Source organism: Prinia subflava, chromosome 11 (assembly GCF_021018805.1).
Source record: "Prinia subflava isolate CZ2003 ecotype Zambia chromosome 11, Cam_Psub_1.2, whole genome shotgun sequence".
In the NCBI taxonomy this organism is placed as follows: Eukaryota; Metazoa; Chordata; class Aves; order Passeriformes; family Cisticolidae; genus Prinia; species Prinia subflava.
This window is the reverse complement of record NC_086257.1, coordinates 23,121,363-23,698,078: the sequence shown is the minus strand read 5'-3', so window position 1 is coordinate 23,698,078 and position 576,716 is coordinate 23,121,363.

Below are 576,716 nucleotides of genomic sequence, written 5' to 3'. Positions count from 1 at the left end.
TCCCACGTGGAGTTTTATGGTTGGTCATTACCAACCTGCTTCATTCCTTGATGGGGCTTTTTGTATTGGGATAATTCTGGTAAAAACCAGGGTTGTGGGAGTGTGAGTCAAAAATTCTGTCCCTGTTTAAAACTGCTGGAGCTCTTCTGTGATTCAGGATCACTGCTATGGGTTGTGACCCAGAATTTCTGAGAAAATAAATAAATAATAATAAAACCTGGAAGAGGCTGTCCAGGGAAGTGATGGATTCACTGTCCTTGGAAGAATTCAAAAAACTGTGCAGATGTGGCACTTGGGGACGTGGTTTGGGGGTGGCCTTGGCAGTGCTGGGGAATGGTTGGATTGATGATCTTGGAGGACTTTTCCAGCCTTTGTGATTCTGTGGCAGTGGGGGATCTTGGAAAGGGCTTTTGGTCCTGTTGGAATTCTTGTGCTTTTTCCAGGAATAACATTAAATATTCTGAGTGCCCCTTGGTGCTGCCTGAGCTCATTATCCCACTCTGCATCTCATCCCCTTCCTTGGAGAGAACAAAATTCCCAAACTCATCTGTCCAGCTCGTGGCATCCCCCATGGTGACCTCTCTGCTTGTTTTTGGGTAATCCTTTGTTTTTTCCAGCATCTTCATCACCTTTCATCACTATTTGCAGGGCAGGACATGGGTTCTGCACTGAGCAGGATTGAAGATGTTGTGGGATTTGGTTGTGAAACCAAATGGTGGTGGGACCTTCATGATGGGCTCCCTCCAGAAAAAAAAAAAAGAGAATTCCTGATGGAAATCAGGCTGTGGGAAAGGTTCAGAGATGGTGCCATGAGCCAGCAGAAAGCTGGGATGCTGCAGGGAGTCTGAAATCCAAGTGATTTTGGCACAGCTTGCTCTTTTTTTGAACTTGTTTAATAATGGAGTGTCATCACCGTGCCTGTGAGCATGTTAACACAGCTGCAGCCATTGTGTTCTCGGGAGGGAGCAGATCTTGTATCCCTGCCCAAAGAAATCTTATGGGAAATTTTCCAGGAGCTCATTAACAGCAGAGCCTAAATGTCCCTTCCACTCCAAGAACGAGCACTCTGGGCTGTGCTTCATTGTTCTGGCAATTAATTTGGTATAAGAGCACTTCCAAACGAGCAGGTGGGTGAAGGCTGTGGGGAGGTGAGGTCCTATCAGCCTCTGGCCACTTTCTGCCCTCATCCCACCCAAAATTATCCGTACAAACCTGCTGGAGAAGAGCCAGAAGATCTTCTGGCTCTGCACAACTCCCTGATGGGGGGGATTTGGGATCTGCTCCCAGGGAACAGGGACAGGAGGAGAGGGAACAGCCTCAGGGCAGGCTCAGGTTGGAATCAGGAGGAATTTCCCCGTGGAAAGGGTGCCCAGGAATTGGCAGGGGCTGCCCAGGGAGGTTTGGAGTGCCCAAGGAATTCCTCAGTGCTCTGGGCTGGGACACGGTGGGGATCTGGCACAGTTTGGACTCTGATCCTTGAGGGTTTTTCCAGCCTCAGTGATCCTGGGATTGTTCACCCAGCTGAGCATTCCCTGCCCTTCCTCACCCCAGGGTCCTGCCCACCCTATCCCAGTGCTGTGCCAGGATTATTTATAATTTATTATGTATAATACTATTCATAATTTATTGCAACAGCAGAAGCAAAAATTCCTTCCTGAGGTGTTAACGTGAAACAGCAGCAGGACAAACACCTCCCACTCTGCAGGGCGGGGGATGCAGGTCAGGACTCTCTGAGGTAAATCTGTGTTTTCCTGCTGCAGGAGCAGCCCAGCTCTGTAAAAACAGAGCTGCAGTGATTTGGAACCTCCCACTTTACCTAAGCCCTCATATCTTGTTTTCCTTAGCATTTTCTTAACCTTCAAAGAGGAATGGATTAACTTGTTAAGTAGGAATGTGCTGGCAACTATCAGGACTTGTATTTACCGCTCAGAAAAAAAAGCTTGCCAGGAGAATAACTTTAGAAGAGGAGGGAAGGATTCCTTGCTTAATTATACATTTAAAAATGGTAAATTTATTCCTGCAGATTATTTCAAACGAATTATTCTGTCACCCTTAGGGAGCACTGTGAAATTGGGAATGCTTGGGTTCCTCTGCTGGAACAGAATCCTCCTCTCCTGGTTTATGGGGTGAGAGTTTGAACTGGGACCAGACCAGGAAAACTGGGAATAGGTGAGGAGCAAAGGGTCACATCTCACCTGCAGGGAGTTTGCTGCTCCTGTGCTTATCTCACATCAATTAGATCAAGTTTCCCCTTAATTAAGCTTTGTGTGACAGTGGAAGTCCCCAGAGTGCCCCCATCTGTTGTGGGGGAGAGCAGAGCGGGGATAAAACACCCTCTGTGCAAAGTTTAGGAATGATCCCAGTGCTATTTGTGATGGTAAATCACAATGATGGTAAATCAGGCCTTTTGTGCACCTGGAGATTCACCTCTCGCACTGGCGGTTCCTCTGCCTTGAATTTGGGAAAATTGGGGATGTGGTGCAAGTCTGGGAATCCTCTTGGATGCTTCCAGCAGCTTCCTGGCCAAGGTGGGCAGAGCCTGAGGGGCTCTGCTGCCTCTTTCTGGGGAAAAAAAGCTTTCCCCATCCCGGGGTGAACTTTGGCTTTTATGTCTTGTGTCCAGTAGCTCCATTTGCATCATCAAACCTCTGCAGTAAGAAATGGGGTTGTCGATTTGGGGAGAAAAAGCTTTGGTTAAATTCCATGGGGGAGGGTGGCCTGGATGTGGGGGGTGAGCAGGAATTCCTGCAATAAAATTTGGGATTCTCAATTTCGGGAGAAAAGGCTTTGGTTAAACTCCATGGGGGAAGGTGGCCTGGATGTGGGGGCTGAGCAGGAATTCCTGCAATAAAATTTGGGATTCTCAATTTTGGGAGAAAAGGCTTTGGCTAAATTCCATGGGGAAGGTGGCCTGGATGTGGGGGGTGAACAGGAATTCCTGAATTTATGGACTGGTGGCAGAGAAGTTGGCTGAGGGCAGAGTGGAGATTTTGTCCCTGGTTCTTTTCTGGTGGTGAGGGATCCCTTCACAATTCCCTGCTTTGTCAATCCCTCTGGAAGGAGGCTCAGTTTTGGGTTTTTTTCACGTTTAATCTGGAATCTCTTTGCTCCTTGTCTGGATGTTCCCATAGGAGACAGCTCTGAGATTGCCATCAAGATGTGAGAGGAGAAAACAGCCAAATTTGAAGTGCTAAACATTCATCCAGACAAAATTTTCAGGGTAAGCAGCTAAAAACATTTGTTTTTTGATGTTGTTTTTGAGTTTTAGGAAGCCAAGTAGAACCTGGGATGGGTGCTTTGTGTAGGAAATGTTCTCATGCCACATTTTCTAGAAAACATGGCATCTATAAAAATAATAAAGTGATTTTTTTCTGTGTAATAAAATATTTCTGCCATCTTTAAGCCCAGTTCCCAGGGGGGAAAGTATGGAAATTGTTCTCCAATAATAAGTTTGCCATTTTGTTTTATTTGAGGGATGACAACGCTGAGTAATCACAGAACATTATTTACAAAATTAAACCAACAGCAGTGCCTGCAATTCAAAGAATTAATATATCCACACACTCAAAAAAAGCCCCCAAACAAATCAGAGGGAATTCATTTGTTTGACAGCCATGCAAACAGAATAATAAAATGGGAAAAAAGTGAGTTTGAGTTATTTGACTGGGAATAATTTGAGATAGGAAGAGAGAATGTTGGGGGAGGAAGAGGAAAGGAAAACCTCCCAGAATTTTAAATTAAATCACAGCTTAAATCAGTGTATTCCTGCAGGATGAACTGCATGAGGTGACAGGTGTGTGGTTTTTTAATTCTTGGCAGTGGTTCCCTGCTAATCCTTTCCATCACCTCTGAGTTTTAGGCAGAATGGCGATGAAGGGTTTTTCTTCTGGGTGGGATCTGGAATTTGTGTTCTGCATTTTTGGTGTTCCTTGGCAGAGGGAAAGGGGGAGCAGTCAGGGATGAGCTGCACCCCTGGAACTCTGAGGAGGTTTTGGTTGCTCCCTGTTTTGAGGTGAACAAGTGGAAATTGGGTGATTTGGTAAAGCTTTCTGCTATAGAATGTGTTAAATTCTGTGTATTTTGGTGAGGAGTGGGAGTTGTGACCTCTGTGAAAAGTCAGGACGCTGCACACCCTGAGGTTTTAGTGCAGGATTCTCTGTGTGCCTGATTTTTACATCTTCCCGCTAATAAATGCGGATATCTGGAATTTTATTCTCATTCAGGCTTAGTAAGGGAGGCATTAACACGACTGGAACCACACACAGCAATAATCCCATCGAGATTATTGCTCCCAGTTTTCCAGGAGTGTTTTTATCTGCTTGCATTTCATGAAGTTAAAACCCCCTGGAGACTGGGCCAGCATCAGCCACACCTTCCAGAGGCTCCTGATGAGGAATTGCTTTAGAACTTCGCCTGAAAACTCAGGAATTTCTCACAATCGGAGCTTTTATTTCTCACTTCTTTTATTTTGCCTTTTATTTTTGCCATTTGCTGTATTTAAAACTGGCATAACTCAACATTTTCCTCGAGTTTTTTTGCTGACCACGGACACGGAGATTTAAAATGTCACCTGACCTAAAGGCAGAATTATTTCACTCTTGACTGTTTTGGTGTTGGCATGCAACAACTCAGCGAGCAGGACTAAAATCCTGCCAGCTCCTCTTTAGGAAAGCCTGGGAGTGTTGCAGTCTGAGGTTAACTGGAGTAGCTTTTCTCTCTTTTCCTGATTTTAATCAATGCCTCAGGGCATTGCATTGGGTTCAATCAGGCAGCAGACAAAATGCAATGCTCTGCTAACCTCCCGAGTCTGAGCACAAAGTTTCTTCATGAAATATGCATGCAGAACACAGAGCTGTAATGATAATGATCCTCTCTAGGTTATTCCATTAAAAATTCAGCGGTTTAGGGTCTGTAGGCTTTGATTTTGATTTTTTTTTTTTGGTAAGGAGTTCCAAGGATTTTCCTTTTGTATTTGTTTATTTTTAATGAACTTTCCATTAGCATATGAAAGTCATATTAACATCCACTGTGCTGAGCACTCACTTTAGGTTTGTTTCTACTGCTGGAATTTATTTAGCTGGGAAAAATGTGTAACAAAGGCCTGCAGATGGCATTCTTGGTCAGCCTTTAAACTCAGTCCTGGCTGCACAAGCAGCCTCCCTTTTTTTTTTTGTGCTGATGTGGGAGATAAATTGGAATTTGGGATGCTGCCTTTCCCCGTGCATGTGATGGGTGGAATCCTTCTGGGGCCCTGGCGTTTCTGCAGAGCCTGGGGATGATAAGAAGTGCAGGGAGCTCTCCTGATAACTCCTGAATTCATTTCTGCTGCTGCTGTGTCTGACACCGACAGGATCTGCAGTTAAATACGCGCTCCCTGCCACAGCCGGGGCACCGAGGCAGAGGTGCTGCTCCAGGTCCTTCTTTTTCTTTGTCCTGGAGAATGTTTTATTTTTTTTTCAGGTAGCAGAAGGGTTATTTACAGGAATTCTTCATGGCTTTTTTCTGTTTGCACTCCCAAATTTGCAGCAGTTTCTAAACAGAGTGAGGCTGGGAAAACCCTTGGGAATGAGGTGCAGGGCAGCTGGGGATGCAGCAGCCGTGGGATCATTTTGGTTGGAAAAGTCCCCCAGAAGTCCAACCTTTGACCAAATACCACAATTCCCACCAAAGCAAATCACAAAATACCCCTGCGAGAGCCCATTCCCGGGGATTTTCCCCAAAATGCTCAATCTATGGACAGTGCTCTGTGGGATTGGTACTTGGGGAGGATTTAAGGGAACAAACTGGGAAGTCAATGGTTTTCCCAAACATTTGAAACTTCTTTCTGGCAAAAAAGGAGATATTTTAGCCTGACACTTGCCATAGTTCAGCAGCTTTCAGGGAACATCCCTGCCATGTTTATTTTCCAGTGATGAAAATATTTAATTTCTCTTCCCAAACTCTCAGATTAGTGGATTCAGCTTTATAATGACAATCAAATTCCCAGTTGTCCATAAATTGATTTCTGTGTGGTAGGAACTATTTGTGTGTGCATTTGGGGGGCTGGCTCCTAATTCTCTTGAATATTCCCTCTGTCCTGCTCTTTGATCCACTTTTCCTGTGCATTTCATATTTCTCAAACCCAAGTGAGCTCTTTTTATCACACATGGGTCTTTTCTACTTTTCCCATGAAAGAACTGAGAGCTGACTGTTGACCAGGATCTTACTTTTGGATAAAGAGTTAAAAATCCCAGCAATTAACACATTCTTGGCCTGGACACAGCAAATGGGACCAGGGATGGAATTATGGAATTATAGAATGATTGGGGTTGGAAGGAATTTGAAGGATCAGCCCATGCCACCCCCAGCCATGGCCACTTTCCCTGTCCCAGGGTGTTCCAAGCCCATCCAGCCTGGCCTTGGGCACTGCCAGGGATCCAGGGACAGCCACAGCTGCTCTGGGCACCTCAGGGCATCCCCACCTCCCAGGGAGGAATTTCTTCACAATATCCCACCTATCCCTACCCTCTGTCCAAATTAATCCATTCCCCCTGTCCTGGCACTCCATCTCTGTCTCTCTCCATCTTTCCTGCAGCTCCTTCAGCAAGGCCACAGTTGGCTCACCCCAACTTTTCTCATCTCCAGGCTGATTTGGGGTGCCCCAGCAGGAGATGCAGTGCAGAGGTTCTGCTCCCCACACCCCCACCCTGCCTTTTTCTGGAGGTTTCCTTTGCAAGGAGCCTCTGAAAGTGTAATTTTCATATAAAACACTCAAAATTGTGGCTGGGCCAGCTGGTGCCAGGTGAACAGCAAACCCCATGTGTGGAAATAAAAACAACACATCCACAGAGGTAACCCTGAGGAGGGGAGAAGAGATAGGAAATATTCCTTTATTAGCTGAAGTCACAGGCAGAGCGAAATGTCCTTAATGGACAGACACAGCAGGATGAGATTGGGTGAGGATGAGCTGCAGTTTGAATAATTTTCTTGGATATGATTGACTTTCTTTGAGGGTTCCTTTCGTGGCTTCTCTTCAGGAGCCCTTGTTTTGAATTGTCAGATGAGCAGAGCAGCAGTGGGGAGGTGGTGAGGCAAGGTCACCGTGGGCTGTGCTGGGAGACAAAGCAGGAAAAGCCACAAAATAGAGGCAGTTTTTGTTGTTGAGACAGACACGACAGAGTGACACAGTACAATCTTCAGCAGGCTCCCTTTATCATGGCAGAATTCTGTCTTTTATACAGTTTTTACAGATTTTTGTGCAGCTTTAATTGATTCATAGCTTTCTTGCTAATTACTCTATTGGTTAGTAAAAGGTGATCTACTTGTCCATCAAATCTCTGTATTCTTGGATCGTTTACAGATTCTCTTTACTGATTCTCATGGGATAAACCCATTGTTACTGCAGGTACATTTGTTAATCACTCTCAGAATAGATTGCTGTGTTGAAGGTACTTCTCGTTCTCAAAATAACTTCATGTGGGAACCTGCAAATTGTTTGTTAGCTGCACTGGAAAGAAGTGACAGGACAGCTTTGGCCCCTTCCACAGGTTTAGTCCTGGGCTGTGTCTGGCATTGAGCTCTGGGACAAAACCTCAGGAAGAGAGGAGAAGGAGAAGGAGAAGGAGAAGGAGAAGGAGAAGGAGAAGGAGAAGGAGAAGGAGAAGGAGAAGGAGAAGGAGAAGGAGAAGGAGAAGGAGAAGGAGAAGGAGAGGAGAGTCTGGAAGGACCCTAAATCCCATCCAATCCCACCCCTGCCATGGCAGGGACACCTCCCACTGTCCCAGGCTGCTCCAAGCCCTGTCCAGCCTGGCCTTGGGCACTGCCAGGGATCCAGGGACAGCCACAGCTGCTCTGGGAATTCTATTCCAGGGCCTCCCCCCGCTCCCAGTAAATTAATATAAATATAGGGACGTGAATTTCCTACTCTTTGTTCTGTGGATGTTTCATCAGGTTTATAGAAGAATTTGGTTTCTGTGCTCTTGGGATTGTGAGGAAATGATGGAGCTGGGGTGGAGGTGGAGTTTTCTGTTCAAACAGGGTGATTTTGGGAGCCCAAGGCAGAGAGATTTCTCTGGGTGTAGAAGGCATTGAAGGCATCCTCAGGGATGAGCTGCTGCACTCCCCTAAGAGGTAAGGAGAGGATAAGAGAGAAGAAAAAATATCTATTCCCAAATTTATCTAAATTACATCCATTTTCCTGAAGGAGCATATTTTTCAACCAGCCCTGGAAGATTAAGCTGAGACCATTTTTCCTGACTTTTTCATCCTTTTCTGGCTTGTGATCTGTATTCTGGGAATATCAGAGCCACGCAGCCGAGATCACAAGACGGAATGTTTGGGATATCAGGGCAGGAATGATAATGCAATGCCTTTTAACTTTTGATTTTCATCTTGGATCCAGCTCTGTGTCACATTAAAGAGGGGCTCCTTGCTCTGATAGCTGTGCTGGGACGTTGCTGTCCTTCCCAAGGTTACAGACCAGGGCTGGAAGACAAAGAGAAGCAAAATTGTTTAACAAGAGGAAAGAAGTTTCACTTTCCTTGGGCTTGTTTTCCACACAGTCCTGTCACTGGTTCATCAGGAACAAAATATATTCCAGACACATGCTGGAATGAACAGCACACAGGGCTCACTCTGATGGATGCTCAATACGGAGCTGTCGGAGCTGGAGGAGTTTACACTTTATTTATTTAATTTTTTTGCCTATTCAAATGCAGAGACCAAGAGTCAGGGACGTCGTGGAGACTTGTGACATTCAGTGGCAGACTTAATGAATTAAAAAAAAAAAAATAAACCACCCCAAAATGTGTTGGTTTCACTCATACAGTGACTCCTGCAGTCATTCCTTACCTCTGGCAGATTGAATATTCTGGGCAGACAAACTGTAATAAATATTCTGATAGTTAATAATCATTTTGGGGCAAAAGCCATGTTCAGCTCATATTGAATCTTATCAGACGGTTCTTGTTGACTCCGTGGCAGCGCTGAGACCTCAGTGACTGCTCAGACTAATCCAATCTGATTATTAATTCTTTGGAGAACGACGATTTAATTTTTTTTAGCAGCCCTGATTGAGTAAAAGCTCCTTGTGCAGTGAGGAGAGAGGGGCTGGGAGTCCCTGCACAAACGGTGTTCTGTGGCACAGGGCAGGGGCTGGAACTGGGGGGGTTTAGGGTCCCTTCCACCCCAAATCACTCTGGGATTCAGAGCTGCCTTTGCCCCGGAGTGTTTTAATTCACAGTTTTCATCCTGCTGGGACAGAGCTCTCTGGACTCGCTGCTGTTGTGGCTGAATCGTTTTGGGAGAAAAACAACTTTTCAGGCAGCTGTTGCAGTCCTGTGGGATTTCTGGGATCCACGGAGGGAAATGAGGATGGCTCCAGAACGTGGCCATGGGGGTACAAGGTTGAGAAATCCATTAAGGAGAGAACCCTGGGCTGTGCTGGGTAAATGCAGTGAGAGCTGTCTGTGCTCATCTGGGGTTTGTGCAGCTAAAGGAATCCCTGGAGCCATTCCCGTGTTTCAGAAAGGTGTGAAATCCACTTTTCCTGCTGTTAACACGGGTGTGGTGGTTCCTGGGAGCAGTTCCTACCTGTGCAAACAGCACATTCCACACAGGAGAACATTCCTCCTTTCACTGGTGACATTTTAAACTCACTTTATGTAACTACTCCGAGCTCTACAACTTAAGAAATATAAAATAATTTACTAAACAAGCCTGGTATTCCACATGTTAATGGAACATTTTCATGGAAGCTCCTGGGGGAAAGCCTTGAAGGGCTGTATTTAATGAAGTTTAAATAAAACATAAATTAGGAAGAGGGTGTGGAAATTCTGGAAAAATACCTGTGGGATGCTGACCAGCCAACACATTTCGGAGTAGCTGTGCCAGGAGTTTTATGCCCCAGACAGTGCTGGAGATATAAAACCCCATCAAGGAAGAAAAAAGATGATGAATTTTAAAAAGTCTGGGTACTAAGTCTCATATTATTATCAACTTAATTGTGTACTAAAAGGAAGGAGCAAATTCGGGTCAAAACTTACAGCCATCGTTTAAGCTGATAGGTATATAAAAACTTTAAAGAGCGCTGGGATCAGAAGAACAAAGCTGACAAAAGGAATTTCTGGGTTATTTCTCTGCTTTGAAACCTTCCTGAGGTCAGCAAGGGTTTTGTCAAAGCTTTCAGCTGCAAAGGAAGGGGCTCCAAACTGCAGGACGATGTCTCAATGCACCTGAATGAGAATCATTTCAGGTTTGCTGTTTATTCCCAGGCCTTTGGATGGTGTTGGGAACAGACAAAACCAAACTTCTCACAGACAGCTAATGAGAATTGATTTTCTAACAGCTCTGGAAGTGCCTCTGTCTGTTGAGGGAGGTGTTTGCAACCGAGGGCTGAGGTCACTCCAGAGCCTTGGAGTCCCCGTGGAGGACACAAACCTGGGGGGATTCGTGAGCTCTGTAGGAATCATAAAAACCTTGGATTAAAAGGGACATTAAAGCCCATCCAGTGCCACCCCTGCCATGGCAGGGACACCTTCCACTGTCCCAGGCTGCTCCAAGCTCTGTCCAACCTGGCCTGGGACACTTCCAGGGATGGAGCATCCTCAGCTTTCTGAGCAATCTCTTCCAGATCCTCTCTTCTGTCTGAGTAAAGAAAGTAGAATTCTTTTAATTACAGGAATTTTACAGTATTCCACCCCCCCTTGCAAAAAAATATTAGGTATGAGGAGTTGCAGAGAAGCCCTTTCTCCAGGTGGTTATTCCAAAGGTACATTTCTGAGATGACAATATTTTAGTACAAGCCTTAAAAATAATTAGGGAAGTACAATTTTATAACAAAAGTATTGCTAAAGAATCCCCAAACTCCTGCTAACAGAGCACCTCTTTTGCATTATCTTCTCCTGAGGACATGGTGAAGGATTGCTGCATGCAGGATCTGCTGAACAAGAAAAACTCCTTGATTTCTGAATTTTTCTGGATCTCATCCTGACACATTTCAAATCTGTGGGTTCTGTGCTGGCTCCTGTGCTTCAAAGAGACTTTCTGGACTTTCCTTCCCTTTCCCCTGAATTTGGCACCTTGTGTTAGTAATTAGTGATACTGGATACCACAGGAAATCACTTTGTGGGCTATAATCCCACATTATTCCTGCATTTATATGAAGTCTGAATTCTCTTCCCACATGAGAGTGGGATTAATTTACAATTTTTAATGCTTGACAGAGCAGGTAAGAAATGTAACTCTGCGTTGCCTTGAAGGGCATGTGCTGCTTCTCTCAGACCGTGTGTCCTGTCTGTAACATTCCACAGTTTTCTGTGGAAAATCCCATTTTCCTGGTGCTGTCACACCCCTGTTTTTTGTCACTGTGCAGCCCCGAGCTGCTCCTGTTAATGGCACTGGAGGTTTTTGGCAACCCAAGGATACCTGAGCCTATGAGGGCTAAATTTCCTCATGAGCATTGCATAGTAAAAATAGGATTATTTTACTATTTCACCGAATCCAGGGCTGGTGAAATCCATCCCAATGTTTCCTGTGCTGGCAGCACCAAGGCCACAAGCAGAGGATCCAGCATTTTCCAACAGGCCACAACACCAACCCTCCCTCAGGCAGCTCCTTCCCCCCTAAAAACTGCAGCAAACTCCGAATTCTGCATTAAACCAGCGATGTGTAAAACAAGCTGGGGGAGATTTATCATTCTGCTGCTGCTTGTTGACCTTAGCTCTGTTTTGCTTATCTTTAATAGAAGAGTGATTTTGTATTCCCAGGGTTATTTCCGCGACTGTTGACTCCGGGCCGCGGCAAACAAAACAAGCTGTGCACAGGAGTATTTTAAATATTTTCCTCCCTTTCAGGTGGCATTTGGAGCTGCCAGGGTGGATAATGGCAGCCTGTGACACGTGTCAGCCCTCGGTGACAGGCAGCGGGAGGAATAGATTTGGGATGGAGAGGAAATAAATGCGGGAATCGATGGCTTCTGCCGGCTGCGCTGAACTGTGCAGGCCCCGGCGCTTTCATGTTTTATGCAAAAGTGCAAACTCTCCTGGAATGTGTTAAGGAGTCTGTGCTCAGAAGCGTTTACAGAAAGAGTGGAAGGAAATGTGGAGAGAACAGAGCGGTGAGCAAAGCCCGGGTGGCTGCTTTGAGGAGCTGCTCACAACTTCCGTGAGCTTCTTAAAGCTCGATATTGTCGCGCTGAAAACATCATTTGGTGCAGTTGTGGGGTGATTATAATATCCCTCTTTAAGGGTATTTAAAGATTATGGTGTTGTTCCATTAGCAGTGAGTGAAAAGGGATTTTTGTCCTTAATTTTTTTCTTAGGAAAATGAAGAAAATGTGGTAAAAATGGCCTTTCTTGGTTGGCCTCCTCCTGAATTGTAATTTATGTGATTGCCTCTCTTGCAGCCCACTCTGGTCCTACTGAGAGCTCGGACCCTGCTGCTCTCCCTGGCTTTAAAAAGCCATTTTTGTCAGCCTGCATTTCAGTTTTTGCTATGAACATCTGAAATGTGATATTCTATGAAAAGAGAGCCCCAATTTTACAGTTGCAAATAACTGGGTGTGAATTTGCTGAGTTGTTGTATTGCTTTGAAATGTTTGGTATCTGAAATCTGGGAGTTAAATATTTGTAATGTACTTATGGATTTATTGGTCATTAGAGGCTGAATTGAGTTAATTTTTATTATTTTTTTTAAATGAGGCTGGGCCAGGGTTAGCTTGATTACCTGAATTATCTGTCTTTGTCTACAAACATAAAACTTAAAAAAATTATGAGTAATCCCTAAAGCCATGAGCTAGAAGGGTGAGATGATTAAAATTCATGTGGAGTCCACCCTTCTTGCCCTTTTGTATTTTGGCCCTCTGAGTTCTTCTCTATTACTGTCAAAGATAAGAATAAAACTTTCTTAGGTCAAAGTGAAATTAATTTTGAAATTTCTTCAGTTGGATAAATTAAAAGCCCATGAATCTGCAGGTTGCTGACACTTGTAAAGAAAAATATCTGCATGATACAAAAGAGTTCTGAGAACTGGTACTGAATCTTGGATTCAAAAAGGGGCCTTTTATTGATTAAATTTGCAGTTTATTTAAAGAAAAATAATTATTTCAGCTCTGACTTTGTACTCAGTGTGAAGATGCCAAAATATCTGCCCACTAAAGTAAATTATTTTCTATATTTTTGCCGGTGCATTTCAGGGTATGAGACTGCAAAGGAATTTTGTTGGTTTTTTTCCCTCGAGATATTTGTATTCAGGTAACCATCCATTAACGAGGGTTTAATTCTAACATATGCAAATCAGGAGTGCAAAGAATTTGGGTTTTATGCATGAACATTTTTGTTCTGAAAGTTTTTAGGCATTTGCTCAGGAATTAGCCCTGCCTGGCATGAAAATGAGTCTCATTCCTGTTAGAAAAGGAGAAAAATCTGTCTGTGCTTCAAGGATTTCATAATGCAAACAGAAGGAGAAGGTCAGAACCTGATGTTGGAGTGTTTTTTGGTTTTTTTTTTGCTACTAACATTTCACAGATTTCTAAATAATCACCAGCATCAGCACCTGACAAATAATTAACTCCTCCAGGTAAAGGTGAATTAAGCAGCTGAAAGATTTGTTTCAAAACCTGGCAGTGGCAGAAATGGCTTTTTTCTTCTCCTCTTCTTCTTATTTTTTTTTTCTGGTGGAATCATATTTTATTTAGATTTGGAATTTTTTTACTTTTAAATGAAGCAATAAAACCTTTAAATGTTTTCTCCTGCATCCCTGTTCCTCCTGCGCTGCTGCTCTGAGTGATGGAGCCAAGCCCGAGCCTCACACTTTGAATAATGCATTAATTTCTCTGCAAGATGTGCAAGGCTGGAGACTCATTTTTGTCAGGATCCTGCTTCTGGTTACTTTGAGCAGAAACTTTTTTGTCCAGCTGAATGTCGGGGGGAAATTCTTGGATATTCCTGTGCAATGCACAATTTATCCAGTGGAAAGGGTGCTCCACTGGAGCTTCCCACCTGGAATTTATGGTTTGGGCTTGTTGTTGTTGGGATTTCTCATTTTTCTGGAATTCTTGTCCATCCCTCAGACTGGCAAAATGCTCTGTGAGCAGTGAAATTGAGGGGAGTGATAACAAAACCTCTCCTTTGCTGTTTGTTCCTTTTTAATGCAATGAAAATGTTCCTTAAACGGGGCTAAGTGGCAAAGGCAAAGGGCCAGCACTTCAAAATGGGTTTTAAAAGGATTTCTCTAGCTTGGATATGAAGTTTTTCTGCAGTTTGAAAGCTGAAGTGGCACCATCTCCCTGAAATGAGATATTTTCCTTGCTTCATGGAAAGGAAAATTGAAGTCCCCAAAGGTGTTGGGATGCTCTGGAAAGGCTCTCACAGAAATGTCTCAGACAGAGAATAAATCCCAGCTTAAATCTTCATTAGAAAAGTGGGGGTTTGGGCAAGGGTTAAACATTTTGTCTCTTGGGCCAAATGTGCATTTGATAAATCCTGCAGCCCTGAAAGGGAGAGGTGCAGGGCAAATGAACAAACACTGCTGGCTTTAATTTGAGCAGTGTCACTGCTTTGACAGATCCCTTTTCCTTCCCCCCTGTGACTGAGAAGTGTCCCTGGGGCTGGGGGAGCTGCGGGAAGGGCAGGGCTGAAGGTCAGCCCATCTCAGGAGTTTTATTTTCCTGCCTCTTCTGCCTGCCAGGGTCAAGGCTCTTCTCCTTGCTCCTAGAAAATGTAGGAAGCAATTAAGATTGATTCGTGCCATGAGCTATTTGACTTATTTTGGGTTTGATTGTCTGGGTTCCTTCCAGCAGGAGGAAAAAAAAAACCCAAATATTCTCCTGCTCAACCTCATCACTTGGTCTGGAAAGATTTCCAACATGCTGGACAAGTCTTTAGAAGAGTTGATTTTTTTTTTTTTTTGGTCTCTCAGTCTTGGACTAAAAAGCATTTATTGGAGGTATGTAGTGCTATTCAGGCAAATCATTGAATAAATAATTAGCCCCTCAGCCAGTGGATATGTGAGAAAGCTGTTAAAATATTCCTGAAAGATGGCAAAGTATTGGTCTATCACCTCCCAAGCTGCCCGTGTGGGGAGCTCCGTGTGTTCCGTGGAAATCCCTGTTAAACCATCAAAGCCAGGCTTAAGTCGAGCTCAAGCCTGCGGGTAAACCTCGCCCCCGATGCTCATTTTGGGAAGGAAGCTGTTTAAACTGGGAAACACGAGGTTTAACCGGGGTGTAAACAGCGATCCATTGCTCAGGTGTGTAACTCGGGACTCAAATCCATCCTTTAGCGCCTCAGCAGGGATTTTATGGGCCTGGAGAGGGCTGGGACAGCGGCTGAGCAGTTTTCTCTAATAATTTATTGAAAATTTAATGATCAAACTGGGCTTGATTGTGCCTCACAGTGGGGAGGGCACATCCAGCCGGGCTTGCTGATCCCACTTTTACTGAAAACTTAGCAAATACAAGAACAATTAACAGGCAGGAGAGGGGAGGAAAGGAGAAAGGCCAAAAGGTGAATTAGCCTCGGGTTGAGGCAGCCTCAGCCACTCTGGAGGCTCTCGAGGTCCTGAGCCCCTCTGGGGTCTCCTGTGACCTCCCAGCTTCTCCCAGCTAAAGGTTTCCAAACCTTCTTTCCTGGCTGTTTTTCAGCAACTCATCTATTCCATCCAACCTTTCTCCTAAGATTAATTTCCCAGCCTTTCTGTTAAAAATTTGAGGGAATTATTCATCATAACACCGAGACTCTTCACCGATTAATGGGTTTATTAGCTGTTATTAATCAAGGGTTGTTTACTGCGCTCTTTATAAATGCCATTTTATATTTTTACCAGTTCTTCACACCCAGCTTGTTGTATCCCCAATTGCTTTTATATTTAATGGAAAGAGATTCACAAGCAAAATAATCTCTGGATTTTTTTTTTTTTTAATACAAGTGCTGTTCCTTTAAATGGAAAATTCTTAAAGGTGTTAATGGGGATTTAATGAAAATGCAGGATTTTGGGACAGAGTGAATTTTTCCCCCTTTGCTCACAGTTTCCATGGAATTGCAGAGCAAACATGGCAAAATGAGGAGATTTTAAGCACAGCCCAAGGTGTTTTACAGCCTCACCCTATCTCAAGGCACAGCATCTTTCCCTGGTCCCTTGGGAATGGCACCACCAACATCCCACATTCCCCACTCTGCATCCCACCGGGGAAAACCAGATCCCAGGGAAGGGCCGAGGAGCTGGGAGAGCAGCACCTGCTCTGAACTCAGACTCCTCTGCTCATTGCATTCCTGAGAATATTCTTAAAGCACCTTCTGCTGTTCCTCACCCATGAAATTACTTCTGCATACCAGCTCTGACTGTCCAGTATCCATCTTTTCTCCAATGGCATCCTTGGAATGACAAGAGCCTCTTATTGCTGCTGTGTCAGCCAGCAGCAAAAAATGCACCCTGTGCCTGCACAGGGAAGATCTTTGCTGGGGACGTGGAGAGCCACCTGTGCATATTAAACAGTTGATATTGGTTATTAAATTGCAGGGGAAAATGAGATTTGGTTGAGGAGAGGCTTTGCCTTCCCCCTCTCCTGGTTTGGCAGGTGAGATGTGGCCCTGGACACCTCAAGGAGACAGTGCTGAGCGTGTCACAGAGTTCTGAAGCTGCGTTTGCTGTGATCACTGATAAATTAATTAGGCTTCTTTTAAAAGCGATGGAAACGGCCTATTTATAGCTGAGAGCGTATTTACCATCCTCAGAGGCAAACTGCAATTACATTTTCAGTTTCAAAGTGTCATTGTCTGTGCTGACCTTTCCTTGCTTCCTCCTGCCCTTCAAAGCAGAGCGGGTTCCCGGGAAGTGCCGGGCTGGAAACTCGAGGAGTTTGTTGTCAGTCTGGAGGGCAGAGGCTCTGCCAGCACTGAGACAGCTCCCCCAGAGAGCTCTGGGAGTGCTGCTGCTCCTTCCAAACCCATCCCTGCAGGATTTGGGAAAAGCACAGAAGCATCCCATGGTTCACACTGGGATGGAGAAGCCGTAGGAGCCAGCCAGGATGGGGAGAAGGTGCAGGGGCCCTCAAATCCTGGGAATCCTCTTCATCTCCCTGTGCCGTGGGGTGAGTTGGGAATTTCTGGAATTTCTGGTGGTGAAGGCCTCTCCTGCTGGCGTGGGAAGAGCCCCCCTGCAAGCAACAGATTCCAGAGGCAACCACAGAATCCTGGGGCTGGAAGAGACCTTGAAGATTCCAGGGACACCTCCCACTGTCCCAGGCTGCTCCAAGCCCCATCCAGCCTGGCCTTGGGCACTGCCAGGGATCCAGGGGCAGCCACAGCTGCTCGGGGCACCCTGTGCCACTGGATGAGCCAGAACATCTTTAATTCCTTAATGAAAGGATATTTTTCTTATCCTACGTGCTCCAATTCCATTTTACTCATCCCCCACTGTCCTGTGCAGCTCCTGGAACTGATATACATTTACTTTTAAATGTGATGTGGTGTTTGTTTTTTTTTTTTCCCTGACAGGGAGCAGGAATTACAGGTGATGCCCTTTTTAATGAAAGATCCTTCGTATTTTTTTTTTTTTACAGAAGTTCCTTTGATTTTGTTTTTTTAACTGAGATTCCTCAAAATTCCTGCTGCCCATTCATACTTCAGAGGACGAGCAATGCAGATTCTTTAGGTCTGTAACAACAAACGCTGTTCCAAAGCAGTTTAAAAATCCTCTTGAGGAAAAACATCTCCCAGTTCCAGATGGCTCCTGCATTTACTGTCATCACAGTGGCATTTGCTACAGGAGAACGAGTTTCCTCTGGGGGATGAAACCCCACACAGATGCCTGGAACTCTGAACAGGACATTTACCCACTGGACAGAAGCTCCATGTGATGCCTTCAGTTTTATTTTTCATGTGTCCCAGCCCCTGCACTGCCCAGGGTGCAGCTGTGAGCTCACACTCAGGCTCACTCAGCTCTGCACACAGCAGGGACACAAAACAAATCCTTCTCCTGCTGCACACCAAGGACAGCTGGGACAAGGGTTCAGCCCCAAAGCACAAACAAGGGGGGCTGAGGGAGGAACAAGAAGGATGGGACTGCATCACCTGGGGCTGCAATGGGACAGTGAAACCCCAAAATGCAAATGGACCCAAACTTATCCAAGTGTGAGACCTGGTGACCCTTGGTCCATTTTGTGCCCATTTTGGGTCCATTTTGTGCCCATTTTGGGTCCCCCTTGGGTGCAGCCCTGGCCAGGCTCTTGTCCTGCCCAAGGTGTGTCCTAAAGGCCTTTCAATAAATCTCTGCTTTATTCTCCAGCTCTGCCCAGTCTCTGTTCCAGCTCAGCCTTCCCAAGGCACCCCATGGCCTCGTGTGCAGCCTGTGGACAAGGAATGATGGACGTGTCTGCCCAGACCTTCCCCAACAACCCCTGGTGACACGAGGGAAGGGATGTGTGGGATTTGTCAGCCCGAAATATCAGCAGGCAGGTGATGTCTGCTCCAAACAGAGAACCAAACCCCACCCAGCCTCTCCTCGCTGCCTGATGCACGTGGAAATAAAAACAATAGCAGTCCACAAGGAGAAATCAGTGATATTTAAATGATTATCAATAATAATTAGATTTTAAGCCATGCCTTAATGAGGTTTGTGTGAGGGCAGGGAGAAGGAGCGATGCCTGGCCTGGCAAGGCGCTGTCACCTCTGAGCTGGTGCCACTTCAGATGTCAAATTTCAAAGCAGAGGAAGGAAAATTGGACGTGATGAAAGGTGAAAGACAGCGACTGCAGAGCACTTCTCTGCTTCCCCTTTTCCCTGCCGTGCCTGGTTGTGCTGTGCTCTGCTGCTTTCCCATCACTCCCTAGACAGAAATGGGATTTTGTGGAGTTGTTACTCCAGAGGAAGCTGCTTTTGCCCTTTCAAACTCTGAACTTCAAGGAAAAAACACACAGCTTGGTGGATGTTTTGATAAAGAATTTAGAATTCTTTTCTTTTTTAAGAATAATAATTTAATTTTCCCAGTTCTATTTATTTCAGGATTCTGTCACCTTCTGGAGGTTCCTGCTTCTCCAAGGTTGTTAATCCACCTGACTTCTCCGGGCTTTGCCACCTCTTTTACAGGCTCTAATTGAGTTTAGCACTTTATTGTCACCTGTGATAATCCCTTTAATGACCCTGCAAGAAACAGCTCAGAGGGGGAAGTTTTTCTTCCCACGTTCAAATCTTAATTTCGAGGTATTTCAGGTCCTGAAATGACATCAGAGAATCCACTCCTCTCTCAGCTGATGGATTTGGTGGAAATCTGCACCTCTTTATTTCAGTGCACCTCCTGAGTGTGACACAGAGTCTGCAGTTGTGTCGTCACTTTGAGCTCATAAACCTTCCCTCCACCAAAATTTTCTATTTCTGGTCATGGAAGATGCTGCTGAGTGTGTTCTAAACATCTCAACTTTCCAAATTCTGCTGTTTGGGACGTAGGTGGACAATGAGCACTTCTCTCTCCTTGTGCTCTTGATTTTCTTGAGCAATCCTGATCTGGTTTCTCTCCTGTGCAGTGATGAACACAAAATGTTCTGGTGGAGTTTGACACCAAAATAAGACTTTTTAAAGTCTTCTAGAAAGGCTTGATAGTTACAGAAAAGTGACTGTTAAAAATTAATTTGTAGCTGGGCAAAAAAGGGTTTTAGTGGTAGAGGGAGTAGAAAATAAATAGCAAAGGAAATTCCACCAGAGGGGAGAAATAAGAAATTAATCTGCTTGATTATTTTAAACGTTGTGTCCTGTGTGCATCCATTATCCACCCTCACAGCTTTCAGTCTGCCTCCACCCTTTTTAAAGTACTCCCAGCATCCAGACAATTCTTTGGAAATTATGATTTGCCTTCTATTATGAGAAAAATATTGTGAATTTATGTCAACAGAAATGTGCTGTGATAATATTTGAATTAACACTGAATTGAAAATCTCAGTTGGGTCTTATTTTACTGAAGCCTTTTGGATTAGGAATTATTACTGATTTATTCAAGTGTTTGTTATTTTTTCCTTTGAATTTTGTCCACTGGTTAATTAATACTTACTACAAGTTTGGTGGAATTATATATGTCATAGCTGATTTCATTAAGCAGAACGATAAAAGGAGCTTTTCCTTATGAAGGCATTGTGATGAACCTTATGGCAAGTTGGAGGTTTCATTTCTTCAAGAACCTTTCCTGAGGCAAAAAATTCCCAAATTAATCCTGTCAGCTTGCAAAATCTAAACACTGGCAGGGCAGAATCCAGATTGCTTTACATTTCTCCCGGTGCTGACGAGAAAATCAGATTTTTGTCTGAATAAACACAAAATCAGGGCTGTGTGTAAGCAGGTTCTGAGTGCTGAGCCACCTTTCCAGCTGAAACAGCTGCGAAATTCTGCATCTCCTTTTGTGCTACTTGAAGAGATTTTGCAACCCCGAATTTATGAACATATGGCTGAGGTTTGAAGTGCTTTTGAAGCACAATTTTGTAGTTAATGTCACTCTCCAGTGACAATGGGGAGTTTTTCTGATGGTTGCATCTCTACTAAAAGTTGGAAATTTGGGAGAGAGGCTGTTGGCAATGAGCATCTCTGCCTGCTCCAAAGGGGAATATTGGAGCTGTTTCCAAGGGAAGGAAAACAGGGATTCAGGGAGAAAGAAATCCAGGGACAAAGTGAAAATTCAGCAGTAAAAGAAATGATTCTTCTCAGAGGCTCAGTTTGGTTTCCCCTGCCCTTAAATTGTGGTTAAAGGTAAAATTTACTCTTCTGTCAGTAGGTGTTGAATTTCTGAACTCATATTCTGTGATCACACACCAGAATGTATCAAATAAATCCTTTTTATTTAGGGTAGAAGAAACCCAGATTTTGCAGACTTTGGTATTGTGTGTTTTCAGAATGAGAGTGGTTTGCCAGTCACATCTGGCATAAAGAATCTTGTGTTGATTCTTCCAGGGATTCCTCTGAGGGACCAGAAAATGGGAATTTCGTGTTTGGGATAGAAAAGGGGGGTGGGAAGGCCCAGCTTTATTCCATAAAGTGTGGTCAGTTCCTTCCAGATGTGGGCTGAAATTCCAGATGTGGCCTTAGAATCCAGGGGTTAGGACTGGGATGGCTGATAGCCACACCTCCAGCGAGGAATAATCCATGTTATAATGGATAATCCAATAATCCAATAATCCAGCAGAATGTTTGAGGAATCATGGACTGGTTTGAGATGGAAGGGACCCTAAAGCTGAACCAGTTCTGTCACAGCACTCCATTCATTTAAGTAAAATATCCTCCAGCAAGGAATAACCCAGCGAAATGTTTGAGGAATGGTGGAATCATGGACTGGTTTGGGATGGAAGGGACCCTAAAGCTGAACCAGTTCCATCCCAGGCTGCTCCAAGCCCCGTCCAACCTGGCCTTGGACACTTCCAGGGATGCAGGGACAGCTGATCTGGGCAGTGATGGTGAGAGATTGCTAAACAGAATTTTTTAAAGGGATTGAATTGGAGAAAGATCCCAAAGGAAGTGTTGGTTTTATTTTAGTTGACTTAAAAATATTTTGATGTGAGACCTAAACCCCTCTCGAAGAAAGGAGCTGGTTGGGTTCTCCTTTGTGGTGGTTGAATGTTAAATTCCACCTTTCTTTCACACACATTATGCTAAAATGATAAACAGAAAGATTTTATTGAATCTACATGAACAAACAGAATTTTTCAAAACAATTTTTGAATGAGGCCTGACATCCAAAGCGGCTCCTCTAAAATATTTCATATTATTTTGGTGTTCTGACTGAAATTCTTGCAAAGCAACGTTTTTGTGGCTGCGCTTTCTGAACAGTAACTAATTATGTTGAAAGGATTACTGCTGTCATTTTAAGAGCAGCAAAATGATGATAAAGTACAAAAACGGGGAGAGAGTTCGTGATTTGCAGTCTCAGAAGAGCAAATGGAATTAACTTGAAATAACTCTTTACATTGCTACAGTCAAGAACGGGCAGGATGTGCTATTTCCACTGAAGCTGCAGACTTTATTTGGTTTGTTGCTTGATTTGCTCTCGCTCTGATTAAATTTGAATGTGGCTGTGCCTCTTACAGGAGCAAATATTGCTCAGCACAAGACCCACGGATGGTGGTCCCGTGTTAAAGGCTGGAAGATGTCGCTGTGTGGGTCTCAGGAAGGTTTCTAAGGGAAATAGAAGGGGATTTTTAAGGGATTTGAGGTGTTTTTCCTGCTCAGTTTGAATTCCTTTGTCAGCTCTTTGCTCATGGGAGCCTCGTGTGTGGTTTGAATGCTCTGCAGTGCCAAGTCCTTTGTGGGCCTGGGCTCTTCCCAATCCCAGTCCTTGCTGTTGTATTCCTCACTCTTTCCTGAGGAAAATCAGGTGGTGCTTTTGGACATGGAGCCTGCCCTGGCTTGGTTCTGACGATGATTTTTGGTGGGGCAGGAATTAGAGACTCTTTCCATGGCAGGGAGCAGATGGATTCAGGATTGAGGCACTTGACACCCTTGAGTTGTGACCCCCAACCTTCTCAAGAGGGGGATGTTTGCTGTGAACAGAAAAGAGGGATTTTGTCTTCCAAAAACCTCCACAATTAAAGTTAGAGGAATTCTCCAGCAGTGCTGGACTTGTGTATGATGGATTTGGGGGTGTGTATCTGGTGGATTTGGATTTGGGGATTTGGGGGCTGCAGATGGATTTGGAGGCAGACTCAGAAGTGAATTTGAGGGTTATTCCAGCAGGTGTGGCAACGTGCAACCTGCTTACCTGGAGGCTTTGATTTTAATTCACACCTTCTGAACAAAAGTGAGCTCAAAGAAGTGAACAGATCCCATCAGCTTTTGAAGAAAGACCTTGAGAGCTTGTGAGGAGAATTAGGAGAAGATGAAAGAGGCAGCGTGGGGGGTGTTGAGATGGAGATGAACTGCAGGGCACTTCTCTAATTAGTTTAAGGATTTAATATTTTTTCCTATTTGGGAACTTTTAATATAAATCTGTGGCAATATCTGAGGGTCTTTATGGAATTTTCAGCTTCCTCCCCACCCTCCTTATATATTTTAGGTCAAAAGGGCACTTTTGCTCTATTTGGGACAATGGCTTGGTGTTAGAATAAAAAGGGATAATCAGAATAATAAACACCTTGCTTAAAACCTGCTCAGAGAGATCCTTCCCAGCATTTCTCAGGATCTTAGAGCTTGAATTGCCAACTCTCCTCTGGAATATTGTTCTGTGGTCAAACTACCCTGAAGGACAATGAATTTTTCATTGGGTTCTAAATGTTGGGTTTTTCTCTAGTTTGAAACCATGCCTGATCCCCAAACTGTGCATCTTGTTGGACTGATTCATGCATAAAAATGCATTTTTAGCTGCATTTGCTTTACTAAATGCATTTCCTTCCTCTCTTGCCAAAAGCTGATGCAGACCTGTGCTAAATGTTTTTCCAGGCAATAGAAACTGTGTGATTATGCATAATTGTGATTAAAAACTGCTATGTTAATATAATGGGTGTAAAGCATTTATTTGCTTCGATTTGAGGAACCTGAGGGGGAAAAAATCCATTTCAAAGAATTGTGGCAGAGCTTGTTTGTGTGCAAGAACCTCATCAAAAAATATTGCAGCTAATTACACCCTGTTCTGTGAGACTCGTACACTGGAGTTGTTAAACTGCACCCTGGGCTGCACTGGGGTGGTTTTGTCGTGTGTTTGTCATGCTTGTGGAAAAATTGTGCATTTTGGTTTTTTCAAATGGATCAGATTGTCCCTGCTCAGGTAATGCCCTTGTCATGGGGTGACGGCCCAGCTCAGGATGCTGTGAGGGAAAGCTGGGACATTTATCAGGAATGAGCATCCAGACACGTTTATTTCCAAAGCCAGGACGCTTTTATCCTGTCCAAACTGTCTGCAGGATTTTTTTTTCTGTATTTTTCTTTCTTTACCTGCATCTACACCAAGTGAGTGATGGGCAGGATTCTGACATTTTGCTTTAACGGTGCTGCTTTAAGGTTTTTGTGGTGCTGAAAAGCTGTGCCCTGCTTGGATCCAATAACAGATTCACCTTTTAGGAATGGAAAATGAAACCATTTGTTGAGAAATCTGGGAGCCACAGCAAGATCCTGGCTTGTGAGCAAGGGGTACTCCGTTTTCTGTGCAGGGGAAGCACAGAGAGAGGGCAGGGTTGGATGGGATTTTGGGAAGGAATTCCTCCCTGGGCAGGGCTGGGATGGAATTCCCAGAGGAGCTGTGGATACTCCTGGATCCCTTGAATTGTCAAACCAGGTTGTACAGGGCTTGGATCAGTCTGGGATAAAGCTGTCCCTGCCCAAGGCAAATCTTCCAAGATTTATTCCACTGGTGATGGAGCCCTGAGAGTGGACCTAAAAAAAAACAAAAACCAAAACCCAAACCCCAAAAACAAAGTAAAAAAAACCAAAAAAACCCAAAAAAACCCAAAAAAACAAAAAACAAAACAAAACAAAAAAACCCACAAAAAACCCCAAAAAAACCCCCCAAAAAAACCACAAAAAAACCCCAAACAAAAACCCCGACACTCCCCCCCTCAAAAAAAACCAACACCACCAAAAAAACCCAAACAACAACAAAAAAACCAGCAATGAGAGGCACTTGAACACGAAATCTGAGCGAGGTGAGCTCCAGCAGAGCTCCTGCTGCTGCAGCAGCCCTGGAGGGAGGGGGCACCTCAAGGCCTGGCCCTGCTCCTTGTCAGGGGGTCCCCAGGAGCTGCTGAGGTTTCACTGATGCTGGGATGCCCCAGGAGCTGCTTGAGGTCAGCTCGAGGATCACAGCTTGTTCCGGAGGGGTTGGATCAGACCCCAGCAGCTGAGAGGGTTTTGTTCTCTCTGCTTGAAATGCATCTGCCAAGAGTGGTGCAATAACGGGAAGAGGCTCCGTGACCCCAAACTCTGCTGCTGGCAACATCCTTGGGGGGAGAGGGGGGAGAAATTTGCATTTACATGAGGTTTCCTTATTCCTGAATGCATTACCCAGCAATTCTGGGCAGAGGAGTGGTGGTGAGTGTTTTTCTGGCCAGTGTACACAGCGAGAAGTTACAGAGATTGCTGCTGGAAGGAAAAATGAGTGTAGGGAAAACACAGGAATTTGGGATGTGTGAGCTGTGCTGCCTTTGGGAATAATTTTCAGCTCATCTGCTGCCCAGTCTGGGGAACATTGCCTGATGAACATTGCCCCAAACCCACTCCCATTGCTCCAAGTGGAAATAAAGTGAATCCAAGGTTTAATCTGGGGGAGAGCTGTGGGCAGGGTGGCACTGGCGGGGCTCACCTGGAACCTTGGGAAGAGTTTTGGGCACTGCGGGAGAAGAAAGAATTAAAACTGTGAGGGAGTGTCCAGAGGAGGTCAGGGAGGATGGTGAAGGGTCTGGAGGGGAGGCAGGATGAGGAGCAGCTGAGGGCACCTGGAATGTTCAGCTGGAGAGGAGGGGACTGAGGTGTGAAAAAGGCATATTGTGTGTGTGGCTCTACACAGATATTTACTATATGTAATATGCTAGGTAGAAAATTTATGCAATATTAACAATTTAAATAATATAGTAAATGTAGTTTTTAACATTGAATCTAAGTAAGAATTGTGTGTAAGGTATTGTCCTTAGCTCAAGAGCAAAGAGAAGATAACCCGGAGGTTTCTGCACAGAGAGAACAATTACAACAAGCCAGACTAAAACCCCTCTTGGATGTTTCAGAGGGAAAGATGCAGATCTCCTTGAATCCACAAAAGCCACCTGGTTAAGCCAGACTCCAGGACGCCAGGGGTTTTGCAAAAGGCTCTTGGCAAACGGGCTTTTCTTAGATAAAGTATGCATAATCATTAAAGTTTGTCCTCAAAAATAGAGAGGCTTCTCCCTAACGGGGCCCTTCTCCTTCGCAGCCTTTGTCTGAGAGGAGAGGGGACGGTGGTCCCGGGCTACCTTTCTTTGCTCTTATTGTCTCATTATTTGTCCTGTCTCTGAAAACTTTTTAAACTTTTATTATTGTATTAATTTTTTTGTAACCAATTTTTATTCTTTATTAAATTTTCATAAATTTCAAAAAGCGAGTGATTGGCGTTTATCACAGAGGGAATCTCCTTGGGCTCTGCAGCTTCCTCAAGAGGGGAAGAGCAGCGACAGACACGGATTTCTCTTCTGGAATGACTGGAGCTGTGCCAGGGGAGGTTTAGGTTGGAAATCAGGGAAAGATTCTGCCCCCAGAGGGTGTTCAGGCACTGAACAGGGAAGGAAAAAGATAATTTTAATAATTGATTATTGATGGTTCCCACCTCAGAGCAACGTGGGCGCAGCATCACACAAAACCTGCTTTGTCCTCCTCCAAGCCTGCACAAGCTGCAGAAATGGATTTTGTTTTCTCATCAATGAAATATTAATTGCGTGTTTATTTTTTGGTGTGGCCTAAAGTGAATATTAAAGTGCCCATAAATAAAACATTGCCAACTTTAATACAGGATGGGGTTTTCTCACATTTGTCTTAAATGAGCTCATTACAGTGGAGAAGGTAATAAATATTTGATTTCAGGGCATGTTAATGAGGTGCTTGCTCGTGAATTCAAAGTGTTTAGCAGAGTTTTCTCTCCCCTTCAAACATGTTATATAGTGCAAACATTTTGAATTATTTAATCAGGAGGATCTTTAAGCACTCCAGTGCTGTGTTTAAAAACCTAAACCCACAAAGCCACAGGAGCAATTAATGGCTGCAGCTTCCCAAACAGACGATAATTTGGTGAATAATATTGTTTGTTTTCACTTCAGGGTTTCCACGGAGGGCTTCCCTGCCTCTGGAGCTCTCCCTGCACACAGGGTGGCACAGCTCAGCCCGTGTGGGCACACTTTTAACAGCTTTTATTGGCATTTTAACCCACTGGGTTGTGCCATCCAGACTGTTTTAACCCAGATGTGAAAGGTGGGATTTAAGTTTGGCAGTTAAATCCATATTTCTCACCAGTCACCCCCAGGATCTGATGGAAATGCTGCAAGTGTTGGAGAGCAGAAGTGCAGATGGGAGGCTCCAGCCTGGTGGAATTTGGTTTCTCTTCTTGCAGTTCTTCTCTCTGCCTGGCCTGGTATGAAATGTGTATATTGTCATACTCTGCGCTGGACTGGGTCTGTCTAGATTGTTGTAATTACACAAATAATTATGATTATATCTGTATTATGGAGGGAATTCCTCCCTGGGAGGGTGGGAGGGGCTGGGATGGGATTCCAGAGCAGCTGTGGCTGCCCCTGGATCCCTGGCAGTGCCCAGGGCCAGGCTGGAGCAGCCTGGGACAGTGGGAGGTGTCCCTGCCATGGAGGGATGGGATGGGATGGGATTTAAGGTCCTTTCCCACCCAAACCACTCCATGGTTCTATAAGGATGTGACACCCACCAAAAGTGGCAATCCCAACTATTTCTCCTCACAGTTTTATTTGCCACTACATTAACGACACACTTTTTTCTCATTTCTTCTTTCTACTTTGCATCTCTGACAGTGAACTTCGAAGTCCTTCTGGTTTTTTGCACTTCCACCAAAGCTTCTCCAGTGGATGCAGAGGTGGGAGCAGCTCTGGAGGTGGTGGTGGTGGTGCCACACTCAAGGCGAGGGCTCAGCAAGGAGCAGCTTCCTTTGGGAGTGGTTTGTGGCTCCTTGTGGGTGTTGAGAGGGACAGAAGGACTGCAGGAACTTCAGCAGATAATTAAAAGCTAAAGCTGTGTTTTCTAAAGCTGTGTTTTTCTTCTCTGCATGTCTAACTAAAACTGTCTCCTCAGAAAAGATGGGATCAAAAACTCTGCAGGCTCGACAAAACAGAGCTGCTGTGAATTCCTTTTTTTTATTTATTTATTATTCCTGCTTTATTTGTTTTAGGAGGAATTGATGCCTTGGGAAGGCTGAGCTGGAACAGAGACTGGACAGAGCTAGAGAATAAAGCAGAGATTTATTAAAATACCTTTAGGGTTCACCTTGGGCAGAACAAGAGCTGAGGTCTGGGTCAAAATTCCGGAGTCTTTTCATCCAGGAGTTGGGATTGGCCCTGATTTAGGAAATATTCAGGGTTCATCCCAGGAAAACAAGGCCCTGAGTTGCTAAAATTTAAGTATACTAGGCTTAGTCTGGAATGTTTATCAGAACAATGACCAAAAAAACCCAAACAAACCCAACTAAACCCAAAAGATACTGCAGTGATGAATGGTTTTAATTAGAAGTAGGTAAAGACCACATTAAAAAAGAAATAATTTCAAGCAGTTTCTGTACTTTAGTGCTCCTGGAAGGCAGAGAGTATTAATTCCTGGAGCAAGAATTGGAGAAGTAATTTGGCCTGGCTTTAATTTAGTAATGATACAATCTAGCTATAATTAAATGGGAGGAAAAAAAATCTGGAGAACAAATTCAGTTAATTTAGGCCCAAACTTGGTTTGTTCCTCTGTAGTTAATTTGCTCTTTAAATTGAGAAGCATCACCATCCTCAGGTAAATAGAAGTGCAATCAACAACCCATAAATTCCACAACCTTATTTAAGCAGTTTGTGAGGGACAAAAAGTGGTAGGAAAATCCTTAAATTAAGCTTGTCCTGGATCATAAACTTTTCTCTCTTTGAGAGGCCGAATCGTGACAAAAATCAAACCATGTGATTGATGTTTTTGACTTAGAGATTTGATTCTGTTCTTTTTTTAAATCACTGTTACTAGATTTTTGTAAATTTGACTTTTTTGATTTCCCAGCCCATGAAGATTGTTGATCCATTCAGAAACACAAGATCAAATTTCAAAATAATTCCCTAAATCTTCCACAATATCCTTGAAAATAAAATTTTAAAGCCACATTAAAATTCCTTTCTTTCTGAAGTTACAGACTCCCATCCACAGCAGACATTTGGTAATGAGGAATTAGATTTTGAAAGTTTTAAAATTTATCTCCAGGAGCAGCAAATGAGTCTCTGCATGCATCTGGATAATTTGGCTCTGTCAATATTGATCCCTGCTTTTTCTGCAGTTGTTCTTAATCCCTCTGGGAAATGGATTCTGTCCATAATATTCCCTGGGCAGATGTTGGTTGCTGATTCTGCAGTTTTATTCCTGCTACTTTCATTTTCCTGAGAAGAAGGACAAACCTCCTTAATCCCAGGCAGAGACAGAAAAATAAGTGACAGCTAAAAATAAAAATAAATTAATTAAAAAATCGGCATTTCCTGCCCTTCTGCAGCTTTTGGAATGCTCCTGGTGTTGAGGAGGGAGGATAAGCAGGACTGCCTGTGTCTCTTTGAAGTGCTTTATCAGTGCTCTTCAAAAATATCAAAGCAGAAACTTATCCCATGGAAAACCAGTTCTGATTGCAGCCTCTTGGGCTGGATCTGATACAGCTCCCGTGCCCCCATGAGGTGACTTCCTGAATATTCGGTGGAAAAAATAACATTTTCTGGGATGAAATTTTTTCCTGAGGCCATTTTTAACTTCTGCCACCATTTTTCAGTTTTGTTTTAATTTTGTTCAGAGGGCCACGGGCTCCTCTTTGGCTCCTGGGCTGATCACAGTGTTAAACCCCAGTTTTAGTGGTTTGAATTCTACATTTTCATTGAACAAAGCTTCATTTTGCAGTGGCTGTGAGCGCCTGGAGTTCCAGGGGTTTGAGGCCATACCTCACAAATTGGCAGATTTTTTGTTTGATGAAATATTCAGCCCTGCTCGTCCTCCTCTGACTTACCCACTGTTATCTCCTTGGGTGAGTTTGCTCCTTCTGGATGTCCTCTGGCATTATCTCTTTTGTTTAAAATGAGGGAAGAACAGGATCCTATTTCACCTGAACAGGTTTCTTAATTATTGAGAGAAAGGAATTTATTCAATTCTATTTTCAGATCCCTCCTCCTGGTCATTTTTAAATTACTTTACAGTTGGTGTAGAAATACATTTTCTGGAAAGAAATCCTCTTTTGTGTCCGTCTTAATTACTGGCTTATCTCTTATTTTTATTTTACTGCTCTTTCTATTTCATTCCCAACCCTCCATCCATCAAAAATCTTTCTAAATAGCTAAATAAAAAGTGCAATTTTTTTCCTCCTGTTTAATGCAAGCCCAGGCTGTGATGGCTGTGACATCTCTTACTAAGAGAGAACAAAGAAACCACTCAACTCCAAATAATCCAAGTCTGGCTTGTCAGAGTTGGGGTATGGGGCCTATTAAAGCTTTATTGCAAAAGCAGTGGTGCTTAAACAAACTTACAGACCTTTATGGGCCTGGTTCTGCGTTGGCAGAAATAAAAAAGAAAATCTTATATAAAAATCTTTATGCTTTACAAAACGTTTCAGTGCAGCCTCTGAGCTGCTATGGAATAAAGCTGCAGCAGTTACCCGTGATCATTTCAAGGAAATCCAGCAATAATTTAGGATAAACTGACAGACTTGATCTTGTTAAAATCAAATTTCATTGAAAGATAGCAGAGCTGTCTCCAATAAGACTCTAATATGGCATAAAATTAGTGAAGGAGTTTTTTTTTCCTTTTTACAAGTTAGAAATGTTTTATTCCATGTTCTGGGGTTTGTTTCTGGGAAGGGGCTGAGGGGGCTGATCCAGGTGGGTAAATCCTGATGGGAGGGAGGACAGAGCTGCCAGGAGAGGTGTGTGCAGCTGAGAGAGTCACTGAGCTGAGGGTGAGGGAAATTCAGGGGGACAAATCCAACAGTTTTCCTTCTGCTCTGGTTAGAAACAGGAGCTCATGGCTTTTGGGGGTAGATATGGGTAATTTTTGGTAGAAAAGTGAGTTATTTTTGAGTTCTGGAGGATTTTACAGTGAGGCTTTGCCTATGAACAGCTTTGTCACCCCACTCTTTCCTCAGCCAGGGGCTTTTCCTTCCCTTTGACAGATGCTCAGGGCAGGGATTCACAGAATCACAGAATCACTTGGAAAAGACCTCCAGGATCATCAGGTCCAACCCAACCCTAACCTCAACTAAACCTCAGCACCAGTGCCACATCCATTCTTTTCTTAAACACATCCAGGGATGCACTTTCCACTACTTTTCCAGACCATTCCAATACTTTATTACCTTTTCTGCAAAAAACTTTTTCCTGATATCCAGCCTGTATTTCCCTGGGCACAGCTTGAGGCTGTGTCCTCTCCAAGAGCTCCTGACTGATTTTTTGGGATCCTGAGCCAAGCCTGCACAACACCATTAACATCTTAGGCTGCCCTCAAAGCGCCAGGGAAGGACCCAAAGAGATTTGCAAAAATGTGTTTTATTTTGCATATCCAAAAGGGAATTTGGGAATGGGGACATGGAAGTTGAAACCTCAGCCTGGAAGGACGGATCATTAATAATCAGGTTTGCAGCGGGGTTTTATTCCTGATGTTTTAGTGCAGATCTGAGTTATGGGGTTTATTATTCCTCTTTAAGGGATGATGTGTCTGCATCCAAACCCAGCAGGTGCTTTGGGAGCTCAAAAGGAGGAAAGGGAAAATTTTTCCTTTTGGGAAGCCCAATTAGGGGGATAAATGGCACAGGTGACTTTAGTAATTTATGTTCCCTGTGATTTCTGGGATGAAGCAGAGCTCACAGGCTGCTCCTCGGGGCTTTGGGAATTTTACTGTTTGTGCCTGTAAAAACACAACAGGGAATACCTGAACATATGCTGGAGCTAAATGGGAGCTGGGAAACATCAAATGCCTCCTCCTGAAGTGTTGGTGTGCAGAAAAAGGAGCTCTCACTCTGATTTCCAAACCCTGTTGGAACACGCTTTTGGAAAACACTTCACCAGAGGTGCTGCCTCTTAAACACCTAAATTATCCCAAAAATTATCCTGCAAAATCTCTTCTTGTTCATTAAAACAACTTCCCCCTTGAAGGGTTCATCTGTCAGGGCATGGCTGCGCTGTCCCCAGGGTTCCTTGGTTATTTAACATTTCCTTCAATATTCAAGGAGGAAAATGAGAAAAAAGGGATGTGATTCCATAACCCTTGCAGCTCTCATCTAATAAAATGTTATCCTGTAAAATATTGAAGTGTTAGCACTCAAGGAGCTCTGGATGAGGCTGGGCTGAGCACCTGAAGTGGATCCTGCTGGGCTGAGCTGCTCCAGCCCAAATCCAGCGTCCCTGGGATCTGGGATGTGCCCCTCAGGAATTCTCTCCCTGAATCCCTCTGAACAAAATGCTATTTAAAATATGATCCTAACAGGGGATCCACACAGTGAGGGCTCCTGTGCTAAGCTGCACTAAAATCTTCAAATATTTTGGTTAAAAGGAGGCAGGTTCTGGGATTTATGGAAAATAGTGGGTTCCTTTGGGATGTTGGTCAGGTGAGAAAGAGAAGCTTGCCTGAAATGACTGAAACTCCTTTTCCTTTTACTAAAAGATGGAAATCTCAGAATTAATCTGACTCACAGAGAATTTCCAGAGTGAATTTTCGCTTTACTCATTCAAGACATTTAGGGTAAGTTTTATTTTGAAATAATATCTGGATAAATAGTTTGAAGTTCATCCATTTTCCTGGCTTTGCTGTTTCATTTTCATTTAAATGGATTTAACGATAAGAAATCTTTAAAAAATTATCTCAAGGTGTCTTTTAAGGACTCATTAATTAATTCCTTTGGCTTTTGAGCTATGACAGCCTTATTTTTGTGTTTTCCTTGCTGCTGTGATATTCTAGGAACGCTAAAACTAAATTACATCTCACTTTGCTCGCTTGACATTGGCTCAATTGCTTTTACCAGCCAGCAGATGACACTTACAGGTCATTTGTCCTCATTGGGATTCTGAAGTGGCTGAGTCATTTTTTATTCATTCTGAAAGTATTTATTTTAATGATATTTTTGCCTGTTTTACTGCGGTTTTCAGTGAAGGGCCAGGTAGGTATTAAAACTACCAGACTGTTCCTAGCTAGTGACCAGTGCAATATTTATGGAACCATCTGTGCCACTAAAGTTTCTCATTTGGTGGATGCAAAGTTTCTTCCATCAGTAGAACCCATCAAGATTCTGATGGAAAATACCAAGTTTGTAAATTCAGCTGCAGCTTAGGGGGTAAGATGAACATATTTTGGCAGTAGCTGAGCTCTGAAGAATTCCTGTTTATCTGATGAAGGAAATAATGAGTTTTCATGGAATCCCAGACTGGTTTGGGTGGGAAGGGACTTTAAAGATTTCATTCCAAGCCCCTTCCAGGTTGAGCTGATGGATCTGGGAGTGAGGAATGTTGGTTCAATCCAACTCAGCCATGAAGATTTTGAGTTGGGAGGGACCTCTGGAGATGCTCTGCTCCAACCCCCCTGCATCCAGAGCACCTCACACAGGAGCACATCCAGGTGGGATTGGAGTAACCTCAGAGAGGGAATTTCCAATAGAAAAACCACAGAGAGCAAACAGCAAAACCTCACTGGCACCAAGCTGCTCCTGCATGTGGCCAAATTTTTGCTCTAACAGAGTTCTGTTGGAGAGGTTGGGCAAAACCTGATTTTTATTTATATTTTTTTCCCAGATATTTACTTTGGAAACCCTTCCCAGCCTGCAAATGGGAGCACTTCCCAGAGCTCTAGGAATGGGGCAGTCAGTTCAATTTCCCTGGGAGACCAAATGGATGAATTTTGACTTTGAAGCTGCGGGAGGAAAAGCAAAAGGATTCTTGTCAGGCACCTGTAGCTCAAACCCACTTCACATGGCCTGGCTCTGCCTGAATCATCCTCATTTGCAATTCAGCACTCGGATAAGGAGTTTCCCTCCATTCAGGATCCACAGGGGGTTCTCAGGAGAGGCTGGAGTCAGCTCAGAGGATCACTCGAGTTAATGCAGAAATGAGGCCGAGGTGTTAATGGAGCTACAGGACACGGCTTTCGAGATGGAAAGGAAGGAGCCCAAAATCAGATTTAAAGGATATTTATTGGGAGGAATCGGGCTTTTGTTAAAGACCTGCATTTCCAGATCACACAGTGATCACAGGTGCTTTTTGAAGGGGCATTGAACAACTAAGATTAGAGAGATTTGGGGAGGTTTGGGGTGGGTTTTTTGCTTGTTGAAAGGATCATGGAATCACAGAATGATTTGGGGCAGGAAGGGACCTTAAAGCCCGTCCCATTCCACCCCTCCATGGCAGGGACACCTCCCACTGTCCCAGGCTGCTCCAAGCCCCAGTGTCCAACCTGGCCTTGGGCACTGCCAGGGGTCCAGGGGCAGCCACAGCTGCTCTGGGAATTCCATCCCAGCCTCTCCCCACCCTTGCAGGCAGGAATTCCATCCCAATATCCACCATAAATCTGTGGATTTTAAATCTGTGGATTTGGAGTTTAAAGCCCTTCATGTGGGCACAGTGGGAATCTCCACATCCAGAGATCCCCTCTCTGCTCCACAGCAGCTTCAGAGGCACAGGTGAAGTTTCCCACTGGGAATTTCCAGGAGTTTTCCAGGATAACGGGGCAGCATGGAAGAAACAACAACAAAAATGTCAGCACAGAACGTCATGGCAAACAATACAAAACCTCGCTCTGAGCAAACATCAGAGAGGTTGAGGAGCCCCAGAGAGGTTGAGGAACCCCAAAGAAGTTGAGGAACCTCAAAGAAGTTGAGGAGCCTGAGAGAGGTTGAGGAGCCTGAGAGAGGTTGAGGAACCCCAAAGAGGTTGAGAAACCTCAAAGAAGTTGAGGAACCCCAAAGAGGTTGAGGAGCCTCCGAGAGGTTGAGGAACCCCAAAGAGGTTGAGGAACATCAAAGAAGTTGAGAAGCCTCAGAGAGGTTGAGGAGCCTCAGAGAGGTTGAGGAACCTCAAAGAAGTTGAGGAACCCCAAAGAGGTTGAGGAACATCAAAGAAGTTGAGGAACCTCAAAGAAGTTGAGGAGCCTCCGAGAGGTTGAGGAACCTCAGAGATGTTGAGGAGCAGAACAGTTTGGGTTAGAAAAGCCCTCTGAGACTGAGGATTAACCCAGCCAAGGCCACGGCTGACCCATGTCCCATGGGAGCAGGAGAGCACAGGGACACGCCAGGCTCTGGATCCCCACCCTGCTGCTTCTCCTCCCCACACACCATGCCCAGCGTGGAGTTTCCCCAGGAATGACATGTCCATGTCCCAGTCCTGGAGGGCAGGAATGGCGCAGGGCTTGCCTCCATCACCTGCAGCCCCATTTTTGGGCTGAAACCCAAAAAACTTTTCTTAAACCCCTTTGGATTCTTTGTGAAATAGTTTGGAGCTGTGCTGGAGCTCGGCCTCCTGCGCTCACGGGAGCCTTTAAGGTACCAGGGCATTAAAAGAGGCTTGGGTTGGAGCCTGTCAAGGGGAAATAATAACCTGCAATTGCTCAGCTTCCTGATTAAAAAACCCACAACAGCGGCTGAGCGAGAGCAATGTTTTCTCAAGCATTAGTGATACTTTAATTCAACACTGCAACAACAACAAAAAAATGGATTTTATTGCTCTCTATTTTATGGATCATGAATTTAACTGAGCTAAATAGCCAAAGTCCAGGTGAATAATGCTGCTTTAGTGAGCTGCTGACCACATTTCCTCCTGCATTTCACTACTTGTTTTTTGTTCTGCTTACTCAGCTTTTCACATTTTGAACTCCAAAGAACTGCAAAGAAACCGAGGTTGTGTTTGCTTTGTGCACCTTCCCTGGTGGGTTTTTTCTCTTCCGAATGGATTTCAGTCAAACTTTGAAGAATATTTGTTTTTATGGCCCAGTTTGGCAGCTCTGTCAAATGAATTTGTTTCTCATGGTCTTTTTCCTTTTTCCTTTTTCCTTTTTCCTTTTTCCTTTTCCCTTTCCCCTTTCCTCTTTTCCCTTTTCCCTTTCCCCTTTTCCCCTTTTCCCCTTTCCCTCCCCACTTTTTGGCAGCTCTGGATGCTGGATCCCAGGATTTTGCCTTTTAGGTGGCACAATATAAACAGCAAAAGGTCTTAAAGTGGCTTCTTTGATGAAATGTCACCTCTGATTCCCACCCCTAAATTTAAGAAATAGTAAAACATAAAAAATTAATGAATGTAAAGCCAGTGCCTGACTGAGTTTTTGGAATTTGGCTGCTTTTGCATCCCTGCTGTCCCTGCTCTGGAGCTGGGATGTTTTAGCGACTGATTCATGGCTCCATTACTGCCTTTATTCCTTTAAGAGCACCTGCAGGGACAATGTTTCAACATTACCTTAAAGAGCTGAGCTGCTTTTTTGCATAGTTCCAAATCTCCCATTTAATTCCACTTTAATTTAAGCGTTTCCCGTTTACTTTCTGCATTCTTTTTTTTGGCTTAAAAGAAGTTACTTTGTTTTTTTTTTACCCTCCAAACTTCACTGGGGGGATGTGAAATTGGGTCAATCTCCAGTTTTATTTTGTTCTGCTGCAACTTTTTATTCCTGATATGGAATTATAGAGGAGGTGCCAGTGGTAAATTCAACTCGATGTTTCAGCTGGAAAAGGTGGCACATTCCCGGTGTGCAAAATTTCCTGCTCCCACTTTTCCTGAGCAGTTCCCCAGAGGTGGAAACAGCCTGAGGGGGTGGTGAAAATAATTAAGGCAAAGTTTGTGTTGGATTAAAATATTTCAGTTTGGAGGGATCAGCTCCTTTAACGACATTTGGAGTAAACATCCCCAAAACCCCTCAAATTCTGTTCTTTGCTGAGTCCCACAAGGAGATTTTGGGGTTTTCTGGGAAGGGAAGAGGGATGGGATGAGGTTGGTGGCTCTGTGTGCTGCTCACTGCTCAGCTGTTCCACATCCCCCAAATATTTGGGAGTATCAAACCTCAGAGGGTAAGACAATTGGATGAACTGCTCCCAGCTGTATTGTGTGCCTGGCTCCACTAAAATCAAAACCATTCAGCCCCAAACTTTGGGAAATGGATCTGTTGTTGCTAAAATTGTAAAGGGTGTTCAGTGATGTGTGAGGTTCCAATAGGAGCTCTCATAAAGGGGGAGAAAAGCCATGAAAAACCTGCATAATTTTGTAATAAACACACAGGATCTGAAACAAATCTAACAATTTAAAACCAATATTTCATGGAAGAGCAGGAGAAAAGTTTCCTACAAAATTGCAGTTAATAATCTCAATTTAAAATTTTTGATTTTGAGCGTTTTGGAAAACTTTCTGCACATTTATGTGCTCAAACCATTTCTGTCTTTTCACATAAACGTTGGGCTGCTCTGGGAGGAAAGGGAAGAGGGAAGGGTGTGAGAACCCTGAAGCAGGGATGCAGCAGAACATCCTTTGGAGCCCTCAGGACACCTCCAGGGGGATTTTGTGGAGCAAACAAACCCTGTGGGATCTTGTCCGTGGAATATTTGGCATTTTCCAGGAGTTTGCCTCCCATTCTGGGTATTCCTGTATCAGCCACAGCCAGGATTGCTCTGGGCCAGGGGATGAGGCTTGAGCTGCAAGGAAAACACAGAGAAAATGTGTGGAAAATCCCAGTGCCAGGGGTTTGTTCCTGGCTGGATTGAGATAAAGAGGAGCAGCAGCACTGACCAGACAGCCCTCGGGACATTTTTGAGGTTTTTTTTCCATTTCTTGAAATCTCTTTGCTTTACCATCATTATTTTATTATTTTTTTCATGAAGGACTAATGGCATTTAAAAATATTTTAAATGGAGAAATGCAAGAATCGTTGTAGGAGAGACAAGAAAGAGGTAAAAGAGTTGATAAAACTTCTAAAAAAGTGAATATTTCTAATGATTTTGCTGATATTATTGTTGCATTACTGGATGCACTGAGTGGAGTAATTAGTACAAGCTGCAAACTGGTGCAAAATAATAATGCTGAAATCTGGTTTTAATTGCTTTCATCTTCTATTAAAATGATTTTTCCAGCATATTCCCTGATTTCCCTCTGATAAATACTGAATATATTTTTTTAGTTGCCTTGTAAATCTGAATTAACAGAAACTGCAATTCACAGAGTGCCAGAATGGTTTGGGATTAAAGATCTTTGTTCCCTGAGCATTCAGGATTTTCCCAATGTTTCCTGCAGGTTGGGAATGTTAAATGGATGGGAAGGTCCATTGGATGGTGTAACTTTAAAAAATTTTAAATTATTAATTCCTATTTTGTGGGACACTCTTTCTTCTTGCTCTTTCAAAAAATATTAGCTTTAAAAGATTAAATTTGTTTAATATCCTGCATGTTAATTAGAAAATGATGAAGATTTTCCAGGCACAAGCATAAATTTTAGAAGTGGTGCTGAAGTCCTGCCCACAGATAATAAATCCCAGTTATATCACCAATAATTGTGTTATTAAAATTGATACTTTCAGTCACTAATGAAGAAATCAATTTGGCACTGAGGCTGAAATAAGAACAACACTTCCTTCTTTTTCTATTTCATAGGAGTTTAATGAAATATTTGCATGGTGAGCTTTAAGTGCAGTAATCCCATAAATCAGGTGGGGTTAGGAGAACAGAGGGCAGATTTTAAGGCTAAATAGGAATTTATTCCCCCCTGGAAAATGGGATTTGGGGTCACCTGAGGGGTTCAGGAGGGTCTGTGCCCTGCTGAGGGTAAGGACAGGCAGGTGCCAACTCCAACGTGATTTCCATGAGGAAATGGGAATTTTTGGAGGTTTTTTAATGGAAATATTTGAAGAACGAGTCCAGTGGAGGCTGGACCAGCTCTGCTGGGAGGGAAGGCTGGGAGAGCTGGGATTGTCCAGCCTGGAGAGGAGAAGCTTTGGGGTGAGCTCAGGGTGGCCTGGAGGAGCTGCAGGGAAGATGGACAGAGACTTTGGAGGAGGGATGGAGGGACAGGACACTGGGAATGGCTTCAAATGGACAGAGGGCAGGGCTGGATGGGATTTTGGGAAGGAATTCCTGGTTGTAAGGATGTTGAGGGGCTGGAATGGATTTTCCAGAGCAGCTGTGGCTGCCCCTGGATCCCTGGCAGTGCCCAAGGCCAGGCTGGAGCAGCCTGGGACAGTGGGAGGTGTCCCTGCCATGGCAGGGGTGGCACTGGATGGGATTTAAGGTCCCTCCAACCCAAACCATTCCATGATTCTCTGATAAGAAGAATTCCCACCTGCCAGGCTCCAGTTTCACCAGTGCTTAACCACGTTCAATCGTATTTTGGTTTAAGAGTTGTTTAAATGAATAAAACTTGAAAGCAACTGAGCCAAAGTTGTGAGTGTTAAATAGGGAGGTTTAAATGCAGTAAACATTCCTGGAGCTCCTAAATTCCCGATTCTTTTGTTTCCCGTCCCTTTGTTTGCTGTCCTTTTGTTTCCAGGCTTTTAGGAACAGCGACTGTCACGTTGGTAATTACAGCACTGCAGATTTTCCAAATGCTGGGGTTTTTTTTGTCCTTTAGCACTCGAGCACAGCCCTCATCCCTTCTCCTCCGGGCTGTTACAACATGAGAAAATTGTCTCAAAGATTGCTGTGTTTTAAGGCACTGTCTGAAGCGCCTCTAGTTTAAAAAAAATCATTTTGTGGGAATGACAGCTTGACGTTCTATGAATATCCCTGCTCCCAGTCCCATCGTGGCAGCCTCGAGTTTATTTACTGCACATTCCCAAGGATTTGGGATTTTGCAGCCTGCAAGGTCGGACACTCTGGTGGAAGCCAAGCTGGGATGCAGCACCCTCCTTTTTCCTTGAAGTCTGGGAGAGCAAAGTTGTTGTTTTGGATTTTTTTTTTTGTTTTTGTTTTTGTTTTTGTTTTTTTTTTTTTTTGTGTGTTTTTGGTTTTTTTTTGTGTGTGTGTGTGTTTTTGGTTTTTTTTGTTTGTTTTTGTTTTTGTTTGTTTTTGTTTTTGTTTGTTTCGTGGAGTCACAGAGTTCTTTAGGTTGGATCTCTGGGATCATTGAAGAGCCCTAAAGTGCCACATCCACAGGGATTTTAAATCCCTGCAGGGATTGGGGATCCCACCACTGCCCTGGGTACTGTGCCAGGGCTGGACACCCATTCCTGTGGAGAAATTTTCCATAAAATCCAACCTAAACCTCCCCTGGCACAACCTGAGGTCATTTCCTCTTGTCCTGTCGTTGATTCCTGGAGAAGAACTGACCCCAATCTCCCTTCAGGTGATTGTAGAGAGAAATAAAATCACTTCTGAGCCTCCTTTTCTCTTGGGATGCAGAGTTTGTGCTTCCTTCAGGCTCTTCCAGGTTCCTTCAGGTTTTTCCAGGTTCCTTCAGTTTTTTTCCAGGTTCCTTCAGGCTTTCCCAGGTTCCTTCAGGTTCTTCCAGGTTCCTTCAGGTTTTTCTAGGGTCCTTTAGGTTTTTCTGGGGTCCTTTAGGTTTTTCCAGGCCCCCTTTTAGGTTTTTCCAGGCCCCCTTTTAGGTTTTTCCAGGTTCCTTCAGTTTTTTTTCCAGGTTCCTTCAGGTTCTTCCAGGTTCCTTCACGTTTTTCCACGTTCCTTTAGGTTTTTCCAGGTTCCTTTAGGTTTTTCTGGGGTCCTTTAGGTTTTTCCAGGCCCCCTTTTAGGCTTTTCCATGTTCCTTCAGGCTCTTCCAGATTCCTTTAGGTTTTTCCAGGCTCCTTTAAGTTTTTCCAGGTTCCTTCAGCCTTCCCCAGGTTGGGATGCAAAGGCAGAACTCTCTGAGGATGAATTTATTCAGCATAAATCGTGCTGGAGGTCCGTGGTTGCAGAGCTGCTGGCTTGACCCAACAGTCTCTTACACATCATGTGAAAAATCAAATAGAAAAGTGTGCTAGCTCAGGTTAACCAAAAGGTTGAAATTTCCCTTAAAAAATAAATTAGGAAGCGGATCCAGAATGGGTTTGGCTGTGTCCATCCCTCAGAGGGAGGTGCCTGATCCTGCCTGATCTGGAATCCGGGAACATAAAGGGATCTCATTTGCTGCTTCTGAAAACAAAGCTGTGATTAATTCTAGTGAAGCTACTTCAAAATATTTGTTAAAAAAAATTAAAAAACCCTCCAAAACCACTAAACTTCATTGTTGTACTGGGAAAAATGTCACTGAGAAAGAATTAATGGTTGAGATTTAATGGTCTCGTGGATTGGTCAAATTTCCCTCCATGAGGGACATTCCCAGGGTGGTTGGCCCAGCCCTGAAGATCTCAAATGGGACATGAATGATTCAATATTCGGCAAGATTCATTATTTAATATTTAATGTGTCTTGAAATTGTCTTGTTTGTAATTTAAGAAGATGTAACATTGTTTTATTTCTCATTTTTTACCCTTCAGGTTGTGCACTGGGAGATAAACTCTGCTCAGGTCTCAGCAGAACAGCTTGGAATGGCTGGGTTGGTGTAATTAAAATCTGTGCTAAATGAACCTCATTAGCAGCTCCCTTAGACTCTTCCCATATTTCTCCTTCCTATTATTAAGAGGTTAAATTTCCAGCAGATTACATTGGATTATCACGAGCAGAGCATTTAAAAAACTGCTTTGTTCTCTGTAAATTCTTTTTTCCCACTTTTTTTCTGGTTATTTAACCACCAGTTCTTTTTCTCCACTTTTTTTCCTGGTTATTCAACCACCCTAAAAATGAGAATTGAACACACAAGAAATGAAACCATGCATAAAGCAAGATTTTTGTTGCTATAGGACTCCTATCCTGTTGGATTAATTCCTCCTTTTTGTTAGAACTTGTGTTTCTAAAACATTGCAGGCTCACAGGTAAATATTTAAATTTGCTTGAATGAAGGAGGATTTTATACATTTACATTTTTAAAACAAAATCAATTCCTAGCACAAGTGAAGAGCCAATTTTGTCCAGGATTTCTTGCACATGCAGCATCCAAAATAGCTGCACGAGGATGGAGCAAAGTTTAAATGCTTTTTTTCCCCCCTCTGCTTCTTCACAGTTATATTTTTGAGCTCTCTGCTCTCTCTCTCTGCTGGAAAACGTTTGGGAAATGGAGGAGGGTAAAAAGTGATGAATTCCAGGTCGGGAGGGCACTGAGTTAAATACAGCAGCGAGTTCTTCCTGAAATATTCTCGTTTTCCAAACAGATTGGTTATGAGGTGAGCCCAAGCACTCGAGGGGTTTAGCAAGAAAATAGGGATGCTTGAGAATTCCCAGATATTCAACCAGGAATTCTGAGTTTTTATTGCATTTCCATGGCTTCCTCCCCTGGAAGGTGAGGACCAAAGAGCTGAGTCTGCACCCCACAGCCTGCAGGAATTATTTATCCTCTGGAACGGGGTCAGAATTCCGCAGCCATTCCCGGGGTTTTGCCTTGGAGGTTCTGTAATTATCCTGAATTGATATCGCCCCATTCAGGCACTAATGGCGTTAAGCAGCAGATGAAGTACAACCATTAATGGTAAACAAGCAAGTTGGGGGAAAAAGGGATTTATTCAATGCCCAGCATCCCAGTTTATCCATTCCTGGATAATTCCCTGCTTCCACAGCCAGCAGAAAGGAGGAAATCATTTGACTTATTAATATAATGAAGATCAATGCGATCTGTGAACACAAGGTTGAGGGAACAACATAATTACCCCTCATTTGTTGATGCAAGGAGCAGAGTGGCTTCAATTAGTGCCTTAAATTGGGAAAGAGCTGGAAGGAAATCGGGAGCTTTGCTTGGAGCTGGAATTTGTTCTGTGGGATTCTTCTGTGGGATTCTTTTCCTCCTTTAGTGATTCTTTTGTGGGATTCTTCTCCTCCTTTAATGAGTAATGACGACGTGTCAGTGCTTGTGTTGAGCTTCATCAGGAAAATAGAGGAAAAATATACAGTGGGAACATTTGGATCCCCTCAAACATGAAAACTTTTTTTTTTTTTTCCTGGATGCCTTCAGGAGAAAATTCTGGGCTTTTGAAGGGGGGGAAAAGCGAGCAGTGGCCTGGTCTTGAGCTGAAGGTGCCAAAAAAGCAACACTTTGCCAGCAGAAACCTCATTAATTTCTTCTTTTCTCTGGCCAAAGTGTCCTGTCCCTGCTGATGATCCAGGGAATGGCTGAGCCAGGCAGGTGGGGCTCTGGATCTGCCCCTTTTCCAACCTCCCTCTTCTTTTCTTGTGGAGAGCTCAGCTGAAGGGGAGAACTTGGAGCAGAAAGCCAGGAAAGAGACTTCCATCATTTCCTGGGGCTCTTCATTTGCCTTTCGATGATTCTGTTGAGAAAAATGAGCTCCCATCTCTCTTCCCCATCAATAACTGGTATTTTTGGGATTTTTCCATTAGGTTGGACATCCACACTTGCCCAATTCCATGCCCATTTTTTTTGCCAGGAAGTTTTCCTAATTAAATTCTCCTGAGGATGGCAGATCCCTATCTCAGCCCTTTAGGATATCTAGAAAAATCTGAATTTTTGCATTTCGGGGATGCTGCCTCAGCCTGTAATGCTTATCATGGAGACTGCGTGGAGGAGCTTTCATTTCCTTTCATGCTTTATTTCCTTTCCTTGTTTTCCTTGCAGGAACCAGGAAAATCCAGGTGAAAGCAGCTGAAGTGGAAGAGCAGCTCTGACTCACTGGAACTGCCCAGGACAGGGTAGAAGGCAACACCTTTCCAAGTGTGGTCATTTCCAGCTCTCCTTCCAGGATTTTTAAAGAAATATGAAGATTCAGCAAGGCTTTGGCAATGAAAAACAGGATTGAAGCTCACCCAGGCTTTTGTATCCCAATATTCCCCAAACTGTGAGTGTTGGTTATATTCCTAAATGTTTCTGTCTCTGTGATTTCTCTCCCCAGAAGAAGGGAGTGCTCCGGGGTTTTTCACAACAATTCTCTGATGTGTTTTGAGCTGTTAAAGTTTGGTTTTTCTCGGGGATTTTGCTGGTGTGGGGATGAACATTGAGCACTGACCTCACTGTTCCCACCCACTGCAAATCTCTACATTTACCAAGAGCCACAAAATTAATGCTGTTGGTTTTTATAACCCTGCCTTCATCTACGTGTTGTTAATTACCCTGATTATCTTGTCTCTTCCTGCTTAATTGTTGGTAACTGAAAGGCCATTTCAGCCTCTCTCAGGCTTTCCTAACTCATCCTCAGTGGCTGGGGAGAAGTTTTGAATTATTTTGGGGCAATCTGGGCAATTTTTTGGTCTGAGTTTCACGTTAGAGTAGTTTAGAATTCCTCGGATCAGAAGGAAATCATAAGGAAGATGGAGGGGAACTGGAGAGACAGGACAAGGAGGGTTGGATTCAAACTGACCGAAAGGAAATTGAGGTTAATATGGAAGAAATTCTTCTCTGTGAGGGTGAGGAGGGATGGGATGGGATGGGATGGGATGGGATGGGATGGGATGGGATGGGATGGGATGGGATGGGATGGGATGGGATGGGATGGGATGGGATGGGATGGGATGGGATGGGCTGGGATGGGATGGGATTCCCAGAGCAGCTGTGGCTGTCCCTGTCCCCTGGCAGTGCCCAAGGCCAGGCTGGAGCAGCCTGGGACAGTGGGAGGGGTCCCTGGCCATGGATGTGGATGGAATGAAAGGATTTTAAGGTCCCTTCCTGCCCCAAATCATTCTGGGATTCAGTGATGCTTTTAACATGCAAAAAACCCACCCAGAAATCCCAAATCCCTCTAATCTTCATTGTTCAGTGTCCACTGATCACTCTGTGATCTGGAAATGCAGGTCATTAACAAAGGCCCTAAATCCAAAAATAATTTACAGTAAACTTTCTTTTGGCAGAACATTCCTACAACACACAGAGCAATAATTTTCCTTAATCCCACATTGGAAGGGCTCCCTGCCTTTGGGATTCCTCCTGTGGGACAACGCTCTTCCTCTTGAAAAAGCTGATTTTGTTGAATTTTTTTTTTCCCCGTAGCCTGATCAAAACAACTTTTCCATGTTTTCTTGCTGCATTAACAGGCTGAAATTGCTACTAGAAGTATCAGCCAATTAGCAACTCTTTAATCTCCTGCATTGTTTGTCACCACGGTGTGACAAAGTGACAGCCTGCCACGCTAATTAGCTGCCTTCTGCGAGGGGAAAATTGCTCTTGTTTGACAAATAATTCAAGTTAAAGAAGGACGAGGAAGTCTGAAAACAAAGTTATTCATGCAAAGACACATCAGAGAGCACCCAGGGGCTCAGGTAATTGGTGAGGGGAGGGAGGACCTCTCACCTTTCTGTAATAAATCAGAAAATTATTGAGTGGAAGGGATGAGGTGATTTTTAACAGCTTGAAATGAGCACAGGGTTCAAAGTGTTGTTTCAGGAACTTCACTCTGTGCTGGGAAAAGTTGGGTTTCCAGAGGTTGTTGGTGTTTATTCAGCTTGAAAAGCATCTAAGCTGCTCCTGACCTCCCTTGTGAGCCTTTTCAAGGTGACTTTTCACCTCAAAATTCAGCGTTCCATGGAAAACTCCAGGCCTGGAAAGAAGAAAGATTCAGGAGCCTCAAAAAGACCGAGGGGAGCTCCAGAGCTTCCCTCCAGAAATGTTTTTAAAGCTTCAGATGAGCCTAGATCAGTTTGTGTCCGTGAGAAAACTGCTTTGGATCTGGTCACAGCCTGGATGAGGAGCCCTTGGAGCATTTGTTTTGGTGAAATGGGAAGTTCAAGGAGCTGAGCAAAAATATTCAACAGGAATCAGAAGGCAAATCATGATTTTTGTTGTTTGTATGACAATCAAACTAATTTGTAATTTTTTTTGAGATAAAATGCAACCAATTCAATGAAGTTTGGTGCTTCCAGCTTTTTTTCCAAACCTGAACTCCCTGCAAAAAAAAATTTAGAAATGAATTGCAAAGAAAATAATCCCTAAACATCTGCAAAGCTGATTCAGTGATTTTCAGACTTTAGGTGCTGAAATTTGAACTAAGAAAGAGGCAAACAAAATAATTCTGATTTTGGATACTTGGTAAAAGAGGAGGAATTCATTTTTCTGGAATTTGTTTTTCTGGACCGAGCTCCTGTGGGGGTGCTGCATTCTCAGCTGAGCACTCCAGTCTGGAAAGATTTGGGAAAAGCAGGAAGGCATTCCCAGAACAGCAACAAAAATGATGAAAGGACTAAAGAGATTGATGACTTGATGGACGAAGATTTATTAGGGGAGCTAAATCTGAATTGCTTGCCCATGTAAATGATGGATCCCAAACATTCCAGGAGCTTTCCCGAGTCAGTGATGGATTGGGAGGAATGAAGGAGGAGGATGGAAAGAATGATGATCTGCTGGGGGAGCAGGGACAGGGATTTTGGGTTGGATCAGCAGGATGGGAACAGCAGCAGCCTCTCTCTGGCAGCTGATGCTCACTAAAAAAGCAGGGCACAGAAATCTCCGTTGGATAATCATGGATTTATCTGTCTGAGGAGAGGAGTTTATAGGTTTAAGTCTATGGATGGGAAGGTGGAAAGTGATTAGGACAAAAGTAACTTTTGTAAAAGGTTTGATAGTTTGTCTGGCTGCAGAATCCTTGGTTAATTCACCAGATCTAACTGGGAATTTCGGGAATTTCAGGGCTTTGGTGTCCAGCTCTGACAGATTCGGGAGAGCAGCTGCTGGAATTTTGCTGTAAACCATTGCAGTACACACAGGATTGCCAGTGGAACCACAGCCTCTTTGGGGTTTGCACCAGAACGGATTTTGGCGGCCAGAATTTCAGTTCCTCTGCAGGCTGGCTCTGGATTGTGACATTTGGATCCCTAGAACAAAACATCAAAACTCCCAATACACCACTGAGGGCTGTATTCCCTGAAAAATAATGGGAATTTGCCCAAGTGGAAACAGAGTAGAAACTCAGGAAGGAGCTCAAGGATTTTTCCTGCCAGCTGTGAGAATTTGACAGAAGGTGTTGGGGACAAATCTCCTTGAGCTCAGAGACAAAAACCTCTGGCGTATTTATGATTTTTTAATTATTTAATGAGTTCTGCTACAGTTCTCACCCTCTTTTCTGATGAGCCCTGTAGGGTCAAGGCCTCCTGGTCCTGCTGGAGAAATACCTGGAGATGCTGGAATTTCATCCACCGCCAACCCCAAATCCTGTTAATTGGATTAATTACTGGAAGAATCCACGACCATCTCCAGTTTTAGCTGGAGCCACACTAAAAGAAATTGTTTTCTTTCCTATTTTCCTTTCCCTGCGGGCAATCTGCGGGTGCATAATGAGAAATATGAGCAGGAACTGCTCCTCAGAGTTATTCAGGATTCTTTTCCAGCCTCTGCTCCCAATTTTCAGTCAATGACAGACCATAATAGGCTATTTGTCACCACGGATATCTGTATACATAAAAGATAAGTAGGTGCTGAATATCTGCTTTTACCAATGTTCCCAGCACTGTGATATTTTATTTTCTCTTATCTCCTCTGTGTATCTCTGTAGCAGGGGAGTGTCACTGGGTGTATCCCAGTGAAACAGGGTGGATTTTAATCAACTGCTGGGAAAATGAGATATTACACGAGGATGAGAATGGCTGCTTGATAAAAACACCTCTTTAAATGTAAAATTCCGCAGCGTGCTGGGGTTTGGCGCCGGTGTCAAGCGCTGAATAAAAATGACATTAAAATGACGTTAAAAAAAAAAAAAAATCGAGCTTGAGGTATTTTTCTCAGGGTAGAAAAAGCAGGATCCATTCCAGCCGAAAAGAGGCTTCTTGGGACATCCAAGGTGAAAATAGGAATGAATTCTCAGAAAGTGCTCTAAGTTAAAAATGAGTGTGAGAAAAACCTGTGTGATGATGCTTAAGAAAATGAGGTTTTATGAAAAAAAAAAATGCTCTTTGTAAAAGCTGTGTTTGAGGGAAATATTTTTGCTTCCATTCTCCTTAGGGAATCTGCTCTGGAGCTGGAAGGCTTCCAGTGCTTTCTAGAAAAAAACTACCCACAAATTTAAATAATGACGATTTGTTATTAGCGTTTGGGGTTCAAAAGAAATGGGTGAATCCAGGAATGGAGCCGTTTTCAAGGTCTCTTTCCCGAATCCATGAAAACCTCTTTCCTTCAGGCTTTTGCAGAGATCGCTGGTGAAATGAGGCTGTTGCTACCAAAGGTAAAAAGCAGATTTCCTTCTGTGTTTTTGAGCATTCAGAAGAGTGATGAGTGTACTCGGGGCTCTGCTGGTGTTCTGAATTCACCCCGACACAAAGGGAAAACAGGGAAAACCAGAGTTGAATCCTTCAGCTGGATCCGAGCTGGAGCTCTGCTCTTTATTTCCCATTTGGGTGAGGAGAAGAGGTTTTTGTCTGACAGAGGAGCAGGGGATGGGCTCAGGGAGGGCTCTCCCGGTGGAGTTTGGACACTTCCCTGGCTCTGGAATCCTCCAGGAGAGGCTTCAACTCCATCCCCCCATGGTGCAGAGAGAAGGACAAAAGCTCTGGGAGGTAATGTTGGATTTTGTTCCCTTTGTGAGAGGCTCCCGGTGGTTCTGTTTGCTCCTGATAAGTCTGGGCAGTTGGAGCTGGGTGAGCCCAAAATCCTGGCTCTGGATGCAGAGGGAGGGGCTGTTTTACCCAAGGATAATGCACATTTTGCACGTGGGGATGCTGAAAATGCTGTTTTGGAGGTGGGGATTCCAGCTGTGGAAGAGCCCAGGTTAAATTCAAGGAAATGAGTTTCTGCTTTGGGCCTGCTTTAAAATTCAGCATTTGGTCTGCACAACTTGTTAAAATTATGAATATTTTTCATACCCAGATGTTTTTAACAACATCCCCGAGCTGTTTTGCTCTTCTTTCCAACTGTCCAACACTTCCAGGTGCCTCTGGCTGTAGGAGGAAACTTTTCCTTTTTAATTAAATCACTGAGATGGTAACTGAGGGCTACGAGCTCAGAAGGGATTTGTTCTCCTGGCAGTCGAGATTGTGGCAAGTCTGACAAAAGTTAAAGCAGGTTTTTAGGGATGCAATCCTTGTTTTTCTCATTTCCAGGAAGCTGAGTGAGTTCTTTTCGGGAGGTGGGTGCTTTCTGTGCTGTTTTTTGGGTCTGTCCTCCATCCTGTGTGTGTTGAGCACACAAGATTATTCCTATTTAGCTTGGGAAGTTTACAGGCAAATCCATGGGTGGGTTGGGCAGATGTTTGCTAAACTCAGTCAGTGGGGCCTGAGGGTTCAAAAATAGCTCAGCTCCAGTAAAACCAATTTATTGGTAAAGGAGGCCCTGACTCTGACAGGTGTCCTCACACAGGGCACCACTGTGTTGAGTTTTTTCTTCTTTTTTTTTGCCAGAGTCAGGATTAAATGCACCAGAATTAAATGTTTATTAATTCTTGTTTGTATTGCAGTCTCACAAGCTACAGCACTTCTAGCTAACAAAGTAAAAAAGGACCCATTTCTTTTTCTCTACAAGGCCTTTTAAGAACAAAGTTTCCAATTAAGGAATGATACCTAAATTACTTTTACTTTTAACCCAATAAACAACCACCCATGGCCTGCAGTGCAGACTTTTCTACCCAATTACAAAATCCCACCCAGACCCGTGAAGAAGAAGGTGAAAAAGAAGGACTCTGCCCTAAAACCTCCATCTTCCTTTATATATATTAATATATTCTAAACCTTTAAACTCTAAGTTTTCCACTATGTGATTGTGGGAACTCCAGATGCTGAGAATTTTGGACTCTTTGCTGACAGGCACAGAAATTCAGGGCAGCACTGAGTTTGACCTGAGGCCTTAAAACAAGCTCCCAAAAATGAGTGAGGTACTGGGATCATGGGGATGGAGTTTGGATGGTATTGTGAGATCTCACAGGGTGAAAAACTTAGATTTGGGATTTTGGTGTGTGGTGATGTATGGGAGCCAAGATGGAGAGCTTTGGGTGTGGATTCGTTGTCTTTTTGCACCTCCTTCTTCCTTTTTCTTCTCCAGCTTGGTTGTTTTTCTGTAACTGGGTGAAAGAAGTCCACACTGTGGATTTTGGGTGATCATTATTGGGCTAGAAGTATAAATAATATAGATGTCAACTGTTTATTGGATGATTTAGACTTAAATAGCCTTGAATAGACCCCATTTTAGCTCACGTTCTCAACATGTTAGAGAGAGCTCACATCTCGTGAGTTTGTAATAGATAAAGATAATAAATTTCAGAGTGAGGTGACTTCAAAAACATCTCCTGAGTTTTATCCACCCTGACCTTGGAGCAGGAAAGAGCCAGGAATTCCCACATGTGCTATCACACACTTCTATCCAAACTCCACACCACAATCCCAGCGCTGTCACTAAATTTTGGGAGCCTTCTCCAAGCCCTCAGGTCAGTGCAGAGTTTCCTTGGGGGTCAGTGCCTGGCAGCACAGAGAGCCTGGAATTCTCAGTGCCCGGGGTCCCAACAGGGTGAGGAATGAACTGTGAGGGGAAGTGTTGACCAGGTTTTTTGGAGTTTTTTTAAAACCTTCTACTTGTTCATAACGTGGAGTCAGATCTTTAGTTTCTGTGCAATATTAAGGGTCAGTTTTTCACTTTCTCACACTTTGGAACATAAACAACCTTTCTTGTTTTTGTTCACTGTCCTTTGCTTACATATTTCCAGCCTGAAAATAATGTTGGTTGACAGCTGGTGTGGGCAGTGGGGTGAAGGGGTAGCAACCCCAGAAGCCAATCCATAACCAGACCCGCAAATGCATAAAAATGAAAGAATTAAACAAGCTCGGCCTCTTTTTGGGGAGCAGCCTTTCACTGCAGACCTCCTGCCTGTGTTTTGTTGTTTTGTGTGCCATTCCCACAGGGAAGCACCGTGCTGGACACCCCGGCTCGACGGCTTCACCCCCAGCAGCTCCTTGCCCTGGCTCCCCCCAGCCAGGTGACACCAGGTGACACCAGGTGACATCACTTTGAGCCAAACTCGAGCCCCAGCTGTGACTGCAGCCAGAAAAGTCCTGCCAGGTCTGTGGGAGCCCAAACTCCTCAGCACTGAAGGTGAGGAACAGCAGCAGCCCTCATTTCACCCTTCACAGAGTCCATCATTCCCTGCAGCGCTCCCTCAGCAGGACACGACAGCAGCCAGAAGGAAAAGAATTGTTTCTCCTTGTGCAGGAACGCTCTGAGAAAAAGGCCCCTGGGACTACTCTGAGCAAGTCCAATTTTTCCAGCCGTATCTGGGAAGGGTTTTACCATCTGCTTTTAGCACATCATTTATCCAACGCTTAAGGCAGAGACGCAGGAATAAAAACCTGCTGGGGAAAGGTGCCTCTTAAAGAGGATTGGTGACCCCACTGGTCCAATTTGGGCTGGAATTATTGCTTGGATATTGGAAATTCTCTGTGCAGGAAGCAAAGTGGAACGGCAACAGGAGCAGAAGTTGTTTTTCCTTCAGTTGTTGCTTTTTCTCCCCACTTTATCTAAAAGATTTGTTATTTAATAGAGGGTATAAATGACATATGTAAGTAAATTAAATTGAAGCTAGGTTTTGTGACTTGGGATAACAGTGTAATGGTTTTTATTATATTTTATATGTTTAAGGGTACTTTTGAAATAATAACTGACTTTATTTTGACATGTACAGACCCTTTAACAGACAGCAAAATCCAGGCTGCTGGGCAAGAGACAGAAGTGTCACATTTGAATTGATTGGCTACAAAAATGAAGAGAAAAAGGATCAGGAAAGTGAGAGGAGGCAGAGAAGGGATTTAGACAGCACGTGATGGGTGGAAAGTGTTTTGTCAGAGCTCAGCCCTCAAACATTCCCACTTCCCATCCATGTTTCAGGAATGCACAGGAAGATTTGCCCACAAAGGTGCAGCTGCAGCTCAGCATTTCTGTGACAAAGGATTTGTGTGCCAGGAGCTGCACCCGGGTGTTTTCCTGGAGTTTTGTGGTTCAGGGTGAGAAAAGCGAGGCCCGAAAGGCAGCGGCAAAGTCACGGGGGCTGCTAAAGCTGGGTGGGAATTGGGGCCAAGGGGAGGGTTGGGATTTTGGCAGTGACAGCCACGAGGTTACAGCAGCTCTGAAAAAACCTGGCATTCGAGGGAAAGGGGATGTGGAGAAGGAGAACGTGGTGGTCACGAGAGGTAAAATGAAATATCCAGTCAAAATAATTCCAGATGATAAGGTTTGCATTTCCAGAGTTTCCTTGCCTCTTTTCTCCCCTTCCCATAAACAACACAAGCCTGAGTTCAGCATATTAAAAAGTGTCCACTCAGATAATTACCCTTAATTATTAATTCTTTCCCATGATCAGCTTGGGTGGCAATGGTGCAGAAAAAGCCAAGCTTTGGGTATTTGCAATCTGCTGCAGTTTGGCACCTTCTGTGTTTACCCAAGACTGCAAAAAATGACAAAACAGCTGGTTTTTTTTAAATAGTTTATTTTCTTCCAACTTTTCCAGTCACTTCTTGTAGTGCACACTCAGGCTTGAGATGCCCTGGAGTTGCCAGGCTCTCAACAGCCCACATGGGCTGATGCAGCTGAATTTTACTGAATTTTTATTTTTATTTGAAGCTTTACCAGCCCAACAACTTCAGGAGCTTTCTGAAACTCTCAGAAAGAAACTGCAGATTGGTTTTTAACAAACGAGTCTCCACTGCCTGGTGTAGAACAGCTCAGCAGCAGTGAATTTGCACTGAGATTATAATTAAGCTAATTGAAATGCTTGGGAGAAGATCTTTCCCTCAGATACAGGTGGGACTTGGGGCCTTCTCTTTGCCAAAGGTCTGATTTTTTTTATCCTTTTGGGATTTTGATGTTTGGAGCTGCTCCTTGCTGGGCTTTGACACCACAATCAGCTCAGGGTTGTTTGTTTGGGGGTTTTATTCCTTGCAGATCCCTGCAGGACCTGGAATGTGCAGTGGGAATTGTTGCTCTTGGGTGGAATGTGAATTTAAGTAAAGGTTTAGGAAGCTCCAGGCTCGGGGAGGAATGAAATATGAACTAGGAGGAGCTGAGAATTTTCTCTGCGTGGCTGCAAATTTGAGCCTGTCAGTGCTGAGCAGCCTCGTAATTTTTGTGTGTTATCAAAGATGCTCATCCCAGCTTTTTGAAGTCACTTAAACTGATAAACTCCGCTTCTTACTCAGAGCACAAAACTGCCAACATCAATTCTGGGCACCAGGGGAAGGAGGGAGTTGGAGTTTCGCTGGGGAAAAAATATTCTGTGCTGAAGATATCTCACATGCCAAGTTCTGGCTTAAAGCAAATGCTCAGGCCACTTGTGACCCTGTGGAAAATGTCCCTTAAAATGCTCTTTAAAGCACCAGTGTTTACAGAGTGACTTTGAGAAGGACTCGGGAGAAGCCCTGGGTGTTTGACCACTGAAGGATTTAGGTCAGAGCCCATCTGGAGCCCAGTGGTTCCTGCATGGATTGAAAAAGTGGCTGCAGTGGGGCTGTTTCTACAGGATCTTCAAAAATATTGAAAGTATTTCACATAAAACAAGCTCTAATTGAGAGGGCGTTAAAAAAAAAAAAAAAAGTGCTGTGGTTAATAAACGATTACCAGAAAAATCAAGAGGTTTGAAACGATTCAAAGCAATTTTGCTTGAGAGACATTTCCATGTGAATTGGTGTTATAAAATAAATGCTATGAAATCTGTGGCAGATAAATTGTGCTAACTTAGGGCACAGCATTTTTTGATTCTCTAAGTACCATAAAAGCATCAGAAGTCCAAATAGGATTATAATTTTCCTGGATCATTCTTGATGTTTGGATAATCTAAGTGGGCCCAGCTCTGTGAGAGCAGCACACCCAGGAATTTCTGCTTTTTGTGGCTTTTCCAGGTTGTTTTGCTGTCTGAATAATTAAATTTAACACAGGTTATTCCTGTGTTTCCTGGCAGCTGGAATCTACACTGATCCCAGCGTGTCCCAGTGTGGAACCAGAACTGAAACAGCCCTGATGGGAGGATGCTCAGGAAAGGAAAACTTCTGTTAACACAGTTCTGCACTTCTCTCACAGAGGCAGCAAAATCCTGCACTGAGGGGACCTCCAGATCCACGGCAAAAATAAGGAATTTAAGCTTAGTCTCCGCATTTTGGAGGTGTTTATTTTCCCCCAAAGCCGTGTTAAAAGCAGGAGAGTGATAACACAGTGTTCCAGGCAGAATTGCCACAGAACATTTGGAATGCTAATTACTGCAAAACTTATTTATATCCAGGTTTAACTTCCAAGGCTTGGCCCTTAACTCTGGAAAAGTAGCTGGGTTTGCTGCTTGGACACATCTGAATCCATCAGTTGGAATTGCAGCAGGTTTTTTCTGCATTTAATAAATCAGAATTTCCCCAGCTGAAGGAATTTATGGAACTCGTGCACCTGAAGCTGCTCCTGAATTCTCTGTATCCCACCAACAGCAGTAATTGTCAGTGTAATGAAAGGAAAAGGGGGATCAATCAATCCACATTCTTTACTTAATAAAATTTGTCAGTAATAATACTTTTGTCAATAATTATTACTTTTGTCAGTAATTATTGTCAGTAATAATACTTTTCCCAAGAGTTCTGGAAGAGGTTTGGCCCAAACAGGACCCAAAATGTTGTTTCACATTTCTGGGTGGCACCAGGTGAGTTTGTCAGTGTCCCAAACCCCAGGAGGGGGTGTAAAGCATCCCACAGATCTGGGGGAAAGCAGGAATCAGGAATAGCATTGGGGCCAAATAAATAAATCAAACTAGAGCTGGAGGGAGTCTCCCCAGGAGCTGTGGGGGGAGATGAAATGTCAGGGAAGAGAAGGAAGCAAACACCCTTTTCCAGCTTCAAAGACACTGGAACTAATGTTGCAGGGACATTAATTACATGGAAAAAAACATTTAAAAGGCTCAAAATGCACTTGACAGAATCCCTTTAAACTAATACAGAGTTAGAGCCTGCTAATGGCTTCTGGCTGTGAGAAGTTTCCATGATTTTCTCTTTATTTAAGTCTTAAACTCCTCAAATTAAATGCAATTGGAAAATCAGTTATTGTGCTTTGCTTTATGCTCTTGCTATCTCAGCAGCATTCCCTGATCTTGTTTTCCAGCCTCCAAGTTTTCCCTCTCCGTCACTGCCACAAAGTTTTGTTGGGGCAGAGCTGGGAGAATGATCCCTGGATTAAAGGGGGGTTTAATTTCAGAATAATCTCACTTTCAACTGCTGGGGCTGTTTTATCCTCAGCTCTGAATCCATATCAGGATACGAATCAAGAGAGATCCTGAGAAGCACTTGGAGATATGTGGATAGAAAAATCTAGTATGTTTATTTTATATACATATCTATATATAAATATATAAATAATAAACATATAAATAACAAGTAATATATAATTAAATAATATCATATATCATAATAATACCTAATAATATGTTATAATAAGATAAAATTTATAAATGCATAAAAATATAATATAAAAATATATATTCTGTATTCTATATAATGATATTTATAAAAAAAGATTCCCTCTCTTTCCAGCTTTGCTGTTGGAAAAATATGTTTTTGCTGTTAAAAAATATGGGCTGGGAAAGGTTGATTTGATATATACTATAATATATAAATTTAATTATATAATATATGATAGTGTATATTATATAAAAATAAAAGATTATATATATACCATATAAATAATATATATTTTAATATATATTTATATATATAATGAAAATCTGTTTGTTTCTGCTGCCAGGTGGAGTTCCCAGGGATGGGAGAAGCCCAGACCACGTGGCTGCCACAGAAAGGAATTTGGGAGGCAAATATTTATTTTCAGTTCTTCTCTTCTCTCTGCAAGCGCCAAAGTTTGTTGGGAGATTTTTGCCTTCGTTTTGGAGTCTGAGCAGAGCAATTTTTGCTGAGCTCCGACCTGAAAAGGTTCCACTCGAGCTGATCCCCTGAAGAAAAGGCACATTTAATCGGGATTCTCTCTCCCGGGAGAGGATTTGACTGGGATTGTCTCTCCTGGGAGCTCTCCCTCAGCAGGGCAGGGGAGATCTCTCTCTCTCCTTTGCAGATGTTTCTGCTGCAGCCCAAAGCTGGGGCACAGGAGCTGGGGAATCCCTGGGAAAGCCCTGCCTGCAGGACAGGTCCCAGGGATTGCTCTGTCTGATTAAAGCAGATCTTTCTCCCCAGCTCATGGGATGAGGAACAATATCCCCATAAATTCTGTGGGGAACAGCAGAGCCGCCCTAGGGGGTGGTTTTTGAGCTGATCTTTGGCTTTAAAAGGCGATTTTGGGGATTTTTTCCCTTTTCCAGAAGAAGCCACGCAGCCCAGTGCAGCAGCCTGGAACTGCTGGGAATTTTATCTGCAGGGTTTGCTGGGTGAAGGGCTCTGTGCTGGCCCTTGGGAATTGTCCTCACTGATGTCTCACATCCTCTCACACCTCTTGTGGCTGCCCCTGCATCCCTGGCAGTGTCCAGGGCCAGGCTGGACAGGACTTGGAGCAACCCGGGGTAGTGGAGGGTGTCCCCAAAGCTGGGGGTGGCACTGGGGGACCCCTGAAGTCCCTCTCCACTCAATCCAGTCTGGAATTCCATGGCTGTGTCTGCGTGGCAAACAAGGCTGGGGAGCTGCCACCAGCTGTCCCCTGCAGGGAAAAAGCCACAGAAAAATTAAAATGCTGCTGTTTTTGTGGGCATTTCATCTGGAAACAGAACTGGGGAAGGAAGGAGCAGCTGGAATGAAGTGAAATATTTGTTTTTGGGGTGAGAGCAGTTAAGGAGAAGTTACAGCTCTTCCTAACGAGGGAAAAAGCAATTTCTGAGGCCTGAACTTTGCAACAGTGAAATGGGAAGCTCTGGTGGGAATCGCTCCTGTAGCCAAGGGCCATCTGCTGCTGCAGGACCAGAATGGCCTGGGAAATCTCCAGAGGAATTCATGGAAACGCTGGGAATGGTTCTGCACTTTTAGAGGCTGTGGAGCATCTCAGAGTTACCCGGAATGAGCCGCAACATCTCCAGCCATAAACCCATTTTTATTTGCAGGGAAAGTAGAAATGCTTTAACTCACAAAAAGCAGAGGAAAAAAAAAACCCCAAAACAGCCAAGCTGAAGTCAAATTAAATTTTATGTTTGTGGGAGCAACATCGTGGAATGTGTTAAAAAAAAAAGAGCTTTGCAGAGCAGCCTCTGGAAAACCTGGATTAAAATAAGAGTATCACCATTCCCAAATATTCTTTTTTACATCAGGCTGGAGAGTACTTAGGGCTGTTTCTTGTGTATTCACTCTAATGGGGCTGCTAAGGAGGATGGAGCAGAATAATTAGAGATAAGGCACTTTTCAATTAACTGCTACCTGCTGCTACCCAACAGTGGACATCAATTCCTGGCAGAGAATTTTATCCTCGTGCTCCTTGAGAACCTTTGGACGTTGTGCGCTTGACCTAAATTTTTAATGACATTATGAAGCCCTAGTTAAATATAAAAATAACAGTTTTGGAGCTTGGCTCTTTATTCCAGGTCCTTGGGCTGTGTTTTTCCTGCGTGCAGCTCAGCATGGGAATGTGTTTGTGTCCTGCTTTGGCTACAGAAATTCGCTTTTAAACTCAGGCGTGGACTGGTTGATGTGACCCATTGGAAGCTGCTTTGGAGAATGGGTGTAACCCGATTTTCTGTGTTTTTGACAAAAGATTAACAAGGGTAACACATCCAGAGGGATGAATTCTGGAGGGTGATGGAGGACAGGGCTGGTTTGGAGCAGAATCCTTGGGAACACCTCCCGCAGCCTCTCCAAACCCACATTTCCACCACTGCAAACAAAGGATTCCCACCAGGTGATGGAAGAGCAGGGAAAAATAAAAATGGTGGAGAATTGGCCTGAACTTTTCCATTTCCTCAACTTTTCATGAAGTTTTAAGACTCTTTATGTGATTTTTTTTTGCTGTGTGAGGTAAAGCAGGCCCCAGGCAAGTCGGAGTTGCAGGAGCAGCACTCACCGACCTTGGCAGGAGCACAAAGGTCGGGTTTAACTTTTCATCCAGCAGAGACTGAACAAGGACTGCAATGTTCGAGGAATAACAAGGATGTTCTTTGCCATCTCTGGTGAGGATTTCTTCTTTTCATCCATTTTTTCCCCTCAGAGGGAATATGCTGATTTCCCAGGGAGCAGCTTCCCTCCACAAGGGCGCTGATTCCTGGTCACTCCTCAGGGTGAAGCAGGAGTTTAAATGTGAATTTTGTGGGAAAAAAAGACACAAAAAGCAGCAGATAAAGAGGAAATGTGCTCTAAATGCCGGTGCCACGATATCCTGAACCTCTGCCTGCATCCTGAGCTCCAGGAATGGGAATCTCTGTGAGACATTGGCACTTTTGGGCTGTTCCTGCAGAGACATGGAATGGCTGGGGCTTCATTAGGGCTGTGCAGGAACAGCTCTAATTCACTTTTCTCTTATTTTCAAGGAGGAGTTTTTGTTATCTGCTGCCTTCCCCTTTGATTTACAGTGCAAACAGCGTTGTTTATTGCTTTTGATAACAACTGAGCTGACAGTGGGAGGTGTCCCTGCCATGGGCCTCAAGGTCCCTTCCAATCCCACCCCACAAGGTTTCTCTGAGCTCCTGGAAGGAGTTATTACCTTTTAATCAGCATTTTCTGCACACAAACAAGCACTTAAATGCAGTGGCAGTAGATGCTAAGCCACAGCTTTGTGCTGAAGTGGCTAATTTTTTTTTTTAACCACATTTTAACCTGCAGGAGGGTGTAGGGTTTAGATTGCTGAGCACAATAAACCCCAACCTCACAATAAACCACAAACAATAAACCCCAAACCCCAAACTCACAATAAACCTCAAACCTCACAATAAACCACAAACAATAAACCCCAACCTCACAATAAACCCCAAACTCACAATAAACCCCAACCTCACAATAAACCACAAACAATAAACCCCAAACCCCAAACTCACAATAAACCTCAAACCTCACAATAAGCCCCAACCTCACAATGAACCCCAACCTCACAATAAACCACAAACTCACAATAAACCCCAAACCTCACAACAAACCCCAAACCTCACAATAAACCACAAACAATAAACCCCAACCTCACAATAAACCCCAAACTCACAATAAACCCCAACCTCACAATAAACCACAAACAATAAACCCCAACCTCACAATAAACCCCAAACTCACAATAAACCCCAAACCTCACAATAAACCACAAACTCACAATAAACCACAAACTCACAATAAACCACAAACTCACAATAAACCCCAAACCTCACAATAAACCACAAACAATAAACCCCAACCTCACAATAAACCCCAAACTGACAATAAACCCCAATCTCACAATAAACCCCAACCTCACAATAAACCCCAAACCTCACAACAAACCCCAAACCTCACAATAAACCCCAAATTCACAATAAACCCCAATTACTGTTGGGGTTACTGCTCATCCTGACACAGAATTTTGTAGAACTGTAGCATACCTGTGGTGGATTGTTTTCAATTTGGGCTGGATTAATCAATCAAATTGGATTAATTAATTTTTTTTTTCAGTCTGGAATGTTCTGATCTTGATCCCCCTCCATGGAAATCGTGACTGACTGCACATCCTAACTCCCAAATATTCCATGTGGTCACAACTCGGATTTAGTTTTCTGTTTGTTTCCTTCTAAAACGTAGCTCCATTATTAAATATTGAAACCTTTATCTTAAAACTTTATAAATATAGCAAGATGAGCCCTTCAGCTTTTCCACCTTCTTAAATTGATCTCAGCTGTGACTTTGTAGAAAACCCAAATTTAAGTTTGGATTTAAATTAATTTAATTTAAGTTTTTGGATTTAATTTAAACCCCCATAATTTTTCTGCAAACCTATAACTCCCTGCTCCTGATTTCTGCTAATAAAAATGAAATAAAATAAAACAAAATTTCGGGTAAAATAAAAATTTCGAGCAACTCTAACTCCCCTCCAATTCATCCTGTTGGCAGAGGGATGGGGAGGGTGATGGCACAGCCACCCCTGCCTCCCACTGGAAGTGGATTTTACAGTAAACTCCAAGAACTCATTGTGCAAACAGCTCGTATTTATAAATCTCCAGCTTTATTTATTATTTTGAAATGGCTTTGCTGATGTTTCAGTTTGTCAATAATTGAATTATACAAAATTGAATGATACAAACACCTCTCCGAACATTTCCATGGGGAGCAGGAGCTGCGGATTTTGAGGAATTTAAATTCCTGAAATGCAGTGTGTGAACACGAGGTGGCACTTGGATCCCAAGGACCGGGACATTCTCCACCCAACAGCAGCACTTTATTTATATTTATTTTGTGAAAAAGCAGGAGAAACTGTCTGAAAACTTGTCCGAGTTGAAGGATTTAATATAAAACTACAAAACTTGTGTGAGCTGGGAACCAAAACTGCTTGGAAGGGGAAATGCAGCTCCAGAATATTTTTTAAAGGTAAATTTGAAATCTTTCCGCTTGAAAATAAACAAAGCCAAACTCTGGGAAGTTAAAACAAAAGAACCAAAATTTCCTGCAAAATGTAAGAAAAAAGGGCAAATATTCATCTCTGCCCACTTGAAGTGCCAGGATTTGAATAATAAAGGAATAATTCCATCTCAAGCAAAAATTTAACTCCCAAAAAAGAGGAAAAGTGAATGGTGGGGTTTTCACAGCAGCACTGAGTTATGCCACACTCACCCATTGCAGTAAAAATACTGGAAAGGATGGGAAATGGAAAAAAATGGAAAAAGGGGAAAAAAGGAAAAAGGGTGAAAGGAGAAAAAAAGGGAAAAGAAAGAGAAAAAAGATGGAAAAAAGAAAATAAAAAGGGAAGAAAAAAGTGGGGAGAGGGGAAAACAAGGTGAAAAAAGAAGGAAAAGGGTGGGGAAAATGGGGGAAAGGGGGAAAAGGGAAGGGAAAAAAGGGGAAAATAAGGGGAAAAAAGAAATAAGAAAGAGAATAGAAAAAGAAAAAAGGGAGAAAGAGGGAGAAAGGGGGCAAAAAGTAAAAAGGAATACTCTGTACTACAAAAGCTCTTCTTGTCAGGGTAAAAATCTGATGTGAAATTATGATTATATATAATTATATTATGCAATATACTCTATATATGTATACTTATATATATCTCATGTACTATATTATTATATTATGCAATGTGTTCTATATATTTATATTATATAATATGTTATATATGTATAAAATTGTATTCAATCATCAGCACCCCCACAAAAATTCAAATCCCAGGTCTATTAATTCTTTCCCATAATTGTTACAAATCTCAGCACTCATTTTATAATTCCTGGGTGGCAAAATTAAAATGAATGAGATGTAAAAAACAGGCAAAAAATTGGGATTTTTTTTTTCCTGGAGGCAGAATGTTGACCATAAATCCCATTAATTCTGCATTAAATCTTACCTTGATATTCAGTCAGACTTAAATATGCATTTACAGTGATAAAATTTAGTGAATTGGGGAAAAGGGGAAGAAAAATTTCCTTTCCCCTTTCCCCTTTCCCCTTTCCCCTTTCCCCTTTCCCCTTTCCCCTTTCCCCTTTCCCCTTTCCCCTTTCCCCTTTCCCCTTTCCCCTTTCCCCTTTCCCCTTTCCCCTTTCCCCTTTCCCCTTTCCCCTTTCCCCTTTCCCCTTTCCCCTTTCCCCTTTCCTATTTAAAAATAAAAAAGTCCCATGTTTTAAATGGGCCCTTGAATTGAAACCCAAACATTTGGCTTTAATAAAAATGGTGTTTTGAAAGAGAAGGACTCAAAACAAATAAAGACTCATGGAATGATTTTCTTGTAGAATATGGAATTTTTTAAGTCTTAGGATGACTTAAAGAAAAGAAAGACAAGTCCTGGGGGAATCAGGGAGGGAATTTTTAATGGTTTTTCCTGTTCCTCCATTCCCAGAGGATGATTGAATCCCGTTCTCATCTGCACTTCCAAGGAAATCCCACGGCAGGATGGGCAGTGGGAACAAAGCCCAGATGTGGTTCTGCTGTGACACGGGGCTGAGGATGAGAAATCACCCCCGGTGTTTCCCTGGAGCAGCAGGGACGGCACAGCCTCCGTTTGGGGTGATTCCCATAAAGAGAGGGAGCTCTTGATTAAACACAACATCTGTATGGATTATTTTCAGCTCGGAGAAGTTTCCTTCTATCATTTTCTATCAATTTTTCTTCTTTTTTTAAAAATTCCCTTGGGATTTGTACACACTGCAGCTGCTGGCACAGAGAAGGGCAAACCCAGGAGCTGCCACCATTTCCCTCTCCAGCTTTTTACTCTCTTCTCCTCACCAGCTTTATGCTCATTGGGATGTGTCATTATTATGTGGAATCAAGGAATAATTTGGGTTGGAAAGGGCCTTAAAGAATTCCACTTCCATGGGTAGGAACCTTCCACTATCCCAGGCTGCTCCAAGCTCTTCCAACCTTGCCTTGGACACTTCAACAATAACATAACATAATATAATAGAGTAAAACATAATAATTATATACTTGTAATTATATTATATTATATTATATTATATTATATTATATTATATTATATTATATTATATTATATTATATTATATTATATTATATTGCATTAAATTACATTATATTGCATTATATTATATTTATTATATTATATTTATTATATTGCATTAAATTACATTATATTGCATTATATTGTGTTATGTTGCTATGTTAATTATACTATATTATACTATCTTATATTTTCCCCCAAACAACAAAATTATTTAAAATAAAAAATACTGTATTACCCTAAATAACAAAGGTCCCAGCTCAAAGTGAGCTCCCAGCTCATCTCCCTTGGGTGTTTCCATGGAGCTGCGGGTGGTGGTGGTTGGGAAGGGCTGGATCCAGGCAGATTCCTGTAGGAATTCCCGGGAACAGGGCAGGTTGTGCCCCCTGGACTCCGGGAGAGGGGAATGCTGGAGGGCCTGGGATTGTGCTGGGTTATTTCTGGCCCTGCTCAGAATTCCTTTTGTCTGAGGCAGGCAAAGCTCCTGCTGGAGACAATGGGAATTCCTGGCAGCAGGGAATGCTGAGCGGGGTGAACTGCAGCGCTTTTATTCCTCTGTTCCAGCCCCGAGCTGGATGCCACCGATACCATCAGGAACATAAAGGGCTGTTCTTTCAATTACAGGCTGGATGTAAAACCCCAAATTCAGCTGGAATATCAGCACATTTCCCTCTCGCTGCCACAGGTACCCCTGGCAGATTGGGAGTCCCAGGGGGGCTGAGTCCCCAGCCCTCCTCCCAGGCCTGCTGAAGTCATTCCTGGGAGCAGGAATGACTCCTCGTGGAGATTTGCTGCCAAACCTTTCCAGCCTAATCCTCCATGATCCAAGCCCGGTCAAGAGCCCTCTTCACATGAAATATTTGCTGCTCCAGATGGCAAAGCCTGAGCCCGAGCCAATAGCAGGGTAAAAATACATTTATTTCCGTGCCCAGCCCTCCGCCAGCCCAGCTCCCTCTGTTTGTCATGGACAAGAGGTTTCCTCCACAGTGCTCCAAATTCATGAAAGGAGCACGTGGATAAAAATGCCCTGATTTATTCCAATGCCCCAACCAGGCAGCACAATCCATGCTGGAGCTCAGGGAATGGGGACCAAGCTGGGGCTGGCCTCTCAGCTGGTTCCATCTGCGCCTCTCCATCCTCAGATGTTGTGGTAATTCAATATCTTTTCCTTCCTCTGGCTGAAAAATTCCAGATTTGGATTTGCTTATCCCCCCTTTCAAGTCTGTTTTAGAAAATGATCATTCCCTTGGTGCTGCTGCTCCTTCCCAGGAAATGAAGGAGTGTGAGGGTGTGGGGACCGAGGGCAGAGCTCCTGCCCAGTGCCACCTTCCCTGACTGCAAAACAACCTGGAATTCCCTCTGCAGGCCCTGGAGACGGCGGATCCGAGCCGGAATGGCACGGAGGGAGCAGCATCCCCATCTCTGGGGAGCCCAGAGGAACAATTAGAGCTGCAAACTGACTTTTAACAGAGTGAACGCAGTGATGAGGAAGCACTTCTGCATAATTAGGAGAACACCAGCAGATTTTCTTCCTGACACCACATTTTCCATCACTCCAGTCGTTGGGATGAGCAGGAGCTTTTTCTGCTTAGCAAATGCCTTCAGCCTTCTGTGGAATAAACATTTTCTGGGGGAGAGGAGGGAAAAGGGATTCTCCTCCGAGAGAAATTTTACAGGACTTCTCTTGTGTGGAATTATGGAGGAGGAGTAAGGAGCTGATATTGGTAACAGGAAAACCCAGCCCTGCAATCAGCCCAGGCTTCTCTTTCTGGCTTTACCATTCTACCTTCAAATCTGCAATGTCAATAAAAAGAACATTTCACTTCACGTGTGTGGATTGCAGGGATGTCCCTTAAAAACACCAAATCCAGGTGGGAGGGGGATGCTGTGCTGGGATATCTGATGTTACAATTTAAATGGGATCAGAGCAAGGAAAAGACAAGGGTCATGGGATCCCAGAAGGGTCTGGGCTGGAAGGGACCTCAGAGCTCATCCAGTTCCACGGGCAGGGACAATCCACCATCCCAGGCTGCTCCAAACCCTCCAACCCAGCCTTGGGCACTTCCAGGGATGTGGAAATCCCTGAGTTTCCCTGAGGTTGGAGGGTGGTGTGGATGGAATTCCTCTTTCAGTGGTTCCATTCAGACTCTGGGCATGTTTTTGCTGACTGTGACATTTTCTTTGGCACGTGATGTGCCTGGGAATCTGCAAAGCTCCCAATTTTAGGTCATTCTCAATGTCTTGCAAAACTGGAGCCTTTAAATTTGAATTTTTTCCCAATCCCCCTGCCCAGACAAGGATTGATTTTCCCATCCCATGGCGATGCCCTCACAATTTCCCTGTGCTGCTTTGTCAAAACCCCTTTCACTTCCAGAAGTGAAATACCTGATAACCACACTTATCAAAATATTCTCCAGGTTTGCTTTTTTTTTTTCTTTCCCCCCCTAAAAATGTTATTTCCACTGTCTATCCCTTTTTAATGAAAAGTAGCAAGCAGCTGTTGGAATGTAATAACATCCCAAACCACTGCTTTCATGCATCACTGTGTGCAGGCATAGGGAGAGCTTTAATGGAATCAAAAATATTCCTAGGAAATGGACTCTCAGGCTTCAGTTATGAGAAAATTTAAAATTGCATCCGCATTTTAACAAGAAAAAATAACTTTTTCCTCTCCTTATCTTTGTGATGGTTGTTCTTAATGCCATGGGAAGTTGTATTTCTTTATGTTCCAGGAAGTAGTTTGGGTCAGGAGCCATCCATGTGCTCTGATAAATCAAAATAATCATCAGATTTCTTATTATGTTGGTTTCTACCAGGGCAGGTTCATACTTTCTCCAATATTTCTACATTTTATGGAATGGTTTGGGTTGGAAGGGACCTTAAATTCCATCCCACCCCAGCCATGGCAGGGACATCTCCCACTGTCCCAGGCTGCTCCAGCCACAGCTGCTCTGGGAATTCCAGCCCAGCCCCTCCTCACTCTCCCAGCCAGGAATTCCTTCCCAAGATCCAATTTAAATCTGGGTTTGATAATCTCCCATTGCAAAGATTTCTCTTCCTTGGAGCTGCAATAATTTTCTTTGGAAGTGTAACAGTTGAAAAGAAACAAACAACAAAAAAAAAAACCCTCCAGCTTTTCAAATGATCAGGACAAATTCTCTGATTAACCTCATCATGCTTATCCTCCCTGCATATTTAATTAATGATTTTCTGAGATTGGTTTAAATTCATCATCAGAAATGAGATATTTCCCTGAAACAAGAAAACCACTCAGATTTCTGAAAGTTTGAGCCCCTTTAATTTGCTCTGTGCTTCCCAGGAGCTGAGGAAGCCCCTGAGTGGTGACGCTTCACATCCCAGGAATAAGAGCAAGATTCCCAGACAAATCCAGGGAAACTGTGCTGCTCTCCTGCAGTCACCACTCTGTCATGGGAAGCACAATTTGGCCCCTAATTAGCTGAAATTAATCTGGTGCTAATGTCCCTGCGCTGATTCAGCCAATAAATGCAACTCCTCAGTGATCACTCACCATTAATGCAACAAAACTGGGATTTAATGCAAGGCAAGAAGGGCTCTGCATTTTCAGCTGCCTGCAATTGTGCCCTAATTAAATTTCTTTAATGCAGCCAGAAATTACGAGGAAGTCTCATTAGTGGCTTTTGAGGTGAGGAGGAGTTTGAGGTAAAGGCAGGAGGAGTTTTGTGTTTCCAGCCCCACTCCCAGTTGGTGTTTTAGGGTTAAGAAGTGGCAGAGGTGTGAAAAGTGGAAGGATTCTTTCACTTGGAGAAACGTGAGCTTTCAGCCTGGTCCAGGAGGGTGAGTTGTGATCATTTCCCAGCACTTTTGGAATATTCCCTGATGAGCTTGGTTAATGTCTGTACTTTATTAGCATTTCTCAAGTGGTGCTGCTGTGTTGCTGTAGCAGTTCAGTGCTGGTTTCAGTGGATTTATTTATTCTTCAGCTCTTATTTAAATGTGCCATTTGAAAACGTTGTGGTTGTACAATCCAGCCTATCCCATGTGAAACACAACTTTAATCCTTATATCCCAAATTTGGTGCCTTATTCACACACGAGTTCTGCTCTGAGGATAATGGCTTTTGTGGAAAGGCCACAAAATTGGGGTTTTACTCTGGACCTCGCTTAGAAAGGAACCTGGAACCTTCTATAAAAACATACAAAGTTTTTCACAGATTTTTCATGAGTGGGGTTTTCCTTGGAACCAGAAATTGTGATTGACTACACTTAATCACCTGTAAGGCGCTTTCCTTAATTAAAATACGATTGTAAACAGATTTTGCATGTTAGTTTTTAGTTTGGAGCTCAGTTATTGACCTGAACCAGAGTAACCAATGTGGGAAACCAAGCAGGAAATGTCCCTTTGATTTCCTGGTTACTGGCAATACCCTGCACAATTACCATGGAAAATGGGATGTTTCATTATTTTTGTCCTAAAGCAAAAGGCCCAAAGTTCAGATAATAATTATAAGCCTCAATTAAGCTAAAAAAATTTGGGGTGTTGCCCTCCCAATACACAATTTAGGTTTATTCAGGGTTCTGACTCATCTCCTGCATTTGATGCTTCATATTTTGCTTTTTCAAGTGCAGTCCTTCCATATTTCCTTCTCACATCTGACCTTTTACGTTTTTATTGTATTTTAATAACACTTGGAGTGTTGCAGTAGAAACTTTAATAAGGGGATGGTAGGAATTCTTTTCCTCTTCTCTTTCTCATTCTGTTTAATTTCTTTAATACTATGAGGGGAAAGTCTTAAGAAATACAGTAATTTATTATTGAGTGAGCAATGAGCGGTTTCATTTAGGGCTCAAGGAGATGGTGTGGTTGGGATGGACTCTGCAACCCCTGGAATTACTTTTCTATAATAATTTTAAGGAATTATTTGTAATTTCTGGAGGGATTCATGGCACAGCCAAAATATCCTGAGCATTCAGTGACATTTTTCTTTGGGAAGGTGTGGATCTTTAAAAGATTAATTAAAGAAAAATACAGTGGATATTTTCAGGGGAACAGAAGAATCTCCCTGGAAGCATTTGGAAAAATTTGGGTTGTTCAGGGTGCAGATTTCCTGCTGGTTTTAAGTCTCAAGTCTCAAATTTTGGTGAAAAGTATAGAAAATGTGTAGAAATATCAGATTCTTTGCTGGGCAGAGAGAAAGGGACGGGAGGAGAGCAGCAAGGTCCTTTCCTTGGGGAGGGTTAAAAGCTGTGGATCCCCTTTTCCCACTTGTCCCAGTAAATCTTTGCTCAGTTACAAACAGTTAAGGCCACTATGGAGAATTGCTTGGATAATCCCAATTAATATCTGAAATGAGCACTGCAGGATTTCACAGGCTACAAACACAAAAAAATTATTCTCCTTATGTTTAAAGCAGAGCCCAGCTCTATGGAATATTCACTCCCAAAACACTTCAGGCCCACTAAAATGATATTATAGTTAATCAGCATTATTTGCAATTATTTCCATTAAATCTGTGCCTTCCTGGGGTAATTTTTGAGGGAGGAAAAAAGGCAGGTTGGAGACAATTGCAACAAAACTTTCCTGATGCGTCCCCAGCCAGCAAGAGGCTCTCCAGGTACGGCATAATGAGATATCTGAATCTTCTGGAATTAATAAATGCTCCTGGAGCAGCCTTCCTGGAAGGACAGAGATGGCTCTCCAGATATCCAGGAGGGAAGATTGATGGGCTATGCAGATGCTGGTGCCATTAAAAAGACCTTCAGAAAGAAGCAAGCAGGATTGCTCAAAGTGTTGTTTTAAATTAATGCCTGACTTTGAAAACAAATTGATGCCCCCCTGAGATAATTGGAAAAGTTAGAAAACAATCAGGGAAGAACAAATTGAGACTTTGGGATGGACAAAAACCCCAGATAAAGGAAGTCTCTAAATTCTGCTTCCAGAGCATGAAAGACATTTTCCTGTCTGAGGGTGTTGTTTTGTTTGTTCTTCAGTTTCCTTGATTTATTTTTTTTCCTTCAGGGGACAAGTCTTGCCTTTGGCATGGGTGGGACAGAAAGGAAGGTTCTGGATGAGGATTGAAGAGGGAGGTGGGGCAGGACCTTTCCCAGGCACCCACACCAGGAACTTTGTGTGGTACAAATCCGTGGTACAAGGACAGGGAAGTTGGGAAAGTCGTGGCTTAGGACAAAGGGGAATTGCTTGAAAAGTGACCAACTACAATGTGATTTCCATGAGGAAATGGGACTTTCTGGAATTTTTTAATGGAAATATTTGAAGAATGAGTCCAGAGGAGGCAGCAGGATGAGCAGAGGATGGAGCAGCTCTGCTGGGAGGGAAGGCTGGGAGAGCTGGGATTGTCCAGCCTGGAGAGGAGAAGCTTTGGGGTGAGCTCAGGGCGGCCTGGAGGAGCTGCAGGAAAGATGGAGAGAGACTTTGGAGGAGGGATGGAGGGACAGGACACTGGGAATGGCTTCAAATGGACAGAGGGGGGGCTTAGATGGGATATTGGGAAGGAATTCCTGGTTATAAGGATGGTGAGGGGCTGGAATGGATTTTCCAGAGCAGCTGTGTCTGCCCCTGGATCCCTGGCAGTGCCCAAGGCCAGGCTGGACAGGGCTTGGAGCAGCCTGGGACAGTGGGAGGTGTCCCTGCCATGGCAGGGGTGGGATTGATGCCTTTGGGGCTACCTGAAAACAGAGACCAGACAAAAATAGAAGAATAAAAAGCAGTTCTATTTATGGAAGGGCTCCAGGTACATTTGGGGCAGACAAAGCCCCCCAGGGGCTGCACCCAAAATGGGCCCCGGCTCACCCCGGGGTTTCACACTTTGGTCACTTTGGTCCATTTGCACATCGGGGTTCATCTCCCAATTACAGCTCCAGCTAATGAAGTCATTTACCCCAGGTTTCCCCCAGCTCCCTTCTGTTCCCATCTCTCAGGCCTGGGGCAGGGAGGTGTCCGTGACTGCCAGGCCTGCAGAGGAATTGCTGTGTGTGCCCAAATGGGAAAGCAGCAGCTGAGCCTGGGAGTGGAGTTTGGAGCCACAGCCTAAAGAACTGCAGGAGTGCACACGGATGGGAAATGGAAAAGATCAGATCCTGAGGGGTCAGGGTGGAAATTCAGGTCCTTCCAACCCAAACCCTCCTGGGATTTGTCTTTGGGATGTGGGGCCCTGCTCTGGGGCCACATTCCAGCTGTCCCCAGCTCCTTCCCACCCTCCTGGCTCAGCCCCATTTTCCTTCAATCCTGATTCCCATGGCACTGCCTGGACAGATGAACCACCCCACCAAGCAACTTCTGCAATAATCAGGGCCACTTGTGCACACCGTGGTTCCACTGCTCTTCCATCAGCATAAAATGCCAGCCCGATGCTATTGTCTCTTCAGGTTTTATAATTAATGATTAATGACTGATATTCTCCTGTTCATAAAGCTGAATTTTCCCTGTTAACTATTGCAGCTGAGAGTGCACAGTTGAGATAGACTCTTGTCTAATCTAATATCAAAATGATATGGAAAAAACCCCAAACCCAACCCTGCTCCACAGCCTTGTAATTTTGCAATTTTTTGATAAATCTCTCTCTGTTGCTGACAGCTGGGGTATGATTAGCTTAATCCTGATATTTTATGACAATAAAATTCCCATTTAATTTTTCTGTGTCAATACAAGCTCTCATCACCACCAAAATTTGCTCCTGGGCAAATCCTTTCATGCAATAAATAAACTCACGGGGTGAACTCGTGAGCTGTTTTATCATGACTGCCAATAATCATTATGGAATCAAATATTTACGTGCCAGGCTGGCATTTAAATAAATGGAGTATTTGTAAAATATCACTTCATTCCAGCAGGAAGGGAAGGATTAGAAACCTTCCAGAGGAATTGTGAGTTCTTTCCACTTCTTGAATTCCCATTTCTTGTCACTTTTGTGGGATGAGAATTTGGGGCATTCCCAGTATCCCACGGGCTCTGCAGGCCCTGTCCTTTCCTGACTGCAACTTTAACATTTTCCAGGTTTTATTTCCTTGCAAAAGGAAATGTTTGTCTCAGCTCAGGCTGAGATTTGAGAGCATCAGCACTTTTCTGAAAGTCTGAGGGTTACCCGAGGCAGGGCCTGATGGAAAGGGAATATCTTCATTTATACCCTACAATAACAGCGAATTTCATTTCTGTGTTAATTTAAAACCCAAAAAAAGGAGGGAGCACAGCCTTTAACCTGGCCTTCAGCACTTGGAAAGCCCTGCTGTGGTTTTTAGGGATTTACAATGGAAGAAAACCAATTTTCCAGGCTGAGCAGGCCCTTGGAAGGGAGAGCTGGGAGCGTGCTGGAGGCACTAAGGCAGCTTAAACTCAGGATGCTTCAGGAAATATCCCAAAAAACGTGTCAGGGGACTGCTAAGGAGATGTGCTGAGTAATCCCCACAAAAGCAGCACGAGCCACTGGTGTGCTGATTTCTGAAAGCATTTCCTGCCTCCACCCCACCACCTTGGGGGAGCAGTTTAATTTCCTATTTAATTCCAGGCGCTGCAAACGCCTGGAGGTTGTTGTGAATTATGGATAGGACTGGAAGTTGGGGTTTTTATTCTGTTTCTATTTATTTCACTGAATGAAAGGTGCTGGAAATTCCCAGCTCAGCAGGGCTGGGGCTGGCTCAGAGAGGGGGGAAGGTTTTGTGTCCCACTGCGGAGTCAGTGTGAAACAGCTCCTGGGGAATTCCTGCTTCTTTGGGGGGAATTCAGACAGAATTTGGGCTCAAAGTTCTACCTCTGGGCTTGTACAGGTGATGTTTTCAGGAGTTTGCTGCTTTTCTGTAGCCAGTACTAATATTAATGCTTATATTCTGATTATAACCCCGAATTCTGAACCTCTCAGCCTCAGAAATACAATATATTGCATTATACACAATAATTCCTCTGTCTTTTGATGGATTTAGGGTAATTGTAGTTTTTACTGCAGCCTTGACTTTGTGTCAAGACATTGAAACTGAAAATTTGCCTCTCTTCAAGATTTTTTTCCTTCTACAAACTTTTTTTGGGTTTTTTGGATATGATGTGAGGAGGATGAAATCAGGGTGGGCTTCTCATGTGGGAATGAAAACATGAACTGACACCTGGGCAGGCAGAGCTTAGAAATCCCAGTGAAGCTGCCATGTGAGTAAACACTTCAATTGCTTAAAAAGTTCTGGCTGTCTGTTTTTCCGAAAGAAAATATAATTTTTAAATATCTGAAATGCAGTATCAGAGAGTTTTCTTAGCTCTTTGTTAAGGGAGCAGCACAAAACTCCTTTTATTTCCCCTTCTTGCATTCCTCTGTTATGAAATGTTAGAATGAGCTCAGTGACAAAATAAGAGGGAGCTGCTCTTGCAAAAAAAAAAAAATCAGCTTGAAATATTTTCATCAGCCAGGAAGGCAAAATAAATGGCAGCATCCTGATGCCTCCATTAGGTAAAAAATCTGATTTTTGTCACTGCCAGCGCAGGTTTGTGACTCTCTTTAACACTTAGGTCAGTGGAGAATCTCTCTGGGGTCAAGAAAAGCTTTTTCTTCCACATTTTTTGTGGCAGCCTCGTGCTCCTGAGGGCTCCAGGGCAGCAGGAAATGGAGATGTTGTGAGCAAATGCTGGAGCAGAAATCCTCTGGAAACAGAAGTGGCTGCAGTGACACCACTTTGGAAGACACGAGACAGCCACAAGCATTTTAAAAGTTGGAAAAAATCCATCTCTAGAAACCAGGGGAAAGCTGGGAGAGCCAATTTCTCTGGATAAATCCTTAATAGCAGGAGATGGGATCTTCCTTGGGCCCTGTCAGGGCTGCAAACAGCATTTCCTGACCCACGGCGTGCCCCAAAGTGACAATTTTATTGTGTGCTCTGGATTAATGAGTCCTCTCAGGCTGTTTAAATAACCAGATGCTGTCTGCTAGGGTGGCCAGGAGCATTTGTTAGTGGTAAATGATTTAAAATCCATCCTTCCCATGGAATAGCTCCTTGGAATGTGCTCGGGGATGGAAATATTCCTGGCAATAAGGACCAGCAACAGGAGCAGCTCGAATGGGAGGGGGAAGAGAGGAAATACAATTAGTGTTTAATGATTTATTAATGGTTTATGAATCCCTAAACAAGATTGTTAGGCTTGTATCCAGGAGTGTGGATTTGGAGTAATGCTGGGAGCTGCTTCCAGGATCCCAGGGGATCCCAGGGCTGGGACTGGGGAGCAGAAACTCCTCCAGAAGTGTTTCATGGTGTGGTGTGTCCTGCAGGAATCAAAGAATTGTTTGCCAGAATTCCTGTTAGACTTCAGCATTTTATTGTTGTCATAAATTTGAGCAACTGAGAGCTGAGTGAGTCAGCAGCTGCTGTTGGGGAGGGAAAAAAAAAATAACAACCCTCAGAGAGAATTCCCTTTGAACACCGGCTTGGATCACAATTTTTAAAAAATATATCAGAATTAATTCTGGTCATTTTTCCATATGGAATAAATCTAAAGCATGAGGCAATTTTTGGTTTTATTTTGGCAAAACTCTTGATCTGGTCTGAGGAATGTGTGGAAAGAGTGGATATTGTTCTGCTGGATGCAAATCCAGCTGCTTGCACTGAGGAATTCTCCACTGATGCCAGCAGACAGTGGATATATCCCAGGGAAAAAGGTCCTGCAGCAGAATTTAGGGAGTGATGAGCTGTTCACACCCCTTGGTGCTGCAGGAGTTCCAGTGGGATAAATCCATGTGATTTGTCTGGAGGAATAAGCAGGGCTGGTTCAAACCTCCCTGACAAAGTGGCCTCTGAAGGTAAAATAATCCCATTGATTACCAGGGACGAAGGAAAAATTGATTTTTAAATATCTCAGGTGTGATTTGGAAAGATTGACTTTGGAGAACTCGTATTAAACATAAAAATGGAGAGGATAAATAAGAAACCTCTTTAGATCAATTACCCAGGCTCCATTTTTGGCCTGTTATAAATTCCCGATGACTCCTAAGGAAAAATACATTTTATGGAACTGTAATAGATGAATAAGGCTGGATAAAAAAAACCTGTCCTGCACCTTCTCTGGGCTGGGAGGCTGAAGAAAATTCAGCTCATTCTGGGTGCATTTCCATTTGAAAAATAGACGTGCCCTGAGGAGAGGCTGCCTGGATGTGTTGCTGTGGTTATCATGGAATGTGTCCGACTGAAATATTCCTGTATTTCTGCCTAATTGCTGGAGCTAACTTTTGATGGGAATCTGGGCTAAAGCTGCCATGAGATATCCACAGAAAATGCCTTGGAGGGCAAAAAACCTAAGCACAGCTTTTAGAAATTTGACTTGGTTGGTTGGGGTTTTTTTTTTTGTTTGTTTGTTTTTGTGAGGAATCAACAATTTCTGAAGTTCTTTCATTTTTATAATTTGGTTTTCTGAAATTTTGAAGGAATGGGGATGAAAGCCATGCTCTATCCAGCTCTAATATCATGAAGGCTGTAAAATACAACTATTTTTGAAGGAAACTCTTCATTTTTTACACAGAGCGGGTTGGTTTTGAGCACGGCAACACCTTGATCCTCTCATGGGCAAAATTGTTGTCAGAACACTCAAGGCAGGCAAAGCTGGCCCTGCTCATTTCCAGGCAGCCCTGAAAGGTCGAGGGCTGAATCTACAGCTAAAAAAAATAGATAAATAACAAATATTTAGTGTGTGTGTGTCCCGGGGAGTGTGACACGAGCTCGTGGCTGGATCGTGGCGGAGCTGCGGTGTCAGATCAGGTTGGCCCGTCAGGCTGTGCCGTGTCACATCCCGTGATGTGACGTGACAGCCCTGCCACGCGTGTCACGGCGCGGGGACGCTCCCGCGGCGGCTGCCAACGCCGCGGTCCAACAAAGTTTGGGAAGGGAGGGGGAAAGGAAACCCAAGAAATGGTGTTGGACTCGAGTTTAAATAGCAGAGGTGAAGTTTTGAGGTTTAAATTGTTTCCGTGGTTTGGATTGGGTTAGAACTTCCTGACTTGGACTTGAGATCTGTAAGGACAGAGACTGAACACTGAAGGTGGGTCATGAGAGGAGAGGAAGGCAGGGTTGGCCAACAATTGGTGAATGGAAGGAAATTTGGGAGGATTCTTTGTAAATCTGGAGTGGGTTTGTGGTGGGATTAAAGAATGGAAACTTCCAGAGCCTCAGTTTGAACTTTTTTGGGTTTTCATCCCCTTTCACATCGCTCTGAGATGTTTCATTTCTCCTCTACTGAGCCTCCAGTGCATCACTTGGACTCTAACGTTGAGGAAAATGCCCCAAATGCTCCTGCTCACGTAGAATTACAATAAATACATGGATGGAGCTGGAAGTTTGATTTTCTTTCTGTTTCTTTGGATTTTATAACTCATTAAACTCCAGCCCGACGTCCTTCACTTACATCAATTTTACTGCAGTCTTGACTGAGCTTGCCTTTATTGATTCCAGTGGAGTTCAACAGACATTAAAAATGAAACTAAAAGGAGAATCAATTCCACATTAATTAGCCAGCATGCATGATTTTATGCTGCTTAATGACTCTTGTAATCATCTACAACTGTACCAAAGCGAGCAGCAGTCGGAGCCAGGCACGGCTGGACGGGAACAAAACTCTCCAGCAGTGAATTCCCACAATTTGGACCCTTTGGAGAGTGCAGTCTTTTCCATAAAATCAGACCTAGATTGGAAATTGTGACAGGGAAGGAGAGATTGGAATCTAAATGAGCTCAGACTGGTTTGTTGTTTTTTTTTTCCTCAGTAAAAAAAATCCTATGGAAAAACCCATCCAGCCCCTTCCCGAGTTCCTCAGTTTGGGAAGGATGAAACTCTTGGGCCCTCACCTAAAGAAGAAGAAAGGAAAAGATGATTTACAGCCCATTTTAGTGACTCCTTTGCTTGTTTATTTATTTATATTTTACTTTCCAAACCAGTGCAACACTGTGGAAGGTTCTGCACTGCAGAAGGAGCCTCAGGGCTCTCACCCAGGGGCACTGAGGTAGGGTTGAAACTGTGGTGTGTAAAAAGCTTTGGACCTGGGTCTGTAACCAAATCAGTGCTTTTTATATTAAATTTATGGCAGAGGGAGGCTTCTGCCTTCATCTCTTGGATGGCATTTTCCCCACCCTGCTCATTTATGCCCTGATGATTATTTTGAGGACTGGCTTTCAGTATTTTCCCACTTTATCATTCTAAAATTACTCTTTACATCAGTCATTCCTCATTCCCTTAGTGCTGTAGGACTCACTCAACCCTAGGCTTGGCTTCTGGATTAATAAATAGACAACAAACGTCTTCCAAGCATTTTCCTTGTGTTCAGAGCACCCCTGGAATCCTCAGCTGAGGATGCTGTTTCACTGTGTTGGTCACACTCCCATCTAAGGGCTCCTGCTCTGGGATCTTTGAGTGGGAATTATCCAGGATTGTTGCCTGCAGGGCTGTTTAATTTCTGGCTGCAGAGTAGGTGGGATTCAGTATCAAACAGAATTTGCCTTTTAATCCATTCCCGTGTCTGTAGACTTGAGCAGAAATACAGTGAGTGACTGGATTTGGCTCTGGAATGGACATCCCCGAATGCCTGTAAAACCACAATCCTTCTTCTGTTCAATATTTACCTCTCCTTTTATCCCAGGAACACAATGGAAGTGATTGCTTGGATACAGATGACATTATGGTCTGTCTTTGCTGTACTTTCCCCCTTTAACTGTGCATTTACACATGAATGGGCCATTGGTTCTAAATGGTAAGGAGATCAGAGTGAATTATATTCACTTTGGTGATACAGTGTCAAATTCAATCTAGGGGAAAATTCCACATCCTTTCAGATGGAGGGAACCATTTTAATCTGTATCAGCAGCTGAACTTTCCCTTTCAGATTTCCACTGGTGGCACAAGAGGATGGGGCTGGGAGCTTCAGACACCAAGTCTGAATCAGACTTCTCCGAGAGCCAGGGTTAGTCTGGGGAGAAATAATAAAATAGAATCTGCTTTTCGTTATCAAAAATTAAAATAGAAAGGAAACTGATGTGCTTGATTGCAGGAAAAAACGAGAAAGTTGTTGCTCAGAGAATTTATCAGCAGGACAAATTGAGAGAATTGTTGCTGGAAGTATTTCTGTGCTGGATAAAAGCAGTTGTCTCATCCCAGCGCTGCCCTAGCTCTGATTATTTATGTGTGGCTGAGCATCTCAAGGCATCAGGTACAGATAAATATCGTGTTCATGTGGGTGTAGCAGAGCTCCTGTTTGTCCTGGAGCCTTTCACATCCCTTCTGCAAGGACTGAATGTCTGATTATTCAACACCTGGCTGACCTCATGGAAAGGAACGGGCTCCTTTGCACTTAGGGGAAATTTATTTGTGGGCTTTGCTGGAACAGGGTTTTTAGCTGTGAGGTGGATAAGGATAAGAAATAAATGTACATCCAGGTGAAGTTTATTTTGTCATGGCAGAAGCAGTTGGGTGATGCTGTCAGGGGTTACCCTTGCTGGCTGCAGCCTGTGCCAGTCCCCATCACCCTCCCAGGCAGGGATTCCTTCCCAAAATACCCTCCCAGGCCGGGATTCCTTCCCAAAATACCCTCCCAGGCCGGGATTCCTTCCCCAAATACCCTGCCAGGCCAGAATTCCTTCCCCAAATACCCTGCCAGGCAGGGATTCCTTCCCCAAATACCCTGCCAGGCAGGGATTCCTTCCCAAAATACCCTCCCAGGCCGGAATTCCTTCCCAAAATACCCTCCCAGGTCGGAATTCCTTCCCAAAATCCCATCTAACCCTGCCCTCTGGTAGTTTAAAGCCATTCCCCTTGTCGTGTCCCTCCAGACCCCTGTGGAGTGGAACTGTGAGGGAGAAGGGACTGAGTGGGGAACTCCAGGGAAGGGAACTGGGAAAGGATGGAGCTGGGAGATGTGGAAAACCAGGAGAAAGAGCCCTGTGGCAATCAGAGCTATAAAATAGGGAAATAAATGATTATTTTTCTGGAAATTCAGTCAGGAAAAGGGATTTGCCCCCACTTTACAGTCCTGTGCTGCTCTGCTCAGGTTCAGAGGTGAAGATTTAATTTTTAAATTCTTTCTGTGGTTGAAATTGGGTTAGAACTCCTCCCTGCAGGGCTCTGGTGCAGGCAATGAGAGGTGTTCTGCAGAGGGATGGGAAGCAGGATGATAAGCCAGGCTGGGACAGAGATTTCCATGCCCCTGGAGCAGCAGTTAAGCAGAGAGGCTTTTACAAACCACCCTGGGTGGGGCTGGGAGCGTCCCACACTGCCCTCACCCCATGGGCAGCGGGCTGAATGTCCTTCCCTACAATTTTTGGGAGATAAAATGAATCCCCACACATGTGTCCTCCTTGATTCCAGGACTCCACAGCCCTGCCAAAAGCAAGAGGAGAAGAAAACCCCCAAGTTTAAGGTGTTGTGTGACCGATTCTGTTGTTTCAATTCCCATTTTTCCCAGCGGTTTCGGGGATGTGTCACTCCAGTGGCTCCTCACAGAAGGGAGCAGACACTTTTCCTGTGCCATGGATTGTTAGGAAGGTTTGTGGTGTGGAGAGCTGGGCTGTGGCACTGTTCCAGGCCTCCACCCATTGATTCTGGCTGCTCTGGCTCGAAGCAGCTCCGTGGAGGAGCTGGTTTCATTTTCATTCCTGTTTTTGGGAATTGATTTAACATCAGACAGCAAAACCCCAACTTCATTTTATCTGGATTGCTGGGATCTGAAAAGTAACTGCAGCACTCATTAAAAGTGTCCTAACCCCAAATACTCACACTTTTTGTGCCCTAATTCTGATGTTTTTTCAATTTATCACATTTCTCTATTTTCAGAGTAACCTACAGCCTAATGGCTGTGGGGTGAAGGAGAAAATCACTTTTCCATTTTAATAGAATTATTGATCTTCGTGCTGTTGCTATAAATCCATTTATCCACTGCAACAACATATTCATAAAGACTTCTTAATTTTAAGCCTCTTCTTTTTGCCTTCATTTAAATGTCACGACCGAGTGATTTATCAGGGAGGAATTTTAGCAGCCAAATTAGACTGTGGTACCACCTCAAGGAACAATACATCAAAGACAACCAGCACACATTTTTTTTTCCATCCCTGCAACTTCATTATCTGTCAAAATCCATTAGGAGTTTGTTTTCTCCTTATAGCTAAGGAGTAACAAGTAAGAACTAAAAGATTTTTATCTTTTCCACAATTGAGAACGTCTATTTATCATTATCTTCACGACATTCTGGACAAGACATCTAAAAATGTCTCCTGATATTTGTCTGAGCTCATTGTTGGGAGGCATTAATGTCATTTCACTAATAGGAAAAAATATTGCTAATTAACAGTGTTATTACAAGACCATTACATTTCCTATGCATTAATAATTTTTGTAAAGAAATACAAATAAAAGTTGTTTTTGTGCTCAAAACCTCAGCCAAATAAACACCAGGTGAACTAAGAACACCAGGAATGTTGGCAGTGCCCGACTCAGTGAGTGGGGTGTGATGATCCTCACGGATAGCAGGAAAATAGAGACAAAATTGGGAAATAAGAACATTTTGGGTACCTCTGAATGTGGTTTTGCTACATGCACACATTTCTGTGAGTCACCAAGGTGATTTCTCCCCAGATTTGCCATTTTTCTGTGGCCTTCTAAACTTTCAGTAGACTCGGTGTTCTTCATAACCATAATTATCTGAATTTCTGCCTGAAATTTTAAATCCTCCGTGTGAGGGGATAATTCTACAGCACAGCATTGAATGATCTTGAAAATTTCTGCTTTAGCCTCTGGCTGCTGTTGATTTTGTCCCTTGTTTTCCTTCACTGTGGTATCATCACTGTGGGGCTATCACTGCAATTTTAGGAAAGGCTTCTATTTCTGAACTTGAGGGGGAAGAAAAAAAGAGAAAATAGGTTTTTAAATTTGGGTTTTGAGGACCTGGAATGCTCTAGTAGCCAATTGTGAATTTAGGAGAAATATTGTTGTGTTGGGTACAGTTCAGCACTGTTAGGGGAGTCCAAATTTATCATAATGTGTGTTTAGGATGATTTAAGACTGCGGGAATCCTAAACAGTGATGGATTTGGGTGTCATGGAATTTTCTACCAGGATTGGTCTCTAACTCTGAAGGCACCACAGGAAAAGGGATGATTTAGGGGCAGAGCTCTTGGATTTGGCCTTTTTCAGCCTTTCCATGCTTTATTCCAGAAAATGAAGCAAACGTTTCTGTTTCTCATTTATTCATTGCAGAGGATTTGATCAGCTTTGTGTTATTCAGTGAATCTTGATTTAGGCTTCTTTGAAAGCCTACACAGAAGATTTTGTGTAGTTTAAGGCAGAGACTGAAATATTCTGTGATGGAAAACTCAGTTTAAGAGTTGTTAGATCCAGGATAAGGGGAATGACCCCTAAGAAGAGCACTTTGGTGTTGTTGATTATTTCTGTTCCTGAAAGGCAGCAGGAAGAGAGAAGTTTAATAGAAATATTTTATATTTTAAATTCTGATCCATGTCCTGGATGTGACCTTTCTCAGCAGGTTGGTTAAGAATGAACATAATTCATGGAAAGCCAATCTCTTCTGCTGAACATGGAATTTTTGGCAGCCAGTTCCGTGTCTGTGTGGTCATGACTTTTCCTGCCTAAATTCCCACACCATCCCCAGCTGATGAACCAAAACCACTAAACTCATTAAAAAAGGTGCAATTATGCAAGAAATCTCGATCAATGATGCATGAGGATAAATACATTAAATGAAAGCACTTTGGATGAGCTGTGAGCCAGTTGAGGACGTGTTTGGTGCCGGTGTTGGAGATCTACATCCATGACAAACAGTGCAATCTGCCACATTGGGAGTGGATGGATTTGCATTCCATTATCACTTTCTGTTGAAGAGTCAATCTCATTTGCTGCTGTTTGAGGAACTCTGGGGTGTGATGTGTAAACAGGGTGAAATTTAATCAGATGGCATTAGGTTTGTAGGAGTAAACAAAGCTCGGCAATAATCGTGGGGTATTATGGATTTCTGATTATTCCCATCATTTAAATTTAGTCTGATGCTGTGGAGCTCATTGCTGAAGAGAAATTGGTGATTTATTCCATGAGAGGTTATCCAAGCTTGGGATAAACCCCTGATCCATCCTAGAGAGGATCTGGGGAGGAGGTCAGGACAAGCTGGACGTGTTCCTGGTAGGCACAAAGTGCAGGACTCGAGTAACCTGGAATTGGTGCCAACTTCCAGAGAACGTCATGGATTGATTGGATCTGACACTCACACACCTTGCTCTGCTCCTCTCCAAACACTGGCAGGAGATGGGGCTGCGAGAGAGGCTTTTCTCCTGCCCAGGTTTATAAATGAGATGCAATAATTGTCTTCTATGATTAGAGAATTTTTCCCAACTCTGTTCAGTGTTTGCTCCTGGGGTAAATGTAGGTGGCCACTGAAGCTGAGGAATAATGAAGAAAAAAATGAATAGAAAGAGATTATTTTTTGATTTTACTGTTCAATTACATATCCAGGCACAATATTAAGAGTTTTGAAGTACCTACAGGGGAATTTAAAGTTTATTCCAAGTGCAGGAAGGGGAAAGAGCTGGAAAGGGACTGGGGACAAAGGACAGGACACAGGGAATGGCTCCCACTGCCAGAGGGCAGGGATGGATGGGAGACTGGGGAGGAATTCCTGGGCTGGAATTCCCAGGGAAGCTGTGGCTGTCCCTGGACCCCTGGCAGTGCCCAAGGCCAGGCTGGATGAGCTTGGAGCAGCCTGGGGCAGTGGGAGGTGTCATCATGGCAGGGGTGGCACTGGATGGGCTTTAAGGTCCCTTCCCTCCCAAACCCTTCTGTGATTCCAGGAAGGGAGAAAAGCCCCTCGATGGCTCAATTCCATATTCTGAAATGTTTTTATTGTGACATTCCACAGAGCAGAAGGGAGCTGCTTCCAAAGGAATATTTTGGTTTTTCTGCAAGGAGGAACAGGGGAATGAGGATAAAATAAACAGCACTAGAACAGAAATGCATGGATTGATTTTTTTCATTGTGGCACAGAAAAACCTCCAGATTCTGAGTTGCTGCAAAAACTTTGCAGCTTAAGGCACTGCAAGGGAACTGTTCTTGCTCCAGTTTCACTGGTTTGTGTGTTTTAGCTGAAGTTGTGTGTGGTACTTTTGAGAAAGGAACAGGGCTTGTGCCTCTGTAATGCAAAAGAGAAGTAGGCTGTTCATCATTATCCTCAGAAGAAATTTATTTTAATGCTAGGTTGATTTTTCTGCATGTTATATAAAGTCCCCTTTTTTTATTTTCAAGAACTACCAGTGTGAAAATATTCCATGAAGTGAGAGACTGAAATATTTAACCCATCTTTAGAGAACAAAGTAAAACTTGAAGAAAATCCATTAAGTATTGGAAGAAAATGAATTCATGCCTCTGATTCAAAGATGCAATTTTAATGTAACCTTTGATTTTTGGAAACTGAAGCATGGAGGAGTTTTGAATGATAAAATATTTGTTGTTAAAGACAACATGATGGTGTTTAACTGCTGAGTACTGGTGGAGGTACTATGGTACACAAAAGGTTGTTTTCTGAAGTTGGGGCAGGAATTTGAGCTGGAATTGAAATAATTTATCCAAATGATCCCAGGAGGCTGCTGGGAGCCAAAGGAGGCAGCTTTCCATGGGATCACTGCAGGGCACGGGGATGTGGCGCTGCCCAGTGCATTTGTCCCCATGTGATGTCTTTTCATCAGAAGGTGGCAGCAAAATCTTATGAACTGCATCTCTGGCTGTGCTCACACGTTTCCTTCCAGGGGCTGTGGGTGCTGAGGGTCAGCTCTGACCCCATTTCTGTCCCCAGCCACCCCAGACAGAGCCTGGTGAGGTGGATCAGGTGCAGTGGGCTGGATCCTCTCCCTTCCTTCATTTCCCAGGGAAAGGTGCTCCCACATCCACCCTCTTTGTGAAAAGCAGATCCCAAAACTGTCCTGGAGCCAGGCTCTGCTCCGTGGGACCCAGCAAAGGGAGCACAAGGAATTCCAGCAGAACTCCAGGGAAAACTTCTTTACTGTGGGGTGACTGGCACAGAAGACCCAATAATGACCACCCAAAGCCCACAGTGCTGACCTTCTTCACCCAGCTAGAAAAAAACCCCAAAACCACGAAGAAGGTGAAGAAGAAGGACTTAGACAATGCCCCAAATCCTCCATCTTGCCCCATAAATTTATCTACACTAAAACCCCAAATCTAAGCTTTTCCCCCTGTGAGGTCACACACTCCTGTTCAAACTCCACACCACAACCCCAGTGCCATCACTCGATTTCGGAAGCCTGTTCCACGTCCTCAAGTCAAATGTGGTCCTTGCTTGAGGGCCAGTGTTTTTTAGAACAGAAAGCCTGAAATTCTCAGCCCCCAGGGTTCCAGCAGTGCTGTATTTTGTATTTTAGTGTCAGTCCCCTCTGGTTTTGGGTGCTGCAGAGGCCCTGCTGGGAGCTGGGGTTCAGCTGCAGCCAGCACCAAGCGTTTGCTGGTTGTTTTAGTCTCTTTAATCTTCCCTTGGCTCCCAGTTGCTTTTTGGGAGCTGAGTGCTCCTGTTGGAGCCGAGGCTTTTCCTGCAGGGCTTTGGCTGCTCGCTGATGTCTGTCTTTCTATAGAAAGAACATTTCCAGAGGCACCTCTCTGTTCTCTTCCCACGGAAAACGCACGGCTCTTCTGGCTGCTGCTGCCACACAGAAGTGACATATGTTTTTAGATATTTTAATAAGAAGTAATATTTGTGTACAATAATGCCTAGCAGCATCTCAAATGTTATCATATGTAATTCACACAGGAGGCATGATTTCAGCCCAAAATATCTTATTTTCTTTTTTTTTTAAAACCAAATATGGTCTTAGTTTAACTTCAAAACAGGCATTGAATTTCTCGATGGCATTCTGAGTACTTTCTTGCTAAAAAAGTGTCTGTAATTTCTGATCTGTAATTAGAACCCAATTAAATAATTACATGTCCTGCAAGGAAATGTTTCTTGAGTGGGGCTTTGTTCTTATGCAGCTGCTGGGAGCACAAAGATGGGGATTATAAGAAATGGTTCAGATGAAACCAAACTAGTGAGGGCAAAGCACCTTCAGAAGTGATCAGAGCTGCTGAAGGATGAGTGGACTTATCAAATCCATTTTTTATCATATATAGTGTGGAGATGTACATCTCATAAGCGTGCATGGCATAAATCACTCTGGATGCAGAAAGATTAATTTTTGCGAGTGCTAATGACAAATTTTTATTTGAAATTTAGCAGATCAAAGGCACTGTTTGAATGGCTTGTCTTTCCTCTGGGAAATTTCCTCGCAAAAAAAGCTAAACTAAAAATTCCACAGGAGTTTTTTCAGGGTTTCCTTCCACAAAAACCTTTATCAAGCACATTATTAACTTAAGGCTATTTCAGAATCATTTTCGCCTTAAACATGAATAATTTCAGACTGACCTGATGACAGGTTGAAATTCTTTCCTAAACTATGAAGCTTAGCTTAAGGATCATATACTCATTTCATTAACTTCTTCTTCCAGGCACTATTGTACCTTGGAAATGACTTAATTAGTTGAAACTCATGGCAAAGGTATTTTGGAAAGCTGCCTGGACCAGGAGATGTGTGTAATACAGATCTGTGTTTCTAGTTTGTGCTGGATGAATTGATCATATTAAAAGGTTTATTTCTTGGGAAGATCTTCAGGGAATGCTGAGAAGTTTAAAATCTATGGAAATGGCAATTTCCATAACTGTTGGAGACGATTGCAGAGCTGGTTCTGGGTCTCCCTGCAAGCTTTCCTCTCCTGCTGTGCTATAGTGTTGATAAAGGGGGACGGCTTTGGGCTCAGGTGATTGGGAGAGGGCAAATAATTTCCATTAAGAAATCCATCTGGTTTAATTTTTTAGCTTAATTATAGAGTCATTAAGGTTGGAAAAGCCTTCCAAGACCATCGAATCCAAGCTGTGCCAGATCCCCACCTTGTCCCCAGCCCGGAGCAGTGACACCTCCAGGGATGGGCACTCCAAACCTCCCTGGGCAGCCCCTGCCAAGGCCTGAGCCCCTTTTCCATGGGGAAATTCCTGCTGATCTCCATCCTGGCACAGCTCTGTCCCCTCGTGCTGTCACACTCTCAGTGTCCTTCCTCGTCAGACTGGTGACAGATGTGTCCTCACAGCTGGCCAGGCAGGTGGCAGAGCCCCAGGCAGATGTTTGCAGCTGTGGAGCACAGCTGGACACAGCCCCACATTCAGCAGAGGTTTCCAGGTGTGCAGAGAAGCGCGCTGGAAACGCTCTTGAAGGACTTGTGCTTCAATGTGGTCTGAAATATTAATGCCACCTCCTCTCAGGCCGGGGGACGTTCTCCAGCACATCCATATGTTGGAGTCCCTGGGGACACCACGAGGCTCAGGCTGGGTCTGGATGAACACGACAATGTCGAGAGGTTTGACCTCCAGCACTGAGGCGAGTCCAGGCTCTGGCAGTTTCCTCCTCTGTCGTTTCTTCCTCAGCTTTTCCAGAAGGAGATGTGAACAAAGCCAGGTTTGCTTTTTTCTCTCCTGTCTTGGGCTGAGGAGTCAAACCCCAACGATTATTTCTTTTCGGCTGCTAAAAAGTATCTGTTCCTACTCTTAAAAATTAAATTGAGCATGCTTGAAATGAAAAGCAACAGCCCAAGCTGATAAATCCAAAAGGATGTTCCTGTGTCCTCATCGTTAGAGATGGATGTGCTCAGCCTGAATCTCCCTGCAATGGGAATTGTTATTGGGCCTCTGCTTGGAATTCCAGGGGTTGTGGACTCAGGGAATGTTGTCAATCCAGGTCTTCCTGCAGAGATTAAATTTCAGAGACACACCCACCACCTCCAGCCTTTTTGGGCTTTTCCTGCTGTTTTCCTTGGCAAGGTGCTGGGCGGGCCTGGTGCAGGGGATCACCCACAGAACTCGGGATCTCGGCAAAAAGGGGTGGCTGGTGTGACTTTATTGGGGTGTCCGTGGTGTCTTCTGCAGGCCTGGCCTTGGAGAACCCACTGTGACATTTGGGGCTGCTCTTGGTAAGGATTAAACCCACCCAGCCCTTCCTTGTCCAAATAAATTCAGTCTGAAGTGCTTTAGCTGTAGTTGGTCACCTCCAGTGCGGTTTTTGAAGCAAATTTGGTTTAGTTGGAGCCACCTTGGGAGAATTCCAGCCATTTCCCAGTCCCAAAACAGAGTTGCAGATGGGTTGTGAGGACAAGAATTTGTCACATCAGGCACCTGCAACAGCAGCACGGGGCGACATTTTCCTGGCACTGCAGGAGAATCCCGAGGGATTCGGAGGAGGAATCTCCTCCTCCCTGCTGGCAGCCAAATTGCAGAGTGCCGTGGATAATTGCACACTCCAGGTGTCTCCAACACCGCAATTCCATGTAAAAAATCGCCATCCTTGCCCCGGGAACCTGACAAAGCTGTGCTCAGCAGCCGAGGTATTTTATACCTCTCACTGAACAAAAAGAGCTTCTTGTCCCCAAAAAGATGATGAATTTGGAGTGTTTTGGTCCTGTGAGAAGATTGATGGATTTGGGCAATGCTGGGGTTTTTTTCTCCCTCTACAACCAAGTTCTATTCAAAACCCTCCCATTCAGCACCTTCTGAAAATTGCCTGAGCTGCTTTCTGTGCCTTGGAGTCATTTGCATCTTTTAGCCTCCCCTTTCTAAAACCATTTAAAAACCCAGTCACTCTGGGAATCACAACATCCAAAGGCTGGGAAACCACCAGGTAAACACTCTGGAGTTATTTCCATGGGAGTATTTCATTTTATTGCAATTGAGCAAGAATTAGGATAATTTTTAATAGTGACATACGGCAATTACCACTGAAAACGTTTCTGAGAGACTTCTGAGTTGTTTATACCATTGCTGGAAGTGTTGTACAAACAATGTGAAATTCTTTGGGAATTGGACTATTTGGTTCTATCCAGGGGATAATTTCCTACAGCAGAAGTGAATTATTAAATTAATCACGCCATATTTAAAGGGCAGCATTTGCATTGGTCTGACCAATGAATCATAACCAACAATTTCCTTTTCATAGCTGAAAGGAGAGGACAACACACAAAATATTAGGAAATGATCCATAAACAGCTCTCTCCTACAAGTGACAGCTGTACATTGGAAATTTTCACTCAGGAGAACGAAAACCAAATCCCAGTTTGGTGGAGGCCCCTGGAAAAGTCCTGGCCCTTGCTCCCTTTTGTGAGTAACTGCAGATTTTTAGGGATGGAAAGTGGCTGGTGTGGTGTCCCAAACTGTGGCTTGGGTCTTGGTGGGTTTTTCGTGGCATTTAAGTTGTTTTTAACAAATTCAGCACTGGTGTCTTTTAGGGAAATCCGGTTATTTTAGCATTAAAAAGAATTAATTTGTGGAGTTCTTTCCCAAGCAGTCACGTGAGGATGGCTATGAACAACAGCCACATCAATTACAGCTTAGTCCAATGGGCTCAGACCACAAACTCCTCAAATTCTGCCATAAATTCTGAGGCTGCTGTGAATTATTGCTGCTATTTCCATCAGCTGGTGTTGGCAGCAAGGTGAGAGCTGTTCTGGCTCTCCCAGTGACTCACTCCTGGCCTCAAGCAAAGCACTTAAAGTGTCCATGGCTCACCTGGAAAAGGGACAGCAGCGCTTTTCTGTGAGGTGGAACTGGTGCCAGCCCCTCTGAATTAATGTCTGAGAGGTGCCCGAAGTTCCCAAAATAAAAGATGCCTTCAACAATTCAGCATTGCCAGGGAAAATCATAATTCCTTGCAGTCGATGCAAAAGGAGTTTGAGGTACTGCAGTCACCTTCTGTTAAGAAGAGAATTCCCAGGTTTCCTAAAAAATTGAAGGGGTAATTGATTATATATATATTTTTTTAGTTAATGCTGGAATCAAAGGGAGCTGACAGCCTGGATTTGTTCTGTTAGAGACAGATCCCAGCTCTGAAGTGCCTCGGTGTCACCTTTGGGAGCCTGGGAGAAATGAAGGCTGTTAGTGACAAATCTTTGCGTGTTCCTGGTCATGGAAGCGCTGCTTGTGGGGAGCACAGCTGCCCAAACCTCCTCTCCAAAGCTCCTGAGGCTTGCTTGTCCCCTCTGAAGGTGACAGTGGCTCTGGGGAAGGTCCCCAAGTGTTCCAAGGGGGGTTGGATGCAGCAGCAGGCAGGGAATTCCCAATGGGATGGAGGGAATGGTGCAGGGACTGTGCCAAGGAGGAGTTTTGCTGCACAGAGCCACCAATCCCCCTCCTGTTCCTGCCTGGTTCCTTTGGCAGAAAACAGGAGTGTTTGGAGTTCAGATAATTCAGATTTTGGCCGTCTCCTGGCTGGCTGCTTCCACAGGGATGTGGCGTTGGGGCAGCTCTTCAGCTCTCACTGAAGGTGTCCAAGCCTTTTGTCCAAATTTCCCAAATCAGTGCTGTGCAGCTTTGTACCAGCTCCTAAACAACATTTAGAATCCAGATTTCAATATTCTGCTTTTTGATTGTTTCTGTCTATTTGGTGTTGTTTTTTTGTTCTGTGCACCTCCCGGGGAAGGTGAAGGGCGATCATGGCACAACCAGATTGACTCTGGTGGCACCGCAAACCAGCTCAATGCTCAGCTTCCCCACTTAAAAAAAATAATCTGAAAAACCAGGCTAAGATTTTCTATGGGCAATCTCCAGCATCAGTTAAAGGACTGAATTTTAAAAAGCAGAATACAGAAAGAATAATAAAATCCTCTTTTTGCTAAGTGAGTTGAGATAATCAGAATTATTGAGTGGTTTGGGTTGGGAGAGACCTTCAAGACCATCTCATTCCCTGGACACCTTCTCCTATGCCAGGCTGCTCCAAGCCTTATCCAGCCTGGCCTTGGGCACTGCCAGGGATCCAGGGGCAGCCACAGCTGCTCTGGGAATTCCATCCCAGCCCTTCCCACCCTCCCAGGGAACAATTCCTTCCCAAAATCCCACCCCTCTGCTGTTCAAAGCCATTCCCTGTGTCCTGTCCCTCCATCCCTTGTCCCCAGTCCCTCTCCAGCTCTCCTGGAGCCCCTTCAGGTCCTGGCAGGGCTCTGAGCTCTCCCTGGAGCCTTTTCTCCTGCAGGCTGATCAATCCCAGCTCTCCAGAGGTGAGGTCCTGTCACTGCTCATTCCCAACAGGGCACCAAGGTCTGTTCCACCACAGGCACCACCACGTCCATCCCAATATTCTTCTCCATCTATTGGTTTTTTATAGTTTACCCGTTTCTAGGGATTTTTTATAACCCTTTGAAAGGGTACAGGCATATTGCACCTCTCCACAGAAAAGCAGGAAAGACCAAGAGCTACGGGCTGCAGTGCACTGAGCAGCATTTCCAGCAGTGCTGCTTTCCATTCCAGTTTATCTGAGGGAGCTTTCCCAGCTCCAGGCAGGCCAGAGAGGCTCTCCCAGGCAGGAGAGCTGAGAGTCCTCACTGGAAATTCCTGCTCGGCGTTAACTGAGCACATAAACATAACATAAACCCACCCCAGACTCTGGTAAATCCCTGCCTTGGGATAGGAGCAGCCACCTGATTCCAAGAACCCTTGCTCGGGATCATCTGCACCCACAGAGTGTCTGAGGAGGAAAATGGTGTTATTGGTAAAACTGGAATTTAAAAAAATTAGAATATAGAGCACTGCATTTCCCCCTCCACCCCCTCCCTGATTTATATTTTTGAATTGTTTTGCTTTCATCCTCCTTACCTTTCCTTCCAACTTTCTGAAATCCTTTTGGCTTTTTAATTATGCTCCTAATCCTTCCAACTGCGTTGGGGAAAAAAAAAAAAAATAAAAGTGGCCTTTGGTGTTTGCCTCTTGTGGAGCTGGGGAGAAGCCAGAATCTGCCACTTGTGGAAGTAACACTTCTGGCAGAGCTTAAGACAGAATCCTGAAATATTGAATAATTGACGTTCTTGGTTGCAAGTGGAGCTTTTCTGTCGATAGGAGGTGGCTGCTCTGTTTGAAGGCTGCGGAGTGTCTGAACAGGGAACAAATCCATGGCTGGGGCCCTGCTGGAGAGGCTGGCACAGATGGAAGGTGGGATGCACACCTGGAAGGCAACAAAGGGGAGAGGGAGAGCAAAATTTGGCTGAAATTTAAAATTGGAGCATTATTTGAATGTCCTCATAGATATAAAATTGGTTTAGTGGATAAAAACATTGTGGGAAGCAAAGCAAAGGGACAGTGAGAGCTGAAAGATGAGCACAGGAGGGATTAAAAGGGATAAAACAGCACTGGTGGTGGGTGGATATTTGTAATAGAAATGGTTTAAATTTGGATTAATTACATTAATTTTGGATAAAATATATCTCAGCCTGCAAAGCAAACATTGTTCATATAGAAATCCGAATGTCATTTGTCTGGAAATTCTGATAAATTTTTTGGTCCAACCCCATTTCTCTACAAAGAACTAATTTGGATTCTCAATCCATATTTTTCACTGTTTAATTTCATATATCATAGGAAAAGCTATGTTTATTGCAGATGGCTTCCTGTATTTGGATTCTTTTAGTTTAAGAATATATTTTAATATTTCAGGTGTTGATCAAACACACCCCAGTCCTGAGCAGAAAAGCAGAATTTAAAAGGAATTTTCAGGTGATTTTTGCCTACTTAGAGAATGCATGGAGCTATTTAACTGGGAGTCAAATAGATGAGCTGAATAATTAATAAAGTCAGTTTTTCCTGGCCAGCTTTCTCAAGAAACTGCCTGCAAAACTTTGCCTTTGAGGGCTGACTTTGTCTTTCAGGGAGAAGTGGTTTATTGAGCCCTTTTCTGTGCCTTTGACACAAACGGGGCTGGATTGATCCTGGGTGCCCAGGCCTGATCCAAATTCACCTGAGACCCCCCTGAATGAACAGAATATCCACGTTGTGACACCAAATTCCAATAGTAAAGCTGGAATTGCCTCTGGATTTTGTCAGCCCCATAAAAAGGCACCAAGATTGGCTGGGTGGGAGCTCGGGGGACTCCGTCACTGCTGGTTGAAATTATTGGCAGAGCTTTGGTGCAAACCCTGCCCCTCCCAAACACTACAAATTACTTATTTTTTTAAAAAAGGATTCCTAATTTATATATTTTTAGCATTCCCTCAGTGTATGGCAAAGGACTGGAGGTCCAAAATGATTGGAATTCATTCCTCCCCTTGCAGAACAGACTCTCCCTCCCAGCATCCCTAAAATCCCACAGATTTGGGATGATGGGACACCGAGTGTCCTGGAGTGGCTGGATGTGACTGAAAAGCAAACATCAGCTTAAACAGCAGCTCTGAGCAATAAATTGATTTCCAAAGGGACAAACCAGATCCTTTTATACAATCCCAGGCTCCTTGTTTTGTATTTAAACCCATTTTTCAATAATTGAAAAATCAAATTGCGGGGATTCACTCTCGTGTGCTCAGGAGGTTTCACACAGCCCGGCTGGCCTGGGCTCATTCCTGGGCTCCAGATCGTGCCCCAGCTGGGGAGGAAATCCTTCCCAATCCTTTCTGATCGTCAAAGTCCTGACAGAGAAGCTCAGGGAAAACAGCAGCAGTGCAGCTCAAACGGGGGGACAAAGCTGGAGAGGCAGCACAGGGGCAGAGCAGAGTCTCTTACAGGAGCGTAAACCAAAAATATTCAGTGCACCCCACACTCCTGAAGGCTTGAGAAGCTTTGGCAGGGAAGTAGGAGCAGATTTGGTCAAAAGTCTGAAAGGTGAAAAGTGGCAAAAGCCAGACTAGGAAACCACAGGATGATTTTGGTTGGAAAAGCCGTCCAGGATCATCAAATCCAACCTGTGCCCCAACCTTGTCACCCTGCCCTGTCCAGGGATGGGAGCTCCAAACCTCTCTAGGCAGTCCTTGAAGGGGAAAAAAACCCCAATTAAAACAATTTAGGAAACATCAAACCCCCTTGAAGTGTGAAAGTGAGCACTTGGCATTAATTCCTGGTGTCCTGTCCTTTCTGCAGGGAACCTTTCTCACCTGAGACCCCTTCACGGTGTCCTCAATTTTCTGTCTCCTGTCCCCTCCAAATCTGCTGTAGAGGCCCCTAATTTCAGCTTTTTCCTTATGTAGCGAACCGAAAAGGCAGAGAACAGGCAGGGGAAGCTCTGAATTGATCTGTAAACACACACAGGAACATTTCCAGAGGGGAGCTCACCTCCCAAATTCCGTGTGTTAATTCCCCGCTCCTGCTTTTCCTCTTCAATTCACAAACCCCATTTCCCGTCAGCCACAAATCTCTTTGGGAAATCTTTGGAACGGGCAGAGAAAAGCCTCTTTTCCCTGTTTGCTCCCAAACCAAGGCCCTTTGGAGGAGGCAGAAGGGGACTCAATTTAGCCAACTCAGCTCGTGCAGCAGATGTCAAAGCACGGCGCTTGTTTGTCATCAGCCGGCGCGGGGGAAAGTTTCCTCTCGAAAAGCACTGAAGAAAACAACCTTGCTTGTATAACAAGCCTCGCTGGCTGCTGGATTTTCAAGCAGATGCCTCCTTTCCTCAGATCAAATGGTTGAAATATCATCCCTGGCCAGGTAAAGGGAAAAAACTTCATTGTCTGCATCTTTTTCAAACACAGCTGAAAAGCGCTTTGGGTTCTGTGCGGGCTTTTTTTCCTCCTGCCTTTTCAGATCACTGCCTGTGCTGTTCTGGCACTCCCAGGATCAATGATAACAAGCAGGTCTAGATAAGACATCCAAATTTCTTTTTTGCTGCGAGTTATGACTTGGTAGAGCTGCAGTGCTCCCAGGATGTTCGCTGGTATATATTTATTTATGGAGCATTTTTATTTATTTATTTGCCTTAATGAAAAAATGGAAGGTGTTTATTAAAAAAAGAGGAGTTTTCTGGGAGTATTTCTAAAAAATAACCCAGTTTTGTGGCTTTTGCAGTGATTTGGCAGTTTTAGACTGCTGTGTTTACACAGTTGATTCATGACCTTTCACGAGGTTGGATTTGATGAGTTCCGAGGTCTTTTCCAACCCAAAGAATTCTGTAATTTTGTGATCTGTGGGGCTCTTGGCTGAGTAAAGGAACTCCAGCTCTTAAATCCCATCCTTCATTTCCTGTGCTTTAATTACCTGTGACCTGGAGTGATTCGGTGTCACTTAGGAGACAAAAGGTGCTTTTATTTATAAATAATTTTCCTCCCAAGAGTCCCAAAACATTGGTTTCACATCCTGTCATCAGCACAGGGTCGTGCTGTCCAAAGGAGTTTTAAGGCACCCTGAATTCTGTGTGTTGTTATCATAAAGATCATGAAGTGCAGCTCTTTCAGCTAATACTGTTTGCAGAGGGTCACTGCAGTGAATTATTGGGGAATAATTTCCTTTGAAGCTGAGGTCAAACACAACCCAAGGAGGTTTAATTTGTCTCAGTAAGGGCTGTTGGAAGGCGTTATCTCCACAGGTTTTGTTGGAAAAGCAGGAGTGTTGGAGCTGGAGGATGGTGGCTGTTGGGCTGAACTCTGGATTTGGGAATAGTCAGACAGGTAAAGAAAGTGAAGCTAAAGCAAGGAGTGTGGACATGAAGAAAATCCAGCCCTCAAGGAATGAGTTATCAGCATGGGTGGAGGTTTTTGTTGCTAAAAGCCAAACCAGTTCTTAATATTTTCATCCTCAAATAATTAATTTTTTCCAATATTAAAATTCAACAAACCAAATGCTCTGGTGTGACCCATAACATTTAAAATAACGAGGAGTGTAGACACAGATGAAGATTAATTGGGCTGCTGGTTTGGGAGGTCCAGATCCCACCTGAGCTCCAACACGTCTGGAGGAACCCACCCGGCTCTGGCTCGTGGGAGAGGCATCCCAAATGTGGAAAAATTTGCATCCAAGAAAATTAACTGCAGGCTGTGGCATTACTGAGCTCCCCCTGCGAGGCTCAGCAAGCCCTGGGCTGTGGGAATTCAGTGAGAAGCCCTGGGAGAATTTTCTCTGCTGGGGAAAACGTGAACCCAACAAACACCAGGGGCTCTTGGAAATCTTTCTCCCTGGGCTTGTCTCACTTAAATGCAGTTGGAAGGTAAAAACAAACTTCAAAATGTCCAAATAATCCAAAGAGCTTCTTATTGCAGAGCCCCCAAAGTCCTTATATAAAAATTATATAAATTATAATTTATAATTATATTTATAATTATAATTATATAAAATTATATACATCCAAATTTATATTGGATGTCAACGCCCAGGAACTGATGGTTGCATTAAATCCAGGGCAGTCCTGGAACAAAAAATCCCAAAATCCAAGGAACAGACACTTTCTGCAGGCTGCAATTGCAAGGATTTTCTCCCTCTGTCCTTTTGGAAGTAAAATGGATCTTGGAGATAATTTTCCAAATGTTTCCAAAATTAATTTTTCCCTTGTGCAAGTTAATTTTAAACTTACCCATGTTAATTATTACACATGGAAAATCTTGACACCTTCCACCACACCAGGCTGCTCAGATAAGTTGGATAATGACATTTTTAAGTGTTTTTAACATGTAGCATCGTAGTCAGCAATTACTGAGTGGCTTTGTTGTGGTCAAGCACCACAAACTGGTACCACAAACAAAAATTCCCTAAATTCCTCCACAAATACATTGTCCTAAAAAAGTAGGCTAGAGCCCAAGGCCATTTGTACATGAGAAGGTTCCCTACCAGAGCTGCTAGATCACTATTAATTTATTTGACAGCTTTTAGGCTGAGTTCAGATATTAGAGCTGTCATTGTAAAATACTTCCATTTTTCCTTCCATGCTGCTTTGAGATGCTGCTGCTTTGAAGCTGTGTCAAAGTAGCTCTGAATCAGGAGAAACTTTCCATTTTTATTTTTTTTTTTTTGTAAGTTGAAAGTCTGAAGAGCCTCAATATGCTGTATAAAATTGTTCTGAGGATCGAACCTCCTCCTATGGTACCCTGGAGCATTCAGTCACTTTCAATAAATCTCTTTTAATAATTTCTCACTTGTCCTTATTATTACTAACAGCCAGAGCATCTCAAGGCAATGTCAGTGTAAAGGCTTTGGCTGGATGCAGGAGGAAGGCTTATTTGAAAGTTAACATGAAGGAAAAGTAATCCAAATGTGAACTTTTTTGGGGAAAGTGCCTGGTTGTTTTTTTTTTTTTTGCATGAATTTACAGATGGTGTCGATTCTGTCAAAAAAGTCTCAGTTTCTTTGATTTAAGAAGTTGTGTTGCAGGGTAAGGCTGTTGAGAATGGAGTTTGGGAGGTCTGTTTTTCTCGTTTTTAAAGCTTAGCTTTGATTAGTTTTCTTTCATTGTCTCTGGAAGGGCTGTGTTCAGCATCTGCTGGGAATATCTGCCATTAAATAATTCCTGAGATATGGATTTGGGCTACTTGGCTGTCTCCCTGTCCTTTAACAAAAATACTCAACCACAACTTTCCATTAAAAGCGTCCTGTGAGTTTGGGGAAGGCTTTTTATCCACTTGATCTTTAATTGCAACTCCCTTTATTGATCCCCACGATGTGGATGAAGAATTCCAACTGGGCAGTGCTCCCTTGTCTTCAGCTGGATGTCAGACTGATTTCCAATGTATTTATCCTGGGAGTCATTAAAAAAATAAAACAACAAATTCCAAGCAATTATCTGAAGAAAGAAATGCAATTCCCCACGTGGAGTGAGCTGGATCAAAGCAGAACCTTGGCCAACAGATCCTTCAGCACCTCCTGTGCTGCTCCCAAGGTTTCTCCTCTCAGCAGCCTCATTCCTGTGGTTCTGTGATCCAAACTGCATTCCCTGCCCTAAAATTGATTTCCTCGGGAGCTTTTTGTTTTTAAAAACGTGGCAGCTGAAGAGACTCCTCCCCTCCCAAGGCACTGCCTCACCCTTGAGCCAGCGTGAGAGGATTTAATCCCAGGACTACCCCACTGCTGAATGTGCATTTCTTTCCCTGAAAGCGTTCCCAACCCCACGTGCAGGAGGGGATGCTCCTTGTAGCACAGTGCTTGACAGGGAAGGACAAAATCAGGAAGAAAATGTTCATTTCTTTGTGGTTTTGTGCTTTTCTGTTGTTGTTGTTGTTGTAGGACTGCCAGGAAGAGTTTTCAAACAAGGCTTGGGGAGAGCGAGCGAGGCCAATTCTCTCTTTATGGTCGCTTTTTTCCCCTCATAAACCAACCCTCAGCTTTGCTACCAGTCTATCATGGAGGAGATTTAATCTCTATAAAGCTCTCGACAACTGCAGTGATAATTTCAGCCTCTCAGTTTATGAGATTATAAAAGGCACTTTTCCCTCACCAGCGTGAAGGGCTGGGTTCAGCCAAGCTGCAGTCGATGATTCAGACCGTTCATTTTGTGCCTGAGAGAGGGGCTGAATCCTGGCAGGGCCTTGTGACCAACTTATGTGGTGTGGTTTGGAAAAAGAACCAATTTTAGAGGAATCATCGGTCCTGTAACCCAATGAAAAGGATTTTTTTCAAAGTGTAGCTCTCAAAATACACCAATGTAACCGTGCTGGTGGTTATAGGGTGACAGGAGCACGGGCAGAGTAATCCCTAGGCTGCATTTAATATAAAATAATGGAGTTTATAAGATATTGGGACAGAAAAGAGCAGTTTTTTACCTGCAATGAGCATTTTAATGGAGCACAGTGGAATTTGGGGATCAACCTCTTTTCCCAGGTGATAGGACAAGGGCAGACAGCCTCAAGGGGAGGTTCAGGCTGGATTTCAGGGAAAATTTCTGCACTGAGTGAGTGATTAAGCATTTTCAAGGGGATATGGTGGAATCACCAATCCTGGAAGTGTCCAACAACGAGCAGAGGTGGCCCTTGGTGGTGTGGATTGATTGACAAGGCGGTGTTTGGCCAAATCTGGACTTGACCTTGGAGACCTTTTCCAACCTCAGCCATTCCATGAGTTCACAGAGCCCGGAGCTTTGAAGAACAGAGGATTCCCCAAAGGGCAGTGCAGGCAGGGCCAGGGAGGATGGACAGGGAACATTCCGGAACAGGGGCAGGTATCAGGGAAGGCAGACAGCCCAGGCTAAACCCCCACCCTGGGATGGGGAAAAAGAATAAACCACGGGGTATTAAACCACAAAATTACGGATTGCAGCAGCCGTGCCCGGGCTGTGTGTGAGGAGAGTGTGCCAGCATTCCCAGCAGACATTCCCGGGAGCAGGAGAGGAGCAGCAGTGCTGGGGAGGTAATGGAGCAGAACCTGTTCTTCACTGCTCCTGTCAGCCCTTGGTGCCACCCGGGGGAACAGAGCTGGGAAACAGCAGAGCCTTGGTTTGGCTTCGAGCCGTGGTTTGGCTTCCCCTCCTGGGGTTGTGGGTGAGGCTCTTGGATCTTCTGGGTTTTTATTCAGGGGTCTGAGAAGTAAAAGCAGGAATCCCATTTTGAGGGGGGCATCAGTGCACAGCCCTTTCCTGTGCCCATACAGAAACCCGGAGGAGAGAAATTGCGTTTGCTGGTTGGTCCAATTGCGCTGAATCTGGCGGACGGCTCCAAAGGGAAGAGGAGAGTGCTGGAGGGAGGCAGGGAATATCCGTGGGACTGCCTGCATCTCAATTTCTCAGCAATCGGGGTAAAAAAGCACCAGCTCTTCCCTCAGGGTATCGATTTCTGGAGGGGAAGGTGCAGTCTCAGGTCTGGATCCTCTCCTGAGCAGTCAAACTCCGCGGTGAAACCAGCACAGGAGGCTGGGAAGGCTCCCAGAGGGTCCAGAGGTGCAATTGCAGTCCTGACAGCGCTGCAGATGCTCCAGAAACACGACAATAGGAGCAGATAAATCTTTTAATTAAATATTTCGCCTATCAGTCATAATTACTTCCAATTAGCGCTAATGAAGTAAGGACGGAGCAAACAAGCAATATAATCTGGTGATAAGCATTTTTAAATTAATATGAATGGCATGGATAGCACTAATTGACTCAGTTTGGGTTTGATTTTTGTTTAAATACTTTGGTGTTGAAAGAGTCTTTTTTTTTTTTTTTTTTTTTTTTGAGCTCCTTTTCTTTTCTCTCTCCCTTTTCCTTCCTCCACTGTAGCATTTTTTGCTACTTGGAATTAAAATATTTTGAGTATCCCAAGCTCAGTTTTATCCAAGAATGGTTATTGTCTCACATTTATATTTTTTATATTTATTTTATATATTTTATATATTTTATATATTTTATATATTTTATATATTTTATATATTTTATATATTTTATATATTTCATGTATTTCATGTATTTCATGTATTTTATGTATTTTATGTATTTTATACATTCCACATTTTTTATATATTTTTATATATTTTTATATATTTTTATATATTTTTATATATTTTTATATATTTTATATAGTGATGAAATTAAATCCTTGTCTCATCTCCATCACTGCACTTCCCTTTATTAACAGTACCACTGAAAATTGAAAGTTTGTGAGGCATTTTCCAAAAGCAAATGCACCATGCAGGAAGGAGGTAAGTTCAAATGCCAAACACACCAAACCAAATTTGAAATCTCCTCATGCTCTCAAATATTGACATTCTTTATCAACATTTAAGATTCTTTTTAGGAATCCCAGGCACAGAATTTTTGGTAGCTTATTCCGATGAGGAATCCAATATATAATTGTCTGCAAAAGGTGCCAGGATGAATAAAGCCTTCACAGTGATCATGAATCACACCCAGAAGATATCTGGGGATGGTTTTCCCTGTTTTCTCTGGCTCAGGGTCTTGAGACCCAGTTCAGGCCTGCAAATTCTAAAATTCTATTATTTTACTTTTCTTCCAACTCCTGATCTTGTGTCAATCCAACTCTTCGGTAAAGATTTGTTGCGGAAAGAAATTAAAATAAAGTCTAAGATTTTTACAGGCCCATTTTTCCCTAAAAATGCTGACAGGAATTTGATGCAGGGAACTCATCCACCTTTTGCAGATCAGTGCAGTAACTAGGAATTTTTTGGGAACAAATAACCACCTCTAGAATTAGCTCACAGAGTTTTAGGGGTGGGAGCACAAATAGAAACCCACTCCTGCTGGTCACAGTCCTCTCCCTGCTTTTGGTAGCTTATTTTACAATCGGAGGGTCAGTCTTTTCCTTTGATTTAATTTAATCAAATGGATTAAATGTGGATTTTAATAACTCCTGGAGATCCAGGAAGAGCTGCCAGAGTTGGTGTCTTTATTCCCTTCCTTATCGGTACAAAAAGTGTGAACTGCTGCATTAAAGACAAACATTGATTAAAATGATTGTAATTTTTGTGCTGCAGCCTCATTTAGTCCTTTAAAAACCATCAGAGAGGACAATTCCATCATGCCCAGGATCCAGGGCTGATCCTTAATTCCCTTTGCTCCCTCTGGAACCTGTGACCACCAAGCACATTTCAATATCAGCCCTTGCAGGGGAGGCCGTAACTCTTTCCACTCCTAAAATTACATATTTTGAAGACACATTAGGAGACAGTGCTTAAAGAGAGGAAAAAATAAATGAAAGCATAAAAATGAATAACAATTATTTTCCCTGCCCGTTCGAGGTGAGCAGCGAGCAGCCACTGTCCTCATAAATCACCAAGTGCCCAATTTTGGGAGCAACAATTCACAAATTTCAGCCAGCAGAATGAACTAGGAGAGAGCAGCGGTTTTATTCAACATTTCCAAGACAGATTGGGTGGTTAACTGGCAAACTGGGGAGTCTATAAATAAAATATGGAAGGAGCAGCCAACTACGAGCTCCTTGTTTTACACACAGCTTGTCCCCATCAGTAAATCTGGTTTAAAAGCTGCTGGGTGGTTGATAAGAGTTGTATTTTCTCTTTGAAGTGATATTGTGTCATCCCAGCCCCAAAGCTCCTTGTGCCGGCCTCGTTACGGGGTGATTTGTTATAATAAATGTATTTGCTGCTCACTTTATGCTGGTAAGGACACATTTTCCTCCTGGTGGAGGTAATTAGACCTAAAATTCTCTCACTGAGTGACAGCTTCTCCACAGCTCAGGAAGTGCTGAGGTGCCACTAAGGATGAATTTCATCTTGTCATAAAAAATTGCTAAAAGTACTTTATTTTGCAGGATCCCATGTACCTAAAGGAAACTGGGCTGGAGAAGAGGTGGAAAATTACTTGGAATTTGTGAATTTATTTTTTTTTAAATACTATAAAACTTTTTGTTGGTTTTCCCTCATGGGTTTGATTAAGATTTGCTGAGAAACTTAATGAGGGAACTCAGCCCTTTTTTTTTTTTTTTTAATTTTCTTTTTCTTTTCTTTTCTTTTTTTTTTTTTTTCTTTTTTTCTGGAAGGGTTCAAAATTTTAAATGCTATTAAAGCTGAGTTTGTTTGTTGCTGGTCTTTAATATAGGCAAGAAAAAAAGCTGCAAAACCCAGAAAAAAAAAAAAAAAAAAAAAAGAAAAAAAAAAAAAGAGAGAGAGAGAATTAGCAACAAAAATCAGATTTAGGCAGAACAGGAGATCTTGGACAACCTGCCCAGTTAAAATTACATTTACAGAAATCCCTTCATGCTGAGAGAATGGGGACTTTGCATTACAAAACAACCCAGCTCATCGAGAAGAACACAAAGCTGTAAAATTAGGGATCAATCCAAACTGGGACAGGGTTTTCCAAATCCTTCTCTCTTCACTGCTAGAGCCCATTTCGGATTTCAGTCCTGCAGATCTCCCTCCCACCAGTGGATAACCCTGGCCTGAACCTGGCCACAGTGACCAGCAGGAGCAGCATTTATTGCTGTTAATTCCGTGCTCTGGGGGTGGTTCCAGGATCCCAGTTCAGCTCAGCAGAGCCAGGAATTGGATTTCCATTTGTGGTTTGTGGCACAGCTCAGCCCTGTCAATGAGGATGGAGGTGAGGAACTGCCCAGAGCCGGCCCAAACTGGGAATTAAAGGGTCCTCAAGAGCTTCTGTGGTTTTTTAAGATGTTAATTAATTAGAAGTGTGTACTTATCACACCCAAACAGGAGGTTTTGGGAACGTGATCCCGGGATAAAAGGTGGATTCCCAACATTTTTAGGCAGGAAAACTTCAGAAATCTGACAGGCTGAACTGGGGTCGAGTTCTAGGTGGAGAAACTAAAAGCCTTAACAAAGAGAGAAATTTGAAGCCTTAAGAGGAAATGGAGAAGCTCTGCTGGTCTCTCACATCCCAGGACGCTTGGCTGAATTTTAGCAACACAGCTTCAGTAGAAAATGATTCATTAAAGAGGAAATGCAATAAAAAAGGTGAAATGCGTGAAAACTCTCAGCTTTCACTTTCCTCTTTCCTCTTTTGCTCTAGTATGACCATTGACTATATTTTTCCCTATTAACAGGGTTTTTTTATTAATTTTAGGTCAAATTGAGTGAAAACCTCAAATTATTTATTAGTAGAAAATGATTCATTAAAAAGGAGATGCAATAAAAAAGGTGAAATATGTGAAAGCTCCCAGGTATTTTTACTTTCCTCTCTAATGACTGTTCTAACATGGACCACTGTATCTTTATTTTTTTTCCCTATTAACAGGGTTTTTTTTATTAATTTTAGGTCAAATTGAGTGAAAAACCCCAATATTATTTATTAGTGGAAAATGATTCATTAAAGAGGAGATGCAATAAAAAGGTAAAATATGTGAAAGCTCTCAGGTATTTTTACTTTCCCCTTTAATGACTGTTCTAACATGACCACTGTCTCTTTATTTTTTTCCCTGTTAACAGCGTTTTTTATTAATTTTAGGTCATTCACTAAAGTTAAAATTGATGGGATGAGACTTGAACACCATAAAGGAGACTCAAAAATTTAAAATATTAATGTTGTTCACACTGCACTTTTTAATTGTTTTGTTTCATTATTTGGGTTATTACAAAAGGAGAAAAATTCTGTTTTTAAAGGCATCTTCTTTTGCCAGCCAACATTTCACCCTCAGTGGTCCCGCAGTGAATGAATTATTGGGGATTTATGAACATATTAATCATCTCCATGGAAACAGTTTGCAATTTCACAGTGCAGGCATTTGACTTCTCTGCACGACAATGAAAAAAAGGAAGGATCTCAAAAAGAGGAAGCTGAGGAGAGATGAAACCCCCTCCAAATTTAGACCCAAATTTAACAATAACTACTCCTGCTCTGGGAGAGGAATCAGCATTTCCAGTGACCCCAAGACCTTTGGAATTTGCAGCCAATTCAGGTCATGGATCCTTCAAAAGACTCAACCTGCCCTCCATGAAGGGCTTTGTATAGGGAATTAATTTATTTTTTCCCCTGCAATGGTGTTATTTCAGGAATCAGCTCTCTGGGATGTGTTTGGCAATGGTTTGAGACTGGAGACCTGAACAAACCACAGAGATTTTCCACTGAGAGAGAAGTGTTGGGTGTGAGGCTGAGCAGAAGTGTGCACCAACAACACAAATATCAAACAAAGGGGCAAGGCAGAGAAATGAAATAATGACATTTTAAAGCCATTCTGTAATACAGCAAAACTCAGAGAGAGAGGAAAAACAAGAACACAAAAAGAGAATTTTTTAAACTGTGATCTACTGGAAAATTGGAACATGGTTGGAACACTGGTGGCTTCTTCCAACAGGTCCATGAGCCCGCTGTGGGAACCCAGAGCAGGACACAGCCCCTGGTCCTGCTAAACCTCCTGAGATCCCAGGAATTTCCTGGAATTCCACCTAGATCCAAGCCTTTCCTCTTAAATACACCCTGCAGAGCATCAGGAGGGGCTCTCAGCACCTGGTCCTGCTAAACCTCCTGAAATCCCACGGAATTTCCTGGAATTCCACCTAGATCCAAGCCTTTCCTCTTAAATACACCCTGCAGAGTGTCAGGAGGGGCTCTCTGCCCTTCCAGGAGGGCTGTGGGTGCCTGGAATTCCCAGATCTGTAGGAATTCCCTCTATTCCCCTCCCAGCTGTGGGGATCTGTGGTGCAGAGCAGGAACAGCTGCTGCCCCTGGGGAAGGAGGGGCTGTGGGAAGGGAATTTAGCAGGGAAGGAAGGGAGGAAGGAGGGAAAGAGGAAGCAGAGTTGTTTATTGGGGGTGTGGGATCCATGGAATCCATGGATTGATGGCTGCAGAAGGATTGGATATTCCTGCTGGCCTGCTCCTGGGAATGGGACAACTGCTGCTCCCGAGGTAAAGAGCTTGGTTTATTTTTTGGTTTTTCTTTTTCTGGAAAAAAAAAAAATCTTTCTGTGAGCAGGAGACTGAGGATGTATTCCCTCCCCTGGGATTTTAGTGTCTGGTGGCTGCCAGGGCTGCCCAGCTCAGTTATTCCAGTGGCTCTCAGCATTCCCAGGCTCTGTGCCCGTCCCAGGAGGTCCTGGACCCTCCTGGCTCTCTGTGGGAGCCTCGAGCTGGTGCCAGGCAGGAGCTGGGTGCTGCCTTCTCCTCTGCTGGAGGAAGGAGCTTTCCCTTTTGTGCCTCTGGATGCTTCCCCACCCGAATTTTTCCTTTTCTGGGTGGAAGGAGACTGGAGGAGTGGAGCAGTGGTTGGTGACAAAAGGCGTTACCTGTAAGTGCAGTGCTCTTGTCACTTGTGATGAGGCAATGGAAGGGAAATGAGGGAAAAAAACCATGACCAGGATGTGGAAAAAGCTCCCTGTGGACACAGTAAGGTGGAGAGCAGTCTCTTGCTGGGTTCTTTTTCATGGAAAAATTCCTAAAACAGCAAAACCACTGCTTTTATTTTGCTTCTGCTCTCATTCCCCAGCTGGGAGTTTTCAGGCACTGCACATGTAGTGAAAATTAGAAGAATCAACTCCTTCCCAATCCCACTTCCTTCCTTTAGGTCCCCAAAATTGTAAAATGAGGCTCCTCAAGTCCTGGTGGAGCAGCCTTTGAGCTTTGGAGGCTTCAAAGGCGAAGTTCAGCTTGGGCAGGGCTGCTGGGCCCAGGGGAGTTTTCCTGGCTGAACATGACAGCATCCAACTGCTCCCTCTGATGTTTAAACATTCGCTCTTCCTGGTTTAATGGGACTGGACCATCTGGTGGAATCACAGAAATCATCTCTGCCCTAGAAGAATTCCTGATAAATGGAGAGCTCTTCTGTAGAGGAGGAGAGGGGACAGACATGAAGTGTTCTGGTCAGAGGAGGGCTGACTTCCCTCGGCCTCTCAGCTGCTCTTTGCAGCCTGGAGGATCAGGCTCCTGCCCTCATCCAGGAAAAACTGGCTAATTATAAACTATGTAGGAACTGTGGAAAAAAAATAGTGCATTAGTGTTATTCAGTGTTTTGAATTTTTGAGGGATGTTTGGGGACTTATTCAAGGCTCTTGGCTCAATGTTTGAAAAGCCACTGGCAACTTGTGGCATCTTGCTGCCATTGATATTTGGGAGTCTATTTTTTGGGAGTAAGCTGCTAAAATCTCTTCCCTATGAACCTATTTCAGTAGAGTGGATATCTTTATACCACCTTTAATATATTTCTTCAAGCTGTCCAGTAACTGGATGTGTCGTGATGCTTTCCTCTGTGAGTGGTGATGGAGAAATATTTGTGTGGAAATCCTCCTGATTCCACCTTTTGCTTATGCAGCTGGTTTACCTCAGTTCAGGCTGGGGGAGGTAATCTGTGATACTCTACCTGCCAGCTTTGTGTGGCACTTTCTGGATTTCTTTGGAGGTTTCTATGTTGTGTTTTCAGTGTTTTGGCACGAGGAAATGAACACGAAGTTGGGAGGAACTGGTCTGTACAGGCAGAGCAGCTGCTGATGGAAGGCAGGCAGAAATGAGAGGGGAGTTTGCTGAGGTGCATGGTTAATGTGCTCTTGTGATAAAAAGGGGCTGATTTATGCTGCATTAATATTTTGTACCACCGCTGTCTGCTGAAATGTTTAATCTCTCTGCTGAGAGCACTGAGAGCCCTTTTTAGCACAGTGGTTTTTGCTGTGCTGGGAGGGACAGGACAGGTTTTCCTGAGCCTGGAGAACTCAGTGAGAGCTCTGGGGCTGGGATTTGGCTCCCTGTGTGCAGCCCTGCCTCGTCCCAGCTCCTCAGCACCATGAGCAGCTCGTGGGGTTGTGCAGGGGGGCAGGAGCAAGGCTCACACTGGATCCTAAATTAATCATGGACTTGGGTTTTGCTGCCCTGCTTGCTCATGTGCAAGGGTGGCCTCTGCTCTGTGAGTGCTGGGAGAGAGGGAAAGGTCCTTGGACCCCAGTGCTGCAGCTCAGGGAGCAGGAGGGTGCTGGGATGTGCTGGATCTGCAGGGTTTGGGCTGAAATCCCAGTTTTAGCTGCAGGGTTGTTGGGGTCCCTTCTGCTCCTTGTGTTGAAATCCCAGTTCTGAACCTGCAAGGTTGTTTGGATCCTTGCTGCTCCTCATGCTGAAATCCCAGCCCTGTCCCTGCAGGGTTTTTGGGATCCTTTCTGCTCCTCATGCTGAAATCCCAGCCCTGTCCCTGCAGGGTTTTTGGGATCCTTTCTGCTCCTCATGCTGAAATCCCAGCCCTGTCCCTGCAGGGTTTTTAGGCTCTTTTCTCCTCCTCATGCTGAAATCCCAGCCCTGTTCCTGCAGGGTTTTTGGGATCACTTCTGCCCAGCTCTCTCAGTGCTGGGGCAGAGTGGCTGGAGCAGCCCAGTGGCCAAGGACCTGCTGTGCTGGTTGACAGCAGCTGAACGTGAGCCCAGGTGAGCCCAGGTGGCCAAAAAGGCCTTTGGCCACTGGCCTGGATCAATCCAGGGCAGGCAGCAGGAGCAGGGGATGTTTGTCCCCCTGTGCTCAGCACTGGTGTGACCCCACCTCAACTCCTGCATCCAGTTCTGGGCTCATCACTGCAAGGAGGACTTGGAGGGGCTGGGGGATGTCCAGGGAAGGGTCTGGAGCCCCAGGAGGGGCTGAGGGAGCTGGGAAGGTTCTGGAGCCCCAGGAGGGGCTGAGGGAGCTGGGAAGGGTCTGGAGCCCCAGGAGGGGCTGAGGGAGCTGGGAAGGGTCTGGAGCACCAGGAGGGGCTGAGGGAGCTGGGAAGGGGCTCAGCCTGGAGAAAAGGAGGCTCAGGGGGCCCTTGTGGCTCTGCACAGCTCCTGACAGGAGGGGACAGCCGGGGGGGATTTGGGATCTGCTCCCAGGAACAGGGACAGGAGGAGAGGGAACGGCCTCAGGCTGGGCCAGGGGAGGCTCAGGATGGACACTAGCAGGAATTTCCCCATGGAAAGGGTGGTTAAACACTGGAACTCTGTCCAGGGAGGCCTGGAGTGCCCATTCCTGGAGGTGCCCAAGGAGGGGCTGGTGACAAGGTGGGGGTCAGTCACAGCTCAGGCTGGTGGTGGAAAGGTCACCACTGTGTAGTTTTCCTTGGAGTGACACCCTTCTTTCACACTTTCATTACTCTGATTGTAGTTTCCCCAAATATTTACATTTTAATCAAATCTCCCCTCTATTTTTGGCTTCCACTTCAGAGCTCTGTGGCTGGTTAGGTTTTGTGAAGTGCCTGTAATGATTTGGTTACTGATAATCCTCACAGAATGAGATCAATCGTGCAGAAACGTTCAGTGACAGAAATCCCTCTCCTTTCATCACTGCCTGATTGTGTTTCCAGGGCTGCTTCTCCTCTGTATTTCCCTATTTTGACAGGACTGGGCAAAAATTCGTGTCTTGAAGAACATTTAGTAAATTTACAATCGATACAAACTTATCTTTTTTAAGAGACTTTCCTTTTCCCTTGCTTGAACTGTAATAAACTCTGCACATTTACCTGTATTGAACCTCAGTGTCTGCTTCCCTTGCCAGAGGGACTTTGCATTCCTTGACAGAGCTCAAATATTTGTTCTTTAGGAATTAGGTGGGCTTCATTTGGACTTGCCATTTAGTTTGTAATACCAAGAGAACTTGATTTTAAAGACTCATCAGGCAGGTGTGTGTTCAGTTCTACCTTGGTGCTTCAGCTGTTTGGCACTGATGGTGGAAAATAGGGAAAAAAACCCCCCAGTTCTTTTTTCTGGGGTCTTGAATCTGTAAAAAACCCCCATTTCTTGGGTGTATTAGCATGGTTGCTTTTAGGAACTAGGAATAAGGAAAAGCCACCACAAAACAGAGAGGAATTGGAAAAGCTTGTCAAGAGGGTCGTTTCTCCTTTATATTTTTTCCAAGCCTTCCAAGCTGGATTTAAGGTGGCATCTGAAACAGTGCTGCTTTTATAATGTGATTAAAAAGCAGTTTGTACTTGGTATTTAAAAAAAAAAAAAAAAAAAAAAAAAAAAAAGAAAGGAGCTTGGGATTGAAAAAAAGTGAGATAAGGGAGCAAGAAACCCAGGAATAACCACGTGTATGGGGCTGCTGTTACAGCAAATGCCAGGATGGGTCAGGCTGGAAGGGCCCACAGTGATCCCCTGGTCCCTCCTGGCACAGGGTTGTGTCCAGAGGGCTGTGGAATACCCCAGTGAGGGAGATTCTGTGAGCTGGAGTCTGAAAGGAGCTGACAGAACTCCAAACCAGAGCAAACCCAGCTGGGCTGGAGGCAGGGGATCTTTGACATGCCTTGGGAAGACTGAGCTGGAGCAGAGACTGGGCAGAGCTGGAGAATAAAGCAGAGATTTATTGAAAGGTCTTTAGGACACACCTTGGGCAGGACGAGAGCCTGGCCAGGGCTGCACCCAAGGGGGACCCAAAATGGGCACAAAATGGACCCAAAATGGACCCAAAATGGGCACAAAATGGGCACAAAATGGACAAAGGGTCACCAGGTCTCACACTTGGATCAGTTTTGGTCCATTTGCATTTTGGGGTTTCACTGTCCCATTGCAGCCCCAGGTGATGCAGTCCCATCCTTCTTGTTCCTCCCTCAGCCCCCCTTGTTTGTGCTTTGGGGCTGAACCCTTGTCCCAGCTGTCCTTGGTGTGCAGCAGGAGAAGGATTTGTTTTGTGTCCCTGCTGTGTGCAGAGCTGAGTGAGCCTGAGTGTGAGCTCACAGCTGCCCTGGGCAACACAGGGGCTGAAATACATGAAAAATAAAACTTGAGGCATCATCTTTAGGGTGTCCTGCAAATCTGGGAGTTCAGAGTGTCCCAATTCTCCCCTCCAGACCTGCCAGAATCACAGACAATAAGGCTGATCAGCCCAGAAACCTTTAAGTTTCTTCAGAGGAGGGTGATGAGAGCCTTCAGCCTTGCTGTGATTTGAGCTGTGTGCTCTTTGTGGAGAGCGAGCTGCTTCTGAATGTCTGCTCAAGGCGAGAGGGGTGAAGTCGTTGGGTATTTTTAGCTCCTTTCCATGCCTGTGGTTTTTATATGCTAATCTGTTTTGTTTCTTTCCAGCCTTTGGAATATTCATTCCACAACATCTAAAATTTGACACCTGCTGTAGCTTGTATTATCACTTTCACCCTTAGAAACCCAGAAATTATTAAGGTGGAGTAATTGCTATCCTATTATATAATAACTACTTTAATCCAGCAATCATAACATGATTTGAAATGAACCCCTTTGTGCCATTGATTTTGGAATAATTACTGTTATATTGTACTTCTGCAAGAGTTATTCTCAGTTAACCACTTGAAAATAATACGCTCTACTTATTGAAAAAAATAAATCTGATTATCCCCCAAAGCTCGATGTTCTTTCTACATCTGTGCCTCAATTGTCTGCTGGTGACCTGAGATGCTCAAGCAGCTCCTTTCTGCAGCTACTCCAGGAAATATCCGTGAGCCAAATGCCTCCTTTTTTGTGGGGGTTTTTCCCTCAGAACCAGGGATGTGGTCACTGTTCAGCCCTGGTGGGCCTGACATCTGTTTAATCAGGGAAGAGTCATAAGGACTCAAGGAAAATGCAGGATTTTTTTTCCTCTTTCTGTCTCCAAAATCTGTTTTTCATTTGTCTCTCTGTACGCATAAAAATTTCTAATAAAACTGTCAAATTTGGTCAAATGAGGTTTTGTCCCTTGAAGCAGGGAAGGAGGTTTTGGAGGGAGGTGATCTGGAAGGAGATGTTGTCCATATTTAAATATATGGAGAAAAAGATCCTGTGGTCGTTGGTTATCCATGGGAGCATTCCCATTTTCAGTGTTTTGTCCCTCTGAACTTCTAAATTCTTGCTGGGAGAGGTTTTTTTCCAATAGGGAAATCATGGTAAATTTGTACATTTTCATCTTTTTCTGATTTCAGGGAAGCTCTGGCGTGGCCTCTTCCCTCCTGTGCTGCAGAATGGAGAGGAGGGAAGATGTTTGGCCATTTATTTCCTTTGTATCCTTCCTTGCAGCGATGAGTTTGGCTCCTTTAGTTATCAACAAACCTTTGCTGAAGAGATCAGAGGTGTGGCACTCTCTGTCTGAAAGCTGATGAAACTTTGATAAATTAAAAAAATCGGAGCAGAAACAATGTCAAAACTCTAATATTTTCCTGAAACATGCATTTATTTGTGGCTGACACCCAGAATGAGTGAACAGCTTTGTGTCATGGAAGATCCAAAATGAAATCCCAGCTGTTCTTTATATCACATTTGCAGCAGCTGCAGGAGAGATTTGTTAAAAACCAGATCTCACTTTTCCAGATTTGATTCTACATGGACAAGATTGTCACATCTTTTCAAGGCTGCTCTTTTCAGTGAGCCCCAGAATATGGGTCAGCAATCTTGAGAGCACATGAGCAGGCTGATAAAACAGAAGTGAAAGACTCACTAATGTGTCAAGTATTGATGTTGCTGCAAGCTTTCCCTTGTCTCCCGCTCCGCCAGTAAATAATTCACCAAACTCCTGTTAGTCCTCGTGGTGATACTGAAGGGTTTTTCATTAATTTATGAATTTCATCTGGGAGGAGCTTTTGGTGGTTTCAGAGCTGTGGTGTGGGGTGTGTGCTCCTTGGGTCTGCCCAGTTTGCCATGAGTGGTTTCCCTCACTTCTTCGAGGTGTGCAAATCAGGCTCTTACAGAAAGGTCAGGCTGGAAATTCCAGTGACTGAGCAAAATACAGCAGATTTTAAGGTAAAATATAGCAAGTTTTAATGTAAAATACAGCATATTTCAAAGTACAGCTCCAACTGTTATTGAAATTGGAGGCGAGTCCTGATTGAAAGTGCAAGGGAAATGCAGATGGACTCAGGAATCCTCTCACTTTTACTTTCCCTCCTGTGTGCAATTTAAAAAAGGGATGTTAATCTCACCCAAGCCCGTAATTCTTTTGCAGACCTACACCTTCCCCCTTATTGCTGTGGTGCTGGGCTGATGTTTTTGGGACAGGTTCTCCCATTCCGTTCCCCCATTAATTTGGGATCCATGGAATGTTGACGTTCCAGTCCATGGGAGGTTCACGGTGGCTGCTCCTGCTCCGTGTGCTGCTGGCTCTGTCTCTCTGGAATGTGGTCAGTGGCACGGGGGGAGCTCCAAAACCTTTCCCTGTTTGTCCTGCTTATCCCTGCGTGGCCCAGGTCGCTGCCAGAGGCAGGCAGGGTATTTATAGCTGGAATATTTGATGTTCGTGTCGCCTTCCCCAGGCCATGTCTGATTCCTTCGGGTTCAGCGGGCTCCATGAGACTTCTCCTGGTTGTTGTGCCCCAGGCACAGCTCCCTGAGCCAGTGCCAGCCTTCCCTTGGCGTTTGCAGGGGATTTTCCTTTAAAATATGCATTGCCCTTCGGATTTTGTGTGGGATCAGCACCTTCTGCGTCTGGCGCCCTGAGGAGCTTTGAGGAATGGCTCGTTTGGGGTCATCATTCCCTCCTTTCCTTCCCAAAGCCCTTCCGTTGAATTAACCATGGAATTATTTATAGCAGCCCCTTCTGAGCCAGCTCGCAGTGCTCAGGAATTGCTGCAGAGCTGCTGGGAATGTGTGTGGTGGGAATTCTGTGGAACTGGGAGAGGTGGGAAGCACAGAGGGGTCTCTGTCCTCCAGTGCTGCCCTGGAGCCAAACCCTGGCGTGGGGACAGCCCCTCCCTGGCGTGGGGACAGCCCCTCCCTGGCGTGGGGACAACCCCTCCCTGGCGTGGGGACAACCCCTCCCTGGCGTGGGGACAACCCCTCCCTGGCATGTCCTCCCTGAGCCTTTCCTGCTGGATCTTCTGCTTTTCCAAAGGAAAGAGCTGCAAACTGCCCCATGGAAATTTCTTGGGTTTTAGGTTTGGGTTTTTTTCCCCTAAAAAAATACATCCATGAAGGGAAAGTGTCTGGGCCAGAGGGGTTTATTTGTGTTCAGGATTTAATTTAAAATCATTGTTCAGCCTTCATGTGAAGACAACGAATTCAAGTTTCAATGCACTCCGGAAGCCAAGCTTTACATCCTGTTTTCTTTTTGTCCCTGCGTATTCCCCACTAATTTCTTTGACTTTTATCACCACTTCAGTCCTTTCCTTGGGTTTTATCTCGCTTGTTAGGAAAAGGAGAAAACCAGCTTCCCATTATTCTGTTGATCCCTGAAAATGGTGGGAAATGGGGAGTAAAGAGGCTTTAGGATAAGTAGTTTGTTCATTTTTCCATAGATAAATAGGGAGCTGTTGATGTGTTTGGGTTTTCACTCTTCTTTTTTGCTTTATTTTCTTTTTGACTTCATCCTTCATCCTTTGCTTCCTTTCCCTTTACCTGCCAGAACTTTGGAGTTTCTTGTGTTAGTACCAACATATTTAGGCTCAAGTTTAACAAAAATTAAATGTTAATTTGGTAATGGGGACAAAGACCCACCCAAGCCCAACCTTGATGAAAGATGTTGGTCACCAGGGAGGATCAGGGCCCTCAGGGCAGTGGGAATTGATGATTTTTGGCCAAGACAGGTTCTACCAAGCCATCTCCACCTTTGAAATGCACTGGGCTGCTCATCCCAAATCCTGGAATTACATTCATCAGCCTCCTGTACCTTGCCAATTTTTTTTTTCTCCAGAGGCATCTGTGGAATAATCACGTTCAAAATTCATTGCTTTGTATTTCTAAATTCAACCCTAAAATGCTGAGACAGCTCCATGTGTCCAGAGCCACTCTCTGAATCCCAATCATTCCAGCATCTGACCCATGACTTGCTCAGCATTTATCCCTCCAATGTTTTTGCAGGGAAAAGTTGTCTCTAACACCATTCTAGGCAAGGTTTACAAGGTTTCGTGATTAAAAATGCATTTTTATGCTGTTTCCAAAACACCACTTTCATTTTATTGCTAAAGTGGTGTAAATTCCACGGTGAGCACTCTATGAAATGCTATTTATAGAAGAAATAAATGTAGCTGCAGCCCTGTGCTGGGGTTTGCTGGCTCAGGACGAGCTGTATTTTATACCTGGCAATTACTCACAGAAAAGCAAAAGGGAAAAAAAAAAAAAAAAAAAAGCTGTTTGAGATGACTGTGGGGTTTGTGTGGCCCGTGGAACGTGAAACAGCGGCTGGTGAGACCCGCCAGGGTGATCTGAATGGAAAAATCAGCGTGGCAGTAACAAATTGTCCTTTCCTGCTGCCTCTGCAGCTCAGTGAGCCTCTGCTGCTGGAGTGGGGATTCCAGAGGATGCAGCAGCCGCAGCCTTTGCTGGGAACGGGGTCTGGAGAGATTCCTGGGGTGATTCAGGGGCTGAACTCTGGGTCAAGCAGAGGAGTTTCTGTGCTGAGAGCCTGGGGAGAGCCCCATTCCCACCCTGCCCTGTCTCCTGAGCACGTGGAAGCACCCGAGGAGGGGCAGCAGCCTCAGGGTGCACCAGATTGGGTTGGACAGATGAAATAAATCTGTGGGTGCCAACTGAAATAAATCCCCCTGTAGCCCCTCAGATGATCCTAGGCTAGCCCAAGCCTTAGAGAGCTTAGGAGGAACATTTCCTGGACAGGAGAAAGGATTCCAGAAGAGGCTCTGACCCCCAGCTGCAGTTCAAGATGTTTATTCCAAGGGCTGTCCAGAGGAGAAAGAAAATGTGTGCAGAGGAGGAGAGTCTTTTCTAGCTTCTGCCAGGGAGACACAGCCAATAAAGTCAGAAAAGGGAAAAGGGGTTAAACTACATAGTTACAAGCTCTAGAGGTCCCTGAGGGGAGAGAAACCATTCCCCAGGGGAAAAAATTCCTCTTGTCCAGCCTGGCACAGCTGCCCAGGTGGAATCCCCATCCCTGGAGGGGTTGGAAAGCCACCAGGATGTGGCACTTGGGGACAGGGGGCTGTGTTTGGGCTATGTGATCGTGGGGGGCTTTCCCCACCCCAAGGAATCCACGATTCCCTCAGCAAACCAGGATTTTGCTCTGAGGAACACCAATTCCAGCTGGATTATTCTCAGGAGATGTGCAGGGCAGTGGATAAAACATTTCTGTCACATGGAGATATTTTATTTCCTTCCGTCTTAGGTTCAGGATTTGGTGCTCTACCAAAGCATTTGGCACTTGGTGACAATTTCCTGTCATAATTTAAAGGATTTTCTGTAGATATGGAAACAAATCCATCTTTTCCATGTCTTCAGTGAAACCCCACAACATCCAGAGCACTGGGGAGCAATTTAAAGTGAGTAGGTTTGGGAGTTATGGTTTAACAAAGGTTAGGAAAGGTTAGGAAAGAAAGGAGAGGTTAGGAAAGAAAAGAACTTAATTTTGGGTGATTTCTTGCAACTCTTGAAAGGATAATTTGAATAAGCTAAGGAAAACAATGTCTGCCTCTTTCTGATCAGTTTTTATATCTATCTGTGTTTATATAAAATATATCAATATATTAAAAAAACTAAGACTCAGAGATAAAAGTAATATGACTAATATAAATAAACTGCTGTAAACCCATTTAATCTGAGGTTATTCATGATTAAACTCAAAACTTTGAAAGAATATCCCACTGCAGCCTTGGAAATGAGCTTGTCTCGACAAAGCTGTTATGGGATATTTTTTTTCTGCCAGAAAAAACCAATGGGAATGAGGCATTTTAGGCATTTTCCTGCTGGTGAGGAAGGAAATTCCTCACTTTGTGCTGTCCCAGGGGTGTTGGTGCTGAGTGAGGACTCTGGGTCCCTTTGCTGGCCCAGGGGCCTGATTTTGTCACTTAGTTAAGCTTTAATTTAATGGTGTTCGTTGGGTTTGTGCTGATTTTCGAGAAATTAATGGTCATAGCACAGGTGTGTAAATAAACTGCAGGCAGCACTTTGCACCTCATCCTCAATTTAAAATAAAAATGGCAAAAACCCACCCAAAAAAATCCCTTAACATAAAATAAAAATGGGAAAAACCCACCAAAAAAATATCCCTTAACATACCCAAGGAACAAGACCCTAATTGAAACACTGATTCTTAATCTAAAATTGATTTTCCTATTTTTTCTCACTTACTTAGTATGGTTTTTATGATGAGACTGTAGAACCTCTGCTGCCCTTGGGAAATCAAAGAAAAACAGGGTTTAGGAATGTGGGGAGCCAGGCCTGTCCCAAGAACAGCACCCACCTCTCTGAGAAGTTTCAGGTTTTATTTTAAGGTGCAAAATGTGACATTGTGAGTGCAGGGAGGTTCTAAAAGCAAATGAAATGATGGCAGCTGCTTTTATAGTCACTAAATGCACAAGGTAACTATTTTTGCATGTCTCGTTGAAGGGAAAGAATCCATTAAAATACAATTTTCTCCCTTTTTTTCCTAAAAAAATCTCTAATCCAATGGCAGATTTGTAGCCAAAAAAGGAAAAGCTGTGCTCTAAAGAGAGCCTCTGTTCCTGGGACTGGGGGTCAGGAAAATCCCTCTGGAGAGGAGGGGTGAGAAACTTCCCTGGCAGTCAGGTGGCAACACCTCCAGGCCAATAAATTCCCTGTTCAGCTCCCCAGCCTCGCCTGTCAAAGCCTTGAAGTTAATTTTTTGAACGCATGTTTAATGCAAAAATAAATCTCTCTTCAGAGAGTAGCAAACTTGCCAGACTGACTTAGACACACACAGCTGGGCCAGACTGGTTGAATATTTAATAAGCTGGCACCAGATTTTTGGTCTTGTTTGAATTTTTTTTTTTTTAATTTTATTTTTTCTTGCTATAAAAAAAAACCCCAAGCCCCCATCCTCTTGTCTGAGGAAGGAGGAGAATTGAGGAGCGAGGACTTTGCAAAGCTTTATCTTTACCTCAGTGCCTTAAATGTCTTTTTGGATTGCTGAAAAGAAATTTGAGGTCAGAAATTATTTGTCAAAACTTCTCTCAGCTGCTCAAAACAGGAGTAATCTTTGATAAAATTTTGAAGAACATCTGTTCTTTGGTCGCTGACAAAACCTTTTTTTTTTTTTTTTTTTTAATTTAAACTGATGTTCTTTGGGATCCTGATGAAGCACAAATTATCCTGCCTGGGAATTGATCCATTTCAGTGCAAAAATAAAGCCCATTAGAGGGGAATGCAGCCACAGGGACTGATGGTGGTAAAATGGAGATTTTGGAAGGGCAGCCTGGGCCTTTTGGGAGTGGGATAAATGCAGTGGCAGCATCCAGGGGAGCAGCCAAGGGTTCTTTACTGCTGCCCTGGATTTATCCGAGGTGTTTTCCTGTGAATTGGGCTGGAGACTTGTGCTGCTTTTAAAGAGCCCCCAGGGCGTTTGGGATGTGGAGAAAATCAGCAGGATGATCAAATTAAAAGTGAAGCTGTGACATAAAGTGAATAAATGTTAGGATTGGGTGACACAGCCATAAATAAGTGCTGGTAATTCCTCCTGACACGATCCATACAGATATTTTACCCAGCTCTGCTGAGAAGCAGTTACAAGTTCCCTGGGGTGTGGTTCAGAGCAGGCTCTGAACAAGTTTCCTTTTTTATTTGGCTATTTCTATTTTTTCTGGATTTCTGATTTTAAACAGAAGAGGGAAAACCACACGAAACACTTGTTTTGGAAAGGCTGCTGAGGTGCAGAGGGAAGAACCTTTGATCAGGGGGTTGGGTGTGAGTTTTCCTCACCAAAAGTGGTGTCAAACCTTGGCCCAGCTGCCCAGGGCAGGGCTGTGCCCATCCCTGGGGGGATCCAAAAGCCACCAGGACAGGGGACACGGGGCAGGGGTGGCCTTGGCAGCTCTGGCAATGGTTGGATTTGATGGTCTGGGAGGTTTTTCCCAACTTTTCTAACTGATTTTGCTCCGTGTCCCTTCCTCAGGGACAGCTGGCTGCACCTCGGGGGAAAAAGAAATAATTATTATTTTTGTGCAGTTATGGTGGTGATGAACATTTATTTCATAAATTCCAGCCTGTGGCCAAGCTTCATGCAAGGAATAGGATTAAAAAAAAAGGAGTAATTACGTTCTCTAATGGCTGAAGTCTTCTCTGGGGCCTTCTCTATGATAACTTCTGAAATTGGGATTTTCTTCCTAAATTCTTAGTGTAGAAATTTGAATTGGTGCGGAATCTTGGATTGGGAGCTGAACTTATCTTTTGGAAATGCTCCAATTATTCAGGTCAAGTCTCCAATTATTCAGGAAGAGAAGGAAACACCAGAACCTCCTGATTTTTTCTGGAGTTTTTGTGGCATGAATTAATCATCATCTAAAAATTCTCTCATGATTTATCTATTTTTTTTTTGGTGGATTGAAGCTTGTATGTGTGTTTTTGCAGGTGACAGATGTTGAAATAAATTTTTGAAGACGTGAAAATACAAAATATCTTGGCCTAATTTCCCAAACTGGTCAGCTTGGTGTGAATTTTTCTGCTTTTTTGGCCCTCTGTGGTAAATGTCTATTTCTGGGCTCTAATGTGTTGTGGAGAGAAGGGCAGAATGCGCAGAGAAATTCAAACTATATTGCAAATCTTATCTGGATGGGACTGAATTATTCACCCTGACACAGCAGAAAATGCAGGGATATCACCTCAGGATGTGTGATTAAGCTGAGGTATTTTTCATCACCATATCTTGTTTTTTGATGGAGTACAAGCAATCAGAAATTGCTCTGTATTTTGTAAACAGCTGCATTTCCTATTCCACACTTCTGTTGTGCAGTGTTTTTAAGATCACAGACTTTTTACAATACAGAAAACTAAGAAGAGTTGGTGGGGTTTTTTTGTGGTTTTATTTTTTTTTCCCCTTGTGTTTGTGAGACTTCTCTCCTCTCAAAACCACAAAACTCAATTTTCTATCAGAAGCATTTAAGTCACAAATGAAGACTGATCCTCTCTCTGAACTCCCCTTCTGGGGAGCCACGGCGTGGGGCTGGCACAATCTGTTCCTCAAGCAGGGAAAAGCTGGAGAACAAAGCTGGGTTTGATGCAAAATCCAGCAGGATGCGACCGTGGATCGCTGGAATAGTTTTAATTTAGTGACGCTAATGAATCTTCTCCCTCGTCCTGGGCTCTGTTTGGTGGGAGAGTTGGAAATTAAGGGAAGCAGATACTGGAATCACCAGGCTTCATAATCACCACTCAGCAGAGGATTTTATTTCAGCAGTGAACAGGAAATATTCAGGACAGTGCCATTAATATTTTTGCTTTGAGACAGGTTCCAATTAACCAATAATAGGCATATAGTAAAGTGAAAATCACAGAGCATTTGCCCAGATGATGAATTCAAAGCTCAAGGTAGGATTCCTACAGATATTTAGGCTCTTTCCATCTGAAAACTTCTGGAATTGGGAACTTAAAGTGGGTTTTTGTTGTTGTGTACATCTTGCAAGAATTTTTTCATGTTCTCGAGTGGAAGAAAACTTTGTGAGCCCACATGATGTGAGTAAAACAAAAAACTTCTAGGGACAGCAAAAGGGCAGCTTAAATCAGAGCCCACATCTGCTGCTGGAAGTGTCACTGGCGTGGGGTTTGGTTGGTGTGATAAATATGGTGTGTTAATTCATGTTCTTTTGGATTATAGTATGTTAAAATCATCAGCACCAACTGTAAATATGTTATATGAAAATGTAGCCTCAGTTCCAGCACGCTGTGGAATTTACGAATCCCGAGGCGGGCGCCACCCCAGAATAGACATTGAAAAGACATTTAGGAAAAGACAATGGAATGCCAGAACCCGGGCACTGTCACTGGCAGCAGAAAGGAGGACACACTAAGATAAGGGATCAGTCCTTCCTCCCAGAGGCAGCAGGGTCATCAGAGCCCCACCGTCTCTCTGATCACCGGAGGAGAACCTGTCCATTCAGAATTTCAGCTCCCATTCCCTCACGGGAGGTCCGAAATTGATGCTTCTCCCTCCCATAGGAGACCCCATTCAGCAGAGCAATGACGGCGATGAATTTGAATATTCCAGGGAGACAAAGAACTGTGGGGAAATCTTATGCCAGGGGCAAAATAAAGTGTATAAAACCTGGACCGCAGGCAGGGCCAATTCATGAACCTTTGGGAGACTGCAGTGTGACAGAGGCTGCTTTCCGTTCACCCTCTGACAATCCCGGGTTATCGTCACCGTAACTCCGCTTGTTGGTTTTACCGAAATTCTGTGATTTGATTTTTAATAAACCAAATCGTGTTTTCAACTGGAATACTGGATGGGCATTTATACCAGTCGGGTTTTCCCCTGTGTTGTTTCCCCGGTTATTCCTGATGGTGACCCTGCATCCCTCCCCCAGGAGCAGCAGGAGAGGCTGAGGGATGGGACACACGAGGGGCAGCCTCGTGGCAGGGCTTCTTCTCCTGCCTCGTAGGAGTCAGCTGCAATATGTGATTATATTTTTCTCTCATAGAGCTTGGAAACTACTCTGGGCGCTGCATTTTTATTTTTATTTCTCCTTTTACTCCAGTCGTGTTCTTGGAGTGCTTGACTACTCTTTTTTTTTTTTTTTTTTCTTCATTTATTTTTCTGGAAATGGTTCAAAAGACATTTGGAGGAGTTAATGAGACAATTTGCAATTTATCTTGGTGGGTTTTTTTTGCTTTTGGGGGCGATCCAAAGCCATTTGGAGGCAATAGGATGGTCTCATTGACTCTGAGGAGCTGTGGGTGAGGCCCTTGATGAGAATTGTTGTGAGTCTGTTGACAATTAAGTGATGTCTCCATATGTGAAATGATAAAATACAAGTGTAAACGTTATAGCTCAGAATGTTTTAGTGCTGCTTTGCAGCTCTGCTTTTGCAGCAGGCTGCAGTTACTCTGGTGGGGCCAAAACAGTGTTTGGGTGCAGGAACCAGTTCAGAACAACCAGAGACTGCTGGAATGATCAAAACTGGTCCCAAAAAAAAAGAAAAACAAGGAAGGAAGATCAAACCCAGGTTTACTATTCCAACGGGGACATTGGAAATTGGGGGGACAAGGCACCTTTTGGGTCAGTGTGGGTTGTAAGGCCCCTACTGTTCCAATTTTTCCAGATGCTGCTGGTTTATTTTCTAAAGTGGCTTTGCTCCAATCTGAAGTGAAATCACAATTTTTCTTTAGTCTCATCAGTAATTTCCCATTGTTTCTTTAACTGACAAAGCAATTGAGGTTTGGGGATTTTATGTCTACACTTGGGGTTCTTTAGGCATGGAAACATGAAATAGTTTGGGCTGGAAGGGATCTTAAAGCCCATCCAGTGCCATGGGCAGGGACACCTCCCACTGTCCCAGGCTGCTCCAAGCCCTGCCCAGCCTGGCCTTGAACTCTAATTTTTAATTTGGGGGTCAGTCCATAGAAGCTTGGTTATCTTTCACTTAATAAGATTTCTTTGTGGGGTGGAGGTAAATGTGAGACCCCCACCCTTGTGCACATGTTAAATGTTTGGTCCTCTCTCTTTACACTAAGAAAAGTTCAGTATTTCTCAGCAGAGCTGAGTGCAGCCAGCTCATCCTCCCGTCACAAACCCTAAGTTCCTCACAAATACAAGGAAATTACTCTCCTGATATGATTTTTCCCCCCCAAAGCAGCATCCAGTTGCTGGCTAATATCTGGCTGTGGCTGTGATTGCTTTGGTGGGAAGCATGAATTCTTCATGGCACCTCGGGGGGCTGCTAAACAGCTTTATCAGATAATTACAGCTCTGGAAACAATGTGTGGTGTGTGCTGTGGGGTGGGGATTTGGGATGCACCCCGCCTCCCAGGGCTCCCTGCATTAATATCTTCTCTTCCCTCATCTGTTCCAGGCAGCAAAGGATGAGCTGCAGCAGATGGTGGGACCTTGTCCCTTTAGTCCCAGCCTAAATCCCAGCCTAAATCCCAGCCTAAATCCCAGCCCTGCTGCTTGTCCCCCGTCACTGAGGGAAGCTCTGTGCTGCCAGCTCCTCTTGGCTCTGCTCCAGCTTGGGAAAGGTCATCCCTGTCCTTCCAAGGACATCTGACAGGATCGGGGGCTCTCTGCCCCTCTGAGGGGGGAATTGAGCCATTCATGGCACATCTGTACCCCGGGAAGGCTCTGGTGGAGCTCTGCACCCTCAGTGCTGGCTCAGGGTGCTGGGATAAAAGCTCAGGGTCCTTTTTGAATACAGCCCACTGATTTCCTGTGGAGGTTTTTGGGTTTAGGATGCGAACCACGTGGCTCCTGAGCAGCCCCAGGGATGTGGCTCCATTCTGGGAAGGCTGAGTCACAGTTCCTAAATATGCCAAGTTAATATTAACAATAAGGGGGGGCCAGAAGCAGGAGGGAAGAAGCTGAAAGTCTCAGAAGTTGTCTCAGCCTTTTCAGGCTGGTAACACAACTCCTTGTTGATGAGCCAGTCTGTGTTAGAGGGCCTGAAATCCAACTTTAAATTAAATACTTGGCTGAAATTAAACCTTCTGCTGTAGAACTCCCCAGGGGCTGGAAAACTTCCTTTCCAAGGGGCTGGAAGAATTGGCCAGGGACCTTTTCCCCACCCTCTCCAGCCACTCCTTGCTCCTGTGAGCCCTCCACGTGCCTGAGCCAGGTGTGAAGCTTTTGTCAGGCAGGTTCCCGGGTGCTGAACTTTGTATGACATTCCTTATTTTTGGCACATCAAAGGCCTGTGAGAACAGAAAACGATGCTAATCATGTGTTTGTGCACTTAGAAATACCAACTCATCGACTTGCAGAGCCAGAAGATGGAGGGAGACTTGGAGGAGCGAAATATAAAATTCTCTTCCATCATCAAAGTAGCAGCATCAAGCCATGACCTCTCTGTGTTCAGACAGGCAGCAAGCCAGAAACAGAATTTAAATGGGCCTGGCCTCCTTGTTGCTTAAAAAGGGAGAGAAAAACAAGTAAAAAATTACTTTTACCAACTTTCCAAACTCCGCTCCAAGCTGCTCTGTGGAGAAATGTAGGCAGGGATTGCTTTTCAGTGAATTTTGGCTTTCACCTCAATGTACCTGTGCCAGTGTCCAGGTATCCAACGCCTGAGAAACACCTTGGAACCCTCCTCAGTGCCTGAAACCACCAAAAAACACCTCCTGCCAAGGAATGTTTCATTTATCTTCTGGAGATAATCACAACTTCTCCAGGAATTTTGCAGGAGCCGTGGGGATATTTGATGTTTAAAACAGAAATTCCTCCTAGAAGTGGCGAACTGGCGGCACCTTGGATTTCTTGGCTGACTCCTCAAGGACATGGCGTGTCCTCCCTGCTGGGAGCTCCAAGTGTCACTTGTCCCGATACCTGCACTTGAACACGTCCCCTGACATGGAAATGATGAGCCACAAACTGTCCCATCAGTCTGTCTGAACATTTAACATCACTGCCTGCTCAGCCCATGGTCTGTGCAGAGAACAGAATCCAAGGGCTGCACGGTATGGACAGACATTTGCTGTTAGATGTATAATTTATTTTAGTCAGGTCAGGCTGTATCCTTAAATAACACCTCAGCCTAGAAAAAGGAAATTTATTTGATATTTTTGCACCTTCTATAAAGTTAATGAATGAATTCGAGGAGGTGTTTTACTACAGCACAAGGCAGTCAGCTGTGCATAATGATTATGATGTTGAAAAAATACATTTAAGCTGTTTGGACATCGGGAAATTTGGAAATTGGGTGTTCCTATAAAATGTTCTTATAGAACTGGATTATTCCTGTTAGTCACATTTTTAATATATATTTTATATATATATATATATATATAATATATATAAAATAATGGGACTCTTTGTTCTTTCAGTCAATCCCAGCAGCTACAGAAAGATTAATTTTTTTTCCTATATCCATCTAATTTTAGGAGTTAATTTCTGCTCTGAAAGTGTCCTGAAGCACTGACTACACAATTTACAAAGCTCATCAGGAAAGAACACGGCACAGAATCCTTCCTGTGGGAGGCACCTGAAAAAGAAGGATTTTGTTCAAATCTCTGCATTTTACCCCAAAATGTTTTGTGAAGGTAAGGGTTTTTATAAAATCAGGGAGATAAATCAAATTTAGGATAGCAGTGGCTGGGATGACCTTTTGTTTGGGGAAAATGGTTGAGCTTCCAGTCCTCACTTTTGAAAAGCCTGCAGTTATTTTCCTTGGGGAAGGACAAATTTTCAGTCTCGCACATCATCAAATATTGAATATATTTGCTACTTATGTAAAAGAGTATTTTAGCCTGGTGAGAGAGGAGATTAAAGCAAGCAGGCTGCATCCCTAAATTCAATTGTTTTCCTGGGAGATGCCACTCAGCCTGGCGAGAGATTGACACCGTGTCAACTCTGCTTCCCTCAAATTGCCCTCAAACGAGGTGCCCTCTACGCCCGTCCCCGAAAACCGCGGCGGCACCTGATGAAATTAGGGAATTAAATTTCTGGGAAAGTCTTATCCCAGCTCAGGGAGCCCTTTCCAAAGGGATAATTTGTTGGAACATTAAATTAAGCGATCTCCCCTCCCCAGAGCTCTGAGGAGGGTCGGGAGGGGCCAGCAGAAGGAGGAAACATTTTTGCTTTTCCTGCTGCTTCCCCCCTCCATCATGGACCTCTTGGCCACGGGGGTGTACCCACAGTAGGGTGACAGATTTAGGAGGGTGTTGATCCTGCAGGTGGAACCAGCTCTGTGTCACAGGTCTTGGGATAAATGGTGGCACTCTGGAGGAGGTGACGGCTCCGGCCTCGGGCGGTGGCGGTTTGACGGCGCTAACGGGGAATTTGATGGGAATTTGATGGGAATTTGATGGTGGCTGGGAGAAAACGAAGTCAACAGCCAAGAGATCCTGCTGAAACCTTGTTTTCCTGTCAGTCCTTATCAGGCTGGGCACTGCCAGGAGAGGGGTGGGGATCAGATCCCGATTAAACGCCGGGGTTCTCTTATCGCCTCCAACGCCAGATGGCAAAACGCCCCAGCCCACCCAGCAGGGCAGCCCAGCACTAGAATTTAATATAAAAATGAGATGGGATCAGGAAAATGATAAAACGCCTGTGCTCCTTGTAAATATCCTTTTCTTTCCTGCCCTGCCTCCCTGCATGCAGATCTTATGAAAATCTTGGGTTTAGCAAAAATTAAAAATATGTGGACAGCAGCAGGGTGGCACAGACTGGAAGCTGGGGATCCTTAAAGCTTTTAGGAGTAGAAAGGAATTATTTTCCTTAATTATTAAAACATGAGCACCACTGTTTGCTGGTTGGTTGATTAAATTCTCCAAACATTAGTAAGTAACAGTAATATACATGTCAAGAACATGGTTTTGCTCATTGGGATGTGCAGGATCCAAAATGCAGATTATTTACATAATAAATTTCACATTAAAAAATTTTACATAATTATGCAGTAGGGCCGAGGGATCCTGATTTTGGGCACTGGGGTTCCTGTCTGGATGAATTTTAAGAGCAATAATAAGGAAGTCAATAATCTCAGAGGAGGAATTTGGCCAAATTTCCTCAGCCTGAGGAGTATTTTTATCCTTTCCCCCTCTCCCTTAAAAATTTTAACCAGATTTTGGGTTTTCAAGGCTGGGAAACACAGGAAGGGCATGATACAATTTGACTTTTTGCACGTGAGCCCTGTGGTGTCTAAGCATCCTTTTAGGGCAGCAATTTCATTTAATTTATACCCAAATCTCTGGTACCTGGTGAGTGCAAAGCTGGCAGTGAGCTCTGAAGAGCAAATACCTGAAGGGTGATTCTGAGAAGCATTTCTCTTCCCAAAGTGCTGCCAATTAGCTTTGGGAGCAGGAGATGAACGACAACCTGGAGAACGCCGTGGCTGAGGCAGAACTGGCTGGGCTTTAGAGAAATGCAAACAGGCAGAAATTAAAATTAGCAGCAAAAAGCCAAACTCACCTGGTGGGGAGCTGTGGGCGAAGGCAGAACCCCGGGGTTAACGAGGGCTTTTGGGGTGTTCTCATCAAGTGTAAGCTCTGTGGAGGATGGACTTTGGTTTTTAGTGATTAACCATCAGGAAGTCACAGAAACGAGGCCTTGTGGTCCAAAATAAATGGGTTATTTAAGGCATTTTTAGTGCTGGAACCTGAATTTTACTATTTTTGCGCTCAGAGAAGAGCTGTGATTTTTTTTTTTTTTTTTTTTTTTTTTCCTCAATGTAAATTCCCAAAGTCAATGATGCTGTGCTGGAGAGCTGCATTTCTCTTCTGGGGAAAATTGTGGTTTTGACCAAGAATGCTAAAAATCAAATCAAGTTTTCAGCCCCTTGGGATGTCACGGGGAAGTTTTAGGCTCTGCCCAAAGCCTATCATGATTATGATTATTATTATGATTAAGACTTGACAAGTTCTGTTACACAAACCTGCCTCTATTTTGATTTTTACCACTTAAATAACTGGGAAAAACTGTGGTCCAAGTGACTAAAAAAAAATTTAAAAATCACCCTGAAAACCAAGTGGTTCTTCATTCCATATTAACTGAAGTTTCTTACTGTGAAAAGTGAGTTCTCTCTTAGCAAAATGTCTTTTCTATTCTGCCAGGCAATTTAAAATTAAAGCTTGACAGGCCATGCTAATGAAATAAAGCAATAAACATTTTCTGACAGGTGCAAAATACAGCCCTTGTTCGATAAGATGATATTTGGGGAAAAAATTTGCTTGGTAAATCTAATTTGTGTCAGCTCAATATTGGCTTGAGCATCAAATTCTAATTTATTGAAAGCACCAGCAAATACTAGAACCATTTGTTTAGCACAAAGCATTCAATCTATAAGGACCAACTCCATGAAATTTAATTTTGTGAGCCAAAAAAGACAATCAAAGTAGGAAAAGCAAGGAAAAAAACCCTCTCATGTTGGAATAAAAGGAACTGCAACTTTAAAAGGTAAAAATATTTAATTTACCATGAAAAAAAGGGAAAAAATCTCTATGAAATAAAATAATTTGACAGATTTTTTTAGCTGTTGCTGATTTTTATTTCTGTTTTCCCTCCTTTTAGTGGATTCATTGATATTCCAGCCCCTTTCCTGGCCACTCTTGCAGAGATTTTTATGGATTTACCAGGAAATGTGGAGCAGTTGGAATGAGATGAGCTTTAAGGCCCCTTCCCACCCAATCCATTCTGGAATTCCACGATCCTCCAGTGTTTCCATCCCCACCAGTTTCCCCAGTTTCCCATTCTCAAAGCTGACTGGGATGGGGATAAATTCGGGAGGAAATTTCCCTGCTATTTATTTAATATTGAAGTTTAATATTAAATCAATATTAATACTGGAGTTTAATACTGGACCTGCTGAAGTGATAATACTGCATTCAAATGATGGAATTCCAAATATCCCAGCTGTATCTTATCCCCATTTTTGTTTATTTTTAGGGGAATATTTAATGAACCTCAGTGAAAATCAGGAGCAATCATCTCTCCCAAGGCCTCGGATTGGATTCCTGTAAAATTATTAATTGAAAATCAGATTTTTTAGCATCTTTTGGAGGGGCTGGAACCGTTCAAATATTTTTGCCTTCACTCCTTGACCTGCAGAAATTTAACTTTTTTTTTTTCTCTTTATGAACACTCAACTAATGATCTAATTGGATGAAACAATTATAGATTATTGTGCCTGCTAATTAAGCTGGGTTTATGATGTGTTTCCTTACTGGGTATTGCACAGAGCTGGAAGATTTTGGGAATTTCTTTATGCTGGCATTCCCAGACTCACCAGCAGCTCTTCCCTGGAATTTCCTGGATTCCTCCTGCTGGCAGAAGATTTGGGACAGACCCTGTGTGGAAATCCTTCACCATTCCAGAGGGTTTGATTGATGAGGATTTCCCAGGTTTAAACACCTGGATCACTCAAATCAGCAGGGTTAGATCAAATTAAAAATGAGATTTCCTTGGAATTAGGATTTTTAAAGGTTGGAATTCCCTTTGGGGTGCAGCAGGTGAGGAGCTGAGGGTGATGCTGGATTGTGAGGAACTGTGGAGGAAAAACTGGACATCCAAAAACCCTTTCTGCCCCAAATTTGCTCTAAACCTCTGTCTCCACTGAAGAGATGCACCCTGAAATATCAGCAGGGCTGGGGATTTTGCTGCCTGGCAAAGTGATGTGCAAAGATCTAAAATCCATGGAGGTTATTAAGCAATCCTTCTGCTGTTATGGCTTTTGGGGATTGCTTCTATTTACTCCTTGAACAATTTTTGGGGTTGTTTTTTTTTTCCCTCAAATAAGAGCGAGGGGAATATTTCTCAATTTTATCTGTCGAGAGCTCAACCAAGCCCATAAAAAATCCTCCAAAAAAGAGGAAAAAATCCATATGGCATATTTACAGCCAATTATTCTCCTGATTCTTCCTTTGTTCAACTCACAAGTTTTATGGGAGCTTCAGCTTTATCCATTTTACACTCCAGCAAGCTTTGCAAATAAATACTGAAGGTTAAGAAGAGTTGCTGATTTATCCTTAAGCCCAGCTTGAGAGGGGCTGCAGTTCTGGGGCTGTCTGGATCCCATTGATCCACGTCAAATTAGCAGCTCCTTCCTCGTGGGCTGCTCATTTGTACCTTTTAACCACGGCGTTCTGAAGCGCCCTAAACTTGCACAGGTATAAAAATAAAATTTTCCTGTATTTTTCAAGGTTTTTTTTGTTATTTTGCTGCTCAGAACTGAACCTCACGGCGCTGCAGCTGCGCTCAGAAATCCAGACCAGGCACAACTCACAAGAGGCTATTTTTGGGAATGTTTTGCTTATTAAATTTTTCTGCAGGAGTGGGGGAAGAGGCTTCTCATCCTCTGCCAAGAACCCTCCTGTTTTTGTGTGGCTTTTGCTGTAAAAACTGCAGAGTTTTTACAGCCACGTGCTCCACTCTTATCAGCAAGTGCAAACTGCCACCTCTTGATTTCTTGGAGCCTCACTTCCAGCTGGATCACGGGGGTTTTTGGGATAATTTTTGTCTTCATTCTCAGCATTTTTTGACCCCAAACTCTTTAACTGTGAGTACCACACGGGAATGTTTTTGATGGGTATTGCTCTCGCCAGCAGCACCTGAATATCTGCATTAAAACCTGTGTTAGTCCAGGGATTAAGGAAAATGATTGTGGATGAGTGGGATAAGGAAAGGATTAATGTTTTCCTCTCTGTATCCTGGTTAATTATATCGTGTTTGGTACTTAAATGTACCTGGCGGGTTTCAGGATGTCTTTGTTGAATTAAAACAACATTTTTTCCATCCCTGGCAGTGTCCAAGGCTGGATGGAGCTTGGAGCACCCTGGTCTAGTGGAAGGTGTCCCTGCCCATGGAATGGGTTGGAATTAGGTGATCTTTAAGATCTTTTCCAATCCCAAGCCATTCTATGATTTTATTGTTTCCAAATATCAAGATAGATCAGTATTACTGTCCTGAATCCCTGAAAAAAAGCCTACAAATTCCATATTCTATTCCAAAATGTCCACATGTCCATTCCCAAGCTGGAATTTTGTTGTGTGATGGATTTTTTTAAAATATTCTCATAAAAGTAGCTTGAACTGTTGCCATCCTTTAGAGCATGGTGCTGATAACAGGGCCCAGAGTGATAAATTTATAAAGAAATAACTGATTTTGGAGCTCAGACAGCACCTCCTTGGCCACAGAAGGCCGTGTGATGGTTTTCATTATATTTCTACTGATATTTGCTCCCTACAGGTCCCAAAGGGAGGTGGTAGCCAGGTGGGGACTGACCCCTTCTCCCAGGAAAAATGACTGGATGGGAGGGAATTGTGCCAGGGCAGATTTAGGTTGGATATCAGGGAAAACTTCTTCACTTTTGATGTAGATTTGGCCACGTAATCCCTCCTTCTTCTGTGTCAAAGCCCTCAAGATCAAGTAAAACTCCTCTGGGGTTTGTTAATTTTGGTTTTTTGACAGTGCCAGTGAGACCCACACAACCACAGATGAAATTTCATAAATTTAATAAATATTTGAGCAAGTGGAGTGCAGAAGTTTCTCCCTGCTGCACATCTGAGGTGAAGGTGTCTATTTAAGCACTAAAAGGATAAATCTGGATGCCATGGTGATGGGAGGCTTTATATAGCCTAAAAGGATAATTGTATTACTTTGAGTTTTCCTGGGCTGGGACAGGGCTGTAATTTGAATTTCCACAGAGCTGATGGATCAAATTAGCAATGACTTTATTTGATAGAAATAACCTTCAATATTTTACTGTTCAAAGCAGCCACGTGGTTTTGCCACCACGTTTGCACCACTGAGGTCATGAAGCTCCTCGTTCCTTGGTGGTACCTTTGGAAAAAGTTGGATTTGGATCCACTTTGGAGCCTGTTTGGAGATTTTTTTTTCCCAGCAGCAAGGGACAGAATGAGAGGAAAGAGCCTCAACTTGCACCAGGGATGGTTGAGGTTGGGTATTTGGGAAGATTTCTTCAATTTTCAAATTTTTTCACTTTTTTTCCCTGAAAGGCTGGTCAAACTTTCATGACCCTAAATCTGCTTATTAAGACTTTTCACCAGAAATATCTTATTTTATACTGAGATAAATCAAACCAAATCCTGTACTCACCAAGCAGAAGGTCCAGGTGGGCTGAATGAGCAAATTTATTAAAATAATTTTACTTTGTGTTTTAAAACCCTTTTTTTTTTTTTTTTTTTAATTTTTTTTATTTCTCCTTTATTGTATGGTGGCTTCTTGATACATTTATTATTTCCCACTAACTATTGTCTTATCACCCTACATTTACTCTTCTAATGTCTTATTATAAAAATCTTAACAGGTGAGTATTTCTTGGCTGGGTAAGAAAAATTGCATTAAAAATAGGAACATAATTTTCAATAATTTTTCTTTCATCATAATTTTGTACTACTTATCTTAATTCCCTTTTCCTGCTGTATGATGATTATTTTTTTGGGTAGATTGATCACAACCAGAGTGAATATATTTGAAATATATTTGAAATTGGGCAAGAGGAATGGTTGACTACAAAAATTGGGAAATCCAGATGTGCTGAGCATATTCTCATATAAATCTTCAGTAAAAATATTTTTTATATGAGAAATTCTTCAGGACTTCACTCACAAGAATTTAATGGATTTGGGGGATTTCATGACCTGCATTGAAAAGGAAATTTCTAATACAGAGAGAGAACTTTCCTAAACTTTTGGTAAAATCTCTCATAATCTGTGCAAGGAATATAATCTTTAATTTTATATTTGACCCCATCAACATCCTCTTAATGCTCTCAGCTGGAAGTGGAATATTCCTTCCCACATGGGATATTTGTGGGTAATCACAGAAATTGTCTAAAGAAAGTAATTTTCTTGAAGATGTAATTTTTTATATCTGATAATTATTGGTTCTTTGATGAATGACAGGACAGTGAAGTAGGAAATTTAATTCTCATTTAGAAGTTGCATTAAACACAGGAATCCCAAGGGCCAGAAACATTTATAATTTTTTTGTTTGATTTGTGAGCTTTGTGACGTCCACTTGTGAAAATTTGTGGATTTTTGACAGATTTCCTTCAAATTTTTTTTTTCCAGAGGCTGAAGATGTTTTAGGAGGGAAGAGATAATTATAATCTGAATATTGCATCCCCAGCCCCCTCCTGAGCTGCAGTGTTCAATCACAAGGTGGCACTTCTGCCTCACAGATGAGTTTTTTCCTCCTTTGCTTTCCATCCAGTCCCAAAAATCCCAAATCCCAGACGGTGCCTCCTGGATCCATCCCCCTTTTCCTCTTCCCTGGGAATGAACATTCCTTACATCCCTGGAAAAGGAGCTCTTAATGGAACCACGGGTTTTAACTGGAATTAAACCCTGGAATGAAAAGAGAGTAAAACCAGAAATGGGAGTGAGGTTGTAAATCTTCATTTTTCCTTTCACGCCCTCAACTTCCCCTAAGATGATTTAAGTCAGTGAGGTGCTAAAATTGCTCTTATTGCTGATTTTTTAATGTTGGTCGTGTAGAAATTATCTCTGATTTTATCTGGTTTTTATTCTTTCTCATATAATTTTTATTTAAAGCTCACAACCTTTTCCCATGTCCCAGTAACGTGCTGGGAGCTGCTGGGGTCAAGTTGGGATATTCCTATAATTGTGTGATTTTATTTGGGAGTCCAGGTATAAAATAACCTCTGGAATGAGCTTTCACACTTGCCTGGATTATTTGAAGCCCCAGGTTTTGTTCCTCTCATTGCCTTAGGAATATTTTGTGGCTTGAAGGTGGCTTGTCCCAGGAAATATCTGAGGAAGAAGGAAAACTTGATTTTTCCTTGAAAAATGCTGGATATTCTGAATCCTTCAGAAGATTTATTCCTGGGTTTGTTCAGGAATAACAGATTTATTCCTGGATTTGTTCAGGAGTTTGCTCTGAGTGGATCTAGGTGGGTCCCTGGGGCTCTTCATGGGATTAGGAATTCCTTGGACTGCTGGAAGTGGAGCTGCAGGTGCAGGAAAAGCTGTCATAAATCCCCATTTCTGCTTTCCCTTCCTCAATATTCACATTGCTCCTTCTCCTCACACCCCTCCTCCTCCCTGTTCCTTACCTGAATTCCAATCCCTGTGGATAAACCTCCCCTGGATCGCTGGGAGCAGACACAGACCCCAGATAACTCATCACAAAAATAATTATCAATGTTTAACTGCACAGATATATTTCTTAGAGACATCCAACCCCATGAAGAGTTTGATGGGAAAACAGTGTTGTAGGGAACCTGCAGCTCAAAACCTATTTGATTGGGGGTTTTTTAATGTTTTTCAGGCACTTTTCCTTCATTTTCAGAATAAATCATGTGATTTTGAAAGAAAACAAAAGATTTATTATTATTTCTATTTATACACAAAGTATGATTCAGCCTCACCACAGCACTGGATGCAGATGGACATTTTCCCTTCTCATTTCCTGACCCATCTTAGGCTTTGCCTGATTTTACCTGCAAATTCCTTTTTATTTTATTGCATTTGAATGCCTTTGCTGAGCTCTGGCAGCCAGAAATCCTTTTGCTACAGAGCTGATGCTTCAGGTAGGTCAGCAAATAATCCAAATATCCAGATGGGATCCCCAGGAAGGACTGGGGATGGCAAGAAAGACCTGAGCTTTGTCTCGGCTCTTAACATGAAAATAAAATTGTATTTTTAGCTTTAAAGGTGGCTCTGGGGTGGAGGGGATGTGGAAATTTGCTTTTTCATGCACCTGCTAAATCAAAGGAATTCACATTTCAACTGGTTTAGGCCTTGCTTAAGTTCAATTTTAGCAGGTGATGTCAGGACAAACATTTGATTAGATGATGGGGAATGAAGGATCCAGAGAGCAAAAGGAGCAGCCTTGGGATTGTTGGTTTTCCTGGAGAATTTCTAGGGATTATTTTCCTCCTCTGGCTAAAATCCCAGCCAAGTGTGGATCTGGGCCTAGAAGGCTCCAAACTGCTCCAGCACACTGAGGAATTTTATCCCAAGTTGAAGGAGATTTAATTTGAGGATTTCTTTAATCTTCTTTTTAATTTTGAATAATGACCCAGAGAGTTTCAGTGCTTTGATAAGTTGATATTTGTTGATTGTTTTGGGTGTTTTAAACCTGTCATTTTGGGCTTTTTAAAGCCCTGTCCCAGGATCTGAGTAACTGCTGTGTGAGTTTTGTTATCCCTGTCCCAAGATTTAAATAATATTTGTGTGTGCACTGTTCAGTTATGAAACTGATGCCACGGAGAGGTGCAGATTGTGAAAATAAAAGAAGAATCCTTTTTATTTTTCTTGGGTGTCCCTGAAAAACATCCCCAAGTCTGAAATGTGATTCTCCTTTCTCTGTTTTCAGCCATTCACGCATTTGTGAAATGTTGGGAAATTTGAACTGACCTTTTTTATATACAAAAAAAAGTGCAGATTTTTCAACCAGGCACCAATTTTCCATTGATTTTTACATTACTTGGTTTTATTAGGTTTTGCTGTTTGTTTGTCCTTAATGTAGCATTGGATAAAGATTTATTTATTTCCTCAAAATCTTGTTTTTGCTATGGAAAGGTTGTATCCAAACCTTTATTGTTAAGTCTTTTTTTAAAGCCCTGAATCTCCACCAATCAGAACAAATAAACAGAATAAGCAAGAACATTTTGCTGACATCCCATGGAGTTATGGAGGGGACTTAATTTTCCTAATTTGTGTTTTCTGGCAAAAGCCTTGATCTGTTTTCTTCATGGTTTTCCTGAAATGTGTATTATGTGGGATTATTACTATTATTACTATTATTATTATTATTATTACTATTACTATTATTATTATTATTTTCCCCCATTTCTTTGTATAACATTCCTAATTTGTGTTGTCTGGCAAAATTCTTGATCTGATTCCTTCTTGGTTTTCTTGAAATGTGTATCATATGGAATTATTATTATTATTATTATTATTATTATTATTATTATTATTATTATTATTATTATTATTATTATTATTATTATTATTATTATTCCCTATTTATTTGTCTAACACACATTTTGCTCCATGTTTTCCAGGGATAATGGCCAGCCTGGAGACACGTGGAACAAGGAGCTGATAAGAAATCCGATTGTTCCATATGGTTCCAAACTTTTTGGTAGAGTCTCTTGGGATTTTTGAAATCCTTGATGATCCCTGGTTGGCTCTCAGCAAATGTGGCAGGGAACACGAGAGAGAACTTCTTCCACCCAGCAAACACAGGGTAATCCCAAATTTATTTTCCATATGGAAATTCCCGTTGCCGTCGCACAAGGATGAGTTGGGACATAGACATGGATGGAAGTAGAAACAACTGGGTTTTTCCCGTGGAAAAAATGCTCATTAAAAGCTTGAGGAGGGTTAATTACTTGGAATTCTTGCCATGGAATGGTTGGGGTTGGAAGGGACATTAGAAACCCTCCCATTCCACCCCCTGCCATGGACAGGGACACCTCCCACTATCCCAGGGCGCTCCAGGCCTGGGAAGGAGAAGCTTCTGGATGAGGGAGCTGCACTCACCAACTCGGGTGGGTTGAAGGAGTAAATTTATTAAGATAATTTAACTTTTATCTCCAAGGGAGATGGAGAGAGATTTGATAAGAGATGGAGGCACAGAACACAGGGAATGGCTCCTAACTAACAGAAATCAGGGATGGATGGGATTTTGGGAAGGAATTCCTGGCTCTGAGGGTGGAGAGGGGCTGGGATGGGATTCCCAGAGCAGCTGTGGCTGTCCCTGTCCCCTGGCAGTGCCCAAGGCCAGGCTGGGCAGGGCTGGAGCAGCCTGGGACAGTGGGAGGTGTCCCTGCCATGGCTGGGGTGGCACTGGGGGGTTTTCAATGTCCCTGGGTGGTTTTTAATGTCCCTTCCCATTCTGGGATCAGAAACACCTCAGGATGTTTGACTGAGCTTTGATCACTTTGCCAGTATGTCCTGGAATTCCTGCCCTGCAGTCAGGGATAAAATGGAGTTTTGAAGCTCCTCAGGATGGCCTGGTCTGCTGGAGAGGAGCTGGCTCCTCCTGAGGGCTGCTCTGGGAGCTTCTCCCCTTCCAGAGAGGGCTTGGGAACACGAATCCCTGCAGCCCTGCATTCCTTGTCTCTGTGCTGAGGAAACCTTGCGTTGGCACCTCCAATTTCTCAATGTGATTTCTATTTTTGTCCAGTTAACCTCGGATGGGACTGAGATCCTGCCTCCCCTTCCCTTCCCTGAGCAAAGCAGGGCGGCAGAGCCACAGCCTGCGTTTGTTTTGCAGTCCCTCTGAACAAGTGGTTTTATTGCTACTCGAACAGGAATTTTGGAGGATGAGGGGGTTGCTTGGCAACTAAACTGCAGTGTTTGCACAGGTACCTGCCGGGTGGTTTCTCCCTCTCCCCAGGGAGAGCAGAGTTCTCTGGTTTTCATTTATTGCTGGCACAGGACTGGTGCTGCTCCTCCAGCCTGCCCTGTCGTGCCCAGGGGGACTCGTGGAAATTCCTGCCCCTCTCAGGGCTCTGCAAACTGGTTCTGAGTGAAATTCTCAACCTTTGGAGGTGCTAAAGCAAAGCTGTGTCATGGAATCACAGGTCTGGGTTGGGAGGGATCTCAAATTCACCTCGTTCCACGCCCTGCCAGGGGCAGGGATGTTTTCCACTATCCCACATCATCCAAAGCTCCGTCCAACCTGGCCTTAAGCCTTCCAACCAGAAAAAAAAGATCCAAGCCCACACCCTTTAAAAATCACCTTTTTTTTTAAGTTAAGCATTATTACCATTATTCAAGGAGTTTTTTTTAGTCTTCAGGAAGGTCTGGATGACTTTTTTCTTAGCCTACCAGCAAGGATAATGGTAAATGATAATGGAAAAAAAAAAATAAAAAGTCTGGTGGAATGAAGGCCTCAAGTTTACAGAAATATTAATCCTGACGGGCTGGGCAGCCAACAGGAACAGCCTTCAGCAGCCCCTGTGTTTTATTTCATTTTTAACTGAGTCTTAAGGTGACAATCTAGCTTTTATTAATGGCAACTCCAGCTAATCTGCTGATTTTTTTTTTTCTGGAATTGAGAGAAGGCAGAATGTATCCCGAGATTAGTCATGCTCCATGATCCAATGTGCACACAAAGGGCGATGTTTTATTCATTGCTGATATGCAAAGTGTATTTCCAAATAGAAACTTTCTTCCAGGCCTCCTACGGTGCCGTGTCTAACATCAGTTTGTACAAATGCTCTCTTGAGAACACCTGGCTTAAAAAAAAGGGGAAAAAAAACCCCAAAAACTTTTTCTTTTTTGCTGTATGGATATCCTTAGGATGCTTGGAAATGATTTATCCTGTCTGGAAGCTAAAAATGAATGAAAATTGCAAAAACCAAAACAAAAACCAAAAACCAAAAAACCCCAAACCCCCAAACCAAAACAACAAAACCACCAAAAACCCCAAAGAAAAATACCACAAACAAATGAAACATCTCAAAAACCCCCTCAAACAAACAAAAACAAAACAGAAAAAACTCTCCAAAAATACACAGAAAAAAATTCACAAAAATCTTTACTGCACAGGACAAAGGCTTTTCTAAACTGTGTTTGCTGCTGAAATATTTTGTTTGAAGAACTTGGCAAAAACTTTCCCGTTATCAACAATATTAAGAACTTTTAGGGGACACAAAATACAGGAGGCCTGGAAATGTGGGGATGGGGTTTTGGATTCCCCCAGACCTGCCCAAGCTCAGTAGCTGAATCCTTGTCCCTTAAGTGCTATTTTAAGAGGGAAAGGAAATATATTTCCTTTTCATTTTCAGGTAATGGTTTGGGAGCCCTACCATGAGAATTTTTCCATCAGGGGGCACGGGCAGCACGGCCTGGGAATGATCTGCAGGATGAGAGAGCTTTGGAACACCTGGAAACCCTTCTGGATCCAGGCAGAGATGGGTCCTGGAAGGGAGAAAGAAAAAAAACACCTCCCCAACTGGTTTAAACAGATAATAAAATACATAATTTTAGTTACATCTTGCATTGCAACCCAAGGCAGGGATCATCTCCTGTCACCAGCTGGGGCTGTGGGTGTTGTCTCAGGTGAGTGGTAGCAGAGATTTTAAAAATAACACCTCTAAAAAATGGTCCTGAAGGGAGGAGAGCTGCTTTTTCTCACCATCCAAGCCCCTAAACTGCATAAAACATTTCCCAGAGCGTGTAGTTGATGTAAGTACAAGATTTCAGGAAGCTGGAGTGGTTTATTACTGATTATTTAGTTGTTGTGGGTTTGTTTTGTTTTGTTTTGTTTGTTGTTTTTGTTTGTTTGGGTTGGTTGTGGTTTTTTTTTGGTTTTTTTTTTTGTTTTTTTTTTTTTTTTTTGTTGTTTTTAATCTTGTAACAACAGCAAAAGTAGACAATTCTGAAATAAAGGGAGGAAATGCTCAGTGCTCTCCTCTTGACACATTCCCTGTGTCCTGTCCCTCCAGCCCTTTGTCCCAAATCCCCCTCCAGCTCTCCTGGAGTCCCTTTGGGCCCTGGAAGGGGCTCTGAGGTCTCTTTGCCTCAATCAATGAAAATTTCCCTGCACAACTGCGATTTCTGCCCGAATCCAGATGGGTTTCCAGATGTTTCAAATGATCTCTCATCCTGGGGGATTAATGGGAAAAAAATTAGGATTTTAGGTGGCTGCTCCAACTTAGAAAATATCTTAACCATAATAATTCTTATCTCTGTGCTTTTAATGAACCACACCCAGGCAGGCCACGTCCATCACATAAAAATTGTGACAAAATGTAGAAAACACATTAAAATTCTCTTAAAATTCAAATATCAGCCAGGTTTCTCAAGAAAATTTTGATTTTTTGGCCCTCCAGCTGAAGGTGATGCTTTGTCAGCCTCACCTGGGGCTCCTTCCAGCACTCCTGGCACCGTCTGGGAGCAAGGAAATAATTTCAGTAATTAACTTGATGGATGCTTCCTATCAAACCACTCCAGTCCTGGGATACCCCATGTGAGAACAGGGAAAAAATTCCATTAAATGTCAACCAAATCCCGCCTTTTCCCCTTTTCTCCAGGCTTGCTCTGCAGAGATGCAGGTTTTGGAATGGGGTTTTACAGTTTTTATCCTGATTTAAAATGTACTTTGGTTTTGTCAGGATTGCTGATCCTTGATTTAAATGTTGTTTATTGAGTGACAAAAAGTATCAGAACAAAAAACTTTTTCAGGTGGAGAATGGGAATTTTTAGGTTCTTTCTACAGATATGATTTATTAACAAAGCACAGGAGTTTCTGTAGAATTTACTGTTGCTTGTGACAGAAAAATCATGTTAGGACTTTGTCTATATTGAGCTGTTTGTCTTGTCTCAGGGTGGAAAATGTGGTCCATACAGTATCTTTGCAATTCTCAGCATTATTTTATTTTATATTTTATTTTATCTTTTATTTTATCTTTTATCTTTTATCTTTAATTTTTATCTTTTATCTTTTATCTTTTATCTTTTATATTTTATATTTTATATTTTATATTTTTTTATTTTTTATTTTTTATTTTTTATTTTTTTATTTTTATTTTTTATTTTTTATTTTTTAATTTTTAATTTTTTATTTTTATATTTTGTTTTATTTTTATATTTTATTTTTACATTATTTTATTTTTTATATTTATTTTTTATATTTTATTTTATATTTTATTTTATATTTTTTATATTTTATTTTATATTTTATTTTATATTTTTTATATTTTATTTTATATTTTATTTTAATTTTTAAATTTTATTTTTATTTTATATTTTATTTTATATTTTATTTTAATGTTTAAATTTCATTTTTATTTTCTATTTTATTTTCTATTTTATTTTATATTTTATTTTAATGTTTAAATTTCATTTTTATATTATTTTATTTTTTTATATTTATTTTTTTAAATTTAATTTTTTAAAAATTTAATTTAATTTTATATTTTAGTTTAATTTAGTTTTCCTTTCCCCAGGACCCACGCTGTTGATACTTTGCCTACCTGCAGCACTTTTGCTGTCACTGCTGAAATTTTGATCCTGGCAGCAGCAAAGTGAGCAGATCTTGCTCATCCGGAGCTCCCTGATTTGATTTGCTCTCAGTTCTGACACAGAGGTGCTGACTGGCCCTGTAAAATATTCCCAGTGATCCAATCAGGGCAGGGAAGACTCTGATTACCTGGAAAAATAGAAATTCCCCCAGGATGGGCCAGGGATGCTGAGCTCACCTGTTTGCTGCATAAGAACAAAGCCTTGAAATTCAAAATATTCTGTAAAAATAAAGGCCAAAACCATCAGATTTTTTTCTGGAAAAAGCCAGTCCTAGTTGGTGTTTTAATTTTCAGGGAATTTCAGTGTGTCCATTTTGCCTTAATTTTTACTGGGAGGGACTTGTCTGGGTGTGGTTAAAATCACAGAGATAAAAAATGATTTTGGTTAAAAATTTTCTAAGTCAGTGCAAACACCTAAAATCCTATTTTTTTTTTCCCCATTAAACCCAGCCTGGACTCTAGTGCTGTTCTGTATGGCAAGAAAAATCCCCGAAAATTCACATTAAATTTAACTGTGGCGTTTCCATAGAGATGATGTTTAGCATAAAAATAGCTGAAACATTTTGACACTGATTCCCAGCCTGTGGTTCATAACATCTCTCTTTTAAGCTGAAGTACGGAAATAAATCCCTCATTCCAACCACGGGATGAAATATGGGAAGGTAAAAGAATTTGTCTCTAATTTAAGATAATTAAAGGCAACTTCTCCACAAATTGGAAATGGAACTTATCTTGTTAAATCAAAGATGAGTCGAAAGGAACATTGTAATACAAATTTATCTCTTAATTTAAAATAATTGACCCTAAATTCTCTGCAAATTGGACGGTGTAACTTGGCTTGTTAAAAAGGAAAATCCCAATTTAAATTCCCACAAATGGGTTGGGTGGTTATGGATCTGGAGGGCAGGACAAGGGAAGAGAGAATTACAGTCAATAGAGATGTTTGAATTTTGCGTTAGAAGCCAAAAACGTTGATTTTTGGATCATTTCCTTCATTGGCAAGGACTGCAGGAGGAGTTTCGGAATAGTTTCCAGAGTTCCTGGAGGTGAAGCAAAATGATCTCCCTGTTCAGGCTCCTGGGCTCAGATTTTTTTGGGTTTCACCCTGGAAAAGGAGCCAGGTTTGATAAACGTGGTGGAGCTGAAGGTTGGGTGATCCCAACGTCGTTGGAAACTGAGTTTGGGTTGTTGGCTCTGCGGGGTGGATTTTAGCAGGGTGGAGCTGGAATGAAGAGGTGAAGGGAATCCAGAGGTTGGAAATGACAGGATAATGAATATTTTGTTTGTTTGTGTTAGTGGGGGAAGAACTGAAGCTGTAGGATGGGGATGTTGCTGAAAGGGGAGAGCTGGGCTGTGCTCAGGGCAAAGCATCCCATGCCTGGAATTTGGGAGGTGTTCAGGGCATGGAAAATCCTCCCCAGCTGTGGAGCATGGCCTGGACACCCAGGAAACTCCAGCAGGGCTGGGAACTCAGGGAAAACCTTGACCTGGTTGGGATCCAAGCCACGGCTGGGGAGGATCTTTGAGCCCTGGAATGGTTAAAGTTGGAAGGGACATTAAAGATCATCCAAGTCCAACCCTTCCCTAAACTTCTCTTGGTTTGGGATTGTAAATTCTGCTCTGTAGGTACTTCCTGGTATGTAGGTACCTTTGAATTAATGATGATTAATATGATTAATTATTATTTTTTATTTATTTGTTATTTATTTGTGAACCCTGCTTGGATAACCTTTCCACCAAGGGGCCATGGGCAGCACAACCTGGGAATGATCTCCAGGATGAGAGAGCTTTGGAACATCTGGAAACCCTTGCGGATTCAGGCAGAAATTTCCTGAATATTTTTTATACAAATATTTAATATTTATTAAATAATACAGAATATTATAATTAATTATTAAACCTGTGGAAATTAGATTTAAAAAAAGAATAGAAACCCCAGTGATGATGGGGAAGGGGGACAGGTGACCACATGTGGAAGATGGACATAGAGATTCTGGAGGTTGGGGAGAAGAATTCTGAATTAGTGAAATATTTTATGCAAGTTTTACCTGGGATCCATCATTCCCATGAAACCTGGCTGAAATTTAACATGTAAATATTGAACCCATGTCCTCCAGGTGCAGATGCAGAGGGAATTCTTTCAGGCTGCCCTCGGGATGGCTGAGCTGGATGTCCCAGTAGGAGCTGCTGGATTTGCTTGCATTAAATTCCAGCTGCTCTGTCTCTGTGCCAAGCACTGCTCCAAACCTTGGCACGCTGCTCCCAGGGATGTTCCCTTCAGGAATGATGCCACGTCCCTCCAAACCCCGCTGCTGCTGCAGAAATCTGTGGATTACAGGCAATTTTGGGAGCCACAGGAATATTCCTCCTCCTGGGAGCAAAAACACTTCCATAATTCAGGATATGAGGTTTTCCATCCTTGTATTCCAAACAAAAAGTTTTTTCCAGGAAAATCTGTGTTCCTCCTCTGGAGCTCTGTGTTCTAATTCAAGCTCATGTCCTGCCAGGCACAAATACCCCCCAAACTTGAAATTAAATGATTTTGGCTTCAGGAAATGTGGATAATCCAGTGATTAGTGGGCTATGGGACTAATTAAGATCTTTGATTTTCATTCCCAGTGAATCTCAGCACTGGTGACCCTCTGCATCCATGAAATGAATGGAGAGATATCCAAGGAATTTAGAAAGATAAAAATGAGATCTTCATAAGGGATCTTTGGGACCCCTCCTCGAAAACACTTCAAGGCATTGGGATTTTGGGCTGGAAATCCTGAATTTTGAGCTGCTGGGAATGGCTGTGCCTCTTGGTTGGAGACTTGGGGCACCCATACGAGATAGGAAAATAATTTCCAGGAGTATTTCCTGAATTTTCAGAGTGATCTCCAGAAAATCTGGCAGTGCTGGTGTTTTTTGGAGCCACCCATCATTCTAGAGTCCAGTTTTTGGGGGGATCTCCCCCTCTTTGTCCCATCTCTGCGTCAGGGACGAACCTTGCTGTGCTTTAGGCCCCAACAGCCAATATACAAAAAAAATTAAAAAGGTCTGAAAATGAACATTTTGAACAGGTAAATCCTTGGCATAACTGCTGGGAAATGAAAATCAAACCCCAACCAGCACCCTCAAATGGATATTTACAGAGAGAACTGAAATATTTGTTTGACTGTGTTTTGTCATCCTGTAAAATGCTGTTATTTCCCACCAAAAATGATAAAATATATTTAAAACAGCTGTTTTAGACTGTGGTAAATTCTACTTTTGGGTTTTTTTTTGTGCTGTCTGTCCTGATTTTCCTCATTTCTGTGACAGAAATGAGTTCTTTACTCATTTTGTAAAGAACTCACCAGAGATGACACCGGTGTCTGGTTATTGCTGTTTTTGAGGCTCCAGATAATCACAGGGAATTTATTTGGGGGCTGATGTGGAAGTTGTTAAGAGGCTGCGCTTGACTTCCACCGAAAATCAGCCTTAATTAAAAGATAATTATTTGAAATTGTCCTGATCCTTCGGCAACAATATTAGAAACACGGAAGGGGAAAGCGGAGGGGTTGATTTCAAATGAGCTCCAGGCAATTAAAAGGAGGGCTTGAAATGGAATTTTCCTGGAATGGGGGTGGAAAGGGAGGGGTCAGGTAAATTCCCTGAGAAATTTCTGGGATCCAGACTAATTCCTGTGGTTTGGAATTATTGGAGCAGGGATATTGGTCCAACAGCTCAGTGGCTGCTTTTGACCAAACTCTGCCATAAAGAACCGATCAATAAATGATCAATTAATGCAATCAAAAATTACTGCAAACCACCTTTGCAGCCACTGAAAAATTGGGAAGTTTTCCCTGTCCTTCCTGTGCTAAAGTCACCAAGAAGTGATTTCTGGAACCTTATTAAAACTTTGAAACTTAATTTATTATTATTAACTCTATCCCTAATAAGTATAAAAGTATTTAAAGATATATTTAAAGATAAATTTAAATATCCTCTGTATATTTAAATATACTCCCTCTATAAATACAATACTGAAGTAAACGCTGAAACAAATTTATTTAATTTATTTAATGCTTAAATAAAAGTTACGAAACCTGTGCTGATATCAATGGCAGCTAAAAATAAAATGCAGAAGGGCTAAGAAAATGAAATAGAAGTTAAATTTTTGGCACGTGTGTCTGTCCTCTGCCTCATGCAGATTGATTTAAAAGCATCCTGTATCCTGTATAAATATCCTTTAAAAGCAAACTGATTTAAAAGCACTCAGTATTCTTCTGCCTTTCTGCTAAAATCACTGTAAAAGCAAAGATAACAAAACTGTGAGGGGAATTTTAAGATGTTTTCAGGCACTTGTCCTTGCTGTAAGATTTTTTGGAATGCATTTCTCTTTTTCATATTTTATATTATTATATTCATATTATCGATATTATTTCAGGTGCATGTCAGGGAAAAAAGTGAATATTAACATATATACATGTATATTGAGGGGGGGAAAAAAGGAAATTCTCCTTGTGCTGACTGCAGGTAATTTGTGTTAATTTGCAACTCCTGCCTCAATGCTTTTATATCCACAGAATCCCTTTTCTCATCCCTAAGAACAAAGATGAGGTGAATTGCAATGACCATGAACTCTAAAACTTGCTATCCCTAATTTCTGTGGTCCCTTTGTCATTATTTCTGTACACTCTGATCAAGGATTGGCAGTTATCAGTTAAATCTTTATATTTCTTGGGCAAGATTTGAATCCTTCAGTACCTTAAGGATGCTTGTAAAAAGGACTTTTGATATGGACAAAGATTTTGAAACGAAGCGGGGAAGATTAAATGTTAGGAAGGAATTCCTTACAGAGGGTGCTCAAACAGTGCAGCAGGTTGCCCAGAGAAGCTGGGAATGTCAATTAAATGATATTTAATTAGCAGATGGAAGTGCACGACTGAGAGAGAAAAACCTCATGGAAGGAAAGCTTTTCCCTTGTCCTTCCCTGGAGTGGTTCCTGTGTCCCTACCCCTGATTCCTTCAGTGCCCTCCCTGCAGAGCTGCGTGTGATAATTTCATTTTCTTTATTATTTATTTATTTAAATTTTTATTTCTTTTTATTATTATTGTTTATTATTATTATTATTATTATTATTATTATTATTATTATTATTATTATTATTATTATTATTATTATTATTATTATTCAGTCTACAAACCAGAGCTTTATTTTTACAGATATTTAACCAAGGGAAAGCTCAGAGCTCTGCGTTTGAGCTTCAGGGAGAGGAGAAAAATGTTTCACACAAGTTCAACAAAGTACCCTGATGCTGCTTGGAGGAAAGTTCCCAGTTCAACAGGTAATTTTGTTTTTTTTCTCCAAAAATAAAAATACCTTTTTAATTGCACCAATCTAGCGTGATTGCTTTTATTTTGGAGCATCATGATGATGAATCACGCTGAGATAATTGGCTTGAATAAACGGAATAATCCCTACCTATGCAAATAAAAGATGGAAAAATTGGATATATTCTGAACATGTGGTGCTCAGGCAGGAGGGAAAGACTTCCACGGATGCTGAGGACCAAGATTAGTGCTCATCATCTGCAGTTATTAGTGCTTTTAAAATTTTAATTCATATGCAAAATGGTCTTGTTTTTAAAAGAATCCACTGAGTGAAGTCTGGAATAACTTTGGAATATTGTGCAGTTGTCCTGGTTTTTTTCAGCTGTTGGGAATCTGTGTTGGAGAGTTCTTGGAGACAGCACTGCTTGGACTTGTAGTCTGTGGTGATTTTCCCCTGAAAGTTTTAATTTTGTGTGTGTTTAAGACAATTTCAGGGAATTTAAGCACAACGTCTTAATACAATTTTTAATTTTTATTTATTTTTTTTAGGAGAAAGAGTTGTTAAGGATTTTGGAGACTTTTTTCCTGTCACTATGATCCTCATGGCCATAAAGGTTTTACAAAGAAGTCAAAGCAGCTTTTCCTGACTGAGGTAAAGATGATCATGTCCAGGTGCCTCTCGTGGTGTCCTGAACACCTTCCCCATGTGAGCAAACAGCTCCAGACTCGTCTGTGCAAGGGAGGCTCCCACAATTTCAGCAGAGAAGGAAAAAGCTGCAGAAGTTCCTGACCAGTTTTCAGTGGAGGCAAAGGGGAGTGTCCTGCTTTCAGCTGTGCTTGAATCACACCCTGAGCGAGCCTTGTTTCTTATTTTTTATAATCAGAATGGTTTGGGTTTTTTGGGTTGGAAGGAGTGGGAAATCCAGGCACAGAAAACTCTCAAAATGTGGAAATGGACCCAAGTGACCAAAGTGTGAAACCCCGGGGTGAGCCGGGGCCCATTTTGGGTGCAGCCCCTGGGGGGCTTTGTCTGCCCCAAATGTACCTGGAGCCCTTCCATAAACAGAACTGCTTTTAATTCCCTTAATTTTGTCTGGCCTCTGTTTTTAGGTAGCCCCAAAAGGCACAAAAGGCACACGACTCCTTCCTCCTCCCCCCCAGTCAGTGGTGGTTTAATGTCAAACTGGATTATGGAATTGAAGAAGAACTCTTGCAGGGTGATCATCAGAAATATGAAAGTGTAATTGGAAGTGAAAGATTGGAGTTCAATCTTGGAGGTAATTAATTATCGTTGCATAAGCACACTGTATGTACAACTACTTAAATCACTTTATCTAAGCTGTATCATTAATATTAGAAATATTTGGGTAGGAGACAGCAAAATTGCTGTACTTAGCATAAAGTTAATGAGTTAAACTACTATTATACCTAGAAAAAAATTCTCAGTAGATGACAAATTATTGGTATTAAAGAGAGCGGGTATTTTTATAATTATTTTTCTTTGCACAATGGAGCAGAGTCAAGAGGTTCATAATAGATTTTTAAAACAAAAAAGAGAAAATTTAAATACTTCCCAGAAATCAGGTAAAGCTGCCATGTGGTTAAGTGATAAATGAGGGCTGAAAGCAGAGCCATCCTGAGCCAGCAGGAAAGATTAGATTAAAACAGCTGAGAGAGAGAGCACTGGAAAAGTCATGGATGGGTGAAAAGGGATGAGTGGGAGTTATCTGGGAAATGGAAGAGCAGGAATAGGATTCAGGATGAGTGGCAAAGATCCTCCTGGACTGGGCAGGGGCTCACACAGCAGCAGTGTCCCCTGCCCAGGAGGAGGGGAGGATGGAGAGCTTCGGTCTGGGACAGCTGAACAGGTTGTTCCAGCTCTCTGGAGAAATATGGATGTGGTTGGGATGTTTGGGTCTGTGAAGGGATGGATCTGTGCACCAGAGCAGCTGCGTTCCCTTTCCCAGAGGAGGTGGATGTGGTTCAGCATTTTGGACACGTTGGAATTCCTTTACTCCAGAGTCATGGACTTGTGAGAGGAGGCAGCAGGATGAGCAGAGGGATGGACCAGCTCTGCTGGGAGGAAAGGCTGGAAAAATTGGGATTGCTCAGCCTGGAGAGGAGGAGAAGGTTTCAGGGTGAACTGATTGTGGCCTGAAGGGAACCACAAGAAAGATGAAGAGAGATTTTGGACAAGAGCAGGTAATGACAGGAAAAGAGGGAATGGCTTGAAATTGGCAGAGTGTTGGTTTGGGTAAAATATTAGGAAGAAATTGTTCCCTGTGAGGGTGGGGATGCCCTGGCACAGAGTGTCCAGAGAAGCTGTGCCTGCCCCTGGATCCCTGGAAGTGTCCAAGGCCAGGCTGGACGGGGATTGAAGCACCCTGGGTTAGTGGGAAGTGTCCCTGCCCATGGCCAGGTGTTGGTAAAAAAGGGATCTTTAAGGACCCTTCCACCCCAAGCCATTTATGATTCTAGGAAGAAAAAGAGGAACTTTGCAGTTTCAGTCCCACTCCAGGGTTTGTGGATTCCTCTGGACTCTGCCAGAGTTTTTCACTCCCAGTTTTTCCCCCAAAGCCACGGAATATCCGTGTGCCAGCTGAAGGCTCCACAATTGTGCGCCGTTGTGACGGAGCAGCAGGAGAGGCACTGAAATAAATGACTTTTTAATTTGATGTGCTCATTGTTTGAAAGCTGAGAATCGTTTTCCTCTTTATTCAGCGGTGAGTTTTTTTTCCTCTGGCTTTTCAGACCAAATGAATAAAGAGCTGTAACAAATATTGAAGGCTTAGAATTCATAAAGCAGTGCATAAAAGTATCTCTCCCACTTTATAAATCACATTGTCCATTCAAAAGATTTTGCTTTAATGACTGGAAATAAATTGGAGGCTGAGGTGTTTTTCAAGGAGCTGTGAGGAACACAATAGCTGTGGAAAACTCTGCAGCAGTTAAATGTACCAAGAGGAGAAGAATTGATTGAGAACCCCAAATGCACGACGCCCTCCTTCAAATCAATGAAGAAATTGCTGGAAATGTCATAATTAATGACAAGGGGGAATAGTGCAGTTGCAGGAAAGGTGTTTTCTGCAGATTGAATTATTCCAGGGATGCTCTTCCCTTCCGATTCCCTTCTCCAGGTGTTGAGTGCGTGGACATCAGTCAGAGGGATTGATGGCAGTGCCAGCAGCTCCAGCTGGGGATGGTTGTGGATGCAGGGATCAAACCCACCAAAGCTCTGAATAACTCCGTGATGGGATGGACTGGGAGCATCTGAAGGTTTGTTGAGCACACCTCTGATCTCAGGGATGGCTTTTCTGCCTGTGAAGCTCATGTGGGGATGGCAGGGGAAGCCAAGGATGAAAACCTGTCGGGATCAGGCTGTTCACAGCTCAGCAGAGCCACCATTCCTCACCACACCGTTTTGTCTCAGTAAATGATCTCACACTTTGATTTCTGCAAACAATGGTGTGGCCTGAGCATCTGTGGGTGCTTGAAAAAAGAGCCACTCAGGGGGGTGGCATCTTGTGCCTGCTGCGTGGGGCTAATTCAAACCACTCCAATTTCTCACCTTCAGTTTCCCAACCCAGCTGCTGCTCTTGAAGCCTCTCCAGTGAAACAATTCCTTCTGTATCGTGTCCCCTCACCTGTTTCCATGGCAAAGAGCAGCGCCTGCTCCTGCACTGAGTCACTGACGTGTCCTTTCCCCTCGGGATGTGGTTCTGGAGAGGGCTGTCCCTGGAAGGTGGCAGCCCCCTCTTTGTCCTGAGGAATTGTGTTAGGATAGAGCATCCTCAGGGTTTCACTGCAGCCTGCTCTTAGGCCTGGCTCAACAGCGCTCCAGCTCTGCTTTGAACAAGAGGGCACCAGGGAAAGGAGACAAATCAAGGCTGTGCATGCAAAGAGTACCCAAAACCACTCCAAAAGCAAAAGCTCTGCTTAAGGAGCCGGTTTTTGGTTGGGTCATTTTTTTCAAAGTTGTCTCAGTGCTGTCAATAACAACTAAATTAAGGTAGGCTGCAACTCAGCCCTTGTGGTCATCAAAATTAAGACACATCAAAGTAAATCTTCAACACGGTTTGCTTAACAGTCTTTTAGGATTTACTCCGCTGTTTGCATTTCCAGTTTTTGGCTGGCTGTTTCCTTGCTTCGTTAATTTAATGAGGAATTGGTGCTTTGGGAAGTAAGAAATGTGTTGACCAAGCAGTTCTGCGCCAGTTTTTTGTGGAAGGAAACCCCAGGGTGAGAAGCAGATCCCCATAAAGAAGGAGAGGTTATGGAGGAAGTTAAACTGATGATCACGATTTCACTGAGTCTGTTTGGGGCTGTCAAGGGGTTTTGCTTGGTTTTTGTAACACAGTTAAAAGAGGCCCAGCTCAAAATACTCTAATTGAGCCTGTTAATTAACAGGAAATGGTGCCCTGTAGCTTAATGTGTCATGAGAGGTGGAGCAGAGGCACAACCTGGCTGTACCCAATTAGGTCAACCAGCAGGTTTTTAATTTCCTTGTTTTGGGCAGCCTTTGAAAGAGGTTGGGAATGAAGGTCCTTGGAATTGCTGTCGTTGGGAGCTGCAGTTTGAGGAGCTGGGTGCCATCAACAAAATTGTTACTGCTAAAGAGGGGTTTGGCTTTTAGGATGGATCCTGTGGAATTGCAAAGTTGAGGTTATGGCAGTGATAATCATCAAACCAGGGCTGTTTGCCAAAACCTTCCCCTGTGAGAGAGAATTGTCTGGGCTGGGAGAAGTTCCTGTGGATCTGCTGAGGGTTAAACTCTGAAACACCCCGTGATTGCAAACCTGCCCTCACCACACCTGAGAAAGATCCCGAACAACTGAACTGGAAAAAGCAAAAAAAAAAAAAAAAAAAAAAAAAAAAAAAAAAAAAAAAAAAAAAGGCAAGAAAAAAGCTAATTTTAGCTCAGTCTCTGAGACCAGCATGGGACAGAATAAACCCAGCATATTCAGAAGTGCCTGAGGCTTTTCCAGTGCATGGAGAATGCCTGATGCAGTTGGGAAATTCAGCAGATTCTGCTTTCCCATTGCTGTTATCACTCCAAAGATAACCCAGCTCCTCCCTATCTCTTTCCTGATGTTAGTCCTGATAAGTGCACATTTCTTTTTATGGCCTAAACCACTTTCAGAAGCATTGGTCTTTTTTAAAATTGATGTATTTTTAACCATGTAACAGAACAGAGACAATCCCAGTGGACTGCACACGTGGAATCTGCGTCTCCTCCACACAGAACCCACTCAGTCAATAAGCAGAAAAAATGGGGAGTTTTCAGGATGTTTTTTATGTCTTTTGCAAAGAGGGAAGAGAGAACTGTGAGAGAGGAGCAAAGAACTCCTGAATTTTAAAGAGATGGATTTATTGGATGTCAGCAAAACCTGTGCCCGGTGAGTTTCTTTAAATGATACCCACTCAGGAGAAAAAAAACTTATCAAAACGCACCAAACACCCCAAAAAACTGGCCTAGTAGCCATAATTGTGTACTGTAAACAAGGATTGACAGTTAAAACAAAGCATGAGGCAGTTGGGGTGTTCCTCAGAGTCCCATTCCTGGAGGACTTTTCCACCATCTCCTTCCCCGTTCAAAGGTCAATAAGGGGATAAAGAGTTCACCATCTCTCCTCCCTAACCTGTGTCCTTTTTCTCTCCTAAATAACAAAAAACTTCTCTCCCAAATTCAAAACTACCTAAAGAGTCAAGAGAGGTTTTCACCTGCTCTCAGAATTCTTTTTTTGGTATTTTTATTTATTAAACCTCAATTCGACTCCTGCAAATGCCTAAAGTTTTGGATACTTCCACTTTTTGCCTTTGTAGCCAGCAGTGTTATCCAGAAAATCCAGAAATATCCAGAAATTCCCAATATTTGCACCAAGAGTGGAAGGAGCAGAAGTGGCTCCAGAGAGAAGCAAAGGGCAGATCCTCTGCCTGGCTTTGTAGCAGCCATTTCCATGGGTGGCTCCATGTGGGCAAAATCTCGGAAATCTAGGAAAAATTTCCTTGTGGAAAGGCCTGTAAAACATGGTAGAATCACCATCCCTGGATATATTCCAAAAATGTGGGGATGTGGCACTTGAGGGCAGGGTTTAGTGGTGACCACAGTGGTAGAGAGCTTATGGTTGGACTTAGAGGTCTTGTCCAAAATTATCAATTCTGTGGTTTTATGATTCTATAAAAATATTTCAGATCTATCACTGAGAAAAATCAATTTTTGCTCAAGAAATAAGGAATGGAATGATTTGGTTTTGGTCACATCCACTAATTCACGAGTTGTATTTTTGGTTAGGGAAAGGGAGAAGCTTTTTTCAAGTTTAAGTTTATGTTGGAACTCAGCTTCTTGTTTGGCTCTTTACAACAATTAATACAACACAGGAACCCCATTTCTATTGGGCTTTCTGTGTTGGAAAGGGATTCACAGGTCTGAAATCAACACAGAAAATGCTACTTGCCTTTTTTTCCTGTTGATTCCAACAGATAGTGGATTTAATTCGGCCTTTCCCATCCAGAAACCAACTCTCGCAGTTGTTTCAGACAGAAAGCAATGACCTCTTTTTAATATGAAGTCAGTTTTGTTCTGATGTCATTTCAAGGGGTAGAACAGAACGTCTGCACTCCTCTCTCTGCTCTGCTTTGAGTCTGGAATGTTCCTTCGGAGTGACTCCTGTCAATTATCCCCGGCCTCTCTTGGCTGACTCACAAAGTGCTGTGAGAAACACAAAAGCCTTGTGAGTAATGGTATTGATGGGAACCCAGAGCAAACGATGATGTCTGGGAAATAAAGCCACGCATTCAAATCTCCTTAGAAAGTTTGGGAAAGGACACGGGAGCTGGATAACTTTTATATTGTTAGAGAGGGACACGCTCTGTTCCTGTATTTATCCCTGCAAAATAACATCTTCTCTTGGAATTATATTGACTGGGTGGTTATTTAAATCTGTAGCATTTCAACATTTTGAGTCCTTTTTTTGTAATTACATTTTTCCTCCATCCATTGTCATTTGTTTGTACTTTGTCAGGCTCTTCCTTTTGTTTGGATTTTATATTCTTTTCCCCAAGAGAGTTGTTATATCTGGTTTTATTTTCTTGCCTATTGTTTTCCTGAGCTAATCTCCCTGTTTTCCTTCATTTTGTTGTTCTCTTTGCCATTTAGACTCATTGTGTGTGTCTTTACTTCCAAGCCTGCCTTGATCTCATTTTGCTGGGGAAGAATTGCTCCTTTTGCCTGCAGTTTGAAGCTGTATCTATTTTTGTTGATATTTTTTATTGCCATGACAAATCTTCTTATTTAAGGGCATCTTATTAAGACAGCATTTCATTATTTTTGTGGCTTTTTGTCTTCAATGGGTTTAGGGCTTCTCTGCCAATTTTGCTCATGAATTTTGTATTGTCCACTTCTAACATTAACTTGTGGAGGGGTCGCAGGCCCTTTCCCATGGCATTTCTCCCTAATTTTTCCTCAGATGCATCTTTTTTGGCCCTTGGTTCCCTGCTGCTGGAATTTTGGCCCTGCAGGAATTGAAGATGTTTTAATTCAGCTGTTCCATGCACAGAGTCAGTTTTCCTCTTTGTGTTTAATACCAATAGTTAAAGCAGACCTTTTGCAATTTTTCGGGGGCTGTTATTTATTAAGAGGGTCCTGCACAGGTTCTCTGCTCCTGCAGTTCAGCTGGACTTTGGGATCAGCACATCTTTGTAATTGCAATGTCCTTAATCCTTGGAACTCTTACACATCCCATTGGATGCTCTGAGAATTCTGTTTCCCTGCCAATGTCTTTCACAGAGAGACATTGAATTGCTTTTTTTTTTAAAAAAAATCATATGTAATTTCTCTTTGAAGACGTAGCTTGAGGACTCCAAGAGCCCAAGAAGGAGCTGAAGTCTGTGAGTGCCCTGTCAGGACTGAAAAGGGTTTTCTCTCACAGCTGACAGGAAAAGGATCCACTCACGACAGTCCCTTCAGAAAAAAAAAAACATTAATGAACACTTCTCATCTGTGAGAGTCACAGGGAATTCCCACAGTGACAGGTTTTGCACTGATTCCCATTTTTCCCTTTGACAACTGGACCGTGAATTTTAATTTTACCAGGCCAGAAAATGGTATCAGTGTCTCTGCCAGGTTTTGAAAGGCATCAAAACGAGCAGGGAGGTGTCTGTAGAGCACTGGGAGCACCCCAGTGCTCCTCTCAGGACAGAGGGCATTGCTCTGACAAGCAGCAACAAGTCATTAATTGCAAACAGCTAATTGGCCTCACAGAGCAAGCTTGAGGATCATAATCCGAAAAACAAAAAAGAAAACCCAAACAATTTGTTGATGGTTGGCTGCAATGAGGGAATTAATCTCTGAATGCTTGAAAGACAACAGAAAACAATACTTGACTTTCATTCTGTGAAATATTTGTAATTAATGTGTTGATAGTGGCTATGAGTATCCACTGAGTAATCCTGCACATGTGAGTAGCTACTGCCTTAGTAAGGATAACAGGAATACAGAATATCCTGAGTGGGAAGGGCCCCACAGGGATCATCCACTCCAAGCTCTGGCCCTGCACAGGAACCCCACCCTGTGCCCCAGAGCTGTGAAATGGAACAATGTGGGAAGGTTTACGCAGATCTGGTGTGAGCAGTGACACAACTGGAACCCAAGAAAAACTTCCTGTTTCTGAGCAGATCAGAATGATTTAACCCCACATCTGTTGGATGTGCTTCCCTTTGATACCACCACGGCAAATTCCAGCAATTCCTGAGACAATTTCCCCCCACTGGAGTTGGTTCATTTTCTCTCTTGTTTGAGGGAGGTCCTCTCCCAAAACAGATTGTGGCCAAGCTTCAGCTCCTGTGGAAGTGACTACTCCAGTTGACACTGGACTTAATTATCTTTGTAGCTTCACTTGCAGTGACTTTTTTCCCCCAGACAACTCGGGCAGGCCTGGATTTTGGACTACCTCCAGCTCTCTTTCCATCCATAATGTGCAGCTGAGCATATGCTTTAGGATCTCTTAAGGAACAAGCGTAGCATGAAGGCTGAAATGAGGCGTGGACGTGTCTGCTAATTGGAGCAGCAGAGCAGGGAGCTGGAAACCAGCTGGGAATCAGCTCCTCTGCACCAGTCATCTCCCTCACCTGCAGAAATTCCTATTTTGGGACTCACAAAGTTGGGAATCGCACTAAAGAACGTGAGGATTGCACTGAAAACCGTGGGGATTGATGTGATCTTCAGACAGGGGTCATGACTGTGAGGGGAGAGACCCTCAACAGAGCAACAGAGCTCTCCTGAGGGGTTTTCCTGAGGGAAGAGAGTGCAGGGGAATCCTGTCCAGAGGGGACTGAAGGTGGTGTAGCAGGATGAGAAAGTTTTCTTCAACTGAGGAAACATGAATTTCATTTCCAGTAATTCCCAGTATCCCGCGGGTCACTCAGGGCCTGTATCCGTGTTGGATCTTTCCCACTGGTGCTCTGATTGCACACGGCGCTTTCCACACTCCTGATAAAACACTGAGTTGCTCTACGAGGCCTCTGATATCCAGAATTTGATATCCAGAGATTATTTGGCTGAATTTCATATCCAGGATCCAGATATTTCCTGCTTTATCAGCAAACCCACCCCTGTCTCAGGAACCGGCGCCTCCTCCGGCACGCGGCCTCGCCGTTCCTTTCTGATTAACCCCCATTTCCAAGTTTCACCAGCTTTATATTCCAGCAGATAGCAGCTTCCTGTGGATATTTTAGCACGTCCTGGCCCTGAGATTGTGGTAACCTGCAGGCCTTGTGTTTGTCAGCCGCCAGCTCAGCGCTGCCTGCCTTGATTGATGGGCTTTTATCTCGTGTGTTTTGCCTGATCTCAACAGCTCCTCCTCTCCTCCTTTTCAAAGAGCACCAAAGCCTGGCTGCTGCTTTCCCATTTAAAAAAAATTATATATCAATCCAGGTGAGATGGGAATTCAGCCTTAACATCTGTGCTGCGTGTTCTGATGTTCAGGGAATGGATAAAAGTTTGGGCCTACCCAAAGTCCATGAACGCTCATTCTGTTAAAACAAGATTTACAGGTTGGGTCTGTGGCGTGGAAGTGCTGAACTGACCCCTAAATATTCCTGGAAGGCTTTCCCTTGTCTGTCCAGCTTGGATTTGTGAGGGTGTGTGCCTGTGTTAAACTTCTTTTTGTAGCAGCTATTGCTAGTTTAGCTTTTTAAATCTGATTTTATTGCGCTGCAAACTCCTTTCTCTCTTCTGGAAAGTAATTTCACTTCCCTCTGAGCGAGGAATGTGGTAAAAGAACTTACAACTATTAAGAAAAAAAAATAGAGTTTTGTTTGCCTCCAGGCTGGTTTTTTATTTTACCTCTGGAAGCTTTTGGCAATATCCATGGCCTGGGAAGTGATGCTCGTTTTGCAAAGGCAGCTTTTCAATTAAGCTGCTTTTCTTCATCAAATTCTGCTCTTGAGGACTTGCAGCATCTGCTGGCTCAGAGGAAAAGATTCTCAGTGAAAATCCTAATTTCAGAAGTACTTTCTCATCACAGCATGTAAGTTTTGATGGGATATTTCAGATTTTCACCCAAGCTCTGACCTGTGTTTCAAGAGATAATTAAGGTCAGTTTTAGCCTCGAAGCAGCTGAGGAGGAAGGAGCAAACAGAGGGGATTTATCCAAACTTCTGGCTACTCTGAGATGGAGAAATGCCTCTTAAAAACACTGAAAGTTGAAAAAGCCACAAGAATCCATGGAGGAATAGCAGGAAAATTGTCCTGTCTTCCATTTCATGTTTATTTTATGGGTACTTTCCATGGCTGAATAAATTATGGGGACTCGTACATCCTAAATGACAGTTTTTGGCTGGTTGAAGTGATGCAGTTCTTCCTACAGGTTTTCAGGCTGCAACCTTGGGAAGTACCACAAGAGACCAGGGAAAATGGGATTAACTTGGTGAGTGGCACAAATCAAGCTCCATAGAAAAATGCTGATGGGTTTTATTTAGACCCAATGCTGTTTTTAAAATGATTGATATTATTATCATTATATTTGATTTTAATAATAATTTCCCCTATTTTTATTATTATGTTATTATTCTTCTACTATCATTATTCTCATTATTCTCATTATTATTAACTCTGAGCAGAGAATCTGCTCCATTCATCAGATCAGGATTACATTCTTTGTACAGTACTTTTCCCTGCGTTTTTTCATTTTCAGCTCCAAGTTTTCAAGCCAGCTCCAGGTAAAATGTGGAATATTCATGAGGAATGTGGTGTAAGCCACAGAGAATTGAGGTGGAGCCACATTTAAGTCAATTAAAACTTGACCTGGACAGGTAATTAATGTCTTTTACATTGACAATAATGGAGGAAAGGTTAAAAAATATAAATATTGGAATACCTATTAAAAAAAACCCAAAACAAACAAAAAAAGGAATTAAAGAAGAAAATCACCACCCACAACCAAGTAAATCCAAGCAATATTTTATATTCTTCATATTAAAAGCCATTTTATTCAAAAGCCAGATTATTTCAAATTCACAGAAAATATTAATATGTGATTCAACTTTCCTTAAATATCCATTTGTGTTGATTATAAAAATAAAATCTATGTTTTTTGAATGTTTTTTCCACAGCAAAAGCGTGTTTGGAACACTTCAGAACCCGTTTTTCCTCTTGTTCTGCCTCATTTATTTGTTGTATTCAGCCAAGCTTTCAGCTGTGCACTGCAAAGTGTCAGAAGTGGTTAAAGAACATTATTGATTCCAAAACTGCTGAAAGACAGAACATGTTTGGGCTGAAGGGATCATTTTTCTGCACGGTGAAGGTTTCTCAGCCTCCAGTTTTGTTCCAGGGTGACTGGGCTGAAATGGATTTTTAATGAGTTAAGGGAAGTGCTGAACAATAGGAGCAAAAAGTGCAGGTTTTATAAGATTTAAGAGAAAAAAAAAGATTTTGTAAAATTTCAGAGCAAAAAGAGACAGATTTCATAAATTAATTGAGGTTTTCTTGGCTGATCAGGAAAAGTTGTATTGATCTACAGGAATTACATGAAATGCTAGGAAAATCCAAGTTAAAACAGGTAGAATTATTAAGGTTAGCAAAGAGTTAATGGATTTGGAAAGGAAAAAATGATTTGACAGTGCTGGGTACAAAACCAAACAAGGATTTTTGCCTATTTTAGTGCTGCTTGGAAAAAACAAATAAAGGATTAAGTGGCTTTATATTAGAGGATGGAAATAATACCTCAATTACTATTTGGGAATTTGGGAATCCATAAGAGGAGCTGTTGAAATCCTAAAACTACTAAAACAACTAAAAAATTGATTTTGGTGGTGTCTGTGGTACAAAGAAAGGAAGTTTCTTGTACTTGTTTTGCTCCATATTTTAGTAATCAGCAAAAATAGAATTGATTCAAGGATATCCATGTGGGAAATTTCCAGATTTAGGTTGGAAACAGATTTGGAATCCCCGTGTCTAAAACCCATCCTTGAATCTTGAAGCAGCAAATACTCTTGGGATCACGGAGTATGGAATGGCTCCTTTTTCCTCATTTTCCTCATTTTCCTCAGCTCTTCCAGGAGCTGCCTCAACACCCTGACCTGTGATTTCCACTTTCCCCAGGTTTTTTTGGAAAGCAGTTCATGAAAAGTTGGAAGAGGGCTCTAAAACCAAGCCCAACCCTTGGCTCAGTTCACCACCAGACCCTGTCCCCTGTGTCACACCCTGACCAGTTCCAGGGATGGGCATTCCGCCTGCTCCAGTGCCTGAGAAACCTCCCAGTGCAGAGATTTTTCCTGATATTTAATCTAAACTCTCCAGCTCCAGCTGAGGAACATTTGGGAGAGATCCCCATTGGATCAAGCTTCTCCATGAAGTCACATGGTTATATCTGATGCAGGTGTGGGTATTTTTTTACCCAATTTATCACATTTTTGGGGTTTTTTAAATGTTTATTTTGATGAGAAAGCAAAGAGATGACGTTTCTTGAGCTGTTCCATTTGTTCCCTTTCTTTAATCCAGGGATGGGAATTGACCCTGTGGTGGGATTGCTCTTCTGGTAAGCTGTGGAAAATAATGGAAATTATTTTAATTAATTATTATAATTAATTAATTATAAATATGTGGCAATAATGGAAAAGGAGATTCCACAATTCCTGAAGGATCCCTGACAGCTCTCGTGGACAATTCCGTGTGCCTTTGCTTACCTGGCTTCGAGACATAACAATCAGTAAGTCCTGTCTCATATCTGGGTATTTTCTGCTCTTTCAGAGCTGTAATTGCTCACACTGCATTTATTTAAAAATTGCTTTTCCAAAGCCTTTCTTGGAGGGGTTGGGGTTGAACGTCGCTGTTTAAGATTGGCCCTCAGAAGAAACCAGGTTTGATCTTGAAGTGGAAAATGCTTTGCTGAGACACAGTGACAATGCCTCAACTTCAGCCTTCAGCTCCTGTTTTCTGTCTCTCCTCAAAGTTTTTGTGCCTCATCCTGAACCCTCCCTAGAGACTTGGTAAAGCAAATAGGGAAAATGCCACTGTGCTCTTTATAAATGTAGACCAGAAGTGTTTCAAACTCCAGAGTTTATCTGTCAGCAGCAGGAAAAGCTGCATTTTACACACTGGGTTTGATTTGTTTCTCAGTGACAGCTCTTGTTCAGATCCTAATTTTGACTGTGTTGAGTGAATATTCTTTAATTTTAGTGAAATTTTGGATTGATTTATACATCCCTGGTATTTTTCCTAAGGGAGCAGCTGTTATAAAAACTTGATTGCCACATGGAGTTTTCTCCCGGTGGCTTTGCTTCTTTTTTCAGAATCACCTGATTTTAGAATAAGGGAAAGGAGATGGATATACACTGAAACTTCTGCCACTGATTGTTCTCCTTGGCCTCTTGTCTCCTGTTTTTTGCCAGCCAAATTCAAAAGACTTTCAGTCAATGCATCAGAAATGTGGGTGGTGTTGTCCTGTGTCCCAGCAGACCCCTTGGGAGTGTGACTCCACCTGGAGGGCTCAGAGTGTGGGGATGGAATCAGAGGGTTTATATTGTGTAACGGAGCAAATCTAAATCTTTTATCACCTTTGGAGGACTTGAAAACCTCATATAAACAATAAAATAATGACAAGTTGAGTTTCACCTGCCCCTTGCCCATCCAGTCTCCAAGATATCCATGACAGAAAAAACCTGAGAGTCTCTGCTCTTGAGCTGCCTTTCCAAAGGGATTAATCTGATTTATTCCACTGCATCTCTGAGTTGCCATTCAGAGACATCCTGTGTTTCGGGAGGGATGTACAATTGTGGAAGAAATTTCATTGTGGTGTTTCCTACCCAGCCAAATCAACTCACCCAGTTATATTTAGCAGAGTGTGATGCTCCTGAACTCGGGAACAAATCTGTCTGGGCTTTCAGGGGGGCTTGGCAATGATGAAAACCGATGCCCTGAATGCAATTTGTTTGGTTTTGTGCTCTCTGGCTTCATAAACTCTTGAAAATTACTATGAATACAGTCAGACACAATGCAGCAGAACCAGAGGAAAGCATGAACCTCTCCTCTGGATTTTCCAGTTCTGTGCACATTGTTTTTGAAATGCTCCATTAAAATAGGGATTACTCATTGTATTCCCATGACCCTCAAACATGACAGCAAACCAGGGGCTCTGAGGGGTTGTCACTCACGTTTGGGACATCAGCAGGCTGAGGGACAAGAGCCTAAAGGGTGAAGGTAAATATTTAGCTGCATAAAAAGAAGCGTTTTGACCCTTTCCCGTGTCAGTCATCCATCCTGTCCATGGCAAAGGAACACACCTGACAAAAGGCTGAATTTTATTGTCCCATGTTGATACTGTCAGGTGCTCCTTAAATAACCTTGGTTGTTACAGCTGCCAGGACTCAGCTGATAAAAGATATTTGGGTTCAGTTCACTGTCCCTTTTCTGGAGCCAGAGAAGTGAGGCAACACTTCGTCTTCTCTGAAGGGTGGAAAACAGAACTTAAAGCCTCCAGGTTTGGTGTGGTTTGATTATTGGGAAGGTGTTCCCTGTCCCATTTGGATAAAAGCAGAAATCAGAGAATAGTGCACAGAATTTCTGGAATATTTGTTAAACTGTGCGGGGCTGGATCTCTTCTGGAACTGAGATATCATTCTGGAAAATAAGGGATAGAATCTCCTCTGTAGCCTTGTGTTTCTCAAAATTCAAGGTGCATGTCTTGTCTCCTGTGAGCAGAAGACAACTGTCTTGAAGAAATGTCCTGAAGCCCTAAAAGTATAAAAGTGCTTTGAATGCAGTTGGGTTTCAGAAAAAAAAAGAAAAAAAAGAAAGAAAAAGAAAGAAAGAAAGAAAAAAAAAAGTATTAAAATGATGGGTAAAAAATTATTCCTCCCCTTATTTCTGTCAAAGCTTCCTTTTGACATTTAGCTCCCTGATTATTTTCTGAAATTAAAAATATATATATCCATGTCCTGGTCTGCACAACTTGGAGGTCACTTCTCCTTGGTGAGTTTGACGTTCCAGGCAAGAATTGGACCTTTGTGGGTATTAGAACACATCACGAGAATTAAATCAAGGTTTATTAAGCTTTTCAGAATCCCCTTCAATTGCCAGTGATCAGGATGGACAAGCTCTACCTAGGGGTGCAATTTCTGTAATGGGCCTGGGGGAGGAAATCAATGACAACCTCTGGGTGTCCTCTGGCACCACCAACAAAGTCTTTGCCTTCTCTTCATCATGCAAGGCTCAGATTTTTATTAAGTAAGAGCTGCTTATCACTTGGAACCTTTTGTTTTGCTCTAGAAACTTCTTTAAACTCAGTTTTTCTGTTAATTGGGGTCTATCCGCTGCTGAGGTGGAGTTGTTCTTCCTAGGAAGTGCAAATAATATTTATTAGTGATTTTAAATTGCATCTATTGTTATTTCCACAGATTTCCTTCCTGGCCACCTCCCTTTTGGACTGCACATATTTGTGTAATCTTCAGAAAACAATTCTGTAGGTAAATGATGGCAATCATAAAAAAATATTTTTCAGGACTAACTTCTGCTTTAGTTCCTGTAAATCCATGAACTCTCCTGGATACATTGGATGGTGACCAATTTCTTGAAACTTTTAACCTCCAAACTGATTTGTCACCTGGTGATCTCCAGTGATTTAAAATACAAGTTATTTCTGTGTGTTTAGTCTCATACGATTAAGACCTGAAACGATCAACTCTTCAAATCCCAAATCCAATTTAATATTACTGCTGCAAACTGCTTCCATTCTTTAAAGAAAGTCATGAAAAATTAGAATCAAATTCTCTAAGTGGCCTACACAAGAGGCAGAGCTGTGCTGGGAAAAACAAAAAACCAAAAAAACCACCACCACAAAAAAAAAAAAAACCAAAAAAAAAAACAAAAAAAAACACAAAACAACACAAAACAAAAAAAACCCCAACCAACCAACCAAAAAACCACAAAAAACCCCCAAACCAAACCAAAAAAACAAAAAACAAAAAACAAACAAACAAAAAACCACAAAACAAACAAACAAACAAAAAACCAAAAAAAGAGAGGAAAAAATCACAAATCAGAGCCTGCAGGGCTCGTGTTGGACTCGCTGTCCCAGACATTGATGCTTCCCTACTTTCCTCTGTGGGAAAGGGAGAGCTGAGAGGATTTAAATCCTTTCCCTTCTGATCCCAGGGCACACTGGAAGAGATTACCCCAATCCTTTATCAGACAGTGTTTTTCCTTGCACTGAAATGTGTTCTCTAAACACTTCCACGTGCAAATCCCAGCTATTCTAGCAGGGCTCAGGAGCACCAGAGATCATTCCATTGGTGGAGGAAAGCCAGCTGCTTTAACAGCTGATGCTTTGGTGTGACTTGGAGATGAGGGAGGAACACAGAGGCATTTCCCAGCATTTTCCCTCCATTCTTACAGCAAGAATCAGGCACTGTCTGGGAACAGCGGATCGATTGCTCTGCCCGATGTATTTGCATAAATAACACATTTAAAATGCTTGTTTATCTGTTCCCCTCCTCGATTCCAGAAATCAAACTGAATTTTAATGCATGCCTGAATTAAAAAAAAAAAAAAAAAAAAAAAAAGAGGAGAGAATATGGAGCAGTTAGAGTTATTATTTTGAGTAGATGGAGAAACACTTGTGAATCTTGCATAGGTATTAATAAGTAATGATAATATTAAATGAGCAGTACCCAGTTTTCTTGTCTAATGTTCTGTTTGTTGTGCTGTACCTGCTGCTATAAATCATGCAGGATGTTCCTCCAGCTCGTGAGACACCCAGAAGAGGCTTTGGCTGGGTCATGAGTTTAGGATTTTGCTTTTTCTGCCCAAAACATCTGGTTTACATGCTCACCTTCACCCCGGGTGAGAAATGGCAGGAGGAAAACATCATTATCTTTGGAGCTGTGCTTGGTTATTTGTACAGGAGACATGCCCTGTACAAATTATTGCATGCCCTGATTGAAAAAGATGGATATTGCCAACTGCGGGGAGCTGGGAGCGCTGGAATGACACGCTCAGCAAAGGAGAAAGTGTTTGTGGCAATAAAAATGTAAAGATTGGATTCTAACAGCTTCCCTGTGTGCAGCGGGGAGCCGAGGGATGGAGCGGAAAGGACGAGGCTGTTGCAGTGGAAAAATCCGAGGGGTTTGTGTGGGGAGAGGCCGTGAAAGCGGAATTTGAAGGGGCTCGTGGGAATCGGGATTGCTGCTGCAGAAACTTGTGGGGAATGTGGGGGCTCAGAAATACCAAATGCAGCACTCTTGGGAAAGGGGAGCGTGAGGGTTCTGCTTCTTTTCCTGCCCAGGTTGGGATTAATACATGGGAGTCACAGTTTCGTCACTTCTTATCTATTCACAGCCTCACCAGCCCTGAGCCTGAACTAGCAAGGTAGGAAATGGAAGTAAAATGGATGCTCTGACTCTTTCCAAGGTTATTTAAGCAATGATTACCCAATAATGAGATGACACCTATATTATTTTTACTTTTGACCCAATAATGACCGCCCAAGATGAGCAAGGCAGACTTTTTCACCCGATCACAGAAAACCACCCAAAGCCATGAAGAAGAAGGAAGAAGGTGAAGAAGAAGGCTGAGGCCAGTGGTTTGGAACTCTGAGAAACTTGTGTTAAAACACATAAATTTCTCTTTTCAGGACAGCTAGTGGATGTTTTTTTCTCTCTTTGGAGCCGTTTTTCAGAAAGGGGCAAGAAATTGTTGCGCTGTGACAAAACAAGAGCTGCCATACATCAAACGAGCTCCCTTGGTTTCCTTTTCTGTTTGTTGGTTTATGTTTTGAGGTTGCTGTGACCCCCACATAAACCTAAAGATTTCCTTGGGAATCTCCTCTTCCCTGCATGTGTTGTCTCAGCCACGATCCCAACGTTCCCCAAATTGTGTCTTTCTTTGCTCCGTGTTCCTTTGTTCTGCTCAGCCCTGGCACCACGAGGCCTCTGTCCCACAGGACCTGGCTCTGGGAATAACTGGATATCCACAAAAACCTCTTTCATCTCAGCTTGGGAAGAAAAGACAGGAGGGGAGAGGACTGGGGCAGGAAGATGCTTGGATTGAAGGCAAAGGTAAGAGTTTCATTCCCAGTGGCTGAAATAATTAGTTGTGTTTATCTTTGCAATCAGCTCTTCAAATTTCATTTTGGATCAAGCAAAATAAGCCAGACGTTCAGCTGATATTATCTTTTAAATTGTAGTTCTTGATATCCTTATTTATTTATTCATTTGATGTAATTTCAGGACACAACATAATAATGGAAAAAGTGCTCTTGTTGGCAGCTTTCATTGAACTTAATGTCTCTGTACTAAATTCAATTTAGGATTTACTGCACTTTGAGCATTTTGCACCCAGAATCTCATCCTGTGGGAAACTTCTCATTTTGGTGGTACAGGTATTTCCCTTGTTAGCTGCAGCCCGTGGTTTTTACGTTTTGATGGAATGAATCAGTCTGGAGGCCCAAAACTCTGCTTTCAGGTTCCATTTCGGTTCCTGCCTAAGGAATGAATTTACAGCTGCACAAAATGTAAACCAGCAACGCAACAGGGAAGGTTTGAATTCCCAGGAGCTGGAGGAAATGTGGCAGGGCAGCCTCGTGCCTGATTTTCACATGTCTCAGCTGAAGGGCAGGAGGGGTCTGGAGCAAACTCAAAGCAGGGATATCTCAGGGAATGGGCACTTGCATCCTTTCTGCTCCAAAATGTCCAGGGTGTAAAATTCAAACTATTTTTGATACAAAATTGTTTGTGGCAGTCCCTAATCCGATGCAGACAAGGAATGGGATGAGAGGAGATCACCCTGCTTGGTTCAAAGAGCTTTTCCTGACATTCCCATTGATTCAATGGACACAAAGGCTATCTTGAAATTTGCAGTGGATCCCTTGCTGGTGCCATAGAATATTTCCTTCAGTTCTGCACTTGTGCTTTTAATTCCCACTGCACCTTTCAAGAGCTTGAGAGACAATCCATCTTCAGAAATTTAGGGAAAAATGAGAATAAACGATGAGAAGTTAATAATTTAGCAAAGATGAAAACATCAGGTGTAGAAAAACTAAATCCAAATTATCCCTCCCTGCCCCCTCAAAATATCCCTTACTCTCCAACAGACAAAAACGAGATTAGAAAAACTTTGTTTGCCTCGGGAATCATTTCAGTATTAATGAGACTGTAATTGTACCTTTCAAATAATTTTTATTCCATGGACAGAAAAGTCCTTTGGGTGTGAATTTTCTCCCATTTGCAGCCTTTGCATCCGTGGGATCTTTTGCAGGATTTCTCCCAGCCCTCAGCTGGGATGAGTGAGTCAGTGTGTTTGCAGTTGGGTGGGAGTGGGCAGGGAGAGCTGCAGGAAACGGGATGTGAAACATCCACACGGAGAAACAGGGCTGGGAAATGACTACAAAACCCAACAGTTGCTCCTCTCAGACCAAAACACGGATTCCACACAAATATCACAGCTGCCACAAGCTGTGCAAGCAAAGATTCCCACGTGGAGGGGTTTAGAGGGAATTTCAGGAATAAAAATCCTGCAGGAATTTTTTGGGGAAGGATTCTCAAGCCCTGAGAGGACAGGACGCAGCTGCCCAGGGCAGGGATGCTGTCCCCATCCCTGGAGGGATTTAAAAGGAGAAATGTGGCTCTTGGGGACACGGGTTAGTGGTGGCCTTGGCAGTTCTGGTTCACTTGATGATCTCAGAGGGCTTTTCCCACCTTAATGATTCCATTCTGTGATGTAAAACAGCCCTGGACAGATTCCAGCCACGAGGAAAATCTCTTTTTGCCAGTTGTGAGGATATATAATGGAAAGAAAATTTAAACCCTTTAATAAAATGCCTTTCCTGAGGATTTTTTGGGAATTTCATTCCCTGTTTGGGCCCGGTGAGGCTTTGGGAGGTGGGAGCAGAAATAGAATTATTTTGAATAATTGCTTCACATGGAAATGATGAAGAGCTTGGGAAATAATTTCTTCCTAAAACAAATCAGTGCAGAGTGTGAATTCAGAACACAGCAAAGATTGGTGGCTTTCCTTGGTTATTTGTTTAGTTTGGTTTGTTTTGCCAGAAATTTCTACCCATACATTTGAGGACAAAACTGTACCTCTGGGAACTTCAGGTACAATGCACAAAAAAATGAATTTTTAAATGGGAAATAATAAGAGTAATGCATCATTACTGACTACCCTGGTGCAAATTTATAGCAGCTTCATTTTTAGCCATTAATAAACAGGCTAAATATTAACATTAATTTCCCTGGGATATTGGTTATTATACTATTGAGTTTTTAATGAATTATATTATTGAGTTGTATTCTGAACACCCAGCATGCTAAATGTGGTATTTAATTGTAAATTACTGCCTCATTGCTCCATATTTTTAGACCACAATCAATATTTCACTGTTCTTGTGGTTTATATTTCATACTTTGGGTTTTCCACCACCTATTTCTGAAAACTTCCTTTTGTTAGAGCCCTGTTGTTCACTGCTTCACTCCAAATCAGGATTTTGATGATGAAACATGTAAGAACTAAAAATGGGAGGGTAAGAGTTTAATGCTTCTTGAAATGCCATGTAATGCTTGGAAGGATCCCATCACCTGTACCAGGAGCCTTCGTGCATGATCCCAGGATGGATTTTATATGGGAAAAGTCAGGAATGGAATAGCTGCTTCATTCCAGGCACTCTGGCTTTTTGTGGAATGACAAACTGATTACCTCTGGCTGCTAAAATCAGGATTTTAACATGCTGAACAAAATTGGCTTTTAATATTTCCCTATTTATATAAATGTGTTTCACCTCAAAATATGGGATTTCCATTTGGGGTTATGTGAATGGAAAAGTTCAGCTTCACAGGCAACAGGATGGAAAAAGCCATCGGGTCCCAGCCTCTGCTTCAGTCTGGGGGTGTAAAACTCATCAAACTGGGTCACAGAATGAGCACCTGGAATATCAGATTTGAGCCTTGTGGGCTTGGAAAACAGGAGCTTCAGTGTCGGGAGGGATTGAATTCTGAGCTTAAAAATTGGTCCTGGATCTGCACAAGGGGGTCTAAAGCCAAATGAGTCACCTGAAGGGTGGGGCTGTCGGCAGCTCTGCTGTCCTGGGGGTGACCCTGCTCAGGGGGTGTGGGGTGGGTTTGGTGCTGAGCAGTTCTCAGCTCTGGGCAGGAGTCCCCAAACCACAGCTCTGTGCCTTTCATCCTCTCTCTCACCCCAGCGTGTGTGGAAAGGGAATGGAGGGACCTAAATGGGAAGGGGTGAGATGGGACTGGGTGAGAGACTGGTCCCAGCCCAATCTCAGCAAGGTCATGGAATGGTTTGGGTTGGAGGGGACATTAAAGCCCCCCTGCCATGGCAGGGACACCTCCCACTGTCCCAGGCTGCTCCAGCCCTGCCCAGCCTGGCCTTGGGCACTGCCAGGGGACAGGGACAGCCACAGCTGCTCTGGGAATTCCAGCCCAGCCCCTCCCAGCCAGGAATTCCTTCCCAATGTCCCATCCATCCCTGCCCTCTGGAAAGTTGACACAACTGACCCTTAAATTTCATCCAAAAAATATTCTGAGGAGTGGAGATCCCAGCAGCAGGAATATTGGGGGAGCAGGAGATGGAGGAGCAGTTGGTGGAGCTCAGACCTCAATAATCTTCATTTTTTCCTTCTTCCTTCAGCAATGACAGAGCTGAGGTCACTGGAGGAGCAGAAAGGAGTGAAGAAGGAGGGGGAAAGGAGGTGGTTGTAGTCATAAAAGTTGCAGGAGAGGCATGACTTGTTTTATTGATGTGAAATTCCCTGGATGCCCAAGTGACTTCACTCCTTAGGAGAAATCTCGGCGATGTTTCAGGAGGGGATATTCTAAATGAAATGATCCATCTGTAAAGTGCTAAAAATACATTTCCTCTCCGGTGAGTTCTTTAACTTTGAGGTTTCTGGCTTTGGGAAATTCCGTTTGAAGCTCCTGTTGTCTGCACCACCTCTGTGGGAGGCCTGTTCCTTAAAATCGGGGGACTATGAGGCAAAGCAATATTTTTCTTGGTTTTCCATCTTGCAGGAAAGGTTGTTCCTGCTGTTCTGCCACTTCAGGATTTTCTGTTTCTCCAGGAACACAGACATAGAAAAATATGCTGACACAGGAAGGAGACCTGGCTGTTGTTGCAAAGGTGTTGGTGATGTGAGACTTTATTTGAAATCTGGGGAAATTCATGTTATCCCCAACTAAGATCTGTCCCCAGGGAGTACAAACTGACTCTGAGACAGAGAGGGAAAACAGAACACCCCAAAGATGCTCAGAACACCTCCTCAGTGATTTCCTGCATTTCTCCAAGCAGCATATTTTGGGATGCACTTTAACACTGCTTTTCCCCTCCAGAAAAAACGAGCTGCTTTTTTCCCCAGGTAAGCTCTTAGAAGTCTCCTTGTTTTGATTTTCTGTATGAAATAAATATCCTTATATTCTAATGACAACCCTTCACCAGAAATGGATAAACGGATACGGTGGCACTTGGAGAGGCTCCTTCTCTTTGCAGAAGCCTCAATTCCCTTTCTGCAGCCACTGGGACATCAGGAGGGTAAAGCTCCCTTCCAAGAAATCTCTCTCTTCAGGCTCCCCACCGAGGGGAGCCCTGTGCTGCTGAAAGGTGGTAATTAATCCTTAAAAACAGATTCCTTGCTTGTCCCAGGTTCCTGCTGGGCCAGTCACACCAGAGCCATTTCTAGCTGGGAAAATCTGACTTTCTTCTCTTATTGTCTCCCCACCTCTCACAAACATTATCTCCCAAATAGGAACTTCTCTTTATTTTGCCATTATGGCAGCTCGAGGAGGTGTTTTTCATTTCATAACCACATCCCTGAGGACAGAGAGCCAGTAGTGAGCCTGAATTCCCTAAAGCAATTTCCTTTGATATCCATTGCCTCTTCTCCTTCTATTGGTGCAATCTAAAGTTGGAGATGGATAAAAGCCACTCTGCTACAAGTTCATCTCCTGCCAGGGCAGGAGCTGTTCTCTGTAGTTTATTTCTGGTCTTTTGACCAATTTGTTATTTCAAAGTTTATTGCATCTGTCTCTTAGGAAATAGAAGTTTCTCCTGCTAGTCATTCTAAATTTCTATTCTTATTTCATTTTTTCCTTCCTTCCTCTCACTTCTATTTTCTTGCAGCTCTAAAGCAGAGAATGACACACCTTTAATACTCACAGGGAAGAATCTTTCTCTGAAAACAACAAACTGAGGAAGCTTCATGTAAATTTTTACTTCTGAATCTTTAGACACGATGACTCTGGGTACGAAAGGTAAGATTGCTGGAGAAAAGAGCAGGCTGATGCTCCTGGTGGCCCTTGGATTGTTCTAAGAGAGTGTCTGGCTGAGGAATGGGAGAGAAATTCATCTGACAACTGTTGGCTTCTCTGTGGGTTTTGTAGGGGTTTTTTTTGGTTCTGTGTGACAAACATTTGCTGTCACCGCGGTTTCAGCGAGTTCCACGATCTGATGTGAAAGCCGGGAGGGGAGAAGAGTTTTGGACAACCCTGCTTGCTCCTCTCAGTGTCACTCACGGGCTGGCAGCTGTCAAACCCCCAGGTCCTGACCCTGCAGGGAGGGATCAGCATCAATCCTGCTGGGAAACACCCCCAGCCTTCATCCCAGTCCCACTGGGAAGGAGCAGCGCTGCCCCAGGCACAGGAGGGATTTGGGAATCCACCACAACCGTGGGGATGGGGCTGCTCAGGGAGGCAGGAACGGGTTAATGGCACTGAGAGAGGGAGAGGGAGGGAACCAGGGCACAGCAGAAATGTCTCAGCCTCTCCTGCAGTCCTTGGGCTCCAGCCTCAGCTCTGCTTGGCCTCCCCCCATCCCGGTCTATTCATAGCGCTGTATTTAACACTCGTGTTTGCTTTGAAAACCCGGAGTACATCAAGGCTAAACAGAGGCATCTCCGCGGCTCTTTGTTGTCTCTCACAAAGGCTGCAGCTGAGAGTCCTCACTCCTGGCACCTCCAGACACTAATTACAGATGTCAAACGAGGGCTGCGCTGCGCCACCACCATCACAGGAGACTTTGCTTTGATGTCTCACACCTTCCCTCCGCTGACTGAAGTCGCTGCCAGAGGTGCAAGACATCCGAATCCCTCCCTCTCTCCCTGCCTGTTTATCTCTGGAAAGCTTTCCAGTTAAATTTGGGAGTGAAACTTCCTGCAGGTGCTTCCCTCCTTGCTCTGAGGTGCTGCTTTTATAAAGTTTGTACCACTGATCAACCATTCCTGGTCCAAGTCGCCTCTGGCGTGAGGTCAGATGCACACACAGTTTTACTTAAAGATATTTTGCAGTTTTAGTTCAATAACAGCTCTGATAAATCTTTTTATTCTCGTGGAAGTGAAAACGTCAATGCTTAAGGTAAATGTCATAATTTTTTTTCACTAATTAAAAAAAATTAAATTATTTTCCATAAAGCTTCTGCAATGATCTCCCTGAAAGGAGGTGGTGGTGAGGAGGGGCTCAGCCTCTTCTCCCAGTAAACCAGTGACTGGACGATGGGAAATGGGAATTGTGTCAGGGGAAGTTCAGGCTGGATATTAGGAAGAATTTTTTTGCACTGGAAGAGTGGTTAAGCTTTGGAAGTGATGAGTTCCCATCCCTGGAGATTTTCAAGAGGTTGCAACTTTTCAGTCTGGTTTACGGCAGGGTGGTGATCAGTCAAAGGCTGGACTTGATCTTGGAGGTCTTTTCCAACTTTAGTTTCATTTAATTTTGTGATTCTATGATAATTTTTTTTTTGAGAACTAACAATTCTGGTGCTGCTGGCACAGTGTTCAGAGCACACTGAAATTCCCTCTCCCTCTGCTTTGCCCTTCCCTGCATTCCTTCCCCCTGCTCTCCCTCTCATCAACACCCCAAATCCATGGAGATTTTCTCATCCCCCTGTTCGTGGGGATTAAAGGTCCAGGAACCCTGAGATCCCAGCTCATACCCTCCTCCAGGAACTGAACCACTCTACACCTCTCTGCTCTTCTGTGAAATCACAGATAACAACTCGTACACAAAATATTTCTGCTTTGAATTAACCCGAAGCAGGGATGTAAATTATCCCCCTGTATCTGGAGAAAACTCTGTGTCCTGAAGAAGCCTTGGGGCCATCCATGTGGGATTTGTTCATGGGAGACTGAGTGTAAACCTGCAGGAAATGTCTTGTGGTGAACAGGTTTGAGAGAGACAGAGCTGCCACAATTCCAGCTTTGAGCGGGGAACACTGTAAATATAAATTGCTGTTATAAAATGCAGTAATTATAATTTCCAGGAGTTTAACTTTCCTATTTTATCCCGCTGTTTATACCCAACCAAGAGCTGGAGTGATATAAAAATACATAGATTCACTCAAATGCTCACTAATACACTGTTTAATTCAAATTGTCCTTAAATGGCTTCCTAAATTCTATTTCATTTTGTTATTTTTGGATTTATTGCTGCTTTAGTTCATAAAGCTGCTGGATTCCAAAATCTGAATTACAGTCCCTCTCTTTTTTTTTTACTACAATAAGTTGTATACAAGTATTCTTGATTACTTTCCTTTAGTTCCTCGTGAAATAATAAAGTAGCAGCTTTTTATGCTCTGTTTAAATTTTGAGTGCCAGCCAAGCTCTGTCTCTCCCTGTTTTAGCATCCATTTAAAGTGGGTTTTGTAATCAGCTCTGCCCTGCACATCATAAAGCCTCCCCTCGCTATCTGTGCTGATAACTCCAGAGATTTCCAGGCTGGGAAATTGTTGGTCATGGTTCCCTGGCTCTTCTTCCCCAAGAATCCAGCCCTTGGGAAACTCATATTCCCTGATCCCGAGATTATCGAGATTCCAGGAGCAGATGGTTCCGTGGAATTTCCAAGGTCGGCGTTCAAGGAGGTTGGAAAACTTTCACTGAAAATTTACACGCTCCACAACCTCTGTGACTTCTCTTTCTGATAAATTTATTCCGTTGATCTTGGGCTCGTTTTCTCTCTGAATGGTCCCTTACTTTTCAATAAAAGCCCTAAAAGGACAAGATTTAGTTTTAAGTCCTAATATTAGTTCAGAACAAGGCTCCTGCTGGTTTAAAAGGACCTTTCCCCCTTCTTGGGGTTCCTCATGATGCCAACATTTGTTCTTCTGGCAGCATTCAACCCAAACTTGGTAGTTACCTCCAGTTCAAGTCATATGAGATAAAAATAAACCAGAGCGACTCTGGACATCAAATTATGGCTGTGATGATTCAAAGGATGGGGTGAAAATTGCGGAACTCAAACTATCCCCATTCAAACCCCCTAAACTACAGGAAAAACCTGTTCCCCCTCCTGACTAACATCTGAGAAATTAAAACAAATAGATGGAAAACTAAAAATGCCCCTTCACACGTGCTATTTTTTGGTTATATTCCCTCATCAGCACCGGGCTGACGTTGCAAATGAAAAACGTGGATTATTGCTGTGAAAATAATCTCTGCAGAGGAGGCACCCAGCTCCATTCTGCTCCAAGGAACGGTGCTTAACTGGGGCTGTAAAATGAAAAGGCAGCAGCAGGGAGAAAGCAGCACTGGGAGCTGGGTTATTATGCTCAGATTTGAACATTATCGAGGAGTAAGATGCAAAATGTGATTTCTGAACATCTCCAGAAGCCTGTGCTCTTAAAATGGATTCATTTTAGGAGACACTTCAATGTCTGTATCCCCACAACGACTCACTAACCCTGTTATTATGCTTAAAGATTATTATTTGAAGTTTTATTCATAACACTTTTATTTTCCCTGTATTTTCTGAGATGCTTCCATGTTAAAAATTACCTCACTTTTAATATCGTAGTTAATACTTAAATTTTGTCTTTTTTTTCCAAGCTTTGTCTTTTAAAGAACAGCCCAAAATTTTGTCATCAGGTTAATGCAATAAAGCTGAATAGTTATGAAGATGCTCTTCCTGATTTTTTTTTTCCAGCAGCACCTGTAGCAATTCTCCTCTTCAAGGTCAGTTCTCTCCTTATTTAGATACTCAAATCTTGCAAAGCCTCCCTTAACAGACCTCATGTGGGATTTTTTGTTGCTTTCCTCTTTATTCCGGCACAGTTTTGCCCGGGCTTATCCACCTGAGGATCTGTGGAAGCCTGGAAGATGAGAATTTCAGATTTTTCTGTGCTGACAGGCATTGACCCTCAAGCAAGTCCTACATTTGACCTGTGGCCTTGGAAAAGGCTTCCAAAATTGAGTGATGGCACTGGGATTACAGGTGTGTATGTTGAATAGAAGCTTGTGATATCACAGAGTGCAAAACTTAGAATTTAAGGGTTTGGAATATAGTAATATATATAAAGCAAGATGGAGGGTTTAGGGTGTAGGCTAAGTTCTTTCATCTTCTTTGTGGGTTTGGGTGATGTCTTGTAATTGGGTGAAAAAGTCTGCATTGCTGACCATGGGTGTTTGGTTATTGGGTTAAAAGTAAAAATAATACAGGTGTCATCTCGTTATTGGATAATTTATGTTTGAAAGACCTTGGAAAGAGTTGGAGACAGAGCTATTTCCTACCTTGTTAGAGCTCACAACTCGTGAGACTGTGCTATAGATAAGAATTAATAAACATCTGAGTTCCAACACAAAACTGCATCTCCCGAGCGTTAATCCCAGCTCTGACAGAAGACAAGAAGGTAAGAAACCCACAAATATGAAATCTATTCCTTGGCACAGTGAGCACTAAACCTCCTCTGCAGGGAGAGGGTTAAAGTGCTTCCACTCAGGGAGTCCTGCTGGAGCTCCGCTGTGCTCTGCCTACTCCTGCCTGAGCTGGTTCCGTCCTTCCCCTTCTGTGTGTTTTTGTTTGAAGGGAAGGTCGGGGCGAACTTTCCTCGTGCCTGATTTGGTTCCATCCTTTCCCTTTTCTGTGTTTTTGTTTGAAGGGAAGGTCGGGGCGAACGTTCCTCTTGCTGATTTGGTTCCATCCTTTCCCTTTCTGTGTTTTTGTTTGAAGGGAAGGTCGGGGCGAGTGTTCCTCTTGCCTGATTTGGTTCCATCCTTTCCCTTTTTGTGTGTTCTTGTTTGAAGGGAAGGTCGGGGCGAGTGTTCCTCTTGCCTGATTTGGTTCCATCCTTTCCCTTTTTGTGTGTTCTTGTTTGAAGGGAAGGTCGGGGCGAGTGTTCCTCTTGCCTGATTTGGTTCCATCCTTTCCCCTTCTGTGTGTTTTTGTTTGAAGGGAAGGTCAGGGCGAGCGTTCCTTGTGCCTGATTTGGTTCCATCCTTTCCCCTTTCTGTGTGTTTTTGTTTGAAGGGAAGGTCAGGGCGAGCGTTCCTCTTGCCTGATTTGGTTCCATCCTTTCCCTTTTCTGTGTTTTTGTTTGAAGGGAAGGTCAGGGCGAGCGTTCCTCGTGCCTGATTTGGTTCCATCCTTTCCCTTTCTGTGTGTTCTTGTTTGAAGGGAAGGTCAGGGCGAGCGTTCCTCTTGCTGATTTGGTTCCATCCTTTCCCTTTCTGTGTTTTTGTTTGAAGGGAAGGTCGGGGCGAGCGTTCCTCTTGCTGATTTGGTTCCATCTTTTCCCTTTTCTGTGTTTTTGTTTGAAGGGAAGGTCAGGGTGAGCGTTCCTCTTGCCTGATTTGGTTCCATCTTTTCCCTTTTCTGTGTTCTTGTTTGAAGGGAAGGTCAGGGTGAGCGTTCCTCTTGCTGATTTGGTTCCATCCTTTCTCTTTTCTGTGTGTTCTTGTTTGAAGGGAAGGTCAGGCCGAGCGTTCCTCTTGCCTGATTTGGTTCCATCCTTTCCCTTTTTGTGTTTTTGTTTGAAGGGAAGGTCAGGGCGAGCGTTCCTCTTGCCTGAGCTGGTTCCATCCTTTCCCTTTTCTGTGTTTTTGTTTGAAGGGAAGGTCGGGGCGCTGTCGGTGTCCCCGCAGAGCAGGAGGCGCTGCCCTGAGCGCGCGGCCTGGGCCACGGAGCCCTCCTGAAAGGGAACTTCTGAGGGGAGCAAAGGAGGCTGCAGGGACCCAGAGCCTTCAGCCACAACCCTTTGGAAAGGAGAGGTCACATCAAGGTTTCAAATCGTGTGTAGTGTTCTCCTGGCTTTGATGGGGAGCTCTTTTCGAGCCCAGCTGGAAGAAAGGGCTGGGAGTGATGGGGGGTTTGCAGCAGGGCTGATTTTGCTGCCTTCTCTTCAGGATTGCCCACTTCAATAGCCCCAGCCTCTCACAGGGCTGCTCAGAAGTCTGTGGAGAGGAGAGTAAATTATCCCCATATAGAGTTTTCACATTCACCTCTGTTTCTGTTGGCCAAATTTAGTGTAGTAGTCTAAATGTCTCTTCTGCTGTGAGATAAGGTTAAGAGAAAAAGGCAAAACAGGCTCAATTTAAGGCAAACAGATTTTATTAACACGCACTAAAAGTAGAAAATTAGAATCAAAATGAAACTTTAAAACACTACTCCTTCTCCTTCAACGACAAACTGACTCTGTGGGTAAAGTGCATGCACAGAAAATTAATTACAGCAACTTCACCTCGGAAGATTTCCTCCCTCCCTCCTCCTCCAGCCCGGGGAAGGCTGAGGTGGAGCTGCCCGGGACACCTCAGAGCACTGCTGGTCCTCACTGCTGGAGCTCCACGTGGGGCTTTGAGCACAGAGAATGGGCACAGGTGGGGTTTGCTCTGAGCTGGGCACTGGGGGGACTCCACGACACACAGGGAGGCAGCTGCACTTGGAACCTCTGGAAGTGACACAGTGGATCTGGAGAAACACACCAAACAATTCCTCTTTTCATCTGAAAATTCAAATTGTGGCACCATGGCATGGTTTGGGTTGGAAGGGATGTTGAAGGTCTCGTTCCAAGCCCCTGCCAGGATTTGTTTCACCTGGTTTCATGTTTCTGATGAACTCATTCACATTCTGGTGAGCTGAGGTTGTGAAATCCATTCAGCCCTTCAGCCCTCAGTTAGATTTACTCAAATTTTAAGTAGTTTCACAGATTTTTTTTCTTCCCCTTTTTTCATTCCGTGTTTTCTTCCTGGACTTGGTGCTCAGTTGAAGTTCATGAGGCTGCTGTGAGGACACAAATGTTGAAGCTGTGGAAATATTAAAAATCATGAATTATACATTTGAAGCAGAGAAAGACCCCACAATCTGAATAAATAACCACCCCCTGCCATGGGTAGGGACTCGTCCCACTCTCCAGGGTGCTCCAAGCCCTGTCCCACCTGGCCTTGGACACTGCCAGGGATGGGCACCTTGTGCCAGTCCCTCCCCACCCTCACAGGGAACAATTTATTCCAAATATCCCGTCTAACTCTGCTCTCTTTCAGTTTGAAGCCATTCTCACTTATCCTGTCATGTAAAAAAAACCCACAACAATCTACGGACCATTGGCAATTTCCATTTCTTTACCTTTTCTCCCTTATTTTCCTTGGCAGCACGGTTGCAGAAGGGTGAAACTCTGACATTCTGCAAAGGACAGCAATTGAATTTTTTGCTGCTTCCAAATTGATCTGGGTTTCAAACATGACTCAACAGACATACAAATCTTACTTAAACTTGTCAGATCCAGAATAAAATGCATCAGTTGATACAGAGTGACATTTTTAACTGGGATGTTTGATTTGCAAAAATGTTCTCAGTTCCAGCTTTTTTTCCCTCATGAACTGTAAAAGGAGTCGTTTTTGACATATCTGAGGGGCCAACAATTGCCTTGATTGCTTTACCAGAGCAATAGATAGCATAATTAAATAATGAGGCTTTAAATGTTTATATTTTGTAAATGCAAGGACATATCTTTAATTATTAAATTCAAATCAATAAAGCAGAGTGTCTGCATTATAAAATTATGAAGGCTGACAGTGTTCATGGAATGAGACTGGACTTGATCAAAACTGAGAGAAATTGTAAAAAAATTTGTAAAAAAATGTGGAACAGGAGCTGACTGCTCTTGAACCAGTGCAAGGCAAACAGGGTTATCCCAAAATCCATTCAGGCTTCCAAATCCATTCTGTTCACTGCCTCAGAATCCCAGAATGGGTTGGGTCGGAAGGGAATATTAAAGCTCATCCCATTCCACTCCCTCCAACCTTCCACTGTCCCAGGCAGCCCCATCCAGCCTGTCCTGGAACATTTCCAGGATTGGGGCATCCCTGCCCTTTCTGGGCAAACCACTCCACATTTTTTGCCACCCTCAAAGGCTTGGATTTTATTTCATCCAAAGTCAAGGCTGTGGAGTCACCACTGGTGCTTTTTGTGATGTCTTTCTGGTCTGCACTGAGTTGATAAATTTTGATTAGGGAAGTTAAGAACAGTTGCAGCAGCACAGATCCATAGCCCTGCTGAGGCTGATCGATGTCCGGGGGTGGTGCAAGGGGTGGCTTCAGTCCCCCACCAGCTTGGGGGAAATAAAATGTAAATCCATACGTCAGCACCAGGAATCTTGAGGAAAACTTGGTATTATTAATGTCTAAAATGCCCCAAACCATGTGAATGAGCAGCAATGACCTGGTTTTAGGGAAAAAAAAGAAATTGTACAGAAGAACCTGCTCGAGCTGTTTTAATTGATTGCTCAGTCACCTGCAAATGATGCCCCTGGCTATGAAATGCAAATTGGCCTCAAAATATTCTTGTTCCTGTGAGGAGAACAGGTCTGGTGTACTTGGAATCTCAATAAGCTTAGCTTGAGGAGTCTCTCCTCTGCACAGAGCTGTTGTTAAAATTTGAATATATAGATTATTGTATAAAATATATATTTTAAATGTAGGTGTATCATCCCCTCGGTGTCCATGGCAGGAAAGCTGTGAAACCAGGGACAGGACTCTGCCACCATTCATTTTCCAGGTTGTCCCCTCAAATCCTGGGATATTTGCTGCATGCTTGAGATTTTGGGGTATTTTCTCCAACCATATCTTAACTTATCTAAATGATAATGTTTTTCTTTCCTCCTCTGAGAGACAATCTGATATTATAACCTAATTTCACAATCTAATATGTCACTGTCAAGGAGATATTTCCCTTTAAGCTGTGCTCCCTTACGTTGCCCTACATCGTTTTTCCCTACTTCAGCTCATTCATCAAACATTTATGTGCAGTTTATGCACCTATTTACTCATTACTTAGCCAAATTTTACCCCCTTAACTCATCCTTCCGTCTTCAGGTATTTACCCTCGAGGCTTGTTGCAGCTCAGAACGGGATTTGATTGCTAGTGAAGAAGAAAGATTAATTTCTTCCCGTTTATGTCACCCTAAGTATATTAGAACATTACCTGTCTCATTTACCCAGTGTCAGTGCACGGAGAATTATGGAAAAAAAGTACAGGAATTGGTCTGTAGGGCTTGTGCTGCACTTTGGGCAGAAGTTGGTAATCTGAAGTGACATGCAGCTGAAGAACAGAATTGGTGTGCCTCGGCAAAACCCCATTTCCTTCTTTGTGCTCTGCTTGTTGCAGAGGCAGAGGAATAATTTTGGTCTGTGGGGCAGAACCCAAAATGTTCATAAATGCAGATTTCTGAGGACGGGTGAGCGTGGACATGTGGGTGGTAAAGAGAATGGGTGCTGCTTTGTGAGAATGAGTCAAGCCCAACCAAAAAATAACAATAATCAGTGGCTTTCATATCTTTGAATGAATATTTCTGCTTTCCTTTTGTCTTGGGAAAACAGAGCTGTTCTGCATTTTGTTACCTTAGAGCTGCTCAGAGGCCTCTGTTGGTGTGAGTCCTCTGCTCCTGCTCTGTGCTCCTGCCCTACCCCAGCCCTATTAGAGGAAATCTTTGTTATTGACCCCAGCAGCGTGTGAGCTGCCACAGGGCACATTGAGGAACCCAATTTATTGATATTATTCATGCTGAGCTGCCCGATTTATTGATATTATTCATGCTCTTGACCCAGGGGGACTCCTGGGCAGCTCTCTGCTGGAGGAGGCTTGTCCAGCCCTCGGGTCTGGTGCTCTGGGGTGTGCTCAGGGAAGGGAAAATGTGATTTCTCTGCAACTCTGCAAATCTTTATTCCTGGCTGGGAACAAGTGTTTGGGGGGAGTGGTGTGTGGGCCATCTGCCAGCGTTGGATGTGTTGCTGAAACCCCAGCCTGAGGCTCTGGGGATGAAGGGAGGGAGCTTCTGTCAGCTCTTTCTGGTTTTAAATCCTATTTTTTCAGGCGTGAGGCAGTTTTAATATTTCTCCAAGAATATCTGGTGGAAAGAGCTGGAAAGAGCATTGTGGGGCCATATAACATAATTTTTCAGGAGAAGGGAGATGCTTTCTCCCACAGGTGTTGTCTCTTTGCTGGGTTTCCCTTCCCACATGTGTTATCCCACATTTTTTACCTTTGCCAGGATCCAGCAGCTCCTGGAGCCTTTTCCAGCCTCCGGCTCCTACTGGCACCTTTCAAACTCTGCAGCAGACCAAGGATTTTGGGTTTGTCACCATCCCCAAGGTGCCAAACCCACCCCACCCCAGCCAAGGCATGGCCCTTCTCCTCCAACATAATGATTTCCTTTCATAAATGACTAATGGGACAAGTGGCTGGAATTCACAATCAAAAAAAGCACAGAGAGTAAAATCAATTTTCAATGACCGCTCCCATTAGAACTCTCAAACTCTGGCAAGGTGTTACCCCTATTTATTTATCCCTTTTCATTCCTCCTTGCAGCTGTTGCACGTTCAGTGGTTTTCCTGGCTGGCTCTTGGTTAATTTTTGTGTTGCAGTTGTTCCCTGTAGTTTTAGAGTTTTTTCCTTCTCTTTTCTGTGCAGTTCCTTGTGCTGGGAAAAGCATCACTTGCTGCTCTGTGCTCACTCACCTGGGCTGAACGGGGAAAAATAAGGTTAAAAAACAGGGAAAGGCTGTAAAACTTCACAGGTGTGGTGCTAAAACATCACCCCTGACAGCTGGAGTTCAAATCTGGACAGTGCTGTGATTTATTTACTTATTTTTGTGTTGATTTTCAAACCAGGAACTGCTCTGCCAAGCTCCCTGCTGACTAAAACTGGGACTTTCCCTTCCCAAAACCAGTAAATAAAAAGGAGAATGTGGTGTCAGCACTGTCAGTCTTGTCCCAGATAAATTTTAACACTGTATTTAAAGGAAAAACCAAGAGGGATGTTGGTCTTTGTGTTAAAAATGGTGAATTTAATTTCATGGTTTTGTTTTCCCCCACAGAAAAAGTTGTTGAGGAGAAAGAACAGAAGGACATTCCTCAGGGATGGACAAGTAGATGTCAGATGAATTTATTCCCTCATTTTATTTATTTAGAAGAGGATGAATTAAACCCAACACAGAATGTTGGCTACAGACATTTTTTCTGGGACGTGTTTAGGACAAAGAAAATCATTTAAAAGGTAAGTGAGAACAAATTATAGCTATAGTTTAGTTTTTCTTCTTTTAGAGGAGTCTGCACCATAAATAAATACGTTTAAACAATTTCTAAGGTAATCACAGTAAAACTTCAAAGATTCAGAAATAACTGAGCTACTTTCACACATTTGCACTTTTAGTTCAGATTTTTTTCATTTGTTTGAGTTAAAATAGCCTTAAAGTTGTTCCTTTGGTACAAAGCTTTTTATATCTTTAGGTAAGATCTTTATCTTCTCAATTTGGAGGTTTTGATCCCTTGTAAAACACTGGCTATAAATGACAAAATATGGTCCTTTCAATGGTGACCTGGGAAGGGAACTTTAAAACGCTCTGTTAAACTTCTGAGCCTGAAATTTCTAAAAAGAAAGATAAATAAGAGAGCTGGGGAGTGCAAATAAAAGAGTGAGAGGTTTATGCTGCTGGCTGCCAGGAATGCTGAATGCATCCAGGCTGGAGGGAAGGAAGGGCAATAAAACACCAAAATCCATGGAGGGGTTTCTTGGGAAGGGGAGGGAATGATTGTTCTTGTCGGGCTGCAAATGTAAATGAAGGGGTTGTGGGGATGAATCCCAGAATCCCAGACTGGTTTGGGTTGGGAGGGACCTTAAATCCCACCCAGTGCCACCCCTGCCATGGCAGGGACACCTCCCACTGTCCCAGGCTGCTCCAGCCCCAGTGTCCAGCCTGGCCCTGGGCACTGCCAGGGATCCAGGGGCAGCCACAGCTGTGCCAGGGCCTGCCCACCCTGCCAGGGGACAATTCCCACCCAATTTCCCACCCAGCCCTGCCCTGTGGCAGTGGGAAGCCATTCCCTGTGCCCTGTCCCTCCATGAACAATAAAACCTCCTCAGAAAATCAACTCACCAGTGGCATCCAGCAAAACTGGGATCTATCCCAGGGAACCTTCCACTGGATTGTGAGACACAGAAAATGAGAGACCTTGATGTTTCCTGTTCCAGGAGTGTCTTCAGCTGGCCAGAGTTGGGTGGACAGGGATGCCACTGGTGAATTGATTTTTTTTTTAAAATTTTTTTTTATGGTGTTTTATTGTTCATGGATGAGTGGGAATGGCTTCCCACTGCCACAGGGCAGGGATGGGTGGGAGATTGGGCAGGAATTGTTCCCTGGCAGGGTGGGCAGGCCCTGGAATAGAATTCCCAGAGCAGCTGTGGCTGCCCCTGGATCCCTGGCAGTGCCCAAGGCCAGGCTGGACAGGGCTGGGAGCAGCCTGGGACAGTGGAAGTGTCACCATGGCAGGAGGTGGCACTGGATGATCCTTCGTGTCCCTTCCAACCCAAACCATTCCATGATTTTTAGCTGTCCACTTTCAGTAAGAAGATTAGGTCATGTTTCAGAACAGAACTCATTTTTTAGGAGAAATGATGGCAAAAATGAAAAACTTTTGGTTTTGTGCCTTTAAATGAATTTTTAAAATTCCATCTCTTTAATTAAGATGTGCAGAAAAATAGGAATTCTTCAGGGAAAAGCAAGAAGGTATAGTTTGATATCTTAAAAATGCTCAGAAATTTAGAAAGCTTAATAAAGTAATAAAGCAGAAAATATATTCCCTCTGCTCCCATTTATTTTCTTGATCTTCCAAAATCTTGGGACCCTCCAAAGTTTCCAGGGAAGGTGTAGGAACAGCAACCAAACTTCTCCTGGTTACCTCCAGTGCCTCAGAGTGATCCACGGCCCTGGGGATCTGTAAATCATGGACTGGCAGCAATAAAAGCTGCAGGATAACTCACTTAAAAGTTACTTTGTGCAAATGATGATTGCTGACTCTTGCAGCAATATGCACATGAATTGTCTCTTGACTTGGATTGAGTCAATTAAAGCTACTTAATTAGTGCAGTTAGTAATCATCTGCTAAAATTACAGGCGTTCTTTTGTCTGTTTTAATAACATTTTAAAACATTTTAAAACCATTTAAAAAAAATGACCCTGTGCAGATGAATTTGGTTAAGCATTTTCTTTAAGTTGCTTCTGCACTAAAAAAGAATTTAAAAATATTTCAATATCTTAGACTTCTTACAGCAATATAATTCCAATTTTTCCACATTTTAATGGTTCCTGCTTTGATTCCTTGTTATCCCTCATGGTTAAATCTCCTAAACTCTGAGACTTGCATCCGTTTTCCTTAGGTTTTTTTGTTTGTTTTCCCAATTAATTTATTAATCATGAAAGGCCATCAACTTTCCTTATGGGAAATGTCATTTAATGCACCAGACTGAACTCTTAGATTGCACTTTGCTTTTGAAATGATCTGTTCCCTTTTGGAAGGAGTTACAAGGAAAACTGATAGACCCAAATTAAGCATAAATCTTGGGGAAAAAAGGCAATGGAAGAAGCAGAGCCTGCAAATTCCCTCTGGAAGAGCCAAAGGGACAGGGGGCTCCAGACTGCCTGGGAAATTGGTGGGAGGAATTTGAAGCATGGCAGGAAACAAAATCCTCTGACAAAACTTTGGGATATTGATCCCTCTAAAATTCTGTACACACCTCAAAACTGAGTTCTCTCTCTGAGCAGGGGTTCTGTGGTCTGTCCAGTCTGGATGTTGACATCCAGTGTGGCACCTGGGACATCCCCGTGTCCTGAACAATTCCCCTGCTCAGGAGCTGATTCCCCTGCACACAGAGCTCCGGGGTGGATGTGGCTCTGCCATGACAAATCCCTCTCATTTTGACTTGCTCATATTCGCCGTGCAATTGGGAATCCAAAATATTGCCAGAATTATTTTCAGGCTGAGCATTTGTTTTGACAGTATTGAAAAAAAACAAAAACAAAACCAAAACAAACCGGGGGAAAAGCAGAGATATTATCCTGTGACAATACATCCTTTTGTACCTGAGAGGCATCGATTCACAGCAGAGCCATTTGCAGCTCTTCACACGCCTCAAAAATTGTTTACAAGAGCGAGAAACCACTGCCAGGCCGCTCAGTGAAATCCTGAGGATTTTTTTTTCCCTGTAAAAATCACTCCATATTCAGGATGGGGTGGGTGGAAGGTGGCTTTGAACAATCTCTGTGCTCCTGCTCTGCAGGTCCTGTCAATAAAACCAGCCCGGATTTATGGAGTGACTGCACAGCCTGGGAATGGACTGGAATGCTCAGCAGGGAATGAGATCACCAGAAATGAGTCCAGGAACATGTGGTGCTCACAGGAGAGGACACAGAAGGTGCATCCAAAGGGTGGCAGGACGAGGGGAATGGCTTTAAGGTGTAGGAGGGGAGGTTTGGATGGGATATTGGGAAAGAATTCCCTCCTGGGAGGGTGGGAAGAGCAGCTGTGGCTGCCCCTGGATCCCTGGCAGTGCCCAAGGCCAGGCTGGAGCAGCCTGGGACAGTGGAAATTGTCCCTGCCCATGGCTTGGAGCAGCCTGGGACAGTGGGAATTGTCCCTGCCCATGGCTTGGAGCAGCCTGGGACAGTGGGAATTGTCCCTGCCCATGGCTTGGAGCAGCCTGGGACAGTGGAAATTGTCCCTGCCCATGGCTTGGAGCAGCCTGGGACAGTGGGAATTGTCCCTGCCCATGGCTTGGAGCAGCCTGGGACAGTGGAAATTGTCCCTGCCCATGGCTTGGAGCAGCCTGGGACAGTGGGAATTGTCCCTGCCCATGGCAGAAGGTGGAATTGGATGATTCTAAAATCCTTTCCAGCCCCAACCTTCTGTGATTTTGTGATTCTCTGTCCCTCAGGGAGGAGTTTTGGTTCCCAGAGCTCCCGTCATGTTTGGTGTCAATTTGTTCAAAGCTGAGACCCTTAAATCTTACACTGGGTGTGGGTTTGTCCTCAGCTGGGGAGATTCTCCCCTCAGCAGCACGGGTGGCTCCAGAGGAGCCAGGCTGAGGTCAATCACATATTTCAGATTTATTTAGTCTTCAATTCCTACCTCTGAACTGAAGTTCAGATTCATTGCATGAACACATCCTAAATAAAATGTGGTTTAAATGAATCCACTTGCTCTCTAAATCTATATTTTTTGTGGTTTAAGTATTTCTCAGTTTTAAATGATATAGAACCATCCAGAATGTGCCCCTTGTGTTTCACTGGCTTTATCCATGCACGTGCATGGCCTTGACCTTGGAGAAAATGCCAGTAAATGTTTAATAAATCCACAGGCCAGCCTGAACTGTAAGAATTGTTCCAATACACAGATCAATAGCACATGCTGGAACGCTGATATTAAATAGAGAGCTGCCTCAGTAATGAAAAAAACACATCAACTTTCTATGAAAAGCTGTTTTTTAGAGGCAGAGTGAACCATAGATCAAGCTTTGACAAATTCTCCTGCTGTTGAATAGATTAATTTTTTGCTATCAGCCCCTGTTTCACCTGTAACAGAGAAAAGAAAGGAATTTGTGCTACAGAGACAAAGAGATTTAAAAGGAGGTAAAGGAAGGCACAGCTCCAAACAGCAATGTTTTGATTCAAAAGCTTAAACACTGGTGCATCATAAGTTGTAAAATGTGTTTATTTCTATTCAATGATAATTCCTGTTTTAGGAGGAAAAGGCTTTCTTTTGTATTTCTGTCTATCTGGGGAAAAAAACAAACTATCAGATCCTGCTGTCTTTTTGCAGACAAAATTCCGTTAATTTGCGCTTCTGTGAAATTTCATTTCTTCACAAAAAAACAAAACAAAAAAGGTAAAATATTTTAACTTTGAAATTTCGGTGCCTCTCCCGCTGCTTTGTCCCAACAGCACAGGGTTGTGGAGCCTGCAGCTGGCACAGGGATATTCCGGGTCTTTGAGGGAAAAACTGGAATGAGCAACTCTGACAGAGCCCAGGGGGACTCACAAACTCTGGAGTGGGACTGAAACTGCAAAGTTCATTTTTCTTCATAGAGTCACAGGATGGTTTGGGGTGGAAGGGACATTAAAGATCACCCAGTGCCACCCCTGCCATGGTGACACCTCCCACTGTCCCAGGCTGCTCCAGCCCTGTCCAGCCTGGCCTTGGGCACTGCCAGGGATCCAGGGGCAGCCACAGCTGCTCTGGGAATCCCAGCCCAGCCCCTCCCTGCCCTCCCAGCCAGGAATTCCTTCCCAAAATCCCATCCAGCCCTGCCCTCTGTCCATTTGAAGCCATTCCCAGTGTCCTGTCCCTCCATCCCTCCTCCAAAGTCTCTCTCCATTTTTCCTGCAGCTCCTCCAGGCCACCCTGAGCTCACCCCAAAGCTTCTCCTCTCCAGGCTGGACAATCCCAGCTCTCCCAGCCTTCCCTCCCAGCAGAGCTGCTCCAGCCCTCTGCTCATCCTGCTGCCTCCTCTGGACTCTCTCCAGCAGCTCCCCCCTGAGCCTGGAGGCAGCTCTGCAGCTGGGGGTCTCAAAAATCAATTATCAAATTTTATCAGTGTTCCAAAGCATTTTGAAGTTTGACTGTCCCGAGTGGTCCCACCTGGCAGAAGAGGAAGAATTGTGTTTGAGCTGTAACCCTATAAAATGAGTGCTGTGTGTTCCAAATCCTGCTGAGAATGATGTCAGCCCACGGGACAACACGTTCCAGGTAATACCTGATATTAAATTACTCATCCCCTCCTGCGTGATCCCATTGTCAGTGACCTCAGTGGGCTCTGGCTGCTCTTTTGTGCTGCCTCCCTGCCCTGTCACTGTGACACTCCCCAAGTGTCCCCGGCAGGCAGGGCAGCACCAAGTGTTCCCTGTGAGGCAATTTCCCCTCAACAGGTGAAATAATCTGCATTTTTCCAGTGCTTTCCTGACGTGTCTGCCTCCACAGTGAGATCAGTTAAAATTCCTCCTGTCCCGCTGTCCGTCAGCGGTGGAAAATGGAATTATCTTTGTGCCTCTCCTTTGAAAATTTGGCCATCAGTCAGTGGTGTTTCCATAGCAAATCCAACCTCAGAAGTCCCCAAAGTGCACCAGCTAAGCACATGCAGCCAAAATATCTCCCAAAATGTGAAATATGATGCTAAGATTATGTCAACAAATCCAGGACAGAGGATAACTCTTCCCATAGAGTAACTGTATTATATGAGCAGCCATGAAAACCTTGGAAACATAAGATATTTGAAATCTCATTTGATAGAGATGATTTGCACTAAAGCAATTTCTCACAAAGAAATGTGGATCTAATTTGCCAACTGTGATTTGGAAGAAGAAATATATATTGATTTTTTCTTTTTTTTTTTCCTTTTTTTTTTTTTTTTTTTTTGGCCCTGGCAGGACGGATTTTACTCCAGAGCAGGGAAGGGGACAGAGGATAAAATATTCAATTCTTCTCCCATCATTCATACAAATTCCCTGTAAAAGAGATGTTCCATTCCATAGATGTGGCATCCCCACACACTCCCAAGTGGTTTAATTTTAAACCCTGTATTATATTGTTGGTAATGAACTACCTTTTAATAAACACCAAATTCAAGAGGAATTTAGAAAATTTTGGCAAGGTTCATCAAAGCTGACTCCTCCCTTCCGGACTTTGAGGCGTCGTTTGAATTAATAGAGGTATTAATTTACAACACAATGAAAATACTTGACAAAAAACAAAAACAAACAAAAAAACCCCCCACCAAACAAACAAACAAACAAAACCCCCAAAAAACCAAAAACCAACCAAACAAAAAAACCACCCAAAACATTGAATAATGCTTTTCCTATTTATCTTTTTCCTGTATTTTCCAACAGCTGGAAATGGGAACACCTCTGGAGTGGTGATTCCCAAATTTTGCTGCATGAAGCCGTGAAAAATAAAAACTCCAAGCGTTTCTCACAGGTTTTGGGATTCTCACTGGAGTCAAAAGAAGTCACATAACTAAAAGTGAGTATTTTCCTTCGTGGGACACGGGAATAAAGTTTCTCAGCCAGAATTTTTTTGGAAACTGTTGTGGTCTGAAGCTGTTCAGGGCACAGTGATGTCGAGTTTTGTCCTTGTAATCCTTTTTTTTAATGACACAACTTTGGAGCCTCGTGAGCTTCCCGTAGTCCTGAGTCCTAGGAAGATGTGGAAAATCTGGATAGGGATGAGCAGGGAAGGACTCATGGACAGGAATCCCATGGGAAATCTCTGCCTGTTTTATTCCAAAGGCTTAATGCTCATTCTGTACCTCCTCACAGAGGTGGTGTCCACCATTCCTGGTGTTTTCTTTGTAATTATGTATTAATGAGACAGAATTAATATTTATTACTGTTTTTGACTAATTTCTGATATTGTTGTTTCTTCCTTTTCTGTTGTCTGTGGAAGTCAGTGGTAAAAACAAACAAACATTTGCAGCTCTTCTGAATGAGAAAAGAGAAAATTCTCTTTAAAGTTTGAGTGCACTTCCCCAGACTGTGCCAGTTAATCCAGTGACAAAAACACTTCATTGTTCTCCTTGAATGTTGAAATTTACATTTAAAAACAGTGGTTCTCTTTGAAACCAGAGTCAAATATTTCTGTTTTCAATCTAAATCAAGAAGTGTTTTTTTGCTATTCAAAATTTAAAAAAAAAAAAAATTCCTCTTTACAGTGTTTTGCAGATGCCACTGAAGGCAGAATCACTCCCCAAATTTGCTGTTGCCAACTCTCCACTTTCTCTGGTACAGGACAGACAAACACAGGCTGAGGGGCTGTTCCCTGCTGTTTTCTCAGGGTATTTTTCCCTCTATTTGGATTCCGTGATATGATATATGAAGCGAAATCGATAATTCTCACTTTTCGGGTTAAGGGCACAGCTGAATAAACAATTCATAAGTCATCGGATCAATGTGATTTCAGAGAACATCCCCCAGCAGAGACCAGTTTTCTCAGATACCCCCATTATTTGAAATTATCTGGCAATTGTCTTGGGTAAATTTTTAAGTCCTTATATTGACCAGAACTAATTTAAAATAAGCGCTTGCAATTTGTGCTCTGCTACTTCTTTGTGACCTGCCAGCTCTGAGTCACCTTGTGCTGCCTGCTTGGAGCAGCAGCAAATCCTTGTTAAAAAAGCATTAAAAAAATTAGAATTCAGACTGGTTTGGGTTGGGAGGGACATGAAAATCCACCCAGTTCCAGCCCTGGGTGGGCAGGGGCCCCAGGTTGCTCCAAACTGGTCTCGGACACTTCCAGGGATGGGACAACCACAGCCCCCCTGACCTCCTTGAGTGGAAGAAATATCCATGCCATTAACTGAAATGCAGCATTTTCTTTTTTTTTTAAGATTTTTTTTAAGGATAGATTGTTTGGAGTCATAATCTGTTCTCCTTCCTATTCTTCACTGGCACTGTGGAAACAACGGCTGCAAAGGTGATGAAAAAAATTCATCTTCCTGCAGCCTCTCTTTAAGGATTCACCCTGGGATGTGTAACACATTTATCTCCCAGCCCCACGGGGCTGAGCCGAGCTCTCGGAATCAATGGAACAATTCCTGGCGTTTCCAGGGAAAGTGGAAATGCATTAAAAGGATGTTGGGACACGTTTGAATGGCAGAGATTTCCTGCGAGGCGAAGTTCAGCACAGTGTCTGTGCTGCTGAGTGGCAGAAATCAAAATGTTTTAATTCAGAAATTGAATGCAAAGGTGGAAGAACAGTAAAAAGGGAACTTAATCAAAACTTTTCTGATATTCAGGCCTCACTTGCTGTTTCCATGGTGGGGTTTCTGATATCTGCCTCCACACATAAGTCTTGTCCATATCACATCTTTTGTGATAAGGGCTATCTTACCCGCTGAAAAACCAGCTGATAATGCCTCTCCCAGTCCATTTTATGGAGCATGGAATCCAGTCCTATGAATTTCTCAGCTGAGTGTTCTATTTTGAATTGTTTCAGCTTTAGGTTGGTTTGTTTCTAGTGCTATTAACAGCTTGTAAATCTCTAAAATCTTATTTTTGTCATTTATTCTTCCAGGTCCGACTCCTGCCAGGATCACACTGGGACAACAGCTCCCATGTGCAGCTAAAAAATGCTCAGTCACGAAATCAGTCTTCTCTGCTCATGTGCAAATCTACTTTTTTCACTTCTCCCCAAACTCTTAAAATCTGTTTTTGCTACAATATTTACATGGAAAAGAGGAGCCAGGTTGCTGATGTTCTCTGAGCACTTCATTATCCTTCTGGCCTTTATTTTCTTGCTTTCTGTACTCCTATCATGTATTTTGTCTTCAGTTTGGGAGGCAAATTCCTGGCTGGGGAACTTCCCTAGGAGGAGATGTAATTCCTCGTGTCCCTACTCCATGAACAAAGCTGCAGGCACTGTATTTATACAGCTTATAGCTGATTTGATATGTCCTTATATAATGCATTCTAGCAGATTTAAACTGGGGGAGCATTTGGCAACTTCTGTGTGGGAGTTTCATCATCAAATCCTATTTATTTTTCAGATTTGGGTTCTAATTCCCACGAATCCCTTTACAAATGTCGTTTTCTTCACAGAATAATGTCAAACAACTTTTCTGATTGCTGGGTATTGTTTCTCCTGGAACATGATGGGTTCCTCTGAGGTAGGATTTGTCAAGTTTTTACATCTCCTTTTCTGGTCATGACTGAGAGTATTACAAATGTTTGGATTTTTGGGTACTTTGTCCTGAAATCTTTGCTTATTAACAAACTCAGGGAGGTTTTCTTAAGTAGGCTTTGATAGAAGATAACTGATTTTGAACTCTTAAATGCAATGAAATCTTGGCTATCTCAGGCTGTTCTATCCACAAATAGGTTTGTCAATTATTTCAAGGGAAAAAATGATTTTTAAAGCGAAGCCGTGATGGTCAAGCTTTAAGACATCCCAATGCAACAGCAAAAATTTATTTTGACAGAATATTGGACTCCCTGTTTGAAATAATTAATAAATCCTCGGAAAACTGTTGGTACAATCAGTTTGCTGCTGCTCCTGGAAGACTTTGCAGCTCTAACTGCCCGGGGAGGGATCTGCTCTGTAAATAAGATTTTACCATTCCTACATCTCCATTTCCAGTCTATAAAATCGAGGCTTCCCATGGAGGAATGGCCCAGTTATCACCAGCCTCATTTTGCATAATTGGGTTCTCTGGTGCTGCAGGAAGGGCTCCCATTAAATCCCAGCCAGGCTGACAGGAGTGAGGGGAGGGCAGAAGGGAGTCCTGGAACCCTGGCGTTCCCAAAAGCGCCTCTGTGGAGCTGGGCAGCACTCAGGTGTTGGAGTCCAGGATATTCCTCTGGCTGCCCTGGAGGATTTGAAAACTGTACAGGGGGGTCTGGGATCTGTACAGGGGGGTCAGTTAGACCCACACAGATCCCAGGAGGGCACTGCCTCTGATCCCTGTCCATGGCAGTGAACACTCACACGCAGGAAGAATCACGAATCCTAAGAATTTAGAATAAGTAGTGGATGGTTTATTATAGAATATAAATATAGAAATTAGCATTCTTAGCATATGGGGCTGAAGAGACAAGATGGAGGAATTGGGGAGTGGCCCCTGTGCTCCTTGTTCTTGCTCTCGTCCCCCATCTTGTGCTGAGTTGGGTTTTAGAGATTGGCTTAGAGTAGAACTGACATGTTAGTATAGGTAGTAGGTATTGGTAAAATTTTGTAAATAAAAAATACGTCTCGGACAGTGGTTGGGTCAGGGGTACTGTACATAAGGTGTGGGGCTCTCTGATCCGCCCAGTCTGCCGCGTGTCCTGCTCTGCTGGGGATGCCTTGCAAAGCTGGACAAGAACTGAGAGATAATTAAGAATAAACAGCCTTGATAACACGAACTGCTGGACTCAACTTGTCGTCTCTGGCTTCGGTGTGAAACACCCAGGGCAAAGAGAAGACTGAAAACCTGATTAACTCTGGGAACAGCAACCCAGAGGAAACTCCCAGGGAACAGCAACCTTGGAGGAACCCTGAGCACCTTGGGGAACACCAACCCCAAGGAGAATCTCAGGGAAACAACAACCCTGAGACTCAGGCAGTGGGAAATGCTGTTATGCACAGATGATCCAGATGTCCAACTGTTCCCACTGCGTTGTTTTGTGGGTGGATTTTAGTCCTGCCCTGATGCAGAGCCACTGAAACTGGTGAAGTTCTGCACGTGGGAGGTGGGAATCAGGCCCATGGCAGGGCAATATCCAGAACCACTGAGTTAAACCGACTGCTTGGGTAGTCAGGATTGGATTTTGAATTCAAAGGATGAACTTCTGTCTTGGTCTACAGTTTCTTGCTAGTTTAGGACTATATATAAAACCAGTATATATGTGTATATTAAACCAGTGTAATCCAAATAATCTGTGTTCAACTGGTTTTACTCTCTCTATTGCCTGTTATGGCCATGTCCTACAATTATGGTACTCATCCCAACAATTATATCATCCTTTCTTCCCCACAGCATGCTGTGCTTATTGCAAACCTTCAGTTTCTCTGGTACTTTGAATATGTTTAACTTTTTCTTCAAATGCCCAAACAGTTTTCAGATCATTCTCTTGTCTCACTCTGCAACTGCAGTGATATTTCAGAGAGGAGTAATAACCTACATTTTAGAGTTTATCCTTTTTCTCTCAGAAAACACGATTAAAAGTCTGTTCTCTCAGTTCTGAAGACTTAATTTATTTGTCTTTCACAGGCAGATTATTTAAAGTCTTCTAATATTCAAATGTAAATAATCAAACCTAAGGCCTATTTGCTGTAGATCTTAAAACAAAATCTCTGTTCTTTAAATCTTTTTTTTTCCAAGAGAGAAAAGAACCTTATGCCAAAAAAAAACCCAAGGAAAAAATGAAAAATCATTTGCAGTTCATCTTTTGGATAAGACTATTACAAAGCTATTGGAAGCAGAAAGCCAGCCTACAAAAAATGCACATTGTACTGCCTCAGATACAGAAGAATGAATTACAGGATTTGAGTCTTATTTATTTTCCAGAACTGCTTAAGGACATTCAATCCCGTGTTAAAAAGTAGTCACTTGCTTCTTTGTTCGTGGGTTTGTTGTTGGGGGTTTTGGCTGGGTGGGATTTTTTACTTAAACTTCAGCAAAGCAGAAGAGAAAAGTAGGGCACTGCAGCAGAGTGAGGGCCTTGGAGAGGAGAAAACAACCCTCAGCAGGGACAGGGATGGGACAGGGACAGGGATGGGGCAGGGACAGGGATGGAGCAGGGAAGATGCCTTGGGAAGGCTGAGCTGGAGCAGAGACTGGGCAGAGCTGGAGAATAAAGCAGAGATTTATTGATAGGCCTTTAGGACACACCTTGGGCAGGACAAGAGCCTGGCCAGGGCTGCACCCAAGGGGGACCCAAAATGGGCACAAAATGGACCCAAAATGGGCACAAAATGGACCCAAAATGGGCACAAAATGGACCCAAAATGGGCACAAAATGGGCACAAAATGGGCACAAAATGGACAAAGGGTCACCAGGTCTCACACTTGGATCAGTTTTGGTCCATTTGCATTTTGGGGTTGAATTGTCCCATTGCAGCCCCAGGTGATGCAGTCCCATCCTTCTTGTTCCTCCCTCAGCCCCCCTTGTTTGTGCTTTGGGGCTGAACCCTTGTCCCAGCTGTCCTTGGTGTGCAGCAGGAGAAGGATTTGTTTTGCGTCCCTGCTGTGTGCAGAGCTGAGTGAGCCTGAGTGTGAGCTCACAGCTGCCCTGGGCAACACACAATGTGAAATACAGGGAAGAGAAAACTCGAGGCATCAGTGGCAGTGGTGGGGCTGTGTCAGGCCAGTGTCACCCCCTGCTCTCAGAGCTGCTCTGCAGAGCTGTGCTGCTCCTCCTGGAGAAGGTGACCCACGCCCAGGACCTGCTGCCCAAGGCAGCTCCTCACCCCTTGGGAACTCGGCCTCATCCAGAGCCGGGGTGACCAGGGAAGGTGGATCTGGTCCTGGGCAGGACACTGGTATCATTTGGTGTTTGTAGATGGTTGAAACCTGGTCCTTCCACCCTGAGAAATGCTCTCCTCCACCTTAGATATGAGATTTTTTAGGACTGGAATGTTTGAACTTCCATTTGGATCTATGGATTATGGCCACCATAATGTTTTGGGGAAGTCACTGAAGAACGGTGCTGAATGTTCCTTTTCCATCTTGTTATTCCTTCCTTTTGAAGTGTTTGTTATGTTCAGAGTGGTTGAAATCTTTAGAGAGGAGTTTGTTATCACTCTTTAACCCTGTGAAAACACCTCCATTCTGAACAAAGCCACCCTGCCTTTGATGTCTGTGGGAGTCTGGGGAAACCAGGAGAGGGTGAGGCAGAGGAGCAGAGCTGCTCCCTTTGGAAGAGTGAACCCATCAAACAAAACCTCTGGACATTGTTTTAAACGCTGAAAACAAAGCGGAGCCCTGATGGGGCCCTGACTGCTTTGTGGAGTTGATCTGGGGAGTTCTCAGATCCTTGGTGAGTGAACAGAAATCCTTTCTTGGAATTTTGCTGTGGAGATTCTTCACTTTTACACCCCCCACAGTGGAGGGTTCTTGTCACAGAATTCCACATCCCAGATGTTTGATAAAAGCAGGGACGCTGTGAGTGCCCAAAAATGAGGCAACTCCAAAACGCTCTTTTTTTGTGTGCACATGGACGCCATCATTGTAAGGAGAAATTTGAGGGTTTTTTTTCAAATATTATATCTTTAAATCATGTTTAAATTATAGTCTGATCATAGACTGAACATGAAGATGTTGGTGAAATAACCTTTGGATAATGCAAGGATACTCATCCAGGTGCCTTACGTGGGTCTGGAATTTAATTTGAAATCTTAACTTTACCTAGAATTTTTTACAATTATGTTAATGGCTACTATAAGCACAAACTAATTTCACTGACGGCAAGAAGTTTGGTTTCTCTATTTATTTCCTTTTATCTAATGCAAAGTATTTTTTGAAATAATCTTAGAAATTCTTTGTGTGAAGTAGCTCCTGGCAAGGATAAAACAAAGATACAGTTCTGTTACATTTAACAACCAGAAAAATGCTTTATGAGTTTAAAAAATGATTAATGAATGCCTTCTATCTTATTTTAACTGCATCTAATTATGAGGAGAAATAACAGAACAGACTCACACTTTTTTCTTAACATTAAGTGAAAAATTAATATAAAGTTTTAAAGATTCATTTTCACATGGAACTGGCTTTAAAATGATGCTTTTAATTCCTTGAGTTTAATTGTAGCTCTGTGAATATTTGAATTTAATCTCTGCTGGTGAGGCAGAGGTCCAGGACAGCGGTGACACAGCAGGGGTGACCCTGAAAAGGAGGGAAAAGCCGGCACAGAAGCTTTAACTCCTTTCACAAGTACAGACACATTTGCAAATAATTATTTTCAGCATCTTCCCTCTGCATCCGAACGTGTCAGATCAACCTCTTCTCAGTTTGTGAGGAATCGCATCGCTCCTGCTCCGAGGTGAAGCCTCATTAACCTTCACAAAACAATATCAACAGGAAATGTCTGCGACGATGGGACCGGAGAGGTGTAAAACTGCTGGTGGAAACACAGGTACCTGACAAGCCATTAATGAGATCATTAAAAACAGGCAAAAATTCAATTCCATCTGAAAATACGAGACTTGTAAAATGCTGAAAAATACATCAAAAAGCTGTTGCATAGCTAAAAATGCTCAGGGAGTTTTGCATCCTAATGTGGGGCACTGACTGACACGCAAGTGAAGGAAAAATATCAATATTAAATCAAATGGAATGGCAGGCTGTAACTTCTCCCATCAGTGGGAATATTTCATGTGGGAATTGTACAAGTATTTCTATGGAGGTGCACAAAAATCCCTGCAGGGAGACAGAGGTGCAGAGGCTGCAGGTTTGCTCATGCCCAAAGCTACAGCAAGAGTGAAAATGCAGCCTTGGCAAGGGTATTCCTCAATGGATTTTATCAGGGAATTATATTTTTGGAAATATTGCTGAAAGTGTTCGAGGCCAGGTTGGATGGGGCTTGGAACAACCTGTGGAAGGTCCCATGGCAGGGGTGGAACTGGGTGGGCTTTAACTTCCTTCAGACCCAAACCATTCTGGGATTTATGATAGGATTTTATGAAGTTCTTAGGAAATTTATCAGGTTTAAGTGGTCAGGAGTGTGACAAAGGGATCTCTAAAGCAAAAGCTTTAGAGTAAAGAATTTATCCTAAAGAATCATGGAAAAATTTGGGTTTGAAGAGACCTTAAGGCTCATCTCATTCCAGCCCTGTGCCGTGGGTGGTTGCTGGTGCTCAGTGTGGAATTCCAGCTGGGTGGGAGGTGGGAATCAGCCCCTGTGCACTCATCCCCATCCCAAGGGACACGGCTCAGGCTCTGGATCCATCAGCCCCGCTCGATGCCCGCCTTGTCCGTAATCTCTTGGCAGACTCCTGCAGCTAATCTTCCCATTGATTTTGGCTTAGGAACACCTGGAGCTGTTCAATCCCTAATAAAATCTGAGGAGCTCAGTTTTCGAGGCATTTAACTCGTTTGGAGGCAGAGTTTATTTATTTTCTGAGGAGCAATCGGAGTTCTCTGCTCGTTCCTGAGTAAAGGCATCGGACTGACGAGTGAAAACTGAGCCAAAATCCATCCAACCACACCGAGCTCCTGCCACTGGAATCTTTTGGGCTATCATGTCTTATTTTTTTCCCTGCTTTTCCTTCTCTTCTGGTTTGTTTTCCCACTTTAACTTAGAAGAAGAAAATCCATCTCTCTTCCTGACCCTGTGTTTCAGGACTCTGCCACAATCAGTGCTGCACCACAAATCCCGATGGATCCAGGTTGGAAGGAATGCCAAACTTCCTGATTGCCTTTCCCATTGTTTTGCTGGATTCCCCTTTTGTTTTCTCCACCCTACTCCAGATCCAGGGGTTTTGTCCAGGACACCTGGAAGATTTGCTAAGGAGAAGCCAAGGGGAGCCAAAGCAATAGGTGCAAATTTTGGGGGACTGGGTGTGCAGATGGGGTCACTCTCCTGTATCCCATGGCAGCTGCCCTGGAATCCTGCTCAGTTCCTCAGGAAAGGCAGAAATGACCAAACAACCAAGGCAGTTCAACAGGAAAAAAAATCAAGGAACTTTTGTCTGGGTAGAAATCTTTACTGGGGAGAAGGCTGAGGTATGGAAACATGAGGAGAGTTCATATTTCTAGATATTTATTTTATTTATGTTATTTACCTTTAAATAATGTCACTATTTCAGTAAAAATAATGTTTTATTTAATTGTGAGTCCCTTGCAGAAAGCCTCCAATATTTCATTGCATAACTGATAAGCCCAAATCTCTGTCAGATAATGTCTCACTTTTCTATTTATTTAAATGATGAAAGATGGATGTTTTATGACTGAGATGATTTAATGACTTTTTCTTTTATGTTTTCTTAACCAGGATGACATTTAGACAAGGGAAAGGAAAAAAAAAGTCAGACCAGCCATCAATAAATGGTTTGATTGGTTAAATTTTAATGTTATTTTTAAGCAAATAATGAATTACTTTGACTAATAACTGCAGAGCCAGACATGATTCATTCCATAATTAGCTTGACAGTCACCATCAATCCTGTAGTTTTGTTCAGCTGATTATAAAATCTTGTCTCCTTTTCCCACATAACATCTTCCCAAGTTGCATCCCTTGAAGCAGGTGGTTCCTGAGGATTCTCCAAGCAAATCTTTGGCAATTACAGCTCTCCAGCCACTGGGGGTGAGCACCCAGCCCTGAGATTGGGCCTGGAGCCAAACCCTGGGGAATATTGAGACTATTGGGAGTCTGGGAGAGCTTTCAGCCCTGATCAGGGCTCGTTTTTGTAGGAGAGTTAAACCTGGAAGCTTCAGTTGGAAATCAACCTCTCATGGAGAACCAAGCCCAGCCAAACCTACAGAGGTTGAGCACAGCCCAGCAGCTCTGGGGGACTGAGGTGACACCACAGAACCTTTAGTCACAGGTCTGAGAAGGAATTACCTTCTGTTTATCCTATAGATGTGTCAGAGGATTAAACATCTATTTTCCAGTTAAAAAAAAAGAGTGCAAACCTATTGGTATGTGTTAATAGCATTTAACACCTGAATTTGGCAGCGGTGCTGCTGCTGGGAAGCCAACCCTCCCTGCTCCCTCTGCAAGAAGAAAATCCTCCTGGAACAAGTGGTTCACAATCCTCACGGTGTTTTTATTCTGCTCTTCACACTTGTGCCTGCTGACAGATTTAGAGCACTTGGTGGAAGCAAGGATTGGCCTGGAAATGCACCTGGCAGCTTCCCCAGGAAGGAGCAGGAATTGCACTGCCTGAGGCCTCTCATTAACTGCTGGGACCTGTTGGAACCCTGGAAGTTGAGAATCTCAGATTTTCTGTGCTGACAGGCACTGACCCTCAAGCAATCCCTACATTTGACCTGCGGCCTTGGAAAAGGCTTCCAAAATTGAGTGACAGCACTGGGATTGTGGGTGTGTACTTTGAATAGAAGTGTGTGATATCATAGGGTACAAAACTTAGAATTAAAGGTTTTAGAATATAGTAATATACAGAGAGCAAGATGGAGGATTTAGGGCATAGGCTAAGTTCTTCTTTCACCTTCTTCTTCACGGGTTTGAGTGATGTCTTGTAATTGGGTGAAAAAGTCTGCATTGCTGACCATGGGTGTTTGGTTATTGGGTTAAAAGTAAAAATAATACAGGTGTCATCTTGTTATTGGATAATTTATGTTTGAAAGACCTTGGAAAGAGTTGGAGACAGAGCCATTTTCTACCTTGTTAGTTAGAGCTCGTGAGACTGTGCTATAGATAAGAATTAATAAACATCTGAGTCTGAACATGAAACTGCATCTCCCAGCATTAATGAGCATTAATCCTGGCTCCAGCAGAAGAAAAGAATATAAAAAACTCACAGAAACTGATGGAAGGTGGTACCAGGACTGCTGTGCCCTCTCAGGAGTGCTGGGAGCCTGCGCCCCTCTCCAGCCACCCTGGAGCTCTGTGCAAAGGGTTTGCAAAGCTCTGCTGATAAAGCTGTGTGAGGCCAGCGTGTTATCAACCCATCACTTCCCATTCTTTGTTGGGAAAGGAGTTGCCAGGACAGGCTCGTGCAGTGGGAAGGACACTCAGCTGGGTTTGGGGCTGCTTCATTTTGATTTTGGGGGCTTGTTGTCATTGTATTGCCTTTTTTTTTTTTTTTTTTTTTTTTTTTTTTTTTTTTTTTTTTTTAATTTTTTTTTTATTTATTTCAAACTGTCTCTTTTCTCTCAAAAACGTAAAATCTCTTTTCATGCATTCATAGAAAGGTGCTTCAGGAATTGAATGCGACGGGGTCATATTCTGGCTGTTAATATTCATGCTTAAGCCTGGATTTGGAGATGCCTCCTAAAATAAAACCAGAAAACTGCACTTTTGGAAGAGTTGTTAATAATACAGAAGGAGTAAAATCTATCCCGCTTGAGTTATTGATATGGAAAGTTCCTACCTGAAGAAATATTTCTGAGGAAATTTGAAGATCCTGGAAGAAATCATAAATAGGTAATATTGAGATTTATTGTCGGTTGTATGGAATTGATACCTAAGAAACTAAAAAGCATTATCTGTGCAATCATCAGATCTTTCTGAAGTGAAGAGAGATTGGATAGAAGTCAGTGGGAGGATAAAAACAGAATTATTATGTAAAATTGTTTTGGAAGGAAAATGAAGTGCTTTTCCATCCGAGACATCCCAGTTTGTTCCGTTCACTGTGGTTCTCTTTCCTCTGCAAAAAAAAAAAAAAAAAAAGAAAAAAAAGAAAAAAAAAGAAAAAAAAGAAAAAAAAGAAAAAAAAGAAAAAAAAGAAAAAAAAGAAAAAAAAGAAAAAAAAGAAAAAAAAATCTGATTATGTTCCTTATGCCTGTTTTCACTCACGGAGGTAATTTTAGGAAATTAATTTCCCTCATTAGGTTGTATAACTCAATACTAATTTACTGAAATGATCTTAGAAAGGAGAGGCAGGCTCATCTTTAGATATTAAAGTGTTTCAGAAAGAATCCCTGGAACTTTATTATTTCTGTCAGCTTGGGGAATTTGGTTAAGGTCTGGTTTGAAGGATGGGCTATGAAATCCCTAATAAACATCTCTGCCCTGGAACACTTAAATGTTTTAAGGCTGCTCTAATATTCCTCTCACAGATGTGCTGCTGAATGAATCAAAACTGAGCTTATACCCTTAGGTTAGGCCCTGTCTCAAACTCAGACTACAAGTCCTTATTCAGGGAAATAATTTATGGAATATAATTTGTCCTGAAGTGCTTCTGAAACTTCCATCCCTGTAACTAAAGCATAAGTAAATAATAAAACCTGGGATTATTCCAGATGGTCTTTTTGGTAATTTGATATTTTTCAGAAGGAAATAAACAAGAGAAATTACACTTGGGCTCTTTGGGAGTGGATCTTGCTTAGTAAAGTCATGTGCATTAAATTATAATACAATTACTTGTGTGTGGAAAATATAGATATTCCAAAAGCTGGTTCAGGCAGTAAAGCTAGAGTAAATTAAAACAGAAATAAGAATTTATAATTTATTCAATACCAAATCCATTCTCTCCATAAATCTCAGTAAAGAAACAGGTTTTCCATGACAACATAACAAAAAACCAAAACAAAAGAAAACACAAAAAAACCCCAAAAAGCCCCCACCCCATAAACCAGATATTATCCCCTGTATAAGGCAGGGGAATGACAGGTTAAAACTTGAGGTCTAAAAGTCAATGTCAAAGTGGAGAAGTTGATTAATTATCTCAAAATACAGGAAATAATGACAAGGTTTCAAGACAAGCAGGTTTTGCTGAATATGGTTTTCAGTGCAAGAAACCGAGCCACAAGTGGAGAGCAGAACATTAAATAAATATAAGTGAGGAGAACTGGGAATAGAAAAAAGTGCAAGACGAGTTGGTGTGTTCCATAAAACATGAACAAATGCTTAGCAACGTTTTACAGTTAAAAAGAGGGATTTTGTTGAGCATGTAAAGGTGAGGGATGTCTGTCCCTGTGCGTTTGGAAATCTGCAGCACAGATGGGCAATACATTTATGTATTTGTTACATCCATGCACAAATACATTTGTATATGGACAAAAAAACCTCCCAAATTCAACTTATTTGATAGGAAAAAAAAGTAATAAACAGAGAATTCTGGGGGTTTTAAAGCCTTTAGGTGAACCACGATTTTAAAAAATTGACTTTTTAGTGATATTTTGAGTTATTCTGTTGCTGCCTCATTGTTAATCTTCAATCTGGGCTGAAAAACTCAAATAAAAAGATTGTTTTGCATATTTGCTGCTTTAAGTAACACATCCAGCTTCCTTCTAACCTCTTGCCTTGCTTTTGGCTGCTTCATAAATACATAAAAGCTTGCCTTGAACATTTTAGCAGTTGTTAAAGCAGCCAGAGAGATAAAAGAAAGTTAAAGGACACGCAAAGATTGAATTACGGCGTTTCCCAGCATTTGGATGACAAAGTTTGACCATTGTGAGGAATAAATCAATTTGCAGGCACTGTGGCCAGCGAGCTGAGGCTGGAGCTGAAACTGCTCCACTGGGAAATGTGCTCAGAGATAAAAGGAGTCGTATTTCTTATTTTGTGTGGAGAAACATGGAAGGGATTTTTGGTGACCAGGAGACATGCAAAAATTTACCAGGAAAACAAGAAGGGAGAAGAGAATGTGTATTCTGGTTCTAAAACTTCCCAGTTGCCATTCTAAAGATATTTCCCATTATTTAGAATTTAAAGTGAAATATGTATATCAATTACAAAAATTCAGTTATTTAGAAATTAGGACAAGGTTTAGTATTTATTGGTCTACTGTACTTTAATTTCAAAGGAATTCCGGGTTCCTAATGAAGAGCGCCATGATTAATGATTAGAATTGATGATCTTAGAGTTAATAATTCTATGAAATGAGGAGCACCATGGGAAGCTGAAGGACATCCCCTGGTGCTACTGGAACCAAGAGCAAATGGCATGGACTGCTGTGGACCTTCTCCTGTTTGTTGTCCAAGGTCCCAAAGCATCCCTGGAAGGAGTGTCCTGGAGAAGGTTTGGAAATCCAGTGAGTGCTTTGTAATGTGAGTGGAAATTTTCCCCTTTTTTGTCCTCTTGTGTTTTCTCTTTCCCTTTTTATTCACCAAGAATCCCTAAACAATTGCAGATATTCCTAATCCTCCTCAGAGTAATTTCCTGCCCTTATCAAGAGTTTATCACAACAATGAAGAGCTTCATCCATCGTAATCACATCCCAAATGGCAACCGCTCCATCTCCTCCACCTTTGGAGCAACCACTCCATCTCCTCCACCTTTGGAGGAACCACTCCATCTCCTCCACCTTTGGAGGAACCACTCCATCTCCTCCACCTTTGGAGGAATCACTCCATCTCCTCCACCTTTGGAGGAACCACTCCATCTCCTCCACCTTTGGAGGAACCACTCCATCTCCTCCACCTTTGGAGGAACAACTCCATCTCCTCCACCTTTGGAGGAACAACTCCATCTCCTCCACCTTTGGAGGAACAACTCCATCTCCTCCACCTTTGGAGGAACAACTCCATCTCCTGCACCTTTGGAGGAACCACTCCCTCTCCTCCACTTTTGGAGCATCCTGTGGTGGGGTGAACTGCAGATTCTCCCCTCCTGCAGCCTCAGCAGCCTGGAAGGAGGGAATGGTGATGCAAATCCAGCTTTTAAAAGTTCAGCGTGGTTAATCAGGCTGGGGGCTGTCCTGCCCCCTTGCTAAACCAGGCACAAAGGTTTATTTTCTGTTGCTTTATCATCATGAATCAGACCTGGAAAAGACCAAACTCAGGAACGGCACAAATCAATTTGTGTGGTTCTGGCTGTAACAAGAGAGACAGAAAGCGAGGGGGGCCTTTTTTATCTTGCTTTCCATTTCGGCTGAGTGTGTGCTGCTAATTGAAACCCATCTCCTGGGCTCCTGCTGGAGCTGTTCCAGACGGGAGCAGGGGAGCCAAGGTAATGTCTGCTCGGATTTGTAAAGCTTTAACCTGCCTCAGACAGCAGATGAGTCCTTTCACAGCACACGATCCATGGGAGCACTTACAAATGAATTTCCACGTGTCAGAGCGCTCTATCGGCCTGGTGGAAGAGCCTGAATAAAGTCTGGATAAAGGAATCTGGGGAGGAAGGAATCTGAGGAGAAAGGAATCTAGGAAGTAATCTAGGAAGGAAGGAAGGCAAGGCAGGCTCTGGGAAAATGAGCCACCACCATCCTTCCTCCAGGTGCTCCTAAAGGAATAAAGGCAGTAATGGAGCCATGAATCAGCCACTAAAACATCCCAGCTCCAGAGCAGGGACAGCGGGGATGCAAAAGCAGCCAAATTCCAAAAACTCAGTCATGCACTGGCTTTACATTCATTAATTTTTTATGTTTTACTATTTCTTAAATTTAGGGGTGGGAATCAGAGGTGACATTTCATCAAAGAAACCACTTTAAGACCTTTTGCTGTTTATATTGTGCCCCCTAAAAGGCAAAATCCTGGGATCCAGCATCCAGAGATGCCAAAAAGTGGGGAGGGAAGGGAGGAAGGGAGGAAGGAAGGAAGGAAGGGAGGAAGGAAGGAAGGAAGGGAGGAAGGAAGGAAGGGAGGAAGGAAGGAAGGAAGGAAGGAAGGAAGGAAGGAAGGAAGGAAGGAAGGAAGGAAGGAAGGAAGGAAGGAAGGAAGGAAGGAAGGAAGGAAGGAAGGAAGGAAGGAAGGAAGGAAGGAAGGAAGGAAGGAAGGAAGGAAGGAAGGAAGGAAGGAAGGAAGGAAGGAAGGAAGGAAGGAAGGAAGGAAGGAAGGAAGGAAGGAAGGAAGGAAGGAAGGAAGGAAGGAAGGAAGGAAGGAAGGAAGGAAGGAAGGAAGGAAGGAAGGAAGGAAGGAAGGAAAGGAAGGAAAGGAAGGAAGGAAGGAAGGAAGGAAGGAAGGAAGGCATCCTCTGGGAAAAGGAGCCACCCTTCTCCTCCCAACAGCAGCTCAAATTTGCTTCTCTACTTGGGATAGATCCCTGAACTCCTCTGAGAATAACATTTGGTGATTCCATATCCTCTCTGATATCACAGAATTCCAGAACGGTTTGTGTTGGAAGGGACCTTAAAATTCATCCCATCCCACCCCTGCCATGGCAGGGACACCTCCCACTGTCCCAGGCTGCTCCAAGCCCTGCCCAGCCTGGCCTTGGGCACTGCCAGGGATCCAGGGGCAGCCACAGCTGCTCTGGGAAACCTGAAATATCAGCACAAGAACTATTTGATCCCTGATGCAGAGAAAGTTTTCAGGGCAAATCGTGGTGCTCAGAGTGAGGGCATTAGAAACCATTTTCCTCTGCATCTCAGTCTAAACACTAACAGCACAAAACATCAAAGTTACACCCCCAAAAAGCTGTCTGGCTGCTATTTCTAAAAACCCACTGAAACATTCTGACTTCAGCTCTACAAATATTTCTCTCCTGATGTGTACATGGAGTTCATTAGTGACTATCTGGCAGTAAATCCTTGAATATTTATCCATCGCCTAAAGCCCAGTAGTCACATTCAGTGAAATCATCTCGTAACTGTGCACTGGTTGTGGTTGCCCACATAATTGGGAGAGATGGTAAAATACTTAAGTGCTTCTAGTGAGCTTTGTGTCAAAATGATTTCATCAGGAATTTGTCTTTGGTGTTGCTAAGGACCCGGCTGGAGCCCCTGTTTAGAGCACAGCCCTCATTTCAGCAGAGATGAAGAAATCTCTCTGATCATCCCCCTCTGAGAGGAGATTTCCTGGGTTAATTGGGCAAACAATGACATTTTGAAAAATTATAGGGTTTGGCCATTCCAAAAATATTCTGAGGATATTTTGCTTCCACAGCTTGACCTAAAAAGTGCTTAACTTGCTGTGCTGCAATGTCATTTCTTTGGGAATTTTTAGTGCAGTTTGGAGTGCTCTGGATGTCTCATTCCAGCAGGGCCTGTCAATGTTCCAGGAGAGGGGTATTATTTCCTCTCCCCAAACCCATTCCAGTTTAATTAAAGACAACCAGCTTACATTTCCAGCATGAAAACCATTGATACTCAACATCAGGGAAATTCCTATTCATGCTCCACTTAAGACTTTGAGTCCTAATGGGAGCTGCAGTGGCACAAAATGAGAATTTTTCCGTTTACTCTAGATAATTTCAGAAATAATCCAGTCAGCATGTTTAAGTTGTTTAAAAGAAGGTGATTTCAAATGCAGAACTCCCTCCGAGCAAAATCTCGTTCGGTGCAAGATGATCCTGCTTGGGTGGGGCCTTGTGGGTGTCTTAGAAATGTTACCTTCCCAAGATGTTTACAATTTCTTTGTCAGGTGGTTTTCATGTCTGGAAGAGGCGTGTGACACTTATTTTTAGGTTCTGTCCTTTTCTTTCTCTCCTTGCAGCTCCCCCAATATCGGTGTTTCCTTAGAAACCCTGGCTGTCAGCGGGCATCATAAAAATCTGAGATGACACCGAGCTGGCTTTTGGGGGAGGTGATTCCTGTGCAAACACCGTGTTTGCTGTTGCTGGCAAAACTCTTGGCTTTAATCCTCGTCCCGAAAACAATAATTTCAGTCAAGATTGAGGAGAGGGAGGGGCCCTTCTGTGCTTCCCTTTGCATTCCTGCTGGAGCACGAGGATTACTCCCAGGAAAAGCTCATTGCTATGCAGAGGTAGAACCTTTTTTAAGCCCTAGGTTGATGCTGGATGGATGTGTTGTCATGAGAGCTGCATGCTGGGCTTGCATAACTCTTTGGAGGTGTTTATGTACGAGCTCTCCCAAGGGTGATGTTTTATCAAACCTTATTACAAAAAGTGCTCTTCTCGGCAAGCCACCGAATGCTTCGGGAGCATTAAAATGCAGAGTTGTGTCTGGTCAAGGATAAGCAGAGGCTGTGTTTCATATTCATGGGAGAGATAACTCTGAGAAATTTCCAGAAGATTTTATAGGAGCTCCAGCTGTCCTGTGGTCACCTACAGGGACCTGTAGTAAAATCCCAGGATGGTTTGGGTTGGAAGGGACTTTAAAGCCCACCCAGTGCCACCCCTGCCGTGGACAGGGACACCTCCCACTGTCCCAGGCTGCTCCAAGCCCTGTCCAGCCTGGCCTTGGGCACTGCCAGGGATCCAGAAACCCCTGCTGCATCCAGGGATTTCTGCTGCATCTCTTAGTTCTTCCTCTAACAAAAAAATGCAGATCAGAAAGAATCAGAGGGAAGTGCTTGAGGAAAGGTCACTCTGCTGAGCTGCTTTGAAACTCAGATAAAAGAGCAGTGATAATCCCATCACAGAGGAGCCACAGGGGCTTCAATTCAATCCTACAAACCTGGGGAGTCCACAAGGAGCCTGCCCTGCCCTCAGGAGGATTCTGAGCTGCAGGAGAAGGGGCTGGTGGCACCTTGAGCTGCCTCCTTGGGCACAGAGAAAAGGGATGGCATGGTGATGACAGGGGAGACTGTGTGCACATGGAGAGGCTGAGGAAGGACATCCCATTCCAGGGTGATCCAAAGCCTCACCTAGAGGAAATTGTAGCTTTATAGATTTGAGATTTTATTTATTTTTGGCTAATTTGGGCAGTGATGCTCTGCTGAGAAGGGGGACGTGGTGCCTTCTCCTGCTTAAACCTCCTGAGGCCAGGGAGGGGGGTTTATTTTCTGTTTGCAGAGTTCCCTTCTTCCCCCTCTTGAATCACAAACCTCAGTTCTTTCATGGGCCACAGCTTCAGGGCCTGCAGCACAAAATCCCTGCCAGTGTTACTAGGTCAGGTCTGCTGTCCTCTATTTATGTTTATTTTATAACTGAGCAGGAGGGGTCAGGTCGGTCTGTGGCAAAGGTCATTTTTCTGTGAGCAGACTTTGATGGACTGAGATACAAAAGGTGATACAAGTTATCACTTTGAAAATGTCTCTTGTTAGAGTACAAATATTATGAATTCATCCTTATTTTTTGCCTTGAATTAAAACCCACCAAGTGCAGCTATCTTTGGTTCCCTTGTCTGACACGGCTTTGCCAGTCTGTAAATTTTCTTTCAAATTAGCAGCCCGGGTTTTCTTATCAACCCTTAGCCAGTTGCAATTACTGTCACTCTTTTCAGCACAGTTAATAGGTTTGTGCCAACCAAACTGAAACTTTTGTCAGGAATTGTGATTTTCCTGAGTGCCCTGAAGTCGCTGATATTGTTTTAAACATAAGAGCCTTTTTAGACATGGGGGTGACAGGCAGAGCCAAACTTTGTTCTCTGACTTCCCAAATTGCACTGGACAATTCAGCAAAAGCTGAGGGCGTGAAGGATTACTTTTTGTCTCATTTTTGTGAGGGATTATACATATATATATATATATATATATTTTAAGAATACAATTTCAAATAGAATAAACAGAACATGCACAAAATAGCTTTTGAAAAATGTGTGGAACAAATGTAAGGTCCTTTGGGAGGCAGCGTGATGCATCTAAAATGCTGTTGAAAATGTTAATTAGTCCCATGTATCCAGAACAAAAGAGAAAGTTTTCATAATTAAGAAATATATAGAGCTAAGAAGAAAATAGATTCAGATGCCAGGCAGCTGGGCTTGCCTTTTTCACTGATGTTATTGAGAAAGGATCTTTTATGGGAAAGAATCCTATAGAGGTGCAGGCATTTTGTCTGACAAGAAAGGTGGTTTCAGCTCTTTGCTGATGGAAATGTCACTGAGGTTACTTCACATCTCTTCCTGCTGATTCCTGCCAGTGAATATTTAGACATTTCCCAGTCTGGGGGCTTTTGAGGTCATGGGAGAGGGATCTATAACATCTCTGTGGAGCTCAGCTGCTCTGTAACCCAGGAAAGTTCGGGGTGAGGACCCTTGTCCATAAGGCTGAGCCAGGCCTTGGCCCTTGAGTGGGAATTTCGGTAAAAAGTGAGGGTTTACAAGGGATTTTTTCTGAAAAAAGTATGTCTGCCTGATTTAATATGACCATCCTTGATATGGGACAATGAGGCAGAAGAAGTGAGGGCTCCTTTGCCTCTTTGCAGCTTTTCTGTATTCAACTGTGGGAGGAGGGAGCTCTGAGAGGATTTTTTTTTTGCTGAACATGTATTTATGTACAACACTGGGGGGGATTTTTGTGGTTTTCCCCAGGTTTTCCAAGCTTTTTTTCTCCAAGTGAGCCAAAGCAGCAGTGAGGCCTTTTAGGCCCAGTCGCAGCTCTCAGAGCAAAGCAGAACAGCCCCAAAACCATCTGCCCATGGTGTCCTTCCTAAAAAAGGAAATGTCCAGGGCCAGAATACAACAGCTGAGAGAGAATCCCTCTGGATATCTCTCCCAGCTCCCAATAATCTGCTGCTGAAGGGTTTTCTGGGAAGTGGCAGCTCCATGATGGCCTCTAGCAGCCCTCAGTGGGCCTTGCTGCAAGGCCTGCCTCGTCATCCCCTTGCACAACGGGATGGAAGGATTTGAAGGAGCAGAAATTCCTTCCTTTTCCGTGCTGGTTATGCCACCTCCAAAGCATTCCAACGGGGTTTATCCTGATTTGTGCCACCTCCAAAGCATTCTAACGGGGTTTATCCTGATTTGTGCCACCTCCAAAGCATTCCAACGGGGTTTATCCTGATTTATGCCACCTCTAGAGCATTCTAATGGGGTTTATCCTGATTTGACAAAACTGAAGCAATGTTACAGCCAGACCTCCCGATCCTCTTTACTGGGGCGTCTCTAAATAGGTGTTTGTCACCAGGGCTCAGCCTCCAAAGGATAAAGGACAAGAGTTGCTGTAAAAAGAGATGGTCCAAACTGCTAAAAATACGTTGTTCTGGGGTTTGAAGTCACATTCGTGCTTCCAACAGAGAAATTAATTTGGTTGTCCCTGACAGAGCCTTTGCTCCCTGTGGGTTTCTTCACAGAATTGTTTCTTCAGGGGACAATTAAAACCCACAGTGCTGGGAGTGAGGGAGAAGGGGATGGACACAGTGTAATAATAGCAGGGCCCCAAATGCTCCTTTCATTACTTCCTTCTCTTCAGATCTCCTTCCTGGCCTGTCTCTTTGTTTGTTTCTGTGTTTGTTTTCCATCAGCAGGATCCAGGCTCCTCCTGAATTTATTTCCCCGAGTAACTCGCTGGAAATAGCCCACATTTGATCCTACACCAAATGTTTTCATGGGAACAGAAATCCAACTGAGTGGAGAGCGTAGGATCCAAAATAGATATTTATAAAACTGAAATAAACTAAAAAACAACCTCCCCAAAGCAAACCCAACCCTCAGGAATAAAAGTTCCTGCTGATACCCTATTTTTTTCCATTTTGCCTTCCCTTCACTCTTAGTTTATTTCTAAATGCAAAGTAGACAGCAATAAATTCAGGATCAAGCTCCCACTGTTCCTGTAGAACCATCAAAAACATTTGTTCCAAAATTTTTGCAGGGTAGTTGTAGTTTATTAAGAGTAAAAGACAGGAGAAGAAGTTTTTGGAAGTCTGGTTGGCCCCAGGAGAGTGAAGCCTACACCAAAGGCTGCCCAGCCTTGCAGGAGGATTTCCATCTCACTCTGCCACTCCAACTCTTTAAAAACCTCATTCTGCTGAATTTTTAATCCCTGATTTTAAGCCAGGCCTTGGGTGAACAATTATGACAGAAAAAAAGAACTCTTTGCAACTTGAAGCATAAGATTTTTACCCTTGTGTGCTCCTTTACACTTTTCTCACTTAAAACCTCTGTGATTGCCCTTCCTGAGCATCCTGTGGTCCCAACCACTTTCTGTTCAAGTCTTCCTCTACCACCTCAGCCAAATGAATTCCTGGGATATTTCCCATGCAAACATCAGCACTGGGTTGTTGAGTTTGTTCTTCAGAATTCAGCAGTTCCTTGGGGTGGCAGTCCCTGAAATGTTCTGGTGGCCGTAGGGGCTGTTAATTTATAATTTTTTGCATTTATAGGTAGAAATGCTTGCCTTTTTTTTCTTGTGTTTTCTTGGGTTTTTCACTGCCAAAATCCAGCGTCAGTGGCTACATCAAATGAAGCTGATTGAGGCTGGTGAAGTGTGCTTGGCTCGCATTTTAATGGGCATATTCACCCTACAGATGGGCTTGGAGAGAGGTCAGCTAAGTTCAAGTGAGAATTTCAATGCAGATTCGTAGATTTTGAAGGCCAGATGGCACCACCACGACCATCTTGTGTGATCTCCTGCAGAACACAGGCCGGGGAATTGCACCCCTTCATTCCCACCTCTAGCACGAGGTTTTCCCTGCAGATGTTTGACTTCTCCTCTGTCAGGCCAAATTTGAGCTGACCTCACACTGAGACCAGTGCTGTTAATAACCCAGATTACTGGAACATTAAAAGAGAAAAGTTTGCAAGGTCTCCCCTGGAATCTTGTCGGCTTGCAATTCCTTTTTTTTTTTTAATTATTTGTTGTAAGGTCGATGGAGCTGTGTGGTTGTTTTCAGGAGTGTTTAGTGAGAACTCCAGAGGGAGGATCTGACAGCCTTCCTCTGTGATGGATTGGAATGTCAGATCAGCATATGGTGAAAGGAGGGAAAAGGCAAGAGGGACAGCCAAACCAGAGCTCTCTTTTCAAACACCTTGAAAATTGGGTTGGTGACTAAATAAAGCTTTCTCACCACCAAAAGTACAGCAACAACAGCAAAAAATTTGATCTGAAAATAATTTTTTTTTCTTTCTTCTTTTGCAGGAAATCATCACATTTTCCTTGTTTACTTTGGGTGATTGTTATTTTTCGCAGCAGGATTTCTCACTTTCCTGGAGAAACAATGAATCTGTGAAACTTTTTCCAAAAAATCAAACCCATTTTTTGATGCTTCCCAGCTGAATCCTGGCACTGCTGTGTCAGCCAGCCAGGGAAAATGTTGCACAAGGTACTGTGAGCCCAGTTCCCTGCTCTTTGTTCCCCCAAAAAGACATTTTTTCCTTGGAATTGTCATATTTGGTCTGACAGGAGCTCGGCATGCGAATAAAACATCCTGTGACATGAGTAATGATTGCAGAATCAGGTGTTCTGCACGGAGCTGGTTTGAAGTAGGAATAAATAAAAAAAATAAGCGGGCAAACATTGTTCATGTTCATTTTGCAGCATTGACTGAGGTGAGTCGTCTTGGAGCTGGCTCAGAGCTGGGAATCCCAAACTTCAAGTGTTCCCCCTTGAGGCTGGGGTGTTTCAGCAGGAGGTGAAATGGGCAACAAGAGGATGGCAAATAGGGAGAGGGGTTGAGCAGGGAGGATGAATATTGGTGGGGAAAGGAGTGATACAGATCTTAAAAGGGGTTTTGGAGATTGGTCACCAACATCTCTCCTTATTTCTTCTCCCCCCAGGGACAGCGTTGGTCTGTGTGGTTCAAGGTGTGGAAGGAGGTAGCAAAACCCAGCCCTGCAGCTCAAGAAGCATCAAAGCAAACCCTGCTGTAGTCATGCCTCCTATCCCAGTGTCCTCCATGCAGAATCCAGGAATTGTTCAGGTTGGAAAAGCCCTCTGAGGTCATTGAGTCTAGCCTGTGACCAATCCCCATCTTGTCCCCTGCCCAGAGCCCTGAGTGCCACATCCAGGCCTTCCACGGACACATCCAGGGGTGAAGACTCCAAACTCCTTGGGAAGCCTATTCCAGTGCCTGACCACCTTTCATTTCCATGGGGAAATTCCTCCTGATGTGTGTATGAACACAGGGATTGTGGGCTGCCTTTATTTTCTCATTACTTTCAGGGAACAAGCGCTAAAGGCAATAAATAAATAAATTCCCAGAACTCCACAAACCAAACCCTCAAAAGCAGAACATGTGAAGGACATAATTTGGGACAGTGTGGGAAGGGACAGATTCCTGGTGGAGATCTTCAGAGGCAAACAACAAACCTGTCCTGACTGTGGCCAGAAACACCTCAGTGTTCCTCGCTTTCTTCCAGGTCAAAACGACTTTAATTTGCAATTCAGTGAATCATCTGCAGGGTCTGGAAGCAGTCTGTGTGCAGGAAGGAGGTGCCATGGGAGGGAGGAAGAAAACCCTCGGTGTTATCCTGCAGTGTTTACAGCTCCTGACAGGATGGCTTTTAGGAATGAAGGTTTCGACGTGGCTCAGCACACGCACGCTGTAATTTGCCTGTCAGTTCTCTGAAAGTTCATTGGCATTGTCACGTCGTGTTTAACTCAGTGGGGAAATATGGATTTCATCCCTGGTGATTTCGTGGAGCACTTTGATAGCCTGAAGGTTTCCCATTAGAACCACGACCTCCCATCTCCTCCCCACCTCCTCAGGAATTGCTGCACCTCTTTGTAGGACATCAGCATGCAAAGGACCCAAAATGGGAAAGATTCTTCCAAACTGTGGGTCCTGCTTGAAAGGATTAAATGTCTGATTGTGCAGGAATGCCTGCAGGGCTGGAACCTCTCAGGGTATCTGTGTGAGTAGGGGTTCATAAAGTCAAAAGAAGGGAGGGGACAAAAATCAGAGTTTTCCTTGGTAGAAGATGGCACGTGCCAAATATAACAGAGAACGCCACTTGCTGTTCTGGGGCCTGTCCAGAAAAGTGTGACAGGAATATTTTGGAACTTTGCTTCCCCTTTTCATTTTTAAGGAAGAGTAGGAAACTCCTTTGCAGCACTGTACCTGCTGGGCTTGGTCCAACATCAGCAGAAAAAATCTCCACATCCACATTGAGGAGCCCAGGCCGGAGGTGCCTCTGCCTTTCCACAGCTGTTGCAGGCCTCAGATGGAGACCAACAAACCCTCTGTGTCTGGAGGACATTTAATTTTTCATGCTCAGCCACTTAGTTAAAGGTGTTTCCAGACCACATTAACAAAAATAAAAGCTGACAGATTAAAAGGAACTCTGCTCATTTTGGAGGTGTGCTCTGAGATAAAATAATTCTTGGTGCTGATACTCTGCTGTTCAAACCTGAGCTGTGCAAAGCACTCTCTGCCTGGTTTTGGATGGGTAAATATTCCATGAAGAAATAAGAGTGTTTATATCAAAACAGTCTTTACTATTTCTTTTCCAGCTCTTCTGCCATGCTGTGGTCTTTTAAATCAGATTTCATGTACACATACATCATTTTTATGGTGTCATTTTACCTGATGAGTGAAAAAGCAATTTTTATAAACTAAACTTAGTGCTGACAAAACCCCTGCATTTCTTTGTGGTACAAATGAGCATAATTACAGTAAAGCACTGCTTGTAAGAGTGTTCAGCTGCTGCCAGCGTGCCTGACATGCAGCAGAATTGGATACATGTTCTGTTCCTGGAAAAATAGACAGGAGACGTGGGTTCTGTTGGGTACAACTTGAAGACAGCTTTTAACCATCAGAAAACAACTTTTAATTATCAGAAGCCAAATTTTAGCCATCAGAAGCCAAAGGGCATGATGTGACATTGATTTTCAATCTGAAGCTGGGTTAACAAGTTGGAAGATGGAAGGAATGGAGAAATACCTTGTGTTCCTGGAAAAGAGGGACAGGAGACATGGGTTTTGTTGGGTACAACTTGAAGACAAATTTTAATCATCAGAAAACAACTTTTAGTTATCAGAAGCCAACCTTTAACCCTCAGAAGCCAAATTTTAGCCATCAGAAACCAACTATTAACCCTGAGAAGCCAAAGGCCATGACGTGACATTGATTTTCAATCTGAAGCTGGGTTAACGAGTTGGAGGAGGGGAAGGATGGAGAGGATTTTTCTGCTGACTGCACAGAACTGGCCCTTGTTAAACTCCAGGGGTGGATTATTCCCACGTGGTTTTGCTGTTTGCCCTGGGCAGAGCTGTGCAGTATGGGACGTGCCAGGCTGGCTCAGTGTTGGTGCTCACCTGGAACACCCAGTGCTCTTTAATGGCACTGGAATGTCCTGATGTGCTGCAGCTCTGAGGGGATCCCACCCTGAGAAGCTGTCACAGCATCCCTGCAGAGGGAGAGGAGAGGTGTGTGAGGATGTGACAGACACGAGGAGCACTCCTGAACCCCTCCAGCTGCCCTGGGTGGGAGGCTGGAGTTGGATATTTCCTTCTCCAGCACCTCAGCAAATCCTCACCAGGATGGGAAGAATGTTTGCTCCTCTCCCCTTTGTTGTTCCACTCTCACTCCAATCCCTTTCCAGAATTCAAGAGCGGAAAGAACTCTGAGCAAGTTGTGATAATAATTCCGTGGCTGTCTCGGTAATGCCTCCATAATTAACATTTGTCCTCACAGATACAATAACTCCCTGTAATGCAGACATAAATATTCCATTTTAAATAGGCACCTGAATTCTGGGGATGAGTGGTGTAAACTTTAATTACATTTCACAAGTGCATTTCCCTCATAATCCCGTATTTTTCATTAGACACAAAATAACATTTCTGCTCATTTTGGATAGGTGTTTTTTTTTTTCTTTGCTTTGGTCTGTTTAAATACAAAAAAATGTGAACAAGTAGAGGAAAGCCTGTTGAATTAGACAAATTAAATATGTACAGAGTAATTCATACAGAAAGTTTAATTTTTTCCCTCTGTCTCAATAAAGATATGATAATTTTCTGAATCAAAATCTTAAGCTTCATATTGCTACCATCTCTTCAGGAAAACAAATGCTAGATCCATTTGAAAGTTATTATTTAACATATTACAAAGATTAATCTCTCAGTTGTTACTGAAAGCTCATGTTGTTGAGTTTCAGTAATTCAAAGAAATAGAAATACAATTGAATTTGATGAGGGTCTCTGTTGATGGAATATAGACTTTGCCTTCCAACCAGGATTTACCTGCTGATCTCATTTTTCCACGTATGAAACCACGGCTGGGTTTGGGCAGAAATGGAATTTGGGTTTTATTTGGAAGGTGCATCCCTGTGAGCAGAAACAACCTGGCTCATGGAATTCGTAGAAGGGCCTGGAGTGCCAGGACTGGGGGAACGGCTTCCCATTGCCAGGGGGCAAGGCTGGATGGGATTTGGGGAAGGAATTGTTCCCTGGGAGTGGCTGGGATGGGATTCCCAGAGCAGCTGTGGCTGCCCCTGGATCCCTGCAGTGCCCAAGGCCAGGCTGGACAAGGTTTGGGACAGCCTGGGACAGTGGGAGGTGTCCCTGCCATGGCAGGGGTGGGAGGGGATGAGATTTAAGATCCTGCACCCAAACCATCCTGCTATTCCGTGATTCCCTGAGATAAAAGTTTAGCTCTTGTCTAAAGCGATAAATCAAAAGTTCAGGCTTAAAGCAGAAATTTCTGTCATTTCTGAAAACAGACTCAGGAGTTTAACGTTGCATTTTTGGTTGCTTCCAATTGACAGATCCTTTTTCTCTCCCTCCATTTATTGAATATTATCTCTCCATTCTGCCTGTCATGGCAGTACCTGAACTTTTGTGATACGCAGGCTTTGGCAGCATCATTGACTTAAAAAGTTCCTGTGTCCTTCACATTCCATCGTGTTCAACTCCCCAGATAAGTTCATGGTTGCATTCTATAGGTCTGATCCAATTTATTTCAACAACAAGATATTGCTTGGAAGGATCTATATCTTGCTCTCTATCTGTAGGAATTACCTAAAGGTGTTAAAATCTGAGCCTAACTATTTTTCACAATTAGGCTGATGGGGCTTGGTGCCTTTCTGAGGGAAAAACCTGAGAATTATGCCCAGAATAACAAATATGATAAGCCACGAGCTCCAGTTTTCCTGATAGTTTGTCTTAATTATATTTTTGTTTTTTAGGTTTTTTTTTACTCTGGGCTACTTGTTTATATTGGAAATAAAAATAACCCCTCTGTCATCCTTGGATATTCCCAGCAGCCAAGAAAGTCTTTTCCATCTATTTCCCCTCATCTCCCCAGCCCCTGCAGCCAAGATGCCTTCCAAGGTATAATTAATTTATAGTTTGTACCCCAAGGAGGAAAAACTGAGTGCTCATCAGTGTGATGCTCTAGCACTTCAGTGCATTATTTTGGGGGATATTATCGAGTTTATTCCGATACCCATGGCAAAGAAACCTGGGTTCTTTGCCCTTCTTTTCCTTCTTGAACATAATAAATCAAATTCTGGCACTAATCATATTAAAACTACTTTTTATGATGGTAATTCAGACTAAAAAGGGCCTGATTTTGGTGCTCTCACTGTAGCTGGTGGGAGGGAGAATGGTATCCACTGAAATAGTAAAATACAAAATAAAACGCCCAGAAATTGGCACTGTTCTAAAAGAAAACCTCAAAATCATGTGTTTTAAAGTGCTTTGTGATGCAGAATTTCTGCACAGGGTAAAAAAATCTGCACAATTCTTGGTCCAGATCATGCCACACTTTTTTTACAGGCTCAAGAACCTGAATTTCAGCTCCTTATCTGAGAGTCTCAACCTTTATGGGCAGTGGCAGAGCAAAAATCCCATTGCCAGCAGCTCCTGTTGTAACGGTCTGCACCATTTCAGCAATTCCAGGTAAGTTTGTGAGTAATTTTAATTTTACAGGGACTGAAAAGATGGGTTTTTTCCCAAAATGGTCAATACTGGTCCCATTTTCATCCAGAGATTTTTATTAATTTTATTCCTTTTTACTTTGGCATTCTATTTTTTCTTTCTGTTCTAAAATGAGCTGTCAAAAACCTGTGCAGTGCCTGGGAAGTGTGCAGGGAGAAGGGAAAAAAGTCACATTTTTGTGTTCTTTTATCTCCTTAATGTACCAGGAGATTCTGTCTGACCCAGGACTTCAGCAGGGAGAAAATACATTTATAGAATGACACAGAAAAAGAAAGAGCAGTGTAAATAGTTATCAAATGTGATATCTTGGTGGATAAGACTAAAATTATATATATATTCTACACATTCAATCAGAAATATTAAATAGCTGAGTACTGGTGAATTGTGGTGAGATTGTGAAGGGGGCACAGAAATTCTTGGCCCAAAATGACAGAATTTCATGTCCCTAAAACTTGGGAAATTCTCCTTAAAGAGGATATCTGAAGCCATCAGCATAAACCTGATGGTTATTTTTCACAATGAAATGTGGTATTTTCTTACTTTCTCCTCTGACTACCTGGGAACTTTGTTGTTGTTGTTTGTAATTAATAATTCTTGGCATTTTTGCTGCACATTCACTGGCTGTATTTATAGAACTGAATTTAGTTCAGTCTCACATTAGGAATACAAATATATTAAATCCCTAAGTCATGGTTCTACTTTTTTTTTTTTTTTTTTTTTTTTTTTAACTCCTCACATGCATTTAGTAAAAGCAACATTTCCAAAATCACCCATCTGTTCCGCATGTAAATCCAGCTAATTATACACTGATTGACAGGGCTATAAAAGAACATTTTTGGGGGGATGACAGGTTTGGGAGCTGCACTAAAAATTCCCACGCGGAGGCATTTCTGCAGTTTTCCCATGGAAACTCTGCGTGGGAGTCAGGGAGATGCAAACACACACAACAAAATGTGCTCTGGCTGTCACCCGGGCGGTGTCAGAAAGGCTTTGGGGTTGTTTGTGAGTGTTTTTTCATGCTGGAGTAAAAGTGAGTGCGGGGAGGGATCGATAATGTGCAAATAATGGCACAAATAATGGCACAAATAATGACACAAATGATGGCAGGAGCGAGCAGCCCTGCCCAGCCCTCACCTGGACCAGCAGCGAGGCCTCAGGTCCTGCCCTTGGCTTGAAGGGCAGCTGGAGGGACCCCAGAGAGCTGTGGGTGGCCCCACAGGACTTGTGGGGTCAGAGGATCCCAGAATCCCAGAATCACGGAGGTTGGGAAAGCCCTCGAGGTCATCAAGTGACCGATGCCCACCTTGTCCCCAGCCCGGAGCTCTGAGTGCCACCTCCAGCCCTTCCCTGGGCACCTCCAGGGATGGGCACCCCAAACCCCCCTGGGCAGTCACTTGAGTGTTTATTCACCCTTTCCATGGGGAAATTCCTGCTGGTGTCCATCCTGATCCTCCCCAGGCTCAGCCTGAGGCCGTTCCCTCTCCTCCTGTCCCTGTTCCTGGGAGCAGATCCCAAATCCCCCCCGGCTGTCCCCTCCTATCAGGAGCTGTGCAGAGCCACAAGGGCCCCCTGAGCCTCCTTTTCTCCAGGCTGAGCCCCTTCCCAGCTCCCTCAGCCCCTCCTGGGGCTCCAGACCCTTCCCAGCTCCCTCAGCCCCTCCTGGGGCTCCAGACCCTTCCCAGCTCCCTCAGCCCCTCCTGGGGCTCCAGACCCTTCCCAGCTCCCTCAGCCCCTCCTGGGGCTCCAGACCCTTCCCAGCTCCCTCAGCCCCTCCTGGGGCTCCAGACCCTTCCCAGCTCCCTCAGCCCCTCCTGGGGCTCCAGACCCTTTCTCAGCTCCCATCCCTTCCCTGGACCTGCTCCAACCCCTTTATTCCTGCACGTATTTCCATGGGGAGCATCAGATCCAAGGGATGATGGATTTAGCAGCTGAGCTGCAACACCGAATTCTGGGCACCAGCAAACACCTTGGATTTGAACCCTAAATGCTGAACTTTGGTCTAAAACCAGCCACAGTGCAAGATGAGCCACTCAGTTTCTTCTTAATAAATCACAGTTTTAAAAATAATTGATTTTATGTTTCTTTGTCCTTGCTGTTCTTCCTTTTAATTTTTTTTTTAAATCTACATAAGCCACTTTTACTCTAGACAAGGAAGAGGAGAGCTTGTGTTTTAAATAGATTTATGTATGAGCAGGGCTATTTATGAGACAATCTGGGAGAAAAATTATCAGAAAATTTTGATAGAATTGGAAGGAAAATTGAACACAGAAAAAGGTCAAACAAAAAGCAGACAATTTCTTAATTGTATTCTTAACAGGGGTAATTAAGCACTGGAACAGATTATTAATGGATGTGGTTCATGCAGCATCAGATATGAGGAGCCTTAAAATAAGATTGAATCTCTTCCTAAAACGCCTGATCTAATTTCAGCACGAGTTATTGGGTTAGATGAAGGCACCAAGAAATAAAATCCCAATCTGTGGCACAGGAGAAATGCTCACAATATTTCTGATGGCCCTGAAACGTCTGATTCTGGAAAAATCCACCAGGAGAAAATCCAATTGTTCTTCTAACGTGAAATGTGAGTATAATCAAGTTAAAAAATTAACACATTGCCTAGACCATAGAATAATATTGGCTTTGTGGGTTACTTTCCTTAATTTTTCATTTGGTCTTTTGAAGATTACAGATGAAAAGGATCAATCTGTGTTTTTATTTTCTGATTTCACCGTGTTAATGTGAAGCTCGTTGATCACACCAACAAGGAATTCCTGGCCCTAGTTCCCAGGTGTTTGTAGGGAGTTTTAGATCATTTTAATGGGATTTTGAGCATTTATTTTTAACATATGGGGAGGAAACAAGAGAGTTGAAATGCTCCTCAGGTGCTGCCATAGATCCATGTCATGGCCATCCTGCCATCCCCTGTCCCTCAGTAAAATTTGGGGATGCATGGGAGCATCCTTCAGCCCTTACAGGAAAAGTTAAATCTGGGAATGAAGTGTTCTGGAAATGGTTTTCCATGGATGGAATGATTCTTCTCCCATCCTTCAGGGGAGTGCACAAGAGGCAATCCAGGGGCATCATTTCATCTTTGTGGGAGAGTTAAATCTGGGAATGAGGTGTTCAGGGAATGAAGTGTCTTTCCATGGATGGAACGGTTCATCCATCCCCCTGTCCTTCAGGGGGCTGCACAGGATCCAGTCCAGGGGCAACATTTAGCCCTTGTGGGGCTCAATCTGGGAATGACGTGTTCTGGGAATAAGGTGCCCTTCCATGGATGGAATTGTTTATCTCCCTGTCCAGAGATATTTGGGGGTGCATGGGATGCAATCCTGGAGCATCCTTCAGTCCTTACAGGAAAAGCTCAGTCTGGGAATGATGTGTTCAGGAAAAGAACTGCTCTTCCATGGATGGAATATTTCATCCTCCTGTCCTTCAGGGGGTTGCACAGGATCCAATCCAGGAGCATAACTTTGCCCTTGTGGAAGAAGCATAATCTGGGAATGTTTTGCTCAGGAATGAAGTGCCTTTTTGTGGATGGGCTGGTTCATCCATCGCCCTGTCCTTCAGGGAAACTTTGGTGCACAGGATGCAATCCAGGAGCATCATTTGACTCTTGTGGGATCAAGTAAATCTGGGAATGACATGTTCTGGGAATAAAGTGTCTTTCCATGGATGGAATGGTTCACCCCCTGTCCAGTGATATTTGGGGGTGCATGGAATGAAATCCTGGAGCATCCTTCAGCCCTTACAGGAAAAGTTAAATCTGGGAATGAAGTGTTCTGGAAATGGTTTTCCATGGATGGAATTGTTCATCCCCCTGTCCTCTAGGGAGTGCACAGGATCCAATCCAGGGGCATCATTTCATCCTTGTGGGAGCAGCTCAGTCTGGGAATGAGGTGCCTTTCCATGGATGGAATGGTTCCTCCCCCAGCAGGAGACAGCCGGAGCTGTGCTCCAGGTGGGAATGCCAGGCACCTCAAGGTAATTAATCTCCCCCAAACTCCCATCTCATTTAATGAGCTGCAGTTCACAGAGCGGTGTCAGTAAGGACCAGAACACTGGCTGAGGTCTGTGGGGAGCCCTGAACCAGGGAAGAGCCCCGTTAATGACTCCTGGAGGAGAATCCCAAGGCTTCTCTGAATCCCGGATTAACAGGACAGATCCCAGGCCCTCCTCCTTCCTCGAAATAACAACTGCACCCCTCAGCGCCGAGGGTGAGCTCCTGGTCCCTGTGCCAGGGATGGGGGGAGCTGGATCCTTCTCCCAGTGATATTCCCAATCTCCAGCCAACAGAAATACAGGATCTTTCCCTCCCATTCCCAGGAAATCGCACGTCACTCTTTCAGTGCTCTTTAATTTTGTTGCTGCCTTTTCGGGGCAGTGTAAATTCTTAAATCTGGTGGATTTGATGCTGTTAAACCCTGTAGCTGGTAATTAAACTCCAGCCTGGCTGTTTACAACCCCTGGCTCCATGTTTCCAGCCTGTTCTTTCCCACTGAATTCCATGAGGGTCTCGGTGCAATAACAGGAGCATGTTTCTGAATAATGCAACTCCTGGCTGAATGAGACTCTCATTTTTGCCTTTCTTACAACCAGGGATACAAAAATATAGGGTTTTTTTTCCTTGTAGCCTTTAATTTATACAAGAACCCTTAATAACCAGTGCTTAGCCACTAGGAGGCTGCATTTATTTAAATCAATATCTAATTAGCTTCCTTTCACTCCAGAAATTTAAGGAATTTAAGCAATTAAGCTTGGGCAATGATATGCTCCTGCTTGCTTTTCTTTCTGCTTGACTAAATTTTGCCTGTAATTGATCATTCTAGACCCCCAAATCACATTGATTTCTTTAGTTTGTTGGTTTACTTCTGTATTTTTTAGGATTTTTAAAGGAATTTGGGGGTGCAAGAATCTTTCCTCACACTTTTCAGTTTCTTCCAGCCAGTGGAAGGTGAAATTAAAAGAGTGAAAATTAAAAGAATGATTTTATGGATCCACACCACAATACAAAGGTGAGATTTCCTCTTGATTCTGACTTGAAATTGCTTTGATTAAAAGATAAAAATTACTTCTGTGCAAAGGAATATTTGTAAAATGTAGAAATCCTTATTCATAGGCAAACCAGAATATTTTAGGACATTTTACCGTGGAAAATCACAGGGAAATCCATCCCATGATAATTTATGTAGCACTGTGTTTGATATAAGTAATTTTTAAACCATTTAATAAATTAAAATCTTCTTTCTTTTTTTTTTACAAGAAGGACCTGAAAGTAAATATGAGAAAAAATGAGCTTCCCGCTTTCAATATGAATATTAAATATATGAAAATTCAGACCTGGGACAGAATATTTCTCCTGTGTTCTTTGCAAAGGCCTCACAATAGAGGTCCATTAGGAAGGATGATTCCCTGCATGGGGATTTGTGGGAATCACAACTTTGCAGGAAAAATGGAAGTGGTGGGTTTTTTTATTTTTTAAATCCATGAAAAAAACGAGCAACTGTTTTGAGCGGACCAGCAAAGCTGATACACTCCTGCCAACCTCGTTTCTTTATATAAGTGGTTTATTTACATATGCAGATGTATGCAGATCCTCAACACTGAAAACACCCCGTGAGCAACGGAATTTACAGGAGATCAAGGAATTCCTGGAGCTGCCAAAGGAACTCTGCAGAACCAGAGATTCCCGCTACAGGAGGCGCCTGGTTCAGAGTTTTGGGATTGTTTTAAGAGTTTTCAGCTTCTGATGTTAAAAACTGAGGTTAATGGTTGGACTGGATGACCTTAGAGGGTCTTCCCACTCTGACTGAGCCTGTGATTCCGTGATTTTGAGGTGGCATCTATTGAATATCCAGCACAGAAATGCCTAAATAGATTTTTTTTCTGCCGGATTTCAGGACTTTTACCTAAGTAAAGTCACAATGAAAATGATGCACTATGGATGGAAATCACTGGATTTAATTTGCACCTTTGGCAGGAAAAGTGGCTGCCTGTTGTATTCCAGAACACAGAATGGTTCAGGGCAAACTCCCCAGAAGGAATTTCTCATTATTACAGCACTGTCAACCTGAAATTGGACTTTCTAGGACTTGGAAATCCCATTCACACAGAGATATCAATTATAACAAATAATCTCTTGGCTCACTTTATTCCTATTCACCTTATTCAGCCTTATTGAATTAAGGAAATACAAAAATAACCCACTTGCTGAACGTTTCTGGGTACGTATTTGTCATCCATGCCAGTACAAAAATAGCTCGATTTTTCTGGTGTGACTTTTATTTTTCTTCTCCAAAAAACTTGAGAACAGATTCTTTTTTTTGAGCTGTCTGGAAAAAAAAAAAAAAAAGTTGCCTCAGAGATGACATTTCAAAGATCCAACCCAATAAATCAAGATATTGTGGCCGCTTCCCTGTATTTCTGAGCTCGCTGTTGGAAACAACAGCCCGATAATTGTGGCTGCTCATGCCATTAATGAAGCAAAGCCATCTGAAGCTCAGATTCTGCAATCTTTTCTGCATATGAATAGTCTGGAGTTCAATGTGATCTGATGATCAAGACCCACTCGAAGCCTTTGATTGTGCAAGATGTTGTTTTGGGCTTTCGGCTCCCTTTGGCTCCCGAGAGGCTGGAGCTGCTGTGAATCACCAGTGGGGGAGCAGCTAAAAGGGGAAAGAGAAGCAAACAGATAAAATAAAAAAGAGTGTTGGATTCTCTCTCCTCTGTCCCAGCTCCGGGCACGCGATGGCAACTCTCGACTTGAGGAACGCGCGGGAAGGGCGTCGGCGTTTCCAACAATCCGCTGATGTTTTAAATGTGAGTTTGTAGGGTAGCTCGGATTTGCCCAGTGCTGCTGCCATGGGTTTGGGGTGCTCCATGCTCAGGGTTTTTGGGGTGTTTGGTGCAGAGTCTGACCCCAGCACCTGCATCCACAGATTCACCCTCTGCTCGCATCCCGGATTTTGTGGCTCATCCAAGTCCAGCGATGTCAATCCACGCAGAGGGAGGTGAGCTGAGCACACACAGGTCCTTGCTTGGTGCTGATAATTAAAAAAAAAGATAAAAAATCTCCTCCTGATCAATGCCACACCCCACAGTTTCATATTTTTTGAAATTTTCCTCTTTTCCTCTTTTCTGTCTAGACAGGGAGGTTTGGAAGTGTGGTTTGATGGCAGCTTGCAACAGAAACTGATCCTGGGAAGGTATTTTTAATAAGGACATGAAAGAATGAGCCAAATCAATTGTAAATGTATTTTTCACCCTAATCTGCCTCAAGAGGAATGGCAGATTCACCTCCAGCACTAATGAGTGAATCCGTTCCAACCTCACTTGATTTTCTAACGAAAATCCTTTTATTTTCCTACAGGAAAAACACACAGACTATCCTTATATGCAAATACACGGAAGTGGAACTTGATGATCCCACGTGTCCATTCCAACTTGAGGCACCCTGTGATTTATGAAACAAAGGCTGCAGGTAAAAAATGAATTTTAAAAACAAACCTACCACTAAATTAAAGCAACACTGCAGGTGTTTTCTGTATGTTTGGGACTAGAACAAGGTTGGATCTGCATTTTATCAGTTCTTGGTGGCTTTTAATGATTCCTGGTTTTCAGATCTATTTATCCATGCCACACGCACCTTCCATGCCACATTGAGAAATTGCTGATGGGGACATGAAGTTGACCCTCAGGTTGTTCTTCTGTAATATGGAAAGTGTTTAAATATCCCATTTGATTGAAAAATTCTATATCCTTGTCTCTTTCTTGAATATGTATTTCCCCAAAATATTTCTGAAGTGTTCCTTTCACCAGGATTTTGAGGTGCAAATAAATATTAAAGTTTTGGAGCTGGACAACAAGCTGGAAAATCTATTTCTGAACCAGCTTTGTGTAGAAGATGCTCAAAATAAGAGAGAAAGCAGGATGGAGAATTCATTCCTACCTGAAGGATAAATCCCAGCTATTCCAGAACCATGAAAAGTTTGATTATTAAAAATCACTGATGAGGCATCTTAGGTGGCATAGTAAACTTACCTGTATCTTATCTCTGTGCTTAGCAAAGAGATTCTTTCTGGAAAGAATGGTTAAAAGTAATGGTAAGATGGGGAAAAAGGAAATATTTGCTGCACAAATTCTCTGCTTTCAACTTTATTTTCATTTACAGCTGTGCAAGCTCAGTATAAAACGCAGCTATTTTGTAGTATTTTACGTCTCGTTTGAACAGTTTTAAAAATTGATTGAAGGCAGCCAGGAATTGGACCCTTTCCCTCTTCTCTTGTTCCGTGGTGCTTGGTTTTATGTGGCACCTTTTCCACTAAAAAGGCACAGAGGAGGCTAAACAGCAAAATAAAAGCCTGCCATGCTCTACTAAATCTTATTACCCAAACCAGAATCATTTGAATGTTTTAAAAGTTTTATCTGTTGGGTCCCTGTGGGAGGGGAATGTCGGGTTGGTGGCGGATTTATTTCCCCTAAATTTCTGAATTTCAATCAGGTTTGCTCTATTAGCTGTCAGCTGACCTGATTAAAGCCCACCTCTCCTCGAGTTGATTTAAATCAACTTGGCCGCCACACAGCCAGCTGAAATCCATGCTGGCCATCTGCTAGGAGAAATTAATTTATTTTGGAGAACTTTAATTCAGTTACCAGGCCCGTATGCCATGGCAGGTGTAGGAGACAAATCCATATTTCAGGTTCCTATGTGGGATCTGGTGTAGGCAACTGAAGAGTGAGAGGAGGGCTTGGGTAATGTAAAGGGAGTAAGACAGGATTTCCCTGAAAGCTTTAATTACAGCTTTAAAGCAGAAGATTTAAACAGGCTTTGGGATCAGGAATATTTCAAAGAATCATATTGTGACCTCGCAAATTGCTGCTGGTGTTGCACACAATGCTACAGCACGCTGGAAATTGTATAAATACTGCGACTCAGTTACCATTTCAAACCTCTGACTCACAAATTACCATGAAAATGGGGAATATTTCAGGCACAAATGAGGCCTTCCCCCATTTCTTGGCTGGGGGCTGTAGATCTGGAAGGCCAAGGCAGCAGAGCCAGCCCATGTGTGGCTTTTGTGCGGTGCTGGAGCCCTCTTGTCACATCTGTCAGCTGCTGGAGGGAGCTGCACTCCAGGATCCGCTGGCATCCCCACCCTCCCGGGCTGTGAACGCCCTCATCCAAGGGAAAACTTGGAATTGGGGTTTGAAAGCTCAAACCAGCTCCTGAGCTCACCACAGCGGTTGTGGCTCCTCCTTATTTATCAATAATGTGAGGGGGAAAAGTAGCCTTGGTCTTGTAATTCCAAGGGAGGCTCAGTTTGAAGGAAATCAAAGTTTCTCCATGGAAAAAGAGTGGTCAGGCCTGAACTGCCCAGGGAGGTTTGGAGTGCCCATCCCTGGAAGTGTCCCAGGAATTCCTGGATGTGCCCAGAGCACTGGGGACAGGGTGGGGACTGGGCACAGCTTGGACTCCGTGGCCTTGGAGGGCTTTTCCAACCTCAGTTATCCTGGGATTCCTCTCATGTGTCTTAAAGGAAAACTTTTGTTTCTCCTTCAAACTTTAATTTCCTTCAAACTTTAATTTCCTTCAAACTTTAGTTTTTCCTTCAGACAGCTCAACACCGAATCAGGTTAAGAACAGAAAGGAAGAAAAATATTTTGCCAAATTGCTGTAAATCTGTTTATTGATCATCATCTTATGAGGAGTTGATAGATTTTTACTTTTAATCCTAATTTGGGAGGAAAAATATCCCAAGTATCACTACAGTAAACCCATTTCCTGCCCAACTCTACTCAACCTGCAGATTCATTTCACTACAAATTCAGTTTCCTTCTCCTGAAAGGTCAGGTAAAAATGGTCTTTTACTACTGGCCTGACATTTTATTAAAATCCTGTCTGTTTTATTGTGTATAGGAAGAGAAGTGGTGGTGTGGGAATGCACAAGAGTGGACAGGGGAGCTCTGCCAGGTTCCAGCTACTGGATCTGCATCTCTGAGCTTCATCACAAGCAACATTTTTCTCAGCTGAGTTTCTGGCAATAAAATAGCTCTTAACTTTCCATAGGGTTGGTGTGGTTTGTTTTTTGGGGGGAGGTTTGTTTTGTTTTGTTTGTTTGTTGGGGTTTTTTTTAGTATTTTTTAGTCCTCCTGTTAATCTGGATTTTCAGGAATATCCATCAGTCTTGCTGCCACATCCCCCTCCTGTCACCAGCGTGACCTGGGGAGTCCCTGAGGGGCACCAAGCCCTGGAAAGCAGCAGGAGTTGGGAATTCCTGCTCTGAAAAGCAGCAGAAATTGGGAATTACCACTCTGAAAAGCAGCAGAGTGAGGAGTTACTGCTCTGAGTAGCAGCAGGAGTGGGGAGTTACTACAGCCACCCTGAGCATGAGCAGCCTGCCCCGTGGTGAGCTCTGCTTTCAGCCACCTTGGCTTCATTAAGGCAATTCCATCACAACTAAAGGAAGAGTTAGTGCCTCCTTTAAGGGCCTATAATCAAAATTAATGGGTTTCATCTCTCAGAACCATTAGATTGTTAATCAGGGCATGGGTAGTTCAATAAAGGGCGTTGACGAAGATTTATGGTGTTACCAAAATGGGAAAGAAGAGAGACAAATCAAAAGAAATGAAAAAAAAAAAAAAAAAAAAAAAAAAAAAAAAAAAAAAAAAAAAAAAAATTGGTGGATTTCCACACTTGCCACCCCTTTAGGGAAAAATAAAACCGTAAATCCATCACTGCCCTACAGGCAGAGGAGGATTTGTTTCACCTGGTTCCATGTTTCTGATGAACTCTCTCATATTTTGGTGAGCAGAGGTTGTGAAATGCATTCAGGTCTTCAGCTCTCATTAAGATTTACTCAAATTTTAAATAGTTTCACAGATTTTTTTTTCCCCTTTTCATGCCCTGTTTTCCTCCTAGACCTGGTGCTCAGTTGAAGTTCACGAGGCTGCTTTGAGGATGCAAATGTAGAAGCTGTAGAAATATTAAAAATCATTAATTATACATTTTAAGCACAAAACATCCATAATCTGAATAAATAACCACCCCCTGCTATGGACTTCCACCATCCCAGGCTGCTCCAAGCCCAGTCTTGGACACTTCCAAGGATCCAGGTGCAGCCACAGCTTCTCTGGAAAATCCATTCCTTGCTGCCAAATTCCAGCATCTTCAAACTCTTCTTGGGCCAGTCCATCCTTACTTCCTAGTGCTCACTTTCCATGCAACACAAGGACTGTGGAAGTTCTGAAAACGGGGAATTTTCTAAAGGCTAAAAGCAATTTTACCATTGCAAAGTATTCACCAGCTCCCATTAAATATTTTCTCTTTTTAATTGCAAATGACAGCTCGGAATGGCTCTGTTTTTACTGCACTTTGGAACATATTAGTTTTTTCCCTTCAGGGGAAGAAATGAATTTTTCCCCTCCAATCAAATATAATCTTGAGCATTTAAGTAATTCCTTTCCCAAACACATTTTGCAGTCCTGCCCATGAATGAAAACAGAGATTTAGTTTTTGTGCTCAGTTTTTAAGGTGAGGGGTTTTTTCCTTCTTCAATTTTGAGCTTAGATTTTTGCAGTGGAAATGAAGCGATTTTTCAATGCAATTATGAAATTCCAGTTTTCCCAGCACATTTCTGACTAATGTCTATCCATTTATCCAGAAGGAAGGAATACAAAACCGAGGGAATGCAGAACTGACTGAGGGAATGCAGAGCTGTGTTCAGCTTATTTCTGATTGATACAATCACAGGTCTCTGGGTGAAAAATGGCTCTGTCTCTCTACAAGGTCTTCTAAGGGTAAATTGTCCAATTAGGAATGACACCAGAATTATTTTTACTTTTAACCCAATACCCAACCACCCATGGCCTGCAGTGCAGACTTTTCTACCCAATTACAAAATCCCACCCAGACCCATGGAGAAGAAGGTGAAAAAGAAGGACTGGCCTCTGCCCTAAAACCTCCATCTTGCTTTATATATATTACTATATTTGAAACCTTTATACTCTGAGTTTTGCACCCTGTGGTATCACACACTTCTATCCAAACTCCACACCCACAATCCCAGCGCTGTCACTCAATTTTGGGAGCCTTTTCCACGGCCTTGGGTCAATCCAGTGTTTGTTTGGGGGTCAGTGCCTGTCAGCACAGAGAGCCTGAAATTCTGGGATCCAACAGCTCATTTGGATTTCAGATTCACAGTGAGGAAGGAAAAAAGCTGCTCCAAATTCTGCTGAGCCCCGCTTGGGTGGTGCTGTCCCCAAACCCCAGGTGTCCCCAAACCCCAGGTGTCCCCAAACCCCACCTGGCTGCAGGCGCCTGCTGCTCCTGAGCTGCTGCAGGTTCCACCGTGAGCTAATTGCCTGCTCAAAGCCCGTTGTGTAAAGCAGGAGAAGTAATGGCCCATGAGACATTAGAGGTGATTAGGAAAAATGAAGTTCCTTGGAAGACTGAGATGTTGACTGCCTGGAAGTTATTTCTTCGCTTAAATTCCAGCAGCTCAGGTGGGCAGGAGGATACACCGAGAAAATTAAAGTGGAGTGGTTAAGCTGCTACTCAGCCTGTTAAGTTGGCAAATTAAGAACAAGGCGAATAAACAGATGACTCCTCCAGATTATATTTGATCAAATAAACAGGAAAAAAAAAAAAAAAAAAGGAGATGAAGACCTGATACCAAATGAAAAATGTGCAGAGTGAATTTTTCACTACTTCAAATAGAGATAATTACTGGGAAACTGGAATAGGGAATGTGTGTTTGGTGGTGTTGTTGTCCTGGGGTTTTTCACACAGGATCTCAGCAGCTTGGAAATATCCTGGCAGTCAAGAAGTCAAATAAAAAAATGGTTCTTGAGAGGGGAAAAATAAAAAATGGTGATCACATTAAATCAAAATTAACTTTCATTCTGGCCAGAGTACAGCTACATGGTGATACATTAATGTTTCATAGGGAAATTTGCTTAAAAGCACATGAACATATGAAGGGTAAGTGGAGCATCAGGGGCTGAAGAGGCTGCAAAAATATTGCAGTAAAAAAATCTCTTTGAATAAATTATTAAAAGTATATAGAAATTATAAAACAATGCAGTGTTTTAACAACCACGCTGAGCCTCAAACCTTTTCAGATCTAGGCTGGAATTTGTGTGCAATGAGGATTTAAAAGGATCCCACATCCAGGGGGGATCAGCAGTGCCCAAGGCACCCACACTGCTCTGGGAAGCCTCTCCCCAGGGATTTGTTAAACACAGATGATCTGTTCCTTCTTTTCAGAGTTCTTGATCCATCCTACAATAAAATCTAATAGTACATTTTCATTTAAAATGACAGATAGTCGTGATCCTGTCAGAACTTTCCATTGGGAAACCTAATTTTTGGTTTGGAAATAGCAAAATAATGCTAGAGACAAATCTTAGAAGAATGAATTTGCACATCAAAATCTTCATATCTGCCAGCCTCTAACTTTAGGGGAACTTTGGGTCAGGCTTTGGATTGAAAAGTGGGTTTTTTTGAGCAAAAAGTATTGTGTGATATAAACCAGAAATCTTCCAACCTAGTCTTTTAAATTCTGGAGGGTTCATGTTTAAAGAAATGCTCTGCTGTCAGCAGACAAATACTGAAATAATTGTTCTCCAGGGGATGACAAACACCCGTTAAAATGCAGACACACATCCAGTTCTTCATTTTTAGAGCGCACTAAAAGTTTGATACACTGGGGACTGGCAGATTGATCAGGGAATCTGGGGGCTGGACAACAAACAATTGCTCATTTCTGTCCTCAGCAGCTGAACCCAGGCTTTGAGGTGAGAACGATTCAATGGCACAAAATGTTCTGATTCTGATTTTATCTCCTTATGCTGAAGAGGTTCTGATGGAGAATTGGGGGTATTGGTGCATGAGTGGCTCCTTTAGCCCTGGTGGAATTTCCAAAAATGCAACAGGAGCTGTGCCAGTCTGGAGGTTCTGATGGAGAATTGGGGGTGTTGGTGCACAAGAGGCTCCTTTAGCCCTTTGGGGTTTCCAAAAATGCAACAGGAACTGTGCCAGTCTGGAGGTTCTGATGGAGAATTTGGGGTGTTGGTGCACAAGAGGTTTCTTTAGCCCTGGTGGAATTTCCAAAAATGCAACAGGAACTGTGCCAGTCTGGAGGTTCTGATGGAGAATTGGGGGTGTTGGTGGACAAGAGGCTCCTTTAGCCCTTTGGAATTTCCAAAAATGCAACAGGAACTGTGCCAATGTGCCAGAAAAGAGGTGAGGTCAATCAGGGGTGTGGGGATAACCCAGCCCTGGTGTGGCTGTGAGGGCCAGAGGGAGGGGTCCACGCCCAGCTGGGGTTAGGGTGGGTTTAGGTTTAGGCTTAGATTTAAGAGGGAGGAGGAGGGGTTTGGTTTTTGCTGTCACAGAGTCATTTAGGCTGGAAAAGATCTCTAAAGCATTCCTGGTGCTGCTGAGCCCTCTGCTCAACTGTGTCCCCAAGTGCCACATCCCCTGGAGAAGGTAGGGAAGGAGCTGTTCTTGATTGCCCTATTCATGATGATTAAAATAATGTTTTTTATGGATCTTTTTTCCTTCTTTGTATTTGTGTTAATGAACATTTGTCCCCTTTTGTGTCCCAGAGGCTCTGGGTAGAAGCCTTGGCTTGGCAATGCATTGGGTGTCATTTAAGGTGTTAAAAACAAGCAGAATTTACGTTTTCAACATCGTTTTGGCCCAAATCTTTTCAGAGGAGCTGTTTATTAGGGGCTCTGGCTGATGAAGTGTCCTTTGATAATTAATTTGTCAGATTCAATTTATTTTTTCATAGAAAAAAAAGGTAATGTGGAATGTCTCTCTTTGGTGTAAAATTCGGGGTGAGTAGGTTCAGATGAAACTGCTAAAAATAGTAAAAATTAATGCTGAGGTTTCAGCTGGAACCTGGTGGATTAATGAATTTTGAGACTGGAGGATTAATGAATTTTGGAACTGGTGGTTTAATGAATTTTGGCGCTGGATTGGGTGGTGCAGGAGATGGTTGGGTTGTGAATATTTGTGATTTGTGAGACCCAGTTCTCTTTGGGGGAACCTGTTTGGGGGTAATTCCAGCCCAGGGCTTGACCTCCCTGCCTGCACAATAATTGGTGGGGATTTTTGTATGGAGAAAAGATGGGATTTGCATTCCTTGGTCTCAAATCTGTTGGGAAATCAGGGAAACAATGTTTAGTAAAAATGAGCATTAATGGGAGAGGTTTCCTCAGCACTGGGATGATTCAAGGATTTGGTTTTCTGTGCCCAAGCACCATTAAATGGGAAAGAAAAAAATATATCAGGCAGCAAAGCAGAAGCTGAGGGGTTCTGGAGCAATCTTGGAGCTAAAATCTAGATGATAACCAGGGAATTCTGATATTTTTATGGACAATAATTCCAAAATATAACCACTGCAATGGAGTTGTGACAGCCTGAAGTCAATTAAAACTTGTTCCCTGTGCTCCCTGTTTTCAGGAACGTTAATTAGGAGTTAACTGGTGTGGAAGGTTGGATTTTTCTGGGATTTTTGGTGTTTCTCTCTGGAGATGAGGGTATTAATAACCTCTGCCTGGGTGTTGGTTACTATGACACCATTAATAAGGACAGGCTGTTTCTATGGCAGACACGCAGAATGTTTGAGGTGTAAAGATGGCTCTAAGACAAAAAAAAATGATCCTTTATTTTCCCTTGATAACGCCACAGATGAAAGCTGCCATTAGAAGGTTATTAAAACTTTATGGCTTTAATAAGTTATTTTCATTTTGCTGCTTGGGGCTGGAGGTCTTTGGGTCCCTATGGTTTAAGGAATGTTGCCTGGAAATTCAGTTTGGTTTAGAGTTCCTCCTCAGACTCATGCAGGATGTTATTCCAAGCCACATGAAAGTGCTAATCCTTGTTTATAAACAAGAATAAAACTGAGTTTAGGTTGAAGACTAACCTGGGCTGCTGGCAGGGTTTGTTTGGGATGGGTCACACTTGTTGCCTTTGGAATACTGCAATTTTCTGGAAAAAAAATGAAAAGTGCTGGCTACTCTGCCCCATTCCAGGGAATTGCCAATCCCGAGGGAATTGAAATGCATTTCTGGATGTGTTCACATAATTTTTAAATGCTCTGGGAGCCTTGTTTTCCTGCTTACTCCATCTCCCACCCCTCCTCAGGAGTGCCACGGCCGCCTGTGGCACCTTGTGGGCAAAGGAAAAAACAAAACAAACCAAAACAAAAACCCTGTGCTGGCCCTCGGGCACCTCTTTTGTCATTAAATCCGCAGAAAATCATTGCCGTGGCTCAGTTCTGCCTTGTTGCTTCATTCCCTGCACACATTTATCCTTTGCCATCGGCTTTCCCTTGAGTGGAGCCCCTTGGGGAGCCCGTTCTTTGTGGGGTCGGGATGCACCGACCCAAAATGGTCCCGGACACTCCGGGGCTGCCTTTGGAGTGTGCGTGAGGAGGGAACCCGAGCTCAAAGCGGGAGGAATTCCAGCGGGATGGAGGCTCGGAGCTCGCATCCATCACTAGATGGCACAATGGGAATGGGAATGGGAATGCGCATCGGCTGCGCGGGATGGGATGGACTGGGATGGGATGGGGGAATTCCTGCGGGGCTCGGGGGCGATTCCTGCGGGGCTCGGGGGCGATTCCTGCGGGGCTCGGGGGCGATTCCTGCGGGGCTCGGGGGCGATTCCTGTGGGGCTCGGGGGCGATTCCTGCGGGGCTCGGGGGGCGATTCCTGCGGGGCTCGGGGGCGATTCCTGCGGGGCTCGGGGGCGATTCCTGCGGGGCTCGGGGGCGATTCCTGCGGGGCTCGGGGGCGATTCCTGCGGGGCTCGGGGGCGATTCCTGCGGGGCTCGGGGGCGATTCCTGTGGGGCTCGGGGGGAATTCCTGCGGGGCTCGGGGGATTCCTGCAGACCTCAGGACCTGAGCAGTGACAGCGCTGCACTGCCTCAGAGCCCCGGTGAAAGGTGATGCTGAGAATTTTGGACTCTCTGTGCTGACAGGCACAGAACTTCAGGGCAGCACTGAGTTTGACCTGAGACCTTAAAACAAGCTCCCAAAAATGAGTGACGGTACTGGGATCATGGGGATGGAGTCTGGGTGGTATTGTGTGATCTTCCAGGGTGAAAAACTTAGATTTGGGATTTTGGTGTGTGGTGATATATGGGAGCCAAGAGGGAGAGCTTTGTGTACTTTCATTGTCTTTTTGCACCTCCTTCTTCCTTCTTCTTCACAAATCTGGATGGTTTTCTGTAATTGGGGGAAAGAAGTCCACACTGTGGATTTTGGGTGATCATTATTGGGCTAGAAACATAAATGATATAGATATCAACTGTTTATTGGATAATTAAGGTTTAAATAGCCTTGAGTAGACCCCATTTCAGCTCACGTTTTCGACATGTTAGAGAGAGCTCACATCTCATGGGTTTTTAATAGGTAAGGATAATAAATTTCAGAGTGAGGCTTCAAAAACATCTCCTGAGTTTTATCCACCCTGACCTTGGAGCAGGAAAGAGCCAGGAATTCCAGCAGAAAGGGACAAAAGCTGAGAGAATTAACTGGGAGCAGAGCAGGCTGGTGACAGCTCCTGGCTGGGTGGGTGACACAGCTGCCGGGGAATGTTTGCTGTTAGGACATGAAAGGAATCTTTGGTTCCCTTTATTGTTATTATTTTTGTATCACTTATATTTAATGTGAGGGCTACAGCTGCCTAGCAGCTCTCAAACATCAGCAAAATCCAATTTTTTGTTCACTATCACAAATGCCTTCCTTGAGCCACAGCAAAGAGGCGTGAGTGACACCTCACATTATTTATGTGCTATAATTCTAGGAATTCCTCTTAGAAGCAGACACAAAATGAACTCTTGGAGAGTTGGAGATGGCAGCAACCAAGCTGCTGCTCTCCATCGGTCTCATTGGTCTTACTGTCATTTGTTTGTTATTTTTTTCTGTCTGTGTTCATTGGAGTATCTTCAGTACATTGGAATATCTTCAGTACATTGGAGTATCTTCAGTACATTGGAATATTTTCTCCTCTCCAGTGATCTCCCCCATTGGATCACCCTTAGACCATTAAGGAAATCCTGCCTTTTAATTAAATGCTTAAACAGGGATCGAGATCTATTCATATCCAGTCAGGCTTTTTTAATATTAAAAATAATCAAGTGTATGTTGCTGAGCTGCAGAGCCAGGAGATGCTCCTGAAGGGAGAGGCTTCATCCCATCCCTGCCCATTCAGAATTCCTGCTCCAGCTGGCTGTACTGGGAGGCTTCAGCTGCAATCTACCCCTTTATTGCTTTAACCTTCCACAGATGATTTTTAAATGTTACCATTTAATGTGGCCGTGGAGTTATTGCTTCCCCTGGTTATGAAACCTCTGGAGTGAGGTCAGGTGTGTTTGTTTAATCCTGGATTTTAGAACCAGGCCTGGATGGGACAGGGGGGGTCTGGCTGCTGGGATAGCTGGTGATTCTTGTTTGGAGTTCAGCTTCTGATGTGCTCAGATTGGCCCTGTACTTTCTTAATTCCAGGCTCATAACCCTCATTGGGAGGATGTAGGGAGAAGGAAACACTGAAAAGGATATTTATTAAAATTTTAATTTATTGAGAAACACACAGACTTTCCCTCCCAATGCATTCAGCAGGAACAGTGCATGTCACCATAAATATGGTGGGGTGAGCTGTTATTGGTCATTGCACATAAACACTGGAATAAAGACAATTTAATTTCCATGTCTATTCCCAACCTTTCCCCACGAGCTGTGCATCCCGACAGGGAGGATCCTGTGTGCATCCATCACAACACACAGAATATACCTTGGCTTTTCTCCTGCTGAAAAACAAGAATTGATATATTTTTAAATATTTACCTGTCCTACATTGGTGAAATGTTGGGGAAAGCCCATGTGGATTTCAGTGTGGATGCTTCACTCTGAACATAACTTTTTTAGTGTCTAACCCATTACATGTTTGCATATCAATACAGCACTTGTGTGGTTTTGGTGCTGGATGATCTTGGACAGAGCATAAAAGGTGATTCTGGTAGAAAAAAATACAGAAATACAACTTTTTCTTTACCAGCCTCATCTGGATGGATGCACATTCCAAAGTCAGGAAGTTCATTCCTTGAGCACCATCCCATCATCACTCCTTGGTTTTAAAGCCTGAGAAATTATCTCCACCAAGGGGGATACCTGCAAGCGGGAAATATTTCAGACCACGTTTTGGTTTAAAGACCTTTAAGTGGAATATAAGACAGTAGATCAGGCTGTGATTTTGGTTTAGACCTGTAATTCAGACAATTTTTTTTCCCCTGAAAAATGATGAATATATTGAAAAATGGAGAATAAAAGGCAGAAATAAGTGATTATTTTAACTTGGAGTTTAACATATAATTTATATCCTCATTTGAAGCTGTATCATCTCCTGTATAATTCCTACCAGCAGCTCTTTTATTGAGAAGTATTGCTGCTATCAGTGCCACTTTTATGTTAGAATCTTTTTTATACAATGCAAAGCTGGGAAGAAAAATGCATTCTTTCCATCAGCCACTCATCCCTGTAAACCCCAAAGACAAACAGCTGAAATTCCTGGGGGGGAGGCAGAATCATTTATCACTCCAAATTCTGGGACATGGAGCCTGGGAGATCAGGGTGACTTCTGAATGCTGAGAGACAGCTGACATTCCACTCCAGGAAAAAAGGAGGGGAAGGGTGGGATTTACTCCAGAGTGGGGAAAAAATATACAAAAAAAAAGGTGAAAACCATCATGCTACGGAAGTAGAGGAGAGATGAGATTTATCTGGGATTCCTGCTTTTAAAATCCTAGGTGAGCTGAAATAATTCTTGAGAAGTGGGTTAGGGCCTGTTAAGTTTTATTTAATAACCCTCAGTACAATACCCAGCTCTGATCCAGCAGCTCATATGGAGGCACCTCAAGGCAATGAGGTTTTTTCACCCCTCTGTTAGAGATAAGAGAATTAAGGGAGGGAAAGGTGAAGCTGGGTGGCAGCAAGAGTCAGAAAAGGAGCCCTGAGGGTTTTCCAGTGCAGCTTCCCTGATCTTATGTAATTAGGAGAGGTCACTTTATTGTGTAAGTAATAATTTAGTTCACTCTGGAGTAATTGTTTGGAGTGCAGAGTGGTGAAAGCTGATCCTTGCAGGGATGTTTTCCTGTGCTGGCTGGGGGGGAATAAATGGTCAGTGATCAAGTCTGCCAAGTATGGTGAACTGTGGCTGCTGGGAATGAAATCATTTAACTCTAATGCATCTTTGAAATGTGCATGCACATCTTCAGGAAAGAAACAGCTCCTTTCCAGACAGGTTTTGACCAGAGAATTTCTTGGGTGGTTTCTTGAGCTGACATGGACACTCCTGGTTTTTCCCCTCTCCACTCATCCAAGTTCTCTCAGTCCTGCCCGGCTGAAGAGCCCTGGGATCTCCCAAATTCCTCTGTGTTACCCCAAAACAGTGCTGAAATCTTTACTTCTGTCTCCTCTTGGGGTTATTTACAAGCTCTCCCAGCTGATTCTGTAATTCTCAAGCTGTTCTTTTCGCTCCCTGAGATGCAGGTGTTGCATTTGGGGAGGGTTTTTAGGAACTGCTCCTGTTCCCTAATGCAGGCTGTGATTTTTAAAGTGCTCTGCCCTTCCTGCACCAGTGGCCCTTGCTTTGATCTGGTTAAACTCCTGAGAGGGCAGCCCTGGGGCTTTCCTCACCGTGGGAAGGAAATGTGGATTATTTGAGGTAAAAAAAGCCCAAAAAACCCAAACCCCAAACTGCTGTCTTTGAAATGTGTTGAGTGAGGGAAGTGTGCAAGGTTAGTGCAGCCCTGGGGCGACAGCAGTGTCTGCTCCACTCCTACATGGGTTTGACTTTGGGGGTTTTTAAACAAAAAAGCTGCTGCCAGCAGAGCCCTGCACAGCGCTGGGCAGCTCTTCCCAAAATCCCTGCGATGCTGGGAGCTGCAGGAATTGATGCAAGGTAACACCTTGCCCTGAGAGGGGCTGCCTTTGAGGGGGGATAATTTGATTTCCAGCTGAGGAAGGGTTGGGGGAGCGTTGTGGAGTGCTGGAGTTGGACTCTGAAGGTTTGGGGTGGGCTCTGCTGATTTCTGCAGGGGCTGTGTTTGGTTTTGCTGGGGTCCATGGAGTGACCCTGTGCAGAGCTCTCGTCTGGTTTCATTTTCCTCTATGAGATCCATGCAATGCCAAAAATCCTGCAAAACAACTCTGTGTTCTCACAGGATCACAGAATCCCTGGATGGCTTGGAAGGGACTGATTTGCCTTATTTTTCCAACTATAATAACACTTGTAATAAAATTATTGATGTATCAGGGAAACACTCTATTATCAATAATTATATGCCTTTACTTTAAACTTTCCCATGTCCCAGTGCTAGATGAGATGTCCTCAAGGCCCCTTCCTAAAAACCCAATCTATTTTAGTGACTTAAAGGTTGAGATTTTTGTCCTTGAACTGTATTTCAGTAATGTCTGTGACTTTTAAATATCTCAGGCCAATATCTGAATTATGGTACAAGATATTGTTGTTGTGTTAAGATTTTTGGGCATGTGGCAGCTGTGGTTGTGACAAAATCCCTTCTTGGAGTTCTCTGGACCAATCCATATCTTTCCAGGGAATGTATGGTGCTGTAAATTCCACGTAATAGATAATTAAATAGATTCTAAATAATAATAAATAATTAATTAAATAGATTTTAAATCTCTTGGCTGACAGGGATCACCAGGAAGCCTTTGGAGAGCAAATGTGGATGTGCAGGCAGTTGTGGAGCCAGTTCCTGTGGATAAATTAAGTGCCAGATCTTTAATCATAATCTTTAATTCCATGTCTGTCGTCAGGTTAATTATTCAGAGCTCTTGGAATCAATTTTGGAATGATGCACGCACTCAGGAAAACACTTCAATCAAATCCAGGGCCATACATGTGTGCTTAAACAACTGAAGTGCTTTTTGTTTTGCAGAAATCTTCTGTATTCTTGAAGTCAGGTGCTTAATTGAAGGGTGAGGTTGTTGGGAGAGAAACAAGAGGAAAATTTAGGGCATTCCTACAGAGGGAGTCTCTTTTCCTTGACCAGTGGTAGTGGGACTAAACACAACTTGGCCGAAACCTCCAATGAAAAATGTTAAGTTTACTTCTTTTAGGTATTGTAGAAAGCATTCCTTTTGGTGGTTTGGTTTTGGGGTTTATTTGTGTGGTTTTGCTGTTTTTGTCTGGTTGGTTTTGGGTTGTTTGGGGAGGATTTCCCCCCACATTTAAATAAATGGTTGGGTTTTTTGGGATGAATGGGTTTTGAGTCATTTGTGACAGCCACCTGTCGGTGCATGGGGCAATTCTCCCCCAGCCAATGGTAAATGGGAACTGCTCTCCAGAAATGTGATTTAAAACTCCTGACATTGAGTGATTCCCCCCAGGAATGACCTGGAAAATGAACAGCTGAAACCTCACTGCAGGTGGGTGGTGGAGGGGTTGAAATGCCCCTTCCACAGCCTGAAAACCCAAAACTGTTTGGAGAAATGAGTACACTGAAGCCTGATTATTTGAATTTCTGCATCCTAGAGGCACATGGGGGTTTGTTCCATACAATTTTAATCCCCTAAATATCCAGAGCACTTCGTGAAGTGTTGGGATTCCATCACAGGACTGTGAATGCAGTTGTACATTCAAACAAATTAAGTCTTTAATTCTCTAGCAGAGCCATGATTTCTTTTTAATCTTTTTAATAGATTTGAATTTGATATTGATATTTCTACGGATTTCTCTCCTTTTATTTGCTGTTACCTTTGTGGCAAAACCCTGAGGGAGTTGATTAAACTGAGTTAGGAGAGGAATGTCATCCTTTGCAGGATATGTTTTGTTGTCTTGTCCCAAACCCAGGGTTATTTTGACAGAGGAATAATGGAGATAGCCATGATTTAAAGAACAGGAGGAATTCCTGACAGGAATGGGGATCTGTCCTTGTTGGGAGCCAGCCTGGGGTACTCGATCATGGGTATTGATTCAGCCCATCAAAATTTGTTGTAGGAAATGTAATTTATGCTGTGACCTTCAGACAGCTCTCAGCTGAAATGGGAAAGCACGGCCCAGATCCTTACAGATGGGTCTGCTTATCACTGGCTCCAAGGAAAGGCAGGATGGATGGAGGTGTTCAAGCAGCCCTGCAGGCTGGAAGGGCTGTCCAGTGGAAAAAACAGATGGAAATTTTTGTTCTGTAGGCACTGCTGTGCATAAAATTTTGCCATGAAACTCCTTTGATAGAAGAATTACACCTCCCAGAAAATAACAAACTCTTCCTTCCTCCCTTTTTCCATTCTATCATATTATTTTCATTGTGGATGTGAGGTATTGCTGATTTTGTGTTGGTTTAGGCCAATTGCAGGTCTGGTAGTGCTGTAGATGCTTGGGGAAGGTGCACAGGAGCAGGATTTGAAGGGTGGGAACTGTAAGGGTTAAAAATGTATTTAAAGGAACAGAGTGATGAGAAATGACTGGGAATGGGGTAAACATCACTTAAAGGCAAGGAAAGGAGCAGGGACCCTCATTCCCAGCCAGTTTCAGTAAAATAACCTGGTAGGGAACCTTTTAACAGGATGACCTAAAGTATCTGTACAGAATTCCCAGAATGGTTTGGGATGGAAAGAGCCTTCAACACTGCCCCACCCCTGCCATGGCAGGGACACTTCCACTGTCCCAGGCTGCTCCCAGCCCTGTCCAGCCTGGCCTTGGGCACTGCCAGGGATCCAGGGGCAGCCACAGCTGCTCTGGGAATCCCATCCCAGGGCCTGCCCACCCTCCCAGGGGACAATTCCCTCCCAGTGTCCCACCCCAACCTCTCCTCTGCCATTCAAAGCCATCCCCCTGTCCTATCCCTACCAGGGTTCTGTGCCCAGTTTTGCTCCTCTGCTGTTCAAGAGAGTGGAAAAAACTACAGGAGAGCCAGAGGAGGGATATCAGGATGATTAGAGAGTTTGATACTTGGCACACAAATAAAGATTTAAGGAGCTGCTCAAGAAGTTTATCCTTGTAGTACCAACAGCGTAATTGAGGGGGAAATGAAGTTTGTTGTTTGGTAAGGATTTGAATCAGAGGCACCAGGTACAGCCTGGCTCAGAAAAAATCTGAGTGCTTAGAAGAAGGAGAAAGGGAAAAAAAAAATGAGAAGGAAAGAAATATTAACCACTGGAGTAAATTTTCCAGGGAAGTGTGGGGCTGCTCCTCGCCAGAGGTGTTCATGGCTGGACAGGGACCTGGAGGAGCAAAGGGCCACAGTGGTGGACAAAGATCTCCACAGCTCCCTCCAGCCTGGCCCCTCCTGCAGCCCACAGGGCTCTGGTGGCCCTGGGGACACCCACAGCGAGGTTTTGCAGCACAGGAGGTTTTTCCTCTCCTCCCACCCCTCCCCACAGTCAAATGTTGTTACAGGCCTCGGGGTAAGAGCGGTTCAGAGCCGCTCGTGGTGTGGTTTTCTGTACGTGAAAATGTTCAAGGAGTTTAAAAGTGCACAGTTTGCTAAAAACAGACACCCTCAGGCTTCTGCTCAAGGAGCTGGAGACAGGAATTCTGTTTGAAAGCTGCTTCAGATGCCTGGTGGTTGTATCAGAAAATGCTCCTGCTCCTGCAGGGCTGGTGCCCGCGGTGGATTTGAGCAGCCCGGAGCCTCCAGCCTTTGTGTCTGCTGGATTTGGAACATTACAAGTTTTATTTTGGGGGGATTTATGTTCAAGGCTGCAGTGTCTGGAAACTCAAGAATGGATATTATTCAAGATATTTTCCTGCTTTGGGCAGGGATATAGATGCAGTTCTCAGTTCTGTTGGAGTTGAAATCCCCTTGGTTTGGTGTTTTTCTTTTCCCCCAAAATGACAAGAGTAATCAGCACAGAGCGTTTGAATTGCTCTGGAATTAAATTTCAAGTGGAACAGCATGGTAGCTATTTCATTACCTCGGAATTTATCCCAGAATTAGGAACCAGCATTTTCAGATTTCATTCCCTCGTGTAGCTTCTTGAGCCAGCCCTTGTCTGTGACAGGCTGAGCTCCAGCAGGAGCGGGTTTAATTTATTAATTGGAGGCAGCAGGCGTCGGAAGGTTCTGCATTTGGGCATGAACACGTCTGTATTTGCATCCCTTAACTAGAACAAATGGATGTCAGTGCTCAGCCCTGGATTTTCAAAGGAGCTCAGGAAGTTACTCTTCTCTTTGAAAACCCTGAACTTCAGAGGAAATATTTTTTAAAAAAAATATTTTCGCAGTGGCTCTGTAGTTCCATAACCATCAAGAAGAAATGCTGATTAACTCAAGTTCAGTGACTCTGTCCTTCCTCAGCCCAGCTCCTTGCAGTTATCTTGCAGACTTTGTTCTGTTGTTGTGTCCCAAGTTTGACAATTCTTCTTCAGCAATATTTGTGAAATTCTGTCCTTTCTAAACAAATGCCCAGCATCTTATCTGCTATCAAGGCTGCTGGGGCTTCATCTCCCATCCTTTATCTCTTATCCCTTCCAGTCCTCTTGGAAGCTGCAGGATCGTTGCTGTTGTCTCTGGCTCTGACAGCCCCATCAATTCTCTATCCCTTCACCAGTCCCCTTTCTTCCTCCTGCACCAAGATAAACTTTTATTTTTATTTCTGAAGACGTTCTCTTTGTTTTCTCTCTGCTGTCAGCTCCTGCCACGTTGTCCTCTTGCTGCTGGCTCTGTTCATGTGGGTGGTTCCAGTCCAGGCTCCTCAGTCCATCCCTCCTCGTTTCAGGCACAATTTCCTGTCCTCAGCCCTTTCCTGCTCTGCAGGGGCCAGAGCTTGCTTCAAATTTAGAAAAATGCAATGATTAATTTGGGAAATGGATTTGTAGGGAATTCTCAAAGCCTGGCAGAAGGCTCAGACAGTTCTGTGCATCTGTGTGCAAACTCTGAGATAAAAAATGCTGACTTAGAAATGCCATGGAATGGGACAGACATTGTTGGGAGAGAAATGGAACTGGAAACAAGTTTCAAAGGATGGCCTTGCAAATTAGACTAGATACTTTGGAGAAATAGAACTGTGAAAAATGAATATATGGAACATATAAATATGAAAACAGAACTGTGAAAGGTGCATTGTGACAGGACCCACGAGGGGTCATTTTAGATGATTGGCTTTAAGGCACGAGCAGCATTGTGAAACAAAAACTGATAGACCAAGAATGCTTACAAATGCATTGTAATTAAGAAATAGTTGGTTTCTGATGGTGATGGTGTGAATTGTAACATCTGTACTGTCTCACCCTTCACATGAGACTGAAAATAGAACAAAAGTTTTTAAAACGCCTCTCAGTGGCCCCATCTCTGGGTCAGAAAAAGGGATAATCCAAAAATTAAGGCTGACCAGCTTGGTTTAGCCCTCAGCAGTGACCACAGGCAGAGGGTGTGTGCTGAGGGATTGCAGAATCCCACCAGGGCTCTCCTCTGGCACGTTTAGGACAAGTCACCCTCTGCAAGAGCCTGGGAAATGCCAAGAGAAGCGTGGAGCTGGTGTGGGGAATGCTGCCTTTCCCAGTGAGGTGCTGGGAGGATGATGATGGTTCCTGTTGTCCAGGAATTCAATCTATCCTGTGAACCTTGGATGTGTGAGCTTAAGTTTGATTTTATCACTATTTACTGCTGGTTTTATTGCAGCGCTTCTGTGCAACAAAATCTTTTATTCCTGATGAATTTGCTGTTGTGACCGTGGTTAAAAGTTCCTTCACTTCTCATCTCACTTCTCCCAAAAAAGCTGTTTATTCCAATAGGGACACTGGGTTCATCCCTGCTCCCTGAGAACAATCCCAGATTGATCAGGGACCTGGCTGATGCAGAGTTTGAAATCTTTAGCCTGGCAAAGGGCTGACCACTTTTTTTTCCTGATCCTTTTGCTGTCTCTGTGCCTCACTCCCTGTGGGTTCAACATAAACCTCTCCCTGGGGAAGAATCCTCCTCTTATTTTCACTGCTCCCACTCAAGACACCTTTTGCTCTCTCCAGCATGGCGTGGGGAAGATATTTAGGAAAGTTCTGGCTTTAAACATTCCCAATTTCCCAACCCCTTTCCAAGGGCAAGCAGCTGTGTGCAATAGCTGAGGATAACACCTAGATGAGCAATCTGGTTTGTCCAAAAAAACCCCACACAGCTCCTCAAAACCAGCATGGCCCAAGATGGAATGGAGTCATTGCAAGATAATTAACATCCCTTGGACACTGGAGTGTGCAGAGGTGCATTTGATCCCATTCCTGTAAAGACCTGATTAGATTATGGTAATGAGAGTTTTCGGTGTTGTTGTTACGGGAAGGCTCCTTTTGAATTCAGCACAGCAATAATTCGCTCCCTTTGATCAGAAGAAATGTCAATTGCATTCATATTTGAGCTGGAGATCATATAAACAAGCCTGGTCCTTTCAGTGGTGCATGGTTAACACAAAAAAAGTAATTAAAGCACATCAATAGCGTTTCTCAGAAAGCATGTGTAGGGGCTAACAACAAAATACAGAATCTTACCCTGCTTCTCGTTATTCTCTAGGTTAATAGAAGATATTTTAATGTCAGCTTGGTGGTTGTCCAAATACTCAAAGCACTTTGCTCCCTGGCAGTGTCAGGTATCCCTCCTTTTCCACCTTGCCCAAGAGGAGACAGGGCAGGGTTTTATAATTCATTTCTAACACTGATAAAAATAGCAAATATAGTTCATATCATGGCTCCCTAAGAGAAGAGCCTGGTAGGAGGAATGGGAAAGTTCTTGGCCTGTGTACAGCAGGTGGGAAACTTGGAAATATTCTATTGGGGAACTGAATTCTCCTTAAGGTGTTGTTGTTGTTTTCAGCCAAAAAAAAAAAAAAAAAAAAAAAAAAAAAAAAAAAAAAAAAAAAAAAAAAAAAAGGGCTAAATTAGGGTCAAGAGTTTCTGTCTGTCCAGGCTGGTGTGAAAACAGCTCTGGAGAACTCACTGCAACCATCTAGTGAAGGATGAAGGAAATTTGAAGGTCCTTATCCTGCCCCACAGTGATGCTCATGTGTGGGTTGAGAGTTCTGGGAGTTGTGTGAAACAGAACAGCCTGGTTAGGGAAGATCTGCTTGTTCCTCTCTTCCTCAGTCCCACCACGTAGAAAGGGCTCAGGAATGATGGGTTTGGATTTTTTGGCTGTGATCTGGGTGCACAGGAGGCCCTGGATTCATTTCTACAACACTCTCAGGCAGGGGATGTGGGTCTTGGAGCTGGACTTTGAGCCTTGTGGGTCCCAGCTCAGAATATTCCATGATTCCCTACATCAGTGTCTGTGTCAGGGTAATGAAAGTGGTTAAAGTGAGCTGGAGAAGTCACTGCAGGAACAAAGGGGAGGAAATGATGCTGGTTAGGAGCTACCAAGTACGTGCAGGTTGATGTGTGATGTAGCGTATGCTGTGCAAATTCGTGAGGAAAATATTCCTAAAAAGAAGCAATCTCAAGGATAATAGTTAACCACTTCTGGGACACAGATAATAATAATAATATATTTATAATCCAGAACATGGACACACACTGACTTAAGTCTTGACTCTGAGCAAAGCTGTGTGGCAAGAAAATAGGGAAAATATCCCCTCCTCTCCCCTGCAAAGCATCACATGTGTTCCATGCCAGGGATGCATTCTGCTAAACAACTCCTCGAGGCTCAACAACACATAGGACTCTTTAATAAATGCTTGATCTGCAGGTCCATGGACAGGAGTGGTTACCTGGGCTCCAGTGAGGGGGATCCATCAGGAGAAAACAGGAGTGTGTCATTGCCAGGCAATTGTTTCAGTGCCCAGGCTTTGCACAGAGCATCTCTCTCAGCGAGCAGACGCCGCTTTGTGTCACTGGCCAAAAATTTTCATGGTCTGCTTCAGCAGGCAGACTTGCAGAATAATAAACAAGATTTCTGCACGTGTGACTGCAGCAAATACTTGTTGACGGTGACTGCTGTATTTCTTTCAGAGGTCCTGCCAGCTTTAATTAACTCGGGTTTATTCTGAACGGCTCCGAGATTAGGAAGTTGTTTGCAATCTATTTGCATTGTAATGCACAACCCAGAACAGGCTCTCCCTGACTGCAAACCTGTCGTCTGCCTTTCCACCAGTGAGTCTGAGCCCTGGCCATCCTCTCTGCTTTTTCAGCACAGCTTTGAGCAGCTGGGTCTGGGGCGATTGCCTGCCAGGCTGCCTGAGCTTGTCAGGCCCAGCAGCCATCCAGAGCTCAGCATTTCTTTCCAGATGTGCTTGTAGTGTGTTTTAGAGGTTTTCCACATTGTCTGCTCCTCTTTCCTTCTGTCTGTGAGCACCTGAAGTCTCTGATTCAAGGGCTGGAATCTCCCCGAGGCTGGAGTTGCCTCCAGCTGTTGCTGTGCAGTGCTTGGAGCAGGGGTTGGATCCTGGATATGTGAATTCGGCTGTTATTGCACAAGAGTTGTCCAAACACGCATTTTCATATCTTCCATGAGGGCTCCAGCACAAATCCTTCCAGTGTTTCACAGTTCATTGCTTTACCCTGCCAGGACAGGCAGCCAGGCTCTGCCAGGGATGCTGCTGCACCTCCTCCTGCTGCTCCCAGCCCTGCTCGCTCTGCTCTCAGCAATCTCCTCAAAATTTAAGTCCTGGGTTAATGAAACAGAGCAAAGCCTGTTCTCCCTGGCAGCACAACTGGCCAAAGTGACAGTTCCCACTCTGCCTGGGACAGAGATTGATGCCCGTGTGCTGTGGAGGAAAAAAGCTCCAGTAGTGCTGGGAGAGCAGGGAGAACACAGGGATAATGGAAATGGAGGATAACTAAGTGCTGCTGCTAAGTTTATTAGATGATTGTGTTAGATTGGTTGGGACATGATTTGTTTTCTTTTTCAAGGGAAGGGAAAAGCAAAGTTCTTCCCCGTGCTGCATTGTGCAGTTTATAGCGCAGGGAAATTGGTTTCTAATGCTGATGTGTTTTAACTCACCCCTTCAGCTTTCAGCACTGAAACCCGTAATTATCTGTATGGAAATGTTTTCATGACAGCAGGCCAGGCTGTGATTTACCCGGGAGGAGGTGTCACCACCTCTCCAGGGCACTGACAGCTGTGGTTACTCATTCTCTGTGGAAAAAAGGAGTTTTACCCTGTGCTCTTCATAACCTCTGTGTCCCTCTGCTGCCCTCCTGACCACGCTGCCATCCTCCCACCCCTGCAGGAGAAATCTGCCCCCTCCAACGGGAGAAGTGCTGGGAGGAGCTGAGCTGTGGCCAGAACAGTGCTGGAAAGGTGAATTTCAGCTTAGTGCAGAGCTCTCCCTCATTGCTGCTGCTGCTCCAAGCTGGCCTGGGTCAAGTGTTCCACTTAGCAGTGGAGAGCCTCAGCGCTGGGAGCAGCCCCAGGAGCGGCCCTGCTGTGGGGATAAAAGCCCTCAGCTCACAGTTACTCAGCGTGGGTGGAAATGGAGAGCTCCAGGCTTTTAAAAACAAACGTTTCTGGCCCAGCAAGCCAGAGACAGCCCAGCCAAGGAGCCACCTGCTCCTGCTCTTGTTTGAAGTGGAGCTTGGGTCTCCTCTGGTGTCACAAATGCTTTGAGTCACTGCCAGCTATCGAATGCTAATATTATTTTATATAATGGAGCCCTCTGGGCTCCTCTGAAGGACCAGCAATGCTATAATCATTGCCTGAAGGGCTTCAAAATTTCGAGTATTTCTGCTCTATAGTTGTGGGAGGTTTTTCTTTGGAAGAATTCCTGTCCCAGGGGAGCTGCTCTGCTCTCCTCGAGCAGGAGCACAGGAGCTCCTTGTGACACTGATGGTCCCACAAGGTCCCACAAAGAGATTCCAATAACAAAGCTCAGCCTCCACTACACAAAATGCAATGGGAAAAAGGTGAAGTTGCAAAGGGCCTCCTCCTGATCTTGCCCAGCATCAATTTTAAAGTGATGAGCAGTCAAGATTCCCGTAGGTTCACTCTCTGTGGTGAAAGCAGTTTGTTGCTTGGATTTCTTTCCCTCTCCTGCAGTCGGCCTCCCTCCCTCTGCTCAGAGTCTGCTCAGGTCCTTCTGGTTCATCACCCAAACGTGCCCCGGGGGCAGGCTGCTGTCACCTCCAGAGCCTCCCTGGCCTCTCCTGCCAGGGCCCATCCATCAAATGGACAGGTTGGAGGGAAGCAGGAGCTGCCAGCCTGAAATAAATCACAGCTCTGAGCAGCACCAGCTTCTCATCCCTGCCTGAAAGCTTCCCAGCTCTTGGCGTGGCTCTGGAAGGAGCTTGGAATGGTGGGGGCAGTGGGATCTGGGTCTGCCAGACCATGGGGACAATGCTTTGTGTCACTGGGTCGTCCCTGTGCCAGCTGGGAATTCAGGGGTGAGGGTGCCCATCCACAGGCGCTTGGGAAAAGTGGCAGTGCTGATTTTATGATTTATTTTTATTTTTATTAACCCCTTCCAAGTCAGAAAACAGATTCTCTGTCGTTGTAGTGATCCACATCCAGAGAACTACGTGAATGTTGTCCCTTTCCCTGGCTAAGGAATGCCAAGGCCCCTGTGCTGTGGAGGGAATTCTGGGACAAAATTTGGAGGTCCTAATTTATAGTGTGTTCACAACTGGGATGCCTGATGAAGGGAACACTGATTAATGTAGTTATGAAAAGTAGTAAACAAAAATATCGAAAATAATTCAAATTTGTTGCTAGTGCTTCTGTGGCTGTAGGACATGAGGAACTCAGTGGTACAAGACCTACAGAGTAAGGGTGGAATAGGAGCCTTTCCCTTCCTCCTAAAAAATAAAGAAAGTAGCAGAAGACAGATTTGGACTTTTGAAAACATGCTGTGTTTGATGAATCACAACCACTCTCCTGAATGACTTTACTTTTAAAGGTACCAGTGCATTGCAAGTTTAATTCCTCTGGTTTGAAATCTTTCTTGAGGCTGTTTTGCTTCAAGGAACGCTCAGTGAGCCTGGACAGGATGGAATGGAATGATGAATGGTTCTGTAAACATCCCTGATCATGGTGCACAAACATGGAAACACTCATGGATTGCCTCGGTGGAGGAGAACCAGGAGCTCCTCGGAGCTGGGGCTTGGGGAATGCAGGGTCTGGGTGTGGGAGCAAAGATCCTGTCAACAAAAAGGCAATTTTAGTAATTTTTTTATTCTCAAAACAGTTTTGAGTTTCTAGCGTTGAATTCTAGACATCTAACTTAAAACCATACCTACCTTCATCCTTTTTTTTTTCACGTTTTTATTTGTTTTACAAGATTCATTTCACTCATTTTTACCCCACTAAGAGGTGAACTCGTGGTTAGCACAATACCTTTAATTTTCCTCTTTTTTATTTCTCCTTTTTATAGCACACCTAGGGACGCCTCTTTGCTCCACACCTTAATTTTAATCATGCACCGAGAGCAGCCTTTATATTATTCAGTGGGATAAAAAATGGAAATTGTTATTTGTCCTTGATGGCTCCATTTCCTGCGGAGCCCGTTGGAGATGTAAACACGCCAGGCTTCACTTCCCAGCTCTAAAGAGAGACTTCCAGGTGTGCCAGGATTACACGTGGAGCATTAGGAGGTTTAAAATGTTTTTCCTGCCAGGGTGGGAGTCACAGCAATTTCAGGCATTTGCTGCAATGCCCCATCCCAAGCTCGCTCTGACAGGGGTCGTTATAGTGCCTGTTTTGGAAGTGGTGTTATTGATGAGCTGCTGCTCTGCAGAACCCAGATTGCCTTTCCAGTCTGCTCTCTGCTCACAAGTTGTTTTCTCGGTGGGAAATAAATTGTTTTCGCTGTGGGAAATGTTGGTTGTTTACTAATAAGTTGTTTTCTCGCTGGGGATAGATTTTGAATGTTAAGGTGGAAGATGGGGTTTTGCATTGTGCTGGTGGAAGGAAATACAATCAGCCTCGAGTCCCTGGGCTATGGGGACTTTTTAAACAGAAGATTTAGGATGTCCTGTGTCAGTCTTGCACCTTACAGGCTTTTAAGAGGACACAGGGAATTGTATCTTGGCAGTCACTGCAGGAACTGGGGTCGAGCAGGCTGCCTGTTGATGGAAGAGGAGCACGGATTTCCCTGGAACTTGTGCTCATCTGCAGCTCTTCCAGGGGCAGGCCTGTGCCTTAATTTCATTCCTTTCACAGGATCCCAAAGGATGAAAAATATCTCCAAAGCTGAGCCCAGCCTGTGGCTGATCCTCACCCTGTCAACCAGACCCGATTTGTAGGTGAAGCAGTCCTGAAATCCTCCCACAGAGCAGCTGGATGTGGTGTGTGTTTGCTTCCTTCACAGAAAACCTCCCTGCAGTCATTAAAGCTCAACAAAGTCCCCCATGTGGTGGTGGGAACGTTGGATAGACATTTTCTTCTGGAGGTGTTTGGACAGAACAAAATCTGACTGAAATACATTCAGTGGAACACGGGTTTCGTAGCTGGAAAAATGGGATTGAGTGGGAAAATGTTGAGAAATTAATTTGCTTCTCCCAGATTTTCTCCCAGATTTTCTCCCAGATTTTCTCCCAGATTTTCTCCCAGTGTAGGTCAGGGTGACTTTTTGATGAGGCATTTTTATGTGAAATTTCTGAGATCATCCTAGAATTCACAGAATCGTTGTAGGACAATTTGGGTTGCAATGGGACCTCAAAATTAATCTTGTTCCAACACCCTGCCATGGGTAGGGACACCTTCCACTCGACCAGGTCATGGTCTTCAGGGGGAATTTCTTCATGGAAAGGGTTGTTAAACATTGGAAGGTTTGGAGTTCCCATCCTTGGAAGTGCCCAAGGAAGGCCTGGATTTGCACTCCTGGGCTGGGCACAAGGTGGGGATCAGTCACAGGCTGGACTTGCTGGTCCTGTAGGGCTTTTCCAATGGAAATATTTCTAAAATTCTGTGATAGCAGTGAAGTTAAAAAGACCCAATCCTATCCAGGGAATGCATCTTTCTTCCTTGGACCAGGGGTATGTTGGATATTAGGGAATATTTATTCACCAGGTGGGTTGTAAAGCACTGGAACAGACTGCCAGGGCAGCAGTGGGGTCACCATCCCTGGAAGTGTTAAAAAAATATGTGAATGTGGCAATTCTGGACATAATTTAGCAGTGATGGTTTAATGGTAGGGTTTAATCTTGGAGGCCTTTTCCAACCTTAGTGACTCCATGATTCTGGGAAGTATTAAAGTTTTATACACATTTTCTGTAACACTTCTGTTGGGATAAAATACAAGGTTTGTGTGTTTTCAGGAGGTTTTGAACTTGTTAATAATTCTCTGTTGATCAAATGGGGTAAAGCTACTGGAGAGGGCTTTTCTGAGGGAGAAAGAAGCTGGTTTGCCAGCAGCCAGAACTAGGATGTGCAAACACATTTGGACATGTGTGGCTCAAAGATGTTTTAAATGGGGAGGAAAAACCAGATTATTTTACCTGGGGGAACTTGTTTGACTGGGTAGAATACATGCTCCCCCAAAATGGGCTACCTGAGCCCCCATTTCCTTTCCTGGAACACTCCCAGAAAAGTAAAATATGTCAAAAACTTGATATTTTGCATCTATTGGAGAATTTGCATAGAGTAACTGCAGTTCCTGCTGTAATTCATTGGGTGCCTTCTGTGAACACAGATGTGAGCCCTTGGTCCTCTCCATAAATTAAAAGAATGACTGCAAAAGGATAAATCTAAAAAAAAAAAAATTAAAAAAAAGCAGAGAAAACCAAGGAAAAATCTGGGCAGGGGGTGGAGAATTTGCCAGATGTGCAGAAGAGAAATCACAGCAATGAAAGGAAGCAGCTCCTGGAGGGTGGGATCCTCCTTCCAGGCTGGGAGAAAGTTCTTGGAGTCAACTCAGGGCCGTGCTGGGCCTCGAGAAACTTCTCCTTGATTCCTGAATCATGGAATTGTTCAGGCTGGAAAAGCTCTCCAAGGTCCTGGAGTTCACCCATTCCTGCCAATCCCACCAGTGCCCCTTGTCCCCAAGTGCCACATCTACCCGGCTCTGAAATCCCACCATGGGCGCTGGGAAAGGGGGAATTTTGGAGGGAAAGGATGTTTAGAAGCTTGGAGCAGCAATTCAGATTTGGGCATTTAAAAGGAGGTGAAGTCCAGGATCTCTCTGTGGCAAAATGGAATTTGAATTTGTTTTCCAAAAGGAGCCAGAAAAAATTCTTGTGTCAACCACAGGATACAAAGGAGATGTTGTAGGTCACTTCCTTTTTTTTTTTTTTTTTTCATATTTTAAATTTTTATTTGGGTTTTTAAATTTTGTTGTCTCCATCCTTGCAGTTCTTTGCCTTTTTGGAAGCTCCTGTGTTTCCTTTTGGTTGCCACTTCTCTAGAGCCAAGAGTCATGGAATTACAGAACTCTGCCAACCTCTGCCCCTCACTGCCACCACTTGGTTTTCTACCAAAGTTTTGGTGGCTTTTCTCAGGTTTTTCTCCATCCACTCCATATTTTGACAAACTGGGATGCCCAAAATGCAGCTTGGTGCTCCGGGTGATGACTCCTCAAGGACACACGGAGAGGGAACATCCTTATCTCTCCTTCCCCCTCACTTTTGATATCAGTTCAGATCTGTCTGATAAAAAGCTGTCACAACCTGAAGTCACCAAGCTGGGGCTGGAGGGAGGAGCTCAGGCTGGCATCAGTAAATATTTAGAGAGGTAAAAAGGCTAAAATGGGAATTTTGTGGCGTTGGAGCAGAGGAACAGATGGATTTCTGCTGTGGTTTCATTTAGGTCAAGGGAAATCTAATTAACCGAAATTACAGCAGTTGAGCCTGGTATTAGTGCTGTATTCACAGAAACTATGATTTTTACATTAAAAAAGGTAATTATCTGTTCCTGTGAAGCAGTAGAGGAGACATAACAGCTGTCAGAGGGCATTTGGTTTATTTTACCATGGAATTTTATTGCTAAATATAATTATAATAACAAATTCTTTTAGTGGTGGTGAGACTGAGGGGATTGCTCCTGCAATGAGGAGCAGTGATTCCTATTTAGCAATCTTCCAAGGAATTTATCAGGGCTTCTTAGGCTTTGTTTTGTGGGCATAGCTGGGGAAAATAATCCAAGTGGATTTTTCAAATGGGTTGTTTGAACTGCATTTTAAATTGTGGACAGCCAGAGATTGAGAATTCAAGTCTTAAATTGGCCTTAGAGGCGAATTAAGCAAAACTGAAATAAAGCTTTGTTAATTCTGGATGTGTGAGAGGCTTCATAGTTGTTAAGGCAATTTTAACTAATCCCCTTTAACTTGATATTTCCAGTTAATTTGGATTTATATCTGTGTCACGGTGCTGACAAACCCTGATATAAAATCCCTGTTAAAATGAGCTTTTTGTAGGGATCAAGCAGAATTTTGTTGTGCATCTCAATGGAATGGTACCGCTTTGCTGAAATCCAGAGGGTTTTCCCTCTTGCTGGAATTGTGACAAGGGAAATAGTTGCACCTTGGATGACTAATTTTGTTAATTTTTAATTAATAGATTTTTTGGGGTCTGGTCTTGACAGTTTTTCTTTTCTCTGGAACAAACCTTACCTTTGCCGGGCAAAATTCAAAATTGTATCATTTTACTGGGGCCCTGAGCATTTTTTAATTTGAAAATGCCACGTCGTACATTCAGATGCTGCCTCATGTACCAAACTTTGTAAACATCCCCGGAGAAGCAATTCACAGAACTTTATAAACATCCCTGGAAAAACAATTTACAAAACCTCATAAATGAGACACCTTGAGAAACAATTTACAGACACGTTTAAAAATTACACGTTTAAAAATTTAAAAATTACAGTGGAGGGGTGTGGTCTGAAAAGCTGGAGGAAAGCTCAGCATGTTCAGAAGGAGCAAAGTCACGTCCTGGGTGGCATTTAATGATTTTGACATTGTCCTGACATTGCTGCCACCGTTGTTTATTTATCCGAGCTGCCTGAGGCGCCGGCGCTCGCGTTGGGAGCTTTGACGCGCAAACTCATCCCAGGAACAGATTTTGGAGCCAAGGAGGGCTCGTGGGCTTGCTGGGCTCCGTGACAGAGGATGATCCATGGGGATGAACTTCCCCGTCTGTGTTTCTGTGGAGATGGTCAAGGTGATGGAATTAGCTCGGAAATATCCGTAACAGCTCATCGGGGATCCGGAGACCTTTGCGCTTAAAGATTTCTCAGTTCATTAAGAAACCAAAGCAAGTCAAAGTTAACTACTAAATAATCACTGGCTTCTGAAGGCAATTTGCCATCAAATTAGGTCAGGTATTGAGAGGGAAGGGCTCTCTCACACCTGAACTCCTGTAAAAGCGCTTTTGAGAGAGGTTTTTCCTCCCCTGGTGAGCAGCACAAGTTCAGATTTAACCGGGTGACGTTCCCACCCTGGAATATCAGCTGGGTGCCCTAGAAAACCTTGCCAATCATCTTCCCACTTGATCTGTGGGGATAAATTGGGAAGGGCTGTTTTTCCCTGTGTTTCATGTGGAAGGGAGGCAAGGGAGTCCAAGGATGTGGGATGGCTCCTGTGGGTTTGGCTGGCTCTTTTATGCCTTTGGAATTCCAACAGCTCCTCAGTGGAGCAGTTTGGGTGCTCTGTTTTCCACCACTGATCATGAGAAGAGGCAATTTAGGGTCAAATACTTTTGCAGCTTGAGATAAATTGGTGACAATTTCAGGCTGAAGCTTTTGGACTTCAGCACAGTCTCTTAAGGTGTGGTAAATCTGGCAGTTTTCCTAAATTCAGACTAACAGGGCTTCGATATCTTCAATATCTTCAATATCTTCAATATCTTGGAAAAAACTTCACTTCTTAAATATTTGCAACTGTTCTTAGCAGCTGAGTAACTGAGCTGCTACTGCTTGAACAAAATTAAATGTCAGATAAAAAAGTGTTAGTGTTTAATGGCATAAAAAAAAAGTAACTATTGCTCAAGAATTTCTGGGTATTGATATTCTGGTTTTAGAAGATTAATTGTTACCCCTCATTGCCGCTTTTTTGATATTATATTGGAATTTCCTTCTCACCCAACTCTATTTTTAACTGTATTTTAACTGTATTTTTTTCAATTCCCAGTCCTTTTTTTTCTACATAATAAACTTCATTAGTGAGTAGGATTTAGCCTGATTTTTTATGTAGCTTCTCCAAACTGAAGCACATCAGCCACGAGCCTCTAAAAACGCTGGAATGGGAATGTTTACAGACTTCTGACAAATACTGAGCTGTTGATTGCACAGACATTTTTATGAGGGAGTAGCAAATGTTTCTGGAGAGATCATTTACAGTGAGGCTGCTCTGATTGAGTTATTTGCTGCATTTCTGTGGTATTTTTTTTTTTTTTTTTTTTTTTTTTTTTTTTTTTTTGCTGTTGTTTGTTTTCTCCGAGGGAAGGCATAAAATAAAGGATGAGTCTGAAAATAGGCCCCATATCTGGTGGTTATGGATGCACTGCTATAAATAGTGGGACTTCTGGGGGCTTTTTGGATGTCACAACGAAATCAATCTTGGGATAATTATGCCACTCTGAAGAAGCTGGAACATCAGCTTAGTCTTTTATGTGTGAATATATAGGAGTGACTTTACTGATAGTGCAATAATTGGATATTATCAAAACTGTTCAGCATCTTCCCTAAGTGTGGAAGTGCCTGTAATTGTGACAGAACCTAAATTTGATCTGATCCCAACAGCTTTGCCTTAGGTGGGGGGTCCCTCTTTGCCTCTATCAGCAGGAGTGTCAGAAAATGCCGTTTTTCATCATAATGCAAGCAGCAGTCAAAAGGTCTGAATATTTTTGTTTCCTTCTGGAGGGAAATGAAGTGTGAATGACATATTTGGTCCCATTTTACCAATACAGTTGTTAGAAATATTTTCTTATTAAATGGCTTTAGGAGGGTGTTCTTCTTGCGTGTGGTCTGAGTCTTGTGTGTCCCATGTGAGATTTTTTACACCAAAACAATTAGTAAATAGGAAAGAGCTTTTTTGGTAAAAAAACAAAACAAAAACACCCAAACAACCACCCCCTAAAAAACCAACAAAACAAAAACAAACAAACAAAAAAACCCCACAAAGAAACCAAAAACCAACCCCACAAAAACAAAAAAACCCCCACAAAATCAAAAAACCCAACAATAATCCTAGATCAAATTTAGAATCTGAGTCTCTTAGGACTAAGAAAGTACTGGCCCAAAAAGACCAGTAATATTTATGTTCATATTTGCTTTCAAGGGAAGATAGTTTTGGGAACTCCAGGTAAATTCCTCCACTGAAAATATGGGAAGAAGTTTTGTTTTCCTGCTTAGCTTTGCTCTGAAATGTGGTGCTAACAGAGGGAAGAGAGATTCCTGGTTAATAATTTGTAATTATTTTCTAGTTCTGCTCCAAGAGTATTGGGTTTTCATCATATAGGGGTTTTATGGGTTTTCATCATATAGGGGTTTTATGGGTTTTCATCATATAGGGGTTTTATGGGTTTTCATCATATAGGGGTTTTATGGGTTTTCATCATATAGGGGTTTTATGGGTTTTCATCATATAGGGGTTTTATTGGGTTTTCATTATATTATATATAATTATATATATTAATTATATATAATATATATTATATATTTTCATTATATTTCATTATATAGTTGTACATAAAAAAAACCTGGAAAAGATAATGAAATGACTGGAAAGAAAATTGTCTTGTGGATGTTCTTAAGTCCTTCCCATGGTTGGCATTGTGGAGGTTCCTCCTTGGGCCAGTCTGGCTGATGTCACTCTGATATTTGTGTGCCTCCCAGGAGCAGTAATCGCTGATTTTACAGCAGAGAAACTGTTAATCCATTTCCCTGCCTTATGTACATAGAGATTTTATGTGCATATAGATTCAAGTAGAGTGAAGACTTCCAGGAGAAAGCTCCAAATGACTTTTCCAACACCTTCATGGCTGTTAAAATAAGAGCATTTGAGTCCAGCCCTATCTATAGCCAAGTTATAAATAGGTTCCAGCGAGAAAATGATTTGTCACCAGCAATTATTAAAAACTTTCCCGTTAAATCCAAGCTATAACCTCCTCCTTAAAAACAGAGAGGGCTGAATTATTATTTTAGGTTTCATCTGGGTCATTTTCCAACATGAATAAAACATTTCCCTTGCACAAATCATTCATCTCCACGAAACCTTCGGGAAGGGTCGCAGAAATGACCAGCAGAGGTGAAGATGTCCATGCAGATCTCGTGGTGATGGAAGAGCTTTTTCAGAAACAAGGGGAGAAAGCAGAATGTGAGAAGAAATCCATCAGTGTGGGGGGGAGAAATGAAGTGCTTTAGCCAAATGGCACCATGACTGAATTAGTCAGGGGGCTGAAGGCTTATTTCCAACAAAATATGTTCACCCAGCTATTAAGAGTGTCCTCATGAGGAATTCCTGCCGTGTGAGACATCAGTCACGGGCCAATCTCCTGCCTTGTATTGAAATTGCTGGGTGAAAAGGTGATTTAAAGTCTCCAGTGATTGTTACTGGATTATACATCAGGGCAGAGTGAAATGGCAAAGCTTTATTGTCTGATACTGCATTGCAGAATTGGTATTAGGTTAAATCACGTTGGTTGGTCATAAATCAGAGACACGCGGGTAAAAAAAAATGAATATACACAACCTCTTATTGCTGTGGCTTTGTTTGTCGCTTTTTGCACTAATTCCTGCTTAAAATTCAGCTCTGGCTGCTGGAAAAGCAATCCCAAAGCCATCAGTAGCTGGAAGGACCTGATAGGAGCAGTGATTTGGGGGAGATGCTGCAAATATTTGTGAGGAGAATAAAGCAGAGATTTATTGAAAGGCCTTTAGGATCCACCTTGGGCAGGACAAGAGCCTGGCCAGGGCTGCACCCAAGGGGGACCCAAAATGGGCACAAAATGGACCCAAAATGGGCACAAAATGGACCCAAAATGGGCACAAAATGGGCAAAGGGTCACCAGGTCTCACACTTGGATCAGTTTGGGTCCATTTGCATTTTGGGGTTGAATTGTCCCATTGCAGCCCCAGGTGATGCAGTCCCATCCTTCTTGTTCCTCCCTCAGCCCCCCTTGTTTGTGCTTTGGGGCTGAACCCTTGTCCCAGCTGTCCTTGGTGTGCAGCAGGAGAAGGATTTGTTTTGTGTCCCTGCTGTGTGCAGAGCTGAGTGAGCCTGAGTGTGAGCTCACAGCTGCACCCTGGGCACCACAGAATGTGAAATACAGGGAAAATAAAACTAAAGGCGCATCCCAGCCTGGAATCTCCATTCACGCCTCTCATCCCTGGTGTTTTCCCGCTATTCCCGATGTCACTTTTGGGTAATTGCTGTGTGTTAATGGAAGCGTTGCTCTGGAAAACCTGGGAAGCTGGAGTCCACGCAGCCAATTAACACAATTTAACAGCTGTTCAAAGGGATAATTGCCTGATGTTAGCATCACCTAACGTTGTTTTTAATGCTAATTATGCCCAATTTACTCTCCCGTCCCGGTTCCAGGTATGTTTCCAAACGCAATTTTTGTGCTCCTGCCAGCTGCACTCTGGAATTTTGGAGGATTTTGTGGCTGCGCTGGTAAATCAGAACTGAATATTCCTTGCTGAGGGATCGTCTCCCTGATGGGGATGTTGTGGTGTCGCCTTTATCCTCTCCCGGGGGATTTCTTGGTAGGATTGGAAAGCCAGAAGAAAACGAGCCCCCAAAACCTCCACAGCCCAACAGACAGCTCGGTTTTTGTTAGTTTTTCCAGAAAATTGGTACAACAGAGTAATTCCCACCCTTTTTAATGAGCTTTATGCTGTATCCATAATCCTCTTCACTCGGAATTTCTTGGAGAATTACAAGATTACATCTAAAATTTTTCTTTTCAAGCCAGCCTCTTGATTTCTGTGAATTCTAGAAATATTTTTTTTAAGATTTATTTGCTCCATAACCACCTGCTAACAGCAGTCTAAATTTTCCCACTTTACATGAATGACCCGTTGCTCAGCGTCACTAGATTTTTACAAACTGAATAAAGCAGCATAATTTACCCGTTTAGGAAAGGTCTTATTGAATGTTAACATTTTACATCCAGGATCAAATTGAAATAATTGCCTGAGAGGAAAACGCCTAAAACAAATGATGGGCCTTGAAAATAGAAATCATAGTTTCAAATAAAAATAGATAGAGAGCCCTTCAGAAGCTGTGGTAAATGAATGGTTGGTTTAGTGGGGAAGTGGGGATTTATTAGCTTGGGTAGATTGTGATGAAAGATATCTGCGAAAATAATTGGCCTCATTTTGGGAAAATCAGGCAGTCCATTAAAACTGCTGCACACAATGATCACAGGAATACTAATTTGGCTTGTAAATCCCTGTGATTTTTCAGCGCTCCCCGAACCGGTGTAAATTCCAGCCAGGAGAGGGTAATTCAGGTCACCCAGAGCCTTTTGTTTGTGCAGCTCTGCATCCCCAGGAAGATCCCTGTGTGTGAAGGATGCTGTGAATCCCTCTGAGCCCCAGGAGCCTCCCCCGAGCTCCCAAGTGCAGGCAGGGAGATACCAGGAGTTGATGTGGAGTATTTACAATTAATTTTGGGGTGAGATAACACAGAAAATGGAGTTTACCTTCCCCAATAGTGCCTGACCAACACCCAGCCCAGGTACAGAGCAGGGTGAGTTGAAGGAGTTTTTGAGGCAGGAAAGCAGAGCTGGAATGGCCAGCTAGGGCACAGGGAAATAAAATTTTCACTTTTGCCTTTAAAGATGGAAAAATAATTCAGAGAGCTATAAATAAAATAGATGTGCTTTGTTTTTATGACAGAAAGAGGTAAAATAATCACTATTATGGAAAATATGAGTAGGGGTGGAAATGCTTCATTTGCATGAGTGTATTTTCTGTAGGTTTAATAGAGACAGGAAAATACTTTTCATCTTTTCAATCATGATTGATATCAATCATCTAAACATGCAATTACCCAGGTATACAATTAATCAAAACACTGCGAGATGAACGCTGTATCATTATTTAATTTCACCAACAAGTGCCTCGACAGAATCTGCTCTTGAAAGGTTTTTCCAACGCTTGCTTCAGAAATGGTTTCAAAATAAGAAATGATCTCCCATGTGGAGCCATTTGTGAAAGTGTTGCTGGTTTGGAGTGTGGGAATGGGGAAGCCTGTGGGTGTTGCTGCAAAAAAGGAACATGAACCTGTGGAGCCAGACAGAAAAATGCACAGGGAGAAAGTCCAAGTGAAGAAATAGTGGGTGAAGATGAAAATGTTCCACGCTTTTCTACTTATTTTTTCAGTTAAAATTCTCGTAATAAATTGTATTTCCTTTCCCGGCCAGGTTGGGAGGTCTCAGGGCTCAGCACTTTGGATCCCGACCTATCCTGACAGCAAACACACCTGGAAATGCAGCACTGCAAACCCTCCTAACACTGATTTATAAATCCTGGTGCCTTTTCTTTCTGACCAAACACAGGGGGTTGTTGCCCTCCCAGTTTTTGAGCTCTGCTGTGGTTGGACAAGTGAGGTTTGTTGTTCTTGGTGCCAGGGAGAGAATTTTCTGTGTAAAATGAACAGTGAACAAAGAATGACTTTGCTTGGTGTAATTTTGCCAAGCAATTTGATGGCTTTTGAAGGTTCTCTGTCATCCTTGAAGCATCACTTTCTGTGAGAGTGTTTGATTTTGATGTTCATATTTCCAGAGCCCAGTCTGAGCTTGTGCTTTCCCCTCTGCTCCTCTGCTTCCTGATCTGGAATGCTGCTAGGATTTCCCAGGGCCTTCTGTTTATGAAATGGAGAGCAAATCTGAATCTTTCATCAAAATTAAGATTGGCTTGTGCCTTATCTCTCTTTCCTGTGCATCTGGTGGATTTGCAGGTGAGCGTATTTCTTTCCTGGGTAGCGGGGAAATTGGAGGGGTTTTATTTTTAGTGAAAATCCAGATTAATTCCACTGTAAGGCCAGCTCGTATCTCTAATGTAAGGAGTGAACTGGGATGGAATTGATTTCTGGTTTTGCTGTAAACAGCACCATGAAATAGAGATGGAATTGAGAGGGGTGAAGCACCTACATGGAAATATCTGTGTGTGTGTAATGGCTTCCAGTGGTCTGAGATAAACACACACAGCTAATGGGAAACACTCCCAAATCTGAGCAAAAACTCACTGAGCAGGATTACAACAGGAGGGACAATTCTGCAGAAAAGGGAAAAAACCTGAGAGAAATTGCAGCCATCTTCAGGTGTTTGAGCATAAACCCCGCTGGTTTCTGGGCTGGTAATGCGGTTGTAGAATATTTTTGGTAATGGTGCTGTTTGAAAGTGGTTTTTGAATGAATAAAGGTTTTTTAGGTAATGAATTGGAATTCTTGGCAAGCCAGATGTTTCTAGCTCCACCAGGGTTCAGTACGCTCTGAGGGTGTCCAGCACCTCCCAGAAATGGCTTAAAACAATTTGTGAGATGGCTGATGGGGTGTGCTTTGAAAAGCAAAATGTTTTAATAAAAGAGAAAATAACAAACAATATAAAACAAAAGAACAAAAGCCGTGCACAGGTGCTGGAAAGCCCCTTACACCTGGCTAAGACACCCCAAAAAGCACTGAGGGGCTTTGTACTCTTAAATACTGAATGTTTTAGGAGGGTTTTTGGCAAACAGCCCAATGGGAACTGGCTGCATTTCTGAGGAACAGCTACAGAGACCAACAGGTGCCTCTGTGCTGAGCCAGCCACAGTAAGAACAGCAAGGGAAATTCAAATTTTCCCTGAAATTCTTGGGGTAAAACTGAAGCCATTTTCGTTATTTGGAAACATTTTGCTTGGGTGTGGAAATGCAAGGCAATGTAAGACCTGTTATCCAAATGTAAACCATCCTTTCAGATCAAAGCTTACCCTGCTGCTCACACCAGCTCCATCCTCCTCGTGTTCCTTACTCAAAGAGTGACATCTCTGGCAGGAAACTAAAGAGTCTATTACACAGCAAGGAAAAAAAAACAACCAAAAACCCAGCTGAATTTAGCTCAGCACTCAAAAATGAGTTGCCTGAAAGGTCCTGCTCCCCTCTGAAGGCTGGGGGAGCCCGTGGCAACTCCATTTGTCACGGCAGCAAACGGGCAGAGCGCGGCTCTGGCTGACGGAGGGGAGCAGGGTGATGGATGGTGGCCGGCCCTGGGCTGAGCCAGCAGCTGCCCAGGAGCTGGGCTGCATCCTGCTGGGGGCTGGGGGCTCTCCAGGCCCCATTCCCAGGAAAACCCGCGGATATTCTCTCTCTGGTGAGGCCATCAGCTGAGGGAACTGAAGGCAAAGCCGCCCTGCCAGGAGCAAAGCTAAACGTGGCAGCTGCTGAGGCTGGGTCTTTTCCTTCACTGATTTTCTTGGGGCAGAAAGAGATGGGAAAGGAGCTGTTAAAAAGCTTAAAAACTGAGCTGAGGGCTGGAACTCCTCAGTATTTTATTTTAAGGTGATAAATGTGGAGTCCTCTTCCTTCCCTGAGAGTGTCACCAAAGAGGAAAGTCACCTGATGGAGGCAGGGGCACTGCTCAGGCAATCCCTCACCTCCAAAGGTGATGATATTCACAAATACAACATCCCAAGGCCATTAAATAAAGTCATATTAATGAGTTATGTAATCACAGGATTTATTTATTTATTTATTTTGATGTTTAAAGCAAATACTGACTGAAGTTTTAACATGGGTTTAAGCCAGACCTTAAATTTCATTTCTGCTTTGCCCCTCCAAGTGTATCAGAGGGAAGCTGTGTTCCCTGACTGGAACACTGGGTTATTCCTGCAGTGCTGGGTGGGAAATAAATCAGGCTTTTCCCAAACTCATTTCCCGAGCTGAGTTTCATGCAGGGCACGGTCAAATGCACATTGGGGCTGGAAAAGGACAGGCAGGAGCGTGGAGGGACCACCTGCTCTGCTCACTCCAGTCTGCAGCCAAGGCAGGTCAGATTAATTGTATTTGTATTTAACATCAGATCAGGAATAACAGATCTGACAGAGCTCTCCAGCTTCAGGCCTGGGACAGGAGACAGAAATCAAAGAATTCCGAGTGTAGAGCTGGCACATGATGCTTTCAGGACAGTTGCAAGTAAATTGCTGTGAATTTCCAGCCTTGGCACTTCAAAGGATGGAGAGGGATGTCCAGTTCAATGCTAAAAAATCCAGAGAGGTGGCCTTGCCTCTTCCTCTGATGGCTGCCGGTGCTGGGGTTTGTTGCAATTGCTAAAAATTGGGGAAGTGATGAAAGTGAGTTATTTCAGAGCGTGGAAATGCTGTAAAGCCACAGGATTTTGATTCTTTGTCAAAGAGCACTGCAAGTGGGAGTGTTATTGGTAAAACAACACAAGAAAATGATGGTTCAGGCTGTGGCCTCTTCTGTACACCAGTGTATCAAACAAGGTATTTCCCTCTGGGTGAAAAAACTGCTTTTAGTGGAGTGGAGGAAAGCCTTGTGCCTGGCCCAGCCTTCATTAAAAGCTGTATTTAGGCTGATGACTTCAGTGATGCAACCTGTATTTTACATTTCCGAGAATACCAGCATACGAATATTAAACACCTCTACATTCTGCCCTTTGCCTTGACAGATGTCTTGGCCGGGATTAAATTAATTGCTAAATGTCTTTTCCTGCCTGACAGCTGGGAATTTGAGGCTTCAGAGGTAAATAGGTTTTGAAGCAATCCAATAATAGGCTTACAAGGCTGAGAGGCAACAGAGCTGAAAAGTGAAAAATCAAGAGGCTGGACCATTAATACCTCCTTGAAAAGTTAATCAGTCCATGACAACAGGCTGCAGTCTGAAGTGTTGAGGGGTTTGGTAGGTCGGTGTTTTGCCCCAAGTGTCCAGGTTTGGGATATTTATTTTTGTAGTTGTGTGTTGTGTGGTAAATATTTGTAGTTCATTAACTTTGTACCAGAGCTGTGAGGTGATCTGAGCAGGGTTTCCTCAAGAGAAGGGTGAATGTCCTCAAAGTGCTCCCCCAGAGCTGATTGTCACTGCCTGGCTGATGTTGTTGTGTATATCCCCAATTTAGGGTTTTTTATATCCCAAATTTAGGGTTTTTTATATCCCAAATTTAGGGTTTTTATCCTCTGTCTTGGTTCAGTGCCAAGGCACAATGGAGTTGCTGACTCCAAACACCCACAGAGGGCAATGCCAAAGGATGAGGAGGATGAGGGTGGCTCTCCTGAGCTTTTCCAAGGAAAATCTCAGCGTTGGTGTTTTCAGTGGGGACAGGAGGAAAACCAGAGCAGCAGAGGGTCCTTGGTGGCTTTGGGCACCAAGGGCTGCAGAACTCGAGGTGGTGCTGGAGAGAGGGCAGAGATCTGGGCTTGTCCCAGAGAAGGAGAGTAATTAGGAGGGTTAAAAGGTTAATGGTGGACAAAGAAATCTTGTGGGTGACAAATCTACATCATAATATTATTATTGAAACAAAAGTAACCTTGCTGAGAGGCTCCAAAGCATTTTGCACCAACTGGTAAAATACCAGTGCCCATCTCCCACAGGGGCTGCTGGAGGTTTGTTTTCCTGTTGTCTGTCTCCATGGCAATTGAGTTTCCTGAGGGCTGAAATCCATTTGTTTAATTACAAATATTTCATTTTAATGCGGCGGTGGCTCTGCGCCCCTAATTTCTCTGGCTGGTGTGCAGATGTAGGGAAACCTTTTCCCATGAAACGCCTCAAAAATTCCAGGGGTGTCCCTGAAGAAAACATCCACATCTGGAGCAGAGTCATTCTTCTGGATATCAAAGCTTGAAATGAAATATTTGGGGGTTCTTGTGCTTTAAAGGACAAACCTGACCGTGAGGGATGTGGGCAGGAGGATGTCTGAGAGCCTGGCAGCTTAATACATGACACTGAAGAGTGAAAAATGGAGCCAGCTTTTGTTTTTGGGACAAATTCAGGCACATTTGTGCCACTGAAGGGTGTAAAATGGAGCCAGCCTGGGCTTTTGGGACAAATTCAGGCACGTTTGTGCCATTGGGTGTCTTCCTTGTGGACACAGTGGGAAGAGCAGCCATAAATTTCCATGGAGAGAGGGAACTTCCAGCCCTGCCCGTGCTGGGAACTCGTTCTGCCCCCACCCACCTCCTTTGCCACCTGCAAATCACCCCCAGTGACAATCTTGGGGGAAATGGGGCTGGCAGGGATGGATGGAGCTGCTGGAGCCTCTGGAATTATGATGGATTTTGATGCCTTTGGCAGGCCTGGAGAAATGCCTTGGCAAACACACTCCTGTTCTGTTAGCAGCTCCTAAATGGTTTCTTCAAGGACTCCTCTTTGCAGGAGTTGCAGATGAATTCCCTAAAAATGGGAATTAACCTTTCATTTAGATAGGGCAGTGTCATGAGGGAAGAGGGTAGGAATGGGCTCTGGAAGCATTGCCCCTCAAGGAGGAGATTGTAAATTATTATTATTATTATTATTATTATTATTGTTGTTGTTGTTGTTGTTATCCAATCCTGTCATTTCCTGGCTGATTGTAACCACAGTCTGGTGACTTCCTCTTTATCTGAATAACTTCCCAGGTGAATTTCTACTAATGCTTTTTATCACATCCTTCTATGGAAATTACTGGCAATTCTGGAAAACAGCCTTCAAAAGGAAGGGGTGAGCCTTGTGAATCTTAATTGATTCATAATTAAGTGTGGATCGGATGCTATTCCTAGAATAATTTGTCTGGTTTTACGTATGGTTTAAGATTTATTTTTTTTAATGGGAAAAGTTATGAAGGAAATCTTTCTTTAGGGATTTCTGAACCCTGGTATATTTTCCTTGGTAATTTCTACCTGCTTGGATCTTCCCTGTGAATATCTAGCTTGGATGGGGCTTGGGATGGTGGAAGGTGTCCCCGCCCATGGAATTCCACCTCATCAGGGAATGAGATGATCTTCAAAGTCCCTTCCAACCCAAACCATTCTCTGATTCCATGAACAGCACTGGGAATGTTAGAAAAACAATGTATTTGAGGTAAAACTAAAGGAATTGACATTTTAAATGCTATGATGACGAATTATTTGGTTTCTCTTCTGGATTTGTCTCTGTTTGACGAGATTGAGCTCCACACCACAGCTCTTCAGACAGCTTTTGTGCAATATTGAATTCCCAAGGTGTCCAGGGAGGTGTCTGGGGGGCCTGGAGCTCCCTGCCTGTGCAGCCCTGATCCCCCCAGCCCTGCTGTTACAGGATCTGTGTCTCAATCCCTGCCAGTGGAGCTGAACTAAGCACCTTGTGTCGGATAAATCCAATTTCCAGGCCTTGATGGCTTTTCCCTCCACTCCCCCCTTCCCCACAGTTTTTTCCTGCCTTGCCTGCCCTCCCTGGCTCCTGCAGCTGCAGATTGATCACCTCTGCTGTCCCTGACACCTCCCTCGGCCACCTGAGCTGGGCAGGTTGTGCTTGTCTTGTTGGTGCCTTCCAGGGAGGGAAACAAATGAGCAACAGAGGCCGAGCAGCAGCCACGGAGGTCAGGAACATTTGTTTTCCTTCTGGCAGGGGGAGCAATGGACAGCAATCTCCTGGAAAGCTGCTCCTGTCTGGAGTGCATCCCATGGTGGCCGTGCTGAGAGCAGCAGGTGGAGCCTCACTGAATTAAACCCTTGGAAGTGAAGGAAGGGAAAAGCAGAGTCCATTTTTTACAGAGAGGTTGTTGAGGCAGAATCCCGGATTCATTTAGGTTGGGAAAGGCCTCCAGGATCCAGTCCCAGCTGTGCCCAGTGCCCACCTTGTCCCCAGCCCAGAGCTCTGAGCGCCACCTCCAGGGATGGGCACCCCAAACCTCCCAGGGCAGCCCCTCCCAGTGTTTAACAACCCTTTCCATGAGGAAATCCTTCCTGATGTCCAACCTGACCTCCTCTGGTGCAGCTCGAGGCTGTGTCCTCTCACCCTGTCCCTTGTCTGGGAGAAGAGCCCATCCCTGCACCGTGGGGGAAAACTAAACCCAGCAGGAAGGAATTCAATGGCACAAAAGTGCCTGAACTTGTACCAAAACCCAGGCCATGAGTGATTCCAGAGTGGAGAGCAGCTGGAAGCAGATGCGTGTGAGTTACTTGTATCAATTAAAAATTTTATCCAGCCATATTTATATTTTTTCCTGTGGCATTTGGCCAAAACCTGTAGGTCCCATCCTTAATTTCCCCCTTGGCTCTGCCTTAGGAGCTAAATATTGACGTGCCTGGGTTTGATTTCACTGGGCTATCGGGAGACTGCAAGAAGAACAGGGCGCCTTTGAATTTTCTCAACAAAATGCCATCCTGTCCCAGTCATCCCGAGCTTTTCTCCAGGATTCTGCTAGCTGGGCCTGCAGATGTGACAGCAGCATCTGGTGGAGCTCTGGGAGGGCTGGCTGGGAGCAGGCACTGCCACTGCTCGCCCTGCTGGGAGGGAGGGTGGCTGTGGCCATCTGGCTGCTGTCTCTGAAGAGCAGAGGAAGAAGGCAAAGACCTGAGAATTGGCAGCTGGAGGGGCTGAGGAGTGGCTGTGTGTGGAAAATGGACTTTGCAGAGCTGCTTTCTGTGCTAACCAGAGGAATTATTATTATTATTATTATTATTATTATTATTATTATTATTATTATTATTATTATTATTTTTATTTTTATTTTCAAGTTTTGCTTTGAGTTTTTCACGAGCTACCATGGAATCTTTGGGTTTTACATTGCTTTGCCACTTTGGATGAAAAAGGAAGCTGTGCTGCCTTTTCTTGGTGTATAATTGCACATTCTGTTTTAAAAATGGTAAAGGAAAACCCTGCCTTGTGCTGGTTGAAATCTTTTTCTTTCCTGTATGAGAATGTACAGAATTCCACACTTGGATGCTGCATTTCATTCCAGTGCATCCTCTATTGGGCTGGATCAGATACAAAAGGAGGGGATTGAGAAAAAATAGTGAATTTTTTTTAGGGTGAAGCAGGTGGAGCATGGCCTAGCCAGGCACAGAGTAAATCATGCAGATGAATGATATTTCCCCTGTCCATCAATTCATAAGAGGCATCTCCCCTCCATTTCAAGCTTTGATTGGGTAGCCAAGGCTTAGATATCAAAACTGGTTTCCACCACTGTCAATTATGCTAATAGACCTTTGTCTTTTGCCTCTTCACAGATCAGTAGCAATTTATCATCCACTTAATTGCATACCAAAAAATTCTGTTCAGCCTCGAGTTCACCAGGAGAGCAGATCCTTCCCTTTGATGCTGAGGACATGAGCTGCACTGGGGATTTTTCTGCCTTCTCCTGCCTCAAAGCCAGACCTCACCTCATGACTCACTGCCTTGAAATGAGCACTGCTTAAACAAAAGAGAAATTAGAGTCAGGAGGCCCGTGTGAGCATGATTCACAATTCATATTAAAAACTGCCTCGTCATTTAGTGAGATCAAACCAACGTGCATCCAGATCCTTCTGGCTTCAAACTCTCCCCTGGTGAATAATTGCATCCTCCCAGCTTCGCTCTTCTTTCACTCTGCAGTTTCCAGGGCGGATGTCCCTGGAGGAAAAGCTGCTGCTAAACTCTGTGCTCCGGGGTTTTGCTATTTAAAGGTTACCAAATGCTGGTTAGGAAGTTCACAGGGACAAAGAAGAGACAAGAAGCTTTTCTGGGAAGTGGGAGAGGGCTGGGAGAAATGGGATGGGATTCCTTAGGGACAGCGGGGCCAGGTCTGGGTGATGCCTCAGCAGATCCCAGCTTGGGGTCACATCTGGAAGCAGAGGGACTGAGGGAAGCAACAGGAGGCCCTTTGGAGAGTGTTGTGTCCATGGATGCCAGCACAGCGTCCTGCAGTGTCCCCCTGCATCCTCCCAGTCTCCTCAGATGTGTTCAGGGCAAGCGTTTTCTCCTCACTCTGTTTCCACACCTCTGAGTGTGCTCACTGCAGGGGAAATGTCAAAAACACCCCTGGAAATTCCCTTTGTCCTTCCCAAGTGTCCCTGCTGGGCTGTGACAGTCGTGGCACACCCTGTGGCTGTGTTGAGCCTCTCTTTTTATTTTACACAAGCCTCAATCTTGGTACCATTTTCCATCCGAGACTGGAAACTCGGATTTTCCGAGGACATCAAACCCCTCAGCAGCATCTGTGGAAGGGAAACTTTTCCTATTTAGCTCAAGCTGGAGCTGCAGAAAGTGCTGGAAAACTTTTCTCATTTAGCTCAAGCTGGAAGGAGTGGCCAGATGCCAGCTCATAAACACCAGAGGTACCGAGTGAATAAAAACCCACCCTGGAGCAGAGAGGATGTGGAATTACAGAGCCGGGCACAGCCAGGTGGGGACCAGGAGCTCAGTGCCCCTCTCAGAGCCCACAGCACTGAATTTTACAGCCCTTGTGTAATGCCAGGGAATTTCTTTCCCACCAGGCTGATCCACTGGGATATAAACCAGGGAATGGCTCCTTGGAGAACAGGAGGGGAGATGCAAAATGTGTTGATGTGAATAGATCAAAGTCAGTATTAACCTGCCAACAGGTCAATAGTAATTCTAGAGCTGATGGTAAAGGAAATATAGATGAGAAAAAATTGTTCTACGTGAATTAATTCTAAGTGGGTTTATGCAGCAGCACTGCAGGCAGGGTTTATTTCTGCCTCTAGGTCAACAAAGGCCATCAGCTTGTATTAACACAGAAAAAAGGCTTTATTAATTTAGGTGGTTATTATGTGTTAGAGAGTGTCCAGGGACGGGGCTGGAGCATCAGGAGAGGCTGAGGGAGCTGGAAAGGGGCTCAGCCTGGAGAAAAGGGGATCAGGGGGAACTTTTCCTCTTTCTTGTCTAGAGTAAAAGTGGCTTATGTAGTTTTAAAAAAATAAAGGAAGAACAGAAAGGACAAAGAAACATAAAATCAATTATTTTTAAAAGTGGGTGATTTATTGAAAAAAATGAGTGGCTCATCTTGCACTGTGGCTGTTTTTAGACAAAAGTTCAGCATTTAAAGTTTAAATCCAAGGTGTTTGCTGATGCCCAGAATTCAGTGTTGCATCATCCCTTGGATCTGATGCTCTCCATGGAAATACGTGCAGGAATAAAGGGGTTGGAGCAGGTCCAGGGAAGGGATGGGAGCTGAGAAAGGGTCTGGAGCCCCAGGAGGGGCTGAGGGAGCTGGGAAGGGTCTGGAGCCCCAGGAGGGGCTGAGGGAGCTGGGAAGGGGCTCAGCCTGGAGAAAAGGAGGCTCAGGGGGCCCTTGTGGCTCTGCACAGCTCCTGACAGGAGGGGACAGCCGGGGGGATTTGGGATCTGCTGCCAGGAACAGGGACAGGAGGAGAGGGAACGGCCTCAGGGGAGGCTCAGGGTGACACCAGCAGGAATCTCTGCATGGAAGGGGTTGGAAGGGGCTGCTCAGGGGGATCTGGAGTCCCCATGCCCAAAGGTGTCCAGGATTCCTTGGGCAGGGCTCTCAGTGCTCTGGTGGGGGTCGATCACAGCTTGGACTCAGTCTGGGAGATCTTTCCCAACTGAACATTTCCCTGTGCTCCCTGTGGATGTCCAGACAGACCCTGGGCTGTGTTGTCTCACTCCAGCTGGCTTCAAGCCCTGCCCAAAGTGAACATTTGCCTGAGGAGCAGGCCCTGCACCCTCTCCCTTCCCAGCCAAGGAAACCCTGCCTGATGAAATATGAACGCTCCCATCTCTTATTCATGGCTGCTGAAAGTCACTCAGCTGCAGCCTTCAAACACACCCCTGCAAGAACCTCACTCTACAATTTATGTGACAAGGAGTGACATGCAAACATCTCTGAAAGTTAAGTATTTGTGTTAATTATTGAAGAGAGACATTCCAAGTGACAGACTGGATGAATGCTCTCCGCAAAGCCTCCAGTCTGGTGGGGAGGAAAAGGAGACTCAGGGAAGCTCTGGGAAATATTTAACCCTGGAAGCTGCAGTCATTCCAACCCCTCTGCTGTGGTCAGGGACACCTTCCACTGTCCCAGGCTGTCCCAAACCTTGTCCAGCCTTGCCTTGGACACTTCCAGGGATCCAGGGCAGCCACGGCTGCTCTGGGAATCCCATCCCAGCCCCTCCCCACACTCATAGGGAATAATTCCTTCCTAATATCCAACCTAAATCTTGTTTATTTTAAAAATGTTCCTCTTTCCTCCACTATCTGCCCATGGCAAATCCCTCTCCCTCTTTTTTACAAGCCCTATTCAGGTACTGGAGGTCACACTGGGGGTTCCTTGGATTTTTCTCTTTTCCAGGCTGGACAGCCCCAGCTGTCCCAGCCTCTCTCAGAGCAAAGGTGCTCCAGGCCAAAAAAATCCCCCCACTAAGGCCATTGCTGTCAGTCCATGGGGTCTGTGCTGTATTTGTAAATATTGGAGTTTGGGCTCTCCTTCCAGTTGTTTATCACCACATTTCAGTGAGAATCCTCATGGAAACACAGAAGTGAACAAATCCCCCCAATCCTCCTTTCCAAATCTGTGTAAAGATAAAGGAAGAAGCTTTTGTTTCAAAGGTCTTATCAGCTGCTATTAAAATTCTGTACAAATAATTCTACGTGCTACTACGCCCTTTAGGTTTCCTACTTTTTTTATTCCAGCAGGCTGCAATATTCCCAGAAATAATTAAAAAAATCAGAGCAGGGGGAGATCTCATGTGGCAAAATTTCCAACTCTTACAAACCCTTCTTATTTTGAACTCATTTGAAAATCTCCCCCTCACACAGTGACATCTCCTCCCTGACACAACCTGTATCACCTTTCATGGCATCCCCATGTGGAAAAAGCAAAGTTGTGTCTTCCAGGGAGGAAAACATCCACTGGACATGAGAACTGTTTCAGGCTTTTGTAGGAACACAGCAATCCCGGGAACAGGGGAAGATGCCATGGGGAATGTGATTTTCAAACCCATTTTCCTTTCCGCTCCAGTGCTTTGAGTGAGTTTGTTCCCCTAATTTGATTTGTTATGTGCTTGTTGTAGCTTGAAGCCTGGTTCTCAACAATTGTAGCAATACCAGGGCCATGTCAAGTAATTTTCTGCTTTAATTTCAAAATATAGCTTCTTTTATCTGCTGGTGTTTGGTGATAAACATCAATATCGTCATCAAGACAGCTCACGAGATAGTGGTGGGTGTGATAATAATTTAAATTCTATAGGATTTATATGGAAAATTGATTGAGGGATGACACTGTACAAGGTTAGCCTGAATCTTTACTTTGTGTTTTCTGATTAAGCAGTTCTCATTGCTGAATGAAAGCAATGAAAAGACTCCTCTATGCAAATCTTTATCAAGATTCACTGTCAGTTTGTCTTCCTGAATTTTCTTCCTGAATATTTGAACTAAATCAACATTTTTGATTGTCCAAGGAGCTATATACATATATCTATATATATATGTTTTTATATAAGCCCAGTAATGGAAGTGCCAGAAATTATGTGGTTTTTCTTTCTAAAAACAACTTGATAATTTGATTTATTTAGAGTTTCTTGAAGAATTGGAATCCCTTCATTCTTCCTTCTTGAAAAAGTCTTTCTCCATCTCTAAATAGAATTTCTATGTGTTTATGACTCTAATGCCCTTTTTTAGTCACTGACTCTTTAAAAAAAGGGAACAAACCCAGATGTTTGGTCTCCTGGCCATCCATTGGTGATATTTCATTGTACTTGTAGAGGCAATAAAAATGTTTATTAAAAATGTGTTTGCAGCTTCCCACACTGATAATTTTTGGGGAAGTGTGAGGCAGTGTTATCTTTCCTGATACCTGGCCTAGTGAGATGGATTTACAGACATCCAGAGAAAACAGGATGGTGCAGGATTTGGAGATGCTTAAATATTAGGACCTATTTAGGCTGAAGTGGTGGAACATCCCCTGGCTCCTGTTATCCACAGGAATTTTAACAGATGTGAGAGATTTATTATGGCCACAGAACTCTTGTGGGTTTCGAGGTGATGCTTTCCATTTATTTCAATAAAAATCAGGTTTCCCAAAGGATTCAGGCTGACCCAGGAGAATGAAATGCTGGATTTTCTCAGCCACGAGCACAGACTGTGCCAGGAAAACCTTTCCCCACACCAGTTTTTCCATGGGTGTGGGCACTTGGACTCTGTCAGGAATTTTAGCTCCTAGGGAATTCTCTGTGTGTTTGGAATGTCACTCATGGAAAGGCTTCTCTATTTTTTTGGCATCCCCAAATGCCACATTTTTCAGTCCTGGAACTGTTAAAATTCCTGGGCATTCTGTGAGTACCAGCTGTTAGTGGAACCTCCCATGGGACATCCCCAAATCCCAAATTGATTTGTGCTGAATGCAGGGGGAGATGAGGAGATCCCTGGTTGGATGGGTGATTCTTTGTGTTTAGGATCTCCAGTACCGGTTTGACTCCACCTACCTGAATTTACCTCTTGTGTCTTTGGCATTAATTATTATTATTATTAATTTTTAACTCGTGCTTTCCTTTTGTGACCAGGAAATCACTGAAAATCATGGAAAAGTTTGGGTTTGAAGGGACCTTAAAGATCACCTTGATCCAACCCTGGGCAGGGAACTTTCCACTGGACCAGGCTGCTCCAAGCCCCATCCAATCCAATTTCCATTAGAGTCAGTATCAATCTCAATAATTCCATATCCAGGGAATTACTGGAATCCCAACAAAAGGATCAGTCTTGACTCACTTTTCTTCCCTTTCCATTGTACAAAAGCTCCTCAGTGCTGTGCTGGCTTTCAATAAGGAATGAAGCTCCAATTGTCTGTGAGTAGCTGATATATCAATTTAAATATATTTGGCCATTAATTAAGTCCCCTTCTTTTTGCATGCAAATGGATTTCTCTCCAGGGAATTAATTACAGAACAAATTTCAAGCTAATCTATCTTTGCAGTCCAATGCAATATTGTGCAATAAAACCCACTCTCAAAATGAAGCTGCTCCCATTTAATGAATTGCTATCAAATTTTTCTAAACAATTTGGCACAATCCAGTTAAACAAAAACAGGAATCAGCCTAAAACTGACTTCTAAACATCCCAGTGCAGTGCAGGGGCTCTGATTGATAGGATTGCACAAGGATTTGGGAGAAGAGCTGGTGGAGTCGGAGATGGTTGCCTGGCTTTTGAAATGGCATGTTGAAATCTGGATTTAATTTGGATTTTTTGTATTATTGACTGTAGTAATTTTTCCATGGAAACAGATTAAAGCCCATGCTCACTTTTTTTTTTTTTTTTAATTCCACCATATCCATCTTTTAAAAAGCTAAATCTTCCAATGATCATTGTATTCAAACTGATAGTGATTATTTTTCTCAGGATGTGAATATCCTTTCTCTAGGAATTCGTCCTCTCCTGGAATGAGGACTAAGCTGTTCTGCATCCTTGATCCTGCACAACCTTACCCATGTTCTTGTATTTAATAATGATAGGAAGAGTTAGGCCGGGTGAGACTTGAATTTCTGACTCATCCAACTTTCTTTAAAGACAGGGAAATCTGTTTGGGTGTCCTAGATTGATACCCAAACCACCCCATTCCTGGCAGGAATCTTATGCTCTGGAAGGAAATCGGGATGAGTGTGTATTTTTTATTTCTTTTGAAATATCATGACGTTGTCTAACAGTGATTATTGGTGTGAGGAGCTCAGTGATGTAGGGGGTGCAGAACCCTCCCAAGCCCCAGGAATGCCACAGCCATTCCTTGGAGAAAAGCTGGAGTTAAGTGTATTATTTTATTTTTAAAATTCACTTTTTTTAAAAAAAAATTCTTTTTTTTTTTGGATTATTGGTGTGAAGGGCTCAGTGGTGCAGGGGGTGCAGAACTCTCCCAAGCCCCAGGAATGCCACAGCCTCCCAAGCCCAAAGGACAAGGAAATGTCAGAGCTGCTGCTCTGGTGACAGGATGAGCATCCAGTGTCACTGCAGTCCCTTCTGTCACACTCTGGATGTATCTGAGCTCATTGGAAAACCTTTTCCCCCTCTCTGATTTATTTTGGCTCTGAGCACTGACCTTTAGGCAACTGTATTAAGTGGAATCACTTTCCATTTGCTGCTGCTTTTTACCACCTTTGTGTTTTACTTGCTTTTTCCTCCCTGGCAAAGGTTAAGTGGAGGTGACCCCAATCACATTTCCCTCTGTCCTGGCACCTCTCTGCTCCGAGGCAGGATTTATCAGTGATTTATCAGTGATTTATCAGTGATTTATCAGTGATTTATCAGTGCTGATCTCATTTGGGCTGGGTGATAACAGGACCTGCTCCTGCATTTCCTGCTCCATCACTTTCCCAGCTCCAAACCCTGTCACTCTATTATCACTTGTAGAACAACTAAAAGGAGGGACTGCAAGCTCTGTCTGTAAATGGGTGCTTAAAGATGTTTTGCAGCACAATTCACGGCAGTTCAGCACCCCCAGTTTTTTGTGGAGCTTTTTTTACGTGGGAGTTTGTGAAGTTTGTTCTGCCCTGATCACCTTCACTCATTAACTTGTATTTTTTTATCTGCCTGGAGAAGAGGAGGTTGTGTGGAGATTCCAGAGCAGCCTCCCAGCATCTGAAGGGGCTTAGGGGGAAGATGGAGAGGGAGTGACTGCTCACCAGAAACTTTTATTATGGGAAAAGGGGGAATGGATTGACACTGAAAGAGGGGAGCTTTTAGTTGGAGATGTGGATGAAATTCCTCCCTGGGAGGGTGGGCAGGGGCTGGGCTGGAATTCCTGGAAGTCTCCAAGGCCAGGTTGGACACTGGGGCTGGAACAGCCTGGGACAGTGGGAGGTGTCCCTGGGACAGGACCTGGATCAGCTTTAAGGTCCCTTCCAAGCCATTCTGTGATTCCATGATTTCAGGGGCCTGGATCTAACCAAAAATCTCTATTTTCCCTCTCCATTTTTCTTTGTCTGACACATTTTTAAAGCCGAGGGAGTTAAGGTTACCATTACACGTTTGGTAATGGGCTTTTGGACAGTTTTTTAACTGCTTTCCTGGCAGTGCCCAAGGCCAGGCTGAACAGGGCTTGGAGCAGCCTGGGACAGTGGAAATTGTCTCTGCAGGGGATGGGAATAAATGATCTTTAAGGTCCTTCCAACCCAAATCAGTCTGGGATTTTATGATTACAATAAACAAGTTAACACCACCTCACAGCAATGCTGAGTTTGCTCAGCTGTGTTGGCTGTTCCAACAGCTAAAAACTTTCAGACTTATTCCTTCTGCTTTCAGGGGAGTTTTCTTTTTTTCTTATCAGTACAAAAGTAAAGTGAAACCCTGCACTTATTTCTGCTGTTTCTACTTATTTCAAAACAACCTTGAGCCTTCATGGAAAACGCTGAAGGGTCCAGGGTACGCTCTGCACTCACCTTGGGGCAATCCACTTTAAGTGCCTTCAGAGAGAAGTGATACCTAAAAGAACAAAAATAAAAAAAATCTACATCTGTTTTGGCCTTGAAGACAGGCAGGCTCATAGAACACCAGGAGCTGGAGAGCTGTAATAAAACTGGAACTTTTAGTGGCTATCTGGAGAAGTGAAAAGGTTGGGAGGGCAGAGCAGGAGATGGTGCCCTGGTGAGAGGAAAAATAGCTTTTCTCCAGGACGTGTTTAGTGTGTTGTGACCCCGGGAAATTGTGGGAAAGCGACTAAAATGCAGCCTGGCATTGTGCTTGTGATGCAAACCAGGAAATAATAGTATTAAAACGTGGATCTGTGTGAATAAATGCATCTGCACAGACAAATGCATGCATATGCACATATTTATTTGCCTGGAGGGGGCACGAATGGAGATGAAGCTGCTCAGATGCTGCTCACCGAAAATAAAGAGAGCAAAAAGGAGGTTTGGGGCTTTGCAGGCACAGGGGGAATTTGCAACTGCAGCCTCTGGGAGGAAATGTGCTGGTTTGATTTGTCAGCTCTTGGGCTGGTTTGGCAATTTTATAGCTGTGACCTCTGAGAAAATGGATGAAAATGATCCCATTTCATTTTTAAATGGGATAACGAAGTTGTGTGCCTCCAAAAACAGGAAAATTGCCTCTTCGTGCTTAAATGAGTGGTCTAAATAAGACTGAGAATTTTGTAAAGAGTGAAATTTTAAGCAGAGCTTCTTAAATTTAGGTACTAAAAAAGTCTGAGAATATAATTGTTTATGTGAGTTTGGGTAGTTTGTGGTGAGTCTTGAGTGTGAAGGAATTTCTGTTTATCTAGATGAGAACGTTCCAGAAGAAATGAGGTTGTATTTAGATCAATTGCTTTATAAAACCACAGAATGGCTTTGCATGTAGAGCTTTGGATTAATATCGCTTTAATTCACAATTTTCTCATGAAATTTAGTTTTCCTGTTCATGAAATTTGGGTTCTAAGGCCTGTTTCTAATTAAAAATCAGTCAGAAATTTTACTGAATGTCTAATTGCTAAAACTGAAAATATGTGTGTGCAGCTACCACTGATTCCAACCTCTCCAAAGGTTTTGATTATAATTATTATTTGTAATTGGTGCAGTTTAATCAGAATTGCCATATTTGGCCTTGATTTCCAAGAGCAATTTTGGCCAAAAGAGGTGAAATTGGCAAAATTTCCAATTTGGATAGAAAGACCAACGTGCTCCTTATTTGTCTGCTTTGAAAGCAAAGTAAAACTTCCGTAATTTCTTTACAGAGAAACAATGAGAGATCCATTAGAATTTCTTTTTCAAGTGAATTTTAAAAATAAAATAATACACTTTAGCTTTTCTCCAAGGAATGCTTTTTTTGCATTATTTTAAAATGCAAACCTGCATTTAATTTATTTAAAAGACCCCTTTGATTTTCCACTCTTTCCCATTGGAGGAGCTCCAACCATGAATGATAAATCAGGTTGTTGAAAAGTTTTCTTAGCAATTTTTAGACTTGAAGGGTAATGGATGTTTGAAGAAACAATGCCAAAAGCTACTTGAAAGGCAGAATTAAAAATAAATAGATGAAAAAAGATGAGAGAGGGAACCTCCCCTGTGGATTTGTGTCCTTTTGATTTATCTGGAAGCAAAGCTGAGTTCCTGTGACGGGAGGGAGAAGGGCTTTAAGTGCCTCCTGTTAACCTTAGGATATTCTGAATTTTCAGTGGTGAGTGCATGGGACAGAACACAAGAACTTGTTGAGTGACAAAAATCTGCTTTTTCCTTTAGTAGCTGCTGGTCTTCTGTCTCCTTTCTCGTTTTGGTTTCCATCAATAAATGCAAGGTGGAATTTCTGCTGGAGTTAGTTCAGCCTGTACCAAATTGGGGTTTGGGTGTTTTAAGGATATTTATCCAATGAGTGAGGCTCTGTAGGCTTTACCTGTGCACTTCAGGGACATAACTGCTACCAAGGAATATCCTAAATTTGCAGCTGATGAGGAACAGCATCCCTAAACCCTCTCCCAGCTGAGCCATTCCAAGCTGTTCCCTTCTGGGAGCATTTTCTTGCTTTAAGGCTTCAAATTTCCCATTTGCCCTCCTGGGGGATGAAATTCGGTGCTGCCTTTTTGCCTCTGTGCTCATCAGCTTTGGGGGGCTCTGTAGCAAGAGCGTGCTGTGTTAGGGAGTAAAGGTTGAGCTATCCCAAACTGGGCCTCAGATTTGGGCCCGTATAGAAGTAGATAAACCTGTAGATAAACCAGTTAGAAATTAAGTTAAGGTGTGTGCATGCTTTAGCTAGGACAGTTAGGATAGAAACACGGTGGCTGCCTTAAGCTAAGATTGTTTGATTCTTTCTCATGCTGAATGCCAATAGAAATGCAACTGTGAACTATCTGACACTGTATAAACCCAGCCATTTCGGGAATAAAGAGGAGAATGTATGTTTTAACCACATTGGTTCGACCGTACATTGCTTTATTCCAGCCCCATATAGAGACCCTGGTTTCAGGGCTCGTTGAGGGCAGAGGAGGATTCCCTGTGGGACATTCCCTGGATCCAGGCCCATTCCTGCCCTGCCTTGTTTCCCTGTCTTGGCCAGGGATCCTGGCCGTGTCTGGGTCTCGCCGAGGATCCCCCACCTCTCTGTCATCCTCCAGAGCTTCTCAAAAAAAAGCCTCATTTTATTCTAATGAGGCAGATGACATTTCCAGCAACCCTTTCCAGGCAGATTCCCTGCAGGGAACTGGAGGAGGTTTGATCTAGGCCTTGTCAGTTTTTGCTCTCTTTTGCATCTCCTTTGACCGCTCGCCGCTGCTGTGGTTGGCCCCCAGTGGTGTCCTGAGCCAAGGAAGGTGTTTTTTGTGACAGCTGCGCTGCTGCTGTCCCTTGGCTCCTTGTCCAAACACTTGGCTGCACTTTTACTCCAATGGAAGCCGTGTGTGAACTGATTTGCATCTCACATCAATTATATTATTTGGAATAATGAAGTGTCTGGGTGCTTTCGTTGCTGAGTCACACCGTGCTCCTCCAGGTGAGGGAGGTTGTGCTGAATGTTTAAAAAGTTGGCTGTGCCCCACTCCTGAGTTCTGGCTTTTGGGAAATCACACCTGAGCGCCCTCAAATGTCCCACAGAGACTCACTGATGCTTCTGACTCCCTCTCCCACCGTGTCAGCCTCGCCAAGCTTCAGGCTTGCTAATCAGGGAAAAAGTTGGTTTTTTTCTTTGGCTGGATTTTATTTACTGTCCTGACATGTAAAATTCATCTCTTGCCCTGATGCACCTTTGGTTTTACATAAAGACTCCAGAAGCCAACATTTCTGCCATTTCAGACTAACAGGTCTTTGTGTGATTTTTGGCTTTAGTTTGCACGTGCTGAGAACCCAAGGAAAATATTGCTTGTTAACCATCACCCTCATCAATAATTACAGTATTTTAGTCTCCATGCTGATGCTATTGATCAGATTTGAAGAACTTCAGGACTAAATTGAGAATCTCAAAGTATCAGAGAACTACTTTAAGAGTCTTTCCTAGTTTTGATTTGTTGTTTGAACTCGTCTCCCCTTTCCCCATCCATATGTTAGACGCTCCTTGTTTCCTTCCAACAATTCAAATTATTCAGGCATAAAAATTGAATACCATTATGGCTCAGCTACAAGAGTTTTACATTAGCCAAAATATGAAAAGCAGATTTATAGTAGTTCCTATAAAGCCAGAGACTGTAAACTGTATTGACGTGTTGTGTTTAGGGAAATCTTTCTTTACCACTGTCCATTTGTGCAATGTAAACTGATTCTTTTGCTCCCCTCTCATGAGAGCATGTTCCATTCAGGGAAATACATTAAAGTTTAAATTATTCAGCGTGCTTTGCTTTGAATGCTCTAAAATCAAATTCAAATCTAGCAAATAAGTCCCTCCTTATGTATTAACAATGGAATAAATACGAGTGTTTTGCCAACAGAAATTATTCTTCATCTGGATTTTTCTGTTTGCTCGGTTTTGGCTTGGCAGAGGAAAGTGGGACTCTGAGTTTTCACTGCATCTCAACTTCTGTGTGGGTGTGACTCCTTGCCCTGACCTGGGGAAGATTTTGTCCAGGATGTTCTTCCTCCTCATTTCTTAACAACGTGCGTTGTTGTGAAGGATTTGTTGATGGAAGAGAATAACACAACATTTGTGACATGGACTTTGTAGAGGACTCAACAATACTCTTCAAAGTAATGGGGAAAATTCCGAGGGCAGCTTTCCCTGAAGAAAACTTCTTTTGTTGTCTGAACAAGTGTCCAAAAAACTGAGTGACACTTGATAGGGCTTCATGATGGTCAAAGGCTGGACTTCACGATATATCTGAGGTTTTTTCCAAACCTTCATGGCTCTTTAGGAAATTTCCTCTCTAAAGGCTGTAAATATTGCAGAAATTTTAGGAAATGAGTAACACCCCCAGAGCTCCTCGTGGCAGCAGCACATTTGTGATGGATTGCTCAATAAAATTGATTGGTTTTATTGGAGGAGGTGCTGCAGAGCCAAAGGCAGGGCAGAGTGAGGGGTGAAACCTCCTGAGCTGCTAGACCAGTCTGAGATGGTCCCACTGTGGCTTTGGACCTCAGCCCTCAGCTGTAGACTTGGAGATTTCACGGGTAATTCTGGATTTTATGGAAATAGCTCAAGTTTGGAAGAGATTTAGAGCTAGAGGAGTTTTTTTGGGAATCCCTGCAGACTTGTGACCAGGATTTGACTTTCAGTCCCCGTGTTAACAAAGCCTTAACAGAGCTGTGGCCTGGGAATGGGGGTGATTCAGCTCCTGCTAAATTTAATGAAGAATTTCTGGGGCTTTGCTGCAGATGTGTTCATTCCATGGACAGGAATCCTGGGATCCCTGCAATGAGGATGGTGGAGCTGGGAGTGCTCTGCATGTTGCAGAATTCACTGTAATGACTCCAAGCTGCTTTAGTGCCTTCTTTTCCTCCTTTCCCTGCTCTCCATCTGAACAAAATTTGCTGCCCTTGAGCCTCAAAAATTGGTATTTTCCTGTGTAGAATGAACTTCCACTGCAGAGAGGAGGTGACACCTCTGCCTCATGTGGTGTTAAACAGATTGTTTGATGTATTTACCTTCATTTACTGGAGCCTCTTACTGTCAGCTTTTATCCTTCTCTGACCTTCTGGCAGTTTATGCAGAGTTTCAAAGCTAATAATATCTGCTAAAGCAGGCATCTGCTGGAAATCATATGCTGTGCTTCAAATCACTCCAGAACAGGTCGGAATTCAGCTGGAAAATTGAGGAGACTCTGTTAGCTTTGTGCAACCTCTTAACTCTCTTCCCCAAAGAGTAAAATATATGTTGGTTTTATAGGAAATCTTTGTACAACGCTTCACGTCCCTTCCAGGATCAGAGTAAGGACTTGTTCTGCTTTGTAATTCTGTAGTAATCCATGGATTTTCAGTCAGCTAAATGCAAGAGGAGAAGCCTGATGGTGCCTCAAGAATGTGGGAGTGCTTGGAAGAAAATGGGTGGAAGGGAATTTGGGGTAGGATTGGAGTGTTTGAGGTTTGGAGCAGCCCTGAGCAGGGCGTGGTAACCCTTGTAAAATGTAAAATGACTAAAATGACTTGGGATGAACATTTTGGTTTGGTTCCATGGGTCCATTTGGTATGGAGTGGATTTCATTCCCTTTGCCACTGGTGGCAAACCCTGCTGGATATTCAGGGTACGATTCTGGACTTCTTTCCATTGCCAGGCAAAGCCTCCCTGCAGGGGTGAGTTTGTGGAGGAAACAGAACCTCACAATCTCTCTCCTCATAAATGTTCCTTCAGTGCAATAATCAGAAAATCCCAGGATGGTCTGGGTTGGAAAGGAGCTTAATTCCAAACCCACCCCTGCCATGGTGACACCTCCCACTGTCCCAGGCTGCTCCAGCCCTGTCCAGCCTGGCCTTGGACACTGCCAGGGATCCAGGGGCAGCCACAGCTGCTCTGGGAATTCCAGCCCAGCCCTCCCAGCCAGGAATTCCTTCCCAAAATCCCATCCATCCCTGCCCTCTGGCAGTGGGAAGCTGTTCCCCCTAGCCAGAAGTCCCTCCCTGCCTCTCGATTTTACTCTGCTGGCAGTGGCTGTGCCACTGCTCCTCGGAATACATTTATACTTTTTAATTTTAATTCTTTTTTGGTGCTTTCTACTTTTTTTAAGCAGCGAGTCTGTGTTGGCAGAGGGAGGTGGGGGAGCTGAATGTGAGCCACATTGAAGCAGAGTCCTTCCCAGAAGAGTGAAAGGATCCCAGAATTATCATCTCCAGTCGGGACAGAGCGTCCCAGTGGGGACAGCGAGGAGAGGGATGGGCAACAACAGCAGAGCTGTTTAATGAAATAACAAATGAGGGATGAGGAGCTACAGCTGGAAAGGGACCCGAACCACAGGAGATGGGGATGGGCAGGACAGCCCAGGACAGCAGTCTGTGTGTGGCTGGCACTGGTGGGTGTCCATTCCATGGATTTAGGGTTGGGATTGTCCCCCCAGCACTGCCTGGGGGTGGGAATTGCTGCTTGCAGGGGAAAACTGCCTGCCAGAAGTGGGAAAAATTACTGAGTGGGATTAAGGACAGCCCAGCAGCTTTTCTCTGGCTTTACTGTTATTGCTGAAGAGAGGCTTTTCCCTCTTTTGTTTAATTCCTACCGGCGAGTTGGATTCAGCAGTGGCCTTTGGATGTGCTCGCTGTGGGGTTCTGGGGCTGCATTTTGGGTTTATCTTGATTACTGCACCTCCCCTGAGCCATTTCTGTGTCTGGTTGCTTCCAGTCCTGCCTCTGCTGTGTGCTGGGAAGTTCCTTTTTATCTCTTTGCCAACGTTAATGTTCTGTCTTTATAAAACACCAGCAAGGAGAGGAATTTAAGGGACAGGGCTGCTGTACCAGCCTGCTGTCCCCATCTCTGTTGCCCTGTAGGGAAAAAATTTGTTTTATTTTGAGGTGTTTTGCTCATTTAAAGAAAGGAAACCCTTGGGTTTGGTTCCAGTTCCCTGTTTTGGTAGAGATTTTGTTTAGTTTCCAGTGAGACAGGAACTCCTCTGGAGGGCTTGGCCCGGCCATGGCACTGCTCAGCTCCCTCTTCCTTCCAGAGAAAAATTCCATTACCCCTTCCAAAGGGTGCTGTGGGAATGAATGCATGGAAAGATTTGGGATTTTCTGGAGCAGAACTGGCCTTTAGATGTTTGTGTCTCAGCTTACATCCTCTAGCAGATCCCTCTTAATGAGGGTTTCCCATCATTCTTTTCTTTGTGAACAGGAATTTTTTCCCCTTTTTTGTAATTTTTCCTTTTTCATGTCTTGCTTTTTACTTTCCCCCTGTCACTTGTTAACTGCCCATTCCCACCATGCCTTGCTGAATCTAATGGGAAATTCTTTTTAAAATATTTACTGACCAATAAATTGTTTATTGGGTCATTTCATCGATGTCCATTCTTTGATCAGTATTGGTTCTCTTATCCAATTATTGATTTGATATCTTTTAATAAAAATGATATTTACAAAATCAGCATGCTGAGCTCCAGACTCCCATCACAATTTGATTTTCTGGCCCTGTGAACTCTTTGGATACTCTTGCTGGACTCTTCTCCTGTGATAATCATTTATTAACTCCCTTGGTCATTAACAGTAATGTAAATGAGTAAAATATTTTCAAAATACTCCAGCTGGACTAAGATTTTTCCCCATGGGAGGCTTAGGGTGATGAGAAGATTCATTTTGTAGAGGGGAGGACTCAACAGGTTTTAGGAGAGCTTGAGTTTGAGTAAAGCCACAGCTTAAATCATCCCCAATTTAACACTGGAAGAGTTGAGGAGGCAGATAAGAATAAAAACAAAGTAAAAACAGAGAAAGCACAATTAAAGCTTGGTTATAATATAACCCAAACTCAATATTTCAGCTCTGTGCCATCACTGGCTGCTGTGTCCACACCAGCACAGACCTGCACTCGTGTTCCCTCTGCAGAGCCTGCTGCAGCCACTCCACTCCCAGGGGCAGGAAAGCTGCAGGATGCTGCTCCAGAGGCTCTGGCTGCTATTTCAGCCCCTCAGTAAATAAAAGGGACACTCTGAGTTTATCACAATCTCACTCTTTTGGTAATTATTAATTTTGGAAGTGCAGGCAACTTCAAAAGTTACTAATTTTTAATTCAAAACATTCATCTTCCATTCTCTCTTTCCCCTTCAGTTTCAGCAGCTTTAAAACATCTCCAGCTTGCTATAAACTCACTTTTTAAACAGATATCATTTTAATTACTTTTGATAAGGAAGAAATCCTCAGGCTCAGTACTCAGACCTAATTCCTTCTTAGTGAAAAACCTGATTTTTCCCTGCCAGCTCCAGTCACCTGCAGAATTTTGGGGGCAGCCAGCCCAGCCCAGGGCCCCCAGTCCTGCTCCAGCAGCACTGTGGAAAATGATGGTTTTCCTTGTGAAACGCAGCGGGTGCAGGAGGTTTAATCCAGATTAAACCACATTTCTTGAGTGCAGCTGGGGCAGTGTCACAGAGTGCTGTGGCTCTTCAGTGCCTCTCAGTGAATAATGAAACATCATTTCAGTTTCCTTCATGCCCAAAACTGCACAGCTCTCTCACAGAGCTGCTGGGGGAATTTGCCAACAGCTCCACAGCCATGAAAATGAAAAAAAAATCTCAGAGAGTGTGTCATATTTGTAGATGAATTTTATTTTGTTCAAGCGTACGACAGCTCTTCCCAAATATTGTCTGTAGGTTACAGGCTGCTCCCACTTCAATATTGCCACGTCTGTGAATTGCACTTTGAGGATTTTTCTAGTCCATTCACTGCTGTGGGCACTGAGATTGATGCATTTTCTGATTTTTTTTTTTATTATTAGGTTTGTAATATGTTGGCCCTCCTCAGGTTCTTATCCTGACAATCTGGTACTTGTCCTTTTGTTTCCAGAGATCCCAAATCGCTCATAGCCACAGAGATATCACTTTGCTTGCTTTCCTCTCCTGTATTTATTCCTTCTTTAGGGCACTATTGTTGATGCTCACAGGTTTTAGTGTCACATTTTTGCTGACAACTCCCCAATCTATTTTTCTGTCTGTACCCACTGACCCTGTCCTGGCTCTCCCTTTGCTGTGCCTGACTGCCTTCATGGCATTTTGGGTCTGAATTGATGCCATCAAACTTTCTCCAGCTGAGGTGTAGCTTAAAGAGCTGTCTCAATATTACTTTTATATCTGTATTTCTTTTTTTTCCATTGACTTTGATGGATACAGCAAAATCTCTCCTGATGTCCTCTAAGATCTGTAACTAATATCAATAAATGATTAGTGTTTCACTAATAATAGCAAACAGTGTTTAATAAACTTACAATTCTCATAATCAAATCATTGAATTTAGGCAACTGGAATCTCTTTAGTGGATAAGGATGTTGAGCTGTTAAAAAATGTTTGTCTGTTTTGAAGGGCAGCTCAATATAAAAGTTTAAATAATAAAATTCAGGATATCTTTGGGCACATAAGCTGAGCTGTGACCCAAAAGAGCAGTGGCACCCCCAGAAACTCCTGAAAACCCAGAAACACCTGAGCTGCCAGCAGAGAACACCTCAGGGGAGCTGCTTGGAATTGTATGGCTGGAAATTCTGTAAAATACTCCCAGGATCCATAAAAATCAGTGGAATTTACTGTCCTGAAGGGTTGGCTGCAGGGTTGGGATGCTTTAGGGAATGACAGGGTCTGGTTCTGTGGGAATTCAGGCACAGCCATTCAGAAAGGAACATCCATCAGACTTCTCAGTCTTTCTAAACTATTTTTCTTTTAAAAACTCCACGGATTTAGTTTGCAATGCTGAGGTGATTAAAACCAAGTTCTATTTTCTGATTTCCTGTGTGGTTAAAACAATAATTTTCTTTACATTTTCACCTTTGATTCAGCCTTTATCCTTATCTTCTCTTCTGCTGCTCTCTCCCCTGTCTCTCAAGCCTGTAACAGAATTCTTTATCTCATCTCCCCCTCTCTCTGCTGACTTCTGAGAATAAAAAGTTGATCCAACATTTACACCCTTTGCTTCCACAGTAATTTGCTCCTTCTGGGGCTTCTCTCTGGCTTCCCAACTCTGGGATTCACAGAGTGAATCCCTTCTGGAGCACCTCTCTGCTCCTTGGGCTTCTGCTGTACTTCTGAACACCCAGGCTCAGGACTCATCCAGGCTTTAAGATATTCAAACACAATTTGTAAAGCAGCTTCAAATCAATATCTGCCCACACCAGGAAGCTTTATTTCTCAAAGAATTACGCTTAAAATTAAGAGTTGAGAGGAGTCAGGCTGGAGAGGCAGGGGTTGAAGGTGGTTTAATCCTGTTATTCTGAGGAGAGCTGGGGGGCAGAGGTTGAGCCCTGCAAGGACTGACCTCGTTATCCTGCTGGAAACCTGGAGAGGGGATGTGGGAGCAGAGGGAAACCTCTGCATGCCTGGAAAGAGCCACAGAAAATATTTTATTTCTCCAGGGAGTGTCACTGCCTGGGAGCTGCTTCTGCAGGGACAATGGGAGAGTGATTTCTGCCCCGGGTGCACAGTGATGGGAAGAGGGGGAATGGTTTTCAGGGGAAAGAGGAGAGATTTAGGTGGGATTTGGGATGGAATTCCTCACTGGGAGGTTGGGGAGGCCCTGGAATAGAATTCCCAGAGCAGCTGTGGCTGCCCCTGGATCCCTGGCAGTGCCCAAGGCCAGGCTGGACAGGGCTTGGAGCAGCCTGGGACAGTGGGAGGTGACCCTGGGACAGGACCTGGATCAGCTTTAAGGTCCCTTCCAAGCCATTCTGTGATTCCATGATTTCAGGGGCCTGGATATAACCAAAAATCTCTATTGTCCTCCTCCATTTTAATTTGGCACATTTTTAAAGCCAAGACAGTTAAGGTTAGACACACGTTTGGTAATGGGCTTTTTGACAGTTTTTAAACTATTTTCCTAAAAAAACCAAAAAAGTTAAAAGAAACCCAGTGGAGCAGGATAATGCCAGGGATTTATCAATGTAAATTGTCTTTCTGGGTTCAAATTAACTTCTCAGAAATGTCACAAGACAGGTGAAAAGCAGCTCTGTCCCAATTAGGTAGAATTTGCTCTTGGTTGTTATACTTTAGGGGAGGTGGGAAAGGACATTTAAATCCCTTATTTTAAGACACAAATGGAGTGAGAAAAATCAGTCTTTCAAAATCATTCATAGCCCTTTCCACACAAAAGAAATGAAAAGGAGAATGAACTTCCTCCTGGAGAGTTTGGAGGAATCCTTGTTAACTCGATTTGTGATAATGGAAAACTCTATTAATCAGTTCAAAACCCCAACCAACCAAACAAAAAAAACCCGCTTAAAATTCTCTGTCATAATTTTATTCTGCTCTCTTTTTCTTTATTGTTAAAGATTTGCAGTAGCAAAACATCAAGATCCAACTTTCATAAACAGGAGGATTGGAGGGATTTTGGGGCAGGGATTTTTTTGCAAAGGTCTCTTTAGGCTTCTGCTTTTTGGTGCAACAAAAGAACCAAACCAGCTTCCAAATCCTGGAAAAAACTGCTGATTTTTCAACATCCAGGCCCATTTTAGGGTTTGTGATTTTAAGGGCAGCATCTGCAACTTTGCAACTTCCATGGCAAAAAGACACCACTGAGTTAAATACATTTAACATTTAAAACTTGCAAAAAAGGTTAAATATAGTTAAAATTCAGAGATTTAAAGTCTTCTGAATTCCTGTCTACAATGGGTCTCTTAAGGGACCCTTATCACAACTGTTGGGAGCTCTCATTTCACGAGCAGGAGTCTGATATTTCCTTTTTATGCAACTCCTTTTTTTATTTTTTTTTTTTTGCTTTGGTGGCTCAGGATCAGGCTCGGAGATGGGAGATAGAAGCCCTGTGATAGAGGGTTATTTTTGTCAATAGCAGGCCTGGGTAATGAGATGTATCTCTTGGTTTCATTTGAATTTTAGAAGACGTTTCAAGTTATTTTTAAAAACTTTATCACGACTGTCTGAAAGGAGAGATAAGACAGGAAGGATGTGGAAACTTTTGGAGACTCTGCTTTGGAGATGGATGAGATAAAGGGCCTGAGTGTGAGTGGGAGAATGATGCCAGTGTCGTGCTGAGAACTGATTTAATAAATATAAATATGCAGGTAATTAGAGTATTAATGATTTCAGCAATTCTTGCTGCAATATGAGGAAAAATGTCCATTTCTTGCACACCTCATTTGAGCTCTGCCAGCTCGTGGCTCCCCTGGAACAAGAGCAGGGAGAGGAGGGGTCATTCCCTGCCTGATTCCATCCAGGAGAAGTGCTTGGTGTCCGCTGGCATCCTCCTGGCCTTTGGGAAAGGACACTTTTCCCTGTAAATCCTCAGCTGGGAATACTCCCTGAGCACTTTTAACTGGGTTTTTGTCACTGTTGTAAGGATGACAGACAAATTGTTGCCATTAGTGTGAAAACGATCGGTATCACAGGGAGTGTTCTTCAATTTTCACCTAAATTTCTGCTAAAAATAGATTTGTGTGCTCCAGTGGGGGCATTGGTGGCTGCTGGCCAGTGGGACACTTCCATGGAGCAGCTGTGGAAAACGTGGAGAGAGTGCTAACCCTGCTTTTGTTGAGAGGTGACAGCGTTTGCACAGGAGAGGGGATGGAAAAAGGGGATGGAAAAATTCCCAGCGCTGTGGTCTGTGCACAAATAAATTAAAAAAACACACGTGGAAGGCAGAACAGAACCCAGCCATGGTGGGGATGGCTGCTGGTTCCTCTGGCTGCTTGTCAGGGGAGGTTTGGGCTGCAGGGAAAGGTGCTGGGCACTGCCCAGGCTCCCCAGGGAATCCCAGAGCTCCAGCAGGGTTGGGATGACGCTCCCAGGGTGGGGCTGTGGGGTCTGTGCAGGGCCAGGGGTGATCCCTGGGTGTCCCTCTCCCCTCAGCACGCTCCATGACTTCTACAAACAACAAACCTGATTTATTCAAGGCTCAAGCTGCAGCAGAGGTCAGTTTAATTAAAGCAGGAGATAAGGAATGCTTTTCCTAGCCCAGCCTTGCTCTGGGCTCCTCCTGCCCGGGTCTGACCAGCAGCTGGACCCATCTCCCTGTGCCAGGTTATGTAAGGAAGGCTCCAGCTGGGCATGAATACCCCCAGAGCTGTCAGACACGAAGCCCACACTCAGTAATGAGCACACCCTCCCTGGCAGATTCTCTTGCACAAAAAAAAGTCCCCAAACCCCTCGATATATTAAATATACTCCCGAGAAACACGACCTAGCAGCGCTCCAGTTGCAGGCATATGCTGCTGAGAGTCTGCAGCAATTTCAGGATCCATCATCTGCTCTCCAAGGAAACCCACTGGTACCTAATTAAGGGAGAGATTACAAATGATAATGACAATGTAATGAATTGCAGAACCTTCATGACTTGTTAGCACAGCTTCCTGCTGTGCAGCCAGACCCTTGGGTGGGATGTGAGGAGAGATTTAGGGGCATTTGCTGGTGGCTTCCTTGGGAGGGGAATGCAATTCCACGGGGAATTACAGACTGGGTACTTCTGGCTGTATGAGGGTTTCACAAGTTCTTGTGCCTGCTGTGGTTTTTATAAAGTTAGAGCCCAAAAGATCCTAATTCTGGTGTTTCCTACGCCTTGGCCATCTCTGTTGGTACCATGGTGTCTGCTTTTCCAGTTATTTCCAGTTTCCATGATCCCACATTTTCCTTTCAGCCCTAATTTATTCATTGTCATTCATTATTATTTATTGTCTTTCCTACAGGTTAAGAACACACAAATCAAATTGCAAAGGAGAGGAATTCTGGGGTTTGATAAATCCAAGATTACATTTTCTTCCACTGCTCTTCCTTCCCTTTACCATTCCTTGGGTTTCAGACATGGACAAGACCACGTTGTTATAAATGTAGATAAAAATCTCAGTGTCCTCTCTTCAATCACAAAAATACTGTTGATTTTAATGAAATCATATTTAACCCCTGGTATGCCCCAAATGCCACGGGGGGCACTCAGGCAGAACTGTGCAATTTTAGAATTATCTCCTACAGACAGTCCTAAATTCGCTGCTGACTGGAAAAGTTGGGTTTCAGTCTGAACAGCTTAGCCAGGATTTCCTTAAGTCTCGCTAAGCTTTATTCACTTCTTGTATAACTCAGCAATATCTTGGCAGAATTAGATACTGTGGCTTTCAAAACTGGAATTTCTTTCAGCCAAAAAACTACAAAGGTGAGGTTTGAAAGAAAAGGAGAAGCCTTTGCCCGAAAGACAAAACAGTGTCCAAAGAATTTATAAATAATTTTCCTTCCAATGCTGTATTATGGCTAAACAGACAAGAAATGTAATGAACACACAGTAAATGAAAAGAAATCTTGTATTTGTTTGCCTCACTCAAAGTGGATTTAAACCCAATGTGTTTTACCCACAGGAGGAGAAAAAGTTGTTTGTCACTGGTGTCAAATCCAAGACCTCAGGTCATTTTAAGAGAGGTGAAACAAAAAAAACTTCATGAAACCAGCACCTTGAGCACAAGCAAAATATCAAATATCTGTGTGGATCTGTAGGGCTGTTGGCAGTGCTTTGGATTTTACTCTCCATGGAAACAAACATTTTTTATTATTTTTTTATAAAAATTGAACCCTGAAGTCTCCTTTTCAATGAAATGTCACTCTCCTCTTGTGGAAAACAACCCTTTTGTTTGTTTGAAACAGAAAACAGGAAAACAATGTCCTGTGAGCCCTCCCTCTCCGATTCCTCTTAGGAGTGGGAGGAAAATCTTTTGCCCAATCCTCTTTTTAAGTTCAGTTTTGCCACTTGATTCCTGGAGAATCCTTGGCAGGTACTTTTTTGTCATTTTTCTTCCCAACAGCGGGGAGCTTCACCAGGGTTGTAGGGCTTGTCCTCATCTTCCCAAATCCAGAGTGACTTGGACAATTCCCATTTCTGGGACACCTGTATTTTAATTATTAATAATTATTAATTCCTACTTGAATTCTGTTATGAATAAATGGGAATGAAAGGAGCTGCCCCATTATTTGGAGATAACCCCCAGTGGAACAGACGGTGGGGCTGGCACCAAGGAGAGCAAAGAGAGACCTGATTTAGATAAAGGGATTGTCACAGGCTTTTTCTGGGGACACTAAAAAAAAATTCTTCAGAAATCTGTTCCAGATTCTTAACCACACTTAAACTCCCACCAAAAAACCATGGAGAAGGTGCTGGGGCTTCTTCAGCTGGTGGCATCCCCCAGGAAAGCACGAGGAATAAAACTGGCGGGAGGGATGGATCTGGAGCAGTTTGGGAAGGCAGCAGGAAAATCAGATCAGGGTTTGCCAAAGGTTGCAGGCAGGAAAGGGTCTCGAGGTTCTTGAAATACCCAGAGGAACTCTGGAGGTGCAAGGGCTCCCTTTTGTGCATGGAAAGTGCCTTTGTCATGAGAATTCTATTTTGTCCACGTATTTGAGTGGGAGAGACTGCAATGGACCATCCTCCAAGAGTGTGCAGGGTTGGAAGAGGTAAATCTAACAGAGTATTGAAGAAATCTGAAATTCTGCACTAAGGAATTCGAGGCTGTAGGATTCCAGATTAATCAATGAATTCCTGACAACAAATTTCCATCATCTGAACTGTGATAATCCTTTTTTTTTTTGTCTTTCATCCCTACAGCCTTCACCAGTCCATTTCAACAAGTGCTACAAGTTAATTCTGGAGCAGAATCCAACAGCCAGGGAGAAAAAGCCAGGTTATCTCTCTCTGTCCATCACCTTTTTCTTCTTTTTATTCCCGAGGCCTGGCCACTTTTGTCAGAGTTCCCAAGGAGCTGAACCTGCAGAACCACGTCAAAAAATTCTCTTTTTGGCTGCAGAAATGACGCTTTTAAATTTTAAGACCTGAGCCATTTTCTGTGGGGAAGAGTCATTCTGAATTAATAAGAAAATGATAATTGGACTATTTTTTTAAGGGGGGGATGCGTGGTGTGAATTCCATAGAAGGCAGTAATTATAACTTTGGTTAGAGTGAGCTATGAAATCGTGTAGGCTTCAAAGCACCCAAAGACATCAAATTTGCTTTTGAGCCAGATTGCCACAAATTCACTGAGGAGCAGATCTGATCCCTTTTCTAATGTACACGAGTTATAAAAAAAATTAAGATATCGTATTCTACTTGCTGGATCAGAAAACAGAAATAACTGGAAGAGTTGTTCTGATATTTCAGGCACTCAAAACCCAAGAATTGAATGCAAGACATTGATTTTCCCTTCCAGTAATTGTTGCTAAGAAAACGAGCTTATTCCACTAAAGAGAAAGGAATGGCTGAATGTCTGCACGTCACCCAAACTCCTGTTGAAATATGTGATGGTTTACATTGATAAATAGATGGGCAGAGAAAGCCGGGAAACTCGAAGGCAGGATCAGTAATTTACTTATGAAATAATGATTGGATTTCCCAAAAACACTCCCATAAAAGGATTTCACTGCTCTGGAATGAGGAGCTCAGGCTGGAAGTGTGCAGGGTCGGAAGTCTGGCATACCTGCAGCCAGTCAAAAAGCAGGACCAAGCCTCCAGGTGTTTGTTCAGCACGTTTTTTAATTCCATTTTTACATCTGTTCTGCAACCTTTCAGGCTGTTCTCGGAGTTAAGGCAACAATTCCAAGTGGCTGGAGTGGAAAACATTATCTCTGATTCCGAGCTGGAAAATTGAACCAGCGGGTGAGCACAGGTAGGCAACTGCTTTATGGGAAGAGCAAATGGTTCTGTGATTGCTGAGGTAAAAGTGCTTCTGGAAACCAGAAATATATAAGAAAATATACAAGAAACCAATCATGAGCCTTAGCAACTCCAGGCTCACAGTGCCTTTATATTGGAAAAAAAGTAATTTTTAGGTGTGCTGGAAGATTTGCTGAGGTTCAATTTCCAGTTTTTATTTGGTCCTTGCATTCAGTCTATTGTGTTAAAAAAAAAAGAGAAAAAAAAGAAAAAATCCCCTCTGGCGTGAACTGAGTGGTTTCTCCTTTCAGTTTTGTTTGTTAATCATTTCATTAACCAGCCCAAATATTTAGAGCCTGAAAGGACACTTCTTTCTGAGTGTGCAGCTGGGTGGGATCCAGGGCAGGTTTCGATGATGCTTGAGAGATCCTCCTGAGTGAGGTTATTTTCCTGGCACAGCCACAGCGAGGGATGGGATTCAGGGCCATTTTGCAGTTTTTTCTGATGGAACATTTCACACCTATTGCTGGGAAAAGAAAGAATTATTCAGCTTGTGCTTACTGGAGCTGGTGTATATCCTAAAATCAATTTCAGCACGTCTCCTGATTGAGGAACTGGAGAGGCTTTACATGCATCTCAATGTTTTATTACTGCTTCAATTTGCAAGGTTAATTTGAAAAACATGCCCTCAGCCTAATAACTGAGAGTCTTTTTTTATTTACGAGGGTTCTTCAGTGATTTGTTTATTAATCCAATTGCAAACAGATGGTGGTGAGTTGGGGTTTTTTCATTTTTTTTTCTTTTTTCCTGGCTGTGTTTCTCTCCCATCTGACCTCACTGAGAGGTTTCCCAGTCAGTTTAATGGGGAAAATTGGGGTTGGGCTTGAAGTTCATGACAAATCCTTGAAAAAGAAGGTGATTCATGAGCAAAGATGGCACAGGAAGGTGAGGATGGACAGAAACAGCACCTGAGATTTCCTTGTAGGCACAGAATGGTTCACTCCAGGGAAAAATCTGGGAACTTTGGGGATAAATCCCCATTCCCGAAGTTTCTCTTCTCCCACTTGCACCCAAAAAAAATCTCCAAAATTCACAGGAAAAACCCAGGATAATCCAAAACAAACAAACAAAAAAAGAGCGGGAACGACGCGGCCGCGGGAATTTTTTGGGAATTTGGCAATTCCAAGGGATTTGGGGTTTTTTTGGGGCCAAGATTTCAGAGTTCCAGGGAAAATCTGGGAATTTAGGGGATCAAACTTTGGGATTTGGGGGTTTGGGGCATCTGTTCCACAGCTGGGGAGAGGCTTTGTCAGAGAGAAGCTAAAAAAACCAAAAAATGACCAAAACAATTTAATTTTCTTGCCACATTTTTCTGGTGTGTTTTGTGCTGTGACAGGGGATTGAGTGGCAGCAGATGCATCTCCCTTGTCCCCCCCAAATATTTTGGTATTTGAACAAACTCTGATTTTAAAATATTTAAGAGGAATTTATGTTGCATGAGGTGAAGTTGCTCCTGTAATAATTTTATTTGCTGGGGGTTTTTTGGCGTTACATGAAGATAGATTGCATCAGAGAAGTCCAATCAATCTGATACCTGAGCAATTTTACTTTATAAATCCAAAGTGCAGAATTGCTGAAATTCATCAATTTTTTTTTCCTCGTTAACACTAGAGGAAAAAAAACTCCAGTCATCTTTGAAAAAGTTCAATAATATTTTATCTAATGAAGAATGCTCATGCCTCATTTATTTCTGGAAAATTCCTTCCCTTTTAAGTAGCTGGTACTTTTTTGGTTTTTTGTGGGTTTTTTGGTTTGGTTTGTTTTTTGGGGGGGGAGGGGGTTTGTTTGTTTGGGTTTTTTTTGTTTAAGAACCAGGCCTTTCCAACATTTATTCCTGTGCTATTATTATTATTATTATTAATAATAATAATATTTTAATAACCAGGCCTTTCCATCATTCCTCCAAGCTGGTTTTTGCAAGGACACCCAGGTGACAGCCAGGACTGGTGAAGGATGGTTTTGGGAAAGGTTTTTCTGGATATTTTTGCAGGAAACCCCTCTGAGCTGTGATTTGGGTCAGTGTTAAGAATTCCTGCTCTGAGATGCAGTGGTTTTGTTTGATTTCTCTGTCTTTTGAACATTGCAGTGACTGTGGGAGGTTTTATCTTCCCATAAATTTAAATTACTGCTTCCCCCAAGCACCTCCAGGAGATTTCCAAGAAGAAAACTGCCGTGACCTCGGTGGGTTTGCACCGAGTATTTCACCAGCCATTAGGGGTGGTTTATGATTTAATCCATTTTCAACTCTTCCTGTAAGTACTTATATTTTCCACTTAATTGTATCCGTTTGATCCTCAGCAGTCCTTCAGGAGACAAAGTTATTGGACCATTATCCAGTCATGAGGCATTGATTTGTGCTATATAAAGAATGTATGGATCTTGCTCTTTTAAAATGGGCACACCTCTTTGTACTTGATCTTGTAAATGGGAGAAGACTTTTCCCCCTGTGAACTTCTGGCTGAAATCTCTCCAGATCACAGTTTTAAATTTTTTTTTTTAAATTATTTTTAGCAATATGCTGCTTACAACATCCTTAGAAATGGGATCTGGATTTTCCTTGAGACATTTTAATGGTGATATTTTTAGTCCAATGAAGGGATGTGCCTGAAACAAAAGTAGAAGGGCTCCCAGCCATTCATTCCTCTGCCTCTATCTGTGTTAATATCCAGAAAATCCATTTGCTGCTCCCTTGTGATTGCTCAGCCTGTGGCACATGAGGCTGGAGCTTTGTTCAAGGCATTAGGAGTGATGTTCCTGGTAATATTTCCTCTTTGGCACTGAGAGACCACAGCCAGAACCTGGGATAATCCTGCCTGGCACTGGCCATGGGCACAATTTCCAGTTAATGCACCCTGCAAGGCTGGGGACATTCATGTGGAGATGGTGGGGATGCCTTGGGAAGGCTGAGCTGGAGAATAAAGCAGAGATTTATTGAAAGGCCTTTAGGACACACCTTGGGCAGGACAAGAGCCTGGCCAGGGCTGCACCCAAGGGGGACCCAAAATGGGCACAAAATGGACCCAAAATGGGCACAAAATGGACAAAGGGTCACCAGGTCTCACACTTGGATCAGTTTTGGTCCATTTGCATTTTGGGGTTGAATTGTCCCATTGCAGCCCCAGGTGATGCAGTCCCATCCTTCTTGTTCCTCCCTCAGCCCCCCTTGTTTGTGCTTTTGGGCTGAACCCTTGTCCCAGCTGTCCTTGGTGTGCAGCAGGAGAAGGATTTGTTTTGTGTCCCTGCTGTGTGCAGAGCTGAGTGAGCCTGAGTGTGAGCTCACAGCTGCACCCTGGGCACCACAGAATGTGAAATACATGAAAAGCTGAAATTTGAGGCATCAGTGGAATCCCTGGCATTGTTCAAAGAGTGGATGTGGCACTCTGTGATGTGATTTAGTCGCAGGGCAATGCTCAGTCAAAGGCTGGAACTGATGATCCTGGAGATTTTTCCTGCTTTAATGATTCCAGGAGCCTTTGGCTGTGTGGGCCACTGGGACATCACCCTCAGCACAAGCTCTAGATAAGGATGGAGTTACAAAAGGAAGATTAAACAGTCGCTGCTGCGACCTTGGCTCGATTTGTGCTGGTGATTATTTGTACAACTCCATCCTTCTCATCCTTCAGTGCAGCCCATGCCCTGTGCAGAGTCTGTAATTCCTGCCCTCCGTGTGCCACTGCCACCACTTGCTCTCTGTCAGAATTAACCTGTTGTCACTCCTGATTTCTCTTTTTAGAAGAGGAGGGTGAGTTGAGATGTTCTGGTGGTGTGTGAGATGGGTAATGGCTGCATTTTTCCTGTTGTGCTTCCAAGGCATCACAGGAATTTAAAAATATTACCAGGCATGCACATTAATCCAAACACATCCTGATAAATTATTCATGTTTAATGTATTTATTATGCCCATGTACAGGCTCACCAGTAAAGTGAATCACAGTTTTACTAAAAGCAATATTATTTTATATTCTTCCCCCTTTGCCCTTATCACTGATTTTGAGGAATGTCTGTGGCACAGTTTAGCAGGGATTGGGATTTAGCTGGGAACTGAGTTCATGTGCTTTGGAGCTCATTTTATTTTATTAAAGGGTGTTTTTGTTTGGTTCTCCAGTACAACATGCTCATAATAAGAAATGCCACACAGATTTGGTCCCCGAATTCCCAAAATTCACAGAATCAGAGTGTCCTGAGTGGGAAGGGAGCACAGGGATCATCCAGTCCAGCTCCTGGCCCTGCCCAGGATACCCCAACAATCCCACCCTGTGCCTGGAGCATTCCCCAAATGATATTTTCTGCCTAAAATCCATCATTTTGACCCACCTGCCTCACCCAGTGACTCTGTACCCAATAGATCTCCCAAGCAATGCCCACCAATCCATATCCTCCTTCCCCAAGCTGAATTTCCTGCATTCCAAAATCCTTTCTGTTCCTCAATTTGTGACGAATGTTGCTGCTGCCTTTTCCTAGGTGGGTTTTTTTTGGGTTGTTTTTTTCTTTTTTGTGCTTTAATTTGCTACCAGTGCAAATAAATGTCTCTAACTACTGCTAAACTCCAGCTGACAGCACCTTCTGCTAATGTGGCAAATAACAGGACCACTTTGTTATCAAGCAAATAATTTAAAATACATAAAGAAGAATTCATTATGATCTGTTATAAAAGCAAAGGGAGAAGGAAGACAGCTTTTCACAAGGCCATAAAACATGGCTGGTGGATTCACCTCACAGCACAATCATCCAGGAGGAAACGATGCCATAAAATCAGCCTTGCCATCCTTAATTGCTTAATTAACACCGGATTTTAAAGCAGGATTTTAATACAAGGCGCTGCTAAGCACTGCAGAGATTCACCTGAGATAAAATGTAGGCGAATGAAGTAATTTTAAATTTGTTTACAGCAGGCCTTGTGCCAGCCTTTCCTGCAGCTGTCGTTGCAGGGATCAGCTTTGGCTCCCAATTCCAGCCACTGCAGGGTGGGACAGGCCAAAATATTCTGGATTTCTGAGCTGCCACCCTCCCAGGTCAATTGTCTGGAAGAGTGATAGGATCAGCAGGGACACTTTTAGAGGAATATTTATTTTTTACTCCACAGTGTCACCATAGGATGGCAGCCAGTGATCCAGGAGCAGAGCCTTGGACACCAGAAATGGGACCCAGATAAAAAGTGTCCTCAAATGTGGAGCAGTGTGTTGTGGAGCTTCAATTAATTAAATAATTAGTTAAGTGCTATGGGGTCTTTTCCTGAGAGGAGCTCTGTGTGGTGGTGCTCTGGCTGCATTTTTGGAATCTCATAAAGTTATTTGTTTCCTAAAACCCCCTAAAAAGAAGTTGTATCCAAGTGGGAGTCGGTCTTCTCTCCCAGGTCACAAGAGGAAACAGCCTCAAGTTGTACCAGAGGAGCTTTGGGTTGGGTATTGGGAAAAATTCCTTCACCAAAAGGGCTGGAAAGAATTGGAGCAACCCAGGGAGGGTTGGAGTCACCATTCCTGGGAGGGTTCAGAAAATGGGGGACTTGGCATTGTTGGACTCGATGATTTTGGAAGTCTTTTCCAACTGGAATAATCTTGTGATCACAGCTTGGAAAGGCTGTGCAACAAGTTATACTTTAGTTTTTCTCCTGTGTGGTTTGCTTTGGTTTGCTTTGGTTTGCTGTGGTTTGCTGTGGTTTGCTTTGGTTTGCTTTGGTTTGCATTGGCTGTTGCTTTTTTGTTTCTTTGGTTGGTTTTTTTGTTTCTTTGGTTGGTTTTTTGGATTTTTTTTTTGTCATTTTGGCCACGGTGAAGCCCAGAGACCGTGAAAAGAAGGCTCAGCCTGTCCCAGAGCTCTCCCACTTTACGGTGTCCCTGCCCAGCGGTGTCAGTGCCTCGGTGACACAGCCACAGTCAGCGTCATTGACTTGGTGCCAGCTCAGGGATAATCGATGGATTTGCAGGTGACACCCTCCCAGATGGGAACATTCCTTTGACTGATGGGTTCCTGTTCCTCTGTCACTCGAAATTAAGCAAATAAATCAGCTGCAAGTTCTGTGTGCAGTGAAATGCAGCTGGAACGGGAGGCGCGTTGGGGGCTTTGCAAAAATTCAAAGTAACCAGTTTAAAGTGCAGTTCAGACCATCACTTTCCAGTTATCCTGTTTGCTCCAGTACTTTCTTGAGCCACTTATGAAATAACACTTTACCGAGGGTCAAAGGATGGTTGCAGAAAACAAAATGTTTCTGAGGCAGGTCTGCTTAAAAATGAGGGACTTATAGGAGGTAATGCCACTTTACTTATTTATTTATTGAGTTTTTTATGAAACACAGAAGCTGTAGGTTCAGGAATTTGGGAGTCTGTGGAGTATAGACATGTGAGCATCAGGAATTCTCTGAAATCCCATTGCAGACCTGGAAATTCCAAAAGAACAACCAGGAGCCCAGGAGGGGCTTTGGTTACAGGGCAAGCTCCCCTCGCTTTCTCTCTGTCAGCCACAAAGGCTTCCTGTGGACTCATCCTTAAACCCAAAATACAAATAGTCTGGGAACAAAATGTTCTTTTTCAACTTCCCAGTGCTCACTAAAAGTGAAAAATGAGGTAAAAATAAGGGTATGAAATCCTTCCTTTTCTTTTGACTGTGTGAAGCCCACCTGGCACCAAAATTCCTTTTCTTGCAGCTAAAAATGCATATTCTCCTATGCTGCTCTTGGAAGCACGTTCCAAAGGAAAATGTTTGGATGGAAGGCTCGAAAAATAATTATTTGTTTTCCTGCAAGACACCCTGTGCAATCTAAGCAAATAGAAATAGCGCTCCTAAAATAGGAACTATTGTTTCTATTTGTGCTGCTTCATCAACTGAACCACTTCATGATCCTGTTTCTTTATCAAGGAGACATTTAAATGGAGGAAATGATTTTTAATACTAGGGCAGAAATTAATTTCATGCATCTGCTGGCAAATGCCTACTATCAAGAACCGAGTAAACAAACATTTGCACATCTGCTCCTGCTCTGTGACAACAGGATTCAAATTAGAAAGGAAGTTGGGCTTTGCTGTTTAACTTTCTAAAGGCTGTGGTTTGCCATTCAAAACGTTGTGAAGTGCAGTAGAAGAACAGAACATGATTTTGTAGCCAGGATGAGGTAGAAAAATGTCCTTGGTGGTGATTTTATGCAGCTTTGGTATGAGCTATGGCTTTTTTAGTTTAGTGTATTTTAGTTTGGTGTTTGAGCAAGTCCAAGTCCTGCACACGGGGTTAGGGGAGAAATGTCCCCAAAGATGTTCCTCACCTTTTAATTTTTTTGGATTTGGGTGGTAAGATCTGAGGCAGCAAATCAGTGTCCTTCGGGCTGCTCTCATTATTGGAAATGTCCTGCTCTTGGAGAAGCTGCAGCCATAAACCTGGGAAGTTCCTGGGGTGGGAAGGCAGAGGAGCTGCTGCTGCTGGAGGTGAGAGCAAGCCAAAGCAGCAGGTCTGTGTTCCTCTGTTCTGAAGCTTTTAGGAAGTTCCTAGGTCTTTCCATGGCTATTTTTGTGTGGTATGAAGGAATTGGGTGAGTAGGGACAGCTAAAAATTGTTGGTGCGGGATGAAATAAAAATCTCAGTAGATCACACACAATAAATACGTTTGGTCTTAGAATCCTGGCATGGTTTGGGTTGGAAGGGACCTTAAAGATCATCCTATTCCAACCCTGCCATGGGCAGGTGTCGTGACAGGTGAAAGAATTATAAAAGAAAGGCCTCATAAAATCAGCCTGCTCTGCTAAATGGCCACAGTTAGCCTGTCACTGCTTCTAAGTCATTTCCAAGTTCCCGTACAAAAACAATCTTAGTATGAAAACTCTTTAGCATAACAAGTTAAAAAACAAAGGCACCTGCAATAACGAGGGGTTTGTCCCATGAGAATCAGTAAAGAAAATATGTAAACAATCCACGAATACAGAGATTTGATGGACAAGTAAAGTACCTTTTACTAACCAACAGAGTAATTAGCAAAAAGCTCTGAACCAATTAAAGCTGCACACGAGGTCTGTAAAAACTGCATAAAATGAGTTGTGAAAATACAGAATTGGCTTTTCCTGCATGAAGATGATGCAGTCTTGGCTAACTTACTGCAATAGGCAGGGACACCTTGCACCATCCCAGGCTGCTCCAGCCTCAGTGTCCAACGTGGCCTTGGGCACTGCCAGGGATCCAGGGGCAGCCACAGCTGCTTTGGAATCCCATCCCAGCCCCTTCCCACCCTCCAAGGGAGCAATTCCTTCCCAATAATTAACCCCAACCTGCCCCCTGTGAGTCTGAAGCAATTTTCCCTTCTCCTAGTCCATCTCCTGAGAAAGCTGTTGCCTAAAGGACTCATTTTGGGAAGTTTTGGCTCTCCCCTGCCTGGCTGTGTCTGCTGTCTCCAGTGTCGGGTGCCACACGAGTGTGTTCCAGACCACAGGGTACAGTGGGAAGTGGCCTCTAAAGAGCATTTTGCCTAAATACTTCTGCAGTGTGTACTGAACACAAACTGAATTTCCTTTGGCTGCAGCTTTACTCGTGGAGTGTGTTTTGGATGGTGGTGATGTTCCAGGAATAGCCAGAGAGGCACCAGAAAAGATGGGAATGTCTCCATGGGGAGGCTGGTGCCAGACAGCTGATTACACACTATAAATAGAGATTTAAATTTGGTTTAAGCAGTCTGTGGAAGGCATCATTTAAATCAGTCACAGACACACGCAGTACAAGCATAATAACATATTTTATCTCTGACAGTGACTGGAGTTAATGCTCAGGTTGGATTTTTTGACATCTGGCTCCTCACAACACGTCCCAGGAAAGTCCTAACAAAGCAAGAACTCTGATCCTGTTCAACAAATCGAGCTGAAGAGCAAATAAAGCCTTTGTGGCAGGAGCTGTACATCATTAGCTGTGATCTCCTGGGTGCAGGCCACCCTTTATTGGCATTGCTAGAAGAAAAGCAGGAAAAAAAACCAACCCCAAATCCAAGCCAGTTTAAAGGTAACGCTGTTTTCATGTCCTCAAAAACACGGAGGAGGGAGATTAGAGAGTATGATTGATTATTTTGAAAATACAATTTTAAATGTGCTCAGGAATTCTCCTGCTTTTCTTGTTTTCCTGTGTCCCTAATAGAAAACATCACAGGAGCTAAATGATGGATCAGAGGTGTCACTCCCAGAATTTCTCCTCACACAATAAACAGGAAAACAGAGCATTTATTTGTCCATTAACTGCAGGAGGAGCAATTCTGCTTCCCTTGGAGTCAATGAGAGCTTTCCCATTATCCTTCCGTGGGGCCCAGACCTCACCCTGAAAATTGCTGAGGCAGAGCCCAATGGAAAATCCATTGCAGCCCATGGAATTTCTTCTCCTGATTTTAGTGGATTTTGCCTCAGGCCCAGAATGGACAAGATGTTAATATTGCATCAGGGGTGACTCAAAATGCTGAGCCCTCCTTTTGCTGCTCCTAAACAATAAAATAGTTTGTTAGCAACAAGGAGGCAGATTTTTTTTTTTCTGGGTTCTTATGAACCCTCTGACTCTGCCTTCAGAGGAATCTGAGGTTGCTCTGCATTTTTAAATTCAACCCAAAAAACTCATTGATAGTTGCACTTGCACGCAAAAAATTCTCATTTCAGCCACCCCAATTAGGCACAAGACAAACAGAATATTTTTTCTCCGAATTAAAAGCACTAAATCTTAACAGGGAGAAAAAAAACCCATGTCGGGCACAAACATCTTGAATTAAAATGCCTGTTTTTGGATGGGTGAAACAGAGCATGGAGTAAATCTCCTCAATGAAATAGCAGCACTGGGGAGGATTAGCTGCATGCTCTATTTCCCCCTCCCAGACGTGGCAGGGAGGGCTGGGCCCTCCCTGTGTTATCTCCCTCATGCACGTCCAGCCAGGCCTTAACCTGTTGAGCTCGGGGTTTTTCAGCTTGTACCTGTTTATTTGGGGTGACAAATTGATCACCTTCTGGAAAATAGTGATGTTTTTCCTACGAGCAGCCGTGTGCCAGAGCAAAAATGTGAGGTGGTAATTGATTTGGAGCCCCTCATTTGCAGCCAGTTTAAAAGAGGGGCCTCAAATTAATTAACACCTCACATTTTTTTGCCCTAGCGCGTGGCTGTATCTGCTCGTATGAAAAATACAATTAAACCAATCAAAGCTGTGTCTTGTTTTGTTTCCTGGTTGGGAATTTGGATGCTTTTGGAGGTGGATGTGGCTCCAGCCCCCAAGGAAGGAGCTTTGTCACCCTGCAGGGGTGAGCAGGTTATTTCTCACTCCCTCCCTGCTCTGCTGCATCGGGGTGAAAACGTGTGCCAAAGAAACGTAGAAAACAGGAATCTGCCGTGAAATTCTGGTGTCTTACACAAAAGTTGACCTTTCCATGGAATTAAATTGGGAGAAAGCAGCGAGAACAAGGCACAGAGCATCATTTGTCACTCTCTGAGGCCTGGCTGTGCCCACAGCTGGAGCAGCCAGTGCTGCCCCCGTGCCTGCTCTGGGGAAGGGCACGGGAATCACAGGAGGCGCCAGGGAAGGTGAGGGGAGAGATTCAGGATGGAGAGGAGGAGTGGGACGGAGTTTTCAACAGATTGCATTTTTTTATTTTTATTTTTATTTTTATTTTTATTTTTATTTTTATTTTTATTTTTATTTTTATTTTTATTTTTATTTTTATTTTTATTTTATTTTTTATTTTTTTATTTTTATTTTTTATTTTTTTATTTTTTTTTTTTTTATTTTTTTATTTTTCTTTTTTGGGTTTTTTAATTTTTAATTTTTTATTTTTATTTTTTGTTTTATTTTTATTTTTATTTTTATTTTTATTTTTATTTTTATTTTTATTTTTATTTTTATTTTTATTTTTATTTTTATTTTTGTTTTTGTTTTTGTTTTTGTTTTTATTTTTATTTTTATTTTTATTTATTTCTCTGTGTATAGATTTTGAAATGTCACCTTTCTGTATTTTCTTATTTTGTGCATTATAAGCTGTACACGTAATTTTTCTCTTGAAAGCAAACCTGCATGCCTAGAGTTGGGAGTAGTTAAATTAAATGTTCTTTTCATGGTGAAATAAGGGCAGTGGAGAGGGGTGCTTAAAGAAAGGAACTGTAAAGCCATCAGGACATTATCTGCCTCTTAGGTTTGACCTCACAGCAGGGCAGCTAAATCCATCCAGCAACTAAATGATTTTACTCTATAAAAGTCTTTGGAAATAGATTTTATCTTTTTCCTTTTTTAGTTTTTTTTTTTCTTCGGGAACATATCAGAGCGGAGGGATTGATTTTTTTGAAAGAAAATAAGCTCCATAGTGTAAATTATGTTAATTACTGAGTAAAATGCCAAAATTAGAGGTATTTAAACCAACTTATGTGGAGATGCTCTGCTAAAACTCTTGCCCTCTTGTAGTTAAATATACACTGAACACAGATTTAAGGAGCAGTTTAATGAGGGGTTTTTTTCCCTCAGAAAATGGGATTGGATTTTAGAAGAAATGGTTGCATAAGGAGGGTTAGATTAGTTATTTGACTAACTCAATTAACTCAATTAACCCTCCCAGTGTTATTCCAGATATTTTCTTTCAACCTCATCCTGTTTTCTCCATACAGGGAATATTCATGGAGAATTTCCACCAGATCTGGGAGGAAAAGCAGGATGGGGTGGGTGTTGGTCAGTGCTTCTTCCTGGGAACAAAGAGGGGAAAAGCGGGAAAACAGCAGAGTGGGCAAAAAAAAAGGCATCAAATGATCCAACCTGATTTGCAAACAGAAAGAGAAATTTGGCCAAACAAGTCAGTGCAGGGTTGGAGCAGCTCTTCGGGGTTATAAGTGGTGTAACTCGGATTTATGTAACTTGTAATTCGAGCTGACACCGGCTCCGGGAGGGTCATTCTGTGCTGCTCTCGAGCAATCTCAGCACTCAGTAAACCATCCCTCATGCCATGGATTTCATGCTTACACCTGACACTCTGCTGAAAAAAACAGCTTTAATTTGGGGGGAATCATTAAAAAAAAAAAAAAAAAAAAAAAAAAAAGGTTCTTTGTTGGTTATCAAAGTCATCTTTGTATCTCTTGGTGCTTTTTTGAGGGCGGTGTCTGAGTTTCAGAGTCTTGTGCCAAATTCCTGTTTGTGTTTTGGATCTTGTTTGAGAAGCCAGAGCCAAAACCCAACTGCTGGTGTTTAGTGCTGTCCTGCACCACTGGTTTTTTGTCATTTGAGGATTGCAAAGGATTTTCTCCTGGTTTTTGGCATCCGTACACGTGGCACGCGCTGCCCAAATCGAGGGCTGCGAGTGTGTGTAGCAAAATTAACAGAACCGAGTCCAAGATATAATATGAGAGGAAAAATTCAAATATTGATGGAAGGAGCTCCTCATTTTCCCAGAAAGTTTATCTGGAGCACTGCCATTCTGCTTTAATCCTCAGAGCCCAGGCAAAGTGAGAGCTGGGGTGGGAATGGTTTTCCTGGTGAAACCTTCCCCCAGTCTCCACTGCTGTGTCCCAGCAGCTCTTCTTCAGCTCCTCATGTCTGCTGACCAGAAGGAATCTTTTTTTTTTAATTTCTAATTCTTTTTGATTGGTCCATGTGCAGTTTAGTTAATCTACAATAAAAAATTCTATTTATTTCTAGTGGAGTTTCCTGCTCCTGGTGCTGGCTGAGGGGAAAAGTGCCACATGAAGAAATGGGGACTGAGCCATCGTTAGTGATTTAATGGAAACTTTTTAAAATGTAAGAGTTGAATTCCTTTTTTCCTTTTTGCGTCTATTTTGGTTTTATTCTGGGCTTTTTTAACCTGAGGAATTGGTTTTATGCACCAAAAAAAAAAAAAAAAAAAAAAAAAAGGACAGTGCTTAGATTTGGAAACAGCAGTGACTTTGGATTGCTCATCCTCTGAATCTCAGGATGGTTTGGGTTGGAAGGGACATGAAAAATCATCCAGTGCCACCCCTGCCATGGCAGGGACAATTTCCACTGTCCCAGGATGCTCCCAGCCCTGTCCAGCCTGGCCTTGGGCACTGCCAGGGATCCAGGGACAGCCACAGCTGCTCTGGGAATCCCATCCCAGCCCCTCCCCACCTTCCCAGGCAGGAATTCCTTCCCAAAATCCCATCCATCCCTGCCCTGTGGCAGTGGAAGCCATTCCCAGTGTCCTGTCCCTGCCTCCCCTGTGAATTCTCTCTCCATCCCTCCTGTGGCTCCCTTCAGGTGCTGGAGGCCACAGCTGGGTCACCCCAAAGCTTCTCCTGTCCGGGCTGAGCAATCCCAGCTCCTCTTTGAGACTCAGCCCCGGTCAGAGCTCCCAGCCTGGAGTTCCCATTGCAGGAGTTCTTGCAGGATTTCTGCTTCATGGTCTGCTAATGTTTCCACCGGGAAATGGAAAGTTTCAAATGGGAAATGGAAGGTTTCAAATGGGAGAGAGCAAATTGATTTTCTCTGTCGTCTTCACGTCTGCAGGCCTCAGAGGGGGCTCTGTCCCCTCAGTCGTGTTCTGGGAATTCTGTGCTTCACTCCACGTGTGGAAGGGGTGAAAAGGGCAGCCTGGAGGAGCTGTAGGATTTTACTGCAAATTCCCACTCATTTCTACAGAAGGAGCTCAGAACCTCTTCTGGGAGACCTCCAAGGGCTTGGTGGGATGGGCTTTTACACAAATCTGGATTCCATCAAGCACAGAGCTGATTCAGGGGCTGATTGTTGTCACCCAGGATTTTTTTTAGACTCACCCTTCTCAGGGAAAGTCAAACAACTCCCAAATATTTTGAATTCCAGTGCTAACACTCACAGAGGTGTTCTGTGAGCTCTCCTGCCAGGCTTTACAGGCAGCAGCAGAAGTGTCCAGCTCATTTCTGAGGAGGCTGAGATTTGTGTGCCTGGATATTTGGATTACCATTTTGCATATATTTAAATGGCAGCATGGATGATGGGAGCTAAGGAAAAGCTTTTCACTTCAGGAAAGTTGGGAGCGTAGCTTAGTGGAAATATTTGGTGATAAATTATTTATTGAGGGAACTGAGTCAATCCTGAGCTCCTTGTCTGTAAACAATCCAAATATTGATTTTTAGAAATTATTGTACTAATGAGCTGGAGCTCAATTTATCAGAACAACATGCGGACTTTGCAGCTAATAATGCTGTTTATTAGCCTGATATGATCAAATTAATGCTCATGAAAAAGCAACATCATGAAGGTAAGAATTATGAGTGTGTATTGACGTGTCTGGGAAAGATTGGCAGAAAAAATATTTATATCCAGGGAAAAAGATCGTGGCAATTCTGCTACAGAGAGATGGACGATCTCTTAAAAATATCACAATAAATCTATTTATGGAGAGCAGTAGAGGTGAGCAGCTACCCAGCCTGCTCAAGTTGCTTTCATTTAACCCTCACTCAGATTACCTGGAATAGGATTTAATTTAGAATAATGAGATAGTATTAATAATGATTAACATTAAATCTGTCCCCCGCCTTTGGAACACTGGTGCAGGATTTATATTCGTAGAAGTTTATTTTTCTTTAAAAGCTCTGGGGATACACTGCTGGATGAGAGAGAATCAGGCAGGCTGAGAGCACTGGGGATAAACTGCTGCAGCCCCAGAGGATCCGCAAATGGGAATGGCAGAATCATGGAATGCTTTGGAAGGGACATTCAGGATCGTCTTGTTCATCCCCCTGCCATGGCAGGGACACCTCCCACTGTCCCCGGCTGCTCCCAGCCCTGCCCAGCCTGGCCTGGGCACTGCCAGGGGACAGGGGCAGCCTGTGCCAGCCCTCCAGTGAGGAATTCCTTCCCAATATCCACCCATCCCTGCCCTCTGTGTGTTTGAAGCCAATCCCTCTTGTCCTGGCACTGCAAGCTCTTGTAAATGGTTTTTCTGTGTTTTGGAGGCAGGGATGAGTATCTGCCTTTGTGTCCAGAAAAAAGGAAAAGCACCTCATGAGAAAACTATTCCTGACTAGGAAAAGAATAAAAAATGTTTTTCTTTCTACCCTGTTTTCTAAATGACATCCTTTTATGTTCTGGGTTATTGCCATTATAGGGTGCTGAGCCAGTGGACAGGAGAAGGGACATAGAAAAATGCAGGATGTGTGAGATAACACCAAGCTTTCCATGAGTTATTTCACCTCAAAATTCAGAAATGTCTCCATCTCCCAGATCCTGGCTGGACTTTGCTGCTTGGATTTTGCCTGGCTTAGATGGGAGCCCAGAAGCTTTGATCGATGTCAGAGCAGCTGTTGCATCTTTAGGCCTGAAGATCAAGGGAATAGAGAATCCCCAGCTTTGGCAGGCTGCAGGAGTGTGGGACAGGGAGCTAAATTAATATAAAATATGTTCACACCTTAGCTGCTGTTGCAGCAATTGCTCCGAGCAGGGCACAAACAGAAGAAGCAGCTCCCAATTATTTCTCGTGCCTGGGAATGCACATCATTACTGAAATGTGAGCCTTCACCCCTCACACTCCTGCTGAAGAATTTATCAACACTGACACTTCCCTGTTTAGGTCAGTCCCAACAGCATCCCTTTTGCCTTTCAGAAATCATTTAATAATCAGTCTGGGAGCTCTGTTAAACACAAGCTGGGAGTTCATTGTCATCTGGCAAAATCCCAGCCTGCACATTTGGATTTGGCTGTGCTGGAGGAGAAGAATCATCCTTTCGTCCACCAGAGAAGCTCAAAACAGGACAAGTTGCCAATTTTCATATCCAGCCAGAAATGGAAGTAAAAAATATGCAGTACCATGCATGAGATGGTTAAAAATAATCTACTTTTTTAATGTGAATTGGAAGTCTAGACTGCTCATTTGAAATCTTGCAGCTACCACATCAATAAGAGATAAGAGAAATCTCAGTCCTTGCCTCCAAATTAATCAATTGCACATTGATCCAATAACAGAGAAAATAATTTTGTACTCTTTTCCATCTTTTCCTTATCACAAAGTGATCAGTATTTACACCAAATTCACATGTTGCCTTATCTCACTTGCAGCTAAGAATTTTTTTTTAAATGCTAAAGACTTTCAGACTTTTAAAAATTAGCAGAATGGATAAATGACCATCTTTTTTTTTTTCCTCTGGAGGGAGACCTGAGCTCCTGTGTGGAGGCAGGGGGACAGGAAAAGTGTGAGGATGAACAGAACTGGAATGGGAATTGAACTGGAAAGGGAGGAAGGAAAGACTTAAAGGATGTGCCAGGACCATGCTGGGGGCTCCAGCAATGCAGAGGGGCAGGTGCTGCTCATGGGATGGAGGCAGAGCTTAGAGGTAGCCTCATAATATATAAGATTATATATGTAAAAAACAATATAATAATATTTTTATATATTGTAATATATAATATATAATATATAATATATAATATATAATATATAATATATAATATATAATAGATATTATATTTCTAATTATATATAATGATATATAATGATATCTAATATTATTTATATATTGTATATTATCTATTATATATAATATATAACAGATAATATATGTAAGAGATAATATAATGATGTATTTATATTTATTTAAAGACAGACTATTATATATATATTTATATATAAATTTTCTGTATTTATATATATCTATAAATACAGAATATAAAGCTCAGCTCAGTGGCTTGTTAGTGCTGTGCTTTCCCTTTCTCCAGCCCCACGAGTTCCTTGTGCCTCCTCAAAAGTTTAAAAATATTTCCTCAGGAAACTTTCCTGAAGTGTTTTATTAAAATCATGCTCCCCCTGACACATTGATGAAGTTCTTCTCTAGTGGAAGCTCCAATGATTTTAATTTCATCAGGAAAACACACGAAAATCAAGCAAGAGGAAAACCATCAAACCCTAATAAATCTTTTAAAACAAATTAAAGTGATGGCTGAGCTGACATATTCAATTTTCAATGAAAAAGGATTTTCAGCAAGCCACAGGCATTACTCAAAGACTTAAATCTGCAAAACCAGGATTCTGCTTGTTTGTTTGCACTTCTGAGTGCATTAAATCAACTGCGTGGCTGATCTGTGCACCACTGCCCACACTGCGCTTCCCAATGCTGAAAGGTGCTTATAAATAACAGATAAAGACAGAAAAATGACTTTTCAATGAACTATCTGTGCACAAATGCTGTGAAGCTTCGTGTTTGGGTTATCTGTCAGGAAGATAATTAAGGATGAGGTGTAGGATTTGTGTAGTCACACTTAAAGGATTTGTTCTTACGTACTTCTACTGAGCAGTGCTGGATGTATCCTCAGTAATTTTGCTTTGTTGCCTGCTCAGTTGAACATGTAAACACTAGGAAAAAAAAATCCCAATCCTAACTGGAAGATTTCCTTCCTCCAAGCATCCTATGTAAGGATAATGCTGTACAGAAATAATCCTTAAATTACAAATGTAATAGATAAAAAGCAAATGTATGGATGAAAATGATGATTTAGGGCCGGGATTGTTGGTTCATGTGCCTGCCCCTGCCTGAGGTCCAGAGATCCTCCTCATTTCTCCCCTCTCTGATTCTCCAGCCTCAGGGCTCATTCCCAGCCAGCCTAACAAAGGTAAAACCCCCACAACCATTCTGCTTCCATATTTTGCTTCATTTCTCTTGTCCTGTGTCACCTTTTTGGTGTGGAGAGCAAAGGGCTGGTCCCTAATGACTGAGTTAACAAAAAAACCAATGCACTCCTTTCTAACAGCACCACAGTTACTCTGACTTTACTCACAGCCTTAGTTTGATGTGTTCCTGATTAATTAGGCAGCATTTTTTCAAGCATGAAGCAGTTTTAAAATACTCTTGCACGTCTAACAAGTGGTGCACGCTGGATGCCACAGTTTTTACAGTTGAGTTTATTCAGCTTTTGATGATTTGTGCATCCTGCCCCCCAGTCCACCTCTGGGTCTCTACCTCGTTGCCTTCAAAGCTTGGGCTGCTCTTTTTGTAATGAAATAATTAATACTGGTGACAGAAAAACGCAAGGTGTGAATACAGCAGGAAGAGGGTTATGGCCTCTAATTAAAATGAGTACAGGAGTACAAAAGAAATTCCTCTTTTATAATTATCATCTATATTGTACTTTTAATGAGTGGAACATCAGGAGGTGGGATGTTATTGACTGCTCCAGAGCTGCGCTCCTCGAGGCACTTCAGCTGCTTCCAGGTAAACTTTATTCATCTTCTGGCGTGTAGGACATAAATCTTTATTGGGGATGGTGTGTCAGTAACAGCATCATAAAACTGACTGCTGAATATTCCTGGTAATTCGTGGTGCTCTGCAAAGGTCAGCCCTGGGCTGTGGGAGAGCAGGAGCAGCTCCCAGCACGGGCACCAATTAATTTGGGAATTTCTGCCTGGTTAAAGGGCTGTCAGGCACGACAGCTGCATTTACAGCAGGAGTTAACGCTCCAGGATCTGGCAGGACTCTCTGACTCTCCCGACCTCATCTCTAATTCAGTCCCAGATTTCCATTTCGGTGGGCACGGGACGGATGTGTCACACGGATGGAATGGTTCTTGTTTCTCGTGTTAATGCTTTACACCCTCGTGGTGCTGATTTTGTTGTTGTTGTTCACCAGCCCTGTAATGGAGGCATTCATTTAAAGCCCTCCAATATAAATTTCCTCAAGAATTACTGTGGAGTTCTAAGGTTTAGGCAAATGGTCAATCTCTGCGTGTCCAAAATCCAACCCAGAATTAAAAGGAAGAAAAAGAACCACTACAAATTAATATCAAGAAAACAAACAAACAAAAACCCCAATTAATATCAGTTCCCCAAACCAGACTTTTTATTTTAACACACAGCATCGCTGCTCTGAGATTTGCTGGCATTTAGGGTTATTTTAAGAGTACACCAGTTCCTTTCTGAGTATGCTGATTGTCTATTAGAAACCCTTCTTCCTCCAGGTTAAGAGAATTTGTTATGAATCAGAAATTCTGTTAGATTCTCATTTGTTACTGGCACAGAGCTTTTCCTTTCTTTAGAAGGGCACTCTTTGTCGGCAAGGAAATATTCTCTGGCCATAATTTAATTGGGAAGGGAAAAGGTTCTTTCTTCTCTTTTTTACTCCAACAAAAGAGCTGCCCATGATTTTGTTTTGTGAGCCATGTGCCATGGACTGAGTTCCATTTTATCCCATCTCCAAAGGCACTGCTGCTTTGAGCTCCATCTCAGAGCTCCCTGTCCCACTCCCCTCCCCACTCATTATTTTGTTGTTGGAGTTAAATTGGAGTTTGATGGTTCAGTGTTTTAAAATCAGCAGCAAACCTCGAGCTGGAAGAACACCCATTCCCAAACTGATCCTGAACTTGAAAGTGCTGAGAGCTGAGTTGTGTCTTGTTGCTTTTAATTATCTCCAGTCCTGCTGAATGCAGAGCTCACATTTCAGTGCCTGTGTTGTGGAAATTGTCTGTATTTTATTTACGCAGCCACAGGTGAGGTGAGAATAAAAAAACTTAAAAATAAGCTGAGCATTAACAGCTTGAAACAAGTCAAGTGCTAATTGTGTTACTAATGCCACCTTCATCTTCTTTTTGATAAGACAGAAAATTTTAAAAGCCCACACTTGTAGATCTGTTGTGCAGATTTTCAGAGCCACAGCAAAGTTCTAGACAGATTAATTTCTTTGCATGAAAATAATACGGAGAGGCCACTTCACATACAACTGATAAACTGCCAGTTGATGTAGATTCAGTCTAATTGCTACTTTAAGACTTTTTGAAATTTAGTTTGGAGTTTATAGGAAAATTTCCTCTGGCTGTAAAGGGAGTTTGGATAGATCCTGAGGAAAAAAAAAAAGTGTATATATATATATGAGAGATAAGATGGAAAAAAAATCAGTGCACAAGTTGGAGCACTGCTGGTGAAGCTGGCGCCTGGAATGGCTGCTGGAGAAGTTACTCTGATGGATTTTTATTGTGTGAGCTCTTGGCTGGGACTGGAGCAAACAACGGGAAGGGAAGGCACAAATATCGAGAGTGCCGGAGCTGTGGCGGCTCCAGCGACACAATCCCAGGGAATTCAAACTCCTGAGGTGTCCCTGCCTGGAAAACAGGGACTTTGGACTACCTAAAAAACAGAGGCCAGACAGAGTTCAGGGAATAAAAAGCAGTTCTGTTTATGGAAGGGCTCCAGGTACATTTGGGGCAGACAAAGCCCCCCAGGGGCTGCACCCAAAATGGGCCCCGGCTCACCCCGGGGTTTCACACTTTGGTCACTTTGGTCCATTTGCACATCGGGGTTCATCTCCCAATTACAGCTCCAGCTAATGAAGTCATTTACCCCAGGTTTCCCCCAGCTCCCTTCTGTTCCCATCTCTCAGGCCTGGGGCAGGGAGGTGTCCGTGACTGCCAGGCCTGCAGAGGAATTGCTGTGTGTGCCCAAATGGGAAAGCAGCAGCTGAGCCTGGGAGTGGAGTTTGGAGTCACAGCCTAAAGAACTGCAGGAGTGCACACGGATGGGAAATGGAAAAGATCAAATCCTGAGGGGTCAGGTGCCAGGGGAATGCCACGAAATTGGGCAGCTTGGCTTTAATCCAAGGTCTCAGCTTGGCTCTGACCAAAAAAAACCAAGAGAAAGCCACAGGAGGGGACAAGAAAAAAATCTTTGGGAATAGAAAAAACAACCTGGACCAAAGGGCGCTCACCTCCTGCTCACCAGAGTAATTTTGCTATGAATTATGGCTTTGTCATGCCAAAATTATGAGTTTTGACTTCTGTGCTAATTCTGGAATCATTATTTAATGGTATTTTTAACCTCTGGCTGTGGCACGCCAGTAAAGCTTGCAGGAGGTGGGGACATTTTGGAAGTGCCACTGTCACATCGTAGCTTGGTGACAATATATCTGCTACAGATGTGGCTGTGTTGTTTTATTTATAGGTAATGAAAGTAAATCCATCATGGGCTAAAAATAAATCAGGCAAGCTACTCCAAACAGGTGTACATCCCTCCAAAAAAGCAAAATGATTGATTATTTAGCATTAATATTCTCAAAAACAAATTAGGAAGTTATTAATTATCAAAATCTGTATTTTTTCTGCTGTAAAATTTATCTATTGCTATTCATAAGATGCTGCACTTGTTCCTGGGACTTCTGAACTAAGCTTAAATCTTAGCATTTAAAATCTTTTCCCAATGCTAAAGATGTTCTACATATTTGCAAATTTTGTATTATGGCACCATAAAATCCACAAAGTGCTTCGAGCATTTAAACTGTACAAAAAAGTGACTGCAACTCATCACTTTGCCTCAAGTGTGATAGTTTTCATGTCTCCAAAATGAATAGCAGGAGAGGGAATTCCAGGTATTTATTCTTAGTCTCAATTGGGCCTTTTTCATCTGTACAATGGCTTAGTTAATGGTATTTCAACTTTTATTCAGGGGAAGAATTTTGTGTTCTGCCTTGGTAAGGATTTTTTTTCTTTGCCCACATGCTCCGGTGTGACACAGGCAAAAATAACAATATCAAACCATTGCCTTTTTGAAGGAGCCATTATCATTTTTATTAATCATCTGATGAGGGGAATGCATTCATCTCACAGCAGCAATTTCTCACGCTCTGCTCCTGGTGAATGGGGCTTTTGTGAGGCAGCAATTTTACCTTGACCTGTAACACAGCTCTGAGCCTCTCTCTCTGTGAGGAATTGTTCCAATTCCTTCTCTCCAGCGTTCTGCGTTTTACTGAGTGCCAGGAGCTTCGGAATTCAAAGAACTGCATTTCCTTGCCTGTGTTCAAACCTAATTCCATCGGTCTGAAAAAAATCTGGATTTATTTTCTGTGACATACTCCTCCACTTTTACGCATCTGGACGTGCAGCATTAGCAGAAGGCGAAAGGTAATTTTATGACAGGTGCTGAGAAGTTTTACCCTTCCTGAGAGGTGCTGGGACAGGGTTGGAGATGTTTCCCAGAGAAGCTTCCCCTGGATCCCTGGAAGTGCCAGAGGCCAGGCTGGACAGGGCTTGGAGCACCCTGGGACAGTGGGAGGTGTGGTTAATAATTCTTTTGTGAAAAATATTTGGTTTGTTATTAAACATTCTTGAAGTTTCCCGATTCATTCATCTTCTCTTTCCCGGTTTGCTGCGATCATGGCACACCCCAAGGGCCTGGAGTGAGTTGACAACAGGAAATGGAATTGAATTGGAGCACGTTTACATGGGATATTTGGGAAAAAATTCCTCACTGTGAGGATGGGAAGGCCCTGGAATAGAATTCCCAGAGAAGCTGTGGCTACTCCTGGATCACTGGAAGTACCCAAGGTCAGGCTGGACAGGGCTTGAAGCAGCCTGGGACAGTGGGAGGTGTCCCTGCCATGGCAGCTGGATGAGGTTTAAGGTCCCTTCCAATCCACACCACTCCATGATTTTATGAGTGGTTGTGAAGATTTAAATTCCTCTTCCTGCCCCTGGGAGCTCTGCATTGGCAGGTGCAGCACTTTGTGGTCCATGTGTTGTGTTTGTGAACTCTTGCAATGGAAAAGCAGCTGATGCTACAAGAATTCCATGATTAGCAGAGTGCACATCCCTCCTGCTTACTCTTGAACTTCATGGACTTTTTACTTTTTTTTTTTTTTTTGCACAGTTGTTTAGGTATTAATTAATTTAGGTCTTAAATTGTAGTGGATTTAATAACGAGCAGAATGGAAATGGTAAATTAAATTAACTGCTCTGCAGTAAAAACCCCACAAACACATCCCTTCCATCTAGGTTTGATGTAACCCAATTAAAACCAGGATAGAGCTCATCCCTTTGTCTTAATAAGCATGTTAAATTAGCTATTTCCTCCTCAGAGGAAAACACGCTTAGAAACAAACTCCAGAACGTTTAGGAATGGGAAAAGCGTTGATTTCTTGTCCCCTGCTATTTGTAATCTGTGATTAAGTGGTGTGAAATGGGGCTAAGCCTTCCTGGCGCTGCCTTAGAGCGCTTCCTCCTCCCCTGTGCGCTGCAAATGTGTCTGGAACAAAAGTAGAGCAAGGCAGGACTAATCTCCATTTTCTCCACAGCCTTGGAAAATCTTTCCTAGTGATGTAAACTCCAAGCAAAGGCTGTCACATGTTTAATCCCACAAATCTGGAGTTTAGGGAGGGGGGATATTAAAAAAAAAAAAAAAAAAAAAAGGGTATGGAGCTCCATGGTAAAAGGAATTGGAAGATGTGTTTCTGTCTCTACATGTAAATTCAATTTCTTGGGTCCTTTTTTTTCATTTGATTGCATTTTTGAAATTGGAAATCCCAGTGAGCAGAGGTTGGACTGCAGAATGTTTGAGTGGATACTCAGACTATTATCCAATATGCTTTTAGGGATGCTAAAAATTAAGTTATTCAGCTGCTTTGCTGTTGTATTTCCTCCTGCAACCACAGGGAAAACACACGTGCCCATCTCCTGTAGGAACACTGAGGGATCATTCCCTGCCTTTGATGCTGCAGGAATAGAAGGATTACTGTGAATAAAATCTTGATTTGGAAGTTCTCTAAGTTTGATTGCATTGATGTGATCATGACTTCAACCTGTTTGCCAGTTTGATTTGGAAATGGTCCACACTGCACCTCTTTTCCTTTTAATCTCCTGTTGTGCAGCCTAAATTAAGTTTATTTTACTTACTCTGATTTTTACTTGCATCAGAATAAAGGGAGATACGGTGCTGTGGTGCCAGGTAAACTTCTTTTCCCTGTGGAATTGTGGATACCTGTGGTTCAGTGTGCTGTAATAAATAAAGCTTTGCCGAAGCAAGGTTATAAAACAGATTATTATTTTCTTAAAAGTGATAGAGACACACAGGAGTCGCCATGGAGGCACCCAAGCAATAAAAAGAGGAAAATTCAGGATCCTAGGGCAGCTGGAAACAGATGTGTAAATGGAACAGGGAGTACCCACTAAAAGGAAAGGTTATTTCTATATAATATATAGTGCACTTTAGGGCTATGAGTTGCTGAACAGACTAATGAAAAAAAGAAATTGGAAGCAGAATATTGTAAGAAACAGGAAATCGTAAAATAACTGAGGGTCACCGAATTTTTGGGGAGAGTGATAGAATGAGAGAAATGGGAGCTTAACTGTGGTGCAGAACTCAGGCAAGCCCAGATTTTAAACCTGTTTTGGAGGTAAATTGGCCATGGGAGCAGATCCTTGGGCAGGGAATGTTGGAGCCAATCTTTAGGGTAGTACTGACCTCGTAGGGATTTGTGGAGAGCTGTTTTCAGTGAGAAACCCCCACTGAACTTGTTCATTTTCTTACAGTAATGGTGAGGTAGAACAAGTCTTTCCTGAGGTGATGTTCTTTATAACAGAAGCTGCACTCCTTGGTTTTAGTCAGGTTCACGTGGGAGGGGTGTGGGATCTCCTCCTCCCTCCAGCAGAAACAGCAAAATATCAGCTCTGTGCCCAGGGCAGGAGAATTCTGTCTCCAGGGTCAGCTGCACTCCGCAGCCTCACCTTGGGAAGCAGCAGCTTTGATTAAAAAAGGGCAAACCAGCAGGAGCCATTCCATGGTCTGGAAAAATTTAATCTCCTTGACTGTGATCTCAGAGTTTGGTGCAGAGGAGTTTGTTGTGGTGCAGCACAGAAATACTGGAGCTGTGCCTTGCTGCTTTCATTTGTAGAAGACATGAAGGTTCTAATACCAAATTAAATTCTCCAGTGAGTGGCAGCAGTTTATTGATCCACAGAAATGCGTTGTGGTTAATAATTCTTTTGTGAAAAGTATTTGGTTTGTTATTAAACATTCTTGAAGTTTCCCGATTCATTCATCTTCTCTTTCCCAGTTTGCTGCGATCATGGCACACCACAAGGGCCTGGAGTGAGTTGACAACAGGAAATGGAATTGAATTGGAACATGTTTACATGGGATATTTGGGAAAAAATTCCTCACTGTGAGGATGGGAAGGCCCTGGAATAGAATTCCCAGAGAAGCTGTGGCTACTCCTGGATCACTGGAAGTACCCAAGGTCAGGCTGGACAGGGCTTGGAGCAGCCTGGGACAGTGGAAGGTGTCCCTGCCATGGCAGGGGTGGAATTGGATGATTTTTAATGTCCCTTCCAACCCAAACCATCCTGGAATTCTATGATTCAGATCATGTAAGTTCATATCTTTTATTTACCTGGACCACTTTGGGGGATCTGCACTTTCCCAATACTCTGTTGTAGAACACTTTAGTCACCAACACTTCTATTCCAATGTCACATATTTTACCTGACTCTTATTTTTCAGTGGAATGAAAGCATTTCAAATTGAAATGTGTAACTACCATAATCACTCTGTGAAGGTAAAATCAGTAATTACCAGTGTTTCAGTAAAGAATTTGGCTCTGTGGCTCCTCAACATACAGTGGATGTTCACAGTTAGAGTGGTTCTACAGCAGGTTCTGACTAATAATGGAAGCACTTCCTTTTGGTTAGCTAATTGTACCTGTTAATTAAACTCCATTTAATCACAGTGCCTTCTATATAAACCTTGTTGTGGGGAATATCTCTTAATGCACACATGACTTGTTTGGGTGAATAATTCCACTGGATGTTGTTTATTAATAATTCTGAGCCAGGGTGCTGCTGTAATTTCCCCTGTAACATCCTTGGTGGGTTCTACTCATTCAGGGCATTTTCATTTTAAAGAAGAAAAAGGGATTTTCCTTTTAAACAGGCTCCACTGCTGTAATTAGCTTCAGGGGACCCTCAGTGGTTCTCACCAGCATTTATTTGTATCATTGAAGGCATTTAAAAATCTGATCTCGTGAAGAACAAAAAATGTGATATCAAAATGTTAAGCTCATTGCTTCATGAATTCCCTTTGAAAACTCCACTTTTCCTGCCTTTTCCTCTCTCTTCTGCCATGAGAAAGGTTGGAGGCTTGGTGACTCGAGGTGCCCTCGTGCTGTTGACATCCTTGGGTGGCCCTGTCCTCCTCCTGATGGCTTCCCAAATCCAGCCACTGGATCCACCTGGGAGCAGCTGGGAATGTTCTTTCTGCAGCAGCAAGTTTGCTCCAAAACAACCAGTGCACACATTTATCAGAATTTTTGGTTTATCTAAATTGTTACCATTTTCAAGAACAAATTTAAAGCAGGAAAGTGGGAAGCAAAATTGATTTTCTATTGAGAATGTTGTTTGTTTTTAAAGAAAAAGTTTTTTTCTTTTAAAATGAATTTGATTTAGCCTTTCTTTTATTTCATCACCAATCAGGCTGGACCTTTGACTTTCTGAATGCAGTCCTCTTATTTAGAGTCACCTCTGAAGTGACTCATTTAAGCTGTAGAAAATGGAAGAGCAGCACTTTAATTTTTAATTATGTTGTAGGATGTGTTGAAAAAAGAATATATGACTGCAGTACATTCAATATGTGCATCACTCTAAGATCATTTATTAGGTTTGAGCTATATTTGAACTCCCAAAAAATGAGCAAATTTGTGGTGTTGTAGCTGGAAGAGAAGAACAATGGTTGCTAATAAAGCATGAAAATCCAACTTCTCACCTATTTTATCCAAATCAGAATTGTCCTGGAGCAGAGTTCATTGGCTCTGCCACTTCCTCCCCTTCACCTGCACCGAATGTCAGAGGCTCTGAGGGATCACAGCTCAGCCTCAGGAGGTGGGGAAGAGGCAGCGTGGCACAAATACGAAATCAGAGTGAATAAATACCCACAGCACTGCAGTGCTGGGACAGGAACGATGAGCAGATCCATAATGTCCAGCTTCAGAGGCACTCCTCGAAGAGCAAAAGTGGTTTTGTTGCCTCAAATGGCATAAAAAAGGTAAATTGCCTTGCCTGGGCACCGTGCTTGTCTGATTTAAGAGCTGCTTAACTCTCTGTCTGAAAGGCCAGCTCCAATTCTTGCCCATGTGATTCACCCGGAGCGCAGGGAGCCGGGAGAGATAAAAAGCTTGTAGAGCTGTTAACACTATTTTATGTTGGAATTGATGCACCAGGCTGCCAAGTAGCACAGATGCTTAATACACTCAATTTGTAAAGGAGATTTTAATCTTCACAAGTACATCTCTTTTCACTTCCAGTCCTCGGCACTCCTCGGTGAGAAGGAGAAATATTCAGCCGGGCTGAGGACACCAAACAAGCTTTAAACAAAAGAAACCTCCAGGCCCTGAGATGGCCACTAATGGACCTTGAGGCTTGCCTGTGAAAGCTCCTGATATTCAAGTGAATAAATTCCAGTTTATTTCAGTAAATCACCACAGGATGGGAGGTGAAAAGCTGGACAAGGCTGCACAGTGTCCTTGGAAAGGGGGTTATTTGGAATGGTCGGGACTGAAATTCAGCTTCCAAGGGGAGTCAGGGCTTGGGGGAAGCTGAATGAAAAGGTGAGGAATATTTTGCTTTTATCAGCCGCTTTTGGTATTTTTGTGTGTATAATTAAGGAGCACAGTCTGTAAGCTCTAGGTTGAAATTTTAATTAATGTGGGGGTTTGTTTTTAAGTGTGGGTGAATTGAGATATAATCTGGTAAAGTTTACTTCCTTGGCTAACACAAATGTATTTTTCTTTGAGACATTGTTTAAATAACATCGCAAGGTCTGTTCTCCAACATCATTCCCTCATGGCTGCATTCCCACCCTCTGATAGTGCGGTGTCTGTATTTACGAGTTATTTCAGGATATTTCACACCCTTTTCAGATTTAACATTTGGTTCGTGATTAGAGGTTTAAATCTGGCTTCTGCATAATGAGAAGCTGGGCAGTGGGATTTGTGACCTTTGCAAACTCCACACAAGGAAAGGATCTGTGATAAAAAATATCTGTAATGTTCAAGTGCCCAAGGGGAGAGTGGGCACCATTAAATTATTGGGAGGCAGGGAGCAAAGTCCGTGTGGGGACTGCTTTGCATTTGGGAGTTGCAGTTACCCAAGGGTGTTCCAGTCTGGGGTTCAAACTCCAGAGGGAATTGGTACTTTGGAAAATGGCAGAAAAACTGGTGGGGTTGTTTGCCAGGGAAAGAGTTGCTGCAGTTGTGGGTCAAAAATTCCCAAATCCAGTCAATGGAGTGACTGTCATCAATCCAATGATGATGTCATCATCAGCATGCTCATTACCAGATGTCATCATCATGCTCATTATCATTATCATTATCATTATCATTATTGACCAGTTCATCCAAAGTCCAGGCAGGCCAACAGACTCATTGTCAGTGACTTCATCAGGACTGGTATCAAGCCCATGGTGAAAATTTAACTTTTATTGAACAGAATTCTGGTACAGAATACAAACACATTTTCATCCTTATGCAAATACCCTGTGTTTGGGTTGATTGACAGCTGGTAAAAGCTGTATTTCTGTATTTTATCCCTGTCCATGGCTGTGTCCCCCTCTGATTCAGGAAGGGAGATTTAGCCTTCCCATAAAACATTTTCTTTTGTTTTGTCTGTCAGGGCCAAGAGTTTGGCTCAATGATCCTGGAGGGTTCCTTCCAGCTCAGCTTTTTCTGTGATTTATTATGGCTAAAATAATGAATCTACCTCAATCTCCCCATTTTCCTTCCTCCTCTCAGGCTAAATGACACCATTTGTTTGGCTCTGTACAGACTCTGGTGGGACCATTGCTCAGATGGTGACTGATTTAATGAACATCACGTCATTAAACCCAAAAATCCTCCTGAGAAAGCACTGCAAGCTACAGGTGGAGCTCCTAGAAACACAAGTGGTGAGTATTTAATCCCATTATATTGGATAAGTTTCTCTAGGGTGGGTGTGTTCAGACTCAGAGCTCCCTTAATTATAATTTTTTGGCAGATTTCTGGTCTGGATCACAGATCTGGGCTGGCATGACCTGTCTGAGGCATTCAAAGCTCTACTGAAGTGCTCACCAAAGCAGGATTGCTGTGCCTGATGCCTGTGAACAGCAAAGGAGCTGCTGCTAAGGTGTTTCATCCATTGTGCAAGCTCTGGGGATGAAGCCTATTTAAATATCCACAGGTTAGGCAGCGCTTTTCATTCCTGCTTCCTGGAGCATGACAGGGAATCTCACTCGCTACCCAAGTGCAAATAAATACAATCATCACTCCTATCATCACGGATTTTCTGCTTTGCTTACCCAGCCCTCGGCTCTGAGACACACTCAGACTCCACTGACTCCTGTAACACGTGTGAGAAGTGGCTCTTAGGGCTGCAGAGTGGATTCAGTTGTAATTTTGCTGTTTGAGCTGCTCTAACAGTGCTGCATCACTGTTTTTTTGGGCTTTTTTTAAGGAACAGTTTGTTGTGGCTGCTGTTACGCACATTTTGAAATACATAACTCCAAAAAGCTTTGTGGTAACAATACAGATAAGCCAATGCTGCTTGTAGAAAAAAATCCAATGTTTATAATAGCAGGAGAACGTTGCTATTTGTATTTCAAATTTCCCCTGTACACGGAGGCAGGAATTGATTTCACGCTGGCCTCGGTGCTTGGGCTGTGCTGTCTTTGCTCCTGCAGGGAGAGGAGGAATTTGAATGAAGAAGATCCTGTTGTTCTCCTGCAGTGGATTTGTCACATCTGCTCCTGTCTGAAGTGAAAAGGAAGCGGAATGGGAAGGAAGCTCTCCCCTCTTTCTTTGAGGTGTGGGTAAAATCCCTGCCAGCAGCACCAGTGGGATTCTTGGGGGTGGCGCGTGGGCTTGGGGTGACGGTGGCTTTGTGACAGGGTGGGGGTGGCTCAGGGGACAGCTGGGGTGGGATTTGGGGGCTCTCCTGCCAACATGGACCTCTGGAATGGGAGGGAGCCGAGGGAAAGCTGCTGCAGGAAGGGGGAATCACAGGATGGTTTAGGTTTAAAAAGATTCATAAGATCATCGAGTCCAACCGTTCCCCAGGGCCAGCACTAACCCACGTCCCCACGTGCCACAGCTTTAATCCCCCCAGGATGGGGACTCCACCACTGCCCTGTGCAGCTGTGCAGGGCTGGACAGACCTTTCAGTCAAGACATTTTCTGAAATACAAAACCCTTCCCAACTTGAAGGCCATTTCCTCTTGTTCTGTCGCTCCTACCTGGGAGAAGAGACCAACTCCACCTGGCTCCAACCTCCCTTCAGGGACCTGCAGAGAGAGAATCCCCAAATCACTGAGGTTGGAAAAGCCCTCCAAGACCACAGAGTCCAACCTGGAACCCATCCCCACCTTGTCCACCAGCCCAGAGCACTGAGTGTCCAATCCTTCCCTGGACACCTCCAGGGATGGGCACTCCAAACCTCCCTGGGCAGCCCCCTCCAATGCCTGGCCACCCTTTCCATGGATAAATGGTGGTGAGAATGCCCCAAAATTCCCAGCAAAATCCAAATAATCCAGCTGCTGCTGCAGCTCTTGGTGCACAACGTCCCTGGCCATGGAAAAAGGAGCAAACATGTCTGAGTTGGGAAAAGCCCTTCATGATGATTAAAAATGCAGAATAAAAACTTACCTGGAGGGGCTTGTGAGAGTGTCAAGGGTCTTTGTGCCAAATGATTTTATAATGGCTGAGGAAGAAATTATTTATTAGTTCATCAAACATAAAGGAATAGTTAATGAGAGCATTCATTATAATCTTTGTTGTGGCACATAATTAGCAAGCTCTGCTTCTGTCTCAGTGCTGTTGCTGAGCACGTCTGGGAGAGTAAAATGTGTGATTTATAACAATATTACAAAGCACAATATTTCCCCCCAAAATTAATGAATCCTAGCAGAGAGAAACAGGGAATGCATTTACCAAGATTCGAGTCTGGTTCTAAAATAGCAGATTGTGAATGAGCAGCTGTTGTCTTGCAAGTCTTGAGCTTTTTGTCAAAATTTGGGACGTTTCAGCCTGGTGGAAGTCACATTTCTGACAATGATCATCATCACTGGAAAGTTTGGGTTATTCCTAACGTACAAAACATTTCTCTTCAACTTTCTTATCAGCAGGTTCCACTTTTAGTCCATCCTTCATTTCTAGACATGAAGCGGACAGGGAAGTTTTTGATTTTATGAGGCATTGAGTATCCAACCCAAAATTCTGGGCCTTACAAGGAAACCTTTCACTGAGCAGAAAATGGAACCTGACCTTTAAATCTGGACCTTCATCATCCTCTTAAAATGCAACGATTCCTCTGTGGTTGTTTCAAACCCTTTGAGTGCTGACCACTAAAAATTCCCAAATCCTCACTCACTAACATTAATTTAAGGCTATTAAATGCTAATAGAATTTCACCTCCATCAGGGTCTACAGCACAGAATTTATGCTAAATAAACATTTTATGGGCTTCTGATTTTGTAAGTGCAATAATAGAACTGCCCAGGGTCTTATCAGGGTAATTGAATAATATTCACATCTGTCTTTCTTTATTTTTCTATTTTTTTAATCTCCTTATTCTTCTAAATTCTGCCAAGATGGCTATTTTTACTTCTTTTAACAGAGCCTAAAATACAGATTTCTGAATAGATATCACGTACCTGGATAAATGAGATTTTTTGGGGGTTGTTTGGTTTTTTATAACGCATTATAGTCCCTTTTGAAAACAAAGCAAAACAAATGGCCTCAAATTGTGCTGGTGAGGTTCAAGTTGGATTTAAGGGAAAATCTCTTCCCTGGAGGAGTGGTTAAACACTGGAAGAGGCTGCCTGGAGCAGTGCTGGAATCACCATCCCTGGAAGTGTCCCAAAGATGCATTGGAGCTCTTCGGGATGTGATTTAGTGGGAATGGGGATATTCAGTCAAAGGTTGGACTTGATGATCCCCAGCCTTAATGATAACGAAGTTCTTGAGCACTTCCCTGAACCAGGGCTTGTGTCTGTTGATCAGGCTTTGCAAATATTCTGGATTGCTTGAAATGTCTCAACGTATTTCGGAGCATAAATAGAGCATCAATAAATAATGTGGATTATTAGAAAGCCTCTCACATCCTAATGTGCTTCCCAGCATTAGGAAAAATGCTGCAAGGTGATTAGGGATTCACAAAGAGGATCCACAATTAATGTTAATCTGCTTACAACTCACTAATGATTAGGTTTTAATGATTTTTAGATCCACTGCTGCTTGTGGTGCTTAGCTGGGCTTTCATTTTTTATCTTTTCCTTTTTTTGTGGGAATAATAATTGAGATAAATATTTTTAAATGTAAGTAGGGCAATATTTACTTTTGTTTTTCAAATGTAGGACTTGTGATAGTCAGCAATGTTTTCTGACAGTTGATATCCCACTGCAAAGCCTTTTGATGTTTTCCAGCATCTTCATCTTTCCAGAGGGGTTTTCTTTGGATTAATTTTTGTTGTACAAGGATGTCCTCCTGGTCCAGGTGTGGGGCTCAGTTAAACCAAACCAGCTCAGAAATCTTTTACTTGAAGTGAAATATCTTTTATTGGGACATGGAGACAGCAAAATCTTTCCCTTCTCCAAAAAAACCATTGAAATTTAGCTTTGAGGACTGAACAAAGCTGAAAAAACCCCAAATAAAGGAGAGATCCTAATGGGTGAAGCATCTTGTCCTACTAAATTCTGCATCCAGTCCCTCTAATGCTGGGCTTTATTAATGGTATTAGGTCCTGTGTGCATTAATTAGTTCACTGCATTTTGAAAATTAATTGGGTTTTGATTATTGGTTATGTTTACCATCAGTATTACAAGACCAAAAAAAAAAATATTAATAGGAAGGTAAATCATCTTATTTACTGGGAATTACGGGACTCAAACTGAAGTACTTGCTTATTATTATTATATATTTGAATATATATATTCTAAAAAGAAAAATTGATTTATTTTTTTAAAAATGAAAGCCTTAGGTCCAACTTATACCTGAAGCCAAAATCCTCCCTGATTTTGCACAGTTGGAGGAGAGCTCTGGTGGATTTAGGAAGATATTAACTCAGTGCTGAGATGGATGGAATTAAGAGGTCAAACTGGAAAGAAACAGAGCAGAGTAGAGCCTGAACCTGACACACCAATCCCTTGTTTTCATAGATTTTTAAGCAAGAAAATGCCATTATAAACAACTTTCCTGACCTCCCGTGCACTGCCAGGCAGGAAATTTAATCCCTGATTCCTGCATTAGGGGAAACCTCTCTGCTCTGTTTCATAAAATGCTTGTCTTGTTTGTTTTGCTGGGTGATATTTTACCTTCTCAGGGTGGAGAACATCAGCCAGCAGAAAGCCAATTCCTGCTCCCATTGCTGGGGATTTCTTTGAAGCATTTTGATATCTGCAGTCTAAATAAAGGCTCACAAAGCAAATTCTGCTGCAAACAGCGCAGGCACCGCTCAAATCTCTCCCCATCACTGCTCAATCCTTGGTTATTTTTTCCCCCCTCTCTTCAGATTACAAAAAGATCTTTCTTTGTTCAAAATCCTGAGCCCACCTGGACCCCTCCTAAGCATGGTTCAGCCATAAATCCAAGATGAAAAACCTCACTCCAGTCCCAAGTGGGACATTTAATGAGGAAATGCCACATCATCAAGGTAAGATGATTTTTTTGGGGTTTTTTTTTTGTTTGTTTGTTTGTTTTTATTTTGGTGTTTTTTTTTTTTTGTTTGTTTGTTTTTTTTTGGGGGGGGGGTTTGTTTTGTTTTGTTTTGTTTTGTTTTGTTTTGTTTTGTTTTTGAAGCCCACCTCCAGCTCAGGAAACTGGAAGGATGAGGTTGGACTTCCGGCCAAAAGGCAAATGAGAGAATAAAATAAACTGGGAAAACTGAGAAAGGTGTTTTGTAGCGACTGTTACATCTCCCACTCATTTCAAACTCAGAGTTGTGCTCCCCACATTGAGGAAATCTGTTTTTTTTATATCCTGGCTCACTTTCAGTGACTGAATTTGTCTGCTCTCACTTTATTATGACAAGAAGTGAAATCTCAAGGGAATTTAAGCACTTAGATTGCTCTATTCAATCACTGTAAATATATTTATATGTAAAGAAAACTGAATTTTCTATCAAAATAAAATAGGAACTGTGCACAGTGTATTCAGGTGTCTGAATAGAAGGTGTAGGAATACTGAATTTCACTAAATCAGAGTGCTTTTCCCCACAAACATTCCTGAAAAGGCTTATTTAAGAGTTTGGGGATTTTGCAGGTTGTTTAGATGAGTTTCTCCACAATCTGATTTGTGCTGCCCAAATTAATGGAATCACCACCTTCTGTGGTATTTCTGCAATCACTGCTTTATCTTAATTATAAGTAATTTGCAAAAGGTATTGGAGTGGGAAAATAAACAAAGGAATAAGAAAAATCTCAGCTAAATGCAGTTCCAGAAAGATATAATTATGTTATTGATTTCATTATAAAACATTAACTAATTTGGGTTTTTAAATCAGCTTTTCAGCAGAAGCGTTGCTCTGAGAGTATTGAGTAATGCTAATGTTTTATTTTCCATTTTTATTAGGTTTTCCTCTGGAAGGAATTTTTGCATTACGAAGGTGGATAAAAATAATCTGAAATTACATTTTAAGATTTTCAAAGTACATTTTAAAGGGTTTTAATTGTTCTGAAAGAGGGGAGCTGGAAAGAGAAAGACCAATTTAGCCCAGAGTAGCTCTGGGGTTGATGTCAGAGTAAAATTTCTGTATGAAACACTTGAAAAATACAAACTCTGAAAAAACTCCATCCTAAAGAAAATCATGAAGAGATCCATTTGCAGGAGACATTAATTTCAGCATAAAATCCAGCAAGTGGGAGTAAAAATCATTATATAAGGGATACCTGAGGCTGTTGAGTGGCTCAGGGACCCAAATTCAATCTGGGTTCTGGTTTGGATCCGCTGGAATTTTTAATCAAGACTCACTGGAATTTTCAACCAAGACTCACTGAAAATTCCTCCCTCTCCTGGTGCTGCCTCTGTCCTTGGCTTGTTTGGGTTTCCTTTCTGTGGAGGAGCTGAGCAAGGGAAACCAGAGAGGAAAGAAGGAAAGAAGGAGGACAACTCTTCCCCAGGCCCCGTGGACACAAACATCTTTGGGTTATGAAGGTGAAGGGTGTGCCCATGTGTCTTTTAACATATTTATTTAACAAATGGACACACCCTTCACCTTCATAACCCACAATTTGTCAAAATCTCTGGGTTTTTTATGAGGTTCATGGGACAGAGGTATTTTTCTGGTGCTCTAAGCTGACCCAAGCACTTGGCATTGGCAGAGGTGTTTGCTGATTGTGCTGCTGCACCTCCCTCCTTTCAGGTCTCAGCTGAGAATATTTCTGATATGCTATAAATCACCTATAAATGTGTTTTCAAACACAGTTTTCTATCCTTTTTTGCAGACCATAAACAAGAGAGGAACTGGCCTGCCCAATTGCTCCTCGCCTTTGCAGATGGAGATCCAGAACCTTTCCTGAGGGATTAACGATAACCCAGGATGCTGGCAGGCCATCAAGGTGAGAAAATCCCCCTGATTTGGTAATCTGGAGGTGATTAAATTTGCAGACAGCTGGTTGGAAGCTCTTGTGGTACATTTTGTGCCTCAGTTTGTTCCCCTGGCTGGTTTGGTGCTGGGGAAGGCAGCGGGGCCTTGGCGGATCCAACTCCTTGGGGCTGAGCAGGACGTGAACAACCCAAACCCTTCCTGGTGCTTTGTGCTGGGTCTGAGCACCCACAAAACTTTTTCACTTTAAACTGGTGATGAAGCAGAACTGCAGGTGAATTTATCAGCAGGGACCTGCAAGTCTGGGGGATCTCATCCCAAGAAAGGTTGGAAGGTCCCAGTGATGAGGGAAGTTCTGCCTGGCTGACACGGTGAGATACTGAAGGGAGGATGAGCTCTGGGTGATTTATCCCTGGCTTCTGTTTCCAGGTGAGTTAATAAAAGCTCGTTTCAGTTAATCTGCATCCCCTGGGCATTGTCTGTGTGTCTTTGTGGCTGGAATGAGGCTGCAGTCACGCCTTGGCGAGGGGAGCAGGGCTTAAAGCTTCTGATGTCCATGAATTAAATGAATCAATCTCTTCCAACACACTTTAAATTGATCTTTGATTGGACCACATGGCCCTTGGATAAGGCACCCTGGTATTAGTCAATTTGACTTGGAAAGATGATGATACAAATTCAAATGGAAAGATGATCTATATTGAGCAGCTGTGGTTCTGCAGAGTGATTTTTTTTTCTTTTTTTTTCTTTTTTTATTAGTATGCTGCTCTGTTTGTGAAGTCTTTTTTGTGAATACTGATGTCTGAACCCAGGGCTGTGTCCAGAATTGCAAACTTGGGCATTTGCATTAACGATCTGTGGCCTGTATTATTGCTTTAATCCTGCCTTCAAATTGCTCAGAATCTATAACACAAAACGCTCCTATATCCTCTGCTTAAAAGAACCTATTTATGTCTAACACAGTTACTCAGAGCTGCCTGCTGGTTTGAAGGGTCTGTCTTCAAGTAGTTTGAAATTCATATTGAAATTCGTGTGAAGGTCTTGAGAATGTACAATTGAGATTAAAGTCCTGAATTCCCAAGGGAAGGGGTTGTATCCAGGTACCTGCACTGCAAGGGAGGCTCCCTGTGTGTAGTTTTATGTGCCATGGGGAGAGTGGGAAAGAGGAGTAAATATTTTCCTTGATTTCAGCAGGATTTGTGTGACCTTTGCACAAGTGACAATGTAAAAATGAGGCGTGGAGTGATCTCCAGCTGATTTATTTTTGATTAACCATAAGGCAAACGTCGGTAATTTTTGTGGGTGTGGAGAAGGTGAAACCTCGCTGACCTATCTCAGATGTTCTTTAAACGAGGCTTATCCTCACAAAGAAGCGTTTATTTTAAAATCCAATAATTACCTGATTTATTAACGAGCTGAACCAATGCCTCTCCAATGTCAAGCACCTTCTGCTTTCAGCCTCTCTCTCTCACACGCAACTCCACGACCAAACCCGATTTCTAACCCCAGCTGATTTCAGCCCATAATTAAAATTTCATGGCTAAATTATAAATAGCCCTTTCCCCTTATCCCCTGCCAAAGAACATTTGCAATGGGACGACTGACAAGGGAGGACATTTCTGAGTTTAGATCTGGAGGCTCCATTGTGTCAGCTCCTTCCGAGCCGCCGCAGTGGGATTGCCTCATCAGTTACATCAATATCAGAGGGCCCAGATCAATCTGTAATGAAGGGAGATGAGGTAATTTATCCATTGTAGGACTGGGATCCCTCCCTAGGAACTGGAATTTGGAATTACCGTGGTCATGCTGGGTGCTGCTCTTCACATGCCCCTAGAATAGCCAGCAGTAAATCAAATTAAACCTCCAGAGCAACGTGTTGCTCCTAAAGATTTGAATAAAAGCAGGTCACATTTCAGGGTTTGGGATGCAGTTTATGTCTCTGAAGCAGACAAAACAGCATTTTGTCTCTGTTTTGTTGTTTCTAAACTTTGTGTTGTGTTTTTTCACATGAGTTCAGCTGGAGAGCTGTGGGTGAAAGGGGGAGAAGTGAGAGCCTCAGGCGGCTGCAGCCAGGAGGGTTTAACTGCACCTAAAAGCTGCTGGGGCTCTGCTCTGCTGGGGATCTGCAGGTCATGGAGGGGCTCATCCATGTGGAGGAACCCAAAGGAATCCTCTGAAACCAAACCTGACACCTGAACATGCCCCTGATGCTTCCTGCTGCTTTTCCCACCTGGGGCATGACTTGCCTGTTCCACACCCCTGCAGTGTGTGCCACAGGCTGGATGCCTGCTCTGGACAGATCCCTGTGAAGGGATCACAGCTTTAAAAAGGTTAAAAGCCTGCTCAGGATCACTGTTTCCCTGCAGGAACTTTCCTACCAGCCTCTCTTAGGCAGGGTTTCATGCTCCATTTGCCTTTGGCAACGTGGCTTTAAGTTCCCATCCCAGCAGGGTGACTCCATCTCCCAGCATTACAAGCAGGTTGTTTTCCAGGTAATATCTTGAATTTTGATGTCTGGGAGAGGTGTTGAGCTGCTGGAATGCAGCAAAGCACTGACAAGTGCAACAGGGTTGTGTCAGTGCCAGCTGAGGGCTGAACTCGGTTTCTATAAAAATTATCCAGAGCTGTGGTTACAGCCCTTGCAGCAGCAAAGATGTGTCATAATTTATGATCTCTGCTTCTAATCATTCTTTAAAATCAGTGGTCTGGAGGTGGGCAAGAGGCTGATGATTGAAAATTGATAATTATGCTGTGATGGGGGGGGAAAGTAAGGATGTGCTTCTCACCTGTGTCCCTGCAGACACGTCACAAGCGTTTGAGGCAGCATCCATCCTCCAGAACGGCCCTTGCTGGTGGTTCCAGCTGTCTGTCATCGGTCAGGATCGGGTAAAGACAGCCCTGACAGGCCAGCCAGGCGTGCCAGAGGGACACGGAGGAAACTGGGAGAGCTCTGGCTGCCAGGAATGGCAGTTCTGCTCCTGGCCAGAGCAGGGCTGACAGCTCCAGGGCTGTGGCAGCCAGCCCCAGGGCAGCCGGGAGCTGCTGATCTCCCCAGGATCTGGGAGGGACTCGGTGTCAGACCTGGTGTGGATCAGCAGGGCCGGGGGGATTAGGGAATAAACCTCTCCAGCCACACAGGTTCCCTCCAGGGCAGGAGGGGTCCAAGCAAAGTGGACTGTGGAGGGTTTTTCTGGAATTCTTTTTCTGCATTTTGACTCTAAAAATTCCCTCCTTTCAGGCGAGTTTTTGCCTTGGGTTGATGATACAGAAAGAGTGAGGCTCACAGAATTTTGCGTGTTCTTAGAGGATGTATTGGAAGGTGAGCCTTGGTGAAATGTGATGCAATATTTTTATTTCTACCTACTGATTGCTGTGTGTCAGAGTAGTTTTGTTAATTCATATGTTGCTTTTAGTTGACAAAGAATTTTATGGTTCTTGCTATGGATGTGCCATTCCTGCAGCTTTGTCCCTCATAAGAATTTCTTCTTTACTGAGTGACTCAGGTTAAACTACCATTCATTTAATAAAATTAATATTCTAATTTAATATAGCTAATAGTTATTTAGTAGCTGTTTAGTACTGCTTAATGAAAATAAGCTGTTTCAACCAACAGAGGTTAAAAGTGACAGAAAAAATAAGAGTTGCTCTAGAGAAAGCTCTTATGGCATCTTTAAAAAATGAACCTAATACAAAGCATATTTCATAATAATTTGTGTACTTTTAGACTGGAGGTGCCTGAACATTCTGGTGTAGTGTCAAAGAATTAAAACCTGAATTAAATTAGCAACAAAATAACTGATTAGATAATTCTGATAGTGATTGTGTATCTGGCAATGTGTTGTCCCACCATTGCCTGGGTTTTAATTGAAAAGAAGCTCTTGGCACTGAAAGACCTTAGAGAGCTGGAAGGGTTGGTAATGAGGAGCCAAATTAAATCAGAAGTCAGCTTTTTCCAAATTTAATCTCTTTCTAAAGTTAATTGGGATGAGTTCATCCACCCACTTGTTGAACTTGTGATTCTTGTTGAAATAGAATCATCCCAGAATGGTTTGGGTTGGAAGGGACCTCAGAGCTCATCCCATTCCAGCCCTGCCATGGGCAGGGACATTTTCCTCCATCCCAGGTTGCTCCAAGCCTTGTCCAGCCTGACCTTGGACACTTTCAGGGATCCAGGAGCAGCCACAGCTTTTCCTGGTAACTCATGGCAGGGCCTCATCTCTCTCTTGGTAAAGAATCTCTTCATCAACATCCTAAATTAACTAAAAACTACTCTGAGTGCAAGGATGGACTGTTGGTGAAGGTCATCAATCAACTTTGCATCAAATAGGACTTTTCTAAATTTTTCTGCCTGAAAAACTACTTTTTGGGAAAAAAAATACAAGATTTGACAACATTTTTAGAGCTAAATCTGGAATTTTCAATGCCTCTTTTAAAATCTTTCTCTCCTCAGAAAACATCCCTCCTCCAGCAGATTGCCGCTAAAATTCGAAGCATTAAAAATACCCCAAAACGAACCTCAGAAAACCCCGTTTTTGACCCCACTGAAAGGAGCCCTCAAAGAAAACTGATATGAAACCCAGTCCTGATAAGGAAGGAGAGGAGAATGTGTCAGAGCTGTGGCTCAGAGGGGGAATGAGTGAAGGGTGCAGAGTCACGGCTTGATGAGCTCGGCTGAGCACACGGAGCAATCACTGAGCAGGGCCCAGAGCCCTGATTTTCCCCTCCCTCAGTGGGATTTTAGATGGATATAACCCCGCCATCCTCACTGAAATAATGCCTCACTTATCAAGCTGTGGCTGGGAGGGTTTTGTGCTTGGAGCGGAACTGCTCCTGCTAAAATGCAAATGGGAGAAGCCGCTTTTTGTCAAGAGGAAGGATAAATATGAATTTTTTAATGTTTAAATGAACCTATAGATTGATATTCTTCAGCCAATGACACGTGCCCATTCATTTTTAATAAACTGCCATTTTAGAAAGATGACAATTTGTAAAAATAACTAGGGTGCACTCCTCATTTAAACACAATACTTAAATATTTACACTAAATAAAGACAAGACCTTCACAGTCTATTAAAGCAGAAATAATTCTGCTGCCACAGCAGTTGTGTGAGGCGTTCCATTGAGAAATGAGGAAAATCTCCCTGTTTAGGTTCACTTAAAAAAAAATATGAATAATTTTCTTTTTTCACAAGTGATTTTGCTGTCTAGAGGTTTCTCACAATGGCATGGCTGGATTCACACCTGCCCTGAAAGAGTTTGTGGCAGCAATTCTGTGCAGTCCAGGGGATTAATATCCCCAAAAATGCCCTCCCAGCTGCACTTTCAGCTCATGTTTAACACAGAGAGTTTTGTAAAGTGTGATGAGATGCTTAAGTGACTTTTTAAATCCTAAAAGATGATATAATACCATTTTTTAGTTATTTCTTTAATTACTTTTTCATAGATTGTTATCTCAAAATTCTTACATTTACTTAAAATTGTAGATTCAGTAATGTCTTTCAAAACTCCTGGTTTTAATTTTTAATACGTTGCAAAAAAACCAAGAAGAGGAATAAGAATGACTCAAGACTTGTCCTTGACAATAACAAATATTTTTTATTGCTTTTATGATTTTAATATTCCTAATGATTTAAAAATCTGTTCTGATGTTATTCTGGAAGAGGCCAGATGGCCAAATAATGTGTAGCATGTAAATTAAATCATCAGGCTGATCAAAATACTTATCCCAAAACAAATACAGGCTGTGACAATAATTCCACTACCATTTTCAAAAGATAGGAAAAAGAGTCTTGTGCCAAAAATTGTGCTTTAAGTATTCCTTAAAATTGCATTAGTGATTTTCAATGGAAAGAACGTGGAAATTGATGTTTTGTGTGATAGAGGGAAGAATTTATATAATGTAGAAACATAAATATTATTAATTATTCAATTCTTTCATAATGAGGATTTGATACTGGCGTTTTATGTTGGCTTGAGGGGGTGTGGTCTGTGCTTGGCAGTTCTGCCCCATACCAAAAGTGCAGGAAAAGTTCTGTGGACGTGGGGTTTTCCAGACTTTTTGCTTTAGAAGTTGTTCCCAAACGCTGCCATCAGCAAAGCAGCCCCAGCTCCAGTTAAACCAGTTAGGCCAGTAGTGCAAACCAGTTCATAACTGGCCAGGCAGTCCCTGAGTAAACTGGAATTAGGATTAAGGATATCCCAAAAAGGAGCAAACCCAAGTGATTGTGGTTTCACATTATTAGGATCATTTAGAGTGTCCCATAAAGTCCTTTCCTTCCAAATTGCCAGGTTTAATTTTATTGTACAAAGGAATGTTGGTGAGTCCCAAAAATCTGGGTAAAATGAGGTTTTTCTGGAGCAAGAGGCTTCATCTCATTTTATCTCTCTTTCATCCTATCCAGCGGATCACAGGAGATTGTTCTTGATTTGCTCTTGCCAGAGATTGTCCCTCTTTATTAATATAGTAATACTGAGATTTAATTAGACCACATATTTTATTTTACATCCCATTCTGTCAGCAACTAAAGGTGCAAGGAGAGCAGATCATAAAACATGTCAGCTTGGGGGGGTCACTCTGCTCCCTCCGCAGGGCACGGAGCAAGGTCATGGGAAACGGGAGCACAGAGGAGGAGGGAATAATGGATATTCTCATATTGGCTGAGATCTGTTTAAATCAAAGTTTTAACGCAGTAAGAGTAATTCTGGCCTCGTTTGCAAACACTCTGTGGGGAGCAGGATCCTCCTCATGTGGAAATGCTTCCAAAGGAAGGATTTAAGTGGCACTGAAGTTTGGTGGCAATGTCTTAGGTGACAGCAAAGCCTTATAAAGTCTTTTACCTCTAGGTCACCACTCCAAATCCAGTCTAGGTCGTTACTGACACAGAGTGGTTATCACCTCATGAATGTCATCAAATGGCACTCCAAATGTTAAGTATCCCATTCTGCAGCTGAGACATGAGGGATCTTTCTGTCAATTTTCAGGACGATCAGTGAATCGCTCATCGTGTGGCTCTTCACCCGTAGCCTCTCCTTCATCACATCCAATAAAAGCCATCACCTGCCAAGGGTGGTCGATATCCCATGGCTAACCTGCCATCCTCGTTTTCTGTAGGATAGCCCAAATAATTTATTTGGTTTGTGTCCAATATGATTTTCTGTCCTGTCATTGTCTCACATTAACATTTCCCCTTGCTCCACCGTGGAGGTGATTTGGTGTAGTAGGCATTTATTGCCAAGGGATAAATAATTAAACTTTAAAAGTGCTTTTCATCTCTGTATTTTCTGTTGTTATTTGCAGATGTGGCTGAAGGACAGTGTTGACTTTACCAGTGATATTGTGTCTATTTTATGTTTAGGACACAACTGTTAGTCCAGTCCCAATAATGCTAAAACTTCAAAACTGATACAGGAAAGCATTGTCAATAAAACACTCAAAGTTAATTTATAAGAAAACTTTCTTTTATTTGGTGTCATGTTCCCCCAACATCCTTCTGGATCCAGGTGTCCAAAGCTCCAGTCTTTGTGAAGAGGGATGGGGAAAGGTTTTTCAGTGCTGGTCAGGGTGGGGATTTCTTTCTTCTCTGCCCTGGGTACATCTCTATTATCATTTCCTTTAAGTCCCTTTCCCCTTTATTATGCATGCTGCGTCTCAGTTACATTTGGAAAACTTCCCAACAGCTCCTCCAGCCCAGTGAGATGTGAAGGACAACACTTTGTGACCTTTGTGAGCCTGTCAGAGCCTGGCCATGTGCAGCCTTCACGGAGCAAGGGCAGGTTTGCTGACCAGGGCTGAGGTTTTAAATAACACCAGCCCTGCTGGAACAGCCTCTGCTGAGGCTGGACTCCTTTGTGAGGGTGACCCTCCTTTGGGCCAAGAGGTCACTCTCCATTGCATAGAGAAGAAAAAAAGGGCAGACAGTGGGAGAGAACAGTGAGAAGGAAGCCAAGGAACTGTCAAAATGTCTTTAGGATATGAGCAAATTATTACTTCTTAATGTGCTTAAAAGACACAGAACTGCAATGAAAACTAGCAGATCTTTTTCAGATAAAGTAGAAGGAATCTGTGAAGTTTTTACTTCTTTTTTCCTTTTTTTTTTTTTTTTTTTGGCCCAGACTTTCTAAAATACTTTTTAAATAGAACTATACTCTCCAGCCTTACTTTTCCAGTTTCCTCTTTGCGCTGTTTCTACAAAGGCTGGTGCTGGTGCCACTGGAACTTTCACAGCCAGCCTGCTTTTCCCCATCCAAAGTGCAAGCAAGGCTGAAAATGGAGAGCTATTAAAAGCCCTGCTCCCAATCCAGGTGGAGAGTGGTGTGTCAGCTGCTGGAGGGGAAGGACGTTTGAGGTGAGCGGGTGCTTCCCTTGTCATTCAGAACAAACAAGGTTTAAAAGTCGAGGGCAAGACCCCTGTGCAAAGGGATGCTCAGGGAATCATTTCTGAGGCCAACTGTGTGTGTAAAATAAGATTAAACCTGTGCACAGCTCAGGCTGTGGGGGACAGCTCCCATCCAAGTGCAGAGGTGTTCCTGCAGGACCGGCACTTCCATGGAATAATCTGTGCTCAGCTGCCTTTTGCCACCTGTGTTTGCTCCAGCCCAAAAGGAGATGAGTGCATGGACTGGTACAAACTGCTCTGGCTTCAGGAAAACACACAGGAAGGAAAGAAACCTACCTGGCTCAGCAGTAAAACCTGGGAAATTACAGATTTTTGGCCTGGCAGTGCTAAGGAATGCACAAGAGGGTGGAAGAGTTGCCTGGACACATCCCCACCAAGTTTCCCTTTTGTGAAAGGAAATTAAAGCAGCAATTATAATTCAAAGATATTTTGATTTTTGAAATTGCACTGCTGTTTCCAGGTTGTGTAAAATTGTGAAAAATCAGTTTGTCCTGCAGAACAGGTGGGTTCCTTTCTATTCACTGTGATAATAGGAGGGAATCTGATGTCCCCATTACCTCAGTTTCCCTCTCAAGGAGGCAGTTTCAGACCAGCTGTGCTAGCAGTGAAATATGATTAGAGGCTCTGCTAGGTCAGAGAGTTCTTTCTTCCTCAAATGTGAAAATATCTTTTTATTCAGCAGACCATCAGAGTCACCAACTTTTCCATACCATCTTCCCAAAGAAAAAATAAATAAATTTGAAATTACTTAGGAAAATCTTGTGGGAAACTGCATCTTGTGGTCCACATGCAAAGATCTCAGAGCCTCTTGCAAACCTTTTCTCTTTCATGTATTTTTAAGGCACGACTCCTTTTGGTTTATTTTGTTTTTACTGGTACAGAGCCTTCTAAAAGGTTTTATATATACAAAAGAATGGAAATACAGGCAGCAGCTGAAGCAGTTTCCAAGGAAAAGCAAGAGGAGGATGATTTACTGGGAGCTGTACTGAGAAATAGACTCTCAGTTTCATAAATTCAGAGTAAGTCCTGGTGCATCTCCCTTAACTGATGTCCTCTCCTGAAGTGCCACGCGACTCCGAGTCCATCCACCGGGGAAAACACATGGATTGCTCTGGGTTATTTAATAATGCAGGCAGCAAGGAGGGAAAAATCACTGCAGGCAGAGAACTGCTCACAGCTCAGGCCTGAAATCCCCAAAATGAATGGCAAACTCCTGCCCTCCCCACGATCCAGTCGCGAAGATGAGTAGTCCCACACAGCTCTTCTCATTAGATCCCCAGCAGCACTTCCCAAGGAATTATTGATGGAGATATCCATGGATTGCAGGATGAGAGCCCTGGAGGCAGAACTAGAAGGTTCTTTTAACCCAGGAATTGCTGTTGCCTGTCGGAATCTCCAGAAAAACTGAGCCTCTTTGAAGGTGTTTGATTCTGTGCTGCCGATCAGAGGAAATGTGACAGTTTGCCTTGGGAATGCTCTCTGGAATATTTTTTTACATCATTGAGAAGCATTTTGCCTGAAGGTGTGAATTTCAAATTGTGCACCGAGAATCTGGAGATGTGGTGCTGGGTCTCGGGAAAAAGGGAAGAAAAGGGAGAGAAATCCCATAATGTAGATTAATAGAAGAAAATGAGATCTACATGAGAGGTTTGATTAAATTTGGAATCGGCTGCTGGACCAGAAAGATAGAGCTAAGTAAAAGCATGGAGTTAACTAAGGGAAAAATGAGTTTGGAGCAGGAACAGAACTCAAATCCATCTTTGCCAGCGAGGCAGGAAGCTGGAGTGACCTTGAGAGCTGCTGTGAGTGCCGTGCACGTGCGCGCCCTACGGCGGCACGAGAGAGCCCTTCGCAAAGGCAGCTCTGATTTTTATTTTGGTGCATTAAACACTGAGCTGCCATGGACCATGTGTGGCAATTTGTGTCAAGTCTATAACTCAGCCTGCTGAGAAAGCAAGGAGCTGGCAGGGAAACTCAGGCTCCAGAGGAGGTTGGTTTTATATCTGAATGCAGCCTCGGTCTCTTGGTGGTGCAGGAGAACTGGAAATGGAGTTAGACATATATTAGTAGGTGACAGCCTTGACTTAGATGTGTTTTTTATAAACAGAAGCATTCTTCCTGGCCATCAGAAAGCATATCTTCATGGAAAAATGTTGTTAAATGTTGGAAGGGGCCACCCAGGGAGGTTTGGAGTTCCCATCCCTGGAGGTGTCCAAGGAGTGCCTGGACACGGCACTCAGTGCAGGGTGGAGATCAGTCACAGGCTGGATTTGATGGTCTGGGTGGGATTTTCCAACCTCAGTGATGATGTGACTCTGTGATGGGACCTTGGTCAGTGGTGATAAAACCAGGGGTGACAGTTCTGGGGTCTCTGAATCAATAGATGGGTGAGTTACTGCTATGTCATGGCTGGTGCTTGTCCTAAAGCTCTTGTGCTTTTGGTCTTAAACGGAAGAACTCATCCTCCCCCCATGGGCAGCACAGCCACATCCCCGACCAAGGCAGTTCTGTGTCCCCCCAGCTGGCTGAGCTCCTCTGGAGGGTGTTCCCCCAGCCCAGGTGAGATGATCCAGCTGGGGAAGGATCCTGCTGGGGTGTGCAGGACCATAAAATACCTGAGGGTGGAAGGGAGCTCAGGAGGTCCCTGGGGACGGCTCCTGCCCGGCGCCGTGAGCTCTCACTGCCATTGCTGGGGCTGCCCTCCTCACTGTTATGTGCCCAGAGGGATCAATAAAACACTGAGGGGGAGCAGAATAACACAGTGACACCCTGAGAGGAATCCCAGATGTGTCACTGTCCCATTCGGGTGTGCTTCCCACTGCCAGGACACTCAGCAGTTCCTTCTGCAGGTATTTTCCATCATGCTGATCCTCGTGGGCTCAGTTTTCTGCTCCTATCACCTGGTTTTTGCTTTCTGTCCAGTCACAGCCACTTCATTTCCTTGTTTTAACATCCTATTCTTCCTGTCCAGACTCTTTTTTTTCCCCCTGCTAGTTAACTGTAATTATACAGCTTTTTAATGAGTTTTGATTCATTTAAACTTGCTTTATGTGCCTTACAGCAACCCCCCTGCTGGTCTAATTTTATATAGTGTATTTAATTGAGACCCTTTTGCAAGTACACTGTTTGTGTGTGGTGAGCATAGTCCCCAACCATAAATTCTGCTTTATTCCTACTCTCTTGATTAGATTTTTATTTGCATTACATTAATGTTTTTTTTCCCACTAAAATGCTGTCACGTACATTTTAACCACTCCAGCAAATTAATTCTTCCTATATTTAATGCCATACAGAGAAACGCCTTTATGGAGCTTCTAATTGTTCATTTCAAGCACTCCAAAATTAGTTCCCTTTTATTAATTGGGGAGTCACTGCATTCTGGAGAAGACAGAAAGCTCTCTTGCAAACCACATTAACTGGACAGATGTTCTGAAATGTGTTAAATATTACCAGGTGAGTGGTGATACCGTTCATCAATCATGTCAGTGCCACAGCCACTCTGGGATCTGCTGTGGGGTAGAGGTGCTGAGAGAGAGGCAGAGAGGATGAACTGACACTACAGACAGCAGTCTTATGTTTAGGGTAGAGCAGGAAGAAAATCATAACTTAAAATAACTGGAGAAGTGTTATTATCCCAAATAGAGAGTTATGGAATGGTTTGGGTCATCAAATTCCAACCCCTGCCTTGGCAGGGACACCTCCCACTCTCCCAGGCTGTTCCCAGCCCTGTCCAGCCTGGCCTTGGACACTGCCAGGGATCCAGGGGAGCCACAGCTGCTCTGGCACCCTGTGCCAGGGCCTCCCCACCCTCACAGGGAACAATTCCTTCCCCAAATCCCATCTAAATCCACCATCCAGCCCAAAGCCATTCCCCCTTGTCCCATCACTGGACAACGTTGAATGGAAACTTGCAGCGCTCAACAATCCCATGAGAAAGGAGGGGACTTGATTTGAGTTTCACTCTTGGTTTGGATTTTTCTCTTGGTTTGGGTTTCTCTCTTTTTTTGGGGGTTTTACTCTTGGTTTGGGTTTCACTCTTGGTTTGGGTTTCGCTCTTGGTTTAGGTTTCACTCTTGTTTTACGTTTCCCCCTTGGTTTTCCCTGGAACTCAAACACTTTACAAAGAGTCAGGATAATTTCATAAGTCCCAAACAGAAAGTTCAAGCAAAGCAGGAGCTGTCCAGGCAAAGTTTTCCTGAATATATTGACTGTGAGGGTAAGAGGCAGGTCAAGACTTTCTTTCCAGAGTGGTCACCAAAAATAACCCACCTACCTCCTGGCAACAGTTCATTAACTGGGTCATCTCCATCCTCTCTTCAAAGAGATCTTATCAGCATCATATCTCATGGAATAAAAGTGTCTTGGGATGTACATTTACATACGGAGAGATAAAAAGGCTTACATAACCCTAGGAGCAGAAAATGCATCCCCCCAGACAAGTGCCAATGTTCCCTTGCTAAACCCTGCAGAACGGGGTTTTCCTGCCGTGTCAGCAGCTCCATGACAATAAAGCCAACGGCCCAGGTATCCTGAGAGCCACTTTCAATGACCACGAGGCAAGAAATGCCAAGTTCCCTTCCTTTTTCCAGCTAGATGGATGATGTTTGAGCAAAGAACAAAATCTCTGCATTATGGTTCTTAACTAACCCGTTCAAAATAGCCCCAGGAAATATCCGGAGCTCTTTGTTTTATAGCAGGGTGTTCAAGGCTATTTAATATTTTTCAAACATGTGGCAATAAAATGGAATTTTCTGAAGCCTTCCAAGAAGCCAATCGGGGCATGTACTGACAAAATCCCAAGTGTTTAAAATCATGGGCACAAAAAGAGTACCTCAACAATGAAATTTCTGTTTTTAGGTGCTGGGTGAAGCAAGCCTGCTTGCTGAATCAGAACTTTAGATTTCATCCTCCCTGATCCATGTTTTCCACAGGATTTGCATAATCCAGCTGATGGATCTGGCCAATGGGAGCTGTGAGGGTGAAAGATGAAGCACTGAGACTCAGGACAGGCACTGGCATCTTGCTCAGCTTCCATATTGTAGTGGTTTATATTTAGTTAGCATATTTATTACACATTATTTTTTATATTTATTTATATAAATTATATTTTTAAATATTTATTTAACATGTATTTATGACACGTATTTGTTTCCTGCAATACCTGTCCACAGTGTGTGTCCTACGCTGCTCTCAGAGGGATGAGTTGGGACTGGATGTGGAGTGGCCTTGGAAAACAGAACTCTGTGTCATGACTGGAATGAAGAGTCCTGAGGGATGAGCCTGATTGATCCTAACTTCATCCCACAGAAATCTGTTGTGGTCCTGAGTTCTGTGGAAGTTTTTAGGAAACGTGGAGCTCAAATGTGGTCATTTGGTGATGGTCAGACCTTACAGTGGACAGGAGTGACCTTATGGGCTTTGTGCTTCTCCCAAGTCAAGAACCCTCCATCCACTCCAATCAAACTTGCTCAGGATGGAAAAATAGCTCTGGGATTTGCCCATAAAAAACTGAGCAATGGATTCATTCAATCACATCATGGAAAATGAAAAGTTCCTGGTAGTATGAGAACACTTTGATTAGCTGTACGATCAGCAAAGAAAAAAACCTGCCATAATAGTCACAAAATCTGTTGAGGTTTATTTTTGCTGTGAGCACTTCAATTTTCTGCAAATGCCACAAGCAAACAAGACTTTTGAACCATTTCAATCTACTCTAAGTCAGAAAGCACAGTCTCTGTTGGCATCTCTGCATTTTATTATTGTGTCAAAAATTAGGTGAGAAGGAGAAGCCCGAATGAACAAAAAGCCCTTGTGTCTTATGTGTTACAGGAATAATTTTTGCCTGGCTCTAAAGAGGCAGCTCCAAACCCCAGCAGGATTTCGGTGTTAGCTCGCAGAAGAGTCAATGTTTGCTCAGTTCTCTCTTCAAACACTTCCGGCATTTTGACCACTCATTTGAAATCCTCCAGCGTTCCTTTGAAGGGTTCTGCTTTCCCTGGGCGTTGAAACAAACACTGGACGTCTTTGTGACTCTTTTCAGCCTGTTTTCCTGTGGTGCCATCCTCATTCTGTGGGATTCCTAACGGGAAAAAGGATTCAGGACCAGCTTGCACATCGAGTTTTGATGCACTCAGTATCTGCAGCAACTGGGGGAAATTCACTGAGCCCACGGGAAGTCCACAGACTCTCCTCTCCTTATGGTTAAAGATCATCTGGGTCAGAAAATGTTCTCCAAAAACTCTGCTGTTTGTGTAGGACAGAAGTCCAAAACCCGCAGGAGATGCTCAGAGGAGAGGAAGGACATCCTGGCCGTGTCACCAGGCAGCAACAGCAGGAAATTCTGAGGTGTCCAAACAATTTGAGAAAGGTCAGCAAGGCCAGAGAAATCCTTGAAGAGTATTTTCATTGCATGCTTCCAAACAGGATTGGAGTGTTACATTTTCCACGCTGGAGCAGAGTCCTTCATCAGAAACAGAAATGTTTAGATCATGTTTGTAGCTAATTTTCCCATTCCTGCTGCTGGAAATGTTTTGCTTGTGTGCACTTAAAGCAATTTTTGGTGCTTCTGACATCACCATCTTCAAAAGCACAGTGAGAGTTTTAATCCAGCAGGATAAAATTGATAACTTTTATAATGACATAATTATTACTGGGAGTATTAAAAATGAATATAATTACTGCAGTTCTTTAATCCAATGTTATTTTTAGCCTTGACTCTACAGTGACACATCGGATGACAGTATGCTTGATATTATTTTAAAATTCAATGTAATACGGAACCCATGAGGTGAGAACTCCCATTCCTGACAGGTTACCTGCCACAGTTTCCTCATTCAAATCCCACTGTAACTTCCAAATTAGTGACTTGACCCTCTTAATACTTGAAATTAAAATCAGAATTTAAATTTCAGAAGGGTTTGGGGTGTTTTGGGGGGAGTTTGCCCATCATACATTTTTTCTATCTCCTCCATGGACATTAAGCAGCTGTTGGGAAGGTGAGAAGTTCTGTGCACCCAACAGGAGGTGGGTTCTCCAAAATTGCTCTGTTACCCCCAGGGCTCTTGGGTTACTCCTGACATAAATCTCTGCTCCTGTGAGTAGGAGCCTGCCTCTCAGGCTGGCACTAATCTGCAATCAGAGAAATCCCTCTGGGCTGGTTCACCTGGGGAAAAGGGGCTTGAGCAGCAACAAAAGTTTAGGAGGGAGTGATCCAGGAAGGCATAAAAAAGGTTCCTCTTAGCCCGGGGTTTCTATTTTTAAGTGGATAATTTTAGCCTTTTTTTATTTTCAGTAAATGAGAATTTGAAGTTTCTTTCCAGCTCTTTCAGAGCTGTAGAGAAAAGGGAAATAAATCCAGGAGACACAAATCAAACGAGAATACAAATCCAAGATACCTCCTCTCAAGGTTTTTCAGCAGAAACCCTGCACTAGGTAAGGTTGTTTACCAATCATGTCCTAAAACACGTTTGAAAGCTTTTCTTTTAAACTGAATTTGTTATAATGTTGCAAGGTATCCAGTTTTTAACTAAGATGATTATCAAATCTGTCAAACCTCAGGACATTGGGTGGCAGGGTTGTGAAAGCAGGATGTGCTCAGCAGTGCCTTTGGGGAATGCAGCTGGAAATTCCCTCAGGAGTTCCAGAATCAGAGTGTGATTCCTACATGGAGCAGTGCTGGAAAACACTCTCAGGTTCCTGGGAGAGCTCTGCAATTCCAGCTCAGCACAGAGAGAACCTGAGATTGTCCCTGGGGCTCCCTCTGAGATTGTTATCAATGCTGTTCCTGCATGGAAGCACCAAGGAGGTGCTGTAGATGTTCCTCCAGCCAGGGGCAGGGCATGCTTTCAGGGGAAAAAAATCCAGAAAAAGAACAAAACTGAAAAATGAGAATAATGTTTGTGAAGGGGCTGCCTTTGACAGGCTCAGGGGTAAAATCAGCTGCATTCTAAACTGAAAAATGACTCCCCATCTTTTGTTAGCCGAAGTCAAGAGGGTGCAGAGAGATTTGGGTGTCGATGCCTAAACCCCAAGGTAATTTGTGTTCAATGTTCAGAGGAAAATACCTCTGGAAAGGATGTAAATCAAAGCAGAGCTAAGAGGGGAAAGCCGCATAGCTTACATAACGAGGCTGCTGAATGGGAGTTACAGATGTTTTAGCATAAGTATGGAATTATTGGAATAAGGGAGACACGGCTGAATGAGGAAAGTGATTGGGGATTTAAAACATGAGGAGTTTCTGGAAGGATGTACAAAATGAAATTGGAGGTGTTATTGGCAAGGGATTAGGGAGGCTTGCAGAGAAATGATGGATATATTTAGGTGATATGGCAGAGTTTTGCTTTGAAATTAAGAGCAGTGAAAGCGGAGAGGTGGCTTTGGTATTTTGTCTCCAGGGAATGAAAATCAGGTCATAATTTTAAAAATATATTAAGAAAACAGATTAGTGCATCAATTACTGCGCGAGTGCATCAAAATTGATAGTGCTTCAATTACTGCTTGATAATATGTATATTGATAAGGGAATAAAAGTGGAATATGGATTTTCCCCTGGAATGTTCTGTTCACTGGGAATAGCTGTGGGGTTGAGCACTGCAAGTGAAACTGGGAAAACACCCCCAGTTTCTAAATGCAAATTCAATATTATCCTGCTCCTCCTGCTTTTGGAAAAGTCAGCACTTGACAGTAAAACACCCAACCCCAAACCTGCAGCAAGGCACTGCCTGCAAATTTCCCAGTGCCAAATTCTCAGCTGACCCTAAATGAGCCAAGGGCAGTGGTTTGTACCAATTGTGGCTGCATCCCTGGGGAATGTCACATCTGGCACAGCTGGATGGAACACGGGCTGCTGCTAATTGCAGATGAGCTCTGGTTGGTTTGGCTTGTCTAGGGAAAACATTTATCACTTCCTTTGCTTCCCATATTTCTGTTGGTTCCCCTATCTCTGCATCAACTCTTCCACCATTTGATTTTCCTGCCATCCTGTTTGCCTTTTAAATGGCTCCTCATGGAGCAGAGCATTGATTTCTCCAGCATCTTCTGAATTTCACCTCTTTTCCTGCCTTTTCAAGCTCTTTTTTCATCTCTTTTCTGTGCTTGTGTCACTCTGGGTGAAACAACTGCCACCAAATTAACACCCAAGTCAGCTGGTACCTCCCTGTCTCTAAAGCTGCTCTTGTCAGTCATGAAACATCCCTTTCCTTTTCTTCTTTTCTGTTTTATCTTCTTCTAAACTGATTCCTATCCAATGATTGGCCAATCCATTTGTCCACCGGGCTCCTTTCTAATTTCAGAGAGATTTGCTACCACTTTAATTTCATGTTGCGCTTCATTGTCTTGCTTTGAGAATTAATCTCTCCAAACACTTGAACTTCTGCTTTTCTTTATTGCTGCTCTCTCTTGCTTATTATTTCCTCCAACATGCATCAAATTCCCAAATAAAATCCTGCCAGTGGCCTTTCAGGAGCTGTAAATATTGATGGTCTGGGTTTTCCTTTGCTTGGATGTTGATTCATGTGATGGCTCTTATCAAAACTTGTGTGGTTCTTCCCCCGAAAATATCTCTGTAGGTGGTGACAGAGGAACAGCTTTAAAAATAGAGATCACAGCCTTGCAAAGAGGTGAAATTACTGATATTGGGGACTTGCTAGGAAAAACTTCTTCCCTGAAAATGTTAAGACTTGGAACAGACTGCCCAGGGCAGTGGAGGAGTCATCATCCCTGGAGGAATTTTAAAAATATTTGGATGTGGTCCTTGGGGGACACTGTTTGTGCTGGGACTTCCTGATCTTGAAGGTTTTTTCCAACCTAAGTAATTCCATGACTCCCTAAGTTTTAAGTTTCAGAGTTTTGCACCATCTCTGTTGACTGGCTGAGATAATTGGAGCAATAAATATGAGAAATCTCATAAACTGTGCTCTGAAACACAGAAGATATTCGAGTCTGGTGTGGGACGGGCAGTTTAATTCAGGGAATGGGAATGGGAGCAATTAAAAGCTTTCAGAACCTTCTTCTGTGCCATGGTTCAATCAATATTATTGAAAATCAAAAGGCAGAATTACCCAACACAGAAATATCGCTCAAAAAAAAAGATACTTTTTGTTCAGCTCGAAAAAAACACTTAATCCAAAAGAAACTGAATTTTGAGGCTGTTTTTTTTTGGCAGACCAATCCATATTTCTGCATGCAGGTTCTTTCTTTTGACAGGTTTTAGCTAACAGGTGTTTACGGGAAAAATGGAGCTGTTAATGTGGGAAGTGCACAGGGAGACATTCCTTGGATGTGACAAAAAATCCCACAGGCAACAAGTGGAGTAAAATACCGAGTTAATATGGGATGTGGGGCTGTGGTGCAGCAGGAATGGAACCCCAACCATGAGGTTGAGTTTTTTAATTAATTTTTAATGCAAAAATTGAAATTCAAACCAACACAAAAACAAGGAGCTCTCCCTCTGTGCATTTTTTGAGGTGATTTGGAGGACTGACTGTGGATCAACACAGCAGCTTTTCATTGGCACAGCAATTTTTGTTGATTGATAAATTGTCTGATATTTTCAAATTTAAAAAGTGGACAGTGGAAGGTGTCCCTGACCCTGGCAGAGGAGCATGAGGTGACCTTTAAGCTCCCTTTAAACCCCCCAAATTCTAGGAGTCTCTGCCTGTTCTATCTCTGCCTAACTAAGCTAAGCCTTAGTACTGAATTTTTTTAAATCAGAGGTAAAATTACCCAAATTCTGATTGCAGGGCCAAATACCCTCTTGCCTGATGTTTGTTATACGTTATTGCCTCAAACCAATGAAAGAATATCATCATTAACTTTATTTAATGGTCGCCACCGACTGCAAACTCATTTAATTATAACCACGAGGCGAGTGCACGTAGTTAGACTGATTATTTATCAGCCAGAGGTTGATGGCTTTAATAGGGCAGTAATCTCCTAATGAATGCACTTTAATTGTCTGGATGGAGAGGCTGTGGAATTGTTATTTAACGTGCAGAACAACCCCTGAATTGCAAAGGCCCAGACAGAAGAGGGTGAAACGCTGCTTCCCAAACAAGTTCCATTCCGGAGTGAATTAAACTTGAACCGGGGTCAACCACCTGCAGTAAAACCCAGTTTTTATGGCCTCTTTGGCTTTTGAAATGTTATTCTTTTTTCCCCCCGTTTATGGTGTGTATATGAGTGTTTCTTGATTTACAACGGAATGTTTTATTAAAAATGACGCTCGTGGTGCCTCTGCACCTGCAGAATACTGAAACTGCAGGGATTATTCACAGACACATTGGAAAGCCAAAAAGTCAGCCCAGCCTCACCTCCTGCTCTCTTTGGGAACAATAACTGTCCCTGGATTTTGGGTAGGCTGCAGTAGAATGTCATGAATTTATGATTTCATAGTGATTTATGCTGGTAAATATTTTAGTAAGAGTTTGAATTTATGTTTCTCGATAGTCATATCCAGTGCTAAAGCTCCTTTAGGAGATTGGTGTTTTGCTTGTTTATTAAGTTAGATTTGCATCTTTAAAGTATTTCAGAGTGGTTTGTGGTTGGAATTGATCCAACATCATTTGGAGGGTGGCCAGTGACCACAGGGAGCATCACAAAGAAATCAAAATTTAGCTCTTTGGGGCAGTTCTGTCAGGATATTTAGGCTGTGTGATTTCTGTACCAATGCCAGGATTCAGGAATATCCCATTCCCATAGTGTGTATGAAGAATTAGACTTTGAGAATCACTCCTGACTCTTTTTCTTTGCTTCAGTATCTTTAAAACTTAGCCCTTGTTATGTTTTCCACGGCCCAATCAAACAAATATTACAGTGAAGCTCGTCCATGGAATCCTGGAATAATCTTTATATGGAAAACAATCAATATCCAAATTAACAACAGCATTGGGCTGTTAACAAACACAGCATTAAAAACTAATTAGAGATGCATAAGACTCAAAAGGAAAAAAATAACATTGGAACACACAAACGCTGCAGGTTCTGAAGCAGAGGAAGGGCCCTCTATGGTTTCTTGGCTTCCTTGTGCTCCAAACTTTCTTCCAGTCCTCTGTTCCCATTTAATACTGGCACATGGTCATAGCAATAGATTTCATTTCTTCCCCCATTAAAGCATCCAGATTCAAAAATAAAAATATGAAAAGCACGGAGTGAGTAGGTGGAAATCCTTTGTTGTGGAGCCAAACAGAAAGATGGACATTCTGTAATTTTCTGACACAGTGGGAGCTCTGCACGGGGTGGGGAAAAAAGAGCTCTTGAAGCCACATTTCCCTTTATCAGTTCCTGTGCCTTGAGTGCACTTTCTAGTTAAAACTTTTAAATTACTTTAATTACAGCAACTAAAAAGGGCTGCTGTAGAAATTGCTCCCACGCAAGTGAAGAGGTCATTAAAAGTTGTGGCACTGCAGCTAATTTGTGAACAATGCAGCGTGTGAGGGGCTCCAACTGCAATAATTACATTCCAAGATCCATTTGCATTTCCCAGCCCGTCTGTGCACCCCCTGGTAAAGCCCTCCCTCAAACCCTTCTGTGACATAAACACCAAATCTGTCATTATTAGAGATTTATATTTGGGAGCCTCACATCAACCCACTGATGTCATCCTGAAATAAATCCCTGCCAGGTCAAGCTTTGCTTGGTTTCACCTGGAATTTTGTGAGCTGAGCTCTGCTCTAGTGGAATTCCCAAGGAAATGCTGTCTCTCCTGTAAGGTTGAGCTTTGGTCAGGTTTTGAATCACAGAAGGTTTGGGTTGGACAGGACCTTAAATCTCATCCCACTCCCAGCCCCTGCCATGGGCTGGGACACCTTCCACTGTTCCAGGCTGCTCCAAGCCCTGTCCAGCCTGGCCTTGGACACTGCTCTTTGTCTTTTAGTGCAGACTGGTACAGAAAATTGTGAATAAAAAACCCTGACCCAGAGTAGAACTGTTGTTATAAACATTGCAGAAGCCTTACGTTGTCTTCAGGTCCAGAAAGGCAGGAAGGGCCACAAGCACAACTTCAAATATCAGATTGTGACTCAGATTGTGAGAATTGTTTAGGATGGAAAAACCCTCTGAGGTCGAGTCCAACCACTCCCAGCACTGCCAAGGCCACCACTGCCCTGTGTCCCCAAGTGCCACATCCACAGGGCTTTTAAATCCCTCCAGGTGCTGGGACTCCACCACCTCCATGGGCAACAACATCTCCCAATGCCTGACCACCCTAAATTAGAGATTTTCCCAAATATCCACCCTGACCTCCCCTGGCCCAGCCTGAGGCCGTTCCCTCTCCTCCTGTCCCTGTTCCCTGGGAGCAGATCCCAAATCCCCCCGGCTGTCCCCTCCTGTCAGGAGCTGTGCAGAGCCACAGGATCCCCCCTGAGCCTCCTTTTCTCCAGGCTGAGCCCCTTCCCAGCTCCCTCAGCCCCTCCTGGGGCTCCAGACCCTTCCCAGCTCCCTCAGCCCCTCCTGGGGCTCCAGACCCTTCCCTGGACATCCTCCAGCCCCTCAGTAATCCATATTACAGGGAATAATTCATTCTCTCAACTCCTTTTATTCCAAGTGTGTGATAACCAAATCAGGATTTCCACATTCAGGAGTTCACTCAGTGATCTTCAACTCTGCCAAGCAGAAATCTCCAGCCTGGAGCAAGTGGAGGAATCAGAGAGCTCCTCCCACTCCTAATGAAATCCTTGGGGTTTAGACAGACTATTTCACCTTTCACTCCACCGGGGTGTTTTTGGGGGTTTTTTTGTTGTTTTCTCTCATTTTTTTTGTTGTTTTCTCTTCAGTGTTATCACTCACACAGGGAGGGGACTGAAGCTGTGGGCTGTGACCTCTGGCCTCGCTGCCACCTCTGCAGGGTTGGAAGGAAGAGGAGCGTCCTCTCCAAGCAGGGATGGGTTTTAAAAACACGGCAATTTTTGGCATGGAAAGAACAAAGTACAGAGCAAGGCTTGCCAGAGTTACATCCTGAAATAAACGGGAGTCACTAAGTATGAAATCTCCCTGAAATATCTGATTTTGTGCCACAGAAGATGTGGCTAAGCCTTGGCACTACTTAGTTCTGCTAAAATGCCACTTTTTCTTAGATATTACTAAATATTAAAGTAAATAAAATGTATTTTTATATATAAATATTATATATTACAATATACGATATAATATATTATATAATAATATAATATTATTATATATTATATATTATATAATTATATATAGTATATATAATTATATATTATATAATATATAATATACCATGACATATAATATAGTATATATAATATTATATAATATTATAATATATTATGATAAATAATGAATAATATTATATATTACAATAAATATAATATTATAATGAATGATGAATATAATTATTATATTTGTGTATATAAATATAAATTTAAATATGAATATATAAATATATACAAATTTTAATATAAAATTTATATGCAAACAAATATATATTAAAAAATATAAATTTTAAATATACATCATAAAGGACAGGTGATTTAGCTTTGACCCCAACTCCTTTACGCCCCATTTTCTCAGTCCTTTTAGTGACAAAATAACAAAATTCAGTCCCCTTACGACAGGTTTGAAGGCTTAATTTTAGTTTTCTTTAAGAAACAAAAGATATTTTGCATATCTAACTACCTAAGTCACAGAGGTCCCATAAACATTTGGATTTTTTTTCCTCCAGGAATTTTGCCCTGTATATATTTCCTCGTGTTATGACACGAAACAGCTTTTCCTAAACATTAGAAGCCCTTTTCACCCTCCTATTTTTACAGCCATATGTTCCAAAGCAGTAAATTCCAGCTTGGCTGAACACTTAATGTGGTGTTGGCAGCAGGAGCCGGGTTTTTTAAAGCCCTTGTGATACTTAAAACCAGCAAAGCCCTTAAGTGTGACAGAAGAAATCAAGCCTGAAAAGCTGAGTTTTGCTCCATCTTGTAGATGATGCTTTCCACCTTGAAAACAAGCTGTGAAATATTAAATTTAAACATGGAAGGGTTTTTTCCAGTCACCCTTTGCTCAGCAATAGCAGCGGTGTTGGCACAGATGTTGCCGTGATGGGAGGAGGTGGCTGATTTTAAAATGACCCCAAAATTTGGGGACCTGTGGGTTGGTGAGAGAACTTTTCTTGCTCCCTCTGAGGCAGATTTAATCCCACCCATGATTAATTCCAGCAGGAAATATCCCAATTGCAGCACCTGGGCATCCAGCATGTCCCTGACAGGGTGGTGAGGGATAACAGGGAGAAGGAGAAGGTTTTGGGAATATTTCATGGTTCCAAAATTGAGAAATGTCTTTGTTGTGCAAAATTAACAATCTGTTAATATTAAATTATATTAACTCATTCCTGCCTGGGCAGTGCCTCCAGTGTGTCCCTGGGATTGTAGGGTCCATCCCAAGGAACCAGAGGTGTGGTAGGATGTGGAATCCCAAGGAATCAGTTTAAAAATGAACCCCATTTTTGTCCCACTCTGTTGGAATTCACTTTTGTTTTCCTACAATTCCACTCTGGGCAAGGACTTGACGAGGTTTTGAAGCTACCTGAGATTTTCAGTTTTAAAATTTTATTTATTTCGTCACCACTTTAGGCAAACGGATTTTTTGCTAGACCCTACGTACTCCTTTCTCTTTTATTTAATATAAAGTAGCAACCATATTTTATTATTTCTTTATAGAGAATAATAAAGCACAGCCCTGGAATGGATGAGGAGGGATACAAAAACAATTGCAAAGAAAAAGCACAATATAAATGTAAATCAGACACGTTTTTACTTCTCAGAGATGTGCTGGGCTTTTCATCAGCTGGTCCATTGTGGTAATCCTTTCCAAATTGTTTAATTTTCTTCTCTAAATCCATGGATTGGTTGCTCTGCATCCTTATCCTCCACAAAGTTTCTTTAATGGAGATCCCACTAATGCCAACCAATATCCTGGAGATTTCTGGATTCTTAGTGGAGCAAACATTTATCTGGAGTGGGGAGAAGATGTTTTAAAGAGAAAAGAAAAGCTGAACCATTTCATCCCACTCTCCACAGCAAATAATCAGTTAAAAAACTCCTAAATATGTAATGGGGGATCAGCAAACGCTGAAAAAAAAATCCAGTCCTCTATATAATTTATTTATTATTTGAACAAGTTCGGTAAAAATACTTCTGAAAACTTTTACTTGTTTAATGATTTTTAAAAATTTCTTCCTGAAATGTCTTTATGAAAAAGTTATAAAGCCCAGCTGCAGAAATCAGGAAAAGTGAAAATAGTTTCATTTTCTATCAGAAATGTCTGTGGTCAGACCCTTTGGTGAAATCCTTTTCTGAAGAGGGAGGAAAAATCAACTTCTATTAAATGCTTTCAGGAGAATGAGGAGGAATGAAAGGAGTGACAAAGTCCATTTCATGTTTCGTACCCAACTTTTTAATGCATTTTTCATTCTCAAGTCCCTTTCAGGTGAATATTTCTGCTTTCTTAAGTCAATCCTGACCCTTCCTTTGTGTCCATAGAAGACTTTAATTAAAGCTGACCAGGGAAAAGACCATTATTGAAGAGAGAAGCAGCCAGTGAGGGTTATCTGGAACAAAACCTTTTGTTCCCTGAACAAAACTGATGGAAATAGGAAGGGCAGCACCCCTTTGGATGAGGGCTGACCCATGACTTGTCTTATAAGAATTATTACATTTAATATAAGCACTGTAGATGTTAAAACGTGTCATGGGCTTGGAAGATTTCTTTTTTCTGTTCTATCTCCACAGTCACTGCTCCTAAAATTCTGCCATTATAACAGAATCAGCCCCAAATAAATCATTAAGAGAGAGGAATATTTTCATTTAGAGATTTTTTTTGTAATGTAACGTGGTTCACCCCTTTGGCCATGGACAGGGTCATTTATGTTCCCTCAGTTCTGTTTTCTTGCTGTGTTTGAAGTAAAAAGTGATTAAAAAACCAAAAAAAGTGATTTTTAAAAAAGTTAAATTTAAAAAGTGTGGTTGGGGAAAGTTGGGGATGTTTCTTACCACTCAGGAGTGGTAAGAAATGCATTTTCTGTCTGAAGTTTGGCATCACTCCAGAGATAAAACTGTGAGCTTAAAAATGACGTAGAAATGGAGCTGAAGCTTGGAGCGGTTGCAGGCGCTGGAGTTTGAGACATCAGCAATTTTTGGAGACAGGGAAATGGAGTTACAGGTGGGATGTGCCGAGATGGAATAAGGAGATTAGTGAGGATTTGAGCATGAAAGTGAGATAGAATTGGAAGCTCTCAGATCCGTGGGGAGTGTGAGCTGTGCTCCCTTTGGAAGGAGGGTTGGGACCGGGGCGAGCATGGCCCTGCTCTTGGAGCCAGCAGAGGGAGGATTTGGGGAAGCCTGGATTGCAGGGCTCCACCTGTGAGGACTCTTTTTATTCCAGTAAAAATCCCATTTTGGAGCTGAACGCAGAAATGTGTAACTAGAAAACACAGCCTAATCGTTGCTAGGAACACCCCTTGGAGGAGCTGTGTCTCAATTCAATATTCACACCTCCAAGAGGGCCAAAAGCAATTTTTTCAGCACAATATTGTCGTTATAGTCATGGAACAAATACAGGAGATTACAGGCAGCGTTTTCAGAAAGGTCAGGAGCAAATTAAATAAAAGATTGGAGCTGTCAGGATTTTAGATTGTTGTGTGGAAGAGACAAGGGATGTGAAATATATTGACTGGGGACATTATTTAATGCCAGTGGTTGTGATTTCCATGCTAATGGTGATATTTATGTTTACAAGGAGTTATTTTTTTCTCAACAAATCCGCTTTTAAACATCTTCCTTACCTCTATTTTAGTATATATCACATCCCCATTCCTTCATTCCTTGTAAAAAATTGTTTCAGTCACTGTTAATTGTCTAAATATAATAAAATACTTTGCAAGGCCCTTGCCAACATATCAGATTCTGTGAAAACACAGAACAGAAATGGATGAGTGGCCATGGTCAAATTGTTTAATGGAGGAGATAAAAGTGTTCTTAATTCCAGTTATAAAAATTAAAAAGGGGAAAAAGGAGCAATCAAACACAGCACTTCTGGTGTTTGATTTTTCATTTTACTGAATAAATTTTCCCACAAACACCCACCAATACAGTCAGCAGAGGCCCAGTTACCATCATGCCCCAAACCTTTTCCAAACAAACCACAGGAATTCCCAATATCTGAGCATTCCTGGGGAGTCCTTTAGACTTGATCACTGCAACAGCTCAGGAGGAAAATGGGTTTGCCCCAGGGCAGAAAAGATGAAGGATGCTTGAAACAAATCTCCTGAAGAATGATACTTTTCCTTTTGCTCTGTGATTTTTTTCGGACTTAACATAAAATTTTCTCCACTATAGGGATGTCTTGATTGCAGCAGTCAGTGACTGAATCATTGAATTATTTCTTAAGGTGTTTGGAGCCTCCCCACCTAGAAACTGTCAGTCAAAAGCCGTTAAAATATGTGCACTCCATCTCCTCAATCCCAGTTTGATAATTTAAAATTAAACTAAACCTCACTGTCCTATTTTCAGGGTATCATTTACCTTTCCATTTATCTTCCTTGCTTGCCTTTTTAAACTTTTTTTTTTTTCTTTTTGACAGTTAGGCTGCAATAAAGTATCAGAAATTTGATTTTATTTGATGGAGACCTGCTGAAGAGATGGTGTTTTCTAATAGTCAGTAAACATAAATCAAGACTCATGGGTGATGGACCAGAACTTGGTTTAAGCTCAGTTTCTACATTTTTTAATTATTAGGGTGATGAAAAAGATCAGGAATTTGAGAAGGAATTGTTCCCTATGAGGTTGGTGAGGCCCTGGAACAGAATTCCCAGGGAAGCTGTGGCTGCCTCTGGATCCCTGGCAGTGCCCAAGCCAGGTTGGACACTGGGGATTGGAGCAGCCTGGGACAGTGGGAGGTGTCCCTGCCATGGCAGGGGTGGAATGGGATGAGCTTCAAGGTCCCTTCCAACCCAAACCATTCCAGGATTCCGTGGATTAAGGATCAAGTGCATCAGGTGGTAAAGCCAGTAGTGCTCTCTTTGGGAGGATGGACAAGATTTGCTCTGGGACAGAACCTGCTGTGGTGGGGACTGAGGAAATCTGGATGTCCACTGGGATGTCCACTGGGATGTCCGCTGGGATGTCCGCTGGGATGTCCACTGGGATGTCCACTGGGATGTCCACTGGGATGTCCACTGGGATGTCCACTGGGATGTCCACTGGGATGTCCACTGGGATGTCCACTGGGATGTCCACTGGGATGTCCAATGGGATCTCCAATGGGATCTCCACTGGGATGCTCATTGAGATATCTAATGGGATCTCCATTGGGATCTCCATTGGGATCTCCATTGGGATCTCCATTGGGATCTCCATTGGGATCTCCATTGGGATGCCCACTGGGACATCTATTGGGATATCTCTTCTCTCCATGTTCAATCAGACATTTTTTTGTAAGAAATATCTGAATATGTGGATGCACATGATTATGTGGATGCACACGATTACCTGAAGGAAAACAAAATTACAGCCTCACAAATCATCAGGAATCTGCATAAGAGGAGTTTGGCTTCTTTGAGATGCCAAATAACTTGTTGAGTGTAATTCTTGCACTAATTTTTGGTAGATACCCACTGTAGCCACATCCCTTGTGCTTCCCGGAGCTCTCGTCTGTCTCTGGTTCTGTCTGCACTTTGAAGTGGCAAAGAGCACATGAAGGATTATTCTAAAAGAGCATTTCCACTCTTTAATGTATTACAAGAAGCAGTTTAATAACAGTGTGGATAGCAGAGGCTGCGCTGGAGCCTTTATGAACACGAGGAGACGGAATGGAATATTTTGTATACAAAGCTGAAATATCATTGCCACCCAAAGCACAGCACTTACGCCTGGAGTGCTCTCTAATCCATTTTAAATTGAACAGGAATTCTTCAGGGAAAACTCCATCTCTTTTCATCAGTGTGTTGTCTCTTTTGGAACAGTCATTGATCCCATAAAAGCCCCCACTTTTCTGGCTCAGACATGGGGTTGGATTTGCTCTGCGTGGGTATTTGCTGGCAATGGGTTTTAGGTTTTGTTATGGGGTTGATACAGTCAATAAAAATTGCACCTTGGGGTTTATGGTGTGGCACGGGAAGGGCTTCAGCTGTGTGAACCAAACACATCTAAAATGTTATTATTTAGGCTTAACTTTATTGTCAAAGTAGATATTAACAGAGCATCCATGCATTTGTTAATCAGGGAATGCATCCTTGGATGGATTTCCTCGTGCTGTGAGCACTTTGCCTTTCTCTGGTTGCACAGAGCTTGTGACAGGGCTCAGAGAAGTCACCACCTCTGTAAGGAAGTTTTGGCTCTCTGTGAGATGTGGTTTTGTGGGGTTAGGATTGACATGATGCATGAGAAAAGCCACATCCAGCTGGCAGAGATGGAAAGGGACGTGCAGGCACAGCGTGGCAAGTCCTGGGTAATTATCACTGATTTTTTACTTTATTTTTAGATTAAAAAGTTGCTGTTAGCACAAAGTCTCTCTGCTTAGAGCTTGTTTTATTTCCACCAGATTTGCTCCCAGCATGGAAGCTCTCTGTGGAGCCAACCTCATCTTCTGGCAGGGCTGTGGAATTGTTCAGGTTTCAAATGCTCAGATTTCAAACCCAAAAGGATGTTCAGGAGCCAGAGCAGTCGAGGCAGGCACGGCTCTGGGGGTGAAGGGCTTTGCACCGAGCCACTGCAGCGTTTGTCACGTTAGCAAAGACAAAAGCTGCTCCTCTCCATCAATTCTGACCAGGCTTTGGATGTTGTAGCATTGTCTGGCTTTGATTGATGTCGCCTCCAGTCCCCCAAGGGCTTTGGTGAGGAACAAAATGTTTTGGAGAGAGAGAGAGGAAGCTGGAGCAGCAGCAAGTGCTCCTTGCTTCCAAAAGAAAATAAATCCAGGGCTCATCCAGCCCATCCATCACTTCTGTCCCCTCAGTGTCTGGTGTGGAAAACTTCCCAGTTTTCCACTGTGAAACTCCCTGGTGACACAGAAGGAGGTGGGAATGCAGCTTTATTGAGATGGGAGCTCCCATCCCTCCTGAGGGATTCTGCAGGAGCAGAATCCTTCCTTTCCTCCTTCGTGTCATCATTCAGGGGTGTGCCCAAGCTGTGTGCTAAAGTTATGTGGTGTTTTCCCTGCTGGTAAAACTACCCCAAATTACCCCAAAATAAAGTAAGTTATTTAAAATTAAATAATGCGTTATTTGGCTTTGCTGCCAAAATATGAAATGGAGTAAATACATGAAAAATTACCAAAAATGCTGGATTTTCAATTAGGATTTCCTTCTCCTTGGTGTTTTTTTGTTAAACTCAGCAGAAGATACGGAGAGGGAATATGACATTTTAGGGATAAATGGGATGCTGTCCCAGACTGAAGCCTGTGGAAGTGAAATGAATTCCTCACAGAAATTTTAATTATTTCTGGTCAAATTGGAAGCGTAAAATGTTTGTTATGTTTTGTAATTGCCAGATTAGACAGTAATTCTAGTCAGAGTCAGAGCCAACCAAAACTGGAGCCAGTGAGGGCAAGAACAGAGAGAGTTTATTAAACTGGGCAAGTTTCCTCTGGGATTTTTTTTTTCTTTAAATATCCCCTGACAGGCTCTGCCTTCCAGGTGGGGTGAGCCCCAGCCACCCCGCCCACATCCCTGTCCCCACAAAGCTGCTCTCAGCTCCCCTGCAGGTTTGTGCCCCGTTTTTATCCTAAAATATGTTTACCCAGCTCCCTGCATTCCTGTGGCTGTGGTATTTTCTTTTATTAAAATGAATATCTTGGTTCTGTACGTGGATATTCCCTATTCCTGTGAAGAATGGGAGGCTGGAATGATTCATTAGGAAGGTTTTGAAAGGGTGGTTGCCCAGTGCCAGCTTTTCCTTTACAAATTCTCTATAATTTTGGGGGTTTTTTCCTTAAAAAGGCTTGGGAAGGCAATTAACTTTTATATCTATTTATTATTGTCTCACCTTGGGATGGGAACTACAGGAACTTTGATAAATGGGTTCAAAAGTTTGTCCAGCTTTAAATCTGCTTTTATAAATCTTTGTTTTTTGCTGTTTGGAGAGGCCCTGGCACAGATTTCCAGAGAAGCTGTGGCTGCCCCTGGATCCCTGGCAGTGCCCAAGGCCAGGTTGGACACTGGGGCTTGGAGCAGCCTGGGACAGTGGGAGGTGTCCCTGCCATGGCAGGGGGTGGCACTGGAGGATTTTTAAGGTCCCTTCCAACCCAAATCATTCCATGATTCTCCATTGCTTTGGACTGATACATGGATATTTATAAAATTTAACACCCAGGAGTTAATTCATTGTTTTATTCACATTTTTGGCTTTCAACAGCTCTGAAATTAATTAGATTTTTTTTCCTTTATTTCCCCTCCTATTTCCTTTGTTATTCTGGATCTGCTGTGTGAAATGACAGAGCTGTGGTCAGGTTGGCAGCCAGGCTTTGCCCTGGGAGCAGCCACTTCTCCATGACAACAGAGAGTTCTTGTTTCTTGTAGCTATTTAAAGAAATATTTCTTGAAACCATCCTAGCCTGATGTAAATCAGCACAGCTTTCATGGAATTAGCAGGACAAGCGGACACAAAAGAAATTCCCCTTTAACTGCAGACAGATTTGGATTTTCCTCCGTGCTGTGGAGGAGCACTGGGAGCAAACTGGGACGTGGCTTTTCCCCAGCCCCCTCCTCACACTGGGGCTGCACAGACAGCACGCAGAGAGCGATTTTTCATTTTGAACCAAACAACAAAATGACATCTCGGCATCAGCGACAGCGGCTCCGGTGACCTCCAGCCCGCCCGTCACGGGCCATCAGTCCCTGAGCACCTGTCACATCCCGGCCTGCGCCGAAAAAATGTCACAGTGTCAACACATTCACCGTGTGAGGCTCTTGTGTTCGCCTCTCCTCTCGTTTTGTGTCCCCATCAGTCAAGCCCAAGGCGCCAAATCCCAGCAAACGCTTTGGAAGTGGAGCAGAGGGGTTTGGGAATGGACACTCCTCTCCTTTAAGTGCTTCCACCCAGCCTTGAAGAAGTTATCACTTTACAGGAGCCAATAAAGAATGGATTAAGCTCCAGCTTTGAAGAACTCGTCTCAAAAGGGCCCCGAGACCACTGTCTAAAAGCAATATTAGCAGTACTGGGAGCTGAAAAATTTCACCAGCAGATCTAGGTCAGTGCATTATAGGGAGAAACAATAGAGCTGATGTCAGGAATATTACCCCAAATCTGCCTCTGCTAGTCCACGGGGATTTAAGTCATCAACTGTGCTTTCATTTGGAGAGTTTGGGGCACGGCTGTGTCAATTTGCATCCTCGTGTTTGGGATTTGGCTCAGCAGGGTTTTGTTTTAAAGGGTTTTCTGCTCCAGGGTTTTGTTTTAAAGGCCTGGCACTGCAGTAGAGATTCCCCAGTGTGGTGATTATCGATGTGAGTGGGCTGCTGAGAATAAAATCCTCTATGGGTAGCCAGGGGAGGTTCAGACTGGGTATAGGGAAAATGCCTTCATGGGAAGGAATGCTGAGCACTGGTGGAGTCACCAGCCCTGGAGGGGTCTCCAAGATGTGAGGATGTGGCACTTGGGGACATCCAGGTTGGACTCGATGGGCTTAGAGATCTTTTCCAACAAATGGAAACGGAAATGGAAACGGAAATGGAAATGGAAACGGAAACAGAAATGGAAACGGAAATGGAAACGGAAATGGTGCTAACCATGCTAACCATTGTGTGAATTCCCAGATTCCTCGGGAATGGTCCTTTCTGGGCTTGTGCTGTTTGGGGAAGCACAGCACCACGCTGTGACCCCGCCGGTGACACCCAGGGACAGCCCCCTGCAGGGTTTGTCACATTTGGAACCAGTGGTGATTCCCCAGCAGACGATGCTGATAAAACCCCTCCCTGGAGGGGGAGAAGAACCAGCAGAGAGGAGGATGGGCAGGTTTCTATAACCACTTCTGTATCCTGCTCCAAACACCCGCAAAAACAAGGCCTGCATTTCTTTAAAGTCGTGTTGGAGGGGGTTTTGCTTCTTTTTATTTAAAGGGAAGAGCTCTGGGAGGTGCTGAATGCTGGGAATGCATTTTTGCATTGATACTAAATGTATATCAGAGACCGAAAGCTCGTTGGTGCATACAACAACATCCATCAACATCAGCCCGAAGATTTGAAGCGAAGACACAAAATTATGGGTTTGATGTCTGGAGGTTTTCTCAAGTCACTCCAAAAGCTCCTGTGCTTCAGAGGAATATAAATAATGTTATTCATGTTAATCTACCTTACAGCACTGAGGCCTGGGAAGGACCTGGTCACAAAGGGAGGTGATGCAGACAAAGTTTTGATCCCGAGCTTATGATTTATGTTGCATAAAAGTCAGATTTAGCATTGTTTTAGCACTCTGGTTGAAAGCACAATTTTAATAATAAGATAATGGAGAAAAACAAAGATGACTGGAGTGTCTGTGACAAAATTATAAAAACATTCTTGTCTTTTGTGAATGCTGATGGATACCAGGAAACCACCTCTCTAGCAGCTGGGTAATTTGATTTTGTGCACTATTACAAAAGATAATTAAGCATCTGAGAGGAGGAAAAAAGGAACAAAACAACAACAACAGAAAGAAAATTACACCAGGATGAAATGAGTTGTATAGCTACAGGAAAGCTATTTTTAAAGAAATCAATTATTCCCTGAAACATGAGAAGCTTCATTTCAGAAATTACAACAAAAGGAACTGCTGGTAACCACCCCAATACATCTCCATTTCTCAAAATAGTACAAGCACTCGCAGAGAGAAGCCAAGTCATTCATTATAGAGTACCCCCAGGAGAGAGATTCTTCTCCAAGTGAACTTCACATTCCTTTTTGTAGAGAAAAGCAACCCTGAAATAAAGACAAGTGCTTAGAAAGAAAACTCAAGTGGCCTTAAAAGTTTAGACATTTATGGGCAGTGTAGGGATTTTGTGGGTCAGATTGTTCATTTATGCATTTAGAGGTTTTTAAATCCTTGGGTTTAGATAAAAACTCTCTCTGTAGGAGTAGCTGGACTGTAATACATCATTATTTTAAATAATTGATCATAATAATTAACTTATTAAAGCATTCAGGTGTTAAAAGATGGAGAGGAAGAGGTTGCATCAGGTTTGATACACCACTAGAGACAGTTGCTTCTGCAAAATGACAGCATTTCATGCAAAAATCTGGATATAATTCCTGGAAAAGCAGCCAATACATACAGTAGTATTTTCACAATAAAATAGATTTTCCACAAGAGAAATTACAGTTTTACAAAATTGGCAAGTCAGACACAGAAAAGAGCCCTCTCAAAATTGATTTTTTTTTTTTATCCTGCCATTACTTTTTGATAATGAGACAATAAATTGCTGGGTTCTGCTAATTTATAATTTGGCTTCAAGAGATTTCACTTTGGTAAAGGATTAGCAGAGCTGTTGTGCAGCTCTCTGCAAGGTAAAGAGACTTTGCTTTTAACTGTTTTCAAAGGGATTTGATGCCTGCCATCCCTGCAGAGCCTTCCCCGGGAATGGCCGTGTCAGGGAGCTGGAAATTGGCCCTTTGCAGGAGAGATTAACTCTGGACCTTTGCTTGGCAGATCAGCTCAATGTACAAGAGAGCTTTGATCAGTTTATGTGCAATTCAGAGCCTCTAATGAGTTCATTTGGAAGCACTTCTTCAACACGAGCAAGAAAATAATCTCAATTTCCGCACTGCTCCTCCCTGTATTTTCCTCGTGTGTGGTGCTGCCCCTCGCTGACATTTATGTTCCTCCAAAAGCTCAGCTAGCTGGGAACTGAACCAACAAATTTTCAGCATCATCCTCCCTCTCTGAGACCTCAGGACACTCCAACATTCCCTGAGAAAAGGATGGAGCCCCTCAGTTGTAGCTGTGATCCTGCACACCGTGGGTAGCACACCAAACCTGCAGCTTTTTTGCTGTTGGTTCTTTATGCAAAGCAATTCATGAGGAAAAAAACCCTTGGTTTTGATATTTAGGGTGGTGCCCTGTTTTTTTCTTCTGTCTTTTGTGGCTTGCTGAGAAGGGATTGGTGGGTGAAGGGTGGAAAGGATGAGAGAAGGAGATCAGGACAGTCATTGTAAGGAAGTTTTCTTTTAAAAGAGAGTTTGATGAGTGTGAGGAGGAAGTGAGATGGGCACCAGCACAAACCTCACCAAAAGCTGCATCTCCTCTTCAGCTTCCCTGACCTGGGAGACTTTGGGAATGAACCTGCACCTGGCTGGAGGGGACCTGTGAATTCCTGCATTAGCAGGAATTATGACACAAAACAAACCCATCTCTTCCTTCCTCGAGCCAAAACCTTGGAGAATTATGAACCACCTTAGAGAATTGATGAAAATTGGTGTTTGAGGCTGAAAGTCACTGGCTGAAATAAAAGGTCAGGTAAGATTTGAAGAGCCATGACCCCTTTTCTACCTTGGTTAGAGCTGTGGGTAACCCTTGGGAGGGTTTCTGGAGGGAAAAATGGGGGAAGTTTGTGCTCCTTGCTGATGGCTGAAATATCTTCATTAAATGAGGCACACAATTATGGGGACTTCAGAAAAATGAGGCCAAACTCACCCCAGGCCTTTGAGGGGTTTTCACTTCCATTCCTACCAGTTTGGAGGGATTTGTGCATTTTTACAGTTTTGGGGGGAAGTGCTGTTAATGCTCCTTTCAAAGTGAACATTAAATCTTCAATAATTCAATCTTACTTGGAATTTGGAGTCTGATTGTGGGTGTTAAGGGCTGTTCACCTCATTTAAACAAGTTCAAACCATCACATAATCTGTTTTTATATGTTGCTAATTAACTCATACTGGGCATGGTGCTATTCTGTTGAGAGTTCGACTTGATGATCTTGGAGGTCTTTTCTAATGAATCCATGATTCTTTAATTATGGTTTTAGAAATCAGGCTATTCTCTGTATTCTCCTAAAACAAGTGGTTTGTTGGTTTTTTTTCCTTCTAACAAATATTCCTTGTCCCAAGACAAATATTTGGGCCTGGCAGCAGATAAAGCTGTTCCCACCCTTTATGACCTGGGCTGGTTTTAGTTTCACTACAGAAATCAAGTCAGATGAGGAAAGCTCTAACAAAACTACAAAAATATGTGAAGCTTCCTCTTCCCATTAATTTCCAGGGAGACTTGGATGCCTTAAATGCTTTTGTGCCTTTGAGAACAGCACCTGAACAACTTCTAATTGAAGCAGAAATTCAGGCATGATAATCAGGGCCTTTCCCATCCTTTGTGTTCATAGGCAATGAAAGAGCTTTTAACACCAAGAAAACAGCAGAAAATATTTTTATAACCAGACCAGATTAACACTGGGCAGTTTTAGGCATTCCTGCATGTAGGTTTACACTCATGAAATAATGTTTTTTATGTTTAAAGATCATATTTGTCCACCTGGGATGTATCTTTAAATTCAGGATTGACCTTTAACTCAAAAAAAAAAAGAAAAAAAAAATCAAATCTTGAGAGCTCCAGAAATTTGAATACTCTGCTGCTGGAGGATAATCTTTGTGTTTGGGTTTTCCATAATTCACCATGTGTCAGTCGTCGTGTCCCGAGGAGCTGCAAGGAAGGAAGTGACAAGTTGTCGTGACAAGTCTGGAATGAAAAGATGGTGGGATGAGCAAACAAAAATAAATGCAGACAGAGCTGCTCTTTTCTGTGCTGCTGCAGGGAGGAGATCTCCAGGCTGGTGAGTTTGGATCTGCTCTGTCACTGTCTGGAAACCCTAACTGTGGCTCTGGATCCTGCTGGGCAGGGAGCCCTGGGGATGGGGAAGGAAGAGAAGATCTTGTCCAACAAGCAGAGAAAAGAGGGTGCTGTGGATGTGACTGAAGTGCAGAGCGCCAGCAGAGCTCCTTCCCTCTCCCTCGGTGTTTTCCTCTGAAGCTGGGAGTATTTGAAGAGTCAGTCATTGGTTATTTTAGCCGTGATTTTGTTGAAAACTTCAGGCTTCCTGTGCAGACATAACTGGGAAAAACATCAAAATATCATCGAAACTTAAACAAGTGTAGTAAAGGCAGGATTTTCATAGAATCCTGGAATGGTTTGGGGTTGGAAGGGACTTTAAAGCTCATCCAGTGCCACCCCAGCCATGGCAGGGACACCTCCCACTGTCCCAGGCTGCTCCAGCCCCAGTGTCCAACCTGGCCTTGGGCACTGCCAGGGGACAGGGGCAGCCACAGCTGCTCTGGGAATTCCAGCCCAGCCCTTCTCCATCCTCACAACAACTCCTTCCCAAAATCCCATCTAATATCCAATCCATCTTCTCATTTCTGGCAGGAGTTTGACCTACAGTCACCTTAAAATACGTAATCAACATTCACAGTTGATTATATTTTCCTGTATAAAGTAGGATTTCAACTTAGAAATGCACCATTTAAATTGGGATTCAAAGCTCCCTGGATCGACCCACAATCCCCAATGACAGAAATCAAGAGAGGAAAGGAAAGTCAAGACGAGTGGAAGATATTTCATATAAGAGGATATAAAAAAACTGCTTAAATCCTTGGCCCAGCCGTTTTGACAAAGTGAAAAGAATTAAAAACAATGAATCACTTAAAGTCCAGTGTAAGTTAAATCTACTTTGGCTTCAGCAGCTGCAAATAACCCCAAAGTCACTCACAGGTCATGGTAAATCATGAACCCCTCAGCAGAAATCATGGGCTACTGCTTATTCCAGGCATTGAAGGCTCTATTTGGAATTATTTTGCAGCTCTGTGTGTGTGTGCCACTTGCCTCTTGTGGATTTCAGTTATCCACACCTCCTCCTAATGCAGTTGTACATTGTTTAAATGGTCTTTTTCTTATCCAGTTCAACAGATCAGGAAGGGTAAGGTCACCTCAAGCTCTGTCTTACAATTCTTCCCAGTGCGTAATTGAACATTTTGTTTAAAAATTGACATTCGAGGAAGGAGCAACATTCATTTCACTCTCGAAACAGATGCAATGTGAATTTATTTGGTTCTCAAGACTGCTCTTATCAATGCCTAATTCATTTCTGCACAATGTGGGAAGATAAAGAGAAGCTTTTTTTTTATTCCAACTCTCCTAATTCATTCCAGGTTCCTGGCTTGAAGCAGGTCGTGTTTGCACGTTGAGGGATTGATCACAATTTGTTAGAACAAGATATAATTCCCCACTCATCCCTTGCTGCTGATTTATAAATGGGTTTTATGGGCCCATCTGATCTGTGCAGGCTGTTCTTGCATTTCAAGAGCCTTTAATACATTTATTTTGACGGCAACTTTTTGTTTAATAATAATATGTCAGTCTTACATCCTGGCTTGCATAAATAATTCCTTCCAACAGTATGTTGCTCTCACATGAAAGTGTTCTTCAAATTATTCTTTGGTAAATGTCTCCAGAAATTCATTTCACTCCACACTGAGAGATCATCATGTGCATGTTTTATATTTGAATTGTCTGCTAGGTGAGGAAACCATTCCTAGGGCTCCTATTGGGGCTGCTGACCTCTGCTTCTGGGCACATTTGAGTCATTTCTAAAAAGTATAATAAAGTGATTTTTCATTCACCTGTTATTCAAGCCAATTTATCAATGAGCACTGCCCCCCTTTATTTAGGGAGGACAGGGAATTTTAGGTTATTTGGAAAACCTTGTTGTTCCCTACTCCTGATCCAACATTTTGACTAGACATGGGAAAAATAAACCCAAGAAATGTAACACACCTGGCATCTGCAGAAGAAATGTGGCAGAAAATTCTGATTCCAGCTCCTCTGGTTTTAAGCACAATTAAGAGCTATCAACTCCAATATTAAATTACTTAATTCTTGTAATTTAAAGCAGCTTTCATCAATCTCCAGCTTGTACTACAAGGCCATCTGAAGAGATTGAGGGAAGTTTGCCCTGTTTATGACCCCGTGTGTAGAGGAGTTCAGAAGAAGCTGCTGGGAGGTGAATTTTTATCAAAAATATTTATCAAATGATGGGCTGGGGCATAGTTTTTCCTTCAGAAAAAAAAAAAAGGAAATTTTTGATTTAAAATTTTGTACAGTATTATGACATTACTTCTCAAAACCTCAAATATTTTCAATTTTTAGGAGGATTTTTCCTTTCTGGAACTGAGTGGGGCCCTCCTGGAGCTACCCCAGGGTTTGTCATGACCTTCTCTTCTTCCTCCTCGGGATACCAGCAGGGTTCAGCTGCTGTTCCTGAATCTCTCTTGGAAAAGATTTCATTTTGCTTCCACTTGTACCCTGATATTCTCCAAGCTGAAGCTTTTGGTAGGTCAGACTCAAGAACTTGGGTAACATTTATAATTCTGAGATTTTTAAGGAACCACACAGAGTCCCTGCAGCTGCTTTTCAGTACATCCTTCCCAATTTTTCCTCACAGTCATGAAAAGGAGAAAGTTTTGTAAGGAACCAAAGATTTCAGTGAGTCTCTGTAACTTCAGGAGCTGGGAGGGGACATTTGAAATCCTTCAGGTTTATTTTTCTTTAGCAAAGCTGATGTACTTTTAGGATTTCTTGCTGTGTATATTCTCTAGGACAGCTTAAAAATTTGAAAACTGGTAAGGGGAGGAAAAAAACCAGCACGTCCTTCCTTCCTACCCAAAATCCATCCCCAGGAGATATTTTTGTGCACTGAGTGCTCAGAGCTCACGTTTAGGGAGAAGTTTCCACGTCAGTTCCCCTCTGAGTCACAGGGACGTGAATCCAGGATGGAATCATCTTCCCAAACTCAGGAACAGCATCTCTGCACGTGGCAGGATTTTGTTTTTGTGGAAGACATCTCTGAAGGTTTTCCATCAACACCAATGTGTCCCTGTGCACAAAAGCTCTTGAAAAGCTTTTCTTCGTTCAGTGAATTCTTGTCTTTACTGTTTACAAGATTTGTTATTTATAGTTCATGGAGAATATATATTAAATAGATCAAAATACTCTTGTTGCAGAGTTTATAGCTTGTGTTTTCTAAATAAACACAGAAAACCTGCAGTAGCACAGCTGTATAAGAACTTTTCTCTCTCAAAATGGCCTTTAATTTGATAACAATGAAATAATAATAATAATAATAAATCTCCCTGCCTGCCATCAGTCACACTTAAATCACTGTGAATATTTTATTAAAAGGAAAGATTGCAACAAAGTAATTTTAAGGCAGCAGAATTGAAGTCAGTTCTTGTGGGAATGGACTACTGTTCTTTCCTTCAGTCTATGATTAATTTTTAAATAAATGAAACTACACAGGCGTGAGACCTTAGAGGCTTCTGGTTTCCTCCTCTCTGCAATGTTCCGATTAAACAGCGAGTCAGAAGGATCCCAAAGATGCAGATTTGAGAACTCTTGTAAATATTGCAGTTTGTTTCACACTCCCAACCTCTGATACAATGGGCTGTGATGAATATTTCATCCCACGTTGTCACCAGGGCTGGGGTGATCCGAGCTCCTGAAGCTGGGAGGGTTTGAGGTGTGAGCTGGGGGTGAATCCAAGGTGCTCTAACACAGCAAATCCATCCCTTTGTCCCAAGGAGAGTCCCAGGAGTGTTCAGGTTGGAAAAGCCCTCTCAGATGAGCTGTTCCCCACCTCTGCCCCACATCCACAGGGATTTCAAATCCCTCCAGGGATGGGCACCCCACCCCTGCCCTGTCCCAGGGCAGGACAACCCTTTGGCTGAACAGAACTTCCCAAATATCCAAAAACTAAACCTCCCCTTGTGCAGCTTGAGGCCATTTCCTCTCATCCTGTTCCTTGGGACTAAAACCTGAGCCCACTCAGCTCCAGCCTCCTTCCAGGGGGTTTGAGGTGCTCACCCACTCTCAGCCTCCTTTCCTCCCACCCGGGCACATCCAGTCAGAACATCCAGCCCCAAATATCCAGGGCAACCCCTCTCTGCTGTTCATTAGCACACAGAATGCAAAGAAAACCTGGTGCTGGGTCTATTTTTGCATCCCTGTCCAGCCTCTCTGTGCTGTGGGGTTTAGCAGGAGCTCTTTAACACCAGCACCATTCACTGGGGGGCTCTGGGTTCATTTTTGGGGGCAGGTGAGGCTTTGATTTAAGCTCAAAGTCGAGCCTTGGTGACTCACGCTGGCATCTGAGAGCTGTAAATTTAGAAAATATAGTCCATAATCCTCAGCCCAGCAGCTGTTTACTCCATCTGATGAGAATCTCTGGTGCTTTGGCTGCAATAGAATATATAAAAAATACCTTAAGTGGCTTAGGTAATTGTGCCAAATCCTGTTTGATTAATGCACTTCATCTCCCCTTGCTCCACTTGCAGCTTTGGACAATTCTCAAAAAAAGAGAAAAAGCTCAATAGAAACTAATTTTAGTGTGGCTGTGACATCTCCTGACAGTGGGTCCCTCACAGCCTCTTAAAGCTTAATTTACTTTCCTGTCTTAGAATACTTCTAAAATCTAAACCCCCAAAGCTCTCACTGAGGACTTCTTTCCCTTTTTCTTTTCCCCCCAGAAAACAATTATTGTCCATGACTAATTCAATCATGTTGGCTTTAAAATTCTGGAGCAAACAGGTGAAGCCAAAGGGAGCAAAGCTTTTTTATTTATCTATTTATTGCCGTTGCCAACAGCCTGTGATATTTTTCATCCTTAATCACCCCTGCATGAAATCGGGAATAGAAGGGGACTGATCTGCTAAATGAGCCCGAGCGGTGCAGGGCTCCTGGACACCAGATGAAAGTGGTGTTATGTGACAGAGCTGATCTATTTTAGCAGATTTTCGTGTAAATCTGCTCTGGGGTGGGTTTTGCTCTGTTCAATATGCTTTGCATGCGGGCTGTGTTATTCCACACACCTCCCATCACAGATGGGATCGGATTCGTTCAGCCTGATGTGGTTTGTGGCCATTTGGTGATCTATTAGGCCTGGATTTTTAAAAATTTTTTTAATAGAATTTGCCTTTTTATGGAATTAATTAGATCAGACAACATCTATTGAATGACGTGGTGGTTTTGTGTGACTGTGATAAGAACAGAGTTGGCTCAATATTAAGAAAATTTAAATATCTGCCCCTCAGGCAGCGGAAACAATACAAACTTCTAAGGGCTCCCTGCATGGGTTCCGTGCTTTAGACATCTGCTCTGATAGCAGAAAAGCCTGCAGCAGGGATTAATGCTGTGTCAAGGATTTGCAAAGTTTTTGCAAAAATGTGACAATGAACCCACAAATTTTTTTGCTAAGCTGGAAAGAGTAGAACGATCTGGGGGGGAAAATGATAATTCTCAAGACCACCAACCTCAAAACCCCAAACCGTGCTGCTGGAGAAGTTACTTACAAAAAATTGTTAATTTTGTCACCCCAGGCTTTGAAATGGATGTGAAACTGGACTGAATGGATTTGAAAGGATTGAAAACTGTGATGGAACCACAGTCCCACCACGCACACTCTGTGAGTTCAGAGCTTTCCAGATTTCTTACCTTGATATTCACAGAGAGTTTCAGGTAAACCTGGCTGTGCATTCACTTCATTATGCTCAGATGGTTGATAAATGGGCAGTTCTGCTCCGAGAATGGGAGTTCAGGGAGCCTCTGGACAATGCCCTCAGGCACAGGGTGGGATTCCTGGGATTGTCCTGTGCAGGAGCTGGACACGGATGATCCTTGTGGAATGACACGGATTGGGCATTCCTGGGGTGGTTGGGGACAATCCTGCATCCCACAGAGGTGATGCTCTGGCAGCAGGTGCCCCTGGGATGTACAACCTAAACCACACACGTGGATCTCCAGTTTGGTACCACTGCTTCCCATCTCAAACACCTTCCTTAATTCCATTTTTCCCGTTCATTGTCCCTGTTCCATAAAAAATGTCTGAAACCAGCAGCCTGTGTGTTGGGAACCTTCTGCTGTGCTCCCTGATGATATGGGGGACATAAATCATGGAATATCCTGAACTGGAATATCCACAAGGATCATCCATGCCCAGCTCCTGCACAGGACAATCCCAGGAAATTTCCTCCTCAAAGCATCCCTGGAGACATCTCCCAAAGCAGCAAAAACCAGCAGAAAGGAGAATTTTGTACAAATCGTTAATAAGCACAAAGAAACGCCACAAAATGCTCATTTAATTCCAGTTGTGGGGAAACATCTGTTTGTCTTTGCTCGAGCTTGGGAAGCGCCGTGGAGCATTAGAAATAATTCCAGAGTTGTTACATTTGCGATTTCATTACAGTTCTGGGTTTGTTCTTTGATAAAGCACATCCAAAATCACAGCAGACGCCGGCTTTCGGCATAATTTTTGAAGGATTAAGTCTTATTCTGATCAGGTTTGAAATAAAACAGGTAAAAGAGTTTCTGAACTCCTGGTAAATCCCTTCATAATTAAAAAAGAGGAGAATTTGTTTCAAGCCTAATTTGAAGGATTTCTTTAGGATGATACTGTTGTGGTTCACTACCCACCTTTATTATAATTAATAATGTAATTACAATCAAAAGGGATCTGAGTAGGAATACTGATAAGAAATGGGGATTTTGATAATATTGGACATCAGGGGAAACCTTGGTGGCATATGAAGAAAATCAAGGACTTTTGTCCCTCAATTTGTGTTGTTTGACCAGACCTGCAAGGCCCAGAGATTAAAATAAATTCCCTTATTTTATAGAAGGGAACAGAACCAAGAGACTTCACAGCCCAACAAGGAAACAAATTTAGAAGCTGTTATTTGAAGAGGCTCCAGGAAATTCAATTTCAATGGTTCCCGTGAATACACAACTTCTAAGTGAGGTTTGTTTTGATGATACCTTTGCCCTGGCTTTCTTTTTCTGTTCTGCAGAATTATTTGTTTGGGGTTTTTTTGCTTTGTTTGGGGTTTTTTATGGGAGGTTTCTGTTCAATGACTACAACCAGCCCTTGACTCCAAAGGACACAAATTGCCAGGGCCAAGTGTGTCTGTGGAAATCACGATTGATGGACAAGGGAATAAGCTCCAGCTTCCACCCCGGGTTAGAGATAAAGCTGAAGTCTTGAGAAAACGTGAATTGTTTGCTTGTGGAGCCAGGAGGGGTCCAGGATGTCAGGAGGATTATTTGGTTTGTTTTCCCTGATTTTTATGACTCTTTTCCATGCCCGTGTTTGAATGTAGCTGGTGGATTTCCGGGAATTAAGATCAAGTCTTGCTCAAGCAGTGGATGCAGCAGGAGGGAGAATTTAGTGAGGAATCCCAATATAAAGTATAAAATATAAAGTATAAAATATAAAGTATAAAATATAAAGTATAAAATATAAAGTATAAAATATAAAGTATAAAATAGAAAATAGAAAATAATAGAGAATGATAGAAAACAATGTAAACATATATAAAATTATATAAATATGAACTATTAAATATATAATATAACACATGAAGTATATAATAGAAAAAATGTAATAATATAGCATATATAATATACAATATACAGTATACAATAAATATAAAATATAAAGTAAAGAGTATAAAATACAAAATATAAAATAATATAAAATGATAGAAAATAATGTAAATGTATTAAAAATATATTAATATGGAATAGTAAATATATAATATAAAATAGTAAATATATAGTATAAAATACAAAATAATATAGCACATATAATATGCAATATATTGTATACAATAAATATAAAATATAAAGTACACACAGATGACCACGGAAGGCAGCAGTGATGGAAAGCTGCTCCTGTAGATAAAATAATTGGGTCAAGGGACAGAGAGCTGGCACAGACAAACTCTGGAGCACCTTTATCAGGAAAAAAGGAGCTGGATTGGCTGTCAGAAAGGCAGAGAGTGAGATTAGAAAATTCAGTGTCAAGGCCTCTGCTGCTCCTCCTTGTCAGGGTTCAGCTGGGCATCCTTCTGAATTTATTCTGGCATTTTCTTTGGACATGTGGAGTAACTGTAAAATACAGCTGATATTGAATTGTTGGGAAATTTCCCTTAAAAATGGGAAGACTATATCTTAATTCCCAAATACAATTACTTCAGAATAATTTGGGATATAAACCAGGTCCTAAATAGCCAAATCTCCAAACTTACCATCTTTTCTGTCCCAGCAAATGCCACCATAGCTTATTTTAAAGTTTGCAAAAGTCCTGATGTTCTGTCTACAATAAAATTTTAAAAAAATCCTTGTATTATTTAGCACCTCAGAGTTAATTAGAATACAAAAATGAACTTCTGGGAAATGCCCACAAATTTGGCTCAGCCACTTTTTTGATTGGAAAATAAAGTTATTTCAGGATCACCAACAACTCAAAAAGCGGCGCTTCTTTCACTATCTGGGTTGTTCTACATTTAATCCACTTTCCTCCTGCAGGTGAGGGACTGTGACAAATCTGAAACTAAGAAAAGTGGCACAGTGACTGAAATAACACAGAAATGACACAGGAGCCTGCCTGGTGGCCGCTGCCCCAAATCTGGAATTGTGGGGGAAGAGCTGGCAAAGGACTCCAGCTGCTTTCAAATCTGTGGGCATGGAAAGCTCTGGCTGTGGGAAACTTTGCTGCTTCACCTCAATTATTCCTCATAATTTGAGATTTTATTCAGTCTAAATTCCACCCTGATTTTTTTTTTTTTTTTTTTTTTTTTTTTTTTTGTCTGTATATATATATATTTTAAAATAATGTATTTTGACTCGAATTAAAAATCACACACAGGTTAAAAACCTCATAAAAGATATCAAAAGGGGCTTTTTCTTTTTTCCTTCTTGTGATCAATATCACCCACCTGCTAATATTAAATACAGATTCTTGTTCAGGAGTTTTCCCATCCAGAAATTAATTTTGGCTTGGAGTTTATTCTATACCATTATTTGTCTTCTAATGGCATCCACTTCTTGGATATTTTCCTAATGTTTAGGGATTAACTCTGGTTCTGGATAATCTTAGGACAATTCAATGTATAAAAATATACAATTATGGAATTATTCAGGTTGGAAAAGAGCTTTAAGATCATCAAATCCAACCATCAACCAATTAATAGCTACATTGATTACAGCTCAACAAATTAAACCTTGTCCCCAGGTGCCACACCCACAGAGAAGGGTTGGGGCCCCTTCCACCCATATGGAATTTCACTAGAAGTGAAATAAAAATTGCATTCCCTCTTTTTTTTGTAGGGAAAATACTTGTGCACAGCATGAAGAGCATTTGTTTGGCAAAATTGCATCAATTCTCCTCTCATTTCCAAGGGAAGGATCAGGCAAGTGGGCAAAAATATTATGGCACCTTCAGAAATTAGATTTTTTTTTCCTTCTTTCATTCAGCCTCGTTAATGTTAAAGCCTCCAGTGCCCCTCTCCAATTGCCAGATTGACTGAAAAATGCACATTTTGATAAAAACACTGTCCCTTGTTTCATCTGCCTCGAAGTTTCTTATCCCTGGGAAAAAGCTGCTCATTTTATAGCTTAGTTTGGAGTGGCTCCAATTTAACCCTGGAAGGAAGAGCTGGATGAAATATGGGCAATATGGACAAATATGGACAAATATGAGCTGGGTTTTGTATGGAAATACCCTGAAAATCCACCTTGCAATCTCTCTGCTGCACCCAGAGGGCAGCAGGATGCTCTCTGGAACACAGGACAGTGCTTTGGAGAGGATGCTCAACATCCCCACTTGTGTTTATTCTGGTTATTTCATCCACTTTAAATAAAATAAAATAGAATTAAAAAAAAAAAAAACAACACCCCGAACCTAATAATTGCAAGGCAACTTCATGATCTGGGTTAAATACAGTTCTTAATTCTCCCACTACAAAAATCTGTACAGAAGTGGCATAAACAGCTTTGGATGTCTATTTTATTTTATTTTATTTTATTTTATTTTATTTTATTTTATTTTATTTTATTTTATTTTATTTTATTTTATTTTATTTTATTTTATTTTATTTTATTTTATTTTATTTTATTTTAAGGCAGAAGGATCTGAATGTTTAGGGCTGTAATACATCCTTGTGGGATTTAGGTCCAATTATCTGCTTTTTCCTGGATTTCTTGTCTCCTCAAGTAATTTAGCTCCTATCCACATTTAGCCCAGGTCTATTTAGTCATGGAAACCTTGATTTAATGAGTGCTGAGCTGCCCAGGCAAGGACAAAGCCATTGTTGAGGCTTAGCAGTGCTGGGCATGAACTAAATACAGCTCTGGTCAATAAGATCCTGGCTTTTGGGAGGTGTTTCAGGAAAATCTGAAATTCTGGGTGCTAACTTTGGGATTTAATAGCTGCGGAACAAAAGCTGTGCACAGTTAAGGGGGAAAAAAAACAAATAAAAAACAACAAAAAAAGCAAGGTGGTGATGGCAGAAATGAAAAGGAGGCTTTATTTCATCTCTTGCTCAGGTGTTTTTTTTACTGGGAACAGCAGTGAGACAAACGTGGCCTTCCCTGGACCAAAGCAAGGACTTTTCCCTCAACAGAACCAAATCTGTGCCCGGAGCAGGCAGAGCTCTGGTTCTGCACCAGTACAAACCCACTGGTGTGAGAAATCAGCCTTAATGTTTAAAATGAAAATATTCCGAAAAACCCTTGCCATTTATGGAGCAAAACACAAGTAGACCTGATTTGATGCAGACCTTCAGCTTGGAGTGATTTCAGTGGTGGGACTGCAAAAAGCTCAGAGCACCATTCCTGCTCCAGCTGGAGCAAAATTCCCTGCTCTGGGCTCCTCGGGAATGGCAAACTGGGCAAGGTGGTGCTGGTTTATAAACCACACCCAGAGCCAGGTGTTGGCTGCAGGATCAACCCCTCATTTTATGTGCTCATAAATTCTCTGAAGATAAAAGATTGTCTGTTTTGGAAGTTTGAGCCCAACTGCAGGTTGACCAACCATTTAATATTCAGCTGGGTTTTAATACATTTAATACATTTCATAAAGAAATGGGTTTATCAGGGATCATGAGAACATAAGGAATGTTCCCTGCTGGGGTTTGGTGTTTACAGTGGTCACTTTGGGTAACCACAAATGTGTTCTAAATCTCCTCAGAAAATCATCTGGATATTCTGCCGGTACAGTTGGGATCTTTGAAATTGGAGTATGGGATTTTCTCTTTCATGTATTCAGCACCAAACCCACCAAAATTCAGATTATTTTTTAAAAAATCTGAAAGGCTGGGAGAGCTGGGATTGTTCAGCCTGGAGAAGTGAAGCTTTGGAGTGACCTCACTGTGACCTTCCAGAGCCTGAAGGAGCTGCAGGAAAAAGGGAGAGGGAGGATTTACAAGGGATGGAGTGACTGGAAAAGGGGGAATGGCTTCAAACTGCCTGAGGGATGGGGTGGGATATTGGAAATGTTCCCTGGGAGGGTGGGGAGAATGGAATGGAATGGAATGGAATGGAATGGAATGGAATGGAATAGAATAGAATAGAATAGAATAGAATAGAATAGAATAGAATAGAATAGAATAGAATAGAATAGAATAGAATAGAATAGAATAGAATAGAATAGAATAGAATAGAATAGAATAGAATAGAATAGAATAGAATAGAATAGAATTCCCAGAGCAGCTGTGGCTGCCCCTGGATCCCTGGCAGTGTCCAAGGCCAGGCTGGACAGGGCTTGGAGCAGCCTGGGCCAGTGGGAGGTGTCCCTGGGGGTGGAACTGGATGAGGTTTAAGGTCCCTCCCAACCCAAACCAGCCCGTGATCCTGTGATTGTATTTTGAGACAATAATTTCTATTTTGCATGCGTATTATATCTGTTTCTCCCCTTCTTATCTACCTTTTGTCCCACTGCATGATTTTTTAGGATTTAAAAGCAAGAGTGACACAGAGATGGACGAGGGGGATGAGAGACTTGGTTTGTCCTGTGGTGCCTGAACTTTTGCGAGGGGAAATTTTCTTTACGGGATGGTGCCAGTGCCGGGGGGAGCTGGAAGCAGCAAGGAAAGGCAGCTCTTATTCCTTCCCCTGGAAGAAGATCATCTTCCAGGAAAAGTCACTCCACCATGCCGTGAATTATCTCAGCTGCTGAAGGTTTCGGAGTTCCAAGGCCGCTCTCCCAAGCTGTGTCGGAGGCGCGTTTGGGAGCGATGTGGGGATGATCCATCACTGCTGACAAATCCCAGTTTCCCGTTAGGACGTGCAGGGGTGCGTGGCACACATCTGCTCCCACGGCAGCAGCCCCGCGTGTTTGCTCTGCTCCTTTGAGCAGTGATCTGCCAGAACCTGAGCACAATTACCTGGGCCGTGGGCACCTTAGTGCACCTAATCCGGGGAAAAACGCATCTCTGAACAGATGGATTCATAAATTAGGGATTTTTGACATTTAGATACATCACAGGAACCCCATAAATCAGGCTCTTTTTGAAGTTGAGTGCATGCAGAACACTCCCAGACCTTGCATTGTGATTAAACCCTGCCCTGAGCTGCTCCGGTGAATTCCAGAATTCCAGCCCACACTGCTTTTATCACAGTGGACACGGAAAGAACCACACGAGGACACGCTGGTGAGCGAAGCAGGAAAAAGGGACGAGTTTATTCACAAAACTTTATACATTTCCTATGGGGCCTGTGGACTGGAGGATGGAATTCCACCTCTCAATCCACATTGGTCAAGCCAACTCTCAATCACCTTTCTCCTCCCACTAGAAATCTGTAAACAATGAAAGACAGCTAGCAAAACATGGCCAGTGTTTATAGTAGAAAGTGTGATAAGGTAAAATTTCTGACTCCAATATGAAGAAAATTACAGAAGGCTTAGAAAAGTCTTCAAAACCAGGGTGGATGTTGCCCGGAACACAAAATCAACAACACGGAGGCAGAGGTCTCCAGTGAAAAGCTGCTCCCCACCAAGAGGGGCCAGCCTGGTTATTTCTTTTCCTTTTATAATTTTGTGGGTCTGGTTATGGATTGGCTTCTGGGGTTGCCACCCCTTCACCCCACTGGCCAGACCAGCTGTCAACCAACATTATTTTCAGGGTGGAAATATGTAAACAAAGGACAGTGAACAAAAACAAGAAAGGTTGTTTATGTTCCAAAGCGTGAGAAAGTGAAAAACTGACCCTCAATATTGCACAGTAACTAAAGAACTGACTCCATCTTATGAACAAGTAGAAGGTTTTTAAAAAATCTGAAAAACACCAGAGCAACAGGTGACACATAACCAGTTAACTTCCAGCAGCCCCACACGTCCATGGATCCGCTGGAGCTGCTGCTGTGTCACCAAAGTGCTTTACTGTGGAATTCTTTTTATAAACCAGCTTTCCTGTTAGCTCTTCTATTTTCAGACACTTAAATTGAGTGTATATTCAGAAAGTTCTCTCTATGCAATCTATATATAGTTTATTCTATTTATAAATGTATATATATATCCTTATATTCCTTAAATAGTTTAGATAGTTGTTCTCTTTTTATAGAAACTATTTTTATAGTTTACATAAAAATTCTGGGTTTTTAGGAAAAATATTTCCTTTATAGGAACTGTTTTTATAGAAAGCTTACACAGATATTCTCTGTTTATATAAATTATTTTATATAGAGAATATAAACTGTATTTAAAGAGTTCCATATGTTATGTGTAGAAGTTGGTGATATTTATACAGATGATATTTTCATTTTCAATTTTTTATATTTTAATTTTGATTTTAATTTTTATCATTTTTATTTATTATTTATTTTAAAATTTTATTATTTATCTTAAAATTTAAAAATTTAGGGTAAAATATTTTTACCCTAAAATTTTATTTTAAATTTTATTTTAACTTAATTTTTAATATATTTTTTATTTTCATTTAATTTTTAATAAGTTTTTTATAATTTTCATTTTCATTTTCATTTTTTATATTTTTATTGTAACTTTTAATTATTTTAATTTTTATTTAAAATTTTTTATTTTATTTTGATTTTAATTTTCAATTTTTTTAATTTAAAAATATTTTTATATTTCATTTTAATTCTCATTTTAAACTTTAAAAAATTTATATCTTTTTATTTTTATTTTCATTTTTATTTTTCATTTTTAATTTTTTTTTTATTATTTTTATTTTCATTTTCAGCAGTGCCAGCTCCCGCATCTCCTGTCAGAGAACATAACCAGGTGTGAGGAGTCTGGCTGGCAGATCAAAACTGTCACTGGATGTTGCTGCTTTTGCTCTGTTAAGCAGGCACTGTGTTTATTAAAAATTAGGGGTTAAACACCTGCAGCAAAGTATCTCCCTCAAAAAAGAAAAAAAAAAATTGTGTAGGAACTAGGAATGGTTTCAGAGAAGAGCCTGCACTGGAAGTCTGTGATAAAGGCAGGTTCTGATCGTATTTTAAGAGTTTAGTCATAATTTCATCTGGGGAAGCAGGGGAGAAGGAAAACGGAGAGATAAAAATAGATAAATATGAGTAATCCACGGGTCTGAAAGGCAGGGAAGGAGCTCTGGTGCAGAACACCACGGGCAAGTCTCATCCCACAGGGTGGAACCAGAGCAGGCACCAAACGCTGCAGTTGTGAGTTCAGGATGAGTCAATCCATTTATGGGAAGGATTAACAAATTCTGGAGTCCAATTTCCAGTGCTCACCCAGTGCTGGAGACTGGGGCAGCCTGGTTGGATGGACTGGGCTTGCTCCAGCGCCTGCTGCTCCTCACTGTGGCTGAAGATCTCAGTCCAAATGTCCTGTTAATTATTAATTATTATTATTTTAAATGCATTTCCTGGTGCTTTGCTTCTAGTTATCCAAGAATTCAGTATTCTCTTGATGTCCTCTTTTCTTTTGTAAAGACAAACTTTTGACAGCTTTCTCTAATTCATGGAATTTTTCCTTTATTTTCCAGGTTCAAGAGATCACCCGGAGCACTTCAGAGCATAACCAGGTAACTGAGGTTATTGATTTCCACTAATCAACCCTCCAGATTATAGAGGCCAAAAACAACACTGTAAAATAGAATATTTTATCTCCAACACTTATCCAGACTCAAATGGACTAAAATATTTCACTCAGAGAATCTATGGGCTGATGATTTCACAGTTAATGCAGTGCCCTGTCACAGAAATGTAATTACATCAAAGCAAGTTCTTGTTCTCATTCCCACATTTTTCAGTAATAATGACAATAAGTACATTAATTTGTTATCATCCTAATTCACTGAATTGTCACATCCTTTTATTGGGTCAAAGATACTGCACTGAAAAGTACAGATCTATCAAAATTTGACATTTCAGTTTTGTTGATCTTTTGAGAAATATTTATCTGGTAAACATTGATGAACGTTCTGTCTATTTTAATCATCATTCTCAGCTATCTTGGACAAATATTCCAGTGACTGCTGTGGCTGAAATGCAGATAAAACCCCCCTGATAATCTCTCTGAGGGTGTTCATAACCCAATTACTCGAGGCTTGGAACCTTCCCATAGAGCTTTTTCCAGTCCCACACCACAAATCACTCAAAGCTGAAGGTCTGGATCAAATCACTTCTGTTGTGTTTTATTCCATAAATTGCAAGAGTTTCTCGGAATATTTTCATTTTAGACATTAGGGCTAATTTCTCTCCGAGTTCACTTATAAAATGATGTTAGAAATAGTTGTAACAACAGAATATTTGATACTGAGAGTTGCCTGGAGGCCTGGAAATGATTCAGTGCAGGGGAGGCAGTTTCCCAAAAGAAAAGAAGCTTTTTTTTTTTCCCTCAACAGAATCTAAAGGTCAGCCCATTTCAGAAATATTTTAGTTATTAGTGGAGATGCTTAAAAGCTTGAAGGAAAAATGTGAATGTGTCATTCTGGGTTTAGAGTTGCCCTCCAGCTCATTTGGTTTGAAGATGGTCTCACTTTCATGATATTGTACAGAAGATTTGAAGATAGAAATGTCACAACCAAAGGAATTCATTATCTCTGTCCTTAAATTTGGGGGGAATTCCGTGCATTTTCCATCCTGAGTAGGGATCACTGGAACACGGCTTCATGTGCTGATGGTTAAATTAGAAAACAGGAGACCAAACACAGCATTTGGGAAAACCAGAACCAGTTTTTCACAACCCCTGCTGCAGTGCTGTGATGTTTAAAATCGTTGTTTTACCAGAATTTGTAAGGAATTCAGCAGAGCACTAATTCCACGAGCCTGAACCTGCTTTTTCCACAGCTGTAACTCCTTTTTCTCTGGAAATTCTGAAAAAATCTTTGGGAATGATGCAGCTCTGGAGGCTGAATGAAGAGCTCCCCAGGGAATACACACACTTTATCTGGGAGTCAGAGGAGAGCACGGGGAGGGTTTCCTCTGCAGGAACAAAAGTCTCAGGCAGGTTCTTGAGTTCATTGAGCCGTGCTTAAGAAGAATTAATTTCTTAGGAAATAATACCTGAAAAGCGATGCAAACAAACAACTTATTGAAAAAAAAAAATACTTTACCTGTGATGAGAATTAGATCTGCCTCAGTGAACCTGAGCAGGTTCTTTTGTTATTAATTCCTCCTGACTAATTTAGTTGCTAATACCTGCTAATTCCATTTTTATCAGCTCGGAAGAAAAACCAAACCCCTTCATGAAAACGCTGCCTGTGGCCAAATAAACTCTCTGGTGACACATTTGAAACGGGTTACACGAAACTTCAAGCCTGGTGGAGATTAAAAGGAAATGGGAAAATTCTCTGAGAGTCACAAAGGGTCTCAGTGCTTAACAGCACTCAGGGAAACAAAACTTTTGGGTTCTGAAATAGATGAAGGACAGAGGATGATGTGCCAGGGCCTTCCCATCCTCACAGCCAAGAATTCCTTCCTGAAATCCCATTTATCCCTGCCCCTCACAGCCAAGAATTCCTTCCTGAAATCCCATTTATCCCTGCCCCTCACAGCCAAGAATTCCTTCCTGAAATCCCATTTATCCCTGCCCCTCACAGCCAAGAATTCCTTCCTGAAATCCCATTTATCCCTGCCCCTCACAGCCAAGAATTCCTTCCTGAAATTCCATTTATCCCTGCCCCTCACAGCCAAGAATTCCTTCCTGAAATCCCATTTATCCCTGCCCCTCACAGCCAAGAATTCCTTCCTGAAATCCCATTTATCCCTGCCCCTCACAGCCAAGAATTCCTTCCTGAAATCCCATTTATCCCTGCCCCTCACAGCCAAGAATTCCTTCCTGAAATCCCATTTATCCCTGCCCCTCACAGCCAAGAATTCCTTCCTGAAATCCCATTTATCCCTGCCCCTCACAGCCAAGAATTCCTTCCTGAAATCTCATTTATCCCTGCCCCTCACAGCCAAGAATTCCTTCCTGAAATCCCATTTATCCCTGCCCCTCACAGCCAAGAATTCCTTCCTGAAATCTCATTTATCCCTGCCCCTCACAGCCAAGAATTCCTTCCTGAAATCCCATTTATCCCTGCCCCTCACAGCCAAGGATTCCTTCCCAATATCCCATTTATCCCTGCCCCTCACAGCCAAGAATTCCTTCCTGAAATCCCATTTATCCCTGCCCCTCACAGCCAAGGATTCCTTCCCAATATCCCATTTATCCCTGCCCCTCACAGCCAAGAATTCCTTCCTGAAATCCCATTTATCCCTGCCCCTCACAGCCAAGAATTCCTTCCCAAAATCCCATTTATCCCTGCCCCTCACAGCCAAGAATTCCTTCCCAAAATCCCATTTATCCCTGCCCCTCACAGCCAAGAATTCCTTCCTGAAATCCCATTTATCCCTGCCCCTCACAGCCAAGAATTCCTTCCCAAAATCCCATTTATCCCTGCCCCTCACAGCCAAGAATTCCTTCCTGAAATCCCATTTATCCCTGCCCCTCACAGCCAAGAATTCCTTCCTGAAATCCCATTTATCCCTGCCCCTCACAGCCAAGAATTCCTTCCTGAAATCCCATTTATCCCTGCCCCTCACAGCCAAGAATTCCTTCCTGAAATCCCATTTATCCCTGCCCCTCACAGCCAAGAATTCCTTCCTGAAATTCCATTTATCCCTGCCCCTCACAGCCAAGAATTCCTTCCTGAAATCCCATTTATCCCTGCCCCTCACAGCCAAGAATTCCTTCCTGAAATCCCATTTATCCCTGCCCCTCACAGCCAAGAATTCCTTCCTGAAATCCCATTTATCCCTGCCCCTCACAGCCAAGAATTCCTTCCTGAAATCCCATTTATCCCTGCCCCTCACAGCCAAGAATTCCTTCCTGAAATCCCATTTATCCCTGCCCCTCACAGCCAAGAATTCCTTCCTGAAATCTCATTTATCCCTGCCCCTCACAGCCAAGAATTCCTTCCTGAAATCCCATTTATCCCTGCCCCTCACAGCCAAGAATTCCTTCCTGAAATCTCATTTATCCCTGCCCCTCACAGCCAAGAATTCCTTCCTGAAATCCCATTTATCCCTGCCCCTCACAGCCAAGAATTCCTTCCTGAAATCTCATTTATCCCTGCCCCTCACAGCCAAGAATTCCTTCCTGAAATCCCATTTATCCCTGCCCCTCACAGCCAAGAATTCCTTCCTGAAATCCCATTTATCCCTGCCCCTCACAGCCAAGAATTCCTTCCTGAAATCCCATTTATCCCTGCCCCTCACAGCCAAGAATTCCTTCCTGAAATCCCATTTATCCCTGCCCCTCACAGCCAAGAATTCCTTCCTGAAATCCCATTTATCCCTGCCCCTCACAGCCAAGAATTCCTTCCTGAAATCCCATTTATCCCTGCCCCTCACAGCCAAGAATTCCTTCCTGAAATCCCATTTATCCCTGCCCCTCTGCCAGGTCAAACCACCCCCCCCCTTGTCCCGTCCTCCATGCCCTTGTAAAAGGTTTCTCTCCATCTTAAAGTTCTTTCCCGACCTTAATTCTGTTATTTTGTGATTTTAACTCTCATCTAATTCATTATTGGAGGTAAAAATAAATCTTTACCCATGTGACCACCCAAAATTGGAGAACTGCCTTCACTGCCTTTTTGAAGCCACTACAGAGCCAGGATGTTAAAACCAGCTCTGATCCCTTCTGTTTCTCAAGGTGGAACACACAGTCCAGGGAATTTCGTCTTGGAAAAGGATGACCAGACCGTGGAGATCTCATCATTTAACAGCTTTTTACAATTGTTTTTTATTCCCAGAAAAACATGCAGCTTTGGTGTACCTGCCATGGCAGGAATGGGACAAAATGATCATTAATGTTCTTTTCAACATTGAGGAGTGCAAGAGCACCTCAGTGCTGAGTGTCATTATATGAAGGTAATTATTGACACAACTCTTCAGCTGGATCTCAATGTATTTATTAATTATTGTTTCACAATTGCCGTTGCTCTCCCATTATTCTGATTTTATTCTTTGTTCAGCTGGTAGATGATAACCTTGGAAAAGATCCTTGTAATAATAAACTTTGGACACTGTTTTTAAATGTGGAATATGTGTTTAAAATATCACTTATTAAGCCCAGCACTCATCAGTATTGATTTTTCCAGGAAATAGAATTTCTCTCATCTGATAGCACAGGAATAAAAAAGGACTGAACATTTTTTAGACAGTACTCACTCCGCAAATTATTATATTATTACATTTCTTCATCCCTTCTAATCAGAAATGAAAGTGTACAGAGGTTGTTAACACCTAAGTAGTGAAGGTCACGATAATTTCTTTGGAAGTTTGACTTGGAATGAAGGGATTTAGGGTCAGATAAACACTCTGCCACGAGCTAAATTAAGTCTTTTTGCTGGATACAGGAACCAAGGAAGCAAAAACCACAGAGTAAACTTCCCACAGTCAATAAACCATAAGTAACCTGTCAAATGTAAGTAAAAAGGGGAAAATTAGGCAATGCTGGGATCTACAGACTGGAGCAACGAGGCAGAGGAGTGAGAAAATTAATGCCAACACCTCCCAGAAATTACAGAGCTTCTCACAGTAAATGTCAGCTGAGGCAGAGGCAGCAAACACCTCTGGAACTTGAATATTAAAATTACTTTGAAGGTAAATACCTCAAATACAGGGAGAAAGGTGCCAGACTTGGGAACTGAGCAGAGCATTAATGAGCAATAGCTGAGGAGAGGCAAAGCAGCCCTGGAGCTCTGGGTGCCGATGTTCCACCCCTGGGTTAAATCTCTGCCTTCTGGGGCAAGATTTAATTTTCATTAACTCCTCTGCTGACACAAGCAGATCCTCACCAGGAATCTTTTCCAATTCCTGTCCTGCTAAGGCAAGCTAGGACCACAAAAAGCAGTTTTCCTTATTTCACCTGCTCATTAGAAAGCTTTTAGTACGCTTTAAAAATAAATTTCTGTATTTTCATGAGCATCTTTTTCCAAAAAATGTGTTTTTCCCTGGAAAATTCATGTCAGGAATATTCCCTAATCCTGGTGAGAGCTGAGCCAAGACATGGCTGGGACAATAAAGGTGTAGCCAGGAATTTGCAGTGCTGGAACTGCTTATTCACCATTGAAATTCCTCTCCCCAGACTCTGCCCTACCCAAACCCTTCTGTTTAATTCCCTTTTTCTCTTTCTTTTCCAGATTTTGTCCATTTGGCTGGATGAATCCAAAAGGGAAGGGGTCAAACAGCACCTTCAATGCTCACTCTGGTCTTTGCTTTCAGGTAGGATTGGCTGGGTGTGTGGGAAAGAGAAAATGGGGATTTTTCCACTGCCACAAAAAGCTGGCATTGAGTTTTTTCCACTTAAAAACTGTTTTGAGTGGCAGAAATGCCTTTAAAATTATTCTAAATAAATAATAAGGACCTGTTTTAATCCCACATCTACAGCAGGGTGAGTTAGAAGCCCAATTTAATGTTGATTCCTACATTACTGTGTCTTTAATTATCGTGGCCCAGCATCATTCCCACAATAATCAATCAAAATTGGAAACATGACACAAATGAATCTGCTACCGTGGCTTTTCCCTTGTATTTCATTTTTCTTGTATTCAATATGAGAAATATATAATTTCTCATATTATGAGAGTTTGTATAACACAACCCTCATAATACCTTCAAATAAAAAAAAAAAAAAAGGAAGAAGAAATAGCAGGCAAGAAATAGATGTCTTGGTCTTTCATCTAAATTTAATGAGAAAAAGAGTTGCACTGAAATTAGAGATGGGCTGAAATATCCATAGGAGATTCCAAGCCATTATTAGCCTGCTCACCCTGCTACTTATCTTCAAATGCACACACCAGCAGCAGAAAGGATTTAGGTTACATTTTAGTAATCCAAATCTTGTAGGTACTGGGGTTTAGTGAAACTGGAGCACTCGTTACTGTAATTTTGCTACAAAAATAATAATCAGTATTTAGTGAAGTGAGAGGTCTGGCTTTAATGCACAAAAGCAAGGAGTTGGAGGCTGAGGCAGCGAGGTTGGAGTGTCAGTCTGGATTGCCAGCCCTAAAGCTGAATTTCCTTGGGTTTGGGGATTTGTCAAGTATTTAAGAGCGTTGAAATGTAAACTTTCTTCTTGAGGATACTCAAACCTCTGTAAAACAGCCTTTAAAGAAGGGGAAAATACAGGAGGAAGAAGCAAAATCAGCAAGGCTGGTGTGGCTGTGGTTAGGAACAAATCCTTGTCTTGCATGGCCAGAGTGGGATTTGCACATCCAGGTCCCCTCCTACCCATGGATGAGGAGGAGCTGGAACCTCTCAGGAGAATTTTTGCCTCTCTCTGCCTCAGTTCCCTGGAGCAGCAAGTGGAGAATTCTCTTTTTCTGGTAGTAAAACTGCAATTTAACTGAAATGCAGCCATATGAATATTATGATAATATGGCCCTGGTGTCTCTGAATCTCATTGATCAAAAGTAGGAACTGAGGTGGAAAAATTAATTGGAAAAATCATTATCAGAGATACAAAACCTACATCTATTTCTCTATTAATCAAAAATCTCTATTTCTCAGTAATCCAACTTATTCTCACCACAATCCCTCTATTAATGGTGCTACATGAAGGAGGGGGCATCACTGTGTAGAACACAAATGTGTTGTAAAAATAACATTTTGTGGTGTGTGGAAATGTTGAAGGTTGGTTTTAAAGCTGCAAAATTCAACAAATTCTGGACGCCAGCACATTTTAACAGTGACTTTACCTGAGTGCAGCTCCCCTTGGCAGGGAGCTGGGAGCTCCTCAGCCACTGATTAACTCAGGTTACCACAGGGGTCTCCCAATTAATAAAAATCAGCATCCAGAGGTCCTGTCAGACATGGAGCTGCATTTCTGATGGCAAATCCCTGGCTTGGAGCTCTCCCTGTTCCATCCCTCCTGCTGGGCTGGGCTGTGCAGACAGAGTTCATCCTCGGTGGAAGGAGTTACTCTCACTGAATTCGAAATGGGTGACATCCCTTTATTCATCTTCATCTAAATTCAGGGGAATATGCAATTAAAAGGGCTGTGCTACCTGGAAAATAAATCCTCCACTGCCTCTGAATAGCTGACCCTGCCAGGCAATGTTTGGAGCATGGGAGAATGTGAGAAATAAAAATCACTGAGGGTGGGCAGGCAGGAATTGTGACAGAGGAGGGTAAAAAGCAGCAGAGATATTTTTTTAATATTTCCACCAGGATAAACAAGTCCTCAGTGTGGATAGGAATTAGAAATTAGACGGAATTTAAATCCCTGGAAGAGTTCAAGGCCAGGCTGGATGGAGCAACCTGGTTCAGGGCAAAGTGTCCCTGCCCATGGCAAGCCTTGGAATTTGATCATGTTTAAGATCCTTCCAACCCAACCCATTCTCTCCATGATTTTATGACATCTTTCACAAACCCAAATGTTTCAAATGAACTCTCTGGGAAGGTTTGGAATGGGTCAGACTTGGTGGGAATGCTCAGAAGCTTTAGAGATGAAGGCAAGATTCCCACCAAACCCATTAGGTCCTGGCTGGTGGAAATTGCTGTGGTCTTTAACACTTGTAATTCTGGCCAGCTCATTAAAATTAAAGCTTTGTCTAATTAAGCAGCTCTTTCATTCAGTTTGCCCCCTGCTCAGCTGGTTTTAAACCCCAGGTTTTGCTTGGAAGCTCTTGGTGATATCTGGATATTTCTCCTCGTGTCTCTGCCTATATTTATCTGATCTTCTGGTAAATCCTTCAGGGCTGAATCTCCTGAATCCATTATCCAGGCTGCACTCGTGGAATCCAATTCAATAATTCAATACTACTCCAAAAAAAAAAATCAAACCTATTTTTAGAAGCTCAGTTCCTCGTTCAGCTTTTTCTGTACAGCCAACTGCAGCTGGGGATCATTTCTCATATTTCCCTATCAGTGTTTTATCAGCTTTTTCAGTTGGGGATGTTAATTGAGCTGAATTAATTCTTACCAACACACTGCTAGGAAAATGTTACACCCAGAGTTTTCTAAATGGTACCTTGCTAATTATTGACATTTTAATGGGTTTATCTTCTAGATAAAATATTTGACCTCTAACCTAAAAAAGTGGGGATTGGTGTGGCACAAGAAAATAGAATTTCATCATCCAGCAGCAAAATGAGACTGATATTTTGTTAGAAGTGTTTGCACATGAAATGTGCTCTGAAAGTTAATTTTATTACTAAATTGGTATACAAAGCTGAATCCCCAAAAGGGAGCTCAGCTGTCAATTCTTCAAGCACAATGCTACAACTAAAAATAAAAAATTCAATGTTCACATGAAATTTCTTGGCTTGAAGCGTGCAGAGCAGATTGTGCAGCTCTTCTTGCTCCTGAATACTAATTTTACACGTAAACATTTCCTTATTCTGGGCGGGATTGTTCTTCTTCACAATCCCTGTAAAACTGGAAAGTAGGAAATTATCTCCCTTACCAAGGGAGGCTGGAAATAGAATAGATAAGAAATTACAAATTAAAGGATCTTGGAGGTAAATGGTGAGTCCAGTGCTGCCTTTCAGCATCCCTGTGCCACTCATTCCTGTTCCCATGGCACTGCTGAGCTCCCTGCAATCACTGGAAGTCCTACAGAAAGCGAATTTGGGGTGAATTGGGCCCACGGGGTCAAATATCAGAAGTTCATCTGTGTTTTGCATCAATTTCAACCCAAAAATTCCTGTGCACTTAGGGAGATTTAAGGAGGTGATGGCCAGGGGGGAAGGGGGAAGATCAGGATTTAGCCAAGGCTGGTATTTTCTACCGACAGTTAACAGGATGAAAGTGAATTTGTGTCTGAGATTTGGGGGACAGCAAAAACAGCTTTTTATTAATTAGAGTACCTCTAACACAGTGTCCTTCCCATGGAAAAAACCCTACAAATTTCTCTTGGAATAATGAAGTGTCCAAGGCCAGGTTGGACAAGGCTTGGAGCAACCTGGTCTGCTGGGAGATGTCCCTGCCCACAGCAAGGGGTGAAAAATAAGATTCCATTTGGCACTCTGCTCCTACAGACTGAGTTTGCTTTAGTCCCTTGTTGCTAATTTCGGTTTTCCTGCTGTATTACATTCCAGGAGCACCCCTGGGCCATGAAAGCCTTGTTTTCCTGTCACAGGAGTGCTGTGATTCCCAGGCAGGTGTGGATACACTCCCTGCATTATTTATCCTCCCAGGAGCATGGAAATCCCTGCAGCTTGTAGCTGCTTCAGGCTGAGACCTGATTTAGATTGGCACAGAAAGACTTTTTGTTGCTGTTTCCCTCTGCAAATAATCCCATCTTCCTGCAGACATTCCTTTATTAATTCAGCTGTTCCCCAAAGTCACCTTCTCTCCTTTGCTGCTCGGGTTCTCCCACTACAAAAAATGAACTTTAAAGCCTTGTGAGTTTATAATTTGATGTGGCTGCACTTGTGTAAAAGCAATGGTGCAGCACCTGGTGGAGTGGCCAGGACACTAAATGTGTGTTAAATCCCAGCCCAGGGGAGCTGGGCTGTGTGCTTGATGATCTTGGAGGTTTTTTCCAGCCTTAATGATTCTGTAATTGTCTCATCCCCCACCTGGCAGCTCCACTGTTCTGCCCTGCCCTTGAACACCCACCTGGTGCCTGCAAAGTTGGTTTGTCAGGTGGGATTTTGGAGCTTGAAAGGTGCAGGGGGACTTTGCTGAGCCATTTTTTTAGATGAACTGAAGAATCTCTTCCCCAGCTTTGGAAAGAATAATTCAGCTCCACGAATATTTGGGTTTTCCATCTGACCCTGAAGTCAGGAAAATCCGTCCTTTGGGAGCTGAAAGCAGGAGCAGGTGCTGCACCAACATCACCCCAGCAGCAGAATGTTCCTCCCTGGTGTTTTAAGCTCTCCTCTGACAGCTCATCACACACCACGAGCCGAGAATTTGAGCATTTCGAAGCCAGAGCTAACAGGAGAAGCAGCATCTTTGCACGGTGTCATTAGGAAATGATATTTCCAAAAGAGAGTCAAAGACTTATTAAAATTTGATGTGAGCTTCAGGAGCCTCTCTGGAGTGAATCATCCCCCTTCCAGCCGGGCTTTGTGCTGCCTCCCAGGCTGGCATCCCCCCTCCTCTGAATTTGAGGAGTTTTATGAATTCACGATTGCAGAGTGTCAGGAATTCAAGGACCAGCTCGCCACAGATTTAGATGGGAACATTAAAAATTCCTGCCTGGAATTGTTCTGGCCCACCAGTGAGAGCAGAGCTGCTGGTTGCTGGTAGAGGGGAAAGCAATTAGAGGAGAGGCTGCTGCTCAGAGCTCCTGCTCTCGGTTGTTGCAGGTTGCAAACATGCTGAGAGCTGTTTATCTGGGCACAGACTTACTAAAGGGAGTGATATTCATACATTTGGGTCAGTGACAATTTTATGTAGAGCTGTGAAGTGCTGCTGATTTTATTTTTATTATTTTTTTTTTGCCTCCCTGGAAACATGGGCTGGAGCAAAAACAAATTGCTGCAAAGAGAAGCAGCTGCCAGAGAGGTCAAAGAGTAATTTCTGTGGCCAGATATGATCAAGTGGTGTTGAGAAAGAGGTGGATAAGGAAGGAAATTGTGCAGTGCCTTTGTTTCCAGAAGAAGAGCTGATTAAGATGTCAGCTTGTTCTGCTTCCATCTTCATTTATTAAATTGTCAGCTTCTATCTGTCCCACGGGATCTCCCCGTAGTGAATCTTCTCTACAGAGGGAGATTTCTGCAGCTGGGTTTGATATTTCAGACTCAGCTTCCCATTGAAATTGTACTGATTTCAGGGCCTTAAAAATGGGGATAAAAAGCAGCACATTTGATCTCAGCTTTTGTCATTCATCACACAGGATTTTTTTGGCCAAGGCTTTGAGATCAATCCTTTGGTTTCGCATTCCATCAGTGTCGTGTAAAACGCATCCCTCAACTTTCGGGTGACCTTGGCTTCCCTTCAGGCTGGCTCAGGACCCTCAATGGAAGAAGTTTTGGTTGTCACTGGAGCCCTTCCTCCTTCTCCAGGCTGACCTGGACCCACTCTTGGAGATGTTAGGTCATAGGTTGGGCTTGATGATCTCCAAGATCTTTTCCAGCCTAGTTCATTCTGTGATTCATCCTGTCATTCTCTTTGTCCAGTGATTTTCCAAGGGGAAAAGCAGGGAAATGATGCCTTAAGTTTTATTTTTCATGTGTTTCAGGCCCTGTGCTGCCCAGGGCAGCTCTGAGCTCACACTCAGGCTCACTCAGCTCTGCACACAGCAGGGACACAAAACAAATCCTTCTCCTGCTGCACACCAAGGACAGCTGGGACAAGGGTTCAGCCCCAAAGCACAAACAAGGGGGGCTGAGGGAGGAACAAGAAGGATGGGACTGCATCACCTGGGGCTGCAATGGGACAATTCAACCCCAAAATGCAAATGGACCCAAACTGATCCAAGTGTGAGACCTGGTGACCCTTTGTCCATTTTGTGCCCATTTTGTGCCCATTTTGGGTCCATTTTGTGCCCATTTTGGGTCCATTTTGTGCCCATTTTGGGTCCATTTTGTGCCCATTTTGGGTCCCCCTTGGGTGCAGCCCTGGCCAGGCTCTTGTCCTGCCCAAGGTGTGTCCTAAAGGCCTTTCAATAAATCTCTGCTTTATTCTCCAGCTCTGCCCAGTCTCTGTTCCAGCTCAGCCTTCCCAAGGCATCAGTCTCCGTGTGCTCTCGTGGTGCATCCTGTGATCATTTTCTGTGTGGGAGGGCCGTGCACACATCAGAAATGTCTGATCAGACAACAACCCAACACCAAATCCCTGCCCTTGCTGCACTACAGGCGTCAACAACCACCCTTAGCCTGAAGAGGAGACCCTTTGGTTCCTTTTAACTGGCCTGATTATTCCTTGCAAGGTGAGATCACACCAAAAGCAGGTAAAGCCTAATGAAAACAGCACCTGGATCTGAGAAAAGGTGCAAAAGCTCATTCAGGTGATTGAAGAGTCTTCAGTTTGCAAACACCTTCATTGCACTCAACACAGCCTCGCCCAGGCCCACCCTGTGGAGGTAAAAATCTGAATTTGTGCTCCCTGCCCCCTGAGACGTGGTGGAACCTGACTGGTGCCAGAGGCTTCCCAGAGCTGCAGCAGAGCCTGCTCAAAGTCGCAGCATCCTTGAGCTTTCAGTGCCTCCCTGTTATTATTGCTGCTGTTATTAGACTTTGTAATGCACTCAGCTCCCAAGTGCTCCCTGCTATTGCTGAGATTACACAATCCTTCAAGGAATTTTAAAGACAGCTGTTTTGTGCATGCTCCAAAGGAACAGGGAGGGCGAGAAGCTGCTTTTTGCACGGAGAGGCAGCGCTGCTGTACAGAACTGAAGGGTGGGTGATGGAAAAAAGACCTCCAGCATCTCTGGTGTACAGCAGGGGAAGGGAGGGGCAGCTCTTCCCTGAAAACCTCTCCTGCATGGCACAGAGGGGACTCGGAGAGAGGTGGGATGAGGCTTTTCTTTGGCTCAGAAACCAGGGTGGGGAGTCCAGAGCCACACGAATGTGGCCAGAGAGGCCTCAGAAGGTCAAGTGCTCCATGATGGTCCCATCCCAGCTCAGAACTTCACAGAATGACAGAATCACTGAGGCTGGGGAAGAACAAGGTCATCAAATCCAGCATTCCTTGACAAATACACATCATCGATGGAGGCTGGAAAGGGGATGGAATAGAAAGTGGTGGAGGAAAGGAATTAAGTAAGAAATTGTTTTAGCTACAGGGTTTGGAGAGGAGGAAATGAAAGATTTATATTTGCAAAGCTCCATTTTAGAAAAGTGCTGTAACCTGAATTGTGCAACAGGATATAGTTGACAGTATTGCAAACATTTTTAATTGATTTTTATTCCTAGGGACAGGGAGTTTGTAACATCTCAATGTTCCCTGTCTGTCTCAAGCACTACTTCCTGAATTTCTTCCAGGAGTTTTCCTTGAGGTTGAGTCTGGGCTGGGACAGGCTGGGATACTTTTCCTGTATTTGCTTTTGGAAGAGATTTAACAGAGCAGCACCCAAAATTTCTGTGTATTTATGAAGTCTAAAGGTTCAGAACGATTTTCACAGCTGAGATATTCCAAGAAGAGTTGACGTGAGCAGAAAAAAACCCCAAACAAACCCCATAAGAGAAACAGTCACCTAATGCAATATTAAAATAATTCTGTGAAATATTGAAGGCTGGAGAGCCACTCACTTCATTTTCTCTGACTGGGTGCTTAATTTACACATGGGGCTAATTACTACAGCATGAGGGGGGTGCCAGGTTAAAACCCCGCTGGATTTAAGCCTAATTTTCCCCAAAAAGCCTCAGGAAGCTGAATGGTAAAGAGGGATCAGGAACCCAGGGACTGGGTGGTGCTGATGGCACAGGCTGGGCTGAGACATCACCTCCCAATAAATAAATAAATGTGTGCCAAGGGGATCAGAGGATTCCTTATTGTGACATTTGGGCATTAGGAGAGGTAATAGGCTGAAAAAAAAAAGCAAGAAAATTTTAGCTTTATAGCAGGGAGGAAAAAAATTGCACCTTGACAGAAACTTATTGGGCAGTGGGATGGTTCTGGAAAGGAAGTGAGATCAACCTTGGAGTTGGGGAACTAAAAACTGCACTGAGTAATCCTACAGTTAATTATTACAGTAATTTACCAGCAATTAAAAGGGTAAAATAAGACTGAATGGAATGTAAGAGTTTCACTCTTCCCATGGCTCGGGGAAAGGGGGATTCCCAAGGTGTAAAGCTCTGAGCCCACCAGGCTGCAGGGAATTACAGAACCCCACAGAACTGAGGTGAGGGTGGGGAAGGGATGGACCCAGTGCTGTGACAAGAGGTGACAGCCAGAGGTAAAACACAGGAATTTACACTGGAATCACTCTAAGAATTATGTTTTAATCATGAGTGTGGTCAGACATGAGATGATGCTGTGGCTCACCCCCTTAGAAGGGGTTAAGGATATCCAGAGGGGCTGGAACACGTTGGTTTGGCAATGCTGGTGGAATAAGTTCCATTGTTTTATTGGGCCTGATGTATGGAGACAATCAGAGAGAGAAAGGAACCAAACCCATCCCTCTGGCTCGCTGCCAAACAACCTGAATGCTGCCAGAGCGGGATAATAACACCAATTGGCTCATTGTCTTTTTTCAAAAGCCATTTCCATTCATTCTGTCCCCTAATTGTTCCCGAGCCGGCTTCCCATGGCTGTGTTTGGGCTGAATTCTGAGCTGCTCCTGCCTTCAGCTCGTGGCTGGAATCTCAGCCTGGAGCACCTGGGAGCCAGAGCAGCCCTGGAAAAGCTCAGGACGGGGATGGGTTTGGAAGCAGGGCTTGGCTAACGAGGGAACCTGCTGCAAATTATGGAAGGGGGGACACAAAGCCATCATTGGAGGTTCAAACTGGGATGATCCCAGCATTTCTGGGGGTAAGGAACTGGGCAAAACTCCTCTTTCCCCACCTGAAAATTGCCTTGGAGCTGCTGCTGCTCCAAGCTGCTTTTTCAGAGAACCTTCAAACCCTCAGCTCCTCTTTTGCCTGAATCACAACTCACAGGAACAGCAAAATGTGTGATGAAGGGATTCTGATCAGACCCCTCTCACTTTTGAAGATGGAGCATTAATGTTTTACAGCCTCTCCAACCCGAGATTCGATTTCACTTCTTGTGCTTTGCGAGAATCGATGGTTATTCTTTAGATGTCTAGATAGTTACTCTTTAGATGCTGAGTAGAAAATAATTGTCTGGGTGTTGTTTGAAATTGCTGGGTGCGTGAAATGATCAGGAAGGACTCCTGGAGAGTCGGTTCAGGAAGGTTTGAATCACTCACTTTGAATCACCACCCTCTGTGACCTACAGAGATGAACAAGGCTCCTCTTACACCATAAATATTTACAGTAAAGATCAAACCATGGCTAATGTCTCAACCTAACAGGTTTTGACACAGTGAAATTAAAGCTGGCTGTGAAATCAGGGTTACGTGGTTGCTTCAACCCCACCAAACCCACTATTAAATGTTCCTGGACCCAGAATGGATGTTCTGGACCTAAAATGGATGTTTTAGTCAAATTTGGCTTCAGGATTGGTAAATGCTACTAACAGCTGATAGATAAATTAATCTGAATCTGATGCTTTTCATAGAATTTTGAGGTGCTTGACTATTCCTGCGTTGCTCTGATGCCTATACTCCCCTCCAGTCTGCAAATAGCCATTTATAAATTTGGGATATGGAATGACTCAGTTCATTATTAAAGGATACTGAACCTCAGAGACTGCAGATAATTACTTTTGCATACTATTAAAAGTGTTCGTAAAAATTGACATTATTTTAAGGCTCAACGAGAGGTACACGACTAAAATAGCATTAAAATTTTATTTTTTTCCCCTCTCTGCAAATCCAATGACATTTAAAATATGACATTTGGAAGGCAGAACCTCTAATATCCAATAATGCCAGCGTGTGTGTGGCCGTATTTCTTTGCTGGCTGCAGACAAATGGTTGTCAATGTCACCTTCAGCACCTGCCATCACTTATTAGCAGCTCTGAAATCCTGCTTGGGAAAGTTTGGAGAATTTTATAGCCACCAGGAAAGTCAATTAATTAGGCTGCGCCGCCACACGAGCGCTGCAATTATTTCACCATTCCCTTTGATTTTGTGTTGACCAGAAAATTTCAGGCAACTCTTGGAGGCCAATTAAGGAGTTGTAGGATGGCACACAAGTGCAGGTCCCGTTCCTGTGGACTTTAGGCTCGGGATTTGCTGTGTGCAACTTTGATTTGTTCATCTGCTTTGTTGTTGCTCTCACTGCTGCCATCTGCATTGCTCTTCAAGGAAATCCCTTCTTTTGAGAGCTCTTCCTTTCAAATTCAGCACACAAAGTTGGAGATACAAAAAGTAATCTGGGAGTGGATTCGGAATCAAACCTTGCTGAGTTCCTACTTTGAAATTGCTTCTCCTAAATATCCAGCTGTAAAAATTTAGATGTCACTGTGTTTAGCATTTTTTACCTCTTTTCATCAGATATCTGCAGTCGTGGAAGGAGTGGATGTGACACTTTCTGATGTGGTTTAGTGGGCAGGGTCATATTTGGTCAAAGTTTGGATTTGACAGTCTGGGAGGTCTTTTCCCACCTTAACAATTCCAAGATTCTCTAATCACACCCCAGACCAAACTCTAAAATTCTGGCTAGCATTTAGTCAGGGTCCCATTCAACCAAATTCCATCCCATGACACAGGGTATTCAAACAACATTCATTTTAACCTGTTCCAGAACTGGAACTCCTAAGGAACACCTACATAATAATGAATATTTTTTAATACCCACAGCTAAGGCTGTGCAGATATTGCTGTATGGCAGGAAAGTGTTCCAGCCTCTTGGAGTTTTTGTTTTCACCAATCTGTCTGACAGAGTTAAGTGCATATGGTTCAGGGAGGGAATTCTTGAGAGACAAGTGAAAGACAAAAATTTCTGGGCTCAGATTTCCACTGAATAGCAAATGAATTTGGGGACTGGATAAGACGGGGCATGGAACTGGTCTCCATCTGCACTGTGTGACCCAAATTAGCTCAGAAATCAGTGGGCTGTCAGGAGTGAATCACACTGGAGGTACCTAATAATAAACTGAGTCCTGACAGGCAGAGGGGGAGAGGGTTTTGATGCCTTTTTCTGGGGCTACCTAAAAGCAGAGGCCAGACAGAGTTCAGGGAATAAAAAGCAGTTCTGTTTATGGAAGGGCTCCAGGTACATTTGGGGCAGACAAAGCCCCCCAGGGGCTGCACCCAAAATGGGCCCCGGCTCACCCCGGGGTTTCACACTTTGGTCACTTTGGTCCATTTGCACATCGGGGTTCATCTCCCAATTACAGCTCCAGCTAATGAAGTCATTTACCCCAGGTTTCCCCCAGCTCCCTTCTGTTCCCATCTCTCAGGCCTGGGGCAGGGAGGTGTCCGTGACTGCCAGGCCTGCAGAGGAATTGCTGTGTGTGCCCAAATGGGAAAGCAGCAGCTGAGCCTGGGAGTGGAGTTTGGAGCCACAGCCTAAAGAACTGCAGGAGTGCACACGGATGGGAAATGGAAAAGATCAAATCCTGAGGGGTCAGTCTCAGATGTGAAATGCTCAAAGGACTTGGGAGAGGAGGGAGGTGGTCACACGGAGCCTGTTCTGAGGAGCTGGGCTGAAATCAGCCTAAGGACAGGATTGGCGTTCCAGGTAAAGGATTACCCAGGTTTTAGACCTTGTGTGGCTGAGTGCTGCTTATTTTTGATTTCATTTGCAGTTGTGTTCGTTCTCCAATCCAGGTTCTAAGGACATTCCAGGCAGTGTCCGAGCAGTCCCTGGCTGAGCACTCTCCCGAGCAGGGGCCACGGGCAGCAGTGGGATCCATCCAGGATGGACAAATCCCATGGAAGAAACACCACTGCTCCTGTGAGATGACAGCCTTCACTCCATGGATTTACCACATTCCCCCTCCTCTGTGCCTGCTCCATCCCTCTGGATCCAAATTTGGCCTGGTTTGTCTAGTGTTCAATTACTGTTAAACACCTCTCTAAAGGCTTGGATTATTTAAAACTTCCCCTCAGGTGGGGTCCTATCCATCAGCTCCTCTGCCATTCCCAGTCCCTGTATCCCCTGCCACACAAATCCAACAGGAACAGCCTGCTGCAAAGGGAGGAATTCCCACTCACCCGGAGCAAACAGGCTGGATTCGTTTAGTGCTGTTGTCAATAGGTGGCAACAATCTCTAATGAATGTTTACACTTTTCCACCGCCCCGGCTGGAAATTTTCTCTCAGAGTCTCCAGTTATTTATATCTGCAAAGTTCTGCATTTCCCCCATTATAATTTTTCATGTCACCACAGGCCAGTGACGGGGGAGGCATGGCATGACATTACTTTATTAAAGCCGACACTTCACCTTGGATCAGATGAGTTTTCATCTGCTGCATTTGCAGCCAGGAGTCATCAGCATTCCGCTTCTGTCCTGCCATCTCCTAACGTGCTCCCAAATATTTGCAGAAAATCAGATTTATAAAGTGGTCAGAGAGCTCCGAGGAAGGGAATGTGACGCTCCAGGTTCGCTGAGGCATTCAGGGCATGGAGGAGCCGCAGCAGCATCGCCAGGGACGCCCAGGATTTGCTCTCCTGTCACTGCTCCCCTCTCTGCTCCTGATTTATCCAGGATGAATCCCAAGCCTTTAGGAACACGTGTTTTTTCTGCTGCTTTATCAGAAAGGGGTGATGACATTAAGGCTCCTTTCAGATTTGTCACCGTTGAAGTTCATGGGGTGGAAACTCATCTTTTGATTTGCTGAATGTGTTGAAACCCCCTCACACCAAGCACCAGCCTGGAAGTCATTCAGACAAATCTCAGAATGAACCAGGGTGGCCACTGCTTTTTGCATGGTTAATCTGCTTTTCCTCAGGCTGGGTTTTTTTAATCTCTTAAAAGATGAGAACACGATTTTCCTGCCATTTTCATCCTGTTTCATCTTGACAGCCGTGGCGGTGCAATATTAGCAGTTACTCATGAAACACTTCCCTACGCAGGGTTTGGGAGCATTTTAATGTCACATTCACATCACACTCACAAAGGTTCAGCTGCTAAACAGTCACCAATATTTTCCTGAAGTTTCTCTGACGTGAAAAAGCAGTGTGTTGCTCACACTGCACAGAAATCTATATTTATATTTTAAAATTATGGAATCATTAAGATTGGAAAGACTCTCTCAGATCATCAAGAATTGAGACCATAAATATATAAATATAAATAATATAAATAGAAAGAGAATAAAGTTACCTTGAGGCTTGGGATTCTGAAATTTGGGAATGGGGACCAAGGCCATGGCACCATTACAAAATGCACATCACACTGGCTGCAGTTCTCATGTTTTTATTAATTTTATTTTACTTCCATCTCATCCCCTCCCCACCCTCACAGGGAGGAATTCCTTCCTCACATCCAACCTGATTATTTCCAGTTCAGCTCATTCATCGTTATCAATCATCTTTCTAACACCCAATCTGAACAATTTTATTTTTCCTCACCACTGGTCCTGCTGGAGGTGACACAGAGCAGATGTCCCCAACCAACCCACGGGCTCAGAGTTAATATTTTACCAAAGCAGATCCAGGGGCTCCATCCCTGAGCAGCTGGAAATGGTTGGAGAAGGGAAATCACTCAGGGGGAAGAAGCTGCTGAGGTTTAGGAAAGCAGGAAGGGCAGCAGGAGGAGTTTGGGGTTTCCTTGTCCCAAAGGAAAGAAAGTGCTTCTTGCTAGGAGTGAGGAATCCAACTTTTCTCTCCTCTTCCGCTGCTGGAACCAAGGAAAGAAATCTTCTGTCCACTGTAAGAGGCAAGGCTTGTCCCAAGGATGCTCTTTGGTTCCATACAGCTCACATTGGAAAATATTAGAGAACAGAGGAAAAATTTACTTCTTTTCCCTTTCATCTAAAGGGGGCATAAACAACTCACTGAAGTTGGGGGATTTGTTGTCTGACTAGGTTTTTTTCTTTAGCTGTTGCAAATCTATGACTTAAAACTCTTGCTTTTATGATGTATCTCTGTTGGAGAACTGATGTTAGAAATCTCATTTAACATATAATTTGTCTTCCAAATTATGGCTTTGAAAAATCTAACCCAACCTCATGGTTTTGGGTTTTTTTGGCGCTTTTTTTTGTTGATTTTTTTTTTTTTTTTTTTACATATTTAATTCATCCTCTTCTCTTGTCAGGCCTGCCAATATTTAATTCTCAGAGTCTTAAATAATTTCAGGGTGCAACTTTTTCTTCACTGGGAACCGTTAAAGGAAAATATTGACTAAACAAAACGCTGCCTCTTACCACCCTGTTTATTAGGAATTTATGGCCTTCAGTAGAACAGTGTTAATAATTAGTATTAATGAATATAAATTAATTAATATATTAATTAATATAAATGAATTCTCCTCAAAACTTCGAGCTGCACGGTGTGGGGGACAATAAGCAGGAGCTGGGCGATGGATGTGCTGCTCTCCAGGAATTCCTGGGAGCTCGGGGAATGAGCAGTGAGAGCTGCCAGCCCTGGGATCCCAACAAGGAGCAGGAACGATCTTTAACTATTTAAATGCTTCATTCAGGCAGCTCTTTTCTTTCTATTGCCTGTGTTTTAAAGGGAATGTGTATTTTGATCAATGGTAACTGTGGGCCTTATACCAACGGATCCAATGGAGGAACTTCTTGAGCATTAGTAGTGCATTGTTCCATGTAACTTCAATTTAAATATTGATTATGCAGCTATTGGAGACCAGAACCCATAAAACCTGGGCATAAGGTGAGGGCATCCACCATTAACAATTAGGAATAAGGGTATTGGAAGGCAGGGCTTTTAAAAACCTATCAAAAATCAATCATTACACGAATTTAATCCTGACATTTAGCAAAATATTCTGCACCAGGGAGCCCCAGCCCTGTGCTGAAGTGTTCTGATAAACAGTGATGCTACTGAGGGTGATTTTGGAGTGTAACTGAGTTGATTTCCCGTTTAAAAATGTCTTTCCCAAGAAGTGCTGTGGGAGTCGGTGGAGCTGAAATGATGCACACCACGAGTAGCTGCAGTGAGAGAACTGGGGGGAAAAACATCCCCCCTTCCCTGGGGGTCTGGAATGCAATTTCTGACTCTTCTGTCTCGCAGAGAAAACCCTGCTGTGTGAAATCAGGAAGGGTCATCTCTTCTCTTCCAGGCCAGCAGCTCCCAGTGCCTGAATCATCTCTTGGGCAGTACCAGTTCCCTTGGACTGCTGTTTATCCCTTTGGGATTTTACCTTTTGGACACCGAAGCAGGGAACAACTCAGTTAATTTTCCTTAATTGGCTCGTTAAATTGAGAGTGGATCCCAGGTCTGAAGCTGTCAGCACAGACAGGACTTGGTGTCTCCATCCTTTAATTGTTTTTGTTTACCCCAGATGAATCCATAAAGACGATCCCAGTGCCTTTCCAAGCCCGGAATTTGGAGTCTGCCGAGGCCAGCTGCAATCTTTAGGTCTTTATTATTCCACAGACACATCTGGGTGGACAGAACAGACTCTCTGTACACGTTTCACTTCGTGTTTTACAAGGTGTAGCCAATTATTCACTGCAGGAACCACCGGGACTCGCTGGAGAGGAGAAAATGAAATATAGACTTTGCAACCAGCCTGGCATCGCTTGTTCCCCGTGCCCTGGACACGTTTTTATTGGGAATAGACAGCCCTAACCACACTGCTTGGATATTTTAAACCTGGAGTTTAGGTTAATGTTTTAAATAAACAGAAATGCCTTTATGCAGGGACACCTTCCACAGTCCCACTCCAAGGTTTTTCCCTGAATGTTTTCAGGGATAGGGCAGCCACAGCTTCTCAGGGAAGCCTCCCCCTGCTCCCAGGGAAGAATTTGGGAAGAGAGCAGGTTGGGCAATTAAGAGAAGGAATAGCAGATCCTACCAAATAATAATAAATTAATTTTAAGGGGAAGCTTCATCAGCTGCTCCTGCTGATGCCTTGGGATGGGAACACGGAGTTTAATTTGAAGGTAACAGGAGTGAGCTGCGAGAGTTGTCCCACACAATGTGCAATTAACACCCGGGAGCTTTGCACCACTGCATAACTTTAAAATCAAGTGCTCAGAAGGATAAAAAAGAGGATTGTATGATATTCATGGTGATAATGAGAAGATCAGGGTTTATTACTGAAAATCACAATGCAGAGGAGAAACCATCCTGTTTTTAGGATTTAAACTGGGGGGATCACCAAAGATGAACCGATAGCAGCAGGTAAGAACTGCCTGAGGGCAGGGTTTTCACAAATAAGATAAAAAAAGGTTTTTTACACCCTTTTTGCAAATTCTTGTTCCCACACCTGCTGCCACTGCCCCAGGTAGGGTTTGAGATTGAGCCACACCAGAATTTTTAAATCCCTGGCAGCTTTTAGGAGCAGAGAGTTGTTCTGGGCACGGGTTTGGAAGTGTTTACAACACTGGCAAGGTTTTTTTAATTCTTTTAAATGTCGAGTAAAATTGAGGGGCAACCTTTTAAGGATGGCAAATGCATCTTTTGGAGAGGTTTGGGTTTTTCTACAAAAGTTCTTGGGCTCATTCTTGGCGTGGAAATGTGGGAATGCTCTGAGCACTTTGCCCCCTAAGAGCAGATAACTCTCACAGTTTCACACCAATTTGGAGTTTTTTAGTTGTGGATCACGATTATTCATCACAATAGCCTTCAAATTATCTCTCAACATTATTATATATATTAAAATCAATAATAAGTGAAATCACAGTGTAATCATTGGGAAAAAAATGGAATTTTTCCTTGTGAATCACTACCAAAGGGGAGAAAAGAGGAGAAATATCTCAGAAACCAAAGATTTTATAGGGAACTGATAGAAGCATCATCCTCCAAGTCCAGGTATTTTTTTTTATACCTCTAATTCTAGGATCCTGAGGTAGACCAATAACAAAGTGCCAGCAAACATGCAGCATTAATTAGTGAGCCAAAGCAGAGAATATTTGCTTTTAGTCCTATTTTTTGCCAATTGTCACACACAGTCTTAAGTAATGAACAAATAATCATCTCTTCAATGATTTAGCTCTGTTTATTTCCTTCAATATGACATTGTCTGGGGAGGCAGTTGATGAAGTTGGGGAGAAACTGTGCAGCGTGGTGTGAAATGATATTTGTACCCCAACCACAGCTGACAGATTTCTGCTGGGCACATCATAAATTCCCTGCTCCCTGTAATCCACTCCTTTCATTATTCCTTGCATGTTGCTTCTTGCAACAAAAACTAATTTCAAAATATATCAGGAATTTTGTTGTTATAATGGCAAGATCAAGGTTTGAAGCAATAAACACTGAATTGTGGTTGTCATTCACTTGTTCAGCTTTCTCTGCCCTGATTTCGCTGGCAGCAGATTCCAACAGAGTTAAGAAGGACAATTGGTAAAAAGAAAAAATAAAATTATAAACTGTGAGAGGCTAAACTGAACACCAGTTTAGCTCAATAAAGCTCTTTATGGATAAATAACAGCAAAGAGCCACTGATTCTTGCTCTGGGCTATTATTGACTTGGAGAGAAGTCTCCCATATATCAATCAATAGGGAGGTTTGGCTGGCAGAGTTTTACTACAAAGGGAAATGGACTGAAAAAGTGACCTGAGAAAAGAGGAGCTGAAGTGTCTCAACACAGAATGTTTCATAAAGTTGTGTTTCAATGAGAGACTGCAGCTGCAAAGAAAAATGAATGTTTTCTTCAGACTCGAGCCAAAAATGGGCAAGTAAATATTTGGGATGGATGGGGTTGGGTGGGGTCTGCAGCAGCCTGGGACAGTGGAAGTGTCCCTGCCATGGCAGGGGTGGCACTGGGTGGGATTTAAGGTCCCTTCCAAGCAAACCCTTCCACGAGGGATAAAAAAGGCTGACTGAAGTTTACAGGAACTTTTTAGTTCTCATTCTCATCCTGAGAACAAAACCAGGAAAATTTCGGGATAACTCCAGAGGTGGAAGGAGAAGCAGGGGTGAAGTGCCCAGCAGAAATCTGTCAGCTGTGGTTGGGGTGCAAATATCATTTCACACCACACTGCACAGTTTCTCCCCAGCTTCATCAACTGCCTCCCCAGACAATGTCATATTGAAGGAAATAAACAGAGCTAAATCATTGAAGAGATGATTATTTGTTCATTACTTAAGACTGTGTGTGACAATTGGCAAAAAATAGGACTAAAAGCAAATATTCTCTGCTTTGGCTCACTGATTAATGCTGCATCTTAGCTGGCACTTTGTTATTGGTCTACCTCAGGATCCCAGAATTAGAAGTGGAAAAAAGATACCTGGACTTGGAGGGTGATGCTTGTATCAGTTCCCTATAAAATCTTTGATTTCTGGGATATTTCTCCCCTTTTTCCAGTTTTGGTAGTGATTCACAAGTTAAAAATTCCACCTTTCTTTTTTTTTCCTAAGGTTATGCTGTGATTTCACTCATTCTTGATTTTAATATATATAATAATGTTTGGATGTAATTATGAAGCTATATTTAGATATTAATAATTATAATTATTAATTAATAATTAATGTTATTTACATTTCCAGAGCCACTGGACTGAATCCCCTGTGCCTCTCACCACAAGAAGGGGACAATGGTGGCTCTGCCAAGGGTGGCTTTGTGTTCCTCAGAGCTGCTCATTCCACAGAGAACAAAAATCCTCCTCTTTCCCTTCTGTCAGCAAGAGGCTGGCTCCAATCTAGTCAATTCTGGCTCTTCTTACACAAAAGGTTAATTCTGAGCTCTCCAGTTTCCAACAGGAGTTCTGGGGTCTGTTTATTTCCACTTTAACAGAGCAAACTCTGCTCTGTTAGAGAGCTCCAAAGGGCCTGGTCAGAAAACACCGCTGGTGTTAAACACCTCTGATTAAACAGAGCTGAAACAATTAGAAATGTCAGCTTTAAAGTTTCCTGCTTAATTGAGGGAGTCAGTCAGTCCAGCAGAGGAGAATGTTCCAGAAAAACACCGAGATCCAGCTGCTGCACAGGGTCAGGGCAGCTGCCACCTTCTAGAAAAGGAATTAGAAACTGCTTTTGCAGTTCCTGGCATTCCTGGCAATTCCAGGTCATCCAGAAGTGTTGACAGGGAGTTTTTTAAAGCTAATCCAGATGCATGTAACTATGTGCAAAATGAGCCTTGAGTGTATTTTATAGAGTTGAAGAGTAATTAAGAAGTGGCCTGATTCAAGGTGATGTTAAATTCTGTTTTCACATCATGCAGTAGCTCACACATTAAAATATGATTTGGTTTACTGATAATAACATTCAGTACAGAAAAAATTCTGATTTTATTCTTTCCAAGTGCTCCTTCTGCAAGGGCCTTGTCTCCTCTGTCATCTCTGCTGGTTTGGGGAGCTCTGGTGAGGAAGGCTCAGCCTGAGCCATGAACAAATCCAACCTTTGCAGTGCCCAAAGAACACAGCACGAGGGACAAAACTGTGGCTGAGGGTGCTGATGGATGTGGAAATGCTGGAAATGTCTGCTCCTGTCCTGCATGGGAAGGGCAAGGCCAGCCAGGGAGGTTTTTCTTTTTGCATTGATCCCACAGCTGGGAGTCAGCAGGAAAGTCATAAACATCTCCTCTCCCGAGCCCTGCTACAGGTCAGGCCACGCTTCAGTCCCAAACAGAGCTCCAGAATATTTATGGACACTCGTGGAAAGAATGGATAATTATTTCTCAGGCCTGCTGTAGTATTTATAAGCCCATTTCTCCAGGAAATGTAGTGAAAATGGAGAAAAATGTTCCTGCAAAGCAGCTGTGAAATCCCATTTGCAGGTGTGGCTGCTCAGAATTTTTGCTTGACGATTCTGTTGCAGGAGCAGCGTCCTCTGCACCCTGAGTGGTGACCTTTCCCTGCAGCATGAACTTTACAGTGCTCATTTCCCTGAGAAGCTAATAAGGAAATAGGTACCCAAAAAACCCACGTAAATTCCTCCTGTATTCCTGTTTTATCCTCTGTCCTCAGAAATGACATTTCATCGTCCGTGTTAAGGGAAATATCTTAATTTTTGTCCTGGTTTGAAAAGACAGGTGTCCACTAAGGAAGGCAGGAGCCTCCCTTGGAACAGAAAATATAAACCCCCTCCTTCTGAATTATTATAATTTTGAAATTAAGGGGCTCTCAGGCAAAGATATGGGAATAGGAATAACTGTTCTTTACTAGGAATTTTAAAATAAAAATGTAGTAGTGTGAAAAAAAATACACAGAGTCAGAATACAGCCTGACTCCCTGTTGGTCAGGGTGTTGGCAGCAGTCAAATTAAATTGTGGCTCTCTTGGAGCAGAGATGATCCTGTAGAAGGGCCCAGTGGTGTGAGATGGGTCCAGTTCAAGATCCAATGGGATCCAGCAGCACTGGTTTTACTGGGATTTTCTAAGAGGAATGTCTGAGGATTGCCTTTACATCTGGCCCTCTGCTCCCACATGTTTGGAACCCGCAGAGCTCAGCAAATCCCACTTTAAAATGTGAATTTCCAGTCGGAAATTTCTGGGGTCACAGGCTGGTTACAGTGGGGGCTTTACTAATGGCTAATTAATTGTACAAACACATTAACTGTTGATAGGCAGAGGCAGAGAGTGGCTGGCATGAATAGCAATTAAAGGTAAATTATCAGCCCCAGCTCTGAGCAAGCCCAAACTGAGAAACACTGATTTAATCTCTGCTGAGAGGCACCCGGGCACAGCCTGCCCTGCAAAACTGTGGGGAAACTTCTGTGCTGCCAAAATAAGGAACAAATCCAATCTGGGTTTCATCCTGTTTCTCTTATTTTTCTCTAATCCTTCTTTTTAAAACTAAAGCAAACCCCCCACCTTTATCAGTTATCTTGCCACAGGAAGATGCTTTGTGATTATCACACATCCCTCACGTTTATTTAGCTCAATAAACAACACAAAGGCAGCTTGCAGGAAATGAATCCTCCCTGCATTATCTTGTTATCTGTATTTCCTCTGGAAGAAAGAGTGCTGGAATTATTGTGTTTGCATTTTGAATAATAATATAAATCAGCTTGCAAGAGGAGAATAATTGGCTTCCCCACACTGATGATTCGCACCTTTCCAGGTTCTGTGTTCAGGCTGCAGTATTCAGGACAAACACTGAATTTCCTTAGCATTAAAAGCTGACTTCAAGGGCAGATGGGCTATTCAGTTAGCTGGGAATTTATCAGCTCTTTCACGAATAAAATCAGATCTTGAAGAATAGAGTAGTAAAAATGTCCATGTGAAGTTTTCCCTGCTGGAACAAGGCACTGCTGTCACATTTTTTTTTCCTTTGGCTCATTCCTAAGCAAAACACCAAAGCCCTCTCAGCAGCAAAGCCACCAAGGGTGGCGGCGGTGGAGAGAAATCTTCACACCACAGCAGGACGAGCACTTGGTCCTTTAAAAGTGCCTCAGTTGTCTCAAAACTTGAAACTCTTCAGAGAAGAAAGGGATGGACAAATATTGAAATGATCCCATCCCTGGCTGGGGGCTGTGCTCCTGTCAGGAGGGGAGAGGAGATGAGAGCTGGAGCTTGGATGTTTCCAGGGGGGGATGGAGTTGATTTGGGAGGGTTTATCAGTGACTCAGGGAGGTGGACTGAGACAGACATTTTCTGCAGGAAAAATGCTCTGGAAAAGTCATTTAAGGTTTTATTTTTGAAGCAGAAGAATTTACTGTGGCTTTAAGAGATTTTTCAATGGAACACCAACTCTCTTTTTATATTGAACCTGAGAGTTTGATGAATTCTGGGTTCTGTCCTCTTAAGCCTCTGCCTTGGTAGGGAAGCTGAAAGCACTTTTTTTTTTCCAGAGTTCCTCTCCAGCTCTCTTGGAGGCCTTTTAAGCACTGGAAGGGGCTCCAAAGTCTCCTTGGAACCTTCTCTTCTCCAGGTAAACATTCCCAGCTCTCCCAGAGCAGAGGTAGAACAGAAACTGAACCCGTTCCTCAAGACTCAGCACTTACTAATTAGAAGATGAGGTAAATAATTGCTGCAGCATGAAGGTTGGGATGCAGATAAAGGTGTAAAGGTGCCAAGAATAAACTAATTGAAACAGAATTACATCAAACATTTGCCTCATATCAAGTGGGCTCAGTGTTTGGTTTGTGAGCCCCGGCAGAGGAGATGTTGAATATCTGAGCAAGTGCTCGCAGGGAAACCCTGGGACCAATAAAGAATCTGAGCCTCCAAGCGCCTCAGCACTTCAAAATGTCATTAAAAGTCACTCCACAAGATAAGGACTAAATATATATTCCAGCTCTCCACCCCAGCTTGCTGTGGGATGCACATGGAGCTGTGCATTTATAATATCCCACACCTCAAACCAGGGGGGCAGTGCTGGTTTGCAGGATGAATTCGGGAATATCCTGAGCTGGAAGGGACCCACAAGGATTAAGAGCCCAGCCCCAGGCCCTGCACAGACACCCCAACAACCCCAGCCTGTGCCTGAGAGCTTGATCCAAAGGGTTCTTGAGCTGTGGCATCCCTGGTGCCTGCTTGACTCCCAGTTTTTAGGAAAAGTTGTGTTTCTTTTAACCATTTCCCCAAGCTGTGCCCAGCTGGTTCCTGGGCAGACCTCGGGATCGCCCTCCTGGCTGGGAAGACCAAAGTTCAGCTCTGATCCTTACCTGGAACTCAGATTTGATCTTTTCAGCTTTGGGAAGCAGAAGCAGCAGAGGACTGGCGCTGCAGAGGTTTGTGGTAACAGCTCTGACGTTTTGTCTCTAAATTCCTGTTTATGCAGAGATATCCTGCTGGATTCCTGCTCTGCAGATCTGATTTATCTCAACACACACGGTGGAGTCTGTGGGCAAACCGGGCAGGGGTGAAGCACCCCTGGGTGAGGTCTGTCCTTGGGGCTGCTCTGCTCCCTCCCGTGAGCGCCAGGGGGGGATTGAGGTCAGAGGGAGCATCCAGCCCCTTCCCCAGCTCCCTGCCCTGCCCTGGATGTGCTCCAGCCCCTTCCCCAGCTCCCTTCCCTGCCCTGGATGTGCTCCAGCCCCTTCCCCAGCTCCCTGCCCTGCCCTGGACACGCTCCAGCCCCTTCCCCAGCTCCCTTCCCTGCCCTGGATGTGCTCCAGCCCCTTCCCCAGCTCCCTGCCCTGGGCACACTCCAGCCCCTTCCCCAGCTCCCTGCCCTGCCCTGGACACGCTCCAGCCCCTTCCCCAGCTCCCTTCCCTGCCCTGGATGTGCTCCAGCCCCTTCCCCAGCTCCCTGCCCTGGGCACGCTCCAGCCCCTTCCCCAGCTCCCTTCCCTGCCCTGGATGTGCTCCAGCCCCTTCCCCAGCTCCCTGCCCTGCCCTGGACACGCTCCAGCCCCTTCCCCAGCTCCCTTCCCTGCCCTGGATGTGCTCCAGCCCCTTCCCCAGCTCCCTGCCCTGGGCACGCTCCAGCCCCTTCCCCAGCTCCCTTCCCTGCCCTGGATGTGCTCCAGCCCCTTCCCCAGCTCCCTGCCCTGGGCACGCTCCAGCCCCTTCCCCAGCTCCCTTCCCTGCCCTGGATGTGCTCCAGCCCCTTCCCCAGCTCCCTGCCCTGCCCTGGACACGCTCCAGCCCCTTCCCCAGCTCCCTTCCCTGCCCTGGATGTGCTCCAGCCCCTTCCCCAGCTCCCTTCCCTGCCCTGGACACGCTCCAGCCCCTTCCCCAGCTCCCTGCCCTGCCCTGGATGTGCTCCAGCCCCTTCCCCAGCTCCCTTCCCTGCCCTGGACACGCTCCAGCCCCTCATGGGGAAGCCAAAACCCAGTGCCCATCTTTGGGCCATGAACTGGTGAAACTCCTCAGGGCAGTGCCCAGGAGCAGGGGAAGAAGAGCCACAGATGTCTCCGACCCTCCCAAGGAAAGAGCAGCTCCCAGCTGGGAAAAACGGGACAGATTCCCCTCGGTGTGATGCAGGGAGAATCCTCCATCCTTTCCCTCCTTTTCCTGTCTTCCAGGGATGATTTCATGGTTTATCTCCTTGCTCAGAGGCCGCTGCGGATCCTTGAGGTGCAGGTATTGATTCTAAAATAGATATTTCTATTCAGATACTTGAAAACGTTTCAATATTTAGGAATACAACTAGCTTCATTAAGGACACCAAGAAATCAAAGCACGGAGGAGCTTTGTTGATGAAATGAGATTTTTTAGGCAGGGTGCAGTGAGAGCCCCTCCTCACCCCAGCACAGGGTGATCCCAGCAAAGCATGGATCAGCTCCTGGAAATGTTCAAATGGAATATTCCCTATGGAATCCATATCTCCTCCAGGCCATTTTCAGAGGCTATCTTGAAGTTAACACACATCCAGTGCAATTAGCACCTCCCCAAGGTCATTTAGTGCCAGCACCGATAACTAATTAGCCACACTTCACTCCATCAGGGCCACAGAAAGATTCCTGTCACTTGGAGACTGCTAAGAAAATATTCCCATTATTTCCCAGGAAAACCAGGCCCAGGTTGTGGGGATTTCACCAGGAGAAAGAAAGCAAGAACTGCTGTTGGAATATGAAATTGCATTAAGCTGTGGTTAAAAATTAATCCAACTTCTAATTGGAAATACTCGGAAATGAATGGTGAAATCCTTACAGGAATACATTAAAAGGTTACCACTGTCAGTTTTTAACTGATTAAGTTTCATTATCAGATAAGGCCATAAAACCCACTGGCTTTCAGGAGGGAAATTTCCACCTTCCAGGATTTTCCCCACCTTGTTTATTCCTTCAGCTTTAATGTTGATGGCTTCACCATTTCTGTATTTGCATAAATCTTGAATCCTCATTTTCCCCCTGTCCTGTCTCCAATCCTTTTCTTTGCTTGCTTTCCTGGACTTTTTTCCTCTTGCTCGTTTTCCTCCCTAGATTTCCCATTCCTTGGATGCCATTTTTTAGACACTTGTTCTGATTTTTCCAGGAAAACCTCCCCAGCTCACAGGTGCTTGCAGAGAATCCTTTTTTCAGTAAAATATTGACCTTTTCCAGTACAAATCATTGCCTTATCTCATGAAACTCGTTAATTTGGGGGGAAAATATTGATAATAATGAACATAAGCTGATAATAAATATTCAGCAATTGATAAACCATTGCCACTGAAGGGAGGAGAAAAAATCATGTTCAAATGAATTTTTTTCTAATACGACAAGAAAATGCATTTTAAAATTACTTTTAATGACCTGTAAAGTACTTCTTTTATTAGAGTTATAAATTATAAGTTTGGTTTTAAGACAAACACTAAATTATGCACCTGCATCTTTACCCAATAATATATTCCCATGCTCTAGAAACATTATTTATATCACCTTCCATAGATAAATGTGTTACAGGAGCCGATGTTAAATCTCATTTAGGATCTTCTGCTTGGAGAGCAAGAAATTCTGATTTTTCAGTGAAAATCTAAATTCTCTCGATGTATTTACCACGGTGTTTGCTCATCAATCTGCATCAATCAAGGAGGCTGAGCCTCTTGAGCAGAGGTGAGAAACAATTGTATTATAGCACTGTAAAATGGATGTTTTAGGGTTTGGGGTTTTTTTGTGAGTATCATCTCAGGCTGAATTTATTCCGAGCAGAATCTGAGCTCTTTATTGCTGCCATCAACACCCCCCTCCCTTTCAGCAGCTTTGCAGAGGTCTTTGCTTTTCTCTCTGCTCTTTTCAAGGTGAAAAACGCTTCATTTTCTGCCTCATCCTTTGGCGTGATTTTGGGAGCAAATAATTAACATAATAATAATAATTAACACGATATAATAATGCACATAAGCTGATAATAAATGTTCAGCCATCGATAAACCATTGGCATGTGAGGGAGGAACAAAAATCCCCACACTGTTCTAATAATTTTTTTTCTCTTTTCTGACAATACAAGAAAATACATTTTAAAATTATTTCAATTCTTCCATGTGATTGTGTCAGATTACAGGGACTGCTCATCCCAGTGAGCTCCCATCCCTTTCCATCCCAAACCCCAAGCCCAGCCTGGCCCAGGGAAGGATTTCATTGAAGGACTGAAGGATTTCATTGTTTGCTGAGGCTCCTGCTCCGTTTTTGGCCTCCTTCAAGGTCTAATTCATTACAAGTTAAACGCTGCTCTTTGAAGTTGTCATTTTAATGAGTGCTGTGAGTTTCATGTTGTTGCAGTTAGGATCTGTTTATAAAAAAAAAACCCCCATGAAACATCTTAAATTCAGTCTTGCTTATTGAACCGTGGCTAAAATCATCATCACGCGGCATTCGGGGTCATGGTGAAGGTTCTTCTGAGCTCTGAGGGAAATTTCTGACCCATAAACCAGAACATGGCTGATTTTTATTTCTTACATTTGCACTGCAATAAAATTTAGTGACAAATGAGGAGAGGACAGATCTGTAAATGAGCAAATGTGGGAGCCCAGAGAGCGCTGGGGCAGAATTTGTCTCGTTTCGTATTTCCATTTTTCACTTTTGCAATTCCATGGCCCTTCTGTCAAGCCTGGCAGATCCTGATGATTGTCCAGGAGATTTAAACTTTGATTTCCACTCAAATCTACCAAGTTTTTATGTTTCTTTAACCCTCTCCCAAAATCTTGATCTCGCTGCCAGTGAAGCAATGACTGATGCTGCCCTTAATTAATTTTCAATCTCCAACTCTCAGACTGAAAGAATATCATTCTGTTGGATGAGTTTTCTAATGGACATATCTAGTTCTGTGTCAGTAAATATCTATTTTCACTGCTGTGCTGAATAATCCCTGCTGCCAGCTTGTTTGGAGAGGAATCAAAGTGATGTCCCTCCAAATAACACAAATCACTGGTGCCTCACACCCACAACGGGCTGAATTTCTACCAACAAGTTCCTTCTTGTGTCTCCTGAAATATTTCCCATCCCATAAATCAAATATTAGCACAACACCGAGTTGTGGCAACTCTTTAGGATTAAACAAAAAACCCAATTTTTTTTGCAGAAGCTGCAAAGTGTGAGAGACAAATCTCGTGGCTGAGATGGTTTAAAGGAGCCTGAGGGAAACAAGTACTGAGGTGGGAGTAAATTCTTAATGTTGGAGCGCTTTAATATTAATAATTCTCTGTTTTAAGGAGCAGACCAACCATGTGTAGACATAAAAAAAAAAGGATTTTCTTTAATTATTTCTGTATCCTGCAAATAATTTGGATATCTGTGGTCACCTGGTTTTTATCAAGGAGCAGTTTGTACCCTCAGCAGTGCTTATGTTAAAAGATGCAGTACATAAATCCCCACTCGATGCCATCCTTTGCTACTCTGTGCTAATAAAAGGACTCCTGAATTCCTCAGTGTTGCTGCCAGTGTTTTCCAGCAAAATGATATTTACCCTCATTTTTTACTGCTGTCACCAACTGCGTGCAGAACTGATCACAGGACGCTGAGAATCGCTGGAGATGTGAAAATTTAAATTTCTGTGGCCCAGCATTTTGAGTTTTGGCTCATTTAGCCGAGGCCTGGTGCCCTTTTGCTGGCAGAGCCCCGAGTTTGCTGCCCCAGCTGAGGAATATTCCATCAGTTAGTGCTTGTCGCTCCAGCACATCCACATTTACATCCCCATTAACCTCCTTCCAATCTATTTTTTTTCCAAAGCTATGTTATTTCGAAACATTTGAGTTCATGCTCATTCACATCTCTAATGTCTCTACTTGCTGTATTTGATTTCCTAATTTCATTTGGGTGAAATTCGCCGATTTTTCCCTTTTTTGTTTTCTTTTTTTGCCATATCATTAGTGAAGATAAGAAATAATTTTTCTCTCTGGGGGAATACATTACAGTAGTTGTGTCAGTGATATTACAGAAGTGATTTTTTTCTCCTTTTTGGGATCCAGGAAAACTCTCCAGAATTAATCCCTGGAGATTAATTTGTAATTTGTGGGCTGAAGAATGAGGATTTGAGTCACAGCTGACCACACATCCTTAAAATCAGAGAATCATTAAGGCTGGAAAAGACTTTCAAGATCATTAAGTCCAACCTTTGTATTTGCAGTTAACAAGGTGAATTCTGGCTAAAATATCCAAGGTGGTAGAGATCCATTAAAAAATCCATTTTTTGCCATTGCTGGATGTAATTACATTTCTTCTTCACTGTATATAATTGTCTTTTGGGTACATATTTTTATTAGCAAAAACACCTGTAGCAGCCTAAAATATGAAATACTTCATATAAAATACAAAAACCTCATAGCCTTACTGGGAGAAACTTAAATATAGGTTGATATAACACAGAACTTTGGGATTACAAAGATAAATGTCAATTTTTTGTTCTAGGACTCTGTTTTGGCACAGAAAAGATATAAAAAAGAGGAAAAGTCCTGAAAGAGAAATCTGAATTTTGCTTAGAAAGGATAAAAAAGGGGGAAAAGGGTGCCTGTACTGAATGCAATGCATTTAAGGAGTCGCTGAATCCAGACTTGAATTGTTAATTTATTCCAGGTTATCTTTTAAAACTCATGAACAGCAACGATATTTCTCTTTAGTTTACTACAGAGCAGGTACCTGAGGTCATGAATCTCCTTTGCTTTAGTTATAAGGTACAGGAATTCTTCATCATAACCTTCAAATCTGATTTTTTTTCACTTTCTCCTTCTGTCTTTCCTTTTTTTCCCCCCACAGAATTGCTGTTTTCTCAGTACTCTCTCGTCCTCAAATGTCACTGTAAATCAGCCCTCCAGCTGTCTCCATTCCTCTTTCCTCTGGCTCCTTCCACAATGCACTTATTAAATATAACAATAAATTATCTCCACTCCTCTGTTTAAATCACCAACACTTCTTTTGGTCAGGTTTTGCCAGCAAACCCTGCAGCCTTTTCTGTCCTGCCCTCCAAAATTTCACTGCTGGCTCCCCTCTCCCATCTCCTTTTCCACCCCTCCATTCCTGCTCCAGTCTCTCCCTACCACTCCTTTTCCTTCTTCACAATATTCACCCCTGAGTATTTCACTGTGTCATTGACTGGAAAAATCCTCTTAAAATTCAGATATTCCATCTTAAAATCACTCTGCTCTTTGAAAAGTCTTCCGGTGACATCAAGGAAAAATATTTGTGCAGGCTGGAATAGGGGAAAAGTTTCTCTCTTGTTAGTTGCTGTTGTAAGTTCTGAATAACTGTGATTAAATTTTAAGAACCATAAATTGGATCAGCTCAAGGATTTTTTGTTATTTCAACAAAGCCAAAACCTGAAGAAGTGACAGCAACCCAGGCTAACAAATAAAAACAATGGCTTTAATTAGAATAATTCATTAGAAGCAGAAATCCAATGTGCATTTTGTATGAAGACAGGAACAAAGTCCAAAGCGCTGCTGTTTGCATTCCGGGATAAATGCAAAAAAACCCCAAGTAATGTATAAAATTTAAATCACAGCATTCTTACACAACTCCATAAACACGGGTTCCTGCAGGGCTCTGTGTGTGTTACAAAGGATGCCTCATTACATCTCCCAGTTTGAGGCAGGTATTTGTTAGGCTGGTTTTGTTGCTGATGTTTGGGCTTTCATTTGAATCCAGGCTGCAGCTCTGGAAGCACCACCCTGAGTGTCCCTGTGGTTTTTGCAGAAGAATCTGTGGCTCCAGCACCAGTGAGCATTGCCTGAGAAAAATCTGCATTTTCACTTCTTTTACCAGGCCTATTTTTAATTATTTTTGGTTTCTGTGTTGAAAAATCTTCACAAACTTTCAGCAGCCCGATTTTTTCCTTGTCTGCCTCTTGTCTTTCACATCTGGGCCCATCCATTCCCTCCAACCAGCAGCTGGCAGGGGTAGGAGAGGCAGCCTGAGGTGACAGCCCAGGGCTGTGTCCTGTCCATCCTTCCTCTATTCCCATTCCACCAGAAGTTCCCACCACAAAGAGGAGCCCCGTGGATAAATCTGCTCCACCACACCCAGGGGAATCTGTCCCGTTTTTCCCAGCTGGGGGCTGCTCCTTCCTTGGGAGGGTTGGAGACATCCGTGACTCTTCTTCCCCTGGTCCCGGGCACTGCCCTGAGGAGTTTCACCAGTCAATGGCCCTAAGATGGGCACTGGGTTTTGGCTTCCTCATGAGGGGTGTGTAGCTTTTTATCTTCTTTTTTCCTGCCAGAGTCAGGATTAAATGCTCCAGAGGGTATTTCTTGTTTGGGCTCAGATGTTTATTAATTCTTATCTATAGCACAGTCTCACAAGCTGTGAGTTCTGGCTAACAAAGTGAAAAATGGCCTCTATCTCTCTCTCTACAAGGGCTTTTAAGGGTAAATTGTCCAATTAAGAAATGACGCGTGAATTATTTTTACTTTTAACCCAATAATCAACTGCCTGAAGCCCCCAATGCATGTAATTTTCTACCCAATTACAAAATCCCACCCAGACCCATGGAGAAGAAGGTGAAAAAGAAGGACTCTGTCCTAAAACCTCCATCTTGCTTTATACCTATTCCTATATTCTAAACCCTTAAACTCTAAGTTTTGCACCCTGTGGTATCACACACTTCTATCCAAACTCCACCCCCACAATCCCAGAGCTGTCACTCAATTTGGGAGCCTTCTCCACAGCCTCAGGTCAGTGCAGGGTTTGCCTGGGGGTCAGAGCCTGTGAGCACAGAGAGCCTGAAATCCTCAGTGCCCAGGGATCCAACAGGGCTGGAGCGTGTCCAGGGCAGGGAATGGAGCTGGGGAAGGGTCTGGAGCCCCAGGAGGGGCTGAGGGAGCTGGGAAGGGTCTGGAGCCCCAGGAGGGGCTGAGGGAGCTGGAAAGGGGCTCAGCCTGGAGAAAAGGAGGCTCAGGGGGGCCCTTGTGGCTCTGCACAGCTCCTGACAGGAGGGGACAGCCGGGGGGATTTGGGATCTGCTCCCAGGAACAGGGACAGGAGGAGAGGGAACGGCCTCAGGCTGGGCCAGGGGAGGGGCAGGGTGGATATTTGGGAAAATTTCATCCCTTAAAAAGATGATCAGGAACCGGCACAGCCGCCAGGGCAGTAGTGGAGCCACCACCCCTGGAAGTGCCCCAAGGGTTGGATGTGACATTTGGGTTCTGTGGCAGTGCTGGGGTAATGCTTGGACTTGCTGAGCTCAGAGATGTTTTCCAACCTTCTCAATTCCAGCATGGGGGCAGCTGGGTCGCTGGGCTGGCCATGGAACCTCCAGTAACCAGCTCTGTACATTCCCTTTCGTTTTCCCTATTCCAGCCAGGGCAGGTTCACCCATTGCACCTTTGCCTCTCATTAATGCGCTCTTGCTTCTGTTTTATTGAGTTGGATCAGGTGATGAACAGGCCAAGGCACTGCTGGGTTATCAGGGAAGATGAACCACTCCAAAAGCCAGGCAGGGAGGATTTCCAGCGTGGTCTGCAAGTTAAAAACTCCCTCAGAAAACCCCGTGCTCTCCTGAGCTCTCCTGAGCGAGCCCAGCAGTGAATACAGCCCAGACACGCTATCAGCTATTTACTTTGCATGTTTTACCAGGTTTTAAAGCTAAAAGCAGTGGATTTAAGAAGAAAATGGCCTTTAGGAGTGCTAGGAATTAAGCATTTCTATTGAATTACTTAAAAGCACAGGATCTTCTTCCCCGTTGCTTTCCATTTCTGTGGCTTTTTAGACCAACAGCATCTCCAAGCAAGCCGTGTATAAAATGCTTCAGAATGCAGGTACTGATGTTTAATTCCTCCTCGTGCTGATGTGAATTATCCTTCAGAGCTAAAGGTGATGGAGTAGCCACCTGTGAATTACAAACAGAGGGGAATGCCAAGCTGTTTGCAGCGTGTGGATTTCTCCAGGCCAGATTGCTGTTGTGTCTGACACTCTCCTCAGGTTTTTTTTGTGTCTCTCGGGCAGGTTGTGTTTTTCCCACAACACAGATGGGACCTGGGGTAGCAGGAGGTTAAATGACTTCCCTGATGTGACACGAGCAGTCTGGAGCAAAGCAAGAGCTGAACTGAACCAATTCTCCCCTCAGTTTAGTGCTTTAATCCCAAAATCGTCCTGTAAAATAGGAGCCAGGAAAATAGGAAGAAGTAGTAAAAGCTTTGTTGTTGTTGTTATGAGTCGATTTTGGCAAACCAGGAGGAGAAATGGGCCAGAGCAGTGTGTGAGTGTGTGCTAGCATCCTTCCCAGAGCTCCCTGAGGTCCTGGGTGCATAAAATCCCACGCTCACACGCTCAGTCAGATAATTGAAAGTACAAGCAGGTAATTAAGTTCCAACTTATCCCATTAGTGAGTGCATATCCAGGATCAGATCTATATTCCTGCCTGCCCAAAGCTCCAAGGTTGCCCTTTAGGAACATCTGACTGCATCACACACTAACTAAGGCTGCTGCCACAGCTTTTGCCAACATTTAACTTCCCACTCAGTTTGAACCACAACTCTATAGGGCAGCAAAAATATTGTACATTAATGCCATGGAAATCCATGCCAAAATATTATCTCTATTATATATGTAAATACATGCATTTAAGTGACCCTTTGGAGCAATAGCACTTAAAAGAAATCATGTTTAAAATGCTCCCAAATGGAGACATTAATATTTCTATCCTCCTTGTGCTGCTGGTTTCCCCTTCAGCACTGATGCTAATGAAGAATTAACCCATGAAGAGTGAGTGGGATGGAAGCAGAAAACCTCTTTTCACTGCTTGTATTTTTGCTATTTTGAAGTTAAAACTCTGGCTAAAAATAAAAATCACGGATCTGTCATTTTTTATGCTGAAGGAAGGAGCTGTAGCCAGAAGTAAGAATGCTTGAAGTTCATAGTTCATTGGAACAGGCTCAATCAATGATGTTATTTTAATGGGTGAGCCAACAGGATATTTAAAGTGTCTTACAGTCATTTTAAGGACTTCTATATATTGTATATTTTACAGCAGCTACTCATTTCCAGGCCATTCTTTCCCCTTGCTCCACCTTCCCTCGAATGCAGCCCAGCCAGGCAGCCTTTCCTCCCAGGGCTGAGTTGAGATTCCCATTCCCCCTGGAGGATTCCTCCCCCTCTCCCAGGAGCTCCAGGGCTGTTCCCTGGGATGATCCATGGCTGGTGATCCCTCCAGGCCCAGGGAGTTGGGGATGCTCAGCCTGGAGAGGAGGAGGTTGTGTGGAAACCTCAGAGCAGCACTGGCAGGGGCCTCCAGGGATGCTGAGGAGGGACTGTGGTGATAAAACAAGGGGGGGGGGGTGGCTTCAAAATGAGAGAAAATGGGTTTAGATGAGATTTTGGGAAGGAATTGTTCCCTGGGAGGGTGGGCAGGTCCTGGCACAGGTGCCCAGAGCAGCTGTGGCTGTTCCTGGATCCCTGGAAATGCCCAAGGCCAGGTTGGACAGAGCTTGGAGCAGCCTGGGATGGTGGAAGGTGTCCCCTCTGCTATGTTATGTAGTCTCATTTCATTATTTTTTATTAAAATAAAGATTTTTTTTTAGAAGTCAGGCTTAGCATAATGGCATGAAAATTGTCTGTTCTCTTGGGGGTTTATGAAACTATTGTAAAGCCATGTTAAGTTTAAAAATGCTTCTCCAAGAGATCATGCAGTTCAATTTTGAAAACTCAGCTTTAATTGTACAAACCAAATGAGGACCAGGCAGAGAAGAAAAGCTCATTCCTGAGTCACTGAAAAAGGGACTTGATCTTTCAATGAACTCCTCTGACCTGATGATTTAGCTAAGATGATTTAGAGCCCAAATTTTCACCTCTTTTCTGAAAAGCTCCGACTTAGGTTTGGCAAAGTTGTGCCATGGTGCTTTCAATGGCATTAATCACTTCTTTTAATGAGCAAGAATACTTGCATTTTGAAAAAAAAATTTTTAAAATATTTATTTATTTATTTATTTATTTATTTATTTATTTATTTATTTATTTATTTGGCATATAGAAAGTGTTACTTGCCCTCACTCTAGGCTGGCATTTTAATTTAATTTATTTGTCTCTCTGTCTTTGGACTTTGTAAAGCAGGGTTCTTACCCCAGGTAAACTTTTATTGCTGTAACGCTGAGCAAGTAGTACCTGTTTGGAATTAAAGATACTTTTGAATGAGGCAGAATCTAACTCATAATTGAGACTTGCTATGGAGCTTCCAATAACACGAAAATTAAGAGTAAAAAATAGCTTTGTGCTGGCTCAAAATCATTTTTGCATGCATTTTTTGTCAGGTCACAGCATAAAACATCGAGATGATAATGAGTGATCTTCATTAATAATGCAAATCTGTGTGTGGTTTTGTGAAATGTGATTTATTCCAGGGAGCAGTTTATGCAACTGTGAGCTAACATGCCATGTTTCTTCCTGTGACATTTGGAAAAACCAGGAATTGAATCCCAAGAACAGCTGTCTCCTGGAAAACAAACAGCTGCTTGGCACGGATTGAGGCTCCAGACCCATATATTATGGATAATAAATATCCCCATTTGTGCACAACTGGCTGACTCCTGCAATTAGCACTCAGGTGGATAATTGCATTGTCCTCCTTGGGATTGCAACAGGGCTACCAGATGAAAATCCAGCTGCTTCCAGGCTTTTTAAGGAGAGAAACACAAACCTCCAGCCTTACTGCCACTTCTGGCCAGCTTTCCAGAGGGGTTTAACATCCACAGGGGTAAAAACTCTTTATTTACTCATTTAACCCAGGGCATGCTGAGCAGCTCCTCTGACACTGAATCCAAATCCACAATTCCTAAAAAACCCTTTAAAGCCTCCCAAGGTGCAGCCTGAGGATTTGGCTTTTCTCGCTGAGGAGCTGAACCCAGTTCTAGGTTAAGCCTGGGCACTGTAAAGTTGTGAGGAATTAATGATTGTTTGTAGATTGGATATAAGGGAAATAACTTTTACACCCCTTCACTGGAAGGGGTGTAAAACATTGGAAGTGGCTTCCAGAGCAGGGATGGAATCACCATCCCTGGAAGTGCCCAAAAACCCCCAAATGTGGATGTGGTGCTTGGGGACACGGTTTGGTGGTGGATTCAGTGATCTTGGAGGGCTTTCCCACCTTTAATGATTCCATAATTCCATGGGACAAGGCTGCTTTAGGTGTGTACTCTGACCCTTTTTCCATGTTATTTGGGATCTAAGAAGAAGCAGAAATCATTTGATCACAATATTGCATCGAGCTCGCAGGAAAAAAAGGGAAATATTCTGTATTTCCTCCCATCTGTCCAGCCCTGCTCTTTACAGAATATTCCTGAAGTATTCCCCAAGCAAAACTCAGTGTTCACTTGCACTCTGTTTGAAGCTGGAAGGGAATGAGACAGAGGAAGGTACCTTGGAACCAGCCAGAGGCAAAAACAATTTAGGATTCGGGCACCATGGTGTGAAAGAGTTTTCTCTGGGAGCCCCTCACCCCGACCTGGGCGATGGAAGAAAGATCCCAGGGTGAGGGGTGAGGTCTGCAGCTGGCACAGCTGGAGCTGGGAAAGGGCTTTGAACCGGCCTTGAGCCACTGGAAAGAATTCTCACAGGAGAACTCCAGGGAAGAATTCCTTCCCAATCTCCCCTCCATCCCTGCCCTCTGGCAGTGAGAGCCATTCCCTGCGTCCTGTCCCTCCATGCCTTTCCCAAAGTCCCCCTCAGCTCTCCTGGAGCCCCTTTTAGGATCAGGAAAGGGCTCTGAGCTCTCCCTGGAGCCCTCTCCTCTTCAGAATGAATAACCCAAATATTCTCAGCCCATTTTCAGCCCCCTGATCATCCTCACAGCCTCTTCTGGCCTCGGTCCAGCAGCTCCTTGTCCCTGTGACCTTTGGGGTTCCAGAGCTGAACACAGGTGGCCTCTCTCTCCTTGGGCAGTATCTGATGCTGCTGATCCTCTGTGAAGGGCTGTGGGGACATGAGCTGGATTAGCAGGAAGGGTTTAAACCCTTGGCTGGCCCAGCTAGGGTGGACTAAAACATCTTGGAGAGCCCTGGAACCATCAGGAAACGCTTGGCTGTTCAGCCGGGGAGGGAGGTGGTGACAGCAGCCCAGCATTGCTGGGGCACAGAGTTCAGAGGAGAAGCAAAACAAGCACAAAAGGTCAGACAGATCGTTCCTCCTTCCCTTTAAAACACATCCCAGCCTGAGAGTAATGCGCAGAGCTTTTTCTCTCCCGGTGCCTGTGATGTTCAGGCAGGGCTTGGTGTCACTTCACCTGTCCACAAGATCACCTGTCATTAACTGCTGCTCACAGGGATTAAAAACCCCTCCCCGAGCCACGGCAGGAGCCTGAAAGGACAGAAACAGCTTCAAAACCGCCTCTGGAACAGGCCAGATGAAAACCGCAGCAGCAGCAGTCATCTCCATAATGACCAAGGTCATTATGTTTGGAAAAAGTCACAGAGCTAATGCAAAGTGCTGCGGGCAGATTGCACATCCCAAGGGCTTGGCTTTATGGAATCTCTCAGTGCAACAACTGCTTGTGCCCACGGGATCTCCTCTGCTGGCACATTTTATGGATGATGGTATAAAATGGGCCCGTGACATTATTTACACAGGCTGGAGCCCATAGCAAACTACAAATGGGATGGGAAAAACATCATGGATGGATTTGCTAATTTTTCGCTAGGAAGAAAACTGGGGAACATTGGGATTTCTATGGAAATGCGTGATATTTTGCTAGAGGAGCTGTGATGTAAAATAGATCTTGAAGGGATTTAGGGGAATGTTAAACTTTTGACTGCTCCAAGCCCCATCCTACCTGGCCTTGCACACTTTCCAGGGATCCAGGCGCAGCCACAGCTGCCCTGGGCATCCTGTGCCAGGCCTGCCCACCTTCAAAAGGAGGAATTTCTTCCCCAAATCTCATCTAAACCTTCTCTCTGTCACTGTGGGGCCATTCCCTGTGTCCTGGAACCGCATTCCCTGGGTGAAGATCCCTCTGCAGCTCTCTGCTAGAGGGACTTTTATAGGCGAGAAAGAGGACAGCACACCAGGCGTGGCCAACCTCGGCTCCAGGTGGATTTAAAATGAAACATTGTCAGGAGAAAAGGCTGGCAGCGAGCGGGATGGGCTGGGGGAGGAAGGACAGACGGAAGGGGCTGGTCCAGAGCCCAGAGCGGGCTGAGTGAGGGGTGGGAGCCCTTGATGAGCTCGGTGAGAGCCATTCCCTGCTCTGGTGCTCCACAGGGAGCTGTGGGTGCCGCTCCTCAGGGACAGGGACAGGGACAGAACATCCCAAGGGAACCGCGGTGGGAGCTGTGCCCGGGAACACAGGTAGGTGAGCTGGGGTCACCCCTGAGGGGCAGCCCCTCTGTGCTGGGGCTGCTGGGGGATCTGATGGTGTTCAGCCAGGATTACTGCAAAAAAAAGGATAAATGTTGAAGGTGGGAGAAGCGGGAGCATCTGCGAAGGTCAGCGCCTCCTGTTTTGGGGATTGCTGAGGAATCTGATGGTGTTCAGCAAAGGATTAGTACAAGAAAATTATAAATGTTGAAGGTGGGAGAAGTGGGAGCATCTGCGAGGGTCACTCCCTCCTGTTTTGGGGATTGCTGAGGAATCTGATGGCGTTCAGCACAGGTTAGTACAAGAAAATGATAAATGCTGAGGGTGGGAGAAGTGAGACCACCCGTGAGGGTCAGCCCCTCCTGTTCTGGGGATTGCTGATGATGTTCAGCGCTGAACTCAACAGGGCTAGAACAACAAAATGATAAATAAATGCTGAGGGTAGGAGAAGCACGACCACTGTGGGGTCAGCTCCTCCTGTTTTGGGGTTGCTGAGGAATCTGAACCCCAGCAGGGTCAGTACAACAGGATGATAAATAAATGCCGAGGGTGGGAGAAGGGGCAGCGCCGTTCCCGCTGCCTCTCCGGGGGTCTCCCTGCAGAACGGCGGATAAAAAGAACATTTGCTCGTGTGAGAAGGACAAACGAAGGGAAGGCACCTCCGAGGAGGCCCGAGTAGGAAGATATCCAGGCATTCTCTGGCTCCCTCCCACGCGTGTCAGGAAAAAAAAGCCACCAAACCCCCCCAAACAGGAGGGGCTGGCACTGCCACGCTGTTCCCAGTGAGGGAACTTAACACCGAGCCCGAACCCACCGAATAAATAAATCACTGCAGTGTGGAAATGAGCCAGGCATCATTATTCACGTGGATTGTTCCTGAAGGATGTGCTGATTTCAATGAGCTCGCTAAACGAGCTGGGAAGAACAAGCTCGTGTTAATGTCGAGCTGCCCAAGAGAGGCGATCAGGGAGGATAAAGTTATCATTAGTGCTCTGCTTAATAATTCAAACTACATCATGCGTGAGGGTGTGAAGAGGTAGATGCTCCTCAGCCGGCTGGACTTGGGCTGAGGCTTCTCCTTTCCCTAGAAACTCACAAAAATTAGATATTTTACCTTCTTCCTGATGTTTGGTTGTTTATTATGGATGTGGTTGGTTTGGTGGAGGGTATTTTTGGGGGCAGTGATTTGCGTTCGTTTGAAAATAATGCTTGGAAGGCAGGTTTGGAAAGTGAATCCCTCAGGGAAAAAGCCTGGATTTCCTTGGATTTGCTGAGTTCTTGGAGAAATCTGCACAGTGTTGGCATGGTGTCCATCGGGTGAGGTGGCAGATGTAGAGGACAGCTTCTATTTTGTGTTTTGTTTGCATCTCCTCCCTCTCAGCTTCTGCGTCTTTTCTGTCGTTTCACCAAAGGCTGGAAATTATGGAATATCTGAAGTCGGAAATTCTGAAATTTCAGAATTTCTCCCGTCCTTTGAAAAACGCTTTGAACTCCTCATTTCTCTCTTATTGGACTCATTTAAAAAGCAACTTTCCAGACCTGCGAGCGCCGCTCCACAGAATGTTTGCGTCTCAGAAAACCACCTGCTTAGACTTTGTTTTTCAGCAATTCCCTGGGGATTTCCAGCTTTTCAAAGGTGTCGGGCTCGCTGCCATTGAGAGCGGTTTAAGCCGGGCTTTAGCAGCTCATTGACTGCGACTCAGGTGCTAAACGCGCCTGACCCAGCACCTCGGCTTTTGCACAGAAAAGCGGGGAAGAAATCCCCTGCGCTTGGAGCGGCTTTAGCAGCCTAATGTGGATGTGCAGAGTATTTCTGATGTCCCCCAAATCCTCTTAAGTTCTGGGAGATGTCCTTTGCAATGCTGATTTGAACAACAGCAAAGCACGGGAAATAGGATGAAAGCACACCTTAGGAATAAAAGCGTGGATTTTAGAGGCTGGGAGGGTCTGGGGGTTACTTTGATCTTAACCATTGCTGTTAAAACGTTGTTACAAGGGCTGGATTTTGCTGTTTTTTATTTTTTTTCTTTATTTCTCCCGTGTGGAGGCAGGCTAATGAATAAACTGACGACTTCTGCACTGACAACTGGCTGCTGGCTCCATAAATCTGCTGGGCTTCCACAGCTCCCCTTTCCTGGGCTTAGAATTTTTTTTTTTTTGCCGTTCTCCTGCAAGGGACAACCTATGAATTTGAGTACAATGTTGGAAGAGAAGCTCGAGGCAATCTGGCCTGATTTATGGCTGGCCGAGCATATGCGAGTGTTGGTATTTCTCTCCTGAGCTGTCGAGATTTGTCCTTTATGCTGCTTGGGGCACAAGTCTCTATTTATTCATGAAACCTTTGCAGCTCGGCAGATCTGCGTGACCAAGCAGCCAGGTGGGTTTTAGAGGAGGTTTATTCCATCTTGAAGGGTCCTTGCGTGCTGAAATCATTCGGAGGGTTGAACTTAAGGGCGTTTCGGGAAGGTTGTGCCTGGGAGGTGGTGATGAAGCTCATGGTGTTCCCATCTGCTGACAGGCGGAATTATTCACTCCATCTGAACGAGGCTTTAGCGATGGGAATTCTGAGGTGATTGTAAGTCAGAGGTGTCTTGAGGATGCCGAGGTTTTTCTTTTTGTAGTTCTGTAGCTTCTTGTAGCTTCTCTCCCGAGCGCTTCTGAAAGTACGGAGGGAATTACAAAGCGCTCTTGAGAAACTCAGAGTGCTTTACAGTGAGGAAATATTCAATAGTCAACAGTTGAAATGATAGGAATATTTCTGTTTATTTTGAATGGAAGAACGGTTTGGCCTTTCCATATGTTAGCCGTGGAACTTGTTTCCTACTGAGGATTATAATTATGGGATGCTTTGAGCTCCCGTTGTCTCAAGGTTATGTTTAGGACATACTAACCAGCCATCAGTGTCTCATAACGAGTCATCAGATGTCCAAATTACAGTGGTCACTGAAATGCACTGCTCTATGACTGTAAAATAATTCAAGTGCAAGTATCATTTACTTCAGAACCATTGTAAAAATCAGCTGGAAATCAAACCTGGCTCTTTCCTCCGATGAGAATGTCCCGGGGCAGCTGTGGGAGTGCAGAGCTGGGTTGGTACCCGAGGGCAGGGGAGGTTTGGGGATGGATGGGGGCGATGGTGGGAGCTCTTCAGGGGGAGCAAAGAGGATTGGCTGTACCCCGGTATGGAAAATCCCACCGGGAAAAGCCAGTGTCCATAAAGGAGGCAGAGAATCCTGCAGCTTTATTCGAACAAAGGGAGAGCCCTCCGGGTTTTCTCTCAGGGCACAGCCTCATTTATCCCGAACTCCGGCCGCACTTTGCCCTCGTCCTTTCCCTGCTCTGAGGTACCAGGGAGGTGCCCCAGATCCCCCCGAACCTGGAATTTTACCCCAAAGCTCAGAGGTTCAGGCTTGTGCAGAGCCCTGTCTGTGTCAGGAGCAGTGTCCCAGCTCTGTGAGGAACCTGCTGCTGGAATTTCATCCCAAAGTTCAGAAACTCCCCCTTGTCTGTGTCAGGAGCAGTGTCTGGGCTCTGTGAGGAACCTGCTGCTGGAATTTCACCCCAAAGTTCAGAAACTCCCCCTTGTCTGTGTCAGGAGCAGCGTCTGGGCTCTGTGAGGAACCTGCTGCCCAATGTCAGTGGAGACATTAAAACCCTTTTTAAATCCATTAACACCCATCCCATCACCCATGGAGTTGTTTGTGAAGACATCAGCACACCTCTTCCCTCTCAGTTTAAAACTTTGGATTTTGTTGTGCCCAGACTTGCCAAATCCAGGCATTCCTTGAACACCTCCAGGAATGGGCACTCCACGGCTCCCTGGACAGAGTTCCAAAGTTTAACAAACCTTTCCATGGGGAAATTCCTGCTGGTGTCCATCCTGAGCCTCCCCTGGCCCAGCCTGAGGCCGTTCCCTCTCCTCCTGTCCCTGTTCCTGGGAGCAGATCCCAAATCCCCCCGGCTGTCCCCTCCTGTCAGGAGCTGTGCAGAGCCACAAGGGCCCCCTGAGCCTCCTTTTCTCCAGGCTGAGCCCCTTCCCAGCTCCCTCAGCCCCTCCTGGGGCTCCAGACCCTTCCCAGCTCCCTCAGCCCCTCCTGGTGCTCCAGACCCTTCCCAGCTCCCTCAGCCCCTCCTGGGGCTCCAGACCCTTCCCAGCTCCCTCAGCCCCTCCTGGGGCTCCAGACCCTTCCCAGCTCCCTCAGCCCCTCCTGGGGCTCCAGACCCTTCCCAGCTCCCTCAGCCCCTCCTGGGGCTCCAGACCCTTCCCAGCTCCCTCAGCCCCTCCTGGGGCTCCATTCCCTTCCCTGGACATCCCCCAGCCCCTCCAAGTCCTCCTTGCAGTGATGTGCCCAGAACTGGACGCAGCACTGGAGGTACCTCACCACTACCCAGTAACTCTCTCTAAAAAATTAAAGCCCTAAAATATTTTGTTCAATTGTTTTACTGGTTCATTTCTGATTTGAATTACAGCAGAGCCCTGTCTTGTGTTCCTGCTGTCTCTCCCAGCCCTCTGCCCCTTGCTCAGGCCAGCACCCCTCTGCTCACCCCACTGATTCTCAGCATTGCAGTACCCAGAGAACTCTTCCCTGCTGTCACAGGCTGTGCCAGCAGCAATAAAAACCTCGTGATCCAGAGTTTGAAGGAATATTTCAGCTTGTGAGCAGCCATCGAGTGTCTAAGTAGCGTTTGGCATATTTACACCAACAGGCAATTTCCTTCATGGCTCAGGCAGGAGCGTCTTTGTCCAAGAGCTGCAGCCTTTGGGGAAAACACTTTTTCAGCCACTCCATTATCCCATTGCTTCCTTTGGACAGGAGGAGGATGTGGTTTGTGTTTTTCCCTCTGCTATTCAGAGCCTATTATGAAAAATGGTTTTAAATCAATATTGAGGAGAAAGAAATGCACTTTGTGCAAAGGCATAATTTCTGGATGATGAGAGGGTTTGAAAACAGGGAAAGAGCAAAAACATGGGAGGGCTGGAGTTCCTCCTCCAGACTTCTGTGCTGCCTGTCATATTCCAGGGAAAATCACCCCCCAAATGCTTCTGAAAATTGGATTGCAGCTCTTTTTCTGATTATCCACAGCTCCACAAAGTGGAACAGAGGAATGGGAAAGCCTTGAGCACCTGCAGTGGGCTCAGCAGCGAGTGCTGACAGCGGAGGGTTCCTGATGCCTGGAAAGCTCTCCCGAGTTCAGCTGAGCTCCATCCTGGAGCACTGACTTGAAATAGAGTCAAGTTTGGGAAATAGGATGAAAGAGCACTTGAAAAATAAGGAGTATCTGTCTCAGCACACTTTTTTTCGCTCCTTCAGAAATCACTTCAGCGCAGTTCGCTTTTTTTTCCTCCCTCCTCGTTGCTCCAGTGACTAAGTTTTGAGTGGTTTTACTCCTCAAAATGAAACCAGTGAGATCTCTGTGGGTCAGAGATGTTACAGATGATTTTTTTTTGTAGGTTCTGGTGCTGCTGTGGCAACATAAAACCCTGCAGAAGTGAGAGATAAAGGCTGAGAGGTAGACAGCTGTCTCAAGTGTTCTTCTTTCTTCCCTGGTAACATAACTCCTAAACTCCACATACTGAATTCTTGAGAGTTTTTCTACTCATAGTTTATGTCCATGCAATTTGCCACATTATCCTCTGAGAAAAAAAAAAGTAAATGCTAATATTCTGTGGTGTGTGTGTATTAAAGAATATTTAGACAGGTAGAAAATGTCTCTGAGGACTGTGTGTGTTTGTGGGTTTTGCTGGTTTTCCCTCACTGTAAATTGCTGTCTTTACTGGTAGAGGAAAGTTTTAATCTGGTTTTGAGACACTAATTAATACCAGAAGTGAAAGGAGATGTTGGATTAACAGGAGAACACAGTAATAAAGGGTTACCAGCCTTTATTCCAGTTGTTAGGGATTTCTTCAGCCCAGAGGAGCTGCCACAATGCTGTGTCTTAAAGCAGAATAATTCTGCAATTTTAGAATGTTTAGAATATTCTTCAATATACAGAAACACCGGAAATTCATCTTTTTTTTTGGCTTCTTGATATCCAATGGTCGGTGCTGTATTTGTGAGCTCCCAAAGTTTTCAATGAGAGTTGCAAAGGGAGTACTTTTATTTCAAGATACTTTCTGAAGTGTAGGTGCCACAGATGTGGGCACACAGCAGAGGTCCCACTGTGAACCTGCCCAGCCTCATCCACTCTGTGATTTTTGCCAAGTGCATAATTGCAGGCAATTCCCCTCGGTCAAGAGACCTGGCAAAGCTGAGCTCCAGTTCAGGGATTCCAGGGAGTGTGGAATTCCAGGCACGCTCACTCCTATCCCTGTGTCCACTCTTCCTGTGCTGGGAATGGCCCAGTGCACAAAATCCCACCTGGGAATTTGCAGTGGAAATTACTCATGGTGAAAATATCTTTTCAAAGCCTTGGTTTTCTTCAGGATTTAAGGAGCTGCTCTCTGGTGGGGTTCATCCTTGTTGAACAGCCCAAGTCTCCCACACATGGCGTGCCCTGGTGAAATGTTCAGGCTGAAGGAGCACCAGAGGCACCAAAACAACTGAAAATTCACATTTCCTCTCCATCATGATCCTGGAAGAAAGGAAACAGAAATCTGTGTATCAGCAGGAGGCAGCTCCCACTCTGCCCAGGGACAGAGGGCAGGGGAAGAAGCAGATATCCAGGAGAAAGTTCAGCTTTTCTGTTATTTATTTGTTTGGTTCTGAACGAGTGATACAAAATCTGTAAATGGAAAAATACGGCAAAGTTAGCACTCCCTCTAGAGTCTGCACTTGTTTTATCCAGCCGTGCAAAGAAGTTTCCCCTCAGTGGAGCTGCATTTCCTGCGCTCTGCAGCAGTGCAGGAAATCTCCCCAGCAGCTCCGATGGGTGAGAATCCACAACCTGCAACCCACATATCCTGCCATGAGGAAAACAATTTTTAGTTGTTTTATGCTGAAAATTCCTTTCTGTTTTCCCTGAAAATAGTTAAATAGTGAGGATGAAATTGTTGGAAGGGTAATTCATCATCTTGAAATGTTTGAACTTCTTTAGTATCCCTTGTAGAGAAGAGGGGGAAATATTTCTGTGTTTTTCCCATATAAATCAACTTTTTTTTGACTTTACAGATGAAAATGTGTGATTTTTGAGCTGACTGAAAGCAACAGGGACACTTTTCCAAGTGGTGCTGTGGTATCATGACTACTATTTAAAAAGCTTTGAATCAACTTAAATCATAAAGAAATAGTCTTGTGATCCTCTGAGTATTCGGTACTAATGATTTTTAAAAATCTTTTTGCTTTTAATATCTCCTTTTGCTCCTTCCTAATGCCTTCATCCTAAGGCCAAGTTGCTTTGTGGCAGCCTCTACTGACTTGGGAGGAAAAGGTCATGAAGTTAAACCAGAAAAATGGGGAACTATTGGTGCAAAGCCAGGAATAGATTTTTCCAAGCCTGGCCTTGCCCTTGTGAACTTGGTTTTACACAAGAAAAGTTCATTGCTTGCTGGAAAAGTACCAGGTAGACAAAAGCAAATCCTGGTGCCTAAAATTTTCCAGCTTAGTGAAGTGCAGCTTAGTCCTGCATCCAACAGAAATTCAGACTCTGGAAAGAATTTGTGACTTAAACTTTGCAGCTCACTTTGCTCCATCGAACTGGGCTTTATTCACAGAAGAGCTGCAACTTTTTACATTTGTGTGACTTTGTAAGAAGTTCCTTTGTTCTGATTTTTTTATATAAAATAGGATTGGGTGGGTGCAGACAGTTTTTCTTGCTGTCTTTGACACCTTTATGACCAAACAGTGAACGCAGAGAAACGCAAAAATGCCAAGTTCCATATATCAGGGTGCAGAATCCAAACCTCTGATGGCAAAAAACTTGGTTGGAACTGGATCCTGAAAGGTGTGGAAGGACAGAATCCCAGAGTGGGCCAGGTTGGAAGGAACCCCAGGGCCAGCCCAGAGGATCACAATAAAAAAGGGTTAAATTGTGAAATTATTGAATCATTTTGGAAAAGAAACTTGGAATAAAAGTGGGAGCTTTAGAGTTTTGAAGCGTTTGGAAAATCCAGATGGCTGAAAAGCACAGGTATAAAATAAACCTGTCAGGTTTATTTTAGGCTGTCTGAGAGTGTGGACAGAGCAGATCCTCTTAGTCCACTCTGGGGAATCCAGCCTTTATTTCCTTTTGTTAATTCACAATACTCATAGATAAAATTCCTCCTTTCATTGCCTTCATCTCAGGGGCTCACAGAGCTCTTTTCCTCTCAGTGTGGCACAGTTTGTGTAGTATTTACTACACTGAGTACCCCAAACGTGCTGCACACAGAGTGAAATAACCAGTGGAAGTGGAAAGGAAGGTTTGGGGTTGTTAAACGCAGGAAAAGATTTCAGGAGAGGTGGAGGGAGAGAGGCTGCAGCTGTATTAAATCAGCACGAGCTGAGGAGAGAAGGCTGTCAGCAGAGATTTGCAGTAGGCAAGCAGAGAGAGTCAAGAGAAAACTGAATTATGGGCTTTTATCTTGGTGTTCTGCTACCAAAATTCATGCAAGGCCATAAAACACAACCTGGAGCAGGGAGTGGGTGCTCAGTGCTTTAAACAAACCCTCTCTGCCCTCGTTTTACGTGTGTGCAGCTTTGCTGAAATGGGCTGCTCAGTGAGAGAGGAGCAGAAAACCTGAATTGCCTTCTGAATCAGGAGAGGAGGCGTGTGAGCCGTGTTACTTTTGGGTTTTATTTTGTTATTTTATTACTTTTTAAATTTTTAAAAATTTTTAAAAATTAAAAAAAAAATTATTTATTAAATTGCTGCCCAGTGTGTGTGGGACAAACTCCTGCTGGCCTTGGCGTGGCCCTTGAGGAGAGGAGCTGCAGAATGTTGGTGACATGAGTGGTTGTGGAGGCAGGAAAGGATCACCCTTGGCCCAATCACCTTGAGAAGATCTGGAGATCTTGGATTGCTCCTTGCTGCTGCCTCCTTGGGAGAACAGGGAGGGTTTTTTGGGATCAAGTTTCTCCTTCTGACTCACTGTTTGTGTTCCTGCTTGTTTCCTCCCTGCCTCTTGACGTGCGTATTTTCGTGTCTCCCAGCTGAGTCGTGGTTAAATTAAACTGGCTGGGGCTTTTGGGGAAGCTTCTATTTTTGGTCGGGGTTATTTTTGGCCTGGAATTCTTCTGCACTAGTTGGAATCAGGGCTGGGAGGAGTTAGGAGCATAAATCTGATCAATATTTTGGCCTCATGTCACACCAGGGCGGGGTTCAGGTTGGATATTGGGAAGAATTTCTTCACTGAAGGAGTGGTTCAATGCTAGGAGTGGGCTGGGGGAAGTGGAAATGTTCAAACAATGTGTAAATTTGGCTTTTTGGGATATGATTTAGGGGGTTTGGGGTATTCAGTTGAATGTTGGACTTGGTCATCTTGAAGGTCCACAGAAAACCCTGGAGAATTCCACAATTCCTGGTCTTGAAGACCCCTGGAAGTTTCCATGATTTGCTGCCACAATCAGCTGCACTTACATTAATTCACGTTCTGTGTGCCCTTAACATTGAGTATTACTCTTTTTCTTGTCTTTTTGCACTAACAGTCGAGTTGCACACCCTTTTCCAGCAATCCTTTTTCTGCCTCTATTTATAATTCCAGGCTTTCCTCGGGAGTAACTTGAGAAGCTTAATTAGTTGTCTTTTCTCTCCTGAGCTTAATGAAAACTCTCTTTTCTGAGGGCAGGGAAGGGAGCTGAGCTCCTGAATGGGTGGGTGAGAAGTGCAGCTCCAGAGGTGCATCCCCCGCTGCTGCTGTGCAGGTAAATAACCCTAATCAAGATTGATGCTCAGGAACCTCTTGTAAAGCTGCTGCTTTGTAAACATTTTGATCAAAGCACGCTCTGAAGAGCGCTTTGAAAGTTGTTTTTTGAAGCCCTGTGTGATCATGGTGTTTTATCACCGTGCTTTACAGATGACAAATCACCTCAGCTGCTCAAAACCGACAGCAATCTGATGCCCTTTTTTATTTTTTTATTTTTTTTTACAGAAAAGTTGTTGAAGTGTCGTGGTGAGATTTCTATTTTTTATTTTAACCACTCATCTGGGAAAGCGCTGTAAGAAAGCGTCATTTGAAAACAAGCACAAACATTTTCTGCTGAGAGAATAAATGTGCATTGATAAAGATCTTTATAGACTGGGAGCATTCCCAGGGGGATCCAAATCTTCTGGTCACAACTGACCTGAGGTGTTTGATCAAGAAACTCAGCCAAAGCTGCCTGAAACTTGTTCCTCACGTGGCCATGGCAGAAACGATTCAGTTAATGATGGTTTGGTTGTCTTCCCCATCTGTTTCCAGATAATATCCAGACAGGAGGAGGAGGGATTTAGAATAATTGGTTTGCTTGGCTTGCTGAGGGTTGCCTGTTTCCAATGCTCAGTGGATTTCCAGTGGATTTCACAGAATCACAGGATCACTGAGGGTAGGAAAGACCTCCAAGAGCATCAAGTCCAACATCTGATCCACACCAGTTCCACCAGACCAGAGTCCAGCCATTCCTTGGACAGCTTCAGGATGGGGGCTCCAAAACCCCCTCCCAACGCCCCTTCTGTGGAGAAACCAATCCAGATTATTTTACGGAAGTGGTTTGTTTGTAGTGAGATTTCTAAACATCAGAACTTTGCTTTTTGAGATCCTTAAAATGCTGAAAATCCTGGAGGAAGTGAATTGCTATTGATTATTTCAGACAAGAATTTAGGTGAAATCGGTATAAAGATATTTTTTCCTAATGGTAGAAGACCCCTGTTCCTTACAGGACTCAGGAACCTCTGACAAGGAAGAAAGTACCATTAAGGAAAACCAAAAAAAAAGCAGGACTTGCCCCATTTTTTATGAATAATTATAAAACAATTATTAGTCTCATTACACATGTGATTGTTAATCTTAATTTCAGGAAGTTGATCTGTCTGAAGAGAAATAGAGATGCCTGCATCTCCATTTGAGGGACCCAGCAACATCCTCCCCATTCCTCTGCATTCCCAAGTTACAAAATAGAGCAAGGAAACTCTTTTCAAATGTGAATAAATAATCAGGGAAAGATTAATGCACTAATTGGAATATAAAATGCAGACAACATTTTCCTGCAAAGGTGGCTCAGTGGGGGATACAGCTGTAAAAATCAAAAGCAGGGCATTTCATTTCTTGCTTGTTTTGATCTAATTTTGAAAAGCTCAGTTAGTTGGGATTTTTGGAATATTTTCTTTCTATTGAGACTCAACCTAATTATTTTTTTCTCCTTTTTCAAACCCTCCAATGGGTATTATTTTGGTGTTGTGGTTCCTGGATCTGTCAATTAACAGGAAGGTGAATATACAGATTTTTATTATGATTTTTTCTTTGCTTCATAGACAACAAATCAACTTTCTGGTTTATGCTGCCAGGCACTTCTATTCTATTATACAAAAATGAATCAACTCCTTTCTTCTCACCAGCCCAGCCCTCAGACCCTTCTAGAACATGGAGGAATTTTTCTCTGCAGCTTTTTAAGAATTTGTGGCATCTGAAGAGACATCCCCAAATGTTTTGCAGAGAGGAACTGGGTGATTATAGAAATTAATCCCCACTCTCCTCCCCTTCTCACCAAAAGCATTTCAGTGAATTAAAGGGACTTTGTGATTAACTGAAAATGAATTAAAAATTAAGTCCCCTCTCTTATTTTCCTTGTTGTGATTGAACTGGGCTAAGGTTGCTTTATCTTTCAAAATGAAATTATTTTTAATGTACTTTTATGTAAATTTGGGGGGTTTTGACCATATTTTGGAGTTTCTCCTTAGCTTCTGTGATTGAGAGCTGGAGGAAGAGGACGAACTTCCTAGAATTCCAGTTCTAGGAATGATGGAAATCCAAGTTCTGCTACAGGATTGATAATACCAAAGGAGCTTTATTAATGTGGTCACTAATTAAAACCTGTAGATCTTTTTTGCTGTTGGGCAGGTGGGATATGAAGGCTGCAACACAACTTGATTGAACCAGAAATTCCCAAAATTCTGCCAAAGAAACCATTTTATTTTGAGGTGAGTTTGTCAGGAGAGGCAGCATTTGTGCTCACACTTGTTAGGCTGAGTCAGTCCTGTAATTTCGTTTTTTTATTGGTACCCAAGCAGGAATTAAATGCTGATTTTCCAATCATTTGAAGAGAAATGAACACGATATTAATTTTTGTATTCTGTCGCTTTCATGAATATTGAATGTGAAAACCTGAGTTTATTGGCTCTATTGAGACCAAAGGCTCTGGAGTGAATTAAAGGAGAAAGGAGAATGACTTCCTAGAAAATGTGAGCATCATAAATCCAGTTTTCCTTTTATTTTGTGTGCTTAAATCAGGTCAGGTTCACCCAGATTGGTTCAGGCAAATGTAATTGTTCTTTCTGTGCTTGCCTAATTATAGAAAAAGGAGCTCCTGTTAAGGGCTAGCTCTGAACTCCTCAGCTCTTGTTATTGTTTCACATTTAATTCTCTTTGCTTAAAACACTCTTCTGCTGTGCTATCGCCACAGCTATTGAGAGCACTGTCAAATACTGAGACTTTGGGATCACTGCTTTCCATGTTCTCTTCTAGGATGCAATAAAATCAGGAGGAATTCAGAAAAAAGATTTTCTGGGTGCTGTGTGTTTGGGAGTGCTGCAAAATTTGGTTCATTTTTTAAGGCTGATGATGCTGCAGCTCCTTGGGGAAGAACAAAACCGGTGAATAATTGCTCATCCAGTGGCTGCCACAGAAATACCTTGGTGTCTGCCAGTAAAAATACTCATAAATGACCATTTCTGATGTGTGGGGCTGCAGGGGCTCTGTTTCAGATCTGCCAGTAGAATATCTTGGTAATACCAGTATCTACCAGTAAAAATATCTTAACTTGTGACATAACCACAGAATCATGGAGGCACAGGTCACTAAATTGAATTTTTCCAGTGCTTCATAAATGACCCTTGGTGTGTGGGGCTGGAGGGGCTCTGTTTTAGGAGTTCACTCCCAAATTTTTGAAGTTTAAAATGATTCTTGTTCCTTTCTTGATTTCTCCATGAGCTGGGAAATAACCTTAGAGGCTGCTAAACCGTTGAGGCTGCAGAACTATCAAGATTCATTTTTCCAAGAGGAATATTAATAAATAAAAAATAGATAAATAAAATAATTAAATAAAAATCAAATAAATAATAAATGAGCCGTGGCAGTACCATAGCCCATGATGTAAAAATTATTATCAGTTGAAGAAATAACAAATAAAACATAATAATGGTAAGTAAAACCAGTTCCAAAATAAGCTTGAAATGTCTTTTTAGAGCAGTGTGAGGCTTAAAGGGTGTGTTGAATACATGACAGACGAGTTACTTCTGCAAATTCATTCTTCTTTGTTAAGATAACAATTAACATGTCTGTAATGGGCCTGGAACAAGTTCACCACTCAGAAGAACAAAGCAAATTAGAAAAGTGTGTGAGCTTGTTTGATATTGCCTCGAGCAGCAGGGAGTGATCCACAATTCCTGGTGAACTGATACTGAATTAAAAAAAAATGCAGTCTGTGGGAAGCAGCCAAGGCTGACTCCTGTTTCCAAGGAAAAGGCGAGGAAAGAATGGAAAGGATCAAATTTGGGTTTAAAATATTTGGTTGCTTTTGTTCAGCGTTCAAATGGGCTGTTTAAATCTATAGTCAAGTTTTAAATTTGTAAAAAAAAAAAACCCTCCACTATCACTGGGAAGGTGGAATTTATTACTAATAATAAATGTGGAATTTATTCCAGAAGCAGGAGGGGATAGATCTGCACTGGGAGGCTCAGCTGCTTCTCTCCCATCCCTCTGTAAATGGAATTTGGCCTAAAGAAACAAAGGAATCAAAATCAGTATTTGTGGTGTCACACCCTGCAATACAGCAATGCTGCTGGAAGAGTTCTTTCAAAACCACTATGAAATGTCTTTAAGAACAGCAGAGTGAGTTTGGTAAAATAAACTGGGAATAAACTGTGCAGAAGTTCGGTGAAATAATAAAAAAGTTCAGGTCATTTGACTGAAACATCAGTATTTACTGGGAAGAAGTGGTGCCATACCAAACTAGGACTAAGGGATGCTCTTTAGGGAGGTTTCTGATTAATTCTCCTAATATGGTAAAGGATTGGTCACTTGGCTTTTTGTGTCTTTGAAAATTCCAGGAATCCAGGCATTAGTATAAACAATAATAAATGAATAAGTTGATAGTGTAAAAGATAAGATTAAAAAAATCCTATGATCTGGAGGAGAAGATATTCCAGGTAGGATTTGGTTTTCTTTATTTGCCTTCTGGTTGCTATTAACTTAAAGTTTTAACAACTTAGAGCTTGAGGTGACACAAGCAGGGATGGGGGGACTTAATCCCAACTCTAGAAAGGCATGACTGATCTAAATTTGGAATAAACGTGTCTTCTGAGATTAGCCACGTTAGGAAATCATGAGGCAGAATTCTGGACATGGCAAAGCTTTCTGGATTGAAAAACGCTTGGATTCCATTTTTGGGCAGAATTATGAGGAGCTGCTGTTGTGTGTCAGTGAATTCCATGGAAGGGAATGGTTCTGCAGGGACTGGTCCCAGTGCTCTTACTGGGGAGCCTTGGTCAGGCTCTCAGCTGGAGGTTTGTGGTGGGAGATCCCTGGTTCAACCTGAATAAATATTTTCTCTTTGTGCATTCAGGGTCAGCGCTCTGGCTGAAGCAGAGCAGACGAATCCTAATGCGCCCCTAATCTGTTTAAACTGGTAGACCACGTCTGGCCTCCACAGAATTCCTTTTTGTAAATACATTTGTGCTCCAGTCGAGCATTGCAGTTCGCTGACAGCTTTGCTTTCTGCATATTGACTTCAATTATTTTCGTGCCAAATCGCGCTGAAACTCCTCAATAGACACATTTCTTCATCTCACCCTACATCTGTTTCTTATCTTTTATGTCAGGCTCCCAGACTGCAGATATTGAGCTATAGATTGGGTGCTGTGTTACAGCACTGAACCTCCTTTTAAAATATCATCTCTTCAGAATGGAGGATGCTGGAAATGAACCGAGGAATGTTTGAAATGAAAAACAAACAAACAAAACCCACCCACACTTGCTGTATAAACTCAGTTTCCTTGTCTGTGGTTTTTGTACGTCTAACACAATATTTAATGGTAATCCCATACACCCACCATATGGGAAGTTGAATTAAATATTCATTTTTAAAAATGCTTCTCAGTCAAATGCTCCTCTGAAGAAAGTTTATTGCAGTCAAACAAGCAAATCCTGATTTGTGCAGTTTGCCACAGTTTTGCCTGCAGTCCCAGCTCTTTGGTATTGAAGTATTAATGCTAAACCCCCTTGATGTAATATAATACAGAATCCATCTTTGGAGCATATTGGAGCTGAACAAAGAAATTATTTGCTCTAATTCACTTTATGGAGCCGTCTTAGCAGCGTCTTGTGTTACACAAATTGCAGGAGCTGAGGAGTCTGAGCTCAGAGTTAAAATGCCCAAATTGATTTTTCAAGTCTTTAATAATTTCTCACTGTTCTACATCTCAGTAATAAACAGAAGTGACATGAAGAAATCTGCTTTTGTGCTGGGCCTGGCAGCGGGGATGTGCACACAGAGCAGGAGGGTGGCAGACAAGCACTAGCTGGTTTTATGTGGCACAGAGAGGTTGAAATGGCATTTAGAAGTTGTTCTTCCAATGCAGACCAGTGGGGAAATGGTCCTGGAGCCCTTGGAGAATTTCAGCACCAGGGGGATTTGAGAGGGTTGGGGAGTGGAATAGAGGTGAGATATTTAATAGGAATTTTGAATATTTTTTTGCCTATTAATACCTACTTGACTCTCCATGGCTGCCATGTCATCACCCTTATTTCCTGGGTTTTAGGTCTAAATTTACCTTCAGTAAAGCACTAAATCCTGCAGGGAATGTGAGAGGTGGAGCTCTCCTCCAGGTTCAACAGGTTTGGCCAAAATTTGACCTTCTCCAGGTCCCTCTGCTCTGCCAGATCTCAGTTTGGAGTCATTACCTGAATGTGGTTCTGTTGTCCCCAAGTTGGGAGAAGATGATCCTGACCTCTTTTTTTGGAATTGTGCATCCAGAATGGGCTTTTTCCCTCTGGGATGGAGGCCTGAGAGCTTCAGTTAACAGAATACTAAAATAACAAGATCCACTGTGCAGTTTTCAATACAGTTGGCAAAATAATTTCACACAGAACAACCTGGAGCTGTCATTGGTCAGTGCCTCGATTCACCCAGCATTTCATTCCCTAAACTCAGTGATATTTTATGTTTATTTGAAGAATCCAGGTCTCATTTTCCACAGGATCTAATGAAAACTCCATGGAACAGGAAGGACAATGTAACAGGAAGAAAAAAATGGCTGTGAAAAATTTGTCTAAATTAAGGCTGTAATTGATCTCCTCAGACATTGTGTCTTGAGGAGCTGGCCAAATTTTGGTGTGCCTTTATTGCTGATTGACTGATTACCAGATAGATGGAACACAGCAAGCACCATATGTTTGATTTACCTAAAAGCTCATCAGTTCCCTGTCTGTTGGGTCTCTCAAACATGATCTGTGAGCAGATTCCTTCCAGGAAAACAAAGCCCAACCACAAAGTCACCAGGTTTGAAGTATTATCCTTTCAGATGCTTTCTCAACCCAATTCGTTCCTTGGCTGGAAACACGAGGCAGATGCAGTCCTGAGTCCTGATTAATTGTTTGTCAGAATCCCTCTGGCTGAGCGTGGAGGGATCGTGGGCATCTTGGGATGAGAATGAGCTGCTCCCGACAGTCCAGACACAGCCTGTGAGTGTAAAAACACTCAGGGAAGAGCATGGCTTGATAAACTGTTCTCTTACGGTCAGCAAGGAACAGCTCAGGGAGTCAGGTCAGGCATTTTACAGAATAATGTTTGTATGTCAGAGTGAGTGTTGATTTGAAGCTGGCTCGTCAGGGGTTGGGAGAGGAGAGCGTGGTTGTTGTGCTGCTCGTGCTTCCAGCAGGCCCTGGAGCGTGGCAAGGACTGGATTCCCATTCCAAGGATGTCTCTGCCGCCTTCTGAGGCCAATAACTCCGGAGGCAGAGAACTCATAGCACACCTAATGGCTCAAGGCTGTGTCAGGTCACTGATAGAGGGCCATGAATCACCCTCCGAGGCAGTGCCTGTGTTTGGACCTGCACCCCTCCCTGTTTGACATCCTTATTCCCCAGGGAACGTCTGTAATTCCTGGCTGGAGCAGTTACCTGTCGCTCCCCACTGTGTTTGATGAGTTCTGCTGCAAACAGAGTGGGGTGTTAGATCTTAACCCCGTGTTTGGGGACCTTTACAGACTGCCCACCGTGCCCTGCTCGTTCCAGCAGCTCTGTGGGAGATTTGTGTCCCAGAGAGACAGGGAAGGAGCCAAAGGAGCTCCTCTGATTTTATAACCCTCCCAGGGCAAAGCTTTAGCACTGCTCAGAGGAGACAATGTGGGGATCTTTCTGTGTCAGGTGGAAATCAGATGAAATCTGAACTTCTGGAGGATTGCAGGATTCTGAATTTCTCAAGTATTTCAGGATACGATGCTACAACAGAAATAAATGTAAAGAGAAGTTTCTGTCTCCAGCCTTACTCTCACAGTCCTGTTTTGTTTTCTGTTAAATTCAATAGGGAAAAGAATGTTGCTGCTTTTTTGCTCATTTCAGTCAATAACTTGGGCAAAGTATCCCCTCAGCTCCTTTCTCAGTCTCTCTCTAAGCCAAGGATTAGGACTCTGCCCCAGACTTACATTAAGGATCCAGTCTGCTCCTAAAAACTCCAGCAAGGATTTCCATGCACAGTGTGAGTGCACAGCTGTACAGATCTGGTGAAATTTTCAGACTTCATCCCCTCACAGATTTCTGTAGCCGTTCTTCTGACCAGAGGATGTGGAAGAGGGAATCAAATCCCAAACATTCCGTTTGCTGCCCTGTTTGTTTAACAAGTGGCCCTCACTTGTGGCAAGGTGGGGTTTCTGCAAGGTTTTAAATGTCCTGCAGGGAAGGCTGGCTGCCTGTGGTTTACTGAAACTTGAGCAGCTCTCACTCCCAGTTCCTCTTCCCACTGTTCCCGAGGTGAATGAGGTGAAATATCTATTCCTCTCCACCCTTTGAAGCTTTTTTTAGTGCCAACCTTGGATTCGTTCTGAATGAATAACTCACTGCCAGGTCAAGCAGAGTGTGGGGTTTTGTGTGTGTGTGCACAGATAAATCCCAGCCTCGGATCCCTGCTTTCAAATCAGCTCTTCAGGAGTTCGGTTCAGTCCTTGCTGAGCTCAGTGGGAATTCTGCCTGGGGGAAAAACGGAGAAGCTTCGCTTTGCCTTTGATTTCATTCAAGCTGATGTTTGAAAAACACCCAGCTGATGCCCAGAACACTGTGAATGCCACATCTGGCAGTGCTCAGGGCTGTTCCTCCTGTGTGTGATGGCCACAGAACAGCTGGGGAGGATCTGAGCAGGAGAGAGTTGGAGCCCTGAGCCCCCTGATCCCCTGGCTGGAGGTGGTGCTGGATTTTAGAGCACGTGTAGAACAACTGATCATTAACTGCTGCTGAAGGGGAAATATCTGCTCTGTGAAGATGGGGAACCAGGAGTTCAGCCGTAAAAAGTTTCTGTGTCAGTGAGGAGAGAGGAAGGAATGGCTTTATGGAATTCGGGGAGGGAATCACCACCACAGATTCTCTGGTTATAGCAGAGTTAACTTGGGACTCCTCAAAGAGCCTTTTTCCCCAGTTTGCAGCACTGAAGGAACCTGTCAGGATTCCCTGTGTGAATATTCAGGAAGGAGCTGAATGGCCTTGTCCAGAACTTGTTCTAAAATAAATAACTTTGCATCAGCAGCATCATTTTTACTCATTCTTTGATATATTTGTGGATATTGGCTGTGGGAGGTGGGTCTCCGCAGGATCCAGACAGTGCCGGAGAGAGGGGGCTGAGAGGACAGCTCAGCTCAGGTGTTTAATTCAGATGTTCTAGAAAACCCTCTGAGAGAGCCTTTTTTTTCTTTTTGGCAGTGATTGCATAAGAAGTGGGAGTGAGGTGATGAGTCCTCCTCGGGGTATTAGTCATAACGCAGACATTGCCTTCAAACATCTCCAGTTGGTACAGCTGTACTTTCAATTTGAAAAAGGAATCTTTTGGCTGTGGTGGGACTTGGAGGTCTGGAGATCCTCACTGGCTTTTCTGAATTTTTCTCATATTAAACATTTCACAGTGCCATGTTACGAATTTCTCCTAATTTCTCACTATTGGAAAACCTGGTCAGTGGGGATTTGTTTTTTATCTCTCCCAAAATGACAAATACGAACTTAATTGAAAGGGAAATGATTTTCCAGATTTGTAGATTTCTAAGGCTGAGAGCCTGCATGAGTAACTTTAATTAAATTCATTTTCCTGCAGAGCTGCTCCTTGTTTCAGTTCCTCAAATCCCTACACATGTTGCTCCTCCCAGCTTTTCAATTTGCTCATGAGACATCATTTAAATGCTTGTCAGCTGCCTGAGAGAACCTGGAGGAACAGGGAATAATTTCAAATGTTTCAAAAGAGAGGGAAAGATATTGTGGCCTTTCCTAATTTAGTTCTACTTCATATGGACAAACAGAAGTCAACACCCAAGTGTTGGGTGATAAATCTAAACCAAGAGCAGTCCGGGTATTTTTCTTTGATTATTTTCTCTTTGGCCTTTGTGTGTGTAATCAGGAGAGCGCCTGGTAGTGGTGAGACTTTGAATGCTGTTAATTAGGTAATGAAGAGCCTTCAGAGGATTAATCAGATATATAAGGTTAATGGGGAGTGGCATGGCCAGAACCTATGGAGAGGAAATGCTGGTCTGTTGGGAGAGTTCAGCTGGAGACAGAAAGGTGAGTGCACGGTTGTGTTTTTTACAGAGCATTTTCATAAAGTGGAGAAAAAGCTGGGTCAGAAATTGTGTGGATTGACGGTGTCCTGAGGAGATGTGGCAGGAGTTGTGTCCCTGTGATGTGAAGGAATTGTCTTATCAAAGGGAGCAGGGTGATGCTTTTGGAGATTAAAGAAGGACTCGTGGTCTCTGAGCTGTGGATATTAAGAGATGGATACGTGAAACCTGTGTGAAGAGAAAAGTTTTGTTCTGGCACAAAGGGTGTGCCTGGGACTTTCATTTCAGTCAGCAGTGACTGCTTTTGGATCCAGGGAAAATGCAAGAGTGAGGGAAGTTCAAGTTCTTAATGTGTGCTCTTGTTGAGTTGTTCTTGGGACACTTGTAATGATGAAATGGTGAATTTGTGTGTGAAGGATCACACCCAAAGCCAGGACAGGAACTGATTTGCCATGGCCCAGCTCAGCAGGTTTGGTGGTGTTCTGGCCATGGCCAGGGGAGGTGCTGATGCTCCTGGCCTTAAATGGGATGGGGATTTTGAGGTTGAGGATTTTCCTGCTGAGCCCTCACTGTAAATCATGAGACTTGGGCCAGCTTTGGTGGGAATGTGCTGTGTGGGAGTGCACACGTGGCTTGTCCCAAATCCCACTGGAAAAATTGCCAGAGGAAAGAGTGATCCACGGAGTTTAAAACTGGCTGCGAGGTCAGGTGTGCAAGAGTTATGGTGAGAATTACTTCCCTTCTTTAAAATTTTTATTTGAAAGGAGGGAAAAAATTGTTTTTCTCTCCTCTAGTTTGCTACCTCTGAAATATGTCCTCCACCTGGTATGAAAGTTTGAGGAGAGATTATCAATCAAACAGTGTGTGGAGAAAACCTTAGCTGAGTTGCAGATGAAGTCCCAGGACAGTTATCAGGTGTGTGATATACAGACTATTTGTTTAAGGAAGGGCAAAGACACCAAGCTGTGCAGATCAGCTCTGAATTATTATAAACTCTATTTCATATCAGAAATTGGTCTTTTAATTCAGAAGGAAATATTCATAAGCCACCTTAGTTTCTAATTTGAATATAATGTGATGAAACCTGTTAATAGAAGAGCCTGGTGGGATTTCTGGTTTTTGCTGTCACAACAGGTGGCTGTGGGACACAGACTGAACAACGTGGCCCTTCAGAAATGAAACCCTCATGAATTTTAAGAGGAAATTCAAATGCACATCAAGGATATAGAAACAGGATCTTACCTTGCGTGGAGATAAAGAAAAGAGTTTATTCCAAAGTCCAAGGAAGTTTGTGAGGGAAGTTATGTTGGTTTTGGTGCAAGTGTTAGTCTGGTACTGAGGAGAGCTGTAAAATCTTCATGTTTTTATGTTATGGTGGTTGCATTTTGGTCAGGGATGAGTGTTCATGTAAGAACATGATCTGAACTTTGAGGCTTGCAGCTGGTAGGAAAATTCAGTGTTTATTGGTGGGATGGCAGGAGGTTCAGTCCTAAGGAATGTAATGAGACTGTGTTTTCACTCCAAGAATTGAGCCTTTGCTTTTACCTAAGCTTGATGATAGGCCAACTGAAAGAGTGAACAGCTTGGTGCACAATGAGCAGAAACTTTGTTTGGGTGAGAAATACATATTGTAATTCAATTGTGCACCAGTATTTAAAATAGAAGCCTTGCTGTAGTCAGGACATTCTGACTGCATTTCATTTTAGTGATGTTCTTGCAATACTTGTAGCAAGTGAAAGAGCTCTGGGCCTTGCTCTCCATTTCCTGGTGCATCTTGCTCTGTTTAATGAGGTGATTCATCCACCAGGTAATGCCCCTGTTGTCCTTGTGGTGCTGCCCATTAAACACATGGCACAGCCATTCCTTCCTCTGCTTTTGGAAATAATCATCCAAAATTTTGGCACTGCTGCATCAGGATGGGCAAGGTTTACAGAATGTCTTTAAGTGACATGTCCAGGTTGGAGCAGGCCAGGGGAAGGAACGCTTTTCAAAACAATTATTTTTTTAGCCAATCTGTGCTTTTGACTGTTGGGGAAGAAATACTGGGTGTTGAAGAGGCTTAATGGCTTTGGAGAGGGTTTGGGAATGGTCAATGTGTTGGATGTGAGCACTGAGGAGGAGAGAGCAGCAGAGGTGCAGAGCAAAATAGAATTTTGATAAACAAACCATAGGAGGGAGCATCTGCCTTCAGCTCTGCTGGGTTTTTGGTTGAGTCCCAGCCCTGCAGAGCTTGTTCTGGTTGGGCTTTACCCAACACCAGAGTCAGATGGGAAGTTCTCCAGGCTTCTTCAGCTCTTGTCCAGGAGGGTTTTCCGAGGCTTAGCTGCCACTTCTGACCTGCCAGCTCCCAGTTGTGCATCCCACAAAAACCCCACCAGCACATTCCAGCTTTGAGAGTTGCCAGTTATTTTTAGATGACCTGAACAATCACTATGTGGAAGAATTTTCCAGTTCCTTCTCCTTAATTTCAGCGCTGTGTCCATGATTTTTTCCCCATTGTTCAGTGGAATGGCTTTGCTGATGTGTTTCCATGCCTCAGTACTAAGCTACTTAATGTATCTTGAAATAGTCCAATTTTTTTGGCATTCCAGAGGACGTGGAATTATATACATTATTCAGGATGTCTCCCGTTATTCCCTAAAGAATATAAAAATAGAAATTAATAAAGAGTGGTTTAAGTGGAGCTGGGGTTATGAAGGGGATTAAGGCTGTGTGTACACACAGGTTTGTCTGTTCCTCCTTGGGACTTTGCTCCCTCTGACGTAAACAAGTGAGGTGACCTTCCCCTGGCAGAATAAAGACAGAGTGGGGTGGGAAGGGTGGATAATTTATCAGCTTTTCTCTATAGATAAGGAAGAATATCTTGTATAAATCACAGCGCTGCAGAAGTCAGGAGGAGTTTTCAGTGCTGAGAGGTGATGCAGGCCCCAGACTGTCAGGGTTGGGTCTTCTCAGAGTCGTGTGTTGGGTGAGAAATAAATCTGTCACAACATGAAGATGCTGCAGTGTGTTTTATTGGGTCTTGGGGCAGAGCAGAGTTTGTGTGTGGGGAAGTGAAGGAGCTCAACAGGAAGCACAGAAATCCAAACTTCCCTTTTCTCTGGGATGGTTTCTGTAGCCTCTCTATCTCCTGTTGTGCAATTTGATATTTAAATGCTGCTCAGGTCACAAAGGCTGTAATATTTTGTTTTTCATGCTCATAGTTGGCATGCAGCCCCAGAGTTGTGCAGCTCAGACTGGGTCTGTCCTGTTCCTAGAGGAGTTGTGGGCAGTGCTGGTTGTAGGGAATGGGGAGCGAGGTACAATTCAGGAAAACCCATCTGAATCACAGAATCATGGGGTCCTTCAGGTTGGGAGAGACCTTTAAGGTCACCCAGTCCAACCATCAACCAGCCCCCCTCCATGGTCACCACTGCCCCATGTCCCCCAGTGCCTCAGCCACATTTTTCCAGACCCAGGGATGGTGATTCCACTGCTTCCCTGGGCAGCCTTTTCTGGGAAGAAACTTCCCCAGATTCCCCATTTAAACCTCCCCTGGTGCAACCTGGGGCCGTTTCCTTTTATCCTGTGCTACCTGGGAGGAGAGACTGGCGCTCACCTCACTACAGCCTCTTTCCAGGGAGTGCTGAAATGTGGGAAGCTCTCCCTGGATCCCCCTTTTCTCCAGGCTGGACACCCCAAAACCCCCAGGGTTTAGCAGGGAGAGCAGGCAGTGTGTGAACTGGGCAGCAGGAACAGCTCGGGAATGGTGCAACAACACCCTGGGGATGTCTGGATGAATCTGTCGAATCCTCTCCTCTGCTGTTCAGAGGCAGGGAAAGAAATGCAAATTTAAGACAGGCTTAGGAACACGAGCTTTGGGAAGCTGCTGGGCTGTCTCCTGCAGTGTCCAGAGGTGCAAATTGTTTTATTGCTGTTAGCAGGGAGCCCCTGGGCTGCAATTACACAGCCACAGAGTCCAGAAGGGCTTTCCAAGGTGCCCCAGCACTCCCTGGTTTGCTGGAACCCACTGCGCTCTTTGCTTCTTTATTCCGACAGAAAATGCCCGGGGCTGTCTCTTGCTCCATGGAAGGCAGCGAAAGGAGTTAATTGAATTAAATCCTGAGTCTGGAAGGCAGACTGAAATCTGGAGCCTGAACTGTGTTTGAGGGTGATGAGAGAGCTGAGGAAGTCTTGGAGTGCAAATTCACTGCTTGGAGGCCAAAAAAGGTTCAAAAGTGGAGTGGTGAGGATTTCACCAATGCACTTGAGAATTGATCCAGGGCTTTTCAGATCTTCTCACCACTGATACCTTTAAAAAAACTCCTCTTGTTCCCAGTGGTGTGGGAGGAATTGTGCTACAGCAAAAATCTTACAACCACAATTCCCATACTCAGATTCTGGCATTTGAAGGTTCCGTTCGCAGAAATGTTTTGGTAATAAATGTTGTGTGAGGAGGTCTTTGTGGAGGAACTCAGCATCGCAAATCTGTGAGAAATCTCACAAATCTTGTGAGAATCTGTTTGCTGTTCCTAATGAGCTGCTCCTCTTAATTCTGAGCGAATTAACTAACTGGACAAAACAGAGTTGGACTTGGAGGTTGTTTTGTAAGCACTGAGTGTTTTGGGGGTGTTTCGTGTGTTCTGCCACACGTTTTTAAACGGAGAGTATGTTTCTGTAAGAAGTATAAGAAAAAAAATAGGCTGCCAAGTCAAGTTGGTACAGAACTTAAAATCTGTGACCATTTAAAAGAGTGAAATATGTAAATATAGCAGGAAAATCAGGTCCTGGACAAATGGTGTTTTGCAAAGCAAATACTGGAGAGATCATGTTCTAGAAAAAAAAGAAATTGTATTGATGGTAGTTTTTATTTTAAGTATCTGAATAGACACCTTTTTCCCCCAATAATATTTTATTTTATATACTCTTATTTCTCTTGCTTATCCCCAGCAGGATGAGAATTTAGGGGGGAAAAAAGTGAGGGGGGAAAAAATTGTGGCTTGTCACTAAATCCCTCTTAAATTGCTAGAGAGAAACCTGTTAATCATGTGAGTGGGGACTCATGTTTACACCACATTGGTAATGTGGTTTCAGTATTTCTCTACTTAAACATTCAAGATCAATTTTAGTTCAACCAAAATATAAGAACTGAATTAAAATTTGGCTTCCTGGCTGGGGAGAAGAAAATCTGTGCAGAGATCTTTATCACAAGAGCTGTACGGCTGAAGAATTTGCTCATCTGTACAAGTTTTTTGCTATTTCTTATGGTTCCTTCCCAAATCTGACATTAAATATGGTTTGTTGGTTTTATGGCAGCTCTGACCTGAACTCAGATTTTGTTGCTGCTTTGAAAACAACTCCTTCTTTCCAAGGGTTCAGTTGTGTGCTGGGTGTTATAAAAAAGCACAATGGATGTCAACTCTGCCTTAAAAGTTGTAGGTTCAGTTTGGGTAGGCACTAACTAGATAATTGCTACCTGCTGTGGAATGGAATGTGTTGTTATTTCATGTATGCAGATTTGGAGGAGAAAAAAAAAAGTAAAAGCCTGATGAATAACCTCATTTTCAGGCACAAAATTCACTTTAAATTGAGACTGAGATTTTAAAAAAAATGTGCATTACTCCTTCCCTGTGTATCAGTGGTGGGAAGCTCTGGTTTCTCATTCCTGTGGAGAAAACAGGAGCTTGGCTTGTGGTTACAGAAAACGTTGGGGTTTCTTGTTTTGGTTATTTTTTCCCCTCCTTTTGGTTATGTTTTCAATCAGTTGAGCTACAATTTGCTGGAGTTCTGCCCTCTAACTTCAGGGCTTCAGGAGAGTTCCTCATCCTCACATTCCCTGTTTCCCTGCCCTTCCTTTCTCCCTGTCTCCCGGTGGATGCCGCACATCTTCTCTCTCCCTCTGCACAAATCTGGCAGCAGGAAGGAAAAGGACCACGGTGATCTTTCTTGTTCTGCTCATTCTTATCACTTCATCCCTCTTTGCAAAGTGTCTTTTCCTTCTGCTATCTGTGTTTTGAGCCGTGGCCAGCTGCGTTTCTGAGGCAGCATGGCCAGGGTGTGTTTTATTTACGCAGAGGAGAATTTGAGATGGAGGATAAGGGCGCCTCCTCCTCCTCCCTGCCCTCTCCACGAGTGCTCGAGATTCTGTCTGGAAGAGAAATGATGGGAACTTTTGATACTGGTATCATCTAGTGCCTCTCAGAGTGTGAAAGTTTTTATATCCTTTTACCCTTGTTTCTCCATCTCTGCCAGCTCTTCCTAAGTGCAGAGAATCTGACAAAAGTTTCCTTTATCTCGTGCTGATTCCTGTGTGTAGATGAAGCGCTGCAGATGTTTGAGATTGGGATCTGCTGCAGAGGTTATTATTTTTCCTAGACACTGGGAATGGAGAATACAAAAGATAAAGACAGATTAAGTTGACCAGAACCAGAGGAGGTTTTAATTTTCATGCTGGGAAGTCTCTCCCTCAGCAAAGAGCTGGTGGTACAACCTGTTGAATAATTTTAAATACCATTTTCTTACTTTGTGGTATCGCAGTGGAGTTTCCTGTGTAATTTGGCAGCTGAAATGTTGTGGGAAAAGAAAACTGTCACTCCTGGTTATTGTCTTCTGCAAGGCAGAACTCTTCCTTGCTTGTGGGCTGCTGCTGGCAAAATTACAGTCTAAATCCTCCCAGCCCCAAAGGAAAGGAGGTGTGGGAATGCAGGCTGTGAATCCAGGGGTCAGGGAAGGTTTGTGCCAGGTGAGGAGCTGGGCTCTGCATCTGCTTCATCCTTAATTAAATTGGTGCTGGGACAAGTTCTTTAGTACAGCCTCCATTTCCAGCTGTTGTTGTCAAGCTGTGGTTTGGCTCCTTCCTCCTCTCACTGACGATGTGATGGGGAATCTGTGAAACGATTTCCAAGGATTCCAGAGTTCCCCTGATCTGGCTGAGGGAAGAAGTTGGCTCCAGCAGCGAGGAAACCTTATTTACATCTAGGAGCTGCCCTGTGTGCAGGGGTGGAGGAGCTGAGAGCTGTTCCAGCTGGGTTTGTGGCAGCATCCTGGAAAATGCCAGCATTGTTGAAGGCTGGGATTCCTGGAGCTGCCTGGGGAAGCTGGGATGTGCCCAGGAACATCCAGAGCTGTCCTGGTGCCACCATCCAGGATTGCCAATGGGTCAGGCCGGTGCCATCACCCTCAGAGCTCTGTGCTGGTGTCACTCCTCGTGTTCCTGCCTGTCCTGGCCTTCCCAGATAAAACAGGAGGATTGCCTGGGAACAGCTAAAATGGCAAGCTGCTGTTTGGGTTGATTAATTTATGAAGCTTGTAAATCATTTTCTGTAATAATTACCCAGGTTGAAATGATTAAAATTCAGCATCATCTGCTTCTTACAATCAAGCTTGTGCTGCTTTATGTGGTAGGTGGAATAATTTCCTGTAAGAGCCCATTTGAAAGCTTTCTTGAAGAGATCAGCAACTGCTGTCATCTTTATTTCTACTATTCTCCTTCTCTAATATTTGTGTTTCTACTCCCACTTTGACGTATTTGAGCTATGATACCTTGTTGGGAGTGAAAGGGGAGATAAAACTGAGCACAACTGGTTTGTTCCAGGAACTCCAGACCTCCTTGAACTAATTCCAGTGGCTGTAAGTCATTAGTACAGCTGAAACTTGGATCTGCTGTGCATCATTTCGTGTGGTTTTAATCCCAGATTTTCCTAAATGAAGGACTTCTGGCAGATTCAAATTGTTTTATCACAAAGCAAGAATTGTATGGATGCTATCAGTCAGTAGCCTGAAAATAATCACAAAGGAATTATTTTGTTACAAATTGTGTGAAGCTGTTTTTTGTGGGATGATGTAGAGGCTTTTTATGAGGGCTTGTGGAGTGACTCTTTGACAGTTCTGGAGTTCAAACTTGACTGCAGCAGATCAGTGAGCGCCTGGCTTGGGAAAAAGGAAAATATCCCAACTTTCCAATTCATTTATTTCCACTTCATGAAAAAAAAAAGAGGGTGAGGGTAGAGCTTGCATTTTCTTCTTGTTTTCTTGAACTACAGATAGTCTGTTGAAATGGTGTTTTGGACTTGTTCTGTGGTGTTTATTTCTGTACTGAGCTTGCCCTTCCTGCCCCAATCTTTTGGGATGAGCCAGCCTCCTGACCGAGGAGAGCTGGGGAAGGAAAGGATGTTGTAGGTTGAAAAACATGGTGCACTTTTGTTTAAGTTTTAAAAATTTAATCATAAAAATAAGACAATAAGAGGCTTTAAAAAAGCAAAAGTTAGAGATGTCTGGGTGCCTGGCATTCTATCACAAGGCACCCTTGCTAACAAGGGATCTTCCCTTAAAAACAATTGGCTATTGCATATTCATAAATCCTGTACATGACTCAAACGTTCCTTCTGACTTTGGGTTTTTGTGCTTAATTTCAACTTTTCTCCCCCATCATTCCATCCTGTAAATCACTTTCCTGTGCCTCCACAAAGTCTCAAATTCCCTGATAACAGAAGCAAAAAATTCTTCCTTTTGGGGTTTTGGTGTCTGCTGCTATCTCCATCCAGGTAGGATGATGTGAAGAATTTCTTCATTGTCTTCTTCATTCCTTGAGCTAGTTACAAAAAGCATTTTGCATCATATAATTTCTATTTTAATATTATGCTATAGCCTAAAAACTATATTTACCACACTACTAAAACAGACTGCATTAATACAGCATCACTTCCAACATAACACATGGAGTATTATTTTAATATTTGTGAAAAGCCAGTCATAAATATGTATTTACAACATGAGGACAATGCCAAAATGGCCACAGTGAGAGGAATGGCCACACAGATTTAAGGAATTGGGGCTTTTTATAACTAAAAGGAGTATTACGTGAATAAAGAGTGTCAAATGGTGTCTGATTGTTGTTCTGTGAAGTGATTTCCTCCTGAAATGGGTAACTGGGAGTAAAATGAGTTTCCTTGCCCCACTGATTGAGCTCAAACACTGAAATCCATTCTAACCTTCTCTAACAATGGCAGAGAAGTTCCCTTGGCATACTGAGACTTTGAGACGTTTTCCATTTTTATCGTGGCCAGAAGTTCTGTTAGAACAGCTGTTCACGAGCCTGGTTGTTAATGCTTTTTTTATTATTATTTTATTTTTAATAAGGAAGAGAGGGGTGCAGCAGAAGTGTTAGGGATGCTTCAGCAGCACAGCACACAGTTGGCTTCAGGCACGGATGAATGGGCAGTGAGGATTCTGTTTTATCCAAACAGCTTTGGTTGTATTTCTAGGGGTATTTTCAGCTCCTAAAAACAAAATTAAGCTCTATCCAGTGTTCTAAACTTCTCCTCTGAGCTTAAAGGCGAGGAATATTGTCTCTGTACGTTTTCTTTAAAGGGAAAAAAACGTCTGGAATCTCCAGAGATTCACAGAATTATGAAGGTTGGAAAAGATCTGAGGTCACCAAGTGCCACCCTCAGCCCAGCACATCACAGTCACCATCCAGCCGTGCCCTCAGGTGCCACATCTGCTCATTTCTTGAACTCTTCCAGGGCTGCTGATTCCACCACTTCCCTGGGCTGCCTGTAGGACCTGAGGCTTCCTAGCTGGAAACTGCTCCTCGTCTGAATGTGTCTTCTGTGGCCTTCAGGGTCAGAGGCAAAAGCCATTTTTCTGGGATCTGTTGGACCTTCTTATTCCACCTGCTCAACTCTTTTTGCCCTTTTGGTTTCTTGTTGCTGTTGAATAATGGTTGAATCGATTTGTGGGAGCGATTTATTCATTTTCAATATGTCAGGGTACCCCAGACTCCTGTAATTACTTCACAAAACAATAAAGGAATAGAAAATTCAGGGGATACAGTGCAGGTTTTGTTCCTCAGTTGGCTCATGAGGAGCTGTGGGGATGCTGCTGCTATGGAATGAGTTCTTGGGGTCATCTTGCATCAGGACCACCCTGAGTTACTCAGCTTTGCACCTTGGAATAGCTTGGGTTTTTTAGGGAGAATGGAAATTGTGATTTTTGGGCTGTTCTGTTCTTACAGTACCTGTGGTAACCATTAAAACACATTTGATTTTTAAACAAAACCCCCCAAATCCATGAGTGGTGTTCATTGGCCTGCAGAGGTGCGCACTGCCCTGACCTTTTCTGAATTCCATTTGGTGACAAACTGGAGTCTTTTTAGGACTCCTCTTTTTTCAGGTCTGGGCTTTCTTTCCCCATTTCCCTGAACAGCTGACATCTCCCCCAGAGAAGTGTGGCAGGCTTCCCTCAGCGCTCCTGAAAAAGGAGCTTTCTTCAAAGCCTCTTGCAAAACAAAAAGCCATTTTCACAATGCTAGGAGGAGGAGGAGAGTGAAAGAATTGACAAAAAAAAAAACCCAGATCCCTTTCCAATCCGCTGGTTCCGTGGCACAGCTGAAGTTTACACTAATTAGAAATCATCTGGAGGCTCTGCGGCAGATTGAGTCTCGGGCTGGAAGTGCTTCCTGACAGGTGGTTCAGCACAAAGCAACATCACAATTACCTAACCCCCTGTTTGATTTGTGTAAACCCTCATTGCTACTCACATTATTTAATGAACTATGTGCTTCCCCTGGCCTCCCTGCCGAGCACAGTGCTCCTTTCCAAAGCTGCAGCTTGCGCTCCAGGGTTAACCCTTCTGTTCCAAGGTGAGGGAGATCGGCGCTAAAGAGGAGGGGGAAATTGGGTTTTAAATGCTGCAAATTCTTATGGTAGGAAGATCAGAGAATCACTGATTTATTTGGGTTGGAAAGGACCTTAAAGTGATCCCATTCCACCCCCTGCCATGGGCAGGGACACCTTCCACAATGCTGCGTTGCTCCAAGTCCTGTCCAGCCTGGCCTTGGACATTTCCAGGGATGGGGAAGAGGTGTGATGCTTTGAAATTTTAATTCTGTAGTCAGGGGCTTCGTTGTACCCTCCAGATTGGAGGGGTTTTCTTAAGCTCAGTTATACCTCAATGCAAACTCTCTTGTTGTGGACTAGAGGAATTAACTCTTTAATGGAAAAGGCAAAACTCGAGATGGTCGCTCTGAGATTTTTTTCTAATATTTTTAACAAGTCCAGCACACATTCTGTGGTTACTGTAACCATTCACTATCAGAAAGAGAAAGATAAGGGCTCTGCTGGCCATGAAGGATTTCCTGAGCTTATCAGAACTCGCTGTATCTCTGCAGGTCTTGTATCAAATGCCCTCAGGGTTATGGATGCTCTGAGTCCTCAGAGTCCTCGTCAGAGTCTGCCTGCTTCACCCCACAGGAGGTGTTTCATAAACTGAATTTCCGTGGAGTACCACAGCTGCAGAATGGTCTGTGACCCATGGAAGTATTCCCTCTCATGTAGGTCAGCCTCTGATGTGATTACACTCTCCAGCAAACACATATATTGAAATTCTCCTTCCAGGTGAACTTGGCTGTTTGCTGTTCATTACGAGAGAGCCTCCCAGTGAAGCAAATTCAGTCAAAATTTGAATCCACAGGCATGGAGAGAGATCTATTTTGTGCTGTTTGCTTCCCTCCCAGACTTGTATTAATCAATCATTATTTCTATTTGGTTCCTTTTGCAAATAACTTGAACTTTATATCCTTCAGAAAGAAATCAGAGTAACTTCCACAACTCCAGAATTATGACTCATAACTACAAATGATGAACCAGATGAAATAATTAATAATACAGAAAGGTGTTTCTTCAGAAGCAGTTATTAGCATTGGGTGGGTTATTTAAATGTTCATGTCATGTTTTATTTGGGTGGTGTTACATGAAGAGGTGGGAGGTTTTTTTGGAACGTGTTTGCTGCATCAGCCCCTTGTGAAAAAGTGGGTTTGAAGAGATCAAGTAAAAAGGTTACTCTCCCAAATAAATGAATCATGTAGTTTTATTTTCTGCTGTAGATGGAATTAGGAGGAGTCTAGGGCACACTTGGGACCACAGAGTGGTTTGGGCTGGAAGGGATCTTAAAGCCCATCCAGTGCCACCCCTGCCATGGTGACACCTCCCACTGTCCCAGGCTGCCCCCAGCCCTGTCCAGCCTGGCCTTGGGCACTGCCAGGGATCCAGGGGCAGCCACAGCTGCTCTGGGCACCCTGGGCCAGAAGAATTCCTGCCCAAAATCAAATCTAAACCTTCCCTCCTTCACCTTACGGCCATTAGGACCCAGCACTTACACTTGGACCATCCTGGAAATGTTTTGATGAGGGAAGAACGAAGTGGAAATGGCAGGAGAGGCTGAGCATTATTTCCAAGGACAGCAAAGAGATTTGTGGAAACAAGAGGCAGCACCAGGCACAGCTCTGCTCCTCCCAGGGAAAAACCATCCCTGATGGGTCAGGACTCTCCTCCAGGACGGTGGAGGGAGAATATTGGTTCTCTTTTTAGCAAATCCTGGTGATTCTAGGCAGGGCAGGGGTGTGACAGAGCAGCAGAAAGGGACCTGATGTGCTCACTCTGGATGTCTGGGTTCCAGATGATCCCAGCTGTGTGCTCTCCTCAGGAACTGCAGCGATTTTTGGCCAAGTTCCCCTCATGTCTGGCGGCCAGGCTGGAACCATCCAGGCTGGGAGATGTGAACAGGCTCAGGGCGTCTCGGAGCTGTCAGAGGGACATGTGTATTTGGAGGCCCCCGATCTGTGCATCTGCTCAGCAATATTGTCTGAGCCACCCTTGTGAGGCAGGGAAATTACTCATCCTGCACACAGGGCCGTTTATAGACCTCTGCCAGATTGGAACCTGACAGTGTGGTGGGATGAGCAGCTCCTCAGATGCTGGCTGCAACACTGGTTGTTAAAAAAAAAGAGACTTTGGCAGCTTAAATTATTTGCCAAACCTAAGTCAAGCTGCGTGCCTAAAGTGAAAAAGTGTCTTGTAGCATTAAATTAATGAAATGTCATTTAAAATGCAGAGTCCTCGCAATCAGAGATGCCAATGTCCATGTTTCCCATGAAACTGCAGGAGTTTAGGGCAACAAATGTACATTGGTGTGTGGATACAGGGCTTAAATCCTCACCCACCTCCCCTGGGCGTGTTGCAGCGAAGGCTGAATGAATTCACGGAAAGCTGATCTCTTCCAGGGCTGTTTTTCTTTTTCTGATGAGTTGTATTGTGGAGGAAATTGCTCTTTGATTTTTGCCCTCTCCAGCAGCTGCTCTCCTCGCTGAAGGAGTGCCTGCTCAAGTGCCAACACCAGCTCAAGATCAGGTTCAAGTGCAGCACTGCTGTTAATCAGGCTCAGCTCATTTGGAGCCTAATCCACTGCCTATTGAAGTCATTGCAGAAATTCTCTTTGACCTGGGCAGGTTCCATAACAGCTCAAGCCTGGGCTTCATGACTAAAACAGCTTAAAAAAAATCCCCAATGGACACGAAAACTCCGTGGAACTGCACAGCTGGCAAATCTGCTTGCATTCGCTTCCACCAAACAAGTGGGTGATTTTCAAGAACAGCGAGGTTTAAGTGGTGCCAGTGTTTGCTGTCGCTGTGAAATTCACACTGTCAGCTGCTCACACTGGGCTTTATTTTAGAAATCATGAAAAGGTGAGGCCTTCTTCTGCCAGCTGGAATAGGATCTAACTTGTCTGATCAGGGAAAAAAATGATGCTGGTAAAATGAGCAGCATTTTTATCCTGCGCAAATGGATCAGCAGAAGGTGGTTTTTTTGTTAAATTTATACTTTTTCCATGCCTTATTTTTTTTTCTTATTCCTGCTGATGTGAGCTTTGTGTTGGGAGGCAGGGGAGCGTCTGAGGGGCTGGGAATGCACAGGGGAATTTCCTGAGCACAGGAGCTGAGCTGGGGCAGTGACCCTGCAGGAAGATCAGCAGAGTCAGTGATCACACCCTGCCCTCTGTGGGGCTGAGAATTCCAAAGAATTCCTGTTGGAATAATAAGGTGAAAAAATGAATGTTAATTAAATTTTAATTACCAAGATTAGCTTCATAACCCTAAATTCTACAATTTTCAAGCTCATTCCTGCAGTTATTTCCATACATGCAACCCAAGGATTCTCCAGTAAACCCTAGATTTTATTTTCACTAAACACTGGTGGGTGAGCTCATGCTCCTTGCCAAGGTTGTGTTTAAATTGCTCAATATTTTAAATAAAAACAAGTTTTAATTCCGTGTGCTTGGTGAACATCACAGGAGGCTGTCTGAGATATTGTAGCACCACCTGCTAATCTTAGAATTTCGGTTTTTTCCTCATTTAACCTACATGGCTATATTTGCTTCTCCCAGGAGAGCATGATCCAGCTGCAAAGAGTGAATATCCCTTTATTTATGGAAGTGATCTTTGACAGGAATTAATATTCATCAATGAAAGACAAATTTAGAGAGTTCAGTGTCTTTATCCCTGGTGCAGATCAGGGTGAGGAGGGTTCTGCCTGCTTGACTGGCTCTGGAATCGTTGGAGATCTGTAAATTCAGCTCTAATCTTCCTATAGGGAAATGTTACTGTTAATATCCAAAGCCTATTAAAAAGGGATTTCACATCTTTGGAAGTTATTATCGAATCTCAAAGATGTGAAACCCGTTTTTAATAGGGTTTGAACTTTATAGGCTCTCTGTAAGGAAATAATATTGTGATGTGGTTTAAAGCTTGTGAAGTACATTTTCTTTCCCTTTTATAACAGTTGTTTTAAAGTGGTGATTTACCAGTTGTTTGAGGAGGTTTTTTTTGTGTTCTCCCTCTCCCTACCCTCTTTTTTTCCCCCCCTCAGTGAACAGATTTTTATGTAACAAAAATTTCATAAGCCCTTGGGATCATGGAAATCACCTAATTCATTGGAGAGATCTGCTCTTTCCATAAAAATCCCTTTTTTCTACCCCCTCCCTGCCAGTCCCATGAGTATTCAATGGCATTGGTGTTTTCCTTACTGTGCCTTCATCATAAATTCTGTAATATCAGTAATGTACTTTGAGATACAGTAAATATACTTACTATAGCAACTGCAACCATGCTTCATCCAGCTTCAGTAATTAGCCATGCTAATTACAGTTGGGATGTGGGCTGGGAGATGGTGTGCTACATTAAAACCACAGAAATTAAACCAGAGCTGGCTGATAGAACTATTATGTTCTTTTGGGGCCTGCAGATCTTAGTGAGGCATTAGCTAATTAAAAACGTCGGGACAGTTCCTGAATAAACTATTAAAGCTAAAGGTTACTTTCACACTTGAGTGGTAGATGTCAAAATGAGGATTTTTTCCTCTTTATTTGTGGCCCTTGTGGAATATAGATTGAAAAATACCGAGCACAGAAAAAATTCCTTGGTTTTATAAGGGTGGAAATTTGTGATGGTGAAAGGATTTTTGGTCAGTTTTCATCTCTGGTTGCCTAAAGGGGCTGGAGAAGGACTTTGGACAAGGCTTGGAGTGACAGGACACAGGGAATGGCTTCAAACTGGCACAGAGGAGGTTTTGATATTGGGATTTTGGGAAGGAATTGTTCCCTGTGAGGGTGGAAGGGGCTGGGATGGAATTCCCAGAGCAGCTGTGGCTGTCCCTGGATCCCTGACAGTGCCCAAGGTCGGGCTGGACAGGGCTTGGAGCAGCCTGGGACAGGGGAAGGTGTCCCTGCCATGGCAGGGGGTGGCACTGGGTGATTTTTGAAGTCCCTTTCAGCCCAAATCACTTTTTAATTCTCTGAGACGCTTTGAGGCATTGTCCCTGTGATCCTGCTCCCCAGCCAGGCCAGGGGCTGGGGCCTGGCCTGGGAAATGTCTCTGAGGTTTTCTGCAGAGCTCTCTCCTCAGCCTTCCTGAATCCCAAATCACTTATCCTCTATTACTGAGTAAATCCTTTCCTCAGCAAAAGGAGCAAGGAAAGAAATCCAGGTCTTTGCAGAGGATTTTGAAAGCCACGGTGACATTGACTCGCATGAGAGGATGGGGATGTGGGAGCTGCCGTGTTTGACAACTCATTCCAGATGAGAATTCTTGTAAGAATGTTCTTTACAAGCAAATGCATCACTGCTGGGACTGTGTCTCTCACATCCAGCTCAAAAGCATCAGATTTAGAACACAAAGAGGGTTGTTTTTTTTTTCCCACTGCCATCATGAAGGTGTTTAAAGAAGAAAGAGCTCTGTGCTTCTTGGAAGTCCATTGCAGAGGAGGGTGGACTCCTCATCCCTGGCAGTGCCCAGGGCTGGGCTGGATGGGAATTGGAGCCACCTGGGACAGTGGGAGGTGTCCCTGCCATGGCAGGGGTGGGATGGATGAGATTTAACATCCTGCCCAACCCACACCGTTCTGGGGTTCCTGCTGTAGGGCCTGATGGATGAGAGGCCTTTTCCCCTGTGGGATGAGTAGGCAGCAGTCAAAGCCCACCCTGGAAGCTCTGAGTTGTTGGAGCAAGCAAGGATCTGTGCAAGGTTTGGGGAATCTCAGGGCTCCGTGGCTCAGGCAGGTTGTAGGCCTCTTCCAAATGAGCATCACTCTCCTGCTGATTTATCTGCACAACTTCCACGACTTTATTGTGCACATTGGAGAAAAATCTGCTCCTGCAACCTGGACACTAAACTCCTGCTGTCTATTTCCAGTGCTGATGCTTCAGTTCTTGCTTGGAGTTTTCCTAAATTTCCAAGGAAGCACAATGAGGCTGGGTAGGAGGGGCAGGGTGAAGCCTGTGCAGGTGGGGGAGTTACTGAGGTGCCAAACTGGAGATTCTTCCACCTTTCTTCTAAAGGACAAGGAAATCTTCAAGAAAACTAGAAGGAACTTTACTTGTGGAAGGGGAAGGTAATTCAAAGTATGAAGGTGAGGTGCAGGAAAAGAGACGAGAGCAGAAGTGTCTGGGGATATCTCACCAAAAAGACTTCTCAAAAACCTCCTCTTGCATCATTCCAGTGAACATTCTCCTTAGAAAATACACACTGCAGATTATTTACATTTAAAAATAGCACAACTACCAGTCAGAGAGATGCTGCACCCCCATTGCCAAGAAGTATTTTGTTTAATTAACACTTTCTAATGGCCTTTCCAGCTCTGTTGTTGTTGTTGGAGGTCACATTGCTAATTCTAAGAACGAGCCACCTCACAGGCAGAACTTGCAGCTCCCCATTAATCAGCTTTGCAACTTTCCAAGGTTTCACCACGGAAAGTTTAATTTTCTCTGGCAATAATTATTTTCTGATAGAATTGGAAAACTGGCAGGAAATCAAACTTGTTCCTTGAGTGCTTTACAGGGAGGTTGGGAAGTGAACAGAGAGAGCCAAAGCAGCTCCAGCCATCTCACAAGGTGCTTCTGACTGCAGTGGACACAGCAGGACACAACTCTCCATCCTTCCCAAAAATGCATGGAAAGAGCTTTTTTCCAAGCCTGGTGTAATATTCAGAAAGCTGACAACTCATGCCTGGAGAAAAAGCATTTCCATGATGAGATCTCCCACAAAGAGCATGAATTTCAGTTGTCTTAATGATGATTTCTGTGGTTAGACATTATGAATTTTTCAAACCATGTTTCTAGAAGGAGCACTCCAAGGAGGAATATTAATGATTGATGAGATTAATAGACCAATTCTGTTAAAACAAGGGGTGAAATTCCTGAGGGAAATTTCTGTGGTTTGGGATAGTTTTGGGCAGGAGGAATTGCTGGAGAAGCAGAATTTTAGGGTGGGTTTGGATTGTTCCAGCCAAATTTTGAACACCAAAATCTCCTCTTTGTGGGGGCTTCTGTCTGCAGGTCAGGCAGGACCTCATGAGAAGATAGAGACATGAAGAAAAATAGTTAAAAAAAAGGGGGCAGGAAAAAAAGGTAATAAATGATAACAGAGCTGCAGAAATGGGTCAGTGTTCTTTCTGAGCTCCAAGCTGGCTGCTTTATTTTCCTTTTCCTCTGTTGTTTGTTTGTTTGAGGAGATAAAGCAAAGACTGAGGGGGAGAAGCGCTTTGTTGTTTGAAAAAGAGAAATGGTGTAAGAATCCAGATCTGAAACGCTGCTCTCCTCCCACTCTGTTTGAATTGGAGTTTTGCCGTGGGTTTCTACGAGGAGCTGTGGATTTTTTAGTAATTCCCTGTTATCGTCATTTTCATCTTTAGCAAATGAATGTTAAAAGCAAAAAGCTGAAATAAACAAGAAACTTCAGTTTAGGGTTTGAGCCACAAAGCTTCAATTAGCCTTTGACTCTGAGGCAACCTCATCATCTTGTTTTAAGTTAGTTTTGGTTAAAAAAATCCTAAAATTAGCAAAAAAAGTTAGAATATGTTGGTGGCTGACTCAGCATTATGAAGCAGAAACTTCTTTGGTGTCACTGGAGGGATTCTCCTAAGACAAATCCCTTTAGTAAAGTGAATTAATTCTGTTCCAGGCCTGCTGCTTCCCATCCTTCAGAAGGATATGGTTGATATTGGATGGCAAACACAGAATTCTGGAACTGGTCACTTTATTTTAATAAAAAGATGATATAGGATGAGACAGTGCTGCTCTTAAAAACCTTAAAACCAAAATTCAACCAAGCAAAAGGAAACCCTAAGCCACAGCACAGAGGGTTTTGTTTGAGGTGGTCAGGGAAGATTTTGTTTGCCATTTGGGAATCTAAGGATCTTTAGGATCCAAGTTAACTTGCAGCAAATGCAGGTGATAATTTAGAAGAAAATAACAAACAAACAGAGCCACTCAAAAACCCTTCCAGAGCTTTTCTCCCCTCCTTGCTTCTGTTTGTTCTTGTGCAGCTGAGAGGTTTTATGGCAGTTTTAATTCAAAGCCATCATCCAGGTACAGAAGAGGAGTCAAAATCTGGCAGGGGTGGAGAAGAACTGGGAGGCCAGATGGCAGGAAACATAAAACTGCAGAAAACAAGCAAAGAGAGAGCTTAAAAGAGATTATGTCTTGTGTCCATAAACAAATTGGCAGAGGAAAGAGTCAGACCTTTAAAATAGAGTGGTGTTTCTTCAGAGAGGGTGGACATTGCTTAAAACCCCTCAGTTTGTCTTTTTAAAGGCCAGCATCCAAAGGCATCCCTAAATCTGTGTTTCCAAAGGTGAATGGATAGCAGCAGTCGAAACAGAAATGAGATCATGATGGGAAAGGAGATCCAAAATTGAACACAGCACGAAATTGTGGAAATGCTGGTGAAATTTGATAATATTTGGGTGGAGACAGTGGGTTTAAGGAAATCAGCAGGGGAGGGAGGAGCACGTTCAGGGTGTCCCAAGGACATGGAACTCCCACCTTGAGGTCTGAGCTGGGAGGGCTCCAGCACCAGGAGGTTGAGGAGAGGATTCTCTCCAAAGCTGTGAACCCCTAAACATCCAGCTCTGTATTCAGAACTGGGCATTCCTGCAGTGGGGCCAAACCTTTTAAAAATAACCCCCAACACCTGCCAGGTGCTGAGTCCTTTACCTGAATGTGACAAAATTATCCCAGGATTGTGGAATTACCACGTGGCTGAGAAGTAGTGGAGCTTCTTGATTAGATAAATAACTAGTTTAGGATAAAAGGGTTCTATAAAATTGTTCCTTTTTTTTTTATTATTTTTTTTTTGAGTGGATCATGATGGAAGAAATTAGTTCCAGAAGTAATTGTCTGATAGAATAATGGCTGGAATTTGGGCGGGGAGTTTAAAGCTTCTAAAACAGTGTTGGACTGAGAAAAAAAGGAGGAAGAAGTGGCCAGGAGACCGGATTGCAAATGTCAGGAAACTGGGAGGTGGGAACAAGGGAAGGGAATAATGAACAGCAATTTCATTGCTTACTTTAATTTTACTGCCATGAAACGTTCAAGAGACACCTGGAGCTCAGGGGATTCAGGTAAATAAAAGTCCTTTGGAATTATTCTGAGGTGGGAGCAAGGAGAGAGGAGGGAAAATCCAGATGCTTTTTCTTAGTATTTCCAGGCTGTAGTTGCCATGGGTTTAGACCATCTGCAAAGCTCTTTTACTGTGGATATGCTCCATAATTTGCAATGCTCAGTTTCTCTCGTCTTTGTTATATCAAAATAATTTGGATCTCTGTGTGCTGAGGGTTTATAAAGGGAAATCAGCCCTTTACAGACACTCTGGATTTTATTTCTTCTAAAAAGTTTCCTAGTGGAGGTGGCCTTGTCCTTCTGCAAAAAAATCTTACGGTGTTGAGCCCCGTTCTTATCTGCTGACAAAGGAAATGGATTTTGGGGAAAATGAGCTGGGAATGGGCCACTGGATGGAAGGTTTGGTTCTGTCTGATGGGAGAGGGTGAGCTGGGGAAAGCTGAGGAAGCTGCTCCACAGCAGGTTTTGATTTCATTACACAAAAGCACCTTGCTCTTTTTTGTGTTCCTGCTTTTTCTGATGAATTCCTTGGAGCACAGGAGGAGGAGGAGGCTGCAGGGGGAGTTCCATGGGGATTTGTTCTGCTGGTGCAGGGGATGGTGGAGAAATGCTGGATCAGGAGCTGGAGAACCCCAGTGTAGCCTCACCTCTGAAAAACCAGGGATTTGTTCAGACCTTGAATTTGTCTTAAGAGGAGAGACAAGGAAATGTGAAGCTGAGAACAAGCCAGAGGAAAAAAGAGCAGAGGGAAATGATGCTGCTTTAAAAGCCAAACCAAACAGCCAGGTGGGATTTGTTCTTCAGGTTTTGCAGACTGGTGGAACATGATGGCTCTGCCAAAAAAAACCCCAAAAAAACAAAAACCAGTCCAAGCTGCTGATTTGGAAAAATCAGTCCTAATAAAACATTCAATTGACAGGTGATGAAAAAAGTGTCAGCAGCTGGTTAAAATGGTTGAATTCCTGTAGAATTCAAGGGGTGCTGGTGTTAAATACTAATGCTGGGCTGATCTTGAAGTGCAGAAAACTGTGATTTACTCATCAGAATTGGGGTCTGACACATTCAAATGGAATGAACATAAGAAGAATGGTCTCTTTTCTAAGGCAACATCTCCACTTCTCATAAAAAATGTGAATATTACTTGATTTGTCAGGTGTAATTGCTGGGGTAAAACGTGGGGGTCAATAATGCAGCGTGAAGGAGGTGCAGGACTTAATATTGCAAATCTTAAGCAGGATTTAAAAATGATACAAGGATTATGTAACATGGGAACAGCAAATGGAACTTCCTGGGGAGGGATCAGAAGCCAGGGGGTTAAACCCTGGTGGATTTTAGGGGGTGAAAAGTGGTCTGAGAGTGAAACAGCCAAAACTGTCCGAGTGTTTAGTTTGCAGCTGGGATCAGTGTATTACTGGAATGAGGAAAGCCATGTGTGTCCGTGCATTGGCTTGCTGAGGTCCCACAAAATATAATTTTTGGGAGGCAGCAGACCGTAAAATTGGAAAATTGATGTTGCCACTTCGTTCAGAGAAGGCAAAGTTGCACGAGGAAATTCGGTGTTTGTGTGGGGCTGCTCTGGAGCGGGGAACTCACGACCTGTGCTTGTGGAACTGGGAGAAAAATCCAAACTGCTTGGGCCAGATTGAGAGAAAAGGATGTGCTCGTTCCTGCTGTGCTCCCAGCTGGGCTGGGGGAATCGTCTGGTTCAGCTCCCAGGCAAATCAGGAAAAATTCCAGGAGAAATTTAACTCCATAATCAGGTGAAGAAAAGGCAGGGGTGCAAATATTTGCATTGCCTTAAATTCCCCACTAGGTCTTATGGCCCTGGGTGGGTTCTCCTAATAACTTTGTCTTATTAAGATTTAACTTAATAAGGAACAATTGTTATATGGAGAATATAATTAGGAATATTAGAGGGAAAATAAATCTTCCCTGTGAGGGTGGGGAGGGGCTGGGATGGAATTCCCAGAGCAGCTGTGGCTGCCCCTGGATCCCTGGCAGTGTCCAAGGCCAGGCTGGACAGGGCTTGGAGCAGCCAGCAAGGTTGAAATGAGATGATCTTTAAGATCCCTTCCACCCCAGGCCATTCCACGAGTCTATGAATTAATTTTAATAATTAAATAAAATGTGATCCTTAAATATGTGGAATTTTGTCCCTCTGATGCTGCTTTTTTTTGAAATTTGCTGCATTTTGAATTCATTTCAGTCCAGTGCTCCCAAAGCTGAAAGAAGGGTATGTGAGTGCAATTTCCCTCAAGAGAAAAATAATGTAGGTATGAGATTTTCCAGGGGAAGATTTGACTCCTGGTATTTCAGGGTGAGAGATTTAAATCTTAGATTAATAGAGAAATACACAGACAAGGCACAACCCGGAGGAAAAAAAAAAGCCTTTTAAAGAAATTTCTTAGAATTTGCTAGCACTGGATATTTAGGAATTACTGATCTAGTTATTCAAACTTGTGATACATACACAAGGAAAAAAAGTAGAGTAAAAAAAAATAATCCCCAAGTTGGATCATGTTTTGTTAACCCAATGCTTTATTAGAGACACATTACAGGAAGTTAATTTGTTTAAAATGCAGTTATTAAGTTTGACTCCATATCATGAAAAATAGATTACTAGCTCTGCCTTAAAGCAGCTTGAAATAAATGGATTAATCTTGTCATTTCCTCCTCCCCTTCTCATTGTAATGTTTTAATGTGTCTGTGAATATCTTCCATTTTATTTTCAATCATTTGATGTGATGTAGCAGTCAGCTGCTCTTCCTGTACTTTCAAACTCCCTTTTAATTTCCAGGGTGCAGCCCTGGCTCTCCTCTCTCTCCAGTTTAAGTCTGATGGTCACTGGGAAATGTCTGTGCTCACTGGAAAGTCACTTTGTCATGGAAAAATGTGCTTTAATTGATGCTTTAGGATTTGATCTTTTCCATTTCCCATCCGTGTGCACTCCTGCAGTTCTTTAGGCTGTGGCTCCAAACTCCACTCCCAGGCTCAGCTGCTGCTTTCCCATTTGGGCACACACAGCAATTCCTCTGCAGGCCTGGCAGTCACGGACACCTCCCTGCCCCAGGCCTGAGAGATGGGAACAGAAGGGAGCTGGGGGAAACCTGGGGTAAATGACTTCATTAGCTGGAGCTGTAATTGGGAGATGAACCCCGATGTGCAAATGGACCAAAGTGACCAAAGTGTGAAACCCCGGGGTGAGCCGGGGCCCATTTTGGGTGCAGCCCCTGGGGGGCTTTGTCTGCCCCAAATGTACCTGGAGCCCTTCCATAAACAGAACTGCTTTTTATTCCCTTAATTTTCTCTGGCCTCTTTTTATGTAGCCCCCAAATTCCCCCAGTGAACCACTGGAGGCTTCATCCAGGAGAGGGGCGGCTGCAAACTTGATTTTCCCTCCAGGATGATCTCCAGGGGGTGGATTCAGCCCTGGTTTGGGATCTGAAAAAAGGGGGAAAAGGCAATATTTTAATGCAGGCTCCCCTGTGGTTACAAAGGTGGTGTCTGGGAACACCTTGTGAGCTCTACTGTGGCTCTGGGAGTTCCCAGCAGTTCCCGACGTGATAAATGCAAAGAACACATCAGAGCAGGCAGGTGGGAATGTTTTATTCCCACAAGTTTGCCCTCACTGGGTCCAACCTCCCAAATGCCAGATGGGTGGAAAATCTCAGTGACTCACGCGACGCTGTGCCTTAGCAGGTCTGTAAATAAATCTGTTTTACATTTGGACATTCCCATTAGCATTTTCCTCACATCATTGTCAGGCCGAACCCATCTGGAGCTAATTTGAAAATCAGAGGTTAATGGTCACAAAAGATGACTTGGACCAATTAACTGGAATATTTATAAGTTCTGTCTCTGTGTGAGCTTCGATTATAAATATTATTTTCACTTATCTGGCACTGGCAATAATAGCAATGTTTTAGCTATTAAGTTATTAGCATAATTTGCATTACAGATACACACACAATCAAAATTTGGGGGAGATTGCTCTTTGTCAAAGGATGCCTATTCTCTAAAGCAGATTCTTTTCAACTTATAAGGAAAAATACAGATTATTTGAGGCACATCAAAGCTGTTGTAATCTCTGTGCATGGGGATTTACTCTCCTTTAAAGTTCCTGCACTGGAACTCCCTGACTTTGTTGGGATCTCTGACTATTTGGATGTTTATAACAACAAAACCATGAATCATTCGCCTTCCATTTGCTCTTTTTTCAAGTTTCATTTGCGAGATCTGAAGCAGCAAATTAATTGGATGGAGGCATTGGTTTAAAAGTCAATGTCACTGTGACAACTGGCAACTTGTGAAACTTCCCCAAGTGCCCTCTTGCTGAAAGTTGGGAAGTTTTTCCTCTTCTGTCATGAGAAAGAAAGGAATTGAGAAGGATGGAAAAGGAAATCCTCCCTCCTGTCTTCAACATTGTTTCTACTTGACCCAAATTTCCTTTTCTGCTGCCATGGGTGGAACCAAGGTGTGGAATTCTGTGTTTTTCCCTGTTCAGGCTGTGTAGGGAAGGAGGGGTTTGCTTCATCACTGAGCCCTTAGGATCTTCTCCAGGAGACAGGAATTTGACTGGACTCTCTCACATTTTGTAGCTGCTGAAGTGTAGAAAACAAAACGTCTCAGCACTGGGCTGATTTCTGTGATTAATGAAAATTAAGGTTTCAGGGTGTTCACCGAAGCAGTGAATTAAAGAAATCTAAATAAATGAGTTATTATGACACTTTGAGGGGAACTCTTAAGCCCAGGAAAAGTCCTTTGAGTGGGTGTTGATATTTTCACTTCACCTGGTTGGTAAAACGGTGCAGAAATCTTTTTATAGTCCTGCTATAAACAGAACATTTAATTGTGTTCAAGGTGGAAAATATCCTATGGATTGTTGCTTTTCATGCTCTGAGACTGAACAAGATGTATCCAACTGGAAGAAAGGGAATCTTCATTTTCAACCCAAACCTCTGGGATGTGAAGAGGCTGTTCAATGCTTTGGGAAATGCAGAGGTGTATTTTATTCCAAATTATCTCAGTTTAAGTCCTTCTGCTGCCTTTTCTTTGCACTGGTGACTGCCAAGATGCATTAACATAATTATCACAGATTCAGGGGATCATTTAGGTTGGAAAAGACCCTTAAGATGGAGTCCAAGCAAAACCTAACCTTGCCAAGTCCAGCACTAAACCACGTCCCTCGGTGCCACATCTAAGTGAGGCCATTAATAATTAAATATTCTCATCACTTCTGATAAAGAGTTGCAAAAGTTTTGCATTTCTAAACAAACTAGGAACAGCTCAGGTTTGTTTGGTTGTGGTTTTTTTTAGTGGTATCAGCATTTAGAAGGGACTTCTAGGTCTCTGTTATGATGCATTATCAATATTGGCTTTAATGAGTTATTAAAATGCACATTGTTGAAGTCCACAGCAGAGAAAGTTTCAGCAGTAACAAGGACAAGCTGAAAATTTTGTGTGAGGCACAAGCTCCATTACCAGGATGGATTTTTCTACTCCTTGTCTGTAAAGCAGTGGTGTTGGGTCAACTCTGGAAAATTTCCTTTGGCTGTGGGGAGACATGATCAAGGATGAAGAATTCCCAACCTCTTTATTTAATTTCTAGGTATTCTGAGATATTTTGAATGTCTGTATGGTGGTGGTTTTGAATTTTATTTTTATTCTGGCTTTTCCAGGCTCAGAAGTTAATCACTGGATGTGGCAGGAATTATTTGCTCTGATTTTTTGGCATGCTCTGGATCCTCTGAGGATGGTTCTTGTTGTTAACAGTCAGAGCTTTTGAAATATTCACTTTTGTTGACAAAAACTTAGTAGAGCATCATGTTTGTGTGCAGGTGGAGCTTAACAGACTCGACTTGAAGGTGTTGTGACAATGCCAGTAGAAAAAAAATCTTCATTTACAAGGGGGGAATGGGGATATTTTGGAAGTTCAAAGCACATCACTTGTCCCTGAGTGTCACCTCCTGTCTCCATCTGTGTCACGCTGGTGACAAAAACAAGGAGAGCTCCTCCTGATCCTTTGTTGCTGTAATTGTGCCTCGTGGCAGGTGACACCTTTGGCTCTTACTCGTCTTTAGGTGGTGACTTCCCCTCCTGGCAGGGAGGAAACAAAATCGGATCAGAATTCCTTGATTTTCTGTGTGCTGTCATTTCTCCTCAGGGGAGAGAATCCTGGTGTAATTGTTAAAATATTTGGCTTTAAAGATGTGTGGTTTAATTGGGATCCTTCATTAGAATTGTGCCACTTCTGTCCATGAATAACATTTAATTCCTTAGGAAAATCAATGTAGCACGCACCAAGATTTTTGATTTTCCTCATATTTACACACTTTTTTTTTTACCTAAATGCAGTGGAACTACTTTCAATATGCAAATGTTGGCCTTGGTTGGAAGTATTAAAATAATTTTTAAATTTATTTTTTCACTGAAAAGATCTGAGGAGAATCAGCACCTATATCCCTGCTGCTGTTCCCTCACCAACAGAGCAACTGTGCATCCTGGAAATTCTGATTTACACAGTGATTTCATGTTAAAATAGTGCTTAAAAACCAGCTGGGCTTCTGCCCTTCAGTTTGGCTGTGCAGATTATGAAGAAAGGACAAAGCAGATGAGATGAAATCTGTTAATTTGAATTATAATCCACACTCTTGGTTTATATTGAAAACAAAAACCACAGGGTCGTAAATTTTGAGCAGGTCAAAGAAATATTTCATTTATTTTAGCCAAGTGAGTCAAAGTTTTCTGTTAAATTCAAATTTATTGAGCTGGAAAAGCAGATTTTCCTGCTGAACAGCCAAATCCCATTTCCTCAGATTTTGACTCCCAACTTCCTTAGTTGTTACTTGCAAAACATTTTCAATTATCAAGTTGAGAGAAGTCACTTTTAACAAACACCTTAAAGGTCTTTGCTGGCTTGATCACAATAAAAAGTTGAAGCAGTGGTGGAAGGTGTTGCTGGTATCTTTTTGAGCAGATTTCCGGAGTGGAAAAATAATGTGTCGACACTGAAAATTCTGAGACTCCAAAACCCTGGTTTGAGTTGGTAAATCCACTGTGATCTACCAAATCCTATAGTTACAAAAAAAAAGGCCTAAAAATTAAAACGAGCCAAACCCAGAACTCCAAAAATGCAGCTCTGAAGAAATGTTCCTGGTCACAAACCCCTTACTTTACTCTGCTGATTTACTGAAGAGATGAGGGGGAAAATGAAGCATTTGAGATCAGGGAATCATAAATTGTCAGGGTTGGAAAAGCCCTTTAAGATCAGGTCCATCAGCCCCCATGTCCAGCACTAAGCCATGTCCCCAAGTGCCATTTTAACCCTTTCTAATGCCCTTTTACAGAAACTTTGCATCGTTAGAAGCCATTGATGTGGATATTCCTTATTTTAGAGCTCCCGATGCTTTTTCCCCCCTTAATCTAAAATAAAGCTGCAGAGCCAGGGGGAGGGAGGAGCTGTGCCATGGCCTTTGCTCCTCACTCCTCCTCTTCTCCCTCCTGCAGCAGCTGGGGAGAGCAGCAGGGAAGGAGGGCGTGGGTGCTGCAGGGAGCAGCAGGAGCTCTGAGCATCCAGCAGCTCGGCCTGGAGCAGCTCAGCTATTTTTAACCCAGAGAAATACATTTAATTCATCAAAAAAAAGGGAAAACAATCCATACTTTTTTAAAAATTTTTTTTAAGCTGCTTGTCCCAGGTAGGATTTCAGCCAAGCTCTGGGGGTTGGAGGTATTTAGCCATTGGAAACGGCAGCAGTGACCTCAAGGAACCTTCTCTTCTCTCTTCCCGTAAAAAGCATTAGCAACAAACCCAAGAAAGCCACCTCAGCAGTTTCCCCTCTTTATCTAAATGGTTCCATCAGCCCCAGTAGGAGTAATTTTTTTTTTTTTTTTTTAAATTCCATGCAGCTGCTGTGATATTGTAAGGAAATATCCGTGGAACAAGCCATTAGCATTTGTGTAAGAGTGGCCATTGACTTCAGCAAGAGTTATAAAGCGGGCTCGGGGTGCTTTATGAGGTAACCGTGAGGCTGTTTGAGGACACCAACGTGCACAGAAATGCAGAGAATATTTGGGTTTATGGCTGTGGGAGCAGAGAAGTATTGAGGAATTATTTGCCTCAGAAGCAGAAAAAAATCAAAGAGGTCTTGTAGGATGACACCGTTCCGGGTGTGTTGAGACAGTGGGGAGGGATTAAATGGAAAATTGATCAGTCCTTAAAAAGGTTTTTGCCTGAGTGATCAGTTTGTGCAGGGAGTTGTCCCCTATGGATATCACTTATCTTTGTGGTGGAACTTGTGATAGTGGAGGGTTAAAAATAATAATTTCTGTATAGCTAACTGCGGGTGATAGGGGGAAGACGCATGGCCTGAAACCTGACACAGCCTGGCCTTGGAACAAACATCAGCTTACTGCAGCCAGCATTGTAGCATTGTTTTAATTGAATCAAGTGTGCCTCCAGCCCAGGAGATAATTGAGAAGCATTGTTTTAACCAAATCAAGTATAACCCAGGGTAAAGCGTAGGTATGATTTAAGATAGTAACTGAGAAATAGGAGAAGCAGTATCTAACTGAGAAGCATTGTTTTAACCAAATCAGGTATAACCCAGGGTAAAGCGTGGGTATGATTTAAGATAGTAACTGAGAAATAGGAGAAGCAGTATCTAACTGAGAAGCATTGTTTTAACCAAATCAGGTATAACCCAGGGTAAAGCGTGGGTATGATTTAAGATAGTAACTGAGAAATAGGAGAAGCAGTATCTAACTGAGAAGCATTGTTTTAACCAAATCAGGTATAACTCAGGGTAAAGCGTAGGTATGATTTAAGATAGAACTAAGAAATAGGATAACCAGTATCTAGGGGTGGAGGTTAGTTAACCTATGTACAACTTGAAGCTATAAAATCACAAAGCAATTTTGTATCCTCGGGCAGAAGATTTGGGCATTCCATGCCCCTGTGTCCCGCGTGCTCAAATAAAGAACCGCATACGATCGCCTTTGTGTGTTTATCTGTTTTCCTACGCTAACAGATCTATTTTGGAAGGCTGTTCCTGTCTGATAATTGGATTTCACCAGAGCTGTGCTCGTTGAGGCCATTTGCTGCTCCGTGGGGTGTGTGACAGTGGCGGTGGCACTGCCAGGTGCCACCCTCACCTTTGGTGGCAGCTCCTGCTGGGAGCAGACCCCAGGCTGCTGAGGGAAGGGGATGCAGCCCTGCTGCTCCTGGAGAAAGCCTCCAGCAGATGGGGAGGATGAATGGGATGAGTCACGCAGAACAAAGAGCCCTGATGAGTGTTTGTGTGTGCACAGGCGTGGATGGAACCCGCCAGTTGTACAACTCCGAGGGTTGTCAGCTCAGGAAGAACAAACTGCGGCTGTAATTTCGCTGGAGAGATCAGTGAAAAGAAGCAGTGATTAAAGTAATACTGTGGGGATCCTGGTGTTCCTGCTGCAGGCCAGAGAGAGGCAGAGCCCTCGGAGTCAGGATCACAGGGTGCTACAGGAGTTTAGATGGGAAGAGAGCTTAAAAATCACCCCTGCCATGGCCAGGGACACCTTCCACCATCCCAGGCTGCTCCAAGCCCTGTCCAGCGTGGCCTTGGACACTTCCAGGGATCCAGAGGCAGCCACAACTGCTCTGGACACTCTTTTCTATTCGAGGAATTTTATCCCCACCCTGGGAACAATTCCTTCCCAATATCCCATCCAAGCCTGTCAGTCTGAAGCCGTTCCCCCTTGTCTTGTCCCTGCATGTCCTTGTCATCATCATCACCTTTAACAAGGGAGGCTTGATGCTCCATCATCCCTTAAGGATGTTACCCAGTGCCAGGCTGCACCAGAGAGGGATTCCCCTGTCCTGAGTGACAGCCAGCCTCGGTGTGTGACACGTGGACAGGTGGCACTGCAACCCCAGTGTCCCCAGCACCCTCCCTTTGTGCACTGGGGCTCCTCCCCACTCTGACAGCTCCTCTGTGGTGTTCCACGAGCATTGCAGAGCTGTTTTAAGCACAGGATTTGTTTGCCTGCTGTTGATTTTTGGTGCTGCTTTTAAGCTTTGGGGACTGGTTTGATACCCGTGGTGTTTTGTGGTGTTTTTTTTTTTTTTTTTTTTTTTTTTTTTTTTTTTTTTTTTTGAATGTCTGTAAAGTTGGAGGACGTTTTCCCAAGCCTAGTGAAATTTACTTAAAAATTGAAAAAAAAAAGGTTTGTGGAATATGGACTGAGGCCTCCAGTGTGTTCTGACTCAAAGCTGTAAAAACAGTTGTGCCTTTGCTTTTGCAGTTTTTTATAAGAATGGGTAAAAAGTGATTTTCCTTATGGGGCACCAGCACAGAGAAAATGTGGCTGCCCCTGGATCCCTGGAAATTTCCAAGGCCAGGCTGGACAGGGCTTGGAGCAGCCTGGGACAGTGTAGGGGGTTAAAAAACGATGTTTAATGTCCCTTCCAACCCAAACCATTGTGTGATTCTGTGCATCTTTTGAATATAAATAGGACAAATATGCTCAGTGGGAAGTCTGGGCTAAATTCCTGATAAAGCTATTATTTCAAAATCGTCATGTTCTGATTTTTTTTTTCCTTTTTCCTTCCCAGAAAGAAAATTCCTCATGTCACCAGGCCCTTTTCCCCACTTTGTCCCTGGGTAACCTGCATCCCTCTGTGTTCCATCAGGCTGTTTGGCCTCTAATTAGGCAGCTCCAATAATGAAGTTAGTGAGGATGACAGAGGGTTGGGGGCAGCTTGTGAAGTGCCAATCACTGCACAGACTGACATATTATGGCATTTCTTTCAAGGCTGGAGACAGCTGATCTGAGAAGTTGGTTGCAGAATGATTTTTCCCTCCTCCTCCTTAGCTAAAGCCCAGAAATTTCTAAATTGGGCTGTGGCTGTTTGATGTGAGATGTGAGTTGTCTCCCAGGTTATTCCCCGTTCTTTAAATCAGCCGTTCTTTTCATGGACTCACAGAATCTCCTGAGCTGGGAGGGATCCACAGGGATCATCCAGCCCAGAGCCCCCAACAATCCCACCCTGGGCATCCCTGGGGGGGTGTCCAAACTCCCCTGGAGCTCTGACCCTTCCCTGGGGAGCCTCTCCCTGCCCTGGGAGTCACTTTTAGAGGACAACATTTGTAATCCTCAGCTCACATGGCTTCTGCTTGTTCCTCATGCCTTGCCTTTGTTTTCCCAGCCCTGAGGTGAGGGCATTGTGCATTAATATCGAGTTTTAACCCCCTGTGTCACTCCAGCTTTGTTAAACCAGCGTATTTATATTTCTCCCAATCCCCAGATGATTCATGTGTCCCACAGGGAATGGGCTGGTGTGTCGTGGTGCTGCTGTGATTAGATCATGAATTCCACCAGGCTGGCTCTGATCTTGGACAGGATGCTCAGAAAATAAAGCACCAGAGCTGTTTCAAGGCAGTCAGAAATATGATTTCTCCTTGTCTCCAGCACAGGAGCTGCTGTAATTCAAAGCTCTGTGGAGCTATGGCTGTGGAGGGGTGATCCACACACAGCAGGAACCTTCCAAATCCTGGGAAAAGGCTCTGGAATCTCGAGTGAGGACAGTGCTCCAGGGGGAGTTTGCTCCCTTTCACTTCAGGCTGTTCCTGCAAAGACACTGGGGATTAATCTGCTGCTCATGCTGCTGAAACAAGGGGATTATTGCACCAGCTGAAAGAATTAGAGTGAAAGGCTCTTTTCTAATGCAGGCCTGAGTTAAACAAAAGGGATGGGAAATCCTGGAATATTAGTGGTATCTTCTATTAAATTGTATTTTAAATGAGCTGCACTCTTTAGTCACTTCAGGACTCCTTCAGAATCTTTTTATTAATAGCAGTTTTGAAATTCTGGAGTATTATTGGTATGTTCTATTTGATTGTGTTTTAAATGAGCTGCACTCTTCAGTCACTTCAGGACTTATTCAGAATATCTTTATATATAAACATAGTTTTGAAACAAGCACAGTATTGCCTCTCATAATATTAAATGTAAATGTGCTGTTTGGCTCAGTTGGAACATTTACTTAGTTCATTCAGTCTCAAAATGGGATTTAGAATATTGATGCCAATAACCTTTCTGATCTATAAAGTTTTTTTCATTTGTTTTTGTTAAGAGGCTTAGCTACTGGCAAGTTAAAGGTATGAACTTCTGGCATCAAAGACCATAAAAATCCTCTCTTGCTAAAGGATGGTTTTAAAGGCCAAAAGGGATTTTAAGAGTTGGTTTTCTCCAGAATTATGGTAGCCCATTGTCTGAAATAATTTCCCTGAGCTTGCTTAGATAGGAAGAGAAACTTAATCTTCATTACACCAAATGATTAATGCCCAATCCTCTCTGACATCTCCATGGAATTGGAGAGGAGGAGGAGGTGGGGTGCTGAAATTTGGGGTTGGTGGGCTGCAGGTTTGAAGCTCTTCCACATCTCATTATTTGCTCAAGTTCTTCTCCCAGCACGAGCAGAGGGTTTCAGATCCAGGCAGGAAATGATGCCACGCTCTAAATCTGAGCAAGACTCCCTGAATCCCTGGCTGAGCTGGAGATCCCTCGGATTTCCCTTGCTCCCTGTGCAGTCTGTGCTCACACAGAGCCTGCACAAAATCCTCTCCTTCACTCCAGGAGGGATGGAGGGGATTGAGCAGGGAAGGAGATTTTGCCCCACCTGATCTTTGGCTCTTGCCTGTATCTGGCTCCAGGCTGGGCTCCCCCACCTGGGGCTGGCAGCACAAACTCATTTCTTGTGTGATTTTTGACTCGTGATTCACTAATTTGTGATCCTGAGCACAATGGGGCCCTCCTGCCTGCAGCCTTTGAGCACAGATGAAGTTCAGGGTGGGGTTTCAGCTGCAGAGGAGAGATTTCCCTTTTCCAAATCCCATCAGCTGTACCTGCTCACCTGGATTATTGCACACATGGCAAATACTGAGGCCACTGCAGGATAAAGGTGTTTTCCATGAACACTTTATCCTCCGTGGTGCTCCCTGAGAGGCTCCCAGCTGAGAGGAATTGATGCTGAAGCTTGTACTTCTCCTAAAAGTCATGGAGACCTTTTGCTCCAGGCCAGAGATCAGAGAAAACCAACAGTGACTCAAAGCTGACAGGTGAGAGGAAATAATTTTCCGTTCTCCACATCCATAAGAATTCTCTTTAGAAGTGAATTCACTGCCTGCCATCAGTCAGACTTTGTTCCTTCAAAACCCTTGTTCAGAGCCACACAATGCTGCTCAAAATCTTCTTCCCGCTTGCCCATCAGCTATGGTAATTTATTTTTATTTACCATAATGTAATTCTAACTCCAATTAACTTATAATTAATAAGCACTTGACATTTTCAGACTACTCCAGAATTAATCCTCTCAACGTGCCTCTAAGTGCTTGTTGTTGGTAAAGATGAGAGAACCAATTTTCAGATTATTCCTATTTATTGAAATGAAATCTATCACAAGGGGGAGAGAAGGGAAAATGCAGGGAGTGAAATCCGATCTCAGAAGTTGCACCATGGGAATTAGAGAGGTTTGGGGGTGTTGATGATCCCTGGAGCAGGGAGAGGTGGTGCAGGGTGAGTTTGGGTGGGAGGTGGCAGTGGGAATTCCAGGGGCTGCCTGTGGTGTGTTTTGGGGTCTCCAAACCCTGGCTTGCCCCTCTGGCTGGGAGAGGCACCACTCTTGGACTTGGTGAAGAAAATTCAGCAGGACCTTCCTCCCTGTGAGAGCCCAGGGGGCCCCGGTGTGCTGGAAACCAGCACTGACAGCTCCTGTGTGCACCCCAGGCACTCCACAGGGATATCCTGGGCCTCTGGAATGCCAGGGGTGGTGGCACAAGGGTGGGATCATCCATCCCCTGTGCTGAGACTGGGCAGACCCTGGGCTAACCCAAATTTTCACTGTTAGGATCCCAGTTGTATCGCTCTGTGTTGGTTTGGGCTGAATACTGGATAGGTTTTACAGCCAGTATTCTAAGTTTTGTTTCTCTTACTATTTAAAAATAATTTTCATTATTTGTTTTATTATTTTTTATTAATATTACTGTTTTTGGGGGGTGTCTGTACAGTTTGCTGCTGTCCTTGCTCTCTGGTGACCAGACTCCCACAGGAAATGTGTGCGAGGTGTTTGCTCCTTGCCTTTGGGACATCAGTGCTGCCACCATTCCCTGCTCTGACAAAAGCATCTTCCACCCTCCCAAACATCAGATAAATTATGTATATCCTCACTCAGTTTCCTTCCTGGACTCCTCAGGGATGTGTTTTCTGTTCCAGCTGCTCCCCTTGGTGTTTTCTTTGCCCTGCACTGTCTGCAGGTCAGAGCCTGAGGCAGCAGAGCCCACTGGAGTGGAATTCCCTCCCTGTCCCAGCACAGATTTCCTTGGTGGCTGAAGCATTCCCAGCTCCTGGGACAGGCTGCAGCTCAGTTCCTTTTCCACCTTACTAAAATCCTAACCTAACCCTAAAATCCTAAACTAAAATCCTCCTTACTGCTCTCCTCCTGTCCTTTGTATTATTCCCTGGAATTCCTGGGATTCCACACAAACATGATTTTAGGGATGTGTGAGAGTTGGAGGGAAGATTTGGCAAGAACTGGATTTTACTTCTTTAAAATACATATTTGAGACACATCCATCACTTTTGGGCTTTGCTGTCTCCTGTTTGTAATTCCTGGTGTCTTTTGGGTCCCTCCAAGGCAGAAGGGGTGCCCAGCTCTCCTGTCAGGGTGTCCTACCTTCAATCCTTGTATTTTCTTCTTGCCCACCATGAAACATCCAGGGAATACATTTTTTTTTTCTCATGTCTGTGAAGGAAAGACCAAACCACACAAATCATTGCATATTTTAACTGAAGTGGGTAATTTTCCAATTTTTTTGGTCAGCCTGCAATTGACAAATCAGTTTTTCACGGAGCCTTAACTTGAGAGACCAATTCATCACTTAGACATAATAGGAGGAAAAAAAAAACCCCTCTAATAAATCAATTTTAACGGGTCAAAACTGTAATCCTTTCACTTTTTCATTCCCTGGAGATACCCAGTGCAGCTGCTGTTTAAAAAACAAACAAGCAGCTCGCTATTGACTTCAGTCAGGACTAGATAAGACACAATCTATGCATGAGCAAGAGAAATCTTGCAGGAGATGTAGAATATAAGACAAGTAGATTATCAGCCATGCAGAGTTATTTCTCCCTTTAAATAAAAACAGATTATCATGCCAGCTTCCAAATCAATAACTCAAGTTTAACTTTCTCCCAAAGTTCACTCAGAAAACCTTTCAAAGATTTTTTTGTTGTTGTCATGCCAAGATAAAATGTGGAAGCACCAGCATTTGGTTTCTAGAAAACCAGTGCTTTTATCTTTATTTTGTAGGACTTAAATTATTTGTTTCCTTCAGAATAAATGCTTAATTTATGAAGTTTACTTGAAATCTGTAGATTTCATAGGGGCTTGGCTGTAATTCTTTCACTTGAAGAACCCCAAATATCTGTGACATATTAAATCAGCTTCAAAAATCACCCTCTTCTCAATTAATACTCAGTTAAATTCTTCAAACTTTAATAATAAATCCACTAAATTTGGAAAGCACGTTTGTAGCAGCACCTAAAGGTGAGTTTAATGCGTGGTCAGTTATTGCTTCAGGCACTTTGGATGTGGAGAACTTCAATTAAAAAAAAAAAAAAAAATCCCAAACTGTTAACAAGAGAAAGTAAAAAAAAAAAAATTTCTTCCTGGAGCCCTAAAATAGGAGTTCTTTATTGTGACTGAGTCTCTCATTGCTGATTTATCTTCTTATTACCTTAAGTGACTTAAAAACAACAGCAAGAACAACATCAGCAAAAAAAGCCCCAGCTCACAAAAAGACCCAAAGAAAAAACCAAAAAGGAAGTTAAAGATCTGTTTGCAAAGTTTCACTTTCTACAGTAGGGCTAAATCTGCACTTTTTAGAACTCCGGATGAGTAACGAGCTGAAGGTCTAAGTGGAAGCTGCTAGAAAAGTAAATAAATTAAACAAGCCCCAGTTCTTTAATTGTTGAATCTTCTCTTTTTTTCTTTCCTTGGTTCACTAAATCACTTTTTATGGCTGGTAAAGAGGCAGAAATTTATATCCTCTCCCCAAAATGAGCAGGAGTCAAAGCAGGAATGAAATTTCCTTTGGTCCTTTCCCCCTTTTCCTTCTCTTTATAGTCAGTTGAGCTGATGGAACCATTTGAAATACTGATTTGTAAGAACCTCAGCCTATGCTAGGAAAAAAGAATTAGTAATGGGATGGCAAGAAGTGAAAGAATGTGATTTCTTGAGTCATTGTAATCCTCTCATTGCTCTGTTTTGGTGACAAGAAACAGTTTTAAAAGAGGAGAGTCTGCAAAATCCCCACCTCAGAGCCCTTGGAGTGGGACACACAAATAATTCCATGGAAGGGCCTCAATCCCGTGGGTCCTTGGGGAATGGGGAGGAATTAGCTCAGATTTATCTCTGAATTCCCTCAGAAGGTCACTTTGGGAACTCGGATAAAAATTTCAAGCCGCTGTGTAACTTTTTCCATGTTTAATTCATCTTTGGTCTCTTGCATTTCTTTTCTTTATGCCGGGTCCTAAACCTTTCAACTGATATTATAAAATCTGGGCTGAAATGAGTGTTCTGAGGTGGGAGCCAATGAGAGCGGGTGGCTGAGATTTGGAAAGATCAGCATTTAATAGTTGTGCCCATTATCAGCTTTGATGTGGGCACCAGAAAAATAAAGCTGTCTTTCTCAGTGGACATTAAGCTCAGCTTAATGCAACGCAGCAGGAGTCTTAAAATCGCAGTGTTTGGCACAAGAGGTCAGGGAAAAACTTTAAAAAAAAAATAATTCTGAGCTCATTCACACGCCCTGTAAAATGCTGGAGAATTCCAGGGTATTTACAGCTGCCAATTTCTGCTCACCTGAAGCCAGGGGGATGTCTCCAGTGCACTGGAATGAACCTGTATTTTCCAGATATTAGATGTATAAAATAAGCCAATGACTCAGAGAAATACTGATATTGCTTAGCCAGCTGTGCTTGCTTGATTTCCTACTTCCCATATGATGTGTTCCCAAAAGTTCTGTTTTACCAGCCTGGAGAGGCTGTAAAATAAGCAGCTATCTGTGGTTTCTCTTGCAGATTTGGACGTGCCTGTAGGTGCTTAGTCACAAACAGGTCCAAGACTAATTGTCTTTTCTAAAAATAAGGGAATCTACACCAGAAGGGGAGGCTCAAAGGGCTTGTTAAAACACTTGCAAGCTGAAGCAAAAGTTTCCCTAAAAGGAGCCCTATTCAGCACTTATTTGATGGGTGCCTGGGTAAACAGAACATTTGTGCTACCCAGGCATTCTGAATCTCGGTTATTTTTGCATTTGCTCATTTCAGACAGATCTGCAGGGCTGCACTTCACCATTTCCAGGCTGTGTAGTCCTTGCCAGGGACGTGCTCGGTGACAGCTCTGGTGACAGGGTGACAGCAAAGCTGAGCAGCAGTTTTATTGTCTGTAGGCTCAGGTGCTGCTCAAACACAGATCTCAAATGGTGGCAGCCCCACATCGAGCTCTTTGCTGAAAATTAAAGTTGTGGTTCTTCCCAAAGCAGCACGGGAGGGGAACCCATTTCCCATTTCATAATGAGCTTGGAGCGTCCATGAAAGCATCAAACAAAATGAGGGACAGCAGGCTCTTAGCAAGGGGAGAAATGTACTCAGCTGAAATTGGGGGAAAAACAGCAAAAGTGCTTAGCAAAATGTAATAAAATGGTTTGTGAGTGGTGAGAGAGAAACCTCAGTCTTGCAGATAAGAGAGGAAAACAACATCACTTGATTTACTGGGGCTGTTGGGGCCACATAATATCACCAAAAGCAGGAGCTCTCCATCCCAAAGGTGCTCCCTGAGCCAGGGAGAAGAGAGTTCTGTTTTCCTTGTTCTGGAGAAAGAGTTGCTGTCAAGAGGCCGATTTAAACTGGAATAGTGAAGGGATAGACTGGATCTTGGGAGGGAATTCCTGGCTGGGAGGGTGGGGAGGTGGCACAGAGGAGCTGTGACTGCTCCTGGATCCCTGGCAGTGCCCAAGGCCGGGCTGGACGGGGCTTGGAGCAGCCTGGGGTGGTGGAAGGGGGTTGGAATTAGAACTTCCATGTCCCAACCCAAAGCATTCCATGATTCAGGGCAGTGAAGAGTGCTGCACCTCAGCTGCCCTGCAGGAGAACATAAAGCACAAAGGTCAGGTTGTCCCCAGAGTGAATTTGTCACTGGTGGGTGTGGTGAGCCCACCCTGCCTGGTGACACCTGGGTCACTGCAGTGTCCCTGGGGCTCTGAGTGTGGCTGGCTTTGGTGGCACCCGTCTGGGTGGACACCCCCACCTGCATGGGAATGAATCCTCCTGGAAATAAATCTTCAGCTGGAATATTTCAGGTCTTGGAGGTTTCTCGAGTGCCCCTGAGTGAGCAGACGGAGCAGTTGGACTCCAGGTGGAGGTTCTGACACAGCTCCTTGGAGATGCACAGAGCTGCTTTCTCAGGGCAGCGGTTTCTGTGGAAAATCTGGCTAAAGCAGGAAGATTTGTCTTCATTTTCCCATTCCAGAGATTTTGTGTTGCCTGTTCTCAGGTCAGCAGTTCTTGCAGTTTGTCAGCTTCTGTGGCTGCAGTAGCTGCGGGTGGCTGTGGGGTGTGTTCAGTTTAAAAAGAGCTTTTTCCTGGCCCTGTGGGCCCTGTTCTGGTGCTCCTCCAGAGAGGGGATCCTCCACAAGGATTGTGTGCTGTGGATTACAAGGAAAACATCTGGGAGGATTTTCAGGATATTCTTTGTTGTGGAAATCCTGGAATGGTTTGGTTTGGAGGGGACAGCCAGGACCATCTCTCTCCACCCTCCACCTTCCCCTAGACCAGGTTGCTCCAGGTCCCACCCAGCCTGGCCTCAAACACTTACAGGGAGTTTTTCTCAAACAATTTCTCATCCTTTTAAATTTGGCACTGTGGATTTTACCTTGAGTGTATTGAAATTGCAACTTCTGTGGGTTAAGGTGTAAAGACCCCGCCTGAGCAGCGGGTTTGTGACTGCCAGGTGTGATTTCCAGTTGGGTTTTCATGACCAGATGGAAAAAGATGAACCCATCTCCGTGTCTCTTCTGCAAGTCCTGTCTCCCCACTTTGTGGAACACGGGAATGTTCAGGTTCCTCTGGAGCTGGCCTGGAATTTGCAGCTGCACAGGAGGTAGTGAATTGAACAATCCTTGGAGCTAAATATGCTGAGCACATTCAATTGCAAAGACTGTGGGAATCTCAGAGAATTCCCTTGACCCTGGAAGAACCTGTTGGTTCCTTGTACTGTGGAGAAAGAGCTGGCAATTAAAACTAAAATATATCCACAAAGGAAATAATTAAAAATATTTGCTTATGCTAATCCATTGGACAGGAGGATGGGTGTAAGTTCTACTCAGCTCATAATTATTATGTATTGTGCAAAAATGAGCACAATTAATTAGCAGAAATACAAGCTCAGATGACTTGCTGGGGAATGTTTTGTGGTATTTCAGTGTTGCAAAGTGGGGTTTGAGAATTCATTTGATAAATGCACAGGGAGGTGATACAGACATGGGTTCATGGCAACTGACAGAAAATAATGCAAAGTAAAGCTTGAAATGTAAAATAATTTTGTTTTTGTTCTAATGCAATTAAGCAGCCTTTAGAGCCAGGCTTAACTCCTCCAAACTCCTCCTCTTTAATCCTCACAGAAGCTGTAAAAGAGTTTTGCTCAAATCAGAGCCTTGCCCTGCACGTTTCTTGTCTGAGTTTTGCAGGGAAGGCAGTAAATGTTGCTGTGAGCTAAAGGAGACAAAGGGGCTTTGCTTGGTGCAATTAAAGATCAGCTTTGTCATAATCATAAAGCAGGATTCCAAGGTCCTGGCCATAGGCTGCTCTGTCTTCATTAATAAATTATGGTCCCGACTACAACGTTTAATTATTTGCAAGGGTCTTCCACTTTTCCCCTCTTTAGAACGATGCTCCCCACTCTGATACTGGAGAGGAGCAAGAAAACAATCCCAATTTCATCTTGTCCTGAGGCTGAAATATATCAAACCATGTCCTAATGAGTTTTGTGTTTAAAATTTTATATTATCCAACTGTAACATTTCAGGACTGTGCCCTTTGGCTTCTGTTCCTAATGGAAGTGCTGGGCTGGAGGTCGGGAGCACAGGCAGGGTCAACTTCTCCGCTCACATTTTGTCTTATTGGCACAGAAAAGTCATTAAAGGAGAGCTTCCAGAACTCGGAGTTAAAAGTTCATCCCCAAAGTTGTTCATCAGGAGCGAGAAATGGCTCCTGCACCCTCTCAGTGAGAGTTATGTGGCAGGGAATCATAAAGGTGTCACACAGGGGAGTTTTAGTGCCCAGTGTGGCTGAGAGGCCCCTGCCTAACAGGAATTTTAAAGGATCCAGCCCAGAAAAACTTCCTCAAACCACAGGATCTTTTCCTCCAATATTTGGGAATATAAATTGTTAATTGGAGCAAACTGCTCCAGTTGCTTTGATACTGTTGTAGGGCAAATAGAAATGCAGATATTTGGGTGTGGGATGAACAGATGAGGAGTCAACCTGAGATTCCTTCCTGAATAATTCAGGATATTGACAGGAGGAAGGAACTGCTCAGTAGTTTCCTCCACGTTCATAATGCAAGGTGAGCAGTAAATACAACTTCGGAACTCAGCCCCTGGATTTATGGCTTCATTAACGAAATGGATGGAATTTCTTTCTTTCATTACTTATTCAAATAGTTTGGAGAAAATATATGTTTGAAATCAAATGCAGTGGAATTTCTAATGAAGCCTCCAGAGACGCATGGAGTGAATATTCAAAGAAATGTCTATATATATATATGGATTCTAGAATAGTTAATATATTGGTAAGGAAAAAAAAAATTCATCTCAGCTCAGTCATACCGTGCAAGATTTCTAATTCCCTGATGTGATGGATAGAACTAGTGTTCAACTGCTGAAATAAAATATCATTTAGAAATAAAATATGAAGTATTAAATGTGTGGAGTTGCTTTCTGTGGGTGGTACAGTCAGCAAGAGAAGTCCCAGGATCACAGGAAATGTCTGGATCAACAAATGCTGAAGAGGAGAGATCCAGGGAGCACATGCAGGATTTTTGTGGTTTGGTTTCGTTTGGGTGCTTTAATTATCATTTTTATTTATTTATTTAAATTTGGCACAGGAGGAGCAGGCAGCACCTCTGTGATCCATGCACTGCCCTTGGGTGCCCTTTCTCTAAGAGGTCTGCTGCCACTGGAGCAGAGCTGGAGCAGAAAATCCCATTCCATAACTACGAGATGAGGAATTCAAAGTTTGAGGTTGTGGCTGTGCCCTGAGGGAAGGAACTTTGGGGGACAGATGGGTTCCAGATGTGCCTGGGTTGGGCTGGACAGGGCTTGGAGCAGCCTGCTCCAGGGGAAGGTGGGAACAGAGGACCTTTTCCAGCACAAACCAGTCTGGGATTCCAGGAGAACTCACCCATCCGGTGTTTTTCCAGTGTGTCTGTGGTGGGAATAAGGGAGGGAGCCCAAGGCAGGTGGAGAATTCCCCTTCTCCACTGGGGGAAGGTTTTTGTGTCTCCTTGTACCTGGAATCCTGCTCTGTCCTTGTGCAGCATCCAGTGGGAAAAACAGGGAGACAGGATGGTGAAATGAGCTTTTCTCCAGTAATTCCAGTTCCTGGGCAGCTCCTGAAGCAGCTTCACCTTTCCATGTTCCCAGTGTTTCAATGACAAATGCTTCCAATGCTCACGTGGAGAAATATTTAAGGAATATTGATATTGGTGGTGTTTTCCTTGGGCTTCCTCCTTCCAGCAGAGCTGAGCTCAGTCTGTCCACAGGAACACAGCCCCTGGTTTCTGCGCATGGAAACCTTGCTAGGCTGAGCTTGGGAATGAGATTTCCTCTGTGTGAAATGAGCTGGGACTCTGCTCTCAGTCACTGATCAGTGTTCTCCCTAAATTGTCCTCAGAGTTGTGTTTGTGTGTGTGACCACCTGTTTCCACTAATTAACAAAAAGTTAGGAATGAAATTCCCAGGGGAAATTAGTGTCAGAACCAGTTCATAGAAATAATTTCACCTTCTGCTTGATCCCATTTCTGTACTATTAAAAATCCCATTTCTGTACTATTAAAAATCTGTACAGTTCAATTTTAAAAGTTTCTGGCATTGGTTATTTTCATGCTGGCTGGAGCTCTGTTCTGACACACTGACAATGAAAATATTTTTCAGTGGAGCAGCTAAACTGACTTTTCACCTGGAGAGGGAACTTCAAACAGGCTGAAATTCTATTTTTTAATTACATTTTAACTACTGAAGGTGGATTTTCTTTGGTCACACATTAAAGGGGCAGCTTTATGGCATTGTCAGCTGTGCTTGAATATGTAATGGAGCCACTGTATTTTCCTGGTGAGGAAGGAATTCACACTTGTTTTGCACTGCAGCTCTTAATGAAGGAATGGAGCAATACTTTGGACTCTTCATTATCCCCATTTATGACTTTAATGGAGAATGCTTTGGTGTTTGGAGTTCCAGCTGGAGCTTGATGCATTTATGGGTGTTCTGTTTGTCTGTTTGTGCATTTTCACCACTTGGGGTGCAAATCTTGGTGTAGCTCATCCAAGGCATGGAAACCTCCAGTGTCTCCCAGGGAATTCCATCCACATGGAGAAGAATTTGGGGGTGTAGTCAGGGTGAGAGGCCATGGGGTGGCTGGGAAGGTCGGAATTCCAATCCTGAGTCCCTTTTGGCAGTGATTTCTGCCTCAAACAGCGTAGGTACAATAAATTATATAATTTATATAATTTTAAATAATATAATTATAATATAATTACATAATTTATATAATTTTTTAACCCCACCAGGAGGGGGCTGTGTGGGGCTGGGAGAAAGGAACCTCATGGATATGAAACATTACAAGGAAATTACTGCTAGGCCCTAATAAAAATAAAAGCCTGAATTAATATCCAGATCATAAAATCCTGAAGTTTGGAAAAGCCATTGAGTGCAACCATTCCCCCAGAGCTGCCAAGGCCAGCACTAAACCACATCCTTGAGTGCCACATCCACAGGATTTTTGTTTTCCATGGGGCTGAAGGTCCCCCTGATGATTTTTGACTTTGGCTCTGTCCCAGCTGGGGTTGGCAGGAGCAGAGATGGAAGTCCCCGTGTCCATGAGGGCAGTGTGGGGAGGCAGAAAATAGGCATTTTCCACTGCCTATAATGAAGCCCAGGTTGTTAATTCGTTTCAAATCACACTAATTCCTTCATTCCACAGAAATCCAGAGTCAGATTCTTTTTGAATTCCTGAGACTTTAACAGATGAACCAATAAGAAATGCGCTGAGAGAACAAGAGCTTCCAGAAAGAAACACTGTGACCCATTTTAAAAATCTTTGTTGATTTTTGAAGCATTTTAATTAGTGAGACACAATACAGTAGAATAGTTTTAATGGGTTTTTTGGTAACTGCTAAATTGTCCTCTTTAAATGATTTCCTTTTAAATGGCAAAGCTCTTTAAGGATGATTACTTTATTCATCTTCAGCCTGGGAGGGCCAGGCACTGAGTGAGAAATGAAAATGGAAGGGGGTTTTGTGGATAGGCTGGTCCCAGTCCTCCTGCACATGCCAGCAGCAGCCAAATCCATTTCCAAACTTTGATTTGTTTGTAAAAATTATTTTGACAGATGGCATGTGCAGGGACAATTTAAAACCTGACTTTTATGGCGTGTTTATGATTCTTTGTAAATAATTGCATAGTTTCTTCCGAAGAAATAACATCTTAAAAGATGATTACATCTGAGGCTGTTCTGCTTAGCTCAGTCTAGCACAAATCACAGCGGCTCTCTATTAAAGCAAGTCCTGCTCATTGTGTTTTATTGTGCAGCAGCATTGCTTGGAGTGATTGTTTCCTTTTGTGCTGAGGCAAAGTGGGGGCTGGAATCTGTGTTCTGCACCTGACACACTTCACACTTCCACCAACATTTTCCTTTTCTTCCTTTTCTTCCTTTTCCTTTTCTTCCTCTTCCTTTTCTTCCTCTTCCTTTTCTTCCTTTTCCTTTTCTTCCTTTTCCTTTTCTTCCTTTTCCTTTTCTTCCTCTTCTTTTTCTTCCTTTCTCCCCCTCTTTCCTTTCTCCCCCTCTTTCCTTCCCCCTTCTTTCCTTTTCCCCCCTTCTTTCCTTTTCCCCCCTTCTTTCCTTTCCCTTCTTTCCTTTTCCCCCCTTCTTTCCTTTTCCCCCCTTCTTTCCTTTTCCCCCCTTCTTTCCTTTTCCCCCCTTCTTTCCTTTTCCCCCCTTCTTTCCTTTTCCCCCCTTCTTTCCTTTTCCCCCTTCTTTCCTTTTCCCCCCTTCTTTCCTTTTCCCCCCTTCTTTCCTTTTCCCCCCCTTCTTTCCTTTTCCCCCCTTCTTTCCTTTTCCCCCCTTCTTTCCTTTTCCCCCCTTCTTTCCTTTTCCCCCCCTTCTTTCCTTTTCCCCCCTTCTTTCCTTTTCCCCCCTTCTTTCCTTTTCCCCCCCTTCTTTCCTTTTCCCCCCTTCTTTCCTTTTCCCCCCTTCTTCCTCCTTTTCCCCCTTCCTTTCCTTTCCTTTCCTTTCCTTTCCTTTCCTTTCCTTTCCTTTCCTTTCCTTTCCTTTCCTTTCCTTTCCTTTCCTTTCCTTTCCTTTCCTTTCCTTTCCTTTCCTTTCCTTTCCTTTCCTTTCCTTTCCTTTCCTTTCCTTTCCTTTCCTTTCCTTTCCTTTCCTTTCCTTTCCTTTCCTTTCCTTTCCTTTTCCCCCCTTTCCTTTTCTCCCTTCCTGCCTCACTGGCAGCAGTTTGTCCTGTGACTGGGGTTTGGTTTTTGGCTCCACGCAGAATTGTATTAAATATTTGTTTCGTGTGTTGCCTGTTATCCCAGCCAAGATAAATCTGTTGGGTTGGAGCTCCTGTCTCCATGTCTTTGCTCCCTGTTCCTTTTCTTTTGATGGGGCAGAGCTGTTCTGAGTGCAGGCAGGAATTTTCTGGAATGTGTTGAGGTGATCCTGCAGGGTCTGAGCCCTCTCAGGGATCCTCTGAACCCAGGGCTGGGAAAGCTTTGAATTGTGAAGATATTTGTGCCCTGGTTCCTGCCCTGCTCAGCCTGTTCCAATGCCTGACCACTCCTCAAAAACTCAAAAAACCTTGAATTTTTCCCTGGTATCCAAACCTCCCCTGGCACAACTCGGGGCCGTTTCTCCTCCTGGCACCTGGCAGATCAGACAATGTAGACATGGCTTACATGATGGCATAAACAGTGAATAAACTGAAAACTGAACCACTTCTGGGGCTCAGGGGTCAAAACTGCTGCCTTTCTTCCTGGCATCCCCTAATTCAATTTAATTTTACATAACATCACATATCTGTAGATATTTCTAAAGTTTGGGATATGTTTTCAGCTGTTTTGTGCTGGGAATCCTCCATGCCAGGAATTCTGAACAACTCCCTGCCAGTGACTTTGTGGGGAGAGGGGAGGAATCAGCAGTAAAGTGAAGGGTGGGCACAAATTAGGGGATAAAGCAGTTTTTAATCACAAATTCCTCCAGTCCAGCAATTCCTTGGATTCCTGTTTTATGATCTGCATCTTGTTAAATCCTCTCTCATCAGAAGCACTCAGAGCATCACTTCAGGTGATGAGCTGACAATTCCCAAAGGACACTATTATTTATTATGAGGTGATTAATTTGCATCCACTGATGGCTGGCTTTGGAATTTGTCCCCGAACTGATGAAAACAAACTCTCCTTAATTTGTTTCTCCTAACACAACTTTTCTCCTTAAAATCTGAGGCCAGCCTTGATCACTGATCTGTGAAATCCCTGATAATCCCTTTATGACAGCGTTGTCTCTTGAACTGACCACTTAAAGGCCTAAGGAGCTGCAGAGTGCTTCTAATTAACTTGTCTGAGGCACTGTTTGTTCCATTTGTCTTTTTGCTTTCTTATTTTTCTGTGTCACCATGGCATCTGTTTGTTCTCAGCCTTTCTTCTCCCCCTGCTAATTACAGCCAGAGGAAGTAAAAACCTAACCTTGCTGGAAATTGGTTAATATTAAAATATTCCCCAGACGAGCCTGTAAATCCCTGTGCTGCAGTTTGTTGGTGCTGTACTCAAGAATTCACCTTGGGAGTGAATGCAGATCTGCAGGACAAATTAGGAACCGTTTCTTGCATATTTAAATTTCATTTTCGACTCACGAGCCCGAACTAAATTTCTGCTTTCATGCCGAGAATTGGCAGGGATGAACTGCTCCAAACTTAAGGTGAAACGAACAAAGAACATTTAAGAATTCTACTGTGACTATGTCCTTTTAAGAAAAGCTCAAAGTCATTTTTTACTGTTATTATAGGCATTATTAAATATACATCTAACACTACAAATACAGAGGTCTGGGCTCTAAAACCCAGGAATTAGACAGAAATATCCTCACTTGGGGGACTTTTCAAGATGATTTGCTTGGGACTTTTTGAGTAATATGAGATGAATTTTTGACCCTTTGCTACAGGTCTGTCAGTTTTTCTTCTGATTAAAAAAATACAACTTTAATCAGAAAAGATACAAACAAAATAACCCGACTGAAATTACATGCTGAATTATTTAGGAGGGCACAGGAGATGAGAGCTGCTTAGGAGTTTCCAGGTTGGAGATAATGCATCATGATCGATAAATGAACACTGTCCTTCCTAACCCCAAATATATTTGGCATCCATTATTAAAGAGGCATAAAATTGTCTGATTCCATTATTAATGCAGGGCCTCTGCTGGAGCTGAGCAGGTCACACAGGAAGAACTTTAACTCGGATTCAGAGTTTTTATTTTTAACTATTTTAAAGGATTGTAGAAGGCCGGGTTTCAGTCTTCACCTCCCCTTCAATCTTTCTGTCTTGGTTGAGTTCTTTGTAGTCTTTGGAGAGAAATGTGAGTTGGAGGGGTACAGCTCTTAAATTTTGGGGTGTTTGGGGTCTGTGCCTTCAGCAGATTATCCCTAAAAACACAAAGATGGAACAGAAGTGTTGACAGAGCATTTACATCGTTTGTGTCTTGTACAATTCCTGACTTTCCAAGCTTTGCCATAGCAGCTCTGCCTTCATTTCTGGAGGGTTTTTCTCTCTGAACCACTCTGATCTTTCCCTTCCATCTCTGCCCTCATCTCCCCTTCCCAGAGACTGCAGATGTCAGCAAGTCCTGCTGATAATTTGCATTTTGAGGCTTCCTGACTCTGGAACAAAACCCTAATGCTGTTATGGCATGGTTGTGTTCTCCCAGTGCCTTTCTTCCTGTCATCACCCAATTCAATTTAATTTTACATAACATCAAATATCTGTAGATATTTCTAAAGTTTGGGATATGTTTTCAGCTGTTTTGTACTGGGAATTGTCCATGCCAGGAATTCTGAACAACTGCCAGACTTAAGACATCAGCTTTTCCCTTTTCCCTTTTCCCTTTTCCTTTTCCTTCCCCCTTTTCCTTCCCCCTTTTCCTTTTCCTTCCCCCTTTCCCCTTTTCCTTTCCCCCTTTCCTTTCCCCTTTTCCTTTCCCCTTTTCCTTTCCCCTTTTCCTTTCCCCTTTTCCTTTCCCCCTTTCCTTTCCCCTTTTCCTTTCCCCTTTTCCTTTCCCCTTTTCCTTTTCCCTTTTCCTTTCCCCTTTTCCTTTCCCCTTTTCCTTTCCCCTTTTCCTTTCCCCTTTTCCTTTCCCCTTTTCCTTTCCCCTTTTCCTTTCCCCTTTTCCTTTCCCCTTTTCCTTTCCCCTTTTCCTTTCCCCTTTTCCTTTCCCCTTTTCCTTTCCCCTTTTCCTTTCCCCTTTTCCTTTCCCCTTTTCCTTTCCCCTTTTCCTTTCCCCTTTTCCTTTCCCCTTTTCCTTTCCCCTTTTCCTTTTCCCTCCCTCTTTTCCCTCCCCCTTTCCTTTTTTTCTTGTGACTATAAAGAAGTTGTGATGTTCTGGATTTAGGGAGAATTGTGCTTTATTTCCCAAAAACTCACAGGTCCTGTGAGTGAGGCTGCAGCTGGAACTCTTGACTGATGCTCTGAGCATGATTTAAGGGTTTTTATCTTCACAGTTTGCTGTTATTCTACAGTAAATCTCAAATTTTCACTTGAATTTTACTTTCTCTGTCTAACTGTTGTGAAGCCATGAGTTTGTGGCCCTGAAATATGGGAAATATCTGCTCAAACTGAGCATCCCTCTGGAGTGAGAGTGGAGGAATCCCAGACACCTTTTAAACTGAAAATTAATCTTACAGGGTGAAAAAGATACAGTTATTTTTATGCTTCCCGCTTCAAAAATAGTAGGTAGGTTACCTAATTTTTAAAATCAACTTTATTTAAGTTGCTTAAATCTTTAACATAAAGCTTTTAAGTTGCATTTTAATCTTCAGTGAGGTGTTGCCTTCTGCCAGCTGGATTTCAGAGCTGTCCCAGGGAGTTCAAATCCATCGTCTCCTATGGAGACAACAGAATTTACCCTCTCCTCACACACTCCAGAGCACTGAATTCAATTGATTCTTTTTCCTGGGGAAATCTTTGTCATTCCAGAGGCTCCCTTTAGATTCCAGTACTTTATAATCAGGCAAGAAATAGTGAGAACTGTTTTTCTTACGTGATCTTTTTATAAACTTTTAACTTTTATGTCAACTCTGGTGTGTTCTGAAGCCTTTTGCCCAATTTGACTCCCACATTCTTTTTTATTTTTTGATTTTTAGCTCTGCAGAACAAAAATCTTGTGAACTTCTCTCAAAGGTTCGATTTCCAGGTTGCTCTTGGTGACATTTTACAGACTTGTAAATCTTATTCCAGGATTATTCACAGATAAACTTCATTCTTTACTAGGAAATAAAAGGGTCCCACTTTGAGTAGCTTCTCTTTTATAGCTTGGATCTTTCTTGTTTCCCAGACAGGTGAGGTCAGAATTGCTTCTTTACTCTGGTAAAAGTCAAATTGATTGAAAATCAGTCCAAATGCTGCAATTTATTCAAGTGTAATAGCAAGATTATATCTTGTTATTTTTTATTTTAATTCACTACACAGATTTAAACCCAATTATTTACCATAGCACAGCGTTGATTGTTCTAAATGCTTTAGGTGGCATCTGTGTGCTTTAACAGGGAAAAAATTATCAATAGAAGTGCAAACACTCCCAGAAATAAAGAGAAAAAAAACCCTGTATTTTTCTTTTCGCTTCTCTCCTTTAAAGTTCTTTCAGCTGTTCCATCTTGTCAAGAGTCACTGCATAAATAACAAACAGAAAAAGGAAAAATAAGCAGCACTCATTTTCTTTTTCTCACCTAATTGATGCTGTGGCTCTGTTTTGGAGTTGTGCATCCTGCTCTTTATTTTAGATGTATTATTGGGAAGGTGAAGACACCTCTGAGCAGGCAGATGAGACCAGATTTCAGAAGTGATGGATAAAACTGATAAATTGTTTTTACCAGACAGAGTCAGCTCCAAGGTTTGTGGCTGTTCCAAGGCCACAGCCCTTGCTGGAAATAGAAAGCAGCAATAAATTGACAGAAACCAATGATTCAACCTTAAAATCCCAGAAAACATGAGCAGAAATCCACTCCCAGCTCCCGGCAGTATTTTGTGCACATAAATTCCTTTTTTTACATTAAAGTTTAAGAAGATTTGGAGCAGCTCTGGTATGAAATACACGCTGTCCAGGATGCAGACAGTGTAATCCTTAGCTCTGTCAAAACTCCAGTCCTATCACGTATTAATCTGTGTAAACCAGAGAAGAAGATTTCCATGGGCTGGATTATTCCATCCCTGCCTCCTCTGGGCCAGGCAGGAAGAGTTTATTGGGGAGAGGGACCCTGGCACAACTTGGATTTTCTTCACACCAGGAGGAATTTGCAGCAGAGGAGTTTCCTCTCCATTGTGACCTGATTTTTATAAATAAAACCAGATCAGCGGGGGCTCAGTCCCTGTCTCTGGTAATCCATCCCTCCCCATGCCAATCTCTCTGTACAATCCCGTAAATTTTTGGTAGGGGATGTTTTCTAGGAGCTCAGAAAGGTGGAGAAGATCTCCATGCAGGATTAGGCCCAGCCTTTGTTGTCAGCATCAGGACAGTTTTTAATTTCTGTGGAATTCTCTGTTCTCCTCCTGTCCTTCACCTCTGGAGATGCACAGGTTTCTTTGTTTGCTTTTAAACATCCCTACTGCCATCAGAACCTCAGAAAAAATCCCCTTTGGGCTCCATTGTCCCAAGATGGAGATAACAAACCCGGCAGATCTGTGCACAGATCTGAAATCTGGGGGAATCCATAGCTCTGACCTGCACCTGCCTCATCCCTGCAGCGCCTTGGTGGGAGCAGCATTTTCCAGACCAGCCTCCAGCAGCATCTTTGGCAGTGCCAGGCTGCCTGTGTGATTTATTCCTGATGCCCTGTGTGCCCAGAGAGTGCCTCCTCCTCCTGGACAGATGGTTGGATGATTTGCAATCCCCACAAGATCCCCCCGATGATTTCTCCCCTCAGCAGCCATTGCCATGTTTATTTTTGGTCCCGGATTATTGCCTTGCTTTTTTGCCAGCGCTGGGCCTTCTGTGTCCACCCAGAACCCAAATCTGCTCAATCACTGAGTAGCTGCTGGCTCTGTGGTGTTTAAATCTTTTTGTTTAATTGTTAAAAGCATTGTTTTCATTTTAGAAAGGGAGAACTCCATGCCTTGTTTTTATCCCGGATAATTCCAATGTGCTGATCCAGTAGCTTTCCTTTAGATGCTCATTTTCTCTCTGCCATCCTGCTGTTTGCCAGTACCTCTGGCCTTGCCTAAATCCAAGAATATTCTAATGTATCCGTGGGAATTCATATTTTTCTGCTTTCTACAGCTTTTTTTAAAGTACAAATAAGGCTCAGCTGATGGCCCAACACTTTTTTTCCTTTTGAATAAAAAAGTGCTTCCCTGGACTAGAGAAAACATTCCTTTTTTTATTCCTTCAATATTTGTGTTCACACAAACATCTTCTCTTTGAATACAACTTCTCTCTCAATATTTGGGGTTCTTCTGTAGTAGAAAATCCAGTTAGAGCACAGCCCTCACTTGAAGCAGATAATGGGATTTATTTTATTCGTGTCGATTGGGGCCGTGTTCCAACACTGCCCCTGAGTCAAGTTGCATTTTAGACATAAAAATAGGCCTGATGAGGCACCGTGGTTAAAATGGGATTTAGTTACACCTCAGCTGCAGAGCATTTTCAGCCTGGGTGCAATCCCATCTTTGTGGAGCTCAGGTAGGGAGGGTTTATTGTGCAGCACTGCTGACCCCGGGGCTGAGGCTGCCAGAGCTGCTGGGGTTTATCAGATAAACACCCATAAACTGCTTGTTTGCTCCTGCAAATCCTCTGGAAATTTTCTATTAGCAGCCTTTACAAGTGCTCCCAGGCTCAGAAATAAATCTGCTGAGCGCTGCTGCCTGTTCCATCTCCGTGGTGCTCTGTGTGGAGTGGGAGTGACTCTGGCTGGAGCACAGGATCCAGCACTGCCCTTGTCTTGCAGAAGAGGCCTCTGTAAATCCACTGGAAAAGCCATGGGGTTTGCAGATAACCTAGAAATTACTGCTAATTAAGAAGGATGTAGGATTAAAATCCAAACTGGAAAAGATCAAAGAAACGAAGCCGAGCTGCTGTTTGATTTCTCTGCTTTCTGTGCTTCATTTGGATGCCAAGAACCTCCATTCCCTCATTCTGTCAGCCTGCAAAGTCTTTATTTAATATTTACAAGAAGAAATTGTTGAAGAAATTGCTGCTCAGAGAACTCCCCCAAATTATTGTTGTTCTTCAGCAGGAAAACACCTCAGTTAAATGCCAGTCCATGGATCATGACGCGCTTGCTGTCACCTTGGAATATTTCATAAATGCACCCTTCCAAATGATAACTTAGATAAGTAATTTAAAAACTGAAAACACTCTGATCAGTCTGAACTGCAGGAGAGGGGATGTTTGTCCTGGGTCTTTTTAGGAGTGTTAGCAGTGACCAGCAGCAATGGGAGTGCTGGGAAATGGGAAGGAAGGACCCAAAGGCACTGCTGGGATTGGGGAAGGGAAGAGTAGCAGGAAATTGTAGGATTTATTACAGTGATGCCTTGGGAAGGCTGAGCTGGAACAGAGACTGGGCAGAGCTGGAGAATAAAGCAGAGATTTATTGAAAGGCCTTTAGGACACACCTTGGGCAGGACAAGAGCCTGGCCAGGGCTGCACCCAAGAGGGACCCAAAATGGGCAGAAAATGGACCCAAAATGGGCACAAAATGGACAAAGGGTCACCAGGTCTCACACTTGGATCAGTTTTGGTCCATTTGCATTTTGGGGTTGAATTGTCCCATTGCAGCCCCAGGTGATGCAGTCCCATCCTTCTTGTTCCTCCCTCAGCCCCCCTTGTTTGTGCCTTGGGGCTGAACCCTTGTCCCAGCTGTCCTTGGTGTGCAGCAGGAGAAGGATTTGTTTTGTGTCCCTGCTGTGTGCAGAGCTGAGTGAGCCTGAGTGTGAGCTCACAGCTGCACCCTGGGCACCACAGAATGTGAAATACAGGGAAAATAAAACTTGACGCAGTTCCTGTCCTGCTCTGACCATGTTTGGGACATTCCCTGGCAGTAGGGGATGGAACAGGGAAGCAGAACCATGAAATGTGGTCAATAATGACACCAGCCCTCTGTGTTGGAGCTTTTTCCCTGTCTGGGACATTCCTGCAGTCCCCTGGGTTGTGCCTCATCCTTCTGGGTGATTTGGGTGGGAAAGTGTCACCTCACGTCTTCATGGTGAGGCTTGAGCTGTGCCATGGGGTGTTTGTTTTCCTTTGGTTTCCAGTGAAGGGAGGATGTTCTGTGAGGTGTTTCTGGCCTGTTTCTGGTTTTTATTTTCTTTGGAGAGGTCCCAGTTAACTCGTGTTAGTCACTGGATGTGCCTGGGTTTTGGTGGTTTTGGCTTTTCATCCGAGCCCCAAGATTGGATTGTTTTTTAAATGAAATCCAGGTCTGCTGTGCTGCACTTGTCAGTTCCCAATAAACCTCCATTTCTGATTCATGGACACCACAATCACACAATTTGGCACAGGATAATTTTCCATAGCAGTAAACGACATCAAAATGCAAAAATCAAAAAGACTCCTTTAGGCAAAAGTTTTGCCCTTCCCTTTGTGCTCTTTTATTTCTCTTTTCCTGTTTTAAAGACATTTGCAGGACTCAGCTCCCTGTTACATTCTACAACATCCCAGTTTCACTGAAGTGCAGGAAAGGCCTTCTCACCCCTTGAACCATGAAGCCATTGCTGTTCCAAATGGATTTTTCTGTCAGCATCCTCCACCAGAAGCTCTTCTGCTCTGAAATGCCTCCACAAGAAGTCCCTCTAAATCCCGAAATCTTGTGTGGTTTTAACTCCTCTGCAGCTGCCTCTGGTGTGTTTTACCCAGCTGATCACCACTTCTGGCTCCCAGTGTTTCACTGGAGCTTCCACCATCTCCCCAGATTTATCCAGCATCCCCGTCACTCCTTTTGATGGAAGTTTCAGACTTTTCCATGAACTTGCTGGATTTCTCCTTGGAAAATCTCAATATTTCCTTTCATGACTCCTCTTCTGAACCACAACCCCAGTTTTGATTTATGAGCCTTTTTTCCCTTTGCTTCTCTCTCTTTTCTTTAAAACCAATGTGACCAATTTACTTTTTCAGAGATAAACTGCAATCCAAGAGAGATCCAATCTAAACAGTGGAAGTGCCTTTTTTTCCAATGGCAAAATGTGCTGTAACACCCAGACAGAGCTGCTTTGCTTTGAGATTAAGCACTAATCCCAGTGATTTAAACTTTCCTTCACAACTAACACGCAGAGTGATCAGGATGGAGAGTTTTCAGTTTGTATTTTACTTCCTGACTTCGTGGTGTTAAATAATGTCACGGTGCTAAATGGAGACAGTGAACATGGAACCACAAAGCCCCAGAGAGTTAATAAACCATTAAAATGAAAAGGCAAAGGAAATAGAGATGGATGGGATGGATAAATAGTCAGCAGCAAGTCTCTCTTGCAAGGAAAAATTCATGTCTGGAAAATCCTGAGGAGTTTTTGTTGTTGAAACTTCCCTTTGAGTAGGAGAAGGGAATGTGGGGGTGAACATGGGTGGTGCTGGTTGGACTCCATCATCTTCGAGGTCTTTTCCAGCCTAAATGATTTTGTGCCATTTGGGAAGTGTTTGGGTTAATTTTTCCAGGATAAGGGATGTGATTTTAGGTTTGATAAAGCCACATATTCCCTGTAACCCCTGGGCAAAGGGGTCTCTGGAATGGGAGCTGTGCAGGTGGGGGCCTTGCTCATCACCTGCAGCTCTGGTGAAGGTGCTGAGCTGACCTGGGAATGCAGAAATACATCAGAAGGAAGAATGATGGGGAATTATGATAAAGATTCTTGAAAACTCTTGGAAATCTAAAAAATAACTTCTGCCTTTCCAAATTAAGATACCACAACCTTCAATTTTCTTCAATTTTCTTCAATTTTCTTCAATTAAGACAGCTAGAACCTTTTTGGTGTGTGACCTTGCTCTCAACCTGTGAACAGCTCATCCTGCTTATTCTGAACTATGCAAACTGAACAACAAAAACAACAACAAAACCCGGAATAAAACTTGGACCCCGTGATTCCCTGGAAGTTCTTGCCAGCTGCTCCCACGTTATTGAGCAATCCATCACCAGGCTGGAGCTGCGTTTGTGGTGATGCATTGCACTGATGCATCCTTAGGGGAGCTGCAGCCTTTGATAGATTAGTCAATAACAGTCCTGAGGAGGGAAATATTGGGAGAAATTCAAACTCCAGAGTCGGGTTTCTAAAATGATCCATAAGTGCAGTGTGAATGGAAGGTATTGACAGCTCGTGTTCTTGGGGTTTGTGTGTGTGTGGGAATTTCTGTGCACCAGGAACTTGTGGAACCAGCAGCATCTGATTTTCCTTACCACAGGCTCTGGGATAAATAAGGGATAGAAGGAAACAGGAGAAGGAATAGAAGGAATAGAAGGAAACAGGAGAAGGAATAGAAGGAATAGAAGGAAACAGGAGAAGGAATAGAAGGAAACAGGAGAAGGAATAGAAGAAAACAGGAGAAGGAATAGAAGGAAACAGGAGAAGGAATAGAAGGAAATAGAAGAAGGAATAGAAGGAATAGAAGGAAATAGAAGAATGAATAGAAGGAAATAGAAGAAGGAATAGAAGGAAATAAGAGAAGGAATAGAAGGAAATAGGAGAAGGAATAGAAGGAAATAAGGAATAGAAGGAAATGAGAGAAGGAATAGAAGGAAATGAGAGAAGGAATAGAAGGAAATAGGAGAAGGAATAGAAGGAATAGAAGGAAATGAGAGAAGGAATAGAAGGAAACAGGAGAAGGAATAGAAGGAAATAGGAGAAGGAATAGAAGGAAATGAGAGAAGGAATAGAAGGAAATAGAAGAATGAATAGAAGGAAATAGAAGGAATAGAAGGAAATGGAAGAATGAATAGAAGGAAACAGGAGAAGGAATAGAAGGAAATAGGAGAAGGGATAGAAGGAAATAAGAGAAGGAATAGAAGGAAATAAGAGAAGGAATAGAAGGAAATAAGAAAAGAAATAGAAGGAAATAAGAAAAGGAATAGAAGGAAACAGGAGAAGGAGAGGAAAGCATCTGCCTTTCCTCAGCTGGGAAAAGAGCAGGGAGCTCCCTCACAAATTTGGTTTTGCCAGGCAAATTCAGGTGTGTGGTGTGCTGGAAGGTCCTTGCAGGATTTAGCCTTGAACTCTGTATCAAGAGTGTGCAGTGATCCTTTAAATTTTGTATTGAAGCGATTTTTGAGAAGCAAACGTGACACGCTGCCACCACCTGTCCCTTTGTCTCTGGTTAGGGCTGGTGACAATTTGAGGTTGTCCCTTATCAAGGCAGACTCTGCAGCTTTTAGGAGAATCCCGCTGATAAATGGGGTTTAATTTTCAGCTTCGAGTGGGTGTGAATGGGAACTCCGGTGAACAATTGCAAGTGCCAGAAAGCACAAAACCCCTTTTGTTTATCATTCAGGACACCCTCCCTCCTGCTTTTCCCAGTCCCCAAGGTTAGACAAAAATACTTTTTACCATCTAGAGATAAAGATTTAACCTTCAATATGCAAATTATTTAATAAGTAGCATGACCTTATTAAAACAAAGTGCTTTGCTTCCATTCTTGGCTCTTTAAAGAAACACCATTTTTTAGAAAAAGACAATAAAATGATTGTTCCTCTATGGTTGTGCAGGGAAATAAATAACTTAGGATATGACTAATCTCATCTTGGGCTAAAATCTCCTCTGCTGAACTATTTTTCAAAAAAGTTTCATAATTGGCAAAGATATTTACATGTTTGGTCTATTTTTTTTCCTCAATTGGGTGATAGCAGTAAATGGTGAAAAAGGAATTACCAAAGATAAAAATTTGTGAAGTGCCAAAAGGTTAAATCAACATTTATTTGGGATTTTTTTAAGGCAGCATTTTTACAGTGGTTTGGGAACTCTGAATGAGGATTTGTAAAGAAAATCTTGTTAAAATTTTGTGGTGCTGAGCTCCTTCTGTGAGTTGGGTCAATTCCCACACCAGTGGCAAAGTTCAGGATTTGGAGATTGTGGTGTGGAGTGACATAATTTGGTCTGAGTTTGAAAAGCATGAAAATTCTGCTCTAGATTTTGCCCCTTATAACCTTAATGAGAGAAAAAATGAGTTCTGACTATATGTGCAAATTTATTTTTCACTGTTAGGACCTTTGGGTTGTGTAGAACAGGTATTTTGGTTGGAGAAGTGGAATTTTATTTTATTTTATTTTATATTTTAAAATTTTTCTTACTCTCATTCTTCTCTAAATAAACCTCAACCTCATCCCAGGATCCATCCTTGTCACAGGCAGGAAAGGGAAAATTCAGAGCTAAATTGCAGTGATCCTTCTACCTGTAAAACCACTGGGAAGTGGGAAATCCTTCATAATTATTCCGCTTTTCTATTTTAGAGGATTGATATTTAATATTTCAATCAGAAAGGGAACATTTACAATAAACTTTGTTCTGCTGCTGACTTAAAAATGAGAAGTTTGCTGTCGGGTCAGTCTGAATTTTCAGTGAAATGATGCAGCCAAGCAAAAACAGAAAGAGAAGAATAAATTTTTATGGTTAAACAGAACCATAGAAAGAGAGGAATAAATTTCTGCAGTTAAATTGAACCTTAGAGACTGACAGCAATATTTATTTGTATTTGGCCACGGGAAATTTCATGATTTTAAGCCAGTTTTGGGTGTGTTCAGCTGACGCGGTCCTTTCCAGTCCATGGGAATAAAGAGAACCAGGAATGACCCCCTGAAATCAGGAGCAAGGAAAATGTTAAGCTGCATAATCTGATGAGTTCTGACATTATGAAAACAGTTGGACTTTGCTGATTTTTCCCAGAAGATCTGTTTAGTCTGGAATTCCAGATATTCCTTTACCTTTATGTTTGATCTCTGTGTTTTGAGAACCCAACACAAACTTCTCAGCAAATCCCCCTTTCTCTTTCAATGATTTTCCCCGAATTCCCTTGAATTGTCACCCCCTGAACACAGAAATCCATGAGAAACCTCCAGCACATCCAGAGGCAAGGCCGAAATCACCAAAAAAACTGAGACAGAAACCAAAATAAATCTCCCCAGCGCATCCGAGTGTCTTGTTCAGTTGTCCAGGAGCTTTGGCCACTCGTGGTTGCTGTAATGATTTAATTCCCAAAGGGAAATGTTGTTTCAGGGGTGGGGCTGAGGCATTTCCAGAGCTGTGGTTCCTGCAGGAGGTTTCAGCCCTGTCAGCGTTTCCCGCCTGGCTGGATCTGGAGAAGCACAAAACTCCTGAATCCGGAGTTTTGAGGGTTTTTCCCTGAGCATCAAGGCAACAGGAAGAAAACTCCGATTCAGGAGATGTGCTGGAGATGTTCTGCAGCCATCCCCGAGGATAAAGCAGTGCTGCACCAGCTCAGGACTTCTCAAAAATCAGCTTTACCACAGCGGGTCACGTTGTTCTCCCACCTGAACCACTCCGGCTTTACCCAAGAATAATGAAATTAATTTTGCTAAAACTTAATTTGCCTCCTATTAATTACCCGCTCGAGAGCTTAAATCATTTTTGAACCGAACTAAATTATTTTCATCTCCTTTTCCCTGCTTTATTTCCCATTTAGCAGACGAGATGCAAAACACAATTTAATCAGGTTGAGAGAGAAAGCCGAGTCCCTGCTCAGTGTTTATGTTGCTGTTTAATTTTGAGATTATCTTTAGTGTCTTGGCTCTCCAAAGCAGATGGGCTGTAGGCTTGCTGTAAATCACCCTCAAAGGAGCTGTCTCTTAATGCCCGGGGCTGGAAAATGTAGGTGCTGCTGGAGCCCACACTGCACCTTGCCCATTTTTGCTGGTGTTTCTTTATTTTTCCACGTCACCATAATTCCAATGTGACTCCATTCGCTTTTTCTAAGAATTAAAATAGTGGTTTTATGTTGTTTGCTAAATATTTCCTGTCCCTGCACGTCCCTTCAGTGTTGCAGTGTGTAGAACTAAATAATTTGGGGGAAAATCACAGCTTTGGGGTAGCTCTAAAGGAGAAAGTTAGTGAGATCTGCAGCAAATTAATAGGATTCAATCCTTAGCAGAGAATGTGGGAACTGGGGGGAAAAAAATGAAAATGTGCTCAGCTACTCTTTAACTAAAAATGGGATTTAGCTGCTGTAGTTTTATTACTTTTTCATTGTAATTATTCAGCCATATTTAAGAGAAGTCTCTGGATTTTTGGAATTTTTCAAACCTTTCTCTGGGGAAAAAAATAATTCTGTTTCTTCCTAATAGAAGGCCTGAGAGTGACATTCCTCTCCTTTTCCAGAGGTTTACCTGTTTTTCCTTGCTCCTGCACTGAGCCAATCTGCAGGGAGAATTAATATATTAGATATAATGAGCTCGTTTTCCTTCTGCAGCTCAGTTCTTACCCTCATTTCGCCTTCACCTGAACTTCTGCTTCTACCTCATCCCACCCAAGCAGTTGCTCCCATTCCCATTCCAGGTAGGAAACAGCTGCTATCCCAAATAAATCAGGGAATTCTCTGCTATTTCCTATGGGGAATTAGGAGAGATGGGAATACTGAGAGTCGTGTTAAAGCTCTTGTTTATTGCTCTTATCTTTTACAGTCTCATGAAGGGTGAGAACGTCTTCACAGCATCAGTCAGAGGTCAGTGGTGCTCAGTGGTCACAAGATTTCGAGTTACAAAGACTTTTAAAGATTTATTAGCCAATGAATTACTGCTGTAAGAATTGTTTTTGTCTTTAAACTAATTCTAATTATTTTGTGTTATCTTTCGTTTTTGCCACGGTGTCGACCTTATTAACCAATCATATAACGATACACAAACCTACTTGCTGCACCTTAAAACTTTTTATTATTTCTGTAACTACTTCTGTATCTAATCTTTAAAACTTTAAAAACTTTTTACTACTTAGCTTGACAGGTTTCTGCTTAAACTGCAAATCCACACTCTTGCTTATGGTCTCTAAATCTGGAAGCCTCTTCCAGGGTCTCAAATCAAACCCTGTGTTCAATATTTGGGCTGGTTTTGCCCAAACTTGTGCTGGTTATCAGAATTTTCTGTGCCTGGATTTCCCACCATTTCACAGTGCCAGATGACAGCACAAGTCTCAGGGTGCAGCAACAACTGCTCCTTCAGTTATTTATAATGTTGCTGCTTGAAATGTTTTTATTGTTTGTGGTTTTTAAGGGCCCTTTTTTCATCACCCCATTTTTAGCACTTTTTCTGCAGCACAAAATCCCTTCCGTGACCTTCAGGCTGGAAAAAAAATAGGCTGGGAAGGGAAGATGTGAGCTGCAGATGGATGACATGAATAACTTGGGACAAAACAGTCTGGGAGTCGTACAGAGTTATCCATCTCCTCCTTTTGCCAGCAGCTCATCACTCCATGATCTGCTCCAGGGAAAGATCACTTTCCTCCTGTAGAAAAAGCTTTCCTCAAGCGACTGAGGACTCTGCTCCCAGCAGACAGAACTCGATCCTGAGATGGAATTTGGCTTTCCCATTTTTGCTTTTGGTTCTGGTGTGCTTTGAGGTCGGTTCTGGGCTGGGTGGTGGAGATTTTAATTGGCTATTTTTGGGTTTCTGGCAATGTTTCTCCGTGGTGTCAACAAAGCCACCAGCACTGCAAGTAGGGCTCTGGTGGGTATTTTTAGGAAGGGTTCCATATGTGGCAGAGAGCTGCAAGAACATCTCAGGAATTTGGGAGGAAGCTGAAGTTCACAGCTGAAATTGCCAGCCTGGAATTCCAGCAGAATTCGGGGAAAAGTTCCCTTCACCTCTCATTCCCTCTGCTCACCCTGTGTGTGGGACATCCTCAATAGCCAAAATTTAACCCAAACTGGGAAAAAAAAAGCAACAAATAAGGTTTGCTTTTGTAATTAGGTAACTTAAAGGTAGGAATAAAATAATTTAGGGGAAAAGTCACAGCTTTGGGGTAGCTCTAAAGAAGAAAGTTAGCCACATCCCCAGCAAACTAATAGGAATCAATCCTTAGCAGAGAATGTGGGAACTGGGGGGAAAAGGAAGGAAAATGCACTCAGCCACTATAAAAATGGGGTTTAGCTGCTGTAATTTAGTTATTTTTTTCATTGTAATTACAGCCGTATTTAAGAGAGTTCTTTGGTTTTTTTGAAACTTTTAAATCTCTCTTTGAGGAAAAAATAATTCTATTTCTTCCAGATAAAAAGCCCGAGAGTGACATTCCTCTCCTTTTCCAGAGGTTTACCTGTTTTTACTTGCTCATGCATTGAGCCAATCTGCAGGGAGAATTAATACATTAGATATACTGGGCCAGCTCATTTTTCTTCTGTCACTTTTGCCATGATTAATGATAGTGAAAGTGTGTTTAACTCTGCTCCAAATGACACTTCTGCTATTGCTCAGTGCTTGGATACTTTTTGAGTCTGTTATCATTAACTAAAAATAAATTCCAGTTCAACTGCAAAGGCAGATAAAACCATTTCTTTTCCTATTTCCTTCCCTTTCTTGTTTATTGTTGCTTTGTCCTGTTGAAATTACTGGGTTTATGCATTTAAATATTGTGAACATTTCCAGCTGTAAAGATTATGCAATTCAGTGGCATTAAAGCTTCCTGTATTTTATAAATACAGAGTGATATATTGATATCTCCTTTAAATGGACAGTTTCAAACTCATAATTGTCCAGCTACTAAAAGCTCTGGGCCCTGAGGTGGCAGGGAGATAAAAATCTCTCTCCCATCTGATAAAGCAGCTTTAAAGGGGATCAATACCTGAATCTATCCCCTGCTTTTATAGCAATATCCTGCACTAGAGCACAGCACAAAAAATAGCCAGGAAACCATTAAGGGCAGGAAATCCTTCCAGACTGGTTTCTCATAAACCAGAAGAGAGGGTCAGAGGGGAGGAAGGATAGAAAGGAATTGTTGCTAGAATTGCAAAGAAGTAATTTAAGGCTAGGAGGGATTTTAAGGAATTTTAAGGTTTTCCTTGCAGAAGAGTCCCTGAGTGTCCCCAGGGCTTTCCCAACCTCTGTGATTCTGTCATTACCTTGATTTTTCCTTCCTTTTCCCTTTTGTGAAAAGGTGAAATATTTTTAAATTGTATTCCTACCGGCAGGTGGGAGTAGAAATTCCCAGTGCTGGTCACGAGGAGAGGAAGAATTTCCAGTATTTATTTTGACTCTGCTGCAGAGGCTTGGAGGAAGTGGTTGGTAGGTGAATCCTTCCAGTGCTCCTCACAGGAAAAGCAGAGGGGATGGATGGGTTCTATTTTTAGTGAATATTTGCAACACCTCGTGAGTCCCTGTGGGTTTTGAGTCACTGCAAAGCAAACCTACCTATTATCAAAGCTGATTATTGTGTAAGCAACCTGCCCATCAGCCACTTAGAAAGAGGGGAAAAAATGGCATTATTAATGCAGATTGGTATTGCTGTGTGAAAACTGCTCAGCCACTGTGAAAACTGCTCGTCCACCGGCAGGCAAAACGAAAAATTGAATTATTAATGTGTATTATTAATTCTGCCCAAAATCCCTTAAAGGGATATGAAAGGTTTCAGCCTTTCTTTCGAGGGGATTTTCGAGTGCTGAAGCCGGGGTGTGCAGAGCAGCCATCTCCAGCATATTAAAAGAACATAAATAATGAATGAGTTCTGGAGAGCCATCCCCCAAGAAAAGCAAAATGTGCTTTGTTAATGCATATTATTTGTATTAAATGAAACCCCCAGGAAGAGAATTCCAGGAGCTGCAGAGTGTCTGTTGCAGACTCCCAGCTTTCCATGCTTTACCCCTTCTCCTGGGGACACCAAGACATGGCAGGAGTAAATGACTTTGGGGAGGTTCTTGAGGAAGTTTCTACTGGGGGAAGTGGTGGAAAGGCAAAACCAGAGTCTCAAGGTGTAAAATAAGTGCTGGAGTCACTGTCCTGGCTTCCCTTCCCGTGAGGAATTCTGTGGGTGAGGGACAGGAGAGGAGTGAGCACCATGAATGGGTTAGGGGAGGGTCTGTCACCTGCTCAGGCTTGTTTTGAAGACATATCCAGCCATCAAATCTTTTCATCTTAAATTTGTTTTGCAGATTTATTTTGGTTGCGCTGTTAAAAAGAAATCATTATTGTTCCTGTTAATATTATTTATTTATTATGAAACTTCATTACCCAGCAGATTGTCAGGAGCTTTAAACAACACAACATTTCAGTTTTTACACTCGTCTCCCTGCAGACCTGAACAACTGCAGAACAGATGGTTCAGCTGGTAGTGGAGGTAAAAGGCTCTGCAGATGAAAAAATTCCTGGCTATTTTTATGCCATTTCTGCTTTGGCATTTTGCCTCACTTTTGCATCTTTGCCTAGCACATAAAATGAGCCATTGCTGAATGTTTTCCACTTTTTAAAACTTCTTCTAACGATGCTCAGTTTATTCTGGGTAGGAGCTCAAAAGTGAGAGCTGACCCAAAGAAGGAGAGTTAAAAGTAATGGAATACCTTTGGAATTTCTGATGAAATGAATATTTTGGCTCAGGATTTTTTTCTCCTTTCATTAAAGTCACTGGCTGTGATAAACAGGCTGTGATAAGAATTTGCTCCTTTAAAATAATTCTGTCTCAACACATTTTAACCAATGTTATGTGGACATAGTGGCCTTCTAAAAGGCAAAAAATTGGTAACAAAATTAACTTTTGTTCCCAAATTAGGATTTAGGCAGAAAGGACGGGCTTCTCTGGGCATTGGCTGCTCTGCAGGACACCCCCAGCTCTGACATTTATCAAATGCAGGTTTTCTGTGTTGTCCTGAGTGCTAGAACTGCTTGGTGTGACATTAACCCCAGAGCCAGGGGTGGATTTGGGAGCAGTAATTGGTCACACCCGGGCGCTCTGAGGTTCTGTAGGGGTGAAGTTGAGCTCCCAACTCTCCTTTTCCAGAGAGGAACCCTCCCTGCCAGGCTCCAGCCGAGTGCAGAGCAGACAGGAAAGGTCTTTGAGCCCTTGGAGAGTCTCCAGCTGCTGGATGGGGCTGGGCTTGGGGCAGTATTGGCTGGAGATCCCCACCAAAAAAATTCCTGCATTTCTTCTTGAGCCTACAAAGAAATCCTGGCCTGACCCCAGTGCCCCACCACAAATTTTTGACTCACATTTTCTCCCCCACCACCTGCACTCAGTTGTTTCTCTCTTTTCCACGGGCACAGTTCTTTAATGATCAATGTGATCTCCACAGGGACAATATTTAAGGCACCGTAATACTTAACAACCTCCTTACCTTAATTGAGTGTTTATCTCAGCTATTAAATATTCTTCAGAGTTCTTTTAGAGAAAAACCTTGAGGTGCTCATTAAAATTAATGTGTGTGGTTGGTTTGTTTAGCTGCCAGAAAAAGAAAACACGCACACACAAGTGTTTCAAGCCTGGTAATGTGCAAAGGTGAGAACCAGGATGTGAAGGAATTGGGAACAGCAGAGTTTTTTTCCTAATTTCTTGTTTTCCTAATGTTTCAAACCTACACGTGCAGCACAGGGTGATTTTGGCTAAAGTAAAGGTATTTTTATTAGAGATACACTGTAAAATTAAAGGGAAAAAAAAGGATAATGAAGGTAAATCCTCAATATTGATGCTGTAAATTTAGAAGACTTTGGAGTCTTCACACGAAGCAGGCACAGGCAGCTGCTCAGCTGGTGCTGGAGCCCCAGGTCACAGAAGATTTGAAGCAGCATTAAATTACCCAGCTGCCATGGTAGGCACTGGAAAGGCCAAGAAAAAAATAGATTCTGTGGGTAGGGATGAAATATTTTAGACAGGCTGATTACCTCATGCAAGAAAATGAGTTAATACTTGCAGCAGCCCTGTAAATTGTTTCTTCTTTTGGGAGTCGTTTTCAGCTATTGTGATATTTGGAATTAATTTCTCTGTGGGCTCTGGGCAGTGCCAGTGTCAGAAATTCCATTTGGGGAGCTCAGGGCACAGAGCCCACACTTCTGTCTTGATAGTGGACAAGGTGAAAGTGGAGGGTTTTTACCTTAAATTTACCTTAAAAACAAGATTTTGTTTAAGAACCACAAAAACGTGGATGTGAGCACTCTGGGGATGGCAGTGCTGTGCTTCTCCCCCTGTGTGTGTGTGTGAAATGGGCTCAGGCTGCACCAGGAAAGGCAAATATTGGGAAAAGATTCCTTGTGGAAGAGTTCTCAGGCTTTAGAACAGGGAAGTGGTGGGGTTTCCATCCTTAAAATGTTCAAAAAAGGTGTGGGTGTGGCACCTGAGGACGGGGTTTGGTGGTGGACACCTGGACCTGATGAGCTCAAAGGTTTTTCCCAGCATTAATGATTCTGTGATTCTTTCTGAGATTGCAATATTCACTGAGGGAAAGCTCAGCATCAGTCGAATTCTGACGTGAAAAAAAATTTCCACAAGGGCTGGACCATGAAAATCACAAATAAAGAACATAAAATTCATCTGTTATTAGTGTGGGTCAGTTTTAGCCAAAATTGCATCGCTTTTTTGTGCTAAGCTTTTGTCATGATATTTTTATAAATTATAAAAATGATATTTTTATAAATCCAAGTGATTTCAATTTGTTCAAGCCCAAAACAGAGGTGATTAATGGAGAAACTGGACAAAAAGAAAAAGGTTAAGGAAAAAAAAATGTTATTAAAACTGTCTAACAGGGGTTTCTAATGTCTTGGTTTATCTGGGTTCAGGGGTGTTTTTGGAAGGAGTAATGGAATTATTCCTGGCACTGACAGTGTTGACAGCAAGGCTGATTCCAGAATGGTAATGGAAGATAAAGAGAATTTGGCCTTCATTTGAATAATTGGTTGACAAATGCAAAAAAAAAACCCCAACAAGCAACAATTTAAAAAAATGCAGATTAGAAGTAGTGAGTTTGAGGATTTACAACAGTTAATACAGAAGAAAAAGGCTTAAAACGTTATTATTAAAAAAGAATATGGCCTAAATGAAAAATGGGGTGAGTGAAAAAATTACTGAAGTATTAACATTACAAAATGATCTCACAGGGAGTAGTTTGAGCTCTCTTTTAAACAGGGAGTATTATGTATTTCCTTTGGATTCCAGTCAGAAAATCAGCCTTGCTGTTTCAGGGTGACTCTGTTGAATTGTCTATAAGAATATGAGAATTCCAGTAGTACGGTAAAGGTTTATCAAAAATAAATTAAATGGAGAAATCTCACAGGTTGCAATGCCTAGACCTCAGTGATTTGTCCAGAGCAGCAGTGAGATTTCAGGGCTCAAAATCAGCTATTGGTGATAAATTTATGGGATTTAATAACTTTCCCATTTCAACCCAAAGAAGAGGTGCTAGGAGGGAATGGCAGATGCTCAGAAGACTTTGCAGCTACAACTTCCAGAAAATTCAATGTAATATGTTTAAACCACCAGCTTCCAAGGAAGACCAGACGAGTTCCTTCCTTGAACTCTTGACTTTCCTGGAGCTCAGGAGTCATTGTTGACCCTCTCACTGTTCTGATTTCTTTTGTTGTTGTCCTTTAAGTGTAGCTGGGATCCAGCTGTAAAGGAGAGTGGAGCAATTGTAAAAACAATGAGAAAAACGCTTCCTCTGCTGGATGTCTGAAGTGGTGCTGGAGGTGGCTGCAAATCCGTGCTCGGAATGGGAGAAGAGCAGAGGGGCCGTGGTAAAGGTGAGCTGAATTCCAAACAACAGGGCTCAGTTTGCTGGAATCCTCCTGGCAGCAGAACTGAGCCATCAGGAGTTGTTCACTTGCTCTTAATAAACAGCACCTGGAAGAACAGGGGTGAGGAGGGAAAATTGTCATTAGAAATGGAGTTTTTTTTGTTTCTCATCCTCTGTCCCTCCTTCTGTGCCACAGTAAATATTGATTTGTGGGCAGGAGCAATGAGGGCTTTGCCTGTGCCCATTCTGATCTCATCAGAGGTGAGGAGGAAAGGGCAATACTTAATGACATTTTCCCCAGACCAGGAACCACTCTGGTATTTAAAAGAAAAAAATCAGCATTATGCTGAAAACTAAAATAGCTGTCATTGGGAATTGGTGTTAGTCGTGCTGCAAAAATTCTGAAAAGGGGAACTCTCAAAGAAGCTGTGTAAGTATTGCATCAGCTGTTTAGTGCTACTGAGAGCAGTCTTATTTTGTTTTTAAAACATAATAGAGCTGCATATTAGAGTGGAAGAGAGAGGAATTCAGCTGGGAGTGTAAAAGGGATGGATTTGTAGCAGGATTCTCTTGTCCTGTCTATGGAGAGCTCCAAGGCAGTGTTCTGAAAAATCGTGTCAGTGGCCTGACCCCGGTTGTGGTGAAGGCAGAAATGACACGAATTTAATGTTTGTTGCAGGGCTCTGGTGTTGTTTCACACAGCCCAGGCCTCCTGGGTCTCATCCTGTTAAAGTTCATGGCAAACAGAGCATTCCAAGGCCGTGTGCTGGGCAGGGAATTGCTCATCTGTCAGCAGCTGGAGAACGGGCCACGTCAGGCCGTGGTGCTTGGCAATTGTGACAGCACAAGCTGGATAAATGGAAAAGTCTTGCCTGGAGCAGGGGATATTTCATCTCTGGAAGTGTCACAGCTGGAATTCCGGGCTTTGGGAAGGTCAGGTTCTCACCTGCTCCCTGTGTGACCTCACACAGTGTCGGTCTCACACCACGGCTCAAAGAGCAAAGCACAGGAACAGCCCGCTCAGAACCTTCCTGGTGAAGGATGTGCTCTGCTCTGGGATTTCCTTCTGAAACCCACTGAAATTCGAGGTGAGGTGAGGAAACCCCTGGCACAGGGTACCCAGAGCAGCTGTGGCTGCCCCTGGATCCCTGGCAGTGCCCAGGGCCCGGCTGGACAGGGCTGGGAGCAGCCTGGGACAGTGGGAGGTGTCCCTGCCAAGGCAGAGACTGAAACTGGGTCATCTTTAAGCTCCCTCCCAACCCACACTTTTCTGTGCTCCACAGAAATCTCAGGTTTAGATCTCAATCAGGTTCCTTATCTCTATCAGGAATGACAAACTGATAAAATGACCGACTTTCAGTTGGCTGCACACCTCACTTTGGGGTCAACACAAAATGTGCAAAATGCAGCCACAAAGATGGATTTGCTTTAATAGAGGCTTCAGAGTCACATTCATGACAGCAATTGGGCCAGTACTTCATACTGGGACTCAGTTTTTAAGAAAAAAAAAGAGAGAGATTTGATGAAAAAAGGTACTTTAGCGTATTTCTAACCTTAGGTAGGCTGAGAATTTTGGGCAGATGTCCGGCTCCTGTGCTCGTCAGTCCCCAGGTGCCACCAGAGTTGTTGCACTTCATTGTGTTTAATTTTCCAGGGAAGCACATCCCTGTCTATGAGCAGATCTTTGCTTCAGCTGGGCTGAAACTTGGGCTGGTGCCCATCTTTGTGTGTGAACCATCTCAAACATTTAATAATCATCCAAAAAAATAAATCAGGAACCATCTGGGAGGGATTTATTGCTGGTTGGATCAGGAGATCAGCAGTGAGAGTACTGGTGACTTCTCACACAGGGGTAGGATCTGCATTCCAACAACCTTGAGAAACTAGTGAAGAAGGAAAGATAAAGCCACAGTTAAGGAAAAAATTCATTAGGTAACACTTTTGTTTCTGATGCATCGTTGGATGCAATTAAATTTTTGGCAGGAGCAATGGTATGAAATGTTTTGTCCAGAAGGTTATTGTAGCTGGAACTGAGGCTGGACGGCCAAACAACCATTGTCATCAAAACAGGGGGGGAAAAGTTGGCTGCTTATAAAGATGAAGGGCAAAATGCTGATCCCAGTGGGAATCCAGGCTGGATTCCTGTTGGAGATGAGTTCCTGATCCTGCACCTGTAGGTGCAAAGTGCAGATGTGGTTTTATTCCTCGAGGAACAGACATTACCTTTCATTAGCCAGACCACCCCAAAAACCTCAAAACAAACCACAAAATATGGGAATATGGGAAAGCAACATTTTACTTCTGCAGGCAGTTAAATCACAGCCTTTTTATAAAACATAAATTCTGCATTTCTTACCTGACTGCAGCAACAGACTCGTTAGATAACAAATTATGCAGATTTGCTTTTGGAGACTGTCTCCCCCTCTTTTTTTTCTACCACGATTGTGTCTTTTAGAGAAAGCTGGTTAAAATGACAATACTTTGAAGAGAGGATGTGTTTCTGACTGTTTCCCACCCTCTCTGGGCAGCCTGGGGAGTTGTTTTGGCCACCCAAAGCTCTGCAGGGATGGCTCAGAGCCGCTGCTCCTTGTGCAGCCGGGTGTGAAGGGAGTGAATGATGGAGCACAGCTTCTTGTTGTGTGTGAAACATTTCAAAAGGAGGCTGGGCTGAGCTGGGTGGGCTTTCCCTGCCCTTGGAAGGAGAAAGTGGCTCTTGTCTTAGATGCATGTCGAGTAATTAGTTTTCTTCAGACCAAAGAATAACTAATCCACTGCAGTTTATCTCAGTAAAGGGTCGAACAAAGACTTTGCTGTTTTGTGGGAAGAAGTTACAAAGCAAGACAAATAAATACATCCTCCAGCTGAAACACAGCTTTGTTCAGAAGCTTCAGGACCTCTCGTGGATTTGATTTAAAGGTCCATCCAAGCCCTCTGCAGAGCTCTGGTGAAGGGCTGAGTTTAATAAAGGAAATCATCAGGGCCCTGCACAGTGGTGGGAGGCTCTGAGGCTGATAAACAAGCTTTGCTTGTCCTTTAGATGTGGTTTGTGAATAACATCTTGCTTTCCTTTCAGTGCAATAAAGGAAAGGTATCAAAGTGTTCTGGGCATTCCCCCTGGCTGCCAGGCTAATTAACCAGAGTGGAACTCTTTGTGTCATGGCTTGAGACTTCACTGATTACATTTATCAAGGCAGATCGGCAGAGGATTTGGGGTTGTGTAATTTTCTGGCTTTTTGCTGAATGCACTCAGATGGAAATGAGGCAGGTCCTGGTTTGGGTCTCTGTCCCCTGCCACGTGCAGGGATGGACGTTCTCTCACCTCTCTGGTGCTCCTCCTGCCAATCCACTGTTTATTTTCACCAATCTTCCTAAATATGATCCCAAACAGTTACACAAATGTCACTTCAGAACCACGGGTCTGTTGTAGAGCACAGGAGGATTCAGGGAGGCAGAGCTGCAGCAGGAGCGGGGCTGAAGATGGAGCAGCCAGGAGAGTTTCACTCACAGCTGACTCCATGCCTTGTGTCACAAACCTGCTTTTCCAAAATTTCTGGGGAAAAGAAAGAACTGGCTGTCATTTAATTGATGCCCAACCTCAGTTATTAGCAATCTAGTAAGGAACTTATCCCAAAAAACCACAAGGTTTAAAACATTTTCCTTGCAGTTCAGTTTCTCCTAAAGGACATGTCATCCATACCATCTTATCAGCCAAAAAAAATGTATATATTTAGGTAGACATACCTGTTTCTTGGAAAGGTCATCTCTGCTGAAATGTTAATTAGATGTTGGTGCTGTTAAATATTAATAGACTAAAGTTCTGCCACGAAACGTCTTTATCTGGGTTTCATTGTAAATACATTTTTAATGCTGTGTCTCAGAGATTCTGGTGGATAAGGAAAATTTCCCTTTCCTTTTCTTCCTCTCAAGTTGCTGCTCCCGGGTAAAGCAGGCCCATAAGTTAGTGCCCACTGTAGCAATAAATTTAAATTCTTGTAAGCAGGAATTCAAACCCAGCAGTGCTGCTGCAAAAACTCTTAATAAATTAAACACATTCATTGCACTTTCCTGGATTATTAAAACACTTAAATATTATTAGCTGGGTTGCCTGAGAGCAGTGGGCTTCTCTGCATGGAAATGTGTGCAGGGAAAAGCTTCCAAAAAGTCCCTGTAGGTGGAGGACGCTCAGTGATTCAACTTCTTCCTCTCTCCTTTCTGAATTCTCTGTGTAGCAGCCTGGATTTTTCCTGAAATTAATTGTTTTAATTATGGCAAATGGCTTGAATGGCTTCTGTGTGAGGGGAGAATTAAAACTCTGGGACGGTTTAGTGCGGGGAGGGGACATAAAGAGGGCACATGATGGAGAAATCCCAATAATGAATTGCACACACAGAAAGTAAATCTGGCACTTCCACTTAGCCTCTCTTATAGTACAAGAACCAGGGGACTTGTAATGAAAGCGAAAGGCAGCAGAATGAAAGCCATTAAAGAAAATAAATATTTACACAAATGCATAATTAACCTGTGGAGTGAATTCCCGCGGGAGCTGAGTGAAGCCAACAGCTCAGTGGGGTTCAGGAGAGGATTGGAGGTTTCTGTGGATAATGGGAACATCTGGAGCCCTGTGGGATGGCCTGGGAAACGTGAAGGGACTGCAGGAACAGGGACAGGGAGTGTGCAAACCTCAGGAAAAATCAAACTGGCAGCACAAACCTGGCTCAGGGAGGCAGCAAATGGCCAAGGGAGGGAGGAGCTGCCATGGCTGGAGCACAAATCCACACAGGCTCAGGAGTGTCCAGAAATGTGAGGACTGAATTAGAACCTTCAGAGAAACTAGAGACATAAATCCACACAGATGTGAGGCGGGAATGCGAGTTTAGTGTTAAATAAATAGAGGATTTTTTAGTAGTAAATAAGAGACTGAATGAGTTGGCAAGGAAAAGACCTGAAGTCTAGTTTAAAGTTCAAGTAACGTTGCCTTTTGCAAAGTTAGTTAAATGTTAGTCGTGACAAAAATAATGTAGCCTTGCTGAACATTCCTAGATAGAACAGATAGAGTACATGTGTAAGAAATTTTGTGTAAGAAATTGTGAATATTGTTGGACATCAATCTTAGCTTAGGATAGGCCCAGCAGGGATGTAGAAAATTCGTGTTTTAACCTGATTGGCCAAAAACAGAATAAAATGCACTACTTTGAGATTCCATAACTGATCATTTCACTCAGGTAAATGCCACTGTGTCACTTATTTCAGAGGAGACTGTGTGGGGCAGTGACAGTTCCGTGCTCATGTTACCCCAGTCTAGCCAAGAAAAGAGCTTTGAACATCAGGGGAAATGCAAACCAACTGTTTCTGTCCAGTGCAGTTATCCCAGCACTCCTAAAGAAAGGTGTAATAAATAAATAGATAAAATTCATCTTTGGGCAGCAGGTGAGTTTCCCAGGCCAGCTGGTCTGGGTGTGGTGGGAGCTGTGTGGTGCTCAGTCCCTGTCCCTGCTGCTGTGCCCATCCAGTGTTTCAGTGTATCTGCTCCTCCTGAGGTGCTGATGTTTGAAATCCTGCAATAACACAATTTCTGCAGTCAGACATTGTCCACACTTCATTGACTTCTAAAATCAAGTTCACTTTCCTTGTCAGGGTCTCTGCCAGTGTTCTGGAGACCAAGGATGTTAATGACCCACGTGACATTATTACTAACCCTGTTTTCCCCTTTCCTAATAATAATATTATCCAAAGCAGCTTCCCAAAAGCTCTCCCAGCACATGCAGGGAATTGTTCCCTGCAAACACAGCTGTGGTGGGAATGTAGAGAACACGTGGCAGGCTGGATTTCCATTTCCATTATTTCCATTTCCATTTCCATTTCCATCATTTCCATTTCCATTTCATCCATTAACCTTTCCAGGATCTCTGCCAAAAGGTGCCCAAGGTATTTTGACCTCTCTGTTGATGGTCTTCATTAACCCACTTGTCTGAGAGGGATTTTTTTAAGATCAAAGCAGGAATTCCACCTCAGCACAAACAGACGTCTCAAAAGGCTTCTCATTCACACTCAATTGATTCTGTGGCAATCTTAAATGTTTTCCAGCCCATTTCTTTGTGACCTGCTTCATTCCAGGTGATGTTTGAAAGCTCTGAGATGTGACAGAGATGATCTGAAGTAGGTCAGGAGCTGCCCCACAGCTGGATGTCTGCACTGAAATTTGTGTTACTCCTCAGGTAGCTCAATGCCTGAATAATAGCAGTGTTTGTAAAGCAAGTATCTTAACTTGGAGTAACAAATTACTTTGGCAGGAATTACGACAAAATCTGACTCACAAGTTTAAAATAGTCTTGATTTCATTCTTTGTCTTGATTTTCAGGCTTTGTCTTTATGGTTCAGAGTGCTAGGGGAGTTAGAAACAAGATTTTCTTGGAGCTAAAAGCTTTCCCTGAGCTTGAAATGTCTTGATTTTAGACATGATAAGGAAAACTTAACGAAAACTCCTTCCATACTTCTTGTTTCTGACCTGGGCATCTGAGATACCAGGAACAGACCCTGTGAGGACCCTCCCAGCACAGAGCTCCCTCCTGTTCTTGCTGTGCTGGGTGTCCCAGGGAGGTGCCCACCCTCATCCTGCCTGGACTGGGCCCCCTTTGCATTCCCCACCACAGGGGAATATAAACATCACTGTTGTTAGGTGTTTATTGTTGTTAGATATTTACTGTTGAGAGGAACAGACTATTAGTAGATATTTAGTATAGAGACTCCACAAGGTAGAGGCTTTGTCAAGTCTCTAAAGAGGCAGAATGGTGCTTTAGGATTTGATCTTTTCCATTTCCCATCCGTGTGCACTCCTGCAGTTCTTTAGGCTGTGGCTCCAAACTCCACTCCCAGGCTCAGCTGCTGCTTTCCCATTTGGGCACACACAGCAATTCCTCTGCAGGCCTGGCAGTCACGGACACCTCCCTGCCCCAGGCCTGAGAGATGGGAACAGAAGGGAGCTGGGGGAAACCTGGGGTAAATGACTTCATTAGCTGGAGCTGTAATTGGGAGATGAACCCCGATGTGCAAATGGACACAACTGACCAAAGTGTGAAACCCCGGGGTGAGCCGGGGCCCATTTTGGGTGCAGCCCCTGGGGGGCTTTGTCTGCCCCAAATGTACCTGGAGTCCTTCCATAAATAGAACTGCTTTTTATTCCCTGAACTCTGTCTGGCCTCTGCTTTTAGGTAGCCCCAAAGGCATCACCACATGTGGAATAGGTGCCTTTGGACTCCAGGGAGTTCTGGTTCAGAGCTGCCACAGGCACTCCTCATTATGGGTTCTATTTATTCTGCCCTGACGTTGTCTGAGGGAGCGTGCACAGCTCAGAGCTCCTTTGGAGCTTTGTCTTCTTCAAACCCATCTTTAATGTGCTCTTTGTTTGAGAGCTCCCTTTGTAATTTAGTTGAAGCTGAGTTATGAAAGGATCCTGCTCTAAATGAGTCACCGTCCCGCTAGAAAGACTGTGACAAATATTAAATATTCTTGTGTCGCTCGCAGATCTGAAAGCAAATCCATTCTTTCCCTTTAATGCTGTTCCTGCCTTTATATTCTGATGATTCATCCCACATTATGGTGCCAATTCCTTTTCCTTCTTCCCAAAGCTAACAGGTGTTCCTTGGATTTGCCTCATCTGTTCGGAGCCGCAGTGGAGCCCAGCTGGAGATTTTCCACTCAGGAGCCCTGCACTGGGCACGGTGCACCTGGGCCCAGCATTCCCAGTCCCTGGAGCTGCTCAGGGCTCCACAGCTGCTGCAGCAGATCCCCGTCCCTGTCTGGGCTGGATTCACTGCCCACAGCCCAGGGCTCTTGTACCACCTCATGGAAATGCGACTGCTCCTGCCCTGCCATGGCATTTGCAGTGAGAGTGTGATTAAAAGCAGGTATTCACCCAAAATTCTCTAAAAAGATCAGCCCTTGACAACAGCAACATCAACTACTCTAGTCCTCTAGGCAGGAGCTGTGGTTTTTTTTGCAGCTTGGTAAAAGCTTATTTTAATAAGGTTACATTGTCCAAACTCTCATCTTTTTAAATGAAAATGTTCTGCCAGATTGAGATGGATGAGAAAATGATTGAGCAGCCAGCACACGTACAAGTTCTCCTCAGTCCTGCCTTTGGCAGGCACTGGTTCCACACATCTGAAACCATCCCAGGCAGCAGAGCTGTCCCCATTTGGTGGGAAGTGCCAAATGGCGTCTGACAAATATTAATTCGATTTGATCGGATTGTAGTGCAATATTTTATTTGCAAGATGTTCAGACCTAATTAAAAAAAATATTTTTGACTTATTAAAATGCCTTGGAAAACATCAGCCTTCTTTAATTGGAATCTGATAAACCAAGAACCCAGAGCAGTTGTCCCCGTTTTAGTCTGATTCTGCAGAAGTAGAAATTGTTGTAATGCTGAGTGAAGAAAGATTAGAAAGAAAATATTTGAGTGCATTTTCTGTTATGATCTCTTTGGTTTGGTGCTAATTTGAATATATTTAATTTGCTTCTGAAAAAAGTAGGAGAAAATTTAAGAGGGAATGGTAATATCGAGTTACCCTCATTTTATGACACTGATCTTGTGACAAAAATATAATTTTTGCTATTGCCCGCCATTGTAACACTTCACCTCATTTATTAAAGCTGTTAGCACCTTGACTTACATCACATTTTAAAGAATGCACAGGCAAAGTCTTGCCCAAATTCCTCTTTTCTCTTGGAAAAGGAGATGTAAAGAAGAGCTGGGAGAAGTTTTAAGAGTCAAGGCTCAGTGCACAGCAGTGGCTGGGGTGGCACCACTGCTCTGCAAGCTCCTTTCCAAAATAAAGCCCCTGACAAGGTTAATTAGAACCAGGAATGTTTCACTGTGGGTTCAGCACTGCTGAAATGTGCTGATTCAGATGAGAACACTGTCAGGCTTCCGACTATGGCTGATTATCTAGACCTTAATTATTATATAAATCAATTCAGGATAAATAAGACCTTCTTGGTGTAATGGCTCGCTGCCATTTGTGATTAATATTTCATTAGGCACGAAGCCATCAAAGCACTTAAGCAGGTGCTCAATTTTAGCCACTTTAGTCAATTATACTTGGAATTAGGCATATGTTCCCAGGCTTTGCTTGACTGGACTGTTCCCCAAAGCTGAGCTGACCTTTACCTCTGTCATTAACACCAGCGAACGCTTTTTGTCTGTGAACCACCAAGGACTGCACAGAAGAAATTCTCTTTTTCCGCTCACAAACGAGATCTTGTCACCATTTCCAGGAGAGGGCCGCCTCTTTGTCATCCTTCCATATGGCTGAGGGATGCTTTTCCCCAAAGCCTTGTTTTCCTTCGTATCCTTTGACTCTCCAGGTGGCAATCACCTTAATACACTGAATTATCAGCCTTTAGAGACACAAGCCAATGAAATGTGTGTGATACTTTTTTTTTTCCCTTGTAGTAAACAGATTAAAGTAATGTTGTAGCTTTTCTGTAGTCCAGCAGAAAAATCTCACCATTATCTGCTTCATGTGCTGGTTTTTGCATCACCAGCAGGTTTTTACACCTCTTTTAATGACTTACTTTTGATTTGCCAGTGTTTTGAAAGATAAATGATCAAAAATCGTGGGATAATAATGCCAACCTGAAGTCAGGGACCAGTTTTCCATGTTTTTCCCAAACCTTTGGTGGTGGGATCTGTACAGGAGGGCAGGGAATGAGGAAGGATGGTTGTGTTGGAGAACATCCAGTTGTGAGACAAGTTTGTGAGCTCAGAATAGTCTTATTTATGCTCGTTAAGTTTCTGTGTTGCCTTTCTCACTGCAGATGAATAATTTCCAAAGCCTCTCTTCTCATTACGGATCTAATTTTGACTTCTTTACGCTTTGGAAAATTCCAGTGTTGCCACATCTCAGTTTCCTTGATTTTCTCCCTTGTTTCCAGGATGCTGTGGGAGAGGTTTGTCCTGCCCTTGTGCTTCCACCCCCCCTGCCCCTGCCCTGCCTCTGCTGCTCCAGAGATGTAAAAATGCCTTCAGGAGACACCATTAAGGATATGGACCCTGAAACCCACTTGAAAAGGGAGTGAGGGCCAGAAAAGGAGCAAATTGATTTGTAATTGTGCTGCAGGGCTGGAAAGTGAAACACAAGACACAGCTCAGGTTGCAGATGGAAGATTTGTCCATTAAATGATTTCCCTGAGGTCAAGGACTGATGGCACTTGATGGTCCAGGATGTATTTGCTGCAGCATTAGGGGGTTGGAATCTTTCTGGGAGGAGGATGATGGCTTTGGAAAACTTTGTCCACTTTTATTTGTGGGCAGCAAATGCCCCAGAGAAGTTCAGGCAAATCTGAAGGAGTTGCTGATTTTCATTCACTGGAGAAAGAAAAAAGGGATGGTCTGGAATTCCCATAATTTGTAGGATATCTGGACCTTGAGTTCCTTACTGTGTGCTGAAGACTTTACAGTCTGAAGTGAAAGATCAAAATATTTTGTGGTCAGCAAAGAAAACCTTCAAATTTCATGGCAACTGTAAATATTGGAGAAACATCAGTCACAGTTTTCAGGAGTGTCAATTTACTGGAAGTTGTATCCATGGTGGACAGGAATGTGAGACTTAATTAAGTCATTGTTGAACTGTATTTGATAACCAGCATGAATTAAAAAGTGGAGGCTCAAGAGAAGAAAGTAAGAAATGGTTTAATATGAGTAAAGAGCAGCCAAAGAGGCAGGTGGTGTGACCTGGATTAAGTGGTTTATTTTGATTTTTTTTTTCTGTCATTAAACTATGAGAGAAGGCTTTGATAACTTACCAAAAGTTCCTGAGTTTTATTTGGATTTCATGAGAGATCATATCTTCACGTAGTTTAGATTTCCACTTGTGAAGCATTACAAACCTTAAATGTCTGAATACAGTAAAAAATAACCTCAGATGATTTGTATGAGGCTTCAGAATTTGCTTTAAATATACTCACTATTTTTTTCTCAAAAGACATGAAGTATTTGATTCCTGTAGTCCATCTGGCAAACGTCTGGCATTGTGTTATTCCATTATTTTGTTGTTGATGTGTCATTTTTGTGATAATGGGGAGGTTTAAGAAGCAATTTTAGAGCTTCAGCTGAAGATGTGAGCTGGTGTTTCCTCACTGACAGCTGCTGAACCTCACAGCAAAGAGAGCCTGACTGATTCCATCCATCTGGAGAGAGGGAAAACTCTGCTAGATTCCAGCTCACCTTTATAAATCCTTTCCTGATAAAATCAACCCAGAACTCATGAGAATCAATGGGAAAAATGGAAAGTGATGAGCAAAGGAAAGCCCAAATTTCCTCTTTTAGTCGATCCAAGGCAGTTTTGAGCTGGCTCTGGTGCCCACAGGGTCTGTTCCTGCTGGGGACATCGATCCTTTGATATTCCCATCCCTTTGTCTTCCTTTTTCTACTCAGAACAAAATATTGTGTTCCTCAACTTTGACCAGAGAGATTGGCAGTGGGACAGGAGGAATAATCTTACTTGTCCAAGGCCCATTAATACTCACAAAAATATGCTCTAAATGAGACATTTATACAAATCAATATACATTAAAATGTATGGGGAGCCAAGGCAAGCCAAGCAGAACTTGTTCTTTAATCTTCATTAAAAATAAAAGATTAAAAATTTATCTCTTCCCTCCTAATGCAGAGAGGTGTGGTGAAGGGAATGTGACCCGAAGTTTTAATGGAGCAGCACTTAAATTTTATTATCTATAAAAAAAAAAAGGATTTTCAAAATGAAAAAAAAAAAGGATAATACACTTTAAAAAAGCACCAAACAAGCAAACAGAAGTGCTTGTGGTTTGGTTTATGTTATAATGGAGCATTATTTTTATAGGGAGACAGGCTGTGCTTGGGAGGAATTGGGATTTTTAACTGGGCAGGCTGAGCTGTGTCCCCACAGCAGCATTTCCCTTTTTATCTCTGCATCTGGAATGTGCTGCCTTCCACACCCTGGGCTCGTTTGGTTACAAATGTCAGGGACAGTTCTGTGCATAAATAGGGAAATTATATGGATGGGGAGAGGAAAATAAAAGGGATTGAGGGGAGGATTGGGGATGTAGTGAGGTCCAGGTTGGACAGGGCTTGGAGCAGCCTGGGATAGTGGGAGGCGTTTCCATGGCAGGGGTTTGGAACTAGAGAATCCTCCAGGGCCCTTCCAACCCAGGCCATTCTGTAATTCCCTGGATAAAGGCAGGGTTTGGTTCCCATTCCCTCTGCACCATTTGGGTTACATTTTTTTGCCCTTTTTGCTGTCCCCTTGACAGGGCTGTGAATTATTTCTGCCTTTGCTGTGTCACCGCAGTCACCCTCACTGCCAGCACCCCATGAGCACCAAAAGCAGAAATCAGTCCTTCTGTGGGCCCTACGAGGAGCAGAAGAGGACTGCAACCTTTTATTTTCTTTATTCACACAGAGTTTTTAAGCGTGTTTGGTGTTTTAGGTGTGATCAGCTGAAATGCTTTACAGTTGTTCCTGATCTCACTTTTTTATCCCTGCACTCGCCATGGGCATAAACAGAGTGCAGCCGGGCTTTCAGCTCAAGGTTCAAGCACCTTTTGTCTTCAAAAGCTGCTCCTCTTACCCATTAGCCCAGCATGCTATTTGTTCTTGCAGATAAATTCCTTTTTTCTTTGCCATTTCTTAGGACTTGCAACAGCTTGCAGGAGTTTGAGGGTGAGCGTGGGGAGCTCTGTGTCAGAGGGCAGGAAATGCTTTGTAGTGCTGAGCTGGAGCTGCTTTCCAGGGAGTTCATTTTCTGCAGGGATCCAGACTAAAGAGAGGCCAGGGAAGCCATGCTGGCAATTGGGATAAATCCTCAGGAACTGAGGATTAGAACTGATTACAATCCTCAGGAACTCGGGTTGGAGCTTCCTCAGAAGTGACAATCCTGCTGGCAGAACAGGAGGGCACGAGGAAGAGGAGGAGCAGCGAAGTTTCCCTGGATTTTTCGGGCAGGAAAACAACCCCACTTCCCCCAGGAAGCGGAGTGGATTTACAGCTCATCCAGGTCCTCAGGTTTTGCCTGCTTGGAGCTTCATCCTTGGGGTTTGGGAGTTGAAACAGAGACAGCCAAGTGTGGTCACTCCTTCCAATCTTTCCTGGTTTGGATTTCCTCTGCCTATCCATTTTAATTCCAGGTTTCTTAATTTTAAACTCATTATTTGATACAGGTTTTATAACTATTAAACCTAAAGATGCTACCAGGGGAAAATTATGTTCTGGCCATATTTTTGCATAGAAGCAGACAAAGCCATCAGCACATCCCTTCTTTTATGTGCTGGATTATTTTCCAAGGTTTTTTTCCCTGTCAACAGCTCAGGCTGGGGTTTTTTCCTGAGTAAAAGGCAGGCTTGGACTGTCACTGTGCTTCTTATCCTCTAAAAATGCTAATTAAAAGCTGAGCTGCGCTGGCTCTTAACGGGAAGCAGAATTGAGCTCAAGTTGGAAGGAAAATGGAAGGAAAACTTCTGTGCCCTGAAGTTTGGCACTGCCCAAGGTGCCCCTGGTTTAAATGTGCAGCTGACACTGAGAGCACTGAGCAATCTCAGCTCCCCACCACTGAAGGCTGAGGAGAATCAGCTCCTCCCTTCTCACGTGTTTTGGACAAATGGAATGGATTTGATCCAAATATTTTCTTTCCTCCAATTTATTTAGCTGCCCCCTGAATGTTTGGAGCGGTCCCAATGGAGCAGTGAATGTTGTCATACTTGCAGTGATTCTGGATATGAGGGAAAAAGACAAAATATTCCTGAAAGCTTTGAAAACTCAGCCCCTTCCAGGAATTTTTCCATAACTCTGCTGGGCCCTTCATTTCTCAAACCCAGCCAAGTGATTTTTTTTTTCTCCTGTTGATTTCCCCAGGAGTGGGGAAAGGTCAGGGAATGCAAACATTACTAAATACCGTGGAAATTACTCTGGGTTCGCTGAAATCCAAAGAGACTCAGACTATCAACATCCTTTAAGGGTTGCAGAGGATGAATTTTGAGCAATTAAGCTGTGATAATCTGATATGTTTTTCTTCAGAGTCAAGAAATGTAGGTGGGTGTTTGCTGGGAGCTAGAGCAGAAGGCAGCATGAAAAAACCATGGAGTTTCCCTTGGAATTTTGTCCTGAGAGAGGCAGGTGGGCAAGACAAACTCTGGGGGCATCAATAAAACTCAGGTGGTTTGTATGAGACTGCAGAATTTGCTTTAATAACACTAATTGATTTTTCTTTACAAAAAAAGACGTAAAATGTTTAATTTCTGTAGTCCCTCTGCTAATCTCTGCTTCACTCAAGGTTCAGGCTGGCGGGGAGTTGATGCTTTGCAGTGTATCTTGGAATTTTTTCTTTTAGTAGGGAATCAGGTCCTTCTCAGTGCATAACTTGCTCAAACTTGCATTTATATCTAATATTTAGATACACAAATATATACAAATGAAAATACCTATATATTAGATAGTTAAATATTTATTATATATAAGTATCTAATATATAAAATAGGTATAATATAAAATATATAATATATAAAATAGATACAGAATATATATAGAATATATCAAAATATCTATAAAGTACATTTAAATATATAAAAATATATTGAAAATACATATACAATACACACACAGACATATATGGTTTTTCCTTAGAAAATCTATCCCCAAAGTGACAAAAAATATAATTAGAGAGCCGCTGTTCCTTTCACACTGTTGTGCTAAGTGTGACCAATATCTGTGAATATCAAGGGATTTTATTTACCCCTTTCTGTAACATTTGGCCACTACTGGATGTTGATACCTTCAGGTCAATGACTGCAAATGCTGGGGGAAGGAGCAACTTTCACCCAAGATGAATTTTCAGAGTGGTGAGTGATTGTTTGATGTCTGGAATTTCTACTCAAGGATGCTCCTTGTTTATTGTTTTCCATATAGGAGGCTTTGCTTGAAGCACTGCATTAAAAATAGTGGCATGGGAAATGGAAAAATTAATGGTATTTTAAATATATATTATATATATAATATATATATATAAATTAATAAATAAATATAAATAATAAATTATTTATATTATATATATAAATTACATATATTTATATATATTTGCAAATTGTGATCACATGCATGTGGGGGAAAAGGAAATTTCAGCATTGAACTGCTCAGCTAAGTAACCACAGTTACTTCACACAGGAATTTTTGGAAGAGGGCAGCAGAAAAACCCTGAGATTGAGGTGTTTTACCTCAATTTCTTCAGAGAGGCTGGAGGGCAGCAAGAACTTTTGCATAATTCCACGTGGAGATAATGCAGGAGGGAGGAGGGATTGGAAAATGTGGCATTTATGGACACACATTGTATTTCCTGGAAGGAAAATGTTCACAGCATCCTAAGTCCTGTGGCAGAAAAGCCCAACAAATTTTACGGGAAGCATAAGTAGAAATGAAATTAAACTGATGAAGAGACTCTGGTGAAAATCACTGAGGAAACTCAGAGCACTCGTTGCATTTTTTAAAAAAAATAGTGCTCTCTATGACCCACTAAAACATGGGGAAAGTTAGTAGTGATGAGAAAGCCTGGATTATTATGGGATAATAAACATAAATCAGGAGTGTTAAGGCCCAAATTTCATTGTAGATTTGTCAGTGTTTGCTGTAACTGCTGAGTTATAACTCCATTATCAGTGTGAGGGTCCACTTGGAGAGTGTTGCACACCAGTTCTTATATTTACTGTCCATTTTAATACCCAGCCCGGCTGATTTAAAACACACCTTCAGTTAATTAACTAGTTCAGCATTAAGATTATCTCTGAGAGCCAAAAAGTTCCATTTTGGTGTTAATCACGGTGTAGCTACAGCTTTTTAATTTGATTTTTTTTTTGTTAGTGGAGTTTCAAGAGCAGTGGAGTGCCCAGTAGTGCAGAGCATTCCCAAATTCTTCATTTAATCCAAACTCATAATTACCTGCAATTCACACTGAAGGCTAAATACATAACAAACAACGTGGCTGAAATTGAAAACCAATCCCAGGACAAACATTATTATTTACACTTTCAAATAAAAGCCTGTGTTCAATACCGTTATTCTGTTGTTTCCCTGCACTGTAATTTCTCCTGAAAGATTTTTGTGTTCATCCTCCTGCTTAGATTTTCCTCTAGATTAATGACACTGAGTTTGGCCTGATGGTTTTGGTTGGGTTGTTTTGTTTTGTTGTAGGGTTTTTTGGCTTGTTTGTGGGATTTTTTTTGTTGGCTTTTTTGGGGTTTTTTTTTTGGTGGATTTTGTTGGTGGTGGTGGTTTTTTTTTGTTGTTGTTAAATGGAAAGTTCTCTCTGAATCCTGTGGTTGGAGGAATAATTTCAAGAGCTAGATTTCTTTCCCAGTTTTAAATCTGTCAGGTTGGTAATAGTGGGTAATAATATTTTAATATAACACAGAAGCAGCCAGGAGATGACCTTGGTGGTGCTGCACTGATCCCTGGGCTGAGCAGGGCATCAGCTCTGCTGGAATTCCGCAGAATTAATTAAGAATTAGTCTGAATTCTCTTTGGAATGAACTGGGATCAGCCTCCCAGTTAAACAGGAGTGCTGGGAGCAGTTTTTGGAAGCAGGATGTCGATTTTGGAGCAGATGTTTGGGAATCAATGGTTCTGTGGCCATGGGGCAGCTCCTGCTGCTTTTCCCTTCACTCACCATTCCAGCAGGGATCTCGGGGAGTTTCTTTCTGTGGAGAGGAATTTCTTTCTCTGGAGAGGAATTTCTTTCCGTGGGTTCTTTCTGGAATCAATGCTTTGATTACCTGCTATGATTCCACACAGTTTGAAGCCCAGCTCATTGTAATCTTGGTTTAACAGCCTCTTGCACACTGGTCAGGTTTCCAGCTAAGCAGCTCTTAGAAACCTCACTTAATGCTTTTTTTTTTGTCTCAAAACAAAGCAAAAGATCTTGCCAGCCCTGACTGTGAGATAAATGGCTCAGATATCACTTTTTATGAGAGATTTTCCAGGATTTTTTTGTATCTTATCCCCATATTCCCCGCATTTCAAAGCTGCTGCATTAGTTCATGTGTTTTATTCTTGCTCTGTGTTGTCTGCTCAACACAATCTCCCCATTTCTTCCTGCTTTTGTTTAATTGTGATTTCACCTCTCTTGTGCCTCCCAGTTCCCTGCTGGGATTTTTTTTATCTAATCACAGAAAGATCTGATGCTTTGCAGGAGCACTGCTGCTCTTAAGGAACAGGCAGGAAGAGAACTTGCTTCTCTTTGAATGTGTATTTACCACTTGTGGGGGTATTATTGGACTGAATAATGATCCAGTCTCACCGAGACTTCAGAGCACAGTAAATTACCAGCTGCCTGCAGTTTGTGGGCTCCTGTTTAATTGTTTGCAATTTGTTGAGGTATAAAATGCCTAAGTGCATGAAATCCTTAGGACAGAACTTGTTTTTCTTCTGCACTTGCTCTCTGAAGGCACAGTGGGGTGAAACTCGGCCTTTAATTCTTAGCCTAAAAATAAGAGTTTATTATGGACTGGAAAACTTGATTTTTCCAAAGGGTGCAGGCATTTCCCCCTGTGTGATATCAAGGATTTACACCTTCCCAGCCTCATGGAAGCCTCACTTTCTGCCTCAGACTTGTAAGCAGCCTTCAAGAAAATTCCTTTTTTTTTTTTTTTTTTAAATTAACTTATCCTCCAGCTTTCAACACAGGGCTGGATGAAGTTGTGTAGATATCCAGGAATCAACTCTGTCAATATTTTCTGCCTTCAGCAGTTCAGTTTCTGCTGCTGGGCTCCTTTTCCCCAGGAGTTTGCCCATCCCTGGGAGCGAGCAGAGTGCAGGAACACGGCGAGAGGCTCTGGGATAAAACTGAGCAAGATCAAAATTCCCTTCCCTGGATACCGACTCTGGAATGTGAATCTGAGTTTTTGTGAACATCAAAACTCTTTAAAGTTCTGTAATTATTCCTATTGCAGCTTTCCAGGTGCAGTTCAGTTCAGACAGAGAGTTCTGCATGAGCTGCTCTCCGTTCTTGCAGCAGCTCCTTCACCCCACGGCTCTGGATGTGGAAACTCCTTTTCTTCCACTTCAAACTGCCAAGGAGATTTTCAAACTCCTGCCCTTCATGCTAACCTGGCTGAATCCACCTCAGGAAGGAGATACCTGTGGCTTTTTGTCTAAATAAGATGTAAAATATTCAACAGCAGCGTGAATCACTGCGAGCATGAGGAGAAACAGAGACCACATTCAGCGAGTGACTCCCTTTTGGAAGCTGCATTTCAGTTTGAGATCCTTTCCCATTTTTCCAGAGGTTGCTGGCACTTTGTGAGCAGAAGACCACACTGATTGAAATTCTCCATCCCTGAACCAGGACGGGCAGTGTAAAGAAGGCAGTGATTATGTTTTGGCAGCTTATTTTGCTTTATCCCATTCCTCTGGAATGATAAAACCTGGGGTGGTGAATAATGGGAGGCTCCACTGAGCAGAGTTAGCTGGATCCTGATTCTTAAAAATGCCAGAATTTAGTGAGTAGGTGAAACCAGGCTTGGTTGATGTGATTTGAGGCAGCTGAACTGGATTTGTCATGGATTCCACTAAAATTAAATGGGCTAATTTGATACTGATATCTAAATGTTCTTTAAGAGTGAGGGGTGGAGCTGGTCCCTGGTGGAGCACTGACAGTGTGAGTGCTTGTCCCGTATCTGCCAGCTCCAAAGTGCAGCCTGGCTGTGTTAATGTCAATTCTCAGGACATTTGGGGCAGTACCAGCCCAGTTCTGGGTGTAAAAGGAGATTTCTCTGCATGTCTTCCCATTTCAGCCATGCACATGCACTGAGGGAAGCAGTACTGCCTGCTCTCCACCAATAATTCTGTGTGGCTCGTGCAAACAATCTGTGCTTCAGTAGGGAATTTTTTTAGAGTGAAATTTTGACTGTGCACGGTCTCTTGGTGAAGAGGAACAATCCCTGGTGAGGGATCCTCTGTTTGTGTGCCCACATGAACGTTCACATTCAGCACCATCTACGTGTGCAGGAAATAATCCTCCCTTTGGCCAAACAGAATGGCAGTGACACAGGGGTGTTGTCTAGGACAAATCCAGCTTTTATTCAAGAACTCTCAATTATCATTTCAGTTTTGTTTGCATGAATTCTGCCTGCCTGCAAATAGGATTTGCAATCTTGAGCCAGATTTTAATTCAATAGAAATCACACTGGAGGTAGCCATGGTAGAATCACTGCTTTTTATTTGGGTAGAAAGTGTTGCAGGAGTTTCACAGCCAAGCCAAACCATTTGTTTGCTGTTTTGCTGTCAACATTTTATAGCCTCTTTTTAGTGCAGCCTTTTCTTTTAAAAGAAGGGAAAAACTGGCCATGGAGGGAATGGTTATCTGCTTCCCTTGAATAGGAAATTAGCTTTATCTCCACTAAAAAAGCTGATGTAGAAGCCTTCAAGTAGTCTGACAAAATCAGCAAATAACTGAAATTAGAGGTGAAGGAGCAGAGCAATCTGTGCTGTTAGACTGGAGGTTGGTGTGGACGTTCCTCTTCCTCCAGTTGAATCTTCCCAAAATAATAAGGGAATAAAATGTGCCCTGAAATGAAAAACCCACTGAGCTGCACTGAGTTTGGGTGCTGTGAGGATTCACCAGGAATGGCCTCACTGGTTGATAAATTCCTTTCCCAGCCCTGTTGGCCCTGAGGGACAGAAATCCACAGTTCAGCTGCTGCAGCGCCGGATCCACGCGGGCTGTGGCGAACACAGTGCAGTGACAAATGAAACAAGAGCAGCTGCAATCACATTTTCTACATCTTTATGGATTTGCCCAAACAGTTCATGAGCATTTGTGCCTCATAACCCCCAGAGGAGCGAGCTGGGCAGGGAGAGGTTGGGGTGAGACAGATCAGGCACAAAGCAAAGCCTGACCCTTGCTGAGGGAAGGATCCGGGGCTCCGTGGCAGCAGCCGGAGATTTGGGATAAATTGTGTGAGAGCCTGGCCTGGGCTGGGTGTGGAGATTTTTGGGGATTGATGGATCTGAGGAGCGGGGCCAGGCAGAGGAGAGGAGCAGCTCTGCTCAGCAGAAAGATTCTGCAGGAACAGATCCCAAATGGAGCTTGGCTGGGCTGCTGTGCCTCTTTCTCCTTCTAGGAGGGAGGAGGACTTTAATCCCTAAAATCACGGCGTGGAGGATGGAATTAGGTGATATTTTAGGCCCCCTTCCAAAGCAAACCATTCTGTGATTCTGTGAAATTCAGTGGCTCATTTTTATCTTACCCAACTTTATTTTATTTTGTTTTCCTTCCTTTTTAGTAGCGCATCCATCGCTCTTCACTCTCGGGAATTAGACACGTTCCTTTCTGGAACAAAGCTGGGATTGAATGGGATTGGGAAGAGAGGTTAAGGCAGGGTTTACTCAGTCCTGGCTGCAAAATGAAGCCCAGTTATTTTTTAAAATCTTCTGCCTTTCATATTCCTGTGATGAAGCCCTTTCAGTGCTTAAAAATCTCTTCCATGTTGTTCATATGGACCTCTGTTCACTCTTAGTTTAGCTCTGATTTATCCTGAAAACCTTCAGCATTTTCTTTTGTTTTAGCATATTCTTTTACTGCAGGGAGAAAGTCACCAAAAGTCTTGGAAATTCTGCTTTAAAGCCCTGAGCTGCAGGGTGTGCAGAGACTCTCAGATAATCAGAACAAACATTTTGATGCTTTGTTATTCTGTCTGAATATGTCTCTAATCTTAATATAATCAACTTTCCTGCTTGCACGCATGATTATTATTATTTTTTATTAATAATTAAGGGTTTGGCATAGCAGAAGTGTTTCAGATTCATGGAAGTGTCCAAAGAAAATTGCATTTTAGCACTTTTCATTAACCAGTGAGTAAAGGTGGAGTACTAAAGCGACATGATTTTGGGTGTTAACTTTGAATTTTCATTTTGCAACTTGCTTTCCTGCTGAAATTCTCCTTTTGGGGCTAATTCTAGCATTGTTTATCTGTTTTTTTAAACAAAATTACATCTGGAATGACTTCCACCTGCTTCTTTGGATCTATCTTGAGGGCAGTGGGGGTGGAAATGAAACAGCAGCAGGGGGAGGAAGGGATTGATGACCATGGAAAAAGGAAAACAAATCCTCTGGGGTCTGGTCTGTGTTGCTCTCTCTCATTTTAATCACACTTAAAATTCGGGGCATCATTTATTTGCAGCACCTTTGGTCTTCACTGATGAAATAATACAGAATTGATGAACAGAAGAGTGGTTTTGAGGGGGAAATCAGAAATTATCACGTGGTTGGAGAAGAAAATACGTTGAGTTTTACCTGCTGTTTTTCACTGCCTTTCACCTAAGCCCCAAAGTTTCAGGAAGTTCTGTCTGCAACCATAATAAGCCTCAAAAAGGATAATAAAAAAGTATCAGGTGTTGGCAGTCTGTTGAGAAAGCAGGTGGCTGCTCCTAAATCTAATTCCTGGGGTTTTATGGCGTGGCAGTAAAAGAGGGAAGCAGCCAGCGTTGTTACCCACAGAGTCGGAATTAAATCCAGATTTGTTTCAGCAGGGCATTAATGGGGTTCCTCAGAGAGAGAATCTCTGCCTCTGAGTTTGGTACTGGGTGGAAAATCATCTGGACAGGGGTTTTTGAGCTGTGACAAGATGTTACAACATGAATTTTTACTAATTCAATTTATTATGCCCAATAGCTCGTGTCCATATCAGATGTCCCATTAATTTTCTTTTTTTTTTTTAAGCCTTTTGTAAGAACTAAGGGGGATTTGCTTTGTCCTTACTGCTGATGTCTTGATGGTTCACATCTAATTATTAAATTAATAAGTAGAGGTAGCTCTGCTGATTTTACCTTCTGGGAAATCCACTCTGAAAAGATCAGTTGCTCTCCCTCCCTTCCCTGTGAAGATTTTAACATGTTCACACCAGAATTTTGAATCAAAAATAGCAATTCACCATTAAAAAGAAGCCCAGCACAGAGATGTGCCACAACATTCTGAGCTTGTGGCTTCTTTAAAATGTATTTTAAATTCTTAAATTATGGGTTTGCACAGAAAAAAACCCATTTAGGGGTGCTCATTATGTTTTCTACAAGTGTAAAAGATGTAAGTGGAATAATCAAACAGGAATATTCCCTGCTGCTCCTGCCCAGCCCCAAAACTCAGGTACAAATTCTGTTTCTGGGCTCCCTGACTGACCCGAGGGTATTTTCTCACCTTTTGAATATTCTTCTTTTGTTAAATGTCCTTATTTCGATATATTTTGTGGTTTATCAGACAGATCCTTTAGCACTTCAGTCAACAAGCAAATAACAAAGGTTTGGTCATGGGGCCTCTGTGAAATTCTTTGTGGATTTCTGATCTTGTGGCTATTTTCTAATTTTTGGGGGGAAACTGAAGCCAGTGGTGCCCTTCAGAGTTGGAAATTTGTATTTTTAGCTTTGGCCTCTTTCAAGGTAGAATGATTTGAATTGCTCTGCCAATGTCCAGTTAATGGCATGAGCATCTCCAATCATTCCTGCATTTTTGTCCTGGCACTTCCCAGTTTTTGAACCTCTGAAAATAGCTCAGGGAAAAGCCTCAGGAGCCAGGAGGGAGCAGGAAAATGGGGAATGTGCTGTAAAATAAATCAGTCCTCCAGTAACAGGGGTGAGGTGAGTGCAACCCTGCTCAATATTAACACAGGCATAAATTGCTCATTTTTAGCTGGCATCCCCTTTCAGTCAAGCATTTTAATTTGATACCTAGAACCCAAAGACTTTGGATGGAAAAGGAAAACAATGAAAGCTTAATCATAATATTATTTTAGGAAACAGAATTAGCCTGGCTGCAGGGACGTGTGTCCCCACAAGGGCAACTGACCGTGGTAAAATCATTTCTAAATTTAAAATACAGACCAAATGGACACAAACCTGTTACTTTATGCAGACACTTAATTTAAAAAAGCTGAGTTTTCCTTCTTCATTTCACTGCTCAGTGCCTAATTTGGGCCTAAATATGTTTAAAATGAGCATTCATTTTTCTGTTTCGTTGTTCCAGTCTCGTGCAATGGAAGCAAACCCATTTCCTAATTCTAAACCAGCAAGAAAAGGGAGTGGATTTATCCTCAAAGGCAGTGCTTGACTTTTTGAAAAGATTAATGAATCTTCTGTCTCAGTATCTGGTAGGAAAGATCCAGAAGATAAAATAGGCTCTTTCTTTCCTTTTTTTTTTATTTTTCCTTTACTACAGAAATACTTTAAGTGTGTAAAGAAGTTCATTTCAGCAGTGTAATGCATTATTTATCATTTTTAAAAATGATTTTTAAATGAATTTTACCTGAGCAGTAGAATTGTGATCTTCCACCATTTCAATTCTGGTAAGAACTTTCCCATTCTTAGCAATCAGGCATTTATAAGTGCCCATATTTTGGATGATTTGGCAGAAATGCTTGCCTGGTGTGGTTTCTTCTGCCCTGAACATCTGGCCAGATGTTCATTCCCATCGTTTCTCTGATTCCAGTGTGAATTTCCACCACTTGGAGAGGAGGAAACTTCACCTGCATTTTCCCCCCAGTCATGTCAGTCCCTGGTCTTGGGCTGTGGGATGCTTTGTGAGAGGTGAAAAAAACAGGATTAATCCGAATTTTAGAAGGATTGATTAGGAAAAAAATCAGGATTAATCCGAATTTTAGAAGGATTGATTAGGAAAAATAGGATTAATGACAATTTGGGTGTTTTTTTAGGGATTGTTTTGCCCTTAGAGGGGATGCTACAACATCACTGTCGCTGTTGTGTGTCCCCATCGTTTGTGAAGCCACCCTGGCCATGTCACCCCTGCCTGGAGTGGCTGAGACCCCCCAGTGCCCCTGCAGGGTTTGGATTTGGATAAAGGTCCCACCCTGGTGGGCTCAGGTGGGAATTCCTTGCACACACAGCCCCCTGTACGTGTGCAGCAGCAGCAGGAGGAGGTTCTGGGTGGGGATTTGATAAATGGCTGAGCAGATGGCAGCTCCAACGTGAGAGGAGCTGATCTGCAGTGATTAAGACAAGTGTAAAATTGGATTTTGAGCATCTTAAGAAGCGCACGGCTCACTTGCTTGGAATTTCATGCAAAGTAAGTGTGAGTTCTGCGACAGTTTGTAAATTTGGCTGAGGGGAAAGCCATTAATAATCCTGGTGGCTGTCTCACTTCTTGAGGGATGCAAATGGTGCAGCCTCCTGTGGTGGCAAAGGAGAGGATTTACTGAAGGGCTTTGGGAAGAGAACTCTTCCCCAGCTAAAACGGGAGCTAAAAATGAACTTTCATACATTTATTGTGTGAAACTTTACTCGTGGTGTTGTGTGAGAAAATAAATTGTTTAAAATGCCAGCGTTACGTGAGAAATTCACAGAGTGAGGGTTTGGTCCCTCTATAATTTAGAGTTCAGTAGTTAATTAGTGTGTTAGTGTATATAATTAGTTAATTAGTATATATAGATCTGACAGTTTCTTACCCGTAGGGTTACACAGGAAGGGCTGGGTGGATTTACAGCAGTTAATCAAGTTTGCCTTTTGGCTTAAACCTTTTTTGCTGTCTGTGGACTTTTGAATTCCTTTTCACTGCTTCACAGAAATCTTCAGCTGTTTGCACCCCTCAGAACTCACCTAAGGGGTTCCTGCTCAATTAGGGCTGAGTTCCATGGTACAAACCCCCAAATATCAGCATTTTTGGTCCTTCCAGCCATTGCCATCAGGTACCTTGGGCAAATTCCTGGATGGAGCTGCAGCTCCTGCAGGGAGAGCACTGAAAATTCTGCCTCGTGTGGCAGCGATGGCAGATTCACCTCAGAGCTGCTGCTGGGTATTCCTTGTGGGAATTCATACTGGATATTCCTGCTGGGTATTCCGTGTGGAAATTAATATTGGGTGTTCCTGCTGGGTATTCCTGCTGGGTATTCCTTGTGGAAATTCATTTTGGGTGTTCCTGCTGGATATTCCTTGTGGAAATTCATACTGGGTATTCCTGCTGGGTATTCCTTGTGGAAATTCATACTGGATATTCCTTGTGGAAATTCATGCTGGATATTCATATTGGGTGTTCCTGCTGGATATTCCTTGTGGAAATTCCTGCTGGGTATTCCTGCTAGATATTCCTTGTGGAAATTCATACTGGATATTCCTGCTGGGTATTCCTTGTGGAAATTCATACTGGGTATTCCTTGTGGAAATTCATGCTGGATATTCCTTGTGGAAATTCATACTGGATATTCCTGCCCGGTATTCCTTGTGGAAATTCATATTGGGTATTCCTGCTGGATATTCCTTGTGGAAATTCATACTGGATATTCCTGCTGGGTATTCCTTGCAGATAGTCATGCTGGATATTCATACTGGATATTCACACTGGATATTCCTGTTGGATATTCATCCTGGGTACTCCTGCTGGATATTCCTTTTGGACATTCCTCCTGGATATTCCTTCTGGATATTCATCCTGGATATTCATCCTGGGTACCCCTGCTGGATATTCACACTGGATATTCATGGTGGATATTCCTCCTGGATATTCCTGCTGGATATTCCTGCAGGATATTCATCCTGGATATCCATACTGGATATTCCTGCTGGACATTCATACTGGATATCCATACTGGATATTCCTACTGGATATTCACACTGGATATTCACGGTGGATATTCATACTGGATATTCCTGTTGGACATTCCTGCTGGATATTCATCCTGGATATCCATCCTGGATATTCATGCTGGATATTGGTGCTGGATATTTGTGCTGGCTCCTCTCTGAACAAACAGTTCTGCAGATATTATCAAGGGGAATGCTGAAATAATATTGCAGTCAACACAGATCTTAACTTGACCTTTTTTTTAAACTTTTTTTCCCCCCCAGGCCCTGAAATATAAATGTAACCAGGCTGCAGTTTGGAAAGCAAATTAGGCAAAGCACTGAAAATGTGGGTTGGTGCATTTTTTTTTTTATAATAATAATTTTTTAGTCTAAATAATTTCCTGTAATCCAGGCCTCCCTTTGCCATCTGCGGTTTCCCACTTTGGGAGTGGGGTTGGGAATGGGACAGCCTGTGCCTGAGGCACTGAGAAAATCAGCACTGAACCAAGAGCTGCTGGGGGATGTGGGCTTGGAAATACAGTGCTGGTGATGGAATTGAACTTCAAAATCTCTCAGAATTACGTCAGGAAGGACTGAATCTTCATTTGAATTGTTCAGCTAAACCCCACCATTCCCACCTCTACAGTATAGAAGTCTGGAAATTCAGGAGTTTTTAATTTTTAGCAGTAATCTTGTTACAGTTGTCTAAATTAAAACAGACTATGGGAATGCTGATTATGGAAATTCTGAGTCCATGAGCCCATCCTGCTCCCTGAACCCTTCTTGGACCATCCCAAGCTCAGGCCCCTGCCTGGTTGGATCTTGGAAAGCTCCAGGAATGAGGCTGAGTTGCCAAGCAGCATTTCTACACTAACCAGCAAAAAGAAAACCCCAAACCCCAACAAAAATTGCCCCACAAAGGTCTCAGTTAAATCCTATTTTCACTTTCTGTTTCGTAGCTGTGGCCTTTGGGAGGAGTGGAGTGAGAAGGAGGCTGGCAGGGTCTGGCGGAAAGAAATTCATTAATCGGGTTCTAAAATCCTGAAGAAACAAAGAGATGAGGAAATTGGTGTAGCCTGATGTGCCAGGAAATGAAATAATGGCAAAACAAACATACTGGAGAAAAACACCTGATTTTATTGTGCTGCCATCCTAGAAAAGGCAGAATGGAATGAGGAATTCATCTGGAACCTGTTATTCTGCTTTTTGCTCAGACAAAAGCTGTTGACTGCGTGCTACACAACATTTACCTCATTCACAAACGAGAATTTGAATAGAATGGGTTTATTTGGAAAGGGTATTTGCATATGCACTCATAATTTTTTTCTTGTGGGAGATAAATTACTCTCTTTAATACATGGGAGAAATGAGCTGACTGCCCACAGCATCCATAGAAATGGAGTTCTGAAAGTCCTTGTGATGTAGAAGATTTGCATCTCCACAGAAAACAAAAGGCTGTGATTTTTCCCTTTGTTTAAAACATTTCTCTTTTTGCTTTGATTTTTCTCACCTGTAATTTTATTTATTGAATTTTCAACTAATTTGGTTTCAAAGCAAGTGTGGAAAGCAGATGGAATAAATATTGGTAGCTTTTTGTCACCATGAAGCATCTCTTGCATCCAGGAAATATTTATGTTTTTAAAGACGATAACATTGAAAATTTCTCTATGGAGAGCCAGGAAATGATTGTTAAAAATGAAAAAAAACCAAACCCCTTTGTAATGAGATGAATCTGTGCATGTTGCATGGGATATTAGACAATAATTTATCCAGCCAGAAGTGTGTTCACCTATTTTCAGTTTATGAGCACAGATAGACTGGGAACAAAGCTCTGCCTTCTGAGAAGATAAGTGCTTTTTAGAGATCTCTGGGCTCTCTGGGGTTTTAATTAGGGATTTTTATAGCTTTTGTATACGAGCTTCTAAGACCTTTTTACTTCAAAATAAAATTCAGATTTTTTGTGTCCTCCCTTGATCAATTTTAAGGCCAACATTGAAGGTGGAAAGGATCTGTTTCTAAATACTAATGAGTGCCTTTCCAAAAGGAGAAGGAACCTTCGGCAGTGTGCGTGGGTGGGTGTTGAGGTATCTATAAAAGGCTATTTTAGAGGTTCAAAAACAATAGTACAGCGTTTGTAATTAACGGAATTGTTTAATTACTCTCCCAAATTCAGGCTTTGGCTGGTGATTGGTGCTTTGTTGGGATTGGTGCTCCATGCAGTCCTAGGATGGGAGTGATGTGTGTGCAAAAAATACAAAAGAAGCTGTGGTGGCTGTTCCTGAGCTGAAATCAACCCAGAGCCCCTGGAAATGACCCAGGGAGCCTCATCCATGCAGGAATTGGAGCTTTGAGGTTTTGGGGGGTGAAGGGAGGCTCAGGCAGCCAGAGGAGCTCAGGACCACCCTGCTGGCATCTCCTGGGACGTGGTGACAGCTCTGTCCTGCTCCCTGCCCTGCTGATGCCTCAAGTTTTATTTTCCCTGTATTTCACATTCTGTGGTGCCCAGGGTGCAGCTCTGAGCTCACACTCAGGCTCACTCAGCTCTGCACACAGCAGGGACACAAAACAAATCCTTCTCCTGCTGCACACCAAGGACAGCTGGGACAAGGGTTCAGCCCAAAGCACAAACAAGGAGGGCTGAGGGAGGAACAAGAAGGATGGGACTGCATCACCTGGGGCTGCAATGGGACAATTCAACCCCAAAATGCAAATGGACCAAAACTGATCCAAGTGTGAGGCCTGGGGACCCTTTGTCCATTTTGTGCCCATTTTGTGCCCATTTTGTGCCCATTTTGGGTCCATTTTGTGCCCATTTTGGGTCCCCCTTGGCTGCAGCCCTGGCCAGGCTCTTGTCCTGCCCAAGGTGTGTCCTAAAGGCCTTTCAATAAATCTCTGCTTTATTCTCCAGCTCTGCCCAGGCTCTGTTCCAGCTCAGCCTGTCCAAGCCATCCCTGCTGAGCTGCTCCAGAGCAGGGCTCACAGGCAGCTTCTCCATCTCCTCCAGAGATGAAAAAGATGTAAAGTTCCTTTCTCTCCCCAAATCATTGCTGCTCTCCAGTTGCCGTGGCTGTGGTGAAACGCTCTCCTCAGCTGGGGTTGTGCTGATGGCTCTGTCAGGAGCTCTCTGAGTCAGCAAAATGTGAATAAAAATTGATGGCACCTCGCATAACACATGTTTTATAAATGTGATTTATCCCTGGGGAAAGAGCACAAGTCAAAGGCATTGTTGGCAGTCTCAATTCAGATGATTTTTGTTATTTTTATCCCGTTTTTGTGCATCATCTGCCAAAAGAAAGCCCCGGAAGTTTGACTCAGGGTGTGACGCAAGAGGAAACAGATGGCAAATTCCACCCAAATTCAGGGTTAAGCCATGGTGGGTAAAAACCTGGGGGAAAATTCGTATTTTTAAATATTAGCAAGCTCATGTTTTCAGCTGAGGGAAAACGTTGTTTTCCTTGCACAGTGAATGCATTATTTGATGTAAGTACCTCAAAACAGGAAGTGTTTTCTTCTCTTTAGCCCCTGTATTTTGAATGAAAAGAAAAATTTAGCTCAAGAATTTTAATTTCAAAATATAATCCCAGATCCAGCATTTCTAAAGTTCTTATGATTATTTTTGTAGGATTTTAGATCAGTTTTTACAGCTTACAGTAAATATTTGTGTCTTCCCTATTGAAGCCTTGTGCTTATATATAAATTTATATGAATATATACAAATGTGTCTTAAAGGTTGGGCTTAATGATTCTATAATTTTATGATTCTATAGTTTTATGATTCTGTAGTTTTATGATTCCATAATTCTATGATTCTATAATTATATAATTCTAAGCAAAGGCTCTTGCCTTTGTGGGAAAAAAATTAGGATTTACAGGATGAACTTATTATGATGACTAGGGGGGAAAAAAAATTCAGTCAGGCTTAAATGAATGTTTTTCCTCCAAAAAGAGTTTTACACAAAAATATTTCCAGCTGAATTATCTGAACACTTGTGAAATCAAGACAAGAGCTATGGGTGGTACTTTCAGCCACAAATACCTGCCAGAAGGACATGAAAAAATCCTGTAATTGTTATTGTTACCATGTAATCCAGCTGCTCTGGCTTTAGTCTTATGCTTAAAATTATTTTAATAATTTAGAAAACACTGTCTGGGTTAGAATATTTTCAGCTTTAAATAATCACTGAAACGTTGTGTTCGATTCTAGTCACTGTTTTGAAGAATATCTTCAGTTTTAAGTATATTTTTTCTATCCCAGTGTCCAAAAATTGGATCTTATCCCTTTCAGCTGGCCTGAATAATGCATTTTCAGCCTTGTTCACCCTGTAGTTTCAGCCTGGGAGGCTTTTAAGTTTGTTTTGATTTGCACTGCAAGGAACTCTGCGACTCAGATGCGGAATTTCTGAAGAATCAACCTCAGAACTGCTCTTATTTGATGTTTTCTCTGGCCCTCTGGAGAAAAATGAGAGGATTCTGATGGAACTGGTTGGAAAAATGGGATCTGTGGGGAAAAGAGAAGGGTGGCAACAGCACAGAGAAGCTCTGGGGTGACATTTGATGGACAAAAAGCACACAAGTGTTTAACACGTGAGCGGATGAAGTGCGGTGAATGCACTGAGGGATGAACAATTTAAAAATAAACAAATGGAAAGATTTTATCAGGTGAGCATGCTGGATAAACACGTGGATGCGTCCCTCGAACTGGGACAGGGTTGGAGATGAACTGGGGGGGATTTTTAGAAGGGGAGATGGGGAATGGATCAGTTTATCGGGGTTTGAGAAATCGCCTTTCGCCAGGTTAGGAAGGTGCCCGTGGATTTCCTTCTTGCTGTGCTTGGTTGCACAAAGGGGAGGTTCAAAGTGCCTTTTGTGAGATGATGACCCAAAAAAACCCTCTCAGACACAAACCCTGGACAATCCCATCCCAACAGATTGTCCAGAGGTTTTGGTTTTGGAACAGATTTGAGCTCATCCTGTTTTTCACCGTGTTGATTCCTAACTTTTTAAAACGTAACACCCAGGACCCAAACTAAATGTTTCTTATGTTTTCACCTTTCCTTAATCAACTCCTGATCTTACAAAGAGAAACCTCATTAGCTGGGCAGTGATCTAATCTTTAGAAACCTGAGTTTGATTGGTGTTAATTACACTTTCTTTAGTTCTGTGCTTAACGAGCTCTGCCTCGGTTGTTCAGTTCCTTGGCCAGGGATCATTGTCAGGCTGATAATTATATAATTACTTTGTCATGCTGTTTATCTCTTTGCTATGTTGACAAAACATTCCATTTCTTTACTAATCCAGAAAATTCCTGGCTCTTGAAGGGGCATAAAAAGTCAATGATCATAAAAAACTTGCTGGAGGCAAGGAGCCTATTTTGACCTTCCTTGTTTATGATGCATCTATTTAAATAGCTGTGCTTGGCATCTTCAATGCCTTTTTCAAAAGAAAGTTGACTCATCATCTCATGAACAGACTAAACCACTTGTTTTTTTGGCAAAATAACAGGTAGATGACTACACAGTGAATTTATTTGGGTTAATTTTTGCTACTGTTGGGATCCATCCTGTGCCATAAAAGACAGAGCAACAGAGAAATGGTTCAAATATTGCAAATTTTTGGGTAAACAAAGATTCTGGCAGCTCTATTCCATGTTTTTAAGATTCTGGAATTAATCTGCTGTGCATTACTGAGCTTTCTGAACTACAGGAAAGATGTTGTAGTTCTCCCTCAAAGATTCTTTTAAAGCAGATGGTGAAAAGCTTCGTTCTCTGACGCTTCCCTATCAGTCTTCCCAGTTTTCCACCATTTCCAGCTTCTGTTTCAGCCTCATGACATTGGTCACCAGTTTCTTCTCACAGCCATGGCTGCTGTCCAGCTGGTTTTGCTTCCCAAGATGCTTTCCCTGTCATTTTTGTAGGATTAGTTGTATTTTTCTGTCGTGGTTGATTCTCTTTATTGCTGGGGATATTTGTAACTTCAGAAAGGGAATCACAGGTACAGCTCAGGTGAAGGTTTCATCCATGAGGCAGAGGCAGAACCCTGAGGATGTCCCTGGGCTGCCTTGCTCCATCCAGGTCTGTCCCTGTCCCTTTTCCACAGGACAGGAAGGACGGGAAGGGATCAGGACACCTCCAGAGCCACCCAAGTGACTGCCAAGGAAAAGGAGCCTCTTCCAGGCGCTTCTCAGACTCCTTTGTTCCCCAGTCACAGTTTTGACAGGCTGCTAGCTCACTCTCCGAGATTCCTGCATCTCCAGGCAGGAAAGGAGTGACAAATCAATGACAAATCAATGACAAATCGCTCCAAGTTCAGGCAACAAGTTGATCAAAGGCTCAGCAGTGGGAACGCTGCGATTCCTGGGGGTGGTGGGAACAATCCCAGCCTCCTCCCAAAATACCAGCTCGGCTTTAGTCAGGCTTTGAACCCCCCGAAATCCAGGCAGTCCAAGGGGCTGGCAGGGGAAAGAGAAGCCTCAAACATGAGTTTGTTTGACATCAAAGCCTGAGCTCCCATGTGTGCCGGGGCACTTTGTGTTTGCCTCCCCCTTGTGCTGCTCCTGCCGCTCTCTGTGTCCCTGTCCCTCTCTGCAGGCGTGCTCTGACTCACTGCTGCTCACTGGGAAACTTCAAAAAACCCCAAACTTTGCAGCTTGTCCAAGTGCTTGTAACTTGGTTTTTAATGCTTGTGTAGAGCCAGATTTGAGCTAAGGAAATTCTGGAGTCGCAGAGTCATTTGAGTGAGGATCCACATTTAGGAGAAAACGGCTTTTTGGCATCCCCTTATTTTATGGGGCAACTTTGTTGGTTTTTTTCCCCTCCTGCTTGTGCCCCACAGTGCAGCAGACAGCAGGAATACCCTGGAAAATGGAGAGAGCTGCTGGGTGATGCTATGGAACAGCAAAGTCCTGAGAAAAATCACATACTAAGGGACACTCGGTGTTTTATTGCTGTAGAGCATAAACTGATAAAACCCCACCTTGTGCCCCAGTGATCACCCATTACACTGAGTAAACACAGGATCCCAGAGGTGCAGGCTGTTGTTAGCAAATATTTGTGGAGGGTTTTTTATGGCAGTGTCAGAGGACTTTAAGAACAGTGAGCCTCTGTTAGCTAATAAAGCATTTATCTCCCTGGTTTTTATGGATTGCAGTGGCAAGAGCTGAGCTGTGCTGGTGTCCCTGTCACTACCAGCTTGGGTTCTTACACCCAGCAAGTAAAATCTGGTGGAAAATAGCCCTCAAACCATCAGGGTGCAATTTCAGTAGCTCTGATATTTCACTGAGTTCTTTTTAGCCTGGAAAAGTCAAAATGGTTATTTGTGATTCCAAGGCAAAGATATTCCTGGGAGAAACCTCTGGGTGCTGATGTGTTGAGCACCTTTGAGGGGATGCAGTGTCACATTTTAATGTCCCTTTTGTGGTGTGCAGGACCTGGACTCACTCTGGGACCCTCCCTCTCTTTTCAGTGTTTGCTGTTGCCTTGACTTGGAATTCTCTCACACCAGGAGCTCGGCTGACCAAGCAAACCAGAATAATTCCCTTATTTAAGTGAGTATTCCCTTTCCGGGGTAATCCTGATGAAATCCTACCTGTGTTTTCCACGGGAAATGAAGGAATAGCCAGTGTCATAAAAATCTGAAGAAAATCAACATCCAAAGCCACAAAACTCAGACTGTGGACTCCTGACTCTTCTCCCCTTGACCTTTCAGCAGCAGTAAAAGTGCTGTGTCATGAACTTACCTATTAAAGCAATTTTAAACCACATTAGAACTTAATGAAATCTGCTCAGGCTACTTATTTTTTCATGTATTTGCTGTGTATCTAATGCCATCTTAATTAATTTTACCCTTAGACTGAATGGGTAATGCAGTGAAGGGGCCATGAGGTGTGACTTCGTGCCACAGCACAATTCATTTTTGTCTCACTGCTGTTAAAGTTTGATGTGTGGAAGCTCAAATATAGTCCAGGAACTCTCCTGCATTGAGGATGAATTGTAAATCCTATTTTTTATGTAAAAACAGGTGATCATAACACATAATAGGCATACTGATGAATTTGGTTTTTTTGTAACTTTACAGAATGCTCAAAATTCAGTTCATCGTTTTAGTGGCAGATGCAGGAATTTAGTTTGCAGTGCTCAGGTCTTTGAATAAATACTTATTTATCCAGGGAAGTACAGTCACTACACCTAGCATAAATAGCAGCCTAATAAACAGCATTTATTAGACTTTAGCCAGCAGTACCTTGGAATTGAACCCTTTTTAAAGACATCCTGTGTGTCCATGTACTTAGAGATGAACATCCATTAACTGTGTTGTAAACCAAGCTTTGATATTTTGAAAATCCAGTCGGGGGATATTTTTTCTGTGCCACAGATTCATTATTTCAGTGGGGTTTTTTTTCAGAACAAAGCAATGCAACAGTAAATCAGCATTTCCACAGACAGTTCTTGATGCTGCTGGCTGCATTTGCTGTTTTATCACAGCAATCAAAGGTGTGGCAGCGAAACTCCAAGTGACAACTCAGACTCATTCAGCTAAAAACCAATCTATTGAAGAAAGAGGAGAAATCAAAGAGAAAATGGGGATGGATTGCACTGAAATAGCAGAACTCCATAATGATCAGCCTGGTTTCATATTTATTGAGCAAACAGCCAGCCAAGTTAGCAGCTCTAAATCAGGAGCAGCAAAAGCAGAGCGCAGCAGACACCCTTCATGGAGATGGTAATGAACTGTTCCTGGGGTTTATCCTCAGAGGGCCACTCCTCAGGGAGGGAGTGAACGTTCTCTGAAGCACCATTTACTGTATTTCCAGGCAGTAGAAAAACCTGACACCCAGAGCAGAGCTGAGGTGGAATTGGAGTGTTCAAGTCGAAAATTGCTGGCCCCAAAATGCGTCAGTCCCAATTTATACTCCAAACACCTCGTGGTTTGGGACCTGTGGATGGGATTCGGGGTTTGTGGGGACTTTGGGGTTTTGGAGCATAATCTTTCAAACTTCCTGTGGCTGAGGAGGTCTTGGAACTGAGCCCTCTATTTCCTCAGTCGTACTCCAACTGGTTTGCAGTGTAAAATAAAAGATGAGATGTGGGAGAAGTTAGAGCTCTGGGAATCAGGGAATGGTTTGGGTTGGAGGAGACCTGAAAGATGATTTCTTTTCAACCCCCTGCCATGGGCAGGGACACCTTTAACCATGCCAGGCTGCTCTAAGCCTGGCCTTGGGCACTTCCAGCGACCCAGGGGTTCTGGTTCTGGTTCTGCTTCCCTGCTTTCCATCAAAACCCTGTCACCGTGTTGGACTTGCTGGGCTGGAGGAGCTGTGCCAGTGTCCATCCTCAGGAGAACTCTCCAGGTCCCACATTTCCCTCCTGGGTACCAGGTTCCTTCAGCTGAGAACAGGGCAGCAATTCAGCCTCTGTCACTTTTCCTGGCTGAACACCCCATGCAGCCTCTCTGTGTTTCCACCTCTCAGTCCTTCTGCTGAAATCCTCACAGATTTCAAAGATCCACCTCAATTTTGACTCCTCTCTGTGCAGAGCAGGGTGGGAATTGACTGAGCAGCTCTTGAGAGCATCATTTTGTGGCTGCTGACCTTCTTTGCAGAGGTTGGAACTGCAACCAGCCCAACACTGCTGAGCATTCTTGACATCATTTTTATTTAAAATACTCCTTTCAGTCTTATTATTCTCTCTCTACGGTCTGCAAGGCCCAAATCTGTCTTTAATTTCCCTGTTTGTTTTTTTAGGGGTTTCTCTTTCCCTTCTCACTGTATCCATGATGTGTTTTCTTCTTTTGGAAAGGTTCTGCGTCATCCTTTCCTGCTGGGATCTTGGAATGTTTTCCCCATTTACATTTCTCTCTTTCAGGTCAGTCTCCCCTTATTTGAGCAGCAGCTTCGCTCTCTCCAGGCAGGTAAAACAATTTATCATTTTAACAGACTTGTAAAATACTTTTATTTTCTCGTGGTATATTTAAATATTATCATCTTTAAAATATCTCAAGCACTGTGTAAATATACAAGCTGCTAATGGATAATATTTATGAATTATCCTCAATTTCCTGTGTACTAAGCCAAGTCCAATTTACTTAATTATTGGTTAAAATTTACTCTGACTGTGCTACATTTAAAGAAATGAAGTCTTTGATTAAACTTTTGTAGTAACTAATTGCCAGGCAAAGAGAAGGAGAATTCGGTGTTGGAAAAGCAACAAATTGGATTTTGCTGGGATGGTTTTCTTGTGTGGTGCGTGGTTAATCCTGTGAAATCACTATGAAATTGCCATTATTATTCTCCAGTACAGGGCCCAGGAATTCTTTAATACAATCTTTGCAGGTAATTTACCCCAGAGAAAAAGGTGGTGTTAGAACACGATAAAGTGAAATTCCTGTAAAATCCAGTTTCCTCTTTCAGGTCACTCTTGTATTCCCAGGGCTTGGCCTGGCAGCCAAGGCTTGGGATTTCTTATTTCAAATAAAAGTGCACTTGACCGCAATATGAGGGAAAAACAGATAGGGGCAACAATGCAGGTGAAATTATCTTAATTTTCCTGGAGGTACAGCAGATTTTAACTCACCCGAAGCTGCTTTTTGAGGCAGGTAATTTCCATTTAAATAAAGACAAACCGTTCTTTATAAAATACTAAACGTGAAATGACAGTGGGGAAGAAAAGTATCAAAAAACCAGACAATTACAATTCTGATGCTGCGAGGAAAGAATGAAAATGCTGGAAAAAGGAGTTTGTTTTATTTGGAATGGCCCAGCTGTGGCTGCCTCATCCCTGCCAGTGTCCAAGGCCAGGCTGGACAGGGCTTGGAGCAGCCTGGGCTGGTGGAAGGTGTCCCATGGTGGGGACGATCTCTGGGTGATCTGTGGTGATTTCTGCCTGTGCACAGCACCCACACCCAGCACTCACCTCGTGACACCTTCCTCACCCAAAAATCATCTTGGGGTTTGAGGTGGGAGCTGCTGCTGGAGCAGCCCCAGGGTTTGGTGGGGCTGCTGAAGCTCAGGGAGCAGAGTGAAAATGTAAAAATGTGAAAATGTGCTTGGCCAGCACCTCCAGCTCACGTTGCTCTGTGAAGTGCCAGCTTGCAGACCTGCCATGAAAATGGAATTCTGTGCCAAGTAAATCCGGGCAAATAGGGGCAGTTTTTGTCATAAATAGGCTTGGGCAGGTAGTGGTGTCTTTTGCCAGAAATGCAGTGATGAAATGGTGTTTCCTGCTGTAAATCCTTCCTTTGTCACGGGATTTGCTTCTGTGAGCTCCCACCTGTGTGTGTGCAGTGTCCCATCCATGGCCCTTGGGCAGGCTGAGCTGGAACAGAGACTGAGCAGAGCTGGAGAATAAAGCAGAGATTTATTGAAAGGCCTTTAGGACACACCTTGGGCAGGACAAGAGCCTGGCCAGGGCTGCATCCAAGAGGGACCCAAAATGGGCACAAAATGGACCCAAAATGGGCACAAAATGGACCCAAAATGGGCACAAAATGGACAAAGGGTCACCAGGTCTCACACTTGGATCAGTTTTGGTCCATTTGCATTTTGGGGTTGAATTGTCCCATTGCAGCCCCAGGTGATGCAGTCCCATCCTTCTTGTTCCTCCCTCAGCCCCCCTTGTTTGTGCTTTGGGGCTGAACCCTTGTCCCAGCTGTCCTTGGTGTGCAGCAGGAGAAGGATTTGTTTTGTGTCCCTGCTGTGTGCAGAGCTGAGTGAGCCTGAGTGTGAGCTCACAGCTGCACCCTGGGCAGCACAGAATGTGAAATACAGGGAAGGGAAAACTGAAGGCATCAACCCCACTGCCTTCTCCCAGGAATATTTTGGGATCAGTCCCAGCCCTGCCAGGGCCAATGAACTCAGGTGGGAAGGGCTGGACTCAGCTTTGGGGCAGTGTCTGTCACTGTCACTGTCACCACCATCCATCCCCTGTACCTGTGGCTGTGCTCATGAATTATTTACCTGCCTCTAATCCCTAAAATTCCTTGTTCCCTGTGATATTTGTGGCTCAGGATGTCACAGGTGTCACCCTGTGTGTGCAGAGACACGGATCAATTCAGCCTTCCTGGCACTTCACATCCCTTTGATTTCCCCTCCCCTTGTTCTCTCAGTTCCCTCCTCTCCACCCACAGCCGGATTTATCTGAAATGTTCAAGCATTAGGGGGTAGGGTTGAGGGCAGAAGGATTCCTCAGAGTTCGAGGTGCAGTGCCAAGAAAAGGGGGAAGAATTCATTGCTCTTTCTGCCTTCTTGGGCTCCACCTTTAAAAATTCACCCCCAAAACAACCTCTGGTTTTGTTGAAACACCTTTCTTTCTGCAGTGACTTAAAAGGGAGGAGAAGAGAACAATAATCTGGATGTGAAAATGAAATAATGGAATTTCTGCAGCTTCAGCAATTTTGATAATTCCCTCTCTGGCCCAAGGAGCTTAGAAAGCAGCAGAATTTAAATTCAGCCAGGGCTGCTTGCTGGGCAGAAACTCTCAGTGTTCCTGTTTCTCGTTTGGCTTGTGGTGGCTGAGTGGTGCTTTTGCAATGTGAGGATCACATTTCAGCACTCAGGAATGTCTGTCCATGTACCAGCTCACATTTATGCACTCCAGTTTTTTCTCTGAGGTGATTTTCATCTGGTAATTACAGCACTTCCAACTGCAGCAACAAAACCGCAGGATTTAGACGTGAGGCTGCTTTAAATAAAGCCCAAAGATACCAAATGTCTGCTACCTTGGAGCAGCCCTCTAAAGTCATCTGTGTGCTCCATATTTGCTCAGAAAAGCTGTGAGGAAGGTGGTAGAAGATTTTATTTCAGTCTTCCTAATGATTCATAATTAACTTTGAGGGAAAATGATATTTTTAACTTCGGATTTGCATCGCACGTCAAAACCGATCACTTAACTCACGTTAGAGCTCTGCTACCAAAATTCCACCAAGGCAGTGGCTGGTTTCAGCCTTTGGTTTTCCATCCCTGGCTCCAGAGATGGGAAGAGGGGGTGGGAGCAGTGCCTGTCCTGCAGCAGGGACCCCGAGGTGGGGAGAAGGACAAAGGAGGACATTCAGCACTGAATCCTGCTTTTCTTGGCAATTACGTGAACACAAGGTATTTTAATTCTCTGTTTGTACTTGAACAACAAAATTGACAGGAAGATCATTTAAAAAAGCCCCCAACCACAGTCTTAACTCCATTAAAGCCCTCCAACAGGGGATGCTATCAGGGAAAGGTTCTTCCCCAGAGGTGCTGGCACTGCCCAGGCTCCCCAGGGAAAGGGCACGGCCCCGAGGCTGCCACAGCTCCAGGGATTCTTTGATTCTGTCAGGGTTTTTTTTGCAGATCTGAGGTTCAGAACCACCATGAGTTCCAGGAGTGGCAGTTGGATCTCTGGTGTTTGATTTCCTTGTCCCTCATACCCAAACCAAAGGTACCACTGCTATAAAATAACCTCCAAACCAGCAGAAGGTGTCAGGTTCTGGTGCAGACACGATCAGTTCCCTCTTTAAAGATGCACTTTTAGGTCAGGAGGAGTTCTGTGCTTAGAGCATGGGAGAGACACAAAGTTAATTTGTCACTTATTAGATTTATTTTATCCCACCGAAATGAGCAGATTGAGTCCAGAGGAAGAGTGGAACAACACAAGGTTTAATCAAACCATCTCTCATTTCTGCTTGAGCTCACTTCTGATTCTCTTTCTTAATGCTGACTGCAGATAGTCTGCCAAAGTAATAATGGGATGTGTTGTTTAGTGCAGAATTGTTCAAAAAAATTAAATCCTGTTTGGATCATTGTGCACATTATTATTATTATGAATATTACACGAGTGTCTCTCTCGACGCAAACAAATTAAATTGCTTTCATGTATAGAAAACATAATTATACTCCACAAGGGATAGTGCAGTAAACACCATGTTTCAACACTCCATATGCATTTAAACTATTGATTAAAGATGCAGATAATCTATTTTCCATCATTTTGTCACATTCCTTCCCAGGAATCTGGGGCTGTGTGTGCTCTGAGCTGGTGGCACACCAAGGGATTCCGTAGATTAAAATCACAGAAGACAACTGGGGAATTACTAAAGTGAATTCTCTGAAATCCCTCAAAAGCATCTCCAAAACTAAAGAAGGAATTTTCTGACGCTGAAATATTTTGTTGAAAGTACTCTTTAAAATAATGTTTTTATTTAAAAGATAACTTTCACGGAGTTAAAATATTTTGTTAAATCTCATTGTTAAAATCTGTACAACTAGAGAGAAAATGATGTTTTCTATATTTTTGAAACACTGTGGTGGAGTTCAGGAGTTCTAAGCCAATGGCTCTTACCTCAGTATTTAGTAAATTAACTGAAAAATAACTACAGTGCAATAATGAGCATTGTATTCTAAGGATAGATTACAGCAGTCCCAAAAGGAAAATTTTCTTTCCTCTGGGGTGTCAGCAAAATAACAGATAACTGAGAAGTGATACATATAATTTATTTGGGGTTTTAAAAAGCTCAAGTGCCCACTAAGAAAACTGGGGAGTAATCACAGGGCAGGTCATAATGAACTCTCATGTCCCAGAAGCTGTTTAAGGAAGGAAACAAAGACTGGAATAAATAGGATTAGCTAGTTAGAAATTGGGCTGAAGACTTAATTCCGGTTTAATATCTGATGGAAGTTTATGGCTTGGGTGATGTATTTTTATTTTTGCACTCAGGATTCACATAACTGGGCAGTGAAAGGTCCTTGCTATCAATCAAGAACAACTCCTCATTTTGTTTTTTAGCAGCTTTACTCAATTACCAATAGCTGGCATTCCCAGAAAATCTAAATTGCTGTAGAAGGGGAAAGTTTTTATTACCTGATTGATGGAGAATATTTTCAAGTCTGCAGTTTACAGTGCACCAGAGTAAAAAATCCACCTTTATTTATTTGATTTTATTATTAGGACGACAGCTGGTGTAATAACGAATTTACATTTGGATACAAACCTGTGATTAAAAAAATCACAGATTTTATGGAAGGGAAAAATAATATTTATGGCAGATCATGGAGTTGATGTTCTTGTCCAAACAGAAAATTGTCTGCTTTGTGCATTTTGTGGAGCTTGTGACAGCATCGAGCATTTCACCAACTTGGTTCTCCCAAATGTGGGAGATACTGGGAGCTTGCTCATATTGGAGCTCTTCAGACCATCTGGAAGAGCAACAATGAAATCTTTTCGTGGGTGAGAACACGAGGGGATGCTTCACATGCCAGGGTTTGCTCCCCTCTCTGTCTGCAGGCTGTGAACCCGAGCGTGCGCGCGGTGGGCAGGAGGTGTTCCCTGCCTTGGGTGCACATTCCCAGGGGGAATTCACGTCCTGGGGAGGTTGCAGGGCAGCTGTCAGATGCATAAAAACAGGCAAGGATGCAATGAGGGCGAGGAGCTCTCCAGAAAAAGCCTTTTTGGTGAGTATTACGGGAGAGAAGTGTCCAAAGCAGAGCAGGAGCGCTGGGGAATGGTTTTACTGACAGGGGTAGGGAAGATGCTCCACTGGAGATTGTCAGAGCCAGGCAAACATCCCCGAGGCAGCAGCAACAGCAGAGCTGGTCTCCTCCAGAGCAGTGTCTCGGAATTTAAGCTCAATTATGTTAATTGGGGAGACAGCTCAGGACAGGGAGCGGTTGGAGCGTCGGCTTTGAGGGTTATCCGAGGAGGCAGGTGAGCTCTGTGGGGCAGGGCTTCCTGTCTGAGTTTCTGCTGTCAGGCACTCCAGATGTAGGAATTTCAGTCCCTTAATGAGCTGCTCCAACTCTTATTTAAGCCTCAGAGTCTCCTAAACCCCTCCTTTGGTTACAGACCTGCACTGTCACCACCCTGCTCCTCCACCTTGGATCATTGTAAAGGAATGGTTTAGGCTGGACCTCGGTGACTTTACGAAGCTGCAAGTGTTGGTTTTGTCATTAGTATGGAAAGGATTCCTTTACTCTGTTAAACCGTGCAAATTATTGATTTTTGTTGCAGCTTTGAAGGTGCTTCTCAGGCTCGTGGATCTTTTCAAGTTTAATGTTGGACAGGCTGAACTCCTGTTTGATATTGTGTGAAGTCGTGTTTGTATCTGCGAGGGTTGAACGGGAGGTGAAGATGTTCTATCAGTGCCTCTCAGGATGCTTCTGTTTAATGATGCAAGCTCCTTTTTATTTGATTAGGGACTCAGTGCTATCAAAACAGCCATGCAGCTTTTATTACAGGTGTGCAGAGAGGCTGTTCTGTTCTGTTCCTCGGATGGATGAGTAGTTCCTGCACAAATCTCTCTGAACACCTTTATTCCTCATTATTTTGTGAGGAGGCCACCCAGCGAGCTGTCCCAGTGGAACACAAAAAAGGTGTTTACACGTACCTGGGGAGGGTGGGCTGATGTCACAACAATAATTAAATATGCTGATTGGATCTTGGGATCATTTTCATGGGTAGAAACCCAGGCTTCTGCTCCTGATGAGATCCTGCTGGTGAATAATCAGCTCCATATCTCAGCGAGGTAAACACAATCTGGGGCTTAATGGATACCAGGGGAAATCCTTCATGTATTTTCATGAGCCTTTGTTATTCTTAGATCCTTCTCCAGCAGGGTTCTTTCCCTTGCAGCCCACTCCTTTCCAGCAGCCCTTTCCTGAGCACAGCTCCAGGCTCTCCACGGGCAGGGAAGGGCCCTGAGGGAGGGGCTGGGCATGCAGCATCCTCATGGATGGGCACTGGGAGTCTTGGAAGAATTGGAGTTGGCAGGGACCTCTGGAGATCCCCCAGTCCAACCCCACTGCCAAGGCAGGGTCACCTGTGGTGCCTCAGGATTTGATCTTTTCCATTTCCCATCCGTGTGCACTCCTGCAGTTCTTTAGGCTGTGGCTCCAAACTCCACTCCCAGGCTCAGCTGCTGCTTTCCCATTTGGGCACACACAGCAATTCCTCTGCAGGCCTGGCAGTCACGGACACCTCCCTGCCCCAGGCCTGAGAGATGGGAACAGAAGGGAGCTGGGGGAAACCTGGGGTAAATGACTTCATTAGCTGGAGCTGTAATTGGGAGATGAACCCCGATGTGCAAATGGACCAAAGTGACCAAAGTGTGAAACCCGGGGTGAGCCGGGGCCCATTTTGGGTGCAGCCCCTGGGGGGCTTTGTCTGCCCCAAATGTACCTGGAGCCCTTCCATAAATAGAACTGCTTTTTATTGTCCTAATTCTGTCTGGCCTCTGTTTTTAGGCAGCCCGTCCTGGAGCAGGAGGCACAGAAATGAGTCCAGGTGAGTTTGGAATGTCTCCAGGGATGGAGACCCCAGGAAGCTGTTCTAGTGCTCTGCCACATCCCATGGAAGTTTCTTCCTCATGATGAACTCGTTGTGTTTTAATTTATGGCTGTTGCTCCTCGTCCTGTTGCTGGCCAGTACTGAAAAGAGCCTGGCCCCATCCTCTTGACATTCCTTAGGGATGTTGACGTGGATTGGTGGGATTCCCTCTCAGCCTTCCCTTCTCCAGGACAGCCAGGCCCAGCTCCTGCAGCCTCTCCTCATCAGAGATGCTCCAGACCCCAAATCCTCCCTGTGGCCACCACTGGACCCTCTCCAGCAGCTCCCTGTCTTTCCTGAGCTCTGGAGCCTGGAATGAAAGGTGAAATTCCAGTGTGCCAGAGCAAAGAGGGAGCAGACAGAGCCACAACCTGCTCGAAGCAGGAAGGGGAAGGAGCAAAATCTGATACAAAGTGAGAAATGACCACGAAATTCCACAGCAGGGAGAGATCCAGCAAAAAAATTAGCCCAGCAGGGATCGTGGGGAAGGATCTCTGCCCGGGCTGGCAAGGAACTGGTACAAAAATAATGTTTGCAGTGATATTTTTAATATTAGGAAGGCAACCTTTCAGAACTGGGCACTCAGCTGCCAGTTTCCGTGGAAATGATGAAGGTTTGCAGTGATGCAGGTACAGGTTAAACACCAAATCATCCCCATTTTCAGGCCTGTTTCTGGAGAGGTGATAGATGCTTGCTGACACAGCTTTCCATGGGATCTTTTCCATGCTAATTATTGCACTAAACATTCAATAAGTAAAGCAATTTATCTCTTTTCCCCACCCCCTGATGTGGGCCCGAATTCCACCCTTGATGTGTAATCAATGCAATTCTGTCACTGTAGCCTAATGCAATTATGTCTAAATAGGTATTTTCAGGACATGATAAAATCAGCTGGAATGGTAAAAAAACATTTATATAGATCAGCTAATTAGGGAAACTTGCTAAAACTTCATTTTTTCTCTCTAATTCTCCTGTCCTGCCTTGTTTTTACCAAGTAAAGCCCTCCCTTCAGTAAGTTAAAGGAGATTTATTGGCTCTAATTCTGAGGTATCTACTAACAAAAGGTGTAAAAGATTCCATGAAATGAGAAAAAAGCCAGACCTAAGAGTATCTTCTTAGTAATGAGAGTGTCCCTCACTGTGATTATAGCACTGGATTAAGTTCCAGTGATGTCCCAGGTAGGTAAAATACCAAGTGTCACAAAGGCTTCCTTGGCATTTGAGAATCCTCTAAAAAGAATTGTTCATTTAAGCTGTGGGTTTTTTTAAATTCTGATGCAGGGATTACCAGATGGAGTTACACCAGCTTTGCAGAAATGCTGGAAAGTAGGGCAGTGTTTTAGTCATGAAATGTTGAAAAACTGCCAAAAAATTTTTGTTACTTTAAGTTTCTGTTTCATCCCACACCTGATAGTCCTGAGGTGTTTGGGATTCTTTTCAGGGCTACTATTGCACAGAAAATTTTACTCTCTTTTAGCTCAAATCAATCTAATTTTTCACTGTGGGTGGACTATGGAATAATAAAAATTAGACAAATCTAATTGTTGAGTTTTTAGTGATGTGAATTCCAGGGTACCAATTCAAACCAAGATGTTCCATTTCAAATCAGCTCCGGTTTTCCTGGGTGAGCGGGATGTTTTCTTTTTTAATTACATAATTAGTCATAAAAACTTTTCCTGTTGACTTACTGTGGCAATTTTTGCAGCTCATAATGCCAAGGCTGGAGAAATCTCTGCTGTGCTTTTTATCTGGTTGTTATCAGGGTATTTAGGATGTAAGTAATGAAAATGTTAATGTTTATGGATTTATTTGTTTACTTTCAGTTATCTGCTTGCAGTAATATTAGAATATTTGGCCGTATTGTTCTGCTGCTGTTGCAAAACTTTGCCTAGAAATGAAAAAAAAATGCATTTTATGGGTGTTGTAGGATTATTTCTTGATTTATGTATTAATAACTTCACCTGAAGGTGAGGTTCTACCACCTAAATTGCAAAAAGGACAATAGTGGAAGCAAGGACTAGAATTAAGAAGGTGTCCAATATGTGTTCCCATGGTTCCTAGTGGATAATTAGTGGTGTTTAATAATTAGCTGGGAGACACCAGCCAGTAAAATGCGAGTTTATTTTCTGCCACATTCAGATCCACCATGGTCAGGATGGGCTTTTGTGGGTAGAGGCCAAATTTTTCAGACCTGAAATGAACCTGAGCTGATGGGACCAGCCTCGAAAGGAGAGGAGACACCAAACAATTCTTCCTTCTGACTTGGAGTTTCCATTTTTTCCGGCAAAACAAAACAGAAAAAAAAAAAAGAAGGGGAAAAATAAATAAAAGAACGAGGGCTTCTGGAAAATGCAGAATAAGCAGAGTTTCCCATTTGTGGAGCCTCCTCCAGGAAGGCAAACTGCACTCAGGGAAGGGCTTTGTGTGCTGGCTGCTCACTCCCAGCCTGGGAACAGATGGCACTGGGCTACCTGTGACTAATTGTGTCCTCCTGGTATTGTGAGTGCAACAGATGGAAGAATTCCAGGGAAAGGAGCTGGAGAGTTCCAGGGAAAGGAGCTGGAGAATTCCTGGGGAAAGAACTGGAGAATCCCTGGGGAAGGAGCTGGAGAATTCCAGGGAAAGGAGCTGGAGAATTCCTGGGGAAGGGAACTGGAGAATTCCTGGGGAAAGGAGCTGGAGAATTCCTGGGGGAAGGAGCTGGAGAATTCCAGGGAAAGGAGCTGGAGAATTCCTGGGGAAGGGAACTGGAGAATTCCTGGGGAAGGAGCTGGAGAATCCCTAGGGAAAAGAGCTGGAGAATTCCTGGGAAAGGAGCTGGAGAATTCCTGGGGAAAGGAGCTGGAGAATTCCTGGGGAAAGGAGCTGGAGAATTCCTAGGGAAAGGAGCTGGAGAATTCCTGGGGAAAGGAGCTGGAGAATTCCTGGGGAAAGGAGCTGGAGAATCCCTAGGGAAAAGAGCTGGAGAATTCCTGGGGAAGGAGCTGGAGAATTCCTGGGGAAAGAACCAGAGAATCCCTGGGGAAGGAGCTGGAGAATTCCAGGGAAAGGAGCTGGAGAATTCCTGGGAAAGGAGCTGGAGAATCCCTAGGGAAAAGAGCTGGAGAATTCCTGGGGAAAGGAGCTGGAGAATTCCTGGGGAAAGGAGCTGGAGAATCCCTAGGGAAAAGAGCTGGAGAATTCCTGGGGAAGGAGCTGGAGAATTCCTGGGGAAGGGGCTGGAGCATCCCTGGGGAAGGAGCTGCATTGAACAGAGCAGATCTGCAGGCCCCAGAGTAAGTTGTGAGTAGTGAGTTCTCTTATTTATCTGTTCTTGACTCAAATCCATGAGTCTGGCTTGACTTGGCCCTTGATTTTCCCTGAAATCTCTCCACGATCAGGGGGAATTTCCAGAGGACACCAAGGTTTGCCCAGTCTGCAGCTCCACTGAACAATCTCCTCCTTCATTAAATCCCTTTCCTAAATTAGCCCTTAATCTCCGATTAAAAACCTCCCAGGAAAATCTCTGGCTGCTCTCAGCTCTGGAATGATCCAACGCTGAGTTTTAATTCATTAAATAGTGGAAAGAGCCATCTGTAATAAGCTGAAATTGCTGACACAGTGCTTGCAATAGGTTCTTTCCCAGAGGTTTTTATTGCAGTTATGTAAGAAATCATCGACTTAGGAAGTTCAAAGAAACTTCCAAAATAGATCTTTTTTTGGGTTGTATTTTTGAGCCATGTAGCAGGAGACTGTGAAGACAGTCCTCATAACAATTAGAGCTGTGAAACCTTAGGAAAACATGCCTAGGGAAAAGGGAAACTGCTTTATTTACAGAAAGCTTGGGGTGTGTTTTTAAAGGGGAGGAATGTTTAAAATCCAAGCTAAGGTGGCCACGGACTGGGAATCCTGGAAGTTGGGTTTGGGGATCTTTCCCAGTGCTCTCACAGCAGTTGCACAAATTTCCCTCCACGATTCAGAGCAGTCAAACCATGGAAAAATCCAAACCTTGCTGATTGCTAAATTAGGGCACTGGGCAGTGGAATAATTGGAATTCTTCCCCCAAATAATTCCTGAGGTGGATAAAAATAACAAACCATCAGTTCTGCAAAGGGAATGTGAGGTTGGGGATGCCTGGAGGGTGTTGCACAGGGGACGTGGTGTGAGGCGTCCTCTGGAGCTGAATTCCAAAGGTTTCCACCATCCCTCCTAACAAAGATCATCTGGAGTGATGCCTCCTTCAAAAATCAACCCCAAAATCCCTGCAGCACACGGTAATGTGCTCTTCTGGCTGCCTGCTTTTCATGAGAGATATTTTAGGAATACTGAAACTATTAAAATCTACTTCAGGTACTTGTGCTAAATATGTTTAACGAGCTCTGCTTGTTAAAATTCATTTATGACAGGGATGGAGAGGAAGAAAGGAAAAGGATCTGTTAATTCTGTAACACTGTTAAAAAATGAGCTTTTTTCATAGAGATTTTCTTAATTGCTGAGAAAAATGTTGTCAATATCAGTGTTTTAAAAAAAGCTTGGCAGAATACACGAGAATAATTGAAAAGTGAAATACATCTTCTGTATAAATTGAGATGGTTTGGGTGGAAGGACTGGCGAGTGTCCCATTTTTTACTGGGTGACAAGTATTAACACAGGAACTTACCAAAGCCAGAATATTTTATTTTGCACAGAATATTCTTATATTGAAGCGTGGCTGTTCCTGTGAACTGAACAACCCCCAAATTGTGGGATCCTCGTGGGCAGCAGGGGCTGGATCCAGGTGAGGACAGCTGGGTGGAGAAATTGCTGTGTGAACTCTGCCAGCACCAACCACCCTGAAATCTCTCCCTGTAATAGAGGTCAGGACACCCTGACAAAGTTGCTTTATCATAATTCTCCTTGCCCACTTTCTGGTCTTGACAGAAAAGAGAATTAGGTGGCTGCATCTGAGGGGTTATAAAATAGAGATGTCACTGTGTGAGGGCCACCTCGTGTAGTCTCTGCAGTGACAGCATTAGTGCAAATTATAGTCCAGGCCATTGGTTAAATTTCATTTAAATACCATCCATTTGTGCCAAAAATGTGAATTCCAATAGGAGTGTGTGCAGAGGTGGGGAGAGCAGCAGTTCTCCCTGAGCTTTGGGTTCTGAGGGTGGGGTGTGGTGACAGCAAAGGTCACTGGGGCCTCTCCATTCCAGGAGGAACTTTGTGGATCATCCTCCAGGTGGGTTTGGGCTCCTGGGATCCTGCCCGGGATTCCCTTTTGCACCCTGAGGACAGGAACTGGAGCAGCACACTGAAATTGTAAAAATTTACAAGAATGCCACCCAAGAATGGCTCTGGAAAAATGAAAATAACATCACAGCACTCAGTGTGTGGAAGCTGAAAACCTGATCAGAGAGAGAAATCAGGCAGCAGCAGAGTTTGTGAGAAACTGAGGCACAGAACTTTCTCACACTGGCCTGAATAATTGTGAGGAGGAATCAAAAACAATCCTGGGAAGGTGGAAAACCTCTAAGGTGGAAAAGCATTAGCAGGTGGAGTTTATTCTAACTTATTTACTTGGGGAAAACGGTTAAGGGGTGTTGTTGTGAGTGTCCAATAGTGTTTCTTTCTTGGAAATGTCTATAAAAAATGGTGCAAAAAGAAAGATTGGCTCTCTTTGCCTTCTGAGAATGGAGAGTCCGTGTCGTTGCTCCACTGCCGTCTCCAGTCCTGCGACGACACTCAGTATTCTGTTTTTCCACTTCACCTGCACCAGCTGTGTGGATTAAAGGAGTTATTTCAGCAAACCCAGCTCTGCTCACTCAGACTCAGATCTCTGGCTCACTCTTGGATCTGAAAGTCAGAGAGTTCTCGTTCTGGTGCCCTGTCATCAGTAATAAATGTTCCGCAGCCCCTGGCTCGCACCTTGCGTGGCCTCATTGCCTTGAGTGGGGTGATCAGATGTAATTAATTTACTCTGGACCTGCTTAATGATGCAGAAGCAGCAAGAGATTCAAACTCAGTCTCGTAACTGCTTTGCCTCTGAAATCCTAACAGGATTAAAGCACCATTAAAAAAATCCAGGGAGTTCTGTGAGCAGCGGAGCTGCTGAAGCCTGGATTCCTCTGGATTTGTGTCTTGTGCTTGATTGACTATTAAACTGATTTATGAGGAGATTATGTTATCTCTTCATATACCTATAATCCCTTCCTGCTGCATATTTTGGCAGTTCCGTGCTGCTTGCTGCAGAAATTCCCCAGTAGGATCAATAGTTATTAGGACAAAATTGTTCCAAACCTGCTTTCTCTTTTACCTCACCCCCTGGCTTTAGCAAATTGAAATTGTTTAGGTTTCTCTTTGCATCTTTTACTGCTGCCTCGTGGAAAAGCACAAGGATGTGGTTATGAGCTTGATAAACCATGATACCATAAAATAAAGAAGATCAAAACCAAGTGAAATAAAGAAGAGGCTCTTCAGCATAATTCACAGGCCTGTGAGAATAAAAAGAAACAATCACAGAGCAATCTTGCAAACTGCTGGAAGGATAACAGTATTAGGAGGAAAATGTTTATGGCTAAGATAAAATTGGTGGGAGTCAGATGAAGGGTTTGGGCGAGAGAACCACACTTTTATTTTTACACAACCTGTTATTTTATAAACCTCTGGGAAATAACTGTGCTGAAGTGGCAGAGTGGGATTGGAGGTCACCTGGCTCACGAAGAGGGGACGAGTTTAGGAGCCCTCTCTTTTCTCTGAGCTCCCCAATATTCACAGGGAAAGAATTCCTGGATTTTGTGGAGCTTTTCCAACCCAAACCCAAATTCCGTGACTTTGTGCCTCCAGGTCACTGCCTCGGTGTTGGAGATGCTTTACTTTGAGTAATATCGTTCATTTCTTCAGCAGAAGGATTTTAATAAGCTCCAATTTTGATTGATTTCTCATATGTGCATAATCAGCCAGATAATTCTGTTTAAAGTGTGCAGAATTCTGTGGGTGCCACAAAAGAATTTCACCAGAATTTATAGGTCCTGGGAAAGGCACTGATAATCTGGCTAAACTCTAACCCAGGAGGGCAAAAACTTCATTCAAGTAATTCATGTGTCATTCAGGAATACAGTAAATCATAGTTTAAATGTCATGTCCACTCACTGAGCTTTAGAAAACTCAAACTACTCAAATAGTAAAAAAAAAGAAAATGAAAACCAAGAAATGGGGAATTCAGTCCAATTCCTGGGAATGAAATTAATGTGTCTCATTTCACACAGGCAGGAAAAGCAATAGCATTTGTGTGTTTGTTCTTAAGTTCTTTACAGTCTTTCATAGAATTCCATATTATGAATTCCATGAATTCTAATTATGAATTCTATATGATGATGTTTTCTTGTGGTAATAACTTGTGCTGGTTCTGAGTTTTTTCAATTCTTGAACTAATCTTAAGCACCACTTTTCAAATTAAGAATCCCAGGCCCTGCCTATTTAGTAACTCGCTAAAATCACTCTCCAGGTGTAACCATAACTGCAGGGTTCATAATTTTAAATAATATTCTAATTTACTTTATTCTGCATGGCGTGGATTTTGCTGAAACAGCAATACCTACACTCTAACTAGGGAAGAATACTTTAGGAAAAACATCATTTTTGCAGGTGTGGCTGAGATTAGACCAGAGCTTGTTAATTCAAAGTTATTTGTGCGTTTTGCTGCTTCTGATTCTGCACTACAGGAGGAGTTCAGGTTGTACAAATGTGCTTTTTGTTCAGCTGCAGGAAAATTCATTACAGACAAAGTCAATAAAAATGGGTCATTTTAATCAAGTTGATGTATTTCTCCTCAGTTCCACTCTTACAAATCAATGGGAGCAAATCCATAGTTAAGAGTGTAACTTGCAAAAGGTTTCAGTGACTTCTCCAGTGGCTGGGGAAAAATGCAGAGAAGGAATAATCAAAGTTCAATGTCTGAATCCATCCGATGAGAAGATAATTTCTGTTTCTTCTCAAAAGCTGTGATTAATACAGAAATGATCTATAGAATTTTTTACTTTAAACGATCAATGTAATGAATTTATGTGTTCCTCCCTGATGGAATTCTCTGCTCCTGTTTTGAGCTTTACCACAGATGATTTCCTTCTCTAAAGGCAGAATTTGGGGAGTTGGGCTGGAAGACGAAGTGGTTGGGGATGGGGGTTGGTGTCTTTTAATTCCTCTGCTTTGGGAAGCTTTTCCTTTAGGAAACTCAGGAAAACAATGGGTGTCCCAGCCAGCCAGAGAAGGATTTGAAGGCTTCTTTCAAGATAAATGTAAGTATGCAAAATGGAATAATTTGTTTTATCTACATGAGGTGATTTCTGAGAGAACAACTTGAGAGCATTTGTTTGGCTGATGGAAATGATGAAACCTAAGGTGAACTTGACAAAAATACATCCCTTACAGAGAATTTCCCTAATTAAATTGAAAAGTTGGCACCTTTGTCAGTCTTGAGCATTGAAAAGAGAATAATTTATGACTCATGGAAATCCCTGTTTAATGGTACAAGGCTCAGCTGAAGCATTCCCTGAATATTTTGAGATCAGATTTTCAGAACTGAGACCTGGAATTTGTAAAAACCAGGGGGACAGAGTTATTTTATTGTTGGCAGCTTTCAGTGAGGAGGATCAGGACAGCTCCATCCCATTGGTGTCGCTGTCCAGGAGGCTCTCAGTGAGTTGGGTTTGTTGGTTATAGCTCAACTCTTCCTGTGTGAGTTTATAAAATAATAACCCCATTCCCATTTATCCTGAAAATACAGGAGAGGGAGATTTTGTATGTTTTAGATATGAATCTTTAAAGTTAATTGTGTAAAATTGAGCGTCCTCTAGTTTAATTCATGGACTGACTTTATTTAGGACACAGAATGCACATGGATTTGGGAGATAAGAGATAAGAGGTTCTTCAGGATTTTTTTCCTGAATTCCTTCATACTGAAATGTCACCAGAATCAGTTCCCATTCTGATTTTGGAGTAAAGTCCAAACAATTCCTATACATTGGTAGGAATTTGCTGTTTTCCTAATGAATGAGCTCATTCAAGAGAGTCAGAAATTACTGCAGATAATTAAAAAAATAGACAAACATTACGGGGAGAAAAAAAGGCACAAAAATTTGAAATGTAATCAATTAGAAAATTGCATTTGTAATAATATATCCAATTGAGTAATGCATCCATTATACTTTTATTGTTGCACAAAAGAAAATCTTGTCCAACAGTCTTTTGGTGGAGAGAGTTGTTACATTTCACTTGATTTTGTGTGAAGAGAACGATTTCTCATCTCTGGTCTGCTCCTGAAAAATTCCTGGTGTGAATTGAACAGCAAAGCACTTAATAATTCACATAATATCTATTTTAAAGCATGTGTCTAAAGAAGAGCTGATGAGTTGCTCACGCAGTGCTCAGTAAAAATGCACAGACCCAGTTTGAATTTCACTTACATCCCCCACCCTCCTAAAACCAGAATAATTCTGATTTTAGTAAGATTAACTGGGCAGGACTGAAGTTGTCACATCAGCCTTGATTTTGAGATCAATACCCATTCTCTGTGGCTGCTCTCTCCACCCCTGTGGGAGCTCCCTGCCTTCCCCAGTTTGGAATCTCTTTATCAGGGTGGTTTCAAAGAGAGATGGAGGGATCATTATTGCTGAAAATGAAAACCCAGAGAGAGGAGGGAAATCTTAAAATCCCAGAAAGGTTTGGGTTGGAAAGGACCTTAAAATCCTCAGGGACAGGGCAGGGACACCTTCCACTGTCCCAGGGTGCTCTGAGCTTCATCCAGCCTGGCCTTGGACACTTCCAGGGGTCCAGGGGCAGCCACAGCTTCTCTGGGAAACAGGTCCTGTTATAAATTCCCTGTGCTGTGTTCATCCTTTGCTGTTCATCAGATAATCCAGATGGGAACCATCCTCAGACAAACACTTGGAAATCAGTTTGTGTTCTTTCTGATGTTCATACGTCTCCTGGCTTTAGGGTTCTCCTAACAACTTGGATTAAAAAAAAAAAAAAAAAGAGTAATGTGAGAAAACAAATAATGAGAAAAAAATCTTCTGTACTCAAATTATCCTTACAATCCTTTTTCCTTGCTGTTTGACACACATTCTGTTCTATTTTGGGTCTTTCTCCTCAGCTTTGGCAATAGTTCAGTTTTCCCTAGACCCTACAGCCTTCCAGGAGGTCTTTTTTTGGTGTTAATTCCCTCTGAGTTTGGCTAGGGAATTCTGAAGGTTAGAAACCCATTTCCAGTCTCCTGGAAATCTTTCCATTCCCAGCGTTGTTGCAAAGCTTCTTCTACATCCCCATGACATAAGTTAAATTAAGAACATAGGTCTAGTCGTAGTCATAATCAATTTTCTGATTATGTAGAGAAGGAAAAAGTGCTGGAGCATTAACAATTTTTAAAAGTACATTTAAATCATTATTCATTTATAGGGTTGCATTAATTTCTGAATAATGCAGCACTGGAGATGGATGATTCACAGCCGTGTAAAGTCTTTTGTAGTCGTTTAGAGCCTCATTATTTGAATCTATCACTCACTGTTCCCACCCACAGACGCTTCTTGAAGCGATGAGGCAGAATCGTTATGGGTGCAGATAAAAGGGAGAGCCTGGCAAAACAAACACAACAACAATTTTAATTAGGCTGATGCTCCTGAATTCCCCCAAGGTTGGCAAAGTGCGTCCCAAACAGCTGGAGCAGGGCTCAGCTCTGCCCAAAGAACGGGGCTGGGCTTCTCCAGCTGCAGGAAAATGGGAATTTCCAGGCTGATGGAGGGAGGAATTTGCTGATTTACCACATCTGGCACCAAAATGAACCCAAAGCACAGCAGGAAAGACAGGAAGAATAAAAACCAGGGGACACCTGTGGAGGCAGAAGCCAAAGTTTGGAGGTTGGCTCCAAACTGCTGACTCAGGCATTGCCTCACTTTATTTCTCCCTGATTTGCAAAGAGGGTTTATTTTGTGTTGTTTTGTGATTTTTTTCTATTTATTTCCTCAGATAATGACACCTCTGCATTGATTTTTTTTCCCTTCTTTGTTTTCTCTTTTGAAAATGTGATCTTTTGTTAGAGGTAGGGCTGAGTTAATGGAAATGTGAGCCTGGTGAGGGAGGCTGAGGTGCTTCATCAAGCCCAAACAATGAGTTGGGTTTCATTTCACTCCCCACTAAGATGAGAGAGATAAGCAAGTTCAGGTGAAGTACAACAAAGGGCTTTGATGGAAAGAAAGAAAGAAAAAAAAATCTGCTAAATTTAATATGAAGATTTTTTTTTTAGATCTTTAGGAGTTATTTTGGGAGACATCTTTTACCTTATTGACTTGCATGCAGTTACCAGTTTTCACATAGGAACTATAGGAAGCAGGAATTCCTGTGTAAACAGCTGTGGGCACTTCTTGCTTGAAGAAAAAACGTATTTTTTCAGACAGAGATTTGTTTTTTCTACCTCTATTCATTATCTTAAAAGGTGAAGGATTTTATTCTCTAATTTCTGACTTAACAATTCACCTGCCGTGGCAGGGACACCTTCTGTTGTCCCAGGCTGTTCCAAGCCCTGTCCAGCCTGGCCTTGGGCACTGCCAGGGATCCAGGGGCAGCCACAGCTGCTCTGGGAATTCCATCCCACCCTCCCAGTTGAGAATTTTTCAGTGAGAGGATTTCCAGTGGTGTTTAGGGAGACAAAACTCTGGAGCTTCTTCTCTTGGAGCTCTTGAAACTTTTGGAGCTGCTTCTTGCTGAGCTTTGAGAGGAGATCCAGGCACCTGTGTGAGTGTGGGAGGTGCAGGAGCACAGTTCAGACTCCCTGGAAACAGTGACTGAGACATTTGTTCTTACACAAAGACTGCAGGTTGTTCATTTATTTATTTGCTTTCGGTATTTGGGTGGAAATAGGAAGGAACTGCGAAGTACAGCTCAGTTTTAATGTCTGACACTCTGGAGTGTGTGCTGAGATCAGCACCCCGTGTGTTAATCCAGAGGTTCTCACAAATAAATTTCCTCCCTGTTTCTCCTTTTCCCAGGAAGCTGAATTCTTTTAGAAAGGCACATTTCTGGCAGCTGGGCTGGAATGAATCCAGCCTGGCTTGTGCGTTCAGGAGGAGCACTGGAGGTTTTGTGGGATGCTGGGCAGAGCCTCCTCTTCCTCCCCACAGCAAGAACCCCAGGGGGACTTTTTGAATCACAAAAGAAAAAAAAAAAGGGACAAAATAGGAAAAAAATAGGACTTTGGAGGCTAAAGCTGGCAGCCTGTCCTGCTGTCCAGAGGATGTGGGATATCTGCCACAGCAGCAGGATTTTCCCTACTCAAGGGATCAGCAGGTGAGTGATGAAGGTGACAGAAACCCTCTCTGCTGCTAATTCCTGTTCATAATTCCCCATATCTGCCACGTTTCCACTCCTGAGCAGGAGCAAGCCAGGTGACCTCCTGCATGCTGTGAGCAGGCCAATTCCTCGTGGTTTACCCCAAAATGGTCACTGAGTGCTTCAGCCCAGGGAATTTGGAGCAATTTGCCATTAAATGTTCCTCCCTCCCAGCTGCCACGAGCTTTTCAAGAGGTTTTCTGAGTGGTTTCTGAACTGAACTGGGTTTGCACCAGTTATTCCTGTTATTCCTGGCCACTGGAAACGAGGTGGTTCCTGCTCCTCCAGGACAGCGTGCACGAGAAGCGAGCCATGAATATGTAAATGATGCAGAAATCGTTAATATCAGATCAATTCCGCAGCTCAGTGCTCGCTGTGCCTCTCCAAACAGAGCCAGCAGATTGGTTTCCCCAAGGAAAGGCAGGGTGTGGAGAAGTTATATTTCTATTACCCAGCATTTGCATAGAAATGATTGCTTCCTGTGGGGCTGGAGGCAGGGAGAGAGGAGGGAAAAACAGGGACTGCAATGGTAAAACACCATGATATCCTGATTATTTTTTAAGGATGGAAAGGAGGACTTGTTATATCCGCTTGTGGTGGTGATGATGGGGTCATTAAAGGTGTAATCACCTTGGAGCAAGGCGTGTTATTTATTTGCCTCTTGCCAAAAACTGGTAATGGCTCGTGATGGATTTTTTAAAAATACAAAAAAACCCCAAAACGAAACAGATAAAAAGCCTCCAAGAATCCCAAACAAATCAAAAAAATCCAAACCAACCCCCCCCGAAAAAAATCTATTTCCTTGTCCTTAGAAAAAGCCAGGCTTGCTCTGAACTCCTTGCTGAAAGGCACAGCAGAGAGGCAGGAGCAGGGTCAGACACAGCCACACGCGGGAGCCGCTGCCCTCCCGAGAGCGTTTTTGGGACATTAACGCAGGAACATTGGGAAGGGTAAAAATGCTGCTTCTCACACGAGTGAAAATCATCAGGAACCTTCCTGACAGGGGTCATTGGGTCCTGAAGTGCCAGCTGGGACTCTGGGAGTGCTGGTTGGAGCTCGGGGAGAGGAGCAGGGAGCTGTAGGAGCCTTTGGGTGCGCGGTGGGCAGCGAGCGACGCGCTGGAGCGGGACAGAGCCACCAGAGCCAGGCTCCCCGCACAGCCCATCTGTGCTGCCTGGGAAGGGATGGGGCTGAGCTCTGGGATCTCCCTCCAAGGGGTTTTGGAGTGTTCCAGAAGGAAAAATAACACCGTGTCCATCTTCTGGTCTCGTGAGCAGGCAGGATTTAACGGGGGGTTAAAGGCTCGTCATTGAACCAGGCTTGTTTAGCTCTAATTTGTAATTTTTCCTGCGTCTTTCCTGGTTGCTCCTTGCCCTCTGGAGAACTGGGATGCTCTGCAAACCCAGTGGGAGTCAGGAGTCGTGGCTGAGGGCGCTTGGAAGCCAGGCCAGACCTCTCAGCATTTTTTTTTGGAATGGGGAAAGGACGAATCAATGGATCACGTGAGTTTCCTGAACTGTGTAATGTGCAAACAGGAGCTGAGTCCTTCATGGTGCTGGCACAGGAACATCTTTTCCCCCGCTGGAGAGGCTTAGAGGAGAACATTCTCATTACAATTTTTGTCGTGGGGACAGATTGCCGTCTCTTTTTGCATTCTCATTAGAGCCTCTGTCAAAAAGCAGCCATTTGGAATTTTAATGCTTTATATTCCTTGTAATTCGCCACGTTTGGGCTGGAAGAACCTGACCTTTCCACTGCTCTGTGGTTTGACTGACTGATTACTTCTCCCTCAAGTCGCCACCCATTTTTTGCCCGTTTTTTTACAAAGAGAGGTAATTAAGGGAGATTTGCATGTCTGCTCATCGCTCCTTTCAGTGGTGCAGGTCAGACGTGTCCCATTGTTGCGCTGAAGTTGAGGTATTCATCACCTCGGCTGAACTTGCAAAGCATCCCATCCTTTTCTTGGTGTTCATTGTTCTCAGGTGTGCTAAATGAGGAGAAAATATGCAAGGCTACTATTCAGGCATGAAAATTAATGCTCAAGACAGAAATTTTCTGTGGCAGAGGCTTTGCATGGAGCCTGAGTGTTGGCTGGGATTTCAAAATAGCTGTTTCCAACAACCCCACTCCAGCAGCAGATTCCCTCACTCTGCCGAGGGACTCACAGAGAAATTTAGTGCATTTTATGAACCCCTTCTAACAGAGTTTTCAATTGATTAAAGCTGCTTTCGGTGGGTCTCAGCTGTGGGTGGTTCCATAGGCATTGTAGTGGCATTAAGGAAATATCTCCACTGACATATTGTCCTAACCTTTGAATATTGCTCAGGTGAAATCCTCTCCCTCCCTGACATTTAATTAAGGCATTTGCAGCGTGCATTCCTGAGGAAAAGCCCTGGATAAAATCCATTCCTGTTTGGCTACACAGCTTTGGAAAGCACAGCCTGCTAATGAAAACATAACTCCAGAAAGGAGATTTGAGCTTACAGGCACCTCTTTTGAGCTTGCCACGTTTGTTAGATCTGAGTGCTCTGAGCTAATGTGAAACACTGCAAACATTCTGTGTGGACAGAGATTTTATTCACGCAGGGAAAAAATCTGTTGTGAAGTTTGGTTCATCTCGCATTTGTCTGATGCCTCCTCTGTTCAGTGCTTTTTTGTTTGGTGGAAAAACACTCTGATGTAAAAGGGGTTCTGCCTTGTTTGAACAACCTGATTTCCTCTTTCTCTGGCCAAAGGCATTTCAGCTGTTTTCTTTAGAAAATAATGATTCTGGTAATGTTTTGGTGCTAAGACATCTGTGTGAGAATGACAGAAATTACTTTGATCAAAGAGCAGCACCTCTGGCTTTGGAGGGGGGAGAGCCCCAGGGCTGAGTGTGAGACCGACCTTTCCTGGTTGTTTTGTGGGAACTTTGGGGGTGCTGGGCTGCTAAAATTAAACATTTGAAGCCATCTCTGGGTGGCTTCACAGACTCACCTGATCTGAAACACCACCAAACTCTGCTTCAGTGGGTGAAGCATCTCCACTTGTGGTGGAAATGGCTCATTTCAGCTTCAACCTCTTCCAGCCTCACATCTGCCAGGATCTCATCACAGGGCTGCTTTTGCTCTTCTTGCAGGTTTTAAGCCTTGGCAGAGAGGTAGATAAAGTGGTTTTTTTAGGCTGATTGGACCCTGTCTTGCTCTGCCTGCAGTATTTGGAAACTGAATTTATTCACATTTAGAGAACCCCTGTTCTCCATCATTCCTGCTCCACCTTTTCCCAGATTTCTCGGAGGCAGTCCTGAGGTGCTGCTGTCCAGGGTCCTGAACAGTGAACAGCCTGTTCATTGCTCTGTGCCTTCACTGGTGCAGAGATCACCTGTGGATGGGGCCCACTGCTGGTCCCAACATTTTATTGTCTATAAAACTCCAGAAAAGCAACTTTTTCATATGCAGAGATAGGAAAACCTTGGGTGTCCCCATGCTGGAGGTTTCCAAAACTCTGTTAGTGACAGGGCTCCATTCCAGAGCACTTTGGAGAGCTGCAGTGATGATGGGACATTTCTTTTCTTGTGACAAAGATTTACTGGAGCTGGTGCCAGGCATGCATTTGACCAGGAAAATTGCCTGGATAATGGTTAAAGTTTGGGGAGTGGAATTTAGTAAAATTCCTAAATGTGTCTGTGCTCAGGGGGATGCAGACAGAGCAGTTCTAACTCCTGCCATGTCACCTCCCCTCTCCAGAGAGGTGGGGACTCACCCTCACCAACACAGAGCCACATTTCCAGTCACCTGCCTGCCCTCTGAGGCCAAAAAATCTCAATTTAACTCTTCTTGGAGATGAAAGGAAGGAGCAGAGTTGCTCAGGAGTTTAATGTGGGTGTGAAATGCTTTGGGAATCCAAGTAGGTTCTTTTTGATGTCATCTGGGCCTGGCTGTGCTCTACAAAATACAAGTCATAGCACTTCAGCTCCTATATAATGGTTTAAAGTTACAGAAACAGCTGAAGTTTTGTGATTTGGTCTTAAATCTGAACATTTCTAATTTAAACCACTTCATCTTTTGCATTTATTTGCCCTATAACTTCTCTTCAAAATTCAGTGATGAAGCTCTGAGACAGATAACAAAAATAATCAATCAGCTTGTCAGGCTGGGAATGAAAATGCTGATTAGGAAGGGAAATGTTGAGGAGAACAAATAAATTATTCAACAAACTCATGGACTTTTGTTACTGAAATTAAACAGTTCTGAGGGACCTTCTTTGGACATATTTGTGAAAGTTTCTTGGAATTCCTCTGTGGCCTGAGGAAAAAAAACCCAGAATTAAAAGATTCTTTTGGATCAGACATTCACTCAGGTCAGAGATCTCTGTTGCCATCTGAACCACCTCCTAAAGGTGGAAATCTGGAAATACCTCAGAAAGTGCTTCCAATCTGAGTTTTGTTTGTTTAATTCATCCTCCTCTCTCTGGTTGCTGCAGTGGGGATGGAACCTCCTCTTCGTGTTGTCCCAGTGAGGATGAGATTCCTCTGGGAAAAGTGTCCAGATCACTGTGGGCTCTGAAAATTCACAAAGAACTCAGACAAGTGAGATCCCTTCTGCTTTTGCTCAGGAAATTCCCCCTGGAATCTGGCCGGGGCAGCTTTGTCACCTGCACTTGCTCTGAACTTTCCTGGTGGCTTGAGGGAGCAGCAGGAATCATGAATTATCACTTCCACTAAACTCTCCTGAGCACCTGGGGAGCCTCAGAGTCACCTGCAGAGGGAAAACTCGGAGAGAGTGAAATAACACCTGGGCAAGGTGAATCTCTGGGCAGATGGAGTTTCAGACACTCGCAGAGTGAGATTAAACCCCTTTGTCAAATCAAGCACAATGTGTGTTATTTAATCCCTGCTGGGGTGCAGCAGCAGCTTCCTGAAAAATAGGGTGAAATTTAGAGTTTCATTGGTTCACTTACGAATTTAAAGCAATTTATTGTTTAAATGGCTCTAGCAAACATCTCCTGTCCTCTGGCTGATATAATTTCCTCAAATTGCTGGCTGTTTATGGGAGCCTCTGTCTTTACATTTTCCTTTCCAGTTGATGTTTCAAACAGCAGATAACCCATTTATTTCCCTGCAACTTGCAAATTTGCTGTGTCTGGATTCCTGTGAGCCCAGCAAAGGCCATTTCCCATTTTCAATGAATGACAGAAGTCACCCTGGGAGATTTATTTCTGCTGCCCCATTTTTCTTACTCATTTTTACGTTCTGCCCATTTGCCTCGAGCTTCTTCACATTTCAGGAGCAGTCAGACCCCAGTGAGAAGAAATTGTGTTATTTCCTGCTGTCCTCAGAGGAGAGCAATGGTTTCGTGGGTGAAATGTCCAGGACAAGGAGGACAACTGGTGCCAGCAACTGGGATGAAGTGGAGGCACTGTGGAATCCCAGAAATCCCAGTTCTTTAAAATTCTGCTCAGGGACCTCCAGGCCTCTGAAATTCAGCTTTTAGTGTATTTAACATGACTGGTAGTGCCTCCCAAATGCTCTCTCCCTACGTTTCTTTGCATGTGGCATAATTCCATGGGACACTGGTGACAGAACCTGGCATAAGATGAATCCTGATGAGAAATGTCCCAATTCCTTTTTTTTTTTCCCTTTTAAATTGTAGAAATATGTTGTGGGTGACTGTGGCTATAAAGAAATTTCCTTCAGATGATTTCTGTCTCTTTCTCTCTCCTTTTGCTTTGAAGGAGGAATAACCTGTGTGGTAAATACAATTCTGTGCTTTCCCCTGAGCAGATACCCCTGTAAGCCTAATGTGGATGGCCTGGATTTGAGGAGAGCCCAAGAAAATTCATTTCCTAAATCCAAATAGGCTTCTGGACGAGTTGTGGTATCGCCCTGCATCTCAGAGAGAAGTTTCAAAGTTGAGGGGTTGAGTTTTTGAGGTAAAAAAAATTCAGCTGGCTTTCCTGGTGGGTCTTGAAAGAGGAAAAAAAAAATCCTTGTATTTCTGCAGGAGTGAGATTTACTGGGGCAGGAGCTTTCAGGGAATGGTTTCTGTGCAATCCATGGTCCAGAATTTCATTACCAGCCTTGAAGAAAGCTACAAAAAACAGAAAGCACAAACTCCAATTAATTCTTGAGATTTCCAGAACTGCCTAAGTCGGAAGAGTTCACTACATCAGATGCTCCACTTTTCCCTCAACATTTAAACAAGAAAAGGGTTGAAAAGTAGCAAACATGGAGTATTTTAATTAAAGTTGTGAACAGTAATTATTTTGGTTCTCACAGCATTTGGGAGAGAGCTGAAGTGTGATATTCCTATGTACACACATGTATGTGCATGCATACTGCACTCTGTGCAATCCAGCCTCTTTAATTCTTTATTTTCTGCCTTTCAGCTCTGTCTTCTCCATAAAATGGTCCCACAGCCATTTACAAAATGACCTTTGTGAGATCCTCAAAGAAATCTGTCCCAGAGAGCTGAGATACTGAATGAGAACAGCATCAAAATGCAGAGTTTCTGGTAAGGAGTGGGGATTGGGAGCTCTTGCAGGATTTCTGGGGGAGTTTGGAGGCTCTCTGGAAATTCATCCTGAAGGAGGAGTCTCCTGCTGGCCTGTTTCTCCTTCTCAGTGTGGCTACAACAGAGAAATTCAGTTTTATTTCCTTTCTGTTAGGTTTGGAGTGCTGCTTCTCCCAGTGAGCTTCAGGGAACGCTCCATACCTGAAGTTTAGTTTGAATCTTTATCCAGTTCCTTATTTAGGGTCTGATATTAACTGGCTCTCACAAACTTTGAGTCTGTTCCTTCATTTTCCTTCCAGAGTGCACTCTGGAAACTTGATTTTTATTTCATTTTAGGTTTCCAAAGCAATTCCACCAGCCTGGAATTGGTTCCATCCCTCTGACCATCCTGTTGCCTCCTCTGGATTTCCTCCAGGTCCTTCCCATGCTGGGAAGGTGCAGAATTCCCAAATATTCTTGGCTTTGTGGTGTGTGGTTGAAAGCAGGGACTGCTGGGGTTGTACCTCCAAGGAAGGTGTTGAGAAATGCTGTTTTTTGTGCGTTTTTTGTCAGTTTTCTGGCTGAGAACAGCAGCTGTGATCAAGCTGCCTTTGTTCCAGCCAGGCAGGCAGGCAGCTCTTCCCAACAAACAGCAAATTCCTGAGCAAATAGGTCATGGAATCCTAAAAGGAAAAAAGATCTCAAAAGGAAAGGGAAAATAAAGAAAAAAAACCACATTTCAACTCCCAAATTGCGCTGTGTCCATCTCTCTGGCCAGGGCACAGCAGTGAGCAGGAACTTCAAAAATGCAATTTACTCTCCACACTTCAGTGTTGAGCTATGAAGATGTTGGTGTGAAGTGTCTGTAGTTATACACAAATAAATATGCAGAGCAAATAGGTATTACAATGTTTAACATGAGTATAGAAAATAAAAGGTGCACAATAAATATTTAAGTATCTTTAAATGCACATTTTAAAATATATGTAAATATAACTATACATATTTAATATATTTGAATATATAATTTAAATATAGATGTAAAATATATTTTAAAGTATATTTTAAAATATTTTTTAAACATATCCATATTTTATTATATATTTATATTATATATAACATTAACATATATAACATATAACATATAACATATAACATATAACATATAACATAACATTTAACATATAACATATAACATATATATTTATATAATAGATATAATGGATATAATAGATATAAATATATAAATATAACGCATTTGAATACAAATATTTAAATATAAATTTAAATATAGATATATTTTAATAGATATAATTTTAATACTCATGCCTAATACCACAACCTGAAGTGTCAGCATAGAGCAGCATGGATTCCTGTCATTTGATATTAACTCCATAAAAACTAAGAAAATTTAAATAAAACTTTATTAAAATATAATTTGAGGACAGGGGTCACACACATTATAATAATTTATGACCATTTGAGTGTATTTTACATATTTTACATTACTATCAAGTGATGAGCTGCATTTTCTCATATTTTATAATTTCAGTTGACTCTGGAAGTTCTGAAACAAATCACTAAATTCTGCTTGCTTTGCCAGGGGAGCCCAAAATGCCTGAGACAGCTCCTGGCTTGTTTTCTGTCAGTCTAAACTATTTTCATTAGCTCTTGTAACAAAACAAAAATCTTCCAAATGTCTTCATGTTTTACTCTTTAAGAAAGGAGTACTTTGAAATGAAACACGGGAAGGAAAAAATAGCAACAATTTTGCTTTGAAATGTTGAAACAAACAAAAAAACCCAACGCCCTTTGATGTCTGCTCAAAACTTTCTTTCCCCTCAGATGAGACAATCTTGTGAATTAGATATAAATAGTTCTGCTGACCTGAATCTGCATTTTTCCACAAATACCTTCTTACACCTGCATTCTGTCCCTGTTCAGCAGGGTTGAAAATCCCAGAGGGATGAACAGAGGTTCCTGAGATTACAAATATTGCTGGTAATGGAGCAGATATTCAAATATCTGTTTATTTTATCTAAGTATATCTAAATCACTGAGCCTTCGTGTTCACTCCTCGTGAATTGGGTTTCCTGCTGGGTTTAAATTTGTTTAAGCTTTAAATTTGAAGTTTTCTGGGGGAGGTCTCTTGAAAATTTTTGAACTTTCAAAAGATGCTCTTCATTCCCATCATGGGTGTGGGAGGTGATTGTGTTTCCACAATACTCTTTAATAATGACAAAAACCTGCTTTTTTTGGATTTCCAAAGATTTCTAAGAATTTTTCAGGATATTTTGAGCCCAAATTTTTCCTTTGCTGGGGATTTCCTTCCTGAAAGGTTGCAGTTCTGAAATCACTTCATTTAGCAATTCCTCTGTCTGTCCTTCCTTTTTCTCTTTTTCCCTTCCACCATTCCCATGGAGATCAGTCCAGGATGTTCAATTTGTGCCTGAGTTTTCCCAGGACAAAAGAACCAATCAGCTCCATGGATAATGAGAATAAGGATGGACCAGGGGGTATAAATCTACCAGGATGGCAAAAATTATCCCACTTTGATGCTGCACAGGCTTCAAAATTATTTTTAGCAGAATAAATAAATGTATAGGGGAAAAAAAACAACCTCCACATAGAAAAAATACTTGTTTTAAATGATCTCTCAGTGCAGGATTGGTTGATTTTTAATTTTTTGATTTGTTTTTAAGAACAACAAATATAAATAAAGAACAAATATTTGTTCTGCAGCAGGAATTGCTGCACCCAGGGGTTTGTGCACCCATTCAGGTGTGCTGTGTGATCTGTATTGACACCTCCTCTGTAGAGTCTGGAAATTCCTGTACCTCCAGCTCTAATTAAGGCTACACATGCCAGGATAAAAGGCTCATTTGTATTTATGTATATGAAAGCAAATCTCTCCTTTCAAAGCAAGAGATTTGCTGGCTTTCTATTTTTTGGTTTATTTGTTTTTCTTCTATTTTTAAGACTCTTTTTGGCTTTATGTAATGTATGTATCTGACAAGAATCCCTGGCTGAGGCTAATTTAGTGGGAAAGGCAGACATCTTTATTTTTAGAGACTTGATCTGAGTAAATGTTGAAAAAATGTCTGGTAAGCCAAAGTTTTCTTTCCTCTTGCAGCATTTTTATTCTCGTGCTCTTCCAGAAGGTTTTGCCTTCCCTTGCTCGTAGTGAAGCCAACACACCTTGACACGTTGACAACTGGCAGGGTTTTATTGTTAAGGGGGACACCAAATGACAAAAAATGCATCCCCCAGTCACTCCTGATGAACCTCACAAAGGATGTTTTTAATCTGCCCTTGATTGCAGTGCGAGATTTTGATCTGCTGGATTCAGAATTCCGTATATTCTTTGCCGTAGATGCAGAATTCTGTCAGGAACAGATGGATCAGCACGGCCCCAGCCATGCAGAGCCACACGTGAAAATGCAGATTTGGAGGGACAAAAAGAGAGCGAGGCCAGCTCAGGCAGCTCCAGATGTGCAGGTTGTGCAGCACATCTGTTTCTGCAGCATCACACATTCCTGGCCCCACATCACCTGTCCTGAACTGGAGAAGGGTAAGGTGGATGGTGCCAAGGAGCAGAACTTTACAATTTGAGATCACATCTGGCAACAATTTTGAGGAATTCCCTTTTCTGGAATTGAACTGGATCCCGAAGGTAGTTATCTTAAAATAATGCTTAAAAATATTTTACAATAGGGTTACTAAAAAAATATTTCCCTTAAAATATTTTCCTTTGCAGCTTTCTTTGTGCTTTCAGGGTCCTCAGCGAAGCCCATCCCATTTTTTCTGTATGTAGAAGTGGAGAGGGAGCACATAGTTCATAATTTTAATTCTTTGCTATGTGCAAAAATTTTATTTCAAAATGAATCGTAAGGAGTGGACAAACATTTTGCTGCTTTATCCACCTTGTTTGGTGATTTTGGCAGTCATAGCCACTATCTTCTATTATTTTATTCTTTTTCACAATTAATAATAGGGAAAGATTTTTAAATCCATTTGGGCAACGTCACTGTGAGCTACTCACAATTTACTGCAAAAGTAAAGGGGAGGAGAAAAAATAGGATCCTTTGCCTTATTCCTTTCCAATGTGGGGGTTTTTTACATAATTTTGTTCAGAATATTATGAAAAGCTTAGAAAATTGCACCCAGGTTGGATCCACTCCCTACTAAAGCTGCTGGAATGGGATGGATCTGAGGGATGGGAGAAGAGAAGCCCCCATAGAGGAGAGGGGCTCTGTGTTGAGTTTAGCCACTGAGTAGTTCTAGAGTTTAAAATTCCCATCCTACATGCACACCCACACACCTCTAAGATAATCCTCTTCCCTCTTATTTACTTTTAGTTGTACAGTTTTAGGTTACATGAATTAAATAACATTTTCACGTATTTAAATGACCTGTCAAATCCCAGCATTCAGTGTTTCAAACCTGCTGCCTTAGGTTTTTAATTTCCTTGAAATGTCCTTTTTTTTTTTTCTTTTCTCTCCCTCCTAACAGCAAGAATGTGCTAAAATGTTTATCAAGCCTTGCTCTTTTCCCTGAGAAACTCCAAGGATAATTACATTTCATAATTATCCGCCGCTGCCTGGAAGAGCCGTGTTCACCCTCTGGACCTGTTGTTCTGTTGCTGCTCTATCTCGTGCAGCAAAATTCTCCTCAGCTCCCTTAAACAACATTAATCCCATCAAAAGTGCCTCAGATAATGTCATCAGCTCTGACACGGCGTTCTCAGAATTCCCTGCCTCTGCTGAGGTGTAATGTCCTCTTAGGTGTAATTAAATTATGTCAAGAGGATTTTCTTGGTGGGAATAGAAAGGGAACATTTAGGTACAAGATTGTTTAATTCCAGCCTGGGCCTCAGCTGCTGTTGGGCGATTGTTTATCTCCACCTCGTTGTTGTGAGGGCTCATCCCTCTGCAGACTGAATCCCAAAACTGGGTCGGAAGGGATCTCAAGGATCCTCCAGCCCCTTCCACGAGCCCACATTGCTCCAAGCCCCATCCAGCCTGTCCTAGGACACCTGGAATAAAGAATCTGCAAATTCTGGGCAACTTCTGCTTCCCTCTTCTCCTGAGACACATTCCTGCATCAGGAGAAACCATTTTTGCTCCAATGCTCGAAATGCCTTAATTCTGGCTGTTTTCTTGCAGCTGGAGCAGCTGGGGAGCTTTGCCCAGCCTGGAGCTGTGTGAGCAGCTGAAGGGAGGTGAGGGGAACCCAGAATGGGTCACCTCAGCAGAAACACGGCGTGGAGACAGAGAGTCCTTGAGGCTGGCGTGGGTCAGGACAGGGAGACGCGCCTGGAGCCTTCTCCTGGGGCTTGGGGCTGGGCAGGGAGGAGGAACACTGCATTCACAGTTCCTGAAGATGACCTCTCCCTACCCACAAAACACAATTTTGACTCCTGTTTGCCTCCACCATTCCAACCTTTGCTGCTGCCCTGCTCCTGGGAGTGACCTCCCCAACTTCACATCCCCAGTGGGGCGAGCGAAGGCGCCGGAATTCGGTCATCTGTTAACTTTATTAGCACAGTAAATCCTGCTGCTCTGAGCTGTTATTTATGGAGCCCCGAGCGCAGTAACTGCCGGATCTATTGCCTCTGGTTGCTTCATTATCTATTTAAGATGCAAAGCAAACCATTATGTTTGTTGCATTATCTTCGTCAGACTTTATTGCTCTCGTCGCTGGCGAGAGCTGTAACTCTGTTCCGCCACGTCTGTGTGAGCAATAATTCCCCACAGGTTTTTTGCAGCCATCTACTTCTTTTTTGGAAGTGCTGTGGAAGCCTGATAGCAGCAATACTTGTACTCACTAAATCATTAATTTGATCTAAAATATGATGGAAGGAACGGCTTCGTCTTTAACGGAGCTGTTGTCTTTTTTTTTTTTTTTTCCCTGCAGTCAGCTCTTGTTTAAAAGCCTTTCAGGAAGGAAATGCACATTTCTGAGGAATTAGAGCTGCTTGAACTTTGTTCTGGTTGCCTTCAGATGCATCCAAAAAAAGGAAAGAGGTGATGAGATCTAGAGGTGACAGAATTACCCCCAGAATTCCAGGTGGGGCTGGAGGCTGAGTTCCTTCCTACCCATGTTGTGCATGAGAAATGAGTTTGTACCTGACGTGTTCACCTTCTCAAAGTCAATAATTCCTGCTAAAAGAGCAAAATTTTGGATTTGCAGTGAAGGCAAACAAGTTCCTGCTGAATGGCAGGCTCTGCCCATCTCCTTTTTGAAAGACAGGATTTTGTTCACCTCATTTATTCGAGATCTACGTGAACTTCTGTGGGTGGCGTTTCAAAACAATGTGCTCAAACCTCAAGGTAGCTTTCATTCCTGTTAATTGCCTCCCACAGAATTTCTGAAATGGGTGAAAGGGTAAAAAAAAGTCTGCTCTGGTATTTAGGGAAATACAAATATTTACAAAGAGTATTTGTACCTGGACAGCCCCAGCATTCCTCCATCAGTCCTCTGGAGTTGCTCACTGTTATGATTTTCAGAATTGAGACTCATTTTTTTGACTGCCAGTGCAACGTTGTCACCACTTCAGACACTCCATAATTCTTTCTTTTCAGAACAGTTTATTAGAATGATGGAAAACAGTCAAACACTTCCCATCTTCTGACTCTGCATAGGGAAAAACTATTAATATTTGATGCTAATCTTCCTGCAGGAGACCAAACACAATTCTCTGCAAAGGGGAATAAAATACAGCACGGCTGAGCCTGCAGAGGAACTGCCCAGAATTTGCTGTGCAATTGTCATTATTTTTAATCATTTGCTGAATTGCATGATCACTATTCCAAATAACAAACCTGAATGCACCATACATTATTTTTTGATGCAAAATAAAATGTCTGCTGGCCCTTTCCCTGAAAAATTCTCATCATTCTCAGGGCAAAACCATCCAAACTCCTCAGCCCAGCCTTTGGAGATTCAGAGATAAAAAGGAAGTGTCAGCTTTCCCCTAAACAAGGGAGATTTTATTGCCCCTCTAACCAAGCCGTGAGGGTGGGTTGTAGCATGAAAACCTCGGCACTAAAATCTCCATCAGTGCATTTTGTGTTCTATTATTGGCCTCACTGGTGGTAAGTTCATGGAGGATTGGTTTTTATGTGAGAGAGAAATAAAAATGTGGGGGGGAAAAAAGGCACCCGAGCAGTGTTCTTGCATGTCAAGGTAGAATTTTAAGAGCCCTCTTGGTACAGATAGACACAGGATTATTGCTAGGTTAAAGGGAAAAAAAAGCAGCAGAGCATCTAATCTGGATGCTGTAGGATCTCTGATTATAATAAAAATATCTGGTAAGAGACCGTTAAATCCTAAATTCCTTCTCATGTGATTTGTAATCATCTCAGCTGAAATTTCCAGTATAAAACCTAAGGCTGGTCCATGACTGACTAGAGAATAAATTTAAAAAGGGTTAATAAAATGCTCGATATTTCTCGGATCTTCTGCACAAGACAAAAGCTATTGGCAGCTATAATAGCAGGATTTATATGTATATAAATCTATATATTATATAGAGAGAGCTCTGTAGCAAGCAGACCAAATAATTACTGATCTCAGAATACAGAGAAAAAGGAAAATACACATTTTTAGGAGAAAATGTAGTATTTATTACTAAAAACAATTTAGGATGTCTTTAAAACCAACGAGTCAGCAGAATTCCAGGAGCACGGAATGGTTTGGGCTGGAAGGAACCTTGGAGCTCCTCTCGCTCCTGCCATGGGCAGGGACACCTCCCACAGCCCAGGTTGCTCAGAGCTCCATCCAACCTGGCCTTGAACATTTTTTTAGCCCAAAAAATCTGGATTTTTCTCCTGGATGTGTTTCAGTGTCCTGAACCCAGAGTGGCTGGGTGACGCCTCCAACATCTCACCCTCCCAACTTCCCACCTCGCAGTTACTCCCCGCTTACAACCCTGCCAAAGCTGCTCAACAAGGAACCACAGAGCCCCAAAAACATTGCAAATTCTGCCTTTTCAGCCTCCCTGGCTGCTCCTCGTGGGCCTCCAAACACACCTTGGTTGTTTTTGTGCTGCCAGGCTGGCATCAGATCCCTTCTGCTGCTCCTCTGGCTCTGCCGGAGATCAAACCGCGCTGATCGCGGCTCCTGACAGGCTCCGGGCTCCACAGGAGCAGCACAACGTCTCTTTCTGTGGCTTTGTTTCCCCAAGTTGTCAATTAGCAGGAGGGAAAGTGTCACTCTCGCCAGCAGCTTTAGTTCCGTGCCCAGATTCTTTCGATTTCTCTTTTTTTTTCTTTTTTTTTTTGAGGAGCGTCGTTTGTCAAAAGTGTCGCTCGTGGAAGCTTGCTGGGGGTTTTTGTGTCTCTGGAAATATTCTTAAAAGATGTTCTTTCATTATCTGGTGTTCGTTTAGACCAAGTGCTTTTGAAGTGATGTTGTTAGGCTTTGGAAAATTCTGAAGTTGACAACAATAAAGAAGGCTGGGAAGTTGAAATTCTTTGGTTTCAACAACAATGTTCTTTTTTTTTTTTTTTTTTCCTCCCCCTTGTTGTTAAAATCTGTGACTTAGCATTTAAAAAAGAACAAGAAAAAAAAAGACAGGAGAAGTTTTTTCCAGTTTTTACATTTTTCGCATAGTACAAGCAAACTTTTTCCCCTCATTTGGGGAAAAGATGAGCTCTTGGTGCTGCTCCCCTGCTCGTGGCCTTAGGGATGCACTCCCAGCATCATCCCTCCCATCCTGCAGGGATTTAGGGATGTAGGGTGCCCTTGGGATTTAGGGATGTAGACCCTGGGATTTAGGGATGTAGATATTGGGATTTTGGGAGGCTCCACCTGGGCTGTCCCTCTTATCTCTCTTCTCATGCTGGAGCGTGTCCAGGGCAGGGAATGGAGCTGGGAAGGGTCTGGAGTCCCAGGAGGGGCTGAGGGAGCTGGGAAGGGTCTGGAGCCCCAGGAGGGGCTGAGGGAGCTGGGAAGGGTCTGGAGCCCCAGGAGAGGCTGAGGGAGCTGGGAAGGGGCTCAGCCTGGAGAAAAGGAGGCTCAGGGGGCCCTTGTGGCTCTGCACAGCTCCTGACAGGAGGGGACAGCCGGGGGGATTTGGGATCTGCTCCCAGGGAACAGGGACAGGAGGAGAGGGAACGGCCTCAAGTTGCACCGTGGTAAGTTCAGGTTGGATATTTGGGGAAATTCCTTCATGGGAAGGGTTGTAAACCATCAGGAGGGGCTGCTCATGGCAGGGATGGAATTCCCACCCTGGAATTGCTCAGATCTGTGGATGTGCCACTCAAGGCCGTGGCTCAGTGGGGCCGTGCTGGTGGTGCCGGGTCATGGTTGGACCTGATGAGTTTAAAAATCTTTTCCAGCATCACCCAGTCTAGAATTCCACATTTTCCCATCCCTGCTCTTCCAGTGGGATGCCAATAAACCTTTAACTGTCCCTGCAGGTGAAGCCCCTGGGTCACCCTGTGCTCCGTGGGCCCTGCTCAAATGAAATATTCATTAGGAACCTCTGAAGTAAATAAGAACAGAAATGAGATCCTTGCAGGAGAGGCACTCAGGGGCTCACGGGGCTTTTTCTCTCTGTGTAAAACATCTCCTGCTGCTGTTTGCATGGAAAACTCTGGATCTGCTGCAGCACAGTCACGTTTGCCTCAGCAGACACTCAGTGCTGCCTCTGGTGAGCACCTGAAGATGCTCCCACACTCATTTTGCAATAAGGACATTTGTAAGATGTTTGTAATAAGTCCATTTTTACTGCTATTTTACTTTTCCAGGATACTGAAAATAACTGAGGGCTTTCAGGGTTTTTTTTATATTTAAAAAAAATCAAAAATGTGTTTAAAAATTATAAAAAATCAAAATGTGGGAAAATAAGCATTTATTTTGTCCTCATTCTTGAAGGTAATTGCCCAGATATTCAGAATGTAGCATTTTTAACTTTGCTACTGCACATGTGCTACTTTATTTTATTTTATTTTATTTTATTTTATTTTATTTTATTATTTTATTTTATTTTATTTTATTTTATTTTATTTTATTTTATTTTATTTTATTTTATTTTGTTTTGTTTTGTTTTATTTTGTTTTATTTTATTTTATTTTTAGATGTGGACTTAGATGCTACCTTATTTAGGGATTTCAATTATTATTTAAAGTTACCTCAAAAAAATTGAGGAAGCAGACTTTATATCCATCCTACACAGATTAACCTATGGGAATACAGGACATGTAGATGAAGCCTCAATATAAATAAAATAGATATAAATAAAACCAAGTTTGAATAAAAGCAGTCTCTGAACGTGGTGACTTTTTAAAGAATCTCCATAACATGAAGATTATATCCTTCAAAGATGCAGGAATTAATATTAAAATATGTTATATTTTTTATAATATGCATTATATATTTTTTTCATTTGCAAAGAAAAGAAATGAGAGAAAAGAAAGGGGAAAGTAAAATGAAAAGTGGGATTTTTTTTGTCAGGTATCCAAATATTTTCCTTTGACATAATCAGTTCTGCAGGATATGGAAATTTATGTCGGCACATGTAAATATTTATTATAACAAACACGTCCTCTATAGGTTGATGAGTGTGAAAGTCACACTTCCAGCAGCTGAAGATATTTCCTCTTTCAGGTTCTCTTTCTACAGCAGACCAAAAATAACAAAAAAAGTTCTGATTCATTCCCCAGGATGGAGCTTCAAATGCTGGAAATACATAACCTGAAATTGGACATTTTCACTGCGTTGTCATTATTTTAAAAGCTTCTTTTAGTTTTGCTCCCCCTTTATTTAAGGGAAAAAAATATTTTATTTTTACCCATAGGTGCATTTGTATTCTCTTAAATAGAGAAGTGAATTCCCTGTCTGACATCTAGAAGAAATAAATCCAAAAATCTCCCAGGAATTCTCTCACAGGATGTGGAGAATTCCAGCTTTTGTCATTCCCTCGTGAGGAACTACTGAACAAAAGGAAAATCTGAATTACCTCTGCAGAGCTCTAATGGAAGCCTCGAGAAGAAGTGCATTAAAATGCATCATGAGAGGCAGAAAGCCTGACCCAAAATTATTCTCATAAGATATTAATGAGGGGTTCTATTTTCTAGGTGCTGAGTATTTAAATCTTGGAATAGCTGAAGTTGGAAGGCTCTGGTGCATGGGACACTGCCAGTGACAGCCTGATGGCAACACTCACTCCTAGAATGGCAGGAAAGCATGAAAAGGGTGGAGAAACAGCCAAAATTTCAGTTTGTGGAAAGTCAGCACAGGAAGGGCTGAAGGGATGTCCAGGAATGGGAATTTTGGTCTGAACAGGTTTTGGGGTACAGAGGAGAAAAGGAAACACTGAGGAAGAGTCGGGATAATCTCTTGCTGTGAAAGAAATGGGAATTCTCTTCTGGTAGGTTTTTCTGTGTAATTCCAGAGGTTCTCAGTGATGACCTGCCTGGAATAAATCCTGGGAAAATCCAGCTCCAAGGAGTGCTGAGGAAATGCAGAGGTGCTGCCACTGCCCAGTGCAGGATTTGCTTTTTGCTGGTCTTACTAAAATCAGCTTTATTTCTCTGTGTCCCTAGATAAGAAAATACTCACTTTCCATCTGGGATATGACAGTGAAAGCAGTGGGGTGGGATGTGGGATGAAAGAAAAAGGAAAAGGAAAGAAAGAAAGGGAAAACCCACTTTGGATGTGCCCCAAGCCTGCACAGGATTTATAAATCACTTAGATCTGAGTGGTTTGAAATGATTTGGGGACAAGGGGGTTGGTGAGAGTTTCTTTATCTGTGCACTCTGAGTGCAGAATTCACTTCTCTCTTTGGAATTCATTTAGAAGCAAATATCAGTAAGGAAGATTTTTACCTGCATCACTCTGAAGCAACAAATCATTTAATGCAAGCACTTGAAACGAAGTAATTACATAATTTAGAACATTTTAAGTCTTATCAGAAAAAAAGAAAAAGGAAAATTCAGACCATGACAGGAGTTTTAACGTTATTTTTTTAAATTTATGCTGAGTTTTTGAGTTTTTCTTAAATTTTTATTGTTTGTGCAGCCACACATTCCCCCAGTGCTGAAATTGAATTAAAACTGTACAAACATCATCATTATTGTATTCCAGATCTCTGTGGTGCTTACATGAAAAAACAAAGGAACAAAGTGAAGCCATCCCTGTGAACAAAAAAAAAAAAGTTATTTCAGCAAAGAGAGAAATTTATTTTGATTTCTGAGGTTATGCAAGAGCTCCAGGAGAAGTGGGACAAGGATAACAAGGAGGGGATCGATAT